This window comes from Pipra filicauda, unplaced genomic scaffold (assembly GCF_003945595.2).
Source record: "Pipra filicauda isolate LSUMZ 115617 unplaced genomic scaffold, ASM394559v2 scaffold188_size1440453_pilon, whole genome shotgun sequence".
Classification (NCBI taxonomy): domain Eukaryota; kingdom Metazoa; phylum Chordata; class Aves; order Passeriformes; family Pipridae; genus Pipra; species Pipra filicauda.
This window is the reverse complement of record NW_024104296.1, coordinates 691861-1268576: the sequence shown is the minus strand read 5'-3', so window position 1 is coordinate 1268576 and position 576716 is coordinate 691861. Positions and strand designations below refer to the sequence as shown.

The 576716-nt window shown below is 42.1% G+C and overlaps 8 protein-coding genes and 2 long non-coding RNA genes across 24 annotated transcripts; 6 read left to right on the top strand and 4 right to left on the bottom strand.

Annotated features, from left to right (window-relative positions):
* Positions 1–12138: 12138 nt before the first annotated feature.
* Positions 12139–18609, bottom strand: LOC113994324 (zinc finger protein 572-like). 3 transcript variants are annotated; one of them, XM_039380173.1, is made up of 6 exons: positions 18492–18609; positions 18146–18218; positions 15738–16364; positions 14307–14366; positions 13998–14090; positions 12139–13916 (listed from the first exon to the last, which is right to left on the bottom strand). In XM_039380173.1, exons 2-6 carry the CDS (start codon positions 18216–18218, stop codon positions 13564–13566), a joined length of 1206 nt encoding a protein of 401 aa, XP_039236107.1. In that variant the 5' UTR covers positions 18492–18609; the 3' UTR covers positions 12139–13563. The 3 variants fall into 3 exon arrangements, with proteins under 3 accessions (XP_039236107.1, XP_039236109.1, XP_039236108.1); XM_039380175.1 differs by having other exon boundaries at positions 18146–18179; XM_039380174.1 differs by lacking the exon at positions 14307–14366.
* Positions 18610–22491: 3882 nt separating this feature from the next.
* Positions 22492–24105, top strand: LOC113994325 (zinc finger protein 239-like). The gene has a single exon (XM_027733247.2). The coding sequence runs from the start codon at positions 22751–22753 to the stop codon at positions 23711–23713; it is 963 nt and encodes a 320-aa protein (XP_027589048.2). The 5' UTR covers positions 22492–22750; the 3' UTR covers positions 23714–24105.
* An 875-nt stretch (positions 24106–24980) lies between these two features.
* On the bottom strand, positions 24981–47514 carry LOC113994326. 7 transcript variants are annotated; one of them, XR_005563109.1, is made up of 10 exons: positions 47024–47514; positions 46030–46132; positions 44461–45462; positions 42934–43061; positions 35285–35464; positions 34970–35025; positions 33641–33791; positions 32322–32519; positions 31480–31672; positions 24981–27033 (listed from the first exon to the last, which is right to left on the bottom strand). It is a non-coding gene; the product is annotated as an uncharacterized LOC113994326 (long non-coding RNA). The 7 variants fall into 7 exon arrangements; XR_005563111.1 differs by lacking the exon at positions 42934–43061 and having other exon boundaries at positions 35285–35365; positions 44418–45462; XR_005563110.1 differs by lacking the exon at positions 42934–43061.
* Positions 47109–83676, top strand: ARHGEF5 (Rho guanine nucleotide exchange factor 5). Of its 4 annotated transcripts, none has more exons than XM_027733245.2 (15): positions 47109–47366; positions 66841–70387; positions 71868–71949; positions 72323–72387; positions 72668–72927; positions 73786–73946; positions 74812–74964; positions 76346–76475; positions 77794–77868; positions 79623–79712; positions 80025–80179; positions 80846–81007; positions 81361–81431; positions 81768–81872; positions 82073–83676. In XM_027733245.2, the coding sequence occupies exons 2-15, from the start codon at positions 66853–66855 to the stop codon at positions 82225–82227; spliced, it is 5199 nt and encodes a 1732-aa protein (XP_027589046.1). In that variant the 5' UTR covers positions 47109–47366; positions 66841–66852; the 3' UTR covers positions 82228–83676. The 4 variants fall into 4 exon arrangements, with proteins under 4 accessions (XP_027589046.1, XP_027589045.1, XP_027589042.1 ...); XM_027733244.2 differs by having other exon boundaries at positions 66838–70387; XM_027733241.2 differs by lacking the exon at positions 47109–47366 and adding an exon at positions 47889–48384 and having other exon boundaries at positions 66838–70387.
* A 3078-nt stretch (positions 83677–86754) lies between these two features.
* LOC113994334 (homeobox protein NOBOX) lies at positions 86755–103655 on the top strand. Of its 2 annotated transcripts, none has more exons than XM_039380177.1 (8): positions 86755–86924; positions 89544–90248; positions 90658–90764; positions 91252–91355; positions 92185–92318; positions 99533–99794; positions 100292–100629; positions 102661–103655. In XM_039380177.1, exons 1-8 carry the CDS (start codon positions 86786–86788, stop codon positions 102930–102932), a joined length of 2061 nt encoding a protein of 686 aa, XP_039236111.1. In that variant the 5' UTR covers positions 86755–86785; the 3' UTR covers positions 102933–103655. The 2 variants fall into 2 exon arrangements, with proteins under 2 accessions (XP_039236111.1, XP_039236110.1); XM_039380176.1 differs by having other exon boundaries at positions 102658–103655.
* A 16980-nt stretch (positions 103656–120635) lies between these two features.
* On the bottom strand, positions 120636–141431 carry CD9 (CD9 molecule). The gene is made up of 8 exons (XM_027733256.2): positions 141256–141431; positions 130770–130872; positions 127682–127779; positions 126418–126492; positions 125405–125497; positions 124745–124834; positions 122852–122935; positions 120636–122124 (listed from the first exon to the last, which is right to left on the bottom strand). Exons 1-8 carry the CDS (start codon positions 141319–141321, stop codon positions 122059–122061), a joined length of 675 nt encoding a protein of 224 aa, XP_027589057.1. The 5' UTR covers positions 141322–141431; the 3' UTR covers positions 120636–122058.
* A 26461-nt stretch (positions 141432–167892) lies between these two features.
* Positions 167893–300558, top strand: VWF (von Willebrand factor). Its single transcript, XM_027733254.2, has 52 exons — positions 167893–167973; positions 169491–169545; positions 170102–170260; positions 171127–171229; positions 171321–171529; positions 180219–180343; positions 188487–188700; positions 190559–190681; positions 193151–193262; positions 195116–195162; positions 198526–198662; positions 199994–200132; positions 200991–201091; positions 203563–203758; positions 204703–204918; positions 210451–210691; positions 211474–211568; positions 213124–213284; positions 221920–222023; positions 225248–225386; positions 226331–226465; positions 229386–229532; positions 230167–230307; positions 231927–232046; positions 232622–232778; positions 233360–233518; positions 234552–234687; positions 237612–238951; positions 239693–239812; positions 241662–241805; positions 250682–250825; positions 252004–252168; positions 254404–254447; positions 258774–258951; positions 261851–262071; positions 263051–263243; positions 264408–264749; positions 267944–268149; positions 272207–272309; positions 272420–272494; positions 273022–273126; positions 273603–273808; positions 275199–275348; positions 282515–282625; positions 282916–283099; positions 284334–284374; positions 289454–289567; positions 292720–292818; positions 294270–294398; positions 295563–295602; positions 298671–298768; positions 300217–300558. The coding sequence occupies exons 1-52, from the start codon at positions 167947–167949 to the stop codon at positions 300403–300405; spliced, it is 8439 nt and encodes a 2812-aa protein (XP_027589055.2). The 5' UTR covers positions 167893–167946; the 3' UTR covers positions 300406–300558.
* An 11242-nt stretch (positions 300559–311800) lies between these two features.
* On the top strand, positions 311801–466283 carry ANO2 (anoctamin 2). The gene is made up of 24 exons (XM_039380172.1): positions 311801–311912; positions 313657–314046; positions 337878–337976; positions 342924–343075; positions 344185–344239; positions 344773–344821; positions 346599–346654; positions 346898–346939; positions 351449–351513; positions 367026–367160; positions 369490–369650; positions 374221–374303; positions 384582–384665; positions 423777–423839; positions 429831–430032; positions 434281–434392; positions 435709–435766; positions 436618–436718; positions 444436–444584; positions 456161–456313; positions 456432–456484; positions 458606–458787; positions 463976–464081; positions 465487–466283. The coding sequence occupies exons 1-24, from the start codon at positions 311883–311885 to the stop codon at positions 465766–465768; spliced, it is 2862 nt and encodes a 953-aa protein (XP_039236106.1). The 5' UTR covers positions 311801–311882; the 3' UTR covers positions 465769–466283.
* A 27301-nt stretch (positions 466284–493584) lies between these two features.
* LOC113994331 lies at positions 493585–532132 on the top strand. Of its 3 annotated transcripts, none has more exons than XR_005563108.1 (5): positions 493585–493669; positions 505958–506061; positions 506216–506380; positions 512749–512872; positions 529603–532132. It is a non-coding gene; the product is annotated as an uncharacterized LOC113994331 (long non-coding RNA). The 3 variants fall into 3 exon arrangements; XR_005563106.1 differs by having other exon boundaries at positions 512749–513722; XR_005563107.1 differs by lacking the exon at positions 512749–512872.
* Positions 507483–563515, bottom strand: NTF3 (neurotrophin 3). Its single transcript, XM_027733255.2, has 2 exons — positions 563395–563515; positions 507483–509572 (listed from the first exon to the last, which is right to left on the bottom strand). Exons 1-2 carry the CDS (start codon positions 563410–563412, stop codon positions 508781–508783), a joined length of 810 nt encoding a protein of 269 aa, XP_027589056.1. The 5' UTR covers positions 563413–563515; the 3' UTR covers positions 507483–508780.
* Positions 563516–576716: the final 13201 nt, after the last annotated feature.

Below are 576716 nucleotides of genomic sequence, written 5' to 3'. Positions count from 1 at the left end.
GTGTTTTGTAAATCCAGTCATATTTTTACACTGTGAGAATTAACAAATGCTGATGAAACTGAGTTTTGTGATACAAGCTGATCCATGCTGCAATGCCACCTGCAAAAGGATTTTGTGTCCCGTTTATCTACCACTCCACTGATCTTCATAGCAAAGCTTGTGACAGTATGTTGAAAATAAGATGAAAGCTAAGCACAGCAGTTACCTTCAGGTTATCCTGACTCACCAAACACTCTAATCACCTTTCTTGGCTTTTTTTTCCCCTCCTTCCACCACACTCACTGTCCAGCTTGGTCACACACTCTCAGTGAGCCACTGCAAGGTCTCCTTACCTCGGCTCCCCTCCTGGGGCTGTGCAGCTCATTACTTCCACCTCAGCACCGAGCCTGAGCACGTCTGTACTGAATTATCTCCAAGGTCTTCAGGGCATTCTTCCCAGTTCATCAAGGTCATTCCAAATGCTAATCATACCCTCTGATGTTTCGGCTCTCGCTGCCAGCCTGATGTCATCTACAGCGCTGAAAAGAACACACCGTACTCAACATTTGGATCATGAATTAAACTCCCAGGGAATGCCAAATCCTCTCCCTTCCCCACATCACTCCTTCTTTCCCCTCATCCTCCCCATCTTACCCTCACGTCCATCATGGGGAAGCTGCTCCTGACAGCCAACACAAACCCTTGCTCTTCCACAGGAGAGGATGGTGCCCTCCAAAGCCACTCGTGGGTGCAAGCAGCCTCCACACTTCTGGTGATGGATCCCTCCCAGCCTTCCTAACTTTTAACCACACAATGGGAAGGAGAAGGAGGTCAAACCAAGACAGAAAAGGGAAGTTGGGTCTGTCTCTGGGGAAATAAAGTGGGATGCAGCAGAGAACTGTGAGAGTGGCCTGAGTCACTGTGCTGGTTTTGGCTGGGGTGCAGGGGCTGTGTTTCAGATTTGTGCTGAACACAAGGGTGATCATATAGAGATGTTTTTGGTTTTGCTGAGCAGGGCTTACACAGAGCCAGGATGCTTTTCGTACTGCCACACTGGCAAGGAAGTTGGGGGTGCATGGGAGGTTGGAAGGAGACACAGCTGGGACAGGTGACCCCACCTGACCAAAGGGATATTCCAGACCACATGGCACCGTGTATATAACGTGGGGATAAGAAGAAGGAAAGGGAGGAGTTTGGAGTGATGGTGTTCATCTTCCCATGTCACTGTTAGGCGTGATTGAGCTCTGCTCTCCCAGAGATGGCTGAACACCTGCCTGCCCATGGGAAGCAGTGAATCAGCTCCTTGTTTTGCTTTCCTTGTGTGCATGGCTTTTCCTTTCCCTATTAAACTGCCTTTATCTCAACCCAGGAGTTTTCTGGCTTTAAACCTTTAAACCTTCCAATTCTCTCCCCAACCCACTGGTGGGGGAGTGAGGGAGTGGCTGTGAGTGGCTTGGCTGCTGGGGTGACACCAGGACAGTCATGTTATGGGGTGTAGATCACACTGAACCCAGGAGATGTGACATTCAGCTTTGGCCCCTCCACCATGGGGCTCTCTGAGCCTCATGATCCAGCTGTGGGTGGTGCTGGAGATGAGCAGGTGCAGTGGTGGAAGAGGACACTGTGGGCAGTAGCGGAGGAGGTGGGGAAACTTTTCTCTTCTGAGGAAAGGGGGAGGTTGAGGAAGCCCTCCCAGATCCATCTGCAGCCACAACACAAAGGGATATGCAGATGGACATACACTGACTGCCAGGTTCAGGTCACCAGAGGGAAAAGCCAGCAGAGAGAAGAAACAGGAAGGCACAGAAAATGAAGGTGCACAACCAACAGCTACACAGCATCTGAGGATTTCTCCCACCTTTATAAGGACCTGACCCCAAGAATGACCCCTAAAAACCCACAGGAGGGTTTCTCCCTCCCCAGTCAGCCCCAGCCCGTGCCAGACCTCTGCTCTGCTCGCCCTGCTCCACCTGGTGATCCCCGCCTGGCAGAGCTGCTCGGGAAGCATGTGGCACATCTTCTCCAAGCAGAGAACAGGGAGCACAGCACTCACTTCCCTAGGGAACATCCCCTCAGGGAGAGACTGCTGTACCCACCACGCACGGGCCCGTTTGTGGAGCTCTATACAGTCACTTATAGCCAGCCCAGGGAAAAAAACCTAGGTTGTTCCATGTCCATGGAAGGTAAGAGTCAAAAAATGTGCTTAAGTGGCACAGAAATAAGGTCAAAACCTTTCCCAACTATGTGTTTTGAATCATGTCTAAAATGTACTTTTTTTTTCTTCAGTTTCCTAAAATATATGTACATTTGAGTTAAGAAACTCATACAAAACATGGTAGGACTCAAACATTAGAGGATTATTTTTTATTTCAGTAATTGACAATTCATCCTTCAGAAGCCAAATTTTAGCAGGAAAAAATCCTTTTGTCAAAAATTATTTCCAACATTCAGGTGTTATTACAAGCTTCCCATTTTCTAAAATAAATTCATAACGCATAACCAGGGGTTAACTAACCCTCCCACATCAAATCAAAATACTGCATTTCCAGTAATTTACATTTATATTGTAAGCATTTCTGGTCTCCTGTTTGTATTATTTTGGTAAATGAAAGAGAGAAAAACACTTTAGACGTAGTCCTTTTACTCTGTCTATCACCTTCTTCTATGTTGTTGCTTGTCTTATGGTGATCCAGTACCTCCCTCAGCAGTGTCATTATTGAAATAAAGTAATATGTTAGTACAATGTTTGAGTGATCAAAATGCCTTCTCATCAGAGAGCCTGAAAATCATTATGTCACACTGCGCTTGGTTCCATAGTGCATGGAGCCCAGAACTTCCCAGATGGAACACTGGCTGCAGTCTTAACTGCTCTGGAATTCCACTGGCAGAGGTGGAGATGGACACAGCAAAACCAAACCCCAAGGCAGGATTTCCAAACTGTCAAAGACTAAAGGCTCTGGGAGAAGAACACTTATTGATAAGGCAGTGGATTGTCATTCTGTATTTTCCTTCAATCTCTTTGATCCAAGTCGATTTACCCAGTTTGTGGCTTAACATCAAGGGAAGAAGGATACAGACAAACAAATTAACAAAGAAAAGGGGGTAAAACGTATCCAAGTGACAACACGCTTAGCTGTAGGTTGGTAACCTAATGCTGCAACACATATGAAAGAATAAATAGTGGAAGTTCAGGTCCACCAGGTAAATGAAAAGAACTGTAGAATTATCAGCCAAACATTTAGTAGGTACAATACCACTGGTAAAACACAACATTTTATCAGAAATAACTCCACATGTTTTGTCCAAATTTAGTACAGCTTTTCATTGTTTTAATTTATTCAAATGAGAACTTCAGCATTAAGGTGAGATTAATATTTCCAGAAAGAATATTTTTTAAAAATATTTTTCCTAGGCTTCATTGGCATGAGTTCTGACTCAAATAACGTGAAAGAAAGCAAAATAATTAACTTGATCTAATATGTATTACCTTCAAACTAGCTTCTATTAGCATTTCCTCTAAACAAGATATTGTTTAGCCCCAGAAAGCAGTACAAAATCAGTCAATGAGCAACAGAAAATAGCAAATATATTTTGGTATGCAAAACAAGAATTATCTGCTGGTAAGTCATTTGTTACAGCTCGTTCTATTACAGCATTTGGCATTTTATTTGGAAGAGCTACGTCATGTGATAAATAAGGATCTGAAGCATTGAAAGTTTTACAAAACTAAACATATATATCATTTTTACTTATTTCTTTCTTATTACTTTATGTCTGCATGTGTGCCATTATAACATGGGACAATTAATTACACCTTTTTCCCTAAGTAACAGTGGAATTCCCTTCAGCACACCAATTTTGGCAACCTAAACCTTTTCTGGTTTTATATATGGCACAACTGCAAGAATTTTATTCGTTAATTATTTTCTATAGTATCATTTAGCCTGCAGCATTCCAAATTAAAAATCACATTTCCTTGGCAGAAATTACCCTTCTAACCCCATATTCCTCTGGTAAAACTTAGGGAAACTGTAAGATGACTCTTACTTCAGTCACCACTATAAAAATAACATCAAAGTCATGTGCCTTGGATGCTTTTTTTACATAAGGAATTTTGTGTATAATGGATGCTTTTCCTGCCTTAAGTGTCCACGTATATACAGTTGCACTATTATTTTTCCATTAATTTAATTCAGGTGCCTAGTACTGTAAAAATTACATTTAATTCATCTCATATATAAAAGAATCACTTTCCTCACACAGAAAAAAAATTAACTTTGTTACAACATAAATAATATTTACCTGTTCCTCTTGGCAAAGAGAACAGGTTAGATGATTCATCCATGAAGTCCAAAGTTTCTCCTCCAGATCAACAAGAGGGAACAACCATTAAAGCCCTGGCCATAGCAAAACTGGAAGCAGATGTTCCTTACCTGGACACTTATTCCACACATTCACTGACACAAATTCAGAATCATAGAGGTAAATTATAGAAGAAAAACAAATGAGCAAACTAATAAATCCCCACAAAAAGTATTCCAAAGAACTAAGTTTTTTAAACAGTATAATTTAGAAATGTTAACTTTTGCCTAGAAAAATAAGAATGATGTAATAAAAATATTGCAGAAAAATAAAGCAATAATTTAATGCTATAAAGAAATGGGGGGGAGGGGGGAAAATCAGCCTGAACATAGAAATTCTTTTAAGATGACAATTAACAGCAGTGGGTGGTGAATCCAGGATTGATCCTTGCCCATATATCAGTGATGTGAAGGTGCAAGGAAAACACAGTCCTTTGTTACCTGCACGTAAATAAGAACGTGAGGTCACTTGCAGAAGAACACTGCTCCAGGGCAAGGCCCACCCCTTATTCTCTAATCACTAACAAAAAGCTGAATTATTACAAATTGAATGGTGGCAAATAGGGTAAAGGGATGTACCTAATTTATCATCCTCCCCTGGGCAGAAAATTTGCAATGTTTTACTTCTTCTCAGAACATGCTGAGGTCTCTTGCTCTGCTGCTGCCCCGCGTCTGCTGGGCTGATGAAGCACATCAGAAGTAAAGGACAGAGTTCAGCAATCCTGGGGACCACCCAACATCATTATTTATTTTAGAGACTGAATTAAGCACAAAGGAATATGCTGTAAATGTCATTTCAGGAATGAACTCGCTGTACGCAACCTTCTGCCATCAGATCTCAGTGAAGGATGGGATAGGATTTCACTCCCAAGGAAAGGCAGTGCCACTGTGCCACCAGCAGGGATTCACAGGAAAAGCAAGGAAGAAAAGCAGGAGGCATGGAGGTGTTCCAAACACGGTGGTTCAGCGCTTCAGACACCACAGACTGAGGAGATTGTGCTACTACTTGTTCACTCATCTCAGTAACTACAAAATTTTTCTAGAGAGCTTTGGCATTTTCCAGATGGGCCCTGGCTGAGCAGGGATGTCGGATTGGCAGCTCCAGGTCTAAATTGCAGCACATCTGCAAACCACCCTGTAGTGACATCCAAGACACCGGACTTGAAGGGAAGCAGAGGAAGTGCAGTGCATGAATTTCCAGGTCTCCTCTTCAAGAATCCATGCCCCAGAGGCTACTTAACCCCCACAGCAACTCGTGTGGAGGGTAAACCCTCCACAACCATCTCTTCTGGCTCTTCTGAGATACACAAGACAGTGGCTGCTGCTGTCATTTTCTGCTGCCAGTGGTCAGCAAAGGGGTTTCATGTGGAGTTCTCTGCAGGTTTTGTCTCAAAGATGATCTTGGTACCCGGCTTCCTCCACCAGACAGTAAATGCTGGTCAGATCAAACCTCTTAGATAAGCTGTCCTGAATTAAGCAGCTGTTTTCCCCAGTTTGTGCCATAGCTGTGTAGCAGAGACAGGACACCTGCATCTTCTTATCCTCCTCCAGAAATGCTTATCGTGATGGATGGGAGATGAGGGAGGGCAGTGGGAGCATTTTCACGCTCTGCCCTGTTCCAGTTGTCTGAATGACTCCTGACTTTCCCAGGGAAGTAGAAAGGGGTTGGTCTAAGTTTATTCACTGGCAAACACTTCAGGGCATGGAAAAGACCTGGAAGAAAAACAGCCCAGATTGCGAACATGGCCCTGCACTGAGAATGTTGCCTGAGAAGCCCAAAGTTCAGGATGCTGAACCTGGACTGCATAGTTTAACTGTCAAGAAACCCAACTTGCTTGTTATGATCATTAGTGTAAGAAGTCCCTCACAAAGAAGACTCTTCCTACACACCAGAACATCATGGTTTTTCTCAGCTTCTTGATTACTGGAGAAATTAGAACAGCAGCTATTTATTTAGTCCATCCCCTTTAGGATTTTAACAGATCTTGTGCCTTAAAGAGGATCATATATGGTTTAGGACTCATCCCAATTCTGCCTCCAGCATCCAGCCCTTTAATGGTGTTGAGAAAAAAAATCCACCTGCTTTGGCATAATGATATTTTTGTCTAGTCATCGTACTTTGAAAAGAAATAAATATGTATGGCAACAAGCCATGGTGCCTCTTCTAGAAAAAAAATCACTTTAAAAAATGTGTTTAATTTGCAGCCCCAAAAACACCTTTTCTTTTATATTCAATGTGCTTTTATATTCTCTGTGCTTTCATGCAAATGACAGCAAAAAGAACAAATTCACGTACAGGTAAGAAGAAAACAGAGATCAAGAATGGATCCATCAAACACCCACACAAAGAACAGGGAGCTGGGGGTGTTGAGCCTGGAGGAAAAGAGGCTCAGGGGAGACGTGAAAGGAGGTTGTATCCAGGTGGGGTTGGTCTCTGCTCCCAGGGAACAAGTGACAGGATGAGAGGAAATGGCCTCAAGTTGTGCCAGGGGAGGTTCAGGTTGGACATCAGGAAGAATTTCTTCACTGAAAGGGTGGTCAGGCATTGGAAGGGGCTGCCCAGGGAGCTGGTGGAGTCCCCATCCCTGGAGGTGTTCAAGGAATGACTGGCACTCAAGAGTGTGCTCTCCTCTACCCAGCAAATGGATGACGTGGCTGAATGAGTGCCAAGGAAAGTCACGGAATAGGAAAATGCCATGCTGTCTTTTCCTGTGATAACACAGATATAAGGGGTAGCAGCTGACACAGAGAATGACTGATGAATATTAGTGATGCAGAGAACTACTGAGGTATAGGGAATAGAGGATATCATTCTTACCAAATGAATTAAGCAAGAGCCCTCTTCAAGTAATATTCAAAGACATTCTCTTGCTCAGCAGAAAACAGGATTACTATAAATAGCAAACATATGATCTTTCACATGTTCTTCCAAACTATAATGAAAGGACTCTTAAGAAGAGCACAGTGAAATGCAGTCAGATTGGGTTTTTTAAGCTGGTTTTTCTCCAGATTGCAGCTAAGTAATCAGAAGTCCATGTACACTTAATGCAGTTACACTTTAATGGCAGAATTCCCACCGACTCCAGCAGTGAATGGATTATGTTTCTACATAAAATGCACATCTACCAAAGCAAAGGCTGCTCACTGTCCTTCTCCCGAGTGAACTGAATCAAGTCCTTGATGTGACAGTCATTTATGACTTCCAGAATGTTAAAATTTGGCATGACTTACTTGGTCTATGACGAGGCTGATTTGATGATTGTGGAGGGTTTTTTTCCTTCTTCTTCCCTTTTCCTTCTTTTGAAGAGCTGTGCACAGCGGGCGGGAGGGAGCTTTTAAAAAATGCTTTCTGTGAACAAAATCTAAATCGCCATTGCCACAAAAATGTGGACAATGCCAACAGAGTGGTCAGTGACCACCATTTAAAAGGCTTGGTCGATTTAAAAAAATAAAATTTTGTTTTATTATTAGGAAAATTAATGAGTTACTTAGCTTGTAGAATTATGGAAATGTACTAAAAATACATTTTGTTTGATTTTGATGTAATTCCTCATGTAAAGATAATGCTGCCTTGTAAAGCAGTGACTTACTGTGAGGGGGGTGAGGCCCTGGCACAGGTTGCCCAGAGAAGCTGTGGCTGCCCCATCCCTGGAAGTGTTCAAGGCCAGGTTGGATGGGGCTCTGAGCAACCTGGGATAGTGGGAGGTGTCCCTGTCCATGGCAGGGGGTTGGAATGAGATGGTCTTTAAGGTCCATTCCAACCCAAACCATTCTGTGATTCTTTGATTACACACTAAAGCTTTTCTTTTTGAGTAAAATAAGAATTCATTTTTATGCTGCAGAAGTATTAGCTCTGCTGTTTTTAGAGGTCAGAGGCTTTGTGTCACTGTGTGTAAAACAAACCCAAAAAGTCAGCACTTTTTAAAGAAGGAGAAGCACCATTTGACATCTTTAAGGACTTAAAAGTGTTTGACTGAAAAAGTGAGGTGAGAAGGTGAAGGGAAGGGAAGGAGAAGTGAGTCTGTCCAGTCTGGGATGGTAAGAGAAGGATCTATTTTCCAAAGAGCAAGCAAGAACATCCCATGTTTGACAGCTCAGTGCCCAGCAGCTGCAGAAGCAGCAAAATTACTAGTAAGTTGGTGTTCACTCTGTCCATCTGTGGCAATATGTATTAAAAATGTTAGATTTGACAGTTCTGGTTATATTTTGCCTAAGACAGGCTTTGCATATATTTGTGAGCATACCAGACAATGCTAGTATTGGCATTATTCTATAAATAGCCTACTTTCCCCTAAAAGTAACCAGACATGATTATGCTGACTTGCTTTGGTGGCTTTAAAATGCAAGGAAAAATGGAAAAGAATTTAAGTAGAACCGGTTATTTTGCCATCTCTCTTCCTTATTTTCTAACATTTTCTTTTTATTTATACTTGCAGGTCATATAGAAAACAAACTGAAAATGACATCTGGAGAAGGAAAAACTGCCACTGAAAAGACTGTGTATTATTTTTGAAAATGTCCCTATAAAACAGATACAAGGAAAGTATTTTGCACACGTTGTTATAAAAGCTCTGTGGAAAGACTCCAAACAGAATTACGTGGTGTAAACCCCTGAAGAATATATTTAAATATGCTGCCATTTGAATACTTGGCTGCATGGTAACATGAACACAAAGAAGGATATAGGAAAATAAAGCAGGTGTAGCACACACGAGTATTTTCATACAGAGAAGTAACACAAGGAATATTTTCAGTAAATATTTTGAAGGCAAATATATCTAAAGAAAGGATCCAGTGCACGTTATTTCATTTGCATCTTTCTAACCACTAGAGATTTTCTGTCTTCATGTGAAGTCTCAGAAGTTGGCTACTAGAGGCTGTATTTGCTAGACAGCTGTATGATACCTTTAAGTGTTGTACCATAAAATTACCCGGATTTGGGGTTTTTGTGGTCACTTTCCAGGGCATATGAAATCAGTTGCCACAAGATTGTAGGATTTGTCTCTCTCAAGCCCACATTATAACTGCTACAGAGCTTTTAGGTAATACTTGGAAATGTGCCTGCACCAATAAAGAAAGGACTGTATTTCCAGAAATTAGATATTTGCAGTCTTAGAGAACCAGCAATAAGATCCCAAGGCAAGTAAATCCTTGGAGAACAGGTAGTGGGAAAATGTGCACTTAATGTCATTTGAGAAACTGCTTAAGTATGCACCATCCCAAACTAAAGAAAGCAAAAAAAACTTGAAGAGAATAAACTTGACAAGCCACAGATTTCCCTACTGGTCTGAAATCATGAACAGGAACCACACAAGAGGTGACAAGTAAGTCAGATTACATAAAAAAACGTATTTAAAATTAAAAAAAGAGAAAGCACAGCCAAGCAACAAAAGGTAATATAACTGGAACACAGAACAATCCAAAAGCATTCCATAATATTACTGATTGGAAGAAAAAGATTAGGAAGAGCTGACGCTCTGTTCAGTGAGATGGGGTAAACCAACAGGAAAAGAAACAAAATCTGTGTCTTTGCTAGAAAGATCGGCAGAAATTACATAATTAACACAATGTAACACAAAGGTTAGATTTTTTAATGTCACCTGTGGGCCCGAGCAAGCTGAGGTAGGGTTGGTAGATATCATGGAGAACTCAGGAAAGATGGACATGATTTTAAAAGATAGGGGAAACAGGACAAGGAAGAGCCTGGGAACTACTTTTAGTGAGCCAGATTTCCATACAAGAACAATACTTAGCAGTCATACAGCACTTAAAAGGGAAAAGAATAATACACAGTATAGATTTCCAAAGCCAAATTATGTCATGTCAAATTTTCTCTTAAAGTGAGAGGCACTGTTAAAAACAGAGAAGCTGAAGATGGCATACAGTCTGTGCTTCAAAAGGCTTTGAGATTACCTCACAAGATTATTCTCACAAATAAGCTGAGGGATGAATATGATAAAATTAATGCAAAACCTGCCAGAAAATCACAATACTTATTTGCAATTCAATGCTGACCTGGGAAATTACATTATGTTACCCCAGACGAGAGGATTCAACAGATTCATTAAGGATTTGAGTGATGGGACACAGTATGGTCTTTAGAATTGCAGCTGACCTTAAGGTGGGAAGGCTGCAAGTAATGCAGGGCTAGTTAGAACTGGTAAATTGAAACACAGGGCTCCTACTTAAGTTAGTGAAAATTATGTCTTTCAAATCAAAAATACTTGCACAGATACCTAATATGGACTTACTAGCCTAATTTCAGATATGGTCTTGAAAGGATTTTATATAAACGAACATTATTAATTTCCCAAACTTGAGAATTTAAAAATCATAGAATGCCATAGCAAAGCTTTCTATCCCACTATATTGACAGGCTCTTTTATTACTTATATACTATATTTGCATGAAGAGCCACAGGTTTCTTCAGTGAACTTGATGGATGAATGAGAAAACTCTTCAAGATCTTTTTTGCACCTCTGTTACCTACGTGTGGTCTTACAAGCTACAATGCCACAGAGCTCAAATTCTGCCAGGCCAAGAAAATCATTCATTTCTTTATTAATTTTTCTATGACATCACTTCAATACCTATAGGCCAGATTCATTTAGATACCGGGAATATTAACCCTTTTACCAACTTCCAACGTGTTGAAGGCTTCCCTTTTTCCCTGCAAGGAAGAACAGACCTTTTTAGAATGTGATTTGCTTGAGCTGCTCTAGAAATCTATATTAGGATGCTGCAACCAACAGCATCTAATGCAACAAGCTCATTAATATCTATACCATAGATTATGATAAAGTCCAGGGAAAATAATCCTGTTTTACTGGAAAACACTACCTGTTACCATGAATGGAATACCTTGATCCTCCAAACCACAGAGAATTAGCAACTGCAGAATGGGACCTGGAAAGCCTTAAACAATGAGCAGCACCTGAGATTGCCATAAAACAAGTCACATCATGGAATCACAGAATATCCTGAGTTGGACAGGACCCACAAGGATCATGGATTGCAGCTGTTCCACAAATCAAACCTAATCCTGACAGGTAAAGGAATATACCCTGAAAACCAGAAGTCAGTCAAAACAATAACCTTAGTTTATAGCAGCACCAAGGAATGGCTATTACTGAAAGCAATTAATATTTTATCAACTTTTACATCAGTGCCAGAGCACTGCAAGGAAGAAGCAGTCTAGGTCCCTTCCAAGATGAGAAAGGAACCCCCAAGCCCCACCCCAAGTAGAAATAGGAGCTTTTTAGCAGCATTTTTCAGAACCACCTAAGTGCTTGGGAGGAAAGCAGGGGAAGGACTCCAGCATCAACTCAAACTTACATAGGAGAGGTAAGCCAAAAATAGCAAATATGATGGTTCCTTGTGCTCCACTGTAGCAGCACTTCCTCCAGTCCCCAGAGGTATTTTGGGACTTGATCCTTAAGTTCATTTGAGACTCAAACACCACATTAGGGAACCCCAATACAAAAGCTGTGAACTGAAATATCATACTCAAACTCCCTCCCAACAGGAGAAAAATCCTACCTAAGCCCTCAAGTAAAAGAGTCCTCCCACACAGTCTATGCTGTGAAGTCTTCCACTTCTGCTGTTTTCTTCTTTGGAATTTCCAAAGACAGAAATGGAAGGACATGCCTTGATGGAGGGAAAGGGGAAGATGGAAGAAGAAAAGCAGAAGGAGTCACAGCAGGTGCAGACTCAGAGTAACCGACCTCCTGTTCACGTGTCAGAGTCTAAGCACTGGTGCTCATTTACAAAGGACAAAAGCTCACCAGGGGTTCATTTCTAACAGAATTGCAACACTTTAATAATGAATGTCTCAAAAACAACAACAATACAAACTTTAACCATTGATTTGAAGAGGGGATTCAGCTCCTAAGCAAAATTACATTAAACATCCAAGAAAGTATGAACAGTACAACAGTACCCCAGAGCTGCAGTCACACAGACAGACAGTGTCATACCTGGTCCCACAGACTTCTGTCAATAAGAAGATGACTTATTAAGAAAAAAAGTGTTTTGCATTTTTAAAAGCTGAAACATTTTATTAATTACTAACAGTGCATCCTTTTAACAAGGGAACATAAAAATCCAAACAACAAACCACAAAACCAACAACCCACAACACAGCATCAGTTCAAGAGAAAGGCTGTTTCACACAGGTGCAAGGCCCAAAGTTTCTTTATCCCAGCAGCTGTTCAAAGGTAAGCCATTGCATTTTAGAGGCTCAAAGGCTCTGACACTGCCACAACCCTGAGTTACTGACAGAAACCAAGGCAGAATGAACTAACATCTTAAAACTGCACCTTCCAACCCTGACAGGCCCAATGTCTGAGTCCTGCAGAAATGGAAAAGAAAATATGATTATTTCCTCTGCAGATTTCACAAGATGGTGCTCCTGACTGTTCCTCTTAGTGTTCCTCCTCAACCAGTAATTATTTACTCCAGTCCTGCCCTCAATGCACCAATACATAACAGTCAAGAACATGTAATAATCCAAACAGGACATAGCAGAGTATCTAAAACCAAACTCAACTGAGTTCACCCTTGCACAAAGAACAAGTGCCCTATAAACCAATTTGGCTTTTCCTCATGAACTCTTAGTAACAGAGGTAGATCTGAAAGGTGGTATTTTGGTGAAGTTTCTTTGGTTTAGTTTTTTGAGGAGGTGAGAGGAGTTGTCTGTATCTAAAAAAAAAAAAAAAAAAGGTTTTATTTGTAGTTCTAGCAGTGATGCTGGGCTAAGAGTCTGCTACTTCAAGGTTACCTAATTTCAAGACCTCCTGAAGGAAGAAAGCTTTGGCAAAATGTTGAACATCTTTACATCAGCATGTTGCTTTCAACCCTATATAAATCAGACTTAGTAGGAGATGCTTCAAGAACCCCTTAGGACTTTATCATTAGTTTCAGCTCATTAGGAGAGGTACAATTGCCTAAGTACAGGTTAAAGACATAAAAAATACGCTTAAGTTTTATGCATCACCCTGTAAAAGGATGCTGCACTTCACCCCAGTGATAACAATCTCAGGAGCTGCCTTGACAAAAGGCATCACTGGCCAAAACCTCTGCAAGCTACAATGGATGAATGGGCAGGATTTGATCAACTGCAGCATCTGGAGCAAGTCTGAGTGCACAGTCAGCACCTGCACAGGTATAACAATTCCAACACCTCAGAGATCACGTGTTCCAGTGACAAAAGGGCTCAGAACAGTCATGTGTGTTTGCACTGGACTCGTTCACAGCACAACCCTGAGCAAGTTCTGGAAGCTGCAAGATCCTGAGAGCTTGGGAGCTGAGTGGTGGGCAGAATTCCACGGGCAGATGAAGGGGATAAGGCAGTGGCATTTTCACAAAGGAGACTGCTGGGATTGAGAAGGGGGCAAGAAACAGCAGCTGCCGCAGCCGCCTGCTGTCCCAGCAGAACTCCCAGGCTGTAAACGTTGGAATTCACCAGGGCATTGCCGGGGATGAGAATATTCAGTTGTTTCTGAATTTCCTTCAGGACCTGCAGCTGACTCTGCTGATTTAGAAGAAGCATATCCATATTTTCCCTCACTTTCTTCACTGTACAAAGAGAAGAGAATGTTAATGCTTGCTATGTCAATATACACTGCCATGGCCATTTAGAAACCTCTTTATACTTACATTCTTCAAAAACAAGCTTGGAGTGATCTCTCTCTGCACTACATCTTTGCTCTTCTTTATGATGCAGAGATGTAAATTCAGGTTGGTTTGCATCTAAAAGGAAGTCAAGAGTTGCCAGGTCAGCATTTTAACCATGGCAGCTCAGTAACAACCCCTCCTCTGACCCACATCTGAAACTTAAAGCTTCATTCAAGTCACATGTTGGTCCAAACTAAGCCAAACCAGACCAAAGATTATGCAGATACAGTCCCCTGAAACATTACAGACTTAGATTTTATCACAATCAAGATGCTCTTGATTCCCCCATACCTTTTTTTTTTTGGGGGGGGGGATGCAGGGAGAGGAGGAGGCAAAGCTGGAGCAAGGGATCTGTCAAGGAACAGGACAGTTGAGATTTAGTAAGACTGTGTTTGCACACTTTCTTTAGAAGCAGATATAGTGTTAGACTGATCTGATACTAACTACTGTCCAACTGCCAGGGCAAAAATGAGACTTTTTTTCATATTCACTATAAAGTCTTACATCTAAAAATCTGTTAAAAGCCATCATGAAAAAAAAGCATTGAGAGTTTTAGGTTTCACCATTATGGCTCATTACTAGAAGTTACTAGGCTAACTCTCTGTATCTATGGAGTGAGAGGCCTGAAACTCTACCTTAGGAATTTTGCCATTTCACTATAAACTTCATTAGTATTCAGTATAGTGTCATCATTATTTCAGCTCTTCTGCTCAAAATTTTTTTCCGTAAGACAAACAAAAGCAAATAATAAAAATAAACAACAACGAAAAAACCAAACAAAAAAACAAACAAAAACAAAAAAAGAAACAAAAAACAAACAAAAACAAACAAAAACAAAAACCAAAACAACAAAAAACCCAAACAAAAACCCCCAAAGAAAGACAAACAAAAAACCAAAAACAAATGCAAAAAGGAAACAAGAGAAAAGTCTCACAAACAAAACACCTGCTTCTCATGTGGCCTCATGTCTTAATTTCCCTGAGTTTCATAATCTGGTGGTCAAGATCCTAACACCCAGAACAATTCCAGGGGTCTCTAGACAAGATCCAAGATGAAAACTTCAAACATTTTTGACAAAGTACAAAGGGACTGTCCACAGAAAAGTACAACAACAGGAAAAAACCCACAATGTTAGTTTTTATCCCAGAGTTTCTGGTCATTACAAGAACATGAAATTCTGCAAAGTCCAGAAAACCCCCTACTTGAGACAATGCCCTCATCTGTGCCAGGAACATTCTGGAGGGACAGCCAGCAGAGACTTCCCACTGCAGACAAAAAAACCTACTCATTTAACATCCACAGATAACAAAAATTAGCTGCTAGAGATTAAGGTCCTGTTTCACAGTCCAAATCCCTTCCACATCCCTAATCTTAGCATTTTGTTGGTTAAGCACTTCTGAAGATCTTGGATGAGACACCAGGCAACACTATGGAGTGGGAAGCAGTGGGACCTGAGGGCTTTGAGAGTCCAAGGGCCCAGGCAGCCCCCCCTGGCAAAACCTAAATTTCAACTTCGGCATTTTCAAGGCACTTCTCCAATTGACAGAAAGGGGGAAAAAAGTACCACCACCAGAGCCAACAAAACCAATCCCAACCCTCCCATCCACAGCAAGGAGGGAGAAGTGCATAAGGCATAAGTGGAGACCAGAATATCTGATACATCCCCTGGGATTCCTTACCACTTGAAATAAAAGGCAACAGGACAGCCCTCAGTTCAGTTACCTGCTGTGTGGGCACTGGGACCCTCTCTCAAATGTTGATGTTTGACGGAGTTTGGGCTCACAGAGTTGTTCCCACCCTTGGGACGCCTGTAGGGCTTCTCACCCGTATGGACTCTCTGATGCTGCAGGAGACCTTTGTTGCCACTGAAGCTTTTTCTGCACACGGTGCAAGAGAAGGCTTTCTTTTTCAGATGGGTCTTGTGGTGAGTAACAAGGTTGGAGGCACAGCTGAAGGCTTTCTCACATTCCTTGCACTTGTACGGCCTTTCTCCTGTATGGACTCTGTGGTGAACCACCAGGTTGGCCTTCCTGCTAAAGCTCTTCCCACATTCTGCACACACAAACCTTTTGTCTCTATTGTGGATTTGCAGATGGTTCAGGAGTCTGCTGTGCCCCTTGAAGCCCTTCCCACATTCTGGACACTTGAAGAAAGGATTCTTTTCTGAGGGCAGTTTCTGGCCATCAGTGCTGAGGACGAGTTTCATGGAGTCTCTCTTTTGGGGAGGGGGCTCACTACAGGCTGCCCCCCTCTCTGGGCTGTGGGCTGCAGGTACCTGAGGTAGTTCCTCTTGCTGAAGGTCTTCAGGGATGCCTTCCTCTTCCTCAGTGTCCCTCAAAACAAAGCCCTCTGATGGAGGAAGAGAACAATTCAACACTCCTCTTTCCCTAAGGCAGATAAGCTGCTCCTTGTGAAATAACTGAATTTCTTAGGCCTGGCTTCATCTTGGCCTAGGACTACCCTTTCCCAAAGACAAAGGGAAAGTTTGAACACAAGAAGAAAAAGAGAGGTGGGAAGGCGGCAAAGGGAAGAAGACAGAGGTAAGAAACCTACCCTTTCTCTCCTTTCCCCTCCCCATGTCCTTGTTGTTCTGCCCCTCAGGGAATTCCAAAAGGAATATGCTGAAACATCTCACCTATCACAAATATCTACTTTTAGCTATTTGTTCCTGCAGACTTTGCTCAAAAGCTTTCCAGCCTGCTAAATTAGTATGAACACTGTTTTAAAGGTGAGCATTTAGGTGGGGATCATTCAGCACCAAAGTGTCCACTGAACTTCAGTAGCCAAAACCAACAGGGAGCTTTAGGTTGTTTCTCACTTGTGTTAGTTCCTACTTACTGAAAAAAATTAAATCAGCTCTTTACAGGTTGGCACATCAGGGTTTTGCCCTAATTAGCACAAGAACAGTTGTAATTACTATAAAGTTACTGTACATTCATGCATCAGAAGTCAGAGGACTTTATTGATAAAAAAATTAACTAATTCCCAATTAACTTACTATCTGTTTTCATTTCTGCTAGAGCACACCCACTTTCCTTGCAATGACAAGCTAAATAAACTACATTCCAAAGAAGCTCATCAGAACCATTCAAACAGAGCCTTTCTTTCCTAAAGAATCCAACCCATTTATTTCACAAATGAGTGGGAATGATCACACACTCTACAGTGACTTCTGGTTATCTTACTCTGCTGACTAGATCTTACATTTACATCAGTTCACCATTAACTGAATTATAAGGATCACCTGATGCAACTTAGCCAAGCTTGATTTTTGCTAACATCTTCAGATGTTTACAATTAATTCAAATAGAAAACATAGCAATTCCCACTCTGATCTGGCATTTAAAATATTACTCAAACATTTCACACAGAAGGTTTGTTACTCCACTAAAAAAAAAAAAAACCAACAAAAACAAACCAGGGTTTCTACATTGAAGATGAAACTCTGCAGTGCAGTTTCAGTCCTACCTCTACGACACCAAGGAATAAAATTCTTAACTAATGCGGCCTTGAAGGGGCAAAATGCTCCCTATTTACATGGCCACAACTCCCCAGATGTAAATACTAGCCATAAAACAAACAAACCAACCTACTGAGGGAGGGAGTCCTATCCCTTACATTAAGGAATTACACCCAAGAGGCAGCTTTCTCCCAGAGGAATGGAGGAGACTCTCCCCGTCAGGACCAGTCATTCCTTACACTACAACCCCGAGGCTGGTTATTCCCTAAGAGACCTGCAGAGACCCCAGGTCTCCAACAGTGAAATGGGAACCAAACAACCCTCCATTCCCATCCACAACCAGTGCTGGGGAGTCATGCACTCTGGATGAGGCCATGCAACTCCCTCAGACTCTCCTCACCCGTGGAAAAGCCTGGAAAAGAGATGTGTGATGCTTCCCTTCACTCCAAATGAACTGTCTTGCCTTGTTTTAAAAGAGGGGCTAGAAACCCCCACGAGAAAGAAACAAGGAATACCACTGGCAGCCTTGCCACAGCCTGGCACAGCATCCCATCCCAGCATTCCAGGGCAGAGCAGCCAGCTGGGAAGAAGGAATGCAATGTCTCTGGCACCACGTGGTGGAGCCCCACGCCTTCCTCTAGGATTCAACGAGCAAAAGTTTACATCTCACCTGGATATCCTGCAGAATCATTGCTTTCAGGGCTCTGGAAAATAGAAAAGATGGACTCCATTGTTGGCTCCATCTGGAAGAGGAGAGGAGACGCGGAGTGTGAAACCTTTTCCAGGCTGATGGGAGAAGAGGGAGGGGGCAGACAGCGTTTCAACACGTTCTGGCAGTGCCCAGCCTCAAAGGGGCAAACCAGAACATGGGAAATGAACACCTCTGGGCAGAGAGGGAAGGGAGCTCTCGGGAAAGACCTGGAGTTTGGTGAGCTGCAAATTTAATCCAGCGACCAGTGTGATAAAAAGCACCTTTTTCCACCTTCAGTATCCCTAGGAAAGACCATCCAACTCACCTCTCAGTCTCCACACCGCCCCGCACCCTTTATCCGCCGGGAGCGGCTCCTTCCCGCCGGGGCCGCTCCGCCCCCTCCCCATCCCAGGGGGCTCCGGGACCCGCTCCCGGCGGTGCCGGCCCATCCCTGCCCTCTCAAGGGGGCTGTTCCAGGGCCTTGGCTCTCGCTGGGCCTGCTGCTGGTTGTGCCCAGTGCCGGCGGCTCTTCCCGGCAATCCCAGCGCTCCCGCCCGGCCTGTGTGTCCCCCCCGGCCCGCGGGGAACGGGAGCACTGCCTGGGAATACGGCGGGAGCTTTTCCTTGGCTGCCCTGCGTGGTGCCCTCCCGTGACTTCGTGGTTCCATCCCCGCGGCTCTGTCCACGTTCCTCCCTGGGTTCACCCGCACGGAGCGAATACGGAGCTCCGTGTCCCTGTTGGGGACGGGCAGTGTTCTGCAGAAGTGCTGGATTGTCTCCACGGGCTTTCGTGCCTGCTGGGTGCAGCTTGGCAAGTGGAATCACAGGGCGGGTCAGGCTGGAAGGGACCACAGTGGGTCATCTGGTCCCACCTCCCTGCTCCAGCAGGGTCATCCTGGAGCACATGGCACAGGGTTGTGTCCAGATGGTTCTGGAATATCTCCAGGGAGGGAGACTCCACACCCTCTCTGGGCAATCTGTTCAGTGCTCGGTCACGGCACAGCAAAGTTCTTCCTCAGGTGGAACTTCTGGGCATCAGTTCCTGCCCGTGGCCTCTTGTCCCACTGCTGGGCACCCCCGAGCAGAGCCTGGTCCATCCTCTATCCCCTCCCTGCGCACACTGACACACATGGATGAGGTCCCTTCTCCAGGCTGAACAGCCCCAGCTCCCTCAGCCTTTCCTCCCCAGGGAGATGCTCCAGTCCCTGAATCATCTCTGCAGCCTCCACCGGACCCGCTCCAGGAGCTCCATGTCTCCATGTGTAAGAAAGGAAGGACAGCAAAGAGGAAGACCTGCCTTGTGGTAACAGAGAGAGAACATGCAGCAGCCACTGCTGCAGTGACAGGACCTGAAGCTCGAGAGCTCAGAAAGGACCGAGAGGCCCTTGGACATGGTGGTCATTCTTCCACATGGAGTTTCAGGAACTACCACCCAGCAGTGCCTCTCCCAAGCCACTGGGCTCCCTGGGCGGCTGCAGGAGCTATGGGTGAGATTCAACAGTTTACAAAATCATGACACTGCAAATTTATGTGGGTTAAATAAATAATTAAACTCATGTTACAGAACTCCTTGTGTGTATATGTAGTGTATCCTTGCTAACAAAAAAAAAAGGGTTATTTCATGAAAAGATTATTCTTATTTTAAGCTTTCTGAATCTTCAGCAAACAATGAGAATCAATCTCTCCTTCAGAGAGGAAAGCCCTTTAAAGGTATGCCTACAAAATATGATTAACATTGCTTACTTAATTCAAATTTGCTCACTTGGTGATTTAGACTATGATTAAAATTCTTATAAATTATTTTGGTGTTAATTAAACTACTGTAAATTATTCACAACAAGCCATCCCCCAGCCTTTTATTGCTGTTATCCTGATGACGCTCACCTCTGTGAGTATTATATTTCAAAGATTTAGCGATGTGTCCCTGGCCATCTTCCCAGCTTTTCCTTACCCAGGGAGTGACTGGATTCATTTCCATTTCCTTCAGCTGTGCCAGTCCGTGGAAGTATGTATTCTGAGCAACAGAAATAACACATTCCCAAAGAGCTACAGGTCCTTTTTTGTTTTTCATATGCATTCCCTTTGTGCCTCCACCCTCTGTGAGGTCAAGGTTGTCCTGTCATGGGATCAGCATCTTCTTTTGCATGTAAATATTAACCTAATCTTTCTCTGTACTCCTTACAGCTGCCTTACTGACAATTTTATCCCAGGTTCCATCTTCCCTACCTGTGATTATTTCCCAGGTCTCCAGATGGCAGAGAACAGGCTGAACACAATTGCTACCACATTTTCCCCATTTACCAGTTGCTCCTTAAGATTGATTTTCGAAGAGTTTAAGCTGAGCTTTCTCACAGCCCCTATGAAGGACTTCAGCAAAGGCTTTCTCCTCTTCCAGCTGACTATACCGGGAATGCTGTGGGTATGGAGTTCACTGGTCCTTCCTCTTGTTTTTCCATCTTGTAGGACACATCTTCTTAATTTGCAGAACTTAATTTCTCTCCTGCAGTGGCTAATTCTCCGAGGTCAACACTTACCTCAACAAAGCAGCATTTGGGTAAAAATTCTGACAGAGCCATTTAAAAAGGGCTGGGAATAAATCAGAAGACAATTCTGCAGGGATGGTGGGGACAACAGAACTGTTTTCCCACCATATCAGGTCAGACAGAAAAGTTTTAAGTTTGTTCAGGGACCCCAAAGCACAAAAAAGACTTTTGTTTCTTCGGCTTTGAATAACTGTGAAAAACATAACCATTCAACTTTGATTATTTAAAAATTATAGTAAATTTTTAATGAATATTCAGGCCAGGATTTAAGCATACAGACACAAGTGCCAGTTCAGGTTCAGCAAACCTTTGTATCCCAAGCTAAAAATAGGTGTGTCCCATTCTCTTGGTTGACTCATACTCTCAAATGATGTGACTCAGCTGTATGAAAGTCTCATGAAAGTTTATGTTTCTTTCTTACCTTTTGGTAAGTCTAAATTTTTAATTTTTTTTTTTTTTTTTTTTTGCCATGTGCTCTGAGTTTCATCAAAACAGCCACCATTCCTCATTTATAGAGCAGTTTGGGAACATGTCAGGTGTTGAAGTTTGGGGATTGCAGAATGGTTTGGGTTGGAGGGGACCTTCAAAGATCATCTAGTCCTGCCAGAGACAGTGACACCTTCCACTACTATGTGACCAGTGTTGGAATGGCACCTGGTCAGCCACCTGCTCCAGCCTCTCCTTGTTCCTCCCCAGTCCTGAATGGGGCATGGCACAGGGCAGGGCCCACACCCTGGGGCGGTAGGGACAGAGGGATCTGGACAGGCTGGATCGATGGGCTGAGGCCAGTGGTATGAAGTTCAACAAGGCCAAGTGTTGGGTCCTGCACTTCAGCCACAACAACCCCCTGCAGCTCCAGGCTGGGGCAGAGGGGCTGGAAAGTGCCCAGTGGGAAAGGCCCTGGGGGTGTTGGTGACAGCAGCTGGACATGAGCCCAGGTGTGCCCAGGGGGGCAAGAGGCCAATGGCACCTGGCTTGGATCAGCAATAGTGTGGCAGCAGGACCAGGGCAGGGATTGTCCCCCTGTGCTGGGCACTGGTGAGGCCACACCTCAAATCCTGGGTCCAGTTCTGGGCCCCTCACTGCTGGAAGGACATTGAGGGGCTGGAAGTGTCCAGAGAAGGGAACAGAGCTGGGGAAGGGTCTGGAGCACAGGTCTGAGGAGGAGCTGGTCAGAGAGCTGGGGGTGTTCAGCCTGGAGAGGAGGCTCGGGAGGGACCTTATCACCCTCTAAAACTACCTGAAAGGAGGTTGTAGCCAGGTAGGGGTCGGGCACTTCTCACAGGCAGCCACAGACAGGACGAGAGGAAAGGGCTTCAAGCTGCACCAGGGGAGGTTCAGGTTGGACATCAGGAGGAATTTCTTCACAGAAGGGGTGGTCAGGCATTGGAAGGGGCTGCCCTGGGAGGTGGTGGAGTCACTGGCTGACAAGGTGGTGACCGGTTACAGGTTGCACTCGCTGATCTCAGAGGTCTTTTCCAACCTGACTGATTCCGTGATTCCATGACCGTAACTGTGTGACAGCGCCCCGGGCGGGGCCGGGACGGGGGGCCGGGGTCGGAAGGGTTACACCGGGAGCCGCTGGAAGCGCCGGCGGGGCGGGACCGCGCGGGGCCATCTCCACTCCCTGCTCCCGGAGCCCCCCGGTCGGGCTTAGCCCAGCCCGGCCCAGCTGGGTCCCAACCCGGCCCAGACCAGCTTTCCCGGGCTGTGTGGTCCCGCCGGGCCGGGGCCGGGCTGCGTAGCGGGATTCCCGATGGAGGGGGCGGGTCGGGAGGGCCGGCCGGGCGTGCGCCGCCGATCCGCAGCATTCCCGCCCCGTCTCCTCCTGCCCGGCTCGGCCCGGCCCCTCGGGAGCGTGTGGGTGACACTGAGGGAGGATGGAGCCGGTCCCGACGCCGCCTCCAGTGCCCTGGAGCCGGGATGGGCCGGGTGGGAGGACGCAGCACTTGGCGGGGCCGTGGAGAGGAGCGGGAGCGGACCCTGAGCGAACGTGTCAGTGTGTCTGGAGCATCCTTGTGTCCCGGCAGGTGATGGGAGCATGAGTGGCAGTGAGGGGGATCTCCAGCGGGATGGGCTGGAGGCAGCCCAGCCCTGTGGGGACTTTTTCAAGAGGGCAACTTCTCCTCCGGGCTGTGACGGGGACGTGTCCCTTCTCCCAGACACCGGGATGGAGAAGGCTTCTCGCCGCAGTTTCCAGAGGCGCAAGGATGCTGTGGTGCAGCATCGGGCGCTCCTGGGGGAGAAGACCTACATCTCCATCGAGTGCGGGCAGAGCTTCGGCCGCAGCTCCGACCTGACCCGCCACCAGCGCATCCACAGCGGGGAGAGGCCGCACGTGTGTCCCGACTGCGGCAGGAGCTTCGGCCGCCGCTCCCACCTCATCCAGCACCGGCGCGTCCACCCGGGCGAGCGGCCGTACCCGTGCCGGCACTGCGGGAAGAGCTTCAGGCAGAGCGCCCAGCTGGTCCAGCACCAGCGCAGCCACACCGGCGAGAGGCCTCACGTCTGTGCCAAGTGCGGCAGGAACTTCTACCAGAGCTCGGGGCTGCTCCGCCACGCCAGCTCCCACTCTGGAGAGAAGCCCCAGAGGTGCCCCCAGTGCGGGAAGGGCTTTGGCGACAGCTCCAACCTCACCGCCCACCAGCGGCTCCTACACACGGGAGAGAAGCCCTACAGGTGTGACAACTGCAGCAAGTGCTTCAGGGAGAGCTCCAAGCTGCTCATCCACAGGCGTGCCCACACCGGGGAGAAGCCCTACCTGTGCCCGGACTGTGGGAAGGGTTTCAGCCAGCGCTTGCACCTTGTCCAGCACCATCACACCCACACTGGGGAGAAGCCCTACAAGTGTGCGGAGTGTGGGACCGGCTTCGGTGACAACTCCACCCTCATCCGTCATCGTTGGACCCACAGTGGGGAGAAACCCTTCCAGTGCTCCCACTGTGACAAGAGCTTCACTCGCCACTACTACCTGCTCTCCCACCAGCAGGGGCACACGTGGTAGGCAGCATCCCTAGGTATGCTCTGGGTGTCATCCAAGGTCATCCTGGTCCAGGCCTGTCCAAAATGTGCCTGAGGTACAAGGGAGTGGACAAGGGTGTCACTACACCAGGTACAGATGGACAAAGTGATGCCTTTGGCCCATGTCTCCCTTTTCAGTCACCTCCTCCCAGCGCACCCTAGGCACGGACAGAAAGAGTGCAGAGGTTGCAGTGGGTAGTTCTGCATCCCAAGGCCGCATCCTCCTCTTTCCCTGGTACAGGAATCAGATGCCACCTGCCACATGGCCAAGGTGCAGATGTTTTGTCACACCTCTGGGTGTCTGCCCCTTCACAACAGCTCTCAGAGCATTTATTTTCCTTCCTATGTGCTTTGTGAAGTGCTGTGTTTACTTAGCAGTGCTCTATAAATTAAAAGGATTGACGTGCATTTATTTCTGAGGTCTTTTTTAACTTATTCTAAACTATGCCAAATCACAGTGGCCTTAGGGTTCCCAGCTGTTCACTAGCAGCTAGGATTGGACTGCTCACCAGTGTAAGCACATTACTAGAGTTCCTTTCCACATCCATTGTTGGTTTTCCCTGTTCAGTGTCACTTGGCTGAAATAATTCATTTCCCCTGGCCTGGCTGCCCTTTACTGTTTGTGCTCATGTAGCTTGAGAGGAGAATCTGGGTACCAACTCTTCTTTTGCTGCTGCAGAAGCTACAGGGTATGTTCCTCTTCTTCCAGGGATTTAATCACTTTGCGGGCACTGATGAGCCAAATTCAGAAGGTACTGGGAATGTGCAAAAAGGCAAGAACCAGAAGGTTCCCTCTCACAGCAGCCAGCTTGCTGGCTTCTCTACCAGCCCTCTGCTCCCCCAGGGTCATAGTGGGAAGCTACTGGAAAATGCAAATTAGCTGCTGTAATTCCAGCAGACCATCCCTAGCACACCCCATCCCACACTTGTGGTCACCAGCTGGTGACCAGATGCTCCCACCAGCTGTGGGAGCTGTGTAGAATACTGTAAATTCCTGGTGTGTTTAAAAACTGCAGTGGGACTGTGGCACTTCGGAAATACCTAAGGTAGACAAATGGATGAATGACGTCTCTGAAATAAAATCTGTCACCTTGGTGTTCTTTGTTATCTCATCTCTCTCCTTCCCTCCTTTCCTTCCCTCCCTTTTGTCTTTCCCTTCCCTTCCTTCCCCTCCTTTCCTTTCTCTCTGTCTCCCTAGAGTGACCTCCTGGGCATCAATTTCTTGTCCCAAGAATCCGGAGTTTGAGGGATATTCTTAGAATTAGTCTTTATTTTCTAACATTTCTGCAAGAATCTGAAAAGCCAGAGGAGGGCACTCCTTGCTCACCATTCCTTTATGAGAGAAAGTGGTTTGTCTTTTTTACTCTGCAGTGACAAACCATCCTAGTGGTACCTGAACCTGGTTCTAGCAGAGCTGCAGCTGTTCTGAGGAGATTATTTTCGCAGTTCTTCCACCTGAGTTATATGGGATCCAGTTGTCCAGTCCCCTGCTGAAAAAAATACATGTAACAGTGATCACTGAAATACGGCTGCTTTTACTCTCAAATTCTTCTTTGCTTCATTGTTTGTGGCTGGGAAAACAGATTTCTTTTGATCTTGGAAAAGAGGTGTGTTTTTTCTGTGTTTAATAAATTTTAATAAGTATTTTATGTGTTAGCTCTAACACATTTTTTGAGATACATCAAACAAACAAAAGTGTCCCTGCATGCACAGGAGACTCTTTTTTCTGGCTGTGCTTTCCCTTTACCCCAACAACACTGGTCTGACTAGCCAGAGACACAACAGGAGGAGCCTCCATCTCTGAAAAAAAAAAGGAAATACAGGAAATTTCAGGAAACAAAGCAAAGGGAGGCTAGAAGAGGCATTGCTGGAGTACTTTGCTTTGCTGCTTACACTTTTGTGTCCCAGGCTCTGCAGGGCCTTTACCCTTCCCATGCCAACCCTGATGAAAGTATCTGTTGATTAAAGCAGGACATACCAGGTCCAAACATCCTCATGGATGCAAAGATGTGCAAACTCATGTGTTTCCTTGTTTCCAAGGGACTTGTCCAAACAGCCATAGGGACAGGCTGTTCAAAATAACTCTGCCACCACAGCAAACCCTGTGGTGGACTTAGCTGGACTTACTTTGTTTTGCTTTCCAGAGCTCTTGCAATTGCTCTGCTGCTGGTCATGTGCTGCTTTGGGCATTGCCTGCTGTGTCTTTCCCTCAAGCTGACCTTTCCCACAGCCTGCTGAGCAATGCCTGGCCCTGGTTCAGGTGTTTGTGCCCTCCCATCTTTAAGCACAGAACCACAGAGGAGGCTTCTCTGTGTCGCTCCCTGTTCTGTCAGAGTTTCCCCTCACAAAAGAGCAGCCTCACCTTGCTTACCCCAAATCACCTCAAAGGATGCAGAACTCTGCCTTTACAGATGGCAGAGCTTTGGACAGGCCTATGTTATGTCCTTGGACTTTCCTTTTCCCAGCCTTAGCAGATCTTTCCTAGTACAGGGACTGAAGTTTCTTCCCACAGCTCTGCACGTGGCTGTTGTGCTTAAGAAGATGCCTCTTTGCTGGTCAACTGCTTTCTTTTCTTGCCTGATTTCTTTAACAGCTGACCTTTGATTTCTCTCCGCCTTCAGGCAGGCAGATATACCAAGTGAAACAGGAAAAACAGAGTTTACATGTAGTGTGCATTAGAGAGATTGCAGGCATCTTCCCAGTTCATTGGACAGATGATCAAACCTTTATGTGAACCTAGGGTCAAAAATGAACCACAAGATGCTTTATTGAAAACAATTTTAACAATTATTACAAGAAGGGAAGCAGAAATGGGAATGCAGGGGGCAGGGAGTAGAACAGAACAATTCCCTCTGTGTCTAGATAGAGAATTAAAATCACTGAACACAAGTCCTCATATTCTTAGAGAAGTGAAAGGAGATGGAAAAACATGATGGTGTTTGTTCTGGACCCTTAAATCTGAGGAATTACCTGGCATGGTCAGGCCCGTTCGGAGCACAAGGGTTGATGTGAAAGCATTCAGGGTTTGCCTTAGGGCAGCCACATCCTGCCTGAGCTTCAGGCCCTTGCTTTCATTTGGCAAACATGGGATGTAGCTGCTCATGTTAATGTGACTGTGGGTTTCACCTGCACCTTGCATCTCACTGTGTACCAAGCCACTGATGCATGTGGAGAAAAAGTGAATTCCTTTCTCAATGAGTTTAACCCGAGAAGATCCTGAAATTCCTCAGGCTCTGAGTCTCTTGATGCTTCACCTTCTTTGCCATCAGTGCTCAAGCCAGCCATCTCCCAGCAGGGGCATTCCTAGGGAGGGAAGCAGTGAAGTGCCAAGTCAGAAGTAGGAGGGGGAGAAAAAGGAAATGACTGGTATTTAAAAATAGTCAGCCCAGGAGGCATGAACCATGAATTGAAGAAAGATGCCAGAAGAAACCCAGACATGGCTTGGAATGCAAGAGAGAATGAATAATACAGATGCTTCCCTCCAAGCCCGTGAGTGGGTGAAAATGATGTCACTGCTGCTGTGATCATGTAGGTCAGTGCTGGTGCATCACAGCCCTGGCAGTGCTTCTGTAGAGCAGAGAAGAAAAAGAATTCTTCTGGAATACATCAACAAATTGTTACTTCACTCTGTACCACAGAGCTATTGGATTCATGTCTGTGAAGAAGGATCTTCTATTCCCTTTCTTGGTGCTAGCATAGCCCCCATATCTGCAGTACTCTGCCAGCACTTGAAAATCATGGTAGCTTTCTCCCTAATCCAGAGAATAAAGAACATCCATCAGCTGAACAGAGCACACTGCTGTTAACTTTTGTTCCAAAAGCATCAGGTGAAGAAGATCTGCTAAGTAAAGCTTGTGTGAAGATGTTTTGTGCTGGCATCTGTGCACAGTGAGGTTTGCTCTCTTGTCCCTCATGAACATGGGCAAAGGATTCCTTCCTTCTCATTCCCAAGGGTCCCAAGGCTAAAAAGTTCCCATTCCGTATCTTGAACAGGTATCTCCGAGGCTTGGCTTTCATGACATCCAGCAGTTGCAAACAGCCCTTACTGACTTGTGACAGCAGATTACATGGGATGGGTAAAGCTCCTGCCATCCCCAACCACCTACTGGGTTATTTTTAAGTTGGATTGCTTCCCTGATCCAATGCTCAGCACAGCTCCACAAACAGCAGGGTTGGCACAAGAGTGGGAAAACTGCAGTCTGGGGCGGGTTGTGTTGCCACCACGTCATCAAACAGCAGACTGAGGGGAGCAGCAGCAAGTTAAGAGAAAGTAGAACAAGGGTATTAAGCAGAAATTACCTTTTTTTGCACATATTTCCAGAGGAAATCCAGCTTTTGAATCTTTTCCAAGCGTACGTCACACAGGTGGAATCAGTGCCCATCTCTTAAGTGCCTTTGAGGAGTGTACTGCTGTGCTCATCCCACTGAAGCTCTGGTTCCACCTGCTTTTCTTTCAGAAGCAGCATGAGTGTCCCAGTGCTCACATCCCCCTGTGCTCTGCCTGCTGTGGGTGCAACTCCAGCCTGAGGCAGATTGGGAAGTTTCAGTGGCTGAAGAGTAACAGCTCTCCAATTTACCCTTGGCTGTTTTTAGCTGGGTCAGTTCCTGATCCAATCCACTGCAGACACACACCAACAGCTGTGTCAGTGTGACAGGAGGAAAAGGAGGGAAGTGGAGGAGAGGCTTAGATGAGTTTAATCATCACTGGTACCAAATGGGAAAGCACAATCATGAGGGATTGCTTTAAATGCCTGGCAGCTGTTGTTTAAACTTCTCTGCAGCCACCTCTCCTACTACTTCTGCAAGAAACAAGGGCTAGGAAACTTCACAAGAAAGGAAATGCTGTTGTGTCTGGTTTAGGTGCACCTTTCTGCAGGAATCGGGAAGCCGGATGCAGGGAGCCTGAACAAGTCTGCTGGCAGGTAAAGCAGCAAGGGTTTCTCTCAGCTTGCCTACCTGTTGCAGCTTTGCCAGCCTGTACACTTAAAGGTCAAGTCCTGCAGAGATCAAAGTTTGCCAGGACAACAGCCAGGAGCAGCCAGAAGTGTGCAAAATGTGCTTAGAAAATGCTCTGGAGATGATGTGCTGGCCTTTTAAAGCAACACACGGCTTGCTTTGAAATGCTAAGAATTGTGGCAGAAGAACCAAGGGGCACCTTCTCTGCTGTGCTAAACAGTGGTGTGGTCATGTTTGTACCCTGGGATTCAGGGTAGCCCTGACTGCTTCAGCCTCTCTTCCTGCTCCTTTCATCCCTCTAGTATAACTTGCAGGTTGGGTAAACCAAGAAAAGTCAAAACCAAGTTGTAGCAGCTTGGCTTTGTCTCATGGGCTGCTGCTCTGGCATGAAAGTTTTCTGGGCACAAATGGTTTGATTTAACATGGATAGACTTTGGTTTTCATTGTCTTCTTCCCTTTTGAGCCTTTTGCTGCTGGGATGCTCCCTCCTACTTTCTCTTGTCTGTCCTCAGTGGTGTGTTCCACAGGCAGCACAAGGGAGGGGATGGGGAGTTAGGAGTGATTTCCTCCTGTGCCCTCAGAGACTCCTACCCTGAATTTGTCTTTGCCCTCTGTGGGAAAAGTATCTTCTCTTTGTGTTCAGAGTAGCAGGTTAAAACCAGCTGGTGCCTCCTTCAGCACCCAGAAGTGGGGGCTTTATTATGAGCAGGAAGGTTCTGTGTCTGGATGTGTGCCCCTTGCAGCCTCCTGCCCCAGACAAAGAGCAGGCAGCAGAGATTTCAGAATGTGGGTACACCTCAATCCAAAGCATAAACTGAAATGACTGGAAGATGCTACTTCTGTGCTACTTAATGATACACATAAAAAAAAAAAGAGCTTAAATTCCAGTTAGTCACCCTCTGCTGACACATTATATAACGGTGAAATATTGTGCCTGAGACACATGCTAAATACTGATCACTAACAAAAGGCAGGTAGTAATTCTAATGCATAATTTAAAGATGGAAAGTATAATTCACAATCTACAGATTTATTCAGAAGCAGCCAATCCGTTTGGTCAATTAAAATCACTTACTGAGGTATATGACACATTCCATAGGGTGCCCAAGCAAGTGCTGCTGTAGTCAAGGAATGATGGGGACAATTATTAGATGAAGAATTTGCTCCATCCAAAGGCAGAAGTACAGAAAAGATTTATAGAATCATAGAATGGTCTGGGTTGGAAGGGACATTAAAGATCATCCAGTTCCAACCCCCTGCCATGGGCAGGGACACCTTCCACTAGACCAGGTTGCTCAGAGCCCCATCCAACCTGGCCTTGGACACTTCCAGGCATGGGGCATCAACAGCTTCTCTGGGCAACCTGTGTCAGGGCCTCCCCACCCTCACAGGGAAGAACTTCTTCCCAATATCCAATCTAAACCTGCTCTCTGTCAGTTTGAAGCCATTCCCCCTTGTCCTGTCACTCCAGAGTCTTTGAAATAGTCTCTTTCCATCTTCCTTGTGGGCTCCCTTCGGGTCCTGGAAGGCCACAATTAGGTCACCCCAAAGCTTCTCTTCTCCAGGCTGAACAATCCCAACTCTCTCAGCCTTTCCTCACAGCTGAGCTGCTCCATCCCCCTGATCACCTTGGTGTCCCTTCTCTGGACTCACTCCAACATCTCCATGTCCTTGCTGTGCTGGGCCCCCACAGCTGGAGGCAGCACTGCAGGGAAAGTCTCACCAGAGTGGAGTGGAAGGGAAGATCATGAGAAGATTATGAGGAATACTGGCATGTTATCCCTTTAGAAATGCAGCCTTGAGAGAGTGGTCTGACACCAAGCACAGGAGTAGCTGAGAGTGCACGAATGCTACTCTTTCCCCAGGGACTCGCTGCTGTGAGGTCTGGCTGGGCAGAACCAACAGGGAAATGTCATGTTAAGAGATCAGTCAGTGATATTTTGTGGAAACCAAAGCAAAGACAAGCCAGAAAACTGGCAATTGTTTGAGGGCTGGCCTGACTGCAGGCTCCAGTATGAAAGGCATCCAAGGCAACTGCCTGTTCTTTAGGTCATTTATTATGGATTTAGGAGGCATAAAATAGGTTTAAGAGGGAAAACATGAGGCATCTCTGTTTCAAATGGTGGTGTTTTTGAAGGTGAACTCTATGGTGCAATCGCTCTGATAGCAGGCCAGTGCTTACCAAACCCCAACCACTCCTTCTGACTGCCAGGCAAAAGCACATTAACATCCATCCTTTGTCCCCTTTTCAACAGAGAACTACTTAGAACAGGGCAGTTAAACGTGCCATTGAGTGCCTGTAATGGGGAGGGCATTCAGCTGTGGCACGTGGGAGGGGTGTGTGCAGAAAGGGATGAAACGAGAAAAGAGAATCTCTTAAACTGCAGAATTTTTAACATGGAGCCGCAGCCCCTGCCACGCATAATGAAAAGAAGGAGGGCAAAATGGTCCCCAAGAAGCCAAGCTGACTGACAAAGGTAAACCAGCCCAGAAGTACTTTCAGGCCCGAGGAAAGAAATTGAGCATATTCATTCCCCTCCGTGGAGGGCTGGAAACCTTTCGGTGCTGTTAAAGCCACAGAGGAGGATCCATTGGTTTGTTACCTGCAGGAGAGGCCAGGAAGGGTGAGTCCTGCAGGTTCTCCCAGACAATGCACCGAGTCTAATAAAAGTCCTCTTTTGTTTTAACCCTTGATTTATCTATCAACTTAAAAGAAAATCTGAAAATTTGAAAAATCTTAAAATTAAGTCTATTTAAACAGAATGGTGACTGGGAGTCACACCTAAAACATACCTCACTGGCTGAAGGCTGTATCTGCTCTTCCAAGAAAAGAGAAAGTTGGCTCATGCCAGAAATATGTGGCTGCCAGCCTTGTTCCTTGCCATGCAGTGCAGTGTTCTGCTCACTGTCTTTTCCAACAGCCTGTCATCTTCTTGCAGAGACTGTCCCATCAGCTGCAGCACCTATTTTCTCAGCCTAAGAGAAACTGCAGAGACACGGGACTTTTACTGGAGATCACCAAGGACAAATGCGTGACTTCCCACATTTGTGTAAAGTCATTTAGAAATTACTTGTGAGTGAAAAGTTTTCTCTTCCTTGGGCAGGGTTTTTTGACTCACACAGGTATTTTGTGGCTTCTAAAGACTATGTACAGTCATTCTCTTGCTTTTCATGAGTGTTGTGGACCTAAGCTCTCACAGGGAATCATAAAATGGTTTGGGTTGGAAGGGACCTTAAAGATCATGTTGTTCCAACCTGGGACAACTTCCACTATCCCAGGTTGCTTAGAGCCCCATCCAACCTGGCCTTGAACACTTCAAGGGATGGAGCAGCCACAGCTTCTCTGGACAACCTGTGCCAGGGCCTCACCTCCCTCACAGGGAAGAATTTCTTCCTGATACCCAATCTATACCTGCTCTCTGTCAGTTTGAAGCCATTGCCCCTTGTCCTGTCACTCCAGGCCCTTTCAAATACACTCTCTTCATCCTTCTTGTAGGCTCCCTTCACGGACTGGAAGGGCGCAATGAAAAACCAAACCAAGAATGAAAACAAAGCCACCCAGCCATAGAATCACAGAATCTGTTAGGGTGGAAAAGACCTTTAAGATCATCAAGTCCAACCACAAACCATCTTACCTTCCATGGTGCACTTGGGTCTGTTTCCCTGCCTTTATGACGATGACGACTGCAGCAGCTGAAACTGTGGACAAAGCCACCCCTTCTATATTTAGGGTTTGTCCCAAGAAATCAAAAAGCTGTGCAAATACTGGCTTTTTTTAATCTCAGAATTGCATCCAGGAATGACAAGCAGTTAAAAAAACTCCAAAATCAACCCTGAAAAATTAAATAGAAAGGGAAGAAAACTGGCTAGAAGTTCTGTAGGAAAATAAGTTATTTAGTTTAAGTGGGATCCAATGTGAACTCTTTATAGTATTATATTCTGAGCTGAAGAACCGAGGCTCCATTCCTCTCCCACTACTTCCACTCCTAGGACTGTTGAGTAGTTAACATTCACTAATAAATATTGTACAAGATTTAGATAAAGCAGTGCTACCTAAACCAACTAATACATAAATAAAACGGGGAAAAAAATGCCTTTGCATATAAACTTCCATTTCAGCTGTAAATCTCACGTTTTCCTTTGCAAAAAACCTGCATTTAGCCTTTTTCTGAAAGCAAGAAACACTTTAGAACAAATATTTTAAATCCATTGTAAAGTTGATAGTAGAAGGAGTGAAATGAAAGTTCAGTTTTGTGTCTTTATTATTATTATTATTATTATTAACACCTAAACACCTGATCTAAGAAGTTTTTTTATCAAACTTAGAGGTCAGAGTTTAAATACTGATGATCCATTTCATGCTGTAAGTGTCTCATCCCACAGTAATATACATATTTCATGGTTTGACTGCACTAGGCACAGCCAACTGAGAAAAATACAAAAGAAACTACTGTGAATTATCTGTATCATTAAGACACAAAATTAAAAACAGAAAGAGTTCTCACCCCTGCCCTGCAGTAAAAACCAAAAATATGGCACACAATACTACTGCAAAATCAGCCACCATGAAACTTAGTTCAGAATTCTCCTTTCTCTTTCAAAGAATAGATTATTACATGGTTTTCTAATTACATATTATGTATTAAAATAAAATACATGTATTTCCATTGAGGCACTTACTTATCAATGAATAATTTTATTTAAGAAATTTTAAAAGCCTTTCAAATTGTTACACATACAGGTTTTCTACATAAGCAAGAAGAAATGAAAGAAAAGGCGTAACCACAAGGACATGTTTTGCCTGGAAGAGCTTCATAGCCCTGGATGAGGAACCTATCACGGGAACCCATCTCCTGCAGAGTCACTTGAAGTTGCACAACTCTGTTTCAGATTAAATACCAATGACCTGCTTCACTCTTACAATGAATTTCACTGTAAAAAGCACATTTAATACCATGACTCAGTCGGCAAAATATCTTCTGCTCCTCCTGGCCAAGGCTTGCTGTGCCCCACAGCCACTTCCAGCAAAGGCTCCTGCCACTCACTTTTCCCAAAGATTAATGGCTGAACAGCCAAAGGGACCAAAGAGGATTTGTCATCAGTACCTGCAATAATGAAAGCACCCACAATTATACTGTGTTTTAAAATAGCACCCCACCCCCCCATAATAGAAGTCATCACAAATATACCCCAAACTTTCAACCTACAAGCCACTGATTTTTTTGGGAGGGCATTCAAACAAGTACTGAGGGATCTATGAGAGGTCACAAATTAAAACAAAGACTTATTAGTAGGGCCTACATGTAATGGAAATGCTCAAGGGGTCTGGAACTGAAAAAACCCTCACATTACAACCACTTTTATAGCTCTGAGGTAAAAAATCAAGAAAAATAAGATGACAGACCATGTTCTTATTAAATCTTTAATTCCTAGGAGTCCCAAGTGGTCAGCATTACATAAACTTTTATTAAAAATAAATTCCATTCCATGAATAACTTGCATGTATTGTGGAAAATATTTATTAAAGGCAAATGCCATTCCATGAATAGCTTGGGTGCTGCTTACTTGGGTAATAACAGTGTGTTCATTTATTTTAAATGAAGTTCTGTCTTCTGCCCAATTAAATTAGTTTTATGCCTTAGTCTATCACCCTTTTCATAAGTCTATAGACACATTTTATACAACATAGGGTTTAAAATACAGCTTTCATAAGAACACATAAAAAAGGACACTGAATGCAGCTCAATAGTTGCTCTTAACAAAGGCTCAATGGGAGGGAAAAGCAAATAGAACAGAGAGAATAAAATGTCTGTGATGAAGAACCTCTAAACCTGGCCTAGGGCTGGGAGACAACCACACAGGGACATGAATTATTGTTCAGGTCTATGTCCTGCCAAGTTAAACCACTTCCCACATTGCTCCTTCCATGATCCTACGCTGATGGAATCAGCAAGAAGCAAGAAAAAGCAGGAAGACAGAGAAAGCAACACCAAACTCCTGGCACATATTGCAGGAGCAATGGCACAGCACTCTTGCATACTTGTTTCAAAACAGAGCAGCTGCACGTGCTGCCCTGGTACAGAAAGGGTCTCCAGGGAAAACTCAAACAACTGAAAAATGTCATCCTCAACTTTTGTAGACAGAGATCCTTACATTAGGGGATCATCCCTGGAGCCAGCTGCCATCTGCAAGTGTTTCTCGGCTATGCTGAAGGGTTAAGTATGCAACTTTTAAAAGCTGGATTGTTGGATGGAAGAAAAAAATTGTTTATCCCACCCCTTACCACTGTCCATGCACAGCCTCTTCTCTGTCAAGCTCCTCTGCACGCAGGTTTGGAGTCTACAACAGTACAAACACACACACACACATATAAAATCTGTAACAGTATATCCTGATATCCCATAGTATCTAATATAACAATATGATATTGGATAGTGTATCCAATAAATTAGTCTGCCTTTTTTTTACATACAGCAAGTAAAACTGCAGCCATGCATACACAAATTCCCTCTCCCTCTAACTGAACAAACAAGCTTTTTACAGAAACCACATCATCTGTGTTTCCTGACTGTGTTGTTTCAGATTCTGACTTGCTCACCTTTTTTGCCTCTGGGCTTCTGTCTTCTTTGGTCTTACTTCTTCATTGTTTCTATTCCACACATCCCTTCCAGAAGACAAACTGCAAAATCACAGGAGTGAAACTGCTGAATTTTTGAAACCACAGCTCTCAGAGAAAGATGTATTATCAGCCCATCCTCATCTTGAGTGAAGATTAACTCTGTATTAAAACCAAAAATAACTTTAAAATATTTTAAGTAATAACAAACTGAGAATAAGCCATCAAACAAAATAAGAAGAGCTCCTTATTCAAATATTGAAGAAGCATTTCTAGAGCATGATTCACCTACTCCTAAGGTCGACACTAAAACAGGTTGGATGATTCACCACCTAAGAGTGTCCACTTCTCCCCAGAAGTTTCGAAATCAGAAGGCAGTTTAGATACTCTATTTGATTTTTAAAAAATATGTATTTTAAGATTTGGGGATTAATTTCATGATCTACTTTTGACAGGCTCATAAAGGTTTTTTTTTTCTCTAGTTGCTTGAGGAAGTTAGGCTTTTTTATCCCACTGTCAGCCCCCCATTTGTCACAGAGTAACCAACTGGCTCATTTCAATCAAATTTAATAAGCTCTTAGAGGAATCAGAGATGAGCAGGCTCCTATAGGCAGGGATCAGTGGCCAGGTACAGCAGAGAGCTCTCACTGGCATCCCCATGGGAGGATCAGCAGGGAGAGTCTGCCCTTATCCATGTTGTTTGGCAGTTTATGTAATATCTTGTCCAGGAAGAAGGTCAAAATACTTGGTTTGGGGTCACTGAATCTGTTGGGAACACGGGAAGGACAAAAGGATGATTTACGGGAAAAGGGGTGTTGGGAAGAAAGTAAAATAAACAACTGCAGAATGTGTCAATTTTATAATAAAGTATTAATTGGAATATTGGTAATAATGAGCTCTCTATATACTGTTTGGGGTGTTTAGACTGTAAGGATTTGATTCTGTAACATTGCATGTGACCAGGACTTCCACTGCTGTCCACTGAAACACCTGATACAAGGACTGTCAAGAGCCAAATGTGGGGCTGGTTCACTCCAACTGAGCCTGCAAGCTGGTGCTCCTAAAATGAAGGACAGGACCTACACCTGTTTTTTTGGTAGCCCTTCCTCTCTAGACCCTGAAATGCTCACATCCCTTAGAAGATGGGGACCTCTGCCTCCTAAGAGAATCTCCAAAACAGATTACCAGAAATGAATCAGAAATTGTCTTCTCCTATGAGGAAAGGCTGAGAGAGTTGGGGTTGTTCAGCCTGAAGAAGAGAACTCTCCAGGGAGACCTTATGTGGCCATTCAATATTAGAGAGGTCATACATGAAAGATGGAGAGAGGCTATTTCCGAGGGCATGGAGTGACAGGACAAAGGGTAATGGATTTAAACTGACAGAGGGGAGGTTTAGATTGGATCTTAGGAAGAAGTTCTTCCCTATGAGGGTGGGGAGGCCCTGGCACAGGTTGCCCAGAGAAGCTGTGGCTGCCCCATCCCTGGCAGTATCCAAGGCCAGGTTGGATGGGGCTCTGAGCAACCTGGTCTAGTGGGAAGTATTCCTGCCCATGGCAGGGGGTTGGAACTGGATGATCTTTAAGGTCCCTTCAGACCCAAACCATTCTGTGATTTTATGATCCAAGAGCACCTGAGGAGAGAGCTGGTGACTTTCCTGAACCTCAGAATCCAAGACAAACCCCACAAGGCAAGGACACTGGTTTCCTGGCAGGGCTGGGAGGTGCGAGGAGTGAACTGCACATGCTGGTTCCTGTGCTCGACAGGGCCTGGGGGCCTGGCATCCTGCTCCCAGCACCTGGTTCTGAGGTTCCCCCCCTGCGCCCACGCAGCATGCCTGCTCAGCCCCAGCAGGAGTCCTGGCCAGCCCCACCGTGGGAAGCCACTGGGAATGGGGAGGGGGGTGCCCAGGCTGGGTGGCACCAGCACGTGGCCAGAGAGAAGCAAGAAACCACCACTGAAACCAGGCAGGGAACAGTAAACCTGGTCCAGGCAGGAGCACGGGCACGGGAGAACATCTGCAGGGATAAGAGGTTTGGAAAACAATCTCTGGGAAGAAGCGGGGGAAGTGGGTTTGTTGAGTCTACAGGAGGCTGGAAATAGGGCAGGACATGATAGTGCAGTTGCAGCACATGAGAGGTTTTTGTGAAGAGAGGCAGCGATTACACTGCAGGAAGGACAACAATAGGATCTAATCAACTTAATTTCCAGGAAAGGAAAGAAGACAGGAGAAAAGAAAAAGGATGGATGTTGCAAAAATGTTCTCTGAATAAGCCAGCACTGGAATAGGTTATGTGGGAGGTTATGAAACCCCCTGGACTAGAAGTTTGAGAAGTTAACCAGATATCTCTCAGTAGATGGACTGCCATGCTATCCCTCAGCCTTTGGAAAGCAAAGATCTATCCTTTTCAAAAATAAAGTAAAAAGCACCCATGCATATCACACAGACCATTAAAGGCATAAGTGATAAGAATAAAAAGTTTAGCATTTGGGTAACAAAAGTACTATGGGCCTGGGGAGATCATGTCGGTTTTTTGAGAATCACCAACAAGAAGGAGGTCCAGGGAATGGAACAGCAAATATCTAGACCTCATATCCACTGAACTGCAGTTGTGACAAGCTAACCTTTAAACTTTTTGGTCTTTGTTTCTTTATTCTCTCAGTTTTTTGAGGGGGGTTGCAACTCACCTGTCCCAGGAGGTGTCAGAAGAGTCATCTCTCTGTGACAAAAGCACACTGAGCACAGGACAAGGATGTGGTCCCTACCTCAGCCAGTCTACAAGCTGAGCATCCCATGTAATGCAGTGAGTTTTTTTCTAAGGTAGAAAACCCACTCTTTTTATAGGGTCATTCTGCTTTTATTTGCAGTATTATTCTTGTGCCTTTCTCAACTAAATGCAAAGAAAACTAAAAATATCTCACAGCATGAATCACAAAAAAGGCCCTTTCTGTGTGCTGAGGACAAAAGCCTTTGTGTTTTTGCTGAAACGAAACAATCCTGCTTCAGTCTGCCCTTCCAACAATGGCATCAGAGCTCCAAACAAACAATACTTCCCCAGGCCAAGTGCATGGGTGTGTTTCTCTCCAAGCTCACATCCACCTTTACAGTCCATCATATGAGAAAGGTTTCTTTTTCCATAGCTGAGTGGAGTGAGGGTCATGGAGAATCCCCTCTTGGTATAAAACAAGCCAACATCACAGAGGTGACTTCAGGAACCTGTGCTCATTTTTCTGGTATTAAATTTGTGGGCCATTACAGGGTCCATGTTAAGTTTAGGGCCTCCAGGAAAGCTGCCATGGGTGGCCTAGCTGGGGTTTGGTCTTGCAAGGGATCAGAAACTACATGAAAGTTTGGTTAAAGGAAGGGCTTGGTCCCACAGAAGATGCCTGTGACCATGGCTATGCTCTCCAGGAAGACTCTGCTGAGTCGTTATGCTGGACCAGCACCTTGCAGGTGTTTTGGAGAATGACAACACGGACCTCCTGGCAGTTTCTGGAGCAGGTTGAGGGTTCAGTGATGTGTGGTTAGTACTGGATGGTGAGGATGTCAGGATGGGATAGGAGATCAAGGGCCACCAACCTTCTGCAGGGTAGGGGATGGAGAGAGATCAGGCAAAGCCTAGAGGAGATGGGTTTCTCCTGTAGCCGTCATAAATAGGAGAAATAATTTGCACTACAGGGGAGAGTATTCCAGGCAGTAGGATTTCCTTCCAGTGCCTGACAACCCCTCTCTGTCCAGGAAAAGACTACGGATGGTTTCTTTGGGCTAAACCTGATCTCCACCATGCACAGACATGGAGTGAGCAGCCAGTCTGCAGCCCCACACACCTCCCTCTTATGTGTGCCAGCCTCACTTCTGTGCCTTGAGCTGAACAAGGGGCTTTCATTTCCTCCTGTGGCTAAAATCACTGATATTTTATTTTGAAAAAAGCTGAAACTACAATAGAATGGTAGATCTTTCTTGAGCACTCTCACAAAAAGCCTTAACAGTAATCCAGTGCAATTGCCTGCCTGAGCCTCACAAAAACTGAGAGGGAAAGCCAAGTTGTTCTTTAAACCTGCTGGTGTGATGCTGTATTGACCTCACCAACATACAGGAGCATGTAAAACAAACAGGAGGGTGTTTGTGTTCATGTCCTCCCACCTGGATGCAGGAAACAGCATCTGGAACAGCTTCCCATGAGGGGGCACTGTACTATTACATATCCAGGCTTGGAGACCTCCACCTCAAGGACTCATGCAAAGATGCTGAATGTGGAGGGAGGCACATTTCAGCTGTTTATGCTCCTCTGCAAAAACTAAGCTGATGAGAAATTACTGTGCTTATCTCATTAAAAGTTACACTGTTATGTGCAATTTTATCTACCAATAAAAGCCAAAACGAAACCCCAAATGCTACATCCAGGTCACAGGGAGAATTTGGGATTTCTGTACTTTTAAGTGCTTGATTTCACAGCCATTCAAGAGGATCTTAATACAAACTAGGAACTTTTGTGTGAAATTTTTTAATTAATGGAACCCTCTTTATTGGTGAATGGGACAAATTAATCTGTTTGTGGACTGGATTTTGTGTCTAACCAACAAGAGGGCTGGTCTGAGTCATCACTACTGACCTACACCACAAGCAACACCACTTGGACGGACATTATCCTATGAGGATCTCATCCAGGAAGAGGCAGCTTCCTAGCACAGTGGTTTCCCAGTGAGCAGAGATGGGATGACTGGATGGGGTTGGGGCAGAGGCAGTGCTGCTGTTGTGAGCACAGGGGAAAGCTGAGTGTCATCCTCTCAACTGTGCTGCTCACACTGAGGTGCTGCAGCTGCCTGCATGGGCAAAAACCTGCACACAGGCAGCTCCCTTTCTGTTGGAACCAGAGGAATATTTGGCAAGCCCCTGGAAGGCAGCATGCTGCTTTTGTTTTTGCTCTCCATGCTCAGTTTTGCAGAGGTCCTAACCATTTCAGCAGCTCTGGACTTGAGTAAGATCTAAATAAATCACATCTGCAGTGATGTGATTTTGTCTGTATTCCACCTTTTCCTTACAATGATTTGCTTCTAGGGCTCACAGCTGAGCAGAAACCCTGAAGAAATGACCACAGGGTAACCGACCTACCCGAGCCTAAACAGAACAGAAAGGCAGAATGAAGTGTGCTGGTTGTTCTGGTAGTGAATTGATTTGTTATCAGCATCCTTTCTACAGAGGGCTATGAGTGTCATACACCCCCCTAAGTTAAGTTATTGCCATGAACGCCCATATATGCCAGAAAAGTTCAGAGGAAGACTCTGCTTAAGTTCTTGCCTTAGCAAATGGAGTGTAAGTATTTTACGAATCTTAGTAGCCTTCTCCTGGAATTCTCAAAGAGGGAAAGAAGAAAATGGATCATAGATCCTCTCTATTTAAGCCTTTTCTCACTCCTAAGGAAGGGAAACATCAGTCAGTGAGCTGCAGGTAAAGTCAAGCAGCAAGTCTGTCAGAGACTCAAATCCAGCAATTACCCGCATGTGGATGTGAAAGGGAGAGGTGTGTATGGAGTGGGCTGGGAAACAATTTACTGCACCGAGACATAGCATTAGGGCTCTGCTTCAGGTTTGCACAAGGATTTATCTGCATCTTATTCAAGCAATTATCTTCTGCACAGCTCCCTGTCCCTCTGTGGACACTGCGCAGGAAGGACGGCTAGACACGACACCGGCAAATTCCCGTTTATCTGTGTGCTCATCTCCACCAACTTCCTCCATCCCAAGAGGCCAAATTCACAGGCCATCCACCCCACCAATCTGCAAGGAGAACCTGGTTCTTAAATGCCTGTAGGATCAGGAATATTGCAGGAATAAAGAGAGGAAATGACAGCTTTAAAGAACTGAGGCTATGAATTACAGCCTGAGCTCTGGATGGAGCCCCAGGAGAGGAGCACAGAGGAGCAAAGCTGTTAACAAATTAGTCTCCTGTGCAGGGGAGGCAATATTCAAGACAGGGATCTGAAGAACTGGATCCCAGACAGCTGGAGACACCACAGCAGCCTCAGTGCCTGGACCAGACTGCAATATCCTCAGGAAGCTGCTGCTCCCCAGCGCTGCAGCCCACAAAGCTCTCAGCTGTTCTCAGAGACCTTTGAAGGCCACGTGTATGGGAGATCACAGAGGGATTGGGGGAAAAAATAGCTTTGTTGCAGTGTTCACAGTCACAAAACACAGAAATTGAAAGCCCCAGCAGGAAACCAAGAGCTGCCTCCTAAAGCTTCCCTGGGAGCTGCAACAGAGGATTTCAGTCTGTGAGAGACACCTGCCAGGAACAAGCAACTGGGGTATCCTTTGCATGGATGAACTCACAGGAGAAAAAGGATAATCCCAAAGATTTCCTTAAAATTGTAACTGAGCTTGGAATTGCCTATGTGGATTGCTGTGCAAGAACAGCTGCTTGGAAATGTTTGCATAACCAGTTTGCATTAAGGTTTCTCAAAATTTGTTTGTGGTACTTCTGGATAGTAAGATCAATGTTGTGAGTCTGGATTACCAAGAATTAAAACTTTTGATGATGAAGTAGCGGCAAAGCCCTTTAAAAGCTTTCCTATCTCTCTCCTTGTCCAACTACTCATTCACCCAGTACAAATGGGGGAATGAGTACATCTTAATAGTACAAAGCACTGAGTTTTCTAACCTGTATTTATTTTTTGGATCCTTGTTTACAGATATTACCTTGTATTTCCTAGGTCTCCTGATGTTTGTGGACAACAGGCCAGAAATCACTGCAATAGTTTTACTCAGTAAAAGACACCTATTGCTGGCATTCAATGTAAACTACAAAAAATGTCCTTATTTATGTTCTTGGTCATAAACCATCTTTTCCCTGTACTAGTTCAAGCTTTATGTTTTGGGGAAAAAAAACCCTCTATCTCAAACTCGTGTTATTTACCTGCAAGGACACTTCAATATAGATCTCTCTATATTAATCAGGTGGGAATAGGGCTTAAAACAGGAATAGGGCTTCAACAGGAAGGAAGGAGGGTGGTGTTAAACTGCATTAGGTATATCAAATGTAATTTCTGCAAATTTGGCTGAGGAAAGTCTTTGTAAAAATGTAAAAGCTTGCTCCTATTTCACTGAAAATTCAATTGCTAAGTTGCCAAATACTACTGATGAGCAGGAAACACTATGCAGGTGTTTCCATTTGTACAAGGAGTCCTTAATCCTTTTTGGACAGAAAAAAAATGAAGTTGAATAAGGATTATAAAGATATATAATTTTACAGGATTATTTTGTTCCTGGTTTTATTCTGTAGGAGCAAACACATTGTTGTATCTAGGTCACTTGTTGGCTGCAGGCTATTTGGGATTCCCAGGGGAGAAGGCACTTGAGAACCCTTTTCAGTCTGTACCTGCTTCTCTTGGGATGTACTTGCTCTTTGACAATATGGGTTTTGTCTCAGTGCTACTATTATTAACTCAGATTATGTGGGTTTATAACCAGTTTTACATAGGAAGGCATCTCTGGTCATATCACCTGAAGGACTTTCCCAGCTCTGCATTTTCCTAAGCCTTTCTGTCACAGGCACTTGGACATATCCTTGAACAAATTTCAGGAAAGATTCCAGAAATCAGTACTTGTCTATGCGAAGTCCACAGTTTCTTGCACACCTGGGATAAGTGAGGGCTCTGCCAGACAACAGCAGGAGTTCACCCTTAAAACTGCACCTACAGCTGGCACGGAAGCAGATTCCCAGACTAAGTCCGGCCCAAGCTCACTTCCACAAATGAGGGACTTCCTGTAAGTAAACCAAGAAACAAAAGCTAAAAATACTGCTCCTCCCCAGCTGCTGTCATGTGGGGAAATCAGAGCATGAGATACACCTTCATCTGAACCAGGGAAGCTCAAAGCCGCATCCCCGAGAGATGGTTTGCACACTCCAACAGCGTAATATTCCAGTGTATCCCTTCTGCCCTACCGGACTGAATCCAAAGCAATGGCTGTAAGAATAGAGAACCTCCGTCAATCATAAGCCTGTATTCAAGATAAAACAAAAAACAAAAAAAAAAAAACATGAGCAAACTGTGGAAATGTGACCTTCTTTCCTCTTTCGGTCGAGCAGCTGCTGTCGCTCGGGGAGGTGCTGGCACTGGCACCTACAAATGCAACAAGCGCACTGCGGTACCGAAGCTGAGCTGAGGCCTGGGGGAGTCTGCACTTCCCTGTGTGCTGCAGTGAAAACGCAGTGCTGGATGCTGGGACTCTGCTCCCTCCTGAGGGAGAGCTGTAAACAAGGGGCAGGAAAGGAGACGAAGGGCCGTTACCGCTGGATGTTCCCAGCAAGCCTTGGAGGAAATGAAGGAAACAGCCGGACCTGACTCACTGGGGATGGGTGTTTTACTTGCCGTTTGTGTAAACTTACTCCAGCTCAGCTTCCAGTCCACTGTTCTGCTACTTTCCATGATTACAAAGGTTCTTCTTGTCATACACACAGGTTTGCACCTGCTTGGAGTAAGGTATAGCTGCTAAACATGCCTAGGAGAGGGAACTGGTTTTCCAAGGAGGGCTCAAGCAGATGATTTTAGTTAATTTTAAGACCCTTAGAGAACTCCCTTCCTCTGCAGTACTTCTGGCATGTCAGCAGCTTAACCAAGAGTTACTGCCAGGCTCTGTCCTGCTGTCTGCCTGGCTTTTTACACGCACAACTGTGTGCTTTGCATGTAGGAGAATGAAACCCAGAACAATGTCTGCTGTGGAGCAGTGAGGACGTGACAGCACCGGGCTTCAGCGGGACAGGATGTTTACGAGGAGGATGTCTGAGTGGGAGGGCAGTGTCCAAGCTGCCTCTCAGCCTGCTGATAGCACAAGGCACTGCAGGAAGCAGGAGCACATCAAGGTACAGGGCCCTGCTCCTGTTGCTGCTGGGCCTCTTTGCAGCAGGAGGCTTTCCTTGCAGGGAAAGGGGCATCCCAGGTACTCAGGTGGTGCAGCCCAGAGTTCAGTGGGCTGAGATAGGACATGGTGCAGCCCAATCCACCTGGGACACCTCTGTGCTGCTCTCTGTCCCACCTCCCACTAATGCTGGCTCTCACTTTGCCAGGGGAGGACCCCCAGGGATCCCCTGGCCAAAAAACAGTGACTCACTGTAGCTCACCTTCTTAAAGGGGAGATAGTCCCAGCATGGAACAGGACCTCACCTGCTTACCCTGTGCAGGGTTCCAGATATGCAGATGTTCTAAACATAAGAAAACCGTTTCTTTTACCATGAGGATCGTTAAACTGGGCCAGATTGCCCAGAGAGACTGTGGACTCTCAAGATATTAAAACCCCAACTGGACACAGCGCTGGGCAGCTCCAGCTGACTCTGTTCTGAGCCAGGGGGTGGGCTAGATGGTCTCCAGAAGTGCCAGCCAGCCTCAGGGATTTTGGAGCCCACCTGTTCTTCATTGTCACTGGCAGAAGCACTTCAATGGCACTGCCATTTTGCACAGGCCCACACAGAATTTAGGGAGTCCAGTTCCCACGAAGTTAGGGAATGAGAGCTTGGCCCACAGAAGGATACAGGTAGTGATACTGAGAGTTCCACATTTTAACTTCAGGCACTTTTCAACCCAAGTAAGGCATGAAGAAAAGTCAGGCACTCAAACTCTCTGTGCAATGGCCAGAGAAAGCAAGGTATCTCAGGATATGATTCACAAAAGCAAACAGAAAATTGCCTCTGCAGATGCTGGAGGTGCAAGGACAGATATAAAGATTAAGCCCTTCTTAGACAATGAGCTGCCCTTTTCTGAATGACAGAGGTGCTGTTTTCCAGTCAGGATGAGGAATTCCAGCCTACTGCCAGCGCTAGGAACTTCTAAAATGCAGTAGGAAGAAGCATCACCTATTTATGTAATGTCCCAGAAGTTTGAGCACCAACCTAAGAGAGACATGATCCAGAGTTGATTTCCCAGTATTTTGTGACCTTTGGGAATTTGAAGTATCCCTTTCCTCACTGTTGACTGTAAACACAGTGATGTGGAATAGGAATCTCAATGGCAGAAGCTGATCCACTCTGCTGGGAAAAGACATCCACACAAAGGAGTTATGGAATCAGAAGGCAGCAGCACAAGTACGATGTCCCTGGTCAGGCCAAGCTCCCTCCTCTCTTTTGCTGAACTCCTCAGAGCACATCCTGGAGGACACACACCTGTGCAAGCCTCAGGAAATGATTAGGGAAAAAAAAAAAAAAAAGAGAGACTTATCAAAGAGATGACTCTGGATATCAATTTGAGGAGATAGAAAATACAGGTAAAGCCATCCTCAGTCACCTGTTGAGCATAATTCTTTGCACACCTTGCATTCTTGATCAGCAAAGATCAATGCTGAAGGAAAGTGCATCCTTATATAAATCCTGTACCCCTTTAAGCAAATCCAGGCATCTATACTGCAATTAGTAAAACTGGGGCAGTAAAGAACAAAGCAACCTACTCTGTTTATTTTGCCATAAAATGGAAACTCCCAGCAACCCCAAAACTTCTGAATTCGCCCTTTTTTTTCCATGATCACAATAATCAGCTGTGTTAGGGCTTCCCTTTTTCCTGCTACTCCCAGACATCCCAAACACATACTGTCTTGTATCTAGTTGTCCTCCTCTCTTCTTCTTTCCCTTTATTTGTGCCTTTTCTCTGCCAGGCTCTGTTCCACTCTCCCATGTGGGGGAAATCTCCCTACAGGCTGTGAACCCCTGTCACTACAGTCAAACTGGCAGACAGGGACAGAATTACCTTTACTGGGAACCGATGTTCTGTCTCCTTTCAGTCCACAGCTGAGCACAGCCAAACAAATCTTTGATGCAGGCAGGGCTGCTCAAGATATTTACCAGTGTACCTAGGAGAGAATACCCAAGAATTTGAGCTGCGGATTCTGCTTTTTAATGCAGCCTACAGAGTTTTTTTACCCACGTCCCACTCAATTTCTTCTAAATTCAGATGTTTCATTCATTTACATTTATCTGACGATCTCAGATGTAATCCTGGGATCCTGTGTAATCCTGTAAAGTCTGGGACAACCTGGCACTTTTCCTTAAAACCCTGGCTGCCTATTGGGAGGAAACACAAGGTCTTCACGCATGTACAGCTAAGGAGAGGGAAAACAAGAGACTCAGCTAATGAAGGAAACTTAAAAAATAAAAAGCCCCTCTGTTTCTTGAGTCGGGATCAGGTGGGTCAGGTGCACCCTGGAGGCAAAGCAACCAAGCGCTACAAGCTTTCTCCCCTTGCCCAGACCCAGGGGGAGGATGCAGTTATTACAGAATCACAGAATATTCTGAGTTGGAAGGAGCATCGAGTCCAGCTCTTAGCCCTGCACAGGGCCATCCCCAAGAGTCACACCGTGTGCCTGAGAGCGTTGTCCAAACGCTCCTTGAGCTCTGTCAGCCTTGGTGCTGTGCCCACTGCCCTGGGGAGCCTGGTCAGTGCCGAACCACCCTCTGGGGGAAGAACCTTTTCCGAATATCCAACCTAACCCTCCCCTGACACAGCTCCGGCCGTTCCCTCGGGTCCTGTCCCTGCTCATAGAGCAGAGGTCAGTGCCTGCCCCTCCGCGGCCCCTCGTGAGGAAGCTGCAGATGCTGTGAGGTCTGTCCTCAGGGACAGTGCTCTCTCCTCCGGGCTGAACACACCAAGTGCCCTCAGCCGCCCGTACGGCTTCCCCTCCAGGCCCTTCACCCACATTCATATTATTCAATTAAAAAAAAAAAAAAAAAAGGAAGGAAAATACCTTGCGCTCGGACGCGTCGGGGGCGGCTTTTCCCGGCCGGGCGCAGGAGCGGGGAGAGGAGCGGGCACAGGACGCGCCGTGTCCCGCGGCGGCCCCTCGGCCGCCCTGCCCGGCCCGGCCCGGCCCTGCCCCGCCGCGGTGCCGTCGGAGCGCGGCCGCGGCCCCGCTCGCCAATCAGGGCGGCCCGCCTGCCTTCCTGTAGGTGTGCCCGGCTCACCTGGGCCCGCTCGGCGCTCATGACACACCTGCGGCCCCGCGCAGGGCGGCGGGAGGGCGGGCGGCGGCCGAGGGGCGCCGGGGGGGGCAGCGCTGGCCCCGGCCCCGCGATGCGAGCCCGGCGCAGGTAAAGCTGGGGAGGGGGGGGGAGGCGTTGCCGTATTCCCGGGAGAGGCGTTGCTGTGTTCCCGGGATCGGTGTTCCCGGGATAGGCGCGGGCCTGGCGCCGGATCCCCGCGGAGCCCGGGCCGGGGCGCACGGACGGAGGGGCGGCTGCCCCGCGGGGCCGGGGCGGGGGCGACGGGCGGGCTCGGGGGAGCGCGGGGCGGAGGGGGGGGACGACAAGGGGGGAAGGAAAGGGGAGGCAGGGCGGCCGACCCACCATTTTAGGACCCGAGGGGGGACGGGAGGAGGGATCTCCGGGGAAGGAGCTGCTCGCTCCTCCCGGTGCGGGTGCGCGGTGCGGGCGCCGTCGGGGCGCGGAGCCCCCCCCCGCCGCGGGGGCGCTGCGGGAGCCCCGGTGCCCGCCAAGAGGCGGCCGAGGGCGCGGCTGCCCGCCCGCCCCGGGGCAGCGCCGGGGTCCGCATCCTTCGCGCGGGGGTCTCGCATCCTCCGCGGGGGCTCCGCGCCCCGACGGCAGCGCCCGCCCCGCCGCCCCCCCGCCCGCCGCCGGCAGCGGGGAGGGCCCGCAGCGCAGGCCCGGTCCCAGGCTCGGCTGCCAAGCAGCCCGAGCCTCTTCCCGCAGAAATGGTGGTGCCTCCCACGCAGGAGCGAGATCCCACGGTGTGCTCGCTTGGGTTTTCCAGCTCCCGCCGGGAGCCGCGGCCCGGGAGTCGCAAGGCTGAACTCTGGACACTTCGTTGTTTTTCCTCCTCGCCTCGTGACTTTTATGGCCTGTCACGGAGGGAAGGCAGAGGAACGCGAGGCGAGATCCCTGCCCGCTGCTCGCTTCCTGCCTCCTTCCCGCAGTCCCGGCCACCGCAGCAACTCCGATGGCAACCCCAGCGCCCCAAACAACCTGCTGCGGGGGATTCCGAGCTCCCACGGCTCTCTCCTGACCCGTCCTGCTTCCACCACCCATGTTTGTCCTCGCGCTTGATGCTCCGTGTATTCCCAGATGTTGGCCAAAACCTGGATCAAACCTGGTAGGGATTACAGGGTCAGAGGAGGAGATCTGAGCTCAGCTCATTGGTGTTGACTTGTTGCAGACTGGACGTGGATGCTGTTGGCTTCTCCTTGAGAAGCCTGTTCCTCTTGGACCAAGCCACATCTGTAACGTGTTGTTGGAAGTTTTGTGACCTGATTCTCTGGTGTTCTGGAGTTCCTCATAACCTAAATGACTTGGAGATGGCTTGGATAAGGGCAGAGTCCTTTAAAAGGGTTGCACAGGGGGGAGGTGGCTTGTTTTGGAGGAATAATGTATGGGTGACCCAGATTTCAGAACTGTGCCTGAATTGTGTGAGCAGGAGGTATCTGTAAATCAGAGTTGAAGTTGTACCATATCTGAATTCTTCTTAATTCTTTGTTAATGTTGGGAGCAGCTCCTGTCCTGCCTGTACAGCAGCCCAGCGGTCTGGGTAGATCTCAGTGGGGTTATGTGGTCTAGGCCCTAGTGACAGCAGGGCCTGAGGTCAGTGTTCCTGCTGTCTGAAATAGTGGGACACAAATACTTCCTCTGGGAACCTCTTGTGCATCCTGATAGATTTTGCCAGTAAGAGTCTGTTCCCCCGGCCTATTTTTTTTTTATTTCATCTTGCTGACTTTAGAGGGATGTTCTTACTCTTGTTCTGTTGAGTCTTATCCTTTCTTACGGTTCACTTGTTTCAAGTGCTGTCTAGCAGGAAAGAGCCAAATTATGTTATAGTTTTTGATTTTTTTTTCTAATTTTTTTCTTCTTTTTAATGTAATCTACTTTGGAGTCTGGTTTAAAGTGGGCTGTTTTATTTAATTAGTTTGTATTCATGTAAATTATGTTCAGTCTCAGTGGTTATTCCAGGCAAAATTGAAGAAACAGCCCGCAAGGGATTTCAAATTCGTAATTGGAATCACATTTTGTTCCAAGGATGTTTGATTCTAAGAGTTACTGTGCTTTCTGTCATCTGGTATCTTTCCAGCTTGATGTTGTTTACTTAGTTACTGTTTAGCTAAATTATCCATAGCTAGTTTATTTCAGTAGTCATGCCTGGGAAGTTTTGCAATTCCTTTGCAGCTCCTCACTGAACTCCAGCCGAATCTTTTAATGAAGTACTTAGCAGTGACTTCAGTGCAAATGTAGCTGTGCTCTACTGTTTTGGCACTTGGGCTGTACAGAGAGGAATGATTTCTCTCCTTCATGAGGTGATCACACAGTTGACGTTTGTATCATCAGCCGTTTGGGGGCAGATGCCTTAACCTGACCCCTGGCAGGTATTTACATTCCCAGCTGGTTATCATTGCATCGAATCCAGAATTCTACTAGAAAAGTAGCCAGTCTTGATTTCAAGATATCAAGCGAGAGACTGCACTAGTTCCCCAGGTAAATTATTCCAATGGCTCATTGCCCTCACTAATTTCTTATCTCAATCTGTTCCGGCCACAAAGTCTTGCTACAAGTTTTCGTGTCAGATTACAGAGCCTTCTGCTGCCAGGATGACACGTTCCAGCAGAAAGATGGCCTGTTAGCTGTGTTCAGCTCTTCCTTTTGGGAAGAGGCAGTCATGGAGGTGGAGCCTGGGTGATCAGTGGCTGAGTGTGTGGACAGGACTTCAGAGAAATGTGATTGAATAACTCATATTGCTTGGAGTTTGCCTTCACGTGATGAGTAATCCAGCATGACAACAGGCTTCTGCTGAAGGAATGATCTAGTTCTCACTCAGTCCTGATTGCAAACTCCTGCTGCTTCTCTTGGACCGGATCTAGTGACCAAGAGGCCTCAAATCAGTCCCCAGCCCCACGGGGCAGCTGCCCCTCCATCCGTGCGCCCGGGCCCGGGCTCCGTGGGGATCCTGCTCCAACTGAAAATTAACCCCCTTCCAAAATAAAAAATATGACTTTTGGATCTGGAAGTGGGATCAGGTTGTCTTGTGGCCAGACAGTATTAGGATTGCTGTGAAAGTGTAGCATGAGAAACATGGAGAGGGACCACCTCTTTCAACAGCAACCCCCCTGCCTGTGCTGGATTAGATGCCAGAGGGAAACACACGTTTAGTTCCTACATTTTTGTGCTGAGATAAACAGGCTGTGGTTGCACAAATCCTCTCATCTGGCATTGCTGTTGAAAGAAGCTGTCATGACTACCTGCTGTCATCCATGCTGGTTCCCTGCTCCAGTTTGTTGTGAGACCACGCATACACCTGTACCACCAGGAGAGACGGGGCAGTGTGGGGGTGGGAATGAGAAGGGCAAAGGATGGAACTCTTTTTAGCACTGAAGAGTGTGTGAAACTAAGGCTTGAGATACAGGAGTCGTCACAAGCACACCTTACCTTAAATCTTGATAGAAGCTAATGTGTTTTTTCACCTGCCCTTTGCAGCAGATGTATGAGAGTAGCTGCCCTGATTTACTCAGTAATGAAGGTTAACTCTGTTGCGTGACTTGGGAGAACTGGGTTTAACCAGTACTGGATTTAGGTCAGCTGCATTTATGTCTTTGGTCAAGAAGCATGTGTTGCAGTTTGACTTTGTGTGTGGGAAAGAGCATCTAACGTAGGAAAAAGAAGGTCTGTGCCTTGTCTGTGACGCACTGGTACCTATGACCAGTGCAGAAAAGCATTCATGCATTCTAGATATGAGGTGGTGTTCAGTGCTGAGCAAGGTGGGGTGCCCTTTTGGGAAAGCTTCATTAATCTTGTCTCTTCCATTAACAAGTGACTCCAACTTTCTTGCTCTCACAGTGGGATTAGTTTGCTGAGACAAAATCCATTCCCCATCTCTTCTTTTGAACACCATTCCTTCAAGTGCCATGCAGAGCACTGCAGGGGATGAGGAACTGAGCCTGTGGTGGAGGCTTGTTTTGAGCTCATGGTTTGGGGCTTGGATTAAAAGTGAGTTGAAGTCAAAGCAGAAATTCCCATGACTTTAGTACAAGTTCGGGGCCAGGTCAAGGGGAGGACTATTGGTTTTGATAGTGGGAAAAGTTTAGAAGGGGGAAGGAAGGTGATTACCATGACATGTGTACAAATATACGTAGATAAACAGACATACATATGTAAATATATACAAAATAGAGGGTGTTCTGATGCTAGGAGAGTTTGAGGAGGAGTGACTGTAGAAACTGTAATTGGATAGTACACAAGGAGTGAACTGAGATGGGAGGAACATATGAACCTGCTGCTCAGAAAATACTGCATTAAGGCAGAGTTGGCCATAAATTTGCTTCCTGAAAACATACTCTATTTGCATCGTCACACAGAAGCGTGTGATATTTAAACATCAAACCACCTCTCTGTAACCTCAAATTGAACATCCAGCTGCAGGCAGAGGCCTCAGTGTGTGAGGTCCACTGCCCATGGCCTCGCTGGTGCTCAGAGTACATTCAGTTCCTGCCACTGATCGTACACAAAAATTCCCAAATCTTTACCTGGATCAGGCTGAGGTGGTGCTCAGTGGGATCCACAAGCTTGGTGGCCCCCTGCATGTGCCACCCCTGGGCAGAGCAGAGTTGGACACTGGTGAGCAGACGCAGCCTTGCACAAGGTGTGGCTGGAGGAGAGGTGAGGAACGGCTCCCGCTTCGATAAATCCAGCAGTAGAGTTTGTAAATCCAAATACAACCCTCTGGAGGGGAGGGGATTAAGATATTGGTCATATTAGGACACGATGTGTTCAGATTGTAGGAGCCCAGGGATAATCAGGGGACACTTGGGATACAAGCAGACCTGTAACCAGTTGGATATGGTCCTTGTTCACAGCTGCCACGGCGTGGCTGCCATGGCTACACTTTCGTAGTCAATAATAGAAACAGATGCCCAGAGCAGTGTTAAACTAACACATATGCCACTAGTGGGGAGGAGAAGAAGATGCTTTGCTCGCAGTCTTGCTGGGCAGCTACAAAAAGTAAGGATGTGTAAGTTGTATGGTATGTGTGCCTTACATTCACCAAAAATTTGTGAGTGGAATGATCAAAAGTGCCTACAAATACACTTTGAATAGACTAAATCTTAACTGGGCCCTTATATCTTCACTGCAGATTGCTGTCCTGTGAGGAGGAAGTGGTGGAGACTTGGTAAAGTACATGGGTAAGACTTGCTAGTATAGCCCATTTTACAGAAGGAAGGGTGCCGCAGCCGTACCCGTGTCTAGCAAAGCTCTGATGCTGTAGCTGGGCCTGGACTCCAGGCAAAATCCTTTTGGCATGGACTAAGCCTGAGTTTAGATGCGGAAATTCTGCTGTAGGTGTTCCATAGTGCAGGCATCCAAGGATAACTGCAGACCTATGAATTGTAATCTGGCTGCAACATTTGAGTTCATCTCCTCTCTGAGGTACTCTGAGATCACTGTCTGATTTTACAGGTGAGCCAGATTGATAGTGAAGTTGAGAAGGTGCTGTATGTATCTGTTTTCCCACTGTTGCTGGATTTATAGGAGAAGAGATGTTCTGAGTATGCTGCCAGCTCTGCAGGACAGGGACAGTGTCTCAGTGCACAGTATTTAGAACAGTGAGGATTTGGTCCTGATTGTTGGTATTTCAGATGGCTCAAATAACTCTTCTTGATGTTTGTTGCTTCTCTGCATCCCTCATTTTCTGTGACTCACCTCGCACATGGAGATATTTCAGGCTGGAGTCTGGGTGCAATATAGCTGATAGATCTTGTGGCTGTTTTTAAAATGATGTACTTCTCTGTCCCTTCTCTACCCTTCCCCATAGAATATCCTGAGTTGGGATCCACGGGGACCTGCAAGGATCATTGAAGTCCAACTCCTGGGAAAGATGTTTTCTCCTGGAAAGGCATATTCCAGGCAAGCAGAATCTCAGGATGGGCAGTGGGGGTAGCACTGAGAATGCTGCAGTGCAACACACCGCCCTGTCAAGACTTTGTGTTGTGACAAACCCTGAGGCAGAGAGAGGATGCTGTGGGGAAAGACAGGCAAAGGGAAGTGGGACTGTCCCTATTTTTATAGCAAACTATGGGTTGTGGTGTGTTTTCTTACATGTGCAAGTGGCTGGGGAAGATGGGTTTACCTCTCAAGTCATCCAGTAATTTCTTAGTAACAACTGGTGCTGTGTGGAAGCATGGGAAATACATTACTGCGCTCTTCCTCATCCCTGGGCACAGCTGGGAGGAGGGGATGTGCTGTAAGTGCACGTGGGGGAGACTGAAAGGGAAGCTCTAAGGTGTTCCTGTAGGCACAGGGTGAACACTGCCCGTTTCGGTGCCATCTGGGAAGTCAGTCTTCCTCTGATGTTGCTTCTACAGTTCACTTTGTCTTCCTGCCCCTGCACAATGAGCAAACTGAGCTGTTTCATTTTGGAGAGGTGCAGAGATGAGCAATTTGGACGTATGCTGGAGCAATGAAATTTGCCTTATCCTGGAAGAGCAAGGCCAGGCATGCAAGTTATGTGATTGTAGTGTGTGCTCTGACCAGTCACAAGGGAGGGTCAGGGCCTTAAAAGGCAGCTAAAAATGGTGTCTGCATGTATAGAAAAGTCACGACAGCTGAGTTGCCCAGTGGGTGTTATCAGATATACCCACAGACATTTTTCTTTCATTCCATACCAGCATCATTTTTACCTATTCAGCTGCTGAGTGTGTAATAGCAGTGATATCAAAGGCTTGAAAACAGAGGGTAAAAGGGGGAAAATGGATTGACTCTGACTCTGATAGTCATAGCAAAATGACTTTAAAGAAAAGGCGAGATATGCTGAATTGTGTGCAAGGTGAAACCTGGCATGATTAAAACTCTCAAGAAGAAAATCTACCCTAAAGTGTATTATGTTTCACTAGAAAGTTGCCTTTGAAAAATTAATTTGAAAGATGGCATTGCACAAAGTTTGGTTGTGACCACTTGAAAGAGGGAACAAAGTGCATTTAAAGGGGAAAAAAGTACTCACAGATGCAGGAGACGAATACAGAAGTGTTGAGGTAAATGTGCAAAACCATGGTTTTGAACAGCAGAGAGTTTCGTGCTTAGAGGAAGCAAGAAATGTCCGATGCTGTATGTCCTAAATTCATAAAATTGATGGAATTGGAGAAAGGGTCTCACCTGAATGTGGACACAGTGAGAAAAGACAGCTGTGAATATCTGACATGTGAGAGTTTATGGGGGTGGGAGCTTTCTTTGACTGAGCAGTGAGACCCCCACACTACAACAAGTGTGATACCAGAGTAACACTGACCCAGAATGAGCCAAAAAACTAATTACTGTGTGAGAAAGGTGTCTGTTGTTTGTAGTAAACAACTTTACAGTAGAAAAGGAAAATATCCTAGTACCTGTTTTGTTATCTTGAAGTGCTTGGAGGCAAAAGACACAGAAGGAAGGGACAGAGTGAGCAGTCGATATATTTTTGTTGGTGAAGGGATTGCTTAAATAAGACTTTGCTTATGGCTGCAATCAGATACAGAGTTTATAACAGGGCTTTGCATATTCAGTACACTGAGCAGCCACTCCCTGACTAATCCTCAGAGTATGGCTGTGAGGTAGGAGGGGTTAGAATTACCTCAGCTGCACAGATGACCCTCAGACTGGCAGAAACTGCTGGAAACTGCCAGAATTAGGAACTGGTGATTCTGCTAGATAAGGTCTGGGGATGAAGGCATAGTTCTTGGTTGCCTTAAGAAACCCCAAAAAGCAGTTACAATATAAACCCTCTGTAGATCCTTCCTTTAATAAATGACTGCAGCGGGGAATTGAAGGAAGGAGAGCTCCTAATAACGTATGTGTTCCCTTTTCAGCCTGGATTATGTTATTGATGATAAGTTACCCTTTGTGGACCCACTGGCTTGAAATTTCTAGTGGCTGCACCAATGTTTAACTGCTCATAACCTGTAGCTGTTGGTAGAGGCAAGACTTAAAATGGCAGGATGCATCCTTGTCACCTCCTGTGAAGGTTAGCGCTGATAGAGCAGGAATAACCAAAAGTTCAGAGTGCTGAGGTGTTGCCCGTGTGTGCACCAAAAGCAGCAATGCTGTATGTCCTGCTGTAGGCAGAGCTGTAATTTCACCTTCCCTGGCACACCTGGAAGAGGAGAGGTGCTGGATTCAGTAACAGGCAGATAATATTTGTGCTGAAAGTTGGGTTCCTTGAGTGTATCAGTGGCAGAAGTAAGATTTAAGGCCCATTTTCCAGACAGGAAGGTGTTTAGGTAGAGGACTCTAGAAAGGAGAGCTCTGACTCTTCCCTCCTTCTTGGGCATGGTCCACTGACACTCCCAACCTTTCCCCCTTCAAGCCCCTCTGGTGCTCTGATCTTTCTCAAACTACAGTGGTCACACCACATCGTGCTCTTTGCTGTTACATCCAGTGATTTTTTTTCAAGCATTTTGCCCACTGTGCCAAGCCTGATAAACTTTTTCACGTGAGTTTGGGTAGTGTCAGAAGATACAACTGAGAGCCACCTGTGAGGGTGAGGTGGAGGAACTCCACTGCATCTCGTTGACCTTGGGAGACATGGGATGTTTATGTGTTTATTTATGCCCCGCTGATCAAAGCGTGTTGCAGGTAATGGGAAAAAGAATGAGCTGAGTCTTGGGTTTCATTTACCTGGTGCCTGTAGCTTCCCAGGGGAAGTCTCTCATGGATGCTAAGGTATGCAGCAGTCCAATTAGAATATAGGATGCACGCTTGCGTGGGCTGGTGGACGCGAGGGCACCGAGGACTTTGCATTCCTTAGCCGGAGCTGTTTGTGACCGTACCATAAAAGAGGTAAAGGAAATTGTATCGGGTCGGTTTTCCACTATTAGTCACAGTGACTGTTAGGAGTTAAGTTGCCTCATGTTTTAATTTCTCACTGAAGTCACGAGGTGAATTTGAGGCCCACAAACCTTATTTTACTCCTCTGCGTCGCCATCTGATAGGGTTGGACCTGGGAGGGGAAAGAGAGAGGTGGTTTTACATGCCACAGGGTTGAGGAAAAGGAAGCCGTAGGCCAGTCAAGGAGAGTCAGAGTCGATGTCTTCAAAGACTCCCAAAGGGCAATCTCAGGATTGTAATTGCTCACCTAATATCTGAAGAGCCATGGAGCCATCAAAGAGTACTATTTTAGGAAATCTTGAAGAGTGGTGGTGGGAAGCACACTTTGCCCACTAATTCATATGCAGAAAAATGAAAATGGAGGGGGGAAGGAATAAAATATCTGTAATTGTTCCTTGTGCATTGAAACTCGTTTAATTATTAGAATGGGAAAAATTTTGTAATTAGTGCATCATAGAAATGCTAGTGATGTTTCTAAGCTGGTATAAAATCAATCCTTTAAATTAATCCAGACTCGGAGGTGAAAGTGCACTTTCACTGCACGTGAAAGTATGAGGGCAAAATTTTTGCCCATTGACAAATAAGGGGAGATATTGCTGGAATAGAGAATATCAGTATTGTTGATCTGTGTGTGCAATTTCTAAATTCTTTTTAAGATTGTACCTGTAGGGCTCTACTTTTTTTTTTTTTTTAATTTATAATATGTTCTGTTAATTACAGTATTAGAAACTAAAGCTAAATCTTAACTACAACATCTGTGAGCTGTAATTACTTCTATAAACTTTGAAATAAGGTAGTGGTAATTGGTGAAGCTAGTTATAAAAAGCATTTCATAAGATTGATGTATATCAGTTACACCATTTAAACCCCTGATTTATACATCTTTTCACAGCTCATTCTGAAAGACAAGGTCATAAGAATGTCTTCCCCTCCCCTTCCATTTGGAGTGTTTCCATGTTAGACTTTGCAGAGGGTTTCAGGAGGTTTCCAGGGCTTTCCCTAGGATCTCCTTCATGTTGCTACTTGTTTTCAGAGTTGTTCACAGGGGCTGTCTGCCATGGAACATCCTCTGAGACCCAGTCCTTTGCTGAAGAGAGAAGGCTGTCTTTGGGTTCATGGGAATGATAGAGTCAGTGGCAATAACGAGACAAGGAAACATTAAACCATAAAAGTAAGGGCTTTGGAAATGTTTGTAAATTTGATTTGAATATCCTGCTTCCCCTAGTGCCCCCTTCTCAGCTGGAAGGGGAGCAGACATGTTTCCAGCAGAGGGACAGGAGTGTAGAATTTCCCTGCTGTGCCGCTCCTGTTCTGTGTGGGCTGCTGAGGGAGCATCTGCTCCTGTGACTGAGGTGCTTGGCAGTCACATGTGGAGAGACACCCACGCTGGAGTGTCAGGGACTTACTTGCAGATCCTGGGTGTGGTTTCACAATAACTTAGGTCCAAGTCCAGGTTTCTGCTTCCCTGCTTGCCAACCCATTGCCCAGCCCCCAGTTCTTGTCCACTCCTTGCAGTTGTTGCCACAGGTTGTACATCTGCTCCAGGGTCCCCAGCACAGGAAGGACATGGAGCTGTTGGAGCAAGTCCAGAGGAGGCACCAAGATGATCAGAGGGATGGAGCAGCTCTGCTGTGAGGAAAGGCTGGGAGAGTTGGGATTGTTCAGCTGGAAAACAAAAGGCTTCAGGGTGACCTAAATGTGCCCTTCCAGTACCTGAAGGGGCTACAAGAAAGATAGAAAGAGACTATTTACAAAGGCCTGGAGTGACAGAACAAGGGGCAATGGCTTCAAAGTGACAGAGAGCAGGTTTAGATTGGCTATTAGGAAGAAATTCTTCCCTGTGAGGATGGTGAGGCCCTGGCACAGGTTTCCCAGAGAAGCTGTTGATGTCCCATCCCTGGAAGTGTCCAAGGCCAGGTTGGATGGGACTCTGAGCAACCTGGTCTAGTGGAAGGTGTCCCTGCCCATGGCAGGGGGGTTGGAACGAGGTGATCTTTAATGTCCCTTCCAGTCCAGGCCGTTCTATGATTCTATATGCAGCTACTGCAGGGAACTGTCATGTTTACCTTTATTTATTTATTTTTTTCTCCCGTGTCACACCTTTATGCTGCTCACGTCACTCTGCTCCTGGGTTGTTTTTTTGCCTAGACAACTCCCTGGCATGGCTCACATGTGCACTGGCATGAGAGAGATGATGGCAGCAACCTAAGACTAACCTAAGTTAGTCTGTTCTGGATTTCAGAGTGCCACATCAAGAGTTAATGAAAATTTATTAAGACCTGATTCCAGGTGGTGTTGGATAATTTCTACAGTCAGCAATAGAAGGAGGTGAAGGAGCTCTATTTTTTTTTTTTTTTTTACGGAGTGGAGCATAAACAAATGGACTTTGCAGAATATCTGCAAATACCTAAATTGGGCCTGCAAATTCAATTATTCATCTTTGTTAACCCAGTTACATCACAGTATATTTTGCTGCTAGTTTTTTAGTTTCTGGTAGCTCATGTAGCTCACTGCATCAAGCCTAAATACTCTGCACTGTCATCAGTTCAAACTGCTGAGAACCCGGGATAAGGCAGAGAGGGAAGGGAGGAGTTGCCCTTCCTCTCCTTAGTCAACAAATTCAGGCTTAACATTAAAAATTAAGATAAACCTAGACAGCGAGGTCTAATTTTTGAATCATATTTAGTTTTTCAAGCCTGTTCCTCACCCCTTAAAGGCCATACATCCATTTTTCTGAATTGTAAGCCAAAATTCTCACATAAGCACATGATTCCAGGGAGAGGGACTATGTGAAAAACGGAAAATATTGGGATGTGCACAATAAATCTATACTAGTTGGCCATGCAAGTGTTGGACCGTGAGTAACAACAAGTTTTCCTTGTGTTTGCATTAGTACCTTCCTATTCAGCACCCACACAATTCCTGTGGCTTTGGGTGTGTGAAGCTATTTTTCCACGGGGGAGAGGGAAGGGGTCCCCTCTGGTGCTTTCCCACATTTACATTGCTTAAAACATTTCATTTATATCTAATACTTTTTGCTTCCAATAGCAAATTTGTCCCATTGTGCTCGTAGCTTCTTCAATCTGAGGGCACCAATTAAACTTCCAAGAAAGAATGGTTTGTTCCCTGAAAAGCTGGGTTAGGGGAGGGTTGTACCAAAATCTGTTTTCCCCACACACATCCTTTTTGAATGGACTTCTTTTTCTCTACTTTAGCTGCAGTTTTCAGTACAAAGCTCCATCACTCTTACAGTATTGCCAGGTATTTTTGATTATGATACAAATAGCATAACTTTTTTAAAACCTCGTTACTGGAGTCATAATTAAAAACACTATGGGGTGTTCAGCTAAGGCTGAAAAGATGCATTCTGAAGGCACGTATGAGGACAAATGTGTGTGTGATTTTGTTGTTGTTGCTATCTCTTGGTATGCTGACATCATTCTTTTTTTTACTGTTCTCTCCAGTTGATAGTACAATATTGAAGCCATGGCACAGGTTCTGCTGCTGTTATGGCTGATGACAATGTGCTGTCACCAGCATGGTATGATATATGAGTGCAGTTTTGTGGGTATTTTAGGAATTTTTTTGGTTGCATCATCTGCAGCTTTATCATCTGTCCTGTGGGGCTCTGACAGCTACCAGAAATCTTACTGTTTCCGAGGTTGGCTGTGAAAGAGGTTATATTACGTGTTTGCCAAGAAAATCAGGTGGGTAACTTCAGAGGCCCTCTGTGCAGGGGAGGACAGTTTGTCCCAGTTCAGCTTGCTGAATATTGTCCCTCGTTATCTGTAGGTTCACTGGGTACAGGTAACGTGACAACAGCTGTGCTCAGCAATGGTTCCACTGTGCAGTCTGGGCAAGGCCAGGCTTTCAAGTGCGTTTCCAAGTCCTTTGATGTTTTAATGGCATTTGCATCTGTCAAAATGGTTTGATGCAAACATTAGCATTCTTTAATCTGAGACTCAAAAACAGCAGCGTGGGATTCTGGCTCATGCTTCTATAGTGTAGTGAGAGACTGTGAGATTTCTGCTTCTGACTGGAGAGTCTCTCTCATGCAGGTCCTGAATCATTCTGCTAAGAGAGGAACTGGGAACTCCTCGACTTTGTAGCAAACATGCCATCTAGGAATGTGTACAGCATGTTGCTGGCACCCACAACTGCATAAAAAAGTAGGAAAGTTATTTGGGAAGTCCTTTTGTGCCCCAGATGTTTCTGTCAGTTGTCTCTCCATCCCCAGGGTTTGCAGAGAGACCTGCATGGAGCAACTTGCAGTGACTCAGTACATTGCTTTCCCTGTGGGAATTGTGCTATCCACCTAGTGGTGTCAATAGTCTTTCTACCAAGCTCAAGCAGTGAGAACCATACACTGTTCTTGTTTACTCTCGTACTAGAAAGTATGCAGAATATCTAGAAGACTACTGCAGAATATCAAGACTCACTTATTACTTCTATGAATATAAACTTAAGCTCTGCTTAGAGTGAACTGGGTTTTTTTGCTATACAGGTCACCCCATTTTATCTTAAGAATGAGTCACTTTTATTGCATCTCTGGAAAGTGCAATGTGCAATCCAAGCCACGTTCTTCACTCGCTGTTTGCCAGATGTTCAGTAGCAATTTCCAAGGTGAAATTTTGTTCTACCCAAAATGAGTTTCTTTGACTATTTTTTGTTAGCATTAAATATTATAATTTACTTAAATGTAGAAAAGTTATCCTTAATTTTTTTTCCCCCAATTAGTAAGTCATTAGATAATTAATAGGCTCCGTGTATCTTGAGTGAAAGCTGGTGAGATGCTACTGGGTGTGTTAAAACTCGGGCAAACTGCACTGATGTGACCAGGAGGTCTCATTTGCTTTCCTCAAGCTTCAGTAGCAGCTCAGATGCATTTTCCAGGAGACTGGGTGCTATTGGCAGGTTTGTTTTGTTCTTTCCTGCCTAAGACACTTGAAGCAGCTCCTGGTTCTACAGTAGAAGACTCTACATTATTTGGGCACACGCCTTTTAGATCGCCTTTCTTACTCTATACATCCCTTCCTTTAGCAAGCTCCTTCTGCTCTCCAGAGTCCTTCTGCAGTCCAAAGCTGACTCCATGTAACATTATTTCCCTCCTTCATTCTTATCTCCAGTGCCCTGTGTAATCTCTTCCTGAGCTCAAGAGTTTTGACCCCACTCCTTCACCTCCCTCGATGGGTTGTACAGTGATAGAGCAGCCCAGGGTGGTGCGTGAAGACCGGGGACTGTTTCTTTGCAGAGGGCATCTCTCATATGGAGGAAACATCCAGCTGAGAAACCTGACCTAAACATGGCCAGAGTAGCTGTGTCAAAATAAAAATTCAGGCTTGTGGCAAGTTTTGTCTCAGCACAGTTGCTCCGACCCCTTTTCTGGGTTTCTCACCAAACTGAAATAATGCATGGCCTCCTGGGAGAGAGGGTGCTCTCCTGCACACTGAACTCTGGATTTTGTAGGAGACAGGCTGGCTCTGAGCTGCTCCCCAGTGATCCAACTCATAGAATCATAGAATGTTAAGTGGTTGGAAGGGACCTTAAAGTATCACCTAGTTCCAATCCCCCTGCCATGGGTAGGGTCACCTCCCACTAGACCAGGTTGCTCAGACTCTCATCCAACCTGGCCTTGAGCACTTCCAGGAATGGGTCATCCACAGCCTCCCCCGGCAGCCTGTTCCTATGCCTCACCATCCTCACAGTAAAAAATTTGTTCCTAGTATCTCCCCTCTTTCAACTCCTTTTAAAGTGTACATGAACTGCATGAAGGAGATGGTTAAGCTAAGCTGAAACAGCAGGAAGAGGCTCAGGGTGGCCTTTTTGCGCTTTGGGTGGGTGTTAGAGCCAACATGGAGCTCTTTCCCACCTCAGCTGCAGCACTTAAAGCTGGCACTGGCATTTCCACACCAAGCTGTGGCTGTGCCAGCAAGGATATGCTCAAACGATTGACTACTTGGGAAAGCCTTTGTTTTAATATCAGTGTCCTTGCCCATGCCACCCAGAGGTTGTCGTGAAGGGCCTTCTCATGGACAGAGGCTCACTGCTGCCTTGAGGCAATAAAGGAGATCCATGGAGAAGAGCTCGGGATGCACCGAGCAGCTGCCCAGCGGATGCGGAGTGTCCCTGGCTCATCCTGGCGTCACAGGGCAGGATTTTCTGTGCTGGGAGCATGTTTGCAGCAGCCTGGGCGTGTGGGCTGCCCTGGTGCCTGCGGCAGGGGAGCAGGATGGGGAGCAGGATGGGGAGTGGGGGCAGAGGGCGGCCGGGCGGCTCCCGGCACCACGCGAGGAGGCCGAGGGTGGCAGAGGGAAAACTACGGCTCTCCCCGGTTTTGGAGGAGGAGGATCTCAGGGCTCCACTTGTGTGCAGCCTTGTTTCCTGGCTGGTTGCAGGGCTTGTCTGTGCATGATAGCACTTGTTATTGCTCCTTTCTTGTTTGTTGGAGAAGGGGGGAGGGAAGGTGAGATACTTTCTATTTAAAACCAGAAGTGTTTGTCATCTCCGTCCAGGTGAATTAACCCACACTGGAAGGAAGTACAACATTCATGGTGCCTTTTGTAATCTGGGAAAGCCGTGGATTGATGTGTGCATCATCGCAGGAATTGCTTTGTTCACTCCTGCTTTCACTTCTGTTCTGCTTACCTGGCCACTCTCTGCACCCTTCCCCTCACAAATTTTGTGCTTCTGACTGCAGTAGGGCCAAGCATTGCCCCTTTGTTTTCATGCTGGCATGTGGCCAACTGCTCTCTCCTGTCATTCCAGCTTGCAGTGGGTTTGTGCACCCAGAGTCACTCACAGGTTAGATGCCTGTGAGCTGAAGTCTGGGGTTTCCAGGCCCTCTTGGGAGGCTTTATCTCAACAGGGCACATCAGATCACCTCATTTCACAAACAGAGCACATGAGGGAATGATGGCAAGCTCAACATCTCATCCAGAAAGAGCTGTGAAAGATCAGAAAGCCCCAAAAGTGGAAACAGTGAAGTATCTGTGAGACCTGGTGTAGCCTGGTAGAAGCTGGCAGTTGCTAGATAGGTTCATGTATGCTTGTCTGTCATTGGCCCTACTGAAAATGCTGATTGAAGGTTTACTGTGGCTCGCTGAGCTCCCTGGGGTCTCCTGGGCCCTCCTCTGACGGAGCTGACTGCAGTAGGAGCATAACATGGCAGAGCTCCGTAGGCATTCTCTTCTGGTAATTACTGGGCTCTTGTATATAGACTGCAGGTGCTGTCAGTCTTGTTTTATTATTTCCTCTTCCATCTCCATGAAATCCTTACTCCAGACATCTGTGTCTTTCGCTATGGTGCACCCAGCCTTCAAGCAGGAGCTTAACTGTTTCCCTGACTAGATGCTTAATTCCTCCCCCACTGTCTCTGCAGAAGGTTTGCCTGCTCCTTCTCTTGCTTCACTTCCCAAAGCTTCTCTCTTGCTCTCCCCGAGGTGTGCAAAACACCTGGCAGTAATATGATGAGACAAATCTCACTTGGCAGCTTACAGTGTTGATGTGCCGTGCACCTCCCTCTACCCTGTCTCCCAGTATTATCATGGAACTGCTCCAAATGCAGCTTTAAACTTGTCCTTTCACCTGTCCAAATCCCTTGCAACAGAGCCATGGAAGTGGAAACTGGGCTTTTAAGCTTAATAAGAGGATATTTGGTGTTGTGTACATCAGCAGAGTGAGCAAGACTTCTTCTGCCCCTCACAGAGTGTGGGCTCGAGTTTGAGGGTCTTACTATTCAGGCCTTTATGAGCCATCCTGTCTTTAGTAGTAGTAGACCTTCCTTAGCCATAAGCTTGTGTCCAAGACTACCTGAATCCCTAAACAGTCTCCCTGCTCCTGGGGAATCCGTTTTTGGAAACTGTCTCTGTTAGGCGTGACAAGTGGTACTTTTCTGGTTGTGTAGCAGGGGAGACTCAGGTGAGGTAGCCAGGAATGCTGAGAGCATTGGAGCACAAGAGTGATCTGATGCCATTGTGAAACCTTTGTTAAAGGAGGAGGTACATTTAATTGTACCTGTTGGGGACATTAAAGTTGATCCTGCCTTGGACAAGGTGGTCGTTCACAAATTTATGACCCTGCTGCTATCTGTGCTCTGCCAAACCCTCTTGTGTCTGTGCTGGAGATTCTTCCTGACTGTCCTACAGCTTCCCACGGGTTTCAACAGACTGTTTAGCAGCACCCAAGTAGTTCAGTACCAGCTGACAGCAGTAAGATGTGGTGGAAGCCCTGTGGGAACTTCCTGAATGGACATATGTCTTTGAAATATACTGTTTGTTGAAATTATAACTATTTACAACTACTCACCACTTGGAAGGGGAAAATCCAAATTGCGGAAACATCCCAGTTTTGGCCTGGTTTTGCAAGAAGGACTGTATTTTCAATATAAACAAAAATTAAAGATTACATGAGAGAAAACATGCAGGAACAAAGTTAACTGATGAATTAACTCAATTTTTTCCTAATTTTTTTTTTTTAAAGCGTTGGGGTTGTTTAGTCTGGAGAAGAGAAGGCTCTGGGTGAGACCTTAGAGCCCATTCCAGTACCTGAGGGGGCTTGTAAAAACGAAGGAGAGTGACTTTTTACAGGGTCGGTAGTGTTAGGACAAGGGGGAATGGTTTTAAACCAAAAAGGGAGAGATTTAGATTAGCTATTATGAAGAAATGCTTCCCTGTGAGGGAGGTGAGGCCCTGGCACAGGTTGCCCAGAGAAGAAGCTGTGGCTGCCCCATCCCTGGGTATGTTCCAGGCCAGGTTGGATGGGGCTCTGAGCAACCTGGGATAGTGGAACATGACCCTGCCCATGGCAGGGGGGGTGGAAAGCGATCGTCCTTAAGGTCCCTTCCAATTCAAGCCATTTTATGATTCTGTGATGACAGTCCCTGTGATTAAGGTGTATCTAATGCTTCAGTTCTGTCTCCAGAGCACGTGCTCATTGCTTTCAGAGCAGATGTTTTGTTTCACTTGACGTAAGGGAAAATAGAAGCTAAAACAGCTTTCAGGCCAGGCGTGCCCTGGCCATGGAGCTAACTGGGACAATTAGTTCAGATGTAATTATGCCCTTACTGCTTTTACTTTCTGTGTGGGATCAGAGGTTGTTACTTATGACTACAGAGCCACTCTAGCACAAGGAAATCACTGTTGATCTCAAAGATTTCTCTTTCAATGCAGAGAATTTCCTTTATCTCTGAGTCTCCCAAGTTAAAATTGTTACACATTCCCCCTCCCTCCACAACAGCAGGTGAAACTCTGGACAAAAATGTTAGTCTTAAAACTTATGGAAATTAGGAATGCCAGAGAGTGAGAAAGTATACAGATTTGGTTGTCTGTTTTGAGGAAGAATGAGAACCTCTTTTTTGCCTGAGCTTTGTGAATGGCAGAGCCAGGCATTGGGGCTTTTTTTTGGTCACTAAACAGCTGTCAGGCTTTTACCTGAAGAAATGTGGAATGGTTTCTCTGACCAAAAGATGCAGAACTATGGATTTGTGTCTGGAAACTTCAACACTTCTAAGATAGGGTGAAGGAGGAGAACACTGAAGCTTTATTCAGGGGGAAGTCTGGCTGTGGCTGCACATTGCAGCAGATCCTTCAGGGCTAAATTGCAAGCTCTGGTATGTGTGCAAGGGGACCCAGTGTATGGGAGGCAGCCCAAAGCAGCACTCCGTAGGCCATTTCTGATAAGCAGGGGATAGAGAATAGAGAAGACAGGCTGGAACACTAGAGAATATGTCCCAAAGGTAGAAGAAAAGGGAAACCTCCATGAGGGTTTGTCTCTTTCTCATGTTTTTTCAGGTAGGGATTGTGGGTCATGGCATAGGTAGAAGGCAGAAAGATAAAAGTGGTGAATCAGATTCTTCCGTTCTTTTCACAGACATATCCCAAATGTACATTCCCTAGTGCTTTGTCATGTCTGAACTTCAAATGCAATACTGGATGGGAAATTCCACTGTATCCTTTGGGAAACTGTCCAGCAGCCCTGAGATGGCATTTCCCCCCCCTTCCATAAATGATGATGTAGTTTCTCTTTGTGGTCTGCAGATATGTCCACACATACCAGAGTTACTCCTCTCAACCCATGTGGTTTACAGCCTTCAAATATCTTGTGTCTTGTGTCATGTCCTAGTTATTTGTTAATCAAATTGTTACATTCCTATGTCTTGTTAATCAGTTTCTGTGATGATTTGCAATAAGGTCCTGTGTTGCACAGACATACACAGAGGTCTGTAAAGAGGCATCAGCTCCAAAGAACAGGCCTTTCCCTGTTGAAATCAGATTTTTAAGACTCAACTAGAAGAGGCCCCACAAAACTTAGTGGAGATTTTTGATAATTTTCTTGTTCTCTGAATGCCTTCTGGTATCCCCTTTTGGGTCTGAGATAACTCACCTTTCATAAGTTGCACTGCAGCCATGGCAGAGATCAGCATCTCTCCTCTCTGACCAAAGTCACTTCCTGGAGTTGCACATAAAACTAAAAAGACACTAGAGGTATTTTTATGGTTTTATAACCAAAATATGGTTTTATTTTGGTGTTACTCATACTGCAAGCTTACCTCAGGTGCTTGCCTACTCTGAGTCTTCGTATTTGTTTCCCAACTCTTATCACCCACTAGGTATGCGGGTTGGGTTTTGGTTTTTTTCTCAGCTGCACTAGAACCAGTGAATTAGATTGATTGTATCATTCTGTTGTAGTAACAGAAAAATGCATTTCTGTTTAGCAGGATGTGTCACTGATGGAGTTTGAAGAAACAAGTGAGGGAGGCACCACTCCCCCAGGAGCCAGCAGCACCCCTGGGGAAGCTTGGGATTCTACAGCAGTTGGAGGAGAGCACCATGCCACTCACACACCAGCCGAAATGAGCACCAGCCCGTCGAGCTCTGCACAGGGAGCAGAGCTCAGCACTCCCGAGGACTGCCTTTCTGCTCCAGGGAAGGCAGCAGAGATGCTGGGCAGACCCTCTAACCCTATGCAAGAAGTGCCAGCAGGACTGGAACAAGAGCAGGGGGATGCAGAGCCTGAAAAGGGACTCTCAGAATGGGAAGGAGAAATGCCTTTAGAGGAGGGTGGACTAGATTATTCTCTGAAACATAAGCAATTAGAGGTAGCTGACCTGGAAAGCATCCAGGACTTTTCCTCTCACAGCACGGTTCAGGATGAGCTGGCCCCTGGCAGCCCCATCCTGCAGGCTGTGAACCTCAGCACTGAGTTTTCTCAATGCCAGGCAGAACTGGCTTTTCCTGGCTCAGACTCTCAAGCCCAGCAACCAAAATCTTCTTTGGCTGATGCCATTTCCTCTCAGAGAGAAACACCTAAGTGCTTTTTGGTGTGTAAAACTGTTTCAGAGGGACATTATAAGGCCAAACCATTTCTGGATAACATCCCCAAGGATTCTCTGCAGGAGGTTGATGGTGCTGCAGAGCAGAAGCAAAGCAGCAAAAAGGTGGCACCAGCACCTGACGAACAGTCTACATCAGAGGAAGCAGTAGGAGACACAGCTAAACCTTACACTTCTGAAGATGTTAAGGAAAGCCTAAGAGCACCCCAGAGTTTGGAAGAGAATGCAGAGTCTTTCTCTTCCCATCAGTTGTCTTCCACCTTAACATGTGACAGCCAAGTAAGTTCACTACAAGCAGAAGGAAACATAACTGGTGAAACAAGGAATGCCAGCATGGTCAAAGACCAGGGAACAGTAATGGTTCCTAAAGAAAACTCACCTACTTCCAAATGCCTTCATCTAGAAGATGATCATGGAAGAACAGAGGGGAGACCTGCCCCTTCAACAGAGAGAGCCTTCCAAGTAAAGAGTACTGCTAAAAGGAGTGAGGAAGTGAGTGCTTCACAGCATGAGGAGCCAGCAGAGGAGGAGGCAGCGTCTGAACTTCAGCAGGAAGAGGAGAAGAAAGAGTGCAAAGAGCAGAATCTGCCAGAAGACGGAAAATCTTTGGAGCCCAAAGATCAGAAAAACAAGCAACAAAATGGGCAGGAACAATTGCAGAGGGAAGAGCTCAGAGTGGAGGAAGAGCTCAAACTAGAGGCTCTATCATCAGCTTTTGGGTCAGAGATACCTTCTGTTCCCAGGTATAAGGTGGATATGTGTGGTTTGGAGAATGTTTCCTTAGCTGAGCAAAGGGGATCAGCATTTCCTCCTGGGGAACCTGTCTCTGTGGATCCTGGTGAAGATGTGCTGCTGAAAGCTCGTGTCACAGAAGCAGGTTCTGGATGTCAGGCACCTGCTGTCAGCTCTCTGTCTTCGAATAACCTGAACCCAGGGGGTGAAGCTCCACACACATGCCGTGTCTCTGACCAGTCGGAAGACCTAGAAGACTCTGGCCGCTTTTCCATCGGTGGTCAGGATCTTGGAGAAGCTCACTGGGATGATAAGACAAGACTGGGCAGGGAGAACGAGCACAGTGATGGGCATGGAAAAGCTGTCCAGAGGTTTGATAAAAGAGAGGCACCTCTCCATGGAGGAGTGGCAGCACCTTCTGGTGCAGAGAACTCAGAGGCTTCTGTTCCAGCACACCCTTCCTCTGGTACTAATAACTTGGAGCCACCTGATCCCAGAGATTCTCATCCTGCTACAGGAAAAGCTGAGCTTCCGGACTTCATTCCAGCTTTGCCCTCAGAGCTCACCTCAGTGGCTTCAGCGTCTGGCCCACAGAAGGAGGGTGCCAGAGCAGCCTCTGTGACCCCCCAGGACTGTCCTGGCACCAGCCGAAACGAGCTGCCAGACTCTGCAGGGAAGCCACCCAACCAAGCTGCTCCCACACAAGTGTGGGACCCAACACCAGGGCAAACTGCTGCTCTGAGTACAGATCCAGGGGAGGCCAAGACTTTCCATGAAATCCTTACTTCCAAGGAAGGTTTTCATGAAGACCTTAGTGGCCCATCTTCTTTCTCTGTAATATACACGAGCTCTCCTCCTTTAGAAGAGAGCCTTCCTGGGGATAGGAGGTCTGTGGTTAGCATTGCAGGGCCTCTGGAACCATCCCAAACACCAGGAAGGACTTCCACTCCCCTGAACCACCCAGAGACAATTCAGCAGAACTCCCCCGAAAAAAGTGCCATTATGCAGGGAAAAGAAACAGGAGCAAACGTGGGTCATAAAGCACAACAAATGCCTTTGTTTGATCAGCCTGACTGCAGTTTAGACCAAAAAGAGCTCGGATCCAGAATTTCCAGTGTCCTGAGCACCCTAACTTGGCCCTCTGAAGAAGATACGGTCCTTGCTGTGAACCAGGAAGAACAACCTCTGTCCCCTGTGTCCCACTCAAGCCTACCTCTGGTATCTGAGCCTGATGCCAAACAGCTTCCTCAGCCTCCTTCCCATGTCCAAAGGCCCACTCAAGCTCAGGCCCCTGCACTTAATGCAAATCACCTTGTCCCACCTTCAGCCCCCGAATGTTCCCAGCCACTGGCTCCTGGACCATACTCCAGGCCACACCTCAACTGTGCTATGGACCATAATAGGTTAGGAGCCATTCACCCTGCCATAAGCCATCCTCTCCAGACTGCTGCCTCTGGGTCCCATTCCAACTCTGTGGCCTCTGCTTCTGATGGAGAAAGTCTAGCAGAGAAGGATGGCCTTGTACCAGTAACTGGGGAGTGGGATCTCGGTGACTCAGGTTCCCACGATACAGAGACTTCCGATGACTCAGGGGTCAGTTTGTTGGCCAAAAGCTTTTCTGCTGTTGGAAGTGAAATGCTGGTTGGCTGCTCTGACACCAGCCCTGAAACAGCAGACCAGCACATGGATATAGAAAGTGGAAAATCCTCACCTGACCACCCTAATTGGCCCTCGTTGGAAGGCTTGTTAGCATCCACAGACTCCAAGAGCAGAGACTCTGCACAGCTCCTTCCAATGCTTGCATTCACCAACCCAATCCACTTTCTCCAGCTTAGCCCTCCATCACCACCAACCACCAGAACGACCTGCCAGGAAGAGGAGCTGCCATGGGAGCAACCGTCAAGCATCTTCGGTGTGGACACAAAGCACGTCCAGGCTCCACGGGCAGTCACAGAGAAAACAGAACGTGAGAGGAGGGTCAAGCAAAGGCTGGAAGGAGGGGAACATCAGCCAAAGGAAGAAGTGGCCAAACATGCACCCTTGGAAAAATCATCAAGTTGGCCAGACAAGAAGAAGATGGGGGTGGTTGCACAGGAGCCAGCAGCCAACCAAGAGAACCCGATTAGACGCCGAGTGAAAAGCAAGGACTGGCACCGCCAGGGCCTGAAGAGGATGTCAGTACCACCAGACATCTTGCAGGGTGAGTCCTCTCTTCCCTTTCCCTTCCCTGCCACTGCCCCAACTCATTGCAGTTCCCAAAAACATAGGAATAAATTAAACAGGCGGTCTGACAGAGAGGCACGAGCGCTGAGAGCTTAGTGTTGCTCTTGTGCCTTTCTGGTCATATTCCTCATTCCATGCAGCCCGTTCTGTCCTGCCCCGAGCTCCCCCTTCCCAGCTCTTCCCTCCCTGTAACAGCCCCTTTCCAAGCAGTAGGGAAGAGTCATGCACACACCCTCAGCAGCCCATATCTGTTATCACTTGTTTATTTACTGCCTCCCTTTATTTTGCAACTGACACTTTTAGGTTCCAATCTGACCTTCTAAAAAACATGATTTTACTGTGAAGGCAGGATTTGAGGTTACAGATAAGAAAGCAAATTTGTCAAACCCAAGGTCCCAGCTTGCATAAAATTCAATCACTGATGTCACAAGTGGAAAATATGCATCTTCTCTTGTGCAGCTCATTTAAACAGTACCTTCTATCAGGATGCATGTCTGTTCTTTATTATTATATCTGACATGAGCTTTAAACATAGTTGCTTCTTTTCAGCTCTTGCTTAGTTTATTTTTCAAGCTCCTTAACATGCTGGATTTTTGGCACAGAGGAAAAGGAGGGGAGTGTGGAGGGGTATAAAAGGTTTGGCAGAACTTGAATCAAACTTGTTCATGTGTTTGACTTGTAAATTCTTGGTTCTGAATTTTAAAACATTCAAGGCAACGGTACTGTCTTTCCTCCAGCCCATACCTGCAGCCTAGTCTTGGGCTTTCTTCCCCCTTCTGCTTCCAATGAATTTATATTTAGAATTTCTCCACACCTTATTTGATTAAATCCCTCACAAACCAAAAGAAAAAGCCATACTTTCTGCATTTGACATAAACAGATGACTCAAGCAGCAGTTTTGAATGCCCACATATAAATGTGAGAACTGGATTACAACATTCATTGTCAGACCATATCCCTTTTAAGACTCTTCACAGGAGTGATTTTGTTAGACATTCAGCATTTCTGCCCCAGAGTCACTGAGAGTTTTTGGGGCTCAACATCTACAAAAGAAAGTCTTGGGACCTTCAGACCTGCTTAGTGACTTTGGGTCCATTGATCTCCTGCAAGTAGCTGAAAAGGTAAAGACTGCACCAAATAGGGCCTGCAGGCAATGTCTTTGCTCAGACAACTGGAGACAGAAGCTCTCAGGGTTACTGTCACAGCCTAAAGTGTCAGCCTTTGTCTTTGTGTGAGAAATAGAAGTGGCTCACAGATGTTAAGTGTAAGCAGTGGCAAGGATTATTAAAACTAGAATGCTTCTGACCCAGAAATAAATGTCACGAGGGCACCTGTACTCCAGCTCCAGACTGACATTTAGGTGGGGTACAGGTAAGTGGTGTCTGTGTATCATTTGGATTGTAGCTTCACTCTAAAAATGGACTTATGTGTTTACTTTCTAATTGTCTTATATACAGAAGTTTCTTCTGTTCCTTCAGAGGAAGAAGCTCACAAGGCACACAGGGAGCCACCAGTCAGCTCAGAAACAGTTATATTGCGGTAAGTCTCTCAAAGGCCCCTTAGAATTTACCCCCATCTCTGTGCAGCACAGACACCTGACACACACCATTGTTTCTGAGTTACCAGAGCTGATGATAAGGAGAAGAAAACCGTAAATAAATGTCTTAGGCCTGTGCTTCAGTCTCCCCTCTTGAAGAGGACCCCACTGCAGCAGAAGTATGTCTGTGCCTTTAGGCCAGTGGTTCCATCCAGCCAAACTTTGCCCTTTGTTAAGTAGAGCATGTGGAACTTGAGCTTGTTGGAAAGAGAGAGGTCCTTGTTGTGACAGACCAGTTTCTGAGGTTTGGATAAGCCATCTCTGGTACTGTGCTCTTCATTCACTCTTTGTTTTGAAATCCTTATTCCCTAACAGAGAGAAGAAACCTGCAGACACAACAGAGAACTTCAAACGCCGGCACTCCAAGCTGATCAACTCCTGTAAGTACCTTCTGCCACCCCTCTCCTGCATCATCTCTCACCCTTGCAGTGAGCACAAAGGAGAGGGACTCCTGCCATATGGTAGCAGGGAAGACTACTGGAGTCAGTGAACTCAGAGTCCTGCAGTACACTGTGGCAGCTGGTGAGCTTTGCTTACAGCAAAATGTGTTCCCTTGAATTTGGGTGCCCCAATCTGAGACAGAACAGAATTTCCTCCAGGTTGAAGCAGAGGGCAAGTAGCTGCTACAGAAAGGATAAATGTATGTGTCTGTCTTCACAGCAAGATTGCTGTATCAGGAGTACAGTGATGTGGTTCTGAACAAGGCCATTCAAAGCCAGAAGAGAGTGGATTATCCAGAGGATATAGAGTCAAGTTTCCCAAGCTCCCCGAGGCTACGGAGGAAAGTGCTGTCTCCCCCAGACTCGTACTTGCAACGTCTGTCAGTCTCATCCAATGCATCCCTCTGGCAGGACATCCCCATGATCCGGGGCAGCAGAATGCTGCTCAATATGTCCCGTGAGGAGCAGAGGCTGCAAGAGGTAAGGGACAGATGGAACAAGATAAATGGATGGTCTGTAGTCCAGAAAGAGTCTCCTGAAGGGGGGATAAAGCAGAGAGCAAAAACTGTGATGTGGGAATGCAGGTGGTTGAATGCAGAGGTCACCTCTACAAGCACTATGGGGCTGTGCTACCAGTATGTGTGCTGAAGTGCCAAACTGTAGAAAAAGCAGCACTGAAGGACAGACTCTGGACTGTATCAGTAACTTCAGGGAAACAGACATGGGGAAATGGGAACAAGATAAAGAGTTCTGAGCATGTTCAATGCAAAAGAGCATATCAAAGTAGACTTGCAGCATTCTCCCACACATAAACTCTTGAGAGATGTTAATAAACCTACAGTAAATTGTATTTCCTTTGGCAGAGTGTTAGCTTACAAAATTCACCTTTGTGAGCTGCAGGGCTGAGAGGGAATAGGAAGATGTGTGGGTTCAACAAAATGGTGTAGAGAAACTGGGTGAGGAAAATAAGAGGAACTGAGCAGTGGATGGGAGGACATAGAGAAAGAGGTGAAAACAGCAGCATGGGAGATGTGATGGAGAAAAACATGGATGGTACAGATGCTGGACTTCATGGGAGCATGTAAAATAGGGAACCTTGTGGAAGTGGTGTTAAGGGGAGATAAAATGAGAGCAAGTTTTTGTTTTTAAGTCATGCCACAAGTCTGTTTTGTAAAGAAGGACTATAAAGAAGGACTATATGTAGCGGCACACTTGCCTTTCATTTCTAAAGCCTCTCTTCTGTAATTACGTGCTGGAAGGTTTTCTTCAGTCTCCTCCCTGTAAGATTCCTCACAGACTTGTGCAGTCTACTGATGCTGTGCTCCCTTATCTCCCAAGGCCAAGTTTGAGTTGATAATATCTGAGGCTTCCTACCTGCGCAGTTTGAATGTGGCAGTGGATCACTTCCAGCGATCAGCAGAGCTCCAGGCCATGCTCACCAACCAGGAGCGCCAGTGGCTTTTCTCCCGCCTTTCCGACGTGCGCGATGTCAGTGCCAGGTGAGATGTGGGCCTTTGCTTCCCGGACTAATAGGCACGGGATACTTCCCAGCATTTCCATCAGTAACATTTCTCACTCCTCCCCTCCGTGTTCACTGACCTTCAGGGGAGATACACACACACAGCACTTTGTGATGATGTAACAGCACTGCCTTGAAAGGAACATTTGCCTTTTTGGGTGATGTAAATCCTGGTGTTGAGTCCCAGATATTGGGGCTTAGTGGTGCACAGAGATCAAAATGTTCAAAATGGTACCCACGTGCCATTGGCTTCAGCTGTAATTAAACTTGACTAAGCAGACCCCGTCCCAAACCAGCTCCTGCCAAATACAAAGAGGCAGCTGCATGAGCCCTGACCAAAAAAAGAAAAAAAAAAAAGAGGGGGGAGATCTAAGTTACAGCCATCACTTGACAGAAACTAATGTGAATCAATTGAGCATAAGTCATGAAAATGTGGACATGACCCCACATGCAAGGAATCCTGTATTTTGTAGGATTCTGTCCTGCTTTTCCTCCTGCAAGGCTTGGCTTGGCATATCACTAAGCTAGTAAGGGTTGCTGCTACCTTTTTACATTCTACCAGTGGGATTATTCTGGTGATTATTCTTAATTTTCAGTTGGTTGCTGACCATGTGTTAGAAGAATGAGCTCTCACGAATAGAGGGCTTTTGCCTCTGCTTTTTCCTTGCTGACTCCAAGCCCTAAATAGTCATTGTCTACAGACATTATGCTCTCTAGAAGTACAAAGCTGTCTTGTGCTTATCTATGGGCTGCCAGGGTTTTGGAGGACTGAGGCCATTCCTGCTTTACTTCAATGACACTGATGTTTCCCTCTCCTTTCATGCCACCACATCCATGTGCTGCAGTTTCCTCTTTGACTTGGAGGAGAAGTTTGAGGAGGACATGTTTACCTTCCATGTGTGCGACGTGGCTCTGAAACATGCCCCGGACTTCCGCAGGGTGTATCTTCCATATGTAACAAACCAGACATACCAGGAGCAAACCTTCCAGCGGTTACTGTAAGTTTTCTCTTCTGTTGCACTCTTCTCCCCTCTTACTTCCTTAAATATTCACTCTTTCCAAAGATGGGGAGCACTGCAGGTACTGGCTATTGACTACAGGCAATAGCCCAAGAAGGACAGGGAGGGACCTTCTTCCCTTCAGTGGCATTTGGGATAGTAGGACAGAGCTGCTGCAGGCTGTTCTCCCATCGCATTGGAGAGGAAAAGATTAATATGTGATCCAGCTGCAGGCTGTTCTCCGTCTGCCCTCTGCTGAAGAGAGCAAAAATGACTGTCCGGGATAATGGTTTTCAGTCTGTGGTTTCCAGAATGTTAAGAACCAGAAAGTGATAATTTCATGTGAAACTTCCAACCTCATCCACTCTGTGATTCTGTAACTAAAAGACCATGGCTGCTGTCAGTAAGCTTAAGCCAGCTATCCAGGGGGCTTTAAAATGGATTGAAAATCCTGAGGCCAGAGAACACCATCAGCCTCTCTTGCTTTAGGTGATGGAGTGGAACATCTCCCACCCTCCTCTTGTGTACCCAGTGAGTGGCACAGCCAGTCATAGTCATTAATCAGGCATGGGCCTGGTCCTGGGTAAGGTTTCCTTGCCACTTCTGCACTGCTTCCCTTCATAACCACCCAATTCCAGTGAAGTTACAGTGATTCCAGGAGAAGGCAGTGTTCCCAACAGCCTATTCAGGCACGCTCTCAGGGTGCTGCTGCCTGGGAGAGATCTAGTCTCACAATTGATTCCCTTCAGGGAAGGCTCAGTTCCACACATAAAGAACCTCCAGGATATTGTCCAGGACAACGACTACTGGACCTACAACCTTTTTCCCCAGCTCTTCAAGGATATGGGCTTGTCTGTTCAGGAGGCTGGTACCACTCTCATACCTTTAGTCATTTAACTGCTATTGCCCAACATGGACAACTGGAAGGCAGTGGCTGTGTCTAGGAATGTAAGAGAGATGTTAAGGGAGGAAGGCAGCTGCCCTCAAGAGTAGCAAGGAATGGGAAGCAGCTGTTTCCAGACCCTGAACACAGCCCCTGAAGCTGAATCACTCAGTGTAAGGAAAGAATACAAACCACCACTGTCTCCATGAAAGGTGTAGTACTAATAGAAGGAATTGAAATGTAGATGTCACTTCTGCCTTTTATTCAAGAGGGCTGTGACAGAAAGAGGAAAGATATACTAACAGCTGTACTGCCATCCTGTAGCTTTTACAAACCCACACCTGCTCTTCATCAGAGTGGTGCAGTCTCTTGACATCTCTTGCCCCAGGAACAAACCCTGACTGTTGGGAGTTCTCCAACATTCACTGAAATCTGATACTAAGGAGGTTATTTATTTACTCTGATGCCTGGATGTCTTTTTCTTTACCACTCCCACAGAAATGGAAATGCAGGGTTCCAGCAAGTCCTGGAGAGACTGGAAAGTGATCCAGTATGCCAGCGCCTCTCACTTAAATCCTTCCTCATCCTCCCTTTCCAGCGCATCACTCGACTCAAGCTCCTCCTACAGGTAACTGTGGGGATTCTCTGCTTTCCCTCTGCTTTCCCTCTGCTTTCCCTCAGGTTTCCACCAAGTTTCCCTCAAGCTATGTCCAGGAGCAGCTGAGGGAGCTGGGGAGGCTCAGCCCGGAGAAAAGGAGGCTCAAGGGGGACCTTCTCACTCTCTACAACTATCTGGAGGAGGTTGTAGCCAGGTGGGGGTAGGGCTCTTCTCCCAGGTAACAAATGACAGGATGAGAGGAAACAGCCTCGCCAGGGGAGGTTCAGGTTGGACATCAGGAGGAATTTCTTCACGGAAAGGGTGGTCAGGCATTGGAAGGGGCTGCCCAGGGAGGTGGTGGAGTCACTGACCCTGGAGGTGTTCAAGAAATGACTCAGTGCTCTGGTCTAGTTGAGAAGGTCAAAGGTTGGACTCAGTCCTGGAGGTCTTTTCCACCCTTAATGATTCTATGTTTCTAAGCTGATCCTTTGTCAAGTCTGAAAGTCACATAAACACGAGGTGGCTCCAAGCACCAGGTGGAAACACTGTACACTGCCCTTCATGTTGCATCTGTGCCAAGTTTGGCAAGATGCTCTAAAGCCATTCTGTTGTGTGCTTTGTGAATATGCCTTTGCAAAAGCAAACCCATGTGTCATGGTACAAGTGCCTGCTGTGCACTAGGCCAGCACTGTGAGCTGGATGTGTGGATATACTGGATATGCCTGCATGAAGCGGTGCAGTTTGTATATTGTTTAGGACTGTGTTGCAACACTACTTTATTTGTACTCCAATAAATAATGTATGGAGTCTTCTCAGAACGTGTTGATTTACATTTTATTGAGCTTTTTTGGCTTTCTGCTAGAAAAATAAAGCGAGGGCTCCTTGGCTGCCCTCTGGAAGGCAGCCTGTCTCTCCTCTTTGCCTGCCATGCTGACTAATAGGAGCCTTCCAGACAGGGAACCAGCAAGTCCCTAATAAATTAATTTTGAGCTCTTTCTATGAAAGTCTTTTTTCTGTGTATTTGAGCCTCTTTTTAACAAGAGAAAGGGACAATTCTGTGCATAAAACCATTTGTGCTTGAGTTAGTGGTTGCTTCCTATGCCATGTAAATTCTGTGTGATAGTTAATACAGTTCAGTTTTTCAGGAATATCCTGTTCAATGCGACTTACCAGTGACATTCTGCATCTCAAATTTTTGGCCTTGTTAACTCCACATGTCATAATCTACTTCTGCTTTAGTTTCCCTTGAGACTGGTATCTTGGTGTTCCCTTATTTCTCCTACACTTCACTGATACTTAGGTCCAGCTTTCCCTGTGTGAATTATGAAAAGCGTCTTTTCTCACACAGAATATCCTGAAAAGAACTCGACCTGGGTCTGAGGAGGAAGTGCAAGCAACACAGGCCTACGATGCACTTGAAAAGGTAAGGCTGCCAACTCTTCCTGCAGCCCTGCAGAAAGGGCTCTGGGGGCTTTGGTTGATGGTACCAATAATACAAGTCAAAAATTTTGGGCTCAGCAGTAAAAATATTAGAATTTGTCCAAGGGAGGGCAGCAAAGGTGGTGAAAGAACTAAGAGGGCAAGACTTAGGAGGAACGACAGGACACTAGGTTTGTTCAGCTCAGAGAAGGCTGAGGGTGACCTCATTGCTGTCTACAACCTCCTCACGACAGGGAGAGGAGAGGGATGTGATGATTTCTTCTCTCTGGATGCAAGGGAATGGCTTAACGCTGTGTCATGGGAAATTCAGATTGGATATTAGGATAAAGTTCTTCACAGAGAGGGTGGTAAGCACTGGAACAAGCTCACCAGGGGAGTGATCATGGTCCCAAGCCTGATTGTGTTCAAAAGGTGTTTGGGCAACATTCTTAGATACATGGTTTAACTTGCAGTTTGCCTAGTGTAGAGTCAGGAATTGGACTTGATGATCCTCATGGGTTCCTTGCAACTGAGGATATTCTGTGACTCTCTGCAGCATCACACAGATGTGGCCCAATCCTTTTAATTAATCCTCCCCCTTGTTGAGGGCCCATGTCACTGATCCTCATACATAACAAATTTGTGTGTTCATGTGCAGTGGTAGCTGTGAGCAGAAAACACTAAAGCAGGAGTCAGCTGGGATGCAACTGAACTGGCACCAGTGATACCAAACTACTTTTTTCAGGACTCACTTTTTCCAGTCTCCTAACCAGCCCTTTGTGTTCCTTACTTTTGTCTCTAATTAATGATCAACTCCCATCCTAGTCCTTGCAAGAAAATCCTTCTTTAAATAAAAACACGGCATTTTTCTGTTGTGTCCCTTCTTCTGTCCTGTTTATTACAGAGGCAAGATTTAAAGTCTTCTGGGACAACTTGTTATCTAAAATCTGTACAGCATCATGCAATGAATGTCTCTAGTGTTCCCCCCCCAGTATCCCAAAGTTAAAGCAATGCTTGCCACAGAGATTTCATCTAAAGAATAACTTCCTTAAGAAAGAAGGGTGATCACTGTAGGTATAGAGAGGCTTAGAATGCTCACTTGGAAAATACTCACTCTGCTCTGCACTGCTGCAGCCTCACCTCGAGTCCTGTGGGCAGTTTAGGGTGACACAGTACAAGAAGAATCTAAAGCTATCAGTGTCCAAAGAAGGGCCACAAAGATGGTGAAGGGACTGGAGGGGAAGCCCTGTGAGGAGTGGCTGAGGTCACTTGGCTTGTTCAGCTGGAGAAGAGGAGGCTGAGGGGAGACCTCACAGCATCTGCAGCTTCCTCATGAGGGGCAGTGAAGGGACAGGCACTGATCTCTGCTCTGCGAGGACCCGAGGGAACGGCTGGAGCTGTGTCAGGGGAGGGTTAGGTTGGACATTGGGAAGAGTTTCTTTACCCAGAGGATGGTTGGGTACTGGAACCCAGAGCAGTGGTCATGGCCCCAAGCCTGCCAGAGTTCAGAAAGTGTTTGGACAACACTCTCAGACACATGATGGGATTCTTGGGGTGCCGTGTGCAGGGCCAGGAGTTGGAGTCCATCTTTGTGGGTCCCTTCAAACTCAGCATATTCTGTGATTCTATTCTATACTTCTTTTGCAGGAGGATGCCTAAGGGACTGTCACTTATGCTGACTCCTGAGGGCTGGGAGTCATAGTGATCCCACCAGGCAGTTCTGCTCCCACCTCACTGATGCTCTCTTTTCCTCTGCAGCTCATCAAGGACTGCAATGAAAATGTCCAGCGCATGAAGAGCACTGAAGAGCTGATCTACCTCAGCCAGAAGATTGAATTTGAGTGCAAGGTGAGCTCATCCATTCCCTGGGCCTTGCTCCAGCCTAAGGTATTTTCTGCCTTTCCTCACAAAGCCACTTGCACTTTCTCTTTGTTCTCCTCTCCGATATACACAGAACTGTTGAACCAGCTCTTCATCAGTGCTTCCCTGACCCAATCACTCATGTCAACCTTCAAATAAAGGTGTCTACCATGACTTGCACCTCTCCAACTGGAGAGTTGAAACATTTCCTCGAGAGAAAGGCAAAAATGCAAATCCAAAGCTCACGGACACTCATTTGCTTGTACGTGTTTGATGTAAACGTTCATTTCTGTCCTGCAGATATTCCCACTCATCTCACAGTCGAGGAGACTTGTGAAGTGTGGTGAGTTGACAGCACTGGACTTCAACAACCTAAGTCCAAAATGGAAAGTCACCACCCGGCCCATCTACCTACACCTTTTCAATGACTGCCTGCTCCTGTCTCGGCCGAAGGAGTGAGTGCTTCAACACAATTCTTGCTGCCCCTTCTAATACCTGTCTCTTTTGGGGTCTGTGCTTTGGTGACAGAGTCCTTTCCCTCTGCCTGCCAGCAAGTGGCAGCCTTTGTCAAGGCACTCTCCTATCCCAACCTGATGTGAGTATCATGCAAGTATGTGGAAATTGATAGTCCCAACTCCTAATTACAACATACGATAATATAAAAAGATAGCTTGTGGTCCCTAGTGCAACACTTCTATTCCGCCTTTCCATCTCTATAATGTGAAACACTTTATTAATAACCATTTATTCTACTTTTACTTGGTAAATGATTTCTTCCTACAGGACAGTATGAAGACTAGTGAATGTGCAAATCGCTGGTTTGTCATGAGAGTTGTTTCACTGTGCTGGGGGTTTGGGGTGGTGGTTTTGCTTCTAAGCTGTAAGCTACCAAATTAAATTCTGACAGGACAGAGCTTATTATTTTTATCCTTTTCATTAAATCCCCTCTTCTCTGGTCTTCTGAGACTTATAGCAAGAATAACACTTGACGTGTCTGAGGCAAATGAAGACTCGTTAAAAGCTTTTTACTTTCCTGACCTCACAAAATAACATGGACTCGCTTTGTAACCCTCATCACCTTAAAACTCACAGCTTGTTTTGCTCCTCCCCTTTCCCTGCAGGGGTGGACGTTTTGTCGTGTTCGACCACGCCGCTTTCTCAGATGTGCGTGGGGAGAAGTGTGAGATGAAACTCCACGGAGCAAACAAAAACGTTTTCCGTCTCTTCCTGCTTCAGAATTACCAGGGAAAGAGAGTGGAGTTTTTGTTTCGGACAGACACACAGTAAGAGCTCAAGGTTACCCTCAACATATCCCGTTACCAGACATCTCCTAGGAGCCTGATGATTGTCCCTCAGTTACCCAAATGCTGACATACCAAATGCAGCTGCTGAGCAGAGGTCTTGAAAAACATCCCCTTGCTATAACTATTTCCTTATGAAGCACCTTCCTTCTCTCTCATCACAACTGCTCACACAATACTTCCACATTATGTCATACCAAAAATGGGAATTTTTGCCTTTTCCCACCCCCTTTCTCTACCTCCCCAGAGTACCCCCTGAAGCCCCTCCTGTGAGCAAACACCCCCTCCCATGTCAGTCACCAGACTGCTGTCCCTCACATTGTGATGTTTTCCAGCAGTGAGAAGCTGAGGTGGATCTCTGCTTTGGCTCCTCCACGGGGAGAACCAGACCTCCTGGAATGCCCTGGTGAGTCTGCTCTGCTGCCCCCGCAATGGGGGTGGGCTGTCTCAGGGGAGTCACAGTCACTGTGAGGTGGAACATCCCAGAATGATTCCAAGGCACAATACTTGAGGGTTTTTTGTAAATAAAGAAGATACTCGTGGGTTTTCCCTCAGTGCCAGGTTGTGCCAGTTATTTTACCTATTTTAACTCCTCATATTAGATGAAGGCCTGTATTGTCCCTTCCGGTTCTCTGCCCTTTAGTGTTTGGGCAGTACCCTATTCCCCACCTCCTCTGTATCTGATGCACACAGGTTTACTGTTGCTTTCTCCTACACCAGTATGATCTTTCCTCCCCTTTAGATGCACCGCAGGTTCAATGCATAAAGACTTACAAGGCTCGGGAAAATGATGAGCTGGCTTTGGAGAAGGCAGATATCATCATGGTTATGCAGTACAGCAACGATGGTGAGCAGAATGAGCAATGGCTGTCTTTAAAGTGTTGGACTGAGAGGACAAGGAGACTCTCCATTAGGATGCTTTATTTGGAAGCTGAAAGGGGATCTCCTCCTTTGCTCTTAGGGCCTTGTTGGAGGGGGCTTTTGGGGAAGAATGGAAATAAAATTGTGATTCTTTCGCCTCATGTTGTGTTTCTCCCCACACCACAGGATGGATGGAAGGGGTTAAACTTTCAGACCGGGAGAGAGGCTGGTTCCCCTCAGAACACGTGGAGAACATCTCCAGCAAACATGTGCGGCAGAAGAACCTGAAGGAGGAGCAACGTGTGAAGAATGCCAAGCAGCAGGTCTTCTGCAAGAAATAAAGACTCTGTTTGGACCTGTACAGTCTCCCTGCCATGGGGAAGCCATGTTTTTTCTATTGTGCCTCAGAAGAAATGCCTCTGCAAAGAGCATAATACAGCACTTTGACAGAACCAGGTGCTTTTTGCCAAAGAAAGCGGGAATTCAATCAGGAAAAATCACTCACTTCCTCTGTGTCAGCAGGACTATGGCAGCAGGAGGAGGAGTAAAGATTGCATGTATTGCTTGCTTTGTGGTAGTAGGGAGGGACTTAAATCTGACAGAGGTCCGGGATCTGGACTTCTGAAAATATATTCCTGTTTTTGCCACTGACAAGTTGTGGGACCTTATGCAAGTCACTTCAGAGTTCTGCCTCAGTTTTCCCATCTGCGAAATGGGGGGAAGCTCACCTACCTCACTGCATGGTGTGAGGCTAAATTCACTAGTATTAGCAGACTAAGAGCTTTGAGCTCCTGAGAAGGAAGGTGCTAAGTGCAAAGCACAACAGAGTTGAGGAGAGTTTTCCATTTGAATAGCCTCTTGATATTCTTCATGGTGTTGATCTCCATAGTGTAATTTCCACTTAGAACAACTGATGTGTTTGATCATGCAGGTCTACTGGGGTTTAGATAGGCAAATATTTCATTGCACCCAAATTTAACTCGGTCTCAGAGTGCTGTTGAGAGTCCTTGACAGCATGAGAAAATCCAATGGAGTGGAGCAAAGTTTTCAGAAGCCACTATGATGATTTCCCTCACCTTAAGAGGTATCATGCTGAAGAATCCGCTTCACAAAGGTCACCTCTCTTACGAACAAGTGTCCCACTAAGCTGTCTGAAACGACCTTTTTTTTACTCCGCCTCCCACTCAAAGTAGATCAGTGACTTTTGACAAAGATTTTTATTATGTGTTGGTACACGCCCTGTACAGAATTACCATGACTAAGGCACATGCAATGAAGTGGCACTTTCCTGCTGCTCTTACTCTGATCGCTCATGTGGTATTGCATGCACCATTTTGCACACTTAGGGAGAACACTGAGATATTTAGCCACTGTAGATAAAGTCAAAGTATGCACCAGGGTCTCTGTTCTTTTTTAGAACTCTCTGGTTTTAAGTCCAGTTTACATGCATTTGTGCAGAACTTGTCTATTTGAGGATATGCCTTCAAGTGTAAAATACTGTTTCTGTGTTAAAAGTGTTTGCGTTCAGCTCAGTCAATGCAAGATCAAGTATAAGAATCAATACACCAAGGAAAGCAACGTGTAGCCTTCTTGCATTTAATATATTTGAAGAATTAGTTATCTTCATATTTCCAGCTTTCTGTCTCTGTAACATTCTGCCTTTAAATCCCATTTACATTGTATCTAGTATAGCTTATTACAGCCTATTTATATCAATAATTTTAGCTGGATTAAAAAAAAAAGAGTTGCTTTTAGTCTTAATAAACTCATGCACTTCTCCAGTTAAAATAAAAAAACCTTTCTGCTTTCCTCATTACTTTCGTTTTCCTCGCAAATGTAAGTAATTCAGTATTTACTGAATATACATTCAGTATTTTCATTATTTTTTCCCTTTAGCTGTCCTTTCTAAGTCAGTATGAAGTACAAGCAGCTCTCCTTAGCTGAGGCAGTGAGGAAAACTTGCTTTATTAGCACACTCTGTGGTTCTTTGGTGTTATCCCCAGCCCTGAAGCTGCTGCAAGTTCCACAATGGTGTTGGTCATCCATATCTCAAGGTAAACTGAAGGGATGAACTACAGAAACTGGGAGTCCAGCCCATGATAGCAGTAAGCCAGGAATTATTCAACTGTCTTTTAATCTGTGGTCCAGACAACAATCTACCTACACACTTTTTTCTCCTAGAAGAATTGAAGCTTGCCCTGAGCTAAGAAAGAAAGGAAGCTCTACTTCAAACTAAGGTGACACAAGAAGGGTTATCATCCTCAACAAGACCCATGAATGTTCAGATATCCAGAATGCCTGCTTGTCCCAGGCTGGCATGAATTTATGCAATACCTAAGTCATCAGCATCATCAGTGTCTCCACTAGGATACAAAAAACACTGGGTTGGGATCAGTTCAGCACATGTCTGTGTAAGGTTATCCCATGCTGTCTGAGGTATTCCATATCCTCATCAGCTTCATCTTGGCTACCTGTACCAAGGAGAAGACAGACATAGATACATCAGAAGTCATCTTGTTAAACATTTTGAAAGTCAAGAATTCTTTTTCAACTTTTGCTCTCACAAAACAAACAGGCAGATTGTTCATTAGAACCTCCCAACGTGGCATCTACATTGAATTCTGTATGTTCCTGTTAAAATTTGTGTTGAGATAGGAAACCTCAAGGCTGCTGTTGTGATTGACAGCATTTCTATGCTGTTTAACTAGTTGAATCAAAGGCTAACTTCTTCATGTCACAGGTAGAGCCTTTATTTCCTGATGTCAGGCCTTTGTATGTTTAGGAACATTTAAGGGTCATGCTTCTAAGTGCTCATGCCCTGGTTTATTTTGATTTCTTGAATTTCAGATAGGCCTCAACTTCTCACTATTTATTTCAATTTTTAACTCCAGCACCATCCTGCCACCAAAATCCATATCTGCACTGAAATGCTTTTTGAAACTGAATAACATCTGTACATTTGCACAAACTTAATCAAACTAGTACAATACGCCTTCCAACTGAGCATTCAGGATACAGGAATCAAGTTAACAGAGTATCTGCTGTGTCCTATCACAGTCTTCTTTATGAGTGGGGATTTCTCCCTACATTATCTAATGTGGATAACCTGATTTCCCAGAAAATTAGTGTAAAACAGAAGCATAGGGTTTGTCAAACAAGTCCCAATACTTTTCTAGGAAGATCCACAAAGAAGGCAGGGCATAGGAACAGTGTGTGAGAGGTGCCAGTGTATCTTCTCCAAGAACCTGTGGAGACTGATACATAGTGTATTCAGACAAAAGAAATTCAGTATTTCTATACTGAAAAAAAACCAAAACCTCAGAGGGCAGTTACACTAATTTATTTTTGTGACAAGAACAGCAATGAAGTACAAGTATAAACTACATCTAAACAGTTTTGTTGACAGTCTGAGAAAGTCATTGTTTACATCTGAAAATTAAATGTTATGACTCCTGTCATTTTTCATATAAAGAAGTATAAAATATATATACATATAGATATATGTGGTTCTAAAGAAAAAAAAGTTCACAGCCCTGGGAGCCTGTGTTGGTCCCTCCTCAAGGAAAATAAAGCGTTCTCCACAGTTCTTACTCCCTTCACAAGTAAAAGCTGACATCAGGACTAGAGTTCAGTAAACACAACGTTGCTCAGAAACAGGAACCTCTAAAGCAGTTAGTGATTTTTATAATTTGCACTTTTACCTAATATTGAAGAGGTCCCATCCCTTCTAAGATGAGTTGTGTTTTGTCAGCTGAATGCTGTTAGCAAACTAATTGCCATTTTAGCCACACTGACATTGCAGCCAGCATGTCTTGCAGCTGGTGGCTGAACCAGGTGCACAGTTAGACTGATTATACTGTCTGCAAAATGCTGGCACATGTTTCAGCTTACACTCATTTAACGTGACGAAACTACTCTTAGGTGAAAGCATCTGCAGAAGCAGGATCTTCCAAGGTCTAGTGAACCTTGAAACAAAGACAGAAGGGAAACACACAGTGCCGTGAGAGCAACAAGATGGTAAGCCAGTAGCCACAAGGAGGATGAAGGATGTTCTATTTTGGTGCATCAGAATGCAGTGAAGCAAGGCTCATTCTTCATGCCAGTACTGTCTTTGCAGACAGTGCAACCCCCGTTGATGGAGAACCAGAAGCATTGCTAAATAACTACAGCCAGAGCACATTAAAAAGGCAATATCTTCCTGACAGCCTACTGGAAAAGATTACAGAATCAGAGTCATTAGGGTTGGAAGGGAGAGTATCCAGTCCAACCCCCTGCCAATGCAGGGTCACCTGGAAGAGGTGACACAGTAGCACGTCAGGTGGGTTTGGAATGTCTCCACAGAGGGAGATCCACAACCTCCTTGGGCAGCCTGTTCCAGTTCTTCATGCTGAGGTGGAGCTTTTTGTGCTTTAGTTTATGGCCATTGCTGCCCATCCTGTCGCTGGGCACAACTGAAGGGAGTCTGGCACCATCCTCTTGGCATCTGCCTTGGAGATATTTATATACATTAATGAGATCCTGTCTCAGCATTCTCTTCTCCAGACTGAACGGGCCCAGCTCTCGCAGTCTCTCCTCAGAGAGATGCTCAGACCCCTCATCACCTTTGTGGCCTCCGCTGGACCCTCTCCAGCAGCTCCTTGTCTTTCTTGCACTGAGGAGCCCAGTACTGGACACGCCACTCCAGATAACGAGGTTCACCTCGTTCACACGAGTTTTGCAACATCTAGGCTTCCGCGGCGTGCTGTGGGCGGTATTTCCACCAGCTCTTCGCGGGAAGCATTCTCCCAGGTATCCTCAGCCGAGCTTGAAACATTCCCGTACCCTCCGTTGGGGAACAGCATCCCCGCCGAGGCCGAGCGGGGACGCAGGGACCCTCCCCCGCTGTCCCAGGTGTCCTTGATGAGCCGGCGGGGCCGGGGCAGGACCGACCCCGGGCGGGGCATTAACCGGGCTGGGCGAGGCCGGGAGCGCCGCCGAGCCGGGATGGACGGGGCGGGCGCGGGGGGAGAGGACAAGGAGCGGGCCGCCGGAGGGCTGGGTAAGGGTTATTGTGAGGGTTAATTCAAGGGTCATTATAAGGGTTCTTACAAGGGTATGGGTGAGGGTAGTGCCGGTTCGCGTTAATGACCGGAGGGAGGCACCCGGCGATGAGCGTAATGAGCGGCGCCAGGGGAAGGGTAATGGCTCCTCTGGGATGTCATCTGGGCGCTCCGGCCAACATTCCCCCCTCCTCGCTCATCCCCGCGGTGTCCTGACCCCGCACAGACACATCCTGGTGCCTGGGGCTCCTTGGCGGACTTTAGGGACGAAGGGCTGCGGGGCCCTCGTGTGCCTTGGCTTGTGAAAGCACCTGGGCGAGGGTTGGGGGCAGGTTTCTTTCCTCTCCTGTCGCGCGGAGGGGGCTCCCGCTGCCTCCGGGTTTCTCTGTTGTACCTTCGCCCCGCTGTCCGGTTTTCCTCCTCCTTGTGTGGATGGACCTCTGGCATCTCTCCGTGTGTGTGCGTTCGGGTGGCTTTGTAACAAATGCCCCAAGAAAACCTCAGAAGTCTTGCTGTCACAGTGTAGGTGGTTGGCTCGCTCGGAGAAATGTCTAAGGAGGTGGTTGTGAGAAGGGAAAGAGGGCTCGGCTTCCTGCTCGTGTGCCTTCAGCACATCAGGTGTTCCACACTGAACATGTCTGATGTTCCCAGTCAGTTAAAATCTCTTCTGCTTAAGGTTATGTTTATCTAAAAGTGGGACAAAGTGATGTTCAGTCTGGTCTCTTGCCATATGGGAGAAAGGAGTGGTTTGATAAGTCCCGCTTTGTTACCATGAAGGCCTATCTTTCTCTCCAAACTATTTTTATGACAGCTCTTCCTTGTCAATCCCAAGTTGTTGTGAGGCCTTTGCTACGTATTTTAGAAATAAGAGTGATTTACTTTCTCTTGGAAGAATCTTTCTGTAGGTAATATAATACAGGTAGAAGACTTGGAAATTTATTTTGTGGTGTAAACACATACTGGTGTTTGCACAGAAACAAGTAAAACTCCTGCTCAAATCAAAGCACTAAGCTGAAAATACCATTGCTGATTTGAGGTGTTGGGTGAGTGACAGAATGGACGACACATGAAAATACTGGTTTTTTCACATGATGAGTGAGATGAGCTAAGAGGCAACAAGGAGGGTGGTGGAAAAAGGAATTATACAGAACAGAGCCAGACTGTGCCTCACTGTTTCTTGACCCTCCTCATCAGAATATTTCATGTCAATTGTAGTGGAAACTGTTGTTGCTTAACAAGATCAAATTATTATAGTTTCATAGCTTCCTGCTTCTGTTTCTTTCCCCTGCAGTTAATTTGGTTCTCTTAATCCTGTAAAAAGCAAATTAGAAAGTCTTGGAGCAGCCTGGCATCCCCTCATACTTCCATGAAGATTCTCCCATCTGACTGATGTTGTGGGGCTCCTTCTTGACTAACAGTTGTTTCAGAAAGAAACATTGAGGCAGAAAGCAAATCCCTTATTTTGGCATTGCACTAACATATGTCAAAAGTAAACCAGCGTGAAATGTTAGAAAGTGAATTATTCTAGATCCTTTTCCTCCCCCAAATTAAACTATGAAGTTTCTCTGTAAGCACATACAACTGAAATGCTGCTCAAACTTTCCCCTCTCCAGACAGAGGCAGATACATGGGTTTGGGTTTGTTATTCTACTTTCTATTCTTAAGCATTTGTTTGTTTGTTTGTTTGTTTTAGTTAGCAGGAATCACACAGACATTCTAAGACATTCTAAGACAACCAGCAGGTTTTTGGAACATTGTTTTTTGGAAAAGTATATGCCAACTGGGAAAGTATAACGCTTCTTTATTATTATGTTACCTATTTTAATTATTTCTCTTACTATGTTCTCTCTGACCTGTCTTCTACTATTTAGTCTTCCTTACTGTAATGCAGTTTGTGCTTTTTGTTGAACTTGGTCACACTTCTGCACCTATTTTTGTCCTCATCCGGCTATTTAATTTGCTGTCTTGTAAGTCTGTTATTCATAAGTATGGCTGAAGCTGCAGAAAAAATAATTCAAGGCAGTTATCAGAAGCTTATACAATTAATGGTTTTTGCTTGGTCAGCTTTGGTATGACAGAAATACATAAAAAATTATCTGACATCTGTCAGATAATCCCTGTTGACACAATAGACCAGAATTTCACTTGTGTCTTTCTTTTGCTCATAAATCATTACTTTTTGTTCTGTCCACTATTCCAGAGACCTTTGCTATCCCCAGTGCTGTTTTCCCACTACTGTATTTGTAATATGCAACCTTCCCTTTATTCTCTGTGCTTGGAATTACCTCTCCCTGTAGTTTACAGTTGGTAATGTTTTTGCAGACGTGTTCGCTCTCAGTCTGAGCCTTTTCTCATCACAGAGGTTTGACTGTCTCCCTGTTGACCATATCAGTTTCTTTGCTCTTGCTTCCCTGGCAGGCTCTGTCCTGGTGACAGTTTTTATTTTGAACTCTCCAATTCTTGTCACTGTTGGTTTCGTTGTGTGGTGTTTTCCTTCTTCCATAACTGAAACTCCTGATCCAGGTGTACCTTTTCCTTGTGCTATCCAGGCACAGTGCATGTGGGGTGGGGTATGGGTTGGGTTTTGGGTGTGTTTTTTTTCCATTTTTTCCTTGTAGAGTGCCAGGATGAGGAAGAGGACATGTTGCAGTGTAAGGAGCACTTTGTGGTGGATGCTGATGCTGTTGGTGGCCATGGCACAGGGAGCAGTGTGCTCTCTGCATTCCAAAGCACAGCTACACAAGAAGAACCCGAGGATACCTCGAGAACAGAAGACAGGATTAGTCCTGTAAAGAAAGTGGAAGAAGATGGAAGAGACAGCACCCTGCAGGCAGCTGGGTCAGCTTCCCAAGACTCCGTGGTCCTTGACAGCCAGCTGGATTCTGCCTTGGTGTGTGGGCAGCCTTCCAATTCCCGCAGTGACATGAAGGCCGTGTCCCCACTTGCTGCAGTTGGATTAGCACAGGAGCCCACAGGTCAGTCAGGGTCCCCTGAACACTGTGAGAGTCATTACCTTGATGGGACTGAAAAGGAGGCAAAGAAGAAAAAAAGTACCAACAGAAGTGGAACGTGCGCCGAGAAAGCACCGAGTGGAATCCCTGGAGCTCCCTGCAGGCAGGATGAGGGTGGCCCAGCTACTTGCCAGTCATCCAAATGTGCTGCAGCCCAGCAATCCTACAAGGTGTCTTCAGTCTTGGAATCCAGAAGCAGCCATGATGCAACCAAGGAGGAGAAAAAAAGGGAAAAGGGGAAAAAAGCCTTACTTGAGATTCCACACATCCCACCACCGGTCAGGAAGAAGTCCCGCACCTCCTACAATGCAGGTAGATACTGGGGCACCCACTGGCAAACAGGGACACTTGTAGTGCCAGTGGCACTGGTGTTCCTTTCCCCATGCTGAAGGCCCATGGAGGTGCTGAGCTGCCCTAACTGGTGCTGCACTGCATTCCACACCATCAGATGTGTGAGGATCTTCAAATAGAGAAGATCTTCAAATAAAGTGTCTTATGTTTGAAGCATCGCTAGCAATGCTCTTTTGTTTTTACTGCAAAAGAAGAGTTTTGTTTATTTTTGTGGTTTACTTTAAAAAAAAAAATCTTTTATGTTGTTCATGTGTTTCTAAATATAATAAAAATGTTCTGGTTTTTTTCTGCTTCCCTCTGCTGTTTTTTTTCTTGTTTATCACATACTCCCCATCTCTCTCTCTCTTTTTGAACAATGCATGGTTTCTAGAGCAGCTAGAAGAGTTGGAGAAGGTGTTCCATGAAGACCACTATCCCGACACTGAGAGGAGGAGGGAGATTGCAGCTGTGATTGGTGTGACGCCACAGCGAATCCTGGTAATGCCTGCATAGGGACAGTGGGTTCTGTGCAGAAAAGGGATGGACAGGGACCGGGGCAGGGAGGAGGTGATGACTACACCTGCCACTGGTGACAAGGAAGAGAGCTCACAGGGATGGACACTGCTCAACCCTACCCAAAATGGCCATGGAGTCTGGGGTTGCATATCTTCCCATTTCCTAAGACAATTCATACAATGGGTACATAAATGAGGCTAAGGGGATCAGAGTTAATCTCTTTTGTCTTGAAAATTGTGGGCAACAAAGGAAATTGGTGTTTGGGGGTGTCTTTCTGCTATTATTTTTCTGTTTGCAATGAATTATGCAGGTTCTTTGGAAGAAAGGTTTCTTGAGGTTCCTTTCTGTCAAAGAAAGGTTTCTGGGCTCACCTGGTGACATGTGGAAGCAGTCACTGCTGATTTGTTGCCAGTGTCCCCCTGTGTAGATGTTTTCTTTCCTGAATGCATCCTTTCTTTCCATTCATCAGGTCTGGTTTCAGAATCGCAGGGCAAAGTGGCGGAAATCGGAGAAGCTGAATGCGAAAGGCAACAGAAAACATCCAACATCATCACCTCTGTCAGATGATTATGGGTGGGGGACCTACTCTGTTTTCTCATCTTTCCACAACAGATACCTAATGAATTAATTGTTTTCCTTTGCCATTCCCCCTTTACATTTAAACTATGGAGAGCTGACAATCGAGTTGGACCTCGGTAGCTCGTCAGATTTCTTGGCAAATTGTAGGGGACCCTCTTAAAAGAGGGTTTGAAATAAATCTGTTGAGACTGCTGTGGAGTCATGTGGAGAACAAGGGATAAGATAGAAAGGTCTATGGATCACCCCTTCATTTTATGTTTTTGTGAATGGTCAGGAGCCCATTGCATTTCCCACCATTGCTTTCCATTTCCATGGATTTTCACTTGGTGATGGAAGTGCTGCTTGCTTGGATCAGTCTTACAAAGTCATGGGCTTCTTTGAATAAATATAAGGTAGCACCTTCCATAGGTGAGCAGGGGACATTTACTGGGGGGGAAGGGAGTATGTGAGAGGATAGATGGTCTTTCAAGGGGTAGTGAGTGAATGTGTGAGGGAAGAAATTAGTTTCCACAGGGATATATTTGTGGCAATCTGGAGTGAGAAAACAGAATGCAAAGAGGAGAAATTAAGTTAAAGATTGGAGACCACCTGACTTATTTCATTGCACTGTCACTGCTGCCTGTCCTACACTGGTGACTTGGGGCTGCTTCCCCAAATACTGTCAAAACAGCATTCCTTGCACACCTAAATCAGCCACTGCTTTCTTTTTCCACCTGCTAGGGATGTAGGATCTGCCCATTGTAGGGTAGAAGGGTGTGTATTTGGTCATAATGCCCTGCCTCGTCTTCTGTTTCATCCTCACAACCCTTTTTGCTGCCTCCAGGGCCCCTCCTCTGCCTGTGCCTCTGTTGCCTGATGTTGCTCGTGACCAATCTGCCGTGCTGGGAGGAAACACTGCAGCTGGGAACTGCTCCAGCCTGCTCAGAGCACAGCCTGCACCACTCTCCTCTGCCTCAGGTGAGACCCCCGACCAGCACAAGTGTTTTCCATAACTACAGCATTTGCTGGTGGAGCTGGGATGTTCACAGACACTTCAGGGAAGGTCATGTGAATGCCCCACACCATCAGTGCAAAATGTGACACCAGGTCAAGTTGGGATTGATCAGCCTGGAGAAGAGGAGAAAGTTGTGTGGAGACCTCACAGCACCTTCCAGTATCTGAAGGGGCTACAGGGAAGCTGGAGAGGGACTTTTCATCAGTGACAGGATGAGGGAGAATGGCTTCAAACTGAAAGAGGAAAAATTTAGGTTAGATATTAGGAAGAAATTATTCCCTGTGAGGGTGGGGAGGCCCTGGCACAGGTTGCCCAGAGGAGCTGTGGCTGCCCCATCCCTGGAAGTGTTCAAGGACAGGCTGGATGAGGGTTGGAGTAACCTGGGCTAGTGGAAGGTGTCCCTCCCCATGGCAGGGGGTTGGAACTGGATGATCTTTAAGGTCTCTTCCAACCCAAACTTTTCTATGATTGTAGGTATAGCAGCTCTCTGCTAATTGAGTCTGTACCAGCTATGTACCAGCACCGTGGTGCTTCTGTGCTGATGCTGGAGCCAAATTTGCAGTCCTTGTTCATGTCCTAGCCCAAGCCAGCAAGGAATTCTGAATATGACTTCATAAGGATAAGTGATAGGGGCATTCTTCCATAATAGCTGTTTGACACTGGTCCTGCTGCTCTAAGTGATGATGAATGTGTTACTCTGGTTATGATGTTCTTCATGGCAGATACACACATCCCATACCCTGGTTTAGATGGAACCATTCTGGCTACAACCCAAGTCAAGTGAGGTGTGTGAGGAAGGTGCACTGTACAAACTGTTGGTGTTGTAGAGGCTCCCTCAGGTACTTCATACCTTTAAATGCTCAAGAGGGTTCCTTGGCTTCCCCAGGCAGTGCAATTTTCCATTGTGTGCAAGACCTCGAGGGAGGGAGACTAGTTGAGTTCCAGAGCTGACGCTGAATTTAGTCTCAGTTGCAGTGGAGCTGGAGGTCAGTGGGGTGTGCTGTTCGACCAGGGTTCTACCTGTGCTGTGCTTAAAGGTTGATGGTAGCTAAAGAGAGAGTTTGTTCAATTGTTTATTCGTGTGTGGAGTACCAGAGCATTTCCTGGAGCCAGGAATGCTCCCTAAAGCGTTTCCTATGTATGTTTACGTTTCCAGGTTGGCACAATTTGAAAAGATTTCCAAAGTGATGAGGACTTCATCACTTCCTTGGGAGGGGTATCCCAAGCAATATATGTGCTGACATATGGTACTACTGTGTGCGTTTTCCTGCTTCCCACTGTAATTCATTCATTGGAATTTCTGCTCCCTCATTTTATTCTAAATGTACCAGTATTTAGTTATCGGTATTAAGACCAGTTCTTGCAACTCATTTTCTAATAGTGACTCAATTTTTTTTTAATAGTGCTGATACCTTAAAAGTACTTTGGCACTGCAGAAAGCACCTGTAAGATTGTATCAGTAAGCTTTAGACTTATGTGTGCTGAAAGTATGTAATTGAGATACTTTCTTGATAACCTAATTTAGTATTTCTGTCATTTAAATTTGCCTGTTATCCTCTCAAGGCAAGGGCTACTTTAGTCAATCCTATGACCTATTTAAACAGTAGGACTGTAATTCAGTTAGTTCTGGTTTTTCCACTCCTTACAGCAGGGTAAATATGGTCAAAGTGTTTGAATAATTCACTGCTTCCCAGAGTGCTGAAGCAGTGTCATCTGTTGAGCCCTGTATTTAATTAGATAAAGACTAAGGTTTTGCAAAATAATTCATTTAAAGGAAGCAAACCAATTATCCTCAGATTTCTGTGCTGTAGGAACCTCTGCTGGTTCCTAAAATACATCTGCAGATGTGCTATTTAGTCAAGAGAGAATATAATAGAATCACAGAATGGTTTGGGTTGGAAGGGACCTTAAAGATCATCCAGTTCCAACCCACTGCCATGAGCAGGGACACCTTCCACTAGACCAGGTTGCTCAGAGCCCCATCCAACCTGGCCTTGGACACTTCCAGGGATGGGACAGTCACAGCTTCTCTAGGCAACCTGTGCCAGGGCCTCCCCACCCTCACAGCAAAGAATTTCTTCCTGATATCTACTCTAAACTTTTAGTTTGAATCCATTTCCTCTGTTAGAGAAATAGAAGTTTCATTCAGGGATGTGATCTTGTCCTCTGTTTTCAATGAGCTATTTCTTTCTGGGGAATCTGCATGCTGGGATGCAATTCTCCATGTGGAAAAGACAAGCAATCCTCCTGACAGGAGAGAAAGGTCCCATCTGAATTCTTGGTGCAGTGTGTAAGGAAGAAAAAGGGCAAGTGAATGTCCCTGAGGGTGAAATGAGTATGTGGAAAATGAGTGATAAAGAGAGCTGGGTTTTTACTGCTGGAATCCTTTCAGCTTGCTGCTGACTGCCTCCTATTGCATTTGCTGTGTGTGCATCCAGCTTTTAGGAAACACAGGCTTCCTCTGCTTGTCTGAAACCCCTGTGTCTTCAGTGCTAGGGATGTGTGGAAACGAGAGTTTACTTCGTTCCACTAGATCTGTGTGAGGGAACAAGCCTCCCCTTGTTCTCTTTAAATCAGACTGGGCAAGAAGTAATGAAATCTATTTGTGTCAGCTAAGGCTGGTAAATACTTTCCAGATACAGATCTGTTTGAGGGGATTAAAAAAAGTACCTTTTCTAAGTCACTGTTCAGAAAAGAGGCTTGCTTTGCTAGTGCACACGAACTGTGAGGTTTGGTGAGTGGTTTTGGACCCGGTTGCCTGAGGGAAGGGAGGAATAAGGTTTGTGTAATGAGCCACGTGCTGCTCTCTTTATTTATGAAACCCACCCTGCCCTCCAAATTTGTTCAGCTCTAATCAGATGGAAGGTAGAAGTCCTAAAAATTACATTCCTACAAGTCATGGGAGAACTGGTGCCTGGGCAGAGTAGAGACCTAAGTTGGTGCACTCTTTGAGGGAGAAGACTGATATTTGGTGTAGAGAGTCCTCATAGAAGGGAGATCTGCAGGGCACAATGGCATGGAAAGCTGCAGTTGCAGTTTTGCCTTAACTACATGCAGGGTAACACAGCTATGGAGAATAAAACAATAAAATTTGCTTTTTGTTTGTTTGCCTGTTATCTAGCATTGCATAGGCAGACTTTTCTCTTTAAGAAAGCAAAAACTGAAGCAGGGAAAATGAAAGACAACGTGACCTGAATTCGTTCATAAAAAAAACCTTGCCAAGAAATAGAGCCATCCAGGGGTCCACCTGTTAGCTTTATTAGAATATCTCAGAACATGAAGGGGGCAAAACTTGAATAGGATAAAATCCAAACTAGCTGAAGCAAAATAAAAGAGGAAACAAATCAGAAAAAAAAAAGTTATCAGTTTACAAGGCAAAACCAATTGCTTAGTAATGTTAGATTTCAGCAAAATAATTTGTGACCTGTGCATTGTGGTGCAGTTGTGCCCATAGACTGTGGCCTGCTGGAGTGGCCCTTCAGGTGCTTTCCTTGGTACCACTGTATTTAACCACTTTCAACAGGACAAGAAAATGATGAGGACAGTATAATCTGTTACCCAAGACCTTTGGAGAGTGTTCAGTGCTGCCCTTTCCACTGTTTTTCCTTGCTCTGGCCAGTACTTCTGACTGTTGGTTTGTGGGTTCTTTTTTTTTTTTTTTTAACATCCCAGTGTTTTTTCCAGTTTGCCAAACAAGCTGATTACAAATGTCAGCGAGTTGTATTTGAGATGTATCTTACCTTGATGGCAGTTATGGCTTCTGATTTGGATATTGGGCACACTGCTTGCTATGAGAGCCTTTTGTGCCTCAAAACTTCAATTTTGAGCTTGCTTTGGTCTTAGAATTGTTTTTTACTACTTTTGCTGGACGGCGTGCTTGAGATTAATAGATTTTTTGACAATGGCAGTTCTTTGAAGTTTTTCTTGTTTTCCTGAGATTCCTTACTGATATAAATATATCTGTGATTCACTGACTTAAAGCACTGGCTTATGATTTTTTTTTGAGTTAACCCTTCAGAAAGAAAAGTTCCTCTGGTTTGTGGGAGGAGATTTTTCTGCCCCACTGGAAATCCTTTGTTTCATGTGGCTGTATTGTGAGGACACCTTGTCAGGAGCCCAGTCTGTGCAGATAACTCTCAGAGGTGGAATGGTTGTGGAAGTCTTGAGAGCAATTGGATGAAGCTGGATATGATCTGTCAGAGAAGAATAAATAAATGACAGGCTCTAATGCTTTCACTCACAGGATTGTGGCTTGTGAACAAATTACTTTAAAGCTGATGATGTGTAGCTGACATGGCAAGCAGGAATCATATCTTTTGAAGAAGTGGTAGGTTCTGACCTACTGAAAATCCAGAAGAGGATCAGACTGACAGGCTTCTCAAAGCAATGCAGTTAGAAACTGAATTGGTTCATTGACCATCACTCCAATTAAATGAAGAGACCATTGCTCCTAAGTTTGATTAATATTCTTTTTCTACTTTCAAGATGTCATTTGCACGACAAATGTGTTTTCTTGTAATTTCAAGAAAAGGACGAGTCTGTGAAAAGCTTTGTGATGGCCCTTAATGTCCCAGTAAAGGCTGTAATTTCTCAGCATTAAGAGAAACTGTTTGTGGCATCAGTGTGTGACACAGGCTTGTGAAACCGGGCCCTGCTGCAAGTTCATGGATACTTCTCTAGGACAGGCCTCAGTCTCCTTCGAGACTTGTGAAAGACAAACATCCCAGTCATCCTGACAGGAAAACACACATCCATTTCTGTTACTTTAAGACTGTCCCACTCATTGGAAGCTGTTTGCACTAAAGAATGGATCTCTGAACTCTGCCAGGATGTTGAGGAGGCAGCTATAGTAGGGGTAAGGCAGCCGTGTAGCAGGAGACTTAGAACAGACATTCTTGAGTTAAGGCACATGTCTTAACCAGGGCTGGTTCAGAGATCTGAAGCTGCAAATTGTTAAATTGCTCTCCAAAAATTCCCAAGGTTGTCTCATGGACTGAAAATCCAGAAATAATGGAAGTGATAAACAAAAATCCTGCTGTTACATTCCCATGTTCACTGGAAAGCCTTCTGAGTTATTTATATCGGTGTCAGGAAAAGCAACAGAATAGTAAAATGTAGGTATTATCTCCAGCCAGTGATCAGAATTCTCCATCAAACAATTCTGGAATCTTCTGTAAATATGTCAGATTTAGCAGATATTGCTTCTCTGGGAATTGTTTATTCCCACTGCATTTGTGACTTTATTCAGAAGGCACAATTTCAGCATCTGTCTTTGAAAGTACTGAGAAGCAGAAGAGTCTTGAGAAAAGGCTAAACCAGCTCTTTGGAGGCCATGGGTGTCCCTTCACAATCTCTTTGCCTGGGGGTCCTATTGCCATGACCCACAAAGATTATCTATGCTAAGTATTGCAAATGTTTCAAAAAACAACTTAATTTTTAGTAGGTGTGAAAGTGGGATTAGAAGTGACTTCCTGGGCTGCTTGTATTCATCCTGAGGAAAACCAGTGCCATCTGCAGAACAGCTCACCCTAATGTCATTATTGAACTGAAGCTTTACCTGGATGTAGACTGGTTTTCAGGTAGGTGTGTTTCATGTTTGTGTGAACATTCTGGGACACGATGGTTAGGAGAACCTGTGCAAATGAAGGTTTTAAAAAAAAATCAGGAGAGATCCTCAGTTTCATTTCTGGCTAAGCCATTTTGATTTTGAGGACACTAAATATTTGCTTTCTTGTGCTTTGTTGTGTGGGAGTAGATCTGTGCTACGTCAAACACTGGGAGTGGGACAGGTATATCATAGATGCTGCCTGACATGGATAAATAGTATGTTCAAACAGAAAAAATAAACCTCTGAGAATTGCATGGGCATGTGAATGCTTGAGAGATGCCATCCTAGCTCTTGCTCCGGTTTTCTAAATGAGCCCAAAATCGAGGTTATTGAAACTTGAAAAGTTTTCATTGAAACATCATGATTCCCTCTCTCCATGGTTGCAGAGAGTTGGAAAAAACTGTGGGAAGATGCAATAAGAGAGACAGAAATGCACAGTGTGATGGGGAATCTGAGAAACAGTGCTATGAGGTGTTGAAGTGGAATCTCCTCATCAGCTCTCTGGGCTTGCATTCCAAAATTCTCCAAAGGTTGCTAATGCTTGCTGTGGCATCTTTAGGTTTAATGCTTGAGGCCTTTGATTTGTACCTGGTGGAGCGCATTTGACGTTACCCTGTATGCCTGCAAGGGTGAAGTACAACTGTAAACTCTCCCTAAAGCTTTCCTGTGAGTGGGAGTAAACCAGCTTTACCTGAACAGTCGGCTGGTTCAGCCCAGCTAGACTCAACAAATCATTTAAACTTGTCCTGCACACTTGATGGTTACATTTGTGAAGAGAGAAATCATTTGCTAATTGCCATAATGAAAGAAAATCTTGTTCTCTTGCCCCAAGTGCAAGCTCCTTGAACTTCTGTGTATAGTTGTTACTCTGGATCACCATCATATGTGACTCTGACCTTTAATGTCCTCTATTGTCCTGTTTCCACAGAGGCTCTTCTGTAAGAAACTCTTCCTCTCTCATTTTCTAGCAGTGACCGAAGAGAGAGGTCACCAAACAAGATTCTAGGAACCAAAAGGTGTTGGTTTCTTTTTCTGTGTTCCAGCTTCTTTTTCCAAAAGATCTTCAGCTGACGTCTCTGCTCTTTTAATTTTTGTTTCTGGCATGACTCATCTGAGAGAAAATATGGTCAAAACAATGACTGTGGATGTGGATGTGCACGTTTTTGTTTCTTTCAAACCACAGTTAAATTTTTCAAAAGGGTAATCTTCTGAATTGAGTGCAGCACACTCCTCCCAGAGGACAGTAGTGATGGAAGATGACTGTGGGATAATTCCTGGCTGTTTTCCAGGAAGTACTTTGCTTCACTTGGCTACCTCCTTGAGAGCTGAATAAATATAATATGCAGAGGCTGAAATCATGAAGGTAATTTTATTTAGCCAATAAACACCATCCTGTGCTCCAGAGAGCTTGCTAGTACTTCCTTGTGCTTCTCTACAGCAATGCCGGTACTTGCTCACCGGTGAATGTCTGGCATCTTGCTTTTCTGTTCTGCTCCTCCCTCCCTCTGCTTGCTTCTGTTCATTCCTGCTGTGGCAGCCCGGTGTGACAGTCTCTCTTTTCATTCACAGCCTCCTCGGTGGCAGGAATGGTGGCATCTTGTGAAGCAGTTCAGACGAAGGTGTCGCAGCAGCTCAGCTTCAACTCCAGCAGCGTGGAGGGCTTCCCGAGCCTCCCCAGCCCTCCTCCCATCCGCAGGGCCACCAACCTGTCCTTCAACCCCCACAGCCCTGTTGGTTCCGTGGGGCTGGGCACTCCCAACAGTGAATGCTGCTTGTCCAGTCAGGAAAATGGCTCCAGGGAGGCCTTCACTTACAGCATCCAGAATCAAGGGTAGGAACAGATGAGAATGGAAATGAAAAAAGCAAAGCCTGGGAGAAGCCTTGCGAGGGTGAATGTGGGACATGGGACAAGGAATTAGGTGGGAGCATAAGTGAAAAGTGAGGTGCAGGAGTGACGGTATCTTTTAAATGGAGCATGGAAAGCTGCATGATGTGCATAGTGGGAACAGGGCACCTGCTGTGAGACAAGTGATACCTCTGGTCAGAATGCTTCCAGAATTGCATACCTGTCAAGTGAAAGAGAGGATGTTTCAAACTTTGGGGTGTGCTTTGGAGAGTGGGAAGATAATCCCCACTAATGCCCATTGGTCAAGAATCCTGCTGTGAAACCACTTGGCTCAAGTGGTTTCTGTTGCCCTTGTCCTGGCATCTGGGAGGAGGGCTTGGAGTCAGATCAGGGTTGGCAATAACACAGTTGTTTACTGTATGGGTTGCTGTAGCTGTTGACCCTACTTTAATCTCTGGATTGCCTCTCCTTGCTCTCTGCAGCTTGAGTTCACCACCCTCCTGCCCTTACCCTGAGCAGCTGGAGACTGCAGGGAACCTGGAGACCATGTACTGCCAGTACAGCAGCCAGGGGGGAATTTACCAGCTGTCCCAATATTTCCAGCAGCATCAGCTCTCCCAGTTCTGCCAACTGCCAGATCACCTGGCCACCAATTTGCTCTCCAGTGACCACCTCCCTCCTCCAACACCTCCTGAGCTCCATCCAGCTTTCCTGGCCTTACCTGGTAACACTGGAGCAGTAACCTATGGAGCCACACAAGGCTATGGACAAAACCACATGGGGGGACAACTCGTGCCACAGCAGTCAAGTGGAAACTCAGGTACATTTCTGAAATATTTTGTCATCCTGCACCTCTGGAGTAACTAAACCATACCCTGAAACACTCAGTGGTTTCACTGGTGGCTGTGACAGAAAGTAGAAACGTGCACATGCATGCACAAATATATATATATATATATATATGGGCCCATCTTTTTTTCTAATTTCCTTGTATGCTTGGTTTGTTTTTTTTTTTGAAGTGCTGAGTGACCCATTCATTTGAATCAAAAGTTACTATGCAGGTTGCACATGTCAGAAAGAGCATTAAATGTGAATGTGGCAGGTAGTGCAGTGGTTTTTCTCTGGGCTGGAGAACTACCTTTTGCAGGAGTGTACTGTTGTGCAAGTGAACATGCCTTTGGTATATGTGGGTGGGAATCAAGGGTGCAAAATGGAAAAGGTGCCACAGCAAGTGGAATAGTTGGAGGTAGAAAGAAAAACAGGCTTCTCACTCTGTTGGACTTCTGCAGAAACCAGTTTGAAGTTTCATATCTTGGGGTAGTGGAAAAGAAGAGAGAGACAGAAGCCAGCAGAGTATACATATAGAGTCTTTCTTTTTCTTCCTCTGGTTTGAATTTGCAACAGATTAAGGCACTTCTGCATAATTTTCTAAAAAGTAACTAGGTTAAACTGTCACTGTTGGTCTCCTTGTCTTGTGTCCAGGCTTTGTATTTTGAAGTTATTCAAGCCCAAGTATAATCAAATGATAAACCATTGCAGTTAGTTTATTTGGACTGTCAGGTTTGTTGAATTAAGCCCACAGTCCAAAAACTACATGTTTTGTCTTATCACATAAGAGAATAGTTTCAGACCACAGATGCTGCTGCTGTTTTTGTACTAGTCTTGTGGACCTTGTCAGGGAGGAAGTCTGACTCACAGAGTCTGACTCACAGCAGGCTGCAAGCTGGCTCTTGTTCCCATTATTCCTGCTGACACTGTCCAGGCCAGGTTGGCAGCACCTGTGCTATCTACCACACTTGGCCTGTCTCCCCTCTCTGGTTTCGAGGCGTAATTATTCTTTTCAATGGTTTTTCAGTCTGAAGTGCCAGAAGTAATGAGAGGGCTGTGCCCCAGTGCACCAAACTGACATTTTTATAGCGTGATGCCAAAGTGTGTGTTGCATTCTTTGGGGCACACTGTGTGAGCATAAGGGGTGTGTAAAGGTGCAGGCTGATAAAGTTGAAAGACTGTTGAAGGAACAGAGTTCATATTCTCTTACTCTGTCCAGAGCACAATCAGCAGTGCATGGCTGTTCTGTTCAAGGAAGGGATCCTACAACTGTTATGACCAATTTCACAGAATCATGGAATGGTTTGGGTAGGAAGGGACCTTAAGGATCATCCAGTTCCAACCCTCTGCCATGGGCAGGGATACCTCCCACTATCCCAGGTTGCTCAGAGCCCCATCCAACCTGGCCTTGGACACTTCCAGGGATGGGACAGTCACAGCTTCTCTGGGCAACCTGCCTCACTACCCTCACAGGGAAGAATTTCTTCCTAAAAAGGTTCCAGGTTCCCAAAGTGCAGTGGGCAGGGAACTAGTCTGTCAGTGCAGACACACCTGTGAGTCTTACTTCAGCAAGTAAGCAAGTGAACAGCTTAGTTGGATTATAGATATTACTTAACAGTACATTCCTGCTTCCAGCTTCTATAAATGAAAGTGAAGATTAAACATTCAGGTTATGCTTGACAGAGTTGGAACCTCTTGGAAAATAGGAGTGGAGAAAAAAAATTGGGGAGTGGGTGTCTCTAATAATCATTACATACTCTCAGGATCAGTGCTGAGCGACATCATGATTTCTTTTTGCATTATAACAATGCTATGAACTTCAAAGATCTTTTTCCTCCTAAGAACTACCTTTTGGATAAAAACACTGCAGTGTAAACAGCAAAGTGATCCTTTATCTATATGTGGTGTCTGCTCTACTGCAGTGACCACCAGAGCATGACTGCAATGCTGTTTGCACTGAGCATAGACACGCTGCTGTTATTTTCATTATTCTGTCTTTCCTTTGTTGCTTTTCCCTCAGCAGACATCACTGCCTATCAGGCTGTCCTCTGGAGTGATTTCTGCATGCAGGGAGCTCAATTCTCAAATCAGCTGCACTCCCAAATGCCATTTTTTAGCACGGCAGAAGGACAGAACTTCACAGAGCCATATCTTCTTCAAGTGCCCAGTGGAACAGCACTGGGATCCATGTCAGAGGCTGGAAAGCAAAAGGGAGTGACACCAGACCAGAGCTCAAACCAGAGCCACCAAACAGAGCCAGAGCTGGCACCGCTCGCTGAAGGAGAGAGGATGTAGAGTGTTGTAGCAAGAAAGGAGACACCACTGTTGGTAACTGAAAGGCCAGCTGATTAGTTTTGGGGGGGAAAAGGAAAGCATTCCAAGACAGCAGTAGCTCCTCTGAATGCAGGATGAAAACTGTGGCATGAATGGGAATGGAACTTCCTTTTTTCTGGTCTGCCATCCGAGGCTGGTCCCGTTATCCTGTACCTGGTTCTTAGATTCAGCTGTTCATAGAAACGGGGACTTAGAAGTCAGTAAAATAGATACCAAAGTTCTGTCCTCTCTCAGACAACATCTGTTGTGAGCTGAATGGCTGCACAGGACTGACAATTTCTAAGATTTCCAGAGGTATAAACACCTCTCTTCAAGGCAGAACTTCCTCAGCACGAGAGGGGAAAAGGGAAGAGAAGAGAGAGTTTTCTGTCTGGATTTCCATTTCCAGGCTTTTTTTTTTTTTTTTTTTTTTTTTGGAAACAAGATTACCCTACTTTTGAGTGGTTGAAAGGTGTCATATGTTGGACGTGTATGGGGGTATATGTGTGTTTAATTTTGAAATATGAGACATTTGAAAAATCCAAAGTATTTTGTGTCATGTGAAATCACATTTTCTTATGAATCTGTTTGGGGTTTTTTCAGAAATCAAAGAAGAAACTAATGACTGATGCTAGTCTCTGAGGGGAAAAAAAAACCTAAGGAAAAGGAAACATTGCCATTTTAAACTCTGCAAAATAAGAAGAGTCAAAATCAATAATAATAATAATATTTGCAACAGAAGCACTTTCTTATTTCTTTTTGTTGTTGTTGTTGTTGTGGGTTTTTTTTCCTTGTTGCCGTTATTATTTTCCTGCTGAGGAAAGAAGCAGGGAAATTTCAGTCAATAAAAGCTTCTGATCTGTGGTGGGTTTTTTTGTTTGTTTTTTGTAAGTCTCCTGACCTTAATCCTGAATTCTGATCTTGAGGAACCCACAGACAGGAGAGAGCTGATACAGGCACCAGAGTCCCGTGGGTGGAAATTCCAGATCATGCAAGAGTCAGAAGGTGTGGCTGCTGTCCTGGAATAGATGTATGCAAGACAGGGGGAGGAACTCCACCAACTGCCTCATTTTAGGGAATCCAGACAGAGAAAGAAATGTCTTTGGAAGTCCACTAACACAGCCTGGCTGGGGACATGGGGAAGTTCACTCAGGGTCCAACAGAGGTTGTAGGATGGAAAGGAGTGAACCACTTTATTAAAATGGCTCCCCCTTTTATAGGGGAGCTGGGAGAACTTTCCAGAATATGGTGAATAAGGGGAGGAGTTTTGGGAAGGAGGAACAACAATTGGGTACAGAGTAAAAAGGGAAGGGATAACAATAGAACATGCATGAGAAGGGAGTGGAACATAGGGATAGGGACAAGCCATTATTAAAAAAACATTAAAACAGCCATAAACTTGTAATTTCTCTCCATTCAACAATGTGAGTTAAACAAGTCCATTATTTCAAATCCATTCCTCTTCTTCTGCGACTTCTTTCAGTGCCACAGACCAGCTCTGGTAGGCTTTTCTCTCTGATTCTTCGGAGTCCTCGTCCACAGTCCACCAATAGTTTGGTGTTTTCTAGCCTTGAATTACTTTAAAAAAGTATTTCCACTGTAGAACTGTAACAATAAACAGCTGCAGAACTGTGACTGTAAATGCTGGCAGTGTAAGCAGATCCCTCTCAGTTATTAATTGGTTTAGCATCCCCTTTGAATTGATCCATTTGATCTTGGCTTGATTGTCTCGGCTCCTGGTTTACCTGGGACTGTCAGCCTGGGAAACAAAATATGTCTCTGAAATCAGCTGTCAGGGGCAAGAGCAGAGGACTCCAGTGGTGAGATTGTTTAGTCTGGTACATGAACAGAGCTGCAGTCCCAGGGAACCATGGTTCCCAAAGGAGCTGTAACTGCCTGGATCTGTGGGATGTATGAGTGGCTAAAACGTGGCTCTCCCCATGTCCTTGTATGAGAAATAAAAATACAGTTTTTATATAAATAGGCATATCGTGAAGTTGTAAGATATCCAAGTTCCAAGACCTGAACTTGGGTATCAAGGTCTCTTTCAGCGGGATGAGGGAAATGAGAAAATTCTTAAAAATTAAATCTTTTAGGACCATTTTGTACACGAGGTTCCTTTTCTCTTTGGGCTGAGAACAAAGGAAGATCCATCACCTTTGACAGGAGATGGCTTGCAGCCAATTGGGAAAAAGGGAAAGCCCCTTTTCAGAGAAAAGAAACTTTTTTAAGTGAAGATGAATACATTAAAACTTTGCGTTTAAGCTTTTGGGTAAAACGCAGGCTTCTCTGGGAATGGTTTGAGTGGAATGGTCTGATTCATTTCCACGCAACCTTAAATTTGTCAGGTTCAATTGGGCTTGAAGTTTTGAACTGAGCTTGCTTTCTTACCACAAGGAGGAGGAAAGGGTGGGTAGCTGAGAGTACTGCAACTTACTGGTAGTGGATTTAGTGTTGCACAGGTGGGTTCAGGCCCCTGTGTCATTTTATTATTCCCTTTTCATGTTAAGTCTCAGGAAGGCTCACTTTGTTAGGGTGGGCACAATCAAAACTCCAAATGCTGTGGCTTCCTGACTGTGGCACCCCCTCTTTCGAAGGAGACAATTGTTTTACCTCTGTATCATTTGATGATGGAAGTGCCAAGCCAAGAAGGCAGAAATCTGAAGCGAGACTTGGTGGAAATAGATAAAGTTGTGTGTGTTATCAAGTGTTACTGGGGTTTTTTCGAGTTGTTTTTCGAGGTGGAAAGCCAAATTGTGGATGTATTTGTATTGGACTTTTGCGGTACTGTGGCTGTAAGACTGGAAATGGGAGTGAGGTTATTGTCACAAACTTGTTTCCGCAGGAGGAATGAGACTGTAGGGTTTTGTCCAGTTCCCTACAGTGTGGGTGTTCAGCTGAAAAGTACACACATCTGCTTGTCTATCCTCTGTACTGCGTATTTTAGTATAATTAAATTTTGAAAGTACACACATCTGCGTGTCTATCCTCTATATTGCATATTTTAGTATAATTAAATTTTTAACTTTGCTACTTCTTAACAGGTAAATCTAGTACACTGACCATTTCCTATGTGCCTTGGCCAGCAAGCAGACATTATTTTCTACAAGCAAGTCCCTTTTCATCAACTAACTTTTTTATTTTAGTCAATGAGACAAATCTTTTCTTACAGGCTTTTTAGTTTCTGTAAAGTGGGATACATTAGGAAGTATCAATGTTAATTCAGTTTAACAGCAGGAATTCCCAAGGTATTTTTTGCATTTATTATAAAGGTTGCTGCAAATCATATGAGACAATAATCTATTGTTGAATGGTAAATGATGATTTTTCTTCACATAGCCGTGCTAAGTACATTTAAAAAAACCACAAACCAAACCAAAACCAAATCAGTCACCTGATAGTGCCATCCACCTTCATAGATGAATGCTGATGAGCATGAAAACACCTGTGAGTCCTCATTTAGCTTAATGATAATCGTATTTAGCATAATGGTAATAATACCTCTGCCAGGTGAGCCTGCACAGCGTCAGTCATCAGAACCAACACAGATGGACTCCAGGACAACATTTCTTAGTCTTCTTTTGTGTCCCACGTGCCCACGTCTGCCTGATCCATCAGATACATTTTGAACATTAAGCCAACAGCTTCACAGAGACCAGGGCTGTGGCAGCAGTCTCCTGAGGGTTGTAGCTGGAGGAATGAACTGCTGAAACGTATTTGATTTTACAGCAAGGCAGCTGAAAGTAGCCAGGAGCTTAAAGGTTCCAGTTGTATACAGGATATAAGCCATCCTCTTTGGGATACTTCTTGTGCCCTCTGTGCTCACTGTGTGTTTTTACAGCACTTAAGACAAGGGGGAAAAGTTCCTCCCTTGATTTCTTTTCAGGAATTTTGAGTAAAGTACCTCGTGGGTCCACCTCACCTCCTGGTCCTGGGGCAGAGAGGGATCCCAGCTGGGCCTGCACTCCCTGATGTGTGGCAGGAGAGTCCACCCTGAACAGACCTAAAATGCAATAATGCACACTATGCAAGCCATCATGCAGGCCATCATGCAAGCTGTCATGCAAGTTCAGCTGCTGGCACCAGGTTGCTGTCTTGGTGTTAAATTATGCTGAGACCATCCTGGTTCACCAGACTTTGAAGATATATCCTTTTTTTTTGAAACCAAATGTGACAGATAAGTGAGTCTGCGAGCTTGTAAATCTGTGACTATAACACAGTCACTTCATAACTATAAAAGCCCAGTCCAGACTTCCACATGGCAGATTCTTCCATGTACTTCCTTGAAGTGTGGAGCTTCTCCTGTGAAGCAGGGATGCCTCTCCATGGTTACTGCCCAGGGGTTAAGAGAGAGATCTGCCCTCCACCTCGTATGGTGAGTTATATCAATCTCTACTTAATGATTGTTTCTTCTGCTAGCTTCAATACAATTGCTTTAATATAATTTTTTTTTTTACAGTGCACTGTATTACTTTGTTATATAATACTCTACTAGTAGATTTTTTAGCTTTTACACTGTGTAGTAAGTAATTCTGATTAGAATCTTTCGTCTGTTCACCTGTTTGGTAATTTGTCATAATAAATAATTCATTTATAGAAGTGTATATGTTTTGCCATCATTAAAACCTGCGGGACAAAGTGGTTTTATCACACCTCTGTAATTCCTTTAAATTTAAACCGCTAACATAGTCCGAGGCTAAGATGGGATTCAGCTGCACCTAAAGCCTTCCCTGAGGAGGAGTTTCAGAAGCAAGGGAGTCCTTTCTGCACCTCCAGACTCACCAGCAAGGCTTTGCTTTTTAAAACTTTGTCTAAGCCTTCCACTCTCCCGTGACAGGCACAAGGCTGTCCGTAGTTTTTGGGGAGGGGAACAGGTCTGACACCCTGTGATTGTGCCAAGCCTCTTCTTTGCATCACACAGGGCTCCAGAAGGTACTGTAAAATCTGAACATCTTGATTGGAGGTGAGAAGAGCCTGTTGTTTTGAGCTCCTGTAATCCCTGAGGAGCAAAGAAACGTCGGTGGGAGAAGGTCAGAGAAAATAAGAGGGCAGAAAAGGGAGAGAATAATAATAATAGGAGGAAGAGAAACAAAGGGGAAGAGGCACCTTATGTGACTGTGTCCAGGTGATGATGGGAATCCTAGGCCCCCAAATAACTGTTTCATTGTAAATGTGTTTGTGCAACATCCCTTCTGTCTGTGCTGCTGCTGCCTGGCAGCTCCTCCAGCCGTGCCCCTGCAGCTTTCATTCCCTGAGTGACTTGTGGGCTTCAGGGTACTTGGTGGTCCTGTGCTTCCAGAAGGGCAAGTGGGGGCCAGAAAGTGGTCAGCCACCTTTTTTAGTGTCTCCTTTGGATTTTCACACTGGGATCAGAATGCTGAGCTATCACACCCCACCCTATTGAGGTCATCTTTGCATTTTGCTTGAGGAGCACTTCAGTCTGCCTGAAACCTTGCTTGTCTCAGGAGCCCTTAGAATCATGGAAGGCTTTGTGTTGGAAGGGACCCTAAAGATCATCCAGTTCCAACCCCCTGCCATGGGCAGGACACCTTCCACCATCCCAGGTTGCTCAGAGCCCCATCCAACCTGGCCTTGGACACTTCCAGGGATGGGGCAGCCACAGCTTCTCTGAGCAACCTGTGCCAGGGCCTCCCCACCCTCACAGGGAAGAATTTCTTCCTAATATCCAATCTAAACCTGCTCTCTGTCAGTTTGAAGCCATTCCCCCTTGTCCTGTCACTACAGTTCTTGATGACAAGTCCCTCTCCACCTTCTCTGTTGGCCCTTTCAGATACTGGAAGGTGCTGTGAAGTCTCCACATAACCTTCTCTTCTCCAGGCTGATCAATTCCAACTTTCTCAGCCTGTCTTCATAGGGGAGGTGCTCCAGCAGCTTCTGGGCATCTGCTTCATCTGAGCCTCTGTTGGGGATGAAGGAACAGACATAAAGGTTACTCAGAGACCCTCACTGAGAGGGGTCCCCACCCCGAGTCCGGGTGCTGTTCTCCAGTGTGGGAGCCGTGGGCTGGAGCGCATCCCTGGGGAGCACAGGGGGCTGTCAGGAGGAGCTGCCAGGGCTGATGCCCTCTCCTCACCACAGCACAGACACTGGGAATGCTGTGGCAGCTTTGGGGCTGCACGGCTGAGAGCCATCCCACACACAGCGTCAGCCTGCTCTGCCAGCTGGGTTGTTTACGCTCCCTCCGTTTGCAACAACAAAGGCTGAAAATATTTCCCATAATTTCTGTTTGCTGTTCTCAGCAGAAGAGTCATGATTTATTTTTACAGCAAACCTCCCGTTCTGAAGAAGCATCTTCCTGTTTGTGTCATGTCCTTGCAGTGGCAGAGGGATATGTGCCAGTCCAGCCCGGGGAGAAAGGGGAGATGGGATTCTGGAGAAACACTCCACTGGAAATCTCTGGTGATTCATTTAGCTAATGGCTCAGGAAGAAAAGCCCTTTGTGTACTGATGACTGAGTAGCAGCCAATGTATCATAATGCAAAAGTCATTGCCTTTTTTTTCCAAATTAGGCTCCCAACTCTGCCAGAGCTTTACTGAGTCATTCCACTGATTCTAAACACTGTTTTAAACTCTGCCTTCGCAAAGGGAGGAAACAGAAGGGGAATCCCTGTCTCCCTGCCTCCCTATAGGCGAGGCTTGCCCTGTGGTGCTGGGCTGCTCCCATAGGAGAGCCTCTGCATGGGGGAGAGGTGAGTAATACTTGCAGGAATATGCATCTCTCTCTCTATTCTGACTAAGAAGCAGCTGAATAAAGGTGGAAGAGTAAGCCTGAGGTGTGAAGAGACATGGAGGAACAGGGCAGCAGGAGGGGAGCCAGCGCTGCCTGGTCCAACACAAACCGGGATGCAGCGTGGGCAGGGGGCTGACCTGCAGCCCAGCTGTGCCAGGACCTGGGGGGGTGGACAGGGCATGTGCAGCCTGGGGTGCGTTGGGAAGAGCATTGGCAGCAGGTCGAGGGAGGTGATCCTGCTCCTCTGCTCAGCCCTGGAGTGCTGTGTCCAGTCCTGGGCTCCTCAGGACAGGAGGGACATGGAGCTCCTGGAGTGGGTCCAGCAGAGGCTGCAGAGATGATTCAGGGACTGGAGCATCTCCCTGGGGAGGAAAGGCTGAGGGAGCTGGGGCTGTTCAGCCTCCAGAGGAGACACTGAGAGGGGACCTCATCCATGTGTGTCAGTGTGTGCAGGGAGGGGGCAGAGGATGGACCAGGCTCTGCTCGGGGGTGCCCAGCAATGGCACAAGAGGCCACGGGCAGGAACTGATGCCCAGGAAGTTCCAGCTGGACATGGGGAAGAACTTCTTTGCTGTGCAGTGACCGAGCACTGAACAGATTGCCCAGAGAGGGTGTGGAGTCTCCCTCACTGGGGATATTCCAGAGCTGCCTAGACACAATCCCGTGCCATGTGCTCTGGGATGACCCTGCTGGAGCAGGGAGGTGGGACTGGATGACCTACTGTGGTCCTTCCCAACCTGACCCGAGCTGTGATTGTGGAGGTGTGGGTGTATCTCCAGGGGAGACACAGCAACATGATTCCTCTGCTGGAGGCTGCTTGGCTGTTTTGAAGCAGAGGGTCTCCAGCAGCACCACTGGCTTGTCGAGAAGGTGATTGCATCTGTGAGAACCCAGAGGAGAGAGGTGCTGCCCTCCGGCCCAGAGTAAGGTCACCAAGTCCTACAGGAATTTAAAGAATCCTTCTGCTGATTTAGGCAATGGTGCCTCCAGCAGGCTGAGCTTTAGTGAAAGCTGTTTTTAGGAAAGTTTGCTCTGGAGCCTGAGCAGGTTCCAGTCTGGTGGGCAGGACTCCTCCCACGGGCAAAGCTCTTGGTGAATAATATACCCAACAACCTCCCTTCATCCTGCCCTGGCTCAGGTCCTGGAAACACAGCAAAAAAAATTAAAAGGAGGAGGAGAGGGAATTCCCTGTTGTGCTCTGAAAAGTGACTGTATAAATGTGATGCTGCTGAATAAAATACTAGAATAAGAATTGTTTCTGTTTAACTTATTGGATCAGCAAAACCCAACCTAGACAGGGGAAAATGGGTGAGGAACCTTAAGCCCACACAGCATCGACTAAATTAAGCTCCTGATTCAGGAACACCTTTTGCCCTCAAAAGTATTTGCACAAAATTAGCTACAACATAGTTTCACTAACATAAAAAGGAGCTGTTATCTGGAGAGATGCAGAGGCATGCGTGGAATTCTCTAGGACTTTTTTTACTGGCAACTGCGTGCAAAATGGAAAATATCCTCCCTGGAACAGAGCTGGTGGGCAGCAAACAAAGCCCAACTGAGAGACTTTCCACAGAGCATAGCTGATGTGAAAGCAGTGACAGTCGCATTTTAGAGGGTATCAGGGCACTTTAAAGACTGTAAATGTTTCACTTCAAAAAATGCAGAAAATTATTTCAGTTAATAATTCAAAAATTAGGAAATGCTGCTATGAAGATACAACTTTTATTCAGCTCTTTTGTGCCTATGCATATGTGAAGTGGTATGTAAAGATCGTTTTTAGCTCAGAACCTCTGTCTCAGACAGTGAGTAGGTAGCAACTGGGAGCTTTTTAGTCTTTTCAGCCAGTGTGTGGCTGAGACCATATTTACTTCATATAATCTTAATTCCTTACTGAGTAGTTAATAATTTCCATGTGGCATTTTGATGATGCTCAACAGTATTGTTTGTCAGTGCCCCACAAACATGAAAGTATTCACATGGCACCCTGCAGGAGTAGGAGGCAGCATCACAATTGTCTTCTACATCTTCACTTTACAGCTTGGGAGCTCAGGCACACAAACGTTTTTAAGTTCAGAAACAGGTACTGGAAATGGGCTGAGGTAACAGCAGCATCTTTCTTCAGGAGGTGAAGGCTTTTGTAGTGCAAGGCTCTTACACACTTCAGCTGTTGCTGTGTGTGCCCAGTACTTTGCCATGTAAACTCAGAAAATGAGGAATATGGAAAGACCCCCACTGTGTGACTTGCCTCACATCACTTTGGGCCTGAAGCAGGACAAAATCAATGTATCTTCATTACAAGGCTGTTCTGTCTTTTCCTTGAGCTCCGAGGTTTGTTCAGTAGAGCCTCCAAGTTCCTACCAAAAGGGAAGCACAGATCTTGCAGATTTATGTCATAATGCATGTGTTCATTCCTCTCCATACTGGTGTCACCTGAGATTGAGATTACAGTCCTAATTTCATTTATGCTCTGCTTCTGGTTGGGGTTTTTTGGTGGTATTTTTTTTGGGGGTGTTTTTTGGTTGGTTTTTGTTTTGGTTTCTTTTTTTTCTTTAATAAATGGAAAAAGCTACAGTTCATGCTGTGGGGTCATATTGCCACATATTGACCATGAGAAGGCTGGAGGCTTTGATTTCATCATCTAAACTAAAGAGACAGCTGCTAGACCCTATTGTAGTGCCAGCATTTCAAGCTGGAGAAGCCCTTTATTTATTTTATATCTTGTCTGACCTCCTGTATGCCTAGACCATTACCTTTTCTCCCAGATACTACCTGTTCCTGTCATTCCCCATTCTTGCTCACCTTTATCCTTATGCTCTGCCTTTGCCTTCCCTGCTCTATTTCTAGCACTGACCCTTTTCTCCATCCCTTGTTTTTCTCCCTTCCTTTACTTTCTCAGCCACTCTCTTCAGCTTCATTTCCCCTGATGCAAGTCTCACCTTGTTCCCAGCACTGCTGCCATCCTGCTTCAGGACACCCAGGGAAAGCTTTCCATGCTGCTCCTGGCAAACACAGGGAATGATGTACTGCTTTATTTTAAACTGATGCCAGAGAGGGGAGCAGAGGGAGAGAGGAAGGGGAATGTGGTGCCCTCAGCCCCTACCCATTCCCTTCAGGTTACAGGGGCTAGGGATCTCCCCCAGGATTTTCAGGAAGTGCCTCCAGCTCCGTTGCTGCCTGGTAGCTCTGAGGACTGGCACAAAGAAAGAGGTCACTGGTTACTGTGGGATTTTGCATTGTTCTCTTGAAAAACAACAAGGAAAATCAAAAGGTGCCAAAGGGAGGAGCATAACCCTCTCTCTCGGTGCCATCCTAGGGTACGCAGAGGCCTGGATGTGCTAAGGATTTCCTTATAAAAGAGGTCACTGTGTAAAACACATGAATGCTCTTGGAACTGCTCTTTTCTCCCAGCTCCAAGAAGTACCACAACCACCGAGCTGCAAAGTTAAGTGTCTCACCAGGCATCAGGCTGTCCTGGAGGTTGCAACACCAGGGCAGCAGTGAAGGTGTGGGGGTGGGAAAACCTTCTCTCCTGGCTGCGGCACAGGAGGTGGTTCTGCAGCATCCGGCACCTTTCACTGTTGTGTCCCACGAAGCTCCTACAGCAGCTTGGAAGCACACCCAAGACTGAGTTTTACCACATGGCCCTGTGAAGCTGCCGTGGAGTATTGGGCATCAGGCTGAGAGAACTGACATGAACCTGTTAACCAGGAGGGATGACTAGAGAGAAAACTTCAAGGCTGCCTTACCAGGGCTCCTGAAATGAGATCAGTAAGCTTGGCACAGCAGATACACCTCCTGAGAGAACAGCTGGGCACTCAGGATACCAATAAGGATCCAAAAAGCCTGTCTCCCTTGGTGGCCTTAACTCCAAAAGACCCCAGAATGAGGCACCCTGGTCTGGGACAATGCCTGGGCACTGGGTGACTCCCAGCCAGGAGGAAGTTCCTCCCTGCCATTTCCTGGGCAGAGAAGGGGTTCCTGGTGGAATCTGCTGTATAAAAAGGCCCTTCCTCCTGCCTTGACCTTGAGAAACTTTGCCTCTGGAGTATTTACCTCCAGGCACATCCATAGATGTCCATATGCATCTGGGAAAGAGCTTCCCACACGGGGAGACCTTCCCAGGGAGTCAGGTGAGGTCACCTCCTCCTAGGGGCAAGCCAAAGGCAAGAGCCACCCAACTCAGCTCTGGCCAGGCTGAGAAAATTTGCTTTGCATTACGTGGCACAGCTCTTGTTCCCGGGCAAAGCCTGATGAGTATCTGCAGATTTCAGGTGCATGTGGGGCTGAGTGTAGTCCCAGGGACATGCTTGAATGCCCAAGTATTTTGGTGACTTCCCCACCTGGTCTATCAGAACTGTACAGATTCAGGTGTCTCCCAGAATCTCTCATTTGTGTGGCTTTTCCTTTCTAAAAAGCTATGGGTACCTTGCTAATAAAAGACAGAAACCATCCACAACTGTCAGGCACTGCCTCCAAAACAGAGGCTGTGCTTCAATTAAATGGCTGATATTTTATTTTTTTTAAACCCAGGCAAACCAACATTTTTTGCACTAGAATCGTTGTTGGCAATAACCAAAGATACTTCAGTAGGTACAAAAAACCCGTTCAACTCGAGGCAGAAAGTTTTAGCCCAGACACTTTAACTCTGGCAACGACGAGGTGCTGATAACAGAAATCACAAAAAGCATGGAGGAACTGCTGGGACCAGCTGCAGGGCTAATTTTACAGATAAATATGACATATATTGCAAAACAAAATGCTTATAGATGGAAAGCCTAAGCTTTTTAATAGAAATCTCCCCCAAGAGTGAGATGGGAGCTTTGCCAGCCCGAGGGAGGAGGGGTCCTCTCATGGTGTGACAAGATGCCATCACAGTAAGCAAGAGGCTCCCATTCCAGGAAGGGATGTGGTCACTTGTGTCCCCAGTACTGGGAAAAATAGAGGAGGCAGCTCATGATATACACTGACAGGCTCAGGAAGGGGAACTGATGGCAGCAAAAATCAGCTTTTCCTAATCGCAGTGCCAAGGCAAGGGTGGAGTCAAGCTGGCAGTCACACAGAGGAGAAATTTACCCTGACTGCTGGACCTTGGCACGTGGGATTAGCAATCCTTGACAGGAACGACCTGCCAAGTGGTGGTTGCTGGTTGCTCATCTTTCTGCCCCATTTCTACCTTCAGTTTTGTTTCTTTTTCCACTATAAAGTCCTTGAGCATGGGCATACTAACCTTCACCAACCCACACAGTTCCAAAGGAACTGCGTATTCTTTTTCACCGGCAGAGTTGTTCTGACCTTGGCCACTAATGGCCCACCCTGCAGTGAGGAAGGCCAACAGCATCCTGGGCTGCATCAGCAGGAGCAGAATCAGAGGACTGAGGGAAGTTATTACCTCCAGCTTCTCAGCAGTCATTAAACTGCATCTGAAACATTGTGTCCCCAAAACATTTTGTACTCCCCAGTAATCAGAAAAGCATTGGCAAACTGTTGGTGGAAGACTGCCGGGATGGAGCATTAATACTGGGGCTGCAGGGCTTCTCCAACCTGGAGAACATTTTGCTGGGAGGGGGCTAATGGCAACCTTCCAGTATCTGTCAGGAGATGACCAAAAAGGCAGAGCCAGGCTCCTCACCGTGTGAGACAACAGGCATGGGTTGAAACAAGAGAAGTTCAAACTCATAAGGAAAAACTTTCTCGTCAGGACACCAGCCCAGGAGAGGATCAGGAGATTCTGAAATTTCCATCCTTGGAGGTTTTCAGAGTCGGATTAGGTGAAGCCCTGAGTAATTTTGTCTGACCTCATGGCTGACCCTGCTTTGAACAGGAGGTTGGACCTCCGGAGGTCCCTCCAAAATTGAACTATTCTGTGATCCTATGATTCTAATTATCCACAAACTTTACTGTCCACAGACCCTGGGAGTTTTTACAGCCTCTGATGTAAAAATTAATGCATGCAGTGTAATATTCTTTCTGCCTCTACAGAGAAAGGTCTCACTCGTTCACCTCACACACTTGCCATTAAAACATGATTTGCATGATCAGGAGAGGGCGACTTGACTCAGTCTTCCCTCTTCCACCTCTTTACATCACATTTGCCACCCTGGTTTCTTTTCAAGAGCACTTTTGATGTGCACACCGTACACAAACTTTCAGCTTGGCACAGAGGACAAAGGCTGCAGCCACAGGCTGTGCATGAGTGGAAAAAGTCCCTTTCTGTGTCACACTTAGCAGCTGAATGCTTATAAGTCTTCCAGGAAAATTTTAAATAGAAGGAAAATAGAAGGAAAACTACAGTGCAAATCATTTTCTGTACTCAGTGGTTTGGTGATATTAATGGTCGAGGGTCTACAGATCACAGTGCTCCCATACTACAAAGCAGCCATCCTGTGAGGGCAGAGGTTCCTGGGGGACAGTCTCTTGGTACTAAAAGTCAGGATAAGCAGCTGCCCCTAGAACTCACACTGTGAATAAAGCCATTTCTCACCTGTGGAGCAGCCAATCTGCCCCATGGCACAGCACAGCACAGCTGTGGCTTCTATCTGCAAACAGGGACAGACCCCACTGGCACCCCGTCAACAATACAGATTTTTCTGTTTTCACACCCATAAAGTCACAGGGAGCTGCAAAGGAGTGGCTGGTCCCACACAGGGAGAGGCAAAACAGTAACTTCATTGAACACCCACTGCCACTCTTCATGTTAATTTGCATCTACACTGTTTGAATCCTGCAAATGGATTCAAGCTATGAATCATGAGCTTGCTGAACACTGGCCCCAGCTCTCCTCTGCCTCTGTTGTGCTGCTGATGGTGGGACATCACCTGAGCTATGGAGATGTCCAACTCCCTGCTGGGAACTCACTCTGTGCCACCAGGATAACCAGGCACTGCGGTATGGCGGGGAAACCCCAGCAACAGAGCAGCCTCAAGGATGTTTAAAGCTATTTCTTTTAATTACAAACCTCCAGCTGAGGCGAGACTGTGGGTCTGGAAAGGGCTGTTCAGGACTCCCCCACCCTTCCAGGAGCAGAGGCGATGCTGGAGGTGCAGCCAGCGCGAAGCCGAAAAACCTGTCCTGCGGTGCAGCTCCCCCAGCTCTCCTCCACCCTCCTCTTTCCTCACACACAGCCAAGGAGCAACAGCTGGAGATGGCAGCTCCTTTCATCCAGCAGGACCTGCCCTGTTCATGCTGCAAAGGGAGCAGTGGTGCTGGTGGGACAGAGCAGACACGGAGCAGCCCATTGCGTGGCCAGCCGAGGACTAAAGGCCAGCGTTAGAACAAGGCATAAAAGGCCAGTTCTCAGCCACAGCCTGAATATCTATTGATCCTGAAATCAGCAGGGAGAGAAGAGAAGCATTCAACATGCCATGAATGGCTGCCTTGTGGATTCATTTTGTGGGAGCCACACATGTGGAAGCCTGTGTCCAGCAGTGGAAAAATCTCACTAACCTATTTTTATCGCTGCCAGCAGAGTCTGGCAAATGTCTACATGTTCTAGGTTCATTTAGAAGTGACTTTTGATAGGGTTCAAGGTCCTCAGTGCTGGTAGTTCAAATTAGGTCATCTCCTGAGAGCTGCCAAAAGACAGAAACTGAAGGGGTGGCTATTTTATAATCATAATTATACAGTGGCCAAGGCATAAACCGCCCCCTAAATTTAGAAACCCAACAAAACCGAGCTTGGTCTCTGTAGTTGGAGCAGCAGCTCTCACCCAGGGACACCAGTCCCTGGTCCCCCAGGGAAGCCCCTCATGGGTGGCAGCTGCAGACAGACCCTCACCTGCCCCCACCTTATCAGCCTGCTGCCAGCAGTGAAAAATAAAGAAAATAGGATGAAAAAAGATGCTGGAGTAGTTGGAGGTAGCCTTGGCACTGTTTGTATCATTGCCTGCAGCTGGAGGCTGGCTGGGCAGCTCTGCTGAGGCTTGTAAATGCCTGCAAGGAAACAGGGCAGGGCTGAGCCTGAACTTCTCAGCACATCCCCCATGGAAGCAGCATCTGACTCACAGTTATCGCTGGGATTTTAGGCCCCACTACCTTTTATCCCCCCCCCCCCCCTCCTTCAGGACAATTGCTCTGAGCCCATCTTCTGCAAGGCTTGCTTGGACTTGGAGATTTATCCAAAGAGCAAAAATAGTGGAGATGTACAGGCAGTTCCTAAAAACTGTCTGCAAACACTTTTCTCCTGATGGATGGAGAGCAAGAAGTATAGTCCTGACTGGGAGAGCCTGTCAAAAATAAATCCAGGCTTTTCTGTCTACTGGAGCAATTCCTTTGGGAGCTCTTTTGGAAGCCACCCTGCAGGTAACGACATCCTCCCCTTCTGCAAACACATCTTCTCTGTGAGTAATGCTGAAACATAGGGTGGATTTAAGTTTCTGAAGTGTGTGAGAGGATAGGATTTACTCTAACCCTCCCAATGTGTGGGGCTCACCCTTTTCTTTCCACTGTAGCCAGTTTCTTCCCACACCCTTTCCCGATTTCATGAACCTCCTGTGATGTTTTTCCTGGACTCGATGATGGTGCTTATGTCCTAGGACTGCTGTAAAATGGCAACATGTCCTACCACAGACAACTTTCCCAGCTCCACTATAAAGAATGAAGCTATTTTCCAGCAATAAGCCCCATCCCCCTGGAAAACCAGGCTCTCCCTGCCTTGGTGCACCTTCTTCCAACAGAGCTGACCATGCAGCTGGCTTGAGACTCTATCCCCGAGGCAGGCTAGTTCCAATTTTCCAGAGTAAGTCTAGAAATCTTTCTCCTGGCACAATTACCTTGCAGATCACCAAATCCAGCTTTCCTTAGGACTTCACTGCTAAACCCTTGCCCCTTGGTCAAACATTTTTTTTTTCCAATCTTGCAATAGGCTGTTTCCTGGTGCAAATTCCCATACTCTCCATATGCTGGGTTACAACACGTAAACAGCCACATCTTTCAGCGGTTTGGCTTTATCTGCCCTTGTTTTCCTCACAGCAGCAAAGGGACACAGCTGAGAACAGCCTCGGAGCACTTCCCATCCCTGGAAGTGTTCAAGGCCAGGTTGGATGTGGCTCTGAGCAACCTGGTCTAGTGGAAGGTGTCCCTGCCTGTGGCAGGGGGTTGGAATGAGATGACCTTTAAGGTCCCTCCCCTGTGACTCCATGATTTAACATCAAACACTGCTGCCAGCATTGTTAAAAGTGCTTAATGGGGCTTACATTACCAGTTGTCTTTTGTATTATCCAAACCCAAGAAAGTACTTAGGTCCCACAACTTTTTGCTATCCACAAGCAATTCCCATAGATGTACAGAATGCATATTGTCGCATTTGGCCATGAAACATAGCTATTTTAAGCAAATTTACAACAACAAATTAACAGCATCTGTGTTTAAAGAAGAAATTTGCTTGTGTTTGGAAACAGAGCTGCTTAAGCCCTTTTCCTTTCTGGAGTGATTTCTTACATTCCAGGGAGGCTTTAACATAGCTGCACCTTTTGTTCACTGATGGGGAACTAGGATGGCATAGAAGAGACAAAGATGTATTTTCTTTTTGTATGTTTTCCTTCATCCTATCTATTCCTCCCAACAGACATCACATTGAAGCTCTAGGATAATGTTTTCCTACTCCTGACTTTTTCCCAGCACCAGTACATGCTTCTCTGCTATCCCAAAAAACCTGGGCAGATGCTTTCTGAAGAGGGATCCCTCACTCTCTCTCCCCTCCACAAGCATTTCACTCATTCCTGCTTTCCAGAAAAAATAAAAAAGAATCTATTACCCCTTTTGCACACCTGAGCCTCCCTACATTACCTCACAAGTCACATTCTGTTCCTGCCCTACCTTTACGATGGGAACTTGCTCCCTGCTCGGACAGTCAGCGCTACAGACTTTTAGGGTTTAGAACCCAATTCTTCAGGAAATTTGATCACAGTTGCTACCTGTAAAGTGAAACGTAGCATATAGGTCAATAATATCCATTGCTGAAGCACTCATTCCAGGCTAGCTTGCTCATCTTAGGATGAGGGCAACAAGGTTTTGCATCTGTAGCCCATGTTTTTGCTAAAAGGAAGTAATACTCCAGTAATAAAGATCAGCTCTATCTTCTCTGGTAAAACAAGACTTGCCCTTTCTGCTGATTCCTCAGAAAACACCAACTTACATTCACAGGATGTTTAAAAAGAAGGGCAAAAAATTGGGCTATAGGGTTTAAAAAAATACAGGGGGGTAGGGGCAGAGCAGAGAGTGTTGCATGAACACTGAGGTTCAGGCAGCAGCTTCGCAAGCCAAAGATTAACTCCCAGGGAAACCCCCTACAGCTTTAGTAGAACACAGGAACAGTGTGTTAAGTTATTCACTTAAGTCTTCTGGATCTTCAGCTGAGCTGGATGTCAGTTTGAGAGCTTCCTCTGCAGCCCCCGCCCAAAGCCGGTCACGCTCTGAGGTGCTGAGCCTACAGCTCAGTTCTCCTCTCCCTGCTTACAGCCCTTTCCTTGGACTCTGCCAATGGAACAGGGCAGCCCAGGGAGGGGGTGGAGTCACCATCCCTTGAGGTGTTCAAGAAATTACTGGATGTGGCACATAGTGCTCTGGTCCAGTTGACAAGGTGGTGATTGGTCAAAGGACGGATTTGATAATCCTAAAGGTCTTTTTCAACCTAAATGATTCCAGGAAGAGGGAACAAAAAAAAAAAAACCCAAGGGCAGCTGAAGTCAGCAGTGAATTTCATGATGGCTGACAGATTCACCGCAGCTCTTTCAGGTACCACATTCAGTCTCACACACAGAATTAGACAGCTGGCAAAAACACTACTTCAGTTCTGCCAGAGCTCAGGGACAGGGTGGGTCTCAAATTCCCCTAAGACATTTTTTTCCCCTCCAGGTTCTCACATATACCCACAGAAGAAAATCAGATCAGCTCCTTTCAGGAGTTATTCCACTCTCTGCAAGACACACAGAAGCATGATTACCATTTGAATTTTTTTAAATTCTTTTTTCAGAAAGCCCACGAACACAGAACAGTGCAACATATTACAGAGGAGAGCTGCATGGTTGCCTTAGACAAGTGACAGTGGGTAACACAACGGTGGCAATACATTCATGCATCATTCAGAGCTTCAAAAAGAGCCCAACCCTCACAAAATCCAGTATTTCTCATAGTAAATACCAACCTCCTTGCAAGAGAAAAGTGGGAACAAGCAAAGAATACCAAGAGATATTTGTAGCACCCAAAGACCAGAAGCTTCTGAGAACACAGATGAGATACTACAGTGAGGGAATACGAGGTATAGCACATCGACTTGCTGGTAAGGACCCCATGGGCAGCCCCCACCAGAAGGTATTTGAGACAAAACCCACTTAAAAAGCCATTTAGAGCAGAAGTATAGGACAAATTGGTAATTCTTCAAGCTAAGGGTTCCACACTGATGTGTCCACTCTCTCCCACATCCATTTTTTAACTGAAACAGGATAAGCCACAACTCTGCAACCGCGGAGCTGGACAGTAACTTCTCATGCAACTTGTGTTTATTCCGCTTGGAAACCTGAGATTTGGCACACGTGTTCTAAGCCCTTGAGATTGTACCCCTGTGGCTTTGGAGAAACAATGCACAAAGCCAGCCAGTGCAAAAATCCTGAGCAAACACCAGGGAATCTGCCTTGCCGAGGGACCTAGGCCACGTCAGGGGACAGTTCTGCCAGCAGACAGGCTGATGTAAGGAGGCCCAGCTGGCTCCAGAGCAGAGCCCAGCCTGGCTGCATCAAGGCACCAGTGCCTGCACATCACCCTGGTGACACTCAGCCTTTGCCACCCTCCAGGAAGGCGACAGTAAAGTGTTACTGCAGTGACATTTTAGGAATGTTATTAAGACCTGCTTTTGTTCACACACGCCAAGGAAAGGAGGAATGGCCATGCCTTCTCTAACGTGCTCTGACAGCATCTCCCACTCCTTGGAATTCCCTTCAAACGTGGCATTGATATAGGAGTTATTTCCTGCTTTGTACTAAAGCCCTAGTGATTTAACACTTATCATGTTATGCAAGTTCCACTCCATGCTATGCATCAAACAGTAGGATTAATCAATACAGCAACATCTCTCCTCCCCCACAAACAATACAATACATCTTACTCTTTATTATCAAATTGTCTCCAACATAAATTATATCCAAATTATGTAAGTTTCAAGAAAGTCAGATATTTTATGTACAATATTTGTGTTGAGTCAGATAAACCTTTATCATTTTAACCTATAACATAAAAAGCAAAATCTACATCAGTACCAAATAAAGCATTAAAAAGGTAACAAATATATAACTTTTTAGAAATGCTCTCAGAACACTAAAGTTAATGACAAAGATTTTATAGTGCAGGAGTCTTGGGTTTGTAGCTCTTAGACCATCTCTCTTTCCCTGCGGATGGCACAGCAGAGAATCATACTGAATATCATGCCAATAACCTGTAAAGAAAGCAAACACACTGCAAATCAGGAAACCAAAGCATGTTCTTTTATCAGCATGAGGACAAGCACAGCTGCTGTTCCCAGCCCAGAGGCCAAATTCATTCTGTATTTATATACTCTATTCTGCAGTACCTGCCCCTCCACCCCCAAAGTTCATTCTGTTCTCATGAATCCCCTTCACCGCAATATCTGAAAATAGATCAGCTGTAAACCACTGCCATATCTCCTAAGAAATCTTTGACCATCCCAGCATATTTGCATCCATCTTCTCCAGAGAAGTCAAACACAAAAGCGCAAGTTTTCTTAGTGGCACTGTTATTTCAGTTCTCTAGCAGAGCCTTTAGCTGTTATAAAGGAAAGAAAAGCAAGAATCCCCAAGAGATATGCAGATAAAGAACCCAAGAGATACTGAGATGAAAAAGTGGGCCAGTGACATGACCAATACATCTTCACTCTATATATACACCCCCCTCCCCCCCGATACGATTTCACCACTGCTAAAGGTACAAGGAGACAGATCCTAATCCAAAGTAGAAGCAGGGATCTCTGAGACATCCCAGCCTCTGCACTGCCTCAGGGCCCTTCAGCACACACCCTGATCCTGCTGGGGCTTGTCCTTAGTGGAACAGCCACGTGGGCTGCTATGCCAGGCACCGTTCTACAGACTCCTGCTCTAAGTATCATCTTAACACACAGTATCCCTCTAAATAATCTGGGAACTCACCATCATCACAGCAATGCAAAGGCCAACTGCTCCAATGACATTGAATTTTGATTTGAAGACGTCATCGATGGCAGCAGGGCAGGACTGGAAAGAACAGACAGTTCATTAGTGTTTCACACACACAAAGGTTGTTTTCTGCTTGTTTGAGCTCAAGTCTGCTTCCACTAGAGAAAGCCTTCTTTGGAAAGCTGCTTTCATCTGGCCTTACTTTCACATCCTTAAACAAAGCCAGGGATGTTCCAACACAAGAGTTAGGGTGGAAGTTTAAATCTACTCTTCAAGTCTCTAAATCTCTTAACAGCACCTTGGCTACAGCAGGATTCCCTTCTCAACACCTGCAGTTTATCAGGTAGATCAGGACCAACAGCAGTTGTACCATGCTTGGCTTGTTACTAATGGATGTCAGCACTTAAACTGCTGCTGCACTGCTCATCCCTTCTCAAAATAGATTTGAAGCCGTTCTTGATATTTCCAGTTGCTACTGGAATTTTGCAGACACCTTATGGACCCACACTGCATGGGAATGGCATGATATCCTGGGCTGCGTGCATCCCTGGAATGGGCAGACTCCCAGAGGGGCCAGTTTGATGATGCCAGGACAATGAATTACCATTGCAACTGAAAAAAATAAAAATGTAAGTACAGTCCCTTCCCCAGAAAAGGCATGTGGCAGCCAAGAAAAAGGTGGCACTTTTACAGAGGTATAAATCTTTAAAAGCCTGGTAGATGGTCAAAGTCTCATCCCAGCTCCTGTCCTATTTGTTCCAGCAGCAAACTACAGTGAGCTGCTGAAAGCTACTTTTTTTCCATTGTTGTTCCTTATCCAGTCCAAAAAAAAAAAAAAAAAGACTGAATCAAGGATTAAAGGGATATACTGGCAAGGATGAATCAGTTCAATCAGAATACTACTCCAGCACTGCTTCTTAGAGGCAACACAAATCAGCCACTCCACTACATCCCTTTGATCTCAGTCTATCCACTGCTTTTCTACAGTTGGGACTGGGCCATAAACACATCACAAGATGGAGTCAACTGATGAATAAAACACATAGCAGAATAAAAGCAAACAGTAAGAGCTGCATGCTGTCTCAGCTGCTCTCATACACTCTAACTCAGACTGCATGGGCAGGACTAAACATTCAGGTGTGACTACAGATTGAAGGTCTCGTGGTCAGATACTTCAAGTTGTCACAAGAAAAGTAAAAAAAAATTTAAGTCATTAATGGAATTAATGGAATTCCATTAAGAGCCTTATTTTCTATTGGAAGACTCATACAGACTGTCTTGGAGCATGAAGCAAGGCAGTTGTAAGAAAAAGAGGAAGAGGGTTACTTAAGAGCTATACAAGTTGTGTCTCCTGTTATCTGTGGCACACAGGCACCTCTGCAGCAATACTCCAACAGGAAAACCTGACACAGAGAACTGCCTTGACAGTGACAAACTCACCTTAACAGGCTACCAATGCATTAACCCCCTCTCCTTTTCCTTGCTAAAACTTCAGGCTTGCTCCTGCCTCCAAGCTCTGTCTCCCTACCCAAAAGGGGAGGTGACACTCCCAGGGAAGCACCAGGAAGGTGCTGTGGCAATAGGAGCAGTGAGGAGAACAGAGCTCTCTTGCATTATGGGTTTATTTTAGACAAAGTTTTGATCTTTCCCTGCCCACCCCATCAGTCTGTGACACACAGACTGCACATTTCCTGTGCAAGGCCAGATTTCCTGCTGACCCTGGGTGTTCTTTCCACAGTGACAGCAATATTACAGACTGATTACAGACACAGATTGGTAACCAAGTGTGACATGTGAACTTTCCCCGGACTGGAAGGGTTTACTCAGAAGTGTGTTTCTCATTCTACTCATTGGGCAGAGCTGATGGTGAATTAAGTCATGCTTTACCTTTACAGTGATTGCCTCAGTCAACGTCTTTTTCGGACAGGTTTCCATGAACATCTGCTCAATACTTCCAGTAAGGCCACAGCAGTTCAGCTACAAGACAAAACAGGAAGAGAGAGCCAGGTTAAATAATCCTTGTTTTTGCTCAGCATCTGGTAAAAAACAGAGAAATAAATTAGATTAGTTTTTATTACAGACCTTAGCAAATTTGAAGTTCAGTCAATGTGACTGCTATAAAACTTAATTTTAAGAAGTCTTTATTATGTTAAAGGACAAGGTTCTGAAAGGAAGAGAGCTAGATCTCACTAAGTACACACACATTTATTTTGGTGACAGCTTGTGCTCCTTACAGACACAGAGATGGACTCCTCACAGATACACAGGTATGCATTCTAGGGTGTCTCTAGCTCAATATCACAGATCTAAGGTTTCCTAGCCTGCTTCTGAGCTTTAGAAAAACAAGAACTAGTTCTAGGCACTTCAGAGGGACATACTGAATTCACTGATACTACACAAAGCCATCTTCTCTGCAATTTGTTACTAATAATGTTTTGGTTTCTTCTAGTTAGTAAGATACTTGACTTGTACAGGGGAGTGGATGACATGGACAACAGAGTGAAGAAGCTGCATTACTGTCTAGTTTAAGTATAACCATGTACTTACAGCGAGCTGAAATGCTGTCAGGGTCTCTTTGGCACCTGGTTGAGTTCTCTTCTTATAGGTGTCCATGTAGAACTCCTTCAACTCGTCAATAATCTACAGGACAGCAAAGAGTTGTGGTGTATGATTGTCTTACCTTAATATTATTGTGAAAAACTTACACTGAGCAAGTCAGTCAACAAAAATTCTGCAGCCTACAGTACCCATTCTTTTGACATGTACAAATAGATGGTGGAAAGAGAGGGTGGGCAGTATTTCTCACCTGAAACAAGTGAGCCTAACTCTTAAAAGCCACACCTGAGCAGCTAAGACTGTTTTCCTTTCCAAAGCTCTGAGCTTCACAAAAGGAATGAGAGAACCAAGTCTTTGCCCACCAGTTGGCCAAAAATATTCACTATTGCACTACAGAAGGTTTTATAATTTCCCTGTTGTATAACACAAGCAGAAAAGCAACCCTGATCACCAAGCATCTTATTTTGAAACAAGACAATCTTGACTGTTGGTGAGGGACAGGCCACCAGGTGCAGAAACACTGAGCCCTTAGCTGACCTGGCTCCTATCTGGTAAAGCTTCCCTGATAGCCTATTTCATTTCCCAGCTCTGCCAGGTACTGCCTAGAGGGCAACTCTAGCAGGCAACAGCCTCTTGGATTCTGGCTTTCCTGCTACAGTCTCATTTAGATATTAGATTTCTTGTGTTGTTTTGCTTGAATCACTCTTCTTTGTCTCACCCAAACTCCCTGGGTAATGAGGATTTGACTCATACTGGTATAGATCTCAGTAGACTGTTAATTGTGGGCACATTCACAGAATCATGGAATATTTTGGGTCAGAAGGGAGCTTTAAAGATCACCTAGTCCAGCCCCCCTGCCATGGGTAGGGACACCCCTCACTAGACCAGGTTGCTCAGAGCCCTCATCCAACCTGGGTTTGAACACTTCAGGGATGGGGCAACCACAGCTGCTCTGGGAAACCCACTCCAGCATCCCACCACTCCACCTTCAAAGAGCAACCTACCTTTTCTTTGTTTGAAAATCCCCAGATTCCAGCACCAATTTCAAGGGCAAAAATCACAAAAAGGAAGAAGAAGAACTAGAAAAGAAAGACCACATTATTAATGAAGACCACAGCACCACAAAACAGCATCACACACATTTACTGCAAGTTTGTCCAGACTTGGGGGAACTGTCACTCAGTGTTCCCAGCTGGAGGTCTGGAACATTGGTAAAACTAGGAAAGAGGACACACTGCACTGGGTCAGCACTTCTTCCCGGGAGCGTCGGAAAGCCTGGCAGTGCTCTCCAAGCAGAAATCCTGCTTTTTGATCAGTGTTAATTAAAGCCCATCATCTGTTAACTCAGACTTTGAAGTTGCCCAAGTCACTCAGACACATCACAACAGCTGACACCACTTCTTTTCCCTGGTTTGTCACTCCTATTGCTTTAGGAGTCATTACTTAATCCCTAGCTTGCCACCAACTCCCACAGAGCTTATGGTCACTTTGTTGTGTATCCCATAAAATAGAAATAAATGTGTTCTCTGTCTTTAATTGACTACCAGGTCCAAAACACCACTATCATTTAAAAGCACTTTAAAGAGAGATACTCAGAATTACAAAGGGCTAGAGGCATCATTTTGCAAGAAATATTTGAATTTAAGTTCTTCCATAACACAGAAGGGGAATTGTTCTTTCACTGGCTATAGTAGAAGTCTTTTATTAACCAAGTCTTCTGGTTATTTGGATGAGTAGTTCTGCAAGTGTACAGATGTGCACGAGCCCAGTAAGCTCAACTGGCCCCTCCAGTCTGAAAACAATGAGGTTGCTCTCCAATACTTGGCTTGCAGAGCAGTTGTCAACCAGAAGAGCTCATCCTGTAATTAGGAACAGTAGAGGCTTGTTGTTTCAAGGATCAAATACCACAGTTCTGGTCTCAAAGACTGAAGACTGCACAACCTTCAGGGTCCAGGATAAACTGTCTAGCAAATAGCATTACTCTTATCAACACTTTTGTTCTGCCTTTACAATACTCCCAGTCTTGACACTTCAGTGTCTGAGTATGTCACACACTCAGCCTCTTGATTCAAATATAGCATGAACATTTGGGTTTAGGGCCAGAAATTAAAAACTATATTTAACATTTTACCATTATGCAGGTGACCACAAGTTTAAACACTGCAGAGCCAAAACAGTCACAATCTGCTGCCTTTTAACTGCACCAGAATATTCTCCTTCCTCTCCCATCACGCTGCTAAAAATTTAGGCACAACTCTGAACACTTACCAGGCCAAGCATACACTGAGATTCCTGTGATGCACCACAGCATCCCAAGAAACCAACCAGCATCATAAGTGCCCCAGCTCCAATAAGGATGTAAACACCTAGGGAGGAGAAGAACATAAACATATATACAGACTAGTCGAGAACTCAGCAGCAAGGTATGAAATCAGTTGCTCCACAAACAGCATTTGCAGCTTTCACCAAGGTTTAAGTTTCTTTACTGAGGTGTTCCAAGAAAAAAAAAAACAACAACAAACCCTGTGCTTAATTTTCAAAGCAAACATCTCATAACTTGCAGGGAAATATACTGATAAATAAAACCTTCAACCTGTAACAACTGATGTGTACCATTGCTGCAGTTTCACAAGTTTCAGAAAATGTGCAAAATAAAGCCATGTAAAACAAGCTACAAGACACTTTTTAAAACTGGCTCAGAGTCAGAGTTATCAACTTATCTTCAGGTGAAGGGTGTGTTGCAGTTAGAGCTGGAATAGCGATTTATCAACAACTGACAGTTCTTGATGCAGATACCTCCTCAAACTGTAACAAGTGTTAGAGCTTGTAAAATATTCTGCCCAGAATTTAGGTAGTGAGCGTGTTGGAGCAGAGAAAGCAAACATTTCTGGGCTAAAAGACTCCATTTATGCCCAATCCTCTGGCTCCTGAACTTGGGAACTGCCAGCCTAAGCATCAGAGCTGAGAGCCGGTGAGAGCAGCAAGATGCAGTGAGCAAAACAACTCCCAAAGGATGGCAAGAAAGTGCTACCGTGGTGGTGAAATGTCAAAGAATCAGTAAAACATGGAAAATGAGTATGACATTTCTATCAATGTGGACAAAAATACAGTTCAGAGGCCCAGTCAATACTAATTAAAGAAAGCCAGATGTAAGCATTTGCAAGTGATATATTCTGGATGCAAACCAATAAGATCAGCTGCCAAAATAAGTATCTATTTGGTTAAGCACATGTAAGGGATTAAGCCTGACACTTTTTATCAGCAGGAAATTCCTGCACTGATTTTTTTTATCCCAGCTTAAACTTTCTAATTGAAAAATTAAAATAGGAGTCCATCACTTTATTTTCAGTTCTACAGAAAGCCTTTGAAGTAACTTGGGTTGGTACTGGGTGCAAAATGACAGATTCTGTTCATTTCCTATTGGAAACTGCAGCCACTCCCAGAAAAGTAAAAGAGGAATTCCTATTAAGCTTCTTTTAAACACCCTGTTTAACCTACAGAGATTTCAAGCAGGTTTCACTGGCTGCATTCAACCAGTAGCTTAAGTATCACATCATAAAACTTTTATGTTTCAGGAGGTGAAAGAGTTGTTTTAGACTACCCAAAATAAGACTTGTTAAATATTTAGCTCAACAGCCAAGTTTAAATTTCTGTTCCCTTTCCAAGGCCCATCTAAAAGCATCTGGAAATTTTCCTGGCAGCTGCAAGAACCACCCAGTTTGCTATGATGCCATCGTATCCAGGGCAAAAATACAAGTTTTCTTACAGATAAGCTTGAGAGGTTGCACAAGCCTAACTCACCATTCCTACCAGAGCTCCCTGTAGGCACAGGCTATCCTGGTACTATGAGGCTGCAACCCAAGTTGCACCTACATGCAGGTCTTCACTGACCCTTCAGGCACCAGTTTGGGTGTTGTGACAGTCTGAGCAGCCCAGCACGGGGGCCAGTTTTTTTGGTAAGAGAAAGACCAAGCCATCCACCCTGTGAATGGCCAGTGAGTGACACCATAGAGGACCTGGCAAATCCAAGGGCTACAGGGATGCAAAATACATATGCATAAGCATTGTCCAAATTGAAGATGACAGACATTAAGAAAGGTACATATTTGAATTTGCTTCCCATCTGTTAGAAGTCTTCAAACACAGCTGCTTTGTTTCACAGAATCATGGGATGGCCTGAGTTGGAAGGGACCTTAAAGATCAGCCCATTCCAAACCCCTGCCATGAACAGAGACACCTTCCACTAGAGTGTGTTGTTCCAAGCCCCGTCCAACATGGCCTGGAACACTTCCAGGGATGGGGCAGCCACAGCTTCTCTGGGCAACCTGTGCCAGGGCCTCCCCACCCTCACAGGGAAGAATTTCTTCCCAATACCTGATCTAAATCTACCCTTTCAGTCTGAAACCATTGCCCCTTGTTCTGTCACTCCAGGCCCTTGGAAATAGTCTCTCTCCATCTTTCTTGTGGGCTCCCTTCAGGTACTGGAAGGCCACAATTAGGTCACCCCAAAGCCTTTTGTTTTCCAGCTGAACAATCCAAATTCCCTCAGCTTTCCCTCATAGGAGAGGTGCTTCAAAGCACCTCCAGGGGAAAACTACCAAAGTCTATGTGTTTCCCATCCAAGCCTACAAGTGACCATAGATGACAGAATCAGAGTTCATATAAAATCCAATTCAATTAGGAACACCTGTGACACCAGCATAACAAACTGAAAACGTGTGTGCCCCTTAACTGGTCATACTGCAGACAGAATGTCACAGAATAACTTCCACCTGGGCTGGCTGAAGCTACATTGATCCAGGTTGGCTGGAACAGTTGCTCATACAGACCAAGATGTTTATCCATCCTTCCCATTCCGTTCAGTATAAATTAGCAGACGTGGACACGTAAGAATTAGACAACAGTACACATGCTCCTTCTGAGAGATGAGGCAGAGTTGTGGGTTTGGGTACCTTAGGTTGGTCACTTTGGGAAAAAAAAATTAGTTATTGATGCCATCTGTGGTTACTCATCTAGTTTGGTGTGAAACTGCTGACTCATGTTGTGAGGAGCATCATGAAGAGACATACTCTGTGTCTACCAGGAGCCTCAGGATTACAAAATGCTCAGCAACAGCAACCAAAGAGGAACTGCAGGATTTAAGACGGGACAAAGGACAAAGAACCAAGAAACCACTCGCGTGACAGCGCTGCTGTTCGCATCAGAGCTCCCGAGAGCAGCTGGCCCTCAGCACCAGCCAGGGGAAGATGCTCTCTGCCCCACCGAGGCTGTGTAGGGCTGTTTTGTCTTCACCCTTGAGGAAGACAAAGGTTTCTCAGCAGTCTGGCCATCATCAGTGTGATCTGTCCCAGCTCACCTGTGTAAAACGTCGTCTGGTTGGATTCCAGTTCAAAGACGCTTTTGGTCTGTGAATCAAAGTGAAGCCATAGTCCAACTGCAAGAACTGCTGTCCCTGCCAGCTGTAAGAACAAGGAAGCCTTGTTAAATAATACCAATTAATACATTCACCCTTACATTTTAGCAACAACATCAGAAGCAAACACAGGACACAGCTTTTATTTAAAGAGCTGATGACAAAGGACTGGCATAAAAGGATGGGGACACCAAAACATGAACAAACTTCACTCCAGACACGAGGCACCTTGTTGACAGATGCTTTACATAATACAAAGTCCAATGCCACAGGAGAACAATGCCATTTTTGTTCCTTACTGAAAATATCCAAGGTTTAGCCAAGTGTCAGTATTTCCACTGACCTCTCCACCCATTGTTTCATTCTGTGTGACTGCAATGACATTGCATGGCTTAGTGATCTTAAAATCTTCACACTGAAGGACAAGTGTATCACAAGCAAAAGTGCCTTGTGAGGCCAGCCAGAAGTTTTAGTCTATTAAGACTGTTAAAGAATTCAGTGTAGCATAGAAGGGAGTTCAGAAAGAGTGCTCTTCCTTGCAAAACAGGATAAAACCAACCCATTAAGTCACCACACTGAGAGGAAAAAAATACTGGCCGCTGAAGCAGCAATATTGCTGATGTAGAGTAAAACAACCTAATTTTAGGTAATATTCAGTTTTATTTCATTATTATCTTTGCTGCATGCCTCCAGGTTCCTCTTAACATTGGTGCCTGTGTCTGCAGCAAGTCATTTTGCGAATAAATTAGCTTTTGGATGAAACACCTTGCAGAAGGCATCAGAAGGGTGTTGCAAGAAAGAGAGTGTTGCACTCTGGTAAGGCAAACACTAACAGCTTACTGTGAACAGACTGAATCCTCCCTTGAGAAGAAAAACATGGGGTTGTCTTGCATGTTAAAAAAAAAAAAAAAAAAAAAAAAAGAAAGAGAAACCAGGACAAACTAGAAAGCTGGAAAGCATGCTTCTCAGCTCTTCCTTTGAGGGCCACTTAACTACTGAAAAAACCTCTACAAAAGTGAGATGAGGACAGAAACCCCAAACATCACAGCAGACATTAAAAATTTAAACTTAAAAGTGAGCAATAAGTTCATAAATTCTGGTGCTTTGGTCAGGCAAAGAATGCATGAAAAGCAAAAAAAAAAACCCAACAAAGCCTTATCTCTGATAAGAAGTCCCTTCTAGAAGGAAACAACATTCTTGTTTTGCTTCCAAGAAACTGGAAAGCATTTATTAATGTCAACTTTTGGTGGGATTATGGACAGCATTCCCACAGAAAGCACCAGTGGATACATCCCTTCCACACCAAGCCCATTGGTGTCTCCCCTAACTCTGAGGTGTGTCCTTCAAAAAGAGGGACAGCTCTGAAGATTCACACAGGGCAGAGAATGGAGCTAAGAGGGGGTTTAAGGGAAAGGATATCCCTTGTAGCTTCCCAGCAGGAAACATCCCAGCTGAAGTGCAAAGGATTCAGGTATCAGCAAAGGAAAGCAGCAGTGCCAAGAAAACCAGCATTTCTTGTATGGCAGGCACCCGAGTCCCAAGCCTGCCTCAAAGAGGAGCTGCAGGGAAAACAGATCAAGTGATACACAACAAAGGAAGAGCCAAACCCAAGTGGAGATTTCCAGACCTACGCAAAAGGCACTTTGTGGGTGTCCCAGGTGCTTGCTCACAAAGCACACCTGCACATACCTCCTGCCTGCCTGCCTTGTGAGGGCTACACTGACAACATTAAGTTATGCTGAAGAACCTTGGTACGACACACCATGTCACAGCAGGGTTATTATTTCCATTTACTGTGCCACAGCAGCACCCTGAGGGGAGGGAGAGGTGCAACATGGGGACTGGCAGAGAGAAGGGTTGCTGCTCTACCTGCACTCCTTGCTACAGCATCATTTCAAAAAGCCTTTGCAATCTCATCTCACCTCAGTATCTCAGCTCAAAAACCAGAAGAGCTTAGTGATGGAAAAAAATTCATGAACAGTTTCTAGCCTACAGTTAAGGCATCCAGTATTTAACAACACTGAGACTCACTGCTGGGTCACTGAACAGTCTTCAGCTTTTATAGGGATCCAGACTCGCATCATTAGAAGAAACCTACAGCTTCAGCTTGTTTTGCTAGAACTCATGAAACTGCAAAGACATAAGCCTGAGCACACCCAGCTGTTCTCACCCACCTACAAGTATTTGTGGCTTGACAAGACTCAGTGTTTGAGTAGAGAGCACTGCAAACAGAGCAGGGCACAGAAAAGGACTAAAACCCAGGGCTGATCCCCCAGCAGACCTTTAAGGCCAGAGTATTCAAATTGTGAAGAAACTTTAAGCCATACCACAACCATACAGATAATCTTAAAACTGCAAGCAAAGGAGAAGGCTTAGTTTATGACCTCCTCAGAAACAAACTGGTCAGTTCAGATTAGGGAGAGATGGTGTACCCAATACAGCTCCTCCCAAAACCCAAAACTTCACCCTCCCTCACCACCACCCAGAGTTAAGTGGTGGCATGTTTTCTCCTTGGAAGAGCAGCCACTCTGTGGAAAGGTTAAGAAGATGCCAAGAAGGCAAGAGACTTAAGGGATCACAGAACAGTGATAACACCAGGCCAGTGAACTACTCCACAGCACTGAAAAACTGGTAGAATTAAATAAAGTGGTAATTCTCTCCATATTGGACTAGAAATAAAATGCAGCTCCTTCTTTCAATAATAAGCAACTTTTTGTCCCAGTTTCTTAAGGAAAGCAGACTTGTGTTCTCAAGTTTGTGCTCTTCCTACCCACACTGACCACTGAACTAAAAAAGGCAGTTTTAAAGCAGAAGGCAAGTAACTCGAAGCTTCAAATTTCCATCAAAACAAGGAGAAACAAGGACACACCAACACCAGCCTCTGAGGAAGAGGCAGGCACAGCCCTGTGGGCACTTGGCAGAACCTCTGACCACTCTGGCACAGCAGAGGCTGATGCACAGGCACTTCTGTGCTCCTCAGTGCTGTGCCAGCAGGTTTGGCAGCTGTGTTTTTCCTCCCTGGGAAAGGGGTGCAAGCCCCCTCCCCTTAGCTGCATGGAAGCAGATCCCCTGCAGACCCAGCTGTTGGGGCTTTTTTGGAAATCCAAGCGTTTTGCCATCTAACAGACCTGTTTTGTCATAGGAGTTGAGCAACAGGGAGTGTTTCTAAGTAGATCTATCCTGTGCTGGAAAAGAAATTTAACAGAAAAAGAATAGCAGTCTGTGTTCCTGAAGTTGGTCTCTTAGTTTTGCACGCACAAAGTTAAAAGCAGGTTTGTGAGCTTATCAGACGTGTAAGGTAGTATGTTTCTGTAGTGACAATTATAGAAAAAGAAGTTTAGAAGAGAGGTTGTTTTTTTTTTTCTCCAATCTGATCAAAATGTGAAGTTAAAGGGGTACTACTCAATCCCGGTATTGGAAAGTTTATGGCAGTGATTTTCCAGTAACACCATGCTACTGAGTTCCCTGCTCAAGCTGATGAGCCTTCCTTGCTTTTCCCCAGCCACCAATCACAGCTCCCAGCTCATCTCTGCTCCACTTGCCCATTCTGTGGCTGCAATGGACATGTGCTAAAAAAGGATAGAACTATCTGGTCGTTCCTATTCAGTTCTATGCGGGCTTCTTGGGTTTTTTGCATCACATACTAACGTACTCCTCTTGTCTCAAAAGCTCACTCCTGCATAATTCTTTCTGCCTGTTGCAATAGGAAAAACAGCTTTTTTTGGTCTGCCTTCCTATCTTACACAGTCCTGCTGTGAAAGAATTCCCTCCTCCCATCCCACACCAACAAGTGCTTTCTCCAAAGTCATCCCTTTCCACTGCTGTGCCCTCCTCCTCCTTGACAAGGACATGATTTTGCCTCTGGTGTATCTGAGGGTGTGTCCCAGTATTTATCTCTGATAATACTTTCTTTTAGCCTTCCTTCCATGTGCCAAGACACAACTGACAAAGGACCACAGTCAGGATACACCTGAGATGAGAAACAACCTGTCCATCCTGGAGGCAGGAGCCACACGGAACACTCTGCCTTCCTCCCTTCACCATCCTTGGCTAACTTGAACATGAACTTGACTGTTCCTCAGCACAGAATACTATCAAGCAATTCCCACTGCATTCCACTCCTCCCTTCCCAACACCTGAGGTTTCACAGATATGGTTTCCCAGCAGAAGGTTGGGAATAATTAGATTTAATGGTGCTGGTGTAAACACAGGTTAAAAACTTGAGCTTTCCAAAACATAAAGTCCAATTTCGTTAACATATCCCATAGTAGCACAATGCGTGACACTACTTTGGGAAGCTGGAAAGTTTCTTTTGGATTTAACCACTATTTTGCAAGGACCATTTTGTTTAGTCCCTTCTCACCTTGTCACCTTGACCCATCCTGAGAAAGAACAATCCCAAGACAAGTACCCCACTTACTACAGACACCTTACAGCATCTTATCTTTCCACAGGGGGAACCACCTCTCAAGCTCAAGATCCAAGCAGTTATCAAATCCTTAGAGCTGGGAGACAAAGCTTTAGGAGGGGGACACCCTCCCTCAGCATCCAGCAGTTTACTACCACAGCCCTTCCTGCACTTCCACAGGGTGGAGGGCAGGGACAGGGAAGAAATGAGACACTGCAAGAACTCCTGATATGTGGCTCAAAGTCTGTAGGAAAAGCCTTTGTACATGAAACTGTGGGTTTCTGCTATTTTAGCACATTCAGGCCAAGCTCACCTACAACCTGTACCAAGCTCATGGCATTACCTCCAGCAGAAAGTAAGTGACTGTGGAAATACAGAAGTCAGTCAAAGATGAATACTACATTCAGTGCTGTCAGCTAAGCATTGCATCCAACAGATGCAATCACTTACTGATTTTTTTTTCTGGAAGCAGGAAGGCATGTCGGGCTCTACACGACTGCTCCGTACATAGGTTTTCCCCAAGGTATGCCAAGAGTACACTGAAAAAGCCACCATCTTCACTTCATAGACACTTAAACTTTTAGTTAAACATTTGACTCTGCATAAGACGGACAAGCAACTTCTTTCTCACTGTGTAAAGACTCAACTAACAAAGCCAGGACCAGACCTGTAACACTGCAAAGCAGCAGGCAAAGAAATTGAGAACACTAAGTAGTAATGAACTGTCTTTTTCTGTCCTCTATAAATAAAATCCCATAAACAGTAAGTACAGATGAGGCTCATCATCACTCTCATCCCTCAATTACAGGATTAATGTTATCCACAACCACACAGGTTTTCAAACTTCTTTAGGGAAAAAAAAAAAAAAGGCTTCCCGAACAGATGTGCAATGAGTGCTGCAGTTACACAAGAAACTGCAGCTATTTGCAAACTTCTTTGGGAAAAAAAAAGATAGGAAAGGAAGTATTTTCTTTCTGCTTAGCTAGTTTCAAGAATGTTGTGGCCTGTGTTAATGTCACAGCATTTATTGCAATAAAATGGTGCTCCAGTACAGTAGGAGCAGCATTACAGAATTCCTGAACCACTGCCAAGACTAGTGCCCATTTCATACAAGTTCCTATTCAGAAGCCAGCCTACTATATTTGCAATTTGAATTGCAAATAGGAGCTAGGTCTGCTAGAACTCTAAGGACAAGTAGATTCACATCAGGTTTCTCAAGGTAACACAGTCCAACTCTGTCCTGACTTCACAGCACTTAACTGGAGTCAGAATACATTGAACTGAGCCCAAGTAGCATTTTGATTCATACTAAATCAGATTAGAGCAAGCTGAAGCAACTAACTTCTGTCCCTCCTGTATGTGCCTCCATATATGCATACAAACATGCATATTTACCTGTCCATCCTGCAAGTCCTCTGCTCCACTGGAGCAGGAAAGACCCTTTGAATTGCAACCAGCTGAGATAATGGTTCAGAATGAAGTCACACCTATCTTCAAGTCACAGAAAGAAAAGAGCTCTCCAGGCCTAATTTTGCTCATCTTTCTTTAGCAGGCACTACCACAGACAAATGCATTTGCTCATAAAACACTCTGGAGAGTAGGGAGCCAGGACAAGGCATTTGTCTAATAGTGTAAAGCAAGTAAATGACTTGCTCAAAACCTCAACCTGAACTCTGACTGTATGCTACAGCACTTCTGTGCCTAAAACACATTTCATTATAAATATTAGCAGCTGATGTCTTTGTGTGCCACAAAACTCACAAGGGGAAACTCCAGCACTTAATTTTAAAGATGCAAGCCCTTGCTTTTTGCTCCGCAGCAGTGGGAGAACACGCAGGCGCTTGCCCGGCATGCGCCGAGTTGCCCAGGAACCCACAGTTTTCCTCGGAAAAGGCTTTGTCACCCGGGTCAACAAGCCTGAGCAAACCTCGGGAGTTAAGGGTGTTCAGCTAGAAGCAGTCACTGTTGCACAACTCCAGCTAATCAAGCACTGCTCACACTAAGGCTGTTCAAAGCCAGCTTTGCGAAGACCACTCCACTGCTTGGGTTTAAAGCACATAATGTGTTGCTTCCACTGACTTCTTGCCAAGCTCAAACCAGCCTGGTGGGGAAAAAAAAAAAAAGTCTTTAAAGTTAAGTATCAGCTTCGTCACCTCCCTCCCCCACCCCAAATCAATGCCAAACTTCTGAAGACCTGAACTGGTACAAGTTTCATTACAGAGCAGAATGCCAGGGATACCAGGGCCAGCACCAGCCGTGCCAAGGCAGCAGATCTGTTTGCAAACCCGGGTGGGACAACACCAGCAAGGAGCCTGGTGCTTACAGCAACACTTGATCCAAAGGGAAAACACAGCCAGCCCTCATTCCCACCCCTCGAGAGGGGTCTGAATCACCCAACTTACTGAGCTACTCAAACACAAAAGTAAAACCCATTCTCTACAAGTGTAGTGCTTAACCCAACTTCAGAAGCACTCATAGCAAACATCCACTGGTCTCTCCCCACTTTCCACTCAGGCCACAAGTAAGACTTCAACCCAAGCTCTGAAGTCCCAAAAGTTTCACTGAACGCCATGGTAGTTTCCAGCCTTCCTAGCTGGAGAAAGGCCATCAGATCAGTTATCACCAGATCCAAGCACAACATCCTACAGGGTGCTCCTCAGAAAAGGTTATTAGAACAGGGCAGACAGCAGCATTTCCCAGGACTAACCTCCTGGTTTACATGTTCAGCACTTCAAGGTTGTGCAAAGACACAAGACAGCACCTTGAAAGAAGAAAAATTAATGAAAGGCTGAACCCCATGTGAGCCAGGTACCCTTCACCTATCTACTTCCACAGCACCTGCTGTGGAGAAAACACCACTGCTGTTCCCACAGTCAAAACACTTTTCTTCCAAAAGTGACCCCTTTATAGGTTTAATATCCCACAGTTCTTGCTCACTGGCTCTTCCAATACAGTCAGGCCCCACCTATTACCTGGACAATCAGGATCCTACAGACCTCTAGCACATTTCCCTCATCTGTTTCCAGGCTGAAAAATCCCAATTGACTTCCAGTTTCTGATGGCAGAAACCCTTCTCTTCCTTTCCCAAACATCACCAAGCTCCACTGTGATCCTCCCAAGGTAGGCAGAAGACCAGAGCAGCTCACAGGACACCAGCATGCCATGGATTCCCGCAGCTTTAGGCCAATCTTCCCTCTTCTCTGGGACCTTCACTTCTGAAGCTGGTTTTGCTGTGTTGGTGCTGAGCACCCGCCTGGTGCTTTTGTGAAGCCATCACAGATCCTTTTCTCCCAAGACTTCATTGTTCTGTGGCAGCATCTGCCCCAACCACCTAGTTGATAACTCTAGGCTGCTTCTTTTTGAAGAATCTTCTCTGCCTATTCCAGACGCACCATGTGTGCCACTCTTCGTGTATCCCAGAACAGCATAAAGCAAAAACCCAGCCTCAAATTCATCGCATTCCAGCCCTCCAGCACTGAGATGGATGGTGAGCAGGGAGGGTTACCCAATTGCAATGCATTTATAGTTCTGAAGTAACTACTGTGCGACCCGGGAGAGTTGATAACCAGCATTTGCTGCTGTTTCTTCTCCTCTGCATCAAGGAGTCAGTTCAAGCCTGTGCAGGACTCAGAGTCAGAGACACATTATGGCACAGAACTTCAATAAGATCTCCCCCAGTAAAATGAAGTCCTGCAAAATGACACTACCGAGATTCTAACACTCAGACCCTATTACTGCCTGTTCTTAAGGACTCCCTGGGAAGCTCCCTGGTCCTAATGTGTCTGAAGAGGGATTATTAGTTGGGTTTACTCTTGTAATTATTCCTAAACCTCTCCTCTGGCTAATGTTATTGATCTTTTGTATTTGACCCACCAGCATTTATGAACCTTTACTTCCTTCTTTTCAATACAGCTTCAACTTTGGCAGTTCCCCAATTTTTGTTTTAATAACCTCCTATACCAAGTTGTTTCAGCCTTTATGCTTCCTCTCACCCTCCCTCAAGCCTCTGATGGATGCAAACACATGCCACCCAACATGCGATCCACAGATACCTGCAGGTTTGCTGCAGGCCTTTTAAATCCCTCATCTGCCCTTTTAGGGGGATGAACTTATTTTTTAAACTTATTTTTTAAAAGTGAGTAGAGAATTGCACTCTGATACCACACTTCTGTTCCATTTACTTCCTTTACTCCACAGACTTTTCACATCTCCAAGGCTGTAGGAAACGTTAAAAGCTGCCTTTCTTATTAGGGTGGTTTCCCTCTATTGCTGCCAGCCCCAGGACACCTCTCCCTGTATGCTGTTCACTGAGGCCTAACAGGCCTGATACTGCTACTTTATTCTTCCATAGAGGACACCATGCTCTGAACTCCCCCTCAACACTTTCGGCAGGGCACAATGACACATGGTGACTCCCAAAAGCCAAGGACTACTCCAGCTGGTCAAACACACACCTACCTCTGGGCTAACCCAAGCTGTTTGCATTTTACTGCCTCTTGGAGCTTCCAGACACTTGCTGGGATATTCAAGATGCATTACTCTCCCTTTAATTTTTTTTTTCCTCACTCTTCTTTTTCCCCCACATCCTACCTGGGTTCTGCCAGTTACTCTTCCTTCCCTCCACCAAGTTACCAGGTCAATCCTGCATCCATGCTTACTGGGCACTCAAAGGTGCAAGTAAAGCTTCAGAGCTTTATTACCACGACACTCCCAAGCAACAGGTACCTCCTGAGCCAAACAAAACCATGCTCTTTATTCTCAGCCCTGGGCCCCAGAGAACAAGGTGACGATGCTCATGTCAAGAGCTTCTTTGCAGCAACCACAAGCACTTTTGTCCTATAAAATAGTTTGTAGAAACTCTGTAGCTTTTAAAACAAACAAACAAACAAACAGACCAACCACAAAGCAAACCAGTCTGTTTCAACATGACGTTTAGAAACTCACCGACCCAGAGGTCTCAGCCAGTGCTTTTTTTTTTGGCTTCTTCTTCTCATCAGCTACAACCCTCCAGAGGGGACACCCTTGCTCACTCTCCTGACGAGTCTCGGGTGGCAATACTGTGCTTTCCTGTGTCAACTGCTTTTGCACAACTTCCCTCTCCGTTTTCTCAGCTTTGCTGAAAGCCACGCTTTAACTTGAAACATCACGAGTATTTTATCCATTTACCGTTGCGTCTTCCACTCATCCCACGTGCAATGCTGTAAAATTGGCTCCAGAAGTGGCTTCTTTCCGCAGCTCCAACTTAATTCCTCCACATCGGAGGGTCACACACGCACCTCTCCACTGTGGCAAAAAAACCCTAGGAAAATCTGTACGTTGAACCTCACCCTCCACACCTATCCATCGGGCACACAGGCAGCTGTGCTGCGCTGCCTTCGTACTTTTCCATGGAGCAGACAAGGCTAAACTGAGATGCCCACTGCCCGAGGGCTTGGGAACAGCCACGACCCTCAGCTCAGCCGTGCTTTGTGAGACCGCTCGGCCAACTAGAGACAGGCAGGGCAAGAGAGAGGCAGAAACTACAGAACACAGTCTCATCCTGGGCTGGCGGCTGTGCTCCGACAGATCAGGACGAGTTCAGGGCTCCCTTCGCGAAGGGAAGCCGCGGTTTTGACCGAGGCTCCCACCAGGAGTTCACACACACAGGACAACCACAAACAGCTCCCCCCGGGAACAGCCCCGGCACCGGGAAAGCCACCGAGGAGCAGGACTTGCAGGGATTTTCTGGGAGAAGGCCGTATCTCCCCCTCCGGCACCGCTGGGGGGGAGCTGCCCGCAGCCCCAGCACCCCCTCCCCGCCCGGCAGGACACACAGACCGCCCTGGGATAACCGCGGTCCTACGGGAAAAAAACCCCATAAATAAAGGGGGGAGCACCCGGGCACCCCCCGTCTCGTGCCGGGCGGCTGAAAGTAGGGAAGACGGCAAAAACAAGCAAGAAAAACCACGCAAAATACCGGCCCCCCCCGCCCCGCGGGCTCCCTGCCGGGCAGCGAGGCGGGCACGGCCCCCGGTGCCTCACCCAGAAGATGAAGTTGAAGCCGAAGAGCAGGTACTTGATGCACTTGGTGCCTCCTTTGACGGGCATGGTGGCGGCTCCTGCAGGCACGGTCGGGGCGAGGCTCCCTCGGTCCGGCGCCGCTCCTTAAATCCGGCTGTGCCCAGGATCCTCCGGGGACTCCCCTCCGCCCGCCCCCGGGGCCGCCCCGGCCGCCGCCCCGCACCTGCCGCCCGCCCGCCCGGCCCGCTCCGCCCCGCCGGGCCCGCCGGGCGGGATCGGGGACGCGGCGCTGGGACGGGGAGCTGAGCGCGGGCCGGCGCTCTCAGGGAGTCATGGAACGCCCTGAGCTGGCAGGGACCCGCAAGGATCATCAAAGCCCGGCTCCTGGCCCTGCGCAGCACAGCACCGGCAGTCCCACCGTGTGCCTGAGGGCGCTCCGTGAGCTCGGCCAGGCTTGGGGCCGTTCCAGTGCCCGACCACCTCTGGAGGAAGAACTTAGTCCTAATATCCAACCAAACACCCCTTCCCCACCCAACTCCCCCCTGCTCTTGCATAGAACACAGAATCACAGACTGGTTAGGGTTGGGAGGGACCTCTTAGGACCACCCAGTCCCAACTCCCTGCCAAGGCAGGGTCACCTGGAGCAGGTGACCCGGGAGCGTGTCCAGGGGGGTTTGGAATGTCTCCAGAGAGGGACACTCCACGTTCGCCCTGGGCAGCTGTTCCAGTGCTCGGCCACCCTCAGTGTAAATAAGTTCTCCCTCGTGGGGAGGTGAAACTTCCTGTGTTTCAGTTTATGGTCGTTGCTCATCATCCTGTCGCTGGGCACACTGAAAAGAGCCTGGCACCATCCTCCTGGCACCTGCCTTTGAGATATTTATATGCATTAATGAGATCTCCCCTCAGTCTTCTCAGCCCCAGCTCCCACAGTCTCTCCTCCTAAGAGAGATGCTCCAGACCCCTCATCATCTTTGTGGCTCTCTTCTGGACGTTTAATTCAACTTAAATGCATCAGTCTGGCTGAAATGGGTATTTTCTCATACCAGATAAACTTACAGCATAGTTTAACTCCTTTAATCTTTCAAATATGTCTGTATAAAGTTATAAACATGCACTTTAGGAAAATAAGGTGGGATAAGTTTCAGCCTGCCAAGAGATCCATGCTAACTGGTTGTGCACGTGCCCTTAGGTCACCCCAGTTGTGAGAATAAACATGTTGAATTTCAGCTAAGAATTTTCCTTTAATTTTAACTGGGAATTCAGCACCCAACTTCTGAGCCTGTTAGCTCAGGAATGAAGGCTGAGGGCTTGTACCTTAATTTATCTTTAATACAGTGGGACTAGAAATTCAACAGGTACTGAGAGCCAACACCCCCTCCCCCCAGCAGAACAATAAGAACAGAGAAGCCTTACTGAAATGCAAGTAAAAACATGTTGGAGTTATTGTTGCCAAAATAAATGATAAGACAGAGCACATTCCAGAGGTGATACAGTGGGGGAGAGACATTGACTTGGGCAGCTGTTGCCCAGAGCAGGTTACAAAACACTGATACCTTTCCATTAGAAAGCAAGGCAAAAAAATAAAGAGCTTGGAAAAATGCAAGGATGGTTGTGAGTAGCCAAACCGAGAGGCTTCTGTTGCTGCTGCAGGACAGGCATAAATGGCAAAGGAGAGTTTGGGAAGGGTGGCTGACTGCTGTGTTGCTTTTTTGTGAGTCATTGCTGCCTCCACCAAGCATCCAAGTAGCCTGACTCTCTGAGAGTCCCAAAGCAGAAGAACGAGGAGCTGTGGCATATTAAAGGATGCCATCAGAAGTTTGCTGCTGCCTTTAGTTTGGGGTCCCTACACAGGCTGGTAGTAGATGAACTTAAGAGAGGAGGGCGAATGGTGCTTAACTTGAAGCCAACTCTACATCAAGCATTTTGGTTTGTTCTGTAAAATAAGGGTAAGCAGAGGGATAGAGGCTGGACACAACAAAATAGATCCAGCAAGGCTGAAATTAGTAAGAGCAAATGACTAAACTCTTGTATAAACTGAGCAAGGGCAAGTCCTATGTCTCACTCTTGAGCTCAGACTCATTTTCAGTATGGCTTTTGGGTTGGTTTTCTTTTGTCACTTTGCCACTAAGAATTTATGCTGTTAGTTAATATCAGTAATATGGCTTCCCCTAACTTTCTTAAATTAAGGAACAAGGAAAAATTTTGTATACCTCCTCTCCTGCCCTTGTATTATTAAACTTTTCATACTTATGCTGTGTTAAAGGAACTCCCATTAAAATTCATGGGCAGTAGCCTTTTGATCAGAAGCCAGAAATGGACCTGTTGGATCAAAACCTCCTGTGAGTTTGTAAAAAACTAAGCTCTCCTCATTCATCTGGTGAGTTAATTTATAAGGAAGTGAAATACATTTGTGCATCTTTAATATTCTCAAGAATATGGAATGAAAATAATTAGAATCTGTGCTCGTGTGGCTTTTTTTTGTCATTCCGTGTGAAGGATTCAGAGAGAACATTTGTCTTTCACTCTTCAAAGGTCTGATCATTTGGTAGATGCATCTTTCTGACTGTACCTGAACTTCTCTAACTAGTGAAATGAGATAGTAATCAACTGATTTTCTGCATAATAGAAATCACTAATGGAAACTCAAGACCCTTGTAGAAGTACTTCAAAATGATTTATTGTTTTAAAACTTTATATTTACGTGACATAACAGGCATTTTTCATGAAATATTTATTATCTGCACTTAAAAATTGTACTGGATGGTTAAAGTGTTACTTTTTCTTACTGCAACAGAGAAAGCAAATTCAGGATATGGATGATAAGAAGCAATCTGAGTTTACCAGAGGCCTTTTAAAATTACCCTTCTGATAATCTAGACACAACACTGACTTAGTTTTCATATACAGATAAGCTGAGTAACTTTATTCTGCTTTAATGTGAAACTGACTGTCCTGCTTAGGCCAATTGTGAAGTTTGTTTCTCACCAGGAAGGGTTTTCCCCTCTGTCTGCACGATCCAAAGGACCCTTTGATTCGTATAGCAAGGCAAGGGACAGTGAGGCTTTCTCTCCCGATTGTATTAAAGGGTAGTGGAATCCACTGTTAAGAACAGCAGAATTCCTGTGGTTCACAGCCTCCTTGACCATTTTCCCCTTATCTCTACCTTGTGAATATGTAGAAAGACGAGTGTCCACGACCTTGAGGCCTTTAGCCTTCTTTGCATAAACAATTTCAGGTCTTCTAAAATCTTTCTTTCAGCTCCCTTAAACAGCCAGGCATAAACTATTGGAACTGCAGAGAGATAAAGTACAAAGCTTTTCCCAGTGAAGGTTAGGGATTAACAGAGTTTCTTGAGAAGTGTGGATTAAAGGAGAAAAATAATAACAATTTTGTTCCTTGTAGAGAAATACATCTCTGACTGTACCAGCCAGACACAAAAGAAAAAAACCCAAAAGGTTGTTTTGCTTGTTTTTTAGCTTCAGTGATAATATTTTGCTGTGCAAGGGGTGATTGTGGTACACTGTGTGCTAGGCTGGATCCGTCCATCCGGTGAGGAAACACACCACTTCTCTACTGTCAGGGAGTTGAGAGTTTAGGATGACCCAGATGACACTGACGTAGAGTTTGTGACTTCTATTTCCTCTTTTCCCTCAAAATCTATCCCCAAGTTCATCTGTGGCATTTCAGGTTAAGTGCCTTACTTTTTCTGTTGTCACCTTATCAAACAATATTTTACAGGCACCTACTTAGTTCATTTCAATAATTTGGAGTGGAGATGGATGGGAGAGAGCCAGGATGGGTGAGTGGTTCCTGCTGGCTTTCACATCTGGGGCTGCGAGGGAGAGGCTGGTCCTGGAGCAAGAGAGTCAAGATTGTAATTCCATTGCAAAATGGAATGAGTCATTGCAAAAATGCCTCACAGATTCAGTCACGCCGATAACTCCGTGTCAAAGGCCTTTTTCCACTCCTGGTAGAAAAGTATTTGGTGTTTGGTATCCATAACAGATACATTCTGGAAGAACTCATGCTGTGAGTAAAGCTGTGCATCCTGGAAGTGTGTCTGTTTTCTGCCACGAGAGAAAGGCTTTGAAGAAACCACAAAGTCCTGTGAGATCTCACTGGAAATTAAGTCTTCCTCTGTAACTGGAGGTGTAGCTGGTAGTGAAAACCCAAAGCCAGGCTTCTTTAATTTTCTATGTTTTAAATATATTTTTTTTTTAAACTGAGATTTGAAGAAGTTTAGAAGAGATTTAGGCACATCCTTGCAAATATTTCGCATAAAACATTTGCGTATGACACGTAAGTAGTGACAATGTCAAGAAAGCAACTGCAGAATCTCAATATGAACTTAGGAAACCGTATACAATTGTTTCATAATGAGTTATCATTTTACTGGAAAATCTCAATATGAACTTAGGAACCCTTATTTCATAGTTGCTTCAAATTGTTTCGTAATCAGTTATCATTTTCAAAGTCTCAGATAAAATGCATGGGATAAAAAGCAAAAAATATTTTGTTCTTAGTTGTTTAAACTTAAAGTTTTAGTCAAAGTACAAGCATCCATTCCAAATAATTCACACTCTTTCTTACTAATACCAGTGATGAAAGTGGGTCATTTCAGGAAGGAAGGGTGCCAGGAACAGGCTCTGCTCTGTGGGACCCAGCAACAGGACAAGAGGCAACGGGCAGACTCTGATGCCCAGGAAATTCCCCTGAACATGAGGAAGAACTTCTTTCCTGTTCAGTGACTGGAAGAGATGTGCCCAGAGAGGGTCTGGAGTCTTCCTTGCTGGAGATACTCCAGAACTGTCTGGACACAGTCCTGTGCCATGTGTTCTGGCATGACCCTGCTGGAGCAGGGAGGTGGCACCAGATGACCTGCTGTGGTCCCTTCCAACCTGAACCATTCTGGGATGTGGAAAATGTTATAGTTTTGCTTGGGGAAAAGAAAACACACCTGCCTTTTTATTGTCACAGAACACAAAAAATGGTCTGCATGTCCCTTAATTTTTCATGGTAGCAGTTTTATGCCACTGAACGTGTAGAATATGGTTTACCTCCTTTTCAAGTTAAACTACCATTTAAGACCCTCCTGCTTCAGACAGCAGTACCTGTCCCTGGTTTCAGCATGTGAGCAGTCTCGTGTCTGTAGGACAGGAGCCCAAAGCTTTAATAAACAATAGGCTGTTGGTAGTGACAAGTGCTGCTACTCTGAAAGGTTGCAAAATGCCTGTTTGGAAATTGTGGCTGTAACAAGTGTGATTCATCTAACTATCTTACTCTCTGCATGTGTCAGACCTCTTGGTAAAGATGAGGTTATTTTAGGAGCAGAGGACAGAAGCAGGGCCACAGGCTGTGGCTGCTATCGAGGTTCATGATCTTGTATCAGGTTCTTGAGCACAGGGACCCACGATGTGCCACACCTCCCTTGCTATAATTTGGCACTGTAGCGTGTGTGGTGACCTAGGGCAGACCTTTCTAGATGTCAGATTAAAAATCAAGCCACTGAGGCTCGGGTAGGACTTTTGTAGAAGGCACTGGAAAAGTAATCCTGGCTTTTCTAGTGCATGAGAGAGAAATACAGGCAGCAGTAGAAAACGGTGCATGGCTTGAGATCTGTGTCTGATAGCTGAGAAAACACAGGCCACAGTGTGCTCTCTCATTACTGTGAAGGGCAGGTGCCAGAGCCTATCAAGGGTCACTGATTCTAACTTGTACCCCTTGACTGGGGCTCTGACATGATGCTATTTAGAATAAACCAAATTGTTGCTCTAAACAGAAAAGCTTCCCCTGGTGTGAATTGTTGGCATAAACTGGAGATACCCAGACACTCTCTTGCATTCTTATTCTCTGCTGCGCACTAAGGTGTCCCTGGCTTTCACCTGTATCTCCAGTGGAAGGAATAACTCATTACATCAAGCTTTTAAAACATCCGTGATTCCTTCCAAGTGCTGCTCCCCCAGGGCTGCTCTGGAGCACTTTTACACTGCTGGAGGGGTGAGGAACTACCTGCACAGGTTGAATAGTGTTTCAGTTAAAATGTAAACACTTCTCTGTGTATCAGGTTCCAGTGTGTAGCTCAAACAGACCATCAGCAGAAGGCATCAGGAATTTGGTTTACTCAGAGCTGTGCAGTGCATTCTCAGGCTATTCTTCCCAGCGCTGCCAGGTGGGGAAATGGTCAAGATATTATATTTAATCTGAGATTCGTGGTTCCATTAGGTATTTTACAATTTAAATTTATGATGCAAAGCAGTCTGAACACTCCAGCAGAATCTCAGTCTTATAAATCCTTTCGAATGTATAAGCATAAATATTTTTCACAGCTAACTAGGGACACTGGAGTTATGCAACTGAGCTTTTAGAATGCTGAGAGTTTAACTTTCATTCAGTGTAAGAAAGCAGGAAAAGTAATGTTTAGCAATAAAGAAAGTGGGGATATTTTTCCCCCAGTTTTTTAGTTATGCTGAAGTGTTCCAGGAGATTCTTCCCATTGTTCTCTCATAAAGAAAATTATCTTTCTTTATGCAAAGGCCAAGAACAAAGAAAGAATTATACAAAACAACAATGATAAACAAGCAAACAAAATCATACATGAAAATAAAAAAAAAATGGAAGATGCCTTTTGTTTTTAGCAGTAGTGTTTTATTAGGGTGTGTTATGATACACAAAAAAGCTCCATAAGCTCTATCTTCACTGAAACTTAGCATGACTCAATTAATTAGAGGGCATTCTAGATAAGCTGTGGCAGAGTAACATCCTCCCTGTTTGAGATGGAGAGGGTTTTATTTCTGGGTAACCACACAGCACTTGCAGGTGAAGTTGTTAATTTTTAATTCCGAAAAAGCACGCATCTGAGGAAGCTGACCTAGACAGATATTCCAGCACAGGTTTAATTCACAATGGACTAAGTCAGGCTGACTTTGTTTTCCAGTTTTGCTCTCAAATTCTTTATTTTACAAACACATGAATTTTAAGCTTGCAAACCACTCTGGTTATTAAAGCAGCTATGAATAGCTTTGGGTACGTGGATATGAAGGTAGCTGTTTGTAGGGTTGAGCTTTATATTTTGTTCCATTGATTTATTTTTCTTACTCCTTACCTCCCATGCCCACTCCAATTAGATCTTGAATTCTTTTCACATTTTCTTGGTTATTTTCCTTTTCTCCCTTCAGTTTCTTTTAATTGTCTTGAGAACTGAGGAGGAAATATTGTTGAATAGGAGAAGTTGCAGTATTGAATATTGCTCCTTTGAACCTGTCAGTTCTGCAGATGTCATTTGAGGTCTCTGAGAAAAAAAAGTATTATGGAATTATATCTCAAAATGAACTGTTTATTTTTGTAATTCTAGTGAAGTCATTGACTTTAATGGCCTCTGTGGGATGATAAGTGAGCAAGAATAGGGTTTCTCAACTATTTCTGGTTACAGACTCTTAGTGTCATCATGAGGTCTCCAGTCATTTCCTACTGATCACACCACAGATTGCTTCATAGCTTGAGAAGCCTGTGAAAAACTCACTTCCCCTTTCCTTCAGGATCTCTTTACTTCACAAAATCTTTCCTGCAGACCTGGAACAAGGTTCAACTGTGACAGGTGACAACTGCTGCTTTTGATCTCAGCATATGGGTCATCCCAGCCGGTGTCACAGGATTATTATTCATAGGAAAACTCCTATCAGGACTTTAATTGCCAGTGGTGTTGGGCTGCAGCTTATCTTTGTATGTAAGGAGGGCTTCTAATCATGTCACATCCTTTACATTAGGAAAATCAGCTGACAAGGACTTAAAATGTGTTCCTTGTGGACCCTTCTTTTAAAGTGCAGGTGAGCATTTGTCTCTGAAATTACCAGGAGGTACTTGAGTATCTTCTCAGGCTTTGGAAAGTAATGCCAGTGTCATGCAGTGTTGACATTTTTATTTTTAGTTGTTCTAATATCATAAGAGTGGAGGGCAAAGTGTTGTGGGCAGGCATCCAGCTAGTATATGCAACACATTATGTAATTTATTTTGCTACAGCTGCTACTGAAAAGCATGATAGGATGGGTCTCCTTCCTGTTCTCAGTACTTCAGAGCATTTGGCCAATCACATTTGCTGTTGTCAAATGTAAATCAGCTGGGAAACTGCTGCAAGAGGCTTTATAGAGGTGATGGATGTGGTCTGGGGAGTTGAAATTTATCTGCTTTGATTCTTTTGCTCTCTGTGCTTACCTGGACATTTAATCACTTCAGTGATGGAATGAGAGAAGCATAGATCATCAAGACCTGCTTGAGGCAAATCAATCTGTATCTTCAAGAGTGAGAGCAAGAAAAAAGGTTTCTACCTTCAATCTGTGACTTTCAGGCATTGTAAAATGGAAACAACTCCCTTCTTTCTTGAAAAAAATATTAGAGTTTAGGAAATAGCACAGGAAAGAAATACATCATATATGGGACTGCTCTTTAGAAGAGGTAAAAGAAATGTAAAAGCTAAGATGAGGTAGGCCACAGCAAGTTTGAGCTGATTGCCAAGTCTTCTTTAGTGAGTGCCTAGACAAGGCTGTATTTACATTAAATCCAGAAGCAAAGCAAGATTTTCAGTATGAGCAGATTGCTGAATGTGCTTTCCCTTTTCCACATGATACTATTAGGGGCAAGGTAACATTCTTTCATCAAAGACAAGATGTGGTGAGTAAAGTAAAGGAGCACTATGTTTTATATCTTACAACTATTCTCATGTGTTTCTTCCTGTGGCTCACGCTGCCTTGAAATGATGGACACACACTTCTTCAACTCCTCATATCACCATTAATTAAATGATTAATTAAACCCTCCTGGAGAAATCTGGGCCAGTACGTGCCCTGTGGTATCAGTCAGGAAGGCTTGTTTCCACAGGAGAGTTTTCAGAGAGTAAGGTATGTTTTTAAAGCCATGGCTTTGTATTTCTTCCCATCTCAACCTCAGCTTGTTAAACTTAAAATATTTCTTTAAAAGCACAGCTATTATGCTACTTATGTCAATACACCTTGTGAAACTTTCTTGTTGTGGAGCAAAACCATAGGTCTTAGGATTGCTTGGTGAGCCCCAGGTGAACTTCAATTTGCTGGCCACTGACAACTGCAGCTTCTCTGACCTGGTGCCAAAACCTCAGATGAAACTTGTGGATCGAAACAAGAATCAAGACAGGGCATCATTGAAAATCATCTCTTCCATACCTATCAAGTCATGAAGTAAGGATTGAAAGCCTCCTTAGAAATGGTGGTTGGTATGTGTATTTCTGGGTATTCTTCATGTTTGCACAGAGGCAGTGTTAGAATCTCTAAATTGTAAGTCTTGTTAATGTAATGTTTTCTGAAATGAGTCTCCACCTGAGAAGCTAAAGAGGTTGTAAATAAGCATCACCATATTATTTTGGTTTTGTTTTGTTTTGTTTTTTCAGACACAATTAAAATCCCTTGGTTTTGATTTAAGATGTAATCTTATTTATCTCACTATTACATTTGAAATTATATTTGTACCGTGCATAGCCATAACTTCAGATATTACTGCTCTGAAGTTGTGTTGGATCTATAGCTTTGGTTGGTCAGTTTTTCTCCAGCTCATGACCTCAGGTCAGGGTGACAGGGGACTTGAGTTGATCAAGCAGGCTTGTGGCTTTCAGGCTTTAAAGCACTGTTGAGTTCTTTAGAAAGCGTCTTGTGGCAGGGAAGTGTGAAGGAACACTTGAGTTTATCTCTAGATTGCTGCAAGGGAGCCTTACAGCAAGCAGTGAGGATCTCCTAAAAAGTTGTAACCTCTTTTAGGATTTTGAAGTTGAGCACTCCAAAGCCAAAATGTATAAGGACTTGGCTCTGGAGAAGCCTTGTTAGAAGGCAATTGATTCTAACTCCAAACTGAAGGGGAAAGATGTTAATAGTGAGCATAACTGAAGTAGGAGGTAATTATGTTCTCTTCAGAAATCTTTTGAGATACCTGAAGGCATGTTTTCTCAGGGCTAGACTGGGTGTTCTTATTTCCTTAAAGGATTATAGCTGCTCAATAAACCTATGAAGACTCCTCCTGGAGGAAGGAGGAGCAGTCTCTCCAGATGATAAGGGAGGATAAGGGATTGAAGTAAAGTAGACCCAAACCTGGATAACCTAGACCTAGAAAAAAAATAATAGAAGCAGTAGACCTTTTTGAGTGTCTTGGGGAAAAAAAGGAATAGAGTTTTTAACTTTAACAACCAGTCTTCAAATGCCAGTAGGCAGAGGCAGACTCAGAGGTGTGTCTCAAAACTGGCATGTGAGTCTAGTCCACTGATGGCTCTAAAACTTCAAGAAATGCCAAGCAATAAATCACTTTCCTAACAGAATATTATGGTCTTGCTTGTCTGTGGGCATTGTATGGTTCCTTGCTAGCTACAATGACACTGAGTTTGATTTATAGCATGCCCGCTTATTCCTAAAAATTTCAAATAACCTATTGTATATCTGAACCTGAACACAAGTGTACACGAAATGAGCCTCAGTTCTGCCTGTCCAGGTATGGTCTCTAATGTGCTATAAAATCTGACATGTCTTGTTAATATTAAGTGTAGATACCAATCTTGTAGTTTAGCAATTTTTGAATTATTTCATTTGTACCTTCCATTACTTGCATACAAACTTGTTGCCATGAAGCTGTCCAGTGTTTGGTATGACTCATCATGGAAAACTGAGGAAATGTTTGGCTGGAATTGCTAACCTGTCAGTTATATACAGAGCAAGAAGTGATTTGTTTTGTTCAGTCTCAGAGTTTGGTGTTAACTTAAGCTGTAGTTCTCAGATGTCCTCATTGTCCTTCACTCAGAGGGCTTTGCCATCATTAAAAAGTAAGAGTCTTTTAAAAATACTCAGCAGTGAGTTAGGTGTGTGGATATCTCTATTTTTAAGTCTCTATACGAAGTGCTTAACTTAAATTGCTAAGCTTGAAGATTTTGCCAAGTATCTTTATTATTCCAAAGCAAGTCATGAAAAATTATCAGAAAGAGGTGTTTGAAAGGTATCTTTTGAAATTAAAAAAATACCCCCTGTGGATATGGCTTGAGGTTGCAGTTTAGGGCATAACAAGTGTCACTCAGCCTCTAAGAGGCAGCACTCAGGCCAAGGTCCATCTGATTGTTGATCCATTTGATTGTTTTATTTCTCTAAATCTATTTTTCTTAAACTTTGTTGCATACTTGCTTACCTTGAATTCTTTTGCTTCCTCAGGACTCATGCTTCTCTCGAATCATCTCTGACGTGAGCACTGTCATTTCCTGAACATTTTGCTCTCAATCCTTTACATGGAAAGGATGAGAGGCACAGTTTTTTCCATGTGGCCTGGGCTCTAACTTCTCATCAGAGCTGCTGCTTTGTCCCTCTTTTTCCCCTGTAAACTTGTGTTCTCCCTGCTTTGCCCTCCTCTTAGCTAAAAACACAGACTTGGTGTTACCACAGCGGGGCTTGAATTGCTTCTTTAACTTTCTGGGTGGAGGAGGGAAGTCTTTTGAAAAGAAAACACGGGAACACTTTGTGCAAAGGGCTGGGTTCATAATTCAGCATTATCCTGGAGCACACTAGGATAGTCATCAAGTATGTGATATTGAAGATTTGCCAGATACCAGAGCTCTGGAGGACTGGAATATATTCTTCAGAAGGCTCTGGGAGCTGAGTACACAGCTATTCTTCTCTGACCACAGAACTAACAACTGTGTGAAAGCTGGGTTTTCCACTGCTCAGCTGCCACTTGGTAGCAAAACTTTTAGGAAAGTCCCACATGCTCTTTGAGTACCTGGATTAGAAATGCATATTTCAAAAAGTCTCCACTTGTAGTTCAAGGCCATTAGTTTTAGCGTCTAAATATGTGTTGTCCAAGTGCTTGATCCTACGGAGGCTTCATGGAATGTGGGCTCAAACCTGAGGTTAGATAATACAAAAATAAAGCTAAAAGCCCCACAGCAATGATATGATATTTGTGTTGGATATTATTACTAGAATTTTTGCCATTTAATATGTTCTAGTCCTTTTGAAGTCTGTGGCCATGCACCTGAGAGGGGGAAGCTTGAGATACCAGGTCAGGAAACTGAGAATACTTCAGTCCTCAGACATTTATCTATATCTACCTATACATGTATACATATACATAGATATATAGATGTAAATAATTTCACAAAATACCTTCTGTGTGTAACATTCCCCACTCCAAGGAAACTGTGGAAATTTACAGCTGAATTGAGATTCCTGATTTTGTAGGTAATTGTATCATGTATTTAATAGATATGATAGATATGTGTAGTCTCCATATACAGCTGTTCTGTTTGTTGTGTTTTGGGTTTGGTTTTTCCTTTTCTCAATTTTTTTAAAGTTGGATTGTCAGGAGGTGGGAAAGTTTCTGATTACTCGTGTCGATAAATCTGATGTCTGGTTTGGGATGAAGGGGAGGAGAGGAATGTCATTCTCTGCTCTCTGATGATTTACTTTTTGTATCTGGGACTAAAGCCAATATTTCTTTTCTCCTATTATATTTCATTTCTAGGACTGAATCCAGAAGTGACAGCCTTCCCATTAGTGTGATTTGTGGTTGGTTTGTTTTCATTTCAAGGGCTCCTCAGCACAGACAGCAGCAGCCCAGTAGGTATTTTTTCTGCTGGATGCAAATCCAGGTGTGTTCTTATCATTTTAGATCTCCATACTTTGAAGTGCATAGAAAATATTCCTCAGAAACAGTTTGAATTGTATTTGCACAGTTAGAATAATGTAACCTGCTTTCTCTTATCAGAGTGATACTAGTACCAGTGCTGAATAAGTACCAAAAAGAAATCCAGGGAAATAAATTTAAAAGTTCAAAGACATTTTTATCTTAATACACCAGCATGTGATCTGGGATTATAGCAAATATAGTCATGCTTGAGAGCAGCCTACCCTAACACATCCTGAGCTGGAAAAGTTAGTATTGTATATTGAGTAAAGCCTTTGCCCAGAGTCAGTATTAATAAACCTCAGATTTAATCTGGCCCTTGCTGTACTTGGTCTCATGATGTTGCAGGGGCTTGTGCCTGCCAGAAAGGATGTTTTCCTCCTATCTGAAGATCTGCCAAGATACAAACCACAGCAAGACTGGTTCTATGGCAACAGAAGTTGCAGAAGAGTAATGATACGTGTGCTGAAGAGCAGGGTAGCTGGGGCGGCAGGGGGGGAAGTCCTGGCATCTGACAGGTGAAAGCTTTCAGAACATAACTTCTCCCGAAACGCTGCATGTTTGCATTTTGGAAGATACACACATCCCCCTCCGGCCTTGTTCTTCTTCCCTGTGCCAGTGAACACAGCTGGACTCACCACAGCACTGACCACGCTGCCTCCTGCTCTGTCCTCTGCCCTTACTGTGGTAGAAATGTTTTATTCTGGAGGCCAGGAGTAATTGCTGGGCAGCCTCTGTAACAACAGCAAGAGAAGTTTAGATTTATTCCTGCTTTGCATCGAGCAGGATGGATTTAAAGTATCCACCTTCTCACAAAGCAGCCTTTAACTCTGCATTTCTCACTTCTCAGCAGTTTGCATTTATAGTGCCTTACCTTGTTAGTCTCTGGGTTCTGGAGATTTCTGTAGCACTGACAACAAGTTATTGCTGCACATCCTTACCTTCAGTGAACAAGGATTTTTAACAATGACTATTTTGTAAAGATGTGTGCAATTTTTTAAAAGTAATTTTTCAGGATGCTCCTTTAGCCCTGGCTGAGTATTTTGGAGTCTGGCTTCCTGGCAGTGACTGGGAATTGGAGTGCCTTGGCTGCGTGCTTGCTCCTTACCATCTCTTAATCCGCTGCACTCCCTCTTCTTGGCTAGTGCAACACCCTTTCTGTTATTTCCTGCATGAGGCATCCTAAGATATGTAGAATGCTTGAAACGGACAGAGGGAGCAAGAATCAGGGGGACTGACTGACCTGGTGCATGAGGTTGTGAGGGACTTCTGCAAAAACAGCGTTGAGGACCATCGTGTTCTCACTGTGGGGCAGTAGGTAACCAACTGCGGCATCAGTTGGGACACAAATATGCAAAATAACCTTTGCAAATAACTGGTGTGGGCTTCACAGGCCCGTACCTGAGGGGCTCTGAACTTACATGGTGTGTTGAAAAGGCAGTGGAAGCCAGCATGAATCTCTGGTGCTTAAAATCTTCTCTAGCCTGAGCTAAATGGTCTCAACCTTCACTACAGAAGGGTGTGAAGCTGTATTTGATGCCATTGCATCAAAGGAGTATTTTCACTCCTTTCAGTGTATAAAGCTTTGTCTAGACTAGGATTTATGTCAGTTGTGAGATTAGCTCCTTGATGGCTGTAAACTCTAGCCTAGGTATGAATGTGTCTTTCATCACTTTCCGAGGTTTTACCTTCCCTCCATTCCATGGGATTACACTCAACAAGTTCAGTGCATGTGGTAGAGCTCAGTTTTGACCTTTTTTTTTGTTTGGTTTGGTTTGTTTTCCCCCCTGGTGATGTGGTGCCGATGCTATTTGTAACAAGAGTTGTGCACCCAGTCCTCACTATATGTGCTGCACAAACTGAGGATAGCAGGAAGGTGCCAGCTCTAAATAATTTGCAGTGTATGTAAAAGATGAGACAAAAGTTACTTGTAGACAGGAGAGGCACAATAATTAGTGAATAATAATTAGTGAACCAATATTGGCCATGTCCTTGGCAGTTCTGTAGTCAAAGCCACCATCAAGGTCCTGTTTTGCTCTTTATGGGCACCCTGGTAGGGTGGTGGTCTGAGCAGATCTGCCATCACACTTTTTAATCTCTGTCAGGATAAATGATGTGAATAGTATTTGCATTCCTTTATGTCCCTGAACTGCTCAGCTCCTGTTCTGTTCAGCAGCAACTGGATAAAACCAGACTGAGAACTGCTTTGAGCATTATTCTATCCAGAACATCCGTGTAGGATTTATCTTCCTGCCTGGTTGAGTGGCATTCCTGGGTAAATTCACAAGCCTTCCTTTGTCCCCACCAAAAGTCCTTCCAACAGCCTCCTTGTTCTCTTGGTGCATTACTTGTTGAGCAAATTAATTGATGAGAAGGGGCACTGTGGTACTGTTTGACAGGAGCTGTGGCTCCTGAGTTTTCAATACAGCTGGTCAGAGGCTTTCTAACATTATTGATGGAAAATTCTAGATCATCAGGAGAGGTGATGTGCCTGTGGTACTTTTGGTTCAGATATCAATCTGCCCCCTTGCCCAATTTCCTTTTTTTCAGCCCACATCTTCATTAGACTCCTAGGTAGTGGGGGAGGTAGGATATTGTAGGAAGCCTCCCAAATTGAAAACTTTTTGGAAATGAAAAATTTTCTAAATGGCAAAAATGTTTTTTCCCAGTTAGCTCAGTTACCACCAGATTGTGGAGTTTTACAGGTCTAATGGGAATTCCCATACTTTGAGCTTCTGCCTTTTCACCAGGAGGCAGGACAGGAACTTTGCAAATCTCATGCCAGATTTTCCAGATGGCACATTAAAAAAATATGTCTATACATATATAAATAATGTTGGGAATGATAGTGGAGTTAAATATCCCTCCTTTATTTACAAACTACCGTCAAGGAAAACCCATTGACTGGTTTGTAGCTGAGGCAATGCTGGTAATTGCTTGAGTGGGTGCTTCAGTTTTTCTTTTGCTGAGGACAGTATTTTCCATTCCACCAAGGTTGCTTGTCTTCATGAATCACATAAAAACATGATTTGGTCAAAAGGGGCCAAAGAATTAAATATATATTAAAATATGTATATAAGTAAGGTTTAAACTAGGATGAAAAACAAGCTTAAAATACATCTCCTTAGGAAATTTTGAATTTTACTTTCCAGTGCTGTTAATCCCCAGCCATCAATCAGGAGGCCAGAAATTTGGAAGAGCCTGGTCCCACGGGCAGGAGCTCATCATAAACTTGAGTTCAGTGCCCCAGAACCACCAGTTCAGGACAGAGCCCTTCCACAGTTTCATGGAACACAGATTTGGACATAATAACATGTCATACAAGTTGGTTTCTGGTGCTTAAATATGGCAGCTGGATGTTTTTCAGTCTCTGGCGGGATTAAATCTGTGGTTTAGCCCATGTTTGTAACACTGTAGTTCTCGTAACTGGAAATTCAGGCTTCAGTACTTTACAGCTTTTCTTTGGGGAATGCTTTCTTTGGTTTGTCTTCTCTAAACAGGCCTTTTTGCTCTAACTCGAGTTACAAGTTTTAGACTGAAGCTACAAATAGCTGAAAGTAGTGTTAAAATATTTAAAACTTACTTTACTTCTAAAGCTAGTAAATTCCCAAACCGTGCTAAGGTCAACTCAGTGATATGTAAAATTTTTTCAGCATAACTTCCTCACTCAAGTGTTCTTTCTGTGGTCTTCCTGCTGATGCTTTGGTTTGGCCAGAGTATTTTGTTCTGTGTTTGGACAGCACTTACTATAGTGGGACACTGGTCTGTGACTAGTCTTGTAGGTACTCCTAGGGATCTAAAATGGCAGTATTTTTCTTTCCTCTTTATAAATAAAACACGTCTTGTGGGATGCATTTTCAGTTTTAGATATATGTAATTGGCTTGATGCTTTTGAATCTGGAAGAAAAGCAGTATGTGTTCATGAGAATTATGTTTCATGTTGTCTTTTAATGAACAAGATGTGACTCTGCTCCTGATTTAGAATGCAGTGTTTTAAATAACTGAAAGGTATTTTTCTTTCTTTTTGTTTTCCCAAAGGAATGCCTATGCTATAATATGTTTTATAATAGATATAAAACATTTTCAATGTGGTTTTTTTTTTACTTACAGATAAGTTATTCTGTTTTTGCCACTCTCCTGCGTAGAGTAATTGATGGTTCTACACATTAAAGAATCACGGAATAGTTCAGATTGGAAGGGACCTCTGGAGATCATCCTGTCCAAACCCTCTGCAAAGTCAGGGTCACCTGGAGTGTGGGGAAAGGGTTAACTCTTTCCAGGAAGAATGTCGCATGGAAGGATGGGAAATGTAGTCTCCACAGCAGACCCCCCGAAGAAAGTGCTCGACTGCATGCACCAGCTTGAACTCAATCTGGTGGGTCCGTGCAATCACTGTCACACCGGAGCAGGTGACACAGCCATGTGTCCGGGTGGGTTTGGGATGTCTTCTGAGAGGGAGACTCCACGACTGACCTCCCTGGGCAGCTGTTCCAGCGCTCTGCCACTCTCAATGTGAAGAAATTCTTCCTCATGTTGAGGTGGAACTTCTTGTGGTTTAGTTTATGGCTTGCAGTTTTCATTAAAATAGTGGATGTTTGTGACTTGTGAGGGGGAAAAAATATCTCCCTGGAATCAGTTTTGTCACTTCTGCCATCACCGTAGTTGCTGTAGAATTGTCTTTGTGCAATTAGTGTGGCACCTGCTATGGCAGTACCTCCTGTACCTCTCTACCTCCTATCCCCTGAGGGTCTGAAAGTGATGATGTGACCTGGAATGTGTTTCCTAAATCAGGGGTACAAGGAGAGAAAAACAGAGTAATACATGGAAAGATAAATGTGTGTAAAAGAAGTGTATGTCACGGCACGTTAATTAAAAGGTCTGTATTAAAGCAAAATGTGAGCTAGCTTTTGGAAACCTTTGCCATTCATTTCCAGTTGAAATTTGATTGAAGATGATTTCATGCCCTCTGTTGGAAGGTGAAATGGGAAAGAGCAAGAAAGACATTGCAACTACCATGATAAAGCACCTGAACACCAGGTCTGAAAGGTGGGTGTAGTCTCCTGTGGAGAACTGAAATCCTGACAGCTATGAAATGTGGAAGTTTGAACAAGAGACAGTAAATGAAATCTGTGGAACTCCTGAAGACACCACTTTTACCACCTTCAAATGAATATTAGAGCTGTGTGGATGTTATGTTAAGCATATCCTTTAAGGCATTGTGTTTTATACCTTTTAATGTACGCCTTTTATTCATTTATGCTTGCAAATATCTTCAGGCACTTTCCTTCTAAATACCATTCATTTTTCTACTAAGCAAGAGAAGGAAAAAAGAATAGGTTCTGATTACTTTTGTTTGATGCAGAAGGTAAGCTTAATTTTTAACTGTTTTGTGCTTTGAACAGTTTATGACCAGGATTTTGTTAAGCAGCCTCACCTGGAATATTGGGGCAGTTTTGGGCACTGCAATATCAGAAAGATACGAAGCCATTAGAGAGTGTCCAAAGGAAGCTGTGAAGATGGTGAAGGACCTTGATTTGAAGCTGTGTGAGGAGCGGCTGAGGGCACTTGGTGTGTTCAGCTGGAGAGAAGAGACCAAGGGGAGACCTCACAGCATCTGCAGCTTCCTCATGAGGAGCAGAGGAGGGGCAGGCACTGATCTCTCTGGTCACCAATAACAGGACCTGAGGGAATGGCTGGAGCTGTGTCAAGGAGAGTTATGTTGGATATTGGGAAAAGGTTCTTCCCCCAGAGGGTGGTTGGGCACTGACCAGGCTCCCCAGGGCAGTGGTCACAGCACCAAGGCTGATAGAGCTCAAGGAGCATTTGGACAACGCTCTCAGGCACATGGTGGATTCTTGGGTTTGTCCTGTGCAGTGCTAGGAGTTGGACTCGATCATCCTTGTGGGACCTGTCCAACTCAGGATATTCTATGATTCTGTGATTCTAATCCCTTTATTTGCATTGTCAACTTGCTTGATGATATTTTGGAAATTTATAGTATTTTGGACAGTTTTATCTTTTACTTGAATGCTAAATGTGGGAATTGGAAGTTCTTGTGAATATCTCAGCTTTGTTTTTTATCTTGAAGTATGTTTCAGAAACATACCCTTCTTGTGTCTGAAGAAAATCTTATAAATGCTAATCTTGAATGTTAGAAAAAATCAAAAGGCATATGAGAGAGAACCATTTAATATTTCATAGTTCTTGTATTGTTATTGATGTCTTGTGATTTTAGGATATGTACTCTATCCCAATATGTGAGGAAGGAAACCAGGAACTAGAGGAAAATCTGAGGGTTTTGCCCCTTTTTTTTTTTCATCCTTTGTGTTTATATTAGATGACTGCAGGAAAAAGAGGGATGGTGGTGGGGAATGTGCATGGGACACAGAGTTGTTGGTCACATAATGGTGCCAATTGTTCACAAGGAGCAGTGAATATTTCTGCGACTTAATTGTCTTCCACAATGAGTAACATGCTCTGTCTTGTACTGGGGTAAATCAGCATTTCAGAAGGAGGAACACGAGATTTTTGTCTTAACGATCTGCTTATTATTAGAGTTGTTTCTTGTTCACCATTATAGAAGTGAGTTAAAATCACACCCTTTCTTTTTCAAAAGTGATTAAGAAAATGGAATAAGCATTTAAGGTAAAATCTTGGCTCCACTTGATGCATTGTAATATCTTCCCTAGGACAAAATTGCAATCCTGGGGACCAAGATCACTCTTCCTAGTGAAGATTTTCAGAAACCCCCTATTCTTCAATGGGAACTGGTATCTTTCTGCAATTCAGTTTAATTCATAACACTAAACTCAGTCTTTTACTACTGTTTTTTGTGCAGAAGTTTCCTGACACTAGAAAGGGTATAGTAATATTTAGTCAGAGAAATTTCCTTTTTTTAGCCCATATTCAAAAATTATTTAAATCAATGAGGCTGAAAGGACATATAAATATTTAATTAAGTGAAGGCCAATGTGAAGATAGTGATTGAAACTCACGTAGATATATGACAGTTGAAGTCCCAGCAAAGTTGGAATTAATGGAAGAAATATTTTAATGGATAAGATTCCCCTTTCTCACTGGTATTTCTGGCCAACTGTACTTTGACAGCACTAATGTAACCTGTTTATGTAAAAATAACTTTTCATCAGGAAGTGATGTGATGATTTTTTTTCATTACTTATGAGGGCAGCAAACATCTACAATCTTGCTAAACATTATTGTAAATTCCTGTTGGATATTTTAAACCGACAAGGCCAAATAATTTATACTTAATGTGAAAGGATCTGGGTAGACATTATGCTACTCGAACTTTCTATGAATTTTGGTGGCTTTTGGAAAAACAGATCATGTATAACAAACCTTACAAATATTTAGTGAGATCACAACTTTGGAAAATTGTATTAATACAAATATTTAGGCACCTCATTTGGGTGACGAGAAAACTCAACAACCGAGTGCTCATCACATTAATTATATATTGCTGAATGATAATTATCCTTCCGAGGTGGTTTGTTTCTGGTAGAGTATGATGACATTTATCTCTGCCTTATGCTATTTAAAGTGAGCTTCCACCTGTGGTGAGCTGGTAGAAGGTGCTGGTGGGGGAGGGAGGGATATGGGCAATGTTGCATTCCAGGAACAGCAGCACTGTTAGATATTTAAACCTGGCTCTAGTTCTGGTTTCTGGACAGAGTTAGAGATGAGTCATGAAAACCATTAAAAATGGGGAAAAATGCACTTCAGGGAGTCAACCTGGGAGCTCAGTTGATTTGACTTAATAAGTGTATGGTGGAGAATTGCCTTGAACTTGCTGTCGGGGCAGGTGTGTGGAGAAAGCGTGGTAAGAGGTGTTTCTGAAGTCTTCACTAATGTACTGAGCCAGCAGAAACCCGAGTTACAGCGTGCATTTTTAACGTGGTTTGGCATTGTCACAACAGTTTGCTAACATTTGTGTTGAAGTGTTGAATGAACCCTGGTGCTGCTCTAGTTTGAAAAATAATTAATTTGGGACAAACCTACAGGGGTCAGCCTTGAACACAGAAGCTCCAGCTGGCTCTGGATGCTGAGTTGGGCAGTGGAGAGATGTTTGTTGTGACCCTGGATGGAAACCTGTGCTCATGCAGCAGCATCTCAGGAAGTCTATCATTAGTAAACTTTACATAATTATAACTCTTCTGGGACCTTAGACCAGCCCTGTGCGTGGAGCAAGAAGATGTTAATTAATTTATCCTTGCTGACACACTTGTGATGCAAATACACAAAGTATTGTTTCTGTCTTATTACAGAAGGGGAGAGGGATGAAATTGCTACTCAAAGCAGCAGCAGCAAGTCTGTGTTTGCTCCCTTCTGTAATGGCAAGGCCTCACTCTGCAAAAATAGCCACTCAGGCTGTTTAGTTCTCATCTGGAAAACTGTAGCTCTTGTTTCAGTTGCCATAACTGCTGAAATAATAAGTGGATTTATACTGAAGGGCAATTGAGTTTTAGGAGCAAAATCACAGATACTCACAAGATAGGTGGTACAAAATCAAGACATTTAGCTATAAGAACCTACAAATCCAGACATTATTTGTAAGAACACACACACATATGAGAAAGAAGGCTTTTCTCCTCTATTTTTTTTTCATCTATCTACCCACATTAAGAGGGTATTTCCTGTCTTTTGGCTGTTCCTGTTTACTCCTCCTTCTTTCACAGTATATTAATACTTTCCTGTCAACACCAATGTAATTGGTGGATTTATGTGAGTGTGTGTATAAACTGGTGTATATTTGCACATGCAACCATTCATGGTGCTTGATCAAACCTTGGATATTCTAGTTAAAAGACCAACTGAGGACATCTTTCATATAAATAAGATTTTGAGATATTGGTGTGTATCTGAGAGTGCTTGCCTAATGTAATAATTAATTATTGTACTGTATATATAGTGTCACAAGATGAATTGTTACTGCACCTGTTTTACAGATCTGCAGCCTAGAAGTGTTAGTTGGTAATTATTTTCATGGTTTCAGCTAAAGACCTTTTAGCAGCCATGCATTTGGACAAATTTAATCCTGGAGAGAGGGATTAACTGCTTTTAAAGCATGGGGGTTGAAAATTGGCATGACATCATGCTGCACAATTCAGGCTCTCATTTTCTCCTATTATATTATTGGGAAAATTCCCTCACACTGTATGTATTATTTTTTATTCAGCAACCTGATGGTGATATTGTGGTGGTTGACTGATTAGTGTCTGATGTCAGTGCTGATGTTAAGTTATGACAAGGATGCTGAAATGTTTGCTCTGTCTACAGGCTACATGGATAGAAAACATCCCACAGAGTTAATTGTGGACTTGGTAAAGTGAATATCAGATATGTATTGTGTACCCTGCTTGGAAAACCTGTAAATACACCGTGTAAACCAGTAAGACTAGAGTTGTGACTAGTCGGGATGTCGAGGCAGAAAAATAGAAAAAACACACTTGAGGAGGAAATCGTTGAATTTGCCTTGTTTGACTTTCTTTATGCAGAAAATTTTTAACCCGGGGTGGAGATTTAAGACATTAACAAGCCAAGGAGAGAGCAGTGAGAAACTGCTTCCAAACCCTTAGAGGAGGAGACTGAAAATGGGCAATCCCCTCCCAGGTTGTGCTGTTCTGCCATGGGAGCACACCCTTCCTGGGAATGCTGAGACTGGTTGGTGTCTAGAAGGTACAGTTAGGCATATCAAAGCAATGCCTAACTTACATAAAGGATTAATTATCCATAACCAGGAGAAAAATAATCTCTCCCCTGCCCTTCTGTTCAGTTTCTGGTAACTCTTTGTAATGTAATGCAAATTTATGGCTCTTTAGCAAGCACAGAGTAAAGTAGTGCCACTGACTTCAGCAGAGCAGCACCAGTTGGCACCGGCTGAAGGTCTCTCAACGGGATAATTCTTACTCCCTGGAGATGTTGTAGAATCATTGTACTGCTACCTGCCAGGTCTGTAGCCTGGTGATTTGGTAGCTATGCTGAAGAGTAGCACCAAAGGGCCCGAGGACCTTTTGCCTCCGATGACTCAAAATACAACCCTGGGAAAGGCTGTAAAATTGGAAATCCCAGCTGTTTTTCACCAGGGAAGGAGTTAAACCAGTAGTAAGAAGGATTATCTTGAATAATGCCCTTCCCTGCTGGGCTGCCCAGTCAGGACAGATCAAGTGTTTGGTTTGCCTTGTGAACTTCCCAGGGTGTGGAAGGATGTCCGGAGGCTGAGGGTTTTCAAATGCAAAATGTGGGTGATTGGTGCCTCCTATCCTCTCTGAGGGGTATCAGCCTTTAAACTACCCATCATTTATTGTGCCAGGAAAAGGAACTAGAGCCAATGGCACTGTTTAGTTTTTCAAATAGAATTTCTGGGCATTTCTGTGTCGTAGAACGGCCTGGGTTGTGAGGGATCTTAAAGATGATGTAGTTCCAACGGGGGGTTGGAACCCCTTTGAAATGCCCTTCAAAGACATTTATTTTGCTGCTTGTTGCTGAAATTTATTTTACACTTTCGTGTGCAGCTGACAGAGGGACGGATGGTGGCTCCAGCTTTCTTATTGCTACACAGCTTGGCTATTATCCATCTTTCCATTGCTCCAGCACTACTCAGGGACATGGGCAGGGCAGCCCACATGATCATCCCCAACTCCTTGTACCATCTGCACTGCTGGGACATATTAAGTTTGCTGTTTCAGCCACTAGGGCTGTCTTCCTACTCTTGAATATCTGATTTATTTCCCCTACCCTTACTTATGCCCTTAAAATGTGTCAATGAAAAATGATGGAGTATAAATCTCATCCAAGGATTTTTCTGCATGGGGAAGATCAATACTCCATTTTGGTACTAGTGTGCTTTGTGCATCTACCTTGGCTTTTTCCCCAGCGAGTACAGTAGCCTAAATATTCCAAAGAAAAAAGTTCAAATACGTGGTTATGTGGACTTTGCCAGCTGATATCCTCCTGTGTGGATATTTTTGATTTATTCTCCCTCCCCCCCCCTTTTTTTTTCTCCTTCTTTCCCCATCTCTCCCCTCTCTTTCCCCCCTTCTCTTTCCTTCCTCCTTGGGCACGGGAAAGGTAAGAGGGAATGCAGAAGAAACTTTTCTAAACTTTCAGGAACTATTATGAGATGCTCTTATTTTCAGAACTGTTTGCAATTATTCTTGCTTTTGGCTTATTCGTTGCTGCTTATGCTGAGTTTCACTGGTGGGTCACTAATGGGAAAGTCAATGTGAATCTCAGTTGTGAAAAACCACTGAAACAGACCTTCTTGTAGCCTGGGACAGGATAAAGAAATCTGTCTTGGTTGTGGGGTTTTTGTTTGTTTGTTGTTTTTTGGTTGGTTTTTTTTGGTTTTTTTTGTTTGTTTGTTTGGTTTTGTTTGTTTGTTTTTTTTTCTTTTTACCAAAAGGTGGGATTTTGGTGGCTAGCAGCATTGCTTAGGAAAAGGTTATAAGAAAGAATGTTTCTGTATCTAATACTCAGTAAGGTAAAGACTTTCTAAGCCACAAACTCTCTCTGATTCATCATTTGATCCCTGAGGTTTGGTCCACCCCTGTGATGGAGTAGCCCTTCATTCATTTGACTCTTTTTTTTGACATAGTAACCTGTGCTGAGACCTTCTAGTTCTGTGCTTTAAAGACAACTCCCTGAAAATTTTGTTGCTTGCTCACAGCCTTTACACTGAGAGAAATGATGAGCACTTATTTCCTACTTAACCTCTCTATGCTGTTTTTGATGTGATAGGTACTCCTTGTCTGTTCTTTCAATGATTTTTCTAAGATTAGGAATTTCTTCCCCTTTCAGGGAAGTTGCTTCCTACCTCTAATCATGATTTTATCTTTTGTTTTTCTGTCCTTTCCTACATTTCCATCCTTCATTTGATTTTTGTGTGCATTGGGGAGTTCACTTTACTCAAGATGCCAAGAACACTTTTTCAGACCTCATAAAAACCAATCAATGCCATTGCCTGCAGAAATTAAGTACAATACCTCAACTCAACATACTTACAGCAGGGCTGGGATCAGGCTGAAATCTTTGTGGTTTATTTTGGCTGTTTTTGGTGTTGTTCAGCCCTGTATGTTGTTGGCCCTGCGTGTTCCTGCACTCAGCATTGCAGGTTTCATAATCCAGGCACTTATATATTTGTTTGTGTAACAAACTCCGTGACAAGTGTGTGTTCCCTCATGGACTTGTTGCATGCAAACTAATATTTGAACAAAGCAATGAGAAGCAGTATTAGGGATAATTTTTCTCAGAAGTACTTTCTATGCTATTCCAAAAATGGACTATAGATGTTCTTTTGACAACAATGCATAGTTGTTTATATATTTTCTCCTCTGTCTCAGGTGTACTATTTGGAAAATAGCATTTCAGATCTACTCAAGCACCACTAAACTTTCTGTTGGATATCAGCCAATAAATACATTCTTTAATTACCATTTTTTTTTTTTTTTTTAAGAGGACAAAGAGCCAGGAGGGGAAAAGGAAGCTTGTTCTTTGTGTGTCTGTCTAATTAATTTTCTGTTATGTTTCCCAAGCTCCCTCAGACACTTCAAATGTGTCTTGATGTCTAGTTTATCTGAACCATCTCTTAGACACTGGCAGTGCAAGACACAAAATGTCCCCTCATGTAGAGGAGGGCTTGAGATCTTCAGAGGCTCAGTCCAGGTTCAGTAACCTGTCCTTCTGCAGCCTGTTTCTCTCCAAAGCACCTTTTGATAGGCTCAGACTTTTGCTTTGTCCCTTGCTTGGCCTTCAGCTTGTCAGGGTGTGAAGGTAGTGGCACAAAATCTAATAAAGGAAGACCTGGGCCATCCATCCCATTACAGACTAAACAGCCCAGTGTCATTCAGTAATTGGCTGCTGTTTGTAATAGCGACAAGAGATCTCTACAGACCAGAACCAGCAATGCTTCTGTTTTTAAGGACTTTTTTAAAGGGACTTTCACACATACAAGATAGAGTGAAACAAAGAAATGTGAATCAAAGGCCTGTTGGATCTGAATTTGCAAGGGGAAGTTACCAAATTAAGTGACTTATTTGGGGCTCAGGGACTGAAAGGATTAAAACTGATAAGATAAGTGACCATGGGGATAGATCTTATTCCCCATATCATGAGTAATACTGGCTTTCCTGTCATGAAAGGGAGAACATCTCTCTGGGATCACTCATGCTTAGGCTCTCAGAGGTATGAAGGACCTGCTGAGATGTGGCAGCTGGACCCAAGAGGAGAGAACACCTCCCAGTCAATGGCATGTGTCGCCTCCTAACCCCTTTGTTCATTGAAAATATGAATTACTATTGAAAATAAGAATTGCTATTGAAAATAATACATGGAAAGTAAAGTAAGATGTCATCTGCTCTGCATTTTTCTTCTTTCAGTGCTGCACGTGTGCCCATAAAACTTGTGCCCACTCTACAAACAAGTAAGTGCAGGATTAACTTGTTACCACTTGTTGTTCCAGAGGGTGCCCTCATCAACATTTCAAGGACCAAATGTGGTAGAATTCAAATGTGTTTGTACCTAGAGAATGAGCCCAGGTCATTACTAGCTCTGAATTTTTCTTTCTTTTTTTCTCCTTTATGGCAGTTGTTTGTAGGAAAAAAATACTACCTGGTTCTGTGGTCTTTGAGGTATGGAGCATCCTACTATTCCTCTTTAACAATAGTCTGTCACATAAATATGCTGCCTATTGGCTCAGCCAGTGAGATTTGTCACACATACACATGCAAAATGGATTTCAAAGACTTATCTGTCATGTAAGTTTTTAAAACTGCTTCCCCTCATTGTACCATTCTGGCAATTAAGGCTGCTGATTTCCATGATAGCAATTTAATCTATTGTCTTGAGGGTCAGGCGGATGTGACGTTCTGTTTTTATCTTTCCTTTAAAATGGACAAGAGTTCCTGGCTTGTACAAAAACAAGAAATTTCAGACCAAAGCCATTCCAGTCCAGATTTCTGAAGCAACAGGGGAACAATGGTGTTGTAGGCTATAGGTGGAAACTGGAGGAGTTTCTTCTTCATGTGCAAGAGGAATCTCACACAGAAGGTACTTTCATTTCTAATTAAACCAGCAATAAAATTATGGAGGGGGATATGCTGGATCTTACTGGGTTGTGTTCTGATTTGTTAGTGGCACCTGCTCCACGAGAACTGGGGGAAACTTCATCTGCAGTTCAGAATAGAGTGGGAGGTGGAAGAGGACTGAAGGGAAGGAGTTTATACCCTGTCTTTTTTTCTTTGCCTGATTTGTAAAGCTGAAGGGTTAATAAAGAAAAGCAATATTTGATTCAGTCACAATTACACTGTGCATGCACTAAAAATACACTAAGAAAGTGTGTAATCTGAGATAATGCCTGTTGTTTTCCTTACCATTACTTTGTGGCATTCCCATGCAGTTGCCACTTCTTGGCTATCTTGGAGCCTCTTGTCAGTTTGGGATTAGCAGCATTATGTTAGACTGAATTTCATAGTAGATCTTTCTTTTCCTGTCTTTTGCAAACAAGGCAAACTCAGCATTTATTTATGTGGCTGAGGATGGGGCCTCCATAACTAACAGCAGTAAGAAATGTGTCTGTAACCTGAAATCAGAATTTGTCTTTGCAAAATGCATTCCAATCTTTAATTGGAGGGCTCTTAGGAAAAGGTGTGTCTGGCACTAATATATTAAGTATGGTATATTTATGCCTCTCTAGTTGCTTATATTATCACTGAAATTAACACCCTTAGATGGAGCTCCCTACAGCTTTCATCCTGAACTGTTAATGTCTTGCCACAGAACACATGTAGTTCACCATGTGCACGACACTCCTATCGTATTATTATTATTAATAATATTATTTTTAAAAGCCTGGTTGTACAGAAGGTAGCTTATAGACATATAGAGAACAAAGGCTGATGTTTTGGTTGTAGAAAGCAGGAGGCAATGCTAAAACTGATTTTGGTGAATGGAAGTTTTCAATCTGGGTCTCTAATCTCTGCACTATTTCCTCCCTTTACTTCTTGCCTCTTATCTCAAGCTCATTATCACCCTGAAATCAGTGGATTAAATGCATGTGGTTATAGTGGTTTGCCAGCCAGACCTGCTGGCTGGTGCAAAACCTTTATATTCTTTCCCTTTGTGAATGTTTGGGCAGGATGCAAATCTCGTGCAGCAGAGGTGACTTCTACTGGAGCCAAGCTGGCTGACCCAGTGAGAGGTGCTTCTTCAAGTCAGGCTGTCTGATAAATAATGCTGTGTTTTGAAGGGCTTTGTGTGTGCAATGTGTTAACTGAGGTAAACTGGAGTACGTGTGTATTTTGGGTTGCAATTCCTGTGGAGTAGCCCGTTTTCCTGCAATGAGAGGTGAAAATGGAAGCAAAGAATGATTATCCTCCTAGATTACCTCGTTAAAGCAGGATGGCTGGGTATCTGAACTACTGTCTACACGGATTATTGCTTTCTGAAATGTAGAACCTTGAAAATACCTGTATAAAGAGAGGATAGAAGGTGGTGAGGAGTCGCGAAACAGACTGTGCGTCCTAAACTAAGAGTGTTCTAAACTCTCTCTTTTGGATTTTTGATAGATGCTCCTCTTGGCAGCGCTGCAAACAAACCTACTGCTGGCCACTGTAGTCACAGGTAGGAAAATGTTTATTTTCTGCTGTCTAGGGACTACAATTTATTTTCAGTTGCATCTGTGAGATATTGCCCCTATTCCTCCTTTTTGCCCATCCAGTCCTGCAATATGGGCTAAGGGATTATTCTCATCATGCTGGAGACATTGATAAAATTATTCCTTCTGTCTCTTTACCTTGAAACGAGCACTACGTTGAGTCCCAAAAATTCCATGAAGTCAGTGATGTTTGGCTGAACAAACTATGGGGCTTTGCTAGTGCCCATTAGAATTTAATGGGATTGCAGGCAGGCACAAACAAATGGCATTCCTCAAACAATCAGGACTGAAATTACCCATGCAAGGTTTGGGGCGGTAGAAGTAAAGCAAAAAAGCCATTTCACGAATGTATGTAATAAAAAAATCTGTGCTTGATCCCATGGACTGCCATGCCAGGCTTACAGTCTGCCTAGAAGCTACTAGGACATGAGATGATCAATGGTGATAAATTCCATCAGATAAATTCCTGAACTACAAAATGATTGTTTGAAATTGCACGTTATGTTATGTTTTGATATCCAGGATTATCAGGCTCTTTGCCTCAGGAGTCATCAGGTTCCCGTTGCAGCCTTTTTGGGAATGATCATATCAAAACTTTTGATGGTTCTTTCTATGATTTTGCTGGGGACTGCAGCTACCTCCTTGCTGGGGACTGTCACAAGCACTCCTTCATGCTCTTAGGTGAGTCTGAGCTGGGTTCCATCACTGAAAAAAACCCAAGTAGTTGCTCTTTGTCAGATAGGATGGACCACTGCATAAAAAGGATCTTGGCTGAGGGGCTTTGCTGCCTTTTTTTTTTTTTTTATTTGTTGTTTTTTTTTTCTTTTTTTTGTTTGTTTGTTTGGTTGGTTTTGGTTTCTTTTTGGTGGGTTGTGTTGGTTTTTTTGGGCTTATTTTAGAAAGTAGGATTAATTTTGAGGCTTCTGTTATCCCTTGGTAATGTAGCTCTCATGTAAATAAGCTGCTAAGAAACAGAGATTTTCTTACTGGCTCTTCTAAAGAGGGAAAGCAAGACCTTTTTTAATTTTGAATTTTCCAGGAGAATGTGGATCTTAAAGCTGAGTATGGGAATAGGAACTATTCGACCCTGTAGAACTAATTTTATCTGTATGCTAAATCACCCCAGTAAGAAAAATCCCATCCTGGAGGACAGAAGACCTTGGAATTAGCATAAGCCTTTGCAGAGTTATTCTTGGGATTAGAAACTGATGATATGTGTACCAAAACTAGATATTACTTTCATACCAATCTGCTTTGGTAGATGTTTTTATATTCACTGATGCCTGTTCTGTATTGGTCATAGTTTAACATGTTTTTAGTATTTAACATGAGTTTTTAGTCACTGCAAGTAAATTTAAGTAAACTGATCCTGTCACTCTGCAAAGGAAATATATACCAGCTTAAATAATTTTCTTCCTCAATTTGAACAACCTGGAACAAAATCTTTGTATGTTAGAAGATATGCTCCCAACCCTGCAATATGTACTTACAAATTATCCTCCCAACTCCCAGAACTAATAGTATTTGGTTATATCTCATCTCTGCAGGGGATTACCAGAATGGGGAGAAAATTGGCATCTCTGTGTACCTCGGGGAATATTTCAATCTCCACTTCTCTTTAGATGGAGCTGTGATGCAGGAAGACAAAAGGTACCTGTGGGAACTGGTATTCCAACAGAAAACAACCTGATTTTTTTTTTGTGTGTGTCATATTCTGAGAATCTTCTGTTTTTCTTCACAGGGTTTCCATACCTTTTGCCTCCAATGGTATATTTATAGAGAAGGAGGCAGGTTATCATAAAATATCCAGTGATGAGCATGGCTTTGTGGTGAAGATTGATATCAGTGGAAACATTCAGATACTCCTTCAAGAAAAGCACTATAATAAGACCTGTGGGTTGTGTGGCAATTTTAATAAATTCCTTGAAGATGACTTCAGAACTCAGGAAGGTAAGACTAGGACTAACTGATTGCATTTTAATGTATGCTCTGCACACTTTTCCTGTTGGGTGATTCAACAAAGATTTTGCTGAAACAGCAAAATGTTTCTGCAGAACCTGTCAGGTACCTCATCTTGGTGCACTGAAAAGCTGTCTAAGTCCTTTCATCTCCCTTTCTCCTGAAAGGAAATTGCTGTCACATCTCATTCCTGCAAGAAGCCCAGGCATCTGAACTTAGCACATTTAGAAACCTTGAAACTTTAAAATACAAAGGTAAAGCTCCAGGTTAATCCATGTACAATGTAGGATGTGGGGAGACTGACTAGAAGAAGACACAGCAAAATAGATGTAAGACATACACATTGATTCAACCTCTAATTTTTCATGAGTTAGACAAGTGGGAGTAAGAATAAATAGCGTTGCAACAGTAGGAGATTAAATTCCTGCTGCTGGCAGGTTTCTACTTGGATTTGGCATGGGCTGCTGTTCTATTAGGTGGTTACCTTTTAATGACATTTCCCTGTCTGTAAGGGCTGTTGGACTGGAGGTGCACCTGGTATCACACCAATTCCTGGTGAGAAGTGACTTTTGCTTTTGCTGCTCAGTACACCTTTATGTGAAGTCTGCCAGTGTGGGTGAAGACTAAGAGTTTTTGAAAAGCCCTGAATATGACTTTGAAGTCCTATGACTGATCTTGATTTGTGGTATTTCAGTGTCCTTTAATTCTGAGCACTTACCTGAAAGAGAGAGGTTGAAAGTTAATTAATACATTAGTAAATTAGAATGATAACGTAATATTTTACATGTAATAAAAATAAATTATTCAGAAAATAGAAAGGGAGAAACTTGAAAAGGAGCCTGCCAGTGCTCCAGAGATGTCTTACTGACACTTGGGATACATAAGCATAGCTTCAGTGTACAGAAAACCACCATATCTCATAGTGTGTTAAAATGATTAATATGTTCTTCAGCAGTGTAAAAAATGAGAAACAAAGTCTGGTCACAGAATTGTTTGGCAGGGCTTGGATACCTTAATGTCTGAGTGAGTTGAGATTATGAAGTTTATATGCTTTTCTCAAGACAGTAAATAGTAGTAAGGCTTTTATGAAAAGCAGGAACAGAAAAGGAGATTGTATTGCCTGTTCAAATGTAGAAGAGGCCCCTCTGCTGCTCATGTTTAAATGTGTTTCATGCTGTATTTGTTTTACATGCTGGAGGCTGTATCCTCCCTCTTACAAAAACAAAAGCAGTCCTTTCACAACCACAGATTTCTGAGTGTGATGAAGTCCATGACCAGGTCACTGCTTAGAGGAGCTGAAAAAAAATAGAGAAGATGACATAGAACATGTGTTTTCTATGTCTCTTACAGAAGTCAGAGCTTTCCTTATACAGTATCCTGTGTGGATATACATTTCTCTGGTTTTTAGCCTGAAAAACACAATTGTGTGTCAGCAATTCTGCCAGTATTTCACTCTGATACAATAGAGCTTTCATTTAAACTAATTTAGAAGGAATTAGAATGATTTATGTTTGAATTTGTTGTATCAGTGAGGGATGTCACTCCACCCACGCTCTGTTTGTCTCTCTGGCAGCTCTGCTGGTTCATTGGAGTGATTCTTAACTTGGTTCAAGTAAAATCAGTTTTTTAATAATTCAGATCACTTCTTTTTTAAAAAAAAAACAAACTATTGAATCTAACTTCCAGGTAAGGGACAACACAAGCAGCTGGGAGAGGTAATATTCTTTAAATGAAAAGAGCTGGCAGCCTACTGGTAGCCTATGAAGAAGTTTACCCTTCTCTTTTCACTGCAACTTTTATTTGCTCTCCTTTCAGCCTGATTACATCTCATAAAGGTCAACCCATCCCAGGATGTGAGCTTGGTGTAAAGACTTAGTGATCTGAGGGCACCGAAGGGTTGCCTTAAGGTTACCAGCAGACTGAACTCTCCCGTTGGAGTGCCCACTGCTTCCTGTTAAAATCAGGAATTTATCAGATTGGGGCCTCAGTTCTAATCCATTAGATAGCTTTCTGGGATGGGTTTGATAATAAATGCATTAAGATCTTTGAGCTTCAGAATAATATGCAGTGGAAGCACAGTGTGCAAAGGGAAAAGACAACAATCTAATGTTGCCGAGATTATGGTCTCTCATCTGGAAAGCCCTGAGGGACACCGTGCAGATCTGAACGTCAGAGGCAAAGGAAGGAGGTGATCACAGAGGTTGTGCCTCAGGTATTGTGCTATAGCCAGTGAGCTTGTCACAGAGAGCTGAGATGTGTGAAACCTTCCTCCAGGTGTTTTAAAGGCTGGTCAGGCACCTCAGGATGCCCTGGCCTTCCAGCTGTGTTGATTTACCCTGAAATGGTACCTGTCTGCTTGCTGCTAGTCCTTGCCTGTAAGAACCACTGTAATGGAAAGGTCTGCAGCCAAAATGTGATCTTTTGAAGTCTCTCACAGGCTGTAGCTCAGATGGTTCTTCTGTATCATCTTTGTGTCTGTCTGCATAGGAGGAAACTCACGTGATGTGATGGCTTGTTTCTAGGGCTTCTTTATAGCACCAGAGGACCAGATCCTGATTTTGTGCAGAAGTCAGAGTTGTTTTGGGTAGAATCTAGCCCACAAATGTTGTCTTTCATCCCATGTTTTGTCACAGTTTCAAAAAAAGGCAATGTTTATACTGAAAACAAATGAAAATATGTTTTTTCCATATTTTAGGGAAAGAAATTATTGTGATTTAATAACACAGAGTTAGTTTGCTTTGCCCCTAAGAGAGTGATATAGAACTTCATTAATTGTTTGTATTTGGATTATTTTTAGGGTGGTGGTGAAATAAGAGGCAAAGCACCTGCTGTGTGACTGGACAGTACCACTTAGAGCAAATAAATAGAGGAGGCACAAAGAGAAGAGTGTTTAAAACTTAGTGAACAGTGTGCAATTGCTTTTTTTTTTCCCTCTTGATATATTTATACTCATATTCTATTTATACTAATGCTTTATGATCCACCCAATCATGTGTTGTCATGGCACTCTTATGAATCCTCATTGTGTTTTGGCATGGAAACTGAGAACTGCCAAGAGGATAACACACATTGCTTCTGTGTACACTTTTGATGTTCAGCTGTTTGAGTTCCTGGAGGGTCTGAGACGTGATACCTTGGCAGATTTACCTTGGTAGGACCCAGCTTTGAAGGTGGCAGCCTTAGGCATTAGCTCTTGACACCCTCCCACCCCCAGAAAAAAAATAAAAATAAAGCCTTCCCTGTAGGTTTCAGATATCACAGAATCTCCCAACTTGGAAAGGACCCACAAGGATCATCGAGTCCAACTCCTGACCCTGCACAGACACCCCAACAATCCCACCATGTGCTTGAGAGCGTTGTCCAAACACTCCTTGAGCTCTGCCAGGTTTAGGGCTGTGACCGCTTCCTTTGGGAGCCTGTTCAGTGCCCAACCACCCTTTGGGGGAAGAACCTTTTCCTAAAGTTGCAGACACACATTGCCCTTGAGACAGAGGATGGGGGTGCTGAGTCACTCTCATTGACATGGTTACTACAATAGTTCATCCTGTGGAGAAGTGCTCATGTCCTGTCTAGACTTACAAACAAGATGGATTATCCTGTACGGGGTTGTTTGTTTATTGGATATGGCAGCAAAAACAAGCCCCTTGAGAGTTTGTTCTCACACTTTAAGCATAACTAAAATATAAAAAGAAAGGTCTTGGAAGCTTTGTAGGGTTTTTTGTTTGGTAGCAACTGGGAGAGGTAATATTCTTTATACAAAGAAATCAGGCAGCCTATAGGTTTGTGATATTGCTGTGATGTGTGCTTGGATGTCCAGGTCATCAGTGAAGTCTGTTTGTGCTGAAGAGATCATTCAAGTCAGACACAGGGATATTAATCCATCATTTTCTTTTTTGTCCATGTTATACACTCTTAGAATAATGGAATTAAAAAATATACCAACCTAAATTAATTCAGCATCCCATGATGCTTTTCTTGGCACTGGCAGGAGGCATGTTTCTGGGAATCTGTCTCCAAATTACTAAGATATTAATGATAAAACAATACCCCTGGAGAATTTTGGATAAAGTCTTGATATTCTGAGCCTGCTACAGGTGTCAGCAACATATTCCAGCCTTTAAGCTGCTGAAATACAGAATATATGATGAATGTATCTGTTCACAGGAGAGTGAATATAGGTTAAACAAGTAGAAGCAGACAATATCTGCAAGGAAAAATCTGATATTTCAGGTAATGATTTCATTCCAGAAGTAGTATAGGTGCATATGACTGAATATACAACTTCTCTGCGTGTGGTACCTGGTGTCAGAAGCTTTTAAAGCATGTTCCAAACTCACAATGATAGTAGTGCAGCTAATAAATATTTAATCTTTTTTTATTTCCTAGGAAGGTAAATGAAAGTTTTGGTCATTCTGAAATGCAAATTTCTTGGCATTTTAAACAATATCAGTAATTTGATTTTAGGCTAGTTTAAAGATTTTGTTTGGTGTGAGTAAGTGATCTCATTTTATTTCCTGCATTTTCATTTGGAAGCAAGGGGAATTAAGCTGTCACAAATGGTAAGGGTGAAGATGACTTATGTTGCACCTGTCTTTGTAATAGGACCTCAAGTGAGATGCCAAAAACCTGCATTCATAACCTGCTTTAATCTGGTTCTGGAATCGAGGTCAGACATTTCTGTTGTGAGGAGTGTGCCTTCATCACTAGGCTGTGGATTTTGGGGGATGGCTCATTCCCTCTCATGTTCAATATTATTAATTTTGTGTTCATTGATCTGGAGAGGGCAGGAAAGACTTTATAGCCCATGACTTCATTATTTCATGTCATTAATTTGATGCAAACAATGGGTCAATTTTGGTCAACCTTGCCAATAGTTTTGCTCATCTGGAACTATGTACTAAACCATGTAAAACTGTGTAAAAAAACCCAAAAACCCACCCCAAAAAATCAAACAAAACCCCCCACCCTAAAATACAAAATCCCCCTCTTTGCTTGGTAAATAACCAACATGTGAAAGTTGGTTCTTTACCAACTAAGACTCTATTTACCAATTAGAACTCACAGGACTGTAGTGTCTTGAGCAAATTCTTGCAGATATTTTACAGATGAGTTAACAGACCCTGAGAGAGTTATCTGATGGGCCTATGGCCATATGGAAAATCTGGAGGAGGTGAGGGTTCCTGCTTCCCACTGGGTGCCTTTGAGCACAGGGTTGTGTTGTTAATGCTTTGCCTCGCCTGACCACAGGTCTCAAAGTAAACAAGCAGCATACCAGCTTCAGATTTCAAAAGGAACTGGTGACTGTGAGACTCAGATATCAGTGTGGACACAGATTTTTCTGTCAAGACTGAACATCACCTATCTGTAAGCATCTCCAAAGTGAGAGACATGTGAGGGCAGCAATCAGAGCACTAAAGAATGCCCCCCAGAGACCCTGCCTGTTGCTCAGGTGGTTGGCGAGTGGCCTTCTCCTTGAAGACCTTTGCAGGGTCTTCAGTGTAGTGATGTTTCTGGGATGCTAGGAGAAGGTGAGATTTGTGTTGTCCTTTAAGATCTACCTCCTGAACCCATCTTGAGTCCTAAAAGGAGATTGCACACCAACTGGCTGCCTGGGGGTCTTGGCTTTTGAGCAACCACTTTGCATGCTGGTATCTGTCTGTGTACTGGGGTCCATATCAGGCACCAGTTCTTCCAGCCCTGGTGTTCAAATGCTTTGCTTACATTACATTTTGTGACAGCTTCTATTTTCAACACATTTCCTGCAAAACTTAGACTAAACAAGTTCTTTATCAAAAGTCCCACCCAGGCCATACAGAGAGTTTCTGGGTGTAGGGCTCTGATGAGCCCTGGCTATGAGTTGTTTCACCAGAATCTTGGCTGCCTTAAGAAGGAAAAAAAACTGAAGGAACTGAAGGGACAGATGGAAAACAAAACTCTGCTGTGCAGGAGAGGAGGGCGTAGTGGGAAAGCAGTGCCAGATCAGGCAGCTCAGCTGCCTGGATGCTCTGTTGATAACATCACCTGCACACTTAATATTATTTTTTAGGCTGCTTTTGTTGTCTCTTCCACTGTCTTTCCTTTCCTACCCACTCGAGTCTTTCAGCAGAAGGAAAAGTAGGTGCCGTGGGGAAAGGCAGAGGTGTTGGCAGTTGCTCTTCCCTCTGCCCAGAGCAGTCAGATGTGCTGGAGACATTTCTCCCTCTCTGCTTTTTTTCCCTGAAACCTCATCAAGTAGATGAAGTATTTGAGAATCCCCACACTGATTGACAGGGTGCATAGTGTGAGAGTCCTCTCCAAAGGAACCCTCTGCAGAAATAACTTATTCCATGATGCCAATTTGTTTAGTAGCTCAGTGGCCCAAGTCACTTCATAATTTCATATTAGAGGTCTGATGATCAGAGAAACCTTCATGTCCAGCTCCTTTTCACATTTCCACTGTTTGCTAGTATACAGTCAGGTGCTGACAACAAGAGGGTTTGAAAAGCAGGTTCTAAAAAAACCCCAAACAACTCCAAACAAGGTTTGAAATTTATTTATTTTGTAAAGAATTTACAGAATCACAGAATCATTTAGGTTGCAAAAGACCCTCGAGATTATCAAGTCCAACTTGTCAACTAGACAAGAGCATTGAGTGCTCTGCTCTTGAACACCTCCAGGGACGGTGGCTCCATCACCTCCCTGGGCAGCCTGTTCCAATGCCTTCAGTGAAGAAATTCCTCCTGGTGTCCAACCTAAATCTCCCCTGGCACAGTTTGAGGCCATTTCCTCTCATCCTGTCACTTGTTACCTGCGAGAAGAGCCTGGCTCCAACTCCTTTCAGGGAGTTGTAGAGAATGATAAGGTCTCTCCTGAGCCTCCTTTTCTCTGGGCTGAACACCCCCAGCTCCCTCAGCTGCTCCTCATAGGAGTTACTCTCTAGACCCCTCACTTACTTGAAAGTATTAATCATAGAATGCAGCAGAAGAACTAAAATAGTATGATGAAAATATTTTGTAAAAGAGTTGTATAAGAGGTATAAATTTACAAGGACCACAGAAGAAAAAAAAATATATTGCAGGGGGAGAACTGGAAAAACAGGTGACTGGCATTTCTGAGCCAACAGTTGTCCCAGCCTTCAAAACTTAACTTCTGTATGAATGAGCATCCATGGGTCCCTGCCAGCAGGAAGCCTGGCATGGATGTGCATTCAGGGCCAGAGGAGTATTGCTTTGGAGCGGAGCCCAATTCCTGTTACATACCTGGAAGACTGAGTTACTGCAAACAGAAGGGGATACATTTAATTTGGCACCTTGCTTCTCCTCAGGCTGGATTCCACTGTTGCTCTAATGTATATAATCTGTGCTGAGCTAAAGGCTTGTGTTCTTATTGCTGCATGTCTTCTCCTGTGCCAAGCCCTGGCTGTATGGATGAAAATTTCACACCTTTTACCACCTTTTCCTACCATCCTTTCCTCTGAGTCTTCCTGCTCTGACATCTGCTGTGGGCCTAGCACATGCTGCCTTTGTAAGTCCCTAATTTCTAGTTTGCATAAAAGTCTACTGAAGGCTACAGGCTTTAATGCATCTGCCATAGCATTCTCAGTGCAGTTTTCATGACTGCCCCATAGTTTAGGAACAGTTTTAGTGGTCAGTATATTCTGTGTTTTTGTACTTATCATGCAGCAGGTAGCTCAATGGAGTCTTTATTATATCTACGTATATTATAAAATATAGATATATTTGGGATGTATTTCTTTTGGGTTTTTTTTTGGGTTTTTGGTTTTTTGGTTTTTTTTTGTTTTTTTTTTTCAGATTCAGGGTTGTATTTCAACACATTCTCTGCATAAAGGTCTTCAGAGTGCATTAATGGTGGCAATTGATATTCTCACATGCAACACAGCAGGGTTTTAACAAGCAACTGTAGGGAACTGAGACACATGAAATGAACTGTTTTGTAGCAGAAACCCACAGAAGGAAGCAGAGGTAGTCCTGAAATGAGACAGATCATGGGAGGGAAAAGGGGGTGGAGGGAGCATTCTCTTTCTGGGAGGATCCCCCTTTTCAGGAGGATGGAGCAAGAAAAGCAGAGAGGTGGCTTTGCATCTCCCAGGAAGCGGCAACCATACAGACTCCTTCAGTTTTGCTTTTTTGCAAAGTGGGTGCAAATCTTACACAGGAAGATGTATCATCATCGTCATCACAGATGATGGGCTCAAACCATTTCTTAGCACACGTGATTTAGTTTTGGATAGGAGAAAAATCAAGGCTAGCTGGGATCAGGAATGCTAATGCTTGTGTGGGGAAAACAGCTGCATTTTGTTTGCCTCTCTAATATATCTTGTGTTTTATTGACAACTTCTAAATAGTAGGAAGATGTGTAGGTGTGCTTTGGCTTCTGCAGTTTACAGCTTACCAGCAATATCTCTACCACATTCATGCAGGTGTGAGAAGTGCTGGGAGCTGCCTTCTTCAAGTTTTAGTGTGTCCTTGAGCTCAGAGAGCTCCTCTGCAGAAGTCAGTCCAGATCACTGATAGTGGCTTTTCTACGGTCAATCTTCTTAGAATAGAAATCCATTTGATATGACAGTTTTTATTTTTAAAGACAGCTTTCAGCAGACTGTCACCTTGAGAATAGCCAGTACTGCCCACTTGTTGCTGAAACCCCTCAACAGCCATGTGATTCTCCTCTTTTTCATTCCCAGGGACCCTGGTGGGGAACAGTTATGATTTTGCAAACTCCTGGGCTTTGCACAGTGAAAACAAGCGCTGCAAGAGAGTGCAGACTCCAAGCAACACTTGCAACATTTCATCTGATATTGCAGAGAAGGTTGGTGCTGCGAGATGCTATTCTGGTTTCAGTCCTCCCCTACCTGAAAGGCAACTCACCTGCCCTCTGGCAGGAGAACACAAATCACAGAATATCCTGAGTTGGAAGGGACCCACAAGGAGCATCAAAGCCCAACTCTTGGCCCTGCACAGAACAACCCCAAGAATCCCACCATGTGTCTGAGAGTGTTGTCCAAACACTCCTTGAGCTCTGTTAGGTTTGGGGCCATGACCACTGACCTGGGCAGCTTTTTCCAGTGTCCAACCACCCTATGGGTGAAGAACCTTTTCCTAAAGTCCAACCTGAAGCTCTCCTGACACAGCTTCATGCAGTTCCCTTGGGTCCTGTCACTGAGAGCAGAGATCAGTGCCTGCCCCTCCACTTCCCCTCCTGAGGAAGTTGTAGACTGCAACGAGGGTAATGCTTCTTTGAGTCCGCATCTGTACCTAACGTGGTCCTCCCCCAGCAAGTGGTTAGGATGAGAGATGCAGGAGATACCCATGCTGTGTTCCTGGGGTGCTGTGGTGTGAGGTAGCTGTGCCAGGCACTGATTTTGCTGCTGCACTGGAGCAAGGTGTGCAGCTCCTCCTCCAGCCTGTCAGGTGCGAACCACAGGGCTAATGGTGGCTGTCTGTGGGCCCTGCTGCGGTGCAGCAGGGTCAGGTGCAGGCAGAAGGTGGAAGTGACACGTCCTCAGCGTTGGCTCCTGCTGCCTCTGGGCCCTTGTCAGCGTGGGGCTGAGTGCAGGACGCAGCCGTGTGCTTGCGGTTCCTGAGCTGATGTGCCCTCCCTGCTGGTGCTGGCAGGAGGATTTCTGCACTGGCCTTCCCAGTTGTTGCACGCTGGGATTGTTCTTTTACTGCTAACCTTTCTGTTTTTCAGTTTGGTAATTGGACTGTGTGGTAAAGGTGTGGAGAAGTGACCCTGGAGGCTGCATGTTCTGACCAGTTTTACCTAAGTTGTTGAGGAAGGAACTGTTCACTCACTAGTGAATGCAATTTTTCGCTGCTATTGAACCCTACCTGTTCTTCCTAAAGCTGCAGCACATATATATATAACCACCTTTCCTTCCCCCCAAATAAAACCCCAAAACCTAACACACAAGCATCAATCAAGCAGAGAATGCAACAGCTTATTTGAGCCTGAAGTGTGAGTTGCTGCCAAAGAAACTTTGGTATTACTTAGGAAAGGTGTGTTTCAGTGATGCCTGTGGAATGAGGTAGTTAATTCCCTTTCTGACTCTACCATCAGGGAAGTGTCAGTTCTGAAGCCTCTGTGGGCACCACAACCCAAACTGTATTTGTGAATGTGTTGCAGTTTATGTACCTGGGAGTCAGCAGAGCAAGAAGATGCTCCAGCCAGGCTATTTCTGACAGAGGAGATGTTTTCTGTAGGTGTTGCAAAAACTGTTTGCTACCAGGCTATTTCCCTTGCTAGGAGGAGATGCTTCCTTCAGCTATGCATACAGATAGCAGTGCTGATTTATTGAATAAACACAGAACTGTTTGTCTTGGCCAACTCTGTGACCCCCTTTGCTGCATCAACCTATTTTTTTCTTGTCTTTTATAAATATAAATAAGTTCCTTGTTTCCATTAGACACAGTGTGGCTGCAGGCAGATGGTCACCAGCTCAGGGAGGAAAGTAACTTTGAATATATACTGAAACGTGATGTTACAGACGATGAATGTCATGGTGAATTCACCCACTGAGGGATTACATCTGATTCCATGTACCCTGTTGTAAATCAGAATTACTTGGTAGGTACCAGGTTTAGATTTATACCAGAGTAACTGAGGACAAAATTGAGCTGTTAGTTTCTTGCTATTCAAGTCCTGTAGACTGATACTTGCTAAACTAGGTTCAAATCATTTCTCAAAAGTAGTAACACTTCCTGGAGCATATCTGCTAACCAGCTACTTTGAGTGCTGGTTTCACAGTTTCCTGGAAAAGGCTAACTAAGAGTTGGACAAGTTCTGACCCTAAATTTATACTTCCACTAAGCTTTTGGATGGAGATGCTTCAGACATATTCTGAAATTCACTTCAGTCTCGCTGCCTGCAAAACTGGCTGAGGAAATGACAACCCTGATTTCAGGCTGGGAATCTCCAGCCTGTGTTTCTTGCTTGAGCAGACCTGGTGTGTGTGGGCTGTTTCTGTCACGGTCAGAACTGATTGAACACCTGGCTTGAGAAATGGTGTGTGGTGCCAAGGGTGGGACCGAAGCGCGAGGAGTTCCTATCTGGCTGAGATCTTCTGAGGGACAGGACTGCACAGCAGGACAGGCTGAGAGAATTGGGATTGTTCAGCCTGGAGAAGAGAAGCTTTGGGGTGACCTAATTGTGGTTTTCCTGTGCCTGAAGGGAGCCCCCAAGGAAGATGGAGAGAGACTATTTCCAAGGGCCTGGAGTGACAGGACAAGAGGGAATGGCTTCAAACTGACAGAGAGGAGGTTTAGATTGTATATTGGGAAGAAATTCTTCCCTGTGAGGGTGGTAGGCCCAGGGACAGGTTGCCCAGAGAAGCTGTGGTTGCCCCTATATCCCTGGAAGTATCCAAGGCCAGGTTGGATGGGGCTCTGAGCAACCTGGTCTAGAGGAAGGTGACCCTGATCATAGCAGAGGATTGAAACAAGATGATCTTTGAGGTCCCTTCCAACCCAGGCTGTTCTGTGGTGGTTTAAACATGGTTTCAGGGCTAGTTCTTGTGACTGGTTGTGGATGTGGGAAGTTGGTCTATTCAGGCAAGTTTAACGTTTAGAAAATGTCAAAATTGCAGCTGAGGCTGGGGAGTGACATGCAGGGCAAACTCCAGTCTGATGGGTCGACTGCAACTTGTGAGTTTTCTACGGATCATATTAAATATTGATGTTTTGTGGGTAAAGTTTGCTTTCCTGCAAAGTGAATGAAATTATATTCTCTCTTGTGTGAGTTCATGAGCTCACAGCATTTAACATTGCTTTAATTTATTCCCTGTGCAAGAATAAATACAGAGCTATTAATAGAAGTCCGGCCAAACAAGTGCCTGCTGAAGAATGTAGGGCTTTTAATAGTGTGCTTTGTTTGCTTGCTTCGGCTCCAGGAATGTAAATCTCCTCTGTCTCCCAGCCTCCTTCCCTCCCTGGCACCCGATCAGCTGTTAGGTGAGGAAAACAACAGCTCTGGTTCAGAGCACTCCTCCCACCCCTGTGCCCTCATGCTGGGAGGTCTGTGGCTCTCTTTACCCTCTCTCTCAGCCTCCCTGTCCCCCTTCCCAGTCCAACAGCACCCTTGGAGAGATGACTTCTGACTTCTTTCATTGGGAATTGTAGTGACAGGCCAAGGGGGAATGGCTTTAAGCTGACAGAGTAGGTTTATATTGGATATTGGGAAGTTTTTCTCTGTGACAGTGGTGAGGCCCTGGTTGCCCAGAGAAACTGTGGCTGCCCCATCCCTGGGAGTGTCCAAGGCCAGCTTGGATGGGGATCTCAGCAACCTGGGATAGTGGAAGTGTCTCTGCCCGTGGCAGGGGGGTTGGAACGAGATGATCTTTAGGTCCCCTCCACTCTGATTCTATGCAGTGAAATTAGAAAGCTCTGTAGCAATTTTATCTTCAAATCCTAGAAAACGCTGGAAATTTTGTGGGTTTGTCTTGACTAATGTCTCTGTATATCAGCTGAAAATCTTGAACCAGCTCACAGTCTTACTCCACTGTTGCTCAGGGACTCTCCCTGCCTGCCACCTCTAACACACACACACTCACACTGTTACACATATGTGACTACCTGTTGTCTACCTTGCCTAGTGATCCAGAGAGCATTCCAAACTGGGTAGATTTAGAAGGAGGAAGTAAGCTGCTGCTTTCCTATTAAGCCCTGCCCTCAGCAGCTGCTCTTTAGTTACTGGAAAGGAGCTTCACTGCTTTGTCTGATCCATTTTTTCACCACTTGCTTGTGCTGATTTAGGCTGCCTTTTCAATGAGGCGCTGCAATCTCAGAAGCTCTCAGGTGACCAATGGCATGGGTAACATGGATGTTGAAGTATAAAAGAGTAATGTGGAAAACTGTAGTAATGAGGTAGCCTTGAAAACAAAAATATTTATCTTTTAAAACATTGCAATTGATTTATGTGTTCTCATGTGTTACCTTTATATTCTAGATTTCACATCTAATATAAATGGTGTGTGGAGGCCAGACTTCACTGTATTCATTGTATTATGTCCTTTTTTTTCTTTCTTATTAGGAAATTATACTTATAACACGTGATGTGAAAATGATTGAAAGTGAAATTCAAGTAGTTTCTGCTTTTCCCAAAATTCAGATTTTGCTGTGATTGGTAAGAAATAGTCCTGCTCGTTATCCCACAGAGTACTTCCATATGCAATAAAGTAATAACATTCATCTCCAGATCGGAAAGCAAGCAGAAGTTTTCAGTTTTGAACCATAATTTGTCATGGTAGAGGTCAGAAGCAGGTCCAGCAAAGGTCCAGAGGTCCAGCCCCACCTCTGGAAATGTTTAATGGGGCTTGGAGCAACCTGGTCTTGTGAAAGGTGTCCCTGCCCATGGCAGGGGATTGGCCTAGAGGAACTTTAGTGTCCTTTCCAACCCAAGTAATTCAGTGATTCCATAAATATACCCTTCCTGAATGATCTGGAGAAACTCTGTGCATCTATATACCTTAGGGCTTAAATTAAAGGGAATGAGAGGGGGTGTCTGATTTCTGCTGTTATTTTTTAGGTTATATCTCTTTAATGGCATTTGTTAAGCAACAGACAAATGCAGTTCATGCAGCAGCAGAAGGCAATGCCACAGAAATGGGAAGAATGTACAAAATTCCACCTCCAGCTCTGTGTGGTGGGACTGGGGAAGAAGGAAGGTCAGCAAGTTTGTGGTCACTAAGGGTTGTTAGTGCCAGGCTGCTGCTGAGCCATTTAAAGAAACATTTAAAATAGAACTTCTACAGAAGTGGAGGGAGAAGTTTTATGACTTTCACCTGTATTTTGGATACTGCAGTCAGTTCTAGTTTTAATCTTACAGACAGCTTTACTCTAAGCACTGCTTCAGCCTGAGGCTTCACTCCCTGGTCTGTTGGGTTTAAATATTTCTTTGTGTGGAGCAGCTTCTGGAGCTGTTGATCCATGAGCAGGAGTGTTACAGCAGTGGATGAGGCTGCCAAGATCTGATGCTCACCATATCACACTGCCTCCTAAACTAAAGAATAAGGACCTCTCTCAGTTCAGCCCAACCACTGAGTTTTAAAGAAAGGGAAAGAAAATAAAAAGAATTTGCAGAATGGTTTAAGTTTGAAGGGACCATTAGAGGTCATTGAGTCCAATTCCCTGCTTCCAGCAAGGCCATCCTAGGTCAGGCTGCTCAGGTCCTTGTCCACTCACATTTCTGGTGTCTCCAAGGGTGGTGCTTCCACAGCCTCTCTGAACACTTGCTCCAGTGTTTGACCACCCTCATGGTGAATTTGTTTTGTTTTGTATCTTTTTGGATTTACTCATATTGGAACAGGCTCCCCGGGGCAGTGGGCACAGCACCAAGGCTGTCAGAGCTCAGGGAGCATTTGGACAATGCTCCCAGGCACAGGGTGGGATTGTTGGGGTGTCCTGTGCAGGGCCAGGAGTTGGACTTGGATGCTCCTTGTGGGGCCCTTCCAACTCAGGATATTGTATGATTCTACGATATTTCAGCTTATGTTCATTAATTCATCACAATAGTTGAGATATATCTAAGGGATGGGAAAATTTCAGCTCTAATTTCTTCTATAAAGTCACTGGAAAATATGAAGAAATTTGAATGGCAAGAAAACCTTTACATGGGAAAAAAAAAATACTTTTTGTTGCTTTTAAACACATGACTTGGCTTCTTGACAATCGACTAGAGCTCAACCTTTAGCTATGCTGTTGCTGAACAAGTCCAAGACCAAAGAACACTATAGGAAAAGAAAAACTGTTTAATTTTTTGTGTGTATGTAAACTGCTTTATTTTTTAAAGTTGCTTTCACATCTAAAATTTACTGATATGTAATAACCATGGTCATAAAAATTGTTTCTGCTAGTTTTCCTTTTAATGGAACATACAGTCTAAGTTTTACTGTAACATAACAGTTGAGTTGTATTAACTTTTTAACAAGTTCCTTGTTAAGAAATTTCATTAGCACAGCCCCTAAATGGGCTTGTTGCAGATACTGGTTTTCTGGTGCACTTGATACTGTCTGGATCAAGGCTTTGATCCAGGAGCTGCTGTGCTGCTCATCCTCTGAATGGCTCTGAGCTCACTTTTGGTTTTATCAGTTTCATCCTGAAGCACTGCTTTAATAGCTTTTTTGGCTGCTTCTGTTGTTGTTACTTCCACCCTTAGGGCACTTTTTCAGCTTTCTTGTACTTCTGTGTAGTCTTGCAGCAGCACCAACCACCATTTATGTAGTTCCTGCTCCCTCCCTTCTCCTTTTTCCCCCCCTCTGATTCAGCATGGTGGCTGTTATTTAGGCATCAGAATTATTCCAGTGATTTTCTGAAGGACCATCGTGTTCAGCTCTCAGTTAACATTGTTTTAAGTTCCCCGAGACCACTCAAAAAGCTCACAACCTCTGTTGTTCACTGAGCCCTTTGCTAAACTCAAAATGGACTACACATTTCTGGTTGGTTTGTTTTCATAAGTAAGAAATTCTGTCTTGGTTCAGACATGTACTAGCTTGAGTTGATCACCTGAACAAAGCACCCTTTAGCAAAATAAGTATTTTCTACTCAGCAGTTTTCCTGTACAGGTATAACAGCTGCCATTGAGAGAAGATCTCTAAATTTCTGCTGGCTGCTCAACTCTGTGGGATTTTTCATCTCCCAAAAATGAGAAAGCAAGACTTTTTTTTTTTCCTTTTTGTTTTTTTTTTTTTTTACACAGCAACTTGTATGTGCTGTAACCTCAGGTTAATGTATGTTAATGTTAATGTATTCAGGAGTAATGTTACTGTGAAATACTCTGAAGAACATGCTCACCACCTCCAACCACTGAATGTAACATATGAAACATAACTCGATTACATAAAAAACTGACAAATAAGTAGAATAAAATTACACTTCAACTCTCTGTGCCAGGGTCGTATCAGGAAATAATTTTCCCACTTATCTAAACTCAGTGCCATCCTTTCAGAAAATTGCATTGAGGACCTCAGAGTTATTGAATGTGATATAATGTGCACATAAGAATCTATTTAGGGGCCTCCCATGGAAAACTTAGTCATACACTTAGGTTTCTTTTCACATACAGCTAAGTTTCCTCTTAGGTTGCTGCTGTCTGAAAAGAGAGGTGTTGATATCCTCCCCCCCCTCACTGTGCTGTCTTCCCCTTGCTCTTGCTGTCAACATGCTGATTTAACTCACCAGAAGAGCAGAAAAAAATTGCTTTTCTTCCCTGGGTTATTTTTCTGCTATTTATCTGAGCTGTTGTGCATTGGACAAGCCAGCAGGAGCAACAGGCACGTGTGGCCAGAAGTGGGAAACAAATTTCATTCCTGGAATTTCAAGTCAGGCTCAGTCTTTCACTCTAAAACTTACCCTGTTCCACCATTATTCAAAAGATGACCTGGTAATTTTTCTTCCTCTGTGCCTCAGTCCTAGGCTCCTCTTTTCCTGGTAAACCAGACACCATCTGATTCTTTGCTGGGTGGAAAGCAGGCCCTGAGATTAGCTCAGCTGGTTAAAATGTGTTGCCAATAAAGCCAAGGTTGTGAGTTTTGCCCCTGTGTGGGCCATTCACTTAAGAGTTGGACTTGGTGATCCTTGTGGGTCCCTTCCAACTCAGAATATTCTGTGAGCTCTGTGATTGAAGAAGGTAGAATGCTTCCATCCATTTGCTGGCTGACTGACATGTTGCTGCGTGAAACACCCCTTGTGTGACACCTTATTCTATAATAATCAGTGTATTAATGTACCTCTGTACATGTGGATGTGGTGAAGGAACGGACATTAATCACTATTACCTCTTGACTATGATGTAATTAACTGCATGGTGGTGTTAAGTAATAACTGTGATGTTGTTTAACAACAGTGGTGACAGCATGTTTGCAAAAGCTGGGTTTTCTCCCTTCTTCCTGAGATTATAGGAAGTAATTTTGTCTCTTTTTCTCTCTCCTTTCTACCTTTGCTCCTCAATTCTTGTGCAGGGCATCATGGAAGCCTGCCAGCTGCTGAGAACATCTTCCACCTTCTCCCGGTGCCACCATCGAGTAGATCCAGAGCCCTACATCAGTCTCTGTGAGAGAGACATCTGTGCCTGCACCCACGTGGACTGTCACTGCCCAGCATTCCTGGATTATGCAAGGAGCTGTGCCCACGAAGGAGTGATTTTGGATGGGTGGCCTGAAGAGAGCTCATGCAGTAAGCTGGCAGAATTATTCCTAGGCTGCTTATCCCAAATAAGATCGTGCCTGTCTTGCAGATTTATGTCCTGCAACTAAAAGCAACCAGTGCTTTTTAAGGATGTTGGTTCAGGCACGGCGGGTTACAATCTCCTTCAGCTCTCCATCCCCTGCCTTTGTTCTAGAAGTTTTTGTCCCTAAGACAGAATTGGTTGAATCCTCTGTAAAGAAGATCCTGAGCTGTTACATGTGCCACCTTGGTTTACAAAGTCTGTGAAGACTTATTTGGTACATAAAGGTATAGACTGGGATGTTTAGGAGCTATTTCACATATGGTTCAAATGTGTGACATTATTCAACAGGTACTTGTAAATCAGCATCTAGTGAAAGGCTCTCTAACCTTTTTTCCATAAAAACAATTGTTTCACCTTTTATTTGCTTCAACCAATTACATTGAAATTGGGATGTTGCCTTTTTTAAGCCAGTTTTTGTCTAGGTTAGGGATCCTGATTGCATCTTGAACTGCTGCCTTTATTAGCCCAGTTTTGCTCTCGTCAGAGGTCCTGATTGCATCTCTGCTGAGATTTTGCAACAGGGAAGTGCACAGACTGACTGGGATGTTTTTTTCATAGCTTTTCATTACACAAAACCCCCAATTTTCTCAGGATGTTTATGTAAATTGATTCTGTGGAATAACTGACTCATTTGTACTGACAACAATTTCTTCTCTGGTAAAGGCATTATGCCACTGGCCACCACTGAAGAAAACTGTGCCTTCAGATGATGGTTAGGGCAGGGAGATACTGCCAACCACTTGTTGGAGGGATTGTACACCAGGAATAGAGATTGCACACGAAGGAGAGTCTGAGTTCTAGCAGTATTTGGTTACCTTTGCATTGGGACATAAAAGGGATCTGATGAAGGATCCTATCCTGGCTCAGGGTGCGATCCAGAGAACCCATTTTTGCTGGGGCTGTTTGTAAGTCTGATTAAAACCACAAGTGAAATGAACCTTTCTGTGATCCCAGGAGCTCTAAAACTCATTTTTAACCTTTGAATTCACAAGCCATGTTTTTTTTTAATGAGTTAAGAAAAAGAGAAGTGGCTTGCTGCCACATCAGGAACTTAATTTTCCATCACCCTTCATCTCTGCTGTTATGCTGTCTCAGGAGATGATGATGGTGTTACGTTGGAGGTGTGGGAATGGCTCTAGTTCTGGGCACACTGTACGAATGTGAGCTGGTGCCCAAGCCCAGGGCACCAAGGGCAAGACAACTCCTCCATTACCCTCCCACCTCCTTCAATGGAGGATTTCATGGGAAAGGGCAGGCTGTAATCTCTTCTTCCCACTCCGTGCCCACGCAGTCTTGAAGGGTATGGTGTGTCTGTGCATTGGAATGAAGGAATGGCTATAGTGTGTGCTTGTATAATGGCCTGGCAGCAGTGAAGGTACCATGGCATTGGTGTTATCCTGTGCTGGCAGTTCTCTGGAAGGAGGAGTCTTACCAAAGAGTATAATTCCACAAACTGCATAGCTTAAAGGTACAGAACACGCTGTCTGTCTGAATGACTTATTGCAAAACTTCTCCCCATTGTTTGATTGTTCTTAATGCACTTGGGTTTAGCTATTAAGACTTAATTTATTAGAAGACAAATTAAGTCTTAAGTATCTACTACACTACCTGACATGTGATGGTGTTGCAGCAAAATGAAAATCAAATGTTTCTTAAAGGTCCTGCTTCTGAAAAAGGAATCAATGATTGGAGAGGATATGACCTTTTTGATGTCTCTGTGGTTCAGCCTTTGATAATTAAGGGATTTATTTATTTAAGATTTATTAAAGAATTTGCATTTCTAATTTCTTTTATTTGTTTCAGGGCCAAGATGTCCAGTTGGCATGGAGTATAAAGAATGTGTATCCCCATGTACCAAAACCTGCCAGAGCCTGAATATCAATGAAGTGTGTCATGGACAATGTGTTGATGGCTGCAGCTGCCCTGGTAATTTTTTTACTGGGTTATTTAAAGAGAAACATTTGGCAGTCATGCTACCTATTTTATTAGAAGAAGGAGAGCTGTGTCTTCCCCTAAACTTTCTTAAATCAGAAACACTTCTGTTTTCTGTGCTCAAGCCCCAGAATAAACCAGTTTCTGTAATGCCTGTATGCTCACTCCATGAAAGGGCCATTTTTCAGACCCAACTAAAAAGTAAATGTTTCTGTGAAAATCAGTACCAACTACTACTCTAGGATTGCCTTTATTTCTTGGTGAGGGACTGCTTATCCTTGATGTATTCCTTCTGAATTGCTTTGGTTAGAGGCACACAGAGGAAGAAACAACAGAGCATATACTGAAATAATTTCTTGCAAAAAAACAGTCCATGTAGAGCTCACAATATAATTTCAAAAATCTTTGTGATTTCAGATGAATAATTTCACTTATTATTGAATCTTTCATACGGGAGATGAGATTGGATTAAAGGGAGAAGCTCAACCACCACAATCTTCCTCTTCTGTCTGTTGCATTTAACTGCAGGGGGAGAGTTTGATTCTTGACTGCAAAGCTCCACATGCTTCCAGACCAAGCTGATTTTTGGCTGTTTTTTGGTTTGATTGGTTTTGTTTGTTTTCAATAGGACTGTCTCTGCCTTTCACCCTGTCAAATCTGGACTTGGTGTGAATGCACAGAGGTATTTACTGTCCTTCTGTACAAGATACCAAGTGCAATGGAGGTTTAGGGAGATCATAATCTGCTTTCCAAAACAAGGCAGTAATGACAATGTTGGCCTCATTTGAGGAGTCATTGCATTCAGAGCTTAGTAGTTTCCTCTTTATCTGCCACTCTCTTACTTACTGGAGGTTCAAAGCTGTCACTCTGTGGCAGGACCTGGGAAGGTGCCCGTGGAGGGTGACAGATTATATAACCAGACACAGGAGCTTATTTTGTTGGGAGGGATCTGGCTGCTACCTTTGTGCAGTTCCTGGGGGTGTTGGCAAGAGCTGAAGGAGATGAATCCACTGGCTGCACAAGGGCTCTCACTGTGTTCTTCCCTTGGTAGACACACTGGTCAGTTCAGCAAGGGAAAGGTCTAAGGGGACAGACACTGAAGAGCACAGAAGCAGGAGCTCCACATGAAGGGCATAGGGCATGAGGAACAAGTAGATGGGTAGATGGAACTGCATGGAAAGAAATAACAATCAGGGTTTCAAAACTTTTATTTAGGGCACAGTCAAAAGGGAAGAACCTTGATTTGAGTTTAATAGAAAACCAGGAGGATCTGGCAGATGGCTAGAGGGATTTAGGATGAGGATTATACCTTTGCTTATCTTTCTTCTAGTTCTCCAAGTGTAAAAAGGATCTGAAGGATCTGTTCAACAAATGTCTTTTTCTTTTTTTTTGTCTTTTCCTCCCTTAAATGCTTCACAGTTCCTTTAATTGCTGTAAATGGAATTACTATTGCCAGGATAAAAGGCAGGCATTCCGTTTTCTTGTGCTCTCTGGAGAGCCATGCATCTCTTAAATGCTCAGATCTTCTTTTGAATATCCCTCACTGAAAGGATTTTCTAAACAGCCAAGATCTTTCCAGGCAGCTCTATGGAAAGAATGGGAGAAAGGGCACTTACCTGTGTCTCGCTGTCTGTGGTGACTGCTCCTGCCAGGGAAAAGAGCCAGAGTCTCTGCGGGCTATTGGAAGGAGTCCCTCGAGGAGAAGGGAGAGAGGTTTTCAAGAAACAAAATGTTTTGCTACAGCAGCTCTTTTAAAAATGGAGGAATCTCAACTCTCTCCCAATATAGGGATTGCAGAGAAAGAAACTTGTCCTTTCTTCTTTTTCTAGCTTGTAGTGCTACCTCAGACAAGTCCTGTAACTCTTTTGTGCCTCCACTTGTCTTTGTAGATAAAATACTCTCTATAGAGAGCAGGTAATTACAGTTGTGTGATATGGAAACCTCAAGGGAAGTTGGCCCTTTTGCTTTTTGCTTCTGCTGAAGTTGAGAAGAGATTCCACAGCTCCTCATGATAATGTTTCTTTCTCTCAGACCTCTCTGCTAGACTGACATGGTATCCAAATTTGTTTCTTCATTCCCTACATTGCCTACCCTTTGGTCCTCTTATGTCTAATACAAAACCTGTCTGGACACCCTTTACTGCAGTCAGTGCAGAGTTTTCCCAACAGTCAGGTGTTTTGGACCTGGGGACTTGCTAAGCAAAGAGCTTTACTGGGAGCACCAGGAATGGTTTGCTCAGCACATCTGAGGGAGAGGCAGCACTAGAGGGAAAGCAGACAGCAGCCCCTGTGAGGCTTTTTGGCGAGCCTCATTCCTTTTTATTGCTGTATGTGATTAAGTATGAATAATAATGCACATGAAGTCTTGCCAAAATATATGAAGAACTAGAAAATCTAATTGTATTTGCATTTCTGTCCCTGTGTGTGTGTGGTACATGTATCTGATGCTACCCAACCTATCCAGAGGGGCTGCTCCTTGATGGTGAACACTGCATTGAAAGCTCCGAGTGCTCCTGCATCCACTCTGGAAAACATTATCCTCCTGGCTTTACCATCTCCCAGGACTGCAATTCATGGTAAACTCTGTGTTGTTCTGGTGTGGCTGCCATAGATGAGTCACTGCACACGGGTCACTGGTTACTGTTTTGGATGATCTTTCTAGAAATCGCTCTACTTTTTAAAAATTTCCTTTTATTGGCAAAGGACTTGCCTCTCTTATTGGAATTGTCAGCCCCTTCCAAGAAGTGAGCTGTTCACAAAGGCAAAATCAGCTCTGCTTTTAAAGGGATATTTGATCTGATAGAACAATGTGGAGGTCACACTCCTTCAAACAGACAGAACTACCTGTTTCCTGTGGATAAGACTGACCGGCAGGTTCCCATGTCTGGTTAGTGTCAGCAGTGGTGTCTTTGTTTTGACTTCCTACATTTATTTAACCTCTAAGCCCCATTTCTTTCCAAGAGGGGTTAGCCTAAGGCACGTCCTTGGAACTTATCACAAAGCTAATGAGTCTTCCTAGCATGGCCCATGATTTTTCCTGAACTCAGGAATGCCAACCTGAAGGGGAAGGCTGGCAGTCTAAAGAAAGGAAGGGGAATGACTAATATATTCCTGATCTGGTTTTGTTTAAAGTGTAGACACATTTGTGGAAGGAGTTCAGACAACTCTGTACTCAGAAGTTTCCAATTAGAGTACAGAAGGAGGACTCAGTGAAAACCATGATATGCAGAAGAAAGGTGGTCTGTGCATCATCTTTGTTAATCAGAACGTTTTCATTACCTGCACCTCGTGTCACAGAACATGAACCATGACATTAGCATTTTGTCTTTTTCCCTGGAGCTCTCTGGAGCTTGGCCACATTGTTCAAACTCAGTGCTCTTGGGAGATGAGTGCTGCCTGACAGGCTATTTTTTTTGTTGTTTGTATTTTTTTTTTTTTTTTGCATCCTGTTATTCAAACTTGATACTGCTGTGGAGAACATCGTTCCATTGACTCTGCGTTTATCCTTAATACACTGACTCCCCACAAATGGTTTTCAAGTCTTTAGCAGAAGTCTGACTGACTTGGAGGAGGGGGATTATTGCTTTCCAGTGATGGACTCGTAAGGACATGACAGGAGTAGCATTGCCAGGGCCCAGCAATGCAAGAGAGAGGACTGCAGACTGGAGGGAGTCTTGTGGAGGGCACTGGAGGTGATCGCAGCAGGGGAGTCTGTGAGGAGAAGCAAAGGGGAATAGATTTGTTTAAAGAGTAATGAGGGGACTGTCACTGCCTAAAGACAGGCTGTAAAGAAGACTGGGCCAAACTCTTCTCAGAGGCAAATAGAAGAGGAGTATGAAGCCATGGACACAAGCTGCAGTAGAGGGAATTCTGTTTTGATACAAGGAAAAATTCTTCCCCTGAGATGGTGCTGCACTGGGACAGCTGCCCAAAGAGTCTGTGGGACCTCAACTTGGATATTTCTAAACTCAAATGGACGAGGTCCTCAGCCACCTGGTATACCTTTGACATTGCCTTCTTTCAGTTGGGGGTTGTAGTTTATGATTTTTCTAAAGGTCCCTTCAAACTTTTTTTCTCCCCCTGTGATTCTGTTGTATTGATGAACATACCTTGAGAACTGCATTGAAAACGCATTCCACATCAGTGGAATACAGCTGAATATATATATTAAACACAGAGCTTTGGCAGGGAACATCAGAAGTTCTTGAATTTTGCAACCATTTCCATTCATATCACCAACAGTTGCTGTCAAATGATGGTAAGAAGGGATGAATACATTAAGAAATGAGGTTATGGGAGATGGGGAGGATGTTGGGGACTGCTCTAACTTCCCTGGAACAGGGGCCTGTGTTTCAGTAGTTTGGGAAAAATTTGCAACAGAAGATTTGAATTCACATCCTCTTGTCTAACTTGCCCTTTTGTTTTCTAGCATTTGTCGACGTGGCACCTGGCTCTGCAGCAATGGGGAATGCCCAGGTATGTTGGCTTTACTCTTTTCAGGTTTTGACAAGCAAGCCTTGCCTACATCCCTCCCACTTACATCCCACTTATATTTTTTTTTCCACACAAAAGATGAACCTGTCTTTGTTCTTGCTTGCTCGCTCCAGTGCATCCAGATGGGATCATACTTGTAGATTCCTCTCGTGAGACAAGTCAGACATTGTGCTGTATGGTTTATGTGTAGCAATGAAAAATCCTGTTTGGTGAGAAGAATGGTTCTTTTTTTATTTACTTGATTTACCAAGATATAAGGGTCTGTGTATTCAGAGGACTGGCTTTCAGGTAGAGGAACATTCCTGGGTTTCTTTGACCAGATACAATTCCTAAATTGATTGTTTGAATCAGCATACTTGTGTTGATGGGACAATTGGAAGTACTGAGAATAGATTGGATTACTCAATACCCCCAGGATTTGGGCCCCAAAGGTCATGTTGTGGGTGAAGGATCTACAGCCCCAGGGAGAAGGTGGCTGCCCTGCCTTCCATGGATGGTGACAGACTGGAGAGGCAGCTCTGCAGGTGCTCTTGCTCCTTTTCTTCCCCCTCCACCTCCCAAACTCATGGGTACTGATGGCTGCTGTCCCAGATTTTTGTCTGCCTGGAGAATGTGGCTTTTCATGTTGTGCATTGGCCAGCAAATTATTTCCTCCTGCTAGTCCTGTGGCTCAACCCCTGCCTTGGTTCCTGCACCATGTTCGGCCACCATGTTCACCTGGTTGACCTGAAACAGCATCTGACCCTTCTTGCATTGTGTGCAGAAATCTGCAGGGAGACAGCACAACTCCTTTAACTCATTATTCTCCTTGATTTGGGGAACTCAGAGTGGAAGGGATGAGAAGAGACTGGGGTTATGGCTGGACAGGAAAAGAGCAAATAAGACTGTGCAATACTCACAAATTAGGAACATCGCAACAGTCTAAAAATGCTCAATAAAAAAATCTGTCTTTCTATAAACATTAAGCTTGCCTGACCCATCAATGCTCCATTTCCTCCTGCTTTAGACTGAAAGAGCACTTGCCTCCACGAGTCAGCACTTAAAAAAGGGGTGGTGGTGGTCTGTGCAAATGTTCAAACCAGAGATGATGTTTTTAGTGAGCTATGCCCTGTGCTTGAGGTGTTCATTGTTGTACATGTGCCTACAAACAACAGTAAACTGTGCTGAGACAGTATGGGAGGGCAGCAAAACTTCCCAAAGTAGCCAGATTTATATTGCTCCCTGTGCTGTTTGTCTCTATTTGCAGCAATATTGCAGCATGTTTTTATTGTTGGTTGGTTACCACAAATATTTCTAAAATAAAATCTAAACTCTAGGTAGTTCCATTTTTTTTTTTTTACCAACTTGTTTGTTAGGAAAGATGGCTTTGATATTGTGGGAATGAATTGCCCAGTTTGGCACCAGTAAGTTTGGTGATAAAGCTGGGTCCCCAAATGGAGGGAGGGCAGCCAACTAGCAGAAGCTGTCTGGCACTAGCAAGAAGCTCTCAAGCTGATATCATAATTGAAATAATTATGAAGGCAGTAGGTTTCAGGAAATTTCCTGGGATGCATTACACCAAATGGAGCAGACAGAGGGACTCATAAGGAGAGACTTTGCCTCAGGAAAGAAATTTCCCTTCCAGGAGCAATGCCAAAGGGCTGGGCCTCGTCTTGGATAGCAGTTCCCTAGCTCTCCGAGCTGCAAACCTGTCCTATTGGTTCCTAGTTGCAGAGAATGCCCTGGAAATCAAACTGTAATATGGTGGGTTAGGCCTAGTTTTCTTTAGATCTGTTTTCCCCATCTGATAGCCAGTTAACTGACTCTGAAGTTGAGTACAATAATACTTGGTTTACCTTTGTCCAAGTTTAATTGAACAGAAAGTAGCATTTCCAGGGTCAGCTAGTAAGTGCCAAGCTGCTTTATTCTCCAGGGGATGACAGACAGCTGTCTGGATGGTGCAGATGTCTCTTAGGGCAAATCAGAGCTGTGCAAGGCTAAGAATCCTCAGGATCTGTGAAGCTGTGCTTTAGCACTGACTGGTTTAGGACAGTTAACACTGAATAACATGTTGAAGAGGGAAATTTCCATGTGATGGTCATTGAATAGATCTTATGTGGGACTCGAAGGCAGTGAAGAGAGAATAACTCATGGGGTTCACCTGCCAGCTTGTAACATTTAATCTTTCTCCATCCTTTGTCAGGAGACTGCCAATGTAGGTCCAGCACCTGAATTTTGTCCTGGACAAGGATGTCGCTGCCCACCTCGTTTGCTATGGGATCATCTCTAACTGTGATGGTCTTCTCATATGAAAGATTTTCTTTGCAAAGTCTGTGGAGTTGGAGCTTCCCCCTGTGTTTGTGTAACAGGGTACTAGATCCCAGCTGTGGCATCTGGATTACTGACTTCCTGGAAATGAAAAGCCACAACTTACCAAAACATCTTAAAATGTTGATATATTTAAGTAGCCCCATTTTGTATTGGAAGAGTGAGCTTGCCAGACTTCCACATTTTTCTGTAAGGACTTTAGATGTAGCTATTGTAATTATAGAATTATTTTTTAACTTTTATGCTAGTTAATTAAGGTAATGGTTCAGAGTAAAGCAGCCATGAGAGTCCACCAAGTTTTGTTAAGAATTTTAATTTTCAACTCTGTAAAGACACCTGCACTCTGCTGCCAGCTCCGTGGATGCAGATGTGCCCCACTGGGTTAAGTAAAATTGGATTTAAAGTATGGAATGTCAAGATGTTGCAGGCTTCTGCACATGGATAAAAGAGGCAACATGTCCAATTGTATGCAGTGTATGACTAATACTGGATAATCCTGAGTGTGTTTCCCAGCTTTGCCAGCCTTAGGCATTAGTACTTCCACGCTCTGTGCCTCAGTTTCCCCATTGTAAGGAGAGGGTAACATAGTTCCTACATGACAGAGTGTGGGTTGCTGTTTAAAATGGTTTAGTGCCACCAGCACCTATCTCAGGTACCAGGTATGACTTAGTTTGCCACGAGCTTGTGACCATGAGATGACAGTGATAAATTTCCAGGGCATTTTTCACTGATGTCCTCATGATCATCCATTTGAAATGTTATACAGGCTTTTCCATAGGCACAAATTTCAACTCCTGAGTGCGATTTATGCTGTATTCCCCAGCTGTTGTTGGGGTGCCTCTGTTACTACTGGTAATGCCTTACAGGAATAAACAGTGAGATAAGCATCTTGCTGGTGCTTTCTGGTCTGCAGGGAGCTTGGGCCTTGTACAACCCGTTCCACCAGGCTACTCTTCCCCCTCAGTGGCTTGTGGGGGCCAGGCAGGATTTTGCTCACCACTGGCACGGGCGTGATTAATGGCTCTTTGCCTTTTCCAGGAGAATGCTCTGTCACCGGCCAGTCCCACTTCAAAAGCTTTGACAACAAGTATTTCACCTTCAGCGGGATTTGTCAGTACTTATTTGCCAAGGATTGCGTGGAAAATTCCTTCTCTGTGATCATTGAGACCATGCAGGTAACAGCAGCCTTGGCTGGAGCGTCTGCGCATCCTCTTGGGAGAGCGTGATAGGAATTGCAGATGCACAGGCCAGCAGGAGCAATTTCCCTGTGAAATAATTAGTTTAAATAACAGTCTTTCTCCTTAGTTAATAAGTGTTTTGATTCTCCTTGCTGACATTCCCAGGTTTGGAGAATGGGCCCTCACCACCTCTTTGCCAGATGAGCAAACAAACTCAGGCAAGGGTTCACCCCTTGCAAAGCACCCTGGCCACGGGAATACCTGTGGGGAAAGGACATTTCCTTGGATACCAAAGGGAGTGCATTTGCAGAGCAGTGCCTTGAGTTGCTTTCCATTTAGTCATATTGTCTGGTGATTTTTTTTGTAGCCAGTCAGCAGCTCCTGACTTTCTTTGCCGCAGCCCCCCCATGGATGTGTGAGAAGCAGCTGGAGGCAAGGAGTGGAGACAGCTGGAGAGGGACAGGAAAAGGAGTCAGGCCAGTGCAGGGAGGGATGGAGATCCTGGGTTGGTGTCACAGGAAGGTTAATGTGGTCATGATTAATTGACCATGGGGAATAGGTGAAAGCCAGAGACTGAAAAGGGCACTGAAAGAAGTGGAGAGAAAGAAAGGTGATGGGGATGGAGGAACTGAAGGCAGGGAGAGGCGTGATGGAGTCAGGAGGCTGACAGGAGAGAAGGGGAGTATCAGTCTGTTTTACAGCAACAGAGAAGTCCCGGGCTTTGGAGAACTGGGCTGTGACAGTTCTACACACCATCGATGTCTGTGTCCGCCATTAGTAAGCTCTGATAGTGCAGCTCTGAGATCATCTGTACTTGGGAACCTGCAGAACAGGTTTCCACTGAAACTCCCCTTTCGAAACCAGGGAGGAGACCTGGGGCCCTGCAATCTTTGTTCCTCAGCTGTGTAACCCACAACCAGGAAAATAAATACCACACAAGTCTCGGGTGGTGTGAACTTCGTAGCTGTTTCCCAGGCTAATGGGCTATGTGGGTCAGTGCAGTGACATTCTCCCCCAGGATATCTCCACCCCTTCCTGCCCCTGCCACAGCTGGGGGCTCGTCATTGGCATGGGCTGCTCCCTGGGGTCTGGTGTAGCACCCACAGATTGCTTTCCAGGCTCTGAGACAGGGAGCTCCCTGGTGTATGATTAGTGGGATAATGGAGGGGAGGCTGCCAGCCTAGTCTTTGTGGGATGCAGAAACCAGATCCATAAAAGCATTGTGACACCCAACACCTCCAAATTTAGATGCTGAAATGCCTTCTAGGGGCCTGGGGCTGAGTCACCAATAAAGTGAAAGCTTGAGGCAGATTTTCTCTTCTCTGTAGTGTGCAGATGATCCTGATGCCGTGTGCACTCGCTCAGCTTCTGTCCGGATCCGGGATATGGACAACAGCATCATTAAAATGAAACATGGTGGAGGAGTTTCACTGAATGGACAAGACATACAGATCCCTTTGCTACAAGGTGTGTTCTCATGGGCTGACTCTGGCCAGCCACTGAAAGAGTCCTACTTACTAGTGTTTCCTTTTGTGCCTTAGCCCAGGTCAATCAAAAAGTGTTTTTAGTACCAAATTCTCACGTGCAGTCTCTTCTACAGGCTCTGTCATTTTAGCTTCTCTCTGTGCAGCCAACACATGTTGACTCAGATCCTCTAAAATCAGGAGAATTAAGCTGGTCTACATTTATCAGACTTGTGAAAGTCACTGTCAGTCTATTCTTTTTGAAACTATTACTTTTTATCCAGAAGCTTGAAATCATGGAATCATAGAAGGGTTTGGGTTGGAAGGGGCCTTAAAGCCCATCCAATTCCAACCCTTCTGCCATGGGCAGGGATACCTTCCACTAGACCACGTTGCTCCAAGCCCTGTCCAACCCAGCCTTGAACACTCCCAGAGGTGGGGCAGCCACAGCTTCTCTGGGCAACCTGTGCCAGGGCTTCCCCACCCTCACAGGGAAGAATTTTTTCGCAATACCCAATCTAAACCTGCTGTCTGTCAGTTTGAAGCCATTCCCCCTTGTCCTGTCTCTACATCTTGCAAAATGTCACAGTTAATGCCTGAAGTTTGGCAGAATGCACATATATCCTCTGCTAGGGCCCCTTAGTGCCCTGAAGCAGAGCCTGTGGGCAAGTTCATGCAGATGTCAACTGCTGAGGGGGCACAAAGCTTGGGAAACGTGATGTGGGCATTGCGGGCACCCCTGGCTTTGGTGGGCCTGTGTGCCCCCTGCTCTGTTGGCCCTTTCAGCACGACACAGCTGTCCCAGGCAATGAGACATCACATCTTGCCTTGACTGACTGACACACTCTGGGGTTGTCTTCAGGTGCCCTCCGTATCCAGCGTGTGGTGAGGACTTCAGTTCGCCTTTCCTATGGGGAGCACCTGCAGATTGACTGGGATGGCCGTGGTGAACTCCTGGTGAAGGTACTCTTTCTGTCTGTTTTATTTCTGACTGTTCACCCCTCCTCTCTTCCCACCCTGTGTACAAAGGTTTTCTTGTCCGAAGTGAGAACTTGCTTTGTGTGGCATGTTAGAAATTCCTTTCTATTTTGCTACCCCCAGAGTGATACACAGGTCCTTTTGTATTGCAGAAACAAACATTTGATCCTACAGCAACTTGGTAGCTTTTTTCCTTCTCTCTTTTCTTTTCTTTTTTCTTTTCTTTTTTTTTTTTTTTTTTTTGGTGCTCTGACAGCCATTATTAACCAGGAATAGTTTTGTGTTTTGTTGAGCAGATACCCTCCAAACTGGGTTTTTGCTTTTATTTGCTTTGACTGTCCTGTCTAAAACAATGGATATGAATGACTTAAAATAAGGGAATAAAATGGCTCCATGGACACAGTTACTCATAATTTCCAGGAAGAACGAATTAGCTTGTAGATGTGTTGCGTGCTCCTTCTACCGTGAGGAATGTTTGAAGTCAGGCTTGATTAACAATTAGGGTTTGTTGGTGCTGCAGACCAGAGCAGAGTGTAGAAATACCCAAGCCAGGTTTAAAGGAAATGAGCTGTAAGGGAAGCTGTAACCACAGCCCCTGCTGCCTTTGAACTCCCCTCGTAAAAGGGGATCTGCAGCTGGACCCTGTGTGGGGTGGTTCTGCTCACTGAGAGGAGTTTTGCCAAGAAAGTCAGTTTTCCTGGCACTTTCTACCGAGCAGTGAATGCTGCCCTCTCTGAACCATGGCCTTGCTTTTGCATTCTCCTTGCCTGCCCTGAAATCTGGCTTAAATGTCGTGACTGGCACAGTGTAAAGGTTCCTGAAAGCTGGTTCACAATTGAGTTCAAGAATTGAAAAGACAACAGATAAGGGAAGTCGAGAATAACTTTGGAAAGCACCTGTGGTTTTGTGGTTGGTTTTTTTTTGATTTAACCTGTATTTCTGTTCTCCAAGTTCTTTTTGGGCTTAGAATGATTCACTTCAGTCCCTTGGCACATCTCAGAAGTTTTGACTTTCCTCAGTATTCAAAGTATTTTGCTGCCTGGTCAGAGGCCTGTATTGCCTGGCAAATTTTTTCTCTCCCTTAAAGCAAATCTAATTTTCTGCTCCACATCCTCTGCCCATAAAAGTGGTGGAAGTTTCTCCAATCATCTGCTCCTTCCCTTGCTGGGTATCTAAAGCATCTTTTCAACTGCTTTTGGATAGTTAATTTATGCTCGATTTGTAGACTGACCCGTTGCCAAGTATTTCTGACAATTGGGGGAAGTGATACACTTCCATCACCTTGGCCAGGCTTCTGGCAAAAATTCTTTCTGTGTTCCTCAAGAAGGCTCCCCTTTCTGTGACTGCTTGATATTTGTGATTTGAGCTTCCTCTCTAAAATACACCAGAATTGGGATTTCTATGAGTCATTGTTCCATCTGCAGAGTACATGAAAGAGTAGCTTCCTTGGCTGTTGGAGTAGTAAGGACTCATATACTCTAATAATTCGTGGTTGTTCCTTTTGATGCTCCATATTTACTCTCTGACCACCTTGTTTGAGTGGTGGGTAGTGTTAGGGTATCTTTTGGAGGATGTTTTTTATCTTTAATTATGCATTAAAACCGTGAGTCAGCTCTCAAGTAGTTGGTAGTACTTGTAATGTCCCAGAGCTTTACTTCTAATACAAACTGACAGTTCCTACTAAAATAAAACCTACTGGTGCCTTTGTGTTGCAGATGTTGCTTAGGAGATTTCTCCCTGTTCACCTCTAGGTTTAGGGTCACATTTCAGCTGCCCCTGGATTTGCAGCAGGAATAAGGCATGGTGAACAGTGCATCTGCTCTGTGGGTTGTTAGCAATGCTGCTTTTACTGTGTCAGAAGTTCCTCTAGGCAGGAGGAAGTTCTAATGTGAGGTAGCTTTAGGGGTAGTTGTTTCTTCCTGATTTTCCCTCAATAATGTTGAGGAAAACATCTCCTCTGATATTGCCTCTGTTTTGTGACAAGGCAGCCTGTTTAAATTTCCTTCATCTTCAAATTTTCCTTTAAAATGGGAAATGGTTTCAGGTGCAGTATCTTTTCCCAAATTGCCCTTGGAAGTATAATCATCTCACTACATTAAAAATATGCAACCCCCAGTGTTGCCCTGCTCATTTATATGCATGAAGTGGGAAAACAGGCAAAGACTAAACTGGACTGATGATCAAGGCACAAAAATAAGCTATTTTTCTCCTAGTAACCTTCAGTTACCATCTGAAATTATTACTGTATTGGGCAAAAATTGTCCTGCTGCTACTAATAGTAGCATTTTTCTAGGGGTTTAAAAATGTGGTGGAATTACATCATCTGTAGTATTTTAATGAGTGTTAATGATAATTTTCTTGATTATTGAATTGTGTATGGTGAATTCTTTAAAAAATCTTGCTATACCATGGTAACCTGTTCTGCAGGATGACCAAGCTAATGTTGTGTTCCTCAGCTGTCTCCAGTCTATTCCGAAAGGATGTGTGGCCTATGTGGGAATTACAATGGAAACCAAGGGGATGATTTTCTTACACCTTCTGGCATGGTGGAATCTCTTCTGGAAGATTTTGGAAACTCCTGGAAGCTCAATGCAGACTGCCAAGACTTGTTAAAACAAGACAGTGACCCGTGCAACCTCAATCCTCGTTTAGGTACTGAAATCCATCCAAAATGAAAATGTGTTCCAAACTGTGATCTTTAATTTTACATAAAAAACCCTCTAAAATTAAAATAAAGAACAAGAGAAGAAGCTACAATAACAATTGAAAATAAATAAAAGAAAATAAAGAGAAAGAGAAGAAGCTAATAGTGTTTACATTACCAGCAGGGCGGCTGTAATATATGTTTAAAAAAACCTTGCAAACAACAACAAAAACAAACCCCAGAGGCTCAGATCAATGCAGTAAAATGTAATATTTTGTGAAAATTGAAAACAAAAGTCAGTATTGTGGAATCATGCTGCTGATCAGTTTGGACCACAGCTGGAGTTAGATCATCACAGTCACAGCACACCTCTTGCAAGTGTGAGCAATACCATGTTTATCCTCTGGATGGAGAAAACACCTTTTCTTGGTCCCTCTGTGCTTAGAGCTTAAACACTTTTCTCCATTCCTTGTCTCCCTCATTTTACTGCATCCCAACAGACACCCTTCCTTCTTCCCTCCACACTGCTTGGCTCTCCTGGCTGGACAATGGGGATAAATTCTCAGAGCAATTTTCTTGTCCCAAGTGCTCCAGCAACCTCTGATTCCTGGGAGAAGCAAGCACAGAAAAAAATTTCTTGCTGTAGGGCAGAGCAGGCACTGGTGATTTGTAAGTGTAGTGCAGCCTAGAGGGTTTAATTTTGCAAATATAAAAAGCAGCAGAAAGCAAAGGCCCTGTAAAAGGAAGTACAGCACCAGAAACAGCAGTAACAGAATATAAAAGCATTGCTTTTCCTTGATTTGTTTTACTAGTGAAACATTATTCTTCCAGTAGAGCTCATGACATATGAGCTATGATGTTATCTGTGCCTGCTTGATCCTGTTTTATTCTTCTGTGCTTTTCTTGCAAGCCACTGATTGATTCAGTGCAAACGTAATTTTTCTCTTTGTAGCCAAATATGCTGAGGACTCCTGCTCAATTCTGATGTCTCCTGCATTTGAAACCTGTCACCATGAAGTCAGTCCCACTCCCTACGTGAAGAACTGCCGCTTTGACGTCTGCTCCTGCTCCAGTGGCAAGGATTGCCTGTGCTCTGCTATTGCTAATTATGCAGCAGCCTGTGCCAGGAAGGGCATCCTGGTCCAGTGGAGAGAACCTGACTTCTGCCGTAAGTGAAATGCTGCCACACCCACTTGTGTTCCTTGTCTTGAAGGAATTTTTCTGACAATGTTGGATGAGAAATCTAGAATGAGATGATTCCTGCAAGGTGCTAAATATGGCATGATGAGAGAGTCTGTCTTTCCTCTACACTAGCAAGGATGCAAAAGCTCTTCCCAGACACTGCTCTGCACTGGGGGAGAGAAGCACTCAGCTGCCATACCTCTGCACAACTTTTAACTGGATTTCCATTTTCAGCTGTATTTAAGCTTTAGGTATTCACCTGGAAACTTTCTGACTATCCCAGGGTAGGAATCTCCAAGTGATTTGCAGTAATCCATGAATTGCCTACTTTTGAGGCCTATGCTTCCCGTGTCCTGACCTCATCAGTGACTCCTGATGTAGCTGAATGTGAGGGGCTGGAGAAAGCACAAAGGCAGGTACTTGGTCGAGACAAACTTATATCAGAAGGGAATTTTGGCAGCCTTGTGCTACCACCCTTCTCATAGCAGGGCTAACTTACTGTAGGTTGCCTGAGATCATATCCAGATAAGTTTTGAGTATCTCCAAGGATGGAGATCCCACAGGCTCTCTGACATGTCTCTTATCCAGTGCAAGATTAGCAACCAAATGGCTAAGAGGCTGGAGCAGAAGAATCCAACATGTTTTATTTCTTTTCTTTCTCTGTTAGGTCAATGTGGGAGGAAAAAAATCCATTGTAATGCAATTTTGATTGAGCATGGACACTCTCTTCCCCATAAATATTTGTGAAGTGGATGTTTTTCCATTTTCCTGAGCAACTTTGTTATTAAGGAAAGAAGACAATTGAAAATTTTGGGGAAAAGTATGTGTGCTTGGCAGCTCTCCAGATCTGTTCTGCTGCTTCTTTCCAAACAGAGGGTGGGAAGAACATTTATAAACTGAGTGTGTAGAAATTGGAAAAGAGTGAAAAAGAGAGGTCATTGGCCTTCCACCTGGTAGGGTCTGTGCAAGTAAAGTCAGTAACCACAGCTCCTGGAGGCTGGAGAATATTTACTGCGAATGAGAACAAACCAGTTTGTGTTTAAGTGCTGCATGGTTTCATAATATTTTACCTAATTTATGTAAATGTTCAGATAGTGGAAGAGTAATGTAATAAAAATCCTTTTAAAACTCTGCAGGTCTGGAGGCCGAAACAAATGGTGCAGTGATAATGCACCATTGTTCTTTCTGTAATTGAGCAAGTCAATTTTCACAATTAAACTTTAATAGTGCAGAGCTGCTCCTTCCTATCTGTGCATTACATTCTGAGCTTTGTGCTCTCACACTGTGATGATTTCCCTGATTGCAGATCCATCAGCCCCCATTAAATGATTCTGATGCCCAAGACATCTCCTGTCACATGAAGGAGAGCAATCCCTCTTTTAATGGTCTCAAGATGTGAATGTGCAGCTTGTGTAATTTGTGCTGATGGCCCATTGCACTGAATGTGTGCTCCACTCCTGCCTTGGTCCACAGAGATTTGGTTTCTTGGGAAATGACTTGACAGAACCAGTTTGCTTGATTTGAAGTGGAGGAGTGTCAGGGAGAGAAAGTCATTACCGCAGCACAGCAGTTCTGCTGTGTGTCAGGCTAACAACTCCCATGTCTTTATTATTTTAGTTGCTGTTTGATTATTTAAGGCCTGACTCACACTCCTGCAGCCCACCATGATTAAGCACCAGAGCCAGTGCCCGTTGGGAAAGGCCCTGGGGGTGCTGGTGACAGCAGCTGGACGTGAGCCCAGGTGTGCCCAGGGGGGCAAGAGGCCAATGGCACCTGGCTTGGATCAGCAATAGTGTGGCAGCAGGACCAGGGCAGGGATTGTCCCCCTGTGCTGGGCACTGGTGAGGCCACACCTCAAATCCCGTGTCCAGTTCTGGGCCCCTCACTGCTGGAAGGACATTGAGGTGTCCAGAGAAGGGCAACGGAGCTGGGGAAGGGTCTGGAGAATAAGCCCTATGAGTAGGGGCTCAGGAAGCTGGGGGGCCTCAACCTGGAGAACAGGAGGCTCCGACGGGACCTTATTGCTCTCCACAACTCCCTGAAAGGAGGTTGTAGCCAGGTGGGAGTTGCTCTCTTCTCCCATGTAACAAGTGACGAAACAAGAGAAAATAGCTTCAAGTTGCAGTGGGGGAGGTTTAGATTTGATATTAGGAAGAATTTCTTCACGTAAAGGGTTGTCAAGCATTGGAATGGGCTGCCCAGGATGGTGATTTTTGGAGGTATTTAAAAGCTGTGTGGATGTGGCACTTAGGGACATGGTTTAGTGTTGGAGTTGATAATGTTACTTTAATGGTTGAATTTAATGATCTTTAGGGTCTTTTCCAATATAAATGATTCTATGATTCTCTGTAGCACATGTGTCTGTATGTATGCATGTATTGTTCTTTGGCAAAGGGGATTCAGTCAACAGGTCCCTTGATCTTCGGTTTTTAGGACCCATTGTTAAGCTCACTATTTTCCTTGAGGTGGTAGTGCTGGGACAGTCCTTGTCTTTGCATGGCTTCTGTAAGAGGATCTGTATAGGATAGATCCAAAAGTGGTGGAGTGGGGAATTAAGGGCAGGCTCTGAGCAGAGTTTGGGGGTGGCTACATCACATGATGAGCCTCAGCATGGAGGGAGGAGCTGTGTTAAATCTAGTCCTGACAGGGTGCACCTTCACCCAGAGCCTCTGAGCCGGGCGCGATAACGTTTTCACCTTGTGTTACCCAAGAAACTGGTTGGAGTTTAGACCTCTTTCACTCCACCCACAAAAGCTGCATGAGCTGTCTGATGCATACACATTTTTCCAATGTGTTCCCACTGTTTCTCATGTTATTCCTGGGATAGGCTGTGCTTCAGAGCACAGTGTTGAGCTGTTTAGTTTTCATAACAGGCATCCACAAAGACTGAATGTACCTTGCCTTTTCCTCTCATTTTCCTGGCAGTAATTGGATGGAGGTTTTTTTTAGTGGCAGTGTATTACACAGTGTTCAAGTCCCCTCCCAGGTCAGTTGTCTCACCTTTTTGCTGTTAAAAACAGATGTTGCTGGGAGATGATGGAACAGTGGAGTGGGACATGGACTGTGAGCATGGCATTGGGTTGCACAGCTGGAAAAAGAGGGAATGTTTCAAAAATCCTAGTAGGTGCATGGGCAAGTAAGTCATAAAATCATAGAATGGTTTGGGTTGGAAGGGGCCTTAAGGGTCACCTAGGTCCAACCCTTCTGCAGTAGGCAGGGACACGTCCCACTATCCCAGGTTGCTCAGAGCCCCATCCAACCTGTCCATGGACACTTCCAGGGATGGGGCAGCCACAGCTTCTCTGGGCAACCTGTGCCAGGGCCTCACCATCCTCACAGTAAAGAATTTCTTCCTAATATCTAATATAAACCTGCCCTCTTTCAATTTGAAGCCATTCACCCAAATGAGTTACAAATTTGAGCTAAGAAAGGGATCCACTGTAAAGTAGTCACTGTGGACAGGGAGTGTCACCACTGACTAGAAAATAGGGCAGGATTTTGGGCTCAGTTATCCTGTCTAGTAAACTGATGTACCTGCCTGAAATCTGTCAAAGCAGTTCCTTGTTTCTAGAGGTTCATGTGTAGCAAATAATAGTTTTGGCTGAGGCCTCATGGTTGTTCCTGCTTGGACACGCCTTTAGTGATGAAAGTTATTTTTAAAATGGTCCTCAGCCCTGGGCTGTGCCCATTCAGTATTTGATTTACTGCAAAGATTGTGTTTATGTAAATTAGAAGCACGGTTCTGTGAGCTTCTGCCAAAGACTCCTGTTACTATGAGTGAACCTTTCATCTGCTTGGTTTTGAGTTAGGAAGCATTTACTCTGCCTACTGTGTGGATGAGCACACGTAAATTTCTTGGGCTGTGTTTTGAAAGATGTATTAAATAGTTTGGGCACAAGTCGCAAACTTGGGAGATCTTTGCTCTGGAGGAGGCTTCAAGCCACCTTAGATTCCTCTGGGCTGGATCCTTAAGGTAGGGGATTGTGTTCCTGTCTGTGGGAATGCAGGAGCCTCAACAGAAGCTGGGGAGATGTTGGTGCCACCATGTCTGTCTTCCGTAGGCAGAAGTAATTCTGCATTTCAGAAGAATTTTGTGAGACATTTTTTGGCATGAAGTCCTTGCTTTGTTAGCCCAGCTGACACCTGGGAGAGGCTGCAGGCCTGTAGCCTTGTTATTGTTTTCCTGCCACTGCCATTACAGTTCCCAGAAGAGAGGGTAGGGATTATCACATCATTCTGCAGGTACAAGGAGAGGAAGAGCTTTCTATGTAACCCTTTGATCTTGGTTTTAGCAAGGTACTAATGTGCCAACTTTTATTTGCAGCTGCTTCCCTCGCTCTGCTGAACATCCTTCTTCATCATCTTATAAATCTGACTGTTTGCTGTGGAAGGTTGCTATAAACAATAGATTTTGTAAATCCTGGTTATCAGGAGGCCTGTTAAATTAAAGCCCTTAATAATACTAATCTGTTTTCTTCTCCTCTGCAATGTGTTGTCGTAGCTGCCACCTAGTGTTGATGCTGATGTGTGCAGAGGTGAACGCCTCAAAATCAGCACTCTGGAAGTGAAAGTTATACAAACAAAGAAGCCAAAGTGGCTCCAAAGTTCATAATTGGTCTCCATAAAGATGAATTTATAATCAAAAATCGTTAGTACCCAGCGTTTGGCTCCATGATTGCTAAATTACTTCATTATTTGCACCTGTTTCCATGGAAATCACTAAGTGCTTCTGGGATGTGAGGCTGTAAAGTATTGCAGCACCTGCTTATCAAGGTAGAAAAGTACTTTTATGCTTATTTTGACCAAATTGTCCCTAACCATGTTGGAAAGGAAGAAGGGTGTGAATGTGTACATGACACTTTTAATGCTCCTAACATGTAGAATCGTAGAATGGCCTGGGTTGGAAGGGACCTCATCTTCTTCCAATCCCCTGCCATGGGCAGGGACACCTCCCACTACGCCAGGTTGCTCAGAGCCCCATCCAACCTGGCCTTCAACACTTCCAGGGATGGGGCAGCCACAACCTCTCTGGGCAACCTGTGACAGGGCCTCACTAGCTTCTTAGTAAAGATTTTTTTCCTAATATCTGATCTAAACCACTCTCTGTCAGTTTGAAACCATTCCTGCTTGCCCTGTCACTCCATGCCCTTGGAAATAGTCTCTCTTCATCTTCGGGTACCAGAAGGCTTCTATCCCAATAATAACAGGAGTTGGACAGAGCTGATGTTTCTTGTTCTGGATGAAATTTTGTGGATGGGTTTCCATTGCAGGAATTGAAGTCCAGTCCTGACACTTATTGGGAACTGCATGTAGTAAGGTTTTGTTTGTGCCTACACAAGCAGTGCCCTCGGCTGCACTGGTGCTGCAGAGTTAAGGAGAGACAGCACAACACAGGCCTCTACTGATGATAATAAATAAAGACCTTTCAATCCCACTTCCCAGACTGGTGTAGGCAGCTTTTCCTTTGGTTGGCTTCAGATCAAATGCCAGTCTCCCTCATGTGCATGTCTTCCCACAGCAATGGCCTGTCCTGAAGGGCAGGTGTACCAGCAGTGCGGGACGCCGTGCAACCAGACCTGCCGCTCCCTGTCCTACCCGGATGAGGACTGTGAGGAGCTCTGTGTGGAAGGCTGCTACTGTCCCCCTGGGCACTACCTGGACGAGCATGAGCAGTGTGTGCCAAAGTCTCACTGCTCTTGTTACTATGATGGGGAGATCTTCCAGCCAGAGGATGTTTTTTCGGATCATTACACCATGTGGTAAGTGTGCCATTCGTAACTCATCCCTCAACACTGTGACTCAAATTTTTGGATAGCTGGAGTGGTTAACAGGGTCAGTTCCTGTGCCTCCAGAAAACCAAGTGGTGAGTTTTGCTATTGCATCTCTATCCACGTAATTTCAAATGCCACCTCAGTCAGAAAACAGTCTTTAGCCCTGTTCTATGAACAGTTCCTACCAGTTTGAAATGGAGTTTAATTACTGACAATGCCTACTCTGTAGGCTTTTAAAATGTCACTTTAATGTACTGTGATACATTTCTTAAACATTAAAACCTATTTACCTCTATCAGAGATACAAATATTAAAGAGCATTTCTAATTGTTGAGTAGCGGCACACTGAGAACAGGAATGTAATTGCTGGGCAGCTCCTGGCAAGCCCGGTTTTGGGAGCAGTATCTTCTCCTTTTCCCCTTTACCACAAAAATCCTGAGTTTCATGCTCTAGATTGTCCCTTACCTCTCTCCACAGCAAAACTGCCTATTACCTTGCCCAGCTTTATCCCTGTGCAGATGCACTGGATTCAGCAGGGCAGGGCTAGCTGACAGCAGGGTTACTATGTTAGTATATCACATCAACTCTAAAGAAAGCCTCTAAGGCTGACAGGCATAGTGGATGGAGAGAACAAATCAGCCCCAATGAGAGGTGTAATTTTAGTACTGACAAGTTCCCTGTTGTCTGAAAACCACAATGTGAGTGAAAGCTAAATGTCGTTGGATTAACTATAAGCTCTATTTGTTTTTTTTTTGGTTTTTTTTTTTAAGCTATTGTGAAAATGGTTTCATGCACTGCAGTACAAACAGAGCTCCTGGTGCCTTCCTGCCTGATGTTTTTGCTGATGAGAGGCCATCTGCCAGAAGTTAGTATGTCTTAAAAAATAATTATTTCCTGGTTTTTTTTTCTTATTCATTTTCTTGATAATGTAGATTAGGGAAGAAGTACCGGAGGTTGCAATGGCTGGTGAGCTTGTGAGTATTTTTCTAGGTTTTTTTTTTTTTGGTTATAGGATAGAAACAAAATGTTTGCCTGAGAGGATGCAGAACTCATTGAGTCTCACCTTTCAAAATCATAATTAGCTACTGCAATCTCTCTTGAGCCGAAGAGGTTAAAGGGTCTCTTGGCAGTGATCTGAGGTCCCCAGATTTGAGGATCACATGCCATCAATGACTAACCAGCTTATACCTCCTGCTTCTGACTGGCAGGTTGCAAACTCTTCTTCCTGGTGCAAATGAAGCTTTCTGTGGCCTGAAGGTCAGACTGCTGCCAGGCTCCCACTGTGCCTTCCAACCATAAAACCTCCTGGAGACTGACAACTGCCTCACAGAGCTAGGCACTGCAGTGGAGACAGAACAGCAGTGCCATGGGATTTTTTGGGGTTTCCCGCTGATATATGAATATATTCTGATATATGAATATATCAGAATTTATGGGGTTGTGATCAGAGAGAGGGTTTGAGACTGGAAGCATCTCAGAGGGGACAGGGCTAGTGGGGATTTGGAAAGACTTGGGAATATCTGGGAGCTGGACTTTGATGATCCTTGTGGGTTCCTTCCAACTCAGGATATTCTAGGATTCTATGATCCCTTTGTGAACCCCAGGGGTACTGTCAAACATGGTGTCTCCCATGGCACACTGCCAAATGCACGGTGCTTGGAGAAGGTTTTTGGTTGGTATTTGCCGGTGCCTTAGAGACAAAGGGTTATTGTTGGTCTTTGCATCTTCTGATAAACTACCAGGCATCCTTGTTGCCAAAGCTCCTAGTGGAGAACACTGCAAATCCGACTGTAGGTACAGGGTAGTGACCTGCTTAATGTTTCTTGGTAGACCACCAGGTTGGCTCACCTGTTCTTCAGGTGAAGCCTTCGAGGTGTATCTCTAACCAATGTTGTTAGGGCAGACTTTTCCTGATATCAGGGTGCTAAGACTTACCAAAACCTCAGAGAGGCATGTTGCTAGTAGTGCTTGAAATAATGACCTGGAGTTTCCTGGGACATTCTGACAGAATCTGGAAGTCTCAAAGAGCTTGTATTTAAGTTAAGGGTGTTGTTATTTACAGTCACTAAAATTGTTATACTCCGTGTGGAAAGTGGTTCTAAATACAATCATATGTGATGCTGTTGCTTCTTGGAATATCAGTTTTCCACTGACATGGTTAATGTTTGGAATTGCACTGTTATGTTTAGTGCAGCTTTTTTTACTTCAGTATTAGAATACCTGCTTTTATGGCAACCTAACTGAACTCACTTCATGGAAAGTAGGGACTGTTTTCTTTACAATTTCATGGCATAGTGGTGTAGTGTCTATATTCTAAAAATTAGTTTTCTATTAGAAACGTTGATCCATCTTTTAGAAAAAATACTGTGCTAGCGATACTTGAGTTCTAATTGCAATTTTTGTAAAATTATTCTTTAAAGTAAAAAGGAGCCTGTTGTGCAGACCCCCCATGGAAACGATTTTGTGTCCTGCAAACAACCCAAGAGCAGAAGGATTGGAGTGTGCCAAGACTTGCCAGAACTATGACTTGGAGTGCATCAGCCATGGCTGCATATCTGGATGTGCCTGTCCAAAAGGGATGGTAAGCAGGCTTAACTGCACAGAGAAGCAGATTCTCTTTGCTTTCTTGCCTTCCTTCTTTTCTATCAGCAGTCTTCTTGCACCTTGGAAATAGGTGGTTGTGAGGTATTGACTATCAAATTGTGGCTGATTTAAAGAATGTGTATTAGTATATCTGCACAGAAGATGAACTTTAGTTTGTAATAATAATTAATAATCAAAATGCCAGAACTCACTTTTAAGACCAGTTTATGTCTTTCTTCAACTCTGCTACTAAACACCTCCTCAGTCTTTCTGAACTTCCCTAGTCAGAGCTAGAAGTACACAGACACCCGCATCCCAAATACTGACCCCACATCCAGGTTAATTAGAGGGATGGAGCACCTCTCTTATGAGGAAAGGCTCAGAGAATTGGGATTGTTCAACCTGGAAAAGAGAAGGCTTTGGGGTGACCTAGTTGTGGCCTTCCAGTACCTGAAGGGAGCCCACAAGAAAGAGACTATTTCCAAGGGCCTGGAGTGACAGGACAAGGGGGAATGGCTTCAAACTGACAGAGAGTGGTTCAGATTGGATATTGGGAAGAAATTCTTCCCTATGAGGGTGGTGAGGCCCTGGCACAGGTTGCCCAGAGAAGCTGTGGCTGCCCCATCCCTGGAAGTGTTGAAGGTCAGATTGGATGGGGCTCTGAGCAACCTGGGATAGTGGAAGGTGTCCCTGCCCTTGTCAAGTCTCCATCTCTACTGCTTCCTTCCTGTGTGTTGTACCAAACTGAGCCTTCCCTGCGTGAAGGAATGTGGGACACAGAACTTGCTAAGACGATGCCACAAGGTGTCCTGGAGTTGCAGGTGGTGTGCTGAGCATGATTTTTTCACTGCTAAGATGCTTTCTGGAGTTCAGGTTTATGTCCCACTGCAACCCTCAAATTTAATCAATAGTTTAGTAATTTTTTAAATAGAGTAAATAGGTTTTTACTCAGTCAGTGACTGTGAACTCAGTGTCAATTTAGAGCCCTGATAAAAAGTAGACAGAATAGCAGTTCTCTGTCTCTTGATGAGAGCAGTTCTCTTGATGCTGTTCTCTGAGCAGTAGAAGCAAGCATCAGTTCAGTGCTGTGCAAGACATCTGGGCAGGTGAAAAGTCACGCGCAGGATCTCAGAGGAGACTGGGGTTTAGCCCAGGATAGAGGTGGAGCACATGGTACACTCTTTATGAAGTTCAGTAAATGGCAATTTTGAGTTCCATGTCCAGGGAAAGTGATGGAGTCTAAGAAGCTTTTGATGTTCAATGCATGAAATGCAGATGAACATACCTAGCAAATGTTGGAAAAAGAATTGAGGTTGTGTCTTTATTTTATTTGAGATGGTTTTTGATAGCTGTGGTACTTGGAGGCATTGCTGGTACAGTTTTCAGACTGAGAGAAGCACATAATAAAGCCTGATGTTCTCAAATGTTGCATCCCAGGAAGTCTAGACATGAAAAATATTATTTTTAGGTTTTTTTTATCCTTTATACCTGCTCAAGGTTCAGGCTCATGAATATGAATTGGACATTGAGTGTTAGCAAATGAAATGTGGCTTATTACTTCTAGGATTTAGATGTATGTTTATGCTTAGGCTTCAGCTTTAGTGAATTTACTTCACTACTTTAAATTTCATTTTAAAAAGCAATTAACTTCACTTGGAACTATGTCTTTTTGTAAAGGTATGTTGTTTTTTCCTCTTCTGTATCAATACAGGTGTTTTCTGCCCCCAGATTCCTTCCATTATCTTTCTAGAAAAACAGCCCTCCTCGAAATTCTCATAATACAGTAATTTCTAGCATTAATATTAACGTATTTCTTGAACACTGCTACCATATTTTGCTGATATATGCACATTTATATCAATAGATGCTTCTCCAGAATAAAATGCCAGCTGTAGGCAAAAGCTTAGGCTTGTAAAATGTCTTGGAGGTACAAAGTGAAAAATACAGAACAGAATTTGAAAGCATCCATAAATTTTCACCACATTTTAAAAAAAAAGTGTTGCTTCTTTTCACATTTCAGTTTTCAAATGTATGTCCGTTTAGAGAAGAATATTCCTAAATAGTAGTGGGAGAACTAAACTTAGAAAAGCTTGTGGACTTCTAAAGTTCCTAGATTGTCAGGGTGAACAGTTTTTTCTCTGTATGTGACAGTCAGACCTCTTTGATTTTGTGAAGGGGCTTGAGATTTTGTTTCGGTTCCAGGATATGGTAATATCTTTGGACACAGTTGTGGAAAACAAATTATGATGATGACTCAACAGGAAAAAGAAAACTCCCCAAAATCAGCTTCCTGGTAATTAACCTTCATGTTTAGCACAGAATTGTGTATTCCTTTTCAGTAAGTTGGAACAAGCAATTCCTTCATAAAATTCTTGCCACGGGAGCAGTCTTTGGCCTTTTGGAATTGGAAACTCCAGTTGACTTTGCAGTGGTGTGGAACAAACCCCTGAATTCAAGATGGTTTGTCAGGTTTTGGATAGAAGGATCGGGCTCAGTATTTTTTTATTTTTAAAGAACTAGTAAAATAAGTTCTTCGTCCACTAGATGACAGTATGGTTCAATCTTCCACTAAGCTCGGCCTGGAATTACTTGTTCTCCTTGGCTTCCCATCTGATGGGGAATAGAATTTAGGAGATACACCAAAGTAATGCTGGGAAAAGCTGGTGTAGAGACAATCCCATGCAAAGATGGGATCAACCCCAGTGCCTTTGCCGCGTGGGTCCCCTTTTCCATGTGTTACTCCAGGCTCCACAGGATCTGCCAGCTGGTTGTCAAAGAGCAGTTTCCTCCTCACCAATAGGATGAGGTTTGGGGGAGAATTCTTTCTTATTTCTGTGTTCTTCAGTGAGCCTTTGTGCTCCCAGAATTACCAGACAACGTGAGAGGGATCTGGGGTGGTGACCAGCTGCTCCTTTCCATCCTACCTCTTTCTAACTTAGGCTGGGCACAATGAGACAAAGCTCTGCGAAGTCACAAAGTCTGTGTTTTCCAGACTTGTGCCAACAGAAGGGAGCAATAAGGGGAGTGGAAAAAGAAATTAATATTTCTTTTACTGGTTGGTCTCCCTTGTTGGTGTTCTGTAATCCTGATTAATTTACAAGCACTCACAGAGGTGAGCTACTGTTTGCAGGAAGGTCTGTGGGAATTATTGATTACTGAATATTTATTCCCATAAATATTTGCATGTTCTGGAAGAAACTGTGCCTTTTTACTAAAGACTTTTTTTGTGGCATATGAAAATTATCAATGATCATGGATAACTTGTTAGCAAAATAATTAATCTTCTTGCTTGCCTAAAATGGTTCATAAGTAGTGGATTCACCCTTCCCTGGAAGTGTCCAGTGCCGGTTTGGATGTGGCTCTGAGCAACCTGGGCTAGTGGCAGGTGTCCCTGCCCATGGCAGGGGGTTGGAACAAGATGATCTTTAAGGTCCCTTCCAACTCAAACCATTCCATGATTCTGTGATACCATCAGGAAACACAGTCAGATATGTAGTTTACATAAACAGCTCTCCAGTACAATTTGCAAGTGTATGTGGCAGTTAATATGTAATTAAGTTATCCCTACATGTGTAAAGAGATATTTACAGGTCAGTTAGTTATCAGTCTTAAACAGAGGAATCCGTAGTCTAAAATCTGTGTGGACAAACACCCTGCCAATTTTCAATTACATATCTGAAAAATAATGAAAAAGAAATAAATCAATGATTGCTCATGAACATGATGCTCCAGCTGGCTTGGTTTGAATTGGAAAATTTGCTGGGGTGAGAAATTGCCAACCAATTGATTATTTCCCCAGAAAATGCAGACAAAACCTGATTTCTTTCAACTGAAAAATAAGTTTTCCAGTTCATCTTGACTTAGTATTTTACATTGTTTTGATTTCTAGCAAATAAAAATGTTCAGTATGTCACAAAAAGTAGTTTTTCTTTTTCTGGCTTTGATCATCTGGAGGGTGGGAAATTCTCCATACTTGTCACCCTTTTGCAGAGCAGAAAAGATAAATCATAACATATGTGCAGAAGTGTGGGGAAAAATATGCTTTCTCAGATTAGTTTACTGCACTCCAGGTTTTTCCCATTGGAAAATATTAATAAATATACAAATGGAGTGTTAACCACCTTTCTGGGGAAAAAGAGGAGCAGAACAATCAGAAAGCACAAAATCCAGACACTCCAAAACTAGAAAATTAGTTTCTTTCAATTTCCAACGACTGAAGAAAAACTAAGGTTTTAAAGTGAAATGAAACATTTTGTTACATTCTGACTGCTGAAATAAAACTAATTCTAGAACTTTATATCAGTAGAAAAATGAAAAAAATATAAACCCTAAACATATTAATCAGGAAAGTTTGGAAGGTTGTTTTTTTTTTTTTCCTTCCAAACTGTTTTCAACTAAAATTTACCTGAGTGTTATTTTGATTTTTCCAGCTATCTAGCTCTGTTGTTTTTTTTCAGTGGAGGCTTATCCTGTGTTATGTCTTCGTGAGGAGGTGGGTACATAAACATAAGAAGCGTACAGCTAACGTAAGAAAGAAAAGTCAAGTGTTAAGCAGCACATTTTCATGGTCTCTCCTAACATGTTTTTGACTTGTCTTTGTCTGCACAGAAATGGTCAAAGGCTGTTTTAGTTAAAACAATACATTTATGGGAGAAATTCTTTACTGTGGGTGGTGAGGCCCTGGCACAGGTTGCCCAGAGAAGCTGTGGCTGCCCCATCCCTGGAAGTGTCCATGGACAGGTTGAATGGGGCTCTGAGCAACCTGGGATAGTGGAAGGTGTCCCTGCACATGGCAGGGGATGTTCTTTAAGGTCCCTTCCAACCCAGGCCAGTCTATTATTCTAAAGCCTATTAACTACTGGCTTCTAATATGACCCACTTCCTTTGCTTAATCCTGTACTCCTTTATACCTTTGACTGACTTTCTGCTGAAGCCCTGCAGGTGTGTCAGGAGGAACAGAGTGAATATCTGAGCTTCCCTTGACACAGAGATACTCATCGAATTGTGTTGACCAGGAGAGATCAAAGTTTAGGCTTATTGAGATGGAGTTTAGAATCAGAGGATCTCCTGAGTTTGAAGGGATCTACAAGGATCATCGAGTCTGCTCCTGGCTCTGCACAGGACAACCCCAAGAATCCACCCTGTGCCTGAGAGTGTTGTCCAAACACTCCTTGAGCTCTGTCAGTCTTGGTGCTGTGACCACTGCCCTGGGGAGCCTGTTCAGTGCCCAACCACCGGGGGAAGAACCTTTTCCCAATATACAACCTAAAACTCCCTTGACACATCTCCAGCCATTCCCTCGAGTCCTGTCCCTGGTCACAAAGAGATCAGTTTCTGCCCCTCTGCTTCCCCCTGTGAGGAAGCTGCAGGTGCTGTGAGGTCTCTCCGCAGTCTCCTCTTCTCCAGCTGAACAGACCGAGTGCCCTCAGCCACTTCTGGTGTGGCTTCCCCTGCAAATCCTTCACCATCTTCGTGTCCCTCCTTTGGACACTCTGACAGCTTTAGATTCTTCTCATATTGTGGTGCCCTAAACTGCCCCTATACTTGAGGTGAGGCCACACCAGTGCAGAGCAGTGTGGGATAATCACCCCCTGTAAGTTTAGGTGAGAAGGATCTTAAAGCTTCTGAAATCTGTAATGTTGTCCTTTCCTTTGCAAGACTTTGTCGTTTAGCAATTAATAAGGCAGAGCAAGGAAATGATGGACATTTCTGCCTTTTCCCTCAATAGTGGGGGAATCATTAGCTAGTCAACCACTTGTAATCCCATGGATGTAGAGCATCTTTGTCAGGGTGTTTATTGGTGCAAACAGGAGCTGTTCTCGTTACAGACCTGTCTTTTCTTGAAGTTGCCTCCCCAGAGCTCATGCCTCCTATCATCTCAAACACTCAGGATTGCTAAATCTCCATATTAACTGCTATCTACTGTTATACTGAGGGACCTCTGCCAGGCAGAAAGGGACCTGGGAGTTAGGATTGACAGGAAGCTGAACATGAGCCAGCAGTGTGCCCAGGTGACCAAGAAGGCCAATGGCATCCTGACCTGGGTCAGGAACAGTGTGGCCAACAGGTCCAGGGAAGTGATTCTTCCCCTGGACTCAGCGCTAGTGAGGCCACACCTGGAGTGCTGTGTCCAGTTCTGGGCCCCTCAGTTCAGGAAGGATATGGAGGGGCTGGAGCAGGTCCAGAGGAGGGCAACGAGGCTGGGGAAGGGACTTGAGCACAGCTCCTATAAGGAGAGACTGAGGGAGCTGGGGTTGTTGAACCTGGAGAAGAGGAGGCTCAGGGGAGACCTCCTCACTCTCTACAACTCCCTGAAAGGAGGTTTTAGTCAGGTGGGGCTTGGTCTCTTCTTCCAGGCAACTATCAGCAAGACAAAAGGACATGGTCTTAAGCTGTGCCAGGGCAGGTTTAGGTTGGATATTAGGAAGAAATTCTGCCCAGGGAAGTGGTGGATTCTCCACCCCTGGCAGTTTTTAAGATGAGACTGGATGTGGCATCAGTGCCATGGTCTGGTAACCGCAGCAGTAGGGTGGATCAAGGGTTGCACCTGATGATCTCTGAGGTCCCTTCCAACCCAACTGATTCTATGATTCTATGACTTCCCCAGAAAACTCAGCTGTTTGTGGATAGTGCTACTGGTCTTGTAGTACCAGATAGTGCTTGTAATGCTGCATGGCTTTGGGCTGCCAGATGTAGACCAGCTTTTGGATGTGGTGTCAGTATAACCAGTAGATTGTGTGTGTTACTGTTAACAAAATCATAATTCATTGAGTTTTGCAGCAAAAAATGTTTAGTCATCTAGTGAAAGTCCACTTTGGGTTTTTCTGTCCTGCTTTCTAAATCCAACCCACCCACTCTGCAGTGTTCAGGCAAGGTTCTCTCCCCTCTTTGTCACTGGATCAACAGTTGCTAAACTGGTTGTGATAGAAATACTAATACCAGTCTGTGAAGATGTTGAGGAGCAAGTAGAATAGGTCCTAATCCTTCTTTTACTAACCAGCTGTCTAATCCCAAGTTTTGTATCCCGAGGCAAGCCCCCGAGTTTATTGTGAACTGTGTTGCTGAACACTCTGCAAAAACTCAAACGTAGCCAGGAGTGTGAAGTCATATAGTGCTTTTTTTTTTTTTTTTTTTCTAAATGCCACCAGGAAGGAAGGAAAGAAGGAATTAAACTCCCTTGGAAACATGTGGTCTTTTCTGAACTGTTTTCTCACCATCCTTTGTAACTATTAAGTCTGAGGCAGAGCTGCAGCTCTATCATCTAGAAAAGCATTTCTTTGTTTCCATCTTGCTTCTTCTGGAGGGTTTTTATTTGGCATAATACAGCTTTCCACAAGCCACAGAGCATGTGAAACTGCATGAGAATGAAGGGACTCCGGGCTGTGAAATCTTTTTTATTAGTTGTTCCGGGTGGCAGTTAGAGGTCCCCATAGGAAAAGGCAGATTTGTTCTTCTTTATTAACCTGGTGTTCAGACTGCATTGGCCCGTATTTAATGGTAAAAAAGAAACTATTTTAATGATTTGAACGAGTTTAAAGCGGGAAGGTGATATTTTGTGACTTTTGAATGAGAGAAAGGGGAAGGACTCTCCATTTAGGTGTTCCATGAAGCAAGAGCCAAACCTATCCCAGACTTTGCAGAACCATGACTGAGTGAAAATTCAGCATAGGCAGTTTTGGTTGTGTTTGATTCTCTAAAACTATGTGTCTTCAAAATGGAAAGTAATCACAGAAAAAGAAAACAGAAAAAGATTGGAAAAAAACAAATAGTCTAAAGGCATTGCTTGCTTTTGTTTGGTCAGTGGTTTTTTTTTTTTTTTTTTTTTTTTTTTTTTTTTTTTTTTTTTTTTTTTTTTTTTTTTTTTTTTTCATTTAAGAGGGAAAAATTATTTGTTTTTATACAAAGAGAAACTAAGATCAGTAGGGTAAAACTGAGAAAGAAAAAATTGTAGATAGTACATAATGACCTATTTCCCAGCAACTGAGTTTGTGAGAGTGGAATAAAATCTCAAGTAGGTTGATATTTATCTTGCCTTCTAGGAAGTAAGGATTTGAAAGAAAATGAATGGTTACTGCAATTTTCAGAGGAGAGTGGGCTTTGTTAAGGGTCTGTTGTCTATGACAACAGGATCTGCCTTTGCACATGGATTCTTCTGGCACTGTGGTTCCTGGTCTCCTCCTCAGTGATCCTATCTGTGTTTTTAGTCCAGCTGAGCCCTGTGTCTGGCTACTTTTGTGGTAGGCCTTCCTTGAGTTTGCTGTGTGTGAGAAGCACGTGCTATTCACCTGCTCTCCATATTTGGGTTCACCTGTTTTATCCCCACTGCACCCTGCTTTGGGTCAAATTGGACTTTCTCGTTGTGACATTCTTGTATAATCTAATCCATTCCCCCAGCAGCTCAAACTGGTGGGAGCAAGATGTAATATATCTGCCCATAGTTCTATTTATGTTTATGGGGGAAAAATGTTAGTAGTGCTGTACCTTGTCTTACCTTAGATAGTCTTGAACCATTTTGTCTATCTGTTCCTTTGCTCTTTATCTACATGTTCTTTGTTTGCTCCTCACTCCTTGCTCCCCTTTGTTGGGACAGGTACCAACAGACCCACGTGGTGACAAACTCTCTGTTTTGGTAGGTGCGACATGAAAACAGGTGTGTTGCTCCTGAGAGATGCCCATGTTTCCACAATGGAAGAGAATATGCCAAGGGAGAGACAGTGACTAAGGACTGCAACACCTGGTGAGCCACTGGAACATCACTTTCCTGTTTTTCTCCTGGGCATCTGACATGTTTCTAATAACACCAAATATTGTTGGCTTAACAGGTCTGTTTCATAGGAATTCAGGTTTTGCAGCACCTATTGCACAGACCATCACATTCCCTTTGCATGTTGCATGAAGACCCAGCAAAACTCCTCGTAATATCTAACAACCTGTACCTGGTACCTTACAAATAGGTTGTGTGTCTGTGCAAATCCTCTGTAGGCACTAGCTAGTGGATTTGCTCCTTGATTTTGCAGCACAAGATAACAATATAGGAGCTCCTCTGGGGTGGGAGGAATGGAGTCTGCGCTTTGTCACTAAACTTTTTTGTCATGCTTCCCTTTTTTTTTTTTTTTTTTGCTACTTGAGACCTTTCAAATCAGTCCTTTTCAACCAGAAGCTGCATCAGCAGAAAGGGTGTGATGTGCCAGCTATAATATGATAGATGCCCTTCAGGAAAATATTAAAGAATTAGGCAGAGACAGAGTTGACCTCTTATATCTCTAAAGAGTGCTCAACCTATTGATATTTTGGGGGGAAAAAAGAGTGAAACCTCTGATAGCTTAGAAGAAAAAAGTGCTCCATGTCTTTCACCCTTATCCTGTGTGGTCCATGAAAAAGAATTTATAGGTTCACAAGAAAGCGATGGGCTGTTCAATTTGCATGAAGGGAAGTCTTCAGCACAGCTTTTGGGGAGGTAGAATGTATTTGCCACTCTTGTCTTCTGCCTGCACAGCACACTGGCTGCACTGGAGGTGCTTTGCTTTCCGCATGTGTGCGTGGAGGGAATGTTGGCTCTCCCCTGCAGAGCTCCAAGAGTCCAAGGTGTAGGACACTGAGCCACCAATAGTGTGAAAACTCTGTTTTCCTTGAATTTACACCTCAGAATCTGTCATAAATTCTATCCAAAATGTCCCTGACCAGCTTTGTGGCACCCCAGGAACAATGTTTGTTATTCTCTGCGTGACTGGGTGGAGTTGGATCAGAGAATCACTGTTGAATAGTCTTTTGGCTTGGGTTTTGTTTGGTACATTGACCTCTGAGTAACGGTGATTTCAAGTCTTGTATTCTTAAACTAGTGGGACCACTCCTAACTAATGTAAGTTAGACTTGAATTAAGGTTTTATGTGGAAATTTTGACCTTTCAGTGTTTTGTTTCATTTCTTTCCTTTGTAGCTACATATAACATTGTGAATCATCCACTGTAATTAAACCTGGGGGAAAGTACGACTTGAAAGGGAGAAAGATGGAGGAGAAGCTGATATTTTGTATAGATACAAGTGCTATAATCTGCTTACATTTCGTATAGGTAAAAGTGACTCAGATGAAAAACAGACACGATGAAAGTTTTATTGAAACAAGAAGAGTAAAACTCCTGGGTGTTGTTGTGAAATTTGCAAGATTCTTCGTAATAACCATGCACAGTCCTTTTATTTTCAGTCATTCTTATAATCTTTGATCTTAAAATAGTCATAACCATGTTGCTTCATTCTTGTGACTGCCTGTTGTAAGTGACATTTCCTCAAATACATAGAATTTCCTTCAATGTCGGGGTTAAGAAAATGTTAGAAATCAGGCTTTGTCTCATTGATAAAAAGTTCTTCCTCGCATTTTAGGTATTTTTCTTGTATGTGAAAGTAAAATTGTAAATAGGGTCCCTCAAAAATGCCACTAGGGCTTTTTTGAACTATGTGTCTTTGAAAAGTTTCACTATAGTTCTCAGCAAATATCAAGTCAAATGTCATTTAGAAAGCGATATAGGAAATTACTATTGCTTTGAGAATTAATAAGGATTGAGAGTCTGCATTTTGGAGGTCAGATCTTCCTTTCCTTTTGCTTTTGCTTTTTGTACTGCTGTTGCAGGAGTTCTCATTCTCACTTGTTCTTAGCCAGATGTGAACACCTGCAAACGCAATATATGAGCCAGAGGTGTCAGATTTGGCGTTTACATCCAGCTTGACATATGGGAGGCCCTAATTCATGAACAACGGAATGTCTCCAAGCCTAAGCCAGTGGCAAAACTTTTGTTATGCAATGTATTGGGAATTCATTGCAGAGCTCAATGAAAGTTTTGGAGTAACACTTAGGAAGCAGCACACAGCAGGAATCTGCTAATCTGAATTTTGCCCCGCCACGTACCTTATAATCTGCCCGTGCACATATACACAAAACCTTGGTCTTGCTCTAACTATTAGCAGAGAATTAATGTCAGAGGGTGTAATAGGTTTCATATTACCGAAGTTTCATTCGTTGAAGAAAATGTATTGCAGAATATTTGTTATAATGTGAAATGTTACCAAGATTGAACAACGCTTATGTTTGGGTTAAGGCATTACTGGAGGACTCAGTTCAGTGCCTGGTTTTTCTTTGGGTAGCAGTTTGATCTTGGGAAAGTATTTCAGGGTCTTTATCCCTGAGTTTTTATTTCTGTAAAGCACAGATAAAATTCCCCTTTCCCTGCCCTTTCAGAACTTGATTAGAAAATTCCTGGGGCACTGATGGTGTCCATCTGCTTTCATAGAGTGTTTAGTAGACGAATGTTTTACCACCCTCAAGCAAGATATTGCTTATTATGTTATTAAAGTTGTATTATTTGATATGGTGTCAGCTGCTGTTCTAACTCCCTGTTGACCTTGGTTTTTATTTTATTTGCTCAGTCTCTTGCTAGTTAGCAAATCAATTTATGTCACTGATCAAAAGCCTTTGGGTGTTGAGGGAAAGATCCCCTTTCATACCTTCAGCTTCTGTAGCAAGGCTTGTGGTCCTCCAGGATATCTCTGGAAAAGGGCAAATAGTCAGAGTTGGTGCCCTGTTTTTCTAAAATGGTACTTGAAGCACAGCAGCATATCCAAAATAAAATGTTAATGATATTACAAAATATTACTCCAAAGGAGGCCTGTACAGGCCACTTTTTGGAATAGGGAGATTCAACAAGCTCGTATTCCTACATGCAGTTTTTAAGAAACAGAGAAACATATCCCTTATTCACTTAACATTAATGCATAATTTGGATTTATACACCCAATGCTGACATATGCTAATTTATATTGATGAGAGAGCCTCTCATCTGGTGTGTGGTAGTGAGCTCCTGGGTGCAGAAACTGTGGCACTTTCACTTTGCCTAAAGCACCTTGCCTTTTGTTGCTTATTATATACATTGCAATAACGATAATTGTCACTGACTTGTTCTCTCTGTCACAGTGTGTGCCAGGGTCGGAAGTGGGAGTGCACCAAAAATTTGTGTGATGGCACCTGCACTGTTATTGGCACAGCCCATTACTTGACATTTGATGGACTGAAATACAAGTTTCCAGGAAACTGTCTTTATGTATTAGTTCAGGTAAGAACACGTCAAATGCTAAAGCTGCCTGATAATATAGAAGGTGTTTTACATCAGGTGAGAAGGCCAATGTTGGGATAAATCACAGTAAAATATTTTAATTAGTGAGCCAGATGAATGGTAGAGGAGAGTAGAGCTTTCAGACTTCAAAGATGTCTTGAGAATTTTGAAGATTGCATTTTGTTGTATAGAAATTTAGGTTGTCACGTGTCTAGCTGGCAGTCACAAACCTTATGAGAGAAGAGCTGTCCGAACTTCATCTCTAACAGGGAATTGTGGATATCCATAAAAAATCAATTTTTCCTCATTCTCCACTATTCTCTTTATCCTGTTCTAGTGGCTTACTGTCTGGTTGGGACAAGGAATGCTCAGTAAACCTTCCCTAAATTCCCCCAGAACAGAAACTCTGCTCTTTCCCTCCAGCACAGTCACTGTCCTCTTCCATACACCAGCCCTTTTGGAATACATTGAAAATATCCACTTCCCTCACAGCAAAGAGGAGAGATGGACCTCACAAAGAAAAGAAAATCAATGTATTATGATACATCATTGCTCCCCAAGAAATAGGTTGGCATTACTGTAATTATTTTTCATGTACAGGTAGAAAAGCATGGGTATCAAACTTTTGACTCAAGACCGTGCAAATTTCTTCCTAATTCTTCTTTCTAACCTAACCTTCTAGATTTGTATTTTAATTTTAGCACTGAAGCTGCAGTCTTGTAAATCAAACAATATCTGTGTATTCAGGGATGGACCTCATGAATATCAAGGCTAAGCACAAAATAAATGAATATGGGAATATTGGACATGCCAACATATATCCTATTGGTCAAGATTACACAGGGTGTTATCTGAGGCTTCTGTTTGCTCTAGGTGTTTTTCTCTGTATGTGTTTTTAAAATGTACCATGTTACTGACTCATTGATTTATTTTTTATCTGATAGGATTTCTGCAGGGATGACTCTGGAACATTCAGGATACTAATTGCAAATGAAGGTTGCGGCTTCACTGGAGAAAAGTGCAGCAAAAGAGTTATCCTTCTGTATGGAGGAGGGGAAATAGAGTTGTTTAATGGAAATGTATGTATGCTTCTTTTCTCTTAATTTCCTTTTTTCTTTTTTTTGGGAAAAGAATTTCAGATTGTTTAGTAAGATATGAGGCATAAATGACCTTGTGCTCTTGATCATAAAATGAAAAGATTAGGACCCATTTTGCTCCAAGAGGTATAATGCCATTTTGGTATTTCTCCTTGATGCCAACAAATTTGTCTCACACAGAATGGTTTGGGTTGGAAGGGACCTTTAAAACCACCTAGTTCCAACCCCCCTGTTGTGGGCAGGGACACCTTCCCCTAGGCCCCTTCCAGGCATGGGGCAGCCACAACCTCTCTGGAAAACCCAGTCACTGACCCATAACTAGTAAAACATCAGACCTAATTTAGCAATCTGAAGGACTGAGCACACAGTAAAAAAAAAGAAGTCATGGCTCAAATGAGTTGATAACGCAGAATGTTAAATTGCCGGATGGAAAATCCAGATGACTGGATTCTTCTTTTTCCTCCCCTTTCCTCCCCACAAACACTGAAGAACTGACCAAAAATCACTTCCATCTCCCATGTCCCTCCACAGCAGGAAACAAGCTTTCCAGAGGGCAGAGTTCACTCAGCTCTTTGCCTTGAGCACTGCAGCAATTAAGGCCGTCTGTGTTCAAACACTGCAGAGCTGCAGTGGATTATAGTGTTTCAGTCGCTCCATTTTCAGAAGTCCTGTGCTCTGAACTGGCATCTGGACCAGAGAATTTGCAAGAATGTTCCCAGTGAAATGTGAAACCACTCTGCATTTGCCTTATTTTGAGTTAACAGACAAAGCTGTACCAGATTTTGAATTTCCTGCAAAGTGCCACTGATCCTTGACAGGAAGACAGAAAACATGCCCATTATTGATAGTGTCTGTGCAGGGCATCTTGGCAGCATATGATCCATGTAGGCTTTGGGATGCTGGAGGAATGAACATAGGACATATCGATTACCCAATTCTTTATTTTACTGCTGAAGAATTCCCTGCCTGGTTGAGGGTGAGTAGCAGTACAGGGATCATTCCATCAAGTCAGGCTTTGTCTGAAAGCTTCTTTAGGTGACAGATTTTCAGAAAAGCTGTGCTTCCATTTGGACACCTAAGAAAGGGCCAGAAAAGGCAGGAGGTGATTCAGCATCCAGTGACTCCAGCAACAGAGGGTGTTTGGTTCCTGAGAGAGCCTGTCCTTGCAGGAGCTGGATCTGTATTACTACACTGTCCACACAACCCTACTGAATTTTTAGTTGTCTTTTTAGAGAGTTTAATTCTCAGTGTAACAGTATCTAGAACAAGTTTGCCTAGAAATAACAGCAAACAAAATAGAGATCAAGGGAAAACAACTCTTAGGCAAATTCTCACCCAGTGATGACCTCCTGCACTCTTTTTTCACAAGAATCCTTAAAAGCAAGCCCAGGTATTGACTATTTTTTTTACATTAAAATGTTTCCAAATAGCATTGTTTTAAGATGATCTGTTTTGAGAGCAGCTTCTAATTTTAGGTAAATGGGGACTTAATTGAAGTATATATATGTTACAGTTCTGGCTGACATTTACAAAAAAAAATCGTGAAATAATTTTTGCCAAGATTTGTGAAATAAATCTGCCAGTTTGCAAGGTCAAAAGTTGGACTTCATGGTTGGGAAAAAAGCCTCCATAAACATAGAAATTTTGTAAATTAGGTCAACCTCCCAGCTCAACTTTGTCCTCTGTTTTTTGCCTGAGTTTGGAAAGACAAAAGCTGCTCTAGAAGCAACCAAGTGATTAGGCTGTGTAGTCATACATGGGCCATAGGAGAAGGTAAAAGAACTTCCACTACCTAAATATTTTTAACATGTTCTCCTCTAAAAACATTGAAGGCCCCCCTTAGGAGATCCATGGAAGATGTGAACTGTCTTCTTTGGGGATAAAAGTTTCTGATGATAACTCAGAGGTGAAGAGAACTGAATTTCATTGCTGAGCTTTTGCCGAATTGAGCAAGAAAGAATAATGGAATAAGGAAATATTTCTCCCTCAAACTAGGGAGTGGATGAATAGTTTGTGGGCTCCTCTTTCTCCCTTGATTGTATTGATTGAAACTTTTCATCTGCCTCTTTCACAATTAAGCAGTTAATGCATTAATGGTGCTTAAAGTAACAGCTGTGCCAGACTTTTCTTTCCAAATGTGGTTAATAATTCTATTAGAGTACCCATTGAAAGGGGATTATGGTGTGAAAGAAAGTGTTTTAAATTAATCTCTTAAATTCTTAGAAGCTGGAGGCAGTGAAGTTGCAGCCAGATGGAAGAGAAATAGTCACAGGGGAAGGGAAAGCAATGGAAAAATGAAGATACGCTGAAAGGAATCTCTCTGGATTTTTCCTGTTGGTGTAGAGTTGGGAAGAAAGTTCTTCCTGACTTCAAGATCAGACTCTGGTCCTTCAGAAGCCACTGATGCATGTGGTTTTTCTAGTTCCTATTAAACTCAAACCTAACCAGTCCCTTGGTTGTTGCCAGCCCTCAGGAGCATAGAATTAGTTTCCTAAAAATATGAAATAAAAAACAAAAAACAAAAAACCCCAAAAAACTAAAAACCAACACGTAATTATTCAGTGAACCATTGACCAAATACTAAACTGATCATTAATTAGGAATACCCTGTCTTCTTTATCACCTCTCACTGCTCTGTGTGTCAGTATTTGTGGTGAGTGTATGTTATATCCTGGGAGCATGAGGGACCACATCCAAAAATTATAGAAATGGGATGAGATTGAAATACTGCACTTGTATCCCAATTTTCTGTTTTACTCTGGAGCATCTGGATAGTGTGTGGGAACTCTCTAGAGAACAGCATGTTTGAAAGTACCTGTTAACCTATGAGCACGTGTTCCACTGGGACTTGAAATAGTAACTAGAGCCACTGTTGATAGCATAATGTGCTTCTCTTGCTCAGGTGAACATCAAGATACCTCCTAATGATGAAAATAATTTAGAAGTCATGAAGTCTGGACGTTATTACATCATTTTACTGGGCAAGAGCATCAGTGTGACCTGGGATCTGGCCATGGGAGTCTCTGTTATCTTAAAAGGCAATTTCAAAGTAAGTGTTTTTTGGTTTTCTTGTTATTCTCGCTAAAGAACGCCCTTACTCTCTCTCTGGGGAACAGCATTCTTTTTTTAATGCAGACTTGCTGATAGATTTCCATGGAGTATTAGGCACTTGCTTGAAAATAAAGGCTTTTCTTTGGTAATACCATTAGACTGCCTTGCTTTCCTGGTAGTTCAATTGTGAGGTGTAAATCCTGGCTCACTGGAGATGAGCTATGACAGAAAGGCTGAATGCTGAGGTGCCTCAGAATAACTGTGCCTTAAGTGATTTCTTCTGTATTCAGGAAGAGCAGTGTAAGGAACCAGATTCCTGGGGACTGTCATCTCCAGAAATAAAATGGGATTGTAGGGCCATACTCCAAGTACAGCCAGCAGGCACTGCTGATTAGAGTTGTCTTGCTTTCTGGAGACAGTGTGGTCCTACTTTCAGCTAAGCAGAACGGGAACAAGAGCTAAACTTTTCTGTGAAAGACCATGCCTATTTTAGTGGACTTGGCAAGACCCTGGGTAATTCAGCTTTTAAGCCTCATGGCATTAAAGCTCTAGGCTAAAAAGACTTCTCAACAAAACCCTAAGCCAGTGTACAGATGTAAGATTTATGTGCTTTGTGTTTCTTTCCCTGCAAGGATCAAGTGTGTGGTCTGTGTGGAAATTTTGATGGAATCCAAAACAATGATTTGACCAGCAGCAGTGAACATCTTGAAGTAGATCCAGTTGACTTTGGGAATTCTTGGAAAGTTAATCCATCCTGTGCTGATGTTGAAAAGGTGAGTGTGAATGAATTGTAAAAACTAATTAATGTGGGTTACAGTATCACTCAGGACTGGGCAAAGAGGTTTGAAAGGATAAGTAGAAATTAACTCCTTTCCCCATGTTTTTGCCAAATAATGTTATTTCTTGAAATCTGATAGGAGATCAATTAACTTACACAATGCTGCTGTGTTGCCTGGCCTCAGATGAATGTCAAAACAGCCAATCTGTATGGTGTAGGGGCTGTTCATAGAGTTATCCAACCCAGATGCTTGAAATCAAGGTATAACTGGAAATCTCATTTTACAGTTTACCCTGAAGACAACCAGCTGTAAGTTTCAGTCACGGGGAATTCAGATAAAAATTTCATATTTCCCTATCCAAATCTCTATATCCCAAATCTTAGTTTGTCCATTACAAACAACAGAATACTTAGGTTAATTTCTTTCTGTTTGCTTCTCATTCTTTTTCTAAAGAGCATTCAGTTGTTGTTTTAGAGTTGGAATGGCTTGATCAGAAAGAGCAGGATATTGAGAGGGGACATGAGACTTTATTGCCATCTATGGTTGCATCTGAATTTTGGCGGGGGGTACCTGCTATCTGGAAGTGTTATCTGTGTCCCAGTGCTGGAGATTTCATAGGGTACTAATTAAATTACACATGAGAGTCTGTGTTCTCTTTTCCAAATGCAGAGTTTTGAAAGAATGGAACTGAGTAATAAATTTATATTGAACTGGCAAATGATAATAATAACCCATAGTATTTCCAAATCAAAAAATGCGAGGAAGCAGCTTGAAGACAACTTGTTCTGACATTTGTAAAATGAAGCATCTCATTCAGCTGATGCTTTTTAAGGCTAAAAACTTTTTCTTGAAAATTTGTCTAAATGGTCAGAGGAGGGTGGGGGGAAGAAAAAAAAAAAGCCTTTTTTAGATCTTTTAAGAAAATATTTAAATGATCAGAAAGTTGAAATGAAACATTTATTCTTGATCACATGAAATCTTTTGGGTTACTTTGCTAATTATGTGCAAGTGTGACATAGCCACAGTGTTGTTGAATGTCACTGTTCATGTGAGTTGGTTGGAGCACAGAGGAATTTGCAATACTGAGGAGTAAGGCTGAGAAGGAGCAGCTTCTCATTTCAGTGTAACAGACACAGGACAGAACCTGTAGAGTGTCACAGTGATAAATGCCATGTCAATGCTAGTGCTCTGTGCTCTTAGATAAATTGAATGGGAGAGAGAGAGAGACTACTGAACCATTCAGCAGTGGCCTTGGGTATTGTCTGCTGAAGTCTGGTCATATTTCTGAGCCTTGTTGACCTTCTGCAGAGATGTGGATGATCATTTTTCAGGATGAGTGTTTGGTACAGAGTGTCTTACTGTCATCAAAATGTCTAAGTTAAAACTGCAGTGTACAAGTAAGAGCTGGAGAAAATCTAGGAGGTGATCTGCTGTGCTCTGCATTCTGCCATGGCAGGATCTGTGCGGGTTGTACAACGAGTTGAAACTTTACTCAAAGAAACAATTACCTTTGTCATGAAAAATTGCTAGTGAGCCTCTTGCTTGAGTTTGAGGAGCACTGAGGTCTTAAAGGCAAGGCTAATGCAATCTCTACTATCTCTTACAATATTAAGCCCAACCTGGAACAGACCTTGATGTCTCCACTGTGTGATGGAAACATAGTGAAGCAGATGATGGTAGAAACGTCATGCAGCATTTTGTCTGGAGATCTCTTCAAAGAATGCAAAAAATTTGTGAGTATTGAGTCATGAGTTTCACGTTCTTCAATTCTGTGTGGTCTGTGCTGACACTGGTTATAGCTAAGGGGAAAGGTGTGGTTGTGCTGACAGCACATGGGACTTGGAGGAGGCTGACTCGTGTTCTCATCTCTCATCCTGTCCTGTAGCTGATGCTTCCTGGGAAAATGCAGAATACCACGTGGGAGTAAGCTATAGAGTAACTGAGGGAGATTTTACTGTACAGCCCAGAGGCTGGCACATGAAGTGAAGCATAAGGGTTGAGACTTGAGGGAAGGGGGAGCTGAGCTAATGTAATACCCACGGTGCTGCACAAGAGGGATGGGAATGAGACCTAAAAACATATAAAATTGTTTCATTTGGGGAATAGTAAGAGACAACAAACTGCAGTTTATATAGCAACTTTGAGGGTATGGTCGTGCTGACATCAGGAGCAATATCAGCACTGATTTATGTGGCACCTCAACTCTTGACAAGTGGAGCACCCAAACCATCTGAAGGTTAAATATGTCTACAGGAAGGGGATGAGGGGAATCACTGAGTGTACTGTGCCCCATGTTTCTCTTTTGTAGGTGAATCCTGAGCCCTACATAGACATCTGCATGTATGACACTTGTGCTTGTGAATCTATTGGGGACTGTGCCTGTTTCTGTGACACCATTGCAGCCTACGCTCATGTCTGTGCACAGAAAGGGGTCGCTGTTCACTGGAGGTCACAGACCCTGTGCCGTAAGTACTGGGTACATGAGGAAGAACTGGGTGAAAAGGTTCAGGATTTTGGCTCAGATAAGCTGGTCAGACTTAGCTCTGCTTCCACTGATGTCCAGAGAACCTCACCTTAATGTGACCGGGCTGGCAGCTCACGCTGGCATTTCCACTCCCTTTTCAATTTCTGTTCAGAGTTGTACCTCAAAACTCCATTCCACCAATTAGAGGATGCCATAATGTGTGGTGCAAACAAATCTAGAGACAGAAACATTCTCTGTAATACATATATATATATGTGTGCATTAATTAAAGCTTAGAGTTTGTGGAGTTTTTGCATTTGCAGTTATCAAACCCAAATATCTCTAGTCTAGACTCTAGTCTAGTACTTCATTATGTAAAAAAAAGATGCAAGTGTGAAGAAGTGGCCTGCCCTGCATGTAGTAAAAAAATAAATAAATAAAAATTGTATATAGGTGGAAATATTTGTTTTTCTGGGAATACGTGGTCCACTTTATATGACACTTGGTGTCATAGTTCTGAGAGGCATGGTGAATAAATACTCTGGTTTGACATTTTTTGCCTCTGATTCTTTCCCTGTATAGCACAAAGCTGTGAAGACCTGAATAAAAATGAATTAGACTATCAGTGTGAATGGAGATATAACAGCTGTGGGCCTGCTTGTCCTATAACGTGCCAACACCCACAGCCTTTGGAGTGTCCTCTGCAGTGTGTGGAAGGATGCCACGTACACTGTCCTGCAGGTAAGTCCATCTTTTACTTTGCTTAAACAGTTACTTATCTTTTTCTTCTGCTTGACAGGCTTACTGATGTGTTTTCACCACAATTTCTTACTGCCTAAGTAGGAGGGAGATGGTTGATCATCTTGGTTTGAGTTTGTGAAATGAGCACAGTGTGGGGGAGGGCATGAAGTGGTGCCTAAAAGAGGAGGATGAAACACTGCCAGCAAGAACAAGAGAAGATGGGAACAGGTGGATAGGAAAGGAGGATAGGAGGATTAGGGGCTGTGTGGCAACAGAGATTGTTGGCTGTGTGGTTAAAGTAGGGTATGAACTTGTCCTGGACATTGATAAAATACTCTCCTTCGGAGCAGCTATGACAGTGGGGGAAACCCATTGCCTTGATGGGCTTAATACCTCCAAGATGCTCCTGAGAGTGCCCAGCAGGCATCCCCCTGTGAGCCTGAGCTTCCAGCTTAACTGTTCCCAACAACTACCTCGTAGAAAAGGGAAAGGGAAAAAATACGGTAAATATGGGGCAGGGAGAGGAAAGATGGAGTGAAAGAGAAAGAGTGCAAAACAAGAGCCAAAAGGAGAGTGAAAACTCAGATAAATTGTTCCTAAAGACAGAGCAAGAAGACATGAAGGCAAAGAAAAAAGGTATTTTAAGAACCAAAATAACTATTCTGGGTCCTGGTGTCTCTGACCAGAATGAGGTAGGGGATAGGGGGAGAAATAAACAATACACATGTACAAAGGGAAATGCTATTTTCTCCTGTCATCTCCCCTGTTTTGTTCTAAAGATATGTTCACCTTCCATGTGGTGCTGGCTGTTGCAGGTTATACACCAGGTTAAGTACTTCCAATATCTAAATAAAAGCCATTATGAAGGAAGGAGATACTGCTCTGTGTTGAGCTGGCAGTGGCCATAAAACCAAACACAGTGTTCAGAAGGTTTGAGCCCACCTGAGAAGAGTCAGTATGTTTTTAGTGCAATGATTAGTTTTAAAATTCGTGAAAATTGGCATCTTTTTACTGATGTGCTGTTTCGAAACAGGGAAAATACTTGATGAACTGTCCCTGGATTGTGTCAGTCCAGAAGACTGTCCCGTGTGTGCAGTTGGAGATGACAAGATCCCACATGGAAGGAGAGTAGTTTTGAACAGAGATGATCTACAGCGCTGTCAATCTTGGTATGATGGGTTTATGCAGTGAATGTTGAGTGGGATGAAGGGACAGGGGTGAAGTACATCCACATTAATAAGTTTATTGGTGTAAATTTAAATGTATCGCTGACAGGGAAGCTTGTAAGCCACTTTTTACATCAATTCCCCTTCACATAGAGCCCAAAGCTGAAGTTTTTCAGTGACGGTAGGGATTATAGCATGTCAGCTGAACTAAAATTCATAAATTCCTTTCAAAAAAGGCCTTTTCCCATGTGTAGGTGGCCCTACTGGCTTCAGATGTTTCACTTCTTTTTGTGCAATGTGTGATTCAACATCAATAAAGTTGTCAGACTCTTTCCCTCTGCCAGCGCTAAAAAATATCCCGCGCATGGCGCAGGGTCCGAATGTGCACTCAGTGTAAAACTTGCTGAGATTATTAGCAGTTGGAATTGTGTACTGTTACTGGAAAACCAATTTCCACAACATTTTAAGGCGGTCTGATCCTGCATGCATGCGTTTCCAAATGTGATGGAATGCATGGCAGGGTGCATGGTGCTGTGCACCGAGCAGGATGAGGGCCCTCGGCTGCAGTGCAGCAGAGACTGTTTGCATTCTGTATAATGCCCTGTGGCACATTATGTATTTTCTGGAAGTTTGGCATTCTCCAGATGTCTGGACCCTTGATGGATACTTTCACCAGTCACTTACAATGCTGTGAATACAAGAGATTTTTCCATCCTGTAAATTGATCAGATTTAATGGAAAGTGAGTTGTGAAACCGCAGCAGTTATTAAGCCAAACTAACACCTTAACTCCAAGTGCTCTGAACCTCACAGAAGCTCTAAATGGGTACAAACTTCCAATTTCCAGTCTCTTGCCAAAGCTCACGTATGTCCTTGCTATAAACCCAGGGCTTGAGCTCTAAGGCTGATCAATTAAATATATATTTTTTTAACAGTATACACAAAGAACCTTGAATTCCATCAAAAGGTCAAAAAAGAGTCTCCATAAATGAGTCTCTGTTCCCTAATTTTTGTAATCCTTAATAATAATTTATCGTAAATGTTGATACACTGGCCACTGCTCACAAAAGATTTCAGAACATTAGGAAAACTTACCTCACTAGGGAAACATCCTTTTGCATAACTGTCACCTAATTTAGATGCCTACACCATCTGTACAAACAATAGAAAATATTGCACAAAAATGAATTTCATAGCAAATATCCAAAGGAAATTGGAAACTAGAAGAGCCCTGTTCGTATTAGGATTAAAATAATAAATCTTCTGCTGCTGTATGCTAATGCCAGAAGTAGCTGTGCATTTTGCAATTAGGAAGATACTACAATAAGCCTGAAGAGAACAGAACACTTCAACTAAGAGAACTTAAATGAAGGTGCCATGTGTAAAGTGAAACATTTTCCTGGAAAATGGCGCCTTCTTCCATATTGACTCATTTAGTTCGTACATCCTGGGTTTTCTCTGGCAGTGAAAACAAGCATTTTTTGATCCTTGCTCTTTCACAGCCTTTCCCTATTCTGTTTCTTGGACTGTCCAGTAAGACAAGGAGAACATATAGACTGACTCTGTTCCACCCTGTGTGTGAGTACAGTCATGTTCTTTGCTCTGGTAAGTGAAGCTGATCAGAAGGCTGGAACACCTCTCCTGTGAGGAAAGGCAGAGAGAGTTGGGATTGTTCAGCCTGGAGAGGAGAATTATCCAGGGAGACCTTGATGTGACCTTTCAGTACTTAAAGGGAGCCTATGAGAAAGATGGGGACAACTTTTTAGCAGAGCCTGCTCTGACAGGACAAGGAGTGATGATTTTAAACTGAGAGAGAGCCAGTTTAGACAGGATATAAGGAAGAAGTTTTTTTACAATGAGAGTTACAAAACACTGGCATAGGTTGCCCAGAGAGGTAGTAGATACCCCATCCCGGGAAACATTTCAGGTCAGGCTGGATGGGGTTCTGAGGAGCATGATCTGTTGAAGATGTCCCTGCTTTTTGCAGGAGAGTTGGACTAGATGGCTTCTAAGAGTCCCTTCCAGCCCAAATGATTCTATGATTCTAGGAGATAAAGAGAATCGTGCAAGCAGGAATCAGAAGGGCAGAAGTGTTAAAGACTTGCTAAAGGTGGATGAATTATAAACAAGTTCCTGAAAGGTGGAGGGTGACAGAGGTGAAAAAGCTCACAGTGGTACAAAAGGGTGAATAGTGGAAAAGGCAGAGATGGGGGAAAACGAAAATAGGAGCTGATATAGAAAGGGAAAAATGGAGGTGAGTAGAAATATTGGAAATAAACCATTTAATATGAGAAAAGGGACTGAAAGAAATCATGGTAAACAACAGGAAGATAAGAGACATAAAAAACAATGAAGGACAAACATGTGCTAAATGTATTCAGAACAAGATGAAGTCAGGAAAAAAACCCAGGAATTCGGAGCACTTCAGAGGAAGAAAAAAGGCTTAATTTCACCAAGGTTAAAAACTGGGTAAACCAGGCCCCTGTACAAAATGTGCGGAGTCGTATCAGAGCTAAAACATCTTTCCTACTGTAGGGTTTTACTTTGTGTTGGCTGCCTCCAGTTTGCCTCATGGTTTGCTTCCTTGTGAAGCAAACTGGATTAACCAGTTCAGTCCACCATTAGCTTGTAGGTATCTGTATTGATGCTCGGTGGGTTCCTAGACAGTTTTCAGACATGGATTTTACACATTCTGCCAAAGGCTTATGTAAGGACAAACGTGCATAAACATGTAGGATTTAGCTGTACAATACCTTGAGGGGAGTTGTGGGGAAATGGGCTGGAGGGGAAAAAAATCCTTCATGTCATACTTTATTTTTGTTGTGCTTTTGAGATATTTAATTGGTTTTGTATGAACATTCTTTTATTACGTGTGGATGATGTGTTATTATAAGCATTATTATTTACAGTTGCTTCCAATTTTCGTAGTCTATGTGAAGGGAAGAACTTAACCTGTGTAGCCTGTGAGCCCGTGGAGAGCACCCTAACACTGACAACACCTATTCCAGAGGAGGATATTGAGCGACCAGCCAGTGAATACTCATGCAGCAAGATGATGGACTTGGCCTTCCTAATTGATGGCTCCAATAAACTGTCAGAGGAGGACTTTGAACAGCTGAAGTCTTTTGTAATTGGTGTGATGAAGAAACTCCACATCTCCCAAAAGAAAATCCGAGTGTCAGTTCTAGTGTATAGGGGTGGTCCCACAATCTATCTTGGCCTTAAAGACATTAAAACAAATTCCCAGATGAGAAAAATTGTCCAAGGCATAAAATACACTGGTGATAAAGAAGCGTCTGCCTCTGAAGTCCTTAAATACACTGTGTTTCACGTGTTTGGAAAAGCAGAAAGGACCAATGCTGCCAGAATTGCAGTGCTATTTATAGCAAGCAAGTCTTCAGGAAAAGTCCGCAGCATCCTCCAACTAATGAAGAATAGAGATATCGCAGTAATACCTGTGGGGATCGGGCCCCACATCAACGTGGAGCAAGTCAAGTTCATTGAAAGGCAGTCACCACTTAATAGATCCTACCGAGTGAGCAATGTTTTAGAACTAATGGACAGGGGAGATGATCTCATTGATGGTCTGTGTGAACTTGGACCTGAAGAAAGTTCTCTGTTACCGGCTACATCCGTTCCAACGATGTCTGGTGTCCTCCTTCCCCCTTTGGGATCCACAGCCCCACCACCCTCTTCAGCAAAGCCCCCTCCCCAGAAGCTGGATATTGCTTTTCTTGTGGAAGGCTCTGACAACGTGGGGGAGGAAAATTTCAATAAAGTGAAGGAGTTCATTGAGAAGGTGGTCACAGGAATGAATGTGGGATGGGACGATATTCATGTTACAATCATGCAGTATTCAGAGACTGTCACTCTGGAGTATTCCTTTAGGGAAATGCAGTCAAAGGAAAATATTATTGAGAAGGTGAGGGGCATACCCTACCAAGGAGGGAAGGCTACCAACACTGGGAATGCCCTCAATTATATTTCCAAACACACATTTACAACAGCGAATGGGGGCAGGCAAGATGTTCCTCGCTTGGTATATATGGTGTCATCCAGTCCTTCCACGGATGTTATCACACGACCCCCCAGGAGCATAAATGTTATTCCCATAGGCATAACCCCTGGTGCAAATATCCAAGAGCTCAGAAGGATCAGCCAGCCTAATAACCCAATTATCTTGAATAGTTATAACAGACTTATTGAAGAAGCACCTGAGTTAGTGCTGCAGTCATGCTGCTCTCACAGACGTTGGACTGAAATTATAGGTAAAATTGGATGTATTTTCTGTGTAATTTCCTCTTTCCTCTGTCCTGTCTCTTCCCTTTACCCCTGAAATTGATGAAATTTGAAGGACCCCTGTGTCTGTTTTGGTATCTTGTCCAAATGCCAGGGAAGGACTATCTGTCTTCATTGGAGGATGAAGATGTTGCCCCAGTTCAGCAGAACTCTGCACAGACCTGCAGTGAGCCTTCTGTAGGCTCAGAATTTCTTGTGTTCTTTTGTCAGTAAAGTACAGTAGTTTTCAAATCGGCTGGAGGAGAAAACCACTTATTCTTCTCTAGTATAATACAAAAATTTACTTTCTGTTTCCTCAAGTCTTCATTGGCTTTTTCTTTTTTTATTGCCTTTTTTTTTGTTTGTTTGGGGGTGATGAAGTTATTTTTTGGGTTATGTTAGTTTGTTTTTGTTTTGTTTGTTGTTGGTTTGTATTTTTTTTTTTTTTGTTGTCGTTGTTTGTTGTTGGTTTTCGTTTTAGTCCCCTGAGAGTAAAATAAAATTAGTACAAAAGCAGGAATTGAAATACTCATGCATCCCACTGAATATGAATCTCAGGGCTTTCATTAAAGGATCATCACTTACTGTTTTAACTGGTCATTATCCTGCTTTGTTTTCCCGAGATACAAATATATCTGCCCTTTCTGCTCCTACCCATAGATTAGCAGATGCTACTTCTGCTTATCATGTATAAAATAACCTTTTTCCCTTTTCCTCCACCCCACCCTCAGAGTTGTGCAACAAACCTATGGATGTCATGTTTCTTCTGGATGGAAGTTCCAATATTGGAGCAGCAGAGTTCGAGGAAATGAAAAGCTTTGTGCGGGCATTTATTGAAAGTGTCGTGATCAGTACGTACCTGTCTTTTAACTAAAACACACCAAGATGTTTGGTGTTCTTTTGCTTGTACAGGACAAAGCAGCTCCTCAGCGTAGGTTTTTCAATTTTTATTTTTAAATAACTCATTCCAATTGAAGTTTGTATCGGGGAAATCAGGCTAGTCAAGTTTTTTGTTCAGATACCGTTCAGTTTCCTCCCAAATCAAGCTGTTGTGGTTCAGGTAGATACAGGTTTGGCATCCAGTTCTGTGAGTCATGTGATGAGGAGTAGCTTGGACGTGTGATGTTGAGCACTTCCATGTAAATACTGTGTGTGCCAGACAGGACGAGGGGTCTCTGTCACAGGATGGAGATTTAGTTAAATATTACTGTGACAGAAAAGTGAAAATACATGGTTTTGGTTCAGTTCTGAATTGGGTTCAACATACTTGAAAATAATAGCTCAAGTTCAGTTCTGGTCCAAATCAGAATGGGTAATTCAGAGGAGTTTTGCTTCAGGTTTGGTCTGACTGCAAGGTTTTGGTCTTTGTGTGCCGTTGTACCAAGTCCATCCACATGGCAAGGGCTACACAGGATCCCTTGTTTTCCCAGTAGCATTTAATAAACCTGGATTATTTTTCTTAATTAGAATTGTACTTTTTCAATTCAGCATTAAACCATTTCCAGGAAGCAACTGCTGTACTGGTGGTGTTTCTCGCTGGGTTTTGACATATTTGTGTTATACCTGTGCTTCCAAAAGAGGTGATAATTAGAGAGCTCACAGAGGAAAAGTATAGCATTTCTGTATGTGTAGAATAACTTGGATTTTTTAGAGATCCTACATGGAAGACACTCTGATTCTGAAAATTGCATGCATGCATGATATAAAGAAGCAAGACAAGTGAAATAAACACAAACTGTACAATAAAGAGGGAATTTCTTTTAGTCGAGGTGTCTTCCTTATCTTTGAAGCCTGTAATAGCAAATGTTATATCATTAACAAAAGGACATCAATAAACCAGCTATGAAATACTCCTCCATGAAAAAACTATAAAGTGTAGATAGTAACCAATATTCAATATAGGACTGCAACATTTGGGTAGATGAAATAGCAATGATTAAATTCATTAATGAATTGGTAAAGACTAATTGTGGTCTATACATAAATATCTTCAGTGCACAGTAGAAGTCCTTCTAAGGCCATGAGGAGAGATACAGCCAATCATTATAAGCAATGTGTTGCCTGGTTCAATTCTGCAAATCTGATATTTTATAACTATCTATATCAACTCTCAGTTAACAGTTTTATTAATACTTCTTACATAATGTATAATCAGAACCAGGATGTCAGAAGAAAGCAGAACCTGGAATTTCTCTTCATTTGCTTGCGCTGCTCAAGCTCCCTGGGTGCACTATGTCCCATGCACGTCACTCCAGTGGTGTATGACAGAAGAAATTTTGCATGGAATGGTGTCATCCGGGGAGCTTGGCCCACCTGACAAATGGAGCATCAAACTACTGCTTGTGCAAAACAATGTGCACATAAAAAAAGTGATGTTTAGACAATTTTAAAATGGAAAAGGAATAATATTGGAGATCAATAAAGTGAAATTCTCCAATCATGGTCAAATTGATTTGGGGTAAAACACTGCATGCTGACTCCTGACAGAAAATCAACGGTTTCCAGCAGTTGCATATTTTTTTCATATGGGTATTGTTCAGTTTTGATCTTTTGATTGAAAATGCAGCTTTCACACTCCGATGGAAAAATCACTGTCTAGTTGTGCTTAATGTAAATCACAAGCACAAGGTATCCTTTAGATTTATTTTAAGGCATTCATATGCACTGCTTAAAGTGTTTATTTTCTTCTTTCTGCTTCAGGTGATACTTCAGTTCATGTGTCAGTTCTGCAATATGCCAGGGAAAATAATCTAGAAATCTCGTGGAACGTGCCTCAAGAGACTGAAAGGCTTGTAGACATGGTGCAGTCCATTCAACAAAGGGAACAAGGTCCTACCAGACTAGGTGAGTGATTTTTTGCATGTTGATGTTTAAGCAAGAGGAGGAAATCCACCACCCCTCAGAAATGCTAAATATAGCCTGACTCCAAGCAGCAATTTATGTCAGTGCCATTGTGGTAGTGTTCTGGAGTAGGACTCTTAAGTTGTTTTGTTTGTTTTTTTTTTTGTTCATTCATACCTTTATTATGTCTATGTTGCTTGTTAAGGTTCAATTTTCTCTATTAAAATGTATTAGTAGGTTACACAAATTATAGTTTATCTTAATGCATTTTGGAAAGAAGCCTTGAAGTAATTCTCAGGATTTGCATTCATTACCTTCCAAGCCAGCAAAACATAATTAAGAAGTAAAGACTTTGATCCTTAACCTTTCAGTGCTGATTAGTTGATTAGACATTTAGCAGCAGAACTGCTTACACTGACTTCAGTAGCTGCCCTTGCAGATGTTTGTGCTGAGCCAGTCTAACCCACCTGGTTGAAAACCAGGAAAACAGCAGTTATATTCTTTGTGGTTCAGCTCCCCCATCCAAGTTGTTGTGCTGGTTCCACAAGGACTTGGGCTGGCACAAGGACTGGGGATGGTGCCAGGGAGCAAGGATTGCCCAAGGCGGCACCTTAGCTAAGAGTTCCTTGTGAAATGTCATCTTCTGTTCCAGACAACTGAAAAACATGTCCACTTCAATTTTCATGTGCTAAAACATCACACAGATTTCCCACTGGGTCTGTGGAAACTCAGTGCACACACATGTATCAGTTGCAGGGTTCAGCAAGAAATGATTCTCCTGCAGCATATCTGATCTTTCACCAGATATACTGAGAATTTTGTTCTTCTGGATTGGAACCACATTTGTTCTGGCAGACACTTAGCATTAGGGTCCTTTAAGAGTCAAGGAATACAGAGATTTTTAGGGTCTTTGGCCTACTTTGGACTGTAAAGAGTTATTGGTCCAGAAAAGTGAGAAATAAAACTTGACTTCCATAGTTCGCAGGAGGATTAACTATGATTGCTTTCTCAGCCTGGAGAAATAAAAATACCAGATGGCTGATGAGACTTCTATAGGCTCGTTGTGGGATAAGTTGTTGCATACACATAGATAAGTTTTGTGAAGCCTTCCATGTAATGTGCATAGGAAGGCACTCGGAACTGCAGGATAAACAGAGCAAACATGGCCTTTGGGAAATGAAATGGGAGAGGCAGCCACATGACATCCTCGTTAGTGATTTGTTTATGTCTCATTGGAAAATGCTCAGAGACCGTGATGAGGGATGTGCTATAATGAACCAAAATGGAATAGAGTAGGAGTAGTTCCTCCCAAATGAAGTAATGAAAATAAGTCACTGCGGTCCTGTCCTGCACCTTGTAACGTGTGTGAATCCTCCTGGCTGTGTAGGAGACAGGAAAAGTACGGCCATTCATGTCTTTGTGTCTGTCCTTCAGCCTCTGGAAATGCAGAGGCTGCTTGAGAAGTGTAGATGGCTCCGTCAGGATGTTGCAGTTCTTTAGGCAGCTTTGGAAATCTTTTCTAGCCTATGCTTGTTCAGGATTTACCCATCAAAAATGTCATTGCTATTAGACTGGTGATGTTTCTTCTCATTTGCACTGGCCTCCCTATGGTGGAAGCACAATCCAGTGTAATCTTTATTCTGTCTTTGCTGATCCAAATCAAGCTAATTTAGTCAAAAAAGCTGTATGTGCAGAGAGCAACTGTAGATTGTTGCCATCAGCAGAAAGTGTTCCCTTTTCTTCATCACTAAATCACAAGGAAACTCCAGAAGAGAGAGAGACCTTTCAGTACAGAGTATTTGAGGGCATAGAAAGACCAGAAAAAAGCAGCCTATACCACAAAGCTTCCCCATGCTTATGCAATGGGGACATTCAATAACATCAGGCAAATTTTGGCTCAAGTAACTTATCAAGAGGAAGCTCTGGGAATATTAAAACATCATGAAATTGTTTTCAACTTCACTTAAGAAACAACTAAAAAAAAAAAGGAAGAATAACTGCAAGAAGAGCTGACTGAATAAGCCTTCATTCAGCTCAAAAAGTGCTCTGTGCAAGAGAACTGAGGATCACAAAAACGTGCCTCTGTTCAGCATTCGTTGGTGTTTAGGAGAGTCACAGGGAGCACATTGAGCAATCCCTACAGTAAATACTGCTTAACACTTTATAAAAACATGGCTTTGCTTGCTTATAATGCTAGTAAAAGTCTCTCATTTAGGCTGATGTTTCCCATGCCCACTGTCTGCCTCAGACTCAAAATTTGGACGAAGTGTGGCTCAGCTGTATTAAAAGCATCATCAGGGAAAGAAATGTGTGTTCCCCACCACTAAGAAAAAAAAAAAAACTTCACTAGTTTTACTGCAACTTCCAATTATTATTAAAATATTTGATTAGCAGCATTCATCTTTGCTGTCATGATTAAGAAGGTATAAATTGTCTTTTTCTTCTAAACATCACTGTAGTTTAGGAAGCACAGGCCCACCATAGCACTTTTCCTTTTGCAGATCTGTGCCCCAGATGATGTGGTCTATACAGAATTTCCAGAATCTTGCTCCCCATCACCCACCCAAGGCCATGGGTTTGCCAGCAGCTGCTCTGATCAGAGGGCTCCCATTCACTGACAGAGATCTTCTTCACTTGTTTTCCTGCTAGTATTTCTGAGCTGGTGGTGCCAACTGGTTTCTGAAGCCAGCTTGGGGTGCCTACTAATCTCTTGCCTGAGCTAATTTAATTCACTGTCCTCCAGGTTTTTTTGCTTGCTTGTATTTTTGCAGTTCATTTCTTACAAGGTTTGTGAGTTGAATGTGCGCCTTGTGAGGCCTGGGATCATCAAAAGCCCTTGGTGGTAAACAAAATGCAGGATTTGTGATTTCCTGCAGAGACAGGAGAGCAGAATAGAGGTTTTGGGACCTTGTAACCTGCTTCTTTCAGTGTTGGTGAAGTGTTGGACTGAGATTTGTGATGCTCATGAAAAGTTCAGCCATTCTGTTAATCGACACGTGTTAGTGCCAGAATGTCAGTGTGCTCAAAACTGACTATCTAAAACACTGATCTGTGGGATCAGTTTGCAATAGCTAAGTTGTTTCAAAATTAAAATATTCTTCTATTTTCAGTAAAAAATCCCAACTCAATTTCAAGACCCTAAATTAAGATATCAAGATCAGCTTCAGGATCACAGAGCTCTGAGTGACCTGGTCAAGTGAAAGGTGGCCCTGGTTGGAAATAGATGATACCTAAGGTCCCTTCTGACACAAATCATTCTATGTTTCCATGATTATCATTATGGAGGGTTGCTCCTTATTAGACAAGTCCTTGGTTAAATAGATCCAATCTGGAATATCCACCATTCAGATAGTGTTGGCTGCTTCTGTATCACTTCGAGATCTGAGGAACCATTTCTTTTTTGTTTCTTTCCCAGGCAGCTTTCAGGACTTGTGGATGATTAAGGTCTCTTGCAGTGCTTTTTCTTTTTTGGTCAAGATGTTGCAGAAATGTGCAACATTAGTGCCACTTAAGGCACTAATTCGCAAGTTCCCAGCAGGAACCTCGTCCAGCTGGAATCCCCTGTCTGTCACAACTCCCAGACCCTCATGGGGGGCTTTACATTTCATTCCTCCTTTCAGACAAAATTAAAGAGAATAATTGCAAACATTGCTCTTAGGAAGTTTGTGCTTTCCCTGAGGTGTCCACCAAACAGACACGTGTCTGTGTGTTCCAGATTGGCTTATTCTGGGATGAAGCTTCATTTTTACTTCTTGGATATATTTCATACATTTCTTGGGCACCTTGTGCTCTTTCAAATCATTCCATGATGTTCATAGCTGCTCCCAGTCTAATATCTGTGATTCAGATTAGCATGCCTTTTTACACATTTTTCCTCCTCCATCCAAATCATTAATGAAACTGTTCAATAAGGCAGAATCTGGTGTAATTCCCTGTAGACTCCCAGTAAACACCTCCAACCCTACTCAATAGCAGATTGTCTTTTATCATTAAGCTTGTTTATGTCCATTTAACCAGCTTTCAGTCTTTGGTTCGTGTAGAAGTTTCTGCATTCTGAATTATTACTTCAGAACACAATTCTGGCTTAAAAGTCCATCAGGTGATTAAAAAAAAAAATTAGGAAAAAATTATTTAGCTAATTAGCCCTTATTAAATAGTCTTGTTAAATTCAACCAAAAAAAGGTTCTTACAAAGCCCTTTCTGACTGTCAGAAGTTGAACATCAGATTTTCAGTGTCTTAGCTGAGAGGATCATAGAGTAATGCCATCCCTTCTCCTTTCCCCTCCCCAGCCTTCAGCCTTGTAGGATATCTTCTGTTGGTTTTGCTTTAATGATTGTTCCAAACATGACAATTTTTATACTCTATAGTATCAATAAGGCAGGAGTGTATCAGCACTGGAAGATGGGCAGAAGATGCTATTCTGTGCTGGCAGCCTTTGGAATGACTGAAATGCCTCTTGATTTAGAAACACCTTTTTTAAAGTAGTCCGTATCGATCAACTGCTATTTTGTTTTCTCTTTTTATTTATTTGCATTGTTTCCCTGAACATACCCGATGATTTGGGTCAAGCCCTGCTGACTGAGCTGGAAGGGCTCAGTGCTCCTGCAGGCCGGGCCTTTTTGTTCAGTTCTTCAGATAAATGTCTAGATGTGAAATTTGGGAAGGGAGGGTGTGAGCATGTGAGAAGTTAATTGTGGTCATTATGCCTGTCAGGGCCACCACAAGTGTAACAGGTTAGGAGGCAGAAGGAGAAGAGGGGACAAGAAGTCAGGGACAGACAACCAGACACACATTCCCCATAGCATCTGCTGCCTTTGGGAATAGATATTTTATTGTGTGTCACACTGCTCTCAGTTCTGCTGTTCTCCTGCGTGCAGTGAATGCTCTTCCCTTGAGACTTCCATCTTGATTTCTCATGGGTTGTATGTCTGGTGCCTAAAATACATGCGAGTGTAGAAGTAACTTTGCTTCCAAACCCTGTTTGTAGACTTTTTTTTTTTCCTTTCGTAGCACATTGTGTATGTAAGAAACAGAAACCATTTGTAAAAAGAATACATGACAGTAACATAGTTTACTCTTGTATTCAGTATGTGGGAACATGTTGGTGGCTACTCCAGGCTTAGGGTCACAGAGAAAATGCTTAAGAATGTGCAACCAACCCCTAAAGCTCATAGCAAACCTCCCATTCAATTCACTGGGGCTTGTATGATACCCCCTGTCAGTGCTGCCAAGGGATGTTTTGTCTGGCACAGGTTGCCCAGAGAAGCTGTGGCTGCCCCATCCCTGGAAGTGTCCAAGGCCAGGTTGGATGGAGCTCTGAGCAACCTGGGCTAGTGGAAGGTGCCCCTGACCATGGCAGGGGGTTGGAATGAGATGGGCTTTAAGGTCCCAGACCATTCTATGATTCTCTCTCTGTTTCTATGCTTTGAACACTCTTTCTGGTCTTAAAACAGCCTTGTTTTGGTGTTTGTGTCAGTGTAAACATGTTAAATTTCCTTTATTGGTGTGGAAATGTCAGTTTACTGTTGTGTCATAGTAAGGAAGTATTCGAGTTGGTTGGTTCACTAGTGGTGAAGAGTTTTTATTGTAGCCTCTGAGGGATTTGGTATTTCCCTCTGTGGTGAGAAAGAGACAAACAGCTGAGAAGTGACAGCTTCCAGTTTGGGATGGGGACTTTGAGTCCCTCTAGCAGGACAAAAGTGTTCATTTGATCATGTGTTCAGACACCTGGCTCTTTTCTCGGGAACTGGCTTCAAAATAAGGGGAGAAATCCAAAGAGCTTTTAGGACACTAAAACAAATTTTCCGTGCATTAAATTGAGTAACTGGTTTTGGGGGACTTTAAAATAATCACTGGTTCTCTTGCAATGGTACTTGATTTCTTTATGAGAAATTATAAAAATAATGGATTTTCCAGTTTACAAATATGTATGGAAGTTTCTGAAAATTTTCAGAATTAATGTGAGAAAGGGATCTGGAGCTGCTGGTGACCACACCAACACACAAAAGTCAAAGGATCATTAAAAAAAAACCAAACAGCAAACAGAGAAATTTCAAGTGCTTGTCACAAATTGAATGAAAAATCATTTGTGATTCTTACTGTGCAAAAGTTTAACTTAAAATATTTGAAAGTTAAAACCTGAAATACTTTCTTTTTTGTAATTATTTATAGGACAAAAGGGAAATGAGTCAATCTTCTGGCACAGTGACCATCCTGGAATGTAGTCATAATAATTTTCTGTATTTTGTTTTATCCTCAGTTATTTATAGCTAACCTGCCACTTTGCATCTAACATTCCACCTCTACAGACACAAACCCATTTGTAGCAAGGGTTGTGAGACAGCTGTAGAGGACATGAGTTAATACCTGGAGTTAGTTAATTTTTGTGGTCAGGAATAGTAGTTTGTGAAATGGAATCACCATCACCTGAACAATAATGGTGCTTTAAAATGTGTTTTTTTGCAAGTAGAAAAACATTCAAAATGTTGAGGTTTTCACTGAACAGAAACTCAGAAGCGTTTTTATTTCATATATAAAATATAATTCAGAATTACAGTGGGAATGAAAATCAAATTATAGGAATGAAATTAATCTACACAGTTGTAAGAACTAAGTAAAAGATAATAATTGCATAGCAAAAAACAGAAGAGAGACATCCTTTTGTGTTCTTAAATACTGTTGAAAGCATTCTGTTGAATTGATTTAAACAAACATGAATCATTCTATTTAAGAATTTGGGCTTTGGAAAATAAGTGACCTTTTCTGGAGAGGAGATTTTTTTGGAGGTAACGCCACATGAGAGATGGAAGCTTATAAAAGGGGAAATTGGTGTGGATCCTATTCCTGCTTTAGGTCCAACAGGGCCTGGCTGGTCCTGGTTGGTCCCAGATCTTTAGTTTTGGGCATCTGTGTGGAGAGATGACACTTGAACATGAGGCTGTGGAGGAATTAGTGATAATGGGCTAATGGAGAAGTGGCTGGATAAGTTGGAAAGGGGATATGAGGCTGTCAAGGACTGTAGGGGTGTATAGGACAACAGGGAAGGGTGGGGGAAGCAACAGTATTTGAGAAGGAAGCTTGACCTGCAAACCAGTGCTGTGGCAAAGGAAACATTTGAGTTTTTTTCAGATATCTGTTCTAGGCTAGATTCTTCCAAGGGGTAAATTCTTCCTAAAACTCTTATTGAAACCTTGTAGAATATCCAATTGCTGTTGCCATGATATCATAGAATCTCAGAATGATTTGGGTTGGAAGGGACCTTAAGGATCATCTCTTTCCAACACTTCTGCCATGGTCAGGGATGTCACCCACTATCCCAGGTTGCCCAGAGCCCAATCCAGCCTGGCCCTGAACACTTCCAGGGATGGGGCAGCCACAGCTTCTCTGGGCAACCTGTGCCAGGGCCTCCCCACCCTCTGAGTAAAAAATTTCTTCCTCACATCAAATCTAAATCTCTCTTTTTTTAGTTTAAAACCACTCCCCTTTGTCCTGTCACTGTCTGCTCATGCAAAAAGTCACTCTTTCATTTTAAACTCCCTTTAAGTACTGAAAGGCTACAGTGAGGTCTCCCTGGAGTCCTCTCTTCTCCAGGCTGAATAACCCCAGCTCTCTCAGCCTTATCAATAGTCAGTGTGCTGACTGAGATTCCTAGAGGTTGTCCATGCTTGCAACAGCTTGGGAAAAGGATTTTTGCTTCTGTCACTGAATAAGTTTGGGTGACATGATGCAGAAAGGCAAAGTACCAAGTGCTGAGGTGTGCTGAGGTACACTGAGGGTGTGTTGGTGAATTATCTACGGTCTGACTTCCAGTGTTTTTCAAATATGTTTGTTATTATAAATTGCACAGTGAATTCCTTAGGCAAACCTATTTCTGCTCCAGAGTTATTACAGATTACTAAGAGGAACTAGTCTTTTAAAGTGTTTATTGTTCATTGTTCACTGTTTGCCCTGAATGTCACATCAGTCACCCGGTACCATTTCTACTTCCTGACCTGATAACTTTCAAGCCCAAAGGAGCTTTTAAGAAAGCTGCATATCATGATTCCCAGTATAAATATTTGTGCAAATACATGTCTAAATGCAAGTACTAACAAAGTGCTCTCTTGCTGAGGTCATGATTCTCAACAAAAATTTGCCTGAGTGTTCACAGATGTTAAATGAAAGGGCAGCAGCTTCCAATTTAAGCCAGTTTGTGATTTGCTAGCTAAGGTAGAATTTCTTTGCAGGTTTTGTGGGGTCTGGTGTGTTTTTGATTTTTTTTCGTTGTTTTTAATATGGACCACCCGGTTAGATTATGGGTTACTCTGAGATTAGACTTCAGAGAGGTTGCTGGTAGTGGGGAGGCAAGGTGTGCTTTTCACACCCATACTAAAAGTTGATGAAATTAAAGAAGCAATAGATCCTCACTAGGAGCAAGAGAAACTTGTGTGTGCAGGTCGACATGGTGTGAAGTTGTGCATCAGATCGCCACTGGATGTCACTGTTGCTTGGCAGTTGGGAAATAAGAACATCATGTCTGCAATATGTTCTTTCCTTTAGCAGTTACCTTTTCCAGAAGTCTTACTGTGGCGTTGCACTGAAGTGAGGAGCATAGCTTTATTCTTGTGGCCAAGGAAAGGTAGTAAAGTTCCCATTACTGCAGAAACTGGGTAGCTGAGGACGGTCCTCCTGTGTTGGGATGTGTAAATAGTACTGGAAGGTTCTTAATAACTGAGATCTTTCATGTAGCAGCAATAAAGAAGGCATTAAAAGTCCTTTAAGAATCACTATTTTTCGGTACCTACTACTATAACATACTAATAGTAAAGTAAGATTTAGTTTTATAGTCTCTTCTGAGTTTTCTGTCATATCTCTTATTTATCTCTTCATTTCTTCTCAGGAAATGCCATTGATTTTGTAGTCCAGAATGCAATGTCAGAGTCCCACGGGGGCAGACCCAGTGCATCAAAGGTTGCCATAGTCATCGTGTCGGGGAGGTCAGAAGACTCCGTGGAGGCTGCTGCTCTTTCTGCAAGACTCAACAGTAAATCTCCTTTCACTGTCACTAGTTTTAAATAGGGTTGTTGCTTTTTAAGTAATGTGCTATAACAAAAGATGGAAAATTAAGACACTGGTATGTTCATGTAAGTTCTGGCCTTACTGTGCACGATGTTCCAGTAAGAAACAGATCTGAACAAAATGTGCCTGATGAAGATGCCTTTGAGTTACTGGTAAATTCAGTACCAATCTGCAGTTTAAGCTGAACAGCTTCCACGGGCTTCACACATTAGTGGTATTTCATTTTCCAAAGTATTATGGATAGACGTGGATGACAGGAATGTATCTGATATTATAAATTCAGTACTGTTGCAGGGCAGTGATCCTTGAAAGGTTCACTGTAATAATAATAATAATAATAATAGTAATAATAGTAATAATAGTAATAATAATAAGAATTGGAGGTTTTGCTCAGATTCTGCACTGACCTGTACAGGAATATACTTCTGCTATCAGTGTGTGCTGCATGATGGTTTTTCAAGTTTTCTGTCTGTTCTTTCTGACCTCAGCCTCCTCAGGTGTTCAGCTGAGGAACTTTGACTTACTTTGAAGGTTGCTTTGGGAGCCATTGAATAAGGTGTGGACTACATAGCAACTATCGAGTGTTATTTTTAATTAAATGGTTTGAAAATAATCCAATTGCCATGTAACTGAAGAAAGAAAGCAATATATTGAGACTTTTTGCATTATAAAAAAAGTGAAGATGTTTTCGTTAAGTCTGCAGCTGCATTTTGTTGACCATGCATGATCTTACTATGCTTGAGATTAACAGAGCTCATCCTAGTTAATGCTGTGATTAGAGCATTACCATTTCAGCCCTTAGTTGCCTTTAGCCAATGTGGAGGGAATTATGCAAGGAATACGTTACAATTAACTGTTGGAGAAAAACTTTTCTCAGTTCTTTTTCAATTTTCTTTTTAAGAAGCAAATGAAAAAAAGCCCCATAGAATCATGCAATCATTTATGTTTGAAAAACCCTTCCAGATCATCAAGTCCAACTGTTACCCCAGCACTGCCAAGGCCACTACTACGCCGTGTCCCCAAGTGCCACATCTACATGCCTTTTAAATACTTCCAGCGATGATGACTCCACCACTCCCATGAGCAAAGGTCTCCTTCTCCTGTGCATTGCCTAATTAAAACCTTTTTCTTCTCTTTTCCTAGGGGTATCCCTTTTTCCAATTGGTGTTGGGAACAGTTATGATGAAGAGCAACTAAGGACTTTGGCTGGGCCATCTGCTGCTACCAGAATCATGAAGCTCCAGAATTTCGAAGATTTATCCACTATGATCACATTGAATAGCGAATTTATCAAAAAAGTGTGCATGGGTAAGTCCAATAGTTGTGGCTGCATGACTGGAGCAAAACACAAAAATGGAAATGCCCAAACCAGAATGACTTTTCTCACTGTAGAAGTCAACCCAGTGTTCTTTCGCTAGTGTTTTACCAACAGTCATCACAAGTGTTAACCTAGACCACTATCATCACTTCCATGTGAAACAAAACCCGAGCCTTTAAAGCGTGTAGTCAGTTGGTATTCCAATCAGCCAACTTCCAGCAAGGTTTTTAGAACTGCTTGGGCCTGAACTTTTGAGATGTCACCTTCTTAATAATCGGGACTGGTCATCAACTGAAGGACAGCTCAAGCTGTCATGACTGAATGGGACATGCTTCAGGAATGTTAGTTGTGAGTACAGATTTCAAATTGCGTATTTTTCAGACATGATGAGTATGTCTACAAGAAATTCAGCCCAAGTAGAAGAAAAAAGAAGAATAATTAATTAACTTTTCCAGGAAAACCAATACTGGGAAAGAAGCGTAAAATATTTTAAACAAATATTAATTTGTTTATACATGAAAATACTCCTCCTCTAAGGAACCTTGATTCAACACTGACCAGTATTTTACTACTTTTGCCTCCTTGATCTGTGTGTATATAGATATTTATTACACATATTGTTATTTCTATTCCAATAGCATCTTTGTGTTCTCACCACAAACTACTGTCTCATAGTGTTAGCCATTGCACAGGTTTTTACCAGCATTACAAGGGCTTAGTTACATCTCCTTTACAATAAGTGGACTTTTTTGCAGAGCCAAGTACCACTGAGAATGAGGAAGTTGCAGAGCGTTCACAGTCCAGCTTGGAGATATCCGATCGTTCTCCGCCGGGATCACTTCTGGCATTTTACAATCTCTCCAGAGCATCAAACAGCTGCCATTTTCTAGATTTAAACAGCTGCCATTTTCTTTCTTTTCTTTTAATATAAGCTTTTAAAGATGCATTTCCTCTCTTCACACTGTAAAATACGTGATTTTTCTTGCTGTAAATTACGTTGATCCAAGATATAGGATGGGGAGCAGGAATTTGGAACCAGTAACTATTTTCTTATTGCAATCTGTGCTATAACCTATTAGTACTAGAGGTGAGAGCTTTGTATTTTTATGAAAGCTTTTCTAACAGCTCAAAAAAACTTGAATCATAGATATCCAATCTTCAACACCTCAATTTGAAAAATTATAGCTCTTCCTTTTGCTGTTGGTAAAGCCTTTGCTGTGGGGTGGAAAATTATAGTCTTATTTTTTGGTGGGGATTTATTTTCTTGTTTGGATTTTTTTGTTTGTTTTAAGTTTCTTACAATCTGTAAAGCATAATTTTCCCCTCCAGACTCACACAGTTGGATTTCTTGTACGGAGGGAGTCTTGCCTTATGTATGGAAGTGTACCAAAAATAATACTATTAAAAAGGTTTAAAAGATTTCCTAAATGCTTTCAAAATACATTACTTGTCCTGGAAAAGACAGAGCACATAGTGAATATAAGATAGCATAGTATAATATTCTAGAAAGAGTTTGCTAGTCAGTGTTTTAATTTCCTAGACGTGTGGTTATCACGTTGTCATGCCATAGTACCTATATGAGATTGCTTCCCATATATCTCTAGGTGTGTAGTGAGAGCACATAAACATAGAAACTGCAATTCAGTGGGTGCCCTGTGACCATTTAACTGGTTCCATAAAAAAACTGCTCATCACAGTAATGCCTGAATGTAAGGAAGCTGAATTTGAGTGCTCTTATTGCAGCTATTTGCACATTTATGCTGTATTTGTCTGTTGGCATTTAATAGATGTGTGTGTAAATTCTCATCACCTGCTACTTCCTAGAAATATTCTCAGTTCCTCAAATGATTCAGAAGTAAGGCTGGACCTTCACTCAGAGTTAAAGTCAGGATTTTTTAAAGTACCATCTGGGTGGAGCTGTCAGTACCAGAAGTGCTGTAGAATTACAGCCCAGCTATTGCTCACAGGTTGTTTTGGGATCAGCGGTCATTGCAAAAGTAAGGAAATGGGAGCAGTAACAAAGTTTATACCTTCTGTGACTTACTCTTATACACTTTGTACAGAAACCTGCAGTCTTGAGGTAGGGATTCACACATTCTAACACACACAAATAAACTTACAGCCTAAATCATGTTTTTCAATAAGCACTCTGTGTTTTGGTGACTACCACTTAAAAGGCTGGGTGAGGGAGTGAGATGACTAAAATATGTCTTCTTCTCTTTCAGACCCTGTCAGAGAATGTATGGATGAGGATGGAAACAAAAAAAAAGTAAGTGTATTGCCTGGGTTGTCCATCTGGCTTTCAAGTTGCAAAGTCTGTGCAGGAGCATGAATATCTTCAGAGATAGCATGAAAAAAAAAAAGTAAGGGAAAATATTAAGAATTGTTTTTAGGAGGGAAACATTGCCTTTTGAAGTGGTGGGGTAACTTTGCACACAAAGGAGACACCTCATCTTGCAGTGTTGAATGCTACTGAAGGCAGTGCAGAACCAAAACTTGTGATAATGTGTGTCTTCCCTGACAATGAAAAATACATTTCCTTCTCCTGGTGAAAGAACTTCTGGGACAGCTAAACATGGCCAAAAAAAAGGTGCATGTGTAGGGGGAGGCAACATCATTGTGCATACCCTGTCCTTCTGCTAAAATTACAAATACTTTGTCCCTGTGGAAATCTTATAGGAAGATAATTATTGTGTGATAATTATCTCTTTAGGGGAAATAATCTCTTAAGTAATAGAAGCAAAGTTCTCTGTGTTCGTTCGTGGTAAAGCTCTTATTGATCCCGAGAAAATGCTCAGAAATGCCTCTAAACCTGTCTGATCTCTCAAAAGTGATCCAGGTCTAAGAAAGCAATGATCTAGATGTTATAAAAGGCTAAGTTTCTTCATCTCAGGTGGAACACCAAGGTTTTTGAGAGTATATGATCCTTCGTGCTTTTAAAAATATTAGCATAAGCTTGTGCCATGTTTTCTAGTAGGGATCAGTTATGAGCTCTAGTCTAGGATTTATCTTGAATTTCTAGTACCTTAAAAATATTCCTTTGATTTTTCCCTTGTGAAGACATGACTGTAAGGAAGGATATGGCTAATAAAGAAATGCTTATGAATTGTCTAGACACAGGAAATATGTCAAAACTGCCTTACAGGGCTGACCTCAGTCAGCTGGTGAGAACACAGAAAGGCTTTAGCTAAATCAGGCACTAATAATCTGGAGGCTTCGAGGCTGACAGCCTAAATAAGAAAAAAAAACAACCAACAAACAAAAAATAAATTTGAAAACCTTCTTTAGTTAAACCCAAAAAATAATCAGATTATTTGCATGTGTCCAGGACTCGGGGCTCCTAGAGCAGACACAGGTATGTGGAGATAGATGCTAGGAAGGCTAAACTTGAATTTCAGACATGTCAGGTTTCATTTTTTCGGTGATAAACTCAAAGCACAATTTCCGTTCTGGCTAAAATGCTCTTCGAGGAAAACAGGCCGGGCTCCAGTCCTTGGGAAAACAAGCCACACTTTCAAAGGGCAGCCTTTAGGGGGATTTTGTGTTACCTCTTCTGTCAGCCAGAAAAAAATAGGTGTTACAAGGCACTGTGGTGGCCACTGCCTTTTGGAACAGGCTGCTGAGCATCCCTGGGAGCCTCCAGGACACCGTGGGAGTGTCCCGGGGCAACATCCACACTCTGCAGCCTCTGCTGCCTCACTGGCAGGGAGGTGCCACTGTTCTGTTCCCCTCTTCCAGCAAATTCCACAAATCCACGGGGATGAAGAATCAAGGCTCTTCCCTAATTCAGAAAACACAGGCTTTTACACTGGATTCACAGTATTTCAGGGGTTACTCAGAGTTATTGCAGGAGGCTCAGTTCCCCAGGCGGGATGTCTGTCATGCACCTGGAGATTGTGGGAACTGATCTCGTGCAGTTGGCAAGGAAATCAGAGCACTCAGGATCAAAAATATCAGCCTAAATCCTATCAGTATCATGAACAACATGATTTGTTACTTTTTGTTTTTGGTTTTGTTATTACCTCTACCCTGGAAAGGACTGTTGAAGGAAGATTCATGACTAAGGTCATTGTTAGTAGCAGAAGGATAGCAGATCAAATGTGCTGGGACAGGCCAATATCCCATCCAGCCCCCTGTATTTTGTGACCAAAAATAGGAGCCAGGGGAGGAATGTAATTAAATATGTGTGAAAATTCCTTGAACTGTCCCAGCCTTGGACAATTTGTGTCTCAGGGACACCCTCAGGTGATAGTGACACATTTTTTTGTTAGATAGGGCTAGATAGTTTTCTCCTCCATGAATTTATTCAACCATTCTTTGAATCCACATAAGTTTTTAGTACTCATCAGATCCAGTGGCAGGGAGTTGCAGGAGTGCTAAATACAGGGTGTGCAAAGAGCCACTGGTTTCATATTTGAACTTGCCAGCTGACGGAATATCAGAACAATTATGGTAGATTAAGGTTTTTTGTTAATGTAGTTAATTTTCATCATTAGTCTGGTTATGATGGTTTTCAGCGGGCATAAAGATGATAATAAAAGTGTGGGTACTTGTCTTATAATAGTAGCATTTCATCATGAAGTGATCTTTGATCTTCTGCATTTCTAGTCTATGTATGGCAATAAAAACCACATTCCTAAACTAGCAGTGTCTGTACCATGGCTTTTCTCGTATAGCTCAGCTCTTGGCTTACAGAACAGACAAACAAACAAATAAACCCCTGACTAAATTAAAAGGTACCAGCTGAGAAAGCTGCTCGAGGTACATGTCTCTCCCTCCTGCAGATGCACAGCAAGGGAAGAGTGTACAAGTCCAGGTCTGTAGGTTCAGAGCTCCCTCAGAGAGGAAGTCTGAGGCTTCCTGCGGTGTCCTGGCAGGCTCACTGCTTTCAGCAGACATCCTTCACTGTTTAGAAACCCTTGATTTTCCTTCCCTTTCTGCCGTGTTTAACTCCTACGATTTCATATCAATTGGGATTTAGGCTTTCTTTGTCTTCAGAGTCCCTGCATCTTCCTCTGCACCAGGATTCTTGGCTTTTTTGTGATACTTCAACTGGTATTTTCATTTTACTGTGCTGTGCTTTGCTATTCTTGTCCAGCTCTTAGATGTTTTCCAATAGATGTCCTGTTAAGGAGTGAAATAAAAACAATTAAATATGTATGGAAGCCAGACTTGCACAGCTGTATTTGTACCCTTCCAGGTTCTCCTCTTCTAGTGAGTTGTAGGCGAGACAACTATAATTAAAAAACATTCTATTTCTTCCTATCTAGATACTTTTTCCATACTTAAAGCTCCTCTTGTCACTTTTTCACAGCTTCCTCTAGGCTCACAAGCCTGAAAAGTATTAAGCAACTTTCAGTTGCCTTCTCAAAGTCCTGAAACAGGTCCAGTAAATTAACTTGTATTTAATATGTAATTTTTTTATGGCTGCAAGTCTGACTGTTCTTGTTTAGACTTGATGGAATCACATAGCTCAGAGATACAGAGCAATACTTTCACAGTGTTATTCTCAGCTTGAACATTCAGTGACAAGACTCATCTGTGAATTATGGTTGTTATCTAGTTGTTTTAATCCTTTGCTCTTCTTTTTTATGGGAATGATGGTTAAAGTGAGAAGGACACGAGGGGAGATCACCTTCCCCCATAGCAATTTTTTCTTTCCCACGTGTTTCTGCTTGTGGATATCAAGAAATGTTAACCCAGTTCGTAGAACCAATGTCTCACTTGTGCTGGTGTTTCTGGACTCACCTCTGTAGAGATAGGTCTGGGAAGTGCTGTTTCCCACATTTGGGGATATTCTTGGGAATGCAGACCTCAGGGATGAACACTGTTTTGAAATTCATTGAGCCTATTTATGGAGTATAGAGTTCTGTGGGATTTGGGTCAGAGAGCTCAGCTTTTTGCAGATAGGAATCTTGAGATACTCCAGATTGTGACCACATCTATTTCTCTGTCATTTATTAGTATGTAATCCTGGTACCTTAAAATTTAGACTGGCCTTTAGAAACTAAGAGTATATTTTACATTTAATTTTTTAGTTTTACAAATCCACTACATTTATGCAATAACACTGATATGGTAAAGGAACAAATTCCCCTTGGGAAGGGAGGAACTGTTTTAAAATTTCAGAGTTTCGGATAAAATAATTACAATATTCCATGCCTTTCTAGCTTGGAACAAATATTGTTAATTCCTGCTGTGCCACGACCGTCTGTGGCTTATGAAGACTAAAGGCTTTGAAATTTAAAGCAAAGCTGAGGGCAATTCCTTGTTGACTCTGCTATCCACGCATGCTGTAGGATGGCAAGTGGTGGAGTATCAGACACTTCATTTTCTTGTAGCAGAGCATTTCCTGTTCAAGACTGTTACCTTTGGCTTGGAATTTCAGAGTCTGTTTCTTAGTGTTGCTAATTTCAACTTTCTAATTGTCATGGAGTCCTTATTACACTGCATTCCTTTATTTAGTTTTCCAAGGATAATTTGAGTCACAGTCACTGTACTTGTTAACTGTGGGGTTGTGGCACCAGCCAGGCTTTGTGTTTTCCTGCCCCCTGCCCATCTCTTCACTGTCGAATCTCCGTGTCTCCCTACCCAGCCTGGTGATAAATGGACATTACCAGACCAGTGCCACACTGTGACATGCTTTCCAGGAGATTACACAGTTCTGGAGAGCCACCACATTAACTGTGAGAGGATGGCAAAGCCGGTGTGTCACAGCAACCTCCCTGCTGTGAAGGTTGAAGAAACGTGTGGCTGCCGCTGGATGTGTCCCTGTGAGTATCTGTCTTTGCATGTGTTGCCTCTCCTTCCCCATCACTTGAAATGTTTTCTCAGAAATGTGATGCTGAGTGCAGCTGCTCAGCCGTTGTACACATCAGAGGTGGCTGGGATGGGAGGAATTGCTGTTTAATTGCTGTACAGTGATTAACCAGAATAACTAGGAGCATGACAGTTGCCCTGTTGCTGGAATGTCCAGCGCTGTTTGAAAGTTCAGGGCCGCCGTGAGCTTATTTTTTGCATTAGTGGATCTACAGTGTTTTATCAGAGAATCTCACACTCCATTTCCAAAGCTGTGTGTACTGGGAAGGAGGTTGTATGGAAGCAAACAGGAATTTACCTTGGCAGGCTGTAAGCAAGTGATTTATTCTTGCTTGGCCTCTGGGCTTGAGGGTTTGACCTGACCTCAATCACACACATGTATTATAGAAACACCAACAAAAATGCTCCCTTTCTCCATATAATCTCACACTCTGTGTGATTGGTGCCTTGGCTGGGATGACAGGAACAGAAATTAAGTGTACCCACTCACACTTAGGTACAGAGATGCAGCCCTGAGGCTGGTGACCAGTTCATTAAAAAGAAAATAGCTTACATCTTAAGCAATAAGATTGCTTTTTGAAAGTAAGTCACAACCCTATATATAACTTGTCTTCATAAAGTATAATCTGAATTTAAAATATCCTCTCCCGAACTGGCTGATTTAAGAACAATTTATTCCAAATACTGCTTAAAATAACTAAGCTGGTAGCTGGATTTTGATCCCTGAACTGTTATACACACAAAATTTTTACACCCCAAGTTTTAGCATTTCCTAAAAGTGCGTTTGATTATCCAAACCCTTTAAATCTAACCTTTCTGTTTTGATATAAATATTTCAGAAAGGTAGAAAGGCTTCAGTTAGATAGTCTTAAGTATTTTATAATGTTTGAAAGATTATTCTTATGTTACCTACCCATCTTTAATAATTTTCTTGATCCTTACTACATACATAGGATCAACATGAAGGCATTACTTTAGGCATGCAAAATGTGCCTTTATAAAAAATTTCTGAAAAGCTGAAATGAAAATTATCATTTGCACAGTTAGCTGATTATCAGGAAAAGACCTATGGTTCACTTGAGATTGTTGGTATTTAACAAGAGCTAACAACTCCTTATGAATTTAATAAGCCACAATACCCAAATATTTTTTTTCCTAAGATGGTGCAGAATGTGAGGGGAAAAATAGTAAATTTTCATATGTTATAGAAGAAGAGAATTAAAAAAAACCAACGCCACCTAGGTGATTAAAGAACTCCTGGGTCAAGGCCCCTTCTTTTAATGACAACTTAGTGCAACCAGGGTGATGCTGGGTCAACTAAAGCAACATTCATAGCAGGTGGAAAGGCTGATTTTGATGCTGTGTGTGCTGAAGTCAGAGCCAAAACCCACAGCAGAATCACGGCAATGCATCTTAAATTGACTTGTGATTCGCTTATTTAGAGAGCTAAAACATGCTTTCAAGTGATGGCTTGACAGTGTGGGTGATGTGACAAATGGTTTTGTAAAGAGGAAGTACTTGAAAAAGAGTTCTTATGTTGTTTAAAAGTTCAGAGAATAGTTCAGGAGTTACACTATAAAGGTGTAACTAGACTATCAAGGTGTAACTAAAGGTATAACTTGCTGAACTAGTTGCAAGCTTTATAGTTTTATAGTAACGTGATTTGCAGTGTGTGACTCATGAGTATTGTGTGCTCTTGGGCTACTTTAAAATAAATTGCATTAATGCATTTTGTGCTACAGAATACCTATGAGAATTTTGAAAGGATTCCCATTATCCTTAGAATTTTTTTTAGATGTCCACGAATAAATAAAGGTTGCAAAACATGGTTTTATAGCTTTTTTTATAAACATTGTTGTTTATATATGAACTTAATAAGCAGATACAGTAAAATGCCTGAGAATGCTCCAGTGCTCTGAAAGGGATGTATCTCTTGACAACTCAGTGCCCAACAGTACACAAGATAGACTGGCTTCCCTCCCTCCTCTGAGTTGTTTGCTGTTTTTCCTGGGAAATTAAGTTTGAAGGTCATTGATTAGGAAACAGATTATTCTCAGATCTCAATTAGAAGCCAAGTACTGAATTATTAACAATGATAATTTTCTTCCTTACATGTTTTGCTGGCATTGCTTTTATTGTCCTTATTATCTTTAGGCAAGAGATTTGAAAACATAGGAGCCAGAAGCATCAGGTTTTGTTTTGGTATTCTTGAGATTATAATTCTCCTTGTTTTCTAGTTTGTGAAGACAAGGAGGTGTTTACAACCTAATGACTAGAACACTGAGCTGTCAGCTGACCATTGGTTTATCCTGTGCATATTATTTCTCTTGCTTTTTTCCTGTTTCCAATTGGGAAAAAAAAAGTCCCCAGGTATTAACTTGGGACATATGTTTGATAGGAGTGAAATAGTGTTATTTGGTTTCAAATGTAATACTACACAGAATTAAATAGAATGCCACAGTTAAGATACAATGCAAAAATTATAAAATTGTGTTATGGTCTTTCTACAAATATGGAAGGGATTTTCCCTGTTTTATTTTTCATATAATATCTATTACTAAATCATATTCAATGTGAGCAAATTTCAGGCAAAGGGATTTTCTATGGGTTTATCTAAATCTCTTGTAATAGTAATTGTTCCGGACAAAGATATTTCAAAAAACACCACGTGTGATGAAGTATTTACCAAAATTTCTTGTCAATGATGTGCTGCATCATTTGCAATTCATTACTTTCCTCGCCTTCCCAATTAATTGGTTCCACATGCCCATAATGATTGTGGAGAAATAGCCTTAATTTAAACTAAAGCAAATGCCTATATGGCTTTCTTTGGTGGTTGTTGTTTATTTGCAGGTGTCTGTATGGGAAGTTCATCTCGACACATTGTCACCTTTGATGGGCTGAATTTTAAGCTGGCTGGCAATTGCTCCTACACCTTGTTTCAAGACACGCAACACGATGTTGAAGTTCTCCTCCATGAAGGACCCTGCAGAGCAGCACCAAAGATGAACTGCATGGACTCCATGGAAGTGAAACATCGCGGTGTTTCTGTTCAGCTCTTCAGTAACATGGCAGTAAGCTAAACACAATGAACTGCTCTGTGCATTGGCTGCTCATGCTATAGAATCCAGGTTATGAGGACAATTTTTTCCCTTTATCTAATTTCTGAACCTTTTCAGCCTATTTTTAGGCTTCTGAGCAAATGCCTCTTTTCCTTTTCATGATACAATCGATGTTCACATAACGAGCCAGACACGTTTTTCCTCTTGTTCTCCACGTTGTGCTGGTGTGACAATGTCAAGAACGTGGGGTTTGGCAGCATCTCCCTGACATTTCATCCAGAAAGGCAGGGATTATAGACAGGACATCGTGCACTGTGATTCTCCTCTTTTGGCAGAGGTCCTTTATACAATGTTTTTGTTTGGTGAGTGGGAGAGCACTCTGCTCCTCACAAAGCTGTGAATGACTGGCTCACTGAAGAGAGTTGGTTTTTACCTTGTGTGGTTGGGCCTCAGCGTCAGAAGAAAGAACATCTTAGTATGCATTACAACAGTTTTATGGGCAGAGAAGTATTCGAACCCAATATGACCCATTTTTCAATCTCTGGGTCCTCAGACATAACTTGTCTAACTTGCAAAGATGATCACTTCTGACTCATGTAGCAAAATAGGGTGGACCTAAACACCTACACCCAGTTCTGCATGTTGATGGACAACCTTGACTTTTCACTGAGGTATTGATAATCAGGGCCTGTAGGCATTATTTGAACTTCATGGCATGAGATTGCTACTCTGTCAATACTTGATGCTCAAGGAGTGCACTTATAGGGGAAAATGTTGAAAGAGTTGTTCATATAATTCACAAAATGAAGGTCAAGTACTTCTGTAGGTTTTCATACTCAATAGAAAATTTCAGCAAAATTGATTCTTATATCCAGATTCAGTTGGACCTTCAAGTACTTGTGAAGTCAAAATGTGCTTCAACTGTAAATTTTGGTTGATTTTTAACTGCTTGCTAAAACTGATGTGATGACCTTGCCTTTTTTGAAAACAGGTGACTGTTAATGGTGAAAGGGTTCGTATCCCCTACTCTAACTCTTTGTTTGGAGTCACTGTCTATGGAGCAGTAATCCATGAAATCCAGTTCTTCCATCTTGGACATAATCTCACATTTACTCCAATAAACAATGAATTTCTTCTTAAACTTAATTCAAAGAGCTTTTCTTCAGGAACAAAAGGCCTTTGTGGTAAGTTTCAAAGGTAGTAGTTTTAACAGCTCCCCACTTGGGCTCGAGCTTCTATTTATTTTATTGTAACTTGTGTGGCTTTGAAGCTGTAAACTCTGTGGCTGAACTGATCCCCCACTGTTGAGGGAGCACTGCGAATCTGTGTAGTTTTTTCTACTATGGCCAGCAGTGTAACAGCTCACTGACCACTGACTCCCAGTAATGCCTTAGACAGGTAAGACTGCTCTCGTGTTTTTCTTAGTCATATTTTCAAGGAGATTGGTGGCTTTTTTTGCGTGAGGGTTTAACTTTAGATTGTTGCATATATGTTTATGAGAGGCATGACTTATGCTTGCAGGGAAGGTGAAATGTTTGAGAGGGGGACTACTACCTGGGAGAATTAATTCTATGGTATCCTCAATTATATAATCTATGGTACAGCTTAAACCTCTGTGGCATAAACTGCACCTCAATTAAAAATGAAATGGGAATGGAGACCATTTTTGTGCCTCTTATTTATAATAGGAATGATAAGGAATATAACTGTCCAATTCTAGACCCTTCAATTTAGGAAGGATAGTGAGGGGCTGGAGCGTGTCCAAAGAAGGGCAACAAGGCTGGTGAAGGGACTGGAGCACAAGTCCTATAGGGAGCAGCTGAGGGAGCTGGGGGGGCTCAACCTGGAAAAGAGGAGGCTCAGGGGAGACCTCATCATTCTCTACAACTACCTGAAAGGAGGTTGTAGCCATGTGGGGGTTGGTGTCTTTTCCCAGGAACCAGCAGTTGGACAAGAGGGTGGAGTCTTCAGCTGCACCAGGGGAGGTTTAGGTTGGACATTAGGAAGAAATTCTTTACAGAGAGAGTGATTGGACATTGGAATTGGCTGCCCAGGGAGGTGGTGGAGTCACCATCCCTGGAGGTGTTCCAGAAGAGGCTGGATGTGGCACTTGGTGCCATGGTCTGGGTGACAAGGTGGTGTTGGGTCAAAGGTTGGACTCGATGATCTCAGAGATCTTTTCCAACCTAGCTGATTCTGTGATTCTATGATCATTCATTCCTCTCCCCCTTGGTAGCCACTGAGCCGCCCCAACCAGTGTCATCTGTCCTGTCCCTGTTTTCTCCAGGTTTATTTTATTGCTGACTGTATTCAGACTTTTCCTTCTCCTTTTACTCACCCTCCTACAGGGGTGTGTGACCAGAACCACGTCAACGACTTCACGTTACGCAATGGCTCTGTCACTCCTGACAGCAGTGTGTTTATCCAAGACTGGACAGTGGAAGAGCCAGGGAAGGTCTGTGAGATCCGGAGGGAAGACAGGTGCTCTGAGCACGCCACGAGCCTCTGCCACCTCCTGCTCTCCGATCGGTTTGTGGAGTGCCACAGGATAATCTCCCCCAACATGTTCTACGAGGCCTGCATGGAGAACAGCTGCTATGAGGACGAAGCCTGTGAGATGATAACTTCCTATGCTCACCTCTGCAGGGAGCACGACGTCTGCGTGCACTGGAGAACACCCGAGATCTGTCGTAAGGGTTTTACTCTGCGTTAAAACTGGTGTAGAAATCGTCTTACTGTGTGATGGGGGTGACAGTGACTGTCTTGTCAGTGTAATATTGATTTTTGAAGGCTTTGCAACAGGGCAGAAGTTCCAGATCACGTTTATCGTACATGTCATATTGCAGATCAAATAACTGGTTTGTCATCCACTGAGCTGCATATTGTGGAGAAAGTTGGTAGGCTGCTAACTAGTAAAATGCAAGGCTAGAGAGATAAAAATACTGTGAAAGCTGTGCGCAGGTACACACAACTGTGTGACAGTACCTGACTCTGCAGCCACTGAAGCATCATGGGGCCAGGTTTGGGCTGAGAGCCTGCTCTCATTATGCCTGTTTTAGTAGCAGATGTCCTTGCTTTGATACAGACATTGGAGGGTCTGAGGTGGCCATGGAAACTCATACTTTGGACTAGTGGAACTGCTTCCCATACCTGTGCATAATGACACGCAATAAGACTTTTCTTTGTAGTTGGTTCATAAAATTCCTTCCATTTCAACCAAAGCCTAAACTTTTGAGAATGTGATGGAAGAGCCAGTGAGATTTTAAGTTTCTGCTACAGGGAGAAACTGGGAAAGGCCACTCTCTGTGGTGTCATTTCTTGCCAGGACATGCCATGCTACGCTGTTTGAACCAGCTGTAATTTGCTCTGAAGATGCTGTTCTCTTTCTGCCTGTGTGTTGCTTGTGTTTCGGAAGTGAAAAGTTTGTGCTGTGAGAAGGGAGCATAGCAGGATGTGAGTCCTGTAAATCACCCAGAACCCAATCAAGACTAGCAAGACAAGCATGCTAAGTGCCAAATTCAAACAGTTGTTGCTTTGTATGCCTACTGTCCTAAGTTCTTATAGACAAGTGCTTCTGCTTTATCTTCCTGTTTCTTCTCCTCTCACTGTCTGCAGTGATGGCACTGGACATTCAGATATTCACTCAATAGTTCTGGTTCATATGAGTATCTCAGATGTATATGTATGAAGGTATTTTCTTTCCCAGCCACCTCCTCATTACTCTGTCTTGATTGTCCTAGTTGGTTTTCACATCTCCTGCCTCTCTAATTTAGTTGGTTCTTGTTGCTTTGCTTTCTTTCCCTCTTTCTGCCCAGGTACTTTCCATTTCAGAACTGGAGAACCAGGATCCTAATGGCATGATATAATAAAAAATCACTCCATGTTCTGCTTTTGTTCAGGTTTTAAACTCAGACTGAGGGAATTATAGGATAGGAAGTCAAGAATGTGAATTTGGTCTGAACCTCCAGTTAATTTTTAAAATATCTTTCAGGAATAATAGGATATTGAACACAGTCTGTTTGGAGTATAGTCCTAGAAAGCAGAGAGAGAATGTTGCCAGCCTATATCCAAATTTAGTGCTTCAGTCAGACTTTGCAAATTGTAACATCCAAAGCTGGATGTCAATGGATTACCTTAATAACTCTCTGCATTTTTCAAATTCCCCTCTGGTGCCACAGTGTGTATAGGGATAGACAAAGAGTTGCTCATTTTAACACTAGTTGCATAAAAGTCTTTAGAGTCTTAACAACAGCATCATCATCTTCCTTCAAGCACATGCCTGTGTGCAATTGCCAAAATAAAACTGCCAACATTTGGTTTATACAGATTACATTAATGACTAAATAGTACAGCTTAATCACTCTACCAAAACATGTTTAATAGCAATGGCTTGGTTCTGGGTTACCTTGCTTCCTTCTCCCCAGTCCAGTGAGTCCCTGTCATTCTTTTAGCATTTGATCTGGGGTTTTGTCATGCCATATTGGGACATTCCAAGCAGTACAAGACCTTTCTGACTGCTCTGCCTGCATAGGTGAATATACTCTCTGGAATTCAAATATATTCAGCCTGGAAAAGAGAAGGCTTCAGGGTGACCTAATTCTGGCCTCCCAGTACCTGAAGGGAGCCCACAAGAAAGATGGTGAATGGCTTCAAACTGACAGAGAGTAGGGTTAGATGGATATTAGGAAGAAATTCTTCCCTGGGAGGGTGGTGAGGCCCTGGCACAGGTTGCCCAGAGAAGCTGTGGCTGCTCCATCCCTGGAAGTGTCCAAGGCCAGGTTGGATGGGGCTCTGAGCAACCTGGGATAGTGGAAGGTGTCCCTGCCCATGGCAGGGATTTGGAACTGGATGAGCTTTAAAGTTCCTCTCAGCTCCCAGCATTCTATGATTCTATGAAATAATTGGATTAAACATGACTTGAAGGAGGAAAGGGTTAATATTAAATACATTACTTTTCTGTTTCCTTTGGCTGCTAAGTAGGGTGTGTGTAGATAGTTCAGCTGATGAACATTTATTTGGCATCTCAGGTCTTCATTCAGTAATTTTCGTTCAGTGTTTTTTGTCAGGGGACTGAAAAAAAGTTTTATAAACCTCACAGCAGTCACAGACTGGGAAATAAGAAACACTTTTCCTAATTGAAGCTGTAGAGAAAAATAAAGTAGGCTTGAGGGAGTACACAATATGGAAGCTGCATCCATAGGTTTCTTGAATAACTGGAACCTTAATTTTGTGTTTGCTTATAGAGACAATAGTCCCAGTGTTGTGAATGCACCAGTAAAAATTTTAGAAGGACTTAGAGGTGAATGCACATTTCCTTAATTCAGCTAATTCTGTTAATGTGGCAATTCAGTTAAAAAGAAACAGAAATCTAGCAGGTGCGCTTTTGAAGTACCAAAATGGTTTTCAGCTTTCTTTAGTTTCCCGGGAACACTGTGGCCTATCAAGTTGTTTAAAAAAAAAAAAATCAAAAATTTATTCAATGTTTTAGTCTGTCCTGGATGTTTTCTAATCATGCAGTTATCAGTGCTTCTCTAATACACATAAAAGTGGTTCTAAATTCTTATGTCTCTGACCCAGTGTTGAAAACAAAGTTAGGCAGGATGAGTTGGATGAGCAACTCATCCAAGCCATTGCATCATTGTCAGAGTAAGTCATGTGTTGTTTATTCATGTGGTTTGGTGTAACAGAGGCAAATGCCTTCCATCACTTTCCACTGTGGATTTTGTTAGTTTTAAAAAATGTATTTTCCAGGATGTTAGTGTCTGCAAAGGCTGATGCCCTTCTAAAATCCAAAGAATTCTAAAGAAAACTTGAATGGAAAGATTGATCTGTGTTTCAGATCTCTTTAGATAAAGGTGGTTGGTTTTTTTTCTGTCTTCCTCAGCAATGAAATGTGCCGCATACTTGACATATGATCACTGCCACAGAGCCTGCGTGAAGAGCTGTGAGAACAGTACCACAGACAGTGTCTGCAAGGATTATCCCACAGAAGGCTGCTTCTGTCCAGAGGGACAGGTGATTTTTGGTGACAACTGTGTTAGTGAAGAAGTCTGCACACAGTGTGTCACTGAAGATGGCACACGCCACCAGGTAGCTACATACGTGGCAACTTACCTTTGTGAGTGGTTGGGGTTTGTACTTTCACAAGTAAATCTGTCCTATAAGTCTAATCCCCGTTGGATGCTTTATCTTCTAGCTCAGTTCCTCATAACCGGCCGGCTGTCAGCCCCTTGTAGCTCCCCTACTGTGAAATTGGCCGGGATGGATATAAAATTCGCAGCTGGGACTGTACAGACCTGGAAAGGCATGACAAATCCATGTGGAGGGAGGTCTGGAGGAAAGAGTGGAGGGATGGCATAACCCCCATTCAGCAGGCTTTTACCTGTAATGACAATTTAACCATAAATCTGGAACCCTTACTTATAATGTGCTGTGTTGTCTTGGCCAAGTTTACTGAACTCCTCAGGAGGGGCAGCAGAGGGGCAGGCACTGATCTCTGCTCTGTGAGCAGGGACAGGACCCAAGGGAACGGCTGGAGCTGTGTCAGGGGAGGGTTATGTTGGATATTGGGAAAAGGTTCCTCCCCCAGAGGGTGGTTGGGCACTGAACAGACTCCCCAGGGCAGTGATCACAGCACCAAGGCTGTCAGAGCTCAAGGAGTGTTTGGACAATGCTCTCAGGCACAGGGTGGGATTGTTGGGGTGTCTGTGCAGGGCCAGGAGTGGGACTCGATGATCCCTGTGGGTCCTTTCCAACTCAGGATATTCTATGATTCTACAAAATATTTTCAGTATTGATGGGGAGCAGTGAGAACAAGGCAACCTTATGTCAAGTCACAGTGGTCTATATCCTTTTTTTTTTTTTATGAGAATTATTCCTTTGATGAAATTCATCATTTTAGTTCTTCTGAAAATCCACTTTGCTCAGCTAAGTCAGCCCTCTCCATGTCAGTGTGGGACTGGGAAGACCTATGGGTGCTGTTGATTCCAGCATCAAACAGAGTGTGTGACAGCTCCTCCCTGTGTCCCCTGTTCCAGGTAACAGGGGTGGTTCCTCTTCACCCCCAACTACTCAGCTCAGGGAGTTTGCACATAAATCAGCCAGTCCTCTGAAACCTACATTTTTGTTACAAGATATGAAGAAGGGACTCTATTTTCAGTGTTTTATGGGTTTTAGATTCTTAATGAGATTTTTGGATTTTTTTCATGCCCACCAAACCTTTGTGTTTGTTGTCAATGGCAAAATAGTTTTTCTAACTTAGATCTTCCGTAAATAACAGAAACCTCTGTGTGTGGATATTTATTCTTTAAGTAAAAAGGTAGACTACAAAAAGCTAAATGAATGTATGTATTCTGAATAACTTCATTTTACACATGCAAATTTAGACACACATTTCATTCAGAAAGAATGATGTATTATGAATATTTACGGTTAAGCTGAAAGGAAGCAGTGACTGAAACATCTCTTTTAAATACTTGTTTGCATCGATTAACATAATGAAAAAAACATCAAACTTGACAGAGTGAACACCTTTCTTTAGGTGGTAGGGTACCATCAGGGGATGCAGTTGACTTAGTGAGGCAAGTGTTCCAGGCCAGAGCTGTGCTGATGCAGCCCCATGTCACAGAATCCCAGAGTGGGTCAGGTTGGAAAGGGTCACAGTAGGTCATCTGGTCCCACCTCCCTGCTCCAGCAGGGTCATCCCAGAGCACATGGCACAGGATTATGTCCAGACCGCTCTGGAATATCTCCAGGGAGGGAGACTCCACACCCTCTCTGGGCAATCTGTTCAGTGCTCGGTCACTGCACAGCAAAGAAGTTCTTCCCATGTCCAGCTGGAACTTCCTGGGCATCAGTTCCTGCCCGTGGCCTCTTGTGCCATTGCTGGGCACCCCCGAGCAGAGCCTGGTCCATCCTCTGCCCCCTCCCTGCAGACACTGACACACATGGATGAGGTCCCCTCTCAGTGTCTCCTCTGGAGGCTGAACAGCCCCAGCTCCCTCAGCCTTTCCTCCCCAGGGAGATGCTCCAGTCCCTGAATCATCTCTGCAGCCTCTGCTGGACCCGCTCCAGGAGCTCCATGTTCCTCCTGTCCTGAGGAGCCCAGGACTGGACACAGCACTCCAGATGTGCCTCACCAGGGCTGAGTGGAGGGGCAGGATCACTCCCCTTGACTTGCAAATATAACTAATTCTCTTGAAGGAAAATATGGCTTGCAATGTGTATAATCACTGCTCTAAACACAGATCAGTTGTGCACAACTCCTGGGTGACCCTGACAACTCTATTATTGTACCATGATTCTATATGAAACAGTTATTGCAAATGTAGATTAAAGTCTAGAATCTGTGTGCCTGAAATCCCTGAATCCTCAGGAAATGCAGTGCATTTTCCTTTTAAATAATAGTTTCAAGCACTTGTGGAGAAAAGCTCAGTGCACACCTTGGAAATAATGTCTGCAGTGATACCTACTTGTTGTTGCAGAAGTTCTGAAATTCAGGAGTTGTCCCAGGTCCCTTATTGGGTTTTAACTTCAACAACCTCTCATCTATTCCCCAATTTCCAGGCTCAGGAGCCTGGTGGAGGGCAGGAGGGATCAGCTCACACAGTTGTTTTGTGTCTCCATCATTGAAGGATTAGTTGTGTGAGCAATACAACAGGCAGTGCAACTGGGGATGGGTCATGATTTCCTTAACCCCCTTCTTTCCCTCTGGGGTTCATTCCTCTGTTCTTTTCTAGCCCAAGTTGTGCCTGGATTCTCAGTACCAACACTCATAAAGAGCTTTACTAACACTGTGCTCTCTTGTAATTTCTTCTGGTAATTAGGGAGAGACTCCTCCTTACTCTGAAGAAAAACTGCATGAAGATCAAACCTGCTGAAAATGTTAGAGCAAATGTCGTGATTCTCTTTCTGAAAGAGAAAAATAAAATAGCCACAATCTTTACACACACCCACCTGCAAATGTAGGAATTCTCTGTCTGCTGCCTTCTCAGGACTTGTTAAACCCTGAGGCCTGGAGTGTCCTGGCAGAGGGCAGAGTTGTTTTCCCAAGATAGTTTACTGTCAATACATTGATGCAAGCTTTCTTTGACTGGGATGTATTTTCTATAGATTAACCAACCCTATGTGATTTGGTTCCTAAGCTTTGTTAAACCTCTTGTTGGCTTGTTCTAACATGCTTGGCATTTTATCCTTGCCATGTGGTTAACCTTGGAAAAGAAACTGCTTTTTGAAATCCTAGGATGACTTAAAACATATAAATATCACTGGGTACAGGTGGCAGCATACTGAGATATTTCCTTCCTTTCTTCTCATCACTCAAGGGCTCAGCAGAGCATTAGTTTTGCTCCAGAGTTTTCTGGATGAACCATTTTCCTTTGTACCATCCTAACCCTGTTCAGTTGTGCAAATGAACATTATTATCCCATAATGCATCTTTTCCCTCTTACCTCCCTATTCACATTGGTGTTAAATGTCAATAGTTCTGTAGAGGCAACTACATCTTCAACATCAGTGATTTCCTCTCTCTCATGGGAAGGAGCAGTGGCTGAAAAATCACTTTACTGGTGGTTTCTGAACATGCTTATCACCTCCAGGTAGTCACTACAATGATAGTTTCAGTTTTGGGGTTGCTATAATGCTTTTCTAGGCTTCAGTCCACTGGAGAATCAAGTGATGACACTCCAAATATTCTTAATTAAAAAAAAAAAATGCACTGTTTATTTCTCTGTGTTTAAGTATTACTAATTTGGAAAAGCAGACACTTCTATGTATTTCCCAAAATAATAATGTTTCCCTTATTACCCCTGAACGTGCAATCATGGTATGTAATTGCTCTACTGTTACTCACAATAGCCTGCAATTGCATGTATAACATCTGAACATTTTTCGTGCTTAAAACAATAGTAATTCCTCATCCCACTCATGCATTCTTTACATCCTTTGCTAAGTTGGTACACTACAGTCATTTCAGAATTATGTGTCTCCTTAGTTTCTTAGTGTTAACAGAGCAACCAGCCAACCCTCCACAGAGACTTCTGATTTTCCAAGTTACTGTTGCTCACTCTCACACACTCCCATCACTAACATATCAGTGACCAGAATATTTGATTTCTTTCTAACAATCTGTTGGGTTTTTTTCCTGCAGCACATGGAAACGTGGATTCCTGCTGATGAGCCCTGCATGATCTGCACGTGTCTTGATAACCAGAAAATAAACTGCACGGTCCGACCTTGCCCAACTCTCAAACGTAAATCCATTTTGTTCTAAGTATGACTGGGCTTGAATTGATGTTTTTGGTACCCTGGTTTTCTAGTTCTAATCCAAACTTGTTTTATGGATTTTCTTTTCTCACTCCAGCTGCTCAGTGTGGTCCATGTGAAATCCCTCATCTGCGCTGGGGCCCCGGCCAGTGCTGCCCTGAGTACGAGTGTGGTAGGTTCTCATAAACTTTTGGATTCTTCTGTCTGTACTTTTACCAGAGATTCCTAAGGTTTACAATCCTTTTTTTTTTAAATTTATTTAAATGCTGCATTTTTGAAACCACTGAATGACTGTGTAGTCATCCACATGGAAAAAGAAAGAGCTCCTAGGGATGTGATTCTCCCTTCACTCCCAACTTTGTCCCTCTTTCTGTAACAGTTGAGGAAGGGAATGGAGCAATTTGGTTTTGTCTAAGTGACATTAGAATGGTCTTTTTTCAAGTATCTATTTTTGCTTGGTCTATATTTGTACATTAAATATAACATTAGAACCTTAATCCCCATAACCCAAGCTTGAACTCTTCTCTAAGCTATTTTGAAAACAAACTCTGACCTATTGAACTCTAATATACTTCATATTTTAGGACAGCAATTGAGTGTAGGAAAAAAAAAAATTAATGGGGATGTGCATTTTGTGTGTGTGTCTTGAGAACTGACTAGTCAGGCATGGTCTTAAACACTCTCAATTTCTGTTCTTAGTCTGTGATCTGGTTTCCTGTCATTTGCCTCCTGCCCCTGTCTGTGAGTTTGGCCAGCAGATCGCTCTGACCAACCCGGGAGAATGCAGACCAAATTATACATGTGGTAAGATATTTTTTCTTAGCAGGGAGAGAGACTGGAGCATTGCATTTGAGCAACACTGACAACTTCCTTTAGACATTATTTTTCTCCCTTCTGAAAGGTTTAATTTTGAAGCCAACTGACATGTAATGATTTCACATACTTGAAAGAAGGGTGTTGGCAGTTTCTGAGTACACTTTTGAATTAAGGACTAGAGAAACACTCTGCTCTTGGACATGTGCGCTCTGACCTTTATGCTTATTTTATACATCTTGTTTGTATATGAGACAAGAATATTTTGGCAGGGCAGGAACTTTTCCTGAACCTGCAGCACAGTCTTTGACCTGAGCCTTTTATATCTGTGTTACTACTTAGTCTTTAAGTAGATTTACAACAGCTTGCAGTAGCAATAAGTGCCTTGCTGCCAGAGAACTGTCTTGTTCTCTAGCAGTGCTCTGGAATTCCATGAGTTTGACATGGTACCCACCTTTTCCTGGTAGCCTGCAACAGGGAAGCATGCAGCTCAATTCCAAGACCTTCCTGCCCACCGCATCGGGAGCTGACTGTTACGAAGACCGAGTGCTGTGATAAATATGAGTGTACCTGCAACTGTAGGAACTCGACAGTGAGCTGCCCTCTGGGATATCTCTCCACGTCTCTCACCAATGACTGTGGCTGTGTATCCACCACCTGCGTTCCAGACAGGGTAAGGGAAAAGAAACGTCTTCTCCACAGATGACAGTGTCATTTATACATGGAGTGGCAGCACCGAAGTAAGCAGGCATTAACAAACTGATGAGACTGCTGGAAAATGGTGCCAGGGCACTTTTAATTTACATGTGGCTGAAAGATATACTGATGCTTCTTCTATTACAGTAATTTATTCTGACAGAACCAATCCATTTTTTGTGGCTTTGAAACAACCAAATTTAAAAAAACCCCCAAAAGTATAAACATATATATATAAAATGCTTACATATATATATAAAATACTTATATATATATAATAAATATATATTTTATATATATATATATATATATATATATATATGTACCAAACCATTTGAAACTTAAAGGTCATTCAAACAGGAATTTCAACGGTAATTTTTAGATTTCCAATTTGGTTTGGGATAACAGGGTTACATGTCTTTGCATCACTGCAGTTAATATATATTCTTCCAATCCCATACTAAATTTATGGAAATATTTGGTATACCTTAGACCTAAACTCCTTGTGCCTGTTGATTACCTTTGTTACTGCTGGAGGTGTTGTATCTTATAAGACCTATATTCCCACTTTTAAGATTTTGCCAAATTAATACTTCACTCATTTAAAGCTTCACTAGGGTATATTTTTCTTATTTTGCATATCTTTTATTCAGTTTTTATACTATGTCTACCTTTAAGGTAAGCTTGATTAGAGGAGAAATTGCAGGGCAAGCGAGCCTTCTCATTAAACTTTAACATAGGGTATACATTTTCTTGCATCTCAGGAGTTCTAGCTTTTTTTTTTCCTGTTTCTAAGTAGTTCATGACCTTGCATAATTCATTTTATGTCTCTGGGACTTACTTGCTATATCTGTAGAAATAAGTGGTGCTCTTCTCTTTGACACCGTGCTGTAAAATGTACTAATAGAAAGTTCAATAGAAGGGATGGCACTGCTTTTTGGGGTAGCTGTGGTGGCCTAAGGATACAAGAAAATGAGTGCTTTTAGTCCCAAGTAGGATCTTTCCAGGTCAGATGATTTAGCTGGAAGAAGTTTTGCATGCAAGGCTCCTTCTACAGGACTCACTGTTTGGTATCTCTAAATATTGTGTCACATTATACTTACAGGGAAACTGAGTCAGACCCCAGGCAATTCCACCGACTGCAGATAAAATTCTCCAGTTTATTCTTTGGAAAGCTTTAGATTTTATTTTTCCTTTCCTCAACAGAATGGCCACAATTTTAAGACCTGTAGCATTTCTAGGGGGTTCAAAGTATTCCATAAAATTTTTAATAGGTTTCACACCTTAAAATGCAGCCTTTTGGAGGCAGCAGTGTGCACTTACAGCAGCAGTGTGCTCTTTCATGTATTAATTGTTGCATTTAATAGGTGTGTGTGCACAACAACATAATCTACTCCGTTGGAACGACCTGGGAAGATGGTTGCAGGGAATGCTCTTGCACTGGTATGAGGGATGATGTTACGGGACTTCAGATGATGGAATGTCGTGACAAAGTGTGTAACACGTTCTGCTCTCGGGTGAGTAAACATCTAAACAGTGCTTTAGCCAGCAGAGCCCTGATGGGGATCTGAAATGATTGCTTTTAAACCTGCTTGTTTACAGAGAAACCAGAGAAAAATAGAAAATAAGTGTTGTAGCAACGAAATTATCTTGGGAACGGAGTCTAAGAGGGCCTGAGCATTACTGACTTGATTTTAGTGTTATTGTTTTAGGATCGTATCCTGCTGCCAAGAAAATCAGTGACAAGTTTATTTTGTATTTTGATAAAAGAAAAACTGCATCCTGAAGTGTCTGTCATTTACACCACTTGCACAATAAGTGTTCATGATGCCTGAAGTTCAATTACAAATGTCTGTTCTAGCTCAAGTTCACTTTCTGAAGTTCACATTTCAGATCTGTCTGTTGCTCAGCTCAGCCCATTGTAGCAGTAATAACACCACATGCTGTGGCCTTTATTACGCTCAGACATCTGCTACATGCCATAAAATTCCATGTTTTGGAAGCCTGCAAAGGAAGTATGAACTGCTCTGTTATATTGACATAGCTAGTCAAGCAGGAACAGACAGATAATTGGTACAAAAAGTTGGTGGAGGAATATGACTTAAGTTGAGTATTAAGAAAAGGTTTTCACCCAGAGGGTGGTTGAGTACTGGAAAAGACTCCCCAGGGAAGTAGTCATGTCACCAAACCTGTCTGAGAAGTTCAAGGACAACACTCTCAGGCACATGGTGGGATTGTTGGAGCTGTCCTATGCAGGGCCAGGAGTTGGACTTGGTGATCCTTGTGGATCCCTTCCAAGTCAGAATATTCCATGATTGTATGACTTGAAGCAGCTCCTCCATAGTCTGTGGTCTCATGTGCTCACAATCTGCAGGTTGAGGAGGCTGTACAGGGTCCATGTGGAGCAACTGTTTGGGGTTCAGAGTATTCTCTGAGGTCTTTTTTGACCCAGGATTTTCCCCATGAGTTTGTCCTTCCTTGAACCATGAAGTGAAATACAGAAGCAGCTAATTTGTTTTATTGCCCAGTGCAGAAGCAAAGATGAGCTGGTTAATGCTCTTCAAATCTGAGTTTTAAAAGGTTTGTGTAAGGCTACATATTGCATCAGCCCCCACAAAATTCAAACAGTTGACCAAGCAACATTTCCAAATGTGTGTTGTAACATCTTTAATAATGTGTCTGGGAGGCAAAGATTGACCTTGGGCATAGAGCATTTATGTGCAGCACCTCAAGACTCAATGTTCTGGCAGAAACCTCGAATTGTCTGAGTAGTTTTAAATTATCTTTTAAATTTATTTATGTATTTTAAACCAGTAAATCATGCACTGAAATTTGACTATGAATTTTTCAGTTAAGCAAACCAATATCTGTACAGCAATTCTCATTTCTGAACTCTATTAAGATAATTGTGCCCTGGTTTTCAAAGAATTTCAAATGCCTTAATGCAACTATATTTCAATATAATTTAACTTATAGTCTCTTTATCAGAACAAGGCTGGACAGCACATATGTGTGTGTACTTGAGAAGCTATGAACAAGATATAAACTTTTTTTGAATAATATTTTCCTCTGCTATGTCTTAAACGCTGCATCATTCTCTAGGGCCAGAGCAAAAACCCAGTCCATTGAAGAAAAACTAACAAACACTAAATGCTTCTGCAAGTGCAGAGTTGGGTGAGAAAGTTCTGAGGTTGCCAAATGCAGTGAAAACATGAGGGTAGATGTGAGAGTTTTCAGCTGTTGCAGGAGAATCCCTTCAGTTTGTTGTTTCTAGTATGGCAATTACTATGAAATACTAGATCTGAAATATCTGGCTGTGTTTCAGCTCATAGCCATAACTTTATCAATGATTTGTTATTCAATAAAATATTGCAGAGCTGCAGTTCCTTGACATTGCAGTATCAAAAAAAACCCCAACCTGTTTAAGAACAAATAAAAAGACTAGGTGGAAATGCTGCCAGTTCTTTTTGGGAATCTGTCATTTCTTCTGCTCCTTTAATGGTATCAAAGTTGTACAACCAAAACTGTGGCTGTTGGAGTACCTGGATAGCTCAGATTTTTTTTTTTCCTTTACTTATTCCTGATTCATGGATATACGTATCAAGGATAGCAGTAGTGCTGTAATGCAGTTTGAATAGACTTTAAAGCTTATTTTTCAGTGCAGATTAAATGGCATTGAAAGTTGTATTCGCATTAAATACATACTTTAATCATAGATTATTAGTAAGATGACATTTAGGTTCTCTGCTGCTCATGGTCATTAATTTCATTGTCAGGTGTTAAAGTTGTGCAGTATCTTGTATGACTGTGTCCTCTGACTTTTGTGAAAACAGTTTGGAGTTTTTTTGTCTAGCTACACAAAAAGAGGAAAAAAACCCCCAAAATCCCATAATATGTACTAGCTTCTTCATGTTTATGAATGAAAGATGGTACTGTTGTCCTTAGCATGGCAAAACTCAAATCAAATCGTATCTGTAATTTTGGAGTAAGGTAAATAAATGCTATGGAAAAAAGGTGGATGTTTCATTTAAATGAATGAATTTATTGGATAATTTAAAGTATTAGATGATTATGAGAACAATAGAGCATAGGTTTCTGGGGTAAGTGTTTAAGACAAAACCATCTGGCCAAATGTTTGTAAATTAATTAGGTTAGATTTCCAAGCATCTCGATCAATTAACTTAAAATAAAGAATATTTGTGCCTTACATGCAAAAACATAGTGAATGATGGTTATAATATATATTGACTACAAAAGCTAGGACTTTAATCTCCAGTATTTTAAAGGAATATTCTGCTTTGAAGTAGCATATAAAGCATGGTAGTAAATGGCTTATTAGAGTATATTAAGGGGAGGCCAAAGAAAATAATGTAAAGGGAAGACTGTTTGAATATTAGATGTGCAGAATCTCATTTAAAATCTGTGGAAGTCTCGGGATGTAATTTCAAACATCCTGCTTGCATTTTAAAGCATATTTTGTTATGGGAATTAGGAAATGGTACTTTAATGTTCTAGAGACTTAACTCTGTTTGTAAGTCCTCACCTGTGGTAAATGAGTGCAGCTCCAGGGAAGTCTCCAGAATTGTCCTGGCTCATCACCACTGAAGATTTTGCTTTTAGCATTTCGAGTTGACTTCTATCCATCTCAATGGGTTTTTTCTCAGTTTACTGGTGCCATTTTCATTGTCTTTGGTTCCTCCCAACACTCTCTAGGTACCATCATCTCAATATGTAAAAGGCAAACAGTGAAGCCTTCTTCAAAATGCTATGCTGAGGAATAATTTCTGTTCTTTCCTGCTTTGTTGGCCAACAGGCAGGACAGAGTTTTCTGACCAAAGCCTTAGCACTCTGGAAGAGATGAACTACGTGTCCTGAGCAACACTAGAATAAAGGAGGGAGTTCAAACACAAGGGCTGCCTTGTGGTGCCTCACCCCTTCCCTCCTGGGGCAGGAAAATTGGTTTAGTCCTGTAAAATAAAGCTTTTGTTGTTCCTGTGGGCCCAAATTTCCACCGTGTGAGGTGCAAAAGGTGGGATTTTCTAAAGCTGTGGAGGATCTGTGAATGTGAGGAGTCACTGTCCACCTTATTCCTCAAGTACAGAGAGATGCTCTGCTTTTTAAGGAGCTCATAGGCTGTTGCAGATGGTCCAGGGGGTGTGTTACAAGTTCAACAGGTGCTGAGATTGGGAGCTGTGATCTCCTGTGTTTCTTCCCCTTAGGAATCAGAGTTCTCAGGTTTTGAACACACCAAGCACCAAAAGGGCCACTCAGGCAGGTTGAACTGTCCAAACCCTACATTAGTACATGAAGGACATGGACCTGCTGGAGCAAGTCCAGAGGAGGCACCAAGATGATCAGAGGGATGGAGCAGCTCTGCTGTGAGGAAAGGCTGAGAGAGTTGGGGTTGTTCAACCTGGAGAAGAGAAGGTTCTGGGATGACCTAATTGTAGTCTTTCGGTACCTAAAGAGAGCCCACAAGGAAGATGGAGAGAGACTATTTCCAAGGGCCTGGAGTGACAGGACAAGGGGGAAAAGGCTTCAAAGTGACAGAGAGTAGGTTTAGATTGGATATTGGGAAGAAATTCTTCCCTATGAGGGTGGTAAGGCCCTGGCACAGGTTGCCCAGAGAAGCTGTGGCTGCCCCATCCCTGGAAGTGTTGAAGGGCAGATTGGATGGGGCTCTGAGCAACCTGGGCTAGTGGAAGGTGTCCCTGCCCATGGCAGGGGGCTGGAACTGGATGATCTTTAAGGTCCCTTCCAACACAGGCCATTTTATGATTCTATGATCTTGTCAGTGCCTTAGAGGTGCAAATCACCCCTGGAGTCTGCTGTGTAGCACCTCTTTGCACTTAAGATGTCTCTGTTCAAACCAACTTAGTGAAATTTGGGTCCTGCAGCTGGATTTTGTTTTATTCTAGACACAAACATGTCATGGATTTTTACTTCTCTGAGTTTGCCACATGAATAAAAAGTTGCATGTGATACTTCCAATGCTTCAGACCTGTATTTAGCAGCTAAAAGTAGCATAAGACACAAAACACAACTTTCCCCCCCAAGCTTGGTCAAACTCTGGCATCACATTTTATAATATTATATGAAATACACTTCCATATCAAAGTTCACTGATTACCAAGGTTTGCTAATGTGCTTCGTGTTGCAAATCGGGGATATTTCATGAAGGGAGGGAGCAGTTGGGAATGCTTCAGTAATTCAGTTCAAAGGGTTTGACCAAAATAAAATTATGCTTATTTTCATTGGCATTTTTCACATGAACAGTATTTTCTATGGCAGAACATCTTTCTTTCAACTCCATATTGAAATCAGTGTTATGTTTTGCCCCTTGGAGACTGCTTGGCTATTAAATATAGAATATATTATTTCTAATTAGATTAAAGCTCATTGCTTTCTTTCACTTAGATACTCCAATGTTTAAGTATTTGGTTACTTGTTTCAGGAGATGAATATGTATTAAAAGTGAGAAGGGGGGAAAGGCTTCAAAGTGACAGAGAGTAGGTTTAGATTGGCTATTAGGAAGAAATTCTTCCCTATGAGGGTGGTAAGGCCCTGGCACAGGTTGCCCAGAGAAGCTGTGGCTGCCCCATCCCTGGAAGTGTTCAAGGCCAGGTTGGATGTGGCTCTGAGCAACCTGGGATAGTGGAAGGTGTCCCTGCCCATGGCAGGGGGCTGGAACAAGATGATCTTTAAGGTCCCTTCCAACACAGGCCATTTTATGATTCTATGATCTTGTCAGTGCCTTAGAGGTGCAAATCACCCCTGGAGTCTGCTGTGTAGCACCTCTTTGCACTTAAGATGTCTCTGTTCAAACCAACTTAGTGAAATTTGGGTCCTTCCGCTGGATTTTGCTTTATTCTAGACACAAACATGTCATGGATTTTTACTTCTCTGAGTTTACCAGACAAATAAAAAGTTGCATGTGATACTTCCAATGCTTCAGACCTGTATTTAGCAACTAAAAGTAGCATAAAAAAACCCCCACAACTTTCCCCCCCAAGCTTGGTCAAACTCTGGCATCACATTTTATAATATTATATGAAATACACTTCCATATCAAAGTTCACTGATTACCAAGGTTTGCTAATGTGCTTCATGTTGCAAATCAGGGATATTTCATGAAGGGAGGGAGCAGTTGGGAATACTTCAGTAATTCAGTTCAAAGGGTTTGACCAAAATAAAATTATGCTTATTTTTATTGGCATTTTTCACATGAACAGTATTTTCTATGGCAGAACATCTTTCTTTCAACTCCATATTGAAATCAGTGTTATGTTTTGCCCCTTGGAGACTGCTTGGCTATTAAATATAGAATATATTATTTCTGATTAGATTAAAGCTCATTGCTTTGTTTCACTTAGATACTCCAATGTTTAAGTATTTGGTTACTTGTTTCAGGAGATGAATATGTATTAAAAGTGAGAATTGGGATTCCTGTTCTTTCTGTGGTATTTTTTCTTTTTTTTTTTTTTTTTTAAGTTGACCTATTTATAATTTCCCTGAATTCACAAGATTTTTTTAGTTCTCTGCTCTATGAATTGAACAGCAGAACAGAGGTTCTGCTGTTCAATTATAATTTTCATGCTGCTTATTTAATTTTCCATAATTAAGTGTTAGACTTCGATAAGTTACATTATCTCTAGTGTTGCATAGTAGTTTCATTTTATGTTATCTTAATTTCTAGAATTTTTTTAAAATACCTTTTGCATTTAATGTATGTGCTTATATTGTTTTGGACTTGTCAGTGCTGGGTTAATGGTTCAATTTGATGATCTTAAAGGTCTTTTTCAACTTAAATGATTCTGTGATTGTATGAAAAGATGAAATGATCAATCAAAACTGATCCCTGGACTACATCTGGCCAACCTTTTCTCTCTGCTTAAGCACAGGGCAGTCAGATATTTGAATGTGCTCAGACTGAATTCTACCCTTGAATTCTCAGGAGTGGGAAGGGGAGTTCTGAGTGCTGATTAATCTCCAAGATACCACAAGAACAATTTTTCCTTTTAATTTTCTTTTATAAAATATGTATTTATATTAATATATTTATATATATAATGTAAAATATTTTTAAAATAAAAAATAAATCTCATAACTATATATGTGTTGTATGTAAAAACAGTGACTTAACATAGTGGACTTGTTTAAACTGGGTATATATTCACATGTAGTTTTCTCTCAAAATTTACCTAATAGCAGGGCAATTCTGGCAACCTTAGAGGTGGTCTTATTTTTTTCTTTTGCACTTCTCTGTGGGGCTGTATTATTGGAAAGACTTGCTCTTTACAGGTTGCTAAAAGAAACTACACAAGGGCCACCTGTCAATTGGCATGACCTGAGCAAGAACAGCATCTCGAGTTAGTCCATGTAGCTGCAGTGAATGTGTCTTCAAAATACAGATTAGGCAGGAACTAGTGAGATAAGAATTTCTGCTTCTAACGTTGTGTGCATTTTAATTTATCTCTTCTGACAGGTAATGTTAAAGGTTTAACAGGATGCTGTGCTGGGTCAACCACTTGTAATAGCAACGTGTGGCCTTACAGTTGTTTTTCAAGCTCCCCTTTTCAGAAACTGGTGCTGACATTAAACATTGAACCCTTTTAGGATCAATCTTCTCATTTGTCTTCTGTTCCTGGATCAGTCAGTCCTTTTCTTTTCTTTTCTCCTACAGGGATACAAGTATGTTGTCCCAGAAGGGGAGTGCTGTGGGAGGTGCCAGAAGGTTGCCTGTGAGGAGCCATGGTTTCGGCCTCGGGGGGATGCAGATCCTCCTTTGTATCAGGTGAGGTGCCAGTGGGGTGGACACTTCCTCTTCCAGCAGAAACACCCGGGAATTGTTTCGTGTTCCACAGAAGGAGGTGAAGAAGACACCAGCTATTTCTTCTACACATCAAGCAGCACTGGGGAACAATGGTTCATGTGGCATGTGACTTACCCACTTGATTCTAACAAGTAAACCTTCCCCACCCTTTTCTGGGTAATATGTTTTGTGTAAAATTACTGATGTGGTTTTCTCTCTCTCCAGTGGCACAAACACTGCTGCCTATATTTAATTCTTTTATTTCCCATCAGGTCGGCTCAGAGTGGCGATCCCCCTTCAATCGCTGCGTTATCAACTCCTGTGTCCAGGTGAACAATGAGGTTTTTGTGCAGGAAAAGAATGTTTCTTGTGCTCAGATGGATGTGCCTGCCTGCCCAGAGGGAACTGAGCTGCAGTGCAACCAAATAATTGACTGCTGTCCTTCCTGCAGATGTGGTAAGGTTTTGTGTATGACAAACGGATGGTCCTGTGCAGGACCAGGAGTTGGACTCAATGACCCTCGTGGGTCCCTTCCAACTCAGCATTCCTTCCAGCTTCTTCCCAGCTGCTGTTCACTGTCTCCTGTTGAACCATGTGCTGTTGAAGCTCTTTTGCATTGCTTCAGAGACACATACTGGGCTTTGTTTCTGCATTGCTAGTCATTTAAGAGATCTTGAGATGCTTTTGGCCTATGAAGGTTCAAAGCTCTTTCCAGTGCCTGCCAGGAAAAGGGAGTTTGCAGGCAGCCGTGGTGTCCTCCCTGTCTCTGAGATTGTGGCTGTGCATGAGCTGGCCACGTGTGCTGGCAGTCAGAACTCCACCCATGCCCTGGGCTGCACCCAAAGCAGTGTGGGCAGCAGGATAGGGGGGGTTCTGCCCCTCTGCCCCCTCTGGGGAGAACCCCCTGCAGTGCTGCCTCCAGCTCTGGAGCCCACAAGGAAGATGGAGAGAGACTATTTACCATGTAGTGACAGGACAAGGGGGAATGGCTTCAAACAGTGAGAGTAGGTTTAGGTTAGGTGTTAGGAAGAAATTCTTCCCTGTGAGGGTGGTGAGGCCCTGGCACAGGTTGCCCAGAGAAGCTGTGGCTGCCCCATCCCTGGAAGTGTCCAAGCCAGGCTGGATGGTGCTCTGAGCAAGCTGGGATAGTGGTATCCCTGCCCATGACAGGAGGGTTGGAAAAAGATGGTCTTTCATCCCTTCCAATGTGCCTATGATTCTGTGATTCCTAGCATAGACTTGGCTCCAAAGTCCAAATCTAAAGATGTGGCTAATTGGCCTCAATCTGGGAGGACTCACAGTCATGTTTAGTTGACAACTATGTGTGCAACCACAGAGTGAGGAGGTAGCAGTGGAAGAGGAGAGGATATACACACTCTAACTTGCAGAAAACCTGGGTGCATCTTCTGAGAATGTGAGGCTTGAACTGGAGGGGAAAGTTTACATTGTACCATGTACTTGGTAAAAAATAGCTCAGCAAGGGATATTTTGATGTGGAATTAAGGATAACTGACAAATATTGCTGCCTTTCAAGGTATAATGTAAGGGGGCTCAGATATGACTCTTTACAGTGAAACTTGGTGTACATTTCTTCAAGTTGGAACTATAATAAGTCATACCTGTGATTGATTAAATCTTGGTACTGTCATTATAATGGTAATGCTAAATGGAATATTGTCTTCTTTTTCAGTCCCCTTGAATGGTTGTCCTTTGAATGGCACTGTAATTGGGGTAAGACACAATTCCTTTTACCTGTGATGGTAAGAGATTTAGATATATGAATGAGCTTTTGAAGGAAACACACTTCCCAGAATATACACAGAGAGAATAAAGGGCAGCTTTTTTCAGACACAATCTCTGCAAGGGAGACCTTAGAGTAAAAGCAGTGGCAAGGGGCTCAGCATGTCTGTGTCCAGCTCATGACCCTGTCATGGTCTTCCTATACGACAGTGAGTATTTCTGCAAAATAGGGACAGTAATGTTTCCTTATCTTGAAAGGATGCTTGAGAAAAGTGCTTAGAAACTGTGATAATCTGCATTATGTAATGGTTTGCAGACTAGCAAACGCACAGGAAACTATCTGTGAGGGTTAATCTCAGAAATGATCCTTGCCCACTTCAGGGAAGCAAAAACTTCCCATATTCTGTTTAGAGGATAAGGCAGATTAAAAAAGGATGGAGACTTGCTCCACCTGTGTGGAAGGAGAGGTATCCCTCCTTGGCTATTAGCAGGAACAGGAAAGCTGAGCTTCCTCACTGTTTGACCTCTTTTCCCTTTCAAGATCCCTGCTGATATGCCCTCTGAGGAAATTTTTCCTCAACTGTGTATTTAATGGATAGATTAAGACATGTTTAACCCAGCCCATGGCAGTGGGAATATGGGAGTTAAGCATCTGATCTCATTTATGCCGAATTTATCTTTGGCGAGCTCTGTCAATTGTCCATTGTTTCCCTAAATCCATATTCTGGCAGCACCTCTGGTGTCAAGGAGCTCTAAATATTCTCATCATCCCCCAGGGAAACAGGTTCTCTTTTAGTCATTTAACCTAACTTTTAGCCTCTGTATTCCTGCTTTGTCAACATATGTCTTCCTTTTTCATTTATTTAAAGGTGAATTTACTCAAATCTCTATTTTAGAGGAGATATGGCAGGGGGAACATTTCTCCATCTATTTCCCTTGGCTTGGATTTTTTTTTCATAGTTTATCAGTATTTTAGAGCTGAACTCATGTCATCAAGCATCCATCATTCTGTGTAGGGATTACTTCCCTGGAGAACTAAATCCAAGGAATAACTCTGCCTTTCTTGTCAGAACACTTGCTTAAAAGTGGTAAAAATCTGAAATAATCTTCTTTTCTTTGATCCTTCTCCTTGTATCCTCTATAGTGTGTTTTTAGAACTAGTTGTGCCTTTCTATAGAGACCGTACTTGTAGGGAATGTCAAGCAGGATAGTAATTCCCAGCTCCTGCCACCTTCTGTTATATAGGATAAACATATATATATATATATATAAAAATTCTGTGTTGCAAAGTTGTCTCTCCACTTGCATGCTGTTCTTTCACGACCAACTAATTTTTTCCTCTTCCAACAAAACCTCTACCTGATCTGTCAAGTAAAGTCTTTTTTTTTCCTCTTCTCAAGCGTTTTGAAATATTTAAAAATACTTTAAAATAAAGTATAAGCAAATTTTGAAGCAAAATGCCACTTTGAAGGCGAAATGAGAGATACCTGTATTTTTGAGACTTCAAAACATTTCTGCTTCTACAGTATTGAAAAAAAAATTCCTATTTAATCAAATTATCCAAATTTATAATTAAATTTATGAAGTGTTTCAGCTGAACAAAACTACATTTTTATTAGTTCTTATTATATTAGAACTTGTCTAAAATGAATGAACTTTTCAATTAAGCTTCATTTAATGAGATATTATAAGTTAATTCGCTGTATGTCTGAAAGCTTTCAAGCAGCTGGCGTTACTACAGCTTTGCCTTGTACTTTCTCTGCTCCAGTGACTGGTTCCAGAGTCCTGGTCAGGAAAGATGTGCTGTCCACAGAAGTTTTTACTTCCTGGATTTCAAAACCTTTATTCTGGGTCCTTTAAGAACAGGTTTCAAGTTTCATTTTATATCAAGGGAAAACTTTGCTGCATTAACTCATGCACTGAATAGTTCCAAATTCTGAATCTTTTACTGCCGTGCTGGTAACTGACTGTGTCCTTAATCCCTTTACATTTTTGTCTTATGTCTGGTTACCAATATTATATTCCAGTAATTTGCTGCATTGCATTCACTCTGCTGTTCTTAACAATGCTGTGGGTTTCAACTGCAGAATTCTAAGCAGGTGACTGTATTTACCAAAAGAATTATTTGTATCACTCATCTATGTTTCCAGGCTTTTACTGAGTGGCATTTTTTGAGGCAGACCTGAGTAGATTTGGGCTTTATGCAGGTTATTTTGGTTGCGAGGGGTTAGCAGATATTGACATTTCATTTCACATTAGCCAAGAAAACACATGATAGGTGTGTTATATAAAGGAGAAAAGAGGTATCAATCCATTATTTCATTTAGTTCTACCATGCTAAGCAAAGTTTGGATCAAGGTAAGACCTGCCCCCTAAAGTTTGAGGCGCTTGTGTGTGAGGATTTCATTTCAACATGTCTCTAGTAATCCCTGTATTCCTGCCTGTAACAGTGATTTTTTATATAAACTCAACTTTATCTATCTATTTTGTATTCATTGAAATGTCAGATCTATGAGAAGATTCGACAAGGATATCAATTATAATATCAGCTGGGGCTTTATAAACCTTTTGTTTGTGGTGTTAAATTCTGGAGCTGCTGAAGCATTCTTCTGGAAGGCCTGAATTAAGTATGGTTATGGTGCTAAACTGAACAAATCCAGCCTCAGTTTGAAGCAGGTCAACATGATGAGGGCATCTCCCAGATTTGCAAGGAATCCAATTACTGACTCCACAACATGTGTACTTGTACACGTGCGTGTGGAGCTGTGAACATGTAGAGCAATGCTCGTGTCACTGGGTTGAATGCCACGTGTTCTGTCCTAGGACCATCGCTCCGGTGCCTGAATGCTTTCCAATGTTGAGATGAAACAAAAAATTTGGAGTTTCATATGGTATTTGCTATCCATCTGTTGTGGTTTAACCCCAGCCACCAACCAAGCTCACTCACTCCCCCTCCAGCGGGGTCGGGAAGAGAACAGGAAGGGTAAAAGTTGGAAAACTCATGGGTTAAGATAAAGATGGTTTAACAAGGAAAGAAAAAGCCATGCAAGCAAAGCAAATCAAAACAAGGAATTAATTCACTGCTTCCCATGGGCAGGCAGGTGTTCAGCCATCTCCAGGAAAGCAGGGCTCCATCATGTGTAAGAGTGACTTCGGAAGACAAATGCCATCACTCCAAATGTCCACACCTTCCTCCATCTTCCCTTCACTTTATATACATAATACCATGTGGTCTGGAATATCCCTTTTGTCATGTGGGATCACCTGTCCTGGCTCTGTCTCCTCCTAGCCTTCCAGGCACCTCCAGTCTCCTCACCAGCATGGCAGCAGGAAAAGCAGAAGAGACCTTGGCTCTGTGCAAGCAATGGCTCACCAACAGCAAAACCAGCTCTATATTATCACCATATACATATATATGTGTGTGTGTGTGTGTGTATGTAAAATATATATCATCTATATTATCACAATGAATTTGTTCATTACAAATCCAAAACACAGCCCCATAGTAGCCACTGGGGAGAAAATTAACTCTACCCCAACCAAAACCAGCCCACCATCCCTCTCCCATAGCGAAATAGGAGTGCATCCTCATGCCTGTATCCATTGAGGTTTCTTAACGCTCCAGCTTAATGATATTCACTGCAAAAAGTTAAACCAGGAAAGCTGAGTCCCATGCTGAGGCCTCAAGGTGAGATCTCCCCCCACTGGTATTGCCTCTTCCATCATGTTGTATGTGGAGGATCTCTTTTCTAGACCTCCACAAAACAAGAAAAAAGCCATTACTGTTGCTGGTGCTTTATAGAAAATGGCTGAGGCCAGAGGATCTCTGCTGTCCTGGGGCACAGAATAAGAAGGTAGCTAAAATCCATTAATCAGAACATTTGTCCTTGAGGGTATATGTGAGAGTATTGGCTCTAAACTACCCACAAGTGCATTACCTTTACACAATTACTTTATCCAGCTTCTTATTTTTGCTCCATTTGTTCCATGAACATTTACTAGTGTGTCATAATTAAAAAAGGAATCTAAGGATATGCACAGCATGTAGCATGGGAAGTTCCTGTTCCAAAGGAAGTCAGCAGTGGCATTCCATTGATTTTTGAAGCACAACTCAAAGCTTTCATAATCTAGCAATATGAAATGTCTGTTTACCTTATTTATTAGCTTTTAGAAGTTCTTTGTGAAAATCTTGAATAGACTTCTCCCACTTTGTCTCTTCAGTGTTAGTGGTTTGTTATTTTAGGGTTGAAATGAAAGGCTCTGCACTTGGGCAGAAGAAAGACTTTGTATTTAGAAATCCTTTCAGTGATGGGAATCCAATTACTAACCCCACATCCTTTTGTTTCCCATTTAATGGTTTGGCATTTTTGCTCTACATTTGAAATGTCAGTTTACTTGCTTTGAGAAGGTGATGGGATCCAGCAAAAAAGGTGTTGGGGAAGAGCTCAGGGAATTTGCACTGTGGGCCAGCTCAGCCACTGGTTTGCTTGTAACTATGGACAAGTAGGGTTCTTCAATCAGTAATTCTGTTTCTGATTTTGTTTTATTTCGTCCTTTCTCAATTTTAAGCTTTTAAGCCTTTAGAAATTCCAAGCACTATTAGTACAAGAACAATAACAAGCAATTTCTGCCCATGATCTGTGGGTTGTGGTGGCTCAAGAATAAAAACTTGTTGGCAAACCAATTCATTACAGTCGAAAAATGAACTGTTGGCAACCACACAGCCAGGGCAGCTCATGATAAGATCTTCCTCATGAACTTTCAAGGATTCCTTTCTTGCTTGCTAGCTTTGTAAGCAACAGAGTAAGAAATGCTGGTGCCATTTCTCAGATTAAGAACTTCTAAAGGGCTTTATTGAAAAATAGCCTTGTGCTATGCTGCTTGTTCTGGAATTAGAGATGCAAAAGTTTGGGTCTCTGGAAACTGAGGGCATTGGTTTTCTCGTTTGTCTAGCAAAGAGTTACAATGCAAGATTTAATGAAAGAGATTTATCCTAGGTAAAATGGCTTGTTTATTTGAGTTTTGCTGAAGAGACAGTCACTCACTGACAAACTGGTTCTGATGTTTCAGGCTGGGAGGCGCCTGATGGTGGATCAGTGCACAACGTGTGACTGCTACTTCCAGTCAATGCCTCGGAAATACACTCTGAGATGTACAAAAGTGAGCTGCCCACCATGCCCACAGGTAAGTGAGAGCAGTCTGGATGTTCTTATTAAGAACTGTCTGATGAGAAGGTTCTGTTTTCACTGTATACACCAATTTCTGTTTGGTATAACTCTGGGACCTTCTGCCTTTCTTCGGGTTTCTCTGAGAAGTCATGGCTCTGTGTCCTTCTTCACATGAATTAGATGATATAAGACCAAATCTGATATAAATCCACGGCACAGGAAAGATAACTTTACATGGTTGTCAGCTCCATGGGCACATTTTATTGTGTATTTTGGATTACTTACCTTTAAGGCAGTATAATGTTTGGCAAATCATTTGCAACAGGACCTGCTGTGTCCCCTTTCCTACAGTCTCTCCAGGGATTGGCAGCTCAGCCAGATCTCCATCCTTCAGGGCTTTTCCATGACTATTCTGAATTGTTCAATAGCTGGGCTCACTAGTATTTCTGTCCCCTTCCCAACCATACCTTAGGTGATTTGAGGTGACTGTCTCCATCAGTTCCACTTGAATTTTTGAAGTCTTTGCTGCTGCTTTGCTGCCATCACCTGCAAGGAATGAGTTTGGCTGGGAAAGCCAAAGGAAAATATATCCCATTTTTACTTCACTGACCAACTGTGTGAGTGGAGGGCCTGACCAGCTCTGCTAAATCAAATAGTTTTCTCTTTTGACACCAATACCTCAAGTAGAAGGAGACCTGAGCAAGTTGTAGAGGATGGTTTAATCTCCCCATGTCCAAAGAGCACAAACCAGCAGCTAGGTTTCACAGAAAAAGGCTTAAATGCCCCTTCCTCTTCTGCCTTTTCCTGGGTGATGGATGAAGTCCAATAGGCCCAAACAAACCCTGGGGCCTGTGCAAGCACCAAAAATCCACATCTCTAACATGATCATATGGGATTCTTGACTGAGGTCCAGGAGAGGCATACATGGATAAGGTCCCTGGAAAACCAAGCATTTTGGTTGAGTTCAATTTTCAATCCCTTAGCAGAAATGGAAAAGACTGGAAATGTAGTAAGTCAAGTTTCTGTAGAGATTTGTCTCTACTAATAAACAAAATAGGCTCAGATTATGTCCTGACACCCCTTAGCTTGAAGAATTGTCTGCAGTGTCCCAGATGGCCTGTTGAGACTAGAAAACTTCCAAATAGTGCCTGGGCACAGGACAACCCAGGGCCAGCCTGTTTTGTGTGGACAATGCAGATTAGTCATGCATATGTGTTCTGCTTGTCTGCAGGGCCAGAAAGCTGGCCTTGACCCCTTTTATTTGCTGATGTGGATGTGACCTGTGGGAAAAGAGAGAATCTGGAATGCTTTTTGTGGTTCTGGACTCTAATATCACCCCTCCTGTAAGGTATGATTATAAACACAAGCTTCTGAAGGGTAAATAAATGGCCAAGCTCAGTGCTGAGCATCTTTCTCACTTCCACAAAATATAACCTGGCAGATCCATGAAAAAAACCAGATACACTAGAATGAATCTGTGGCCAGAAGCACGTATGCATATGTATGTTCCCACACACAAAATACACAAACATTCATTCTTGCTGTTCAGTGCAAGAAGCCAGCTGTAGGAACTAAAGGTAGAGGAATCAATATAATACGTGGTAAAAAGAATGGGGAAACATTCCACTCCTGCTTCTTTCACCACCCACACGATTCCCAAACAGCTCCTTTCCCCCACCTGACCCAAAAGCACAGACTAAACAAAAAACCCTGAAGGAAAGGCCATTTCCAGTTGGGCTTATTAAGGACTATGAATCTGTGTTTGGGAGATGTGCAGCTACCCAAGGGAAGTTGCAGGTCTAGGTATAGATATCCCTTTCTAGCCATTGTAATGAATCTGTGGAGCTTGAGGGGTAAAAAATATCAAATAAGACACAGAATGTATCCCTGTAAGGCCAGTGGGATTCACACACAGACTTAGGATCCTTGCTGTCTCAAAGTCTTTGACTTCATGGTATACCTAGATCAAAAGCAATTCAGCAATTCCTTCATAATGGATAAAACCAGATATGTACTAGAGTACATATTCTCTCAGGAGCACCTGTTTTCTCCCGGATGTTGAAGTTGTGAAAGTAAATGCACTGGTAATTGAAGTGCAGCCAACTGCAGCATATTCTGCTCAGGAGGGTCATTTTTTTTTTTTGGACATTTTACGACCTACTTTAGGTGCTTACATTTTTGCTAGTAGAGCAAGTTCACCTAAATAATAATGAACTATGTTTTCTCCCAATGATTTAATAGTAACCCCCCACCTTTCCCAAATTCTCTATCTATAAAAAACATATGGATGACATGCATGCCTTCATTCAAGAAGAAAGTATTTGTTGTCTTGAAAATGTTCAGCTCATCATAAGCAGCTGTTGGTTATGTGGAGCAGCTGGAGACATTACTGTGGGACACCTCACATGTAAACTTGGTTCTTTTCTGGTTTGTTCTTTTTATTTTCCTTTCCATTATCCACTCTTTATCTTTCTTCCTCTCCATACAGTGTTGCTCATTCTCCCACGCTCTTTTCCTTGCCACTGTTTTTTCCTTCTGTGCTGTTTATGGGGCTCCATATTCCTTTCTTTCCTTGCTTCCTTCCTTTCTTCTTTACCCCTTTCTCCCATCTTTCCCTTTCTTCTTCCCTTTCTCCCTCTCTTTTCCTCCCTTCCCTATTATATCATAGCCCCTCGGATGCCCTTTAATTTCTTGTTTTATCAGGCCATTTCCTTTTTCTTTCCATAGTCCAAATTTTCCACCCTAGCCTTTTCCTCCCCTTTCCCTCCCCACTGATTGTCGTGCCCTTTTCTCCCTGATTTAAGCACTTCCAACTACTTTTCCAAGCTACGCTCTCCTACTGTCGTGTGTTGTTTAGTGATCCTGACCTTGCAACTGTTATAGTCAAAAAATGTTGGATTTTGTGTGCACAGGAGGCTTTGTACTTGGAAATAAACTTTTTTCTCCATTGTATAATAAATCAGTACAAGGATTAATGCCAGCCTTTTAAAAAGGAAAAGTATGCAACTAATTAGATTAAGCAAGTCTAGTCCTACTGTTTAAAAAAGCATTTTGCTGGCTATCACTTTGTCCACTGTATTTTAGTTTTTCTAAAAATCCTTCTTAAAATAAATGTAGGATGCATAGTTAAAACAAAATAAATCCAGAAAAATGTCCTTTACCTTCTAGAATTACAGAAGGCAGGATATCCCTGGCTCTTGCTGTGGAAAATGTGTGCCAACTTCCTGTACCATCAGGCTGAAAGATGGAAGGATTCAATATCTTCAAGTAAGTTTTAAGTACTTTTTCTTTTATTTATGAATAAATGTAAAGGTATCACAGGCTTTTGCTGAACCCGAGGAAAATGCTTTTTTCCTCCTCCTTTTTGATTAGGTAGCATGGGATTACTAGTGCTTTTTCTTTTATCTCTCAGGATGATTGACCAAGAAAATTAGTCTGTTAGTAAATGAGAAAATAGGCTGCTTCATACCAGAGTGCAGAATTATAGAGCGACATTCCAGATGTACCTGCAAACAAGGAACTTTAACTGGAAATCAAGTACTTAGAGGAAATTAAAATCTAATTTAAAATGTGACGTAGATAATTTAAGTTGAAAACAGGAATTTAAAAACAAAAAATTCAGCATAGAATCCTAGAATGGTTTGGGTTCGGAGGAACCTTAAAGATCATCTTGTTCCAACCCCCTACCATGGGCAGGGACACCTTCCACTAGACCAAGTTGCTCAGAGCCCCATCCAGCCTGACCTTGATGCATGATAGGTCCTTAAACAGGAATGCATATTTTTCTGGTTAAAACCCATCATCTGTCACAAGGCACAGCATGTAAAATTTTCTTTCATTCCTTTCCTGAGAGAAGTTTTAGATGGGGAGAGTATGGGAAAAGCCATGAAGCTGGTGAAGGGTCTGGAGCCACAAGTCCTGTGAGGAGCAACTGAGGGAGCTGGGGATGTTTAGCCTGGAGAAATGGAGGGTCAGGGAGGACCTTCTCATTCTCTACAACTCCCTGACAGGAGGTTGCACCCAGGTGGGGGTCGGGCTCTGCTCTCAGGTAACAAGTGACAGGACAAGAGGAAACAGCCTCAAGTTGTGCCAGAGGAGGTTTAGATTGGATATGGGGAAAAACATCTTCACTGAAAGAGGGTTGTCAAGCACTGGAACAGGCTGCCCAAGGCAATGGTGGAGTCACCATCCCTGGAGGGATTTAAGGGATGTGTAGATGTGGCACTTGGGTACATGGTTTAGTGGTGGGCTTGGCAGTGTGAGGTTAATGGCTGGACTTGTTCTTAAGGGTTTATTCCAACCTAAATGATCCTGGGTGTTGGTGGGGGCGTGTTTTTATGTGTTTTTTTAAAGAAACTCCCAACTCAGTCAGAAGGCAAATAGTTTAATGTATATCTCTTTAAAAGACAATTCATAGGCTAAACTCCCAAGTTTCTCACTTAGAGAAGTTTCTCATTCAAGTTAATGGAAAATTTCTTCCCTTTTGAGAGCTGGAAAAGGTCAGGCTTTGGCAGTCTTGACAGAGCTGTAACTAATATGGCTGTGGAAGTAAATAGGAGATGAGTAAATAGTTGACAGACTATTTACTGTTCACTAAAGATTTCTGTGTTTTATAATGTCACCACCATGGTAGGTTAATTGAAATATCAGTAAATGAATGAAAACTTCCTGTCCCCGGTTGTTTCTGTGTGAAGCTAACAACCCTTAAATCTTTACAGCCAAATGAAACCCTTCAGGATGGTTGTGACAGTCACTCCTGCAGAGTCAATGAGAAAGGGGAATTTGTCTGGGAAAGGAGAATCACGAGCTGTCCTCCATTTGATTCCAGAAGATGCTTGGCTGAAGGAGTAAGTAGTGAAATGGCTCCTGTTTCCAGGATTTCTAATGGACTCTGTCATGTTTATGGTGCTGTATATGGGTACCTTATGTGTGTTAGGGTGGGAAACCCCAGCCCTCTCCCAGCCCCTTGGCTAAACTGAATTTGAACTTCCTTTGAAGTTCAGAAAGATGTAAGTTTTCTCTGTTTAAAATATATGTTGTTTTTTTGTGGGGCAGTACTGTGGTGGAGAAGTAATTCTGGTATAAAGCATCATAGACTAATATGAATCTGACTACTTGAGGTATCAAACATATGAAAATGGTTCTTCTAACTATATATATATATATATATATATATATATAATTTTATATTTATGTAAAATATATAAAATATAATTTTCAGTTTGATGTCCAGAGGAAAACTCAGTAAATAATTACACAAACTGAGAAAACAATCAGATCAACCCCTTTTTTTTTTTTTTCCAAATAAATATGCATCTGAAATGCTAAGACATTTTTTCTCTGAGGTTAGGGAAATGAAGTTTTACAATGCTGTAGGAAGCTCAGGGGTTTAGTGCAACAATGGCATCATCCTGCAGAGTAAATATTGCTCCTTTTTTCCTTTCACTATGGGTTTTCAACAATTTGCACCACACACGTATTTCTGAGAATTATTTTCTGAATGGTAGTAGTGAAAGAAGAAACAAAGTTTTTGGCTTGACAGATGTGATGTTTTATGCTGATTTGTTTGTACATTTTCAGCTATTGTGGAATAGACATACTTTCATCTATACTGCTGAAATAATAATGAATGACTGTTTAACTTCGTTTCTTAAACAGATATAAGACTTGAATGCTATTGATTTTATCACTCCAGGAATTTATTTATATCCAATGTTTTTACTTTAGAAAGCTCCTACTAGAAGGTGAAAGCAAGATTTTTCTGGTGTTGAACTTGCTAAGATAGTAAATTATTTCAAATCAGCTATCAGCAAATACAGCCACCACTTCAAAGCATTAAAAAGGATAAAGAAAAGACTATTAAAGTAGATTTATATATTTATACAATATAGATACAGGTGGTTTTTTTTTCCTGTAATATCCTGTTATACCCATTCTTTGGGTTCTTTCAGCAGAACAAATGTGTATCGCTTGTGCCAAAATTTGAATTTTCTGTTTTTTTGTTGTTTTAGGGCAGAATTGCAAAAATTGGTAACACCTGCTGTGACACATGTAAGTAAATGAGCCAGGAGTCTTGTATGGAAATTGCAGAGAGTGTAAGCTACTGTGTAAGGAGCTGCATTTTGCATAATGTGCAGTTAAATGAAACAGAGCTCAGCAGTGTGGTTGTAATAAACCAGCAAAGAATTCCGCCCTCTGATTGGGATCCTGCTGTCATGTTTTGTCATCTAGAACACGTGTTTTGACAGTATTCACAAGTGCTTAGAAAGAAATAGATACTCCCCACATTTTATGCAGATGTTAATTATGAATGCTTTATTTTATTGTTCATCTGGTGATAACAGGAACAGCACTGCACAGACAGCCTGACAAGGCACATAACCTGATACTACTGAATATGTGAGGAAAACACTTCATGAATAATCAATCAACTTAAAATTAATTTAGCAAAAGAAAAAAAACAAACCCCAAAACCTAGTAGCAGTACTGGTTTTTGATGATATAATAACCAAAAAATAGTAGGGGAAATGCTTGGCAAAGGTGCATTTCTATGGAACAGCCTGACTGCATCTTAAATTTGGCAGTTTAGGAGTCAGTCCTGCAACTCTTAATTTTGTGTATCCAAATGTCAGTCAGGCTGTGAGTGTAGGAAAGGGTTTTGCTTACATAAGGAAGGGTTGCAGGGTTGGGTTCTCATTTCTAAAATGAATCTCTGATGCTTTTGTGAACAGAAAACCTCTCAGTTTTCTCCCCTGTAAGTAAAAAAATAATAATAATGTAGATATTTAAAATTTTAAAAGAAGTAACAAAAGATTGGTATTCTCTTATAAGGTCAGAATATCAACATCTTGCCTGCGCCCTGTTATGTCTTTTACTTTTTTAATTTTCTATTTTTTTTTGCTATGCATGTGCTAATAAATAAAAGATGGCCAGCATAGCAGCCCATCACCACACTGGCACAGGAACTGCTGCAATAATACCCCTGATGAAGGATGTCAACTCCTAGGGAGTTTGCAGCCACTGCCTGTCTATATAATCACTGAGCTCTGGCTTGAGAAATAGAAAGCTACTGAGATAGACTGTCATCAAATGGATCAAAGAGGTAATTTAGTTGAGAGAGCTTTGATCTACCAGGCTTCAAGTAAGGAATACCCAAAATTATTTATTAACAAAAACAGATTTAAGATTTCAGAGAAGGGTGGTGGGCAGGCTGCACTAATTGAGAGTGCCAATCAGTAACTGAGGAGAAACCCAGTCCCAAATGAGCACAGCTCAATACAAATATCCATTAAACAGTTATTTAAAAGTGATACCTCCTTGCAGCAGCAAAAGCAAACTGATCTAAGTGAAATGCTGCACGCCTAAAAACTCCCGTATTGTATGGACCTCCAAATCCTTATTCCTGTTGCTGTTTGCCTGGATAGAGGTCAAAACTGAAAAGCCCTGTTTTACAGCACAGTCCTGTGCTTCCCTATTCAAGGCCTTTCATAAGGAAAAACCCAACATACTGCCTCCAGCCAGCTAACTATGGGTTATCAATTGAAGGATGGTGATTAACACATAGCTTTGAATCAAACAGATACTTTTAGGCAGCAGACTCTCTTTTTCCCTCCTCTGTATTTATATCTTGCCACCAGGGCACTCAGTAGCAACACGCAGCCTGTTACATACTCTCCAGGGAACACCAAGGCTTGGCAAAGCTACTGTAAAACCACAGCAATTTAATTATTCTTAAAGTCAGACAAGAGCATAATTAGCTTCTCATGGACACAGATTACATTGCCTTGCAAGATCTTGAGAGAGCCTATCTTCCAAATGTCTCAGTACCATAAGAACTGGGCAAAGAACTCCTCTCAAGCCCAGGGTGATGCCTTTGGCTCAGTAGAGTCCTACATGTCTTTAGGCAAAGGTTGTTTCAGAAGCCAGTTTCCCTTTCTATGTAAGACCTTCATAACTGGAGTTTGTTAGTGTGTCTGAGGGCTTTGGTCCAGGTTTTAAGCACGTAGAAGCACGACAGTGGTCAGTGGACAGGCTTATTTTCTCACTGGATTTTTGTGGAACTGGCAGAGGACTTGATAATTGCAAAGGATATTCCTTATTTTCCCACTTAACAGTTGCATCTCTGCTTCTTACACCTTTTCTCTGTTGATCCCAATTGTATTTGTCTTGTTAAGTTACAAGCATTTGCCTTTGCAGAGGAGGCACAGCCTACAAGGAAAAAAAAAGTAAATGAGAGTAATAAAGTAACTCAAAAGCAAGTTGATAAGTCAGGATCAAAAAGGGGATGAAGCTGTGTTTCATCTCATGACAGTTATTTTGCTTGGGCTTTTCAGTTGGGTGGACACAATCATCCTTCCAGGTGGACAATTTTTATCAGTTGAAGTGATGAAATCATTAAAAGAGAAATTGTAGTTCCAGCCCTGGAGCCAGAAACACTGACTTTCTTTTCTTTTTTTTCCCCCCCCCTGCTTGTTCCTCACCAAACCACTTAATCCTTCTCTTCCCCCACCTTTTGTTCCTCTCCTAAAACTCCCATGCCAAGTCAGTCATGTTCCTCCCTAGCATTGCATGAGGAGTCCCACGCAGTCCAGAAGGCAGTGGCTCCCCTCAGTCTCTAAGGTGACCTGCAGAGCTGCTGCTCCCACTCTCTGTCCTTGAAGGGGCATCATCCCAAGGCAATGGGATGTCTCTCCTGTGACAGGCACAGGAACAGCCAGGTCAGGGTGCTCTGTTTCTCTCATCAGGATGTTGGGGTTCCCATGTGTGTCACTCTTGCCTGTACTCCTGCTTGCCCCGTGTGCCACTGAACTGTCTTTAAAAGGAGAGTTGTGTAACACAGAAACCAAAAGGCAGGTGTTAGATGGCTAAGGTGACTTTAAAACAAAGCAGTCAATTGAAAAGAAACATGAGGGAAACCCTGCTCTCCAGTGGAATTTTAGGGCTGTAGTGTGATGTAGTCACACAACTCTACATTAACTCCTCTAAGGAGACACCCCTCACTAAGGATCTTACCAGGAATAATATCTTGCTACCAGCAGTTTCAGGAATAAGGGGAGAACTGAGTTACAAAAAACAGTTTTCAGCAATGTCAAACACTTTTTTCTTCTGCTTTATTTTAGGTGTGGAAGTGGAATGTCGGCCAGTAAGTACCAGGCTGCAGTATGGGAATATCAACGGATGTGTGGCTGAAAGGGAAGTGCCCATTTCTCATTGTGAGGTAACTAACAAAAGCAACCACCCTCTGCCCCAAGACCTGTCCTTCCCCACTTTCTCTCCTGTGAAAGCAAACATTTTCCTCCACTATGGCTTCACTTCAGTGAGTGGAGCATCAGTTTCTGTCCTCACTGATTGACTCAGTGTAAAACTCATTGGCATTTATCTCCTAAAGTGGTTTGGGGTTGCTGAATTTTCCCTATTCAAGCCAGCATGAAGAAAAGGCATATATGTTAGACACAAAGGCTGTGTTCATCCCACTTTCCTTTGCTTCCACCAGAAATTAATGACTCTGAAGTGGCTCTGTGAGGAATTTCTACAAAAAAATAAAGTAATTTTTATCTTTGCATTGGTAAAGCTGATTTTTGAATCTGAGTCTATAGTTAAGCACCGAGGCTCTGAGGTTCATTAGGAGAACATAAATAGGTATTTAGATGAATGATACTTTAAAAGACCTTTAAACTAGAGTGCCATGTTTTGAGTTCTGTGCTCTATAAGCTACATAACTCTCTGTTAGCCTTGGCACTAAGCTGTTGTGTTCTACATGTCTTGTGCATTTCTTCCATAATCAGATTAAAAGGTTAATTTCCAGCCCGTCACTGCTTATACCTTATAGGGCAACTTCCTTTTGAAACAGGAGCATGGCTTCCCTTCTGGGTGTTCCCATCTCTCTGAGACTGGGAACCAAAGGTGACATTCTCTTCCCAGACTGGGTTGTAGCGGGAAAGCTGCTCAGTCCAAGAAAACCAACCCTCATACAGGGATTTTAATCAACTCTTGTATACAGTCCAAGTTATGACATAACTAATAACTCTTGACCTCTTGTCCTGTCCACAAAGTCAGTGGTCCTTAGCCATAAAGTGATATGTATTGAAGTTTCACCTGCAAAAGCACAGATTATATATGTATTGTTTTATTTCATTAGAGTCTGAAATAGGACCACAGAGCCACAGAAAGAAGTGGACTCTGACAGAGTGTGATATGGGGCCATTTCTTTTTAAAGCATGAAAGGTTATAGCTATAGATATTGACAGCTTTTTCTAAGTTGTTAAAGTGGCCAGACAAGTAGAACAAGAAAAAATAGCAACCAGCAGGACAACAATGGATGTGTGGTTTGCACCATTTGGGCCAAAGCATTTTCTGAATGTATGATCTCATACAGCTGAACGATAACCATATGTGCTCAGCAGCCAACACAGCAGCCCTGTGATAACTGAAGTTACGGGGTTTTTTTGTGTGTGACCAGTTTCTTCACCTCTCCTATGCTTACACTCGTCAGACATTACTCTTTGAGCAGCATCCCACACTCTGGAATCAGGCCCCTGTTTCTGAGTTCATGTTTACAGAACTCAGGCAAAGCCGTCCGCGGATGTTTTGAAGGGAAGAACTGGGATTCTGAGTGGAATGAGGTCTGGCACTCTTCAAACTTCCTATCTCTTTTTTTCCATTTAGGGCAAGTGCAGAAGCAACACCAGGTACTCTCTTGAGACAGAGAAATGGGAAGACCTGTGCAGCTGCTGTAAGGCCACTCAAACCACCATAGTCACGATCCCGTTCCGATGTGCCAACGGGACGGTGGTGCAGCACTACATCCCTTCTGCCTCCCAGTGCGAATGCTACTCTCGGAAGTGTACAGAATGAGTCTTTCCCAGAAGCCTAGTTGTTTAATCTGAAGTTTTATCATGAAGGAACTTCACAGTGCAAGCCTCATTTTCTCTGTAGACTGTCTTATCCTGTAGAATCCTGACTAACTAATTGTATCGACACAGCAAACAATAAAACTTACTAGCACAACAGAGTATTTTCTGATTCATCTTGGGGTGCTCTATACTAGAGATATTTCAGATTGTATTGTTCCCCTTCATCTTCTCCGTGGAAAGCAGTCCAAGGAAAAACTCAAACCAATAACCATAAACAAAAAAATCAAACCCTGAATCAGCTGCTTATACTTAAAGAACATATCCCAAATCATTCAGCATTGTCTTCAGAGGCATTACCCTGGCATTCCCCACCTCAGTCCTGAGTGACACACTTTAAGTTTTTTTTCCCCCCAGCTCTATTCAGGGACTACAGTATTTATGTCATAGTACTTCTCAGTAAGAGTATGATGTTCCTGATACACAAACAGTACTGGTAATGGCTCGGACAACCAAATACATTTCTGCAATGCATGAACATGTTTCTCCTGAAGCTGGATGCAAAGGAATTGTGTGCTGAGGACAGGCTGTGTAAATTCTGCAAGTCCTCAGTACTTGTGAACGGGGTTAGGGACAGTCTTATTTACTTCATCCCTACCACAGACCAACTTGAGGAGAAAGCTCAGTGATTATCTCCCTTATTTCCAGATACCAGAACTTCATCTGTTGTATTAATTACAAAAGTTAGAGTTCTTTCAAATGCAGAATTATCAGTAGCAGGTTTAATGTAGTTACTGCTAGCAGGGATAAATTTACCAGGATTTAAATTCCAATTGGTCTGACCAGGCCATGGAACACAAAAGATTTTCCAGAATGTTTTTGGTCCTGGAGGAATCTGGTGTCAGTGAAGGAGTTTCACTGGGAAGCACTAATTTCTCAAAAATATGAGAGAGGGAAGGTTGTTAATTCCATTTGCACTTTTGAAAGACAAGGATTATTTAAACGTCTCATTTAATTAACACTTTTTTAATAATGAATGCCACTGTCACATGTTTAAATAGTCAAAACACCTCCCCATCTGCATGAAAGGCTCTCTTTGGGAGCAAGCAAGAACTCCTGTGCTTTCAGCTAAAAAGGTAAGATGTATTTTTTTTTTTAGTGGAACCAGGCAGATCCCTGCTTCTTCTGTTTTGCCATTCAGCTGTGGATTCAACACACATTGAGCTGTAAGCCCTTTTTGTCTTTATTGTTCATTCAAGATGTCCTCTGTTGCTGGACAGTGCTAGAAGTGCAGGCCTTCTATGCATCTCTCTATCTTCTGCTCTAGGACCACAATAACACCAGGGAGAGAAACTAAGTTTTAAATGGTACCAGCCCCACTTACTGCAGTAGATCTCTGTCACCAGGTTACCTCCATCCTCACACCAGCTCCTTCTTGTAGCTGGCTCTGAATGTTGAGCTGCCTGACAGATGGGTTTGGGTCACCCATTGCACAGCAGTTCATCTGAAGCTGCAGGTCAGCAACTCCTGGAACAGCCACCTGCAATGGTGAAGACCAGAAAATGGATTCAAACTGAGAGAGAGTGCGTTTAGATTAGATATTAGGAAAAAAGTCTTTCCCCTGAGGGCAGTGAGGCACTGGCACAGCCTGAGCTGTGCAGAGCAAATGAGAGAAAGAGTTCAAAGAAGCTCATCCAGAAAAGCTGTGGCTGCCCCATCCCTGGAAGTGTCCAAGGCCAGGTTGGATGGGGCTCTGAGCAACCTGGTCTAGTGGAAGATGTCCCTGCCCATGGCAGGGGGTTGGAACTGGGTGATCTTTAATGTCCCTTCCAACCACAACCATTCTCTGATTCCATGAAAAGGAGTGGATAGCAGGTAAAGGCAGTGTCTTCCTCTTACTGTTACTGGAATGCTCCTTTTTTTCTCACCCAGACTGACCCTTCTTATCTCATGAAAGCTGACAGGATTGCAGCCTCAGGCTTCATGGCTGCAGACAGGTCTTCTAATCAGATAACTGTGTGAGTCAGGCACCGGCTTAGACCATGAGAACCTGCTGGCTTTGCTTACAGAACAGAGTCCTGTGGACTTTGGGGTGGTTTATGTGTTATTATTCAGGCCTGGCTAGTGCCTATGTGTTCCAAATCCCTGTTGTGCTCAAGGCCAGAAGAAGCTTCTTCCTTGAAAATCCTGTCATAGGAACAGACAGGTAGGAAAGAAAAAGAGGAAGGGAATATTACATCTCTTTTAGCAGACCGAGGAGGTATACATACATTTTTGGCTTTGACTTGCTGGCATGAGAACTAAACTTTTTAAGGCAGCCTGACCTAAAAGAGGTGTCTTTTGCCTAAGGCTCAGGTGGTGCTGGTAAGACCATGGGCTCCAACCCCCTCCATGGACCTTTCATTGCCTTTCTCACGGAGCAGTTGCATTTAGTGCAGCTCCAATATTTTCAGAAGCATCCTTCCCTGACAGAAGTGAAGAGCATAGTCCAGCCTACAATTGCTGGACTTGCTACTCTGCTTAGTACAGAGCTGCATAATCTGAGCATGAATCCAAGCTTTTTTTTCCCCCAAGTATTGTTTTCCAGCTCGTACAGACTGTTTGTGATTCTGGATGGTTTGGAGCTACCCTAGTCCTTGCCTTTCCACCAATGGTTCAGGACACATCCCAGCACTTCAGAACTCTGTCTGGATTGTTGAGTGTGCTACAGGATAGATTTACAGGAATGTCAAATGGATTTGGGGAGGAGTCTTACATAACTTCTTAATAATTAAAAGCACCTAATCTCTCTGCTAACTTTTACAGACTTGCAAGCACCACTCCTCTACAGCAGTGAAACACAATCTAGTATATTGGTATTATTTGTCACAGCTCTGCCTTATCAACTAACATGCCCAGGCACCTCAGGAAACACGGTGATGCCAAGATATGATTTTCTCCATTGGAAAGTCTTTAAAATAGACTACAATCCCAGTTCCATTCTAACCACCTGGATATTGCTTCCTATCATATTGCGTGCTGTGTATATTATTTATTACCTGAGCTAACTGTGTTACCTGTAATGCACCCATCCTTATGGCTCATAGTAATTTGAACCTGTGCAGGCAGAGCTATAAATCCACAGGGATCCCAGCAGGACCTGGCTCTACATTCCTATACTGTTCCAAAATTAGCAGGTATGCCTTTCTGGTTTTGTGCTTAGTAGATGCAGTGTAGATTGTGGATATAAAATAGTGTAATTTTCAGAAAGTTTTCATTTCCCTCTCCCTGAGATAAGTGTATAGAAAGCAGTAGATTTGTTCTCTATCTAGGAAAGAGATTAATTGTTTTCAAAACTTCTGAATGAAGTTCTGAGAGTTACTAGCAGGGGTAAAAAAAAAAAGTATTTCATACCTATTGATACATTACTTAGGAAATGCTATTCCAAAGGAGGGACTAAGAACAGTGGGGTAAATGAATGAGTTTAAAGCACCATACAGATTTCTCAACCATTCTGGGAAAATTTTACATCACTCAGCCCAATTTTTGGGACACAACAGCTGCAGTGCTCCTTTTATATATTCAGCATGTTTGATAGCACAGCCAGAGAGCATCAGCACATCTGTATGTGACACAGATGACTTCTATTCCTTCCTTAAGTCATGACAAAATGCGTGGTCCTAATTCACAAGCTAGTAGAACCACTGGACTTTATTCAGTCATTGAATAAATCCATTTCTCCCTCTCACATTAGAGGAAGCATAATAGCATCATAAATAAGCTAAAAGAAGAAAAATATTTGAAGTCCAATTAATTACATCTCCCTCCAATTATCATTAGCAACTAAAAGTCTTTTCTTGGATGGCACTGGGCATCAATAACTTTTCTTCCCAATATATTGCTTAAATTGTAAGGTTGAAGGCTAAGCAGGACCCATCACCTATTCTGATCAGACTGTTGATTACAAGATAATCCCCTGAATATTTCATGCAGGAATGACAGTGCTGCATCCAGGCAGTAAGGTAACTTGAGAACTTGAAATAGAGCTTTATAGAAAGGTTTCTGCACTTACCTCCTACCTGGAAGCACTGCAAAGCTTTGCAGATATAAAGACACTCTTCCCCACAGAAACCACCTCCAAGATGGTTTAAGCCTCGAATGATGGGTCTTTGGATAGAACTGGCTCTGCTGTAGAGCCCTGGTTCTGCATTAGCTGGTTTTTTTTGCTTCTTCTCTTCCACTCCCTCTCCACTGCCTTCTGGGGAGTTAGGACAAAACATGCCTGTTATGTTGCTTGTTGAGGCGTTGTGGAGCATGAAGACAAGACTCTGAAGTTCCAGTAGAGAATTGCCACGGCCCCTCATGTCATGGGAGCATTGTCTTTTTCCCCTTCTTTCCTCCATGAGGGTAATCACCAAAACAGAAGGTCTCGCTAATTAGCTTGTTTGTGGTTTGCTTAAAGCAGGATCAAGCCAGGATGGAAATAGCTGCTAGTGCTGCTCACTGCTTAAGCCAGTGCAGGTTGTGCTCAGGATCAGCATAGCCACATCCTATTAGCACTGACGCAACTTCCAGCCAAACCTCCAGGCAACATGGAAACACACATGCCCGGTGAGTTTATTCTCTGCTTCATTGTTAATTGCTGCCTATGAGGAGGAATAGGTGGAAAGGGGGTGGGGAACAGAGAAAAGAATACTTTGGAAGGATTCCTCTGTCTTCTTTTAGGACATTTGGGAAAAAAAAAAAAAAGTGAAATCTATGGCCCAGGTTACATACAGAGAGTTCAGAGATAAAACATGCAGAGTTCGTTTCTTCTGAAGCCTCGGGAAGTGCAGCTGTGGGTCAGTGTTGTGATCCATGTGGAAAGGACAATCACTAGGCAAATGCCTTGTGCTGGACTTCTGCTGCTTCCACCTGCATTTGCCTTATTGCAATGCAACTGTGGGGAGTGAGCAATATCCTTTTCCAGAAGACAATGTGCAGGAGCGAGCTCTCAATTCCCATCCAGGAGGAGCAAATCTGTTCAGTGCATAGAACCTTTGTGTTTGAGTTCCCAGTGTTCAAGTTTAGAATAACATTCAGCTGATGTTGAGTCACTATTGCTTTGCTGTTACAGTCTAAACTCTGTGGCTGTTTCCACGTTATCTCACCGTTGCTGGGGCTGTATCTCTGCTGTGATTTCCAAACTATTACACAGCTCACAGAATCTTGCTATTTCTGTGCTCTCCCATCCAGTTCCTTTCCTAAAATTATTTCTATAACAGACCACAGTGTGCTAGATTTAATGTCACTGCACTAGATTTAATGTCTACTGCTGATCTTTGAGTTATTCCAGTGCCCTCTTTCTATCTCAGGTCCTTCACTGTTAAAGTTAGTCCTGATATGGGCTTTAGGTCAGAAAAATGAGGTGCTTTCTGTAATTTCTACATGTACAGTAGAATGGGAAAACAAACAAACAAAGAAAAAACCACAAACAGCAGGAGGGGGGTCTGAAAAGGTATAGACAGAGTTGTATTATGTAGATGAAGAAGCCCAGTTTGTTCCAGAATTACTTCTCGTGCAAATCTCCATCAAACTCAACACAACTCCAGAAGAGTGAGATTTTTTCCACTGTGTCTTCAAAACCACCATTTCAGTGCCTTTTAAGAATTATAGGAGTTAAAGACAGGGCTGTTTTTGATTGTCTCTAATAGCATCTAATGCAGCATGGTACAGATTAAAGCAAATTTCAGTTTAGAAGGTATGAAAACTGCCATGAAGAGGAGGAACTTTTAGGAAGCTTCAGGGAAATTGAAGTATAGGTGTGACTTGGAAGAAATAAGGGTTGAGACAAGATCAGATATGGACAGTTCTGCTAAGGCTTGGGGTAGGCAGCAGTCTCACATAGTTCCCTGACCACTTTAATTTTCAGCACCCTGTCCCAGCCATATGCCCTGGGCTAGCAGACTTCCTGGGGAATGAAACTGGGGATGTAACCAAAGGGAGGAAGAAGTGGAGCTAGAAGCAGAAAACATAATTTTTCAGGTGTGCCAATTCTTCTCTGTTCCCACCCACCTGTGTTCCCACCAAGAGACACACAAGGCAAATCTGAGTGCTTATGGAGTACCTCTCAGACTGCAGAGGGAAAGGGCAAAACCACCTGTGACAAGTCCTGACTAATGCCTTGGACAGCCTAGGTGAATCTGCCTGTCTGAACCACTTCCCAACACCCAGTTTGATTTGCCACATGCTGAGCCTCAAGGACAATCAGCAAGGAGGATCTCTTGGGTAGGAATCAGTATCTCAGTTGTCTTCCTCTGCATTTGACCTTTCATAATGGTGCTTCCCCCTTTCCTTCCCAATCTCCAGAATATGGTTAGAGAAGAAATACTCTTTATAAAGAGAACCATCCAATGCAGAGTTTAATTATGGGACTGATTTTAGTAGCAGTTAAGTAGTAAAGGACCTAAATAGTTCTTGAAACATCCTAAAAAAAAAAAAGAAATACCAGATATTTGAAATTTAACTGTCAAATTCTATCTTTCTGTTATTCAAATAAGGCATCTGAGAACATTGCACTTATCTAAAATCAGTTATACAAGTGCAGCTGGCTATATTGAAATCAGCAAGTCTAGATGTGCATGTCCAGAGGTGAGAAGTCATTTGTTTACTGGAGACCTAAAGAGCAACCATATTGCATCTTTTTATTTATATATATATATCCTTTGGAAAAGATATGTTTGAGTAAAGCTCCATAGAAACAGTAAATTCAAGTAGTTATTTTTCCTGCCCTCTTAGAGGGTGGAAGGAATAAGTTTGCCAAACAGTGCTCCTAAATTGCAGATCTTTTGAACAGCCTTGCAGAGGAGTCTGTGCAATAATCTAACTGTGGTGCCTTTCAGAAATGGAGGTAATTTCTAATACTTAACTGGAAAGAGAGAAGGATAAATGAAAGCAGGCTACTGTCTGCACCCTGGATGGCACTCACAGCGTATTCTGCAAGTAGCTGTGCTGTGATAATCTGATCATCTGGACCACTCAGATCAGTTAATTGGCTGTTACTCAGGATTTAATACAGAGCTCCTAATTAGGCAGACTCCATTACTGCTTATTTTACAAGCCGTGTGGTCCTTTAACACACCCTCTCAGTCCTTCTGCTTTTGACAGCACGTGCAACATCTTCATCCTGGCACTTTGGACAAGGATTTGGAAACACAAGCAGGGAGGTCAACTGGTGCACACGTGGCCAACCTTTAAATTTACAAAAAGCTGAAGCAAAGGAGAGCAGAGAGACTGAGTGAACAAACAGGTGGTGACTGGCTGTGAGTTGGCACTGGAGTCAGACCTGGTCACTGATCTCTGTCCTTGAGGTATCTTGTCCTTGGAAGCCATTTACTTCAGGAAGCTTGACTGGAGGGATGGCTACCCAACTATTTTTCTAGAATGAGTGTGGTTCTTGAACATTTGTTTTCCAGTCTGAATTCAAGATTCACTGTACTGCTGTTCTCTGGGGAGACATACACCAAAGCTATGCATGTGTGCATATATAAAATCTTTATATATATGCACATACATACACACACAGCTTGTTCCTATTGGTACTAATTCCTCCAGAATATTTACAGAATGAGAACATGTAAGGCCAGATGTAGTAAAGCCTTACAGGGTAGAATGAGGTCAGGCAGCATCTGAAGCAGAAGCCCCTGAGGCTCTGCAGTACCACAGGCAAGTTCTATCAGTGTGGAATTCATTCAAAACAAAACATTTTGGTTCAGTCAGTTTGTTTTGCTAAGATGAAAAGCTTTTGGGAGAACAGGAGTCTTCCAAATTCAGAAAAGACAATTGCATTTCCACCAAAAAACTTATTCTGACTGGGAGTCCCCCACTGCCTCACCAGTTTAGTGCTAAGCTCAGATTTGTGACATAGTTTCTGGAGGCTGGGAAGCATAATGGAAATGAAATCATTTTATTATAAACGAACTGCAGCTTTTTTCCTAGGCCTAGTTAAAAGGACTGGAAATAAAAAAGGTCTTTAATTGACTGTGTAAAGGTCTTGTGAGATATCCCAGACTTAGTCTGAAAATACTGGAGAAACATTGTGTGTGGCCTTTGGGAATGAAACCTTCACTTACTAATTATTTTCCTTGGAGTTTCCCTTGTGGCATCATTATGTGCTTCATTAAAGTAAACCAAGCACGAATCTCCTCGGGAGATCAGAAAGGGAAGCCTGGTGAGTCAGTCTACTGTACTGTTCAAGTGCTGCTGGACCCTAATCTATTATTGATAGGAAACATAAGAATAATCATAACATTTAGGGGTCAGCTCCCTCCATCTCCAAGCTTTTCCTTCTTCAGCATTCCACTGTCTCCCCACTGTCTCATGGTTGTGGGTAAGTAGATGGAGCTTATTTACAGGGCATAGAAGGAGTTCAGTTAAATGAGGGGGAAATATGGATTCCAGACTTCAAAATACACTATGGATGCAGTGTCTCTCTGGATATACCGGAGCTGTTACTTCTTTTTCCTGGGGAAGATAAACGACCTGACTGGGGAGGCATGGGTGCTTTGTCTCTCTAGTGGTAGTGGACAGATGGGTGCACTACATCTTTGTCTTCTCCTTGGGATAAAACACTAATGCTGGAAGGACCAAGCTGTAGTTTTTCCCCCACAGTGAGAGCTTCTCAAAGAAACTGTGGGTACAGATCAGTCAACCCTGTTTCAGTTATGGCACCACTAGAGGGGGAAAGAGTATGAAACATTTGCTTGTCAACACAGATTCTCTATCCATTTCTATCAGCATTTTTTCACTGTACTACTGCATGTCTGGAATTGATCTGTCGGAGTGACTCCAGAGCAGAGCCAGCAAGTTGATTAGAGGGATGGAGCACGTCTCTTATGAGGAAAGGCTGAGAGAACTGGGACTGTTGAGCCTGGAAAAGAAAAGGCCCTGAGGTAACCTAACTGTGGCCTTCCAGTAACTGAAGGGAGCCTACAAGAAATGTGGAGAGAGACTGGAGTGACAGCACAAGGGGGAATGGCCTCAAACTGACAGAGAGTAGGTTTAGATTTGATATTAGGTAGAAATTCTTTATTGTGAGAGTGGTGAGGCCCTGGCACGGGCTGCCCAAAGAAGTTGTGGATGCCCAATCCCTGGAAGTGTTCAAGACCAGATTGGATGGGGCTCTGAGCAACCTGGTCTAATGGAAGGTGTCCCTGCTATGGCAGTGGGTTGGAACTAAATGAACTTTAAGGTCCATTGTGCTGCACTGTGGCCCTGTAATTTGTCAAATACAAGAGATGGTGAACGAGTTTAAAAGTAAAGGATTCCAGACATTAGTCCCTCAAACCAAAACATATAGGTATAAACTTAGATGTACTTAATGAGAATTTAACACCATTACACGTCCAAAAGTAGAGACTACTTTGGGGAAAATGACCATTACCCACAAATTTCTATACCGACCTGATGCCACTAGATCTGCTCACCTCACACCACAACTGAAACACCATCCATTTCAGGCCTGGCTGTAAGCCATAAGCAAATGTGGCACAATTGGTTGGTGTTCATTTGGCTTCCACCTGCCATGAACACTCATCCAGAGAACCAGGGTGCAGTCACTGGAGACACACAGATTGGGAAAGCATTTTGTCAATGTTCTCAGGCGCATGGTGGAATTCTTGGGGCTGTGCAGAGCCAGGAATTGGACTCAATGGCCCTTGTGGGTCCCTTCCAACTCAGAGTAATCTATGGTTCTGTTCTTTGATGTCCTGAGAGGTGCTCAGCCAGCTGCAAGCACACTTTCCAGCTCCTAACCTCTTGACCAAATTTCAGGAGTACAAATGCTGTTGACCAGCCAGGGTAGTGCTGTATCCCATTGTTCACCATTCCCCAGCAATTCACACAGGTGAACCTGTTGTTCCTCTGCAGTTGTATTCACCCCTCTCCCTTTACTGAAGTGCAGCAGCTGAAGTTGAATACTGTCTTTTAACTGTATTTCCCAGTCCTTTAGGGAACTACCTGCACTAAACCTGCTCGATATAACAACACTTATCTCTCATTCTCAGACTTTCCTCTACCCTCCTCACACCCAACTCTGAATGGACAGAAGGCAGCAAAACCAGCAAGGGACTGTTTTTCAGCCCACAACAGCAAATACCTCACTGTTCCTCACAACAGGACTTCCTTGCACAGCAGCAGGACCAATGGAGCTCTTGAAGCACAAATGGCATCCTACAGTAGCTCTGTAAGTAGGATTTAATGTTCATTGACTTACCTCAAATGCCTCTGAGATGAGGAAGAGGCTTGAAGCAGGGTGAGCAAAGCATGGTGCACTCCTCCTGAGTGTTAATCAAATCCATCCAGAGCTGGGAAAGCGACTATAAAAGTAAATTGATAGTACAGCCCCAGGTGGTTCAGTTGTCTCTCTCAGTGTACAGGAAGAACTAATTGCTGCAGTAGTAATCTCACCAAGCTTTTCTTAATCGTTTGCTTTAGCCAAAATCCTTCAGAGCAAGAGAAGGGGGTTGCCATAACCACTAGTATAGGAAAAGATCTGCAGGTTGATGACTAAATTGGGTGTGTCTGTTCAAACCCTGAGCCAGCACATGCCCAGGGCCTAGGGGGGCCTGGATTGGAAGGTAGAAATGTAGTGTGGCTGCAGTCTTCAGAGCAGAGCTGTTGGGATGTGTTTGCAGTGATATATTGGCTATCAGAGGGCTAGAATAAAATCATCATGAAATGCTGATCCCACCGTTCCATTTTCTTATTGCTTTATTTGAAGGCTTCTTGTCTTGAAAATGTCACTAGAAGCAGTGAAAGTGATACCAAAGATAATAATTTAAATTGCTGTTTCTGACTTTTGCAATGGCTGTGAGAAAAGAGGAGCAAAAGATCCTGATAGTTCATTCAGAGGCATTTTGGAAAATTGCAACTTCTTTGCGTTCCTCCCTAATAAAGTCTTCTTGAGCCAGAATGTCACATGGTAAGGAAAGCAGTGCCAATTTAGGGCCAGGAAATGTCTTCACTAAAATCTATGGGAATTTTGATTTGCATTCTGTGCAACAGACACCCATAGTTGTGGGGGATAGAACTTTGCTGGCAAGAGGGAGGAAAAGAGACGAGAGAGGGCGAGAGAGCTGTTGTTGAATCTCTTCATCCTATTGCTCTGTGTAACTCCAGCAACACCAAACGTTGCTATGGTGCTCTCTCAGGTGGCTGGGATGTGGCAGCTGGCTACACACGGTAATAAACAGGAAAACCTCTGAGTGACTTTTTATGTTCTCCAACCTCCTTGTTCCATCTCAAGATTTTTTTTCTGTGCTTCTCATTTCTGCCCACACTCTCCAATAAAGGAGGAGAGGATGCTTAGAGCTCATCTTCTCCAGAACCAGCTAATGCACTGCCTTGTGCCAGTGGCCTGGTGGTGGTGATGTCATTACTCCTGCGCTCTATAGCCTGAAACTCTCTGGGAGGGAGACTAGAAATCTGCCTCCACGAGGAGGGTATTTCTTCACTGTGGCAGAGATGGATCCAGGAGGTTTGCATGGACTGCCCGTGAGTACTACATGAAAATATATCTAATTAGGAAATGGGGAGTGGCAATAAAATGCAGTTTTATATTCTGCCAGAAAGTGTAAGTTTAGATATGCCTAAAGGGGCTACATAAAGTCTGTATGCACAGTGTGTATACATATGAAGTGTATATACAGAAAACGTGTGGTAAGTGTAATACACAGAACAGATAATTTGGTGGTAATTTAGTGGGAGAATGAAGGATGTAGTATGCATACAAAACCGAGATTCATTTAGTGATATGATGGCTGAAAGCTACTTTGTGGAAAACTAAGTGAAGCAAAACAAGAATCTGGGAGATATTTACATATATAATAATATGGACTTTTACATAATACCTTCAAAAAATTGTGTTGTGGTAATAAATGAATTTCCATGCAGCATGTGTGGCTAACTTTGCATTCGGGACTACCAGTGTGGGTGATGGAAGGGGAAAGAAGAAACCTGTGACTGGTACCTGTCAAGATTTTGCCTGTTTAGCCACCTATGGGAACCATAAATGTCTGGAATTAGATTGCTTTGGATCAGGCTGACCCTATTTGAATGACACTGTGGAGAGCTCTGTGAAGGGTCTTACACTACAGGATTGTGCTGGGAATGTTGCTTGGTACCAGTTTTGGAAAACTTATGGGCTCCCTTAGTGAACAAGAAGTGCAAGTGAGTGCCCAGGTGTCAGAGTTCCACATGGGTACTGCAGAATGGGGCACGATGGCAGGGTCAGCTTTGGAGCAGCTTCGCCCCAGCAAGGTTCAGAGAGTGGAGATGAGGAAGCAGGGATGGTTTGAGGGGGAAACTGAGTGCAATTTAGGTGATTTGAATGCTATTAATAATTGATTTCCTTTTGCAGTGTTACTGATCAGTCACGTGGTCTGTTCATAATACTTTAAAATACAAGTCAGCTCTCACTGTTAGCCATTCATGGGACGTACCCTTTCTAATCGCTGGTGTTTTCCAAAGTGCTTCTGTCCATCCCCGCCCTTCTTGACCTTGAACAGCACTGAAGATATTTCTCTTGTTCCAGCTAAGATCAGTTTCTTGGCATCTGACAGGTTTTTGCTTCCCTTCTCTGCCCTGCTTTGCTCCACAGCACATGCTTTCTCATCTCCCAGTGTTTGATGTGATCCTTATTCTCACTTCTCTGTCTCATTTCAAAGTGTGGGTGTCTTCTCCTGTATAGTCTGTGTATGTGCAGGACAGAGAGACAGTGAGGATTTGCTCCTCTGTGCCTGCCCCTTGGGGTAGTTATCCCACATGTTGGGATAAGGCCACTATCTCCAGCCATTTGTTTATGGTCAGAGGAGGAATGAAGTGTGACTGAAGCTGGTGTGCAGTGAATGTTTGTAGGTCACACCTACCCCCAGCTGACCTCCAATCTGGATTCGTCACAGCTTCACGGTCTTAAGCTGTGCCAGGGCAGGTTTAGGTTGGATATTAGGAAGAAATTTTTTACAGAGAGAGTGATCAGCCATTGGAATGGGCTGCCCAGGGAAGAGGTGGATTCTCCGTCCCTGGAGGTTTTTAAGACGAGACTGGATGTGGTATCAGTGCCATGGTCTGGTAACCACGGTGGGGTTGCATCAAGGGTTGGACTTGATGATCTCCGAGGTCCTTTCCAACCCAGTTGATTCTATGATTCACATGCTTGTGTGGAGACAGACCCCACACCTACCTTCTCCTTGGGCTTTTTTGGTGTCTTGTCTGTGAGACTCCTGTGTTTCTCTCGCAGATTATCAACAACTACCTGGACGGGACACAAGGAGGGGCCATGGGCAAGGCATCTCCAAGTGGGATGCACTTCAGGGACAGCAAGAGGAAGGTGGACTATGTGTTAGCCTACCACTACCGAAAACGCCTCACTCGGCCCCCGCCCGGGCCAGGCTCACCGGAGCGCACCCGCCGATCCGCCTCCTTGGCCCTGGTTTCCAACGGAGGCACCGGGAAGGGCTGTGTGGAGGACGATGGCCAGCGAGCCCTGCAGGAGTGGCCGGGGCTGCCAGGGGTGGAGGTGATGGCGCTGAGCCCGCTGGACGCCCTGGAGGAGGAGAAGCGGCTGCAGCGGGAGGAGTTCGAACGCAACCTGGTGGAAGCGGGGCTGGAGATTGAGAAAGACCCTGAGGTAAGAGGGAGAGACTCGAGCCTTGTGCCTGGCACTGGGTGTCCTGATGGGAATGGCCACTTTGGTGTCAGAGGTGCCCACGTGCAGGACGTGGCCATGGCTGGGCCAGGAACCTGGCTGTGGCTTCACTCTTGCCTTGCATCAATGTTAATTGAGAGGCAAATCACACCCGTGCCGTTTCTTAAAAATAGCTGCTTAAAAACATCTCTTTAATACATCTTAAAAATAAATATATTTTAAATATCTCTTAAAAATATGCTGTTTTCTTTGTAACGCATCCTCGCTGGTTCCCATGTCATCATTTCTGCAGACACAGAAAATGTGGGATGTCCTGGAGATGGGTCTCATGCCCAGCTTGAGGAGCTGGTCCTGAAGACAGTTTGTTACTGCTGAACAGTGGTTCAGTATTGAACATCCCCAACGAGGGATCTGCAGAAAGATGTTGCCCACGCTATTAAATATATATTATATATTTTTTATGTATTATATATATTATTTATACACGCCTAAAATACAGTGTGGAGCCAAGAAGATGCCACGGGTGTTTCTGTGTTGCTTGCTTCTTACTACCTGAAAAAACTCTGGTTTTTATTGTTGTTCAATGTGCTATTGAGTAGCAATTTCACTCTTCAGCAGAAAACATATTTCTTTATCTATTGTTCTTATGACATGCAACAAACACATTTTTCTTATATATATATATATAAAATAAATTTAAATATTGTTAAAATGAAGAAAATATCTCTTCAGTACTTTACTGGAACACAAAGCACCATTGAGACATTTCATATTTCCTCAGAATAACTCAGTGGTTTTCAGTGTGACTCTCAGTTTTCTTATCAGCCATATGTAAGTTCTGTGTCCTTTCTTTGTTCCATCCGTGAAGTGAACAGCTCCTGTGCTGCAACAGGAGAACCTCCCAGACTCTCGTGTTTTTATTCTCCCACATGTGCATGGTGTTGCCTGGTTCTGTGGTCGTGTCAGCTGGGAGCTGTGGTTGGGTTACTTGGGCTCAGGTCTTCCAAATCCCCTGTTGTTGCACTGAGTGCTGTGCTCTCCCTCTGTACCTCTTTGAAAACCATGGGTATTTACATCTGTTGGAAGTCCCTGCTGGGTTCTAGTTTGAGGTGCTCTATTGCTTTGTTACACCAAACTTGAGTAACTTAGGTGCTGAGAACTTACAGCTCGTGTTGCTTCCAATGCATCCAGTCAACACTTCCAAAATGTGGAGCAAATCACAGATTGCGTCTGAAAATTTGAGTCCGACTGACTTGGCATAGTGTGAGCAGGTTAAATCACTGGCAGGGATGGAAAGAAACAGAAAAGGCTTTTGACTCTTAACATTTTCCTTGTTTAATTTGCTGGGTTGCAGGTGGCTCTGGGTTGTATTTCACTGCACAGCCTGGCTAAGCCATCCTTGCACTGAAGAGAAAAGGGTGATCTCAGATCCTGATTCTTTTATGCCGAACATTTGGGTTATGGTTCAATACATGGCTGTCTTGCTGCTGTGATTTTTATAAACAAGTTTCATAAAACCCATGAGAAGAGCTGTTTTTGGAGAGTTCTTTCAGTTCTGAATTTCATCAGAACCCAAAAAGTCTAGCAGGAGATTTGGATTTGATTATTTGACTCATTACTTACCCGAAGTCCAGCTGGATACAAATTCTGGTTCAGCTCCTTTCCAAGTGATGACATATGCTCTTAAATAATATACAAAATGATAAATGATGTTGTAGAGTGTTGATGAAGAAAAAACCTTTTGTCACAGTTTTCCTTACGAAGAGGAAAATGCTTTTTGTAAATGAATTGGGAAGTTCTCAGGAAACCATTTGCTGTTCAGTTTTTTAATGAGAAAAAAATTGATTGACTTCGAAAATTACGAAAAATATAATTCCATCGCTTCTCTAACTGTGTATGTACAGAGTCACTCCTGGGCCCTCCCCTTGCCTGTCCCAGCACATAAGCTGTCTAATCAAAAGGGGAAAGAGGTTTTTTTCCTCCAGAATCTCCTGAGAATACTGGAAGGGACTATGCATTATCCTTTTTCTTCCCTGCCCACGACATGTGGCTTTTACTTCCTCTTCTTTTTCTCACTTCACTGTTGAGTTTTTTTTCTTCTGTTAGTTAGTTCATGTTGGAACATGCTGAAGGTTGTTGCTGTGTATTTCGTAGAAAATGCTGATTAGGAACATGTGAAGGGGACAGCTGGCCTTATATGTTGATTAAAATTGCATGTTGAACTGATATGAGAACAATTTCTGATTTTATTCGTGGGAAAAATATGTGTCTATAAGTTCATTAAACTCAGAATAGCCCTAAAACAATAGGTTTTTTGGTTTTATTTTTGTTTTGGAATAGTGGGAATTTCCACGATGCTCGTAAACATTTGGTGTTATTATGGTTTTTATATGCTAAATAACTACTGACAAACATCTTTTTCATTTGTATTGTCAATTCATTGTGTCAAAGAATAGAGAAAAGAAAACAAGTGAAGATATATGATTTGTGTGTGGGGAGAAGTGGATTACTCTTTTTTGAATTTGTGGAAAATAAGATTATGGTCTGTCTCTATAACCACCCAGTTATTATTTATGAATTAAGGACTTTTTGACTAGTTTTTCAACTTCCTAATAACTTTCTATCATTTGTTATTGCTATCCTCTAGAGAAGCTCTTTTCTTTTAATGCAACTTTTTGTTTGTTTGTGGTGGGTTTTTTTGCTTTGTTTTGTTTTGGGGTTTTTTTCCTGTTTTTAAACTGAGATTATATTTTGTATGTCCAAATCACATCTGATCCATAGCATGTGTTCATGTGTTATAAAAAATACTGCCACTATCAATTTTCAGTCTTGATGTGCTGTGTGTCAGGGACCAGAAGTGGTAGATCAGGTTCAAGGAGCACTTTGGTTGGTTGTCTCTTCAAATCTGAACATTTGGATGGTCCAGTATAGCCTGTGTTCATGAAAACAACTGAATTTGGATAATTTAGGGTTATGTGGAACTGATATTTGGTGGAAAGAAGAGGCAACTCCCTACTCACTTCTGATGACAGCAGCATAAGAAACTACTGTTTTGCATAGTTTGCCACGAGTTAAAATAATGTTTGAATCTGTGGCTGGCCTGTTTGACCAGTCTACAAAGTTAGAAGTTTGGATAAAATAAACCTGGTAGGACTCTTGAATGTGCCCTCAAAAACTGCATCTCGATTCACAGGAGAGACAATAAATACCCTGGATATTGCAGGCAGTTCTTGAAATTGATTTTTTTTCTTTTTTAGTTATTTTTTCTGGGGAAACTGTTGTGTTTTACCTAATGTGGAGCACCAGTAGTTCCCTTCAATTTGAATTGCACTGCTGCTTTAATGACTGCAAATGCAACACACACTGTATTCAATTAGTATTACTTATGGCAAAGCATAATAGGCACAGAATAAGAAGAGGCTGGAGGTGCACCTTGGCATTTGGACAAAGTAGGATAATTTTTGAGCACATTGGAAATGATTCTATGATTCTAAATGTACTTTGCTAAAAAGCAACTAGGAAATGAGAATTATTTCAAGGGGAAGATGATGACAATTCTAAAACAAGGTGTAAATTACCCTCCAAGAAACTCATCTAATCTGAATTTTAGAGCTAGCATCATTTTGAAAATGCCTCAGTAAACTTCCTTGATTGCATTACACTTTAAGGGAAGGAAGTCCTTAAGATCCTCAATGTGTCAGCTTGTGCAGCACTGTTAAGAATATTACTGATGGTGACGGTTGTGGTTGGATTTTTCTTCTTCGTATTCCAAGATGTGGGTTTGAATTTTTGTGGGGAAAAAAAATGCACAAACTTAAAAACCAAACCTGCCAAACAAACCTCCCAACAACCCCCAACCTGAACCAAAAAAATGCCTATAGTGCTGCAGCTACATTTTATTTATGGGATTAAATTTACGATATTTCATTGTACTGAGGTGCTCCCCATTTGTCAGTGGGAAAAGGCTTTGTCTTCTGCCAGCTGTAAAGGAGAAAAGTAGCAAAAATAATATAATAGATATTCCTTAATTTAGGAGTAATTAAAACCCTGAAAAAAAAGTGATGTTCTCTTCCTAAATCAACGTGATTTTTTGGATTATCCCAGTAAAAACATCTCATGCCTTTACTACGTGTGAGACATCTTGCAAGAACTCAGTGTGAAAGTTTTAATTGTCTCAAAATATTAATTCCTGTAAAGTGCAGAGGAAATCTTAATATTAGCTAACATTAATTTTAAAAGGGTAGGGAAATTGAATATGAGTCCAAGACCTTTATCCATGTTAATGAATGCCTCCCAAAGCCAATGAGAATGCACACAGAGTAATGGAGTATTGAAAGCAGACGGGGGTCTTTTGTGCTCCAGGTCTTTGGACTTTGTATTTCAGTCTCTCAGCACTCAGAACAAGGCAATACTGCTTTGGGGAGCCAATTATATAAATATTTGATGCATATTTTTCAACCACTCTTGTTACAGAAACATTAATTAGCTAAAACATGTTCTGCTCCTTTGTGTTATATGGAGCTGAAATGTAATACACAGCTCTTATAAAATTAAAGTTGAACAGGCAAGGCAAGGTTTTCAGTGATAGTGAAGTGAATGTGATGAAAATATTGACAAGTTGATGAACTATTTAAGAGGAAATTATGTCTCCATTTTAGAGAGGATTTTGGAGTAGCCCTATGGGAGTTAGGTGTGATTCAATCAGCATTAAAATAATGCTCCATGATAAAAGGTGTTGAGGTAAAATGGCTTTGCTGTCAAAGCTGGAAAGTCCATATTATGAATCCTGTTTTTTAATGATTGTGTTGTGACTTGAATAGATGAACAGGCTGACAGACTCACTCTGTGTGTTTTAATTACCATCCAGACACTTAATGCTCAGCTATGAAGTATCTTAGTCAAAGTGGCTTCTAAGGGATTTAGAGAAAATTGAAAAGATGTACGAAAATCACCTGTGTGCTATCAATAATATTTATAAAGCTCTTGGGCCAGCAGTGGTAAAGGTAATCAATTTTCTTTAGACTGGGAAATGGAGGCATCAATATCCTGAATTTCATATGGTGATAGATTTGGGGTGTACATTCTGGTGGTATTCACAGTGGGAGTTGGGCCATGTATTTTTTAAATAATGCTGTTTCTATCAGACTTGCCTGGTAGAAGTGGCCAATAGACTCTTTAATTCGTGTCTTCATTTCTCTGTGTCCTGTGCTGAGTTCTGTCACCTGCTGGAAGAACTACATCCATTTCTAGGTGGATGAGAAGCCCCCAGAAATGGCTTTGTACATCTGTCAGGGTATAGCAGGACGCTTGCAGGATAGGGAGTGAAAAGTGACAAGAGTAACAAAATCAGCTGCTTGGCTTGTTCACAGATGAAAACATTTTTTAATTATCAGTGGTCTTGTTTGCAGCAGAAGTTTTAATCTGCAAATTAAATCCACGGGGATGGTTTGAAGCCCTGAGGGACGTCACAGTGCGCTGGTGACGCTGCCGTAGCCAGAGTGCCTGTGGAGGAGGCTTAAGGAGTGAAAATTTCTGTAAGCTGGTTAGGCCGGTACAGCTTGAATAGTAGTAGTTTCAGGGAAATAAAGAAGTAAAATATGAGATAGTTTAGGGATTTTAGTCCTGTGATTTGTCACTTTTCTGAAATGTTAAAGGACAGAAGTCACGCTGCTGTTGATTCAGGTGAGGTGCTGTGTGAGGACTGCCCCAAACTGCTGCCCTATGCACCTCAACCTGTTCTTTGTCAGAGTAAGACATCCTGAATTTCACAGTTTCTTTTGTAGGGAAAAAGGGGCTTTGCTTTCCTGTCCCCAGGCCACTGCCTACTTTGTCTATAGCAGCAAACAGCCCTCCGGGTATCTCTGGTACCAAAGGAGTGCTCACTTCTGCATTTCTGCTGATTGGATAATTACTCTGTGGTTTTGCTAATTTTTTAGAGGCACTGCTGGTTAGCCATGATTTCATACATCATGCAAAGGAAAGCAGGGAGGCCTTCCTGCAACTCCTTTGCATAAATAAGAGTGCTGAGAATCCTCCTTGGGAGTGGATGCAACACTGTAGATAAGTGGTCCCTGTTTTTAATATGTTGCTTTTATACATATATACACTAATTTATGTACTGGTTTATGTTGTTGTTATAAAAGATCTGAGCTCAGGTTGTGCCTCTCTGTTCTTTTGGCCTGTAAGAAAACAGATTAAAAGGCACTCCACGAAGTGTCATTCACCAGCTTCTGCCGTCTCGGATTCAGGAGCAGATTCCAGCAGAGAAAAGGCTGGGGGGAATCTGGCTATGGAAATTAGTCTTTGAAGGATAGGACTGTCTTATGGGAAAACACCAACAGTTCGTGTGTGTGGGGAGTGAGGGGGTGGAATTTGCTGTCTTTTGCTAGATCCAGGGAAAGGTAATGTAAATAATGACTCAGGCTTGTGGGATTCTTGTATAGTTTGAAATCTTTTAAGGTCTTCTTGTCTTACTGATTACTCTAATGGCTATGTGTGTCATTCTGCCCAAATTTGAGTTATTATTAGAAGGTCTGTTTCTCATGACATTGTGCCTAGACAGGCAAGTATATTCATCCAGGAAGTGAGACACTGTACAGAAGGAATTTTCCCCTTCCAGGTGCACAACAAGATATTTTACATTTTGTACATTTTCAAGTGTTATATTGTATATGAGAAGGAGGAATTTTGGAGTAAAAACTGGATTCATATCCAAGGTGTTAAGCATGGACAGTGGAGGGGTCTCTTATAGAAAAAAAAAGTAATTTCCCCTCAGAAATCAGCACACCCTCTTCAACACAAACTGCTTTTTACATCCTTTGCAGACCTAAGTTCTAGGTAGGGGCTGAGCTCCAGCCACCCAGTAGTAGTTTCTGTGGATGAGCACAGATTTAGTGGGGGAAAGCTGCCACAGAGGGAAAGGTTAATTAACTGTGCCACATGCCCACATCCTAATAAAAAAGGAAACTGTGATATCTAAGCCACATAGAAGTTGTAATCATGTTGTTTTCAATGTCTTTGCCAGTCATTACAAAGTCTATTAAATCATAGGACAGGGTAAATAATGCAAAACTCTATCACTGTTCCAGTTGTCCCAGGTCAGCAGTCGTTTTGTCCCAAATAGAACAACAAGGAAAGAAAATAATTTAGCAGAGTGGCATCAGGCTGCACAGTTTTCCCATTAACGTTAATGGGAGTTTGGTGACTAAATCCCCATTCACAGCATGGAAAGTTTACCCTTTGGGGGTGGGTTCTCTCCTTGATACCCAGTGCTGATATATGTGTGCACTCTAGTAAATCACTGTTATGTGTGCAGGTGTGTGCTCATGGTGATAGGCCAAAGAAAAAATAATATTAGAGCTCAATTTATGCAATATTGTGCTGTATTCTGTAATATTATGTAATTTTAATGCAGTTATTCCAGGTTACTTTTAGTATAACAATGATTTAATCACCTGAAACCAAACAGTTTGACACAATTATTTATTTTGAACCAGTGCATGGATTTTTATTTGTTGTTTTTGTAGGGCTTCTTATTTTTGTTTGTTTGTTGGTTGGTTTGTGGAATTTTTGTTTATTTGTTTATGGAAATGGTGGATATTTTTGCTTTGGGCTTAATACTCAAGATCTGTCATCTAGGAATTAATTCATCAGTTCCCTGCTGACTTCTCCCATCAATGCCTGGATCTCTGCAATTATGTTATAACATTATAGAATCACTAAAATGATTGAGACCTATATGCTATAGATTTTAAGGAATTCTTAGTTAGAGGATCTTGGAATTTCATAAGGTGTCCAGTGGTAAAACAAATGAGCAAAACACGTTTGAGAGAGAATGACATACTTGTATTTAAGGGAGAAACAACTGAACAGCTTTGTAGACTGATATTCCTTCTTTTCTTTGGAAACAACAACCTTTCTAGGGGGAACATAAGGACACCACTTACAAGCATTCTCCTGACAATGGAGAGGTGGCCATTATTTTCCATAGGTTGGTGCCAGCACTGAGTGCACTGGAAGAATACCAACATCTTTCTCTTCTGGAGGAGCACAGTGCACTTCCCTTAGACATGGCATCATTTTACCAGTGGGGACAGGGAGAATTTCTCTGCAGGCTTTGTCTACATGTCCACTAAGCTCGGTCACGGTTTAGCTGGAGTAGTTTAATAACACAAAGAAAAATTAGCATCTCAGAGATATAGGATATATATGTAAGGTCTTGCAAATACTTAGGGATTCCAGGCTGACATCTCTGAAGTGCTAGTTCAAACTACTGTTATTTTTCTTCAGACCCTTAAAAATGGGAAAGAATATCCCTCCCCATCCTATAACTTAGGAGTCTTCCTCAAATCACTCAAAGTCTGCTCCCATTGAAACTGGTCACAGGATGTGAAGGATTACTTGTCTTTCTCCAGGCATGTTCTGTAGGTCACCTTTAGTTTTTCAGGTTTTAGTTTTTCTGGATTTATGTGTAATTGCTTCTCTCCCTTGCTCAGCTCACTCCCATTATTCTCACTCATTTGTAAGTTGTAAAGCCCTGATGCCTGACTTGGACACTGCTGGTGTTCCTGTTCTTTTTAGAGCTCTCATATTCCATACTTCCATTTACAGGCTTTGAACAAGCACTATTTACTTGCCTCTCAAGATTTGCACATGTTCAACTGCCACTGAACCCTGTTAGGTCATCAGGACAAAGCAATGTCCTAAAGATAGTGTACCTATGGAAGGTCACTGGAAGGCTTCTGCATCCTTTCATTGTGCACAGTTGGCTTAGTGGGACCTATGTTTTTTTTTGTTATGTAGGTGTACTGTCAGCTTTTGCAGCACAGCTCAAAGTGCCCTGCAGCTCTGGCAAGCCTGCCTGCTTGTCACAGGTCTCTGTGAGTTCACTGGATAATGTTTACTCTCTCCCTCCAGTGACACTGCTCAGCTTACATGGGTCAACACACGGTAACTGCTTCACCTCACCAGTGCTTGACCTGCTCACCTAACTCTGGCCTCTGCGTATTCACTGCCCTACCTTCACACCAGTCTCCTGCAGAACTGCCTGCCTGCCCACCACAGACCTCTGCCCTTCCCAGGAGGCTCCATTTCTGTCCATGATGCTCTTTCTTCTCCATATCCTATACCCATAGCAGTCCTACCACTCCTCAGAGTGACTGTGAGTTTTTCTTTGGTCTGTCCTTCTTTTGTCCTTTTCTTTTGTCAGCCCTTCACTGTTCCCTGATGTCCAGCAGTTGCAGACATGAACTTGTAACATCCAAGACATCTGAGAAAAATCTGGGGACTGCTACATACACAGGGACTTCATACTTCACAACTGCTTCCCTCTCAAAGACTTCTGTGCAAAGTTTTGGTCCTCCCTTATTCTCTCCTGTTTTAAAGTAAAGCCATCCTTGAGAAACTGCTCTCCCAAAGCTGGCAAAGTTTGGCTTTAGCCAGGCACCAAAGTTTGCTCATTAGAGGACTTGCTTTACTTTTCAACTGTTCTGTTGCAGGAGGCATTTGAGAGCACCATGGCAACGACATAAGTCACAGCCTGCACCACAGGGGACCCCAGTTTGTTTTTCACCTGTGAGCCACAGTTCACCAGTGACGCTCCTGGAAAGTATTTGTTAGTTTAGGGATGTTTTGTCACATCTGGCCACCAACTGGCAAGTCTCTTCACAGAAAAATCAGCACAAAAAATGCTTTTACAAGATGCAGCTGTAAATAGTTGGTAATTTCCAGATCTTCATAATGCTCTATGAGCATTATCAGATGCAGGACAAAACCTGCATATCAGGTGACTTGCTGGATTATGTTATTAAAGGCAGCTCATCTTAGTATTAAAAAGTAGGTGTGGTTTTATAATATAGTGATTCATAATCCTCCTGATATCAGTGTAGCTATTCTGTAGTCATGTACTGTGCTTCTTGTAATTCTCAATTCCATTATTTCATAAAAGATGCAAATGTAATTATAAGGTAAAAGCAATTTTGTTATTGTGGTAGAATCCTAAGTACTGTGAAAGACTGATAGGTAGCTCTAAGTTCTACTCCTTCACTTGTACATCAGTGGTAATTGCCAAAGAAAATAATAATTACAGAGCACTCCAGTTGTAATTAAAATCACAATAGTAAGTGTAGCCAAGGAACTGTGTATCAAAAGCTGTAAACCAAATGCAGGAAGTGAGGCAATGGGCATCATCATGCTACCTGGACCCTTGAAATTAGATGGGAAGATGGAAGAAATGTAAGAGCAGAATCACAGAATTGGTAGGTTGGAGGGGACCACAGTGTGTCATCTGGTTCCACCTCTCTGCTCCAGCAGGGTCATCCCAGAGCACATGGCACAGGATTATGTCCAGACAGCTCTGGAATATCCCCAGGGAGGGAGACTCCACACCCTCTCTGGGCAATCTGTTCAGTGCTCGGTCACTGCACAGCAAAGAAGTTCTTCCTCATGTCCAGCTGGAACTTCCTGGGCATCAGTTCCTGCCCGTGGCCTCTTGTGCCATTGCTGGGCACCCCCGAGCAGAGCCTGGTCCATCCTCTGCCCCCTCCCTGCAGACACTGACACACATGGATGAGGTCCCCTCTCAGTGTCTCCTCTGGAGGCTGAACAGCCCCAGCTCTCTCAGCCTTTCCTCCCCAGGGAGATGCTCCAGTCCCTGAATCATCTCCACAGTCTCTGCTGGACCCGCTCCAGGAGCTCCATGTCCCTCCTGTCCTGAGGAGCCCAGGACTGGACACAGCACTCCAGGTGAGCCTCACAGGGATGAATGGAGGGGTAGGATCACCTCTCTTAACCTGCTGGCATTTCATTAGTACAAACCTAGGTACTCTTTCAAGTACAAAGAGGACAGAATAAACTCCTATTGCCTAATACTCTCCATGACCAAGTGCCTGTGTTCAGATGTGTGCTCGTATAATCAGTATAAAGGGGTAAGTGCCTTTGAAAAGTTCATCCTGACTCTCAGCTGCCTGTAACACTAACAATTGTATTTATTACAGACTACTTCTTAGAAATTATAAAATTTTAGTTACTAATCATAAAATAAATATCAATAAATTATGTAGAATTTTCTAGTTATTAAATATTGCTTGCCCATCTCTTTTGTTCAGTTGATGGGAAAAGGTGCACTGCTTCCATAAATTTGGTAATTTTTTCCTCCAGTAAACTGTGTTTGTTTGACGAAAACATCACGATCACACATTGATCTATGCTTGTTACCTACAGGCAGCCAAAGTGTGCTGGAGTGGAAAGAAATGTGAAAAGCCCAAATGTGGTGGGAGCAGGAGGAGAAGGTTTGAATGCCAAAGCAGCTTCCTTGGAGGCTCAGTGTTCAAGCAGGGGTTTCTAATTTGGATATATATAACTGTGTGTATGTATACTGTGCATATCTATCTATCTATCTATACATATATATGTATCTATCTATACTAAGATGTGGACTTTAGGGGAATTAAGGTACTTTTTAGATTTTCAGAGTTATGTAAACTTGTGTATGTGTGTTTGTGCTTTTAGTTGAAAGGAAGCATTGCAATTAGTTGTATTTTTTTTGTAAACCCTCTCTATAAATATTTGAAAAGTGCTAACACATGTTGCAAATATTTAGTTAAGAGTCTTTGTTAAAACAAAATTTAAGAAAACTCTAAAATCATAATATCCTACCAGTATTAAGAGGTCATTTTGTATATGTGTGAATGTTCCAGTTGAAATCTGCTTCAGCCAAAACATCTGTTCAGTTATCTGTGATTGATGTGTGAATATTTTGGCAAAAGCCCCACTCAATATTTTTAATAGTGAATGCTAAACTTAAAGTTATATTTATAATGTTTTCACATCATGTGCAAAAGTTATATAACCAGATCTGGATCTATGTGGTTACTGCTATTTATACTACTGTTGTGGTGTACAATAGATGAGAATGCAGCCTGTTCCAAACAAACACAGAAGAAAAAGATGGATTCTGTATTACCAAGGTCATAATTTGAGTGTAAGAATAGAGCAGAGTGGCCAAGATAAATCATGGTGTGAGTACAAAGAAACAGTGATATGTGCCATCCTCTCAAACTTGTGCAAATGAGATCTTGATCTGACCAAATAATTTTATGGTTAAGATATTACAGTGTATTCAAACTATCCTTGACCAACAAATGAAATATCTGGGTAATAGAAATGCCAGTATGGATATTTGGTAGTGGAAGGCAAAGACACAATTTTCTGTATTGTTTCTTTAGCAAACCAAAATATGCAGCTAATACACTGCCATGCCTTAGTCTCCCCATCCTTATTGTTTGCCAATTACTGCTTAAATCTGCTATTTTTTTCCCTTGTTTGTTTTTTTTTGCTCCCAGTTTTTCAAAATAACTCTAAATCTCTCATCTCAGAATACTCTCCCTATTAAATGTCCAGAAGAAAAGGCATCTTGGGATCAGTATTAAACAGACAGACCCAATCATGCCCCCTGCAAATGGACCAGAGTTTTGCTTGAAACATCCATGTTTACTGAAGACTGCAAAAACAAGTGGTGGTGGGTGGGGAAAAGGCAAAAAAACCCCTCTCCCACTTTTTCTTTTTCATTTCAGTCCTGATATATCCTTTCTTGTAAACTGGGAGTTAATGATATCGCTTGGTGTGGGATCACCTTTGAACTGTTCATGTATGTAACACTTCTCCAGCCATGCCAGCTGTGAGGACAGTGAATATTTATCTATATATATAGCAGTTTATTATAAGAATGTGTCCTGACATTCTTTCTCCAGTAAGTAGTCTCTTAAGTTCTGAGGATCACACCCTACTGAGCCACTCAAAACTGAGCAGAAGAGTTTCTACTACAGAAATGATTTCCTGTATGTTCAGTCCATGAATGCTCCTAAAGTACTCTCTTAAGATATGAGCTTAAGTGTGTGACTCTCTCAGGGCTTTAAAAGTGATGGCTACATTCTGCAGGCCTTAATAGCTCTGATATAAAGAGATATTTTTTCCCTATTGATTTCTGAAAGCTTTGACTTAGCACTTGCGAATTGCTATCGTGACGTATAGAAGGAAATAAATGTGTTATGGGACATGTCTGAGGATCACAATTTCTAACGTACAGGAATGATTTGTCTTGAGCATCCTCATCCACTGAGCTATAGGCAGACTTTACAAAACTCTCCTGAGAGTACCTGGCTTATGCTGTGCAAGATTCGGTTGAGGGAGGGGATTCTGTCCCTCTGCCCTGCTCTGGGGAGACCCCCCTGCAGTGCTGCCTCCAGCTCTGGGGGCCCAGCACAGCAAGGACATGGGGCTGTTGGAGCGAGTCCAGAGGAGGGACACCAAGATGATCAGAGGGATGGAGCAGCTCTGCTGTGAGGAAAGGCTGGGAGAGTTGGGATTGTTCAGCCTGGAGAAGAGAAGCTTTGGGGTGACTTTTTTGGGTGACTTCCTGAAGGCAGCTCACAAGGAAGATGAAGAGAGACTATTTCCAAGGGCCTGGAGTGCCAGGACAAGGGGCAGTGGCTTCACACTGACAGAGAGAAGGTTTAGATTGGATATCAGGAAGAAGTTCTTCCCTGTGAGGGTGGTGAAGCCCTGGCACAGGTTGCCCAGAGAAGCTGTGGCTGCTCCATCCCTGGAAGTGTTCAAGGCCAGGTGGGATGGGGCTCTGAGCAACCTGGGATAGTGGAAGGTCTCCCTGTCTATGGCAGAGGTTTGCAAATAGATGATCTTTTAGGTCCCTTCCAACTTGTGCCATTCTATGATTCTGTGATTTAGGTGTTCTGTTGCTGAACATATCTTCCCGTTATTAGTTTACAGCCCAGCATAGTATGCACATGGATTTATTGCTTGGCCTCCCTTTTGTGAATTTCTAATATTTATCAGAAAATCAATATGGTAAAAATGTAGGAAAAATATGGCACAAACATGCTGAAACAAAAGTACAAAAATGTTCACTGTGGTGTAATATACATTTTTAAAAGGTTGTCTTTACAGAGTACAAGGTGATTTTCTTTGAGTAAGCTGATGTCAAAAAACCAAAAAGATTTATGGAAATGACAAAATGCAGAATACTTCTAATGAGACATAAACTGGATTTTAAGATGTGAAAGATGGAAGATACTTACAGCTATCAGTGTATAGCATCATGTTTATTACAAAACTCTGGTAGTGATTCCCTGTAAATTTCTATTTGTTTGATACCACCAGATTTGGAATAACAAATCTTACCTTTTTGCTTTGCTAATTCATTTCCCCTGAAGTTATAAAACAGTTTGGCATTGTGTCAGGTTAATATTCATATTCTGCATTCTATCTGCTAAGTATCTTTTTCATCATTGAAAGTTAATGATCCACCTGACCCTTACATCTCTAGAAGTGATTTCTACATAAAAGAACTCTTTATATCTTCTATAAATCTTCATATCTCTATGTCAATCCAAAAGTAAAATCTTACTAAAATATGGGGGTTTTGCATGCTGTTGTGAAATGTATTGGGGAACCTACAACTTTTTAATGTGTCAAGCTTTATAAACATTGGTATTGTGAGAACATTTGCTGACAGTTTATTCTTAGAACTGTAACAGAAAACGAAACCCACATTTTAGTTACAATGACTTGGAGACTGATTTTTTTTTTTTTTTTTTAGTAATCCTCCTTTAATTTTTGTGTTAGAGAGGATCAAATTGGCACTTGTATATTCTGACTGGCTGCCATGTTCTTTTTTATTTGCAGAGTGTCTCTGAATTTATGGTGATGGAGATGAGGGCATATAGTGATAGGATGGATGACTGAAGTATGTGTTGTAATAGATATTCCACTGATACCTACTGAGTGACTGCCCTTTGGAACATAATTTTTGGGGAACTGGGTATACTGGGGCCTGGTTTTCAAAACTATTGATAACTCAGCACATTCTGCAGAGATCACTAGAACGTGGCTAATGGACATTTCTAAAAATCTAATATTGTCCATTTACTGTCTGATTTCAGTGATCACCATGTTCCTGTGGGAAGATACTATTTCCTTGGTACCACGTTAACTGAGGGTGCTGGCTCTCTTAGAGCCTCAGAGATATTGTAATGCCACACTTTGCATCCATGAACGAGGCATTTCTTGGACACCAATTCCCCAGTTTGCCAAACTTCTGTTAGTCTCAGCTGCAAAGTTTCAAGCAACTATTTTTCTTTCCTTGCTGATTTGCTCAAATTTCAGGGCTGCTGCCTCTGTTCTTGCTGCCTTCTGATCATCTGCTTATCAACTCCACATTGCATCTGGAGAAGGCTTGTGCTTCTCTGGCTGGGAACTGCTTCTCTAGGTATTGGTATAATTATCACAAAATGTGTTTTGAGAGAGTCCATCAGTGCAGTTCTGTGCATATAACAGCTGCAATGGTAAAATGTTTAGGAAACAACAGGAATGGCAGAAAAATTTATGACACTTTTCCTCTAATGTTCTCCCGATGACAAACACTTTCACTTCAGGTACTTTCCCTCACATGATGTAGTTTGCCTACCTAAAATCCTCCTTAAGGATCTCTATTCCAAAGTCTGGTTTAGTTTCTTCTCGAAACATTTTTCAGTTTTTGCACCCACAAAGTCTTGTGACAGGGCAGAGTTATTTACCCACTGTGTTGATATCTATGCCCTTTTGTTTATTTTTAGTCTGGCTTTGAGGCCCTTTAGTGCTTGCTCTGAAAGAGGCACTAGGCTGTCCCTCCACAGCCCATCTGCTTATCATGCATCACTTTATAGACTTCTACAGTAACTTCCTTAAGTTTCCAGAACAAAAGACCTCAGTCTCCTATGTGACTCCTCTATAGCTGTCATAGCAAGGCTTTTATGGTGATTCTTGCCTTCCTCTGAACCCTTTTTTTTGGTCTAACTTATCTCTTCGGAGGTGAGGAGACAAAGAGTGCACATTGAGCTGAAGATGTGGGTACAGCTGTGTTTGAATGTTGGATTTTTTTGGAGTCTATTCTATCCTGCCTAATAGAATGTAATGTTTGCTTTACTTCTTGGCTTTTACAAAATACTGAGCTGATATTTTTATGTTGCAACCCCAAGATGTCATTGCTGACACCTACAGGTCAAATCAGAGGCCAGCATCTTTTGTGTGAATCTGGATTTAACCCACAGATATTGCTTTATTTATATATTTACGTTGAGAGCCACTTGTCATTGTTCAGGCTCTTACTCTTGCAAAGCTTTCCTGCAATTTTTAACAGTCTGCTCTTATCCTTGCTACCTTGAAAACCTTCATCAGCATTGTTTGCCTTCCTACTGCTTATCTTTTTCCAGGCCAATTAATATGATGTTTTATAGTGCTGACACTGCAAAATCCCTTTGGTGACTCTTTTCTTCAGCAGTGCAGGTTCTCCTCCTGCCCAGTTTCCTGTTGTTTAACTGATTATTTATCCACCCCAAGACATGTTGCCTTATCCAAAATGAGTCACATGATGTTACTGTGAGACTGTCAGTGCTTCTTCCCCATCTCTCCCCGTAGCAGTCCAGGGAGGTTTTGAATTCCCTGCCAGCAAACAAACCAGCCCAAATACTTTGATTATCTTCATCTTAATCCCCTCCTAGTCGAGCCTCTGCAAATACAGCCAGCCTTCCTTTCACTGCTACTGATCTTTGGGAAGAGACCTTGAAGGGATGCACCATCCTGCAAGGGCTTGTAGCATATCATTAGGAGAACATACTTATTACATGAAACACATTTGTACCATCTGTTAGCACTTTTAAATTAAAGTAACCCCCTTAAAATAATTTTGCTAAGAATGAATTGAAATTTAAAATCTTTCCACGCAAAATTGAATCATCCTTTTATAGGCTTGTTTGTTAATATCCCAGATCAAGTATTGAGTGATGAAGCAATATTTTAAGGTACCATTCTTCTGTTTTTCAGTTTGGTGTCCTAACTAACTCTTTTTATTTTTTTCTTTTTCTCTTTTTTTCCTAGAAATTGAGTCTACTAGAGTGGGGATTCAGTCTCTGTTTCATTAATCCCCCTACTGGTAACATGCCTGTTATCTGGTCTAAAGATTGACTTCCATGATCTTGCTGCTTCATCTGGAAAATTGTTTAGGGTATAAATCTCTGTGCAGATTAGTGTGTCTCATTCCCTCAAGGGGAATTACATTTTGCCCTTTTCTAATGTTAACTCTTTGGCCTCAAGAAGTTTGTTGATTTTATTATTGATAATCAAGTTGGATATGATGTATTTTACAGAATAGTGGTTTATTTCCTGGCTAATTTGGCACAGAGTGTAGCCAGGTCAGCTGATTACGTGATTTTTCCATTGACACTGCTGAAATACAGGAGGTGGCAGAGGAGATACACTCCTCCCTTCCTCTTTGAGGAAGTTTGATTTATTTGTGGGGCTTTCAATTTTGTATTTTGTTATTATATATGGTATTCCTCAGTCTCAGAAGATGAACTGAGATTGTGCTACGCTCTTGCAGCAAGAAATTTGTGTCATTGACATACGAGAAATTTTCTGATAAAATTATTCTAAACAAATAGGGATGATTTTGCTTTACATTTAAAAGTCACATTTTTCATGCTTTAGTAATTAGTGCCCATGGATAAACATTTGGAAAATAGCAGGAAAAGTAAAGCAATTTTAAAATCTAAACTGTGTATTTAGAAGGACTTAAAATGACTGACAATCCTGGCATGTTTGTTGCTCACCTCCATGTATGTCCTGCATGGAGTACTGCAGGAATGCACAAGTCTGTGCCTCTTTATTTGGCAGATTCACCAATCTATTCTACATTTGTGCTTGAGTTTCTAACAGCTCGTTTTCATTCTGTTACGTGCCATTAAAAATTTCCATCTTCTTCAGGGGAAGCACACCTGTGTTTTCAGGCTTCCTGTATCATCTTCCATTCAGAGACACTTCCTGTCTATACATGAGTGGGAAGATTTTGGTTGGAGAGGTAGAAATGCCATGAAGAAACATTGCAGAGGATTAGCAAAGTCAACTGTTTCATTCCACAGTGCTTTATCTAAGAAATTCAGGTTATATTGTTGGGTTTTTCTGGGTTTTTTTAGTGTGTTTTGGCCAGATTTTTCATGCCAGGGTGTTCTGTTCTCTGCTTGTACACACTAATATATTCCTTACCTGATCATGTTCACAGGTGGGAGTAAGAGAATCAAATAAACAGGAGATTTACACTGTCAGTCTTGGTAGAAATTAAGGAAGAGAAAGGCAAATTGTCAAAATGGGTAAATTATAGCAGCGTTGCTCAAGGTGTGAAATCATGACTTGAGCACGTCTATATACACGTGTAGTAAGGTAAATCTATAACCTGGAGAAATAGTGAAAATAGAAAAGGGAAAGGTTGGCAAAAGACTACAGTTTCTTGAAGGAAATTGTGAAAGTTATAAGATGCACAAGATGTAGCCACACTCTCTTATTTGTTTGTTGTATTACTTGAGCACTTCTCAAATCTATAACACACTCATCCTCACATTCCATTATCTTCATTTAATCAGACACAGAATTAAATTAAGTGCCTCCAGTTGTATAGATAACATGAGCAAGGAGTTGCTTTGGACTGACATATCCCTGTCAAGACATTCTGGGTCTTGATGTCTCATCTGGACTAGTGCCCTGCTCGTGCAATTGTCACCCACTTTGGTATCCATGCTTGGTGATGAACTGATTCTGTATCTTGGATACAAAGCTTTTGGGACAGAAAAACACCATCCCTTGTACAGACAGAGATTCAATACATCTGGCCCAGAGCACAGGCACTTCTGCAGTCGCTGTCTGGACCTGGCAGTGCTGTGTCATGCAATCCAGTGCTGCCCGTGCTGGGGGCCAAAAGCTCAGCACTTGGCTCTGCTTTTGGGAAATAACCGTGGCCAGAGTTCTGTGATAATAACAAGAAATTGCTTTTTATTTGCACTATCACATCACATTGTTATTTGCCTCAGTGTCCAGGGCTGGCATCAGCAGAGTAGACATTAATCTTGTACAATTGCATTTGCAGACGTGACAGATCCATTTGGTGATGGAATAAATGGGAAGATGATTATTTTTACTGAGCTACTAGGACCTGTCTTTTTTTCCCCCCTCTCTACAAACTACCTCACTGTTGCTTTCCTAATGCATCTGTGTTACCAATGTCAGCAAAAGATGTCTCATTATATTACCTGAAACAATTAGAAGTTCCTGTCTGTATGTGTCTGGTATTTTCCTGTCTATTTAATAAAAACTGAAAATGTTTAAATTCCAGTTAGTTTGTCTTTTAAGAAGGAAGTTTACATGCTTCAGGTTTTATTATTTATGCCTTTTCATTTTCTATGTATTTTTTTTTTTAAATCATAAAGATTAGCAGTTCCTTTGGTATCCCTTATACAGTAGTTGATGACTTTTTTCAGCTTCTTTCAACCCCTCAGTGTTACTCTTTTTCTTGTTAAGATACGCAGCAGAGAGGTATTTCTTTGGACAAGCATTTTAAAAAAACTATTTATTTAGCATATAATTTATATATTGCTATATTCCTTAAATAAAGAATGAGTGACTAGTGATTTCATGATGAGGAAATAATGAGAAATACTCACTAAAATGCTGCATTCAGCAATGAATTTTGTATTTGCAAAATTCCTAGGGGCAATATGCTAACTACAAAAAGAGTCTGAATAAAATTATTGGTTTTGCCCTTTCTGTTGTCTTGGCTGTGACTGAAAAATATGATTATTATCTTTAGTACCATATGACTTAGCTCATATTAAAGGTGCCTAAATAAACTTAGTCTCACTTAGTTATGCTTGTCTGGCCATGTTTCAGAATGTTCAGCTTTCAGTAAAAACCATAATAATCAGTTTTTGAGTTATCACTAGTCAAATTATAACCAATAGAAGCCCATCCTTCATATACATCTATATGAGAGCTTTTGTAGTAGCGTGGGTTTTTTTCTGCTATGGCCTTGATGATGATAAGTTTGCAATAAATCTTAGACTTGCAGTTGATGCAGGTCCTAATGTATTTTACTGTTAAGGCAGGAAAGATCGAAAAAGTCTCCTTGGAGAAATTTAAATCTTACTCACCCTGTACATTTCCACTCTAAGACAGAAAAAATGCAATGTAGACTGTTGTTAAAGTCCTGCTTTAAACTACTAAGAATACATGATAGACTGGAAGAAAAACCCAATATATTTTTCTTTATGTGCTGATTGAAAAACAAAGCAGACCTTCCAGATTTCCTTCCATTTGACTTTAATGCTGAGTTTTCCTATTGAAATGGGAAAACCTAATTCAACTTTAGAAAGCAGAAAAGAAGCCAAGATATAAATATGTCTTGAATAATTGTGAAATAACTTATTGAAAAACTTCCACCCTTTAAACTTATTGGAAGAGCTCTGTAGTATGGAATATAGATTTGACAAAAAAAAAAAAAAGGGATCATGAGAGCAACAAATCTGTTTGTCATCTGCATAGGAATAATTAGTCATTTGAATAATATAATCGGGGAGTGCAGTGATACAGACACAGAAAAATGCAGGGCCAAGGATAAAGTCCTGTGGGACATCAGCTGTAAGTGGAAAAGGACTGGATTAAGGATGGCTGTATTAAATAACAAGTGAATAGTCTAACAAAAATAACCTTAGCCAGCACTACATGTTGGCTTTAGTGACACAGCCAGAGTACAATGAATCAGCAGTGGTGATTTTGAGCATTCAAAACAGCAGAGTGACAGCAGCTCATCAGAGCAAACTGACAAACCCACGCCCCTTGATCATTTCAGGGGATTCAGCAGACAACACCCTTCAGTGGATGTCTCCAGCAAACAGTTACGAACCCGCTCTGGCAAGGAGAAAAGCAAGTTCTAACTCCTGGTGATGCTTGCAACACAATAGGCACTCTGGGAATAAGTTAGTTGAACAGAGCTTTGCCAGACACTATAAGGATAATGACAAAATGCAAAGACACCTGGAACTGTTGCAGGTGAAGCCTTGAAAAGTGGGGAAAGGAGCCTTAACAGAAGGGTAGCCCTGCAGGTTTTTATTTTGGTGACCCATAGGAAACTAGCTAGATGGTTTATCCCTTGAGATATGATATGAGATTGATGATTTAAAATGTATTTTAAATTTCTTTGCTTCATTTGAATGGTAGGAACATATAGGAAGAGGTGGGAGATATGGTTCTAATAACCCCAGGCTGAATATTCAGGAGTCCATTGTTCTGCATCTTTTGTTTGCCATGGAACAGGAATCAGCTGGTCCTGTTTTCCCTACTTCATTTACTTTGCATTAGTCTTTATTAAAATTATCTCCATTTCCTACCTTGGGGTGATTTTTAAGCCTTTTAAAGATTTTTAATGGTCTGATTCCTCAGCATCTGATATCACTTCACGAACAGCACAACCTTCCAACATATTTTTGTTCAAATATACAAAGGTCATATTCTTTTCTCTCAAATTATTTGACTGATTTTATTTGCAATCTGTGTAGTCATATGAGCCTGAGCTGGAAACAACCAATTAGATCAGACTGTCCCTCCTCTTGTCAATGTGGAATATAGTCCCCCAGACAGGGGACACATGCTTGATTTTAGCCAAAAAGCTGAGAAGAAGCCTCCTGATCTTCACCCACTGAAATTTAAACTCTCATCTGCTATTAATCTATTTTCAGCAGATGATTACCAGAACATCTGCTCATGCCCAGTAAATTTTTACTTCCTTCTCTTAAAGCTGACTTCCCCAGTGGGCTGATGAAAGAGTCATTCTGCAGCTCATTCTTCTCTTTAAAATAGCACTGGTCCACTGAAGAAATGTTAGCTCATTTCCATCTAACTTTCTTTTTTAAAAAGGAGGCATTAGGAAACATTCAGCAAATGCATGTTTGGGGTTTACATGAAGCTGCAAGCATTTATATGCTTTAAAAAGATTACAAACTCATTGTAAATGTTGATGCCAATGTGATATGATATAGCCTTGGAAGCTGGAATAAATTGTAGGCAAAACAAACAAAAAAATTACTAAGAGGAGAGGCTTTCCTGAGGTAGAAGTGCTACACAGTCTTTTAGATGTAGACATATATTTACACTCTTTTATTTCTGTTGAAAATTTCTCTTAGTTCAAAGCTTTTGAGAAATAGAACTTTCTTGGAGTCAATTTCCAACAGAAGATGCTACATTTCCATGGATATGCCCTATGTTCCCAGCTTTGTAGACTTATGCTGCCTGTTGATCATAGTCACATTGAGCTTTATCTGTTAACATCCTTTCTCTAGACACATGCAACTATTTGTATGTATGATGGGCACATGTGGGGCATCCCAGTTTTGCTTTTAAGCCCAATGTGTGACCCAGTTTTGTTTCTCATCAGGTTGGACACCCTGCTTCAGTTTTCTTGCCTCACTTCTTAATTTCAGGTTATATTAGGGAGTGCAAATAGAGGCTCATGCTTCCCTGAGGGCAGGGGACTGTCCTGATCCTTACACACATATGGAGAGGAGAAAGCAAGGTGACAGTATGCCCCAGTGTGCCCACAGATACACAGAGATCATTAATCTTAGCATTAATCAAACCTTTGAATCACCGAATCACTGAATTATTTATGTTGGAAAAGACCTCCACGATCGAGTCCAACCTGTGACCGATCCCCACCTTCTGAACCAGCCCAGAGCACTGAGTGCCACATTCAGTCATTCCTTGAACACCTCCTGGTATGGGCACCCCACCACCTCCCTGGGCAGCCCCTGCCAATGCCTGACCACTCTTTCAGTGAAGAAATTCTTCCTGAAAGCCTACTCGTGCCCACTTCCATGTCCTTCCCAAAAGGATGTGGTCTGACAGTCTGCATTCAGAAGAGAGATGACAGAGGTGACTTTTAAGGTGAGTTTTAAGGAGGCCTTTGGAAGCTGAGAAGGCAGTAACTGTTGGGATTTTTGTCAAGGAAATTCCCTCAAAGGTGAGGTGCAGTATGATAGCTGGTGGTTGCCTTGGGACTTCTCTGATATTCTCTTTCTGATCTCCCATCCAACTTTTCTTCCCTACATTTCCACAGCAACCATTCATCTCTGTGATTTGTTGATGTCATTTCTTTGTGTGCATTGAGGAAAAATCTGTCTCAATCTGCCTGCATTTAATTGTTGCCCTTTTGCCAGGGGTGCTGCTTTATGCTCTCAGGGGGCCTTTGTGTAGGTCAGATGTGCTGCGAGGGCATCACTCCCTCAACAGCCCAGCTTCCAGCAAACTGGCTGTGCAGAAGCCCTCTTGTGCAGTCTTATGCTTCTGCACAGCATAACCAGTTATTTACATGAGCATGAGGCTCATATCTCTCTTCAGAAGTTAAATTTGCATGTTTTAGGGTTCCTACCTCAACTGCAGATATTTAGGGCAACAAATGTTGGGCCTGATCCCCTGTAAGGAACTACTAATCTGATGAAGGGTCTGAGAAATAGCTGGGCAAAACTGAAAGTGGGAGCCTAAAGCAAAGCCCAGCCAGAGCAGGGGAAATGTTTTTCCTTGCTGGTTCAGATGGACATAAAAGCTCACTAATGAAACCAGATAACTGTACAAAATATCAACACACAAAAAAGCTCTAGCTTGGGGTTTCTTGTTCACATGATTCCAAAATCTGGACCTGTAGCCTTCTGTCATCGTGGTGCACACACATCTACACTGTATGCAGGAGATTTATGGATTTTAGAGCATTAGAAGATTCATCTTTTAGGGAAAATGTCACTTTGGAGCCCAGTTGTAACACAAATTGACTACTCCCTGTGATTGCCTACTGATGAATGATTTAGTTGGAGCTGTCACTTTGTAACAGTACTCCTTCTGTTCAATAATATTTAAATACATTGTTTTGACTTTGTTTTATGTTTCAGAATAAGAGCCAAGGATTGAGTTTTGTCCGTATCCATGCACCTTGGCAAGTGCTTAGTCGAGAAGCAGAACTCCTTAAAATAAAAATGCCCACCAAAAAGGTAGGTGTCTCCCATTTCCTATCAACAAATTGTATGACTGAGGGAGAAAGGATCAGAATGGTCATTAACTGCATAGAAACCCATGGAGTTACTTTATTTCCAAAATCAGAGCAGATGAGCGGTCAGGCTTATTGTTTTACATGATGATTTCGTGTTTTACATGAAATATTTTGGGATGATTTACTGTTCAGAGTCGTATTTAAGATGGGATTTCTGAAGGGGTTTTCAAAGGCAGCTGGCTGATAGTCTGCATCCAGGAGAGTGATGACAGAGGTGGCTTTTAAGGTGGGGCTTTGAAAATTGAGAAGGCAGTGGCTGCTTGGATTTTTGTCAAGGACTTTTCCTCAAAGGTGAGGTGAAGTATGGAAGGTAGTGTGATAGCTGGACATTGCCTTAAGACTTCTCTAAAGTCTGCAGATGCCCAGAGAGTGTGTTCTGGTGGTATTAATGACTTAGTGAATTCGGACCTGCCTATTGTCATTAAAGCTTCAGCTCATTATCTTCCTTACAGTCTGTTTTTAGAAGAGTTGCTGGCAAACATTGTAAATTCTGAGTAGCAGATCCCCAAATCTGTGGCCCTGCAATAATTTAGCACGTTGGCTAACAACTCCTCTGAAGTCAGAGGAACTGTCTTGTGCTTTCAGTTAGTGGTACTCTTCAATTGCACTGATGAACACTTATTTCTTTGAATTGTCATTAGAATTAAAAGACAGATTAATTTTATTTTATTCCACATAGTTGTTTGGTTTTTTGTTTGTTTGAGGTTTTTTTTTCATATTGATTGTTTTCACCAAGCAAAATCTTCAATGTTGTTCACATATCAGGCTGTTACAATCTGTCAGTGTTGGAAGACTGGCCAAATCAAGCTTGCATACTCTTGCTGGATTGTGTTTGCACCCCAGGGGAAAAAATCTGGATATTTCTGATCAATCTTTGAAAATGAGGAGGTTTTTGGATAACTACAGTATCTCTAGAAACTTTCTAGAAATGAACCTACATATTTAACAGTCTCTTTGATCCCTTCCCAGCTTCATTCCTTTTGTGCATTTTTAGTGCCTGCTCATTTCTCCCTCCTCTGCCCTCATGGGAAGTGTATTCTATCTTTTTGCAGATGCACCACAGCAAATGTTACACTATTTTAATGGATGAATATTGCCAAAATGTTGGTTTGAGTTAAGGTCTTTCCAGGAGCTGCTGGTCTCCAATGGCCTCCCTAGTCATTCACAAGTGGTTCTGCATCCCCTTGTCTCCTCTGATTGGGAGAAAAAGAATCATTTGTTATCTCTAGTGAAAAAGTGGCAGCACTACCAGAAACCAAGCTTGACAGGAAAATTCTGTTCCTGACCTGTGGCTTTTTTTTTTTTTTTTTTTAATTAAAGACAGTTGGAAAAAGAATCAAAAATCAACTTTGAAAAAACTGAAATCTTGTATATTGGGGATTTGGCAACACAAAATGAAAAATTTAGTCAGTAACCACTAAAAGAAAATTCTATTTTTGTTCAGAGAGACAAAACGTTGTTCTTAAGGCACATTAGGTATTTTTTGTGATGTTATTTTATTTATTCAAGGATCCCATGAAGCCATCAAAAAAGTATTTTCCGTGGAAAATACTTCTCCCACTCCAAACACAACAAATCGGTTGCAATTATTTTTTTCATTGTTCAGTCTTAAATCATCTTTCAGAACAAATGACAGGCTGGGAAGAAGTACCTTTTGAGCACTTTTTACTATATATAAACTTCTGGGTAGGATAATACAGTTCTTTTTGGTGAGTGAGACTGGGCCACACTCAAATATGAGTGCAGGGAACAAACAGTAGGAGAAAAAAAAAGGGAACAGCTGGGAGCATTGCTCCATTCCCAAAGCTGTGTTGTCTCTGGGATTAATGAGTCTTGGTGGAATGAGTCCCATGACTGGAGTTCTGGGATGGAGGACTAAAGGCTGTTCAGGAGGAATAGGCAGAGATGGAATGTACTGTATGGAAAGACAAAGTTGCAGTTAGAGATTATAAAGTTGAGAGCTTCTGGGTGAGGATTAGGGGAATGGAAAACAAAGCAGATGTTGTTGTGGGTGTATTGTTTGCCAGGGTGATAGGGCTGATCAGTTATTCTAAAGGCAACTAGGAGAAATTACATTTCAAATTCCAAAACATTGACTGGGAATATTGTACTGCTGTCATATACAAGTCTGACCTGTTCCTGAAGGGTGTTGAGGGATTCGATGAGCCAGCTGGGAAAGGTGCCCTCCTAGACTTGATATTGATAAATAGAGAAGGACTTGTGGGATGTGTGATGGTACGAGGCTGTCTCGTCTAAATTTCAAGAGAGCAAAATTAAAGCTACTCAGTGAGCTAGTTAGTATTGTTCCCTGGGAATCTGCTTTTGAGGGCTTAGGGGTCCATGACTGCTGGTCAGCTTTAAGACCATATTTTAAAAGTGCAGGACCTTGTAATGCCAGCTTAAGTCAAGCAAGTGAGGCAGAAGACCAGATTGATTGAACAGAGAATTACTCGTGGAGCTTAAGACAAAAAAGAAATTTTCCATCTGCAGAAACAAGACCAGGCCTCACAAGAAGACTACAGGGCTGTGACTCACATATTCAGGGAGAAAACACCAAAGGCCAAAGCTCATCCAGAGTTAAAACTGGCCAGTGTTGTGTCATACTACAGAAAGGCTTTTTAAAGTGTCTTAACAGCAAGAGGTGGTGTAAGGAAAATATTGGACCAATATTTGTTGAAGATGGTCACCTGACAAATGGGGATGAAGAAAAAGTGGAGGCCTTCAGTGGAGGCCTTTTTTTTTTTCCTCAGTCTTTTATATTAATGGTAGACCTTGGGCTGCCTGGTCCTCTAAGTCAGAGGACCACAGCTCTGGGAACAGAGACTTTCCATTTGTGGACACTGAATTCTTAAGGGACTGTCTGCCTCAGCTGAATGTTCCTAAGTCCACAGGACCTTGGGAATTCATCCCAGAGTGCTGAAGGAGTTAGCAGGACCACTTTCAGTCATCTGTCTCGGGAGTCTAGGGAGGTACTCACCGACTGGAAGCTAAACACTGTTATTAGAATTTACAAGAGGGAAGACCCAGGAAATTGCATACCTGTTATTCTAACCTCAGTACTGGGAGTAATTGTGGAGAAGGTCATTCCAGGTGGAATTGAAAGGCACAGACAATATGGTTTCACAAAGGGAAAGTCCTGTCTAACTAATTTTATACCCTTCTGCTATAAGGTTTTCTGTCTAGTGGATGATGAGAAGGCAGTAGATGTGATTTTTTTTCTGGATTTTAGTAAAGCTTTTGATATCATCCCTCACAGCATCCTTCTGGACAGGTTTGACTATGAGATGAGCAGCACATGGAATGCTGGATGAAGAGCTGGGTTGAAAGGGTCAGGGCTCTAAGTGTTGTAGTGGCTGATGACCTCAGGGCTCAATTCTTGGGCTAGATCTGCTTAATATGTTTATCAATGATTTGAATGCAAGAGTTGAATGCACCATTTACAAGTTTACTGACAATGGAAAGTGCTGTTGACCCTCTTTATGGGACAAAAAGCCTTGCAGAGGGATCTGGATAAATTGGAGTATCGGGCAATAATCAATAGCGTGAAATTCAACAAGAAACGATGGGGTCTGACAGGCACAGGTACAAATTGGGTGAGGTGTGGCTGGAGAGCAGCCCTGCAGAGAGGGATCTGGGGGTGCAGGGGCATTGTGAGGCAGCAGTGTGTGCCCTGGCAGCCCCGAGGGCAAAGCCCATCCTGGGGGGCACCAAACACAGCCTGCCCAGCCCATCAGAGAGGGGATCCTCCTGCTCTGCCCAGCGTTGGGTTGGGACCCCCTGGAGCCCTGGGGGCAGTTCTGGGCCCCAAGATTTCAGAAGGATGTGAAGGTCCTTGAAGGCATCCAGAGCGGGACAACAAAGCTGGTGGAAGGGCTGGAAGGAATGTACTGTGATGAGGACATGTTTGGTGAGGTTATCTGTGTTTCAGGGAAAAATACCTTCATATTTCTAAGAAGGTCCCAAGCGCTTCACATCAATCTAAACCAGCAAAAGCTGTACCCTTGCACTTAGAACTGTTCCACAGCCATAAGCCTACCATCCTCCCTTCTAAGGGCATGTGTTCATGTGCTGTCACACCATATAGCAATTATCACCCACCAATTATTTATTCTGCTGGGGAAGTGTAATTTGCAGCAGGTAAAGGCCCTTCCTGCTTTGTTTGCTCTCTGTATTTCCAGTCACAAAGCTAAAATAATCACTCTGCGTTTCTATCATCTCCCTGCAGCTCCTATTTAGTTAGATTTCTTTGGGATAAAATATAACAAAATCATCTTTGGCTGAAAGACTGGATATTAGGAAGAGATTCTTCCCTGTGAGGGTGGCCAGGCCCTGGCACAGGTTGCCCAGAGAAGCTGTGGCTGCCCCATCCCTGGAAGTGTCCAAGAAGGTCAGATGGGGCTCTGAGCAACCTGGGATAGTGGAAGGTGTCCCTTTCCGTGGCAGAGGGATGGAATGAGATGATCTTTAAGGTCCCTTCCAACCCAAACTGTTCTATGATTTTATGATTCTGTGGTATTTCTTGTATTAACAATTCTGCTCTGAGTTTTTCTCTGAAAGCAGCATTTTGGAAGTGCAACTGATACGGTTTGAAGCTGGCTCCCTGCCAAGTCTCCAAACCTTACCACAAGAAGTCCGTCCCGTCCCCCCCCCCAAAAACCTCAGGGAAGAAGAGGGAAAAAAAACAACCAAGAAAAACCGAAACGAGAGAGAGACAGCTAAAGTAATATATATAAATATATTTACACTTATATTACGGTTATATACAATTGAAATATATGTACAATTTCACAAGGAAAAGGGAAAGGGAAGGGGAAAGGGAAAAAAAGGATTCACTATATAAAGTGGATTTTTTGAAGGCACCTGCTAATGACCAGTTTTATTTACTCAGATGTATGAAATCACAGAAGAAGGAGGAATACTCAAGACATTAAACGAAATATGGTGCAAATTGACTGAACCTCTGCAACCCCAGGTGCCACAACAAGAAAATACTAAGATGAAAAACCTGTCCTACCCATTTTCCAGAGAGAAAATATATTTGTGAGTATTTGAAAATGTGATAAACAATGAAGAAAGCTCTAATTTATCATTTAACGTTGTCATTTTTTCTACCTGTATTTCAGTCAAAATTCAGAAATTCATTGAATATTTCTGGAAATCCTGAGAAAATGCTCAAGTTGTCAGATTTTCAGTGGATTAACAGAAACCTAAATTGCAGAGACCTTCTTCTGTTGGATAAAGCATTGGAAACAGTGCATCAAATAAAATATCCATGTGTTTAGCTTGAAATGCAAAAATCCTACCACCAAATTCCTGATTATTTTATTCAGGATATTACTGCCTGTTTTGAAGAAACAGAGAACTAATAAAAATCTGATAATACTTTCCCTCTTGATAGATTTATCATAGTAATTAAAACTTGTCTAATAATATGCAGATAAGGAATTCTTGACACTTGCCCTTTCACTCAGAATATTTCTGGGTCCGGTTTGACATTAAACATTCTTTTTTTTAACTTGTGAGTGTCTCCTTGTATTTATGTTTGATAAATAAAATTCAGTAATAAATACAATGACCCGCCATATCATTTATTGCCCTCTGACAAGTTTAATTAATTCTGAATACAAGTCAAATTGATGGAGGAGAATAAGCTGGGAAGCTAATTTCTCATATGATGATTTTAAGGTTTAAGGGAAGGCATAATTCCAGTGGAATGGCTATTTGAAAGCAAGTGAAATGCTGACTGTTTGGTCGCCTGGAAAAGAGTAATGAACATGTGCATTACTCTGATTGAAATCTAATAACATCACCTCAGAATGCTGTAGTGTTGAGTGGATGTTATAAGAAAAATATTAAAAGGTCATATTATGTAAACAATAGACAGGTTATTATTTTATATTAGTTAATAACTGTGCATTTTTATGCCCAACATAACTGCAAATCAGGTAGAACTCGGAATGTCTGTGTCTTAAATAACATAGTCTATTATGCTGTACTATGTCATCTATATTTTATTTCCTTTGAACATCTGTTTTTCTTATTAGCTGTGGTTTCTAAATGAATTCTAAATTAGGGGCTTATATGTTATCTTAATTATTACTTCCATGTCTCACAAGAGAACTGATCTTTTTTCCCTTTTGCTGTTTTAGGTATAACATCAAAGACAAAGACACCTTTTTTGACAATGCCACCCGCAGCCGAATAGTAAGCTAACAAAAGTAACATTATCTTCTGATGGTGGGTGGGATTTGCTTTAGCAGGGAATGGTGGTAAATACTTTGCTAGTCTCATCAATTTATGCATTTCTCTGTTCCTATAAAACACTAAGAAGTCATATGTACGTAAGAAATCCCTTTCTGGAGCTGCGCAGTGGTCCAGGAGTAGGAGGTGTTATACATGGAAACTACTGACTCCTCTCCCTTATTCAAAGCTCTTTTAAGCCCTGTTTCTAATTTTTAATCAGATTTTATTCCACAAAATATATATTCCACATATGTATATTCATATAATATTCAACTATACTTCATATAGTTTTATAAGGATGTGACACAGCAGGATTTAGCCTACAAGTCTTAGGGCAGATGATCCACTACCAAAACTTGCTAAATCATTTAAATATATGTGCAAATGAACACTACAGAAGCCACCTATTTTAAAGCTCTGGTTTATTTGTAGCTCCATGGTGAAAGTCGTGCTAAAAGTGGATTTGAGTGTTACCCCACTGTTCTTTTCCGCAGGTGAGGGAAATTTTGAAGCGCACGTCTACAAAGGCCAGGAACAGCATGGGTAAGATGGAGGGAAGGGAGTTATTTGTGTGCTTCTGAAAGGAACTGCTTGGGTATCTCACAGAATATTGATTTTTCTAGCAGGACACATAAGTATGCTGGCACACTTTCACCAAAAAAAAAAAAAAAAGTGGATGTCGAAACAAATGCTTTTTCTGAGATATAAAGTCAGACTTTTTGGACCATGGTTTGGATAGGACATGGTAATGGGAGATTGGTTTTCATTTCTACAGGTGCAGGATCTGGCACATAACTTGCATTTCATGAATTGTTATAAAATTGGATTTGATTACTCTATGATCTGCTTTTGAAAATTCAGATTTCAAGAGCAATATGTTGTATTATTTCTTGCAAGAGCATACTTTTCTTGCCATTTCAATAGAATAATACATCTTTCCAGATTATTTTTATTACTGCAGCCTTAAAAATTATCTCCATGAGCTGCCTAGTGAAATATATGACTTAAATACGACCATTTTGAAGACACTTTGGGGACAACTCTGAAATATTCAGAGCTATTGTTTTATTGAGGTTCAGAATATATATAGGTGTGCTTATTCTCTTTTATCTCATCCATTGTGAGATCATGACACATATTTCCCTAGTGGTAAAGAAGTGATGGTGCTCCTTGTCTGGCATGTCTTCTGGAAGTCTTTCTGCAAGTTTGACCACTTATGGACAGATCACAATGTCCAAGGATAATGTACCTGGAAAAGAATGTGCTGTAGCAAGATTCTTCACAGTCTTGGTGTGACTTTGTCCAGCAACAGATGTCTTTGGTACAGCAGCTGGGCTGGAAAATAGATTAATTTAGGTTTCCCTGAAATAGAGATACAATTTTTTTGAAGTTACATGAAAACCAAACCCAAACAAAGACCCCCAAACAAAAAACTGTCTCTTTTTCAATCAAAAATGCTTGCCTTTTCCTACTACAAAGTTGTAAAGTTATGATTACTATACTGTTTCCTTTACAAAAAAAATACCTGTAGTCATCTCTATAATCTGTTGAAAAAGTAAGGTTTTTGGAAGGTGTTGGGGAGAAAGCTTGAGAGAAGCAATCTGTCCTACAAGGACACAGTGGGAAGGGAAAGAGCACTTTGTCAGTTTAGGTTTTTTGCCTCTCACCTAAAGTTTTCTCTATTTTAATAGCTTGTTCTGGTTTATAGTGTAATAAAAGCCATTAGTAGAGATCAAAGCACTAGCAGTGATTTTTCAGGATTTTTTTAATGCTAAGGTGAAAATACAGGCTGATGCACTTCAAGCTCAGGTCAGCTCAAGTACCCATTTGACATGAGGTAAATATTTTAATGTTCTCATCCTTTCCATCTTTCTGGTCCACAGCCAAACCATGATTATGCATCATGTTCACCCTAAATTTACTAGTTTTTTTGGTCTTCTGAGACCTTCCCCCAAAAGTACTATGTTTCATATGTCACTAAGGCTTCCCCATTTTTCTCCTCTTAAGCTTAAAACCACTCATCATCACTGGTTTAAAAGATTTTTTTAAACATAATTGGGTTATTGTTTGGGGTTTTTTTAAGAGTTCATTGTTTATTTTGCACAAGAGGCAGGGCAGTGATATTGAAGTGCTTGTAGCAGTCTTTGGTTGTCATAAACATGTTCCATAACACAATATGAAGAAAATAACAACAATTCAAACACATTAGCTTATACATTTTTTTACAACTTCTAGGTAATGTCATAAAATGAAATCTGTAATGATGTTTTCTGTTTGTCTGTGCCTACTTGCTGACCATCTGATTTCTTTTTTCATTTAGGTATTAGCACATTAATAGCAAACAATGTTTATGATGCAGCATACCCACTTCATGATGTATGTATACACTATTAAATATCTAGTTCTCTGCTGGTATCACTCAGTAGTGCATAGATATTAATATTTGCTGTCTGTAACAACGAAAATATATTCTGTGTGATTCTAATATGAAAACTCATATATAAGTACATTTCAAGTTGTGACTTGAAAGTAAAATCAACAATGTAGGAACAACTCAGCAATCTTTTATTTAGTTTTATCTGCTTTTACATCAGTTATTAAATTATTTCCTTTCTCTAGGGTCATTATGAAGGCCAAAATGATGACATGAATGAAAGAAAGGTAAAATACATTGCAAAATTTTTTTAATATTAGAATTAATGTGATAAATGGGAATTAATGTTCTAAATGCTATTGTAAATCACTAACCAGAAGGTTCAAGCAGGTAGATGTTTTTACAAATGCATATAGTTTTTGCATTACATATTTTCCTGTATTTCTGCATATAAAAATTTTTTGCAAGATTTTTATAAAGTCTTCTATGAAGTTTGTGAGTAAATAAATTTGATATTTATTTCTCGAGGTGCCTCAAGGTTCTCTCCACATGCATAGATAAGATTTTTCAACCCGTCAGGAAGCAGAAGCTGTTAAATAATTTATATATTAATCTTCTTGTCCTAACCAAATGGTACCAGAGAACAGTGTTTACTAGAATAAAACACAGTTGTATTTTTCATTTGGTTGTGCATGCATTTAAATGGCATGCAATTTCTAAAAATCTGCTTCCAATTATTTTGTAAATAAAGTTTCTATCAAAAGACATTTGGAAATAGATCACCCACCAATGTCTGCACGAGAGAAGCTGTGAATTCAAACTGTGTTTAATACACATGCTTACTGTTAGAAATGGGGGGAAACATTTAATTACTTTATTAAGATCTGTTCCATGTTGTTCTCTAATGTTTACTCATTTTATTTTCCTTGATATGCAAACAATAGGATAGGAAATGAAAAGGGAAAATAGTAGGGAGAGGAAGGGGACGAGAGAAGAATGAAGGAAAAGGGAATGTTTGGATACTTACAGTATTTATTATACTAGAAATCAACTTACATATATTTTTGGTGACCTGTAAGTTATTTAATAATTTTTTTTAACTCTGGCATCAGATCTTGGTATGAACCATGTGTTTCTTGAAGGAGAGTTAGGAAAATGCCATTAATTGGCAAAACACAGCGTAGTTCTCAAGAGTGTAATTGCCACAAATGATAACTTCTTCAGCACTAAAATGGAGACTGAGCTCATAGGTCACACAAAGAAATTTGATTTCTCCAATTCTGGGTTAGTAAAATTTGCAAACATAATCTTTGTAGGTTTCGGTGAATAATGTTAATATTTGGCCACTAGATGTCTTCATGTACCATATACAATTTAGTTCAGTGTATGAACCTTGGTAAGTAAAAGAGACAAAGTTAGAAAACTAACTATAGAGAAGCTTTTATATTTGTGCCCGTTACTTTGAACTTCTTTGTTTGTCAAGAAATTGTCTGCTCTGCACTTACAGAATTTTCTCTGAGCAAGTGATAGAGGTACAGTAGTGGACTATGAGAGGCAGCTCCATGGATTACTGACTGAGAAGTAAAGCAAAATTTTTGGAGAAGAAAAAAAATGAACATTAGTCAATGAAGGAAGATTGGGTACTGTGAAATAGTGGGGGAAGAGGACCTAAAAGAATTAGTGTCTGGAAAAATATTCACCCTACTAGTTGTATTTTGTGCTGCCTTCTTTTTATTCTGCCTATTAGGCTCAGTTATGAAGTGTTAAGTATTAAAAACATAAAAAGCTTCTTTCCAGAAATACTTCATTGATTATTCACATATGTCTCTGCTGCCCAGCCATTGAATCTTCTGTAGTATTCCTATGCCTAACATCATCTGTTTTCTATCTGAATCTACTAGTCTCAGTGTTTAATTTCCTGAAAAAAAACTGATCAGGTTTAAAGGAAAAAAGGGCATTTTTGAGCCTTTTTTTGTTTTGTTTTTTTTTTTGGTTTCTACCCCTTTTTCATTTTTACTCTGTATCTTCCATTTCAATTTTCTTTTGTATAAGCCCAAAAAATGAACTGAGTCCATCTGGGCTACTTATGCCAATAAGGCAGCACAAGTAATTAAGGTTTATGTACCAGTTCATAAAATAAAAGGTTAATCCTTATCAACCATCTTTAGGATTTCCTTGGAGAAAGTGCACAGCGAAACAACACTTCTGTCACATCCTATGAGAATTAGAAATCTGCAGTCAGTGGAGCCCTTAGAATAAGAAGGTTTCAGTCTTTCCTAAGTCTTGACTGGAATAAAGGATTTTCCCTGTTTCAGGAAAGAAAGCTATTGCACAGCAGCCTGGTAATAACTCACCATGAGTATAAACACTGGCTTGGTCTTTAAGGTTCCAGCCCACTGGCAAATTGTAACCCTTCCTTGATATCCGTATGTTTGACATTAAGAAATCCATGAGGGTTCTGTTACCTGCCTGGGAAATATGACCTGTTGTCATATACTACAGCAACATCCCCAGAATATTAGAAGCAGATTAGAGAATGTTATTGTAAACTTACAGGGAGCACAATTTTTAAATGAAGCTGATAAAACACAATAAACTGTATTACAAAACTCGTCCTAGAATTCCTTTCAATTTAATAAATATCATGAAAGGAAGCACATTCCAGCTTCCAGATTAAGTTAATCTTGTAAAATTGCAGTGTTGGGACAGAGGTTTAGGGTGGGCAATACACTGAATGGAAAATTTTCATGCCGCTTTTGCTGCAATGGCTTTTGGAATCAGAATAACCAGTGTGATTCTGCAGTCTGACATAATGGCATATGAGCCTCTTCCTAAACAGACAGCAATTTTAGAAAGATCTTTATTTTTGCTCCTAAAATTCTGCAACTGTGTTCAAAGCAGCTTTTAGGTAGTTTTAAGAATTTAGTACTTTTAACTTTCTTCTTTTGTATATTTGAGTGAATGCATTTATTAATATGATTATTTTTGGAAGTAAATAACATTATGTAGGTCACGGTGTGGGGTAATGGCAAGGGGTGATTTTGAATAGGCAACAACAAGTATTCATATGAAAATAGCAATATGTCAGCCTCTTCAACTCCTGATGAAGCCTAAGAAAGTCAAACATAGTCTCATCATTTCTTTGCACAATTGCAAAGCATCTGCTCTGTAAGGGCAATGTTCTAAAATCCAAGACTCCACAATCCTTGAATCTCATCACTGAATTCCCAATTGCTTAAAAGGTTTGCTCCTTGATCTGCGAACAGAAAATACTTCATGCTGTACTTTTAATGAGTACACAATGGCATAGCTCTGTACACTTAAATTTTCATTATTCTGAACAATAATACTTCATCAGGAGGATGTTTGCAGAATCCAGGTCTTAGCTGCTCACTTGATATTTATTTAGTTCTTTCACATAGCATCTGCAGGAGGAGAGGCATTTTAAAGAGGAGGAAAATACGATTGGAAAACCTCAAAATATGTTGAGATGACTCTGCAGTTACATTATCTGGACTTTCTTCACACTTATATTAATTGTAGTGTCTGCTCCATAGAGTGGTGTAGCACTGCTGTCAGAATGGACCATCTCACGATGCAACTTCTGATAATTTCAAAAACTTTATGTATTTTGTTCCTAACACCCTCTGCAGGTCTTGCTGGTTGTGTGTTGCTTGGTTTGTGTCTTACTCCCCACCAAAGTTTACAGAAGAATAGAAGTGTCCAAAGTATTAACTCAGGTTACTTCATATAAACTACAATTTCCATTAGACAGGTGAGGGACAATCCGTGCTCACAGCAAGGGAGGAAGTGGAGCCTGAGGTCACAGAATCACAGAATCATTTAGGCTGGGAAAGAAGATCTAAAATCCAGTCCAACCTCTGAGGTTGTCATTTCGAGGTCATTTCTTAGAGTCAGCAGATATTCCACACAGAAGCTCATCCTCAAAACACAGTTTCAATCACTACTCCAATTTTACTGGGAATGATGTGGAGACTTATTTGAAAGGAATTGACCTCACCTCTCATATCCTACTCTTTTTCTGAACTCCCTCCACTTCTTTCGGAAAAGAGGGACAATAGGTTTGACACCTATCTTTTTGGATAATAAAGACCTATAACCTGTAAGTAGGGACATAGTTAATTTAGTTTCACTTATAGTAATTTTCTCTTTTTTTTTTTTTTTTTTTTTAATGCACTCTGTATTTCAATAAACAGTTTTCAATGACCACGTTGTCTTAGACTGTCTACAGTCCTTTCATAGCCAAACATTCTATGATTCCATGACTGCCCTGATTTTTATTTCCCTCAGAAGATAAAATATGGTGAATAGTCAGCTAACAGATCATGATGATGTTTCCTCTGAGCTTCCTTTGTTCTTCACTTCATTCTGGAAAGCTTCGTTTATGAATGTCCTTTCTGATTATCAGTAGATTCATCCCAAGTTATAAAACATACTGCTATCAGATTAACTCTTTCACCAAGTTGTTAACTGCATGGTAGTTTCTGTGCACCATCTAACTTTTGTTTCAGAGTAGTGTCAGGTCCTTCACACCTGAATTACCAGTTTCTTGGAGTAGGTACGTGAAGAAAGTTGTGTTTCCACCATCCTCCCATTGCTGGTGGGGTTGGAGGCTTCTATAAATGTCTGAAAAATATACTTGTAAGTTTGCATTGGCGTATGGAAAACTTCTTTTTGGTGCACATATTTTTAACTCTTAGAAGATGTTTGTAAAAACAGAAGGGGTAGCTTGTTTTAAGTTAATTTTCTGATTTTTTCTTTTTTAATTTATTTAGTTGCTGTATCGAGAATGGGCAAGATATGGAGCATTTTACAAGTTTCAGCCTATTCAACTCATAAGGTAACAGGGACTTGAATAAAGCAAATGAAATCTTGGATTGATCAGAACATTAAAAAAAATGTTTTGACTGCTTTTCTGTGGCTCTGATGATAGTTTACTGAAACAAAAATACACTAAACAATTATGTACCTCTCTTTTTTGTATAGTGCTTATCCCTTGAAGAATATCATACTCTAGGCTGGTTTTGTTTTGTTTTGTTTTGTTTTTCTAAAGTATGAGTTCTATCAAAAGAAAGGAATCTCCATTTACATTGATAAAGTTTTATTGGAGACTATGTTCATAAAAGCTGATGAATAATCAGAAGCTGGTGTTCACATTGTGAATCAATGTGAAAGTATTTGACAGTTTTGAAATTGATTTGATTTTTTTACTCCTGGTTTTACAAGTTTTAGTAATTTGTGATCACATCCATATGTGATCCCAGTGGTTTTCTTGTGTATTTCTGAATTTTTTTCTTTACAAACATAGAACAAGTTGGCCTTAAAATAAGACAAAACAAACCTACCATGCTTTTTAAGGATCTCAGACAATATCTCTAAAAGAAAGCCAACACAAAACAGTTTTTCTTTTATACTATAATATACTATAAAAATACAGTAATATTAAAACAATACTACTATAATACTAATATAATAATAAAATAACACTACTAATAATATAATATAATAATACAATATAATAATACTATAAATATTGAGTAAAGAAAAGCAATATTTGAGAAGACTGCTGATTTGAAATATTCTGATATCTGTATAAGAATAAATGAACCGTGATATTAACAAAGAGAAAAAATAGGAAAAAAACTCAACAAATACGTGTTTCTAGATAATTTGGGTACATAAGAAAGTTGGCATTTGTTACTATTTATCTTCTGAATAATGAAACTCCATCTAGGTTTTATTATATGATCTATTTTTGTGCCAGATTAATGTGCTTTTGGAATAACAGTTATTTCAGGCCAAGCTACTGTATGGAACAGGTAAACTCAGAACAAGAATACACCACCTGCTGTGTTGTTAGTAAATATTACAGCTGTAAAATTAAACTGTGACTGTCTAGAGGAATTCCCCCGTTTTATTAGACCAGCTGAATTAAAAGTAAAGGTCCATCTGCTTACACTCCATCTTCATTTGTATTTCACAGTCTCCATTATAATGTTTCTCTATGCTGATATGATTTCATAGAAATTCTGTGGTTTAAACTTCTGTGAGAAAATTAAAAAAAAAGACCAGACATGTGCAATTGATTCTCTGTGCTCAGAGATGAATTTTCTTGCTTTTATCTTCCATGCTTTGCTTGACTGCAAGTTTGGCTGTTACCACTAAAATAAATGTGGTTTTTATTTCCTAGGTAATGTTAGAACTTTAGTGTATATATACCTGAGGAAAGACCACCCCTCTCTTTCTGCAACTGCAGGAGGTTTCTGCACTTCTGCACTGTGGGGGGATTTGAGCTCAGTCTCAGTGCAGATACTTATTCCCTTGGCAGACATCAGTCACACTTTGTGCATTTTGATAATTTACTGTGACCCTTCTTTCTTAGATTGCTTAGATTATATCCAACATTTTTTTCTGGTTATAGCAGGGCTGTGAAAGGTAGCAAGTTTATATTCAGGCTTTGATGGACAGAAGAAGCAGCATTTATTTTGCCTTAAACCCTGTTTTGACTGGTGTTTTCAAGTGCATTAACTCTGCTGAAGTATGTTGCTTAAATAATAACAAAATGTGAATATTATTACACAATCTCACTGGTTATTAGACTTGCTTAGTCTAATTTTTAATACAGCTTGCAACAGTGGAAATATTTTTAACTATTCCTCATTTACCTTTATTCAGTAGGAATGCAGACTGCAAGTCCTTCTTTAACTGAAGTGCCTATCCTGGAACACTAGATGTGGCACTGTAGAATTGTTATAAATTATTACTGGTACCTCAGCACCTTGCTTCTGACCACACAGTTGTTGCAGGTTTCTAATTGATTGTACACCAAAGCTAGAAAACACATATTTGTTAATCTCACTCTTGGTACAGGTCTCTTCTAAGGTCTGATATCCTGAGGGAATTTAACTGCACAGTAGCCTTAGAAAATTTAAAAGTTCTTAATAACAAAAAGAAATAAAAGACCATTACAATATTCACTGACAGTTCCATTTACCTCTGTCTCTTAATCTGTATAAACATTTTGAGAGGGAAATCACAAATTATTTGCTAACAGATATCTTAGGCCAGAAGTACTGAGAAGGGTTTACCCTGTCTCTCAGTCACCCCTGGACTGGGAAGGCATGAGGGATGTATTTACAAGCAGAGGATGAAAGCTGCAGTTCTAGGACATGCAGAGCTCTAGAGATTTGCACCTTTTTTGTCATTCAAGTTTAAGTATTGATTTTTACTAGGAAGGAGTTTCTCTAGTGTGCCTGTCTTGTAGGAATGCACTTATCAAAAGTAGTTCTTCTCAGTCCTTGCCACGTAATGTAAAAGATGCTGTAATAACATCTGTAGTTCAGTGGTCTTCTTCTGTTTTGATGGTTTTCTTTCCTGAAATGAAAATGTGTTCAAACCCAGTTTTTAGCAATTTCTACAGTGATACTACTGTTGATCCAGAGACATGGAGAACACTCCTTAGGAGTTTTATGACCCGCTGTGAAGAAAGCAGGATTCATGATATTTTTATATGTTATAGAGGGTTAATCAGAGTTTTAACTATATGATTCTAGAATTGATACGTTGTCCTTAGATCTACCCTTAGGGCTGGCTTAAAAGCCAGGCCAAAAAAATAAGTTTTCGAGTCTCCAAGGATGGAGCCGACACAGCTTCTCTGGACACCTTTTCCAGCAGTGCACCACTCTCAGGGGGAAGAAATTTTTCCTCCTGTCCAGATCAAATATTCCTTGATATGACTTACAGTTATTATTTTTTATCTTTTAGCAATTCACCTCTGATGAGTTATAGCAAGTCAAGAAAATACACGGCAACTATAAGAAGTACAGTAGAATTTATAATAAATTATATTTCTGCTTGTAATGCAAATTTTGTCACTTAGGAGGTCTAAATGACAGAGGAAGGGTGTAATCCAAGGTTACTGCTATCACAAAGAGGTAATTATCCTTCTGATACAAAATCTTACTTAACTCCTGGAAAACCAGGAAGTTTTCTTCTTGATGGACCTCTTAAAGCGCCTGCAGGTGGAAACCCATGTAAGAACTGAAATTCTAGGTAGGGGACCATCACTGTAGAGAGAAGGTCCCCTTTTGATGTCTTGTTATTAATATAAGACTACCTCACCTTAGGAAAATCAAGCAGAGCCAGATAATTTTTAATTGTGATGGAGCTTATTTTAATACTAGTGCTTCTATAAGGTCCCAGCTAATCCATCTCCTTTTTCATGGTCTAATTCCTATTTCCCATTTCTAGGACTTCACCAAACTTTATAATAGCTAACAGGCTACATTATCTATAGCATGATTACTTTCAAAGCTCCAAGTGCCTCTTGCTGCAAAGCCTAAAGCTGGGAAGACATGTGGACATTAAGACTATGTATACAATAACTCTTTCTGCAGGAGTAGGTAGTAAAGCGTGCTAACCAAAATATTATTTACAGTGTATAGCCCATAAATCAAAACTTGGGGAGTTTCTGTTGCTCAAACTGTCTACCTAATATATTTCCTCCTTCCTCTCTTCAACTGTGTTTTCCTTGGGTATGGAAAATTGTTTGAACTCGGTGCGTAATGAATTCTGGCCTTTCCTCGTAGTGTACCCGTGGTGAACCTGCTCTTGAAAGAACAGTTACCAGTCCCCTCCTGCTCCTGCACATGGATGCTTTGTTCCTAAATCCTTTAGCTTGCTCTTCCTGGCAGTTTTTAAAGCAATGACAGACCTGTGATCCAAAGTTTGACTGTCTCAGCTCTGGACACTGTTGACTTCACTGTCAGTGTCCTGGGGTCTGTGTAGTACAGGGCTCAATGTAAGCAATATAAGGCTCCCTAAGTGTTACTGCTGGTTTACCTTTTTTACCTTTTGCTTCTTTCATCAATCTTCACCACAGGAAACAAAAATGGGTATACCTGCTCACCCTACTCAGGGGAGCTTTAAAGGAGAGATAAAATAAGAAAAGGGGAAATCTGCTGAAGTGGTGGGTTTATTGTCTTCAGAGATAAGTGTGTCTTCCATGGTTAAGATTAATTTGTGGCACAGCATTCCCCTAATTGTGGCCATCTATCCCGCCTAATACACGAGCAAATCACTGCTTCTTTCACCACCATGCTTTGTAGTCACATGTCTTGAGAAGGAACATTTGTCTCCACACACAGTCAAGAATTCTAAGGACTTGAAAATAAAGTCTGTGGTGCCCCTCCCTAATTCCAGATGTACACACACATGTTGTTCAGTCATTGTTTATCCTAACTTTGGGGTTATTGATCCTCAAAGTGGAGATTCTCCTGTGTGCTTTAATTTCTCTCCTTCCCTGTCACTCCTCAGTTTTTATTGTTAATTAATCTGACCAAATGTCTGATCTTTATTTTTTGTGGAATGGAACCTCTTCAGCAGAAAGCAGCCATGTAGTATGTGATTATCTCGTGGGGATTGAACAACCCTCCTCAATGCACTGGGTGCCAGTGGAGTTCTCCTTTCTTTTTATAGTTTCCTTTTCCTTTGAGGGAGGAGGGAGCTTGCTTTCTTTTTGGATACTAGTGACCAGTGTGTTGAGAATGCTGTGCTTTCCCCCTTAGTCCAATGAGTTCCAAGACAATGCTGATTCCTGCCATCCTGGAGAGAGTTCCCTTTACAAAGATGCTGAGCCTGTATGCAAGGAATTCTGTATTAGGAAAAAGAGAAAACAGCTTTAAGCCTGGGAAAATCCAAAGTGAGAAAACACAGCACTAAGTAGAAAAATGCCCATGAGCTCTACCAGTGACTTTGGCAGCTGTCCATCGAGCTCCTTCCCAAACTTCTGCCAAGAACATGCCTGAGGCAATAATCTGAGCATATCTTCTCACTTTAACCCTCTTGCACTCTGGGTCCAACATCTTTTTATAGTTCCAAGAAACTCTACAACAAAATTTCGTTCCCACCATGTGATATATTCAGCTTGCAGTTCATCATTAAAGGTCTAGGTTATGGTGGGAAGTGCTATGGCAGCATCCATTCATCCTTGGTGTCCTGCATGCCAGTTTTTACAGCAGAGAGCTCCTTGGAGGAAACCAGAAGGAGATGGGACCCTGGGGCAGAGTCCGAGCTATTGAAAAAGGAACCCTTTCTCCATCATTATAACTCTTTCCCCTTTCCAATGTCTGTGTGATCTCATTACCCCTCACAACACCACTTTATTTATGAATAGCCTTTAGCATCATGTCATACACCCATTAAATGGTCTGCATATTTGACGCTTGGTGCTAGGACAGCAATTTTCATGTGAGTTGTAGGGAGTTTCCCCTCCCCCTGCTGGAACTTCTCATCACAGGGCTTACCCGAGTGCTCCAGCCATTGTTTATTGCAAAGCAGAGGGTTTTTGCTCATGATGCATAAATCACTGGAGAGTTTGCATTGAATTATTCTGCTGGATGCTCTCTCTCCAGCCTGTGACTGGAGTGAGATGATTTACTTACAGCTCTGGGTTTCATAGACTTTGCCAGTCCTGTAGGAAGTAGTTCTCTCTCTGTCTGTTTTGGCAAGAGCTTGGTCTTATTTATTGGTGCTTGTATGAGAGATGGAATTTAAAACCGATAGGCTTGTATTGAAGTGGTGAGGAAAAACAGAACCCTGCTTTCTGATAAACATAATTCCCAGCTTTCAGGTCACTGCCTGAGCACTTAGATCCTCATTACCACCCAGATTCCTCACTCCTTCAGTGGGATTTTCAAAAGCTAGGTCCAGCAAAGGATGTGCATATCTACATCTACATGTGCATATCTATATCTACAAGCCAAGGCTCTGAAGACTCAAGTTGCTGCATAGCTTCCTTCTGTCTCCCCCTTGAATTGTGCAGTTTATTAGGCAGCCAGAATACAGTTTTCTCTGTGAGCAAAACTGTCTCAGGCTAAGTTCCACAGTGCCGGTATGAAGCTTAAATTTCACAGCCAGAAACTTATATTTTTTAATGGGCATGAGTGATAGGTTCCAAACCAAAAGGTGTCTTTGGAGGGGTGTTTTGATAAGAAATGAAAGTTTGTTCTTTCAAACTGGAGAAGCAAAAGACAGAGCTGAGAGGCCACATTTGGAAACAAAAGAGAAAGTTCTGCACATTTTCATATATATGTTCATGTGAATGTTTGTAAGCATGTAGAGGTACACACGGCTGGGAACTGCAGGGAGTGGGAAACAGCTTCTGCATTTGGGTGGTTACAGTTTTGCTTATCTTTCTTGTAAAACTGCTCTTGACATCTTAATCTCTGCAGAAAGTGCTGGCTGTGGCAGGCTGGGTTGAGAGGAGATCCTTTTCTGACTCCTTGAGTGCTGACCAGGGGTTAAGACCAACCCATATCTGGTTTAAAGTTATAGCCCAATACTAAGATGCCTTGTATGAGGATTCTCTCTCTCTCTGTACATAAGTTACATTAGGACAGACCATAGCTTTGTCTGATTCTGTCTCTAACAGTGGAAAAAAACCCAGGTGACAAGGGAAGAGATTAAGTTCTGGGCACCATGTAACAATTATCCCCAGGAAACACAAGCATAAAGAAGATTTCCAGCACGGGAAATCTTTGAACTTCCACAGTTGCTACAGAGATTAGAAAAATGAACATTTTAATGCAATATTGAGAAGGTGGTTACTGACATTGTGTATTATTGTCTTGGTGGAATAGTTGCAACCGAAGTGCTCAAAGATCAGAGAATCACAGAATGGTTGGGGTTGGCAGGGACCTCTGGAAGTAATTTGGTCCAAAACCTGGGCTCAAACAGGGCCATCTAAAGCCAGTTTCCAAGGACTGTGACTAGATGTTACTTGAATATTTCTTAGAACAGGAAGACTCCACAACTTCCCTGGACAATCTATTTGAGTGCTCAATCAGTCTCACAGTAAAAAAGTGCATCCTGATGTTCAGAGGGAACATCCCATGTTTTAGTTTGTGCTCGTCTCCTGTCACTGGGCACAACTGGAAAGAGCCTGCCTTGATCCTCTTTTTACACCAGGCAAAACAATCTCAGCTGTCTTATCTTTTCCTCATATGAAAGGTGCTCCAGTCCTTAATCATCCTTATAGCCCTTCATTGGACTCTTTCCAATGTGTCCATGTCTTGTGCTGGGAAGACTGTACTGAACAATCTGGTATTTATTAACCTCTATTGACTTTAGTATTAATTGACATTAGAATTAACTCAGCCTCGAGAAGCCAGGCTGCCTGCTGTGGATCTTTAATTTTCCAGGTTTGTTATGCAGCCTGTCAGGGTCCCTCTGAATGGCAATATGCCCCTCCTGGGGGTTTTCTTATCTTTAATGTGTCTGTTAATGGTTTCCAGGATTAGCTACTCCTTGACCTTCCCTGGTACTCAGGTGAGGCAGGTTGGCCTGTAGCCCTTCTTGAAGATGAGGGTGACATCTGTTTTCTTGGGCGCTTTTACACTTTCCATCATCAATCAAAGGTTATCAAGAATTGCCTTGCAATGACATCTGCCAGCTCACTCAGCACTTGTGCATCCTGTCAGGGCTCGTGGATTTAAGTATTTCCACTTTGCTTAAGTATTCCTTGACCTGATCCTCTTCCACTGAGGCTTCATCTTCCTTGCTCAAGCCTTTCCACCTGATCTCTGGGACCTGGAATTCCTGAAGGCCTGAAAGATAATGAGCCAGAAACTTGCACACACTTAACTTACAGTATGTACTTGAAAGTGTTTTGTTTGCCTTTCCATTTTTCACGGTCTCAGAAGTCTTGAGGACTACTAGTTTAAATTATAGTTAAACAAGAAAGTTGTGTAACTCTCTCATCGTCTCAAAATGACAAGAGGCAACCCTTGCCATCTCAAGGCATGCAGTAATACTGTGACCAAAAACCAATTTTTTATACCTATTTTTATTAGAAATTATGCATCTGTTTATTAGCCACTAGATGGTGTCTATCTGACAGTAGTAATACTTAGAGTGGAAGTACTTACCACTTCTTACTTTCTAAAACAAACACATTAAATGAATTCAGATTCTAGTAAGGATTAACTGTGTTAGCTTGAAAACCAAGAAAGCATTAATGAAATATTAGTTATTATAAATGAAATTTATTTAGGAAAAGAAGCAAGTATTTGAGCTTCAGACTCTTAACCTAGATGATGAAAATTGTGCATATTATCTTGTGAAAACTGAAGATTAGGAAAGTGATAAAATATCAGTGACCTCACATTTGTTCAAGTAACAATAAGCTAGAAAAGCTAAGTCCTAATAGATATTAAAAAAATAGAAAGAAAATTACTAAGTAACCTCCTTTCCAGTTGAAAAGAAAGGCTGATTCACTGTATCGTATTAAATAGGTTACCCCTTAATTATATGAGCTGACAGAGTTAATTATGAGGAAAAAAATTATACTTATAAGTGAGTGAATTATTTGTTTCTTACATAGAGTGTCACTTGGTGTCCTGAGTAGTTTATAAAATGAAACTTTACTCCCTTCCTCACAGGTAACCTCTGATTGACTTACATTAGTATTGACTCAGCCTCAGGAAGCCAGGATACCTGCTGAGGATTTTTAATTTTCCAGGTTTGGAGGGTTACTGATGCTTTTTTAAAATGCTAAATAAAGACAGAATAAAGGAAAGAAGGCTAAAGAGAGACAGAGTTTACATAGATTGTCTTATGCATGAGTTCTTAGAGGCGACAGGACAAACAGTGCATTACTAAACTGGCTGAAAATGTCTCTCCTTAGTGGTGTCTCTTGACATAAGGTTGAGGCCTGCAGTTATTGCATCTGAACTGCTGTGTATGAGTACATTGTTGTTTTTACATTCCTGAAAATCACATTCTCTTTGTGTCTCTGATAAAAGGTCTCTTTAATCTGTGGGGATCTGGACATTTTACAAAGGCCGTGCACAAATCAACACCGTCAGGCACATGGTGTGACTTGGGGATGGTCCTGTGCAGGGCCAGGAGTTGGACTGGATGATCCTTGTGTGTCTCTTCCAACTTGGCATACTCTGTGACCATGTGAAACCAAAACACGCCCTGTGGAAGCTCTGAAGCTTTTTATTTTCCCATAACAGAGGGGAGAATGCAGTTACAGCGCTTCTGACTACCCAGCATGTTTGCTTGCACATTTGGAAGGTAGTCAGCCCTAATTTCTGTCTGGGTCACATTACATGTCTTCTTATTATGCTTCTATTGTTCTTTCTATTACAGTCAGTAAACAAAAGCTTTTTTCAGTTTATAATTCATCACCACAAATTATGCACTTTCAGTTCTTTCTGACAACTTCTTGGAATGGATGCATAAGGTTCATGAATCTATGAAGCTCAGTGAGTGGCTTGTCCTACTTTCATAGAAATAAAGGATAAGGTTGCAGGATAAGGTTTGACCTTTTGCTATTTTAAATTTCAGTTTATACACAAATTCTGGGTTTTATTATTATTATTATTTATATATATATATATATTAGTATTTATTATATATTTCCCCTAGGTTTTTGAGTACATTAGAATTCAAGAACTTGACTATTCCCTCCCTCCACACACATCAACTGCTCCCTAAACAGAATCCTGTTATTTTGTTGAATAGTACTTTTTCTTAAGAGCCAAGAAACCAGGGGAAAACAGAGTTCTACATTTAAATGAATTTCAGAATTGCTGTTGTCTGACAAGTTGCAATATTTTAACAGTGGGGGTTTTTTGTCCTAGAAGGGATCACAATCAGTATTCCACAGTCCTTTGAAGAAAATATACCTGTAATTTAGACACGTTTGGCTCTAGACTTCAAGTACTGTTGGAGGATGCAGCAAATATTTGTTAACTAATGTTTTCAAACAAGAACTTTAACTAAATGGCTCTTGTGGCACATTTCTTCATTCTACTTTCAGGGGAAAAGGGTCAGATTTGCAACCATATTCACAAACACCCCTATAATCACTCTCTACTGGATATTCTTCATCTTTATATCCAGTTTAAGGAAAACCATCTGCTTTTACCTTGGATAGTGGCTCCGTTTTTTTTTTTTTCTCTATGCAGAACCAGTTGGCCTTTCTAATGGACTTTTTCTTTCCTACCTCAGACTCAGCTGCAATGTAATTTATCTGAGGTTCTCTAGTTGGTTTTTTCCCTCCTCTTAAAATTTTAATACAAAAAAGTTTTCCAGTCTCTTGGCAAGTTGTTCCAAGGGGGATTGTCTTCTGCCAGGATCCTCTCTTGGCTTCCATATTGCTCCATTTGGTGCACTCTCTGTATATCTGGATTTAGCAGTGTTGTGTTTCTTCTTGGGACTGTCTGGATGGAATGTGTGAATACAGTCAGGCACAAACATGGTAGAAATCTCTAAGATCTCTGGATGCACAGCAGCCTCAGTGCTGCTGCTGAGCAGTAATTCCACCCAGGTGTCCCAGATGGTTGCAATAAATGCTTGAATCCTGCCCTGAGAAAATTTTAAATGGAAGAAAAACAACAAATCTAGAAAAGTTTGGACATAGGCGACTCTACCTGGAGTGAAATGGTGGGGTGGACAGAGTCGTTACTGTTCCTGATTATCTTGCAGTGACTGACATTTTCTCTATGCTCTATCAGTCTTCCTGAATAAGTGTGCAGTTCTGAGATGGAAACTTCAATCTGGTGTGAAGTATTATCTCAGAACTGAGGACAAGTCTGTGTTCTTCACTTAATATGTGCTAGAAATTCATTCTCTGTTTGTAAGGGTAGTCATTGTTCTACCTTCAGTTTAATAGCGAATTTTCTTCCGGTGACAAAGGCCCCTGAAAGAACCAATTGTGTTCCTGGTCCTCTGCAACAGGTTTCCATTTTTCCCACTGCTCCATCCCAGCTGTCCACAAGCTTGTACTGGGAACTGTCTTGCTGAGGGTCAGGAAGGGGATGTGCACCTGGGCTGGAAGCTGGGGAGGGAAAGACTGTTTTTAAACTGGCCTTGGTAGTAGGGGCATTCTGACACGAAACTATACTTTTAGAGGACTTCTTGTCCTTCCTGACAGTAAAAACACCAGAATCTTGTGCAAATAAGTCTATTTTGAAGGCGTAAGTAATACACGTGACTTGTTGGACCATTTGCATGGGGGAATTGTACCTGATAAGTAGCTGTAAATCAGTTTAGTCTTGCATAGAAACTATTGCATATAGAACATCCCTTCACCAAAGGGGTGGTGGAACGATTTGTAAAAATGAAATGACAGCTGGCCTAGGACTCGGTATGGAAATTAAAGAACTGAGGAGTTTTGAACAGATTTCCCAGTTAGGTGACTCACAGCGTCTTTTCCTCGCTTTTTTAACTTTGTTCCTGAACATCTCCAGAGTTCTTTCCAGCATGTGTCACGCACCACATGCTCTATTCACATTCCAGGTATCCCACACTTGTTTTCACAGAGTCAAAAACGAAGTGCTTTTTTTCCTTCTCTGTTTCTCCCCCCTTCCCCAGACCTTGGTCTATTTATAAATTGCACAACTTGGCACGGGAGCACCGTGACCAACGTGCAAGAGTAGGGTTTAATAATCAGTTCTTCTTTCTGGTGTTGGTTTTGCAACCAGACAGACAAGGGTGCATTGCAGATGTCTGGTTTGAGTGTTAGAAGGGTGAAACACAAGAAACAGAGTAAACATTTTCGCTGAGGCCTTCTCAACACTTCTTATTCCAGTTATGTGAGGGAATACACTTCCTACAGGTGGTTGTTGTTGCTGTTGTAGTATTTTCATGTTGTTTATGATAATTTGCTGCAAGTGCAACTCTAGTTCAGCTGCTGAAGGCATTATGGATGATTTGGCCAAATCTTTCCTTGAAGACAAGGTTCTTACTCAAGAGAGCTGTGTTTGGTAGGGGGCCATTTAACCAGACTTTTGAAAGCTTCCCAAAGTGAAAGGCACGAAGTTTTGCCTTATGCTGTATCAACACAGAACAAGAGCCTTGGCTGCTGCTCCTGATAGGAGCAGTACACACTCCTTATCAAAGCCATTTGCCCCTTGCTTTGGGTGTCCTCATGGCACATGTGTGTATAAAGGGATATTTCCCTGCATTAGATCACAGCTAATGTGGAAATAAAGCTCATGCAATGCTGAGGGCACACTCTGGCATTCTGCAGTATCCATGAGACACTTTGGAAAGGACTGATCCTTAGCTTGGTCTGGATATATATGAACTGGATGCCAGTTAGCTGCTGAGGTACAACAAAACTCTCACCTCAGTTCTCTTTTTCCATACCAGTGCAAACTATGGGTAATTCCTTGAGTATAATGAAGTTAGACATATTTTATCCCAATGTAAATGAGAGAACATGCCAAGTTCTTGGTGTAAATATGTAAAAACTTGTAAAAATTCCTTTTCTTGACTTGTATCTTTCTTTACCATTGAAGAACACTTTTCTTTTCCTGTTCATTCACTACAGAATCCAGCAGTGGCTGCAGTAGATGTTGGCACAGGTGGTCACAGGTGTTTGTAGAGCCTTGATTCCTATTCACAGGAATTAGAGAACAGTTCTTGGGATATGTCAAAAAAAGGAAAGAATATGTTTACACTCTGTGTTTTTCTAGCTTGAGAAACTCAATTTAAATTTATCATTATGCTTCCAAGTGCTGCCATTACTTCTCCATAGGTTATTTCACTTTCTGGTGCCATGGTGGAAAGAGATTGGGCACACCAGTCTTAATTATTTTTCTTTTTCAAAACAGCTAAGCCACAGAACCCTGTACAGTTTTCTTCTTGGTAATTGCTTTTTTCCATACTGCCAGGACATTGTTGAGCTTTTCTCACTTTCTTTTGGCACGGGTGAAAATAGCAACCCCTGGCTTTATAGGTTACAGATCACATTTATCACTAGAAGGCTCAAAAATTCTAGGGGAAGCCTCATGAGCCACAAACTTCAACTTATCTGACCCTGGTCAGCTACTCTTTAATGCCTCTGGGATTTGAACACTTTCTGTGCTAATTTGACGCCCTTTGTCAAAAGAACAGACAGTTTCAACAGCTTAGATTGTGGACTATTTTTCATGTTGGCTTTGACCCCTTCGAAGCACTTTGCTGGCTGTGCATGCTGCCCAACTCTACAAACAGGGAAGCAGTAAGAAGACACAATCAGAATAATCTCCCTCTCCTCCTTCTTGTTCTGTGTTGTTAGGATGTGTTCAGTTATATTTGCCTTACTCTCACATGCAATGTGTGTCACTCCTCAGTCCAAAGGAAACTTGAGAGCAAACTGAGTTTCCCTCTATCCTGTGCTGTTCCAAGGCCATTGCTACTGTTTGTTGAATCACACAGGACTGCAAAAAAGCTATAGCCCTTCTGATTATTTCTATATTTCAATCAAGTATTTCCTCCTTCATTTCATATTAAGAAAATACTTAAAAACTCCCAACAAATGTGAACGTAAAGAAAAACTGCCTCCTAAAAATTGCCTCAAAAATTACCTGGCATGTGCCAGGTCACAGGGCAGTCTCACAAGATTCTGTTTATATTTGCCAAATCAAGACTTATGGTTATCATTTTATGAAATATACTCTATTATATCATATTTCTTCATATTCTCTCCAAATGTGATAATCCATTGTCCCAAGTGCTTAAAAACTATGCTGTGATGTGAATGCAAAGCTACGGAGCTGATATAAGTTGTTTAAAGAATGGTTACTGCAAATAGTATTCCCATTCTGACTCGTGCGAGTTGTCCTTCTGAAACAGAAGGATGACAGAGCTAATTAAGTTATTGCCCAGAAAGTCCTGAAATTTCCTCATTTATGTGCTGGTTCTCCAAGTTATGGCATCCCCTTATACTGAAGATAATGTCTCTATATCACCTTGAAGTGATTTTGTTCTGTTTTCCCTTTTATGATTTCATGTGTCTTTTCGAAAGGACAAGCAACCTTGCTTAGACATAAGCAAATACAGGAACTCATGGAAGGAAAAGCTGGCAGGATTGCACTGCCAGCTTTTCCGTGTGAGAGCCTGGAACTGTGAAGTCAGTTGCAGCTGGGATGGTGTGAGAACAGCAGGATCTGTAGTAATAAAAAACCCCCACTGTTGTTTCCCTTATCCATTTCATCTGAGCTGGAAATGACTGTGGATTCTTGTCTTGTTGTCCCATGGCTCTCTGCCTTGGTTGCAGTCCTGCTCCTGTCTCTCCTATGAAAGGAGCAGTCTGGCCCTCAGACCCAAATCCTGAAGTAGGAAATTTCAGTTCGATTTATGCTGCTGAAAGGGCTTGAGCTCAATTCAATATATGTGGAGGTTTGTCATTAAACTTTGTCAGAATAGGATTATATCTGTTAAAAGAAAGCCCGGGTCTCCAAAAATCTCATTTAACCATTTTCATTAGGAATAATTTAAATCTGGGGTGCTAAACTAGGGTAAAACCTTCTTAGTGCGAGTGAGATGAGACTAAATCTTGAGAGATTGTGCTCAACCTTTCTGAGGAGCAAGTCTTGTGTTTCTTTTATTACACAGGATATCATGAATTTCTTTTAGTTCTTGCTGCCACCACAGTGTGAATGTGTCTCACTGACTCAAAGGTCATGTCATGCCCTGAGTGCTCTCTGTGTGGCTGCTTTCTGTCCAGCATTGCTCCATCCCGTTCTCTGGCTTGTGGAATGTTTCTAACCATGTTGGGTTTTACCTAAATTTTGGTGACTTCTGGAACTCTGTCAAGTTCTTGGTGTTTTGCAATATTTGTAATCACTCTGAACAGTCCTTTGGAATAATCAGTGAGGTTCATCTATGTTTAGTTTATTTGCTGCAGTGTGATTCATGAAGATGCTGGGCTGAGTACTAGCACTTATTTATCAACATCTACAGTGGACTGTACCTCAGAGCAGAAACTGTTTTTTCAAAGCAGCTCTCCAGAGACTGTCAACTGGACAAAACTATTCTCTCTGGAGAGCCAATTCTAGGTGTACAAATAAAATTTTCTTTTTTAACAGCAATTCAGGATTACTCATCTTTTAACATATTAGAGGATGCCATCAGTATGATGTCCCATAGATGTCATTTCCATGACTCTCAACAGTTGAATCCAGGAGGCAAAAAATAGTTGTATATCTGCAAACCCCTCTGAGGAGCCAAGTATTTTCCAAGGTTTTCTACTATTTCACTGACTTAATTTTAGAGGTGCAAAATCCATGGTGTTCCCTGAGCACATATTAGGTATGTATTGTAATGATGCCTACTTAATATGTGCTCAGGAGAATGATAAGGACTGTCTTTAACTCCTCAGAACAAGAGAAGCCCAAACTGCCAACTTCACAAATCACTTCCTTTATTTGGTCATATTGTCTTCAAGATGCTCAGGGTTTTCATTCATGTCTTTGACAAGTAGTATTTTAACTTTTTGAGATTGTCAAGTAGCTGTAAGACACATTTAAAAACTATACCCTTGACACATGCTTTTCTTTTTTTTTTTCTTTTTAGGAAGTATTTTGGAGAAAAGATAGGACTTTATTTTGCATGGCTGGGTTTGTACACAGAATTCCTCATTCCATCTTCAGTAGTTGGGATTATTGTATTTCTCTATGGATGCATAACCATTGAAAGTGACATTCCTAGGTAAGTTCATCTGTGATCCACAATTTGTTGCTTGGAATTTATAAAACTATGCTTTTTGTTCTTAATCCTTAGTGAAAATGATTGCTTTTAACTTATGTGAAGAGCAGTGATGTATCATTACCAGCCCTGTGAGCATTAGAAACACACATGCATTGAGCTGATATGACATTTGAATGTCACACAGGCTGTTCAGTGCCTCAGCTCCTGAAACAGAACTGTTTAGTGAGTCTACTGCATTAACTTCTTTTTCTAAGACATTAATTTGCTTTTTATGAGTGTACATATATCCATGTTCACACAGAAAGTAATTTGAAAATCAGATTATTTGTACAAGTAAGATGAACAGCAGTTAGAAGATTTAGTGTATGCCAGCAGGTTCAGAGAAGTGATTCTGTCCCTCTGCCCCTCTCTGGGGAGACCCTCCCTGCAGTGCTGCCTCCAGCTTGGAGGGCCCAGCACAGTAAGGACATGGAGCTGTTGGATCGAGTCCAGAGGAAACACCAAGATGATCAGAGGGATGGAGCAGCTCTGCTGTGAGGAAAGGCTGAGAGAGTTGGGATTGTTCAGCCTGGAGAAGAGAAGCTTTGGGGTGACCTAATTGTGGCCTTCCAGTGCCTGAAGAGAGCCCACAAGGATGATGGAGAGAGACTTTGGACAAGGGCCTGGAGTGACAGGACAAGGGGGAATGGCTTCAGACTGAGAGAGGGCCGGTTTAGATTGGATATTAGGAAGAAATTCTTTTCTGTGAGGGTGGTGAGGCCCCGGTAGAGGCTGCCCAGAGAAGCTGTGGCTGCCCCATCCCCGGAAGTGTTGAAGGCCAGGTTGGATGGGGCTCTGAGCAACCTGGGATAGTGGAAGGTGTCCCCGACCATGGCAGGGGGTTGGAACTAGATGATCTTTTAGATCCCTTCCAACCCAAACCATTCTATGACTCTATGTTTGGTCTCCACAATATTCTCCATGTAGACAGTTAGAACAAAAATATTAAGTTTTGTGCTGTGTATCCTGAGGGTGATACACTGCACAAAACTGCCAAGGTGACACTGCGATGTCAATGTCTACTTTCAGTGTAAATAAAAAGGACACTTCCTCTTTGTTATCTGTGTCTGACTTCTGGTGGAGACAGGATATTGCATTACCAGTACTGCTGGTCACACTCATGATGGTTCCTGCATTTGCTTAAATGAACTGACAACTTTTAAAGTGAATCACTGCAGTAGGACAGGATTACTGATAGGTAAATGATGAACTGCACCACATCTGAGTCAGGGTCTGTTTTCTTAGCTTGATCTCAATGAATCTTGATGGGCTGTGCTTGACTGCATGAAAGCTTGTGCTAACATTTCAATTTTAATGAGATTTATGGCTAAGATGTATCTGCAGCACCCTCTACTGCCTTTTGAAATAGAAGAGAGCATTACTGTAACAACAGGAGAGCTGGAAACAGCTGTGTGCATTTCAAATGATATAATATTAAACATACTGATACTACAGTTGAATAGTTCTTTTTTTCATTTGAATTCACATAAAAAGCTATTTAATGATGGTCAATAGAGGAATAAACATAATCATGATATGCCAGCTATCCTTGAAGCAATGGTGCAAGTCTTTCCTTAGCTCATGATCCTGGCAAGAACACTTGAGCTTTGAACTACTTGGTTCACCTAAATGAGTCTGTGCAGGTATGAACAGCTTTCACAATCCAAGCCCTATGGAAAAAACTGAAAGCATAGTCAGCACTTTCAAGTAGGGTTTGGCCTCTTAAAGAAATAATGATAATGATTTTTTAAAGATTTTTAGAAACTGAACACATACGTAGCAAATAAGACCATGAATTAAAAAATCAACCTTACAGTAAAGATTTTAAAATCTGTTTAAAAGTCTCTTTTCCTACATTTTTGTGCCCCCATATTAATGTACGTTTTCTCAAGGGCACTGAATTTCCTCTAAGACCACTTCAGTGTTCTTTTTCATTAACTTATATCTTATCTGTATCAAATCATGTAACTGACTTCAGAGATGGCAAATTCCACTTTGTGTTTGAATGAGTTTTTTTAGTGTGGTAACCTCAGCCTTCAGTGATGCTACCTTCCCTAATTCACTAATGCAGGGCAGTGATCAGTCTGGTTGAGTGTTGTATTGTTTTTCTGTTGGTAAGGTGCCTATAAGTATTTTAAAAATTAACAAACATGGCAATAAGCCTTGAAGAAACACACAGCTTCTGTCAAGTGCAGGCCACATATCTTGCAAATAGCTTGATATCACTGCTGTACATCTCTGTTTTCTGAGCTGTAACACTCAGAGGAATTTGTGCACTTGTCATTCCTAGTAAAGAGATGTGTGACCAACGCAATGCCTTCACCATGTGCCCCCTGTGTGACAACTTCTGTGATTACTGGAACCTCAGCTCTGCTTGTGCTACTGCTCGAGCCAGTCACTTGTTTGACAACCCTGCCACAGTGTTCTTCTCCATCTTCATGGCTCTCTGGGGTGAGTATTGCTGTGCTTGTTAACAGTGTCACTTGATTTTTGGACTCTGGACAGAATAATAAAGTGCTGTTAGATTGAATGCGATGCTTTAGGAAGCAATCCTCGGGGGGGGCAGCGAGGGGCTGTCTGTGCTGAGGCTGGGGAAAGCAATATTACAAGGCTTTCTGCTGTCAGAACCAAGCTTTGGAATAAATGGAGAGCAGTTGGGTAGTTCAGGGAGGAAAAATATGTCCTTTCTTCCTTACTGCCTTGTTTAGAATCATCGAATCATCGAGGCTGGAAAAGATCTTGCGCTGGTTTAAAGGTAAACAGGCAGGGGAAATGAACCCAACTCAAAAGAGAGATTATAAGTCAGAATAATAATTTAATAAAATAATACAAGAAGTACGATTATACGGACAAACAATTGGTTTTAACCCACAAAACCCAAATGTATAACCCAGTACCCTGGGGCATGAACAGAGTGGTGTTCTTTGGGCCCCCCTGAGTCCAAAGTAAAAGGAGAGGGGAAAACTTGTTGGTGAGAGTGCTGTTGCAGTCTGGTCAAGAGTGGTGATTGCAGTCTGGTTGAGAGCGGTGATCTGCAGTCTTCCTCTGGATCCCATGAGTGGTTAAAAAGTCCCAAGACTCCAAGATTATATATCCTCCAGTTCAGGCAGGAATGCTCAGTACCTCCCTCAGGGCGGGGGGTTCCTCAATGGGTGTGAGGACAAGAGCAACTCCTATCTCGCAGGCCTCGTAACACCCAGTTTATAGCCTGAGGGCAGAGGGTGTAAAGGGTCTACTGATACCAGTTTCTGGGAAATGGCATGGAAGGCTATAGAATACACAGTTTTGGGTTACACCCATCCAGTGATGAACTGGTCCCAGCTGTTCTAGCTAGGACAGACCTCCAGGGTGATCAAGTCCAACCTGTGACCGATGCCCATCTTGTCGCCCAGACCGGAGCACTGAGTGCCATGTCCACTTCACTTCCTGAACACCTCCAGGGATGGAGACTCTGTCACCTCCCTGGGCAGTCCCTTCCAATGCCTGACCACCCTTTCAGTGAAGAAATTCTTCCTATGTCCAACCTGAACCTCTCCTGGTGCAGCTTGAGGCCATTTTCTCTATGGAGGAAATTGTGCCTTTAATGGCACTTCTAATCTTTGCTGCTTCTTTGTTCTCTCTTCTTCCTCCTCTATCAACATTTCAAGTCCTTTTAACACCTTCTGCATTTGGGGCCAGAATGTGTTTGAGGATTGGTATGGTGCAGACAGCTGAAAGGGTTTAATTTAAGCACAGAGTGCACTTCCTTGTGGGACAACTTAGTCACATAATTTTATCAAAACTTTATGGGCTCTGAAGAACAATGGGACTATTTTCATTTTATTATAATATGTTTTAAAGTATTCCATTTAAACAAGCTTGGTTTTCTTTAATGGCAAATATCCCTGTCTCACTGAGGATATCAAAACACTTCATGAACACAAATGAATGCATTGTAGTATTATTCTTATTATTTCTGGCCTCACCTCTGCCCTGAAAAGTGTGTGTACTGTACTTGCATAAATTATTGCTGGTGTTATGCCCTTATACACTCTAGATCTTCTTTATTGTGAAAGTTAAAGGTGTTATTGCTACTGTAAAATGATTTTTTTATTTCTCTATCCATTGCTCCCCAAAAGTAATTTTCATTCTTGATATAAAATAGAGCAAACGTTATTGTAATATAGCCACTCCTCAGCAATTAGTGTGTTATGCTTTGCAAGCCTATTAAAATTTTACAGCTCTTTTTAGAAAGGAGTGGTTGGTAGCTTGGTGTTGGGTCAGGACAACAGAATTTTTAAGGAACTTGCAGACAGAACATGTCATGGAGGTAAGAAGAGTTTATTTACCAGTTCCTGGAAATCCTAGAGCAGAAATTAGGGAATATGTGAGAACTATAACCGAGAAATGGAAAAAGAGGATGAATTTGTAGTCTCTCACAATGACTTCTTTTCCTATTTCAGATTGCTGCCAGTTACAGGGTGGACTGGCAGATAAAGTGCCGCAGCTTACGCTGCCTTGTCCAAGTTTCAGTGCAGCTGTTTGGGCAGCACCTGTGTGCAGGACAATTCATTTACTCTTTTGTAGGTAAATAGCATTTTCCTGACAGAGAATCTCTCCTGTAAACTTACATCCATACAAATGACCATTTCCACACAGCCTCATCCAGAGCAATTATATTTTAGTGTTAGCAATGCATCGTGCAAAGGAAAATGTTTATACATCCTTGCACTAAGACAAATTAGTAGAATCTGTTATGGAACAGAAAAGGACAAAAAGTTCCATATGCACTGCTTTTAAAAAAGGCATGCAAGAATAACAAAATTTGTTCTGAGCTGTAGCCCGTCTCCAAAAAATGTTTCCCACAGATTGGAAAAGTCTGTTCTTGGGACCATGATAACTGAGCTTGTCAGTGCACAGAAATACAGCCGGCACTTACAAAGAGCAGCAAAGTGAAATAAAGTAGCCTTTACTAACTCTGCCCAGCTTGCCTCTTAAGTATTAGATTACACCAAATTTTGGTGCCTAACTGCTAGAAGACTCTACTGGTTGTATCTAGACCTCAATCTGTTGAAAGCAGTGCTCATTCACACACTGATTACAGCTGTACACTGAAAAGAGCTGTGTGGTTGTCTGGGTTGCCTTCATTTCGCCGTGGTGTTGGACGCAAGAATTGTTTCATCCTGCTTGTCTGCTCCCATCCTTTAAAAAGTAGGTGGCTTGCTATGGTCAATATCTCAAAAGGAGTCATGCTTTTACTAGCTGATCCTGATACCTTATAAAATGCCTCCGTGATTCCAGCAATCCTGCTTGCAAGTGACCATATTCACAAAATAGAAAGTAATGCCTGGCTGACTGTGCTGAATGTCACTGGTGTTCTGGGATGATGGATTTCAGCTGTCAGAGGCATTTATTGGGACAGTTTCACAGAATCACAGAATGGTTTGAGTTGGAAGGGATCTTAATGATCATCCAGTTCCAACCCCCTGCCACGGGTGGGGACACCTTCCACTAGCCCAGGTTGCTCAAAGCCCCATCCAACCTGGCCTTGGGCAATTCCAGGGATGGGGCAGCCACAGCTTCTCTGGGCAACCTGTGCCAGGGCCTCACCACCCTCACAGTAAGGCATTTCTTCCTAATTTCTAATCTAAACCTGCTCTCTTACAGTTTAGTTTCTGTTCTAGTGTAAGTCAGTGCAAAATTGCTGATTTCAGAACAGGTGCTGCATCAAGCCAAGGAAGTTCTTACAGAGCTAAATGTGGAACTGACTTTTTGTATAAAAGGAAAAAATGGAACGAGTAATAGCACCCTATAAACTAACCAAATGTTTTTGTATTTAGGATGTCTAAAAACCTTGAGTTTTCATACCATGCTAAATGTAGCTTTTATATGTTCTCTCCTCTGTAAGGAAGGAGCACAGATAGGAGCTTAGTTGCATTATGTCTCGATTTGCTTTCAGTCCTGTCTTTAAATTATATTTATTTCTTACATGATAGGAGGATATCTGTGCAGAAAGTATTTGCAGCTAACTGTTGGAATAGACTATGACATGTAAGATCCAGGTTATTTTCCTAGTGTTCTGACTTTTCACAGAGTTATCTTACAGTGTAGATGAAGTCAAAGGAAGCTGGATCTAACTCTCCATTGCTGTATGTCTTGTGGGGCCACCTAAAAGTTCTTCAAAGTCATGTAAATACTGTTGTGATCAAACTGTTTTTACAGTACCCTTTTCACCAACTGAAAAGGTGAAGTGAAACATAGTTCAGTGGAAAATGGTGCTCACAGTTGTCTATAGGTATAGCTTTTATCAGCATGGTGGGTGTTTTTAGTTGGCATGTCCTGGTTTAGTTTTGATATCGTCATCTGAAAATAGGTGCCAGCAAGTCAAGAGTCAGAAGTGCTATTTCTAATAAATCTGTAAGTCCATAAATCATGAGCAGTGAGACAAAGGGCTGTCTGGAGGAAATAGGAATTGTGAGAGGAAAGTCAGGAGACTGTAAATATGAGAAAACAGTAAAACATCTGTTCTTTCATATTAATAAAAAGGAGAAGCAGGAGGCTGAACCAGTCACCAGCCCTTTAGAAAAAAATCGCCATGTCCATGCAGGACAAAGCCATTCAACTGTAGCACTATAATATATTGCAAAATAAGATATTTTTCTACATATTAGTGGGTATCCTCATTATTTCAGTGGCAAGCTACACCTACTTCGTGGTGAATAACAAGAGGTGATGTCTTGAGTGGTAACAGCAGATGTGGGTTCAGTTCCGTTCTCTGACAAGAACTTACCAGTGGCTTTGGGCAACCCACGTTGTATCTTCCTCTATTTTATTTGTAAAAGACAGTAGTTAATGTTTCCATGCTTTACTTGTGTTCTTTCTTTAAGACTGGGCCTGAGGCTGTTTCTTGGTGCTTAATTATAAAGGGTCCAGCATGATGGGATTCAAATATCAGTTGGAGCTTATAAGTAACACAAACATACACCGCAGTGCATTGAATTTATCTTTCTAAAATTGTTTTTTTTTTTTTTTTTTTTTAAAGCTACTATGTTCCTTGAACAATGGAAGCGGTTGCAGATGAGGTTGAGTTACTTCTGGGATCTAACTGGACTAGAGGAGGAAGAAGTAAGTTTCCTCTCCATGTGTTAATTTGCTGTATAAATTATCCTATATTTGAATATATGTATCCATAGCTTTCTCATAAGTGTTTTCTAGTCCAGTGCAGTTCATAGCTGTGTTTTTCTAAAGGACTGTAGTTGCTACAGTTTTGACCACCAAAGTGTCATTTAAGAAATCAGCACCTCTATCTTACTAGTCAGCACTCTAATATTAATAATTAATGTTGAAAAGGATTATAAGTTCACAGCAGGTCATGTTCTGCTGACAATGCCCGTATGCCATTGTGCAGTGTGCAGCAACAAAATGACACAGGATAAATACTTTGTCATATAGATGTTGCTTCATTATGTATAACTAAAATTCTCTGGGATGATGATAGCCACAGGTCACATAAGCAATATTTGCATCCAGGTCTGTGTGGCGTCTGTGATGCCTCAGATACATCATCCTGAGCTCCAGGTACTCATGAAGAGCGCTGTTTCAAAGCAATAAATGGGGCTGGTTTCTTCAGAAAGTGCTTTTCAATGAGCCATGGGGATTCCAGCTGTACCTGAATTGACTGAAAAGTGAGATATACTTGTTTATTGGCATTTACAATGTTCCCTAATTTCATTTTTAGTTCTGTTCTTGGGCATTGGGCTGTTTAAATGCCTCTGTTTAAATGCTGAACTGCTTCTCACCAAAGGATTAATTTCTGACTAAAGAGAGTGCAGTTAGTAGCTATAAATATCATATTGAGAACAGGTAGACTTTGGACCTTCCCCTGGCAGTATATGCTGAGGTGTCTCTAAGGTCAGGGTCTTATTCAGGAATTCAGAACTGCAGCAATTAGATTCTTTTATGGCATGTGGTGAGCCAACTACCTGTCTGGAAAAATTCAATGTGCCTTACCTCTCTGCATTAACCCAATAAAATGTGCTCCAGTTCCTGGAAAGTGAACTACAGGCCTATCTTGATATGATGGGAGATTCTGAATCCATTTCTTCTCTTGGTGTTCCAGTACAGTTCTTTAAACAACAGACCACAAACAAGCCTTCAGCCCTGCTACTTGAGCTCAGCTAAAAAGAGGATGTAGAGTGCAAATAACATAGAAGGAAAGTAAGCTGACATCATGAACTTCATGATGTAGGATGGTGATAATATTATTCCACTTTTACCTATTCCCCAGATAAGAATAATTGGACAAAATGAAAAGATAACCCTGAGAACAGAGAGCAGACTCCTGTATTCCTCTTATTCCATCACTATCCCATCATGCAGCAACACCTTTAACAAATGGAAGACCTCCCAAATATTCCCAAAAATTTCACTGAACACTTGACTACAACTTCCTCTATTTTTCACCTGGTTTCTCAGCTTTTTCACTACTCTCTCTCCAGTTATGACATGGGTGATGCTCACAGTATAACCCTCCAAGTCTGGGAGTTCTGATACAAGCCCAGTGCATCAGCACATCAGAAGTTTCTGCTTGTCCTATATGGAATCTCCCTGGGAGAGCAGAAATTCTATACCAATTGCAGTACAAAAGGAGAGGCTGGAGAGGCTGGAGAGTCATCTGTTGGCTCTGCAGGGTAGTTGATGAACCAACTAGATTTTACTGAATTTCAACTTGCAGTACAAGATCCTAAGGTTTAGCTTAATATCTGTAAAATGCTGTGAAAGAATCTATAGATGTTGAGGTCCTGTGATGAAGAGGCCTGACGCGGTGAAAGTTTGTGGATAGGAACTGTGGGATCAGCAAGAATCCTTTGTTTATGGCAAGTGAAGGAGTGCCAGACAAATCTCAACAGAAGTTGAAGAATTAGGAAAGTAGAATCATAAAAATAAGGCTGGAATGGACCTTAAGGGGCCATCCCTTGTGCGTGGTAGGATCAACTCTACTTAAATCATTATGAAGAGATGTTTGTCTAATTTGTACTTAAATAAATCCAGCACTGGAGATTTCAATTCCTTCCTAGGTAATCTATTCTAATGCTTTTCTATCTGTATTGCTAATAAGCTTTTGCTAGTGTTTTTTTAAATCTCCTTGTTACATGTTAATTTTTTTCTCCTTTTTTTTCCTCATCTTTTAAAGATAAAGAGAAGGAATAGTTCTGTCCTCTTTTCAACAAACCAACACAATATCATATCTCTGTCACCCCACTTTTTTTTTAGATGAGCTAGCCTCTGCTCTTTCAGTCTTGATTCCTAAACATTTTCATACAATCATGGAATCATAGAATGGTTTGGGTTGGAAGGGACTTAAAAGACCATCCAGTTCCAACCCCCTGCCATGGGCAGGGACACCTCCCACTAAACCAGGTTGCTCAGAGCCCCATCCAACCTGGCCTTCAACACTTCCAGGGATGGGGCAGCCACAGCTTCTCTGGGCAACCTGTGCCAGGGCCTCACCACCCTCCCAGGGAAGAATTTCTTCCTGATATCCAATCTAAACCTTCTCTCTGTCAGTTTGAAGCCATTGCCCCTTGTCCTGTCACTCCAGGTCCTTGGAAATAGTCTCTCCCCATCTTCCCATCTGTAGGCTCCCTTCAGGTATTGGAAGGATTTTCTATACGTCTGTTTATTCTTGTTCCTTTCTGGATGTTTTCTAGCTGATCCAGCTCGTTTTTGAAGACTAATGCTCAAAATGGGCATCTCTTCACATGATCTCTTAAGCAAAAAGTCACGGTCTGTGTCATCTTCTATCAGCTCTTGGTGCTTTTTGTGGCAAAACTCACAAAAGTTAGACCAGGTTTTGTTTGCCTTTCGTTCATGAGATTCTTGAGATTCATGAAGATGAGGATAAAGTCGTCTGTAGGGAGATACTGGCACCAGGTTTCATTGGTGGTAAATTCATTACAAGAGTTTAAAATAATATTGGAAATTGGAAAATCATGTCTGATTGAGTTAGGCCAGAAGGAACCAGAAGTGGAATGCACAAGATTACTTAACAAAGCAAGAAAAGGACAAGGAAGAAGTTCAGGAGGTTTAACAGTTTTAAGACTAGATGGGTTTAAGTTATGTATTATCAATTTCTTTAGGATGTGAAGTTATGGAACCAAAGCACGGAGGAAAACAGCCATAAAAATCGAAGAGCTGAGAAGTACTTTGTGAGAATAATATTATTGAAATAAATTGAAATAAATGCCTGCAGTGTAATTTTTCTGAACTCTTGACTATAAAGTTTTCAGTAAATTACTTTCTTTAAGCACACTGGGCCAAAATTTTGCTTCAAAAGAGTCACACGAGAGATTAATTTAGTGCCTTTATTTGTAAATATCTTGGCAAGGGCAGTCTGAGAAAGCAGACTCCCCAAGGCTTACATGCATATTTGCAGCTGGCAGCTTTACAGACTTAGAACATTTGTGTTCTTACATCTGAAAACCACAAAATAATAGGTAGCATTGGGTACAAACTGCAAAACAGATAATTGTGTTGAAAAGCAATTGAGCAACTGATAAATAAATAGCAGAGGGAAAGGAAAAAGCCAGACTCAGACCAGAACCATGACAACAGACAAAGCCTCGGAAATACATAAACACTCACAAAATCACAGAATCATTAAGGTTGGAAAAGACATCCAAGGTCATCAAGTCCAACCTGTGACCAATCCCCACTTTGTCAACCAGACCAGAGCACTGAGTGCCACATCCAGTTGTTTCTTGAATACCTCCCTTGGCAGCCCATTCCAATGCTAGATAACCCTTTCCATGAAGAAATTCTTCCTGAAATTCATTCTCTCAACCTGTCTTGCCACAAATGTGTGATTGTGTAACCCAATCAAACAGGTTGTGCACTTGTTTATAATTTAGGCTGTGTGATAAGGGATATGGCCAATTGATAAAGCAGGGGTGGAGATGGGAGAATCCCACTCTTCTGCTTGTGAAGGAGCTGGTGAAGAAGTACAGAGGGACTCTGATTAATGATGTGGGCAGTAGAAACTGTTGCCTTCCCATGAATCTTCAGAAATTGTATTTCTAGGACTTAGGATATTCCTGCTTTAGGTTTTTTGGTGGAAGAGATTTCACGTCATTTTGCTGCATAAACTGAAATAGAAATGCAACTATAAATGATGAAATTTTAGAATATGGACCAGAACTTGGAAGTCAAATGGACAGAAAATCTGCCCTAACTGAAATGCCAAGGAGTCTCCACTCGTTGCTCTTGTTATTGCTCAAATAGTCATGTTGTCAGACAGTTTCATTATAACAAGGAGGAGCTTGGATGTCTATCTTCATTAAGAACATTTTTGGTAAGATATAATTTCAAGTTAAAATCCTGTGCTCTGTAAAATGTTTACTAGCTTTTTTTGGTCGTTGTTTTTATTTGTTTGTTTGTTTGTTTTTTCTTTTCAAAATAATTCCCAAAGTCTCATTCTTCCTTTAAGATCCCTGTGGATTACTGCTGAGTTAAGAGAAAGTAATAAGGAAGGTAGACTGGGTAAGACAGAATTAAATAGCAAGCTGACTTTGTGACATTAAATAAGTTTACACATCCATCCCATTCTTTCCTAACTCTATCTTGGTTTAAATTGATGTTCTGTACTATGCTTTCAAAATTCATTGTGATCTGAGGAGTTCAATGTTTTCACCTTTTCTTCCACTTTGCAAACTATAGGAGCAGACTCCTTTTTTGAAGTTTTAATAGTACCTACTAAACCTGGAAGTACAAGATATTTTTGTTTGCTTAAAAAATAAAATAACTGTGTAGCCCTCTTGGAGAAAAAATGGTCAGTAATGTTAAAAGGGGAATTTGTGGCTACAATAGTTTGTCTTGTCTCTTTCATCCTCTCTACATCCTTTGGTTTCTTCTGCCAATGACATCTTTACTTTGGATTATTTTCCCCAGATGCATGATCTCACATTTTTCCCATACCTACTCTAATTTTCCTGTTAGGTCCACATTTCCAAATATTTTTGAACTCCTTGTCTGTTTTTTTACTAGCTTTCCTTGGGTTTCATCCCTCTTTCCAGTGAATCTTCTCTCACCTTCATTAAATTCCAATTAACACTACTTATTTAATGATCCCATGATAGCTCTGATATACTAACCAATTCATTTCAACATTCTACTTAAGTCCTATGTTTAAGAGGATGAGAATTTTATTAGGATAGTTGGGAAGGGGATGCTGAAAACCGGATGTTGTCCCTCAGGTCTTTGGGGAAACTATTAAGGGGAAACTGTTGCTCCACTGAAAAATTACATGTGACAATCCCCTTTAAACATGTTTTAAGTTGTAGACTGTAAGAACCAAAGTAGGTGATAATTGTTTTGCTTGCCAAGAAGTTGGTAAAGATGTATGATTACATTTTTTCATTCCCAGACAGCTGATCCAGAGGTCTGCCCCAACATCCTGGGACTCTATTTAATTTTGCTCTTCTATGTCTCTTCTAGCTGACATATCAATGTGCTTTCATTTACTTTCTTTTACAGAGTAGGTTTAGATTAGATATTAGGTAGAAATTGTTCCCTGTGAGGGTGGGGAGGCCCTGGCACAGGTTGCCCAGAAAAGCTGTGGCTGCCCCATCCCTGGAAGTGTTCAAGGCCAGGTTGGATGGGGCTCGGAGCAACCTGGGATAGTGGAAGGTGTGCCTTGCCGTGGCAGGGGGGTTGGAACTGGGTAATCTTAAGGTCTTTTCCAACCCAGGCCATTCTGTGATGCTGTGGTTCACACAATTCCATATACCAGTATAGGAGTATTTAAATAGTTTGAATTTGAACTGTAAAATGAACAAAACCAAATGATGCTGTATTCTGCTGCAGTTACCCTCAAAATGTTATCTGGCATTGAAATGACAGCATTTGGTTGTTTGATCCCAGCCTAAGGGCATTTAAAAATCTGAGGCCATATTTCAAAATTTAGTTTTGCGGGTAGTCTCCTGAAGCACTACCACTGTTCTCGCTCAATGAGAGTGAAGATCTATCTATTTGTCTGGGAAATGTATTCCCATAGTTTCTTTTAACTCCTTCAGTTTTATGTTGCTTTAGAATACCTTTGATAGCTGAAGTCCTGTGTACTTGCTCAGTGGCTTTTATCTTTTAACATCCCTAAACTTGTTAAATGACTTATTCAAGCTTTGTTTTAATTTTGCATTTATCAAATGTATCATATAAATGATCTGGACTAAAAAGGTTGGGGACATCTACCAGCAGCCCCATGTTGAGATATAAAACCATTTTTCTTTGGATGAGCGTCCCTTTAGAGGGACAGTCTGAACAGATCCTTGGTGTGAATAACAAACTCTTCCTTGGACTTCTCACCCCACCACCCTCTGACATCATCATCATAAGAAAAAGAAGGGTTTGGTCCTTGATTTGTAAAAATTAACCCTTCTGCAGCAAAGAACAGCTGGGCTCTCTGTTCTGTTCATTCCAAGTTTCCATTTTGCTTTGGGACAGCAGCTGGGTCATTCCAATTTTTCCTTTTGGAAACCTTTCTTCCTATCAGTGTGCACTGATATGCTGCTCTGCTTGTGCACAGCATATTAGGATAAGGCTGTTCAATGAATTTGTACTGTTTTTTTGACTAAGCATATGGGTTCTTTTTTTTTTTTTTTGATGGTAACTCCTTTGGTCTGTCAATCTGGGGTAGTTTCTAAGGTTCTATCTTTTCTTCTTATAAATCCAATGAATTTGTCACGTATGCTTTGTCAAATTCTGTTATCACTTTCTTCCTAAATCAAAAAGAAATTAAGGAGAGATGAGTTCACATCTTATGTTCTTATCAAACTGGATTGTTACCCATGCAGCCAGAATTTGCAACGTATTCTGGGTGCACATGTATAGGTTTGAGGCAAATCCTGGAGACCATTCTCAGGGAAAATTCCTACTGACGTCAATCTGAGTAAAAATTCCATGATTTGGCTTTTTGTTTTCAGAATGGGAATTACAGTTTTTCTACTCTGAGCACTCATTTGGCCTCAAAGTACCTTGGCTCACATGGTTTTCAATAAGTGTCTGGCAGCTGTACTGGCAAACTTCCAGCATCGTGGGATTCATATTTATCCCTACATGGACATTTGGCCTTCTTGAAGTCATCACAACTATTTCTAGCTTATTAAGTTTAGAACTCTTCCCATTTTCAGACAAAGAATTGATTCTGAATCATGCTCTTTTTACAGCTGAGTGGAATTGTCCCTTCACATCCATGTATGTATGGGTCAAATATCTCTGAGTCTGGACTGTAAAGAAATATTTTGTGCAAAATACACATAAAAGGAATATATAGAAACTTGCATTCCAGGAAGCTCTGTGGTCTGTTCAATCAAGGGTAAGATGACTTGGCAGATTCAGAGAAGACAGATCAACTAATTATCCAATCCAGATGTAGGTGTATGAAATGCAGTTAAAAAGGACATTGGCATCTCTAATTAGGAAAACTAAGCATAACTTGCCCAAAATTGAACAGAATATGCACTCAAAGCAAAACTGTCAATTGCAAACAGTAAGTTTGGCATTTATCTTCTCACCCTTCTTCCATTCAAGTCAGTTTTCAGAAGTTGCTCTGACCTCTGGAAGTTGCCCCCGGTGGCTCAGAATGCTGTGCTTACCAGAAAGTAAGATGAAAAAAAGGAAAAAAGCCAATTCAGATCTCCAGGTGCTCCCATAGTGCCATTAGATCTCTTAAGTCTAAAGATGTTTCTTGCATCTGACCTCTGTACTGTAGCTAAGGGAGTGTGATAAAAAATAACGCAGATCAAAAAGGTGGTGAAAACTTACAAAACATCAAGATACAGGTGTTGACTGCAGCATCTTTAAACATTTACACTGATTTGTTTAAAAAGTGAGAAGCCCATGTTCAGTGTGGGGAAACCTATCCCTGAAAAGGTACCCACCCCAAACCCGGGTGGCATCCCCCAGGATGAATCCCCGGATAGCCTATCACCCGGATTGATGGTGGAACCAGGACTGCTGAATTAACTCACTCTTTCTTTCTTTCTCTAATTATTTCTTGAATTCTTCTTTTCTCTCTTCCTTTTCATTTTACCCCTTAATCCCAAACCCACTGCTGTGTGCTTGTATAGTAGTTCAGGGACTAACATACCAATTGTGCAATTTACTATTAAGACTTTCTAATTGTTTGCAGACCCTCTGACTATTCACCATGAGCATTTATGAATCTCAGGTGCCTCCTTCCCCTCAGTGGGGGGACATCACAGCTGGTCTAGTGGAAGGTGTCCCTGCCCCCATCAGGGGGGTTGGAACGAGATGATCTTTAATGTCCCTTCCAACCCAAACCATTCTATGATTTAAATGATAGTATGTCACATACCTTTTTAATACATCAGGAAAATCTCATGATCAAGATAAATAATAGGTTGGGGGTCTCACAGTGTTTATATTCTTGTGTGCATCAGAGAATGATGGAAGTTGTGTCTGAAGTAGTTAAAATGTTACAGATACGGAAAACGAACATCACCAGTATCCCTCAAGGAAGACTGCCAAAGTTCCATGTAGCCTCCATTGTATTGCTTATGAGGATTAAATAATTTTATTTAAAATGGTTTTTGGTCTCTTCATGGCTACCAGATTCATTAAAAAGTGTTAGTAAGCCAAAAATTTTTGATAAGGCTGATAAGCAAATGTTCTAATTATAGTAAAGATGATAATATGACCAATGCTAGAGGAATAGCCTTTTTTTTGTGGAAGGTATCAAATCTAAATTCCAGGCTCTGAATGAATTCAGAACTTGGTGGGAATGAGGAGATACATGACACTTGTCCTTTCTATGAGCTGCTTTCTTTGAAAGCCTGGTGAATTTTTGCCACCATGCTTAATTTATGCTCTAATTTAGAAAAGAAAATCATATTTTGAAAGGGAACCTTGAAAGGTTGTTTATAAGGGAAACTGGGCCAAATCCAGCAGCCCAAGAGAGGTGAAGCAGCCACAGCTCCACACCCCTGAGCTGCACCTTTAGTGAAGCAAACCATGTATTCCCAGTAGACATTTGTACACAGAGCACATACACACAGCACATATCTGCACATATGCATGGACAGTACACAGATCACACAGACATGCCCAAAACACAGCACAACAGCCTTATCCTGCTCCTCTCCCTCACTGCAGAGGTCTGCTAGGGAGAACATATATATGTGTGTATATATATCATAGAATCATAGAATCGACTGGGTTGGAAAAGACCTCTGAGATCATCAAGTCCAACTCTTGATCCAACCCCTCCATGGTTCCCAGACCATGGCACTGATGCCACATCCAGTCTCATCTTAAGACCTCCAGGGACAGTGACTCCCCCCCTCCCTGGGCAGCCCATTCCAATGTCTGATCACTCTCTCTGTAAAAAATTTCTTTCTAATATCCAACCTAAACTTCCACTGGCACAGCTTAAGACCGAACCCTCTTGTCCATATGCACAAATGTACAGTGCAGATCCCCCCAGCAGCTGGGGTCACTCACTGTGCCCAACAGCTCACCCTGGGCCCCAGTCTCCCCAGATTCTGGCACTCAGGTACAAGCCCACAATGCTACATCCCCTGTCCAGGTGCTCACTCACACACACATCCTGCTCCCCCAGAGCTGACTGGGACTCCCTGGCCCCCCAGCAACCAAAACACCCTATTCTTGGCCTTGAAGACACCACCCCACACCCTAGTGCATCACACTCCCAGAGTCCCCCAGACCCTGTGATCTCTCTGGCAGTTGGCTGGGATTCTCCTGGTCCCTCTGATAACCCAACTCCACCGTGGTCTCATCCTTAGGAACTTACACTTTCCTGATTCCCAGGCACTTCACCTACCTGCTAGCTGAGATGGGCTCTGGTGGGTAGAGCAGAGTGCTAACAATGGCAAGGGACCATTCACCTTGAGTTTGAGTTGGACTCTATGATCCTTGTGGGTACCTTCTAACTCAGAATATTCTGTGATGGTGATCAGCATGATCTCCCCTAGCACTTAGATCCTCAGCCTCACACCTGCACTTCCTGCATGTGCTGTAGGTCAAACCACCAAACTGTTTGTATATGACCACCCCTTTTTATCCCCTTATCCATCTATTTTTTCACAGTTGTTCTTCCCCAGGTGACTTAAATCCCTCCCTTCTCCACCTTTGGCTCCTCCTCCAGGCATTCCATAGTAAGTCCTGTGCAATCCCTAAATGCTCTTCCCCTGCATCCTATAATGTATCAGATACCTTAAGGCAGTGATCCCCTGAGTCCAAAAGGTGCCATAGTGTTGAATCCTCTGGATAGCTCGGCTTGTGAATAAGTGACCATAACTTTGTGGGTTTTTTTCCCTTAATCATAATCACGTTTGCTTATTTGTTTGTTTGTTTGTTTGTTTGTTTCAGGAGCATCCCAGACCAGAGTATGAAACCAAACTGCTGCAGAAAAAGCTGAAAAATAAAACCATCACAGAAGACAATCCAAATGAGGTAAGATGCAGCTTACCCTTTTCATTTATGTTGGATTTGTGTTTTGCTACGTTGTGATTATATTTTTGTCTATGTCTGATAGTTTGCAAAAGGTGCTTTTTGGTGCTCTTAAACAGCCTTGTAAGTTGGTTGCTGGTGGTCTGGTGTCATGCAGGTTTTGAGGTCATCACTTTGCTGGCTCTGCAAAGTAAAGCAATTTGCATAGAAATAGGGTTGACAGGTGGTTCAGGATCTAATCTGTGGAGTAGTGAATGATTCCTAAGATAATCACTGCAAGAATTCTTACAGCAATGACCTAGAATGTCACTACTTTTTGGACTTATATCATAGTGATTTTATTTGCATAGGTAACACCGGTGTCTTTAGTCATGTCTCAGTTACACAGTTGTGAAGTTTTGACAGCATTTCCAGGATAGATAGAAAAAATAATAATTGGTTGATTATTTTTAGATTGAAGTGAGTTTATGATTTTTGTGGCTATTTCAAACCTTTTAGAACAGGCCCTTTTTTATCGATCTCCTCTTGTTGACAAAGGTGTATTTCCTAAGCATTCACAAATTCTGTAGACTTGGTCCATTAGGCTTGGTTAACCACTGCTCATTCCCTGCATACCTCGTGTGCCAGCAAAGCCAAAGCATTCCAATACCATGTTCTGTTTCCACGTAGAAGAAAACAGCTTAATTTTTTTAAACACTGAGAACCAGTATGTGAACTGGAGAATACCTTAGGTTTGGTCCAACAAATTTAGCCCTGCAGCTTAAGGAAGAACTTCAATATCCCTTTCTTCTGGTCACCACCAGGATTGTGAAGTGTTTCTGGGGAATGTTTCATTTCAGTGAAACTGCTTTTCACTTGTTATGCCCCAGCAAACTCCATAGAAGACAATGAAAAATTCCCAGTTATTCTAGTGGGCGTTGGATCTTGCCCAGCATGAACAGAGACTCTCACACAGCACTATGGACAGGTCTTCCCTTACACAATATGCAGTTCTCTTGGCCTTCCATGTGAGGGATCAAAGGCTGTAAATTTGGATAAAACAGTTGCTGCTGTTCAGCTTTTTTTGTTTTAAAGCATGCGAAAACTGGACACAAGTCAGCGACTGATGCTGTAGAATAGAATTATCTTGCTTACCTGAGATGCAGAAATCACAGCATTATAAGTTAGAAATTAATTTAAGGTAAAACAAAAACAAAACAAGCAAAAAAAAGTGGAAAAAAAGTGGAAAAAAAAGTGTGGAAAATAAGGACCAATGCACTATAAAACCAGGAATAACTCCTTTCAGACATCAAGAATAAAAAGGCTTTCCTGAAATACTTTTTTCTTTAATTGCTTTCTGTGCCAATGTGGATGGAAAAATTGCTGAATTTCTAAATCTTGAATTAGTGTTCCCCAAACTACTGAAATATATTCTAAAAACAACTGAGCAGTTTTCTATCAGTCAACATGCTGCTTACTAATTCTGTTGTAATTCTGTCCAGCAAACAGCACATCAGTTTGGGTTTGGAAGATGAGTTGCTCATATGTTTGTACCTCAATGTCTTATGGTATTATAAGAGTAAGAAATGATCATGTGAGACCTGCTGAAGAGAAAACAGGACAGTTCTTTAACTGAACTGTTATGTTTAATTAACTGTGGAGATGCACCATTACATTTTGCTCTGGAAGACCCTCAAAAGTTAGATATTAAAAGCGATGAGTATTTAAAACTTTAGTAATTCTTCAACCCTCCTTTTATAGGTTTCAGTCTTTTCTTTTTCCTACTTCAAATGGCTTTGTCTCATAATCTTTGCCAGACTATTAGGTCAGGAGCTTTGCAGGGCAGGTTAATAGCAAGGCACAGGTTTCTGTGAGGCCTCTGGCTCAGTATTTCTGGTTGGGTGGAAGCCAGGGGACAGGACTTTGTCATATTAACAGTGCAGATCTACTGGCTGGACAAGCATCAAAGTAGAGATGTCTCTGTAGTTTAAGATTCAATCCTCCATGTTTCTTGGGTTTGTGTGACTACACAGATGTCTGTGAGGTGTCCATCTCTTCATAACTTGGTTGACAGTCACATGACATGGGAGAAGTCTCTGTGAAGTTGTCTCCTGAATATTTTTAGCTAACCAGTGTAAATTAAAGCATATCTCTTTTATGTGGCTGGTCAACAACTGTAGCATGCTGTGTTAATATCAAAGGACAGGGTCTGGCACTGCTGCATGAAACTTCTCATTACTTATCTAATATGAAGTCAGAAGTCTCCAATTCAGCAGCTGTGGCTTGTTGGGATAGAAATGATGCCAAAGCTGTGGCCATTGTGAGAATACTGATTTAGAGCTTACTTAAAGGCATATATTTCTATAAAATTACTGGCTTGTTTCCAGTATGTTAATTCCTCTGTTCCGGTGAGGATGTGACAGGTTTTATGGCAAGAAACTGAGCTTTTATGTGCAAAGCTCTGTGTATGGTGGATTTTTATTCCTTGCCTTATTCCAACAGGAAATTCCTGTGAAGCTAATTGGGTTATTTTTGCAAAGAAGAGTAAGGGGTTTGGTTATGGGCTGGTTTTGTGATTGCAGAAGAAAATTGACACCACTTACATACTCTCTTAAATGATAACTTGGGAATATCTGTTAAGAGGAAACCTACTTCAACGTATAGTTTTCCCTGTCTGCTGTTGAAGTCATTAACTTTAATGAGTGTGGAAGATGCCCAGCACCTGTCAGGGCCAGTAAACATATGAGTCACTCTGCCCAGGCAGCAAATTCCAAATCAGCTTGATGAGACTGGCAATAGAAAATATGACACATCTAATGTGTTACTTGCCCAATGGGGTTTGTGTTCTAGAACACAGCTTTCATACAAAATACTGCTTAGTGTGTAATAAGCAAAGAACAAAATTTCAGCCTACACTACCCTGTGTGGTTCAGGCTCTTTTAATAAATATTTTATTGGTTATTTGGAGAGTGGTAAAGAACCTGTGAGGGCTCAAAGCACTTCACAAAAGATTGGTGTGAAGTTACTCTAGCAATAACACCCTAGGGTTCTACTGTTTCAGAAGATAATTAATTTAAAGCTAAAGGAGTTCAAACATGTCTGAGGTCAAGTAGAAAATTCATAAACAGACAGTCCTTATGAATTAAAACATTCATTTTAAAAATGACAAGTTCTAAGGGACTGATTCAAGAAACCTGCCATGATCTGACCTATAGACAATAGGACTGTTTAATTCTTTGTGGTCACATACTATTTACAAGAACATGTAGTGACAGGACAAGGGGGAATGGCTTCAAACTGACAGAGAGTGGGTTTAGATTGGATATCAGGGAGAAATTTTTCCCTGTGAGGGTGGTGAGGCCCTGGCACAGGTTGCCCAGAGAAGCTGTGGCTGCCCCATCCCTGGAAGTGTTCCAGGCCAGGTTGGATGGGGCTCTGAGCAACCTGGTCGACTGGAAGGTGTCTCTGCCCATGGCAGGGGGTGTTTTGTAATGAGACGGTCTTTAAAGTCCCTTCCAACCCAAACCACTCTATGATTTTATGATGTAAAGGCTTGCTTTGTGATTCATGTACATTAAAAGACGTCTTGCAGCTGAGATGAGGGCTTATACATGCAGGAATGTGTGTCTGATAACACGTTCATGAAAATACAGCAGATGCAAATTTTGTAATGAAGCAATTAATGTATTTTGTTGTTCTAGTTTAATGCACTGAAACACTGAAGATCTTGACAGAAATATTTAATGAATAGGGTAAAGTTACTATATCTGCACAATGGTAACTAAGAAGGTGTTGGATATTTATAATCTTGTGATAAGTTGTTCTCTCTCTGCAATAGTGGCATCCTCGATGGAATTACACACAGGTCAGGAAATGAAAATTGGTTTTGTGCCTGAAAACATGCAGATGGGGCTAATCCAACTCTCACTGGAGCTGATGGAAAGAAAGTTTCCAGTTGTTTCTAAGAGAAATGGATCAGGCCCTGACTCTTTTTCATTAAATATCCAGCTGATCTGGCAAACATGATGCAACATCATATATATATATATATATATATATTCTTATCTTTCCTATTTGGCAGGAAAATGAATAACTCATTCTACATATTTCTCAAGGAAAATTTTCTTTATAGGGGCTTTTCTCTCTTGGCTCATGTCCTTACTTGGAGCCAATCCTGGGAATAATAGAATCTGACATTCTGTCTTTCCATTAATTCATTTTAGATATGAAAGTGGCAGAATAAGTTATTTAAATTGTTAATTCAGCTGGTAATTGAAACAAAAGAAAGAACTATTTCTTCCTGGACCATTCCTTCAGTTAATAACTGAATTACACCAAGCTGGTTTGAAGAGGAAGGTTTCTAGTGCAAGAATGATACAGGTAAATATAAAGATGAATTGTACATTACTGATCAATATTTTATATATATATTTAAAATTTCAACATTGCAAAACAGGAAATAGTAATTCTTGCTAGCAGTTGATTCCTTACCCAGTCTTGCATAAGCAAATCTCTCACAAGGCCTAAGATGTTGGAACCCATCTCTTCATTAAGCAAATCCTTTATAGGATTAGCTAAAAAAAAATCTTTTACTTTTTTTTTTTTATATATATATTAGCTGAAACTCTGTAGAAGAAACCAAGATATTTGGTCACAAATATTAATTTGAACAACCAGAACTGTAAAAGAACTTTAAATAAACCCAGAGTTCCTTAACCACTAATACTTTAGCATTTATTGAACCTTATTATTAGTTTGATAAGTCCATCAATTTGATCCAGTATTTCTTAAGTTGGCCAGTGTCTTTCTATCCTTTCATTTCTTTACTTGGACAAATAACTTTCTAAGCATATGTGATAGTAAGATGAATATGTACTAAATGATCTTCTTCTTTTTATTTTTCAACTTATTTCTTATCTTTAACTTTTGAAAATAAAAAATGATTGGATAAAAATAAGAGAACAACTGAAGATGGATGAGGACACTTATGAGGATAATCTTATACAGACCTCTCATCTTCTTTATTGTGCAATATTTGTTTGGGTAATCAAGTGACATCACATTTGAAGGGTAAATGTTATAATTCTGATTATTTTAATGTATACTCGAGTTTTATACCAGACTATTCATAAGCTGAATTTGTGTCTTCAAAAGACTGCTGATGTGGCATTTCAGTGCTTTTTTATTTAGATGTGTGGATTCTTTGACTACAGTGTATATGATGTGTATTCAAAACTCTTCACTGTTGCTGTCTTGGAATTTAGTTATCTTTGTGTGGAGTAGTATAAGAAATGCAGCTAAAAATGTCCCACTTTCTCCCTGTTCCTCTGAAAACGTAAGGTGGGGCTTTCTCATTTTTAGCAGAGCAACGTATGGTCACAGTGCTGCGTTCCCGTGTTTATGATTATATTCCTGTCAGCCTTCAGAAGGAGATACCTCTTTCTGTGCTCTTGATAAGATGAAAGAAAAATGCTTAGAAATATAGTATAGTAGAATAATTCAAGTTGGGAAGGCTTTCAGGATTTTGTCTAGTCCAAAGGACTATCCTATCAAAGGAGTATCAGCTGTGATATCAAACCAGGTTACTCAGGATTTTATCCAGTTGGGTGTCGAAAACCTCCAAGGATGGAGATGGTAGCACCTTTCCAAATGCTGCCTAACTGTCCTCATGGTGTGAAAGCTTCTCATTCCATCCAGCCAGATCCTCTCTGCTTTCAATTTATGACCATTGTCTCTCTTAGTCCCAGCATGAACCACTGTGAAGAGCCTGGCTCTGTCTTTTTGATGACCTCCTTAAACATGCTGAACAAGCCTTGTTCCTCTTCCTTGGACAAGTGCTCCAGGGCTCTGCCCTTGACTCAGAGTAGTGTCATTTATTTTTTCAACTGGAGTGCTCAAAACTGGACACAATATTTTAGGTGCAGGCTAGTGAGTGCTGAAAAGGTGATCAGTTCTCTGGATCCGCCTGTTAATGCATCTCAGGGTGCTGTTGGCCTTTGCTGCCAGGGCACATTCCTGGCCCTTGTTCAGCTTGGTGTTTAGAGACACCAAAGGGCCTTTTCAGTAGTCTGTCCTTCTGAAAGGAGTTTTCCTTTTCAAAGGCAAGTCTTTTAATTTGTGCTTGATGAATTTCTTGAAGTTTGTCCGTCTGTGTCCCTTTGGATGGCAGCTGTGTACTTAAGCATATTGGCTGATGTCTCCCCAGTTTGATGTCATCTGCAAGCATTCCACCACCTCCTCCAGGTCCTTTAAAGTCATTAAACAGGGCAGTCCTAGCATCATTACTCCAGCTGTTCCAGGTTTCCAGGTAGAGTATCAGTTATCAGCTAACACCCTCTGAGCTAGACCATTGAACTTGTATTTTGCTGAAGTCAAGGCAAATGGCATTGACAAGTCTCCTCTTGCCTCATTCTCTCACAGAAAGCAATCAGGGTTCTGCAACATGATTCACCTTTGGTAAATCCGCGATGACTGTTCCCAGTCACCTTCTTTATGTGCTCAGAAATGGGTTTCTTCTCTTTTCAAGAGTCAGAAGTGAGGCTAACTCCTTAAGTATTCTTTTGTCCTTTCTGTGAAGATGGATACAAGATTGTTCTTTCTCCTGTTGTCGAAGGCCCTTCTGTTGTCAATGTCCTTCCAGAGATGATAGGGATCAACTTCCAATAACATCACCATGTTCCTCTGCCTCCCATTCCTCTTCTTCAGTCATAAGTCAATGAAATGACTGCTTATCTTTTGTAAAGGAATAAATAATCATTTTTTTTTGTCTAGACATCAAAATAGTGTTTAACTAGGAACACTGGATGCTTTTTTGGTTCAACTATTGGAGGCTGAACAGCACAGGTGAGAGCCAGGAGTTTAAGAAAAAAGTATCTTATGCTTGGGAGACTCTTTCTGCCAAAATCTCCTTGTCAGAAGAGATCTTTGAATGTAGAAACAAGAGGAGACCGGGATGCTGTTTGTTGGTCTTATTTGTGTTACTTATTAAGATTTTGGCTCGAGGAAGCATTCTTTCTGGGGTGGTACTATAGCTTGCGTTGTTTAATCGTGTAACTCCAACCCAAGCATATGATTAAAGTTAAGCACATGTTCAGCGTCCTGAATACGGATACAATTAAATGTTTCTTTTTGGAATTGAGGCCTAAGCTTCTTATTGACGACATTAAGGATGATGCAGGTCTCTTTCCTATTAAACTGAATGGAAAGACTCATTCCTGCAGGTCCTATTCATCAGGACTTGGAATTAATGTGAGTTCTGCCTGAGTAAGTAATAAACTCTAAGTCCTTAAGTTTGCAGTTACTGCAGATGACTTCCATTGTACCCAGTCAAAGACTGAAATACTGGGTTAGAAGACTACAGAAAAGCCCCAGGTTGAAAAATAAATCTCCAGAATTCTGCTGGGGTTTCATTTAATGCACATACTTGAACTTAAGGAAAATTAGAAAGAAAAACTAGAGTATTCTCCCTCTCCTGTGTGCTGGTGACAAACTCTTGTATCTTGGAGTATATTTTTTACCTTCTCTTGAGCACATTTATAGGCTAAATTTCATGCTATTTATCTCCAAGGTCAAAACAGAAGCCCACATTTGGGACAAAAATGACACAAATTAGTTGTGGAAAAACCAGTCAGTTAAGTTAGTTGCCAAGAATTTTTTATTTGGTGCATACTGCAATCCTGTCTGCAATTTTAAAGAAATAAACTGCGTTTACATTCAGTTCCTTTGGGCGTCCGTCCGATGAAGATTGAAATTCCACAAACTCCAAGCTTAAAGAGCTAAGGAACTCAATTTGAACTGCTCGACTTTTGCAGCTATTACTGTGCTTAACTGAAAAACACTTGCCTGCTGATCTGCTGATTTTCATTTGATTTAGGGATGTGATGGCATTGTGTCTGAAAGCCCCTTACCTCTGTGGTAGTTCTTGTAGTAGATAAACTTGAATTCTTATCTTGTTATTCAAGTCAACTTTCTCTCCTATTGATGTCATATGGGTATTGTACTCTGAATTTAGTGAGACCAAACTTAAAATTATTAATTCACTGCTGCTTTCAACCTCTATTGCTCATGTAGCAGGAAATAAAGCTTGTTGGGATGCATGGATTAATTTAACTACTTCCAGTGGCATACTCCAAATCTAGTCTTAGATGCATCTAGAATGGTGCATAGGTAATGATATAAATAAAGATGGAATATTACCCTTTAAGCATTTTTCCACCTTTTTAAACAGTGGAACTCCTCTGTTAAGGAGTTCACTGGAAGATGATGGAGTGATATGTGTGTGCTTGAACTAATCCTTTGTAGGTTAGCGTAGCTATTTAAAATTCAACCTTCCATGTGGTTTTCTTCTACTCTTAAATTTCCTGGAAATGCAACCACAAAATCAAAGAAGACTGATACAAAGCTTCTAAAACTATCTGATGTTGGAGTGCAAGAATAATTTAATCACTATTTTTGGCCCAATTGTCAAATTTGGCTAAAATATTAAAACTAACATCAGCCTCGTGTTTAAAATAACCACCTCACTGGCATTGAAGTCTGTATAATCCCTTTCCCTCCAACACCTATCCCTACAAAACCACAGTTAAGATTATCCTGATGGGTTTAAAATGGGAGGGTTCTTTGCACATGTCTGAAATCTTCCCTAACCCATAGAGAGCAGTTGCCATCCTTTCTTGCATAACAAATTACAGTGGCTTAGAGAAAGCATAGAGAACATAATGGGCAAAGTGTTGCAAGCTGTTTTGTTTGTTTTGGACCTGATTTTCCTGTCCTGTACTTTGATTTTCTTACTGAGATTAATTACCTGAAAAATAGGTGGAACCTCATTCCTTGAAACAGCTTAAATACCTTTTTGAAAGTGTTCATACTTCCTTCTTACCTTTCAAAGAGGTCTTTAAAAATTAACCTAGTGTAATATTTGAAAATAGTTAATATCTCAGGATATTAAGAACTTGGGGTTCTGGTGGGTGAGAGGCTGAACCCAGAACCCCCCCGTGCCCTGGGCTGCACCCAAAGCGGTGTGGGCAGCAGAGGAAGGGGGGGATCCTGCCCCTCTGCCCTGCTCTGGGGAGACCCCCCTGCAGTGCTGCCTCCAGCTCTGGGGGCCCAGCACAGCAAGGACATGGAGCTGTAGGAGAGAGTTCAGAGGAGGGACACCAAGATGATCAGAGGGATGGAGCAGCTCTGCTGTGAGGAAAGGCTGAAAGAGTTGGGATTGTTCAGCCTGGAGAAGAGAAGCTTTGGGGTGACCTAATGGTGGCCTTCCAGGACCTGAAGAGAGCCCACAAGGTAGATGGAGAGAGACTATTTCCAAGGGCCTGGAGTGACAGGACAAGGGGGAAAGGCTTCTCTCTGACAGAGAGTAGGTTTAGATTGGATATTAGGAAGAAATTCTTCCCTGTGAGGGTGGTGAGGCCCTGGCACAGGTTGCCCAGAGAAGCTGTGGCTGCCCCATCCCTGGAAGTGTTCCAGGCCAGGTTGGATGGGGCTCTGAGCAACCTGGGATAGTGGAAGGTGTCCCTGCCCATGGCAGGGGGTTGGAACTAAATGGTCTTTAGGGCCCCTTCCAACCCAAACCATCCCGTAATTCTATGATTCTAAGCTGCCCACATGGTTTGTAGAGTTTCCATCCCTAGAGACAATTAAAGCCTGACTCGACAAAGGCCTAAGAAACCAGCTCCAACTGAGCCTGCTTTAAGCAGGGGATTGGACTAAGATGATCTCCAGAAGTCCCTTCCAACCCCTGTTGTGCAATTCTGTGAAATGCAGGAAGAAATTATTCAAACAATTGCAGACAAATTGGTTTGACCACAATAGGCACATTTTGAAAGAAAATGTAATTTGAGCTTTAGTAGAGGTACTTGAGAAATAGGACAAAATGTAACTTGGGCTTACTAAAGGCAGATTAATAACCGTGCCATCTAAACTGGTGTCTTTGTTTAATGATATAATTTATTTCCCAAGCAAGGGAAATGAAGTCTACTTCAGTAAACCCATGGAGTGTTATGTCACAAGAGGAATATCGCATATCTAATAGGTTATAAATCAATACATTTCACTGGAACTGACTGGAAAAATATGTATTGGAATTTTCATTTAAAACAAAAAGAGAAAATCTGATTTTAAAATGGCTGATTTGTCAGGGCAACTAAAATGCCTTCCACCCACTGCTGTTTGGTGCTTCGTGCCCCATTCTTCTCTGCTGTCCTTCATGTGATGATTCTTCCATCATCCAATTTCTTTTCTTTTATTTTTAATGAACCAAACATAGAGCACAGCATGCTGTGACAAAGGAGGGCAGCTGCTAATCCAGTCTAAGCAGAGGGAACATCTCTCAGTAGGTACCTAAAGAGGGAGAGTCCTGCACCCCCTGTACACCTTTCCACTCGTGTTTCTGGCAAACAGCAAGGGGTTTGTTGCATTTCACTATCACTGTGGGGCTAGAAGAGGTGACCTCAGTGTTTTTAAAGGTTCACAGGAATACCTGTGAAAGAGAGAGGGTTAGAGTGCATATCCATTTGGACTTCTACAGTTTATTTCTGTGATTGCTTTTTTGTTGCTTTTATTGCAGGTAATGTACCACAGAGCTTGTTTTCCCTTCACCATTGTCCCTTCTCATCCTGATATTTATTTTTCACCTCTCAGTCCACACAAACCTGTAGCTGAGTCTTTGTAAGTGTATGCCATGACTTCTTTTTCTTTCTGTGCTTCCTCTTTCCATGTATTTAAGTGCACAGCTGTTTGATCCACACTGAAGAAATGAGTTCAAGTATCAGCAGTGGAAAAGGTGTTATGCTGAATTTGTCCATGTAGACTTCATGTATTTCCCCTCCTCTCTATCTTTTAAAGGATTTAAAAGCATTATAGAGTTGGGGATATCTTGCTTGAAGAAAGCTAATGTGATGAATATGGGGAAACTTCGCAGGTGATCTATTTATTTTAAAAATGTATGTGGATCTAAAGCTTTAGAGTGTAGGTAAGTCTTGTTCTTGCTAGTTTCCCAATTATGTGGTTAGTAGACTGCTTGAAATCCCTGCATGGCTTTTGGTGAAAGTGGAGGTAGAAATTTCAGGCAAGTAAAATAAAATCCGGCCCGACAAATGGATCTTTAACAGTGAACCCTGGCAAGCCTGCACTGAAAATCTGGAGAGTCCAAGGTTTACAGCAAGTTTCTCCAGTTTTCCCACTTTGCTCCTGGAGCTTTGTTCAGACACAGGGCCTAAATGTGACACAGCCCTTAGGAGTGGCCCAGTGCATAAATTTAGCAACGAACCTCGCTAAGGGTTATACTCTATTTCAGCTGAAAAATAATTGGAGTCCCTACAGCACACCAAAGCATTTCCCTGCCAAGCCAGACCAGTGTTGGCTGCAGTTTTGTCAGGAAGACAAACCTTGAGTCTTTACCCGGTGCCCTGTGCTGATGCTGGTGGAGCACAGATATTCAGCAGGGGTGGCTTAAGGGGTTCCCTGTTGTGGAAAACGACCCATTCCTCCTGCAGTCTCAGGGGTTTGGGCTGTTCTCAGGGAGGGATGCTGCTCATTGATCCACAGGCTTGAGGTATAATACTAATTGCAGCTATTAGGAATGCAGACCAGAGGGTAAACTGAAAAAAATTAATTTTAATGTTATATATGGCTATGTTTTCAAAAGAACCTAAACATCTTTGCAACAGGTAGACAAAGAACCTAAGGCTTATGTATGCCTTTTGTAAGGAAAGATATAGTGCTAAATGCAAAAGAAAAAAGAAGAAATAATGCAATTCCAGGCACCCCTTGCACAATGGTTTCTTGGTACGATGCTGTGTGGGAGATTACAATGCTGGAAAGCTAGAGAAATTTTATCGTTGAAGGTTTTATCAAATGGAAGTTACTAGTGGAGTTCTAAAAAGAGAATTCTTGGTGGACTTCTTAAGGGAGCTTACTGGCAAAATTTTACATTCATTAAGAGAAAAGATGTGTTTCTTTAGAAAACTCTCTGAACTACTGGAAGAGAGTTTGGATGGGTAACTAGGGCTTAGAAGCAGACTTTTTTGTTGCCTTTATTTTTTGCAAGTATACATAGGTAGCACGGGTGCACATTGGTACCATTTCCATAATATTTTTCTCCTTACACACGTGTCCACTTGATACAAAGCAGTGGAAAACCCAATCCCACAGAAGGAAATGAACTTAATAGATACGTAAATAGATTTGTGAAAACATTTGGGAATGCTTGTATGCTTTCACCCAGGACAATCTCCATAAATTAAGATGTAATTTGAGTCATATCTGATTGGTACTTAGAGGTGCAAAAGTGGCCTAGCCAAAAACATAGGAAAATAATCAATGAGAGAGGTGCTTTTGGAGAAGACTATACCAATATAGAAAGTCTTAAATTTCTAACTGCAGAGTTTAACTGTTAAACAACCCTTTTTTTTTCTTTTTCTGTAAATGAAGACCTTGCAGAATTTTCATTTGATTGTTCACTCTTACATTAAGGTGTTAAGGAGGTGGATGAGATGTGGGACTAGGGGTCACGTCAGAACCAGCGAGCTGCCTCTTGTGTAGTTCAGCTTAACAGAAGCAGGGGTGTTGGGCTCTGAAATTTGTCAGATATATCTGAAAGAGAGATATGCTGGTAATATTCACTATGTAGGGCTGTGGTTGGCTCAGTTAAAGGGTCTGGCACCTCAAACAAAGCAGTCGCAACACAGACCAGCAATAAAAAAGAGTTGACTCTATGTTAATACGGAATTCAAGATAATTTATACAGAATTCAAGAATTCAAGATGTTTAGGAAACATGCATTAGTATGCATTTTTGCTGTTTAATATCATAGAGAAAACTTCAAAATAGGCAGGAATACCTTTACCACTTTAGGGAAGTACTGCACTAACAAATGAGGTGAGAAAAATCCTGCTTTCAGAAACTGGTGTATCACAATATTGCCATGGCTTTCAAAATGTGGCCAAGAACATGACTGAAAATTGCTTGAAAGTTCTTCAGCCAATTAGCATTATCTTTTCATAAAATAACTTGTAGATTTAATTGGCCCATTTTAATTTCTAAGGCTAGTACTTCATACTGACAGACGGCAATGCACGCAGTAAGTTTTATGTGGTGAGGAAGAAAATGTTTTATAGGGAATGTAAAAAGCTCTTATGGAATGGAGAGGTATTCCTTAATTGGGTTGTATATCATCAGGGTTTTAATAAATTTTATTAAGGGCTTGATTATGCTGTTCCTTTCTCCAGAGCCCTTACTTGAAGTCAAAGGGAGAGCTACAAATGGAAAGCTTGCAAGACAAGGTCCTGGCATGAGAGAGCATTAAGGAAAGCTTTATCCTGGAAAGCAGACACATAGCATCTGAATTTATCATAGTGTTCAAATTAGATATTTATAAGGAGTTTTCAACACATTAAAACCATCATTATCTATATTTTAGAAGTTACTGGCTTTACCTTGATTGCTCAGTAGAAATTACTCTGCAGCCAAAGCCCATCAGAGTGGGGGGGTGCTGTGTCATCTCACCTCACTTAGGCACAGACGGTCAAAGGTAGTGATTGTGCAGATGCTGGAACTGGTGGAGGGTCTGATCAAAAATAGGTTATGAACAAAGAACGTTAAAACTTGAAGTTTTTCACAAGCTTTGGCATGTGCCTGGCTTTACCACCAGCACTAATCTTGCTAGCTGGGGACTAGTCACAGCAGTAAAATTAACAGAGGGAATAAGAACCTCGAGTCATAAGGATTGTGTCAAGAATTGAGAGCTTCGTGTAATTTACTGAGACAGTTTATTTTTGAAGAGGAAAGTGGTACAATCAATATGCATTTGATTTCAAGTGTATTGATTCCAGATTTTCCTTTAAAACTTAGTTAAGTAAGCTTTTTACTCGAAGACCTTCCTTTATAGGAGTGTTTAAGAGAATGTGGAGCTTTTCAGAAGGGTAGAAATAGTGCTTCTTATTGTATTGTATGTCTATATTTTAAAAGATTTTATGTGAAAAATATGTTGGCAGTGAATTATCTTGGAGTTTAAGTGCATAATTACCTTTTTCCGTACATGAACACTAATGAATAACTTTGTAAGGACCACATTCCATTTAAATCACAGCAGTGAACAATAAAAAGAAGCCAAATAATGCCTAAGATCATGAGCTTTGTTTTACATTACTGAAATCTCCTTTGGATAATTCTATGTTTGGAAAGGTTAGCAGTGTTAATGCAAGAGAGTATTGACATTCTTTTATTGAATGGCAGCACATTCCAGGCTTAAAGACTATGTCATGGCCTCAGAAATTTAAAGTAATCTGGGTTTACACTGCATTCTAAGGCTGAATATTTAAATGAATATTTAGTATTCAATAAAGCTGAATATATTTGGCTTTACAGAATATGAAACCATTACTGATGTGTGTTTACTCTTTCCTGAAATACCCAGTGCATCTTATTTGTAACTCAATGCAAAATAAATGCTGTATCTTTGTGAGCTCATAGTAAACTGGCCTGCATATTTAAATGCTGCAAAAGTTTATTTTGTCTCATAATAACTACACAAGTTAAAATTGGAATGTTTTCTTCTGAACTGTGGCCTCCCAGTACCTGAAGAGAGATTACAAGAAAGATGGAGAGAGGCTATTTGCGATGTAGAGGCAGGACAAGGGGCAATGGTTTCAAACTGACAGAGTAGGTTTAGATTGGATATTAGGAAGAGGGTGTTGAGGCACTGGAACAGGTTGTCCAGAGAAGTTTTGGGTGCTCCATCCCTGGCAGTGTTCCTGACCGGGTTGCAGGGGGTTTGAACTCGATGATCTTTAAGGTCCCTTGCAACCCAAGGTATCCTAAAATTTATGAAATACTTCAAACCCTACATAAACTGTTGGTGAAGACTGCAAGCAAGCCAAGTGATTTGTTTCTTGCATAAATATTTGCCAAAAAGTCCCAAATTATTTACCAACCAAAGTGAACTAAATGTGCTTAGGAAAGAGTTTTATGACTGAATTCATGAAAATGTCCTTACTTCTTACTTAAGATCTTATCTGTCATTAACTGAGAAAACAACAACCAGTTTATAAACAAAGCCAGTGTGGTATTAAGTTGGGTATTTTTTCAGATATTCCTGCCAAGGAAAGCAGGAATGAAAGAAAGCAGGTAAAATGTTAATTTTCAGGTTCAATTCAACTATTTCACATCATGGAATTACTTTGCTTTGAAAAGGGAGTATTATTGCCTCTCCCTGACTGCAGTGAGCATTAGGACATGTAGACTTACATATGAAATGTGAGCAAAGATTATTCTGAGGAAAGCAGTGTTCTCCAATACAGATCCTGGCAGGAGCTTTGAGTGGTGTGGCAAAAATCAGAACAGTGGAGGTGAGCACACTTTTGAGTATTTACAGTGCCAAACCCACCAAATTGGTGTAATTAATCAAATGGTACTTCACTGGTTGATTGTTTCTTTTTCTCATCTCGTGTTTTTAAATAAAATAAAGGTGTCAAACCTGTTTTGCTTTTGCTGTGGAGGACATTAACAGATAAACCAAAGGAATCTGTGTATGGAAGTGGGTTTCTGCTTCTGAAGACTGAACAACTTTCTCTTGAAGTGAACTAGGAATTCTCTAACAACAACATGAAGGGTATGAAAAAGCATAGCTGATTTTTATGACTGTCTGTTAGTTCTAATTTTTGCCATGTCCAGCACACTGAGGATAGCAGGTTTCCTGTAAGCCAGGTTCAGGCATCACTTGGGGTTGCTGTATCTTAAGAGGCTTCTCAGATGTGCCTATCTTCTTAAAAAACCCTTTATTTTCCCCATGGGCCCTGCTGGCTTCCAGTTTATCTACTAAGGATATCTGGGGGATGGGGACATAAGCAGTGTTGTTTCTTCCCCTTGTTATTTGAGTCAGAGAACTGATTTCCTTCTACCTACACATAGTTCTTTTTTGGACTGCTAAACTTGTTCATCTTAGCTGAGTCTGAAGCTGTACATGAGCTTGTAGTCTCTGATGGTGATCTGCAATAGGTTTTATGGAGTTGCTCCATGACTGCTGCTGAGATTTGGCTAGCACAGCTCTCCTTAGTCAAATTTTCCTTAGAAAGAGGTAATTACTTTTTCTGTGCTACTCTGCAGCCAGTACAGGTTGGTAAATAGAAATGAAACCCTTTTTTTCTTGTATGGAACTGTAGAGGAAACCTTGTGAAAAATCAGTCCCTGCTTATGGGAAGGTGTCAAGACCTGTCTAATTTTAATGAAGGACTGTTACTTTTGGGCTGGCAGAGAACGGCAAACCTGGGGAAAATCTGAGATGCTGGGGCTGAAACTGGCTAAAGTGTCACTAATGAAAGAGTGATCTGCATGAGACAGCACAGTGCTCTTTGAATATGTGAGTCTATATTCTTGTGTTTTCTGTGAGCAGTGAACACAGGTATTTCGCTGAGAAATATTACTGAGCAACCCACTTGAGCTTTGCTTGGTAAATTTGTACCTGTTGATTTGTTTCTGTGTGTTTGGAGAGATGTCTGAAAATAACTTTTTGGATTTGTTTGTGATTTAAAGAATAGGGACTTGAGGAGGCTATAGCCATGGGAATCATAAAACTTAGAAGGAGAAGTGGGGATGTATGTAATAACTGTAGCAGAAGCAAGAACAAGATGAATTTGTCTTAGAGGTAGGGGTGATGAAAGGAAGATTGAAAGACAAGGTATGAATGAGCCAAAAAATGACAAATCTGTAGTCAGGTGCAACTTCAAGATGTCATTTTCAGAAACAACAGTGTGCTTTCATACAGCTCTAATTTCCTTGTGTTATTGTGAATTTAACAGCATAGAAATTATCATGAAAATAGGAGGAATTTTACTCCTGACTTAATCTGCCTTTTACTTTCTATAGGTTTCTATAAGAAGCAAGTTTTCACTTAACATTGAGGGAAACAATTCCTTTTTATCTCCTTAAGGCCTATGGATGATTTCAGTGTGAACTGAGCCTTGGGTGACAAGTATTCAGGACTGTTTTGCACAACCTCGTGCCTGGTAACTGGAGTAAACTTATTTTAGAAGGAATATAGAGAGTAGATCCTGATTTTTTAGGTGCTCATTTGTTTCCCTGAGGTTAAGACCATTCCCGCTGTCATGCATGTGCTGGTCTAAATCTAGATGCTGTATCCAGATCTCTGCTTCTGGCAAATGGAGTTTGTATTTTACACGTATCCAGGCACATACTTAAGTATGTTTCTGCTTAGCATTTTGTCTTCAGCCTCACTCTGCTTGTCAAAACCATGATCTTTTCACCACAGAGTTCTCTGCTGAACATAAACTCCAGTAGTAATGAAGGTAAGAACTATGTGAGGAATACACTGGCTTCCCTGAAATTACAGGTTCCTATCATCATAGATAATACATGTGTATGCAAACTGTAATTGTCACAGTAATTCTAGTGGTCCCAGCATGTTCCTGACTTACGTGTCACTGCTTCTGAACAAGATCTTGATCTCCACAGTGTAGATCTGGAGTAATTCACAAGGCTTAATTAAGGCTCAACAAGGCCAAACGCTGGGTCCTGCACTTCAGCCACAACAACCCCCTGCAGCTCCAGGCTGGGGCAGAGGGGCTGGAAAGTGCCCGTCAGGAAAGGCCCTGGGGGTGCTGGTGACAGCAGCTGGACATGAACCCAGGTGTGCCCAGGGGGGCAAGAGGCCAATGGCACCTGGCTTGGATCAGCAATAGTGTGGCAGCAGGACCAGGGCAGGGATTGTCCCCCTGTGCTGGGCACTGGGGAGGCCACACCTCAAATCCTGTGTCCAATTCTGGGCCCCTCACTGCTGGAAGAGCATTGAGGGGCTGGAAGTGTCCAGAGAAGGGCAACAAAGCTGGGGAAGGATCTGGAGCACAAGTATGATGAGGAATGACTGAGGGAGCTGGGAGGGCTCAGTCTGGAGAAAAGGAGGCTCAAGGGAGACCTTATTGCTCTCCACAACTGCCTGACAGGAGGCTGTAGCCAGGCTCTGCTCTCAGGGAACAAGTGACAGGACAAGAGGAAGTGGTCTGAAACTGTGTTGGGGGAGGTTCAGGTTGGATGTTAGGAAGAATTCTTTGTGGAAAGGGTGGTCAGGCATTGGAAGGGGCTGCCCGGGAAAGTGGTGGAGTCACCATTCCTGGAAGTGTTCAAAAAACATGTGGATGTGGCACTTGGGAAGATGGTTTAATAGTGATCAGTTGGACTCAATGACCTTAGAGGTCTTTTCCAACCTTAACAATTCTATGATTCTCTGAAAATCCTTATAAATTACACATGTGGAACTGAAATCATAATCTAGCACACTGCATATGTTGTTGCATCATAAGAAAAAAAAGCAAACCAAAGCAAACAATACTGTCAATGAATGATTTCTTTCATATATGAAATTTATACTTCATTCATTGAATTCTGTAATTCTCATGATCTGGGTAAACAATTTTCTTTACAAAAAGTCAAAACCAACCTTAAACTCCCATGATTCTGAATTTCCAGAGTTATTTATACTAGTGAGAGTGAAGATGTTAAATGTTGATCTCTTGTAACTAGAATATTATAGTAGCTTGTATTAAACATTTTTGTTTGTTTCTTAATTAAACTGCTACTATCCACATTAGTTCTGTCACTGATATAAATCCAGTCAGACAAGCTGTCCAGCTACAAGTCCAAAGCTCCACAAAAGATGCTTCTGATTCACATGGTACATTTTAATGATACATTTTTATTTGTGTCATAAAAAGATATATCAGTAATTCTCTACTCAAGGACAAGATTGTCATACGTAATCTCGGAATGTTAGAAAACTATGTCAGTTTAATAATTGTTTCTTAACACATTAAGGTAGAAGGAGAGGTGTATGAGATTTAAATAGTTGATTTATAACAGACTCTTCTGTATTACTTAGCCAGAGGAATATCAGCTCACCAACCATTTCCTAAATCAGCTTTCTGAAGCATATTTTCTCGGAGAGATAAGTCTGCTGTGCAGAGGTGATGTCTCCAGTGCAAGATTATTATGTCAGTTTTAGCTGATGTGAACGGTTCTGCTGGAGGGATCACCTCAGAAACCTGCACTATTTTATTCCTTAGTGCATTTTTCTAGCTTACTTATTGTTCTTCATTTTGTTTCTGAGATGTGCTTTTTCTGGCGTTCGTTCTTATGAAGTGAGCACTCAGTTTGGTGACTGCTACCTGATGAGCAGACCACAGTCCCCAGTCTTTCTGATTATGTGATAGCCCCCTTCTGTCTTTTTTTGTAGAAGGACCAGTTTTTAAATCAGTATGAGTTTTGTTCTATTCAGTCCCAGTAGTAGCAATTATACTCTGATAGATATTAGCCTATATCTACATTTCTGCAATATAATGATCCCTTCTAAATCAATAAATGTCACAAAATATGATTGATGAATGACAGGTTTTTTTATTTACACCCATTCTGTCAGCATAAGAATATGCATACCTGTGCTCTGGAGATTTATTTTTTTTTTCCCCAAGCAGAATAAAATAGGTTTAAACAAAACCCAAGAACTTTATTTTATTCTAATTATAACTAGATTTTTTCACTTTAGTACTGCTTTCAAACACTCAAAGAGAAGCACAGACCAACTCTTACTCCATATTCAACATCATTCACCTCCAGTTTCAGCACAAACTTGTGCTTATATAAGTTGGAATAATTCAAATTTCCTTCCAAACCCCGATGCATTCAAAAACTAGATGAAATTATTAAATAATATATTTGTCATGAAAAAAACATTAAAAAAGGTCAAAGGAATTTTTCTATTCTCTTTTGCTATATATTCACAAAGAAAATGTAAACCAATTTTAGATGCCTTACTTAGAGTAGCTGCTTCTTGCAGTAACAAAGATAATAAGGATTTTCCTTTGGCAAAATGGAAGAAAGATACAGAAAACAGAGCATGCATAGCCCAGAATTTTTTCATCATGAATGTTAGAGAATAATTTGAATTTCCTGTGTGGTATTTCCCTTTATCAAAGTAGAAAGGGTGAGCATATTCCAAACCAATTAAGACATATTTAGAAGCATGTTCTGAGCCTTTGGCCCACATGTGGAAAAGTATCTGAAGTCTTTTCCCATTGTCCATAAATCCAGGGAGTGTGTAGTAACCTGAATACAGAACTAGAATATTAAGGAGACAGAGTTCCAGCAGTCTGTGAGCTAATTTCTGTTTTGCCCAAGTTTGTGAATGCAGGTTGAGAGAAAGAAACCAGAATGAAACTTTACCTGCTTTGCAACTCTGATTTTGAGTGACAGCTGTAATTCCTTCTTCTGTGTTCCTAAGGCACAAGGCACCTCTGTGTCATTTTCCCTGCAGTTCATGTCATTGAGGGCCATTTCATCGGGTCAGGCTCAGTCTTTTCTAGAAAAACCTTTTAACAGTGTCTTCTGAAACACACACACACAAAAAAATATATAGAGCTCAGTAACACCAGTACAGCCACGAAATACTCACAAAATGAGTTTTCTGTTCCACACTTTGGGATGGAAAGGAAGTATTCCAGTGACCTGACTCCATTCCCAGGACTCTGTAGGAGTCATAGCCAGGTTCAACCCTTGAAGGAAGAGAGCATTATCATGGACATTACAGTGCTAAGTTACCTGTAGATCAACACTGGACCCAAAGCATATTCTAATCTGTCCACAGACAGCCATCATCTTTGAGATCCTCCAATAAATTCCCAGGTTTATGACTCCTGAAGTTTTATTACATACCTAAGAATAACTTATACTTTTTAAAACCTCTGTTTTTTGAAGTCGTGTGAATAGCAAAGAAGCATCATGGTTTTTTGTTAAATGATTGCTTTTGGATATCATAAAATCATAGAATGGCCTTGGTTGGAAGAGACTTTGAAGATCATCTCATCCCAACCCCCCTGCTGTGGGCAGGGACACCTTCCACTAGACCAGATTGCTCAGAGCCACATCCAGCCTGGCCTGATGAGGAAGAAAATGAGAAGAATAGTGAAGCATTTAGGAAAATTGACTTGAAAATTTTGAAAATTTGTATTTTCTAATATTACATTTCTGTACCAGTTGCTGGTCTTTCTTGCAGCCCTCATATCAGGTTCTTCTAAATCCACATTTGACTGTCTCAGAGAACACTTGCCTGTAGCTGACAAGAGCCGAGAATGACCTTACAAACACCAAGAGGACGGTGCCAGACTCTTTTCAGTGGTGCCCAGTGACAGGATGAGGAGCAATGGCCATAAACTCAGACACACGAAGTTCCACCTCAGCATAAGGAAGAAATTGTTTACACTGAGGATGACAAAGCACTGGAACAGCTGCCCAGGGAGGTCGTGGAGTTTCCCTCTCTGGAGACATTCCAAACCCATCTGGATGCATTCCTGTGTCACCTCTACTCCAGGTGACCCTGCCTTGGCAGGGGGGTTGGACTGGGTAATCTCCAGAGGTCCCTTCCAACCCAAATTGTTCTGTAATTTTGTGATATCAGAGGTGGCTGGCTGGCACTCCCTCCGCTTAAGTTTTCGTGTCATGATCATTTTTTTTACAAGTCCACACTCCTCTTATCCCTGTCTATCACCTCTTCCGCGGTGTGTGGTGATGCTGAGGTGACTGTGCACGAGCACTCTGTGTTTCTTTGCCTAATGCAAACACTTCTGCATGGGTGTTAAAAAGCTCAAGGCCCTGGCTCGTGCCCTGAGCTCAGCTTTTACATAGTTCTGTGTGGAAGAAGCAGAAACAAATCCAGTACAATTGAGAAGTCTAATGATTAGGGAGATTGATGAGCTGATACTGTGAAAAGGAGACTTGCTACTACAATTAACATTTTGCTGACTCTACACCTTTCCTATGTCAAGCATTAGGCACAGGGTACATTTCTTTATTAATACAAGTGTTATCAAACTATTAAACACAGACTAAAGCTTTGCTTCAGATGAGCTATGATATCATAGTTCACAGCACTCTCTTCAAAAGGTCATGAAATATATCAATTATTGTGATGTGTTTGAGATCTGCAACAGAGGTTCTTCAGGGGGTTAATTGTTACTTTAGGCTACAGATTCTGCTAACTATGAAAATATAAAAGAATGATGATGAGAAGCTTTCAGATGAGAAATATTGTCCTGTGGCTCTCTGTCTGTGTAAGGGTGAACAGGGAGTAGGCAAAGTGAGGATCCTTCTGTGAACGGGGAATCCAATAGGAGCCCAGATCTCACAGGCAGTAGCAGAACAGATCTCCTACCAAGTAGGCAAGAAAATGAAAGCACAAGCCAGAGGAGTTGCCATGTCTTTCTGCTTTTCTGGATTGCAACACCTGGGGAGAAATATGACTACAACACAAGTGAGTTTTCCATATAGCTGCTTATGGAACAGCATGATGGATCCCTGCAGGTACAGGATTTGTCCCAATGTCCTCCTTTAGAGTGGTATCAGTGGTTGCCATTAAACATAACTTTATCTTGGGTGAGCTACTTAATGTTCTGGACTCTCTGAGTTCAATTAAGACTTGCATTAACACAACAAGAATGCTGAATTATTAAACTGGGCACAAAGCAGCTTCCAGTTTCAAACAACAGAAATTCTCTCAAAACAGTGTCACAGCTTGGAATTCAACTGCAATGATGGGCCCACCCCTGAAAGTTTTGAAGGCCAGGTTGGATGGGGCTCTGAGCAACCTGGGATAGTGGAAGGTGTCCCTGCCTGTGGATGGGGAGTTGGAATGAGATGACCTTTAAGGTTCCTTCCAACTCAAACCATTCTGTGATTCTATGACTCTTCTATTGAAGAGTATAATGAATTTCAGCCACAGTGGGGCCTTTGCAGTACCATTTTTAGCAGGGCATAGAATTTTGAATCCACAGAACTTAAAGATCAGCTTTATCACTGTATGTTTCCTCTCCCTGTAACTACAAGCATTTGGCAAGATGTTTCTTCTTAATATAATTATGATAAAAACATAATTCTTAGTCTTTCGTTACTGTTGCATGAGCTAGAATTTCTGCTGTTTTTCTCTTAAGCTTCTCTATACAATTATGGACAATACGTTGTAGTGGTACAGACACTGCTTCTCTCTTCTGATAAAAGTTAAGAAGATTTTCTGAGAAAATGTATCTGCATTTGCAAATGTTGAATTTTTGCTCAGTATGTTGCCACCATACATTGAAACTCCGCTCCACTAGAATGCTCTTTACTGCAGCTATTTTTTTTTTGTAAAACATGTTTTGATTTTAATAAAATATCTTAGTTCAATTTTTATAGAGTGAGGAGTTTCCAACTGTTGTTATTAAATGACTTCTTATTTCAAAATGGAATTTATGTTAGAGGGGTTTTAAAAATAGAAGAAATCAAAACAAAATATGATAACTTGTTGACGTAAAACATTTGGTTCACAGTAATTAAAAACACTTTTGAAAACAAACACTTTAGCTTTTCATGCTAATTTGGGACGTATCTCCCTCCTTCTTCTTCTCTTTTCCCTAAATGCTATGAAACTTTCATTGGAGAAAGAAAAATAATCACTTACTGCCCTTTTTATCTTGCTTAAGTACCTGTGAAGCCTAGATTTTCATTGCCACTTGTTCAGAACAGATCTTTTGACTCCTTTTTTGGACTGAAAATGACTCTTTGTCCATTTTCTTCCTTATTCTGATCCTTTTTGATCTCACCTAGGTTAAAGAAGAATAAAAGGAATAGTTTTGCTACCATCATTAAGATTCATTCTAACAGACATTTTGGAAATAAACAGAATGTTTTACAGAATTCTATGTCAAAATACCATCTCTGTTAATGAGGTAGTGTCTAAGATGAAAGTTGGAACAGAGAGCAGGTGAACAACATGGACATGTGAAGGGAAGGAGTGAGAACAAAATAGGAGTAGAATAACTGTATGGTAGTGGAACCAGCGATTCTGTGATTCTGTGGGTAGAATTAGAAAACTGAGCAAAAGAGGGAGCAAAGACAGAGACCTTTGCAAAGAGAGACAGTGGCCAGAGTCTCCAAATGAAATTGGATTTGACAAGGATAAGTGAGAGGTGTGCTGGAGGCTCTTTAAGATGAGGCCATGTACTGTGTATGGAGAAATCATAGAATTGTAAAATCACAGAATGGTTTGGGTTGGAAGGGACCTTAAAGATCATCCAGTTCCAACCCTCTGCCATAGGCAGGGACACCTCCCACTATCCCAGGTTACTCAGAGCCCCGTCCAACCTGGCTTTGAGCACTCACAGGGATGGGGCAGCCACAGCTTCTCTGGGAAACCTCTGTCAGGGCCTCACCACACTCATAGGGAAAAATCTTTTCCTAATATCCAATCTAAACCTGCTCTCAGTCAGTTTGAAGTCATTGCCCCTTGTCCTGTCACTCCAGGCCCTTGGAAATAGTCTCTTTCCATCTTCCTTGTGGGCTCCCTTCAGGTCCTGGAAGGCCACCATTAGGTCACCCCAAAGCCTTCTCTTCTCCAGGCTGAACAATCCCCAACTCTCTCAACCTTTCCTCACAGCAGAGCTGCTCCATCTCTCTGATCATCTTAGTGGCCTCCTCTGGACTTGCTCCAACAGATTACTGTTCTGGGAAACCTAAAAGAGGAATGCTAAGAAGGGAATGATGTAGATAAAGTCATTGGTAGGTTTTTTTGTGAGGCACTGATGCAGAGATGCCTGTTCCTCACTCCAGAGAAGCCTTCTGGTGGGAGGCAGGGCAAAGGAAATATGTGTCTTGCTAAAGAACAAGGCAAGGGTGGAAAAATGTGCACTCCAGAAATTCTGTGACAAAGGGGCCTTATGATGTCTGGGTTATTTCTAGAGCAATAGAGATCTGCAGGGCTAGAAATTGTGACAGAGCTTCTTTTGTAATTGCTGGGGAAACATCCCACCCACTCATTGTCCCCAGAGGGCATTCTGGATTCAAAGACTGCCAGTCCATACCGAATACCATCTCTGAATAGCTTGTTTTTATGAAGAGTAGCCACCTGGCATCCCTGGGGGTACTGACAGTAGGATAATTCAGCAGAAGAGAAAGGGATGGAAGTGGGTGATGTTCATGTAATTTCTCTGAAGAGATATGCCAGGTTCTGTGTTCTGGGCTAGTAGCAGGAAAGTGGGAGCTGAAATTTCTTGCTGGGCCTCTGAAGGCTAAAAGTGCAATGTTGGAAATGGGACTTAGAAATCTGAAGTTGGAGTTCACTGAGCTCACAAGACTCCTTTGAACCTGCCAGTGTTGTATCACTTCCAGACCTTTGTAAACCAGATTTCAGGGTTCAGTTGACCAACCACACACAGGCCATGCCTGGCAGGATTAGCACAGTGTTAGTTTTCACCTTCTCTAAAATAAGTTCATTTATTGAGCAAATAAGCAAACTGTTTTCTTTTGGCTGTTTCTCCTGCTGCCTGATGAAGCTCATCTGTGGTGAAATAAGTATTCAACATAAATCCCAATAGAAAAAACACACATCTTTTCTTAATAATACTACACATTTAGTAAAATTATTTAAAAGGTTCCAGATGCTTAATCTGTTGTTAATATGCTCATTCTTATTTGGACATAAATGAAATTGCTTTGTTTCTGAAGGAATGATTCCATCTTATTCACATGAATATATAGTTCTTAGTTCTCTTATAATCCTGTAGGTTGTTAGGCATTTCTACAGTTATGAGAAAAGTGACAATGATGCATTTTAGGAAATTGGTGATGCAGAAGCTGGTATCTGAGATATCAGACAATTATTATTCCCTCAGCCAATGCCAGATAAAATTTTGTGAGCTGCTGATTTGGATGGACTGTTGGGCTGATATTAACAGGTCTGAACCTCTGCATAGTCAGGTTTTATGTTTAGAACATGGAGCTCTGGGGCATCTGAGCAGTCATTTTGTTAGAGTGGTGTCTAAATTGCAAGACTTTGTATGTAGACTTTGCATTTCTGGTTTTTGGCCTGAGACCGAGTGACAGGATGCCTTTGATTCAGGCTTTGGGCTTCCTGGAAGGCACCTTTGCTTGCCTGTAAGATCTACAGGCCAGCTCTTTTTGCTTTGTCTGTTTGTTGTATCTGTTATATCTGTTGACTCAGGAAGTTACACTTCCCAATTGAAGGTCAAGGGACAGGTCCCTGTTGGGTTTGCTACTTGTGTCAGTGAAGACAGAATATTTTGATGGGAATGCAGGAATTGGCAGCTCTGTTGGGTTGCCCTGCTGTGGACAAGTGAAAACAGCTTTTGTGAGTTGTTGGCTCAGCTTGTTTTCTAACTCCTCAGCTTTGTGCTAAGGCCTTGGCTGCCATGAAGTCATTGTTCTGGTACTACAGGAAAAAATAAAATATGCAGGAATTAAGCCTAGAAGGGAACCCATGGAGACACGTAGTTCTCTCACTGTGCTCCAAAGCAGGACCTGCTACACCCAGTGTCACGTTTGCCAGATGTTTCTTTGGGCTGTTCTTAAAAATCTTCAGCAATGAATGTACCACAGCTTCCTTATGGAACTTGTCCCAGGCCTTACCTGTAGCTGTTTGAAGGATTGAAGTCTGCATATTTCTGGGAACTCTGAGGAAATACTGCATTAGTGACTTCACACTGAAAGCTGTTTTATGGTAAAAAGCGCTTCTTTCTTAACTTTTGCTGAAATTTGGTCATAACGTAGGATTTTAATGCAAGATTCCATATCACTGTAAATTCTTTGGAATGCAGTCAGCACAGTGTCAAAATAGGAAGAGGTGTCAATAAGAGTAGTTTACGTGACAGTGTTATGTTCTTCTATGTTCTGCAGTAGGAGCTCTGAGTCTTCTGCACAGGCCAGTGCAGGGAGAGGTGATGCCCCAGGAACAAAAGACATTTCAGCAGTCTAAAACCACAGAAGGTACATGGCAATAAAATGCTGCATAAGAGACCTCCCTTGCAGCATTGCCTCTGACTGAAAGGTATCTATTTCTCCAGAGTATTTCTGAATTTGTTCTGAAAGCTTAGCTAAATGACCTAGTTTATGAATAATCTTAGCAACAGGATCTTGTCCCCTTTCTGTGACACCAGAAGTTCAGAAAATCTTCAGCTTGGTCTGAGGACTTGGAGCAAGTCTCTGATGGGAAGTAGAGCATTACAGAACACCCTTTTTGACTTATGACTCTTTCCAGAGATCCTCTTGGTGTCCTCATATCAAGTCATCTTGGTGATCCTTTCTCTAATTCTGGAAATGCCACAGGTAGGGTCAGATCAGGCCTGTGCTCATCCAATGGAATACATGCACCCATGTTATTCTTGCTCTCTCTTGTGTGTAAACAACTGGCAGAAACAAAGCCTCATTCCTTGTTGGATGGGAATGCCAGAGTTTTTCAAACCCAGTGCAATAGAAGGCTAATTTTGTGCACACCACTTCCCATGTCATTCCATATAATTCATGTATGTTGAAGTTACTGCCATGCAAATTGTGCTTTAAACCAGTCATCTCTTCACTGCCTGTGAGGATGACTCAAGTATAAATCACCACCTTTTCTATCCTCTCCAGATTCATTTTCCCACAGTAACTCATTGCTCTCCAGGAGTCTATTTAATATCACTTTTTACGTTGCTGAGCATTGTTGCTGTTTCTAATAATGTTCCTTGTTGTATCAGCATTAATTTCTCCTACTGGAATCTCATTGTGTTTCACACTTGTATTTCTGCCTTCTCAACAGCCCAGTATTTAAGTCTCTGTTCTCTCCAGTATTCATAACCTTTCCTCATTTAGCATCCTCTGCAAATCCAACTGACATGACTTTCAGAGTTCTTGCTATGTTAAATGTAGGATAAACAGTATACTGCTCTCTGACTTGATACCTCATCTCAGTTTCTTGTACATATTGCCACTACTTCCAACATTTTTTTTTTGGAATGGGAGTATAGAAATTTGTTTTGTTGATATACCTACTCCATTTTTTGTTAATGATAGGGAAAAAATCAGAGAAGCATCTTCAAGATGACAAAATGTGAAGCACTGATATCCACCGTTTCCCATTTTGCCCACTTCTTTCGTATTAAATCCAACTGGGGCATTTCAAAGCAACTTTCAATAGATTCGCAATTTACTGCCAACTACCAACAAAATTATTTCTTAAGAAAGAAAAAAAAAAGGCAAATGATCTGAGATGCTGGTGGGAAGTAGCTCCCTGGAGATCTTCGTGTGTTTCCTACACAGTTTTAGCACATACATATAATTTGAATAAATATTACTTAATTCAATCTAGTGTATGCATAGTTATTATTGCCCTGTTTGGAAACTGAAAATGATTTAGAATTAGATTGTTTGGAACTTTTGCTCTCCATCTTATATTTAGACCTGGGAAATCTAAAAAACTTTGTATGAAGTTGTTGTTGGCTTAGTGTAAAGCAGTTAAAATGTGCTTGTCAGTTTAACATCTCTACCTCCTTGTGTTAAAAAACCCCCACAAGACAACAAGCAAAAAAACACCACCAAAACAATCAAGTGACCAGGCACTGCAGTTCTGTGGTTTGAAACTCCAGCTTTGGGAACACAGGGAAGTATCCTACTTCACCTTAACACTCTCTACAACTCTCTGACAGGAGGCTGTAGCCAGGTGGGAGTCGGCCTTTTCTCCCAGGCCAAAGTGAGATGTTGAGAGGACACGGTCTCAAGCTGTGCCAGGGGAGGTTTAGGTTGGGCATTAGGAAGAATTTCTTCACAGAAAGGATGATTAGACTCTGGAATGTGCTGCCCAGGGAGGTGGTGGAGTCACTGTCCCTGGAGGTGTTTGAGGAAAGACTGGTTGTGGCACCATGATCTCATTGACATCGTGGTGTTTGGTCATGGGTTGGACTCAATGACCTTAGGAGTCTTTTCCAGCCTAATTGATCCTGTGACTCATGAGGAAGTGACTGCCAATTTTATTCAGAAATGTATATAATTTACAAAAACAAGAAATATATATTTGAATTTACATTTTGGAAAAATGAAACTGGATTCAAACTCTGATGGTTGTAATTCCATGAATTCACAGTTCTCAAAAGTCTAATGATAATGCTCATAGTACCAAAATGCATGTATTTTATTAATTCTTCCAGCTCCACTAACTCCTGATTTCTGTCTTTGCCTTCCAGTGTTTTATTGACATCTCTTAATTACTATTCTGTACTCATCCTCTCCCTCAGTGGGTTTTGGGGGGAGACCGTGTGTGTTTGAAGATACAGGGTTGTTCATTATGGACTTGTACTTCTTATAGACTTTCTCCATAATTAGCCAAAAGAAACATTCTCCTGAGCCATGGGCTCAGAGCAAGAGGCAGTGTCAAGAGAAAGGCAGAAATAATCATTCCTGCTACCCTGAAGAGGGACTTAGCGAGCACCTGTTCCCCTCATGCTGCATCTGTCCACACCCCTGGTGTCTCTGTTTCTCACCACCCAGTCCTTTTCATTCTGTGTGCTCATGGCATGGTGACATCTCTCTATTGTTGGCTACAGAGATAAAGCAGAAGTGGTGCTTACACCAGCCCGTTTCACAGACTGGTAGAATAACTCAGTGCGAGAAAGTGCGTGGGCAGGACTCTTGTATCTCCAAAATGTGTCTTTTTTGGAGCAGTCACGGAGAGAGCTGAAGGCTACCTTGCTCTTGTACTCTGCCCCATCCTTTCTGTCTTCCCTTTGCTGACTGCTCACCCAGAACTCTTCTACACAGCATCTCTATATTATTGGCAGAAGTTTTCCTCTGTAGATTGTGTCCCGCAATCGCGTTTCAATTTTTATAGATATTCAAAAGCTAGAATAAAAACTTCATTAACATTTTGCAGCTGGTAATAAATGCCCTGGAGTCAGGGAAAGAATTTGGCATAGCCACATCCCCCTTTTAATTCTTTCTTTGCTTCTCAGACTTTTCATTACCAACTTAAAAGTGTTGCTAAAATTTACACCACTCCTCTCTCCTCTGGTGTTGGTGTGATCATTCACAGTTTGTGCAAGCTAAATTTGAAATTGCCACCAAAGGAAACTGATAATGTGTTGCATGCCTCTTTCTCCCACTTTGTGTGGGGATAAGTGGCTTCACATGGTGTAAGACAATGGAGAAATGAGTTTTAAGTGTGCAATGCCAAAGCCCTAGGGTGGGATTTTCCTTCACTAGGAATTCTGTGATTGATTTCACAGGAGCTAGATGTTCAGCCTAGATTCTTCCAGCTAGGACACTGCCACAGAACTGAGGCAGACAAGCTCCAAGGGAACACAGAAAGGACATCTTTCCTCAGACTGTAGCACTAAATGCATCTCTTCCAGAACTGAAATCACATGCTCAGTTAAATTTTTAAATTAAGTTCCCTTCATGATAAGGGAACTAATCATACAGTTTAGAAAAGCAACATGACTATCAAATGTTGCTACAAGACTCCCACATAAAAAATTGCAGTTTGAGCTTTTCAAATTGCAAAATGGCCAACTGCCTTGGTTCCACTGGGCCCAAGGTGCTTATATTAAAGTGTATAATGGTGATTGAATGAGTGATTTTAAAGATAAAATTCAGGTAAACTGTTGTCTACCTAAGACAAATAGGTTTGAAGTAACAAAAGATTATATAATTTTGGAACTTTTTATATATTAGGGAGAGCCTCTGCAAGTAGCTGGCTGATTGTGTAACCAACACTTTTTAAAAGGACTTACACAGAGATGATAGTCCTGTGCTTAAAATAATTTACAGAGAGAAAGTCTTAAATTAAATCACTTCCAGTTATTAATATGTTGCTGAATTATGGGAACTGGCAAAAGGTAATTTTTTTGTTGAAAAATTATAGTAGATGAATTGTTTTAAAATGGATTGCATTTATTATTCCATTAACTTCTCCATCAGATGTTCACAGTTTACATGAGAAAGTGCAAAACCAGATTGACTATTACAGTAATGGTGCTTGGGATTTCAGGGTAAAAAGTGGTTGAAAATTCAGGTGTAAGGTAGTGGCTACTGCTGATAATTGTTATTTTTCTACAGCAGCTCTTTGAAACTCACCATGTTCTCCCTTTGTTTAAGTTGCCTCATAGGTCCATGTCCAGTCAAGATCAAAGCCTATTAAACTGATTTAGCCATGCAAAGGAAGGCAGGATGTATGGCTCAGAAGCTGTTTCCCTTATGTTTGACTATATTTATGTGAGCATATTTTAAATCTATGTGTGGCATTTCTTTATGTTCTTTGAGAAAGTTCAGGAGTCACACAAAAATCCAAAAATGGATCAGGGTATCCCTTCATGCCCTGAGCTTAATTTGTGACATTCCACTGCCAATAGACCTGTGTACCAGTGTCAGTCTCTTTGGAAAATCCCACCAGATGTATTTGTACATCTGGCCCTTTGCCTTCTCAGGATCAGACTCAGTATGATTTATTAATCATCTACAAAGAGCATTGATAAACAATGAATATTTATGACTACAGATGTAACCCTATTGTTTGCGTAAATTATAGTGTTTTTCTGGTAATATTCTGAATGGCTCCAAGTTTACATAAATAATTCATACTTGTAAAGCCATATGTTAAACTGTCAGTGTAAAAAACTAAGTGCTGCCAGTTTTCCCTTGAACCATATGTAAATATCAAGAACTTGACATTAAACAGTGATATAAAGACTAAGCACCTTAATGCCATTTTCACAATAACAATTGCAATAAGCCACAGTGCACTAGATGCATTGAGTATCAAGAGCAAAATAATTTTTAAATATAGAAGAGAAAGGAACCATTTTTATTTCTGAAGAAACTACGGTGTATTAAATTAACCAAGTCCAGCTTTACAAATCTAAGTTACAGTGAGAGCAGACCTCCAGCCTTTTGCCATTATTACTATGTGAATGAAGCAGCTTGAAATATCTCCATGAAACTACTCAAGGAGCATTTTGTCTTTGAAATGAAGGTAGAATTCTCAGTAACATTGTCATATGTGCACGTGATTTTGAGTTCTTCTGACCCTACCTGTCTACATGCCTTACAGCTCATACCTGCATCCTAATACAGCCTAGGTACCTGCTGTTGCTGCAGGGGAGTGTGTGGAGACTCCCTCACTGGAGATATTCCAGAGCTGTCTGGACACAACCCTGTGCCATGTGCTCTGGGATGACCCTGCTGCAGCAGGGAGGTGGGACCAGATGACCCACTGTGGTCCCTCCCAACCTTACCAATTCTGAAATTCTGTGATTTTGTGAACTGTACATCCTGTCTCAGTTCTAATTTATAACCAGAGCTAGTTTTTATCAAGGTACTCGCTGCATGGATGTGTATGTATATATGTGTGAAATGATATATACACACACATATATACATAAAATAGAACCACAGAGTGGCCTGGGTTGAAAAGGAAACTTAAAGATCATCTTGTTCCAACCCCCTGCCATGGGTAGGGACACCGTCCACTAGACCAGGTTGCTCAGAGCCCCATCCAACCTGGCCTTGAACACTGCCAGGGATGGAACATCCACAGCTTCTCTGGGCTTTTGAATTTTCTTTTTTTTTTTTTTTTTTAAGGAAGTTCAGAATATAGTGTTAAGACTCATAAGAACTACGAAGTGCTCGGATTCAGGGATCCTTTCCTCCAGCACCTCTGTCGACAGAGATGAGGTTGGTGTCCTCTTTTCCACCACACTTCCCTGTGCTCCATGACTGGAATTACAACCCTCACCTAACCCAGTCATGATCATGTTATTATTTCTGGTCCTGTGGAAGGGGTGTGAGCACCTCCAGGCTCAGAGATTGGCTGCTCACATGTGCTTTCATGGGCCTTGTTATGTGAAAGGCCAAAGGAGTGGCCCATGTCAGGGCTGTAGCCAGTGGGAGGTTTGCTTCCAGTCACATTTTCAGGGAAAGGATCACATCTGTGGGTTTGACTGATTGTTGTCCCCATTCTGACTAGGTGGTCTCAGATAACAGAAATGCTGAGAGGTGACCTGATCACAGTTTGTACGAATGCACAGCCCAAACCAAAAATCCACCAGTAGATGCTCTTAACTGACAAATTTGCAGCTAAATGCCAAGGCTGGAAGATGCAGACGGGCAAATTCAGCTTGGAAATCAGCCATATATTTTCGACAGCTGGGATAATTAGCAACTGGAATGACCTAATAAGGCTTGTAATGGACTGTTCATCACAGAAATAGTCAAGCTGTGATTAGAGGTTTCTTTAAAGAAAAAAAAAAATCAGTTAAAACACATGTATTTATCCTTACAGCAAAAATTGTCTCAGAAGTTGTGTGATTACAAAGGAGACTAAGACTGGGTGGTTAAAAATAACATTGCTTAGCCTTAATATCCATTAATTCTTGCACACAATTCTCATAGCTCTCTATTCTGCATTACTTCCACAAATGATTTAGAGTGTGCCCACTAAACTCCACTGAAAGCTCTCAGTGTCTGTGCTATTCTGCATGTTTCAAAGACAGCAAAAAGTTTTTAATTAAAGTTTTTGCAGTCCTTCAGCTGTCTCCAAATGAATCTTGGCAGTTTGTTTTCTATGTGCAATCCTGAAACAGAACATTGCTCACAGAACACAACCATCTTTACTCTTAAAATGCTGCTTGAGTGAGAAAAACAGAATATGTTGTTCTTTTAGTGGGTTTTAAACCAAAAGCTCATTTCATTCATTCCTTGTCTTGAGTCTGCAATGCACAGGCAATGTTTTGGGTGTCACACAATTAAAGAAGAGCTGTATGTGATACCACTGTTCATATTTCTAGATGCTTATTTGGACAGCACAGTTTTTACACAAAAATAAAGCTTTTGTGTTAAAGTAGAAATTAAAGTAGAAACCTTGTAAGAATAGTGCAGTTATGAAAATGAGTTACTTGTTTGATGCTTCCTGGGCATATTTAGAGATGAACTTCTGGATTTTGTCGTTGGAAATATAATTTTGTAGATTTTTGCTGTTGCTAGCTGTGCAAGACTTTACGAAGCCAGGAGAGAGGGGTCTTGGATTCTGTTCTTCCCTGAGCATCTTTTGCTAAATTCCAGTCAATTATTGCAGCTCTGTGCAAGTCCAGTGAAATCATCGGGACTGCCCAGGTGCAACCACATTGAAGAGCCCAAATTTCAGCACTAGAGTTACAAAGCAGGATGTAGAAGAGAGAAAAGCTCTTGCTTTGCTCCCCAAGTGCAGGTTGAGCTGGCATGGCTGGTGGTTAGAAACACCTGCTTGGAGGAGGTGTTCTCTTGTGGGAAAATATAAATAAACACCTGAAATACTTGTGATCTGAGCAAACTGGTTGTGGTTTAATTTACAGAGAAACATAGAAGTGTTCTCACAAAGCTGCCAGGTGCTGTCCAAGTGCAGTGTATTTCCAGGTTTCCACAGCTCAGAGGCTCACTCACCTGAGAATGCAGAGCTGCACATGCTGGATCTTTGCCATGATAGGCAACTCATAAGGAAATAAACCATCCAGATAAATCTGGATTGTGCTTAATTATATTTTTATTTCTTTTCTGAATTTTTTTTTTTGTTTGCTAATAGGAAAAAGCTGTATCTCTTCAAGGAACACGTTCAGCACCTCATTAAATATTAAAAGAGGAACACTCAGAACAACTGATTTTTTTTTCCAATACCATTGCAAATCCATCGCTGTATTCAAAGAAAAAGAAGGAACGATTTTAAAGTGTATCTTTTAGTTTGTCTTTGCCACAAAAGAAAAAAAAAATTCTATTTGAGGTTTTCTGTCTGAATATAAATATTTCCCTGCACTACAGCTCCTCTTGGGGAATATTCCCCAGTGTAACATATCTCCCACAGAGATTGTGCTTCAGGTGATCTGTTCCATCTTGTTACGTCAATAAACGCTTACACCAGTGATCAGGACAGGGTATTGGCCGTGTCCTGTGAGAAACAGGACACATGAATGAATTCCACCAACTAAATAAACCACGCTTGCTTCAGTGTGCAAGTGTTTTGGTAGCAGCCCAGGTGCTGCGGATACCTCTCAGTACAGCCTGTTAGCGGCTAGATGGCACTATTGCCAGAGGGAAGGATCAGTCCCCACAGCAAATACCAAGTGAATTCGTTTTCTTAGCAAGAAACTTAACAGAAGGTAGCTGTCCGCTGCCCACTGTATTGAGTTACATTTCAAAGTTTTGGTTTTGCCATGTGTGCTGAGTAACTCAGTGATGTCTTCATCCAGCTTTTTCTTGTTTCTTCTACTGGCCCAGCATGTTTTTTCAGATCTCCCTCTGGCTGAATGCTACAGAGAATGGCAGGGTGATGGCAAAGTCACCTAAGGTTAAAGGAAGCACATGCATGAGAGACAAAGGTGCCTAGATGGCATTGCTGACTGTCCTGGTGTCACCCCAGCCAGCAGCCAAGCCCCTCACAGCTGCTCCCTCGCTCCCCCACCAGCGGGCTGGGGAGAGAATTGGAAGGGTAAAAGCCTGGGTTGAGATAAAGGCATTTTAATAGGGAAGGGAAAAGCCATGCACACAAGGAAAGCAAAACAAGGAATTAATTCACTGCTTCCCATGGGTGGGCAGGTGTTCAGCCATCTCTGGGAGAGCAGAGCTCCATCACGCCTAACAGTGACTTGGGATGACAAACACCATCACTCCAAACATCCCCAGCTTCCTCCATCTTCCTCCCACTGTATACACTGATCATGGTGCCATACGGTCTGGAATATCCCTTTGGTCAGTTGGAGACACTCTCCCAGCTGTTGGGAGACACTCTCCCAACCTCCCGTGCACCCCCAGTGCCCTCACCAGCACTGGCAGCAGGAAAAACAGCAAAGGCCTTGGATCTGTGCAAGCAACTGCTCAGCAATAACAAACACATCTCTGTACTATCACTCCTGTGTTCAGCACAGGTACAAAACACAGCCTCATAGTAGCCACTGGAAGAAAATTTACTCTTTCACAGCCACAACCAGCACAGTGATCTTCTCTTCCTTCCTTTATCCACTTGTGCTCCCTCATCTTCCTAATTTGCACTGCCAGAGTGTCTGTCACTGCTCTGGACTCTGTTCAGTCTGCATTGCTTTTTTCAGTGTGATTTTCCTTGTGCCCTTGCACCAATACCATAGATGTACCTGGTGCCAGTGGCATCTCTGGAAAAGTGGGTGTAAAAAGGGTAAAAGGTTGCCTGACAGTGGGGAGAGAGGGAGAAAAGTGAGATACAGCCCTGAAGGCACCAAGGTGGGAAAAGGAGGGGAGAAGTTACTCAAGGTGTCCAAGCAGAGATTTCCCTGCAGCCCCTGGAGAGCCCATGCTGGAGCAGGTCTATCCTGTAGGACTGAAGCCTCTGGAAAGACCCATGTTGGGGCAGTGCAACAGTGGAAGGAGGAAGAAGTGGTAGAGAGGAGTCCCTATGGACAGAAACCATCACCCACCATTCCCCATCCTCCTGCCCCGCTTGGGGAGGGAAGTAGAAGAGTCAGGAATGAAGGAGTGGACTTGGCCCTGGGAAGAAGTTTTGAGGGAGGTGAAGTGGAGGAAGTTTAAATGTTTGTTTTAATTCCTGACCTTCCAAATCCATTTTAAATAGTGATAAATTAAATTAATTTTCTCCAAGTCAAGTTTGCTTTGCCCATGATAACAATTGGTAAGTTATCTTTCTGTCCTTATTTCAGCTCACAAGCTTTTTCATCTGAATTTTCCCCCCCATCCTGCTCAGGAGGGAGAGAGCAGCTGGGTGAGCATCTGAGAGCCAACCAAGGTCAACACATTCCAAGAGAAGGACTAATCTTGTCCTGTTCAGCAAGTTGGGTTTTTTTGAGGCAGTCCATATTTCATTTAGTTATTCCCTGTAATAAATTGAAATTTTAAAAATCAATTATGCTTTTAAATCTTTATTCCAGGAACTTATATTACTGAACTCATCAATATTCAGGTGCTAAACCCAGGTGCTGGTGATGGTAGATGCCTCTGCATTCCTAATGGATATGCTGAGACTACATAAGGCAAACACTAATATGTTCAGTCCTTAAACTCTCCTGAAGTTGGCATTCTTAAATGAATTAATCCTAATGTCTCTTAATGCCTAAAAATGTAGGCTTGGGTACATCTTAGCTTCTTGTATTAATCTCTAAAAGTATATGTCAATCATAACTCAACTTGCCTAGTTTTTCTTCTTTCTTTTAACTATACAGCTCTGTTTTATTTAAAAAAAAAAAAACACCAAAAAAACCAAAAAAAAGAAAAGGTGGTAGGTAGGGCAAGCAGGGCAGATTGTTACTTCTGTTTCATAATGGACAACTGTTTCTTAGGGTATTCCCTAATTTCTCAGTTTTGTAAATTGTTGAGTCTTCCAGAATGTGAGGTTTTCCTTGACTTGGAAAGCCAGTAGGTCATGTTCGAATTCTTACTGATGTTTGAAAATACAGTAACTGTCTTACCAAAATAGTATCACAGAAATAGTAAGCAAACCCCCCCTAAACATGAAAAATCTTAGTTAATTTGCTACTCAGTATTTGACAACTGTGATTCATATGTGAAAGTTTGGTCTTGATGCTATGATTTCTTAATTTTCAAAATTCTTAAAGCTAGAGACATTTTTGAAGCAATTTTCTTTGTCACTTTGGCTCTTCCTGGTCATTTTTTTATAAATCACAATTTTCTCTTTCTACCTCAGTACGGTTGCAAAATATTTTCTTCTTTCCTTTAACTCCTTTGGCCTTCATTCTACTGTTTTGCTTCTTTAGTGTTTTTCCCCTAGTGAAATTATAAAACGTGGTATCCTTCAGGCCTTCTTGGAGCATAATCACTTAGAACTTCTTAATGTCCTGTGTAATTGCTGAGCGGCAAAAGCCAAAGTGAAATGAAATGCATCTGTGTGTTCACAGAAATGCTTTTCCAAGTAGCCTTCCAGCCGAATGATGGACTCCATTTATGCACTGTACAGAATATTTATGTACTGCTCACATTGGGCAAAACTGTTTGAGCTTCTGCTTGGGTTTGTTCTGGCCCAGTCCTGCCAACACTCTCCCGAAGGAGACGCGCTTTGTTTGTGTGTTTGAACAGCTGAGCCGAGGAGAGGGGATGCTGAGTAATCCTCCTTCCCACAGCGTTTGAGGCACCACCACCATGGCAGTGGATGTGTAGACAGGATGGTGTCTTAGGTCTAATGGCACATCCCAGTAAACTCCCTGAGAAAAACCCACGGCCGCATTCCTGCACTTAGAGAATATGCTGTATTCCTAATGCTACTTTGGGAAAACCTTATGCAAAGGCATAACACTCCTACATTTTTGTGTTTATCTGAGGACAATTGTGCCTTAGAAATGGTCTGTTGGAAACCTCTGACCTGAATTCTAATCTGATTTAAACTCATTTAAATTCAGAATAACTCTGGGCTAACTGCAGTGTAAGTGTAGTACCAGTCCATGGGATAGCAACGGGTGGTTCACAGAAATATGAACAGCAGCTGGCTTTGTGTCCTTAGTTAATTTGATTATATAGTTTTAGGTTAACTTAAACAAAGTAGTGACCTTATTATTATTTTAAGAAACCTATTTTGAGAGGAGGGAGTCATATTTCTTATATAAATCCATCTTCAAATATCTTCTTTAGATGTACATGTGGCTGGAGATGGAGTTGAGTTTGTGTGGGGAGAGTAAGAGTGTACTAGATTTCACTGATCACAGTTGCTTTAGATTATGCAATGAAGAGGGAGATGCTGTTTATCCATAAGGAAAACAAGGTTGGCAGCAGAGTTTCTCTTTCCTATAGAACAGGTACCAGGAGATGGATTGGGGTGACTTGCAGGAAATACGTGAATTACATTGGGCTAGTGTGACCATTAGACAAAAAAATTACTTCAGTGGTAATCAGCATTCTTGTCTTGATTTCTGTCTCAAGCACTATTCTTCTGTAATTTTACAAGAAGTAATTAAAAAAAAAAGGTTGAATTTTGTTTTGCTTAAATGTAAATTAAGGTGAGTCACAGGGCTTTCTCCCAGTATGAAATTTAGTAAGACCTGGAAAGTTTTTTTCAAAACATAGTTACATAGGATATTTTCTGATTTTTGCAGACGTTTTGTACATCTCATTTACTCTCTTACCCTCTTTTCTCTCCAATTAAACTCTATCTTAAAATATCGGTGTTCCAAATCACATAATCTTCTTCAAAATCACAGCAGGGAATTTGAGAACGTGTTCCAACAACAAGTCTTACTAATTCTAGTATTTCCTCTCATACAGTTCTGTCATGCCTGTTGTTTTCTCTGTGTGTTTTGTCTACAGGATGAAAAGGAGAAGCTGACGTGCAGTGACCGTATGCCTGGATACGCAGCCAACTTCGGATTGATTTTATTTATGGTAACAAAACCTGCATTTCTTCACATTTATTAGGTGTGAGAGACATTGTGATGAGCATCTTGAGTGGGAACCCTGAACTCGTGTTCTCAAATACGCTAAAAATCTGAAGCTAGGGTTATAACCTCCAGTTTGTGAGAAATACTAGGAGGGTTTAGAGAGCTCAGGACCCACCTCCAGCTTTATTCCCTTTCTCCAAAGGCTGCTTATGGAAGGGCTGTTGGCTGGATGACTTGCTGCAATGGCAGCAGCTCATTATTAGGTTTTGCCTCTCCCATGGAGTTTCTGCTCCATCCTCTGTTATCCACCGTGCATTTGGTTGTGAGCACAGTATTATGTGTCTCGGTCACAGTGACATTCAGAAGCATTGAGCCTTCTGAACAGGTGACATAAGGGTGAAATAAAGCAGTTGCTGAGGAGTATTTGTCCAAGGCACATTCAGGGATGGACTGCACTGTAGTTGAGGAAGATCATGGTACACAATCCTCACTTGAGAACAAGAATGAGGTGTGCAGGTCAGCCAATTCTGAAGTGTGGACACCACTGTCCTCACGAAATTTTCAGCAACGCATAAACACATCATCAAGCTGCTGAACAATAGGAAAGAGTGGCTAACAAACCTTAAATTACATTGTAGAGGATCCCATTATCCCTCTGGTTAGTGTAATTGCTGACTGAAGGCTTGTTTTCACATCTACGGCCAGTATAAAATGGCCATGAAGTAGGCCTGTTTACACCATCGGAGCATCTAACATGGAAAATTCTCTTTGGGCCTAAATTATTTTAAAATACCTAAGTGTATTTCTAATTTACTCAGACTTGCATGTATTGCAACAGATGTCCTCTGAAAATTTTTTTTTTTTTTTTTTTTTTGCTGACAAGCAAAAACATTTTGTGCTCAGACGGAAGACGACTTAATGTCTACACGTTCATAAATACATACACATATATTTATAAAGATGTATGAATTGTATATTAAGCACATTTTCTGTACGTATTAGGTGTGTCCTTCATATATATATGTATGTATTTGCAATACCTTGAGTTAGTTTACCATCCTGAGGCAATACCAACCATTTGCTTTTTAGACAGAACCTCTAACTGGCACCAGTCATGACTTCACTTAAAGCAGAGTATACTAAGCATGACTAAGCATATAGCCCTGATTTAGCTTTTACAAGTCATTCTTTTGCAGACAAGGTGCTTACATGTGCTCTTGACTTTAACCACATGTTTAAATCTGCCCTAAACATGAGCTTAAAGTGCTTTCCTGAGTCATAGCCTATGTATTACATTCCCTGCTCACTGTAACTTCTTAGAGAGATTTATGAAGGGTTTATAACCTACAGTTTGTGAGATGTAAAATTCAGAGCTCCAATTCTTCAACTTCTGTTAGAGACTAATGGAACTAGGCTGACTTTCACCATTTGGTGAAATGGGTACAATGGTTTTTTTTTAGAATATTTTGAACATTATTTATATGTAGGACAACTTGCAAACCTTGGATGGAATTCAAGTCAGCTCTTGATGAGGGAGAGCTGGCTCTGCTTTCCTATGTGGACATTACAATCTCCTCTTTATTGTATGTGATGTTTCCTTTTTTGTCTGCTAGATTAGTTAAACAGGAATTGGAAACATAAAGTTTGTTGTTGGTCTGTGCAATGGAATTGTACTGGGGAAACTTAATTGGTCTGGTCTACCTCCGTTATTCTCACAAATTTTTTTAGCTGTAAGCACTAAACATGTAATAGGTAATGAAATCTTGAATTTACATGTGTTTGCATTTCTACAGTACACAGACAGAGAAGACTCAGATGCACACACACACAGACAGACAGACATTGCAATTTCTAGTGCTGCAGAAGTGATTGTTGAATTTTTAATACCCCCTGTTTCAGGCCCAAAGGGTCTGGTGTCCCAAATCCATAGGCTTTGTCCATGAAGATGTCTACATTACTATAGAAAGATGCTGTTGTGTTCTGTCCCCCACCTTTACATCCCATACTTTCCCTGATGACTCTTGAAGCTGCAAATGGTATTCTAATTGTAAAATCTTTCCTCTTTTTTTTTCTCTTTATTTCTGTACTTCTTTTGTGTCCTTCACTTTTGTAAATCCTCCTTCAAGAACTCTGTTCTTCTTTTTTTTTTTATTCCTTTTTGTTAAATCTGCAGGTTGAAAAAAACCTTTGTGTTTGTTTCTCTTGCCCAATCGGTCATATTTTACACCACCAAATAATTCCAAGGATTATTTTACACATTTATGAATGCTTTAAAGTCTGGTCACAGTTCTTTTGTTGTACACAAAGCCTCACTGGACTGCAGAGGGGGCCACAGATCCAGCCTTGATTTAAGCAATGTCTTTTGCAGGGATTTTAGGACAGAAGCTCACAAGTCTTATTTTTGCCTTGTAAGATCAGTGGTAGCAGGAGATCTGAGCTCAGCTGGGCATCTACAAGTTTCACTTGGGTGTGATTAGTGATAACGTATGTCACACTTAATAAACTCCATATTTAGAAGGTGAATTTTGTGGCAAAGATTTCTGAGTGTGTGATGAAAATGTTGGTAGCTGCTGGAAGGGAGAAGGATGGTGCAGGGCAGTGCCCTCTCTGGAGCCTTTCTTTGTGTGCAGCACGTTTGGCTCAGTCAGAGGAAGGAAGAAAACCAATTTGTGTCGTGGCACAAGAGCTCAGCCTGTTCTGCCTTTTGGACCCTTTTGCCTCTTCTTACTCACATGGTGTAATACTTGACTCTAGAATAGCTCTACTGGGGAGCCAAAGAACTATTTGGACATTAAATTTGTTATCCTACTTGGATGAAGGTAGCAGTGTAGCCCACGGGGTTTTATAGCTTCCTTCTCAGATCTAGTTTGCTTTCCTGTTTGTCTTCATTCATACCAGGCTCAGTAGGTGACCTTTCCTGCAGCCAATTTTCACATCTGTTTCTAAGCAGTTCAGTCCTTGACGGACTAGTTTAGACATTCAGGGAAGAAAGTGTTGGCCACAGCTGGGGGGGGAGAACTGGCCAGATGAAACGTTGGCAATGACAACAAAACACAAAGCGGGCACTTGAACAAAAGGTGACTACCTGACCTGGAATTTGGGCAAAAGAGGTATTTTCAGGAATGAGAGAAAAGCTATGAGGTACAGGAACCATTCTTTCCCTCTCAGTGACTGTCTGGGGAATGAGAACTGTGCTCTCACTCACCGTGCAGTCCTATAAGCCCTCCTCAATTTTCTCTTGTTGCTGGATGCACAGACAATGAAGACTCCTAAAGGAGTGTTTTTCCATCTGTATCTAAGCAGATGTTTAAAAACATCTAGGCAACTGACAGTTTCTGAAGCTCTGGTGCTTTTGCAAAGCAAATATTTTTGTTCTTTAAGCAAATAAAACATATTTTTTTGGTAACTTTGTATACCTTGCAATTGCACTGCATGAATGGAGGAGGCCAAAATAGTGCATTGCTCTGATAGTATCTCACTCTCCAGTAACCTTCCTCATTGCTATGGATCCCTTCCATCCTCTGGCAAGGTTTAAGAGTTTGCTCGTTCATCTTCCATGATCTGAAGTTCCCTCTTTCTCTGTTCAGCGATGACTGTCCTTGACTCTCCTTCCTCTACTGTTGAGATATTCCTAAGTGGAAACCTGTGATGGAGAAAGGTATCTGTGGAGGCCCAGAGAGCTCATCATCTCCAGAATGATGCATTCAAGTTTACTTTGCTGGTTTCCCTTGTCCACCACCACAGTAAAAACTTTCAAGGAAATCCACAGGGAAAAGAAACAGTGTTAGGAAGGTGATTAAGAGGAAAGAATCTGTGACTCCAACTGAGAACAAGAAAGGATCTCAGGATAACTGTAGAGGTGGAAGTGAATTAGATTAATTCCAGATAGGGCTGGTTTTTTCCTCTTTACTGGGGGTTTTACTCTCTACTGTAGAGATTGCAATGAACAAGTAAGAAAAAAGTTATGGTCTTTGTGTTCCTGCACCACTTCTGTCATAGCAAGAGCTGAGAAGGTAGTTCAGCATGAATCAGATTTCTTTCTGCATGGTTGGTAGGTAAGTCAAAAGAAAAAAGAGAAAAATAGATACAAAAATTATAAATATTCTCTCAACACAATTAAAACTACAAAACAAAAGGAAAGAATATTTTATGCCATTGGAAAAGTTTTCAGTTAAATTTGTTTAGGCTCAGATTTTTTTATTTAGACCATTATTTGAACGAAAAATATTAGCATGAAGCAAAAACTCATCATTCACCCACATTTCATTTAAAATTATTGAAACAGGTCTTTAAAAAGTAAAAATTAGATACTTTACAAGATCTAATATTTCATTACTATTTTCTGACAAAACTTATTTGTGAATTTCATCTGATATCTCCAGGAGTTTCTCCAAATCATTATCTTTTTGTATGTTTACTAGTTCTCCATTAAGGCAAAATGTGCCTTGTTTTCACCTTCAACCTTTAATAATGTTCTGAATCTCATTCTGGTTCTTTTGCAATAGTTCCTTTTCATGCAACAACCTTCCTCTGCATACAGGAATTCAATAAACTACTGCTGGATCATTAAAATGAGCTGTTAAATTTCCTTAAACCCATGTTGTGAATCTGGGCCCCTAGGCCAAGTGAAATAATTACAATAGTCTAATCTTTCACATTTAGGTAGTCTCTTTCATCTGAGGATCTCAAGATGTTTTACCTAAAATAATGAATGTACACTGGAATTCTTGCCAAAGGCAAAAATGAAAGAGAAAAATGCATCTTCTCCCCCTTTTTCTGCTATGAGTATGAAAATTTGCTATTTTTTATTGCTATTTTATTGATTTTTTTTTTCACTGTCCAGTGTTTTAGACTTTTTTTTTTTTTTAAACCAGAATACCATAGGCCTGTGAAATTCAAATTCTTCTTGTGGGAACTTGACCTTAAGTAGCAGGACTGACTTTCCTCGTCTCATGGGTCAAGGCCAACCCATGAGGGATGCCAAGGATACCAACTGATTTCTGGGACACAAATGTAAAGTGAAGCCCTAGTAACCCTTCTTAGGTTAGTCTTAAAACAACAACAACAGGGGAAATTATTTTTTTATTAGTTTGTAAGTTGCCACTTCCACTGTGCAGAGGTGGGGCGGTTTCAGCCAGGAAAGCCCATTTACCTACATACACGTGAAGGCCCTTCAGTCCAAGGCATCTGAATCTGCTGCCAGAGAAAAAGACCTTGCTCAGTAGCTGCATCTGAACCCAAACAACCCGAGTTTCACCACATGAATGATGTGTGTAACTTTAGTCAGAATGGATATGGCAACTTCAGGAGTAGAATCAGTGTCACAGAATCATGGAAAGGCTTGGGTTGGAAGGGACCTTAAAGATTATCTACTTCAAATCCCCCTGCTGTGGGCAGGGATGCCATTCATACAATTATGTTGCTCAGAGCCCCATCCAACCTGGCCTGGAACACTTCCAGGGATGGGGCAGCCACAGCTTCTCTGGGCAACCTGTGCCAGGGCCTCACCACCCTCACAGGGAAGAATTTTTCAATAACATCTAACCTAAATATCTCCTTTTTTTTTTTTTTTTAGAACCATCCCCCCTTGTCCTATCACTACCTGCCCATGTAAAAAGTCACTCTCCCTCTTTTTTAGAAACCCCCTTGCCCTTTAGGTACTGAAAGGTGCTATAAGGTCCCTCTGGAGCCTTCTCTTCTTCAGGCTGAATAACCCCAACTCTCTCAGCCTGTCCTCAGAGGAGAGGTGCTCCAGCCCTCTGATCGTTCTGTGACACTTGAATTGTTGTGCCAGCTTGGAGTTCTGCACCCATTTTCTTATTTGTGTCCCTGTCTGTGAGTTTTGAATTCTCACATTTTCATTTGATTATCCTCATATTATCGTGTTGCTCTGAGAAATAACTCATACCAGTTCATGGAACTAACCCAACATCTCAGCTTCTGTTTAAATGCCAGTAGCAAACTTGGACTAACCCATGTGTGCCTTTCTTTGCAGATTATGCTGACGTTTTCAGCAGTTTTTGGTGTCATTGTGTACCGAATTACCACTGCAGCAGCTCTGTCATTCAGCACAAATGAGACAACCAGGTCAAATGTTCGAGTGACTGTGACTGCCACTGCTGTCATCATTAACCTCGTGGTGATACTTATCCTTGATGAAATTTATGGAGCTGTTGCCAAATGGCTGACAGAAATTGGTAAAACTATCTCACCACATTCCTCTCTAGTACATTACAAGTATTGACATGAGGGGATGCAAGGAGGCTCTAGTGGGAATATTTCCTCCTGGAGAGCGCCAGAGAAAATATTCAAGCCTGTGTAGGGTGAGGTGCTCAGGAGGTGTTCAGAGGGTCAAAGCTGCAGCATGGAACCTGTCCCTGGCAGGGATAATGAGCTTGGCCATAATGCCACGTTAATGGAGCAGGGCTGTTTCCAGGGTGTCAGCTGGTATTTATGCACTGGCTCTGTGCCAAGGTCCACTTATCTAGACCTCCTTGAGCATTTTTGCCCTGGTGTGTGTTTTGAATATACCTCTTTAGGGCTGGGAGCTGGGTTTACTGACAGTGATTAGGTTGTTTCAAAGGTTTTGATGACTCTGGCAAACGCTTACCATGGTATTATTAACCATTTCTTTACCACTCAAATTCTTTTTTTTTTTTTTTTGGTTTTAGAGGCATGTCTGGGCTGGACTTTCTATAATGATACCTATTTCAGTTAGAGGTTGGCAACATATTTAAGTCCTTTAAAGGCAAGTCATTCATTGGACTAGTACAGAGATTTAGGCTAGAGTATTGTTTTGTTATATACACTAGGCCAAAGATGTTTACTAGAAGGGGTTTAGACTGGAGTTTTGTTTTGTTGTGTAAATTAGACCAAAGGTGTTTACTGATAGGGGCTTAACATGCAGTTCTTATAGCTACTATTATAGATATTATTTCCCACATGTTCACATGTCACCTCTAATTCTAGATGCTTCAAAGTCTAGGAACATGAAGTTATTTATTCCAAGCAACCTCAAATGCCTTTAACTATAGCAAGTGCTCTACCTGTTAGTTTTGGGCATCTAAACTTAGACACCTAAATTAGAAACTTTATGACAATTGGTGCCTGATTACATCACTGCAAATTGCAGGTTCCCTCCCTGCAAAACCTGCAGTGATGTGAAGCTGGCTGGAACCAGCAGACTCCAGATTAAAACCCTGAAGAACTCTTAAGACTTCTGTTTCTTGTTCTCACTTTCTCTGGATGCTTTTAAAGTCACAAATGAATAAAATCTCTTTTAGTCCTGTTTTTTGAAAAACAGGATAGTTTTGTAGTTGAGATAATCTTGAATCTTTGAAATGTGGTCCTGTGGTTTTACCAGTAAGGACAGCCTATTAGTTTAGATTAAATTCATAAAGTATTTGAAAGAGACGAAGAGAAAGCGATTAATTTTCACAAAATGCCACTGTACATGGTTAACTTTATTTAGGCAACATTCCTAATCATCAATCAGATGTTTTGTTTAAGAACAAAACAGTCAGAATAATCTCTAGTGCTACAAATTACAAGAGTTAGAGAGTTCATTTAGGCAGCTTTCACCAGTGCTAGACTCAGATGCCAAATGCAATCAAAATGTTTTAAAAAAATTACTATTCATGCATGCTGATAAATGCTCCTTAACTTTTGAACTTTCATTTTGCTGAGCAGAGCAAAACATACTCCATTCTCTTTTCACACTGCAGTTAATTGACAAGCTGAGGAACACACTTGTTGGGCTGGAGGAATAGCTCTTGACAGCATAGGTTGCTATTGCAACCCCAAGTACCCTTGAATCTTTTTCAACTGAAAAGTTACATCTGTGAGCACAAGAATTGTACCCCTGACAGCAATTGCATTCATCATAGGGTCAAAGTCATGGATCTGCCTCAATACCTGCTCAGTCAGTGCTTGGGGTGGGGGGGAGAGTAGTAGTTTTGTTGTGATCAATACAGAGAGCTCGCACAGGACGGACTAGGACTCCTCTTGTAGTCCCAGCCCTGGTGCTCCCTTATCACAGATCAGACCAGCCAAAGGGCAGATTGTATCCTGGCATTCCCAGGTTGAACAGATCATCTTCAGTAATCAGGTGGTGCCAGATTACACTTACAGCTCATGTGCTCTACTTGTAACTTAGAACCATAGAATGGTTTGGGTTGGAAGGGACCTTAAAGATCATCCCGTTCCAACCCCCTGCCATGGGCAGGGACACCTGCCACTATCCCAGATTTCTCAGAGCCCCGTCCAACCTGGCCTTGGACAACCTCTCTGGGCAACCCGTGCCAGGGCCTCATCACCCTCACAGGGAAGAATTCACTGAGGCCAAGGAAGAACCAGTCAAACAGGGATAAAAACCCAAACTACTTGTGTTTCTGTCTTACAAAAGCAGAAGCTCCTTCAGTGAGCTCAGACTCATTCCACAGTTATCTCAGCTCATTCTCCCCCTGGAAGGTTTCAGCTGCCCAATTTGGGTGTAACATGCACAGCCCACCATAATTCATCTTTTTGGGAGGTGGGGGGAGAAGGTTTTCTCTGTTCCTAAAACACCTCTTCTGGCTGAATGCATTTCTTGTGCAGCAGACTCGACTGGCTAGAGGACAAATTCTACACATGCCTCTACGGCTATGGTATAGCATGTCTGAGTGTGGGGAGGGAGAGAAGTGTTGAGTGAGCCTCTGGGACCATATAAGGTGTGCAAATGTTCATCCAGAGGCTGAGCTCATCCTTGGGGGGGTTCTCTGTGAGGCAAAGATTGGGATTTTTCTCCCTCAAATTAAGAACGCACCGCTGTTACTTGATATTCCTGCTGCCCTGAGCTGTTCTCCTCCGGATCTATTCAGCATGTGGGATCACCTACAAAATGTCCAAATCCCTTGAAGGTTTAATTAAGCTTTTCTATACATATAGGTGAACAAAGCCTTAGGGCTCATCAGATTGTGCACTGATTTTTAATGAAAATATAGTTGAAAGTATCACAAATAAAGCCTGGCAGTGGAGACTCATTAAGCTGGCAATTCCTTTAGTGCTCAAAAAAGCCTTCATGCTTCTTTTTTTAAGAAAAAAAAAACAAAAACAAAAAACAAAGCAAACAAAACAACCAAACTGTGCCCAAAACAAAACTCTGCAAGTACAGCAGTATTCTCAATGAAATCCTTAAAGCCAGAGCTCTGCATCTCCTTATTATTCCCCACTTCTGTTGTGCCACAGAAACTCAGCCAAGAATAATAAAGTTAATTATAAAGTTATCTGCTCTCACATTAGTTACAGCCCAGGATGAGTGTGGAAATACAACAGTTTAATCCCTATAGAATATTTAAAAGGGAATTCTACCGTCCATTTGAAAAATCTATGTCTTATATGTTCTGCTGCTAAAAAATTTCCATGGAATTTGGAAGTAAATCTGGGAACATAGTAATGAGTACGGGAAATGTTTAAGCCACATTTTTACAAGTTATCTAAAGAAATCTAGAATGTGCCTTTATTTTGCATGGCAATTAATAATTCAGTTAATACCTGATTCAAAAAGGAGCTTAGTTTTGTGTTTAGCATTAAGCACACTAACAATCTCATTACAGAAAAGAAGGCTTGTGTACACAAAGCTAAGGAGGCTTTTAAGGTGTTTTTTCTGGTTGAAAGTCTTGGTACTTTGCTTTCATCATTCATGAATTGAGAATATTAATTTTTTTTTATTTCAGTTGTGTAACTGATATACTTGTGTATGTTAATATCCATAGTCTTACATGCATCAAAGTAATTGATACTAATTTTACTTTGTGCAATTGAATATCAAGATCCAATTTTTTTCCCTCTCAAACTCCAGATAACTAGGAGGAGAACCATGTAAATATATATTTTCTATCTATTTTTATTGATATATACATTATGATAAGAAATATATGTATTTAATCCTTATATTTGTATTAAAATGTATGTATTTAATAAGAGATGCCAGAGCAAATGACAGAGGAGATCTGTGCTAAAATTTCATATGACCTGAAGCAGGGAAAGCTCATGGGATCTGCCCAGGTCTCTCAGTAAGAGAATGAAAAAGGCTGGAAAAGTGAGGTATGGTCAGGTCCAGGGCAGATTTCAGAATCTGTTGGGGTTTTTGCCACCAGGGTATTGGATAGACGACCAAGATTAACTTGGGATGAGCTGTCAGAGGCCTGTCAGAAAAACAAGTTCATTATGTTGTCATTATTAATGTTTCTATCAAAAAGCCTCCAATTCCCATCTGGAAATTTGAGAAGACCCTGGAAATCAGACCTAGTGTGCTTTGGTACAAATTAAAAGTACAAAATCAAAATCAGTATGATCTCAAAGTTTGCAGGTTGTTTTATGGGTTTTTGAGTGTATTTGAGGATTCAGGGATTTCTACACATTTACTAATTCAATTTTCTTGATTTATTGGTTTTTTTTCCCCCCAGAAATACCAAAAACAGAGAAATCCTTTGAGGAGAGACTGATTTTGAAGGCATTTCTACTGAAGTTTGTGAATTCTTATGCACCAATTTTTTATGTTGCCTTTTTTAAAGGAAGGTAGGATAAAGATCCTTTACATATAGGTATATATGTGTATATGTATTCCTATATATGTCCATATTAGTTGGATCTGTGTTTAAAAATGGCCACTAAGGGCTACCTAATTATGGCCTGGGACTGAACAGCTTCACCAATTCTGCAAAAAATATCATAAACAGGGTTGTTTAAGGCTGTCCTTTGACTGGCAGGGCATGATGTTGAGTACTGGCCTGAGCCTTGTTCTGAACTGCGACCAGTTCTTTTTAAAATAAGAGTAATCCCAAAAAGGGTGTTGCTTTTAAAAGTGAAAGGTAGTGCTTACAGGCCTTCACTTTCCACATTTTAGCAAATTTTCCTTGAGACATCATCCAGCAAAGAGAGGTTTTCCTGTTTCGTTTAAAATTACGAAACTATCTTTTTTCTATTCCTTTCTCATCATTTTGCATTTTTATCCTATATCAAGTTAAATTAAGGAATGGTTATGGTCAACTGGAAGCTGAGGTTTGGCAAATGAACTGATTGACCAAAAAGCTAATTCAGCTGTCCTGCTAAATAAGTGTGACTTCCTATGGGTTCAGGATCACTGTCTTTTGGGACCAGGTCATCCACATGCTTTTGAATGGGAAGCTTAAAATGATTGTTTGCTAAAACTTTGGCAAAAAAACCTGTTTAGAACATCCTCTGGATTCTGTTCCATATCGTTTTTCTGTTCCTTTTGGGGGTTGTAAAATTTGTTAATCTCTAGTCTTCACTAATCCTATTCAGTATCTTTGATTTGAGGGTTAATGATACATTTTGCCAGTAGTTGTAAAGATTGTAAGGCCCCAACGAAAAATATCACTGAATTCTTTATTTTTTTGACCATATTTTTGTATTGTATGGTTATAATAAAGTCAAATCTCACTGTTTCCCCCTGTGTTGTCAGAAAAGTCTTGATTGTGTATAGATGTGTAAATAATTCTATTCAAGCATTACTCAGATGCAAGAGAATATGAGTTAGGATATGTGTTCCCATTTCTATTTGTGATCTCTAATCAAAAGAGGGAATTTGTTATTATTTTGTTTTAACAAAGAAAACATATTTTGTTAAAATTATTTTATCAAGACATATCAGAAAACAATTTGTAAAGGCCTACTGCTTTGAAAAGATTTTAAATGATCAAAGTTGCGTCAGTGCTGAGCCTTTTAAAATTCATATTGAAGAAGCTGCTTCTGAAATATTGTAGCTAATATGAATGAATAATTACGATGTTAAAGGCAGCTTATTTTCCTGGTTTTTTATTAGTTCACATTTCCCATTTGTATATTATTTCATAGATTGTTATTGCTTTCAGGTTTGTTGGCCGTCCTGGTCGTTACGTGTATGTGTTCGAAGGGTATCGAATGGAAGAGGCAAGTACATATAAGTACACATGAAATTAAAACAACAAAAAAATCCTTAACACAGAGAAATATGTATGCAGTGTATAGACAATAAGGGAAAAATAGAAAACACATTAAAACAAGAGGTTAAATCTTCACCATAAATAGATAAAATCCAGATTTTCCACTTAAGGCAATTTTATATTCTTTCTCTCTGCACTTTTGAGTACTTCATGGTCTCTCTCAGGTGAAGCCTCACCATTTCTATGCTTTACAACTGAGCACTTAGGCACAAACAGTACATGATTTGATTGAGGCCATTGGGAAACTTGAATCTTGCTTCTCCTTCTGGATCACTAGAAGCTTGGAAATTTTAATAGCCATTTTAATAGCCCATTGCCATTTGGTGCTAAACCTGTAATTTTTTTTTTTTCTTTTCAAAATTCCCTGTAATTGCTGTTGGTGTTTCATTGAAAACTGATAGATGTTCTCAAGGTTTTACAATAAAGCTTACATATAAGTCTTTGCAAGATTGAAGCCTTTCTTCCCCCCTGAGAGACATCAGGTTGGGAGAGTATTGGTGATACTGCATTATGTTTATTACATTGATTATATAGTAAATATTTTTAAAGGAAATATAGTAGCCCCAGGGCACAGTAAGTTATTTCAGAGCTCTGCATATTTTCCATAATGGAGTTTTATGAGTGGAGATGAAATACCTTGTCAAGCACAGAATTGCAATGATGGATGAGCTCCATGCTCCCACACAAATTGGTGGCAAGGGCAACGGGCACATGGAGACATTGGGAGCTCTCCCAAGTGGGTGCTTTTAAATTAATCCTCTTAATCCCTTCACACTCCATGGTTTTGTTTAATTACAGTGTGCTCCAGGAGGCTGTTTGATGGAACTCTGCATTCAGCTGAGCATCATCATGCTTGGAAAACAACTGATTCAAAATAATCTGTTTGAAATTGGAATCCCGTATGTATCCCAGCCTTCTCCATTACCATGCCTTATTCCCATGACACAGTAAATTAAAGGCTCGATCCTTATTCAGCTGAATGGGAACTTTTGCCACTGCCTTCAGTGGATTCTAATTGAATGTGATGATAAATCACATTTTTGGTTGCGGTGAAATGATCTGGCTGTATTTTACATTGAATAATTGGCTCTATCTGCAGCAAATGGCTTAAAGAAAGTGATTGAATATATTAAATAATTGATTTAAATTAATTTTAGAAACTTGGGAAAACAGGCAAGGTGTGATAGATCTCTTGGGAAGTTTTAGAGAAGCTTTTGGTATAGCAGTATTGAATACAAATTAGTTTAAAGTGGAGGAGAGCTAGCATGGGGAAAAGCAATAGCTCATCAAACATGTTAAAGTCTAGTATTTGATCTATGACTATTTTATGGGTTTACAGATGAAATGCACACATTTCCAAGGTGCCTGTGTGTCAGTGTGTCACTGTGTGAGGCCAGAGCTGGAGTATGGCAGAGATGCTGACACTGCAGTGGTTGCCAAGGATTCTCAGGGCACAGTCCTCTGCTGCAAATACAGCAGGAAAACCCTCTCTGTCTGTCACCAGTGCCAAGGGGATCTTCAGGCTCTGAGAATCCACTAAGAATGTCCTGCTTCTGCCTCTTGGAAGGTTTGCTTCCTGGTGGCAGTGGCCTGTGAAATGTAGTAGAGGAGGAGTCTGACTTAGATGTCTCAACTCCACTGAAATTAGTCAGGATCTTTGAGCTCTGGTGTCAGCAGCTTTTGGGTCACCGCCATAAGGAAGGCCTTGAAGATGTTAACTAGAAACCAAGACAAGAGACACAAAAGATAGGAAATATATTTTAAATGAGCCATTTTCCTCCCTTTTCCAAGCAAGATCTTTTTTTTTTCTTGGAAGGAATTTAAATAGAAAAAAAAAATCCCAAACAAATCAGATGTGGATTATGGATGGTTTCATTATTCTTGTGTCAAAGTTCAATAGGGAGGCCTGTTTTCTGTCTACATCTCATTGGGTTTACATTTTATATTGAGAAAAGGATGGTAAATCATTCCCAAAATATCTGACATGTTGAAGGCTTAAAGCTTTCTCAGTGTAATCCTGGGTGACATGTTTCTCGTCTTCCAAAAACTTACTGCTACTGGACTTTTTTAATGGTGATTTTATGATGTTGGAAATACTGTATTTATTATTTTTGACTCATGAAAGCACAGGCTGATCCAGTCCAAACAGAAATTCATGTCAAATTATTTCTCATTTCCCTCACTTTGTTGCAAGAATGTGACCACTTCATCCCATTTTTCTCCTGCATTTCTTCTCACCCACCCTTCTGCCAACAAACTATGGTGGCCTCAATTTTTAAAACTGTTTAGAAACAAACATGCTTTCATCCTCTCCTCCCTAGATAAATAATCATTTCAGTCATAATGTTATCTTGTCATTCTGCAATAAGCATATCTAGTTTCCCCTTGCTTGTCTTCATTCTCAAGAAAATCACGTATATATCTGTAGGGCTCAGCCCTTCTCACCAGAGCTGTTTGCACCAGGAGAAGCACAGTGCTTTACTGAACCCTTAATTAAATTAGAGTTAGCCTGCTATTTCTGCATGGACCACTCCACTGATGTGGGCTAGATGCTTAATTGTACCCTCTTCTATCTCATCTGCCCTACACACATGGGCACAGACACGCTTTGGGGACTGATCCATCAGATTTTCCCTTGGGTTTTTTTTGGGTGTCTACTTTTGCACAGGCTGCACACTGTGATGAACAGTCCTCTTGTGGCAGAAAAATAAATCAATGTCTTTTATCTACAGTTCCAACAGCTGTGTTTTTTCCCCCCTTTCTTGCCTTGTGCCTCTTTGAGAATCAGAGTGAATAACACAGATTCATCCATTGGCTCCCTGTATTTTCACTGAGGGCAGAGTACAGGTGCTGCAACCAACCTTTCCCGTCCGGAAAGGCAGAAGGGACCATCACAGATTTGTTCTTCAGAATCTGCTTCTGTCCTCCACACGTCTGTAACATGGAAGTACCTCTCTGCTAAGTTTTATGATGACCCACATCAGTTTTTTCCTTACTGAAATCTCAAGATTTCAGGATTATTTGCAGAAAACCTTTTGATTTTATTCCCCAGAAAACCCAAGGCATTTCAGTTGTTTTGCAGAAGGTCATAAAGCTGTCCCATTTTCTGTCTCTTTCCCTCAAGAATTCTGCCAAGCAGATGATAAACTTGAGTTTACAAACAACACTCATCCATTATGCCTCTAGGATCCCAAATGCTGCCAGAACTGGGAAGCATCTTCCAATATCTTCATTCTGCTTTATCCAGAGTCAGTGCTGGATGAGAAGTTAAATTTCAAATGTCAGCCCTGCATTTTCTGGGGTCACGGGGGACACATCCTTCTTTTTTCCTTAAGTGCTTTTGTAGAAACTGCTGCACAACTGTGGTAGATGTGGCTTGATGGTCTCCTAAATCTTTCTGTGATTTCTTTTCTTTTTTTTTTTTTTTTTAATTTGTGTACCCAAAAATATCAAACCAGCTAGTTAAATGCACCAATATTTGAACTACACAAAACTAAGCCCTCTTGAAGTGAAATGTGTATTCTGTGTGGCTGGAATTCACAAGTTTAACAGATGTAAATGTGCCACAGTTCACTCCGATTTGTCACATACCATCATTCTTTTACTGTTGCCACAGGAACTGACCCTAAAAGGCTGCAGGGCTTGAAAACTGTAACCTAGAGTTTCTTTTAAACCCCCTCTCTTCAGTTCTGTTTTTTTTTTTTCCTGAACTTATTGAAAAAAACATCCATGTGGTTATTTTATTACTCTGTCTTTGACCTTGGTGCTAAACCCTTAGGGTGAAATCCTGGCCCTATTGAAGTTGATGGCAAAACTTCTATTGAATTTAGTGATTATGGTCTTTTTATTCAGCATCAGTTTCCATCACTTCCTTCAAAATGCACTTAACTATGCTGGATGAGAATACAAAGAGTTAATAAAATCTATTTAAAGACACTCCTTCATAGCTATTATCTTTTATGTTGTTTTTCACCTTTATTAAATTATTCTTAATTAAAGTTGGAGGTTTTTTGTTTGTTTATTTCCTTGGTTTTTTTTCCTTTGCTGCTCTGGATTGCTGTTTTCCTCTGACTGAAAAACCAATAAATCCCAAGTACAACTGAAACTCCCACAGAATCCAGGAAGTCTGAGTATGCCAAGGAAGCATGACTATACCATACATTTGTAGAACAGAATAAGAGATTTGGATCCTCTTGTTCTTCTCCTGCCTCCTTCTTTTACCCCTTACCTGTGAATATGAGAAGGTCTTTCCTTACGTGAACAGACTGTGGGAATATGACTGAAGAAAAACATGGATCTTCAGTGCTCCTTCCCAAAATCAGGGAACAAAATTACAGGCAAGGGCGGGAGAGTCTTGGTCACTGTTCTTCCTTTCCTCTAGACAAAAGTGCTCCAGCTGCTCAACCAAATAGTCTTTCTGTTTAACTTTCTTCCTTACCCTTTTCTATCATGCTACAAATCAAAAAGCGTCAACTGTAAGGATAGCCTTAAAAAATACCTAATACAAATGATACTTCAGTCCTGGCAGCTGGAATCTAGGGCTTTTCTGTCTTTCTGGCATCTCTGTTCTAGCAAGTATTCTCAGAGTCATAGAGTGGTTTGGGTTGGAAGGGACGTGAAAGATCATCCCGTTCCAAATCCCCTGCCATGGGCAGGGACACCTTCCACTATCCCAGCTGGCTCAGAGCCCCATCCAACCTGGCCTTGGACATTTCCAGGGATGAAGCAGCCACAGCTTCTCTGGGAAACCTGTGCCAGGGCCTCACCACCCTCACAGGGAAGAATTTCTTCCTAATATCCAATCTAAACCTTCTCTCTGTCAGTGTAAAGCCATTGCCCCTTGTCCTGTCACTCCAGGACTTGGAAATAGTCTCTCTCCATCTTGTGGGCTCCCTTCAGGTCCTGAAAGGCCACAATTAGATCAGCCCAGAGCCTTCTCTTTTCCAGGTTGAACAATCCCAGCTCTCTCAACCTTTCCTCACAGCAGAGCTGCTCCATCCCTCTGATCATCTTGGTGTCCCTCCTCTCCAAATCCAGTTCCTGGAGATTGTCACAGGTGATCTGCCTTTGCAGTACCCAAGGACATTTGTTAATTTAGAGTCCTGAGAAATTCTTAACTGGACCCACAGTTCCAATCTTTCTGACAAGCTCTGGTAGAGACAACCTGCCCTCCAGATGTCCTGCCTCTCCAGCCTCTATATGTTGCACTAGGTCTCACTCCACAAATTTCTCATTTTTCCCAAGTCATCATCATGTCTAGATCCCCAAATCCTGATACTCCTTCTTGCTGTATAAACAGTATAGTCATCTCTCTGATTTTTTTAAAGAAAGGCTTCATTTAAGAGCACCATGTGCTTAGAAGCCCAACAAGGATCACTTGAAGTTTGACTCCTCTCTTATTTTCCTCTTTTTTTTTTTTCTCAGAAGCTTGAGGGAATCTTTTCCTCAGGCATGGGGCTGTAGTGATTTTATGCTCTCTTCAGATGCTGGTTAACTTGCATAATGCAATACCTGTTGGTTATATTGGGAATTGCAAACAGCATAATTAAACCCTGTTCCTGCCTCTTATCTAACTCAATAGTTTGCTCCCAATCCTTTGTGAGAATCTGCAACATCATTTTTAACTGCTGCAGACACAGCCTGACAAAAACCTGTTCACTTTCTTTCCCTCTGGTCCCACGTCAATTCTTCTTCCATGCTGTTCAGTCTCCTTAAGAATGCACCTTGCTTTTTGATATTCACTGGCAAAAGGATCAGAAATAATGGCTGTTCTGCAGCTCTACCATTTTCTCTGCTTGCCCAAATTCACATGGAGTCATGAAAGTTTACTGCAGGTGCCTCTTCAGCACAAAGCTTCCCGGGAGTTCATCCTGAATGGGCAAACCTACCTCTCCCACACTGCCTGGCATGCAGAAATCAGAAGCTAAAATAATCTTTTGTCTGTCTACCTTGTTTAAAAATGTTGATCTGAGTAATTAAAAACCAGGTTTCACACAAGTGCATTTAAAAAGTGTACTCAGTTTTAAATCACAATCATATGTATGGCTATAGGGTTCTGCAAAACTCATTTTTGTGGCCCTATTGCTGTATAGCTGGAGAATAACACTCTGGAAATCCCTGATCTTTGTTCCTCTAACTTTCTGACACATTTCTGTTTGGTCTCAAACTTCACATGCTTGGATATGACACAAAGGTATATTTTTTTTTCTGTGGAAAATTTGAAATAATTAGTTTGGCTTGCTTTCAGTCAGTTGATATTTTAAAAAAAATGTCATAAAAGAAGCATACAGACACTCTTCAAAGCTGAGCTCCAAATGGTTAAAAATGCAGCTCCTCTTGCCTGGCTTACAGATAGCCAGATGAAAAATTAAAAATTATCCTGAGTGACTGAGTCCTGGATTTAGTGCATTCCCAAATAAACATTAAAAACAACAACTATTGCTTTAGTTACTGAGTTCTCCTGGGAGGTTTGGGTGTGCAATAAACTCCACGTCTCAGTTCTGTGGGGCTCTAACCAGATCACACATGCACAGACTTCACATCTAAACACACCCAAATTTTATCTCAGCTGCTGCACTGTGACAATGAGAGGATCTTCAGTGTCATCTGCCCGCAGAAGTGTGAGGGACATTTATAGCTTGGATTTTTTTATTGGAACAGAAATCAGCACTGTCTTGAACTTAGTGTCCGTCGTCCTCTGAGAGTCCCTCGCATTAGGAAATTAATTGGGGTATATTGGAAGAGCATCCTGGGAATTCTTTGCTGGTTTTAAATCCTGCCCCAGTCTCCTACGTTCTGAATACTAGCATCACATCTGTCACAGACGAGTTCCCTTGGCTGCCATAAAAGCAGAGGGGGAGAAAGGGAATTTTAATGTATTGAAATGGCTGAGTTTGCACCATGTAGGAGGTAAATGTCTTTGTAGGGATTCATCTAATTCCCTGTTGTGAAACATCTGAAATCTTCCCCTACCCTTTTATTAAAACTCTGTAATCTGAGTGTTCTGGGTACCAAAATTCTTTGGTTAGCCCCAGCATTGCCAAAATACTGAGGATTTTACTGTTGGACTTGTGAGCTACATCTCCATTGCACCTGAAACTAAGAATGGGGTTGACCTGTTGATTTTTGAAGCTTGGTGATCCTGGGACTGACAGGGCCTGAGGCAATGTAGGTCTGTTTTAAGAGAGTCTGTCAATCCCCATTTCCTCCATCCTGGTGATGAAATCGGGTCCTGTAAACACTGGTCAGTGTAGAAATCCCTCAGCTGCTCATTTCCAGGCTGCTACAGAGCCTTGTGCAATGTGATGACACAGTGATCCTGTGTGCCTGAGTGTAAATTCAGGAATAAAGCAAAAAACCCACCCAACAAAGCCTTTATAGTGTTTGCCAGCTTGCCTTGCCCTGATACTTAAATCAGGGTCTGAGAAAGGCAGTTCTGCTTCACTGGAGGCACAGAGGAAAACCCCTTCCCCCATGTATTCCCTTCTCCAGGCCACACACCTACAGTTCAAAGGGTTTATCACAAGCTGTGGGAGAAGAGTTTGTGGGAGAGTCCTGCTTAGACTACTGGCAAGACATCACTGGAATTAATCTGGATTCTCACTCATATGGCACATATGTGAAGAACTATAAAATAGTGTCGTATGTTTTTGTGAAAGATAAATATCATCTGCAAAAGAAAGTATAAATCTTACTATTTTATGCTAATTCAACTGTGTTTCACCTCCTTGATTTTGAACAAATACTTCATTCTACTGTGTTTTTCCATGGGAATTTCTTGATGTGTAAAATATTGTGATGCTGTTGATGCATGTGCATTTGAAATGTCAACCCTGGGGGGTACATTTGGAGTACTTTACTCATCTTTTAGAAATGGTTTTACTTTACTCTCATGTCTTTGTCAGTGTCATGAAATTTGTATCCCCATTTTAGTGGGACAGTGATTGATACCACTATTTGTGCTATCAGTATGTTCTTGCACCCTCTTTATTTGGAAATATCATGGAATCACAGAATAGTTTGGCTTGGGAAGGACTTTAAAGATCACCTTACCATGGGCAGGGACACCTTCCACTAGCCCAGGTTGCTCAGGGCTCCATCCAACCTGGCCTTGAACACTTCCAGGGAGAGAGCATCCACAACTTCTCTGGGCAAACTATGCATGTCTGGTAATTTTTTACCTTATTAGTATGTTATACTAGCAGTTCCCAATTTCATGGTGAGAGAAAAGTGCACCTATGGTTGATATGTAGCATGAAGCTGTCACATAATCTTTTTACATTTTGTTAAAGGAGAGGTTCTCAGTGTGTTGTTCTTGAGAGTATTACTTATTACTAACATTATTTAGGTCCAAGGTGCTTGAACTTCAGGAAGATCCCCATTGAATATCCATCTAGAGAGAAAAAAAAACATTAAAAAGTAGTGAATCCAAGTCCAGCAGGCTGTCATCTGTCAATAAGCAGCATCAAAACTTCACAGGGTGGTGTAAACTCATCCTACTGTGCACCAAAGTAACATGAGATGAATTTTGTGTTGCTGCACAGAGACTTGAGCCAAATCTTGAGGGGGAGAAAAGGTAAAAAAAGATTTGATTCAATCTGTACTTTTGTTCCTCAGGAAGCTAAAGAAGCTCTTCAGGAAGCTGAAGGATGAAAGAACCGAGCCAAAAGAAGTGGACACCAACCAATCAAAGGACCCTCAGCAATGGGACCTCGACTATACCTTAGAACCTTTCACCGGACTGACTCCGGAATACATGGAAATGAGTAAGTTTCCTGAATTCCCTTTTCCTGCCTGCAATAACCACAGCTTTACATAGGACCAATCACCATAGATCACATGACTCTATATCATAAATTGTTATGATAAAGAGGGAAAAAAGCCCAAACACTTGTAGTTTGCAGAAATTACATGCAAGACAGCAGGGGTGTGAGAGTACCACAGTACCAACACAGCAATAATCATGAATCCTAGTATCTGTTGCTACTTATGCTGTCAGAGTCCAGTGTTCCCAGCTGAGAAAAGTGCACAGACACCACTTGGCCACAGAATCAATAGATATGGCTGGAAGGGATCCCCGGAGATCATTTAGTCCAACCCCTCCTTCAAGCAGTGTCAGCTAGAGCAGGTTGCTCAGGGATTTGTCCAGACGTCCAGTTGGGTTTTCAATATTTCCAGAGATGGAGACTCTACAATCTCTGTGCAACCTGTTGTACCATTTGATCACCTTCACACAAAAAAGAAAAAAAAAAGAAAAAAAGAGGTTTTTTAAATGTTTAAAATGCATTCCCTAAATTTCCATTTGTGGCCAGTGCCTCTTGTCCTCTCATTGGGCACCCTTGAGAAGACTGTAGCTCTGTCTTCTTCAACCCACCACATTGGTAAGATTTCCTGAGTCTTCTTTTCCTGTGGTACAACAACCCCAGTGCTCTCAGGTTCTCCTTGTACCTCAGGTTCTCCTTGTACCTCAGGTCCTCCAGTCCCTTAACTGCATTAATGGGTTTCCACTGGATACTCTGAAGCGTGTCCATGTCCTTCTACTGTGGAGCACAGAGCTGGAAAGAATACTTCAGATGTGCTCACAGTAGTGCTGAGTAGAGGGGAAAGATCCTTCTCTTGACCTTTCTCAAACACCTCCAGAGATGGGGACTCCACCACCTCCCTGGGCAGCCCCTTCCAATGCCTGACCACCCTTTCAGTGAAGAAATTCTTCCTGATGACCGACCTGAACCTCCCCTGGCACAGCTTGAGGCCATTTCCTCTTGTCCTGTTGCCTGGAGGAGACCGACCCCCACCTGGCTACAGCCTCCATTCAGGGAGTTGCAGAGAGCAATAAGGTCCCCACTGAGCCTCCTTTTCTCCAGGATAAAGACCCCCAGCTCCTTCAGGCAGTCTTCACAGGACTTACTCTGTCGACCCTTCCCCATCTCCGTTCCCTTCTCTGGACACTTCCAGCCCCTCAATGTCATTCTATCAGTGAGGGGCCCAGAACTGGACCCAGGATTTGAGATGTGGCCTCACCAGTGCCCAGCACAGGGGGACAATCCCTGCCCTGGTCCTGCTGCCACACTATTGCTGATCCAAGCCAGGTGCCATTGGCCTCTTGCTCCCCTGGGCACACCTGGGCTCATGTCCAGCTGCTGTCACCAGCACCCCCAGGGCCTTTCCCACTGGATGTTGAGTTTGCCACACTTTTTAAGGAAATCTAGGATGCACTTGGGAATTATTTCTCAGTCTGCCACCTTTCACAGCAGTACACCCTCTAGTTTCTTAAATGATATATGTTATTCCTCTGCATGCATCACCCTACTGGAGTGGCTGATGTCACTAGTGGAGTGCACTGCCAGCATTCAGTCACGTGTCAAACCTGTGCAAAGTAGGAGCAACTCTATTAAATAGTATTCTGATTTTGTAAAGCTGGTGCCTCTCCTGTGCATATCATCTATGTGTTCATATATACTTCTGTTTTTCACAATTGATCAAACAGCTACTAAGTTATTTGAGATGCAACATTACAGTGTTTTCTGCATTCTGGAAGACAAGAGTCAAGAAAGAAACTTGAAAGCACTGAGTTTGTTCAAATAAAATATCATCAATAATTCATTTTCTTTCCAGCATGTTTGGCATTGTGCCACTGTCCTCAGTAGTTATAATTTGGAAGTCTGGTTCCTTTGGCATCTTGATTACTCTTTGTTCAAGTAAAAATGTTGTGCTGATACCTATGAAAGTATGTTTGAAGTTCTGAGTACAGTAGCTGGCTGTATAAAGGGATACGGAGAGAAACCCAACAACTAATTAGGTAGCAGTTCAAAGTAACAGCGAATTATACAATAATTCTGCTCTGTAAGGAATCCTCTGTTGCCTCCTCTCAGCTTTCACTGAGTTTGTTTGATCACATTCATCTTCTTGCATCCACTTACACTCTTCCACTGCTCCAGCAAGTGCAGGTCAAAAACTGGGATAAAGGTTCCACTACAGATAAATTATCCAAGGAAAAATATCAAGCATCTGATAGAGAATTCCAAACTGAAATACATACATGCCTTTTTTCCTCATTCTGACTTGTGCTTGTTATAAACTCCAAGGAATATCTCTATGACTCAACAGAACCCAGGAGGACAGGGTTGCAAATAATCACCAAATAACTCAGACTTACAGCCTTGGGACACAATCCAACTTCAGGAAAACAAACCTGAGAGGAAACAGCACATAGGGATGCTCTAGAGTATTAAAAGGGTTGCTTCTTCACACCAGATGCAAACTAAAATTGCAGTGTACCCCTCAGCCCTGTAGCTGCCTCATGAGTAGAACCTGCAGAGGGAGGGAAGGAGAAGGGGGAATGGCATAGGTGGGAGAAGTGGAAAGAGAGGAATAATCCAGGCAAACCCAGACTTTAGGGCATAAAAGAATTCAGGAAGAACCAGAGCTTGTCAATGGGCATGGTATCTAAAACCAGACATCTGTGAAATATTGCTTGTGACAATTCCTGTTTTAATAGGCCACTATTCTCAAACATCTGGAAGAGAATTCATTTTGTGGCAAAAAAGTTAAATACCATGTATAGTTTATCTCTCTCTATAGAAATAGTTATATAAGTTTACAGGTATAACTTTTAATCTAATTATAAATACATATATGAAAATTTATAGAATGGTAGATTTATGTAAGTCTATAAATAAGAAAGAGTATACAAGGTATTTTATATGATAGTAGATTTGAATATCTCTTATGGATATTCAAATATCTAATGGATATGTTTACAGATCCAAACCTATGGATCTGTAGTGTCGTAAAGAAGCCCTCACCTCCCATCATCTCCCTCTGAATTGTTTCAACTCAGCTTAGAATCTGGCTCTGTGCTGCAGCTTCTACTACCTCATCCCCCTCTGCACATGATGATAATTTTTTAAAAAATTGTCCTTTAGGATTGATTTTTTTTGCATGCATTAATTCAGCCAGAGGTGATTTTTCCTGCTGTAAACTTTAGGCAAGCTTCTTTGCAATTTTTTAAATTAAACAATGGTGAAAAAATACATCTTCCCTTGTAAGAATTTTAATATCTTTGCTCCCATTGCATTTGAGATGATGCCATTACCCTGATTCAAGATGTCTGTGTATGACATCATCCTTGATTTATTCATAAGGACACTACTTGGGTGCAAAGTTCTGCCTTGCTGGAATAACAGTAACACTGGTATGATGTTTGTCAACATTGCTTTGATTTGCTATCAGCAGTCTTGATTCTGCTGTGGGAAAAGTGATGCTCAGCTGCTTCGAGTTTGAACATAATTTCACTAATGTCAGATTTGTTTTATGAGTTCATTTAAGGCCACCTACTCAGAAAAGAAGGAGGTCAGTAGTCAGTCCTGCAAAGAAGACATGCTACAGTGGGGTTTTGACAGTGTGTTTTGACTCCAGACTACCTCTTGGAGCTCCCATGTTTAGCCATTTGTTATGCTGTCCCTTAGGGAACTGGCCTTTTTTAAGTTTTAGAAGCAAGTTCTAGAAATTGCAAAAATAATTCAAATCATGGCCACTGAACTGAGTAGGGTAATGTGTTTTAGAAAAGAAATGTAGAAATATCACCATAATCTGTGAAGGTTTTAGGGTGCCTGCTCCAGGGAAGTGATCACAGCCCCACCCTGACAGAGTTCAAGAAGTGTTTGGACAACACTCTCAGGCACATGGTGGAATTGTTGGGGTGTTTTCTGCAGGGCCAGGAGCTGGACTCAATCCTCGTGGGTCTCTTCCAGCCCAGAATATTCTCTAAGATTTTAACTTCTAGTACAGGGCCTAAGCTACTGATGTTATAAATCACTGGACACTAAGCCTGTAATTTAGATTAGTCCCTTGTGCCCAGATCATAAACAAGGCTGAGTACCTCATCCTGCAGTCATCGGGGATAATTAGACAGATGCCCTGAAAATGAATGGATTCATTACTAATCTAAACATTTGTTTACAGCAGGGGGATGAGCTCCCCAAGTGGAGAAGTGCCGTTGCCAGCTCTGTGGCATTCCAGACAAATGTGCAGTGGATGAAACCCAAGCTGCACCTCCCCAGCCCCGACTGCTGCCCCGGGTCCACATCCCTGCTCTCAGCTGTCAGGCTCGCTGTGCTGGGACTCAGACCACCCACGCTGGCAGGAAGCACTTTGTGCAGCTCAGCACTGAACCTGTCAGCTGGGGCTGTTCTGAAGGGCATCAAGCTGCAGGAGGCAGTTAAACAGCTTATTTACCTATTTTTGTAATTCTGATTTGGGGGCAATGGGGAAGGGAAACAATGCAGCAAGTGCAGAGGAAGCATTTTTTCTCCCCGCACTGAATTGCTTAAAAAGGCAGAATGACTGGAATGTAAGAAGTATGATATTAAGAAGAGAGGAATCTGGCTGCTGTTTCAGAACTTCTTTCTTAATTTTCACACTGATTTACTCAGGCAAGCTCTCACTGGCATTAGTGGTTATCTGCTCAACCAACAATGAAGCAGCTGAACAAGGAACTGCAGACTGGGCTTGGCTTTGGGTTTTCCCATACAGATGATGATGGGGTTTCGTGAAGAAACAGGCACAGCCAGATTATGTATCCATGTGTGAGTATTCCCTACATTCAGGTTTAGGATACTCCTACTTTTAAGAGTGGGTGACATTTTTAAGATTACACAGAAAGCCTCTAACCAAGCTAATACTCTTGACTCCAGGTCTGCTGTGCACTAGGCTGGATCCTAATCACAGGCTGTCCCTGCCTTTTGTATCCATATATGCAGTCTCTCCTACTGATTTCTATCAAAAGGGTGGACATGCCCCCTTTCTGATGGAAACCTGGACTCTGGCCCACTCCTCACATGGCAAACCATATATTCTCTTTGCAGTTTGTTATGAAGCAAATTAACCCTGTTAAGGCACCACCTCTCTGAGGGATAGGGCCTGGAGCAATCTCAGGATGTGTTTTGCAGTGTGATAAGCCTCAGGTAAAGGAGTTATTGATGATAACTATCCCACTTAAATTTTGGAATGGCCATTTCTTTCCATTGCTTTCTCTTTTTTTCTGTTTTCTTATTCTAAGAAGCCTGAAGCCTTGGAGAGGCTTCCTCCTCTTCCACCTGCTGCCCTTGTTTATGTCTAGGTAGGTTAGTAGAAATAGTGAGATTTACTGGTTATGTTTTAATCTCCTTTATTTTCATATTGGGAAATGTTGTTCTGCCTTTGTTTAGTGGAGTTTGGTTCTGCAAAATGTTAGTCCCTCTAGTCCATGCCAGCAAGACCAAGAGCACCAGTGAAACAAGAGACAGTATGAAGGCTGATGGCAATCTAGAGCTGGTGTCTCTGATCATGGCTGATCTGTTAATACTAAGCATGAGAAATCACAAACATAAAAGATAGAGAAGCTGGAAAGAGAAGAACAATCCAGGTTTCTTTCACTCAGGCTACAGCCATCTCTGTCTTAGAGCTGCCCTGTGTTCAAGTGTCCTGGTAAGTTTTCAGATCACATGTTCTACAAGGCCTTCTGGAGTTGCTCAGCTCTGTCAATGTTAATATTATCTTCTGTCAGACTAGGATTTTTAACATCAGTTAAAACTGATTGGATCAGTTGCTTGGTGAACTTGTTCCTCAGGATTCCCACTTCCAGCCGTCCCCAAGCCAGCTCCTCTAACACCAGAGCCCAAAGCAAAAGGGTCTGTCTGTGGGAAGCTTTCTCATTATTTACACTGGATGTCATGGGAAGGAGAAATGATAGTTTCTACTGGCTTGTTGGCTTCATATCCATCCTCCTCATCCACAAACCCATGAGCCTGCAGAGAACTCTTTGCCCCAGGAAAATACTCCCAGAGAAGTACAGCTACTTGTAATTTTGTCTCTTTTAGACAGGAAAGGTGACAAGTTGAGCCCGTGGGCTAACAACTACTGACACTACGATGTTTTCTCCTTCCAGTTGTGGGCAACCACATTTGAAGAAACAGGTGGACCCAGCCTATTATTATGTGGCTCCCTGGTTGGTGTCACTGCCACAAATTGGACTGAGAGAATTGGGGTGGTTTATTCTGGACAAGAGAAAACTCTGGGGGGATTTTACAACAGCCTTCCAGTAATTAGAGGGGGGCGAAAAGAAAGATGGGGAACAGACTTTTTAGCAGGGCCTGTTGAGAGTGAAAAAGAGGTAATGGTTTTAAACTAAAAGAGTGTAGATTTAGATTACATATTAGACAGAAGTTTTTTACAATGAGGGTGGTAAAACACTGGTACATGTTGCCCAAAGAGGTGGTGGATGCCCCATCCCTGGAAACATTCGAGGTCAGGCTGATCTGGGCTCTGAGCAACATGACCTGCTGAATATCCCCTCTCATCACAGAAGATTTGCACCAGATGACCTTTAAAGGTCCCTTCCAGCCCAAACTGCTCCATGATTCCGTGATTATTTTTTAGAGTAAAAGTCATATATAAATCTAAGAAAAGAGAAAACTTAAGAAGGTAAAACTCAAAACCTATGAGTCAGGCAGACTTCTGTTGACTTCAGTGGTGTTTTTCAGATCTAAGTAGTGTGAGAGGAAGAGGCCAACACCTTACCATAGCAAATAAGCTCTTAAGTTTTCCTTCAGGGAAAGCTTTTGTGGATCATTTCTTCAGTGAGCTGAACTTTGAATCTGATTTCAGTCAGCAGACTGTGCTGAACTTTTTCATTGTACAGGTCTTGGCTGTCAGTAGCAAGTCTGCACAAAGTTTTGATTTGCACAGTGAAATGCCTGATGACTGTTTGTTTTGATATTATTAACTGATACATAGCTGTATTTTTTAGCAGTCACTCTTCAGCAGAGGCACTCTTAAAATTCATGAGTGATCAGAAAATTTTGCTCAAGTAATCCTGAAACATAAATAGCCTGTGTCAGCATGTGTCAAATTTGTCATTAGCAATTCCTATTTCTAAAACTGTGCAATGACTTTTGACCCAGCCCAACACCCCGTGAGTTCCCAAGGCAGGCAGCATGCACAGCAATTTCCTGGTCCACAGGGTAGCAAGTCTGCAACATGTAACTAGCCTGCAGTGATAGGAGTTGGCAAGAAATTGATGTTTAGAGTAGCAATAAATATCGCTAATGAAACAAATTTTATGAAATTGGCTCCAAAAGCAGCTAAATGATGCACATGGATGTCTCAAATTTATACCACTCATAGTTTCTTGAGAAGAAACTGATATCAGCAATGATTTTTAGATTATTTCATTAGATCTTTCCTTCTCTAGTCAAACCCCTTTAGGATTCCAGGCTTCATGTGGCAATTAATTAAAAACATTTTTCCTCGAAGAGAAATCGTAATAAAGGGTTTTGTCATCCAACTTCTGTAAAAAAACAATGGCAAAACTCCCTTTTGAATTCTAAGAAGAAAATGGTCAGATCCAATGTCTGTAGCTACTGACTATCATAAGGATTAATCTGAGAGATTTGGAAGAATTTCCCCTAAAGCAGGAAAAGCCATCAAAAAGGCAATGTGTGAGGCAGCAAAAGAAAAAAAAAATCACTGAAGAGAAACCTGCATTTTTCTATAATCTCTATAATGAGAATGGTTATGAAAATTACCAACTCAGGCTGTTATGTGTAGGCTTGTTGCATACATTTACTACACCTTTTCCTTAAAGTTTTCAGCCAGGCTTGGCCATATTGAAGTTTCATCTGCATATAAGAAGTTTCTTATTAGAACTTGGAAAGTTCCTTTGCACAGGAGTGATCCTTTTGTTGTTTACTTCCAGCAACAGATGATCCCATGACAGATATTATTGATACAGAAGTAACAAAGAGAGCAACACAATCACAAAAAATTACCTTTTCTTAAGTTAGGTTTTGATGTTAAAGGTGCTGGGATTGCTCACACTAGATCCTAGGGTTACTCATACTCCTCAGTGTGTAAATCTTGTAGAACCTGGCTGATATTCACCACGGAAGGTTTTGTGCTGGGGACTGATTCTGCATCCCCTACACAGCTAGCACTCTCCAGATCCATAATTTAAAAACCTTGATTTCTGCTCTTAATCAGACTTCGGATGCCAGAGTTAGAGGGACAGAGTGTGCTGTCGTTGTTGGGCTTGGGTTCTGTTCAGGCCCTGCACAGAGGAAGATCTTCTGGGCAGAGTGGACTTCTGGGAAGGGCTGTGGTCTGAGAGACTTCTTTTGATGCTGTTTGTGTTTTATAGCTTTTGTCTCAGGGCCCAAGCCTGGATGAGATGTTGCAGATGTGGCATCAGGTGTTGAGAACCTCATGGACTGGCTCTGAGCCCTTGGCCTCTTTCCTGCTCAAGTCAGACAGAGAAGGCACCGATAATATGTGGTTTGGGCTTTTAGTCTCATCAGAGATAGACTCTGTGTCACTGACAGCACATTTAGTGTCCTGCTTTGGCATTATTTCCTGTGTCCTTGACTTCCCCCTATACACAGCCTTCAAACATTTTGTTCACCAGCTTGTGCCATGAGGTTGGGTGATGTCCCCCTCTGTTTTCTCCAGGCTGGACTGCTAGGGAAATAGAAAACCTATGGAACAGGCTGGATATCCAGAGGTCCAGCTCCTGGGTCTCTTTAGCCTTTTCCCTGAACAGAAACACTAAAAGAGCTTTGTATGGAGACCTCGTGGCACAAAAGCGAATGTAAAAAGGGTATTTCCAGGTTGCCATCAGGTTCTCCAGCCAAAAAAAAGATGGTTTTGTGTCAACTGTCCTTGGTGGAACAGTGTTTGTGAGTGCCCTAAATGTATTGTATATGTTCCAACTGTGATTGGACAGGCATCCACAGAACTCCAGGGATTCTTCTCTTTATAATCCATTCAGATTTGCTTCTAGAAACACTGATCACACTCAACATGTACCTATAAATTGCCAAGGTGTTCAAAGACTGCTCGTTTTAAATGCTTGTTTGCTAGCTTACTAAACAAGACCATCTGAATTATGGTGTGCTTTGTTTTGGTTTTGGGATTTTGAGTTTGCTTTTTGGGCTTCAGCTTTTTTTTTTTTTTTTTTTTTTTTTTTTTTTTTTTGCCTGTTTTTTGCATCATTTACACTTTCATAAAAGGGAGTCTAGGAGGTTGAAGAGATTTCAAGGTGGCCACACAAACACATCTGGCATTTTCTATGAAGACATATTTGCACAATTATCCAGAAGTCCTTTGCATACCTTCAACATTTTTTCATGAACTTGAATAAAAATTAAACTGCATTTTCCCAGGCAGTGAATAAAGGGCCTGTGAGCAACATCAAAGCAAATGTGTGTGTGGTTTATTCTTAAATCATTACAAATACATTGATTTATTTTTTTTAACAGAATCCTCCCAGCTCTATTCCTGCTAAATTCACTTAAAACCAAATAAAGCATATTTTGGTGCTATGTATTTTTCTCAGCATTTCACAGTTTTTGGAGACATTAACATGTGGTTTTATTTCCTTGTTAATTCCTTTTCCTGACTCTGAACATAAAATATTCAGGAAAGTATGATTTCAAGGATAGGATGTTTGTATGCTTTTAAAAAGCTCCATCTTAGCATATGTTGGGATATACAATTTATTGCACAGCAAAACAATATACTATATATAAATAACATATAATATATAAATATACAAATATAAAACACACAAAACAATAACAAATATACAGAGATATTAGTTTATTGTGCAAATATGTTGTCTCTAAGAAGAGAAAAGGAGGAATAACAGAAGACCTGCACACAAAAAAGATGCATTGAGAGAAGATCCTGGAGAAAGCTGTTTCAATAGTAGGTTGTGACAACAGTGCTGAAGGAAATCATTTTAAACTAAAATGTTGTGCTATTTATACCTCTATTTTCACAAAAACCCTGCAACAGATTCCTTCCACAGTGGAGAGAGGACTTATACAAAACTTGTACTTGCCAAAAAAGAAGCCACAGTAAATATGGCCTCACACACCAACCCTTTTTCTCTACTACTATTTTTATAATTCTGAAATGTAGATCACAGTCAGATTTATTAGTTTAATCTTAGTGGGATCACTGCCTCTGCATTCAAGCAGCACAGATTTTGGTCCCTTTCTTTTTCTTCTACTTCTCATTAGTTTGCTGGAGTAATAAACCTTTCTCACTTCTCTGAAGTATTATTTTAAACAAGGAAGGGATCCAGCCTCATGAGTAGCTTTCACTGCCGATGCCTCCTGTCTTCCATGGAAGACACAAACTTTTAGGCAATTTGTTAATTCCCCACCCCCTCAGAGAAATAAGTAAAGAGTCAACTGCCTTTCAGATTCTCGTTGTACCCAATAGAGATTCATCCAGATGAGACTTCCTGAAGTGACACTGAAAGAGGCAGGAATTAAGAATACTCTGCCCACCCAAAATCTGAAAAGGTTGGTTGGTGGAACAGGAGGCAGGAATTAAGAATACTCTGCCCACCCAAAATCTGAAGAAGGTTGGTTGGTGGAAAAGGATTTTCTACCAGGCTATTCCAAGCATCTCAAGAGCACTGAGACTTGCCAGAAAAACAGCATTGTGCTTTTGCAGGGTGACGTTGGTTCCTTACCTGCTTACTGGAGAATTTGTCTGCATGAAAACTCCTAATGCAATGCTGGGAACAGGAGGACACAAAAATGTGCCATCCACTGCAGAGTGAGAGGGTTTCCTTTGGGTGGGTGGGTTGGTTTTTTCCCCCCTGTGGAAGAAGACGGGGTTAATTAGTTGTGTATCTGTTCTAGCAAGCATAAAGAACTCAGGAGGAATGTACTTCCTTGCTTGTTCTTTAGGACCAGTGAACTATCACTTCCTTTCTCACAAGGAATATATACGTGTAATACTCATTTGTTAAGACTGAAAGAGGAAGATTTGTAAATTGGGAGGATATCAGTGACATAAGGAGGGATGGAAGCACTATTCAACACCACAGGCTCATTGCTTCCACAGAAATACTTATTCTGTTCGTGCTTTTGACAGATTGCCACTAAATTTTTCAAAGAAAGCTGGAAAGAAATAATGGCACCTTGTAGGTTTTTTCCTCTTGTTTGGTTGTGCATAATTTTTCTTGCAGGCAAAAGGCAGGGAAGAACGGCACAGTCTGAATCAGTTAATTATGTATAAATGCAGAAGAATGCAAGCTGAACCCTTTGTCCTTTATTAAATTTAGTATTTCCTTTGGCTTGTGCTTGTGCTAGTGACTTGAAGCATTATTAGAAACATTCATGAAGCACAGTGACAAACCTTTCTCTCTTTTGTAACCTTGCTTTGTGACATTTATCACTGGGCCCAAACTGGGAAGCGGAATTTCATGGGCCTCGTGAGGCACAAGGCTCATCAACAATTTGCTGTCAGCTGCTCCCTTCAGAAGCTATCAAAAATATTTCTTTTCCAGTTATCCAGTTTGGCTTTGTCACGCTCTTTGTTGCCTCCTTCCCTCTGGCACCTCTCTTTGCTCTCCTGAACAACGTCATAGAAGTCCGGCTTGATGCAAAGAAGTTTGTTACTGAACTGAGGAGGCCAGACACAGTAAGAGCAAAAGATATAGGTAAGCAATGAAAAAGCTTTGACGTGAAGATAATGCAAAAAGTGCAATTAAAAAAAAAAAAAAAAGAAGAAGAAAAATTATAGTATATCCATTACCAAGTTCTGTTTTTCATTTACAGGAATTTGGTATGACATTTTGAGTGGCATTGGAAAGCTTTCAGTTATCATTAATGTAAGTATTTGGTTATACTAGTTTCTAATCTAATGGAGCTTATATTGCCCCTTCAACATAATTTAAAGGTGAAGTCTAGTTTTCTCTATTTGCCAAGAAAATAAGTTGGACTTGATGATATCAGAGGTCTTTTCCAATCTAGTTGATTCTGTGATTCTGTGACATCTAAATTATCCAGTTCATTCTTGTTGAATTGCAAAACATGATTTAATTACAAATTACCATTCCCTCATCCCATTCTCTCTATTCTCACGTTATGTAGATCAGGAAGACTAATCCATATAAGAACAACCAGTGAAGGGGAGGTAAAGCAGGCAACACTCCACATAATAAATAAAGATCTACTTCCCATTCATACCCACAGTTTTTTCTGTTACTCTGCCAGTGTAACTATTGGTATGAAGAAAAAAAATGTAAATATTACATCTTGGATTCTAGGACCAGAAAAAAAAAATCTTAGTGTTTTAAAGAACAAAAACAATTACTTCAATATAATGTGTGTCTGGTATACAGATATATTATGTTTATTGTTCTGTATGTATTCCTTAAGTAAAATTTTCCTGATGTCTTATGATAAAAAAGACTCATGCCCTAGGAGTTTAACTGTAGTACTAACTAGTGGGTTTTTAACCCACAGATCATAAACTTACAGAATTATTTAGGCTGCAAAAGACCTTTAAGATCATGAAGTCCAACCATAAAATATCAAAGACATCAAAGCCCTTTAGAAAATCAGAGGATTTTCACTATTGAAGGGATATTATGATGTCAGACACAAGTTGCAGTTGTCTAGCACTGCTCTGTGCTGGATGAGCAAAACTCTACAGCCTCTTGTTTTTTTCTGAATACACTTTGCAGATTTATTATCCTTGGTTATTTTCTGTATCAAAAAAAACTCTGAAAATATTTATTTACTGGGGATTCCATTAAAATATCAGTAAGATTTTTTTCTTGACAGAAAAGTATACATGTTCATACCCATTTGAAAAAAATATTGAATGCTCAGTTATGTCTCTGCATCTGAATAATATTGATACAGGAAATTATTATTTAGAAAAATGTAATTTTAAATAATCATAGAATCACAGAATGGTCTGGGTTGGAAGGGACCTTAAAGATTATCTCATTTCAACCCCTCTGCCACGGGCAGGGACACCTTTCACCAGACCAGGTTGCTCCAAGCCCTGACCAACCTGGCCTTTAACTCTTCCAGGGATGGGGCAGCCGCAGCTTCTCTGGGCAGCCTGTGCCAGGGCCTCACCACCCTCACAGGGAAGGATTTTTTCTAATATCTGATCTAAATCTACTCTCTGTCAGTTTGAAGCCATTCCCCCTTGTCCTGTCACTCCATGCCCTTGTAACAAGTCCCTCTCCAGCTCTCTTGGTGCCCTTTCAGGCCCTGGAAGGGACTCTAAGGTCTCCCTGGAGCCTTCTCTTCTCCAGGCTGAACAACTCCACTTCTCTCAGCCTTTCCTCATAGGAGAGGTGCTCCATCCCTCTGATATCTTCATGGCCTCCTCTGGACCTGCTCCCACAGGAGTAAGTCCAGAGGACAAATCAAAGGAATTCTTATTGATATGATCTAGATACTCCTGTGTCTGGTTGACTTCACAATTACTGGGATACCAGTTTTATGAGAGTTTTATACCAGCATGAGACCCACCCATGTCAGATGTGTAAATCCTGATGCAGAGGGGAAAATGGAGGATGAATACTTTACACTGAACAGGTTTGTCTCAGATAACACTGTGTAACTACACCAAAATATGCTCCACATTATACTAACTAGCTATTATGTCTTGTTGCAGATGTTTTTTTTTTTTAAACTAGTAATAAACCTCCTAATGGCTTTAGGGATGGAAAGAATTGGAGAAATGGAGAGTACATTAATTGCTTTTGCTGCTCTATTCTGTAAGAAATGCTGCACTTTCCTAACTTAGCCTTCCCCTGGAGAGACAGAGCAGGTTACTGTGCTTTTATGTATGCAAATATTCTGTGCCATTCGATTCTCACTTCATCACCACTCCAAATCTACTTGCACATGAAAATAATTAACCTGGAACATGTCATTCATAGATTCATGATGCTGTTGTTTGGTTGGGTGTTTTTTTTGTCTCCCAGGCTTTTGTAATTGCTGTCACATCCGATTTCATTCCACGCCTTATGTACCAATATGCATACAGTCAGAATGGAACCATGCATGGCTTCATCAATCACACGCTCTCCTACTTCAATGTCAGCCACCTCAAGGCTGGGACACAGCCAGCAAACTCCCTGTTTGCACAGGATGTTTTATTCTGCAGGTAAAGTACCTCTTTTCAAAGTGGGAACTGACAATATTCAATTATACAGCCACATATTCAGTAATATTCATGAGCCTTTGTACAGATGGTTTTAAAAGTACAGCTTTTGGAGTATTCCCACTGTGTTAGAAGGTTCTTAAAAGGGTTTTTCCAGTGCAAAAGGCAAAATAGGCAATTTAGGCAGACTTACTCAAATGAAAAAATATTTTATTTATTGAAAGACAAAGCTTTCATTAAAAAGAATTAATTTTTAAAATGGGCACCCAATAATTAGAACCATGCTTTCTTTTTTGCTGAGATCTGAGTTTTCAATATATTATGCTCATCTTTAAAACCTGCACCATTTGCCATCTACATGTCTTATATTTCAAATTCATCTTTCAGACTGGGGAACCAAGGCTCAATTTCCTTTAAAAGATGTCCAAAATGTCAGATGCCTATGGAGTAGTTCTAGTTTGCAAGAGAAATCACTAAGGTGGTTCCAGGGCTTTCAAAGTAACCTTGTTTTTTTATAAAAATATGCAGAAATTCAAAGAGCTGGTTTAAGGCAGTGCAACCCAAGGCTGCTCAAAATTGGGTCAGTGCTATATTCAACAGCCTGCCTCACCTTCCTTGTGGACTCCCTTGAAATCCACTGTCCTTGGTCTCTGCAATGGCACAAAATCAGCACAGAAGTTCCTTTTCCATTTCTTCAAGGAGAGCCTTAATTTATATGAGTTTTACTACACACAGGTCTTTAATTGACCTCCCTTGTTTTGTTGCCTAATATATCTCACACTTAGGATCCCACTGGTTTCAAGCAGGGTATTTATCTCACCCAACTACCCAACTACAACCCACACAAATTACACATCTCAGTTCCTTCACTGGAAGCAGAAGAAACAGGGAGAGAAATCTGGCCCTGGGACTCCAGCACTGCTCTTGGGGTTGCCTTTGGGGTGTACCTGCCTTCTCACCTTGACTACAACAGAAGATAAGAGAGCGCACAGCTCAGACCTCTACTTTCTGATAGACTTGTAAGACTGTGAAATGCTTTTCCACCCTCAGTTCCTAGCATTTTTAATTTGTTTCCCCAAATTAGCCTGTGTTTTCCTTCAGCAAACATCTTGATTCACTTCTCTGTGGCTTTGCTACTTTCACTGTGCTGCTATTTACCTGGTGTCGGCCTCTGTTCGTGAGTGCCACTGTGTTTGGGAGTGTGTGTGTGAACAACAGTGATAAAATGCTCTCCTCACATTAGCACGGCCAAATACAGCCAAATTACTTAACAGAGCCCAAATACAGGGAAGAAAGGAGTAATCTACACTAAGCATAATAGTGGTTCCTGCCTGATAATGTCAAGTCCATGCCGCTGAGAAGAAGGAAAAATTTATAAGTGTTTGATCATGTGCTAATCTGAATGGGAAAGTACTGTGAGAGTGTTTCTGTTCTGCTATCAGGAAACAATTAGGAGAAGACATCAACAGCCACATAAACTTTCTCATTATCATCCTCCTCTTTTCAATCTTATCAAAATCTCAGCTTTGGACACAACTATCGCTGTGATAAAATATGGGGTATCTGGCTCATGTCCCAAGGGACAGGCAACAAACACTGCCCCTTATGCTGGAAATAAAATCTGTATTTCTTTTTCTGGCAAATATGTTGGGAACAAGCTGACCTCTCTTATTCTTAGATTTCTGTGACCTCTGGAGATGAATGTGGTTACAATAAGCCTGAGTTTTGCTCCATACGGGCATTGCCAGAGATTAAGGTGTCTTTAAAAAAACCTTAACAAGCCAGAAACAGCTCTGCCACCGAACATACAGAATACATTCTTTGAATGTTTTAGGCAGCATTTTCTCCAGTGCTGTGAACTCCTTGACACTGCTGCCAAATAAACATTGCTGCAGCGACGCTCTGACGCACAGCATTAGTTTTAATGAATTTTTTTTTTCCACAGAAAAATGACATTTGTGTAGCTGAAGGCAAATTAAAAGCGAAGCTTGCTAAGATATGTGACATTTTTATTGGTTTGGCCCTTTTAATCCTTATAATCTGTTGTGATAACGGGGTACATAAAAGTATGCTGGTCACACTGAAAAGAAGAAAGCAACAGATATGGACTCATTAAAGGGACTTTAACATGGATCTGCTCTGATATTCAGGGAATTTATAAAGTGTCTTTGAATGAATTAATTTTTTTAGTGTCCTGGGATTCATCTCATCAACTCCTAATGATCAGTGCTGAATTCTAACATTTTTCCCTGACTAATTTTTGTATACTCCCTCGTTGCTGAAGAAGTACTTTCTTGTGATTCAGGATGTTTTACTCAAAGACCAGCTGAAAAAGGAAATTAAACAGATGAGCATATTTGGATTGATTTGCAGTTCCACCTACATGTACAATGTTTTTTACCAGTCTTTCTTTTTTCCCACACAATATACTTCTGAAATACAATAGCATCTTTCTCTTAGCTCTGGCTTCAGTTCACTCTTGTCCAAGTATTGTGTGGTTTTCTCCATCCATCGTCACTTCCCCAACTTTCCTCTTCTTTCAGTGTGTATTTTTCTATTTTCCCTCAGAACTTTTCTGTACTTCATTCTTCAACCATACTGACTACTTCATAATCTTGTCCTTTTTCAGTGGCATTAGAGTTGCTTACTATTTTTGAAACACAATAGTCTTTGCAGCATTGATTGTTTGCTGTTCCTGTCATACCTGCTGAAACAAGTATTTTAGGAATGAAGAATTGAAGAAATGAGGGAATCACAGAATAATAAAGTCAGAGAATATCCTAAATTGAAAGGACCCACAAGGATCATGAAGTCCAACTCCTGGCCCTGCACAGGACCACTCCAAGAATCACACCTGACTCTCAGTGCCTGAGAGCATTGTCCAAACACTTTTTGAACTGAAAAGATGGTCTTTGTAAAAAAAGAAACTACCTGTGGAATATAGTGGTTAGAAAAGGGGCAGGTTATTGCACTCTGAAGTCCCATGTGACACAGAATAATTAAAAAGGGAGGTGGGGAGGAGGCCCAGCTACCTCATCTGTAGCTCTGGCAAAATATCCCTTCCCTGTAAATCATTTGCAAGTGTTCTGTTGAATGTAGATTCAGGCATCACAAGCCCTGTGATTTCCAACTGAGCCAGGTGAAATTTCCAAGGGGTCTGACATCCTGCAACACTTACATAGTTTGCGAAGCTCTGAATACATCAAATGGAAAACCCACCACAGTTGGTGACCCTTCCAGGTGAACCTGGGCTGCGTTTCAAGACTGGGATTGATTTATAGTGCTAGGTAAAACCCACAACAAACTCAGTGGTTTTCCTTGGCTTTGATGTTCAAGCAGATTAAATTCAAGGGATCTGACTCTGGCCCTCGCTGCCGGGCTTGGACACAGATTTGAGCAACATGTGGGAATCCACAATGTCCAGAAAGGTACCAGAGGGGTGATCTCACAGTTGCAGGCACAGCACAGGAATCCTGGGTAAGATGCAATGGAGAGCTCAGCTGGTGTGCTTAAACCACTGCACAAAACAAACAAACCAGGGCCTAACACAGCCCAGGTAGTGCTTCCATAAATTGGTACAGCCCCCAGTTTAAAGTCGTTTTTTCCTCCTCTCCCACCTCCCTCTCCCCATTGTGGCTTGCACCTTGTGTCTCCAGAAGCTGCAGCACAGAATTACATCCAGCATTTCAGACTCAATTTCTTGGGGGTGAGGAGTGGCAGGATGTAGAGGATGCGTGGATTGTAAATGTATAATTTAACATGCAAAGCCATGTGGATAGAACCTGAAGGTAATTTTGGTAAGCACACCTGCAAACTGAAGCTGACAGATGTTATATGTGAACTTTCTCCATTATCCCCCAATGGAGGCTTTTCCAGAGTCTAATGAATCTTACTGTCAGAACGGGTTTTGTGGTATTCAAAACAGATTTTCCCTTTCTTAATTCCATCCCATTACTCGTAGTCAAACACTGGGAACAGCACTAAATTATCCCTTTCAGTCCTAAGGGCACAATTTGTGCGTGGTTATCATGTCCAACTGTGGCTGTTACTTACCAAAGTGGAGCAGTACATGTGCTGCTCTTTAATCTTTTCTGGTGAGTCAGTCTCCTCAGCCCTTGTATTGTTTTGCTGAACTTCAATTTGTTGCTATTTTTTTCTTTGGTTTCCTTCCCTGCCCAACCCCCCCCCTTTTTTTTAATCTTTTTTCCCCTCTGAAATCTGCACAGCTGAATGGCTGAATGCAGCATTCCAGGTGTGGGTTTACCTGAGCTGTTCAGAGAAAGGCTAATACCCCCCCAGCACCATCGTGACTTGTGTTTATACACCCACAAGTCATACTGTCCTGCTGCCATATTTCAAACTTGTGCTAACCTGCTGGACACTGCAAGCTCCAGGCCATTTTCATTGCATTTTCTTTCAAACTCTATCCTTTTGAAGATCCTTCACTTGTTTTATTTTTAATTATTTTCCATTTCCCCGTATTATTCTCATTGTGTTTCCTGTATTCATTTCTTATTGCTTTCTGTGTTTCCTGCTATATGCAAAACTTTCCAATTTAGGAGCATCTGTGATTTTTATTAGCCTGTTGTTTACTTCCAAATGATTGATGATAATACTAAAAGCAACAGTCTTTACACTAAACCACTAAGGCTCTGTTTTACCCTGTCTAAGGCTAGACAGTTAATTTAGGAAGTGCCTTTCCCATGGCTCCCCCTTTCATTAATGCAAAGACAGGAACCACCAAAGTGAAAGTCACATTTTATGTGGGCTGAATTATTCCCTAAATGAATCAAGGTTTAGGTGAGATGAATGCAGGCTTATCTCCTTCTGAAAATGCCTTGTACTAACTCTCTGCTTTCACTTCAGCACTTTATTCCCTGTACACTGAGGTCAATTTAACACCAGGAATAAAAAGGGGACATTTGTCAATCCTGTAAAATCTGGACATTTCCAACATTAGAACAATGTTCTGATTTTGGTTACAACTGTGAAAACCAGGCTAAGCTCGTTAAATTCAGTGGAGGTAGTCCAGCTTTAATTCTGGAGTTGTATTTCATAATAAGGGTTGAAGTGGGAACATCTGGAGGGTTTGATTCTTTAGGTTTTGTGACTCTAAAATCATGTTAATCAAAGCAATTGGTGCTGGGGGAAATCTGGAACTGTGTGATAACTGAGCTGTCTCCACTGACAGGTTCAAAGACTACAGAGAACCGCCTTGGTCCCCAAACCAGTATGAGTTTTCTAAGCAGTACTGGGCAGTCTTATCTGCTCGCTTGGCTTTTGTTATTCTATTTCAGGTAAGTCTGGTGAGTTGCTTCAATTTATTTCAGAAATATAGTAAAAAACAGATTGAAATGCACATGCCAAAGCAGCCCATGTCCATTGGAGCTTTTCTCTTTGTGCATACCCAGCCTGCTGAGGGGTTAGTGGGCTGCAGCACAGGTTCTGCCTTTGGAGCAGTGTGGAACTTCCTCAGCAGAGCTTTCTTTTCCCTTCAGGGAAGACAGTGCCACAGCCTGCATTAGCCTGTGGCACTAGCAGGGATCCCAAACAAACCCAGGCTCTTGAACATTCAAGTGGACTCTGTCAACTTTTATACCCTCAGGGGGTGATAAAACCTCTGAGGTCTTTTGCTACTTTCTTGAAGTAAGCGCAGCAAATTCTTCTCAGTGTGAAGATTTCACTAGCAAGGGATTTGCTATTATGATTTGCCTTCTGGATGGCTTCCTTCTCCTCTCCTCCATGACCTGGGATCCTTCCACAGGGTCCATCACTCTTGTGAAAATCTGCCTGTGTTTCCAACTCACCTGCCAAGTACTCCCAGTGTTACTGTGAATCCTACCTGGTTTGTATTGCCCTCTTCTGCTTCTTTGCTGTGCCTTCAGTAATTTTCCACCACTGGCTGCAAAACAGTTGAAACCAACTGGTTCTGCTGGGCTTCAAATGGAAGAAAGGCCTTCTGCCTGTTCTGCCAGAGTACATTCCCTGGTTAATTAGCTCCATTGTCTGGGCTGGGGACAGAGCCAAACATTCTCACACATTTTGAGGCATTACACAACAAAGAATTACCATGATAGCATCATTTATCTATAAATTTCATAAACAGCAAAACTTTTTGCCTAGTCTGCTTCCTGCTTGGTGTTATGAGCATCACCTGTAGTGACCTTGACAGGTGAGGTTTGGGGTTGTGGCTTGCAGGTTGTGGCAGTGTAAAAACAATCCTACTTGTCCACAGAGAGAAAGATTTGAGGATAGAATGACCATGAAAGTTGTATACAGTCTGCTCAGGCCACATTGGCAGCACATGGGTATGGTCTGTGTTGGAGGATGCCCTTATATTAATGGATTCTGAACTCAGTCTCAAGGAACTGGATGCTGAGAACTGAGCACCTGTGGATGCCTGTAAGGAATAAGGCTGTTTTTGTTCCTAAGACAATGAATCATTTGATGAATCCCAGTCCTTTCCGATTTCAAACCTAGCTGAAGCACACGTTCAATACAGCCACTCCACTGAGAGGTAGCTTCGCACAAACCTTAGCTGTTTCTTGAAAAAAATAGCCTTACTCAAGTGCTTACTACCACACACCATCAGCAAAATGTATTTGATACCTTTCTCATAGCAGTAGAAAAGGTTTGGTTTTGCTCCAGTGTGAGTATTTTGGATTTTTCACACTTGCTTCACATCTGTTGCTGTGTTTGCAGAACCTGGTGATGTTCCTCAGTGTTCTGGTTGACTGGATGATCCCTGACATCCCCAAGGACATCAGTCAACAGATCAAGAAGGAGAAGAGCGTGCTTGTTGACTTCTTCCTGAAGGAGGAGCATGAGAAACTGAAGCTGATAGAAAGCTTTATGGCACGTGACAAGCGGAAGCGCAAAAGTGGGACCAAGAGCAGAAGGAGCCGGGCCGCCAGCTTCTCCCAGTTTACCCGGAGTCCCAAAGGCAGCTTCACCTCCTTTAGCTCACAGCACACGGTGGTGTGACTCCCTAGGGAAGGGGAACATGCTGTGCTTACCTCTGCAACACCTGCTTACTGTGTGATGTGATTCTGAATCCAGAGCAAGGGAGGGAGAGACAGTCAAGCAAGGGACAGGGAGCAAAAAGGAGGCTTCTTTTGCTTCCTTAGAAACTCCATTTGCAAGGGACTCTTATATTTTATATGCTATCTGGGCTGCAGCATTTCCAGACTTTATCAGTGCAAGATAAGGGCTATATTGTGGCTGTAGCTGGTTTTTGTGGTGATGTGACTTGGGTAGACATGCGGGAATTCTCCCGGCTCGTGCAGTCTCTGCAGTAGGACTGCAACCATCCCTCTGCCTGCAGACACCCCGTGGGGATGGGGACACTCCTGCTCTCATATCTACCTTTGGGCAGGTCTGACTGACCATGGAGAAGTGCATACAAGTCATGGTCTCATTGCTTGTAGCTGCCAGTGGGTGGTTGACAAACATTTGGAGCCTCAAGGAGTCATTGTGCCTTCCTAACATACACTGCCACGAGGTGCCACCCTTGCAGGGCAGGCAGGGTAAGGGCACAGAGATGTGGAAACACAAGGAATTAAAATCCCTGTGCACTTGCATCCACAGATATATTGCTTTTTGCTTAGCAGGAGCTTGAATGCATGTGCTGATGAGCAGGGAGGCCACAACATGTGCATCAGAATGACTGAAGCTGCTACAACCAGGGAAGCTCCTTGTTGTTCATTGTCCTGAACACAAAAAAAAAAACCCAAACAAACCCCTGCATGTTTGATTCTTCTCTCACTTAAACTGGGAATTCAGCCAGTATCAGAGGAATCATGCCACTGAACCACCAGGGTGAAGCTGAGGAGTGAGACTGGAATTAAGGCCTGTAAATCATGTGGCATTTTCGTGTACATCGCGCTTAAAGTAACAAAAATTGCTGCTGTTGTGATTTACTGTAAAGCAAAATATTTTGCAGAACTGCATTTCATTGGAAGATACACATGTTCACTAACCAAGCTTTCAGCTACAAGCATTTAATGAATAACTTTGTTCTGTCATGAATGAAAATTAAACTTTCTTAAAAAATCTGTTTCTTTTACTGTGGGCTCTGTCTCTTACTCATCTTGAAATTCAGACTCAGGGTAAAAGATTTTCTTTCCATCCTGTCTTCTCAACAATACTTTCAAAAATACAAACCAAAGAAGTGCTTCAGTTTCAGGCCTTCTATAGGATTGCTTTTTAACATTATGATCATATTTTATATATTTCTGAAGCCTAAGATTTCATTGTTCTTGTAGATGGAAAGATTTTTCTTCTATGACATCTTTTGTATTATGAGAGATGTCAAAATAATAGTGTGGGGGTTTTTTTGGTTTGTTTTTTTCTTTTTTTTTCATTCAGTGCCTAAACTAAAGCAAATCAAAATGGGAGAACTGTTTCAGTGTGGGCTGAAATGAAAAAAAAATCATTTTTGAGTTTTACTTTTTAAATTTACTTTCAGGTAATTTATCCCTCCTATATAGTAATCAAATTTGAAATGATAACATCATCTTGAATAAAATTGCAAGTGTTGAACTTCGTTGAAAAAAAAGTCTGACCTTTCCAAATGTTTTCTTCTTTTTCCTTGTCAAAACTCATTTGCTGAATTTTAAATGAATTCAGAGACAGTTATTCCCCTTTCAGAAACTGGTTTGTGGTTTCTTTGCTGTTGTGTTTTTGTTTTTTTTTTTTTTTAATTAATAATGACTTGCTAGGGGTATTGCCCAGATCTCAGTTTGGCTATATATGTCACCATTTGGTTTTGTTTGTTTAAATTTTGCTAGGTGCTTGAATGAATTTTATTTTTCTTTAAAAATTTGTCTCCCTCCTCAAAATCTGTGACAGGGCTGAGACAAAACCTTTGATTTCCCTCCTCTAAGATTAACATTTAAATGGGGGAACTCTATCTCCTTGAAAACAAATTGTCTCATTTTACTTTCAAAAGACCAGCAGGCTCTGTTGGGGATTCCATGGTCTAATACATTAAGGCAGTCAGTATTAATAACATCTATTCCCTCATTTACAAGAGGATACTCTGGTGGTGGATTTGTAAGTTTGAAACTTTTGGGGCTTTGGAACTGTTGATGTTTGCTGTTTACAACTCTAGTTGATTGAAATTCAATCCATTCTCTTCAAAAAGCCTCTGATGGGGAGAAACTTTATGTTTCCAACTAGTAGAAATATCATTGCTGCCAGACCTTTAGATTATCATAATGGTCCCTCCCTTTTTCCAGGAATGTGGGAGGGCGTGCAGAAATGGGTTTAGAAAGAGAATGCAGGCAGGTTACATGGTACCCTCATCTCCAGTGACTTGTTCGATGAAAGATATTCAGAGTCAAGGGTCTTCTTAAAATAGAACCATTTTGTACACCCTCCCTCCACCCAGGAAATACCTTTTTAAAAACTGTGAGTCACTGGAAAACTGTCAGAAAATGCTATCCCAAAGTCGAGTGCATTAGGATGTTGTTACACAGAATTTCCATAACAAGCAACTGAAATGCTTGCGATGGTCCAAAAATGATAATGTGTTTCTAGATTTCCTAGCAGAAGGAACTAGAGAAGCCAGCAGACGTACACTGATGCTCTGAGTGTTCTCCTGAGGTTTATATATTTCACCCAAACAAGGCTGGGAAAGAGGCACAGCAGCAATCACGGCTGACGTCCAGATGGGATCTCCCATGATATCACAGACAGGACAGACAGCTCAGTTATCTTTATCTGTGATGTGGTTTCTGTTTTTCTCTTAAACTTGAGAGTTTCATTCACTGAGAATTCCTGCATGTTTGGTAGCTGACTCAGGTGCAGTCCCTGAGGGTTGCATCCTTTGTTACATTTCTATGGCAACCTCTGGATTCTCCTGACGCCGCTTCCCATCAGCTGCTGTAATTGTAGATCACTGATCAGGTGTTCATTCATTCTCAGTTTCTAACTTATCTCTTTTGGACAAAGGCAGACTTTATCTGCTCCCTTTTTATCAGCATGATACTTGTAAGTCTACCCACAAAGCTCCCCCTTGCCATAACTTGTGTCTCAGAAGCAGAGAGTGGCTGTTCCAAGAGATGTGCATGGAAAGCTCTCTGTAGGGACCAGGAGAAGAGGGGTGCAAGTAGAAACGCAGAGGTAACAAAACCTGTGAGCTGTCGCCACTCCTTGCTTTAGCAATGAAAACCAGCTAAAATCTCTGCCAAAGAAAGGAAAAAAACAGCTTTCATGACACTCAAAGTCTTCCTTTTTCCAGGAAGAAAAGGGTAGCCTATGTGGAAGTATGTCTGTTAAATTCCTGCTTCACCATGCACAATATTTACCACTGTTAGCAATAAACTCTTCTGACTACAATAATATAACATCTGTTGCTGTTATGCAGTCTCACCCTTTAATTAGGCACAGATGGTCTTTCTGTTCCCCGTCTGGTCTGATTATTTTTGCTTTTGAAGAGAAAATATAAACCAGTTTTGTTTGTGACCTATTCTTTGTAGGTAAATTCCTCCACACCTAATACTGGGTAACTTATGTGCCCAGTAACACAAGTTTTTCAGACACAACAGTGCCTTTATTACACTTAGAGGTAGGGAGAGAGAAGGAGGATGTACACCTGAACCCCCAGTTCTCACCTTGTAAAGGCCGTCAGCCCATGGTTCTTCTGAAAGGCCCACAGACAATGGAGGATGAAGAATATTTTTACAAAAAAAAATGAGTACAGAGTCTGTGCTCATTTTGCCCTACGTGCATCTTTTTCAGGGAAGTTTCTCTGCATTAGTTATTTTCTAAATGTGTTTTAATCTGTACTAAATCCCTCAGTACTACCAAAACTCTGAATATTCCCATCCTTTACCCATCATCTGCAAATGTACTCAATTATTAATTGATTACTAAATTATTAATAACTGCAATAATTAACAGGGTGCCTTACTGCTTCTTTCACACCCCCAGCAGAATTCTTAAAATCAACCAGATTCTGTAACAACTCCTGAGACAGACTGATTACATGCTTTATTTATACATAATAATCTGATGAAATCTTTTTATTTATATGTATTTTCAGTTGCTTGTTGACACAATTCTGCAGCTTTTCCTGATTCTTAAGAGAGTCACTAACAATGACTCCTACTCTCACCTACAGTGTTTCCAAGCTATTCCCAGTTCCACAGATACACTTTTAATGAGCAAAATGATTACTATCAAAGGATTATATACATATCTTTAATGTGGCCACCTGAGACAAGATCCCCAGATTCAAACCTCGGTGGAAGCCTTTCTTTTGGCTTCAGTATCCCCTTGATCAGAGAGCATTTCCTCTGTGTAACTCTGTGTGCAGCTTTCCACCAGTTAGGTAGAGAAATGTGTCTGTAGCGGAAAAATGTGCATCCACAGCAAACTTCCATTGCTGTGGTCCTGAAAGAGTCCCACTATGGAAAATGTGTGGAGCCAGCAGTTTGGGATCTGACCCTGCATTTTCCTGAGATAGGATCTCTCTTCAAAGCCAACTGGCAACTGACTGATGTCTTCTCAGACTTGGCTTTAGTAAATTTGACTTTCAGAACTGTTACCACTCTGTGCTTCCACGTGGCGTGGACTTAAGGCTGACACAACTATGAGTCAGTTTGGAAAGCTGTGATCCTTGAATTAAAATATATAAGGGATATTGATCCAACACCTAGTTAAATCTATGCATTTTCTGTAACACAGACAAATTCTTGTAACAGGGTGCCTGTTATCAAATGTTGTAGTGTTTGATTTCAGCAAGTTTAGGGAGAGAATAAGCAGGGAAGCAACATGATCCAACAACTTGGAAAGGCTACTGCAGCCCTCTAACTGAACCAGGTATTTTTGGGAAAGGCAATGAAAGCTGTGCCTTTAAAATTAGAAGGAAGCTGGTTCGGAAGGTGGAATGGGGGAGCAGGAAAACAGGTCCATGAAGGTGTGAGAATAAAGGTCTCTGCACACTGTTTGCTGGAAGACACATGCATTTCAGAGCTTACCAACATAATATTCTAGTCCACAACCTCATTCTTTGCTGGAGCAAAGTGTTCTCTGCTTAAAGAAAAATTACAGGAAGAAGTCACAGCCCTGCCTGAATCTGCTCCATGAGGTGAAGTCTGTTTCTTGAGTGATTCCTGACTCCTCTGATGAATTTTATGCACAAAAGGCAGGAGAAACTCAAGCAAAAATCTGTGGAATTTTTGACTGCACAAATGCAGAGAGAACTTCCAACATTATTTACCCAGTGGTTAAACAGAGAACCCCATCCCAATGAGCTAATTCTTAACAGGATTATTTTCCAAAAGCTTTTCCAGTGGCCACTTCTTTAAACAAGGGACAAACAAATATGACAATAATGTTATATTCAGTCTTACAGGTGTGGTTTAAGCTTTCCTCTGGGATCTAGATTTTTAGTTTCCTTCTCATCTTTTATGAAGTTTCTTTTCTTGTTGTTTTTCTTTTTTTTAAAATTATTATTATTTTAAAAAACCCAGTTACATATGGCTGGTACAATTCAAATCTCAGCTAACTTTGACAAAACATCCTTCTATTGATGCTGGGTGAGGGTTTTTACTTCTAGTTGTTGTTTTGCTCCATCTAATCTTTTGAGAAAAAGCAACATATTTTCATAAGAGTTTGGAAACACAGAAGGTCAGTAAGGACAAGAACCATTTAGATCTAAAATAGTATTCTTACTGCCAGGGCTTTGATTAAGAGCTTGAAAAAGGAGAAGATTTAGTTTACAAAATGTGGATTTAGCTATGAAACTAAAATAAATAAACTGTAAAGACTGGATTAAGAAGTTTCTTTTTTTTTTTTCTTTCCTCCAACAAGAATAAATAAATATACTCATAACATGTTTTATTCATTCAAATAACATGTAGAACTGGTTCCAGTAGATGGAGCAAGAAAGCAGAAGGAAAACAATGCCACATACCCAGAGTACACAATCAAAGGAGGTGGGCATTGAATTATAGAACCATTTAGGTTGGAAAGACCTTTAAGGTCGTCACATCCAACATGTTCGTGAGTGAGGACATGAACTGCACACACGTTCACAAAAGATGTTTCAAACCATGGGAGGAGAAAGCGCTTCGAAAGCTACTCCACGGCTTCAAGTTCAGTCAGAACCACCCTTCACATAACTGACCCTGACAGGAGTTTTTCCTTCGAATTGGCTTAGTAGCTGAAGAAAAATAACCTCTTGGGATTTTCTCGAGAGCCAAGAAAATAGATTAATTATAACTGGCTTGTTATTCTGTTGGCTTTAGTGGAGATTAGGGAGGCTTAATCCTTCAACAAAAGCTAATGCTGTGAAGAAGTATTAAAAGAGACAAGCTTTACATATCCCATATGATCTTCAGCCTCTTATTTTTCACTGCCTCTCTCCCCCGACTCTATGTGCTGGATGATGCCTTGTTTACTAATGGTTTGAGCATCATGTGCTGCAGGAAACGTGGCCAGAGGCCCTGCACAGGCACAGGCTCCTGGGAGACACCTCAGCACCTCAGCAGCCAAAATAAGGCCAAACTCTTCCTTTGCGATAAAACGACTGTTATTTTTTTGTTTGGTTGGTTTTGATTTTCCTTCCCCCCCAAGTTAACATCTTCTAGAAGACAATAAACCCCAACAAAACAAATCCCACTTGTATTGGTGAAAAAAAAATGGGAAGAGGTCATCCTCACACCAGCGATTATTTTTTTGAACTGGACCTATTTATCACAGAAGCCTCCGGCGGACGAGCAGCAACATCCGCGAGGTCTGTGTCCCATCACTGGCCCAGGAAGTCTGTGACACCCAGCTTGAGGGAAAAGGGAACATCTGCAAGCATGGTTTCTTCCTCTGCTGACAGTGAGGAGGAGGGTCTCCTTCCTCCTCCAGGCTCAAGGGAAGTCAGACGTTCTCTTTCTTGCTTCTTCCCTTACTCCTAAACCTGAGACTCAGCCCTGTGCAATCACTTCTAAGCCCTCTGTGATCACCCCCACTGGAAGGTGTTTTCCATGCCATTTCCACAGAATTTTGTGACAGCAATGCACAGCTTGACCTCACTTTCCAGCTTCATCTCTGTGCAATTTCCTGAGGTTTTTTTGCCAAAGTTGAACTGAACAAGCTATTCTGAAAACAACATAAAAAATTGTGGTCCATTTCTTTTTAAAAGCATATGGAAAAGAATTTTTAAAAAAACAAGAAAAATATTGCAAAGGTGCTAAACTTCTTTAAATCTGCCTGCTTTGTAAAATGCATCTTTGACAGAGACTTGTTTTGTGTTTTTGTTTGGCAGATAAAGGATCTGAATTGGAAGAGATGCTGTGCTGGTACCTGACTGCAAGTCTGCCTCGAAGCAGTGGCTGGCCAGGCTACAACTGCTGATTCAGGTGGGACACACACTTAGGTGTGCAGGTTTGTATGGTTTCATATTTTTTTCTTTCTCTTGACCAACAAAGCCAGTTTTTCTACCCATTTTTTCTCCTTTATCAGGTTCAAAACTCTGGTGAAAAGCAATGACTCACTTGTCTCCTACAAAATAACCCTTTACTCAGATGTGTTCTTTTTGTCCAGCAGCACGTGCCTGCCATGGGCACAGAGAGATCTGTATGGTCTGTGGCTGGGACATGGTGTGCAAGAAAGACAATGGAAAGGTACAGGGATGTTCCCACACACCAGACCACACTCCAGGTGTGTATCCAGCTATGTACCCACTCATATATTGCAGGGCCAAGATGAGGAGTGTGGACACCTGATGCGAAGAAGTAAACACAGCTCTCCTCCCCTCTCCTTCCCTCCCCTTTTCCATTCAGTAAAAGTGGAAGACATGAGTGATGAGAGCCAGCATATCAGGGAAGGAACAGAGCCGGGGAGCCAGGAGACTGTGCTCACACAGCATTTTACAGCTGTTGGCTGCCATTGCACAGACAAACAATTGCATGGAGACCTTCCCAAGTTGTACAGGACCATAACTTCTGTCTGGGACTGGGAAGGCAAAACAGTGAGTGAATGAAGAACAGAGAGATGTCTGACACTATTAATTAGTCTATATTCGTACAAGAATGTGTGTCTGGACATAAACATTTTCCATTCCAAGCTGTCGCATAGTTGCCCATGTCAGTCACTCAGGCATCACTGCCTTGCACAGCACATCCTTGCAGAGATGGTACATCTCAAAGAAGCACAAGGGCAAAGCTACTGAACAAGAATTCTGCTCAGAATGTCTGTAAATAATTTTTAATTAACACCACCTTGGGAAAAAAACAAAAAAAGAGTGTTTTGCTTGTAGATGCTTTATGATGGGAAAGGGTGGGATTTGTTAAAATAAATAATTCCTTTTGAATTAGTCACCAGGTCTAATTAAGAGATACCAAAGGGACAAGGAATCAGAAGAGCAAGTTTAAAGGAATATCTAGCTATAACACAAGATAAAATTAGTATTTGAAAATATCTAAATAAACAGCGTGTGTGAGTGTTTTCCTTGGGATGAGCCAAGGGAAATATTTTCCTGGGGTTTGGCCCATACAATATGTAACAGATTAAACCAATCTGGTTGCTCTTTTGAATGAATTACACAATTAGTGGATAAAAGGAGATACAGTTGATGCTAAAGGAAAGCCTGTATGTCATTGGAACAGTATTACCTTGTAAATCCTGTCCTGTTATGTTACATTCTTTTAAAGAATTAACTTACTTTGACTCCAAGGGGCTCACACCTGATTTCACCTGTTTGAAGGTGGAAACGACTCTTTGATTCCTTGCAAAAATCTTAGAAAACTCAGCTCTACTGGCAAGAAGACTGCACTTGCTGGGGGATTTTTCATTTTAAACAGAGATACAATTAATATCTCTAGTCTGATCCCAGGAAAATCTATTAGTCACAGCCTCGCCCTTCGAGCCATCCGGGCAGCCCAGCAGATCTCTGCCCTTACTAACAAGGTTTGCCTAAAGCCTGGTGGGTTTCATTCCAACAGCCACTAAGTGGCTTAAAACATGCAGATGCTGAAGGCAACTCATGATTTCTCATCTCAGCATGGTGGATATGGAGACCAGACACCCCTTTTCAGTGACCACCTGCTCTCCTCTCTCAGCCATAAATCAGCCGCACAAACAAAGCCGAGGTGAGAGGAGACTCGATCAAAAATCTGATAAGAAAATCCAGATCCTGTGCCGTCACTGCTGGGGCACACTCCCCAGCTGTTCCTGCTTTCTTCCTCTGTAACTCCAGTGAACTTTGAAGCGCAACTCCAGCTCTGTAAATGAGATAAAACAAAACACAGAGTGAACATGAGATTTAAGGGTGCAAAATGCCTGTTGTGGCACTCGGTGAACGTTAAATGCACAACCTTCTGTTAAAACATAAAATTTACCTCTGTCCACACTACAGTTTGCTACTAACAGTAAACCTGTACTGTTGCTGAATTTCCTGACACTGCTGTTCAAGAAGGATGGTTTTTTTATATGCTTGTGTGTATCAGTGATTCCTAGACTCAAAGTCACATGAAGCTGGGAAGAGCTTTGGGAGCCTATACCAGCAACACATGAACAATAGGTGTCATAAACCCACTGTAATCATTAAAAAAAAAGCCATGTTTTTCAAACTCAGGAAATTAAAAATATCAATTTATACTTACATATATTTAGTTAAATATAACAGAAATCCAAGAATGCTAACAGAAAAAACCACCAACAGTTAAAACATCTTTAAATTCTTTACTGGAGGAAAAGTATGTATAAAACATATTGCATTTTAAATCAATTTCTTTTAATGTGAACGCTGAGATGTATTAATGATAATTATGTGTCTATTACATAAGACTATATCTGCACAAACTTGCACATTCTCAAAGAAGTCACTCAACTCAAAATAAAGAATAAGAACTGATCTCCTTCTGTGTCTTAAGTCAAACATCCAACTGTGACAGTGTTATACTATGTTTTAATAGTCTGTGTGTATACAGACAGAGGAAGAAAATGGGTCTCCAAACTGACCGTGAAGCCCAAATAATAAAATAATAAATAAAATAAATAAATAAAAATAAGGTAGCAAATTTTATCATTTTTAAAAAATATATGCATGAGATATGCTGGAAAGAAAGTGTATTATAGCTCAGATCCATAGCTTGGGACAACTGAAAGAAGTTTACTGTTGTAAGGGCAAGTAAGAACATTTAAACCACGTTACTCTCTTGTCTTTATCTGAAATCCTTTTGTTTGACTTGATTTTGGGTTTCCCCTTCTCTCCATTTCTCCCATCTCCAAAAATAAGTACAGGTTATAAGAGAGAAAGGTGAAAAGTGGATCGTTTCCTTCTCTGCCGTAAAAATTTCTCTGTAAAATGTTGCATATCCCACACGAAATGATTCAGAAGTGGTGCTGAGGATTATAGTGAGGGAAGACAGTGTTATTCCAGCCACTCTTTGAGCTGGCACGGGATCGATCTCCTTTCAATCTTAGCACAACTTGCTGAACGAACTGGAACGAACTCTCCCTTTGCCGTGCATGGCATTACTCAAATGAGTCTCCATTCCTTCCAGTGTCAAGGAAAAAGGTCTTTTAATCATGGTTAAATGCACGGGAGATGTGTTATATTACATGGTAACTAGTGACAGACAAATGTGGGACCTGTAAAGGGATGAGGTAGGTTTATTTCTTTATTTATTAAATACCGTAGTTATCAGATGTATTTGAAGATTTTTATGCTCCTTTTACATTTCCCACTCCCATTCTATTTTGAATGTGCTATTCAAATGTTTTGTTTTGAATGTTTCTCCCAGGATTTTAAGTAAATAGATAATAGAAAAAGGTTAAGCTTTTGCACTGGTAGTATAAACCCCTCTGCATCTGCCAGTTGCTCTGGGGACATTATTTGCAGCCGAAAGTGATACTTTTGAAGTTAAATGCAAGGAGAACTTGTGTCTGGCCGCTGGAGTATGACAGGTAGCTCACTTTCCTCTTTTTTATTAAAAAAAAAAGTCTGTCCTTGGGCCACATGTCCATCCTGTAGAATTCTGGTAGAGCTAAATTCCCAGATGTAAATGTACTGCCTCCATCATGTTACTGCTGACATTCAGCACTGGTTATCCAAGCTTTCATCTCTTCATCTTTAAAACACTGCCATCTGTTGTTTCCAGACGGTTCAGTCTTCTGTTTATCCAAAACTTTGTTCCAGGCCATATGGAAAAAATATCTATTTTCAATTAATCATCATATTTTCTTAAAATATACCAGAGTGATGAGAAAAAAATAGGCATTGCTTACGCAGAGCTGTTCGTGAAGGAGATGACAACTTATTACACACTGTAGCTTCAGGATTTTGACCATGTGGTCATTCAGTGCACTCAGATACCACAAAAGCTGGCCAATTTTGCAATAACACAAACACACTTCAAGCATTTCAATGCTGTTATCGTATATATATATTTCATTGGTACTAGTGTATTGATCTACTTGTTTCCATTGGAAACTTTTCTAGTATTTTCCTTCTGTGGTAGGAAATTTGTCATAGGACCATAAAATCATAGAATGATTTGGGTTGGAAGGAACTTTAAAGTTCCAACCACCCTGCCATGGGCAGGGACACCTTCCACTAGACCAGGTTGCTCAGAGCCCCATCCAACCTGGTCTTGAACACACATCTCCTGGTCAGGGATGGGCAGCCACAGCTTCTCTGGGAAACCTGTGCCATGGCCTCATCACCCTCACAGAAAAGAATTTCTTCCTAATATCCAATCTAAACGTGATCTCTGTCAGTTTGAAGCCATTGCCCCTTGTCCTGTCACTCCAGGCCCTTGGAAATAGTCTCTCCCCATCTTTTCTGTGGGCTCCCTTCAGGTCCTGGAAGGCCACAATTAGGTCATCCCAAAGTTTCTCTTCTCCAGTCTGAACAGCCACAATTCTCTCAGCCTTTCCTCACAGCAGAGCTGCTCCAGCCCTCTGATCATCTTGGTGTCCCTCCTCTGGACTCGTTCCCACAGCTCCATGTCCTTGCTGTGCTGGGCCCCCAGAGTTGGAGGCAGCACTGCAGGGGGGTCTCCCCAGAGCGGGGCAGAGGGGCAGAATCCCCCCTCCCCTGCTGCCATTCAAAACCCTTAGATGTTATATTAAATTGGTGATGTTAGGACTGTGCTAAAATGTTATAAGAATGGGGGCTCACACTGCTGACACCTACAGGAGCAAGGTACAGAGCTTGGAAGCAGATTAGTGGTTCCTTCAGACTATTTCCAGCCTGGATCTCTGGACTGAAGTCTATTCATGTCTGGACCCCTTCAGGTACAGTTTTGAATTGTTGTTCCAGGTTAGCTTCCTCCAAAAATAACCCTGTGATGTCTGCTGTGAGACCATATGAAACAAAGGGCAGTAAGAAGAGACAATGAGGACATTACCCTCAATTCAGAGCAGAAACGAAGGCGGTAAAATAAGTCAGTAGAGGTATTAATCTAGGAATCCATTTCAGTGAGATCAAGTCCATCTTTTCTTTCCTGAACCTGAATTTCTGATATAAATAATTTTCAATGCTAAATATGAAGGAGATACCACGCTTGGGTAGAGATAGATTTCTTCAGAACTAAAAAAGAAATAAATATAAAAGGATGCTATTTTTAGGAACAGACTATGCGTTTCATTCCTCAGTTCAAAGGAATACTTAAAATGAGAAGTTGAGTTTCCATTCAAAGCCACCCTCTTTGATGCAGGATAAAGGCCAGTCCTTCCATCCTTCAAACAACTGCAAGATTTTCTTCTTCTGAGTTACAGTCTTCTCCTCCCAGCCACCCACAAACACCAGCCTCCCCCACAGTCATGGAGATTATGGCTCTGTAAAGTGACCCAAGTTGAAACCAAGGAGGAAAACAGGTGCCAGGTGGCCAGTACAGACTGGTACAGAACTGCTTGGATCTTTGGAACAGTTCCTCACCTCTAAATTTGCCAGCTCTCAGTGCAGTCAGAGGAAGGAAAGCAAAGGCAGTTGTACAGATGTGGGAAACCCTGCAGACAAGATAAAAATCTAACTGCGTGCTAAGTGTACAGATATTATTAATGTGTGTTACATTTAATTAATCAGAAAATTAGTACGCCCTAGTTGAACAGTGATTCCTTTCTGGTAGATAATTACATGCTGCTTCTCAGCTTGAAACAGTGCCAGATATATTTTTTGCCCATAACTTGTGGTACTTCATCCAATTTTAATCCACTTGAGAGTGCTTAACTGCACATCCACTGCAGTTCTAGGAGCGAGAATTGTGTGAGTGCTGTGCAAAATGTTCTACCTTAGGTGTAAGATATGGACAACTTAGTATCTTTCTCTGTTAGTTTATATTATTTTTTTTTTAGTCATTAAAAGATTACTCAGCCAGGTAGACAGTTAGAATGACCTTGGGTTTTGGATTTCCCAGAACCTTTGGCCTCTACACCCTTCTATAAAGCTCATCTCTGTAGAATATCATGTTTTCAATCAGCTCACTTTACCTCTCATAAGCTCATTCAGCCTTTTCCAAAACTACTTGTTTTAAAAACCTTCAGTGTTTATATCTTGGTGTCAGCAAAGTGAAGATCTCTGAGTGATACTCCACATACCCATTTTTGGGACAATTTTTCACTTGTTCTCTGGCAGCAGTGATCTTAGCCCAGGAGCTAAGCTAAGCTGAGCTAAGTTGAGTTGTGAGCTAAGTTGAGCTCACAAGAAAACAAAGTCCTTCCCATGAACTTACAACCAAGTGGAGTTTTTTGTTGTTGCTGTTTTTGTGGGGTTTTTTTGTTATTTGGTTATTTGGTATTTGGTTATTGGAATTGCTAAGAAAGAAAGCAAGGTTGCTTTTCCTTTTTCCTATAGGAAACTGTAGGTACAAGTATATGGTGCAGTGTTGGGCAGAAGAAACTGAGACAGCTCTGAATGGAAACATGTATTGGGAATAACAGGCAATGTCAACTTGGAGCTGGAATTGTGTTTATTAAGGAACACCAGAGGGTAAGAGGCTGAGGCAGAGGCCCAAACTATCTCAAGAAAGCAGTCCTCTAATGTTAGTTTCATTTTGCACTGGAGCACAAGCAGTGGGCTTCTTTAATAAAATAAAAATATATTTTTCCTAGCTATGGTGACTAGAAAGAAGTTGTGGTGTAACAGGATCAGTTTGTGGTCTTGCTTCCCTGGTTTTTCCCTTGGTAATGTGAAAAATGGCATATAGTGGTTGGGCTGCTCTGTGGGTTTTGCATGGATTTTTCATCTGGAAAGGAGAATTATTCTCCAAAATAATTATACAGCCTCAAACTGATCCCATTGATGAGTCTATTGGTGGACACATTTTCCTCATGGCCCCAACATCACAGAGAGCAGGCTTCATCTGATAACCCTCCAAACACCTCACCCTGAAGACACTCCTGCTGCTCTTTAGCATCATCGATAATGTCACTGATATTCCACTTGCTTCTAGACTGGTAGTAGGTGTTTTTGGTGTTCATAGGTGGGAAAGCTGAAAATATGGGAACCACCCCCTGTCAGGGTGCAGGTCCATCTCAGGGAAACCTCGAGAAGAGATTCTAACTGTGTCCACAGCTGAGCAGGTCTGACATCAGACAGCACTTCTGATTTTGAAAATGTGTTACCTGAAGGGCAGGAAAGACTGTGAGGTCTGTGTTACCTTCAGACCTTTGGAGATTTTTATGTATTAAATATTTGCCAGACTCTCGGCACAGGCAGTTCATGAACACACACTCAGGACTGCTGAAAGAGCTGCATTGCCCCTGGGTCCTGCTCCTACTCTAAGACATAAATTATTAACTTCCCCTTTGTCCTCATATATTCTTTCATTTACTTTCATGACACAACTTAGGTGATTACCACCAACTTTTCTATCTTGGCCCATCCCTCTTGATGGTTGAGTCATTAAATTTCCATTGTCTACTTGAAACAAATAAATAAAACATCTCTTCAAAAGAGGTTTTCCTGCAGGGCTCCTGCTGTGCTCAATGGTTTATGACTGAGACACTGGCATGGGAAGCACAAGTTCACACCTGGCTGTTATGGTAAGTGAGGAGAATCACCTCAGGATCATTTCACTTACCCCCATACAACCGAGTTCTGCCTCCTGAAGGTGTTCTGGGCTATGGGAAACATCCTCGTGGGTCTGTCTGGTTTGTCACAAATCCTGTTAGGACAGTTGGGAGTGAGCTTGACTATGCTTGGCAAGCTCAAATGGATAGAGACAAGTACATAAAGCAACAGAGTTGTGTTGTTGGTCTCTCCTTTTTGCCCAATGTTCTACCTGCACAGTGCTGTAAATAACACATTTTGCAGTTTGAGTCAGGTGGGAAGTTCTTGGCAATGTTACCCCAAACTGAATTTTACTGCCTTACAGGTGAGAAGTTATGGAATGGCTGCTCCTGCCACAGGAAAAGACGGAAGGAAAGAATATCAGTGTGGTTCAGTTTGAATGTGAGCCAGGTGGTGCACAGGCAGGAATGCTGAAAAATCTGTGACATTTGATACAGAAACCTGAGTGACAGATAAAGGGAAGAAAAGCTTGGAAACAAATACTCCATAAGAGGAGAAAAACAAGATTAAAGACTCTATGAGTGTTCTTGTTAATAGACTTTAACACTACTCAAGACTGAAAATCAGGGAAGGTCAAGCTTTATTTTCTTTGCCTTTTTTTTTTCTAAGACAAACTTCTCAAGTTATGTACTTCCCCAGAGACAGAGGAATATGGCTTTTGTGGCACTGGACTTTGGATAGCTTAGTAGTTTTGGCTAATTCCACATGTGTCTTTAGACACCAAAATATTTTTATAAGCATCAAAATATTTTTATAGGCCTGTTGATCATTATCTCAAGGTGCTACTGTGGTCACAAAGTGACCAGACAATATGGCATCTATTTACTCCACAGATCTCTTAACCCAAGGGACAAAGGTTGGACTTTGGCCGACACAATTAACAGACCTCAGTGTCTTCATGGCTGTGGGAGTCCAGCTGGACAAAGGGAAAAAATGCAGAGATTTGGGGAAATTTGTGAATCTGTCAGTGAGAACTGGGACTTTTGAAGCTGGGGCTGGTCCTGATTTTCTGCCCCTCTTGGGACCTTTCTCAAAGCTGAGGTGTTTAAGTGTCAATCCCGTCCTGCTGCTGGCAACATGAAGATTATTCAAGGGCATGTCTTAAACCTCTCTGCTGTTAGTTGTGTGTTGAAAACACCGAGGAGACTAGTGGTGAGTAAAGTCCCTTTGTATGAAGTACTTTATGTCCTGTACTTATTTAAGATCCCCTTTTGTCTGCTCGAGTGTGTATGAGGAGTGGAATTCATTCAGGATGTTGCTGAGGCAAATGGAATGTTAGGGGAAGACAGAGAAACATCACATGGAACTGAAATAGGTTTGCTCTGGCCATCCTCGATAGAATTTTTAGCTTAGCTACGGGACAAAATACAACCATTCTTCATGGAAGTTTGAATGATGCCACATCAAAAATTGCAAGAGGCCAGTGTGAGGAAACAAGCCTGCAAACATGTCAGTGTCTTTTTTTGTTTCAAGATAAAACTCATCCAAACATCTCAGATGCCAAAATTTGAATAGTTTTATGTTTCATAATATAAAACCTAACAAGTGAAAATACAAGGGTGATATGGTAACACTCCATGTCCTCTCTTAGCTGCCAACTCAACGTGTTTGTTAACTGTATCTTACCTGAAAAATATGAATTCGTGCTGAAGGTGATATGCTGTCTGGAAGTAAAATCCACAAGCAGGGCTGGAAGTTGGGTAGAATATGTTTTTTACTGTGAATACAACATGTATCTGTGTGTTTGTGTGTGTGTGTGAGAGAGAGAGAGAGAGAGAGCAACGATCTTGGAATACAGGAACACTGTTCAGCAGAAGGAACCATTCCTCTGAAACCTTCTTCTGTGTCCTGTGACAAAGGAGTGTATTTGGGCATGGTCATTTCACAATGATGTTCCCAAAGAGGCAGAACCTTGTCTGCACCAGGAGCAGCTCAGTGTTCGCAGGAGACACGGGTGGCCTTGTTAGTCATGACTCTGCTGAATAACCTTGTGACCTTATCCTCATCACCCCGTGTCATTCCTTTACCCTGGCTTGTGCTTCATCCCCTGGCCCTTTGTCCTGTCTGTAATTAGCATGTCAGCCTTGCAGGGCACTGACCACACTCCCTTATCTCTGTGGAGGCTTTTGTGACCTCAACATAGATGAATGGAAGACAATGACCTCTCTCATATCATTGCTTTGGATGATTTTGGCCGTAGCCCCTTTCTCATCCAGAGTACATTTAATCATGTAATACATAGATTTCCATCTGGTTTGCATATCCTGAAAAAGCTGCTGGAATGGAATGGTTTTATACTCAGCTGCATTCCATGCAAGGGTTTTGCAAACTTTGGTAGACTGATTAAAGTGGATCTATCCCCTCTCCCTGCCTTCATTATGGTGAGAGCCAGTGGAATTTGCTGTGGATGAAACCAATAAACTTCAACACTGGCTTCTTTCTGCTAAAGAAAAATTGAGTACAGCAGAGAGATGTGGGAGGTGGAGGTTTTATTCCTGGTCTGATCTCCTGGGTGACCTTGAGGAAGTTGCCTCACTGCCGTAACTCTCATCCTATGCTTTTTGTATCCTGGCTGTTGAGACTGGAAGTGCTTTTCAGGGGAAGGATTGTTTCTGCATGCTTATGAAGTGGCTCACCAGCCTTGATCCTGGTTGAGATCTTGTAACATTCCGAAAATAAGATTTACTGACAAGAGAAATGGCTTCTACTGACAAGAGAAATAAGTTCTAATGTAGATGTGGAAGTGAAGGGACAAGCAGAAGAACAGCAAAGCTGTGAGGCCTGTTGGTTACTTTGATAAAACTTACACAAGTTTCACAGTCTCTGCACAAGCAATTCAGCTGATAATTAGACATTGCACCAAAAAAGACCCCTTAGCAACAAATACACACACACAAAATCCCAAACCAAAACACCTGCATTTTTTGGTAAACTGCTTTCTTTTCTTGAAATATTTTCTTTTTGTTCTGTTCTGGTGAAATAAATGTACTGGCCAGTGCCACTAAAAAATCTATACATATACTGGTAAATATTATGTATTATATATCTCTCACAGCAGCTATAATTGGGATACAGGAGGTTAAGATTCTCAGAAGACTATGTTATTTTATCAGATTTCTCAGGATAACATAGGGAAGTTACTTAGGGATTCTCATTATGGGGAGATTATACTTTTAATCCTTTTTGTGCAATGGTCTGAAACAAATATCTTAACATAAAAAAATTTCTCAGTGCCCATCAGATGTGGAGATAATTTTGATAGAAGTCAGTTCTTTGGACTAACTTCTCTTTGGAGAGTTAGTTCTATGCTGTACATCTCCAAACAGAGCTTGGATCTTGCAAAAATTAGTAGGGATCTGCACTCTAAAAGGATCTGCACCACTTGCAAGTCTAGGGCCTCAGGGAAGAGCTGGTAGCCAAATATGCCTAAATAGAGTTGGAGATACCACTGCCTAACAGGCATGCAGCCAGAAAACATCTGTATTTTCAACTGAGCATCTAAAGCCAGTCGCCTGCTTTTTCAGAAACAGCCCCTAATCCTATTTATGACCCTGTGATTGACAGGCATCTGCATTCCAGACGAAGTACAGAAGAGTTCTCAATTACAGGAAATATGTAGAAAGTTGCAGCAGGTTATTTGCTCATTAGACTTCCCCCTCAGTGGCTGTGGGAGTGCATGGCATGTTGGTAAACCCTCCTGCTGCTGATCATTTGTCTGTCATAATGTGATCAGCCATTCATTCTTAATGAAAAGCTAATGCCTCGGGAGAATCCAAAGGTTGGAGTTCAGCTTGGCTGCTTATGAAGATAAAAGGGGGAGAGCTAATTCTGAACGGATGTCATTTGTGTTTCCATGTGGCTGTGTCTGCTTTTATCTTTTTTTAAAACCTGTCCAAAGCTTCTTGGTGTTTAAGGATTTTTAGTGTCACTGAATTGCTTGATACGGGGAAGCAGGATGTCTTCTCTTGATGTCTTCTTTTGGGGAGGGGTAAATTGGCTTCCAGAGGATCAGCTGATGCTGACACCAGGACTCTGTTCTCAGCAGTCATTTAGCCCTGTCCAGGTCTAACATGGTGCTTCTCAACTGTACATCATCGTATTCCCACTTCACAGGTCGGGAACTGAGGCATGGGGTGAACTGTGACTGGGTAAAGTTCATCCATGTTGGCACTGCTGTGTTAGAAATTTAGTCCCCCATTTACCCATTTGGTGCTCTCATTACTGCTGCTTTCACCTGTCAAAGGCATGAGCTAGAACTAGTAATTCGGGGTGTTTCCAGTACAATTTCTAGTGGGGAAAAAGAAAACAACCTGTGCTGGTTTATTTCCATAGTTGTTACAAAGTGCCATTGGTTCGTGTGTGATGATTCCTGGGATATGGGCGGGATATAGGAGATAAAAAAATGAGATAGGACTTTTCTATGACTGCAGAGCTCTTCAGACAAAAATGACAGAGTCTGTGCAGCTTAAGTTTCTTCCCTAGGATGAAAGGGTGAGAGAGACACTGAACGAATGGACCTAAGAACTGGTTGCATGTAAACAGGGCTGAGCACATACTTTGTAAGACACTGAGGCAGAAATCCTTTTAACCATTCTCAGAAGAGATTTAGTTAGAAATATGGTCTCCAAGGCACTTTTCTTCCTGGCCGTGACTCCACTGATGTTTTTTTCTGGCAGCAGTGCTGACTGCAGCAAGTCCTCTCAGGTGCTGGTTGAGCAGTTTCATGGCTCCCTGGACTGCAGCACTGAGCAAGGTTGTTCAAAAATGTCTTTTAAACACAACTGGGCTCCCCTGCCCACCTCATTTGGCAGGTTCAGGCTGGGTAGTTCACGTATGGAAGCACTGGATAGTTCCTAAGGACAACCTGCACCTTCAAAATGCAGAGAAATTGGGTGTGCATTGACAACTAGGATAAATTACAGATTCTCCACGTTCAGACAAGGTTCACAGTTCAATGCTGTTTTAGTTCAAGTTGTTTGCCCATCTTGAAACCTCACATGTCCAGTATCTGAGTTAATTCCAGGAAATCATGTGCCCATTTCAGACATGGAAGACTGAAGGGAGGCACAGCCGAAATGAGCTGTGAGTGCATGAGTAAATAATAAGCATCTTTTTCTCTCTCCCCTCCCAGCACCCACTGCTCTGAAAGACTCTGGGCACCTTGACAAAATTTAACTCAAACAATCTTTTCTAACTGGTCAGCATGTCCTTAAGTAAACCTTAAAACCACTGCAGAGTTAGGCAAGAGAGGAAATAGCAAATCCTGACATCTCCTACACACGCAATGCCTGGAGCAACACACGGAGATGGATTAGAAAGAAATGAAAACATCTTGAACTTATCCTTAGAAGTGTTTGCCACAACTGGACGTTGGCATGTGAGAAGGGGAGGTTTGCAGCATCATAGGCCACTGTAGATGAAACTATCACTTTGTGGGCTAATCTAGGAGTCTTTAACCTTAGCAAATACTCTTTTGTTAATGCAATTACCTTTTTAATAGAAGTCTCACAATGCAATTCCATAATCCTTGAACTATTCAGCAAATTCAGGTGCAGAAAGAAACTCTGTATCGGAAACTCTCAAAAAACTTGTCTTGAAAAGCAGAATAGGTGCAGGAGAAGAACAGGAATTCAACTACATTTTGCTACTGGGAAGCTGCTATAGTGTGTTTAGCACCTGGGGCATTCTACCACGATAAAGTTATTAAAAAAAAATCTTTATCTCTCTACTTCAGGAGATTTTCCCCACCCGTATCCCTCAGGATTGCACCCAAAACACCCTACTACTTTGGGTTATTAGGCAAAAATCTTCAAAATCACTTGGACATGAGACTCAAAGGGATACTGTGGAAGTTTGCCAATGATACTAAATTGGGAGGAGCTATTGATTCCCTCGAAGGCAGAGAGTCACTGCAGAGAGATCCAGACACATTTGAGGGTTGGCATTTTGTCCCCGCTGCCAAATGTGCAAAGAAGTTGCCTCTTCCCTCCCTGCTCTCTCCCTTTCCCCTCCCCTCCCACACCCTCATTTGCCATCCCCTCTCCTCTCTTTTTTCACTCTTGGAAGCTCTTTGCCTTGGAAATTTCCATCTGCAATTAAATCACCCTGGAGCCTTCTCTTTTCCAGGTTGAACAATCTGCCTTTCCTTGTAGGAGAGGTGCTGCATCCCTCCAACCATAAATCTGAGTTCTCTAAACCAAAAACCCACCAATTCTGTCTAGACCAGTAGCCTATACCGTTGTTGGCTCAGAGAGATGAAAAAACAAAATCCCAACCAGTAGTCATGCCAATGGAATACAGAAAATTCCTTGAAATATGCTTTAGGAGTAACGTTTTTCATTTTAATACAAACTAAATCTGGCATCCTTACACAGATCATGCAGATCATCTTGCAAGAAGTATCAATGTTCTCACTGCCTGTGTATTCACAAGGTTCATGAAACACTCTGAGGTGGATGTGGGCATATGGATGCCCTATACATTTACAACCTGTCTGGATGTTCCTGTGATATGCCTTTCCTAGCTGAGAATCAATAACCCATGAAGCTGTATCCAGCTCATTTGGGATGTGGAATTGCTAAGGTTGTCTCTTACTGTGTCTGGGGTTATGCTTTCAGGTTTGCTGCCTACCGACGGATAATTTGACCTTGGTAAATGAGCTTTGCTCTCGTACAGTTCTGCAGGGACACACTCATGGAATACAAGTGCTTCTCAGTGCTGAGCTAAAGCAGTTCAATGTGGCATTAAACCTAAGTCAGATTAAATAACTCCTCATCTCTTGACCTGAACCTATCAGTGCTTCAGATAACTATATATAGGCGGTGGAAAAAATTCATTGCCTACAACTAACATTGTTTACAAAATTCTCTAAATAGGGCAATTTTCCATTGCCAAATATAGACTCTTTAATGAAGCAGGAGAGCCAAAAGCCCTGCAGAACTCCCTTTATCATCTCTGAAGCTTGGCCATCAGAGGACAGGAACTGTCACAGCAATCCTTTGTACTCTCCCTTGGCTTGCATCTTCACTCACACCTCACCAAAGCCAAGGAGAGCCTTTCCATTGGCTTCCAAGTTACCTGGAACTGGCCCGATCATCCAAATGTGCGCACTCAGTTTTTTCTTTTCAGGCCAAAATACTTGTTTTAACTTCCAAAAGACAGGGCATCCAGGCTGTTAGGCAGAACTCTGATTAAAAGCCTTTACAGAGTACCTTCACCTAAAGAGTGGAGCATATATAGATGCTTAGGACCTCTGTTATTTTTGGAATGGTTTTGGCAGTTCTGTGCATGATAAGAAAGAGCCGAACACTCGCTCTCTGTGCTGAGCAAATAAATCTGACCACAATGATGTTACAGGGGAGCCATTCCAATTACACTGTAATATCTACCAAAGCAGTGTCAGGGCTTGGAAACAGAGGTATCCAAAAGCAATTGTTAAGTATGATTATTGTCATGATTGTTTTATAAGTCCCCTGGGGAATGGGGAAAAGGAATCAAAGTGAAGTGCTGAAAGTTGGAATATGCAAAGTGGGAACACATCTTCTGTTCTGTGAACTGTGCACATGCTGAGAAGGCAGAAACCTGGTCTTCTGAGGTGTGGTGAGGGGGAATACTCCTTATATCCTGAGTTAGCTCCCTGCCCTGACAAGAAAACCACTGTCCCTTCCCCATGAAGTGCCAGGTACATCTAAATTTAAATAAATAAATAAATTTTGGGTTAATTCCTAGCCCTCTTACAATAAACAGCAATTTTCCATGGATTTCCATTTTAATAGGAGCATAAATCATTATGTCTCATATTTGAAAAAAATTCCATACCACAGAGATGGACAATGCTAAGACAAAAGAGGATAATAAAATAGAGGCAAAATGTTAACTTTAAAAATAGAACTAATTTTACACATCTCCATTTCAAAGAAAAATACAACTGAAAATAAGGAAGTTAATAATTATTGTCCAAATTTTATGATAAGACTCCTACTCATTATGGGGCTGTAAGATTAAATTATGTATTTATTTTTGGAGACAGACTATTTCCAAGGGCCTGGAGTGACAGGACGAGGGGGAATGGCTTCAAACTGACAGAGAGAATGTTTGGGTAATATATTAGGAAGAAATTCTTCCCTGTGAGGGTGGTGAGGCCCTGGCACATGTTTCCCAGAGAAGCTGTGGCTGCCCCATCCCTGGAGGTGTTCCAGGCCAGGTTGGATGGGGGTCTGAGCAACCTGGGATAGTGGGAGGTGCCCCTGCCCATGGCAAGGGGTTGGAATGAGAGTACTTTTAAGGTCCCTTCCAACCCAAATAATTGTCCAGTTCTATGATTCTCTGATGATTCTATGAGTTTTATGGATCAACATGAGTAGCACTTTTACAGAAGTTCCATTTCAATTAGCAAATGAGGGGTCCAACCCTACCAAACCTCTAGGTATGATTTCAAACCTGTGAACAGTGTTGCCACACACTGATTTTGCACTGTGTGAAGCAAAGTATGTGTATAAGTCTTTTTATAAGTGGAGCCATAGGATCTTGGTTCAAATGACTCTTCTTTTATCCACTTAGTTTCTTGAAATTATACCTCAGATGTGACTTAAATAGAATACATGACCCTGACCCCAAGTCCATTTAGGTAATAATGAAGATATTCTAGCATTTGTTGTTGGTATTGCAGGTGCTTGTCATCATTTATTTAAAACAGAGATAAAATGTTTGAGTCACTCTGAAACAGGGATATTTTGTCAACTAAGACCTGACAGCAGGGAAGCCAGTGCCAAATTGGCAACCAGTGTCCACGCTTCAGCTGGACTTGAATTTTCCTGTATTGCTGCTAGCTGACAAACAAGGACATAAGCAGCAGTGTATAAGCTGCATGCCATTCATTAATTTCCTCTCATGAGCCAATGTGTCCCCAGAGACTTTCCTCTTCTATCAGATCATTGCCCTGGAAGGAATGGATTTAAAATGCAGCTATCCGGGAACTTTGGTGTATGCTCTTGAAGAAAAACCCTTTCCTGTGGAATGCTAAAGATTGATATTTCTTGTCCCTTGGCCTCTTCCCTCCTCCCATCAAACATCAGAAAACAAGTGGGCAAAGTCCTTGTAGGCAACTGGTGTTTCTCCACTAGGTGCTTTCTCCCAGGAATGCAGGCACAAGAAAAAAAATGTACGGCAGCAGATCCCTGCTCTGCTTTCATAGACGTGGGGGTCTGAGGTCAGCCCTGCAGATCTAAGAGTGGGATTTTCCCTTTGGTCTTTGCATCTTGGCTGAGTTCTTGCTAAACCACTTGGCCTGTCTATAGGCACCTAATCCATGACGTCCTGCCGTGCAACAGGCAGCCTGGAGCTGCTTCTCCACAGAGCTTTGAGTCACTGAGTCTGTCAGAACAAGTGGCTAAGTCAGAGTGGACGTTGCCTTATCTAACTGATTGCATTTGGAATGGCTTCATGCTTCACAGTGCTTTACAGATGCTTTTTTGGAGTGTTTAAGCAAAAGACAGCTACCAGAGGATAAGCTGTTTCTGAAGACATTTGGCTCTCACAGCGAATTCTTTTGCCAAAGAAAACTCTGTGTTCCAATTCTGTGAGAACCACTGGAAACATTTCTCCTGCTGTTGTCTGCTCCACTTTGCTTTCTCAAGCAAGTGCCTATTGTCTTCACTAGAAAGGAAACATCTTCCTTAGACTCTCTTTTTCCCTCCATCAGGGCTGCTTCTTTTGATTCCTCATTTTTCCTTTTGCAAATATTACAGGTTTCTGCTGCCGACTACTTTATCTCCTTCCTTATCATGTTGCTTTTAGGCCAACAGTCTTTATAGAAACCTTTTTTTAGCTTTGGAAATAAGGAGTGAAGAGGCAATTTCACATAATCTAAAATAGCCACCAGACCATTGTATGCTAAACAGCACTTTCATTTTGTATAGGGCCTTGTTGGACACATCCCTGGCTGCAGGAACTTGCACACCAGCCATCAGTATGTGTGTGTGGTATAAGCATCTAATGTGGCATATGATAGCATTTGATACATCAAAAGATGAAATCTTAAGCTCCAATACATTAAAAAAAGTATATGCTGACTTAACCAAATTCTTATGTCTACACATATTCAAGGCAGCACAAACCCAGCTTTTAAACAATTAAACCAAACTTTACAGCAAGCTATATAAAGTGACCTATTCCATCAAAGCATAGTTGCATCACAAAATAATCTTATTCTGCCTTCATGTCTAGGGACACACATGCTGTGAGCTGCTTCATGTTAAAGCAATGAAGAGAAGTATTTTAAAACTTTTTGCCTCTCCAGCTAATAAATCTTTTGGTACTTAATTTTTTAGGAGTATGTCTGTGGAAAGGCCAGTCTGGCTCAGAAAGTAAAAGGTTTCAAACTCTCTGAAGTTCCTTAGCCCTGTTTATCTGCTACCTCACCCAGAGTTATTTAATATAATCATTGGAACATTTCCTGTTTGATTTTCTTATCCCTGTATGTTAAATTTTTCCCACCTCTTAATACCTTACAAGGAACATTTGTTATAATGGCAGGGTATAAAGCAGTCCCCTTAAGTGAATTTCTATTATTAAGAGGTCTTGAGATGATAAACTAAACCCCATTAATTGACTACAGGATGCATGAATGCTTAACCTATTAGTAATGTTTGCATTGTGTAATATTAAATGCAAAATTCATGTTCCAGTTGCCATATGTTCAACGTCCATCACCCCACCCCAATATCTTCAGGGATGCTCTTGGATGTAGGATCCAGCCCACAGGTCCCTTCTAATCTCACTCCAACACTGCCTTCAGAGCTGCTACTCCAGCATGAACACAGTATAAGAAAAAAAAAACAACCAGGCAAAGATATTCATTAAGAACCCAATTTTTGGTTGCATCTGGCAGGTTTTCATGACGTGCCAGTAGCATGTAATCAGTCATGCTAATGACACACTGCAAAAATGCTGCAACCCGCACAGCTACACAAAACATGAAGTGGGAACTACTTCCACTGAGCAGAGGGGTCTGGTATCACCCTGACTGAAATGACTGGCATAAAACATATTAGTGGGGAAAGTAGGACGAGAATGAGCCTCACGACATTTCGGGACGTTCCAATTAGTGGGGAAAAACCCCCCCACGTTTCCTGAAACAAGATGCAGCAAATGAAACTTGCACAGCAATTCCTCTGGTGCTAAGATGTCTGAGGAGGTCATAGCCTCCTGTGTCTGGAGGCAATCAAAGATGAGTGGTTTATGGCTTGTGTGCAAGTCAGAGTTATTGCAAATATAGGGTTTTATTTGGTGATACGAATTTAATGAAGTTTTACGAAGTAAAATATTTTCAATATTGACCCTAATGTTGATTTCATATTTGTGGAAACATGAGCAGAATATAGATTAAACTCCGTGTCAGGAGGAAAATGATGGCATTGGGAAAACAGCTAAGATTAGCTCCTAATCATAAGGAAAAATATGCAAAAAACTAAGCTTTTATTTCTGCATTTGAATGGTTATATTATTCAATATAAACAAATAAATCCCATAAACAAACCCATACCTTTTTTTCAGAGGAGTGGGAACTTTAAGGTCCCTTCCAGCCCAAACCATTCTATGATTCTGTGACACAGAACAGCTATTTCAAAGCAAGCCTTTGACCAGATTTGTGGCCTATTCATAACCCGTAACTGCAGAAATACCCTCCTACCTGTCCCAAAGCCATGATGCCACCTTTCATGACTGACAGGAACCCTTGTATATGGCATTTTGGGGGCTTTGTGGTGGACAAAGGTCTGGGCACACTGTATAGGCTCCACCTGTCCTCTGCAGCAACGCTGGGATAGCCTTGGGCAGCAAGACTAAGAGGAAACTCTCCTTTAAAACCCTCTGATATAATTCTGGTGTCTTGTGCCTCGAAAGTCTCCTTCCCATCCATGTGACTGTAAGAGTAAGTGCTAAAAGTTGAAGTGTTTATTAACCATGAGAGTCACTAAATGCTGCAGGTGAGAAAAATGTTACAATTCCTTTGATAAGGAGCAGAAAATGGAAGCAGAAAATGGATGCATAAGATCACTTTGCCAATGGTGAGCCTACAAATCGTATCTGTGCCCTGTCATTGGGGTGTTTCTACTCTCCCTTCAAAATATTTTACACCCTGTGATTCAGTTATAGAGGAGAGGGAAGCTGTAAATCCATAACTGAGGGTATTTTCACTTACTTTGACCAGTCCAAAGTGTTTTGAAATTGTTTCAATTAGATGGGGATGTATTGTGGTCATTATGCTGAAAAAATTAGAAATATCAGACGAGCAATGTTTGTTGCAATGATTTGAGATCTTTTAGGGCACATTTTGATTATTTTTTATTTTTCTTTCTGGACTTGTGGAATATATCTTAACACTAATCACTGATCAGAGTAACTCACCAGAGGGGGAATTAACTGTGATGCTACCTCACTGCTTTTGTGATGAAGCTGTAACAAGCACTGTGATAGAGCGTCCCACTCCTGGGTAACTTTGTGCATGTCAGTAAATGCAGTCCTGCTGACTTTTATCCACATGCTTGTACAGGACTGCACAGACTGAAGTCAAAAGGAGAACTCATATGCTTAGAGTTAAGTACATGCTTAAATATTTCCTGGACTGGGGCCTGCCTTCTCCCAGTGGAGAATTATGCTCTTACACAGGTTTTTGCCCCAGTGTGCTTGTGGCAATCTGGCCCTTTAAGTTCTGCAGAGCAGAACTGCTCCAGTCTTTCCGTAGCCATTTTGCAAGTGCTGACTGCTGGGAGCCTGTTCTGCCTCCCAACTGGTACCTGTCGTGCTTTTCCACAGCCCTCTCCTGATTTCTGCATCTCACATATGGGATCAAAAAAGGTTCATCTAGAGGTAAGTCTGACTTTTCTTATGTGTTTGATCATGGTGAAAATGCTGTAGCACATCATTTGCTGGTATGAATATCCATAGCCTTGAAAAATTGTCTCTATTCTTTAGCCAGTACTGAAGAGCAGGGTTTGTTCCAGGATGCAGCATTTTGCCAGATTACACTGATAAAGCAGTCCTCTGTAGGCTACTTCTCTTGCAATTTGAAGCAATATTTTTGTTTTTCCCTCTAGCTCAGGCAGCTCAGTGCTTCACTGTCATTAGTAAATGCCTAAAACAGGTGCAAGGCAGGTGTCCTGTTTATTGCATAAGCAAAGTTCAGTATTCTTGGATTTGAAAATCCAAGGCAGAGGTAGCAGCTGAAGGTAATAAGAGGCACGGTAGCTAAAAGGGATGTGATGTGTCAAACAGATGTCAATGGATGCCGTTCTCAGATCTCTGTGATTCACTAACCAGCAGCAGCAAATGTTGCCACCTTTGATACAAACCATATTATGTCAGCTAAAAATATTGATTCCACTGAATGGTTTAAAACTAGTTCCTGAGGAGTAATAGGTTATAACACTGGGATAATAAGGATACTGGAATAATAAGGGTATTGGAATAATAACTTCCGAATAATAAAGAATAGTATTTGCCAAAAAAAAAAAAGGAAACAAATTTGGAAGCCTGATTTCCATCAAAAAACAGAAGTTTTAATCGAAAGAGCTGACAGGCTTGTCTACAAATTAATGTTTGATGAAGCAGTAGGGGATCTACACAGTCTTCTTGTATGAATGTGGTTAGTCTGCAGGAAATTCATAAGTAAGCTCAGCAATCTGCCCTTTCCTTCCAGCATGCCAGCAGCTTATCCAGGGAAAATGTGAGTAGCAGCTACTATGTCATAAAGCAGTCACTGGTTATGCTGTAAGATGATGATCTTTTTCTGCCTTGTTCCTTTTTCAAGCTTTGCAGGAGATTTAGGAAGAGCTACTAAGAGTTTAAGATAAAAAATCCACAGAAGCTGTCGCTGTTCTGTTGTGTACCACAGCTTGAAGGAAAAATCTGAAACTTTTTGACTTAAACTCAGTGGGGAACACTGAGCTGGCAGAAGGCAGAGTGCAGAGATGCAGACAGTATCAGTGGCTGTGTCCTCTGCTGCTACAAAATGTGATGCTTGGGAAGTGCTAAGAGTGTTTTCAGCTCCTGAGCCTGCAGTCTCTTGGATCTTGTGACCTGTGATTCTTCTGTGGTTCTTTGAGCATTGCCAGTCCTCACTGTCAAACAGAGGAGCCACTGACAGATGAACTCCTTGCTGCATTGCACCTGTTGCACTTCTGGAGTGCACAAATGCTTTGCAATCAGCCTGAGCTGGGGTACAGTTCATGTCTGTGCTCTGCCTGGGGTCAGTCACTGCAGTCACAGAATCACAGGATGGGTCACATTGGAAGGGACCACAGTGGGCCATTTAGTCTCACCTCTCTGCTCCAGCAGGGTCATCTCAGAGCACATGGCACAGGATTGTGTCCAGACAGCTCTGGAATATCCCCAGGGAGGGAGACTCCACACCCTCTCTGGGCAATCTGTTCAGTGCTCGGTCACTGCACAGCAAAGAAGTTCTTCCCCATGTCCAGCTGGAACTTCCTGGGCATCAGTTCCTGCCCGTGGCCTCTTGTGCCATTGCTGGGCACCCCCGAGCAGAGCCTGGTCCATCCTCTGCCCCCTCCCTGCACACACTGACACACATGGATGAGGTCCCCTCTCAGTGTCTCCTCTGGAGGCTGAACAGCCCCAGTTCCCTCAGCCTTTCCTCCCCAGGGAGATGCTACAGTCTCTGAATCATCTTTGCAGCCTCTGCTGGACCCTCTCCAGGAGCTCCATATTTCTCTTGAGGAGCCAGAACTGGACACAACATTCCAGATGTTCCTCACCAGGGCTGAGTAAAGGGGTGGGATCAGCCCCTTTGACCTGCTGACAATGCTCTTCCCAGTGCACCCTGGGATCCCACTGACCTTCTTGGCCTTCAGGACACACTGCTGGCTCGTGGACAGTCACAGCAATCCTAAATCACGGGGCCAGGTGTTGCCCTGGGAGCAGTGGAAATGGTCAGAGTGGCACTGGGGCAGAATGAGAGTGTTCATCCCTCTGGAGTTCAACATGCCCCTGGGTTTCACTAATTACTTCAAACACCAGCAGCAATGAAGGCTGCTTTCCCAGCATCCTGCCTTTGGTGCAGGTGCCACAGGAAGATTTTTCTGTGGACTTGCAGCCCAAATGTTGCCTTTACAGGCACTAGAAAGCATTATCTGGTACAGAAGAGACGCCTGCTCCCAAGTGCATGCAAATGTGTTTTGATGTGCTGCCTTCCTACTCCTTGGCTGGTGTTATGGGAACAACATCAATATAGTGGGAAATCCTTTTAAAACGTCTAATATTTCACTGTTACTTTGAAGACTGCTGCCCTGGCCTGTGGGACAGAGCTGTGCTGCCACCCTGGAGGAATGTGATCCTGCCTTTCTCCCCACGAAACCGTCCTGGCTGAGGGCCTGGCAGAGCCTATTTCTGATAAAGCAGACGGTGTCTTCCCATTCAACCACCTTTCATTCAACCACCAAAGAAAACTTTGTTCTGCCTTGCTGTACAGCTGTTATTTTACAGCTCTGTGTTTCCAGATTCAGGAATCGGTTATATTTTTAACTTCCAAAATGTCTTTCCCATTAGTGCTTTCCCATTTGATCTGAGTGGGTGGCCTTCAGTTCCTTGGCCTCAATCAATGCTTAACCTTGCTTGGTCTTTTTACGGATTTATCCTGTCCCCTGCCCAGCCCAGAAATGGTTGATTGTCTTGCACCCAATTTGTCATTTCTATTGTAAACTGCTCATTTGAGGACTGGCATTTTGTCCCCATTGCCCAATGTCCAAAGATGTCTCTTCCCCTCCGCTCTCTCCTGCCCTCCCTCTCTCTCTCCACACCTCTCTTTTTTCACTCTTTGAAGCTGTTTGCCCTTTGGATTTCCATCTGCACCCTTCTGCATAACCCCTTTAATTTTCAATCAGTGTTAACACCTTTAACTTCATTTTCAGAGCTCACACTTGTGCTGCAAACACCTGAGTCTTCCTCTTGACAGAACACCTTAATTTGAAATGCTGGCCTTGTGCTTCTCACTCCATGCCATTTTCCTTTTCCTAACAGGGATTTGTAGATAAACCATAGTAGAGACAAGTCTTCCAGCCTGTGGAAGGCTTTTGGAATTGCAGAGCACAGTAGGTCTGTAAAAAAAGAAATCAAAAATCACAGCCATCTCATGGGGCAAAAGGGAACCAATAACTATATAAATGTATATTTACCTGTGATGAACTATTATATTTTTAATTATTTTAAGAGAAAACTAATACCTTTATGGAATAGATTCATGTTGTCTCAGCATTTGACTGCCAGTACCAAAAATCTCTCTCAATTAGCCCGAACACCCCAAAAGTAAGAAGCTCTTACTTTTAATCTGTAGGTGTACATCAAGCTGGGAGGAAAGTGGCCTGCAAATTGGGTTGTGATCCTGATAGATCCTCTCTTTGTCTTTCTTTTAAGTCTTTGATGGAATTCATCACTCCCTAAGACAGGGATGCCCAGCCTGTAGCACACAAGCTGTTTCCAGCTGGCCAAATAATTAATCTCACAGTCTGGTTTGGCCACCTTTCCTTTGAGTCCGTCACATATGAGTGACAAGCTGATAAATTAATCTGGAGAATTAATTAGGACAGAAAAGAACAGAAAAGGAAACAACCAGGAAACATGAATATCCAGAACATCCATCCAGAACATGAAATTAACTGTTAGGGAAGAGAGATTTTAAGGCAAGTGTGAGCATTGTCCAACAGCAGTTTGTCAGCTGCAGTGACAACTATTAGTCCTTTGCTTTGAACACCTCTGGATCTCCACAGTGAAGGATATTCACCTATCCTGATATCCAGGATGACATCAAACAGCATTTAAGTCAAAAATCACAGGAAGGAACCATACAGGAGGATGCAGAAAGGAAATAGCCTGACACAGATTGCCCAGAGAATTTGTGGCTCCCCCATCCCTGGAAGTGCTCAAGGCCAGGTTGGATGGGGCTCTGAGCAGCCTGGTCTAGTGGAAGATGTCCTTGCCCATGGCAGGGGATTGAAAGGAGGTGATCTTTGAGATTCCTTCCAACTGAAGCCATTCTGTGATTCTTTGAATCAAAGTACTTTCATTGTCCCACATAAAGTTTAAGGGTCTGGAGTACTAGTCAGATCACAAGAGACAAAAAGAGGGTGAGTGTTTGTTCACCCATTTCTCCTATTACATAGTCTCCTCTGCTGGTAAGACCTCCAAATCTCCCATGCTCTCTTGTCATGGTCCTATCCAAATTCCATCTTCAAACATTTGAAAAGTCTCCTCGACGGTTTTATCCTTCTGCTGCCAAAGTAGTGTCTGTGCTGGAGTAGTTTGCACTGGGTGGGGAGGAGATCTCCAAAGTGCCCCATTAACAAGTACTTGCCTTTCTGCTCCTAAAGGGCAGATCATATGTTCCTTTTCCAGCAGGAAAAGGAAGAGCTGTGGCTGGGCAAGAGCTGGGCACTGAAGTAAGTCTGCATGGATCATCTGCATGGCACTCACTGCCAGCAAGACAGGAGGCTGGAATCAGCTGTTTTTAATGGAAATAGTGCCACTAAACATTGCTTCTTTTTGCTTGTGTTTGTCCCATATATGTTAAACTGGGAGAGGGAGGAGCAATCGTGTTGTACAACTGATATCTTACTTTTTCAGGCCACTTTAGGCTTGATCCACTTCCCTCTGGAAGAGATGGGTGCTGTGTTTTGGCCCCACTGCACCTAATGTGACACCTTGATGCAAAGTGCTCATGATTGTGAGCTGGGGAGGCCAAGCTGCAGATCTGTGTCCCAGTCTCTGCCACTCAACTTATAGTGACAATCACTTCTAATAAGGGGAGCAACAGCTTTTTTTGGCTCTGAGTTAAGGCAATACTGAGCCCAGCTATCAACAGAAGGGGAAAGGGAAGAAAATGGGACCTGTTTTGCCTATAAGACACTCTATTTGTAAGTGGATGGTGATTTCCTCCCTTATCTATACAACAAACACTCACCAAAACAGTATGAGAAGGCAAAAAAGTGCTCAACGTTGCTTGGGGTGACCCCACTCCCAGGTGTAGGGAGAAGAAAAGTTACCTCTGTGACAAGGACCCTTTTAGTCTAACAAGCAGTCTTATGCTGGAAGAATCTCTCAGCTTTCTGTGTGTTTGCTTTAAATCTTCCATGGATTTCTGGAGCCATCCATTAAGGACCTGGAAGGGCTTAGGACCTCGTTGTACCAACTCAAGTGTTGAATGGGGTGTATTAAGGGTAGGAGGGAAAAATTCAGAGAAACAGCAGGGAAGTTTCTTGGACATGTAACTAAAATATTCACCTGCAGTTGTAGAACCTCCTAAGCAGCTCTATGAACGGGAGTCATGAGGCAAGGAGAAAGTAATCTCAGGTCATTACCTGAAACATTTTCTGTTTCCTCAGCACCTTTTAGAAAGTGCTGGTGTCAAACCCCTTATTTTAAGGGAAGTGTCCAATTTGCGTTCAAATATTGATGTGGGCACCTAAGTCACTAGGGTGGTCTTGATAATTTCAGCCCAGGTCTAAGGCTTTTTCCACAGTTACCCACTGAATGACTTCTTCCCTTGGAATTTCCAGTTACCTTTGCATGTAACTCATATCCCTTTCCCAAACACCCTGTCCAGGCAATCACATTCATACCCAAGTCTATTTGAATGACTTTTTCAAGTGAGAATTTGTGAAGTACTGCCAAGTGCTTTACTGCTAATTTTGTGGTCTGATTTCTAAATACAATGAATGATCAGGTTTTTTTAGATGTTTTCTTTGTCCTTTAAATCCATGGTATGCTATTGATCATGGTTCAATTACTAAGCACATAATTCAGGACTCACTAGAAATTTTTTTAAGCTTTTTGCAAAATTCCATAGACCTTGAATCATGTCTTAAATGATTGTAGATTGTATTCTAGGATTTTTAAGCAAAATTTATAGGATGGGAACTACTAATTTTACTCATATTATTGTTGCATGTGGTTTTTTTTTTTAGTGAACAGCTATCATTTCCAGAATAAAATCCCTAAGGAACGTTATTATTACCCCAGACCCTAAAATATTTGCCCATGTGCTCAACTTTAAGCACAGGGTTAATTTTACCAGCTTCTAGACAGTTCTTCTTCTCTTTAAAACTGAACATAATCTTAAGGACTATTTTGGATCAAGACCTGTGCAAGCAGGCTGAGTGAAATAAATCCATTTAACTGGCTCTCAGTAAATCCTGATTCTGATTGTGGTTTGTTTTTTTTGGGCGGGGAAATGGATCTATAAACCACTCCTGCAGAGACTCTCAGTAGAGACCCACTAAATGCTTTAAGGATGAAAACCTTCCTGACAGCAGAATTTCAGCTCAAGCTGTTATATTTTACTTTCATTGGAAAGGGATGGATTTTACAAGGCAGTAATCAGAGAAGAATGAACCCTATGAGGAAAAAAAATAAAAATCAAAGGTCAGCTGATCTTTTGTCCTAAGACTGTAAATTTTGGATTTTTTTTTTTTTCTCAGCTCCTACTTTTCTCTTCTATAGTTGTCTTTATTAAATTCTAGTTTTGGCTTTGCAGTGAATTTCCTGGTATCAGCTTTTGTGCTATTTGCTGTATTCACACCTCCTGAGCTGTAGTTTTTCACTTATGGAACCTTCACTGTTCCCACTGAGCAAGGCATTGCTTGGGGCAATGGAATATTTAGTAAACGCTTCTTGGAATAATGGATAACCTCAGGCCTGACAGAAGCAGACACTTTAGATTATGTTTGGGGATCGTAAAATTTTTGGTATTTATGAAGATATTATGGAGAAGCAGATGAAGAGAAAAATCTCAATGAAATTTTTCCAAACCCACAAATTCAAGCTGTACACTCTAGTTTGCAGACCAAGTAAGTGCTAAAGGCTGGTAAAGGCTACAAAATTCAGGATGTGATGCTTACCCATAATTAATCATTTAAGTTTATTTCAGATTATAGTTCTGGGATGTTTCTCATGTTGTAAAAGTTATCATGCTAATTATACTCCACATTTACCTACGAAAAAAAGCTTAAAAAAGACAAAACATGAAGTTTGTGGTGAATGAAAAAGAAGCTGAGGTAGGCAGCTCTGTTCAGTAGGACTGGGATCTTTGTCCACTGTTGTCTAGAGCAGTTGTGTTTCTGAACAAGAGCATCTTCACTGAGCTTGTAGTGTGTATATGCTATCTTAATTTCCCAGTGTTTCCCTTGTTGACAATAGCTAGGAATTTCAGAATTTAATTCTGAATGTCAGTACCTGCAAATCTATTTTTGAGTTCTTACCATTTCTGCAAGCAAAACAAGGCCACTGAAGTTCCATCTGAAGCAAGAATCGGAGTTAATTTTGAATGCTTTGTGTTATGGTTCTCAGGGGAGACTATTCAGGGGGTGACATGGAAAGCCCCTGGGGTTTGCCTGGGGAGCTGCACTGAATCAGTCTCAGATCTGACAACACTATCCCTCCTTGCAGGGCAGATGTAGTTTAAAGCATAGAAGTGTAGGCTCCTATAATCTATCAGATTAAATAATTCCATTGGCATTCATCACGTAGCTATACAGACAGCAGTCATGTGGTATATAGAAATTGAGAGTCTGAACTAGTACAGAGCTGACCACCTGCTCTAAAATGTCACAGATGTAATCCCAAGCTTTATTGCATCAGTAAAAACTGGGACAAATCCCACTGAAGTCAGACATTAAACCTGCGTGAGATCGGAATAAAGGTTTTATTAGTTGTATGTGTGACTTAAACACTTCCCACTATTCACATTGGTTTTTTTCTATGTAATGCAAGTTACACTGTTCAAGAATAAATATTGCTAAAAAAATCCCACCCACTTTTGCCTTCCTCTTTAGTCTTTCACTTTGTGTGAGCCAGGTCTATGCTGCAGCATTGCCTTAACATTTCCTAAACTTGATGTGTGAAATGGCAGCATGGATCCTTCTCTTAGAGATCCCATGGAAGGAGGTGAAGGACCTGTCTGGGATCAGCCTCTGAGAGAATGGAACTGACACCCTCAAGTCTCCCTCAAGCCCCTCTCCTCAATCCATCATGGTACTGCTGTGCTTTTGGTTTCCAGTCACATGCAAATCCTCCCCTCAGCAAGATCTGCATCAGAAGACTTCACCACACAATCTTGTAGTGAACCACCACCACTGTAAGAGGAAGCCTAAAGAGAAAATAGATCGTTAAATAATTCTACTAATGAGAATTTTCCTCTTTCTGTCAAAGTTCTGCTCTCCAGCTCCCTCGTATCACTCTGAGAAAACTACATCCAGCAGGCCGTATCTTCCATTTCTGTGGAAAAAAGAAACCAAAACAAAATAAGGACAAACCATGAGAGTTTGAGACAAAACTGTTCCCATGAGAACTCCCTTTTCCATAATTGCTGTTATCTGATTATTGTGGGAGAAGGGTTTTTTTTTCACCTTTACCCCCGCCTAGGACAAGTACCATGTCCCGATGCCAAGTCTCAGGAATCCAAGACGGCCAAGATTATTGACCCAGGGAATATGTGCCTCTGAGTCAGATCCTGAGGTCAGGAGGATCCTGACAGCTGTGTTTTATGTGTTTGAAGGATCTAATTTTCAAGGAAGCAGGGTAATAGTTATTGCCCCCCATCCCACTCTTTCTACCCTTCAGCTCTCCAGCTGATCAGATCCTACTCCCTCAAGACTTGACTATCCTTGTGATATGGCACAGACACTGTGACTGCGGCAGCTGAGCTCTCACTCTCTGCCCAACAGAAATATTTCCTTCCTGGTAGCTTTTACCTTAGGATATAAGACCAGAGATCCTGCTCTGCCCTGTTCTTTGGCTCATCTATTGGGGTTATTCTGTGTGCTCTGCCAGCAGCGTGGAAATGAGCAAATTTCTGTTTTCTGACCTTAACGAGAATCACATTTAGTAGATTTGTGCAATAACGAAGATTAAAAAAAAAATATCCTCCATATGACCAGTGGGCTGTGTCACATGCAAATCTGACTAGGGCTATTTGTAATAACTTGACAAAAGCTGTCATTCGATATTTTAAAACATATTTAATCTCGGAGCCTGAGAAACCAATTCTGTCGCTTTCACACATTTGGTTTCACTGTCTACTGTACAAATGTGGGACTTGAAACTTCTACATTGCCCAGCAGCTTTAGAGCCATGTTTCTGCTTCATTATCCACAAAGACTGCAGACCACAAACATCTATGAGCGGTAAGTTGAGGTGGTTATTGTACAAAATGTGGTGTGTAAAACAAAACCAAGATTCGTATTAAAATTCCTTTCTCAGACACTGAGAACATAAATAAGAATCAACAGAGGTTATTTACAGTGCTAGACAATATTTTACTGCATACTTCCATTTACAGGGTTTTTTTCTTTTGTAAATTGCTGCTAAATATGTGTGTACTGGTCATACCAGACAGTTCAAAACTTTTTTTAAAACCTAAATCTCTGAAACTGAACAAAGTAATGAACAATTTTTATGACACTGATGTTAAAAAACCTTGGCTTGTGTTGTGTGGTAGATAATGCTTTCAATTTAGGCTCCCCCTTATGCATTCAATTTGGATTTAATACCTTCTGAGCCAAATTCTGCCCTCACTTAAGAGCCTCATCATCCCAAGTGCTGACAATGGGGACTGCAGAGGATAAGTGAGAGTAAGGCTTCATCATTTGTGCTCAGTGAGCGTGGTTAATTCCTCATCAACACAGCGAGATTAACCCCAATTAATAGAGGTTCATTTTCCTTTTGAATTACTGTTTCAGATGATCTAATGGTATTTCTTTAACCCTTATCATAGCAGGAAAGAGCCTTTCATCTGATGTTACCGTTGAGCAGCTGAATTCTCCTTTGCTTTCCTAAATCTCTGCAAGAGGTTTGCCACCCAACAGTTTTGACTCCCTATTTTTTTCTGCACTTACTTTCCTTTTTTCACACCCTCCATGGGTGTGAAATATTTTTGCTTCGAGGAAAGGAACATCCTACATTCTTCCTTAGGAGCGTCTTCTGGACGCACTGACGTTTTCTGTTAAATGGTCTCAACATAATGTACAAATAATGGAGCTGGTCTGTCAGTGATTCTCTCTCCTCCCTGTGACACAGCTAAAGAGTCACAACATGCTGTATTTTAGAGAGGGTCAATCGATCTGCTGCAACCACAACATCCTTTTACAGAAGATCTATCCAGATTCATATAAGGCATGTTCCTGGGCAGGCAAAAAAAGTGAACTGAGAAACTGTCCTTTGTCCAAGATCACCCCTGGCAGTGTCCAATGCCAGCTTGGATGGGGCTCTGAGCAACCTGGTCAAGTGGAAGGTGTCCCTGCCCATGTCAGGGGAGTTGGAACGAGGTGATCTTTGGGTCCCTTCCAACTCAAAGCATTCTATGATTATGTGATCTACTGGGCATCTGAACCCTGGGACATGCAGAAAGAAAGCTTTGATCACCGGCCCTCGATTGTGCAACTTGCAGCTCAGAAATGAAAGGCGTGTGAAGGTGGATGTGAAGATGGCCCAGGGCTGCCCCACTGTCTCTTTGTTCCTTTGTCTGTTGTGTACACAGACACTTCTCGACCATGATTTAGAGCAGCCTGGTCATGGTTTCATCCAACTGTGTGGGTAAGAGCTCCAAAATAGGACCCTGTGATCAAAATGTCCGGAAACATGAGGTCATGACATCAAAAGGCCAGTTCCGTAGTGAAAGTATGGCTTTCAGGTGCCGCTGCCTTCAAAGGTCAGCACTAAAACAAAGGAGAAATCTATATTTGGGAACATTCATGCAAAGCACTACCGTTTGCTGTTTGCCAGAGGTACCAAGGCAATTAGAGATTACAAAAAAAAAAACAAACAACAAAAAACCCCCCAAACAAACAAAAAACCCCCAATCCAACCTAACAAACAAAACCAAGCAAACAAAACCCAAAACAACAACAACAATTAAAAAAAAAAAAAAGGGAAAAAAATTTTCCAGCTCATGGAAGTAAGAAACAGAGGTTAGTTACATAATTAAACTAGGAATGTCATTACTGAGCTCTGCAATGACCTGCACAGAGCTGCATGAACCTACAGTGGTAGCGAATGGCCAACTTTCCCGGGAAAGTTTTTTGTTATCCTTGTATTGCTTGGTTTTTTTATACCACATCTGTGCTTGCTTCGTCATTCTGCCATCTGCTGTAACAAAATACAGACAAAGCATTTCAGAGAACAACCTCTCCACACTTTAAAATGCTCCAAGCCAGAGAACAGCCTTTTATTTCTCACAAGCTGTAGTGCCTATCATCCTATCCTCCTCCTCCTCCTCTTCCTCCTCCCCCTGCCCCACATGCATGATGAATTACACACGCTTACCAAGCGTGGAGAACACAGAATCCCATTGATTTTGCCACAATGTTTCTATTAAAGGAAATGAATGTTTCTGCGCTTTTGCTTCGCTGAAAGGTCAGAAATAGCAGGTCATTATCATCAGATTTTTAATTTTGAAACTCCCAATCAGGCTCGTTTCCTGTTTGGTATTGTCTGCAGATACACAATGTACAGCAGAGAGAAGGACTCGGGTTGCTAAAGGATGGAAATAACAGAGTAAGAGGAGAGTGGTTTTGAGCACACACTCTGTAAAGTCCAGTCAAAGTTTCTTCCTGGTGCAGCCGCACAAATCTCTTGGTAGCAGTAAACTCGCTGCACAGACTTCATTCCTGAACACATGTTCAAAGGTGATAAAATAAATGCAGATGGTTTCCCAAAACCTCGGTGGAGCATTTTTTGCTGTTACTAAATGGACTGTAAAAAAACTAGGGGGAAAAAAACCAGAGAAAATACAGTTTGACACAGACAGGCAATTTCAGAATAGCATTTGGTCATCTGGGAGAAAATCTAAATAAAATGTGTGTTTATAAGATCCATTGGCAAAACAATATTGACAGAGCATCTGAGCTGCCTATTGGAAGTGATTTTTAGAATGGTTAAATTAAACAAGCGTTGCGAGCTGAATACTTTACTTATTTACTTAACACATCCAAACAAATAGTTGGATAGGAATTTTGAATTCATTGTGCCATGACCAAAGTTGACAATAAAACCATCCCCAGCTACAGTGAAAGCAGAATTAGACCTTAACAAATTTATTACAGGCTTTGTTTACAAACTTGTTACAAAATTATACAGCATCTTATGCGTACACAGGATTTACAGGAACGCGTTACTGATGTGTGTGATTGCTCCACTCTCTGGTCAAGATCTGCAGGTTTTTCTTCACCTGAGGCCTGATCCAGCTTCCACTGGAGAAGGTGAGATTTTTTTTTTTTTTCCCATGGACTTTAGTGGAAGCTGGATCAGATCCAGAGGGTAACACTTCCGTTCATTGTTTTCCTGGGGTGGGAAAGAGGCAGCTGACCTAACAACCTTACACACCACGCTTCTTTCTCATTTCATGTGTTTCAGATGACAGGAGTATTTACTCTGAGACATTTTTGCTGGCTGCTTGTGTTAGAGTTAAGAGTCAAAGACCAGTTCCTCTTACTGGATCTACAGTGGAAAACGACAATTGGTTTTCTTTGAACCTTTAAAGAACGAACCTCCCTTGATTTTCAGTGAGAAGAAACTAAGGTATTAGGATCAACTCTGATGTTGTTTACATTGCTATAAAGCTACATTTTCTCCACTGTCTTCAAGAGAATTTCTCTGGATTTACAGTGATGTAAATAAAAGTGGCATCCTCACTGCAGGAACAAGGTAGTTTGTGATTAATAGGATTTAACCAAACTAAGTTAGTCTTCTTACCTCCTCTTCTCACATGGAGATAGACCTGTCTGGTATCGTGAAACAAGATTTCTAAACTTAATGATCCATGACAATATCAGCTCTCAATTACTCACAGCATCTGCAAATGATCTTTATTTGGGAATTCAGGGTGCAAAATTAATTTTTTAACTTGCAAAAAAAATCCAGTGGGGCAAGACTCTGAAAAATATGCTTTTACCCCCAAGCTAAAAAATTTTAGTTGAAATTTAAGCTTTCCTACTAGTAAAACTAGCAAAATCTCTGTGGGGGATTTATTTTTTTTTTAATGTTTGCCAGGGAATGAGAAAACTGGAAATATTCTAGTCAGATCTATCAGATACTGAGTTCCTTGTTATATTACATCCTCTCGTTTTAACGATTGCCTTGGTATGGAACCTCTGAAGTTCTTATTGCTTGAAGCAAAGTAAGGATTTAGTACTGCAAGGTGATGATATTTCCTGGGAGGTAAATACCCTGGCCTCATGCTGAGAATTGAGATGGTTCTCAGAAACCTTGCTTATGGCCTCCCCTGCAGAAACACCACCTACACGCTCCAGCCTGGCTTCCAGAGACACAACTATTCCAGTGCTTGGCCTCATGGGCAACCTGTCTGGTTCTCCGGTGGTTTTATGGTGTGTAACGCTCTCTGTAAGGGATTAGGGGAGACCACACAATTTGCTGCCTGTCACGGCCTGCTGCAGGTTTGAAGTTGGTTTTCCAGGAGTGAAAGCTGCACGAACAAAAGAATCCTGAAACCTCGGGTTTGAGTGCTCTGATCTCATTTTCACTTGTGATGCTGAACACGCAGTGAAAGCTGGAGTGGAAAACCTTCAGACACTACAGCTGTAAAGCTGTTTGAGTGGCTGGTGTTTTCCAGCCCTTCCTGGGTGTTAGATCTAACCGGACACAGATAACATGCAGTCCAATCTTAATTCTGTTGATAGCCATGGACTCTCCTTTATTTTATGGGAGTGGGATCCCATCCAGGGCATTACACAGCTAGCGTGCAATAGACCTTCTCTTCAAGTAGTGTCATTATTCCTGTCCCCAGTGGAGCTACATGACAATCCAAAGAAGAGTTTGAGGTATATATTTGCAAGTACATTTGTCTGTCCTAAGCAACAGATCTGTTTAATTGAGGAACTTCATTATTACTACAGACTCTGTGGATTTTAATCACCATCCATTTCAAGTTCCTGTGAAAGGTACCAGGTTTCTCCAGCAGTTCTACACATTTTTCACCCTGTGAAAAATGAAGAATGGATTGTTGAGAAGAATGGCTTTGTATGGGTGTGTGGCTTTGATATCCATGCCAGGATATCGTGTCTTTCTTTTCTACAATTTCCAAGCCAAGGGCTCTTTTCAGGTCGAGACACCACCAGCTTTGTTTCCAATTTAAAAACTGGCAGAGAGAAATGATCCAGCAATGCAAGCAGAAGATAATGATTCATGTGAGGAGAAGGAGGCTGATCACAATAAACCATCTTTCATGTATTATATTAATGATCCGTTTAGATTGGTCCTTGGCTTCAGTAAGTTTCAGCTACAAATATTTTATATTTTTTCATATTTTTTCAATGATGCACTGGTAGCATTAGAAACAGTTGCAAAACAAATGTGCTTCAGAAACATAAACGGAAGTTGCTGGATTATTAGCAGCCATCCTGAAATGCTAACAGAGGAAAAATGGTAATTTCACTGGCAAAACTGGCATAATACACAGAAACTTTATTTTAGGGCTACCTGACGTCTGTAAATTTGACATCATCTGCAGGCTACAGCACGTACTTTGGTCCATGTTTGTTTTGGCGGTGAGGAGTTAACATTGCATCCAATTAGATGTGAATGTATAGAGCAGGGAATATAAATATGTACACAACTCTTGGCATTGATCTGATTTTTAACAAGTTTACTAAATGACAGTCACTGGTTTGACAATACTGAATGAAAAATACTGATTTTACACAGATTTTACAGGAAGGTTACGGTATGCTGCCGACAAGCAGTGTCACAAACATAGTCTAAAAAAAACCTGGAGCTGCCCACAGCAGAGGCACACACCCTTTGCTCTTGTTTATTGAGAGAGAAAGCTTATATACTGTAGATTTGCTGAAGTTTAATAAATAAGGTCAACTTATAATATATATAAAACAATATAAACATTTATATGCTACATGCATATCATATAATTTAAAGTAATAATTTATATAGCAAAGAGATGCAGATCTATGTTCTTCCTATTTTCCTCGACAACGCGCACACACAGGAGGTGTCTATCCTTATCCATCTCCAGCCCACCAGTTTGTTGTTTTCTGAAGTCAGTGCTCTAACATAAGTTTGGGATGTCTTGCATTGGGAATTCCAGTGCTTGTCATCGATGCCACGGCAGCCGTTTTTCACGGGCTTGGCTTCTTTACACCTCGTTTCATAAAAGTATTGCTTAACTGGAGAGTTGCCCGTTTTAATTTCTCCCAGAACAGTTACCTGGTGTCCTCTGATGTCGATGGCAGAGGATTTGTCCGTGACCCACAAACTTTCACTGTCACAAACGGAATATTCCCCTCGGTGGCCCTTGTGCTCCGCGTACCTCTTCCGCCGGGAGGTTCTGTTCACCACGGAATTCCCAATATAATCCTCCATGAGGTACAGCGGCGGCGGCTCCAGCGGCGTGTTGTCACTCAAGAGGACTCGGGGAGAGTTGTAGCGTCTCTGCTGCCTCAAGAGATCTGTATCCACTGAGATAACTGGCTGGAAGTCTGATTTCACATTTTCCTCTCCGTCCGTGTCTTGCTGAGTGTCTGCTTTCTGCACCGTGCTTTGATAGTTTTCCTTAATATCTACCATCTGCTTGGAAAGCTTGTTTTTTAAAATGTCTGCTTGGATAAGTTTGATAATAAGAGAATTTATCGAATCTTCTGGCAAACTCCTTTGATCCATGTTGGTAGACTGGATGCCACGAAGATAAGCGAGAAATATCACATAAAACAAGATGGACATCACCTTGTTCACCTGTAAGATCTGCAAAGAAACAGAAAGTCAACATAAAAACAATTAAAGGGGGAAGTTTTTCAGAGGCTGTAAACATGAAAATTGGGAATTTTTATTATAACATCTGCACTTTATAGATGCAGATACATATAGATACAGAAGCACAGGCTATGGGTTTCTTTGAAGATATTTGTTACACTTTATAAAGAGTGTCACTCATTTCTGAGGGGTTATTTTCATTCTCTTTCTCTCTATGGTGCTATAAGGGAAAATACTCTTGAAGGAAAATCGTGCAGACAAGCAGCAAAATGGAGTTTTTTGTATTTTGAACTTCAGAAAATACTAACTAGGCCCCTTTGTAGGGAATTCAGATGGATCCACAGATCTTTTGGTAGTGAATTTTTGCAGAGTTGGAACCTGTTGTTTTATTTTGTTCAATTTGGGTTTTTTTGTTAAATGAGGTTGCTTCATTACATTTATATAAAATGGAACAAAACTGACAGTAATTAGAAATATTCAAGAGCAGGTGGGTGACACCCCTCTCCCCACCCCCCTCAAAAAAGAAGAATTTAGTTCAAAGGTAGAAGATTTTGAAAACTGTGCATAAAAACGTGTTACTTCTTTGCCATCCACTGCTATATGTAGATTCCTGTGGGCGTCCTTTCAATTATAGCTTCAGACCATATTCTAGAAGCTCCTTTGTAATTTCTTTTTAAGCCTTTGTGTTTTTGTTTTGTTGTTTTTTTTTTTTTTGTAGTTGAGAACCACGCACATCCATCTAAGGTGTTTTTATTTCCTGTGGACACCTGTATATTTTGTATTAGCACCCATACTTAAAGGAAATCAATTTTCAATATAAAAATACTGATGGAAGCAAACCATTCACTTCAGAGCACACCTCTTTTATAAACTTGTTGCATAAGTAGTGGATTGAAGAATGAAATATCAAACTGAGAGCACCTTCATCCCATGTCATAAACTCTGGCTGTAGCACTGATTAAAGTGACTCAGAACAGTCTTGAATATGATTCTCCTGCACTGCAAACACATCTACCACACGTCTGATACCACCAACACTCTGAGATGAGGGCACAGAGTCACAGACCATGGAACAGATGGAGCTGAAAGGATCCTCAGGACATCATCTAGACCAATCCCACTGCTCAGAGTAGCATCAGCCAGGGCAGCTTGCACAGAGCTGTGCCCAGTCAGGTTTTTAATATCTCCATGGATAGAGACTCCACAAGCCCTCTAGGCAACCTGTTCCAGTGTTTGACCACCCTTGCACTTAAAAAAAAAAAAAATTGTCATGTTTCAGTAATATTTCCTATATCTCATTTGTTCTCATTGCCTATTGTCCTTTCATGGGACACCTCTAAGAAGAGTTTTGCCCCATCTTTTTTACTACCTCCCATCAGATATTTCTGCACTTCAATAAGATCCCCCTGAGCCTTCTCTTCTCCAGCATGAAGAGCCCCAGGTCTCTCAGCCTCTCCTCATGTGGCAGTTGCCCTAATCCCTTGATCATGTGCATGGACTAGCTCCTGTATATCCAGGTCTCTCCTGTACATCCATGTCTCTCTTGTACTGGTTGGCCAGAACTGGACACAACACTGCAGATGTGGCCTCCCCAGTGCTGAGTTGAGGGGAAAAATCCCCTCCCTTGACCTGCTGGCAACACTCTGAGTATTCTGTTTTTTTCACAGGAGAAACTGTGGAAATATCAGACATCTTGAACAGAAAATTTTCCCCTTTAAAAAAAAAAAAAAAAGAAATCATAATTTTCTGTTTGAGTGAACCATTTTCTGTATAAGAAGGCAAAGAAAAAAAAGGTGAAAAAAATTTTACTGCACAACCCTCTATCCACAATAAGTAAAATTCCTTTTTGCAAGATTGAGTCCCCACTTCATAGTTTGGAACTGCAGCAAAATCAGAGCTACCCTCTGTGGATGTGTGAGCTGCCCTTTTATGGACAAGAAATGTGTTTTCTCCATTCTCAGTTTGTCACAGTATGAGTTCACCTAAATCTAGACTGTTGCTTGCAGCAATGTTTTGCTTTGGGGGGGAAAAAAAATCTAAGATGTTCAGTTACCATACAATTACTGTCACACCTAAATAAATACTAACTTAATGTAGATGGATCTCAGAGCCCAGACTGTACTGTATGAAAAATTGCAGAGCAATTTAGTCTTCTCTCAGAAAATTATTTGCTTTTAAAAACAGTAAAAATATTATTAAACAGATGTCATTCAGCAGATTTCTTGCAGCACTCAGGAGAGCAAACCCACTTGCAGCATGACACACAAATCTATAGGATGGTGAGCAAAGCTCTGACAACGCTCTGCTCAAAGGCTGAAAGCATTATTCATGCCAACATGCAGCTGCATGCAATCACTGCTCTGCTTAGTCTCAAAACTAAGTGGCACTAGCAAAATACACAAGTTGGAGCAGGTGATGAGGTGGGAAAAGTAAGATTGGAGTTCTTGCAGACTCTCTTTAATGTCATACTGCACACAAAAAAGAAGGGCTGGGGACCTCGGAGTTGGAACAGTTCAAATAAGCTATTTTTCTTGTCCATGGAGGAACCCCATTAACGGGGAAAATGCCTAAAAGTATTTTGCTGAGCTTCATGTGATATGTCTTGTGGATTTGGTGGGAAAGATGTTAACCTACTCTGAAGTTTGATGTGTAGTTTGATTTACAGTTGGCAAATTATTTGCTGCAAAAGTAAAAATATGCCAGAACAAACCTTTATCCTTTTTCTGGGTGCAAAATTTTGACAGGAGACACAAACGTTTGGTAAGATTACAATTTTCAGGGAGTTCTTCCGAGCCAATTCACCAGGAAGGTTCATCAGTGGTGTTCAGAAATTCCAGGACTAGAAACAGTCAGTCTGTCCATAAAGTCCAGCACCTCAGAATATAAGACACTGTTTTAGGTGGGAGAAAAGGACATTACTGGGAAACCACAGCTGTTTTATGGCCTTGTCTCTAATATGGTCATAAGACACCTTAAAAGTATATAGGTTTGTAGGTCTGGGGAGAATTGCTTTTGATAAATGGCCCTTTGCCCAAAATGGAACATTGTGCCTGTCCGAACTGAAGATAATTTGAAATTATTTTTTTTTGGCATATGTGTTGTTAAATCCATAAAAAGCAGAGGAAAATGTAAAACTTCAAAATGTTTATGTTTTCATATTTTCAAAGCAAATCATTCTGATGTTTCTGAACATGCTTCAGATGTTACACAATGGAATTCACAAAGCAGAGCAAGTGCTTACTCAGAGTAGCCCAGTGAGTAAGTTATCTATGGAGGAGACTTGGATTAAAGGTAAGATTTCAACACAGGTATCCTGTCTAAGAGAAGACTGACTTAACTTCCAGGCTCCTGGGGCGTGGGCTTATATGGATCTCGGGAAAAGTTCTTTCTTTGGCCTTTTGAAGAATGGTATAAAAATCTCCCAAGTATTTAGCCCTTCACATGACTTCTGTTCTTTTGTTAATTTTTTTCTTAAATTCAAATGATTCATTTCAGGTAGAAAGACAGATTTTGTTCAAGCCAAAGTTTTCTTAGTCAGCTGATATCACTGAGATATTTTCGTTGTTCTACAAGGTTCTTCTTGAAATTTTCCACATGCAAATTCCTAACAAAAGTTCATTTTGGCTGTCCATGTGGACTGTTGGTAGGCAAGTAAATGTGCTGAATGGCCCTAGAAATGGACAGAATACTTATTTACACTCCTACAGGTAGTACAGATTAGATTACATTTAGGATCTGAGTTCGGGTCCCAAAGCCATTCCACTGGGAAGTCATTCCCACTTGTCCTGTCGCTAAAATTCCTGATGAAGAGCCCCTCTCTGGCTTCCTTGTAGGTCCCTTCAGACACAGGAAGGCTGCTATGAGGTCTCCATGCACCAGTCTTCTCTTCTCCATGCTGAACAGCTCCAATACTCCAGAAAACTGTTTTTCCTGAGCTGCTGAGAAGCTACGCACCAGTTCTGCTGTCGTGCTCTGCTATTCTTTGTGCCCTTCAAGATGTTGGGTCACACCTTTGATGCTTTGAGCTCTGGCTAGAAGTAATTAAAAAGAGGGTGAGGAGCATATGGCTCTCATACCAACCCTTGAGTGCGCTTGGAAAACACTCTGCTACGTGCAGTTTGGAAAAGCACTGGACATCAAGGTAGGAGGATTCTTAGAGTTTGTCCCTTTGCAGAGCTCTTCTTTCAGAAATACACTGGTTTTCAAAAGTGATTACAGACTTGGCAACAGAAACAAAGAAGATCCTGAGGGGAACAAGGACTATAACTAAGTGACATTAAGCATCATGAATGCTCCAAAGGATTTGTGGGAGAATATATCACAGCATGGTTGGAAAACCAGTATATCCTGGTAGGACTGCTAATTTGCACTAAGCGAGTTTGACTCAAACATTGCTGACACTGTGGCACAGCAGGCAAAAGCAAACAGCACAGAAAAGGAAAGCTCATGCTTTGCAAAGCTGCTTGGTCTTCTAGCTGTGGCTTAGTTTTACTTTATTTTAATGGTTTATATTTCTGCCTATCACTACAGTGTCAGTGGGGTACTAATGTTGTCTGGTGGTACAAGGAAGGTCTACATTTAGGAGAAGTAAATAAGGTTACCTCTTCCCTCTATCAATAAATTAAATCCTCATTAACCTCTGGCAAATCACTTTCTGCTCTTTTCAGACTCGACACTTTATGTAGTAGAGGAAAGCTTGGCTTCATTTTGAAAAAAATAAATGGATTACTTTATTTTGATCAGTCTCTGAACAGTCTACACAGCTGAGCAAAGCATCATCTAAAATATTCTGTGAAAAGAATGAAATCCTTGTACTGTGAAAATTCCCTAAGTATTTATTTTTAAGTCATTGCTAAGAGGAACTGGAATAGAAGGAAAAGTAACTGGTGAATTTTACATTCAGCATTGGAATCACAGAATCACAGAATCACAGCATATGCTGAGTTGGAAGGGACCCACAAGAATCATTGAGTCCAACTCAACTCTGCACAGGACCATCCCCAGGAGTCAGACCATGTGCCTGAGGGTATCATCCAAATACTTCTTGAGCTCTGTCAGCCTTGGTGCTGTGACCACTGCCCTGAGGAGCCTGGTCAGTGCCCAACCACCCTCTGGGGGGAAGAACCTTTTTCTAATATTCAACCTGAATCTCCCCTGACACAACTCCAGGCCATTGCCTGTGTCCTGTCCCTGGTCCCCACAGAGCAGAGTTCAGTGCCTGCCCATCCTCTTCCCCTCCTGAGGAAGCTGTAGCTGCAATGAGGTCTCTTCTCAGTCTCCTCTTCTCCAGCTGAACACACCAAGTGCCCTCAGTGTCCTCACACGACTTCCCCTCAGGGCCCTTCACCATCTTCGCAGCCTCTTTTGGACACTCTCTAATGGCTTCATATCTTTCTGATATTGCAGTGCCCAAAACTACCCCAATGTTGCAGGTGAGGCTGCCCCAGGTCAGAGCAGAGCGGGACAATCCCCTCCCTGGCCCGACTGGAGATGCTGTCCCTGATCCCCCCCCAGGACAGGGTTGGCCCTCCTGGCTGCCAGGGCACTGCTGACTCGTGTCCAACTGACCACTGAGCAGGACTCCCAGGGCCCTTTCCCAACACTGCTCTCTAGCATCACATTCCCCAGTCTGTCTGCACATCCAGGGGCAGAATTCGGCACTTCCCTTGTTGAACTTCAAATGGTTGGTGATTGCCCAGCACTCTGATTTATCAGGGTCTCTCTGCAGGGTCTCCCTCCTTTTGAGGGACACAACAGCTCCTCCCAGTTTTGTATCATCTGCAAACTTGCTCAGTGTCCCTTCCAGTCCCAGGTCTAAGTCATTTATGAGGATGTTGAAGAGCACTGGGCCTAAGATGGAGCCCTGTGGAACCCCATTAGTGAAGGTCCCTCGTCTGATGCCACCCCACTCACTGTCACCCTCTGTACTAGACTCATGAGCCTATTGCTTCCCCACCACATGATGAGTTTATCCAGCTGTGGAATGGACATTTTGTCCAGAAGGATACTGGGAGAGACAGTATCCAAAGTTTTACTGAAATCCAAAAAGATCACATAAGGTGGCTTCCCCTGATCAACCAGGTGGGTCACCTCGTCCTAAAAGAAAATCAGGTTTGATCAGCAGGACTTTCCCCTCATGAAGCCATGCTGGCTGTGACCAATGACTGTATTATCTTTCAGATGTTTTTCAATAGTTCCCAGAGTAATCCTCTCCATAACTTTACTAGGCATTGAAGTGAGACTGACAGGACTGTAGTTTCCGAGGTCCTGCTTCTTTCCCTTCAGGGCAATGTTTGCCAGCTTCCAGGTAGCTGGGACCTCTCTGGATTCCCAAGACTGATCAAAAATCATCGAAAGAGGTTTTGCAATGACATCAGCAGCTCTTTCAGGATTCTTGGATAAATCCCATCAGGCTCCATAGATTTGTAGGGATCCAGCTGGAGCAGCAGATCCCACACAATTTCAGGGTCGACTGGGAGTTGATCATTCTTGCAGTCAAGGGCACTGAGACCCCCTTGGTCTCTGTCATCCATGTTGAAGACTGAAGCAAAGAAAGTATTAAACACCACTGCCTTGTCTGTCCCTGTTTGTAAGGTGACCATCCCCATCCTGTAACAGGCCAAGGATATTTCTATGCTGCCTATTGCCATTCAATATTTGAGAAAATTCTTTTTATTGTCCCCCACGTTTCTGGCAGCTTCAACTCCAATCGAGCTTCGGGCACACAGATTTTCTCCCTACAGCAGCAAGCAGCATCTCCGAATTCTTCCCGTGTCACTTGACCTTGCTTCTACTGGGCATACATCTTCCTTTTTTTTGCCTTATTTCCAAGACAAGATCCCTGTTCAGCCAAGCCAGCCTTCTGCCTCGCCTGCTTGACTCTCAACATTTGGGAATTGCCTGCTCCTGTGCCGTTAGGAGGTGATGTTTGAAAAGTGACCAGTGCTGATGGACCCCAGCACCTGCAAAAACATTTTCCCAGGGGACCTTACTTACTAATTCCCTGAGCAGCCTGAAGTCTGCTACCCGGCATGATTTGTGTAAGTCAGCTTGAAGCATTTGCTACTTTCTAAAAAAATTTAGGAGCAGCTTCTGTTCTTCAGACTAAGCAGCTAATGATCATTTGGGGTGATTGACAGCTTTTTCAGGCTTTTACCAAAGTGTAATTAATTTAATTACATAACTGTAATTAAACTCATTGCTTGCTAAGCACTGCTTTCCCATACTCTCAAGTAGTGGAAAGCCCTGTTGATTCTCTCTTCCTAATAACTATGTTGAGAAGAAATGCAGCTCTTCTCCTTTGTGCTTAGGGGAAAATGCAGAAGGTACAGAACAAGAAAAGTGTCACTGCATTCTCAATGTTCAAAAAGATGGGAATATGAAATAATTGCATATGAAAATTTGCACTGTATTTCAGAGTAGTAATCGACTATTTGCACAACATGTTCCTGTAGAAGGATTTATTGAAGTAGATTGCTGCAGAGTGCTGAATGTCCCTACAGGCACTATGACCCTCCTGAACGTTTCTACTTCTCAGGATACGGAAATTTCAACACATATGGATTGAAGCTGAAGCTTTCACAAGAGCCAGACCCTCTAAGAAGCCAAAGAATTCAGAGACAAAATCTAGTGGGACTGAGTTATGGCAGCCTTGAGTGTTAACCCTCCCATCCTGGGTGCCAACCAAACTGTAGTTAGAGAGAAGGAATTTAAAACTAATTCATTCTTCTTGCAGATGGGCAGAGGAGAACGGCTGCACACTCCAACTGGGGGAGACCACCAAAGTTTCTTAATTTCTGCAGCAGGTCAATTGCCTTTAATCATGCTTTACTCAAGGCTATTTTCAAAAAAGACACATCTGAGCACTAAGCCCAAACAGCCTCCAGTGACTGGTATATACCTAATCTCTCATGGAAATGGAGTTCAGCCTACTGAGTTACTGACATTTCCCTTTCCTCTTTAGATGACTGGTGGAGCAAAACACAGCAGGACAGCTGTTCACTCCAGCACAAAAAACTCATCTGCACACTTTGAACCAATCTACAATGCTATTTATGATTATCATTGTGACCATGACCCTACTTGTCATTGAAGAAAGTTTTCCCAACTGGTGACATCTTCCTGAGGAACACTTTTGCAATAGTACATCTTCTGCAAGCAGAAATCTGTCCTTGGAGCAGTTAAATGAGCTATGTAGAGTCACAGCAACATCTATTCATTCACACAGGTGATTGCAACAGCATGTGTGTCTACATTTGATCTTTCCACCACAAATATATCTATATCTTTTCGGGGATGAAGATGTGGTTGCCTTACACGTACCTGCCCTTTTCCAAGAGAAAGGTCAAGAGCAGTTCCTCAGTGCTTACCTCACTGTTTGGAACAGCAGCTGCTTCTCACACCTTGTGCACAGTTAATTCTGTTAGGTTTTGGCCCTGCACCTCCCTCCCCCGCCACCGACATCGGGTGGTGTTCAGGGCACTTAAGACCTCCCTGGAGGCATTTGACACTCCCCAGCATCCTCTCGCCATCCCACTGAGGGGCTCAGCCATGAATAATGTCCGGTATAATGTCAGCCATATAAGCTCCATCCCCAGCTGTATAATCAGCCACAGAAGTTTCCTCAGTCACAATGAGGTTCTTCTCTGGTTTGATTCCTTTCCTCACTGACATTTATGTGACACGTTTACATATTTACACCTGTCTGTTGCATTAACCAATCGACTGATTACTCTGTGTATTGAGAAGGTCGGAAGAAGAAGTTTGAAGGCTGGGATCCTAGTTTCTCTGATTTGTTGGAAGAGTTTGGCCAAGTCTAAATCTCTTTTCATTACTTTCTATATCTGCAAAGTAAGAAATTCTGTGCAATGATGTTGGGGTTTTATCACCCTAGATATCACCCTGGCATCCTTTGGTTTTTCACTCCAAGAACTGCCTGGTTTTCCCCTACTGAGAGAGCAAAAGTAAGGATTTGTTCTCTCCACACAAGGCACAATTGCAGTGCAGTAGGATACCCTGTGTGCTGCATGTCTGTTTTGAGAGTAACAAGACATTTAACAAATATATTTCCATAAACGTACACAGTATAAATCATCCTCTGGGTACTTTTACCATTCTAGAGGATGAACAGCTGGAGAGCAGCTGTGGGGAGAAGGACTTGGGGGTGCTGGTGGGTGAGAGGCTGGACCTGCCCTGGCTGTGTTCGCTGGCACCCAGAACCCCCCGTGCCCTGGGCTGCACCCAAAACAGTGTGGGCAGCAGGGGAGGGGGGGGATTCTGCCCCTCTGCCCCACTCTGGGGAGACCCCCCTGTAGTGCTGCCTCCAGCTCTGGGGGCCCAGTACAGCAAGGACATGGAGTTGTTGGAGTGAGTCCAGAGGAGACTGTGAAGTTGATAAGGGGACTGGAGCAGTTCTGCTGGGAGGAAAGGCTGAGAGAGTTGGGATTGTTTAGCCTGGAGAAGAGAAGGCTTTGGGGTCACCTAATTGTGGCCTTCCAGGACCTGAAGGGAGCCTAGAAGGAAGATGTGAAGAGACTATTTCCAAGGGCCTGGAGTTACAGGACAAGGGGGAATGGCTTCAAACTGACAGAGAGTAGGGTTAGATTGCATATTGGGAAGAAATTCTTCCCTATGAGGCTGTTGAGGCCCCGGTACAGGTTGCCCAGAGAAGTTGTGGCTGCCCCATCCCTGGAAGTGTCCAAGGCCAGGTTGGATGGGGCTCTGAGCAACCTGGGCTAGTGGAAGGTGTCCCTGCCCATGGCAGGGGGTTGAACAAGATGGTCTTTCAGGTCCCTCCCAACCTAAACCATTCTATGAGTCTCACATCACTGATATTTGAACAGTCCATAAATATTTATCTTGATTAGTACCGACAAAGTGGGAGGGATGCCATTGCTCCCATTTTAAAAGAGCATAAACCGGAATACTCAGAAGTCACATGATATTTGTAACGTCATACAGATTGGGGTTTTCATGTTGCATTGACTGGTTAGGGAAGTCAACCTGTAATACTGTATGGAAGTTTGGTTGATCAATGACAAGAGTGAAATGCAAAGAAATGAAAAACAAAGCCATTTTCTTAGTCATGGCAAAGAAATAAAGCTGTGGTTGAGCAAACAATTTCCACAAAAGTTGAAGTATTTCTACATATTATTCACTGTGTAGCTCTGAAAACTGCCCAAAGTAAATCATGGTAGCAGATAATTTAAGCTGATATACTGTGTGTTAGTTAATATTTTCATTACTCTTTGTTAATAGCATCAGGGCCAAGTAGCAAACAAATTAAATTTGCAGCTGAATTTGGAGGGGATGCAAACAGCAGTAAGCAAAGAGAAATACAATCTCTGCTGGGGAGATGGAGACAAAAAATATTGGCAGAAAATCGCAAAATGAAAGTCAAAGTAGAAATTAAAAGCTAACGTGCTGTGGGAATGCTGGTATTGAACAGTGATATACAGAGGGGAAAAGAAGCTTAGAAAGGAGCAATACCTGATCAGACCCAGGAATGAACTAAAACTTTGGAAAGGCACAGTATTTAATAAAGGCAAATACTGAGGCATTTCTTTGCAGAGCTAAAAGGGAATTGTAGCTTTTTGTAGCACAGGAGTGAAACTGGGAAAGCCGCTTGAAAGGTGGAAGGTATTGTCATATGAAAATTGGGAAAGAACAGCAAAAATGACTGAAAGGGTTGGAAAACTGACCTCTGAGGAAATTGCCTTGAAGGTGCAAGGCTTTGCTATGAGCTGACAGAAAGGCCATGAGAAAAAACCCAGAGTAAAGATCTGGAAAGCATGAGCATTGGTGAAAGAGAACATTCACTTTGGGGTGGGGCAAAAGAGTGCAATCAGGAAAACTGGGATTAAGCTAAGGAAAGGGAAGTTAGGCTGATCATCAAAAGCAGTTTTCCAGCTCTGCAAGATGTTTGTAACAAACCCAAAGCCACACCAAAGAGGCCTGGTTTCATGTTTCGTCTCAGCCCTGAAACTCCATCTAAGTCTTTTTTTGAAACAGTTTGAAGATCCATTAACCTTTCAAGTCAACCTGCACCTACTTTGGCTCAACCATGGCTGATTAATTGTTTTGTATTTAAATCAGGCCATTGAGGGCTTAAGTTTTCCATAATTAAAGTTGAGAGCAGTCTCCCAGACGAAACTCACTTCTTTCACCTCCCCACAATTCTGAGGGGTTCAAGCCTGGCCTTATAACAGATTATTCTCACTGTTCTATTTATAAATGCCAGAGGTGGGTTTTGTCTGTGTAGGTAGCAGGAGGAGAAAGGGAAACATCTCTCAGATGATTAGAATTTTGTCCCTCTCCTTAGGCTATGAAAGGCCAGCCTCCTGGAGACCCTGTGATGTAGGATGATCTGGAATGTTTTTGCATTTACATTCCCACTGGCCAATTCATTTTTTTGGAAAAAAAAGTTACAGAAAGAAATTAAAAAGAGAGTTTTAAACTGCTATTTGTTAGTTTTTCTGATATTAGGAATCTCAAAGGGACAACTTAAACTTTCAATTTCAATATATCATTATTTTGCAAGATTTTGCATGGAGAGCAAAAGCTTTCTCTTTTGTTTTCGTTCAGAAGCTGAAAACTTCCTCTTCCATCTTTTTTAATACCTTCCATTTCTGTTTTCATTTATGAAGTAGAGAAAACAGTGAAATCAAGCAAGCAAAGAGAAAAAAGCAAGGAGTCCAACTTCAAAAATGTTAGTCTCATTGTGAAAAATCTTGCATACCTAATCCCAGTTTATGGGTACAGACAGGACTCCCTCCCATGAGGAAACAGCAATACTGTAATAGGGAATGCTAGTTAGAAATGAAATAAGCTTTTGTTCAGTTAGAATTAAAATAGATCCTGAAGTTAACCTAAGACCAAGAAAAAAAAAAGGATTTATTTGGTTTTCGGACAGCTCTGCTGTGACCCTTGAATACAAATGTTCGCATTGAGAGCATGGAATCACAGAATCATTACGGTTGGAAAAGATCTCCAAGATCATCGAGTCCAGCCCTGACTGATCACCACCTTGTCAACTAAACCAGATCACTGAGTGCCTCATCCAGTTGCTTCTTGAACACCTCCAGAGATGGGGACTCCACCACCTCCCTGGGCAGCCCCTGCCAATGCCTGACCACCCTTTCAGTGAAGAAATTCTTCCTCATGTCCAACCTGAACCTCTCCTAGTTCAATTTGAGGCCATTTCCTCTTGTCCTGTCGCTTGTTCCCTGGGAACAGAACCTGACCCCCACCTGGCTGCAATCTCCTGTCAGGGAGTTGTAAAGAGCGATAAGATCTCCCCTGAGCCTCCTTTTCTCCAGGCTGAGCATCCCCAGCTCCCTCAGCTGCTCCTCACAGGACTTGTGCTCCAGACCCTTCCCCAGCTCCATTGCCCTTCTCTGGACCTGCTCCAGCCTCTCAATGCCCTTCCTGCAGTGAAAGCCCAGAACTGGACATAGGATTTGAGGTGTGGCCTCACCAGTGCCCAGGACAGAGGGGATGGTGTGAGAGAAGCACCAGCTCTTACAAGGCCCAGTCAGATTTTTTAGGTACCATTTGCTCAGAAGGAACAGCTTTGCTCCTCGAGAGTTTGTCCCAGTCACTGACTCTGTGTGAGCCTTGCTGTGCCTCCTTGTGCCACGCGTGCTCCATGGGACTGGGACTGAGACAAGCTGTGACACAAGAGGCTTGGCGGGGAAGATATGCTTCATTTCATCCAAAACTGCACCTGTGTTTGCTTTTCAAAAGCCCATGACTCTGGGTTTCTCTGAAGCCACACAAATACATCCATGGCCACTTCGTGAATCAAAGTCTGCTTTGTGAATGTTCCCTGCTCCTCAAAGGTTCACGAACCTCCAAATAAAAAATTCTTGTTAGGCTTGCAGGTGCAAAGTATCTGATGCAGCGTTCTCTAGCAAAGGCCCCTAGGCCTGATCCATATTCCTTAAAACCACCAACAGGAACTCACTGAATTCAGCATGAATTGGGCAAAGTTTTTGCACAGTGAGGGGTGTGGGGGAATGACAATGTGAACACACACAGTTGGTGTTTGATCCTTATTTTATCATACATGCAGCATGCAACTGAATTGTTTGCATCAGGACCACGTGAGCAATTAGAATAGCTTTGTATAATTAGTATCTTTTCCATGCCATTTGCACAGGTGCAGTAGCTTGCTCACAACCAACTTAAAATTAGGTTTTTAAAGTTATTCTCAGAGAAACGGGAGTCTTGTATTTCTGATAAAATACAGGTTAGTGCTTTGGAGGGAAAAAGGGAAAAGTGTGCTTCCTTGCAAAAGATGTAAGACTTCAAAAAGAGCTTGTATAAGTAAAAGCTTTTCTATTCTGACCAGCTAAGTAAGCTGGCTAAGAGGAGAGATCACCTCTACCAAAAACCCTTCTCACTTTTATACTGTGAAATCATGAGGGCTCTCTCAGAACTGCTCCCAGCCGCACAGTGAGACCCCCAAATCCTTCCTGTGGAGAAGAGCTCATGAATACAATGTGTGCCCATGAAAGGCTTGTGTTTTTTCACATCGTGTCTGAATCTTTCAAAAAGCCATTGTCCATTTAGAGAAAAAAGTCATTCTACTAATTGGCATTACTTTATAGCAAATTGTTTACATGTAGGCCTGTCCTGAGGGTAAAGACTGTTCTGGTAAATCGGGCTACTCTGCATTTTTTTTGCTTGTAAAAATCTGCCTGAAGTGGAACTTTGCTTGTGAGTCCCCTAGTTCATCAATGTGCATGTGGATAAAATTTCCAGTATGCAGTTCTCCTCGAGACATGGAAGTTTTCCAATTTTAACTCTCAGTTAACACTTTGCTGTGAGTTTGACTATATATAGGGGTTAATGCTCAAGGGGTGGAGAGATTATTCTGGTCTCAGGCTAGCAGTGTATGATTTTTAAATTTGTGTGTTGCCCTGATGGGATGTAGATTGCTCACACATTCGGCTCATGGTTGAATGCTTTGCTAAATTGCATCCAAAATCTGCTAATTTGCAGACAAATTAGGGTCTCTACAAGCATTTCTGAAGTCAAAGAATGATCTCTGTGTTCTCCTGTTGTGCTAAGGCAAGCTCTGCCCCTCTGCCAGGTCCAAAGCTCATCTGAAAACTGCCTTGGGTTTTGCTTTATCCTTATCTTTTAATCTAGATGCCATTTTGCTGTTGATACACAATGCCTTCCCCCTCCCCCTTGCCAAAAATCTTTGAAAGGGGAATTTTAGAACTGGGAATGCTTTAACACATGTTTTCTCTCACCAAGCATATGATCTCCAGATATTTCATAGAAAAGCAAGGTTTTAACTGGGTATGTGAGGGAGGCAAATGAGACGCACAGCAGCTGGCCTTGCCTCTCCTCATACAGTCAGTAATTAATATATCTTTTTAGAAAATTTCTTCTTACTGAAGAAATTCTGGTCATGAAAAAAAATTATAGAAGGTCAGGATTAAAGTAACTTTCAGGGTATGAGAACAAGGAATGGAAACTAATTTTTTTAATAGACTTTTGTTCACCTCTTGTTGTATGCACACTTAGTTCATGTCATGAAAAAATCCTACTGACATCTAACCACCACAAAATTCATAGAATCACAGAGTCATAGAATGATTTGGGTAAGGAGGGGCCTTAAAGATCATCTAGTTCAACCCCCTTGCTAACAGAGGGTAAGAAGAGGCTGCTGGCAGCCTTGCTGCAGGCACAGCAGCTTTTCTTCATAACTAAGAGTGGCTTTGTTGACCAAGTGCTTTTGCTGTTGTTTTGCAGTTTAGAAACTAAAGCCCAGGCAGGTTGTGTGACTTTTCCCAGATCACTGGAGGCCAAGGTCATGTGAGAAGACAGCTGGAGAGTGGGCATTCAGACCTTCCTCTCTTGAGGTGTAGGCTGTGGTTAGTTCTACACCCTGGACTAACCTCTTCCTTCAGGTTCTTCCCCAAACTCTGCTGGCCTCAACCAAAGTCCACTGAGTCAGCTAGCCAAAACCAAAAGTAATTCCGTGCAATGTTTCTTCCTACTGAAGTGGTAAGGAAACAGTCCTTACTCTAGCAAAGTCAAAAGTGACTGGGAAGCAAGCAAAGGGAGGAAAAAGGATGTGGAAAACATTGCCAAAGGTGTCCATGGCTGGCTCATGCAGAAGATCTCAGGTGCCTTGAGGAATTAAGAATAACTTGGAATGAGCTTTAGAAAAGGATCAGGCCAATGTAAATCGGCTGTAACAGTTCAGTAGTTTTCCCCAGGAACCAACAAAACAATCAGGGGAGGGATTTTTAATTCTGCACTTAGGAAAAGCCTGGTCCTAGACTTCAATTTGCACAGTAGAAATCCCTGATTAAAAAGGAGCCAAAGACTGTTGTGCTTCAGGAAGTAGGAGAATTAGGAATGCTTACTTTGGACGATGGTGTAACTTTACAGTGTAGCCTATACGAGGGGAGATGCACAGCTGCATCTCCCCAGGAGCAGAGCACAGAATATATTGTGAGTCAGTCACAGTTCCTCCCTATCTTCCCTCCACCACCACATGCACTCCCTTTGCTCTGCTACAAAAGTCAATTACTTCATCCTTATTTTTTTTTATTTTTTTTTTCTTCATGGAGCAGCTTTCTCTCCCATGCTCCCAGCCAGCTCCTTTGGCTAGCAAGGAAGCGGAGTGGGGTGAAGCCTGGGCTCTCTGCACTTCTGTCATCTCAGCATCTCCACCCACTTCCTCTCAGCAGGGAGTATTGGGTGAGCAGTCCCTGCTCCTCTTGCTGCAGGCAGAGTTGTATTAACTTTAACAGTCCTGGGAGCAAAGCTGGGGGAGAGGGAGGGACACTCCTTCCTCTTTCCCTCCCTTCCTCTCTCTTATATTCCTGTCTGAATGCCAGCACTGGCAACCTGTGGTGACTTTAACCCAGCAAGTGCATTCAGTATAGATTCCCAAGTAAAGACCCATGTCAAAATGAGACAGGATGCTACCAGTGCTGGAAAACGAGAGAACATGTATCCTGAAACCTGTGAAAGACCAACCTCTTCCTAACCTGCTCTCAGTCTGTTGCTAGAAAATATGGAAAGGAGCCCATTGCACAAACAAAACAAAGCAATCACATCCTTAGGAACTTTGGGGAGGCAAACATATGGGGAAACTCTTTACTCAAGGTGAGAGGTCAGTCAACATCTTGGGATAACTGCATGTAAAGGGGAGAGAAAGTTCTCAGGCCTTTCTGACAGTGGGAACGCAAAGAGCTTTGCTGAGCTACATGCAGGAGTAAAGGGCTTTTTCAAGGGTAGGCAACTTTTCCTGTGGCTGGCTCTGATGGGAAGCTTACACATATTCAGGAAATATCTCCTGTGCCCTCCCAGGAAAAAACAAAACCCCTCACATATGCCTCTTTTCTGACCTGTGCTCCCATCATCTCACCCTAAACCAGCATCTCTAGGTTGGAAACACCTCAATCCTCAGAAGTTTCTTCCTTGACCGTGTCATGAAGACCTCTTTCTTGTCAGCACACATAAGGCTGGTACCGTTTGTAATTTCAGACTTTCAGTATAGCTTTGATTAGGATATAGGTGAATGGATAGCAGAATAGAACCTGGCAGGTGAAGCCTGGGGGTTTCAGACCATTTGGACTGTGGAACTCGAGTGCATGTGCAGAAATCATATTTACAAGCAAAATAATTTGCTAGAGTTATCTAGAAAAGATAAGACACATATTTGTGGACTGATAGAAATTAAGGAAAGTTACTGGGAACATTTATTCCCGTTTTAAACTATTAAATGGTATTATGCTTGGAGACAGTTGTGTGTATGCAACTCTTAAAAATCAAAGCTCGAGGCCAAATTCTGCTCTTGGTCACGCAGAAAGCAGGCGACTGTGGACTGAGTTGCATGTAACTGAGGTCATAATCTGGCATTGAGTCCGAGCTGGCTCGTTTTTCTACTAAGTTAAAATCAGTCCTGGTAAGTTGTTCTGAGGAAATCCAATAGGGAATGGGTCCGGTGTTAATGCTCACCATCAACATGATTCCAAACAAACTGGAGGAATTTAAGAAACAATGGTGTGTCTTCTGATTAAAAGTGGTTCATACAGACTTAATATAACTCTGTAGACTTGAGTGGTGCTACTTCAGATTTACCTGGAGAAAATGTGACTTTGTGTTTGGAAGACCTTCCATGACAGATCTCAGACAAAAGTACTTAGAAAGCATATAGAAAATTCTGAACATGGTAGTAAACCCAACGTATTTTCTTTTTCTCTTTTCTATGCTCTATCAAGTTAAACCTAAGATCAACATTTCTCCAAATTCTTTCCTTCTCCTTAAATTTGGGAAAAATGCTGAGCCTCCACTGTAAAGCTTGAAGTGGTCTGTTTTGCTGGTTCACGTGGTCTACAACTATGTGAAAGGAAAAAAAAATAACATTAATGCAAGAAAGGGGACTGGTTTGTCTGCATTCTAATGAAAGAAATTCCTTAAAATGCAAGTATCACTGCACAAAAACATATAGTAATATTCCTGCATTCTTCCTAACCTGGCAGTGAAAAATAGTTTTATGCACAGAATAAAGACAATATATGATCTCTGAATTGTCCTTTATTTGTCTCTAACTGAAGAGAAATTTTAATACTAAAATAAGATATTAGGTTAGAGATTTGAAATAAAAGTTCTGGATTAACAGAAGGACAGGAAGGACATTGATGTTTTGGAGGGGTCCAGAGGAGTCCATCAAGATGATCAGAGGGATGGGGCAGCTCTGTTGTGAGGAAAGGCTGAGAGAATTGGGATTGTTCAGCCTGGAGAAGAGAAGGCTTCAAAGTGACCTTATTGCCCCATGTCCTGTTCTGGTGATTGCCTTCTGGTGTCTAATTCAAGACAGACTAAACCATGAGAACATTTCCAGGACATGAATTTTTTTCCAGACAGGAAAAAAGAAAGGTAAAATACCCATTTTGTATGGGAGAAGTCTTATAGAACTCCTAGTGAAAGCAAAAGAGAATATAAAGAAAGAAGATTTTAAAACATTACATGTTGAACATTAAAAAAAAATAACCTTTAAAATGTTATTAGCTCCTGTCCTTTGTGTTCTGGAAAGGCAAAATTGCAGCCAAATGAAAACAGAAGAAACTAAACTCTACAGAAAGGTTAAAAGAAGAATGAAGAATGTTTATCATTATTTCTCTTCAGAACACAGATAATGGCTGACTCCCCTAAATAGATACATAAATAAATAAGAATTGTATTTGAAGCTTCCATGGTTAGAAATTTCCTTATGGAGTTCCCTGTCATTTTCTTTCTTGAAAACATTCATGCTCCTTGCTTTAGTTACCCTTTAGGGTAACGTGTTCCATATGTCACATAGCCTTTGTATGAAACAGTTTAGACACAATTCTCCTTTCCTCCCCCTGACCCAATTTTAAGGTCTTACTGCTGTGGAGGACTAATCTGGACCAGTTTGATCAGACCCTCCTATGTTATAAACGTCATTCAACTCACCACAACTTTTTTTCCCCCCCTTTCCATAACAATAAGCCCAACCAAGTTGTTCTTTGGTAAGTGTTGCTATTATAAACTCCCTTAAACTCTACCTCTAATTGAACAGTGCTTCCTGACTCAGTTCATTATTATACTACTTGCTTTCATTCAAGTGAATTTTTAGAGTAATGCAAGACAGAAGCTTATTATCTTCTTTTTTCCTGGTTACTATTCTCTGGAGTAGATGCCAAAGAGGATTTGGTTTTGCTAACAGTGGCTTCTCAAGTATTTTTTTATGCTTTCCATACAACGCAAATTTTTTCCTGCTCAAATGCTTCTTTTGATCTGATTTCTTGGAATAAATTGCATTTAGCATCTTCACAAGCTTTTTTTTTTCTTTATGCTTTCTCATTAGTCTTCTGTGTAAGAAATGTATGCACTAAGAATTGTTCAGATTGTTCAGTTCACTGATTCAAAAATTATCACTCTTATTCCCTGTGCCTCACCTCTTTCTCTAACACTAGTTTAGACTGGAGGAAGCTCCAGTGCAGCTGATAAAATGAAACTTGTGCAAACCAAGCACACACGAGAAAAGAAGGACCCCCTCTCTTTCTGATTCTGTTCTCCCAATATTCACATTCTTCAAATATCCAAAACTATAACCCTGACAAAGTGTCTTTTCAGTGAGTTAATCTGCTTGCTATCAGTTTAGCTTGTGTTTGTTCTACTGGTAGGAAAAAAGATCAAACAAATTGTTTTAGAATGGATCACATAGAAAAGTTGCACCAGTTCAAATTTTAACTGAGCCTGTATTAAAACCACACTGTTTTATACCAGGATCAGTCAGGGACTGCACTGTTAGGAAAAATTTCTTCATGGAAAGGATTGTAAAGCATTGGAACAGATTGTACAGGAAAGTAGTGGAGTCACCATCCCTGGAAGTGTCCAAAAAACATGTGGATATGGCACTTGAGGACACAGGTTAGTGGAGAACACAATAGAACTGGGTTACCAGTTGGACTCAATGATCTTAGGTCTTTTGCAACCTTAACAATTCTTTCTTCTTGCCTTTGACACAACTATATGGGCAGAAGGCTCCCTAAATCCCTCCTGGCAAAAATGGATTTTCCCTTCTCCAGTGTGCTTTGCTGGTGGAAAATAGCCCCATCTATACATGATTTTGCCTCTGGTGGCTGTTTCCTGATGGAATCAAGCCAGCAAACACACTGTAGGCCCAGGTCAGACCTACACATGTTTTAAAATGAACATTGCTGTCAGACAAGGTCTACCTGTACAGCATGGACACAGATGTGCTGCTGCAAAGGCCCTGTGTTGTACAGTTTATTCTTGGGAAAGGGCATGGCTCTGTTGGTAGTTAAATCCCTTTTCTTGTCATGTGCTGTCGTCCCATTAGAGAGCTTTGTTGGCAGGGGCGACAGGCGGAATCATGGCTCCAGACAACCCCTTCTGTTCTCCTCAGCTTTAGAAAACTTGTGATTTGGTATCTCCATAGTGTGTACTTTCATGATATTCCCATCAAACTGAACTCTTCTCCAATTATTCCTGTTTTCCAGGTGCAAATCTGTCTGACAAAGAGACGAGCTGACCTGCCAAGGCCTGCAGGAGGCCCATGGTGTGCCAGCATTGGACTGGAATGAGCCAAAGTAAGCAATGGCCAGAGAAGCTTCTGGGTTTGGACCTGCTGATTCCTGCAGCAGAACACTTCCTTGAGTAGTACCAAATTGTTTTGCTGTAACGTAGCGTCTTGTGGTTGGATTCTTTGGTTTCCTAAAAAGTCAAACCGCAACCGAAACTCCTGCAGCAGTTGGGATGTTCTTAAATTCTTACGCTGCAGGGATTGTCTGCTACCAGTGTCTCCAGGATTCGCTCTCTTGGCTGGACTTGTCTCAGTGAGAGCACTAACACAGCACTCCCACCTTTTCTCTCTGCCCTTCTGTTTCCATGACCTTTAAAAAAGTCGAACACCTTAAGATCCTCTCTCAACAATGACCAAGTTAAAAGTTTATTAGGAGGAACTGAGGAACAGACACAAAGAATTTATCACCAAATAAGCCTCACATATTACAGAAATTGCTGGAAACTGGGTGAGAAGAGCTAAGACATGGAGATCACTTCTGGGTTTTACCCCTTTACCATTGTACCCTCTGGGTCTCTGTTGCACAGAGCTGTTATTTCACTCTCTCTACTGCAGCCTCAATTCCTCCTGGTGTCTACTCTACCAGTAGTCCTGAGCAACATCAGGAAACATTCCTCTCTGCCATCTCTGCAGAACAGCTTCCAGAGGAAAGGACAGGAGCTGCAAAACCTAGGACCCTGCTCCCCTGCTGTTAGGCAGCTTCTCTTACTCCAGAGAAGCTCCTGAAAACTTTAACTCAGCAAAGGAGGACAGGCTTTGAAAGCAGAAAATTGAGCAAATTAGCAGGCAACAACTGAAGTTTCCACCTCTACTCCAATTCTTACACTGGTTTATAGTCACTTAGAGCCCTGCAAAGTCGAGATGGTGTTGAGGAGTACAGAAGAAATTGGTGTTAGGATCTTAGCTACTTGGAATTTTTCTGGTTCTGAGAGAACAGCAGTCTGATATCCCCTCAAACATCATTTGTGATGCACCACTTCTGTAGTGTTCAGGAATAGTGCATGTCTTTGATTTGAGTACAAATTGGCTCTGGGGCATAAATAAAGATTGAGAAGCCAAAGTTTGTGTCAAGATCTCAGTTTTGAACTCAGTATCCTTGGAACTGAATCTGTGCTTTGATTTATCACTTTTGTTTCAGCTTGAATTATGTTATAACCAGAACCTGCACGAATTCCTTCTCAGGTATTTCTGTTCTTTATCATTATCTTGATTTGTTTCTATAGGATATTTAAGACAAAGCCCTTCATGAAAGGATGAGAAATCCTCTATTCACATTCAGGAGAAATGTCTGCCACAATGCTGACTTTTCTGAGTAGACTGCAGGATTCTGTCAGCCTGCCTAAGCTCAGAAAAAAAGTTTACTTCACTGAACAGTCTTTTTTTAGTGTAAAGAAGAGTGGAACATTCTTTCAAAATGAAGAAAATTTTAAAAATCCCACCAAATCAAAGTGCAGTCACATACTCTACTGATGAAGAGAGTGTAGGAACCTATATTGACTACAATTGTATGTAGAGAAAGAAACAACATTTAACATAGAACAAACAAACAAAGTAAGTGACATTTCTTAAAGCTAAATTTATGAATTGCAAAGAGTCAAAAATGCTTTAAATCACTGGAACTTGTTTCAGGTACAAAGAAACTAATTGGGATTTGAAGTACTATTTATTATGGAGAAGAGTGATCCCAAAAGCTGAGAGAGTGTCAAAGTTAAAAGTCATGAATTTGCCAAGGAAAAACATGAGTCAATATCAAAAAGTTTCCAACTTGACCATCTGAAAATATTTTGGGTTCAATTCAACAGATCAAAACAGCTTGTTTGACTTGAACTTTAAAAGAAATATACAAAAAAAATAGATTTAGAAGTACAAGTTGTTTAATTGTTTGAAGTGAACAGGTTTTCCTTCCACACAGTTTGAATTTAATTTATTAGAGTTTTCTGATTCAAAACCATTTCATGAATTTGGGAAGACTGGGTTGTATGGTGCATTTATTGCAAAGTGAGAATCTCATCTGGTTGCTGCAAGTCAATGCAGTCAATCCTTGACCTGAAGGATAATGCCATTACAGCGGAATCATAAGATCTTACAATATTGTCCAAAGGATCTGAGGGACAAGTATGTAAAAGCCTTGGAAGTCTATTTTGTCTGACAATACAGGCATCTGAATTTTGCCTAGAAGGTTATATTTCCTGCAGTTTAACGTCACTGACTAGTGGTTTGCATCTCTGGGAGGATCTGGCCCTTAAATGAAAATATTCCAATGCTTTGTGAAATTATATCATTCAGTGAAAAAAACCCAACAAATCTTGATTGTCAGCATGTGTCACGCAGGAGCTGTTTTTTGGTTTGGTGCCAGTGCACTTTTTCACCAGTTCTGAGATTGGCAAATGTATTACTTCATGATAAATTAAAAAAAATAAAATAAAAATCTCCTCTCCTCCCTCCTACCCATCTCTGCTCTTCTCCCAGCTGTCATCACTGTTTACAGTTTGAGTAAGCAAAAATATATATATTTACAAGTACAGCTTACTGCTGTGTTTGCTGGTATAGACTGCCTGGGGGCATATCTGTGAATGGAGCACATACATAAATATACCCCCTTCTCCTGTCAGCCTCTCCCCTCCCCTGCCTTGTTTTCTTAAGCTGTGTGTTAAATCTCTTCTGTTGGATTCTGTTGGATTCCGATTTTGGAGGGAGACTAACGTCTTCCCTCATGGCTGTACGTGAGTGCTGTCAGATCTTGGGCACTAAGCATGAGGCTCCCACCACTCCCAAACCTCCTGTCCTTCCCAAACACTGCTGTTCCCTCTCCTGCCCTGCGAACCTGCCCGCTGGATTAACTGAGGTCACGGAGCAGGAGGAACGTCATGTTGCAGCTGAACTGTTCCACCTCTTGGGGTTGTGTGTGAAAGTAGGAGAAGATTTTATTTTCAGCTGCAGCCTCATGCTAATGGCCCTTCTCCCGACTGGATATGTGCCCATTGGACAATTCCAGAGTATCCTGGTTGCCTGCCAGCCCCAGATGCCAGAAGCATGTCCCCACTTCCTCTCCCCTCGCATGATGAAGTCTGCGGGGTCTCATCCACCAGAAGGCAGGAAAGTTGCATCTTGCATGCTTTTGGGGCAGTGGATCCTTACGAAGGCCTCCAGATGTTATTGTAACAGCAATTAAAAATCTACCATAACTAACTGAATAATGGACAATAAATTTAAAATCGGGCTTTTTATACGGTTTTATAAAAATGTGACAAACATCCACGGTCTCATCAGAACTAGGCTTCAGCATCGTGTTTGTGGCATTCCAACTGCTCCCGACTGCAAGTCCTGCTGAGGTCAACTGAAAGCTGATGGTTCCAGGAAGTTTTGCAGGATTTCTTCTCAGTGCTCATCTAGTCAGAAAGCAGTCACAGCACCAACCCTGTCACAGTTCAAGAAGCGTTTGGACAATACTCCCAGGCACGTGGTGTGACTCTTGGGGATGGTCCTGTGCTCGACCAGGAGCTGGACTCAATGGTCTTTGTGAGTCCCTTCCAACTCAGCATACTCTGGGATTCTGAGCGTCCAGCGGTTAAATTCACTAACCTGTGTTCAGTCCCTAACTCCCGTGGGAATTGCCCTCATAAGTTTGGGAAAGACATTAAGGACTTGTTTACGCTGCTAAAATTAATTTGATTTTTTTACTCCAGTGTTTCTGATGAACACATGGCTGCTACATGTTATACCAGTAAAGACAAAACATGTTAGTTTTAGTCTGAAGTGTATTTGCTGAAGTTGATTCAGTAGCACAGTTGAAGGTTTTGTTTGTTTACTTTGTAACTAGGATGCATTTAGTGGTTCTGAAGTAAAAGAAGAATGCAGCTTTCTAAAGATACTTTTCTACCTAGGAAATGGACATGATAGTAATTAAATTTCTCTCCATGACACTGTTGAGTACAGTGTAAAAGCTGACAGACTGTATTTGTTGTGGGAGCCATTGTGGGAGATGAAGATAACTCTGTGCCCAAGGTCCCCAGGATATATTCATATATGGACAAAAATATATTTAGATATTTGTTTCAACTCTGCATTTCACTCATCTGTGTCACGATAACTAAAAATAAAAACGACAGGGAAACAAGGCTATTGCTTGCCACTCTTTTCCTATCTGCAGGGTATCTGTAGCAAAGGTTTACATGAACATAGCTGTAAATTATACTGATAGACACAGACCTGGTAGACTTGTGATTGATGTACACAGTGATCACATGGTCTGTGGGTAGTCTGAACAGGGCTTGAGAAAGGTGTGGACCCACTCACTCCTCACCTCCACAAGGATACTAACAGTGTTTTCTGCTGATGGTGCAGTAGATCATAAAATCACAGAATCATAGAATGGCCTGGGGTGGAAGGGAGCTTAAAGATCACTCAGTCCCAACCCCCGTGCTATGGCAGGGACACCTTCCACCAGATCAGGCTGCTCAGAGCCCCATACAGCCTGGCCTTCATATATCTGGGCTTGTTTTTGATACTGATGATGATACTGATCTTGCTAATAAGATTTATCTAGGCACTAACTTTGGGTCACAGATTCTTATTCGATTTTTGGAAGGCCACGTAGAATCAATCTCTTTCAGTTGCCAGAAGTGCTTTGGTGCTTTTACAGGTCTCAGAACAAATTACCAAACACTCTGGGAAGTGAAAATAACTTTAAAGCCCCCATCCTCTGATGGCCTTTGAAAAATGGCTCAAACTTTTTAAACAGTATAGATATTTGAGGAGTATTACTGAGATAGTGCTCTGTGCTTTGCATCCACCGTCTGGACAAGTCCTGCTGTTATGTCGTCTGTCAAAGACGCAGCTTTCCTGGAATGTGGAATTGATAAAAAATAGAATCCAGCATTATATTCCCTACACAGATAAACTGTATCAACAACAGATTTAGCACATGAAGTTCGAGTAGAACTACCTTTGGCTGATAAGTTTGTTCTGCAAAAAAATACGTTTCTTGGTTAATGTGTGGAATCACTGCGATATTTTTCAAGTCCTCTCCTCCAGTTTTCACGCTAAATTGATAACAGAAAGCATGAAAGTGGTTTCTAGTTGATAAATTATGTTAGTGGAAAAAACCCCCCAATTTATCACCCTAAAAAATGGACACAGTGAAGTGAATTAGAAGTCTGAAGTGTTAAGTGGTCATAGTTTCACTGATCCCAAGGGCAGACTTTCCTTGTTTTTCTTTCATGCAGGTTACGCGACATAATTAGAGACTGTGATTCTGTATTTTTCTCCATTTTTTATGACTTTTTTGTTGATCATTGATCTATAATCTGACAGCTAGAACCACGAAAAATAAAATCAATACAATGTATAAAAAAAGAATTCCAGCTAAGGACCATCCATGCACTTTGTCAACTGTTTTTAGCTATTTTTTGGGCTTCTAAGCAAACAGCTGTGTATACCCTATACAACATGTTTCAGGACCAATCCAGCTCCAAAAGAAATTAGTGGGAGTCTGCCTGTCTCCTTTTGGAGACATGGAATGGGACTGATAAAGCTGTGAGAAACACTGGGGAAACCTTTGGGGACACTTACTCAGAATTACTTAATGAGTCAGGATGAAAATACACAATCCCTCTGGTATTCCCTAATCCTTCATATTTTCAGTACTACAATATGTCAACATGCTGGAGACCAGAATTTATCCTCTAAACACACTATACCCACAGTGATACCAAACAGTGGGGGCTGTAATCTCTTTACATCATTCATGTCAGCACTGTGTCCAAGGGATGCAAGTTCTGGGAGTTGAAGAGTGGGATCACCCATGTCTCCTCCACCTTTTGGTCCCTAATGCTCCCAGGCATGACTACATCCAGGATGGCATGGATTACCAGTTTAGGAATATTAACTATCCAGTGTGAATGGTCCTCTGTATCCTTAGGCTAAGCTCTAACTTTTGGTACTTTCAAATACATTACCTGACATAATTTCTGCTTTGAAGGCCTGAAAAGCCTGGCAACGTGTATGAATTCAAATCTTGGCCGCCTATATATGTATGAACACACTCCTGATGTCTTTGCCCTTCCTTTTTAAAGCATCACTTTTTTTCCCAAGACTTAACGTGCTCAGAATGTGGTTTTTTTCCACAGTATTGTCCCATTAAAATGGCAACTTTATGACTGTCTGTCACTCCTGTTTGAGTTGGACCGTCTGCTGCAATGTCTGACTGATGGCTGACCCACTTTGCACCCTCAAATCTTACAGCAGGGACTTCTGAAATAACAAATCAGGGTCTCGTTTGCCTGACAGATATTAATTGTGACTAAGCCATCACAGTGTGGCACAGCAAGAAAAATGCTGCTTTATATTTGAACCATCTGGGAACAAGGACCTCAACAGGCACAAATGAAAGTTTTCTTTAAAAAGAACACACGAGTCACTCCAAACAAGTCATCTTTCAAAATGCCCTGAGGAAGGAAACACAGCCACTATGTCCTATAAAGCTCAAAGCAAATAAGAAGAGCTAAGCATAAATAAAGTAAATTGAGGATGAGTACTGAAGAAACTCGACACAGATAAAGCAGAAAAAGTGATGCAATTCTACCATAAATAGGTCATGCTAACTACCTATGTATAATATTTATACTTAACAATAAAGGAAATTCATCCAAAGGCAAGCATTCATAAAAACTAGTAACATTTTCATTAAAAACAGACTAAGGCTTGTCTTCATGTTAAGCCCATTATGCTGCAAAAGTGTAATTAAATGAATTTCAGCAACTCTATACCTCTTCATTTTTTCAGGAGTCTAGGGTTGTTTCATAAGCCAGCATCATTGCAACTGTTTCTTGTTTTTATAAACACAAAGTCAAACCACTAAAGGAGAAACTCTTTCTTAGAAACAATTTTTCAGTATTGAGTTTTACCTGCAAATTCAGCTTTTCAGGATTTACTCTGTATGTAGCAGGGGGTGGGCTCCTTCTCGTGGTGCATGGAAGTGCATGGAAGAAGAGACATGGAGCTTCAGTTTTATGCTATACTCAGAAAGAAGTGAGGTAAAACAGATTTGGTTGCCTTAACTCCTAGGTTTTCAAATGGAGTACAAATGTTCCTCATGTTTTTTAAAGATTTGTACTATCAACAATGATTATTAATCCTCCATTTCATTTTTCACTAGAAGTGATTGTAAGAGGGTGGATGAAATACTCCAGGGATCCTGTTCTCGCATTCCAGCCCTGGGATCAAACACAGATTTCACCTCCTAAAGTGATTCCATCTTACAGTTGAAAGCTACGCTGTCTGGGGAGGCCACAACCCAAGTTGTGGACTGTAGAAGTTTCTCTCAGCATAGGCAAATCTTCAGATTTCTCATCCAGGTTTTTTGTTTTCATTTTTTTATGTTGCCTTCATTTGGCTCCAGTTGGCACACCATTAGATCAGAGGCGTCAAGTTTCTCCTCACAAATCGTAATAGCCATAAGGACTGTATTTAATGAAGTGACTCCCACCTCAGCAGAATGAGACTGCTTTGACTATATTATTATGATAATCAACAATTAAGTTGGCATTTGCCAGCCATAACCACAGATGTCTTCCTTGAAGTGTGGGAGAAACAGCACTAATGTCAAATACCACAGTGTGGGAACACTTGGCACACAACACCAGCATAAGAAAGTGGAGCATTTGGCCATGCTCCTGGAAGATACTGTGATTGAAGTGACATAAATACTTAATTAGGAGAATCCATGCATCAACAAGCACTGCACCTACTTTACTGTAAAAGTGTTGGAGAAATCGCAGCATTTTTCGTTATTCTTCAGCTCTTCTGCCATGGAGGTATCTGAGACAAACATATGTCTGACTCTGATTTTAAGAAGGCTGCTGAGAGGCCCTCCTTTATCTTTGATCTCTACATGTACAATAAGCAGAGCCTCCACAGCAATGCCTTTGAGCGGCGAACCACCTCTAAATCACAGCCCAGTAGTAGTGTTCATATTTGGCTTGTGCATGTCTTTCTCAGTTCCAGTACAGTAAGTTCAATCGGCTTGGAGCTGAACTGCAGCACAGCCATTAATCAAAAACCCTATAAAATTGAGTTCCAGGAATTTATAAATACATAATACAAATATGAGCTGTGGGATCCTTTTCTGTAAACACTCCATCTCAGCAACGCTTCATGTCTCCCTGAGCACCATAACTTCACCAGCCAGAATAGCTCGTTCTTGATTTCAACACTATTACCTTGTTTTGTGCCTCTTTTCAGTTTAGAGTCATCGCGAAGGGGAGAGAGGAAGAAAAGCGCCATCACCACAAAAGCCTACCTATTTTTTTCCATGGGACAAGCAGGTCATGACTCATAGGTTTGTAATCAACTGTTTTTGTTATTTCTGGATTGAGATGGACAGGACTGGATCCCTCCTACCCACATTCCACTAGCCCGTCCAAGAAGTTCAGTGTAACTCTAAAGTCCATCAAAGTACTTAGGATTCTCTCCACTAACTTCATCTGGATTGGTCTATGGGGTACTAATATCTTTGCTTTCAGAATGGGCAAAAAAAAAAATACTACTTTTTGTTTTTTGTTTTTTTTCTGAAGGAATGTTCTCTCTGTTTATGATTTCCTTTTATATGAAAACTCTCCTTTCCTTCCCTTCACTGCTATTCTGTATTAAAACCCCCATTTTCAGCTGTCATAGGGGATGATCTAATACTGAAAGTTTTTCCATTGATTCCATCTCCTGCAGACATCACTTGACTTGACATTCTGAAATGCTGCTGGGTGATTGTTTTGCAGAGTGCTGAGTATGGAGATCAGTTTCTTTGCCTTCCAGGATTGACCTCCAAAGGGCTTTCCCAGTGAATTAATTTGCTTTCGTGTACTCTGCAATGTTTTGTTTTGTCCTGTCTTATTCAGACTACACTATGATGGCATCAGCACATGTTGGTCTCTGACTCAAGAAGTCTTGTAAAGTGGAGAGAAGAGTTTTCTTGTAGGTGTTTGGGTTTTTTAGTTTTTACTTCTAGTTTGGAATGTAAGCTGGACTCGGTAATTCATAAAGCACAGAAGATATTCATTGTAACCAAAGTAAGTGGAGTTAATGTTTAATTTTTCATTTTTAAGTGCTGATTCAGAACATAACACTGCATATGCAGTTTGCAAGGCTCCCACCACTAGCATTTGGACTCCATTTTAAACTTATAAATCATAAGCTAAGTATAGTGCTTGTTTGCGTCTGTTAAATATTTCCCTCTCGTTTGTTCTTATCAACATCCACTAATGATATATACATATGTCATGCAAGACAGCAAATATGTAGAGGTTTCAAGGAAAAGCTCTGTGCCATATCTCTGCTGATTAATGTGTAAATGTGCATAAAATCTAGGACAGTGATAACCTTTAGCATAGGCCGGAGGAAAGAACACAGCAGATAAATGTGCTTCTATGAAAAGCGAGACAGCAAAACTTATGTGCCACCCAGCCTCCATTTCAGGGACTCCAGATGATTGTGTTCCTTAGTCCTGTTCATTCCCAGGTGTATTTCACTCAGTCTGAGAGGCAGGAAATTGCATTTTCATCTTTATTCTTCCGCCAGCTGTAAGCTAAACCCATACTTGAAGGCTATAGCAACAAATCCATTAAGCACAGAAATCTCCTGCCACTGTGCTCATCAGTCATTTTAACTCTGTGCTTCTATTTTCCATGGTTGTACCATATGGAAGAGGAGTCTTGCCTACATGATGCATCTGTGAGAAGTAGCAGGTGAGGCTTTGCACAGTGCTGCTGGTGCTAGAACTAGCAAGAGTAGGTTTAGATTAGATTTTAGGAAAAATTCTTCCCTGTGAGGGTGGTGAGGCACTGGTACAGGTTTCCCAGAGAAACTGTGGATGCCCCTCCCTGGAAGTGTCCAAGGCCAGGTTGGATGGGGCTCTGAGCAAACCTGGTCTAGTGGAAGGTGTCCCTGCCCATGGCAGGGGGTTGGAATGAGATGATCTTTCAGGTCCCTTCCAACCCAAACCATTCTACGATTCTGTGATTAAGAAATGGAGAAGATCCTCGACTGCATACCTGAGGATCAAACCAAATGATGCATTTGAGACTAAGAGATCGTATAAACAACCTGTTCAGCAAACTTGTGTTAATTTTCCATCCAAATTCAACTACCTGAAGGGAGGTTATAGCCAGGCAGGGATTGGTCTCTTCTCCCAGGCAACCAACAATAGGACAAGGGGACATAGGCTCGAGTTGTACCAGGGGAGGTTTAGGTTAGATGTTAGGAAGAAATTCTTTACAGAGAGGGTTATCAGGCATTGGAACGGCCTACCCAGAGAGGTGGTGGATTCACCATCCCTGGAGGTTTTTAAAAAGAGATTGGACGTGGCCCTTAGTGCCATGATATAGTAATTGGAGTTGGATCAGGGGTTGGACTTGATGATCTTGGAGGTCTTTTCCAACCTAATCTATTCCATGATTCTATGATTCTATGATACTGATACAACCTGGTTACAGAGTGAGACCTTACTTATACCTCTCTTTCTAAGTGATTGTTTCATGAGGAAAAAATTAAGATATGAGCCAAAAAAGTGCATGAAAATAAGTGTAGATATTTCCTGATACCTCTCAACACAGGAACCAGTGGAGTAAAGACCATTTGCCTTGTAACTGTCCCAAGATAGATAAGGGCTTTACTCAGGTGCTCACCCACTGGTGTTTCTTTCCATTCAGTATTCCCAAAGGAATTCTGCAGAGTCTGCAGTAAGACACACTGCTCTAGAAGGGCCTTTGATAAATTAAAACAAACTTTGCATGGATGTTTCAGGCATCTCATATAGTTCTTAAGACATTCAAAAACATGAACTTTTTTCCTGACTGGTTACGAGAAGGAATCCCAGTGATGTTGCAACGAACAACCCCTTGCTTTACTTGTCCAAGGTATGTGGCATTAACAATGTATTTCACATGAGAAAAGTCATAGTTCATGCTTTCCAGATCTTGCCATGTGGGTTTCCCTTGCTGATAATTAGCTCAAGCTGCTGGTACAGATTTTTGTCCCTCCTAATGCGACAGTGAAGCAAGAGGAGAACTGCTTGGCTGAAGGATCAGGCAGGCACAGGATGTCCTTCTAACAATAAGTTTCTTAGAAAACATTTAGTTTTCTTCACAGGAGGTGACCAAGAACAGGATAGATGAACAGATATTTATTCACAGAAAGAGTCTTTGAGCAAGAGGATGGTGATCTCTTCATTTCCATTTATGACCCTGTGGGATTTTCTTAACTGGATCTTTTACTCTCTGAGAGCTCTAGGGCTGCTGCAAGAGGAGAGAGAGTTGTGTCTCATGCACAAGAACGTGTTTGCAAATTTATGGTTAACAGATGACAGAACTTGCACAGAAATACTATGATATGTTATTTCAAGTTATGTATGAATGTCTATTTCTCAATTCATTGCCTTTGTAAACTCACTGGAAAGCAAAAGGTAACAGATCCTAAAAAAAAAAAAAAAAAGTCTAACTCCCAAAACTACCAGATTAAGTTTGCTGGATTTCCTAAACTTTTTTTTCCTTCACTTATTTATGTATCACTGTGTAATAAAAACATGGAATATCACGCTGATTCTGAACCCACACTGTGTATGGGCAGAAATCCAGGTTTGCCAGCCTGAGAGGGAATGCATTTGGCCCTGTATCTCTCTGTCTTACTAAAACAGTTACTGAGAACTGGTGAACAAAACATGTAACAATGGTTTCATAACTTCCTTGGATAACTGTATGCAACCAGGTATAATTGCAATTATCAAAAATGTCCTCTGTTTACATGACACCTCAGTAGATCTGCTGACTTCTCTGCAGCCTCTATACATACAGTGCCATGAAATGCAAACACTTGCATCTTCCTAAACAGCCATTAGCAAACATGCTGTGAAAGGCTGTGTATGGAGGGGGATATCAGCCAAGAATATCATAGTCTGAGTTTATAAGGAAGAGCTCAGAATCTTTTATGCCTACATGAATTATGGTTAAGTAGTTCCATTGCAAGAACAGAAAAAATCCAGTAAGAATCTCACAAATACTTCAAAATTCATAGAAAACCGAAACAAACTTGTTGGAAAGGAAAAACTGGGATGAGGACAATGTTTTACCCACAGTCACAGGTAACAATAGGAACTGTAAGTATCCCATCCTTGCAGAAAGCCAACAAGCCCTCTAGTAGAAGTCTAGCACATAGCAGGTGTTGAAAATGGAAATGCAATTTCCCAGCTAGGCAGACATCCAATATTTATGAGCCAAGTCTGTGGAAATAGCAAACTGCCAATAGGGACAGAATAATTTAACGGAAAATCAAGGAAGTTTTCCACTTCAAGAAAAACTGTCATTCACCTTGTGTCTGATCTTACTCCTATTGCTGTCTGAATGCATTGTCTGGTGATGAAGCAATCACACAAGGTGCTAACACAAAGACAGTATCCTCATGGCTGGAGCTGACCACAGCTATGTAAGCATTTGGAAGAGCCAAGGGATGAATGGGTGAGAAACAGAAAAAAAATCACAGGCACCTGACAGGAAAAACAGCCTCCTGACTTGCAGCAGCACCTCTCCTACTTCCTAAACAGTGCTTTAGACCCAGATTAAATGCAATCTAGTGTTGAATTTATATTTTCTTTTGACAATGTTGCAGTTTTGTCAGATATGCTTAGAAACTTCTGCCATATTGGGTGGAAATATTCCATGAGAAACAAAAGGTGCTCTGAGATTTCTGGAGCATGGAAGTGTGACCCTTGCACTTTTGGATCGAGGTCAGAACCAGCACTGCATAACTAGAATGGCTCTGGAGAGCCAGGCCTTGAATACACCTCCTGCCCAGGCAGAATCTGAAGGCACTTGGATTTGCTCTGTAGTTATAAGGGAGAAGAATTGATAATTGCCAGACAGAGGGATCTGTGCCTGTCAACACTCCTATCTCAAAAGTCAACTCCCAAATTTGCTTGAGAATTTCCTGTCTCCTTCTGATAAGGCTCCTGTCTGCTTTTGGCAGGCTATCTACACGGAACTGCCAAACTATGCATAACAAGCCGTGTTTCATGGGTATTAGCACAAATTTGGATACTGCTGGCACCACCACACATGGCCCAGATATCACTGGATCAATATGGAACACTAAGGTGTGGAGAACTGAATGAATATGTCAAAAATATTAATATATTCAATGAATTCCCCTTTTTCCTTCTGTCTGAAACTCCCTCTGCTAGAAGACTAGGAAGGAGGCTGGGCTCAGGGAAAACTCTTGGAAAAACAGGCTGTATGATCAATTTGGTGAAAGAGCCCATGGCCGGGTCTCTGTCAGGGGTGAACTTCAGCTTTCAGAACTAGTTTTAAGTGAATTATGACACCCCTGCCACCACCCCAGTGTGTTTGTTATTCAGGCAGACGCGCCAAATAACCTCCGCGAAGTGACTGCTTTTTTTGAGCTGGAACTCATTCCTGGAGAGTTTGTTGTAAGCACTTGGTCAGAGTCACAGCAAGACACTTTGGAGCCTCTTTTGGCAACCCTTCCCCCTCCCTTCCCTCTGCTTTGGGCTCCTTCCAGCTGTTGCCAGCAAAGACTCCTGCACCCCCAAAGATCTCCAGGCCCTCCTTTTGGAGAAGGGCAATGGCTCTGCCACGTGTCCCTTTTGAAGCCTCTCTGAAGTGATGACCCTGATCACCTTATTCCTTGCTTGGCTGTATATGTACTGCTTAAATGTCAGGCTGTACTGCTAAATATATGAAATGGGTTTGTCCCACCCTCTCCAACACACTCCACTTTCAAGAAGTCTCCATACAGATACTTATTTTTACGGATTTACGATAACTACTCTCAGCTCAAAGTCCAGAATTCCTTCAAAAGTGCATGAACTTAAGGGAGTGATTATGGAAAGCAAACCAAAAAGGGACACAAAACACTGGCAAAATGATCTTGATAGGCAATTCTTTTTCTGTTCATGAAGAAATGTTTCTGTTCCTCAAACTGTAGTTATTAATATTTATTTTTTTTAGGAGACGCATCACCTATAACCTGGAACTACATAGGTCAACATAAAAGGCATTTTTATATCTAGAAAGCAAGGTGGGTTGTATCAATGAGTCCACAAAATTTATACTGTCGAGCTTTAGAGATGGAGGCTGAACAGAGCTTTGCACCTGATCCATGAAAGGTGAAGTCTGATCCGGCTGAAATCCCTCAAAAACTTTCTGTTCATCTCACTGAATCTCAAGAGCTGAGTGTAGAAATGGAAAAGTGTAAAGAAATCAACCTACCCCGAAAATAAAAGAAACAAGAATGAATGAATGAATGAATAAACAACTGAATGAATGACAGAAGGCTAAGCTGGGTTTTAGCAATGCATTACTAATAAGAGTCAATGGAAGGGTGTTTAAATATGCAGTACTTGGGTTCTAGCAATGCATTACTAATTACAGCTCAAGAAATCTTCCTTGAAGCATTCACTCAAACTGGTTTGGATGTGAGTTAATCTGTGTGGATATGACATTGGCAGACCACTGCCTGAGAGATTCTCACCCCAAAATATTTGTAGTGCAAGAGTTCGACATGAAAATACATATCCTAATGAGTCAATACTTGGGGATTTAAAAACACATGGTAAAGGTAATCCAATTTTTTTTTAAAGAATATAGGGATTTTGCTGTGATGAGCATTAGCTGTCTGTCAACTGGTATCTTCAGCCCATGACTTGAAGGCTCTCACCCAGTTATATGGGAAACTCAGCTGAAATTCGACAGATGAAGTCCTATGAAAAGATTTTACACTATAATATGGTACATTGGGTAGTACCTTTTCTTTTGGGAAAAAAATCACATCCCCATGCCCAGGGAGAAGGGCTGCATTTTTCGGATGCACACCCTTCTAAAGCCTGGTGATAAAAGGAATTTACTCACTTAAAGGTATGAGCTAGTGCAAGTTCCTACTTGCTGTGGGTGAAAGGGCCTGAAAGCTTTGGTCCCAGTCTTCTCCAACAGCACAAGTATGAACTCTCATGGACTGCTGATCCCTCTGAAAGAGTTGTACTGATCAGGATGTCAGACAAATACATTTCTTTTCCAGTATCAGGGCCCCACTAAAACCTTTGAATTCACTGGATTTACAGAGGCAGTAAACAAGACAACTGTACACACTGGGCTGTCAGCACTGAAGATCACAAGTTTAGGTTGTGAATGGCTGCTTCTCTTGATGCAATGTGCAATGAATAAACTTAAACAGGACAACAAATTGACCTTACTTATGAACTAAAAGAGAAAGCTATCTTCAAATTATTTGGGTGTAAGTAACCATCAGAAAACAAAATAAAAATAAGAATCAAGAGGTGGCTGGTCTTCCAGAATTTCCTAACACAGAGACAGTCTGGACTAACTCCCAGCTGCTCCTCAATAGTGGTTAAAAATAGGTATGATCACGAAATAAACATGAAAATATTTCTTGGAACAGAAATATTCTTTAGCCATATAGTTATTGCTTTAGAATTGGGATTGTTCAGCCTGGAGAAGAGAAGGTTTTGGGGTGATCTGTTTGTGGCCTTGCTGTACCTGAAGAGAGCCCGCAGGAAGGATGGAGAGAGACTATTTCCAAGGGCAGGAGTGACAGGACAAGGAGGAATGATCTCAGACTGACAGAGAGTAGGGTTAGATTGGATATTAGAGTGAAATTTTTCCCTTGAGGGTGGTGAGGCCCTGGCACAGGTTGCCCAGAGAAGCTGTGGCTGCCCCATCCCTGGAAGTGTCCAAGGCCAGGTTGGATGGGGCTCTGAGCAACCTGGGCTAGTGGAAGGTGTCCCTGCCCATGGCAGGGGAGTTGGAGTTAGATAATCTTTAGGGTCCCTTCCAACACAAACTATTCCATGATTCTATAATTTTATGATTATTGCTGTACCCTGCAGCTCCCCCTATGCACTCCCACTGCGCCTTTCTAGCCTGTTTTGTTGAGGAAAAAATTTTTCAGGATCACATTGCCTCTAATCCCTCCCACTAATTTCTAAATACTCAGGTTCATTTCAAGCAAATCCGCTAGTGGTGCAAAATTCTGAAAAACACCAAGTTCCTACGAGTTTCACGATAACTGGTGGAAAAGGACGCTCAGGGTAGTGTCTGTCTCAGTAGCTTTTAAACTGTGCATAAGCAGAGCTCTCAAATAGCTAAAGCACATTTAGGAAGTCAGAGAACATGGAAAAGAGATAAAACACTGTTAAGGTGCTCACAGGGCAGGGAGGTGAGTGGAGGACAGGAGGAGGAAGCTGAGGTGCAGTAGAACGAAAGGGAGTGAAGCTCAGGGAAGGAGTACAGGCACAGGAGACAAGTGATAAGAAACCAGACTTCATTCATGTAACTGCCAACAAACAACTAATTCTGGCTTAGTCGCTGTTATTTGGAAAATAATTTATGTTAAACTCAAATCCAGACATTTTTATACCAGAATGGATTATGCACACATGGACATGCTGATAAATTAAAGCTTGCTTTAAATTCACACTTTAGGCTCTACCTTAAAGTTTGGGATTTCTTTGTTGTTGGGGAAAAAACCCAAATATTTTTTACATGAACAAAAAATTTATTGTAAGGGAATTAGATATTGCCAAGAAGAAAAGAAATAAGGTTGAAGAAAAGTTGACGCAATTTTTATTGTGGAGAGGTAATTCTGTGGTTAAGACACAACCATTACACTAAATCTGTACATACATCTAGGAGGGAACACAACAAGGGTCAGAGTTACAAAAAGTCTTTCATGAAATGGGAAGGCAAGTAAACAAAACTGCTAAATCATCATCTGATTATGTTGATGGAGATGTAGTGCAGAAGTCTGATACAGCCATTCTTTTTCTGTGCCTCTAAACAATTTTGAAAAAAAAACACCTTGATTTTAACCATTAAAGATGGTTTCAATTTCTCTCTTTGCAACAGAGGAATGCAGTGATGCCTTTTTCCTTAATTCCTTTTTCTGTCTGAGTTCTGTCTAACCAGCATCAAGGCACAGTGCATCGTAGAAGGAGAAAAATGAGGAAAAGTAGATTATATGTAAAGCATGAAGAGCAGAAAGATGATGAGAAAATAGAGATGCCAAAGGTCCTTAAAGAGCCTAACCTTTTCTGAAGTCAAGAAGAAGGGATTCAAACAGGAGTTTGTCTTCTCACAAAAATAAGGAATGCATTGAAAAAGGACATGAGGAACAATAATTGTGTCATTTATGTCTTGGGGCTTGGTCAGAGGTCATAGATTTGCTTCATACCATGGCATTAGGAGAGGAAGAGCAAGACAGTGACCACCCTGTGGTAAAGAAATTTTGAAAGGTATCAGCATCACATAAAATTAAAAAAAAAAAATTGGTGGGACAGAAGTTTTTTTTACACCACATGTTTGAGGCTTTTTCAATCAAATAGGAAATTTCAGAGCAGTTTGTGGCCCCCATCTGTTAAGATGGTGCTGGGGTACAGAGGCATCAAACTGAGAAAAAGAAAACTACAAACTCCTGATCTATGTTTAGGGGGAGAAAAAAAGTAATGAAAAGTTGCCAGGTTGCACAGCAGAAACAAAACAAATTGCATGTTTTGGAGGAAAAGCAGGAGACGGCCACAGCTGACTGGGTTACCAAACCACAAACCCATAGGAACATGCAGACAGAGAAGATAATTGAGGACTACAAGCAAAATTTGACAAAAGGCAATCAGAGCCAGCTTGCAAAAGAAGCATAAAGGATTTCATTATGCATGGGAAAACAGTACCAGTTTATGCAGCTCCAGTTTTTGGAAAGATTTGTTTTGCAACTAAGAAGCGAAATTGTTCTGCAAAAGATGGCAAAAGAGGGCTAAGGGTACTCATCAAGAAATTCAGTGTGTGAGCATTCTGTGTGGCTGAAGAAAGGAAGTATTGATTGAAACTGTTGGATAACTTTATATATACATATACATATTAGAGTCATAGAAGCATAAACTGGTTTGGGTTGGAAGGGACCTTAAAGATCATCCAGTTCCAACCCCCTGCCATGGGCAGGGACACCTTCCACTAGCCCAGGTTGCTCCAAGCCCCATCCAACCTGGCCTTGGACACTTCCAGGGATGGAGCAGCCACAGCTTCTCTGGGCAGCCTGTGCCAGGGCCTCCCCACCCTCACAGGCAGGAATTTCTCCCTAATATCCAATCTAACCCTACTCTCTGTCAGTTGGAAGCCATTCCCCCTTGTCCTGTCACTCCAGGCCCTTGTAAATAGTCTCATTCCCATGAATCCAAGTTAGAACTTTCTGACTTACAGATTTTGCCTTTGTATCCAGGTTAAAGTTTGAAATGATGGAAAAGCCTCAAGGAATGCTATGATGTTATGCGAAGGTGTTTAACTCCAAAGTTGCTCCTAAGCTAAGTTAAGAGATACTCTGGGGTACTTTTTTAAGAGAAGTAGGTATGCAGAAGTGGAAAATGTGAGGAAGAGATGCAATATATTTACCTCAAAAGAGTGTAGGAAAATCGAAACAGAAACAAAAAAGATTTTAAAAAAGTGGAATTCATGTCACCAATGATGGTGAGTTCACAGAACTTAGATCTGGGCCAAGGTTGGCACAGGTTCCCTATTTGTATTTTTGGAGATGTGCATTACCAGTCTCATTATTTGCTGAAGGTGTGCTGTTTGCTCAAATGTCCTTCAGGGGAAAGTTTAAAAGAAGGACACCTACACATGTAGTCATAAGATTAAAGCCAGAGGTGGTGTGAATTCTCAAAATTGAAATGTAAAGAAGAAAAAAAAAAGGAAATCTACTAAGTTAAGGAACATGAAATCTTCATTCTTCTTCTGTGTCCAGTCAGTGCACACATAGATATATATATATATATATGCACACATATGTATGTGTACATATAAATATCTATTTTAAATATATATATTAATATATACACAAGTAATTTCCAATATTTAAAGCAGAAAAGACAGTGAATCAGATCATATCCAGAGACTGAACTGCTCTGTGATGGTTTATATGCTTCTAATTTCCCACGCAAAGATTTACAGGTGCTATATTTCCATTTCAAACTGTTATAAAAACGAGGTCCAAATTAACTACAGATAAATTTTAATTGGCATAATATTAAAAGATTAGGATGGAGCTAATGGACTTTAACTGAAATGAAGACTGTAGTGTTAAAAGTAGCATCAGAAAGACCAAGGCAGAAAATTTCCTGTGGCACAAGAGGTAAGTCTTCAAATTAATTTCTTTCATATTTTGTGCCTAAATGTGTAGTTTTCAAGATAGCTGAACAATTAAGAGACAAAGAGACACTGAAAAAAAAAGCCTTTGGAAAATCATTTATCTTTAATGTAATTTAGGCCTTGTTGACACTAGGTTTTGATGTTGATAATTGGCAAAGCTGGCTGGCAATGAACAAACTTGACACCTGGCTCTCTTCATACTAATCTTTCAGTCTTTCCAGATGGCAGAGTTTACTTTTGTTCCCATCTGTTCCTTTTCAGTAAGAAAAAGGGAGGGAAAACCAAAATTGCTAAAACATTTTATGGCTTTTAAAAGTATCTTTGAGGTTCTTTTCAAGTCCTTTATTCTGGACCACATTCCAGTGCAAGGCTGGTGATGGCACCTATGATTATTTCCCTCAGATCAAAGGTAAAATACTGGTTTCAGATTTCATATTTTGCCTGAGATAATTCGTCTGGATGAAATACATGGATGGAAAAACTGAAAGGGCTGGAGTCACCTCATCAGCACTTACTTGCAAAAAACGTAGAGAAAACAAGGGAGGAAGCAAACAAACAAGAGTAGTATCAGACTTGTGATTAACCAACATTTGATGCCATCTCACAGTAGACAGGTCAGAGCAGAATTTCAGATGAAGCTTTGCTAGTTCAGATCTGGAAAACTCTTTCTACACTGAGAAAACTTTTTGTTTGTTTGTTTGTGCAGAAACAACCACTCTCATTTCCCTGGTTATTTCTAATAGTTTCTCTGTTGAGTTCTCAGGTCTTGACTCTGGTCTAAATTTTTACTGCCTCAAGATGAACTTATTCCCTGGGGGTCCATTAGGTTTCTTCCATGTAAGTGGGGTCAGAAATAGGCCTCTGTTAAGCTAGTTATCTCCAGAGCTAGCAACTGGCTATTCAAGAAAATTTAGTAGGAGGAAAATAGAATCTGATGGATGGGAAAAGAGAAAAAAAACCCAAAGTGAAATCCATCAATGGAAATCTGCCAGGTAACCAGGAAATAATTTTGGATGCTACTTTGTAGTCTATAAGTTTCCATGTATTACTAAAAAATATCAGTTAATCAGTAAAACATTCAGAAAACAATTAGAAGAAACAAGTCTCCCCAAATAGCCATAAATATTTAGGGATATTAATAAATCAAAATGAAAATAATCAAATGCATGGACCTTACTGAAGGAAGGTTGTGGTGCCCATATGTACTCTGCTCTTGTGAGACCCTGCCTGGAATATTGCTCCATTTCTGATGCACCCAAAATAAGAAAGGCATGGAACTGTTGGAGCAAGTCCAGAGGAGGCCATGAAGTTTATAAGGAGACTGGATCACCTCCCCTATGAAGCCAGGCTGAGAAGGTTGGGGCTGTTCAACCTGGAGGAAAGAAGGTTTTGTGGAGGCTTCACAGCACCTTCCAGTATCTGAAGAGGCCTACAAGGAGAGTGGAGAGGGACTTTTCTTCAGGAATTGTAGTGACAGGACAAGGGGTAATGGCTTCAAAATGAAAGAAGGGAAGTTTAGGTTAGATATACAGAAGAAATTATTTACTGTGAGGGTAGTGAGGCCCTGGAATAGGTTGACACAAGGGAAGTTGTGGAAGACCCATTCCTGGAAGTGTTGAAGGCCAAGTTGGATGGGGCTCTGAGCAACCTGGGATAGTGGAAGGTGTCCCTGGTCATGGCAGGGGGTTGGAATGAGATGATCTTTAAGGTCCCTTCCAACTCAGGCGATTCTGTGATAGCGAGAAGCTGATTACACCTTTCTCTTGCCAGTGCTTTGGCACAGTTCCTGTAGAGGACCAAGAAGATTTCTAACTCCAGTCATCATAAAAGGTCATGTTGTCCTGAGGGAACTGGAAACAGGCTATGGCTTATTTCATGTGTCCCACCAAGCAGCCTGATTACCTGAGAGGACCCTCAGCGTGTTTGCATTGACGTGGCGGAGGAAGGGACCGCTGTACACAGCGGGATGTAATAACATCAATCTGCAGAGTGTTTCTGGCAATCTGTTCCTGGAGATCTCTGCAATGTCATCGAAGCAGAAATAAGGCTACTTCTCCTGGTGCAGTTTTGCTAGTAGATTGGAGGATCTGGAGACTCTCCATAAGCAAAGGTGCAGGCATCTTAATTTGTATAAAGTTACCTTCTTGAATTCTGTCACGGCTGTTTCTGGGCTACAGATACATCAATTATCTTTGGGAGATGGTACTAAACCTCTCACAGACTCACAAAATCATTTAGGTTTTGAAGGACCTCCAAGATCACCAAGTCCAACCAGTGCCCAATCCTCACCTTGTCACCCAGCCCAGAGCACTGAGTGCCACGTCCAGTGATTTCTGGGATCTCCAGGGATGAGGATTCCACCACCTCTCTAGACAGCCCATTCCAATGTCTAATCACCCTTTCAGTGAAGAAATTCTTTGTGATGTCCAACCTAAACCTTCCCCTGGCACAGCTTGAGGCCATTTCCTCTTGTCCTGTTGCCTGGGAGAAGAGACCAACCCCACCTGGCTTACAACCTCCTTTCAGTAGAAGGTGATGAGGTCTTCCCTAAGCCTCCTTTTCTCCAGGCTAAACACCCCCAGCTCCCTCAGCTGCTTCTCACAGGACTTGTGCTCCAGACCCTTCTCCAGCTCCATTGCCCTTCTCTGGACTCACTCCAGCCCCTCAATGTCCTTCTTGAAGTGAGAGGCCCAGAACTGGACACAGGACTTGAGGTGCAGCCCCACCACAGCAACCTCTTTCTTTTGAGAAAGGGCTGTTCCCCACGAAAAAGTTATTTATTAAAATATTTCTGTTACTCTCAACAATGATATTTTCACTTTTATTTTCACTTTTATTTTCACTTCTTCCTCAAAGAATGCCATCACAAAAAATGATCTCTAGAAGTTAACTAAAGAAAAATTAAATGGGAACCAAACTGCTACTCTAAAAAGGTCTGTTGCCAGTTGTCCTACTGCCATCCAGGATTGTGTTGTTGCTAACAACTGTACATGGGAAAGCACTCAATACTGTAGTAATGAATGGCACTCAAGTTGGATGGGGGATGGTATGAAAATTTTAAGTGGAGTGGTGGAAGCCCAGTCACTTGATGAATTTAAAATTAGATATGACAGAGCTTTGAAGAATATGCTATCTGGCTGGTTGGGATCTTAGAACCACAAACCATATTAGGAGATATTAGTCTGTGCTAGGAGATAGATTTTGTTGGGTTTAATTCTCCAGTCCTGAGGAATTTCACTTTACCTTCCAAGCCCAGCAGCTTTCAGACTCTCTTGTGAGGGAACAATATCATGCTCTTGGTTGTTCCAGGTTAACAGGCTTCCCTGGTGTTATCCTTGCAGCTCCAAGTACCAGTTCCCCAGTCTGTGGATGGCTGGTGTCTCTAACAGCCAACAGATGGGTCAACAAGGACACTGGGTTTTGAGCAAGGGGGAAGCCTGCCAGATTTTTTAAACTTTGGCGTCCACGGGGACTTAGTTGAGATTTAGTAGAACAAACAGGGGAATGCTTTGTTTCAGAGGAACTGACAAATTCCAGCAAAAAAAGAAAACAACAAAGAAAAGGATTTATTGCAATTTTTCTGAACAAATATACCAGTGATCTAACATAGGCATATTTTCCCCCCTCTCTGATTTTTATGATTCAGCACACTAAAAGGTTTTGGATGTGCATTCATTGTTTGGGAAAAAACCCAACAAATATGCAAATTCAAGGTTACAGACCCATTAATTTTAGTAGGATTCCCTGGGTGCAGCTGAGGGCAGAATTTGGCCTGCAGTCAGGTGGGTTTCTGTGTTTGCTCAGCTGGGAACCCCTGATTCTGTGTCAATCAGAAATAAATGCATTGGGTTTAGTGGACGTGCTGGTGTCAAACCAGACACCGAGTCAGTGAAGGCACAATCTGAACTGGAGATGCAGAGAAAGATAAAGGCAAACAAATGAACTCACCAATGAATAACTAAACCAACAAAATTTGCTTAATGGTGGTTCAAAGGACTGATAACACTAAAAATTCATCAGCTCTTATTTCAGACAAATGAGGCAAATGAGAGCAACTTATGACAGAAATGTAAAATTAACAGGAAGATTTCTTAGTAGAGGAAAGATAGAAAAAAAAAAAAGAGAAAAATCACTGGACTTTAAAAACATATCTGTTTCCCCAAAACGCAAACTCTTCCAAGGGAGACCACTCCCTATCCTAGCAGATGTGAAAAGCAGCTTTAGCTTCTCAGGGCAAGATTTAACTCCATGAAGCTTTTGTTTGTTTTTGTTTTGTTTCATTAAAAAACACAACAACAACAAAAGCTTCACCTGAAACTCATCTCATAGTAGTATTAGATTGTTTTACTTTTCTCAGAGACCGTAACAGTTACCCTTTCAACAAAAAACTAAACATAGTTCTTGAGTGTTTCAAACATAGAGAGGCAATTTGAACACAGAAATGGAACCTCTCAGCAGAAAAGAAAAAAAAAAACTCTTCCCTGATTGCTTCATGAATAGCTTTTGTATTAATACATTGTTCTAAGTCCATATAGAGCCCATGTAGGAAGAAAGACATATTAAGTTAATATTTTCCAAAGGTGTTCCAATATGGTGAGATTTTTGCCATCTCTCTCAGAAGGAGTTTTATTCCACAAAAGTCATAGAATCATAAAATGGTTTGAGTTGGAAGGGACCTTAAAGATCATCCAGTTCCAACCCCCTGCCATGGGCAGGGACACCTTCCACTAGCCCAGGTTGCTCAGAGCCCCATCCAACCTGGCCTTCAACACTTCCAGGGATGGGGCAGCCACAGCTTCTCTGGGCAACCTGTGCCAGGGCCTCACCACCCTCAAGGGAAGAATTCTTTCCTAATATCCAATCTAACCCTACTCTCTGTCAGTTTGAAGCCATTGCCCCTTGTCCTGTTACTCCAGAGATGTTATAATACCACTCATTGCTCATCAGATGAAAATGTCTTCCCTCTTTTTTTTCATAGAATCACAGAATATCCTGAGTTGAAAGGGACCCACAAGGATTATTGAGTCCAACTCCTGGCCCTGCACAGGGCACCCCAACAATCCCACCATGTGCCTGAGAGCACTGTCCAAACACTCCTTGAGCTCTGTCAGGTTTGGGGCTGTGCCCACTGCCCTGGGGAGCCTGTTCAGTGCCCCACCACTCTGTGGGGGAAGAAACTTTTCCTAGTATCTTACCTAAACCTCTCCTGACACCACTTCAAGCCATTCTCTCAAGCCCTGTCACTGGTCACCAGAGAGCAGAGCTCAGACCCTGCCCCTCTTCCTCCCGAGGAAGTTGTAACTGCAGTGAGGTCTCCCCTCAGTCTCCTCTCCTCCAGCTGAACACACCAAGAGACTTCAGTCACTCCTCATATGGTTTCACCTCTTATTTTAAAAAAGAAGTTTGTTTTGTTCAAAATCTTGAAGGATCTCACTTCTTCCAGCCTAAGTCATTCAGGATTTTTTATGTTACTAAAGAAACTGGTGCTTGAGAGAGAACTGAAATTAGAGGGCAACTATGTGAGGTGGTCAGGAAGGGCCAGTTGGGACCACTGTGAGGGAGTCTGGCCTGAGTATAGATGCTGCTTGTGTGAGTGACAGAGCTGAGGTGGATGTGAAATACATCAGAACACCATTGTGATGACAAGATCACAGAATCATAGACGGGGATGGATTGGAAGGCACAGCAAAGATCGTCTCATTCCAACCCCACTGCCATGGACAGGGACACCTTCCACTAGACCAGGTTGCTCAGAGCCCCATCCAACCTGGCCTTGGACACTTCCCTGAGAGGAAAGCAGGCACAATTTATAGAAAAATTCCAAGAGTTGGTCAATGCAACAAAGAGCAAAACTATGGCAATCTTACATGGCCTAGAGGGAGGGCAAGGGCAATGCTAGGAAGGGTAGGAAGAGGAGGACAGAGAAATCAGATGCCAACCACATATTGACCTCTTCCCATTCACATTCTTGCATGTTTACACTGTCCCTGCACATATGGACATTCAGCTTATATGTGACTCCCTTCTAATCTGCAAAATAAACCTGGCCTGAAAACTGGATGCAAGACATAAAACAGGGTGCTGGTAAAAGTAGTGGGGTTGGAGCAGTGTCTGGTGACCTCACACTCCTTTCAGTTGTGTCACTGAGCAGTCTGAAAGCATTAAAGGGCAAAGCTGAAATAAAACGGAACAGGGGAGAAGGAATGGACTGCAAATGGATATAAAGAACGTAAAGGTTAGAAAAAAATTTTATGTAGAAGGACAGAGATTGGTTAGAAAAATGGGCAGAGAATAAGAGATTCAGAGGAGAAGAGCCTAAGATAATAGATGCAGGGAAAATCAATTCAGAGCACCTGTATTAAATTTCAGGGAGGAAGTTGGAAAAACATAATATTGAAAATTAGCTAGCTGTGATTTAAACAATGAATTAGTGCTATATTTATTACACAGATGTTCTTTTATAGTAGAAGGAAGACAGGGAAAAGAGAAATAGAGAGTGCAAAAGTCAGTGTAATTACAGAAGGCAGACAAAGAAATGAAAGAGTTTTCCTGGTTTTGCTACATCACCTTTATTCCTGAATATTCTAGTGCCAGAAAGTTGTGAATGAAATTGAGGGAAGTCAGAAAACTGAAAAAAGTATAATTAAAAAATAGATGAAAAAATTTAAAGAAAAAACCCCAACATATTAACTCCTAAATGGAGTAAAGAATGGAATGGAGTTAAGAATGGAATTAAACAAAGGACAGCTTAAGTCAATTATTTGAGGAATATATTTAGTAAACAGTGACAAGGAAGGAACGTTGCTCAAGATGTTGGGGGATCCAAGTGGAATAACATGCAAATGTGTATAAACAGCAAAGAAAACCTATCCTTTCAGGAGGATTTTTTTATATTGTGGAATTATCTGCATCATTCATTTGGAAAGTCAGTCATGTAAAACAAGACTGTGCAAATTATTTAAGAAATGAGTGGAGGAATTTTTTTTACTTATCACAGGAGCTGAAAACATTGAAGTGAATAAATATTTTATAGCTTTTGGATATACAAATCCAGGAAAGACCATCCCCACCATGTGAAATGACATATCCTCCTTAATGGTTGTGGGTTTGTTACGTAATCCAGTGCAAGGTAAAGTTTCTCTGTTTCTAAGGTGGAGTTTATTTTCACTGCTACCTTGCAGTTTGGTTTTGTGCATACCATGTGCTAGGACTGTGTAGGAAAGTGCAGGGAATGCTACAGAAAGGACACACGGAGACATGTTTGCACATTCTTCCAGAGCATTTCTTAAATATTTCTGCCGTAGCCATTGCATCTAAGGAACGTTTTTTTTTTTTTTTATTTTTTACCTCAACTGACTATATATTATTTATATTATTCCCCTAAGACATCACTCTTATCATTATCATTTAACATTTCTGAAACCAATCTCATCACAGATCTCACCATTTAGTGGTACTATGAGTTTATCTCACATACGACACACTGGGGAAACTGGTGAAATGTCTCCCTCAGATATACAAGGTCTGTATTTGGTTTGATTTGAAGTAGAAACAAAACATTGCCCAAATCCCATCTCTTGAGGGGATAGAGTTTGATTTTGTGGCAAGTGTGTCCACCTCCTGGTTGAGGCAGAAGCCACAGGAGAGGATGCTATCTTAGAACTTGTCTAACCACAGAGCTATTCAGAAGCAGCTGTTGGGTTTAAATTTCATTCTCGCAACCTGAATTCACTTCAGAGCATAGACAGGCCTTTAAAAATTTACATAGAGCACAAAATACTTCTTCCTTCTGCAACTCTACAGTTCACTGCCAGTTACCTCTGACTATATCGATTCAGACTTCTGGCAAATGTGGGTGAATTTTTGTAGGGCACTGCCTAGAAATACATATTTTTGAATTAACTAGATTAACACTTTCTCTCATGCTAACTCAGCTAATGTAAGATAAAACATGTAAGATCTATAGCAGGGGCAAACTCAAAATAAAGGAATTTATTGCTGGAAGGAGTGAAAGAGCAACTGAGAAGAAGCCCATTTATTGCAGTGGTTCCATTATGGGTGACATGCACAGTGAAGCACAGGAAATGCTGGAGGAGTGCTGCAAATTTTTCCTTGTAGGATGCAAGTCCCCAAGAGCGTTTCCATCACCTCTGGTGTGGGTTTAAAGTAGATAACACAGAAGGACCTTGTTCTACAGAATCTGTATATTTACATGGTTAGGAAGTGGTGACTCCCTCTGAAGTACCAGCAGACTGGCAACGAGCCATGTACACTGGTTTCCCAGCACTGCCTGATGGAGACGTGGAATACTCTGTTATCCTTTCCATGTGCATTGAAATGCAACCAGTGCATTACTTCTCTGAGCCACAGGTAACTCCCAACAAACTTTGTTTCAACATGTTCAGACACACAGTCTTCCCCAACACACCAGCATCCTCATTCACACACATCTTCATCACACATTCCCTGAGACGGAAATTCTGAACACCAGCTTAGAAGCCAAATTGGGAAAGACCCTTTTACCTGTGCGTGAAAAGGTGAAGAGAAGAGAGAGGCAGAGAAAGATAAGAGAGGGAGGAGTGTATGGTCCTGCTCTGACCTTTCAAATGCTTGCTGCCCTGAAGGAAAGGGCCACCTTGCTTAGTTTACTTGGACAATGTGAAGAAAGGAGACTTAACTGAAGTGGGTGCTTGAGTGTGGTATTTCTTTTAAGGGAAGTATAATCTTCCTTGAGGCTTTCTGTGGGGGAGTCCCTTTCCCCTATGGACATGATACAATCAGGAACATAGCTGTGTGTATTCCCTCTAGCACTCATTGCACAACCTTGAAACTACTCCGCATCCACCCTTATGGCTTCTCTGTTCACACGCACATCCCATCTGTCCCCTCGGAAAGTGCCTTATCCCCACATCCCCCACCGACAGATGCACGAACACTCTCCCACACAGGAACAGCTGCCATCCACCTCTGTCATCCCTGCCCACGCCACTCTGCTTTCCACTGTCCACTCCCAGTCACCACCAGGGGGGACACACACATGGCCCTGCACCAGCAAACATCTGCAGGGACACCCAGATGTCCCAGCCCTTGCAAACACATTTCTCTGGCTGTGTCGTGGCTGCGAAGGAGTCCAGGCAGGCACAAACACCCCCCACACAGCTCAGTTGCTCTTGCTTTGATCCCCTTCCTGCAACAATCCAGAAGGAATTGTACCCATCAGTCCCTTTCCCTTTTCTCAGCCAGCTGGCAGGTTGATGCCATGGTTTGGTTTTTATTTTCCCAGAGGCCAGACCATCACCCTGGGTCACAGTGGTGGCAGTGGGCTGAGCAGGCTGTGGTCTGTGGTTCATGCAAGTTGAATCCCGGTGTCTGGGACTGCATCTCCCCCTCATGGACAAATGCTCCACTGTTCTTCCACCTTTGGCCTGCCATGATGGGAAGTTCACTCCCACCACAGGAGAAAGGTGCTTTCTGCAGACAACAACCAGCTGCAAGCACTGCCAGGAAAACTATCCAGCTGGAGAGCTTGAGCTGGACTCCACAGTGGGAAACAAGTGTAAAAAAACTAGGACAATGGGTTCCCTACACAACCCATGGCTACACAAACACTAATTGTCTATTATTTTACAACCTGCTTATCTTTTTTAGCAGGAATGGATCCTTGGAATAAACAGGAAAGGGACCCATGAACCACGATCCATGTGACTGATGGTATGCAAGGTCTGGGCTCAGAGGCTTCAACTTTTAAGCTTAGAGGTTCTTTGTGATCGGTCTGACTTCTTCCAGTGCAAGTCTCCCAGGATTACTCACAATCTTGTGACCAGCTATGGGTGGAAATGAGCACTTTCCTACCCAGTGTGGGGCAGTTCTTAAGAAGACACTGAAGCCTTAGGCAAGCTGGACAATTTGAAGATGTTTGTAGAACACATTTGAAAAACGGATGCATTTGTTTTGAAGGGAAAGAAGTTCTTAGTGTTTCTCTCTCACACCCAAGATGTATCCTATGTTTTCAACCTTCAACCAACTGCACTGCTTCAAGCCATGGATAAAGCTAGTCCTGTTTCCTTTGACTGACATCTATAGTCCTTATGTACACTTCAAACCAATGGTTGTTCATCCAAGAACCTTGTCAACTACCTAGTTGCCCTGTTAACTTGTCCCAGAGAAATCCCCCTGCCTTTTTGTGCCAGCAGCACTGAAGTTTTAACTCACAAAAATAAGCTACATTAATATGCTTCAAAATGAAGCCGGTTTAAACATTGTAGTTAGACATACTAGGATTTTCTCAGGATTACTCAGTAGTTTTTCACCAAAAAAAAAACCTGCAAAAAACATCTCTGGAGGAGCGTCTGCTTACTGTGCAAGTCAAGCAGAAGGCAAGTACCTCTAGCACACGTTCGGTGCTACCCACGCACCAAACCATTTTCTCTGTTAGTCATCTTTCCCTACCCTCCTTCTAAATGCAAACATTTCTTTCTTAGCACTCACGAAACTCACCTCTGTGCTGTGCCTTACATAACTGATTTCGACACGGAGCGTTGTGCCACAAGCGCAGTGGACACGTGATCCTCCAGTCAGCCTCTGAAAGCCATCTTACCCCCCAGCATGGCTTCCTGGGTGGCTGTTTGGAACTTCAAGGCCCTTGCAGCACTCGAGGACACTCACACACCCCTAAAGGGTTTCAGCTTCTTCCTGCGTTGTTCTCATCTCGTGCTTGCCTCTGCAACTCCACCAGTCGCACAAGCACAACACTCACTGGGCGTATCTGTCCCCGACCCTCACACAGAACCAGCATCCCATATATCCATGCACTTATCGTCAATGACTATGTGGATTTACCTGTGCCTCTTGCTTTCTCTCCCCTTGCACTGAACTCCCAGTCTGCTCTCATTCTGCATGCGCATAGGGCCCCTTGCACACTCAGTCTGCCTTAAACTAAGAGGCAGATAACTACAGATGGCTTAAACCATCATAAACTTTTTCTCACTCCTCATCACTCTTCCCTCCCCCATAAGCGGTTTTCCTTCTCCCAGGCCCCACACCCAGGTCTGCAATCCTCACCTGTGCTTCCCTCATTTATTCAGACCACACTGCGTGCACAAATCTCTCTTATCAGGCACAACTTTTCACTCCTTTCACCTTTCTTTCCACAGCCCTCGCGAGCAGGCACGGGCTGACAGGTACCTTCCTCCCTTACACACCATTGTGTGTCGACCTACGCTGAGCTTCTCACCCCTTGTAACATGAACTGTCATTCCCATTCACTTCCACTTCATGCTCTACAGCTCCCAACTCCACTCTCCTCCCCACAAACTTCACACTTTACTTCTGACCTTAGAACAACCATGTGGCTTATACAGCCCTCCAGGTAGTTTTCCCTCCCATTCCTTCTCCTCCCACCCCTTGATATCTTTAGTCATTTCTCCACGAGCACATTTGTTCCATTCCCTCTTGTTGTTTCACTTAGCCAGTACCTACCACAGAGATATAAACACATTTGCTACGTCTGTTGTAAGAGAAAATCGCTCTTTTATTTTTTTTGTGTGCGTATGTGTTCTCCTCCTCCCACAGTCTTCACATTATTCCTTACTCACCATTTTTGGCCTCAAATGATTTCCCTGTAACATATTGCCAGTTTTTTCCCTGTGTTACTCCACCTGCCCAGTCAGGAGGCATCCTCTGTTCTGCTGACCAAACCACTACTGCACCATTGCATTATTTCCTCTCTTTACCTACTAAGCAATAATAGCCTAAATTTCCTCTCACCCTCTGCTCTTTTGCCCTGTGTCTCCTCTAAACCACCTCTTGCTGAGGCATCTTTACAGAAAACCCAGCTCTTCATTTCTTCCTCATTCATGCCTCCTACATTCCTCACTTTTTCCCCATTCTCATTCTTCTCAACACCTGCCACGTCTTTATATTCTTGTTCACCCTGCCCCTATCATTTCCGCTATCTTGAATTTCTTCACAGCACCTTCCCATGGCTTTTTCTTCAGCTCCGTCTCTCCCTTGTATTCAGTCAGCACACTCCAGCAGGTTTCCAACCTCCTCTGAAATTTCTCTAATCAGTTACCCCTTCTCATAGTTATGGGACCCTGTATCCCTTTCCCCTCATATCACCCTATCTCCATCCAGCTCATTTTTTCCTCTGCATTCCTGTTCTCAGCACATTTCCACCACCATGCAAGCCTCCTCTTTCATAGCACCTTCCTTGTAAACACATCCTCGTATCTATTTCTTGACAGAATCAAAGGTGTCTCCTTTTGACGCCCCCCACGAGCATCATGTAGCCGATTATTTTCCATACCTCTCTCCAAATAGCCAATAGTTCACATTTTAATTCCTCCTCCAAACATCCTTTGTGCCCTGTGCTTTCACCTTTCTCCCTCCACTCCCACTCCATACCCAACCTCCCCCTTGCAGACCCTGGCACCCTTGTTTGTCCCTTTCATATCCTCACCCTGCCTCCAGTCTGTACCTTTTGCCATCTCTCTCAAGTGTTACTTCCCCTTCCGAGCTTCTACACTTTTTTCCACCCACAAAGATCCTCTTTTTCCAGTTGACTTGCAGCAATTTCCTTTTTGAGTTGACCACCTTTGCACAGCTCACCTGCCCTTATCAGCCCGATGCACAACAATAATACATAGCACCTTATTCCTGATATATAATACTTTCCCTTCAGACTCCTTTTATATATCTTTATATGTAAAATTTCATTTTTCTTTCCCTGAGAAAAAAAAAAAAAGAAAAACCAAACAACCCACAACAGAGCAAACCAAACAAAACCTCTGAAACCTACTTATTTTGCATGCCTCAACATACAGCACCCTTCTCCACAAAGCACTCCCCTCCTGGCTCTGCTGGTCCATCCTCTTCTCCCTGTGTTTTGGGTCCACCACCTGCAATCATGCCTAATTTTCCTCCCCCCGCCACGCTCACACACAGAGCTCCTGGTACTGACACGTGTATCTAAGACCAGTCTTTTTACTACTAGCAGCTGGAACCATGCTGAACTCCCTTCCATTCTCTGCTGCTTTTGTCTGCCTTGACACAAAGCAAGGGTTTTTTTTGCCTTTTTTTTTTTTTTAATTATTATTAGATTTTCCTTTTTCTTACATCCCATTTTTAGGTGTTTCTTGCGCCACTCCTCCACTTACAGGCTTGCACAGATCAGGTATTTCTGTGCATGAGAATGTCTCTCCTATTTGTCTGGATATTTTCCTGAAGGCACAATGTAAAGGCAAAACTTTACATACCATTTCCACTCCTCATGCAACAAATCATACAAGCCTGAGAGCAAAGAGTGCTTTCTGAAAGGTTGTAGCTCATAACAATTGCCTGGACCATATAACACACATCCCAGTCTATTTAAAAAGGGGGGAGGGGGGAGAAGCAACCCCCCTCACACTCACAGAGTCATCTCTAAATAACTGGTTTTGCAATATAGGAACCAGAGAATGTGCACATAGCAGCCCTATTCAATCCAAAATATCCATCTCTCCAGATACTGCATATTTATAGTTCAGGAGATAGGACCAACACAGAGCTTTCCCGTTTATTTTAATGAAGGATTAAGAACTGATCAGAAAACTATCTGAACCATTCAAGGACTTTTTCCCCTCTTGGCTAAGAGCAGTTTGGTGTCTCCATAAGGACTCGCCAGTAACTGACGCTCTAAGCTGCATTTCAGCTGTTTAGATGAGAAACAGCTTTCTATTTTGCTCTCTATATGTGCGTCCACGTTGATTAGTTGTGTGCTGCATTCCTAGAAGGAACTTACCAAACGCTGGAACCTGCAGCGTAGGAATAGTTTCCCTACCATCCTAGCACAGAGTGAGTGTTTCTTTTCCACCTAGACACAGATGTGCAGGGAGTCTTTTGATCTCCAGTTCCTCGCAGAGAATTTAGTGTTTGGGTTTGAGGAGAATGAGGATTGATTCAGAGGTCATGAATAGGGTTTCCAGTGTCTGGCACGCGCACACACACAAAAAAGAAAGCTCCAGTGAAGCTGGTTACCTGAGACAGATGAGGTCTAGAAATTGGGAATTTTGACTTTGCTTGTCAGGGGCTCTAACTTTGCCGGAGGGCGAGCGTGCTACGTACTGAGGCTGGTTCTTGCAAACCCACGGTCAAGACTTTCAACGCCTTTTGTTATATCTGAACTTGCTCATTTCCCTCTTAAAAAGAAGAGTCTCCTTTGCTTTTGCCTCTTAAATCAGACTCCTTTAGCACCTTGTATTTCTCCTCTGCTGTTTTCTTGCCAGGGACCCGAACAACAGCGTGAGGAGCCGCAGGAGAGGGGAACCTCAGGACTAAACTGTAGGGCAAGTAGGGGTGGGGGAAGGAGGAGGCACAATGGGAAAGGCAACATGTGGGACAGATCTGCTGCTTACAAGACCCCCACCTCCTCCCCATTATACTTCTTTAAAAGACCCCTCTCCCCCCCTCCCCTCCCCGCCCTCTTAGGACCCTGTTAGAAAACGTCAAATTTCCCTTACCGTGGTAGGAGTAACCATGGCATCCGTGTGAATGTTTCCAGAAAAGTCGACATGAAGAGAAAGGTGGATGTAAATACGTTCATTCAAAGTCCCAAAGTTGGTCTGCTTGGGTTGTGCAGAGTTGCTCTATGGGAGAGGAGCCTTAAACTCTGAGTCCCGTGAACATAATCTGCTCGATTATAACAAACCAGCTCAGCCAGATGGCTCTGTGCTCCGTGGATTAACCCCTTTATTGCCACACTCTGCTTTCTCTACCTACCTCGCCTGGCTGGGGAAATTCAGAGAATAGGGTATTTTTTTTAAAAATGATAAAACTGTCGTAAAGGTCATTTTTCCCCTAAAAAACCCATCTTGTACCTATTTTCTTCTTTTTTTTTTTTTTTTTTTTAATCTGATTGACGGTCTTATTCCTCTTCCTGGCAAAATCTTTTCATATTATTAAGAACAGTATTAGCACCAGGGAACATTTTAGAGAATTCTTTTGTTAAATCATAACCATCTCTTCCAGACTGCAATTCTCAGAAGATGAGTATTTTATTGCAGGAATGTCTCTGTGTTTGCACTCTAATGGTCCATGCACTCCCCCCACCCCCACCCCCCTCTCCCCCACGCTCTCTCTGTCTCCCACATGCACACTGACACACATGCACACATTTTGCTCAAATTGCCAGCATGTGTTGCTATTCTTACCCATATTCAGAAGTCATTATAGGACATGTAAAACAGGTGAAATAGAGACACGGAACTCGAATGCCATAAGCTCTCTCCCTCTGGTTCCTCTTTTTATTTTCTTTTTTTTTCTTTCTATCATTTGTGAATCTCAGACAAATTTATTTCTTTGCTCAGCATTTCTGTCAATGGAGTCACCCACCATGACACAAAAATAAGTGTTGCAAGAAATATCCACTGTTAAGGACAGGCTTTCGGATGTATTTGTGTCCATTCCTCCTGTTTTGACTTGCAGATTAGTCCATTAAGTAAAGGATGGGAAGTGCCAAAAACATGGAAAGTTCATCAGCAACCAGCAGCGACTGGTTTTTCAAACTTTTTATTTAGAGTGATCACTCACAGAGATGGCTGATAAATTTAGCTGCATGCCTCAAAGTCTCCCTCTAAATTTACATGCTTAAGTCATCTTCTGTTTGATTCAAACATAATTGAGCAAGTCATAACCAAAAGAACGTGGTCATATAAGATGTGATACAACACTTTAAATCTTAAGGGTTGCCAGATTGTTTCCTTAAAGAATGCTTCCTTTACTAGCTAATGGAGTTTTTTCCTTTGCTATTTAACTAAAGAATTTTTCCTTTCTCCCCTCCCTGTGTAAAGATGATTGGCCCTCTCATTCTGCCAAAGCATTGTACCACCTTCTTTAAGACATTTCAATCTACCTAGAGAGTCGTCACAGTTTTGTTGAAATATTTTCCACCATGGACTGAAATATGGATGATGTTGGTTGTTGTTGCCCTTTACCTGAATGTTTTCAGCCATAAAATTATACTCTCTAGGGGACTTTACAATTTGTATCCGTCTCATAAATTCTGCCTGAATCGCTTGTTCCCTTTGGCTGCTGAGAAGGAAAGAGTCATCTTCCACCACTGCCTCCTAAGAATTCTCTACTAAAACTTGCTGCTCTGCCAATCAAAAAACCACTCAAACTTTGAATAACTCTAGAATCAATGGGTTTTGTATTCACCCTGTGCCTAAGTGCTGTTTTCGTCCTATTTACTGCTTTTTCATCTAAGAGGAGGGAACTAGAATTAAATCCTGTGAGTCCCCCACCCAGTCCTGGTACTGCAGTCAGATCTGAGAAATGCCTAAAATGTGACTCAGCTTTTAATCTTCTGAAGTAGACAAACAGTGCTAGGAATAGAAGAACTTTCCTGTGGCTGGTGAACGTTCCTCTGGAGACAGGCAAAGGGTTAAGCATGTGAAGGCAGCCCTTGCCCGGGAACTTCGCATTTACAGCAAGCCCAGTTAAAAAAAAAGAAGCAAAAGGAGAAGTCTAGAAGCAAATGTCCTGAGCAGAGGGGCTGCCTACCTTTGGTGGGAGGCAAACCTATCAGAGCACAAGCGGAGGGGTTTTACCCTGTGTCTGGGTCTGTGGGCAATCAGAGGCCTTGTAATTTGAGACGTGACACCTTAATCTTGCCAAATACGTGTGCGCTGCAAAAAGCATTGTAGGCAGGGTGTTTTCACAGCTATAGAAAATGGAGACACGTTTGGTCCTTCAAGTTTTGTAACCTTTCTTCTACAGATGTTTCTGTTGTTCAGAAGCTGCTTCTTTCTACATATTTTCGCCTTTTCATCCATTATTCTGGGGGTGGGGTGGTTTTTTCCTAATGCTAACCCTTAGCAGAAATGGATTTCTTTTATGCTGAATTTTTTATGAGAAGCAATCAAGCTCCCAAATGGTCACCTTATTTCATCTGTTGCCCTTGGGTCTGAGGTTCTGACATGGCAAAATAAAAAAAAAAAAATGTTACTTTGAACAAGAACAAGGCTCTGTTCTGCCTTGAAGAATCTGAAATATTGCTCAGAGCATGCTGTGGAAAGTCATCTTTGAATTCTGGTACTTTTAATTGGAATAATTAGTAGACATTGATCTGATTAATTAGGCACTTGACCAGACTTCAAAACATGTGATATTATATATACTTTGAAGACACGTATTTTTCTCTGTGCATTAACAGATACCACTGTGATTGTGTTTGATGATAAAAAATTGAATATTTATAGGGAAGATATGCATGTGAGTATGCAAATAGATAAAAATTTTATTGGGTTTAATGCATGCCTTGGGCCATTCTAAAAGCAAGGGGTGTGTGTCATAATGTTTAGCTTTTGCAACAGCACCACTTTGTGGTTGAAATCCCAAATAGATCCCGAAAGGGGAAGTGACTGTAGGGATACTACATGAGCCTCAGCAAGTTTGAGCAGTTCCCATGGTGGTTTTATATCCATCAACAAACACACCTGAGATGGAAATATGTTCCAGCCACGTGGTCCTCCCTTCATAAGAGGGTAGTTTTGAAGTAAAGGCAAAGAAGAAGCAGAAGATTAACTCTGAACATTTTGTCTTAGATCTTCAATACAGGAGGATGTTCACCTTTCCAATGTCAAAATCACTTTTGTTCAGGTTTCCAGAATTTATTGAAGGGTCTGACAACATCTCTAGAAAAATTTCTTACTTGAAACGTGCTACAAATGCTTCGTTAAAAGTAAAAATGAATTCAAGTATGGTTTTATGGTGGGAGAAATGGTGGTGGGAAAGAATAGGTTATTTTAGAAAATATTTATTTAAACATTATGTTAATATTGTTTTAAGACTACAAATGGTGCCATTTCGGAGTTGAAAGAATTTCTGAAACCTCATTAGCATTGGGCTTCTATATAGAATTCCAGAATCACAGGAAAGGGAATGTTGGAAGGGTCCACAGTGGATCATCTGGTGCCACCTCCCTGCTCCAACAGGGTCATCTCGATGCACATGGCACAGGATTGCATCCAGGTTGTTCTGGAATATCCCCAGGGAGGGAGACTCCACACCCTCTCTGGGCAATCTGTTCAGTGCTCGGTCACTGCACAGCAAAGAAGTTCTTCCTCATGTCCAGCTGGAAGTTCCTGGGCATCAGTTCCTGCCCGTGGCCTCTTGTGCCATTGCTGGGCACCCCCGAGCAGAGCCTGGTCCATCCTCTGCCCCCTCCCTGCACACACTGACACACATGGATGAGGTCCCCTCTCAGTCCTCTCTTGAGCCATCATATATACTCACATTTGGGTTTTCTTTGCACCCAGGCTAGACAGGTGAGAAAAATTAAATAAAAATTCCAAGCAGGATTCAGAAACAAGGTCGAACTTGGTTCTGACATGGATTTCTTGAAAGTTATCTTCTGCAGTTTTTCCTCTTTCTCAAAAAAAATAATCTGCTAAATTCTCAAAATAGTTACAGCAGCTCATAACAATTAGCATGGTAGATCGAGGATGACACAGGGGCAAACAGGTACCCAGATCTGTGGCCATGCCAAGAGGTAGGACAGGAAAAATGCATGTAAATAAGCAGGAATGACAGTCACACCCTAAAAGCCATTGTTCTTTAGACCTCTTCCTGAAACAAGACATTTTACAGTTAGCTTTTATGCAGTTCACCTGTGAACCTATTTCCTTGACAGAGAGTGAGCAAAGTGAGATTAGATGGGATTTTTAAAATAGAGTTAATTAAAATAATAATCAACAGACTATTTTGCATCTACTAATTACAACTACTAATACTTTTTTGTGAGAAATGTTTTACATACATACACAACACAGCAGTATTCACCCCAAATTTTTAAGTGTTTTACAAATATTTTTCATTTCAAAGTTTCCCTGTTGCTTGGAAAGTAGGGATCTGTACTCCTATATCAAAATAAAGCCATATATTAAGTAATATACAAGAGGGGACTTACACTTGCCAATATATAGCTGTGTTTTTGGATTAGATTTATGGATGATTACAAATCTCTCTACTACTAATGTGCTACATCATTTATTAGCTTAGCACATATTTTGGACTTACTTATATTTTTTACTTACTTATTTACCTTTTTCTGGTGGTATCTAATTTTTTTCAGAGACGATCTTTATTGCAGGAGCAATCCAAAATTGCTGCAGCAGGACAAAGTTAGTTGATGACAGGCAACATTTTGGGAAATGAAATCTATTCCTTGTAACCGTAAGCATACTTTTGCAGCCCTTACTCATTTGTTATGATTGCCAAACTAGAACTTCCACGAATATCTGTAAAAAAAACCCTAAGGAAAAAAAATCAAATTAAAGTTATATGAAGAAGTTTGGTTCCAATATTTATTCTGGAACTGGGAAAAGGTACCTTCAGTTTTTAATGGTTCAGTTTTTAATGTTACTCCCAGTAACAGCACCATTCTTTTGTGAGGAAGAAAAATTCCAATCTGGGACATATAAAGCACTTTGGTAAGATGTCAACTGGGATGCAGGATCCAGCTCTTATCATAGTCAGATCAGAGAAGACCTGGAAAATGACAGAAGCAATGATTAAGAGATATATTAACAGGATTAAAGATAGTTTAAAACACACAATATGATGAAAAATGAAAATTGGAATTGCTTATCAAAGATGAGAGAACTTGCAAGGTGTTATGATTGAATACTTTGAGCAATTCTGCATCTCCAAGAGAGCAGATCACATCCTGAACCACTGGGAGAAGAAATTGCAGCACGATTTAGTCAAGTTAGACACGAGGAAAAAGCAGACCCAAGCTCCAGATCTGGTTGCCTTATTGAAGGTCCACCCCAACAGAGTAAAGAAAACTGTCAGGACCCACAAGGCTGTAATTGATCCTGCACTGAGGCAAGGCAAGGTCTAGGTAATCTCTCTCAGCCCATCTCTCCCATGACTACATGACTTAGATCATCTTTGAAAAATCAATATTTTCAGGAACATCACGTACTTAGGACTCTGACCGAGGTTTGGGAGAAAACTTCCCAGTGAAATCATTCAGGAAGTTTCTATTAGATATTCATATCCTTGGTTTGGGACATAAAGTGTTGTTATCACCGGGGGAATTTTCCCAGTAGGGAGGTAAACCACAGGACTGCTTTTCTCTCCTGGACTGATGCTTCTGTATCTTTCAGGTGCAGTGGAACCTGAATAATATTGGAAGCAGCTTGAAAGAGGATGAAGAGAAAGAAGACAAGAAGTTTAACTTTTTCAAAATGAAAATAAAAATATCTGCCCCGAGGTCAAGCAGTTCCAAAATGAAGGGCCTCAGAGCATCACTGGTTTCATTATCTGTGTCTGTTAGATCCAAGCAGGTAATTTAACCCATCACTGAAATGAAATGCTCAGTTCCACAGAATACATCTGATCATACTCCAGCTGCTGAGAAACATGTCCTGACGTTTGTGTTTACATTCCCACTCTTAGTGTCAAATATAGATGTCCTTCTCATTTGTCAGTACCAGAAGACATAGAAAATAGGTCAAAGCAAAGAAAGGAGGGCTGGATAGTAAAACACTCCAGGAAAATCAATGCTCCCCAGCCTTGCTCACTCCCTTGCACGCAGAACCAAAAGTTGGTGTAACAATGGAAATACAATTGGGCAATGATTATTTTCATAAAGTAATTTAGTTAAGATTCCTCTTTTTGTTCCGAGATTATGTCTTTCAGAACAGAAAAAAAATGTCTTGATTCAAAATACAACCGACAAGGTGTATTTAATAGCAGAAATCAGCTTTTGCAGTCAGTGGGACATTTCTCAGCACTGGCTTGTATCCCCTGTAGGCAGTACTTGTGTGTTCTGACCTTACAAGGCAATTTTATTTGAACTAATGCAATTTTTATTCAAACTTTTTATCTGATAGATGCTGATGCCCATTTGGCTGAGCTTCTACATTTTAATTCTCTAAAAGCTTAGTGTGAAATCACATCTGCTGGAGGAGGGGCAGGGCAGCAAACATGGTATGGATCAACTTTCAGACAGCCGAAAGCTGAAGTCCTGTTTGAGCTAATGCAGATGTACAGGCAGGGGGTTTTAAACAACTCTAGGCCAAAGTATGCTCTCTGTCAATCCTGGCCTATCTTTTTTTACAAAAAGAAGGTATTTCCCAAGCCTGGTAAACTCATGTAGCTTTCTAAATACTCTTGAGGATCTATAGAAAAAACATTTAATTCATCTTCCCACAGTGTTAAGTTTAAGCTCATTGTGATTGTCTGTGAACTAATGAACTGTTCAGAATTCCCTGGATTGATTTGGGACTGTTTCAAATGATGGTCACCTCAGCAGCTTCCAGGCAGGTCTGGCAGCTGGACCACTCCAGGTCAGTCTCTGTGCCCCCACCCTCTTGTAGGCAAGGTATGTGTTGTTGCTCTGCATCCAGAGGGAGAGATGCTCGGGAAGAGAGAGGATCAAGGGTGCACAGCACACTCATCAAGAACTGTGAACAGGCAGCAGGGCACTCAAATAAAAGAAAGAGAACACCTTTTATTCATTGCCATGTGTGTCTTTTTAAATCAAATAAATGTTTTTCACCCAGAATCCATCCCTCCCCACTTTTATTTGGAATGAAAAGTTCAGCCCATAAGGGGATAAGGAAAGAAGCAAAGGCACAGAGGGTTTTAAAATTACAATTTCTTCTCAGTCTGAAGACCTTATGGCTTTTGACCCCATTTCTCATTGTGGGAGTAGTGGGTAAAAAAAGAGGCTGAATGGAAAAATCCAGCGTGTTCTTTTGATTGAATAGTACTACTGACAGTTGAGGCTGATTGTGCTTCAGGCTGTCCATGCCTGAAGCTAAGTTTAAGCTAAGTTCTTAGTTTATAAGTAATTCTTCTCTCTTTCCTCTGAGGCAGCTCATGCCAAATACTGTTCTGCCACATGGTCATGGCAAATCTCTCTTCCCAAACATCATCAATGTTCAACCCACGCCTACAATTGTATAAAAGGTTCCTACTCACATGTTTTGCTGCCTGTCCTGTGCCCCATTCCAGTTCTGTAGTTGGGCCATTCCTTTATCAAGCCCCACTAGGACCAGAATAGCAACTGAGGTTACTGCCCTGCAAGGGAGGAAAATGAAGAAATCAGGCAGAGGACACAGAGGGTGTTTATTGCAGGAAGATGGGCACGGTCACACGATGGGCCATGACTGGCAAAGCCAGTGCATGAGTCACACAGGCCTGGTCACACAAGTAACAATAGGAAACTTTATGGGGCTTCACAACTGTTCTGAGGTTACGGCATGTGTGTTCTCTCCAGTGCACGGGCTGTGTTTGATTTTCATGTTTCCTCTAGTGATTAATCTGATGCTTTTTCTCCTTGCTGGGAAGTTCCTGCTGAAGGCAAATCCCCAGTATGGCTTCTCTCAGTAGCCAGCAGTGTTTGTTAAAGACAGGCTCTATCCCTTCCAGCTTTGTTTTTGACATAAAGCAAGACATCATTATGTTCACAGAATCACAGAATATGCTGAGTTGGAAGGGACTCACAAGGATCATTGATAGTGGCTTGAAATGTGTGTATGTAGTTGCAATCTAAAGATACTAAGGACAGTTTTTATGTCACTGTTTATAATCTAAGTATGCATCTTGGCTTTCCATTAATTCTTGTGGTCTCTGCCTAAACATCATGAAGTGAATAAGATGAATTTTTTTATCATGAGAGCAGATAAAGTTCTTTTGCATGGTTACTTTCCCTGAAATTAGAGATTGTTCTTGCAGCAAAGCACGAGTCAGTGTTACAGTGAGATCAAGCTGATAAAGACAAATATTTTGTCTCTCATCAACTCCAAATAAAACAAAACTCCAGGAATCCCTAATTTCTTTTTGGGAATATGATTATACTGAGCTAGGCCCAGAATATTAAATAAACAATCACTTGTTTAAATCTGTCCTTACCAAACTCGACATCCTCAGTGATTAGCTCACTTTCCTCATCACACCTTGATACTTTCCCTGTATCTTCCCTTAGCTTATTGCAATCTTTTCTTCTATGCATAACTTCTATTTTTCAAGATATCTCAAGAAAAGAATGGATATTTTACTGTATCTAACGAGGTAACAGATCTGGTGGCTTAGTGAGCAGGTGAGTAAATAACAGAAAATCCTAAAAAAGGTCCATCTAGAACCAACAAATTCCCCAGCATGCAACATAGTTTTAAGTCCTCCCCCCACACACAGGCTTTTGTCCTGTGATGTGATACCTACAGCAAGTCATAATTGTTTCACTTGGAAAAAAATGACCATGCAGCATGCCTTACTTTGCACTGAGAGAAATGCCACATGTCATTTCTGCTGCTGTCTCAAGTTCTTTAAGGCAATTTCCATGCTTCACTGTGCTTTTCCCAGGGATGATATCCTGAATCAGCTTAATGAAATGAAGAACATTCAAAATTGTCCTTGGGTTACTTATTAAAAGGCAGTAAGCATGTCCCTGCTCACAAATAAATGGCTTGTGATGTTAAAACACCCCCAGACACACACACACACTGCTGTGGAGCTTGGTTAGCAATTAATGCCTGTGTCACTGTCTTGTGTGTGCCTGCGTGGGATGCACTGATTGATGGGTGCATCAGAAAGGAAAAGAGGACAGAGTCAAAGGAAGTTATAAAAACACACATTCAGAGTTTGGGGATAGCATCTGAGTGTGAATTAATGAAGCAATATGTCAACAGAGAGGTCCCCATTGCCCAGATACCTGGTGGGGTCATAGGCTCATTCTTTTTAGGGTGTCTGTGTGGTACATTTCGTTCTTCTGAATTTCAGCTTGCACAGAATTGGTGCCTCGGGATAAAATCTTCTGGTTGATTTTCAGTTCATGGTTCTTTTTCATCTTCCAACACAGACCAGGTGGATATGCCAGTACTGTGTGATCTACAGTGATTTCTGTCAGCTTGCTACAACCTAGCGGAGTTGTAGCCAGGTGAGGGTCGGACTCTTCTCTCAGGCGACAGGACAAGAGGAAATGGCCTCAACCTAAGCCAGGGGAGGTTCAGATTGGATGTCAGGAAGAATTGCTTCATGGAAAGGATTGTCAAGCACTGGAATGGGCTGCCCAGGGAGGTGGTGGAGTCCCCATCCCTGGAGGTGTCCAAGGAAGGACTGGACGTGGCACTCAGTGCTCTGGGCTGGTTGACAAGGTGGGGATCGGGCACAAGTTGGACTTGATGATATTGCAGGTCTTTTCCAGCCTTGGTGAGTCTGTGACTCCGTGGTTCTTTCTGTAGGGCCGATCTATCATTGCAGCTCTCCCATGCGCAGGCCACTATCACTGACCCCAGTTTACAGACCATTTCATCTCCTTCTGCTTTGCACTCCTGGCACTGTGTGCCAGAAGACAAGTTCTGAGGTCCCAACCAAGGGCTTAACATGTCACTTAGCCTTTTACAAGAATGATTCTGAGAGTTGTGTGGGGAAAAAAGTGAAGTAGAGTGAGAGTGTGTAGGAAGTGGGAGGCAAACAAGAAGACAAAAAAGTGGATGGAATAGCTGGTTGGAAAAGTAAATAATACTGAAAAGAACAAGAATAACTGCAGCCAGAGGAATTTAGAGAAACAAAGATAACACTTCGTGCACACTCAGGCTACAAAATCATGTCAACATGCAGAGGAAGGTGATAAGACACGACTTTACTTATACAATGGCCTGAGGCACAATCACTTTTGCAACTATTTACACTCCCGCCTACTCAGGCCAGTTGTTAAAAGCTACAATTGAATAGTCGCTCTTTCTACTCAAAAATGCACCCAAAGTCTAGCTCTGACATGAAAAAACACTCTTTTGCCACTAGTTCCAGATTAGGATGAACAACTTGTGCTGGTACTGAACGTTTCCAATATCTCAAATGAGATGTTTACTTTGCCACCAGATTAAAAAACCAAACCAAACCAATGGTTTTGTTTCTGTGAAACAAACAACAATATTTTAGTAGCATTTTACACAAGGAAAAATTTCTGCTATTGGAATTTCTACTTAAAAGACTAATTTGATTTTGAAACTTTTGTACTCAAAAGGATTCAGCTTTCAAAGTCCACTTAAGAATTTCAAAGTTAACAGTAAGACCAGTCAGGATCAGATGTTAAAAAAGTGTTCAGTCAGTATTTTAATCTAAAAGACTGGAAAACCTAAATGAGAATGACATGCTACTGTAATACTTACCTTATAATTATGTATTTATTGCAAAAATTGTATTTTGATGAATAGATTTCCACCCAGCTTGCATTAAGATGTTAACACCCTTTAATGACTGTTCTGGCCAAGTGCAGTACAAATGACTCAGGAAATCTGATCCTGAATATTTTGTTAATAACTTCTCCCAGAGCAGAGTTGGAGTCGGCTGACTCACACAATTATGCTCTGACCTTTCCTCCTGGTAAGAGAGTAGGAGGGTGATGGCAAATCTTCTCCTGGCTTCTCCATAAATAAAACTCAAAAAAAATGTGCACTTTGCACCTTTTCAAACGTGGATTAGGCACCAGAGCTCCTGCATTATGGATAGATATGACTGAGAAAACACACAAAATGTTTAGTGATCACAGGATAGAAATTAAAGCCCACACAAAGGGTCCATCTTTGTTATTTTGCTGGGAAGAGCCAAAATCATCTGGGGTTTTTTTGACTGATTTTTTTGTAACTCCCTTGTGCCTGCCAATGTCACACACAGGGCAGGCAAGACTAACATTTGGTATCAGGGGTTAACATAACAAGAAAGGAAAAACACACTTCAGCCCCCAGGGAAGTGGATAAACACTGTGATCCCTTGCTGGCTGCTCTGCTGAGAAGTGTCCTGGCTTTTGGTCTGGGTTACTGGAGCAAAGGCATGGAGCAAAAGACCTTTTTCTTCTACTAGATGTGACTGTGGATTTCTGCTGGCTTTGTGAACACAGAGTAGGTATTACTGATCCTTAAACTGCTTTGTGAACACTAGGGAGGTAAAATGACCCCTTTATCAAGTTTTAGGCAGTTCAGAAACTCTCTTTATGCTCCCACAGTCAAAGTGTATAAAGCCCACTGAGGATAAAATTGTTTTACACTCAGCTGAAAACAAATCAATAAAACTGGTGAGCCCAATGCAATTTCTTGCTCATGTTATATCTCCTCTTCATCACCAGGGTGAGACCACGGCATAAACTGGACTCTTGCCTTGTGATATTTGTCTGAATTTCTATGAAAACCACTGGATTTCTTTTCAGGAAGGAAGACAAAGTTTCCCCCCGTTTTGGTTGTTCATTGAAGAGGGGGGGAAAAGTAGAAAAAAAATAAGATATTTATTTTTTTAAAAAAGGCAAGATAAAAAGCAATATATTAGTTATTCTAAACCATAAAATATGTTCGAAGCAGAATTGGGTTTTTTGGGTTAGTTCCACACTAATTAGGCTCTCCCTTTCTCCTACAATATTCCTGGGAGCTGCAGTTCAGGTTATCTCACAATACCAGTTTCCTATGCAGGCCAAACTCTTTGCATGACTGATCACATCTAACCCCAAGGTCTAAAAAGCTGTCAGTCACAGATATCAGGGGGGTAAAGCATATCTCAGGTCAGTTTTGAACAGCCTTAAAAGCATAATAAGTGCTATTTATCTGTGCCTCTACTTTCTAGTTATGCATATGAGAGAGAGTGAGTAGTGTTTTGTGCCTTTGAAAAAATGTGAAGCAAATATTATTAATACAAACTTCATAAAGTCATATATTCTCTTAAAATGTTATAAATAGTGGTAATTCTGATAAACTTCTCCATATATATTTATCTGTATCCCCTTTTTAACATCAATTTTAAAATTTAAGGAGTCTTACATTTAAAGCATTTTGCAATTTCTGAATAGTGTTAATAAATTAACAAGTTAAATCTTAGCATTTACCTTTTTTGTCCCGGCTTAAAATTTAATTTTATTTGGCTTTTTTTTTCTTAGCCCACAGATTTGCATTACATTCCTTTCAGCCTTTATCTTTCTAGAGGGTTCTTTTTTCCTCCCTATCTAATTAAAACAAAATGGCAAAACCTTAAAAGAGTTCTTGGAGACATTAGAAGATGTTTTAGAAAGGTGCTAAGCTGTGTTAGATCAACAGGAGGTGTAAGCAGCTGTTTCTTTTGCTTCAGAGGAGCTACAAGAATTTGTAACATTAAAATTTGCACCTTTTTGTTTGTGTTCCCTGAATAAACAACTGTCCAACATTTTCCCTCCCTAAATGCACTGATAAAATTTTCAAAGAAACTATTTTTCGTGGGAAGATCATAGAATTGAAGAACCTGTGGATTCAATGGAAGGTGTATTGATTTATTGCAGGTGAGGATCTTTGCCTCTGAACTCCTTTTCGCTGTTGCTCCCATGACTTCTGTCCTTTCCGTGATGAGCAGTACAGCATATAATTTATCCAGTGATTTCAAAGGCTTGTTTCCATTTCTATCACATCATTCAATGACGAAGAACTAAATGTTGTTTGCTCCTCAACAAGCATTTATGTCTTTTGAAACATTGATTTTTCTAGAGACTACTTACAGGCAGCTTATACATGTATAAATCTCTCTCACTTGATATTAAAGTAAATATATATATGTATATATGTATATATATATATATACAGGTCATTAAAGGTAACTGTGCTTAATTCTATTTATTTTATGTATACTATTTGCATTGCTGACTTTTCCCTCCACAGTATTGTGTCTGAAGTTCACTAATCAATATTGTAAGACGATGGAATCATTCCAATTTTAAAAGCGAAGACGGAGTCGAACAAGCTGCAGCACATTATTCAGCGGCAAAGTTAAATTAGAAGCTGAGAGGAGCTGGGAAGCGTCAAGGAATGAACAAAGG

What these genes read in the sequence shown, in the direction of transcription:
- LOC113994324 (XM_039380173.1), bottom strand. Translation starts at nt 18,218, where the DNA reads ATGGAGCCAACAATGGAGTCCATCTTTTCTATTTTCCAGAGCCCTGAA. An exon ending in TGATTCTGCAGGATATCCAG is followed by an intron (nt 16,365 to 18,145) that starts GTGAGATGTAAA and finishes TTCCTCCATCAG; the next exon opens with AGGGCTTTGTTTTGAGGGAC. An exon ending in TCCCAGTGCCCACACAGCAG is followed by an intron (nt 14,367 to 15,737) that starts GTAACTGAACTG and finishes GTTCCTTGACAG; the next exon opens with ATCCCTTGCTCCAGCTTTGC.
- LOC113994325 (XM_027733247.2), top strand. Translation starts at nt 22,751, where the DNA reads ATGAGTGGCAGTGAGGGGGATCTCCAGCGGGATGGGCTGGAGGCAGCC.
- ARHGEF5 (XM_027733241.2), top strand. Translation starts at nt 48,319, where the DNA reads ATGTTTGTCCTCGCGCTTGATGCTCCGTGTATTCCCAGATGTTGGCCA. An exon ending in CTCCTGTCTCGGCCGAAGGA is followed by an intron (nt 80,180 to 80,845) that starts GTGAGTGCTTCA and finishes CTTTCCCTGCAG; the next exon opens with GGGTGGACGTTTTGTCGTGT. An exon ending in AGACCTCCTGGAATGCCCTG is followed by an intron (nt 81,432 to 81,767) that starts GTGAGTCTGCTC and finishes CCTCCCCTTTAG; the next exon opens with ATGCACCGCAGGTTCAATGC.
- LOC113994334 (XM_039380176.1), top strand. Translation starts at nt 86,786, where the DNA reads ATGAGCCGGCGGGGCCGGGGCAGGACCGACCCCGGGCGGGGCATTAAC. An exon ending in TACAGCATCCAGAATCAAGG is followed by an intron (nt 99,795 to 100,291) that starts GTAGGAACAGAT and finishes TGCTCTCTGCAG; the next exon opens with CTTGAGTTCACCACCCTCCT. An exon ending in GCAGTCAAGTGGAAACTCAG is followed by an intron (nt 100,630 to 102,657) that starts GTACATTTCTGA and finishes CTTTTCCCTCAG; the next exon opens with CAGACATCACTGCCTATCAG.
- CD9 (XM_027733256.2), bottom strand. Translation starts at nt 141,321, where the DNA reads ATGCCCGTCAAAGGAGGCACCAAGTGCATCAAGTACCTGCTCTTCGGC. An exon ending in CCAGACGACGTTTTACACAG is followed by an intron (nt 127,780 to 130,769) that starts GTGAGCTGGGAC and finishes TCTCCTCCCTAG; the next exon opens with GTGTTTACATCCTTATTGGA. An exon ending in CTCAGTGTATGCTTGGCCTG is followed by an intron (nt 126,493 to 127,681) that starts GTAAGTGTTCAG and finishes TTTCTTTTCTAG; the next exon opens with TTCTTCTTCTTCCTTTTTGT.
- VWF (XM_027733254.2), top strand. Translation starts at nt 167,947, where the DNA reads ATGTGCAAGAGGAATCTCACACAGAAG. An exon ending in CATCTGATATTGCAGAGAAG is followed by an intron (nt 180,344 to 188,486) that starts GTTGGTGCTGCG and finishes ATTCTTGTGCAG; the next exon opens with GGCATCATGGAAGCCTGCCA. An exon ending in TGATGGCTGCAGCTGCCCTG is followed by an intron (nt 190,682 to 193,150) that starts GTAATTTTTTTA and finishes CAACCTATCCAG; the next exon opens with AGGGGCTGCTCCTTGATGGT.
- ANO2 (XM_039380172.1), top strand. Translation starts at nt 311,883, where the DNA reads ATGGATCCAGGAGGTTTGCATGGACTGCCC. An exon ending in TCGGATTGATTTTATTTATG is followed by an intron (nt 423,840 to 429,830) that starts GTAACAAAACCT and finishes CTTTCTTTGCAG; the next exon opens with ATTATGCTGACGTTTTCAGC. An exon ending in AAGGGTATCGAATGGAAGAG is followed by an intron (nt 435,767 to 436,617) that starts GCAAGTACATAT and finishes GTTTAATTACAG; the next exon opens with TGTGCTCCAGGAGGCTGTTT.